Below are 568,259 nucleotides of genomic sequence, written 5' to 3' on the forward strand. Positions count from 1 at the left end.
TGTGCTGAAGAGAGGGCTGGAAATAGTTAAGAGTTATTGGAGGTTAACACATCTTTACAAATAGAAGTGGGAGAAAACTCATCATCTGAGTAAGGTCAAATGGACTAGAGAGAGATCCTTGATAGAAATGGATATACATGAAATTCCAATCAGAGTGACAGTGGTCCCATGGGCCTTTACAATTCTGATTTCTTTGTCTCTACGTGATGCTTAAGATTGTCAGCATTGTTAAGGTAGAGGTTTCTGGACTCAAACAATGAGACTAATAACTCATCTCTGGTTCATGATATTTATTACTGCTGGGTCTTGTTATCTGCAAAGGCTTTCTGTCTCTTTGTCATTTTTGTTTTGTGTGAATACACCAGCAGGAAAGGATGGACTCTGCCCTGAATTTGTATTAAACATTATTTTACACCCCTTTTTTGAAAAATATGAACATGAAAATCTTCTTCATACTCTTCCAGTTGTTTTTCTGCTGATAACCTTTTTAGATCAGCTGGACTGCTGCCATCTCACAGATCCAGGGATATTTCTCATTACAGTTCTCACTGTAAACTCTTGACTTACGATAGAACAGGTATGCACAGTTTTGCTCAGAGGATAAATCAATCCTAGAAAGAAAAACACACCATCTTGGTAAGAAATTTCATGTACAAATTAAAAAAAAAACAACTAACCAAACATAAAGCCCTTTTGGCCAATCATACATTATTGCAAAAGTTACTTAGTCATTTTAAGGTTTATAAAGGGTTATACAAAATATTGAAGAACATAACAGCTCATATAATTCAAGTCCGAAGGATCATTCTCCCACCTGCCTTCAGCTCAAAGATGTAAAAAAGAAAGCTTGTATATGGCGCACCATCGAAACACAAGGTAGTACTAGTTCCTTGCAAGTGATTATGTCACTCCAACCATTGATTTATGTAGTGGTAATTTGGGTCTGGAAACTGAAAGGCAGTGGTCTGCCTGAGCAGAAGCCAGATCATTCTGCCTGATGTCCCCCAGCCATGGTAAGTGTGACAGTTTGCAAGATGAAATGAGCACATGTTTCCATGGAGGTGCTGGAGAATCTTCCCTCATAGAAGGTTCTCCAGACCCTGAAAAGGACTCTGGTACTACTGCATACATTGATCACTTCACACAGAACAGAATGGGAATACAATGTTTTCCCCATGGTTAGAAATACACTGATGAGATTTTACAGAAAAAGTAAACAGGTTCTGTCCACCTAATGTTGACCATTTTTGTGTAATAAAGGTTTCAAAATGTTCATGGCAAAGAGAAGAGAATTTGGGATAATTGTTGCTGAATAGAAGAGGCTGATGCAGGCAGGCTTTTCAGGAGGTCGTCTGTCTTGAAGGAAGTGTGGGTTGCTTCCTGTAGAGTCATGGGATGTTTCATAAAATGAAAGGGTTTAAACAGTGAGAGCAGTCACTGGTTGCACTGGTTTGTTGAGTCCTTCTCCTGCTCACACTTCCAATATTCCGAAACTCTTTCTCTATTTCAGAGACGTCACACTTAAAAGAGTTTTTCAACTCCAAATATATCTGTGGCTGTATTCTGCCTTGAAGCTTTGCCATTAATGGGATTTTGGTTTCTTCTTCCTTCAGTGTGCAGGGAGGATATTGTGCAAGAAGAGGTTAAAAACCACCAACTATTTAAGTTCAGAAAACTTACCAGTCCATTCTTTTTGTAGAAAGTTTTGTACCATCTGTCCAAGACCAGCCATCAACTCCATATGATAATCCAATCCAGTAAGATTGTTTTCGTGATATTTGAGATATGCTAATCTATAAAAATGCAAAACCTTTATCACCAAGGAGCTTGTGGGTATTTGGTTTTTTGCTGCACCTAAACAAAAACTGCTGAGAGGAGGTGATCAAGAAAGAACCAAAGGAGGTAATTTGACAGTGGTTCTCTGAACTCCTCATCAGGCCCTCATAAGAGTTTTCAAGAGACAACATCTCTATTCGGCATACAAACAGGAATATTTTGTGCCTGGAATCTCTACTAAATGTAAGACCGAGGCAACAATTCTTTTTAGAGCCATACCTCTCAGAGTACTCCAAGAGATTTCCTGAATGAAGGACTCACTGCTTATAACTTTCACAGGATCCGTGACATTCATGTCCCCTCTTTGGCTGAATAATGTCCTGTGTTGCTAACTACCTCATCATTACACATTTGTGGTTGAACATTCTGCAGTCTGCATTGCCTCAGACCTTGGCGACAGTACCTCTATTACTATGTAACATCAAGAGGTACCTGGGACTCCTCACTGGCTGGTGAGGAGTTTTGAATAGTTGATACCAATGCAATGAAATGCCAATAAGATTGGAACCATACCAGCTTGCTTTTGCTTTTCAGCGTAAGAAGGGTGGCGTTCTGGGAGAAGCAGAAGTCTTCACTTTCCTGCCATGTGGCCTCCTTTTCTGACAAGTAGAAACAGGTGTCGCCTCCAACCCATTTCCAGTTTACAGGGCACAGTGAACATGCGGGTTCTAGAACAGAAAGAACCCATCAGTCCCTTATAAACAGACAAAGGAAAAGTAGAGGAGTCTGCATCCATAGGCCTGGAAAGTCAAAGTTATGCAGAGCTGAAATGCATAAGGCACTTTATGGGTCACACCTACACGCATTCATTTTTTTTTTAAAAAACTCAGTATTTAATCTGATACAGCATATAACACCCTTGTTTAGTCTGATATAAGGCTTAACACGTAGATTTCATGCTGTGTGAGCAGTAGTTCTACTTACTATTGTTCTTACTGTTTGCGTCACTCATCAAGCACAATCTCTGCTTTAGGCCTTGCAAGTTTTCGTCGTGTCCTGCAGGTGCCTTAGAACCTCTGAGACCTGGAGTTTATAAAGACATTCTTCATGAGACAAAAATGCTGTGGCAATGCTACTGCATGATAACGTGCTTCATCATATATTGCAAATTAACTTTTTGCAACAGTGTGCTCACATGCAACTCTGATGCTAGTGTCACATACTGTGAGGAGATGAGCAGATGAGAAATTGATGGATAAAGAGATTTCCAAATTTTAAATGCAGTTTCCTTACAGTGCCATTGCAGGCCACTTGGTAACCTAATAAAAGACTAAAATAAAGCAAAAAAAATATGCTTTGGAAGGGCTATCTTGAACTAATCACATTGATCTTAAAGGAAGTTTTGGAAAAAAAGGAAGTTTGAAAAAACCTAAAATTCTAAACATACTTCAGGTTGAAAATCCTCTTTATTCTTAAAGGCTAGTAAAATTTCTCTGAAGAAAGTGGGGAGGGTTTTTTTTTTAATATCTCTTCCTCAACAGCATTTAGATGCTGGCTTTTGGTGGCAACGGCTCAGAATGACTATGTCCAGGCTCTGGCATATAAAGTATAAGTACAGTCATGTCACACATGATAGAAGATAATATGAGAGTCTTCAGTTCTCTTGCACATCTCAGGTAAACTGGGATGACTGAGTAAAACAAACAGAAAAAGTGAGATTTCCTCATGAAACTGAGTGCTAGAAGTACGTCCATTTTTAACATACTAGTATGAACTAATTTAAGACAGTAGTCTACAAACATGAAATGTTCGTCTACAAACACGAAAGGTTTATCAAAGGAAGGAGACAAGAGCTGCTATTCCAGTCGAGTGGAGAAACTCAAGCAACTGTAGAAGAGAAGAAGGGAAACAACAAACTGTTTTATGAAAGTCAACATTAGAATTTTATAACTGATTTCAAATTAGCAAATAAATGAGTAATAGATGGATAAGGCCAGAATCCATTCCTTCCACTCTGTCCAGAATATATCATCTTGGCTTCTACATCCTTACTCTGAGCCCAGGTCCAGATTTAAAAAAAAATGCTTCCTGCAAAGCCTTATGTGCACCAAGCCAGAGAGTGTTCATCGCAGGCAATTAGGAGGAGGGGAGAGAACAGTATACGTGGGGAGGATGAGCTACAACCATTCTTGTTGCAGTCAGTCTGCCACCTTTTTTCAGTGCAGTTGTTTCCAAGGCATCAATATGAATATTCAAAGGAACACAGTATGCTTCAGCACTTACCTAGGACTATCATTCCTACGGTGAGGGCCAGGCACAGGGCAAACAAAGTGAAGATAGCTGGCCACCATACAGCAAAGGGAAGAGAGCGCCCTGGGAGAAACCAACAATTTATCTGAGGGCAGACACCCTGTTCAGCAGCACTCCCAACCCTCCACCCCACCATCAGGTGACTGTCTAAAGTTTTCCCCTTCCAGGTTGTATTATATTTTAAGGATCAACCCAAATGCAAACTGATGCAGTGCCTCTGTTAAAGAGGTCTGTTTGAAATGAGTCACTGGACATGGATTAAACAGAACAGGTTGGGGATTCCTTGTTTTTGGCAAATGATGAAACTGTGAAACATCGTAGTGATCCTTTGACTTAGAAGTAGGTGGTGCTCCTGCTCTCCTTTGTCAGGGCTGTATTACTCTGCTCTGTCAGAGCAGAGTAAGGAAGTGTTTGCATACCATCTTACACTTTGCACAAATCCTTCCTGCTCTTGCGGCACACAGTGCTCAGGTGGCGTGCCAGCTCCGGGCTGAAGCCTGCCTGAGGAAACCTCTGGAGTCCAAAATATCCGCTGAGGTTTCTCTGGATTCAAGAGTTCCTGAGAGTTACCATCACCAAACGGTCACGGCATTGCAGTACGGTGGACCTTTCATATGGAGAATATTTAACTCAAGACTGGATGCCCTCTTGAAGTACATGGTTTATCCCAAGCGAAGCTATGGGATTTGAAGAAGGGAAATGACATGACCTGTGCATTCAGGCCCGGTGCTGCCTCATCCCATCTGACCTTAAAGGCTGCATTGTAAGCATTTTCTGAAAAATTGAGGTCCAGAGGGCAAAACAGGAAAGTTTTTTTCCTATTAAAGTCAGACTGTCCTGTCTCTATAGCCATTTCCTGTAATAATAAATAAACAATAATTAAAACTAACCACATTAAAGCTGATTCCTACATTACAGAGCTTGATCCTGAAGTCTTTTCCTACAGAAATTTAGGGCAAGTAATGGCAGCAGTTCCACTCTGCATTTTCACATTTATGCATGGTGGGTTTTTTTAGGCAAAACAATACAAATATTGCATAGAAATAAACATTAAACCTATAAATACATATTTTTCTGATTTAGTGAGCTGGACAAGAGACACTGTTCCTATTGTCGTTATCTACTATAGTGCAGAAAGTTCAACGAGCAAGTGTCAGTCATACCTCGGTTGATGTTCAAGGACATGTAGTGTCTGGATGGATGCTGTGGCAGGTGATTTAAATGAGAGTATCCATCCTCTTCCTCTGTATTTGTATGCATTATGTGAGAACTCATTCGTGGTTCAGAAGACAGACAATGATTTGTGAAGGGGAAGCAAAAAGAAAAGCAGAAAGAGGGAGGGGATGGGAGAATGAGTCACACTTCAAATGCCCTAAGGCAAGATATTCATATTCAAATTTATGTGTGACTCCTCCCTTTCCCCCCTCGGGGGAAGAATTCCTCTCTTCCCACCCATCATATTTCAGCCTGGGTCTGAGACACATAGGGATGACACGAGTCCCAGTGAATGTATGGCCTGGTAGCTCCCTTCTTCTCCATTTAACCTTCCCATGACTTTCATCCTCTTTGAACTTTCCACATTTTAAAACAGAACAAACACCTTTGATTCATCTCAGAGGCAGACTAACTTCATCTCTGTGTCTTTTTCATTGTTCAGTGTTAAGGGTTAAAAATCTAGGTATCCGCATTCAATTGAGAGAAAAGTTCACAGCTGCAAATAGCTGCTGAAGCTATTTAATCACAAGGAGGAGGCAGAAGTGCTGTCCAGAGTCTAATGTCACGTTCTCAGTGGTAGAAGTGGGAAATCAGAGTTGGGGAAAAAAGGCACAGGCAGGATTTAATAAATAAGAGAAGTGAGCCCTTGTGGCAAAGGCTAACCACATACTGGAGTGATGTAGCGAGAGTGTAGCTAGCAGGCTGAAGGAGGCGATGATTCTCTTTTTTTTTCTGAATATGCAGCTGGACAAAGCTAAGGAGAATCCAATTGCAGTCTCTCACTGCATAAAGGGGCTGTGGAGAAGATGGAGCCAGACTCTTAGAGGTATGCAGTGAAAGGACAAGAAGTAATGGTCATAAGTTACAGGTAGGGTGGTCAAACATTGGAAGAGGTGCCCAGAGAGGGTGTCATCTCCATCTTTGGAGATTTTCTGAACTTGGGTAGACGGGGACTGGACCAATCTGATCTAGCTTTGAAATTAGACCTACTGAGCAGGAGCTTGGAACAGATGGACTTCAGAGGTCCCTTCCAAATTGAATCTTTCCATGACTTTGTCATCTATGAGTACGAAGGGAAGACTCACTATGATTTTTAGGGGAGAATGCCCAAGGGAACAATAGTAGAGCACCTAAAATAGCACCTGTTCCCCTTTCTTGTAGTTTGGAGAGACAAATTTAGAAAGTGAGAAACAGGCTGGATAATACTTTCTGTAGTAACTCAAAATCTCTGCACCACCCAACTAAAGTAGGAGCCCCTTTTTCTTTTTGCAAAGCTTGGCTGACACCTTCCTGGCCCTTCTGCACAGTTCTGTGCACTCTTCCCTTTTCCCCCTGAAGTTTCCCTACCAGGAGAACATAGGATGTATTAAAGTCACAACATCAAGAGAGGAGATTCTGAAAGGTTGGCACCTCACCCGATGCCTCAGATGTTTCAGATGAGTAGAGCCTTACTTAATTTAATGCAAAACAAATACAAAAACTGACGAAGTGAAGGCAGGGATAGAGTGAAGGACCATGTTCCATGGACAAAATTATATGAGTTGAGAGATCCTGTTAGGGACAGAAGATACTGTGGGAAGGACCAGGCAGGCTTAGAGAGATGTGAGTCTGTAGGGTGATAATGAGATTGTGTAACTGCAAACCTGTCATTAGAGATGCATGAGCCAGACTGAGACCTGTGTCAAGGAGTGCGGGCACCTCCAGGAAAAGATGCATGGCAGAACCATGGTGTCTTCAGACTTATGTCTTAAGTGCTGTTGTTTGAAAGGAACCTCTGTAAGTCATGTGGTTCAACCTCCTATTCACAGCTAGGGCAGCTTTGAGCTCTAATGAAGTTGCCCAAGGGCTTGTCCAGTCAAGTTCACACAGTCTCCAAGGATGGAGATCTCCCAGCCTCTCTGGATACCTATTCCTGTGTTTGGCCACCCCCACTGTGAAGAATGTTCTCCTTGTGTCTAACAGGGATTTCCCATACTACAGTTTCTGTTAGTTGCCTCTAGTAGTGTTTTAATCAGCCCTGGTAAAGCAGTCCGTAAGCATGAATATGGGGACAAGATAGAGGGCGCCAAAGGAGCACTTGCTGATAAAGACCTGGTCCCATGTCTGTCATTGTAGCTGTGCTCCTGGGCACTTTCTTCTAGCCTTTTAGTCACCTGTTAGTGATTTAAAAGCATATCAGTGAGAGGTGTTATAATGGTTAAATTTTTTAAGAGTCTGATTTGAAACAGAAAGAACAAACTGAGAAGGAAGATCCAGGAACAGATGAGCACCAGATTCTTTAGTAAATTGGCTGACCTTCACGGGGAAAGGGTATTTTACTTTGTTGCTTTCTACAGACAGCATCTGTGAACACAGGCTGGCATCATATTATTTAGTGTCTTGCTGACAGTGCGTTTCAGCCTGTGAGCACTGGCATTTACTGGCAAGTCAGAACCCCCTCCAGGGCGGTGGGCGTGCTCATGGCAAGGATGATGGAGGCCACGGGGAACAAGAGAGGATGCACTTGGTGCAGGGCCTGGAGCAGAGAACGTAGTGGGGGATGTTAAGAGGTACTGCACGGCCGGGGTGTTTGGTTCAACTCTTTAATTTCTGAAACTGCCTTCCAGACATTCACGAACTCTGCTTTTTCCTATCCAGAAGCTCCTCCCATGGCTCCTCCCATTTCACTGTCTTTCACTTGCATTTCACTGCCGTTAACAGGGGAAAAGCCCTTTCCAAGCTGCCGGGGCCAAATGGAGTTTACTATATGAAGATATGGAAAGAGTTTATAAAGATCATGCAGCCATAGAGATTAGAAATGTACCCTGGAAGCTATCACCACTGACCTGACCTTCCTGCAGTAATAGTGAATGCTCTCTAAAAAGTCACACCAGACAGTGCGCAGGAAATTTTCACTTTCAGGAAGTTTTCACAATGCAGCCACCAAACAAAGGTGTATAGCAGATTGCTAGGAAAAAAATAAAGAGTTAATTTATGGGAAGAATAAGCGGTAAAGTGTGGCAGCTTACATGCCTGCTGTGAATTATTTTTTTCAAATTGAATGGGTTGAAACAGATGAAACACTGTACCTTCCTTGCATTGTACCTTGCACTTCCTACTGGTTGTGGTTTTGGCCGAATTGGCCAATGGCTGCCAACAGATGCTCTCCCACCACTTCTCGCACGCAGAGAGAAGGACAAGTGCTAAAGAGATCTAAGAGTTTAGAAGGAACTAAACAACTTTAATGAAATATTAATAATCAAATAAAAAGAAAACAATGAAATAGACACAGTATATACAAAACCGTATTGAGCTCCCAGGATGACAGCACCAGCAGGCACTGGGGAAGTCCCAGGCTGGACTCAGTGGGAACTGGATTCCAGAGTGGGAGTCAGAAACGCACAGATGGGGATCAAAGGCAGATGAACAGACAGGATTTCTGAAGAGAGCTGACCCTTTGATCCGTTAGCTTTTACTGAGCATGGGGCAGACGGGATGGAATACCCTGTTGGTCAGTTTTGGGTCGCCTGTCCTGTCCGCTCCTCTCCACAGGTGTGACCCCTCTACGCTTTTTGGTTTGTGACCCTCAAATGGGACAAGTAATGAAATTAGCTGACGTTGGTTGTTGTAGCAGTAAGTATATGCAAGAGCCTCTCTGCTGTCACGTCCCACTCTCAGGAAACAGAGGGAGTAACTGACTTCAGATTCATGAATCCCCCACAGCGTGGACTAAGGTGAGATAAATCTCAAGGTCCGTGTTACAAACATTTATTAGCTTTCCAAAATGATTAGTATAGGTCTTAACAAGTCCATGATAATTGGTTAGGTATATAACAAATTATGGCAAATGGTGAGGTATGCATTGTGTTACTTAACAACAGGTATAGGACAACTTATGGCAAGCGGTGCTTAAGGTTGTACTTAAGGTCATTACTTAACAACTCTAACCATTACTTAACAACTCTAAGAGAAAAGAGAAAACAAGGGATAGAGAATGGAAAAGATAGAGAAAAAGACAGAGATAAAGAGATCAGCAGTCCTGTTTCCAGCATCTTTTTCAGGGAATCTTCCCAGGCATAATCTTCTTTCTTGGAAAATCTTCCCAGGTACGGTCTACTTTCTTGGGAAAAATCTTCCCAGGCTCGATCTTCTTCTTGGGAAAAATCTTCCCAGGCAAGATCTTCTTTGTTTCTCCCTGGGGGCACTTATTTTCCCCTTTTATGTTTGCTGAATTAGCATGGTCCACCCCCCTTGCCAAGGACAGTCTCATTGCAGGTTTCCCCCTTCTCCCAGGTGACGCATAGCATGATTTGGGTGGAGAGACGAGTGCCATAGTCATACATGTTTAGCATGATCTCTATAATCTTCATTAGCATATGCAGGGGTGTGCACTTTCATATGCATTTCGCAGATAATGAAGCAAAGGTCACTCATCGGACACAATGGCCCCAAGAGCTGAGAACTAGGAAGCTCACCGCACAACTGGCAGAACCATCTTGTCTTCACAAGACATTCCTCCCCCTTCTTTTCCAGGCCTGTGAGCCTTATCAGCTCTTTGAATGTCAGGCCTGCATTATTTATTTCCTTGCAAGTGTTTGAGGCCTTCCATTGAAGGCTCAGGGGGCCTTCTGCCCCTCGCCAGGGAATTTACAGGCCGTCTCTTACATCTGTGTACCATTCCTTGGCATGAACTATAAACATTGTTCTTATCACTCTGAGAACAAACAGTTTTCTGCACAATATGCTGTTAATTTCAGAGAGTTAGAAGAGGCCTAGCTAAGAAGTAAAATTACTGAACAGAAAGTTGGTTCTGTTTACCTCAAACCAGGACACTACCGCAATAGTAAGAATTCTAAATAGTTCAACTGGTACTTGTGTCCAGGTACTGAGTGTAGTGAATTTATTCAGTTCACAAATACCTTTTGGCATGTTGGGAAAAGCATTTCAGTTTTTAACAAGGAACTGCTTCAATCTTTAAGAATATTTTCCAAGGAAATATTAAAGACATATTATTATTTTTTCATTTATTTTAAGGAAAGTGTCCAAATACTATACACATAGATACAAGGTACATATGTGCAAGGAATATGTGCATATGTAATACAAAACAGATGCTGACATACAGAACTTCAAAGAACTCATGCAATGAAACTCCACCCAGAGAAGCGGAGGCATCATTTTCTTTCAAGTATGACAAGTGCTTTAATAACACATGATGCATAGAGTGTACCTTGGGCTCCAGAGATCCCAAACAGTGTGGATGTAATACAAGAGCTCAGGTAAGATTTGTGGCAATGGATTCTGCATCAGTTTACGTACCAATTGAGTGTAGCTCTGAATGGAACACATAATTATTATCCTCCGTGCTATTTGCATAGCAATTAATGTTATGGTAGCACTGAAGTTATTCAGGTAATGTCTTAATCCAGCCATGACATTTGACTCTACTTTTAACAGAGACTGCTCCCAGGCATTCCCTGTAGTCTTCTAAAAAAATGTCCTTTTTTTCCTATAAATATTAATGCATATGTGAAAAGAATTTCATGGATGAATAGAGCCTTGTGTTCTTTCTGTATCCCCATACCTCAAACGGGGGAACAGCTGGAAGAACAGATTTAGGGAAGAAGGCATGCCTAGGCAAACTGATCTAGAAGAGGATTGTGGGTGGAGAGTAGTTAGCGTGTACAGTAAGTAATTCAGTCAGTAAAATCATCAGGGATGCAGTTGGAATGGTTTATGACTGGCAGGTGTTAGTATAAAATGCTGACTAAAGTTCAAGAAATATGGAATCATAGAATCTTCATGGTTGGAAAGGACCTTTGAGATCATCGAGTCCATCGAATATAGAGATCTACAAGAATATGTGGCTGTCAACCTACAGAATTACACAAGAATCATTGCTTGAGTGTAGCTAATTCTTTCAAGTTGCTTATAGGCCTGTAGTTTTTAGCTTTGTGGGGCTTTTTTTTCTTTTTCTCTTTTGTGAGCCTGGGAGGGAAAATGCAGGCAAAGAGGAAGATTTAGTCTCTAATGACCTGCCCATTTGAATCACCATTCTGAGAAAACTGCATGATAAACAAACAAACAAACAAAATATATTTAAAACTTCCAGTTTCTAAAGTTGGTATCTCACAGTGGCAGATCCCACATCCCTTCTTGCAGTGCTTCTTCAGGTGAAATGAACAGCCGCTTTCTCACAGATCCAGAATTGCTTTGTTGAGCAGGATTGGCTGGCGTAAATAATCTGTCCATATACGGAGGCACAGAAGGTGTTGTCATATAACACGACCCTAGGAAATTAAAAGATATGGCTTAATGATGTCCCAATGACATCACGTGATCTGTATTTGAACCATTTATAATCATACTGATTTGCCACTGGAATGTAGAATTATTTTCCCCCTTGGAGCTATTTTATTTGTGCTAGGTGGTCCTTTTGAGTCTGATGCATGTGATTGAGCTGTACTTTGCCATCCGTTGTTCCTTAAACAGGACACAAATTCAGAGCTCCATAACAGATACTATGATATCCACGCTCCTTCATCATTGCACATGTGACAAACATGGGAAAACAGAACCACGAGTTTCATATAATTTACTGGGGCCCATCAGATAGAACCACACTGGTCCTAAGTTATGAAGGCTTACCATTTTGTCACTTCTTTTGAAAAAGCTGTTCCATCCTCCCAGTACCAGCCACTCCTTTCAGGTATATATGATAATCCAACCCAGTAAAGCTGTGAATCCCGTGGCAGAGAAACCTGTAGGTATGGGAAAATCATCACAACAATATTTCAAAAATAAGATCCAAGTTTCTATATCTTCCATCTGTGAAAGTTCTCCAACCAAAGGAAATAGCTCTTACTCAATAGGAGAGTAACATGTTGTCCATGCTTGTTTTCCATGAAGCAGTGCTGACTGCTCTGATTATAGGATCATTCAAATACTGTTGTTTATTGAATTGCCACAAGACAAATGTACCCTGGATCTGTAAAACCACTGCTTTTTTTAAAGAAAAAGAAAAAAAAGGCAGCTTTATCTGTTCTGCCTTTAGGTATCTGCACTGCCTTTAGATATCTGCGGTTCAGATATAAATATGGGAGCACCGTTTAAGCCCCAATTAGAGCCAGCAGAGATCTGGCCAACAGATCCAATGGAGCCTGAGAAGTGATTCATCTCACACAGTGGGGGGGCTAGTAGCCTGTTCCCTAAATACAGGCCTCTAGCACCTTCTGAGATTCTCCAGCCTGTCTGAGGCCTTCGCATATGGCTGACAGACAAGACCCAGAACACATGTGCCTTGCTGAGGCATTATTTGGAGGTCAAAGAGAACACCCCTGGGCAAAGTATAGTCTTAACAGCACATTATCAATTAGTAAGACTACTTAAAATTATTAATTCCCTAAAAGTTCTTCAGTTGTCATAATATAATCCTTTGCTGTCTAGCCTTTGTAACGTCATGAACACCACTCTGTGAGGGTATGACACAAGGTCAGAAAACAACTTTTTATAGTCACTTTGCACTGCAGCGTGCAAATGACAGTACCGTGGTGAATTGGCCGCTCTCTAGATATCACATTGATGTGGGTTTGATGCTGGGAGCCATCAATAATACTTGTGGAAAGCGATAATGGAAACGTGCATTCTGTGTGGTGGGTCTCTCCTCCATGGCACAATATGCAATTTATTGCCTTTGTGAAAACCTAAGCATTAGCTAGTTAAGCTATTTTATACAATGGCCTATTCTATTTCTCATAATATATATAGTTTCACAATTTCTCACAGCACACGATCTAGAAACTGTTGCAAGTCGTGACAATCTTGTGACTTGCAGGAAGGCTACTTGAGCCAGAGAAAATTAAATACATGCACTGTAAAGGACCAAACTCTTTTCTGCCTACAAGATTACTAGAAGTTAAAACATGTGACATAAAGGAATGTATGAGGTTAAGACCGTACCATCTTTACTGTGTCTTTTAGCACAAGAAGAGTGGAGTTTCTTGAGGAACAGAACTCCTGGCTTTCCTTCCATGTTTTCTTCTCCTTTGAAATGTAGAAGCAGCTGTCAGCTCCACTCTTCAGCCAGCTTGCTGGGCAGATAGCACATGTTGTTCCTAGAAATCAGAGAAAGTATTATGCAGACGTGCGAGAAACACAGGGGCTTTGGCTACTGGCTTGACTGAGAAGAGATTAATGGTAGCCATGAATCAGCTGAGCTCTTGAGGGGCGAGAGACAAGTTGTTTTGCCCATTAGCGTACATCTATCCACAACTCAAATACTATCACAGTTAAACCCAGGCACTAACTGATCAGATCTTTTCCCTCTGATTTTATAGTCTCTCACTCAACAAGCTCTGAAAAGAAGGTGCTTTGTGCCTATTTACATAACAACCACATTTACCATTTTTCTCCTTCCCTTCCAAACACAATGCTTCCCTCATTTCCTGCAGCTTCTTTCCTTCCTCAGGATCCTTGGAAACCTGAAAAACTAAAGGGTATGAAAGTGCTTATCAAAGATTGTTTTTAAAAAATTTATCTTTAATTTGTAGCTTTTGGCATTCCTTTAATTTTTGTCTACTTCATTTATACATCCACCATCGTGTGTACATCATCTGCAGTTTCTTCACCAGGGGAGTTGTGCAGCACTGGAAAAGGTCACCTGGGAAGGTGAGGGCTTCTCTGCCCTTGAAAATTTTCAACAGTCATCTGGACAAAGCTACAGATTAGTTTATCTGGGGTCGGTGATGGTCCAGCTTTGAATGGTGGGGAGGAAGGGGTGGGTGTCAGACTAGAAATCTGAACAATCGCCTCTGAGCTAACATTTCTGTGATGCCATGGAGCACCCTGAGTGGTCATACTGGGGACTTGCAACTGCTTCCCTCCTTCCAAAAGAAGCCAGGGACTCTCTGTCTCTGCTTCCAAATGTAATGCGGCATCATCTTTTTTCGTTAATTCAAATGCTTCTATGGAGAATCTGCTGTAATCATTGAGTAAATGCACCAGTCACAATGCTTTGATGCCAGCATTGCCGTCCGTGCAAAAACCTGCAATCTCCAAAAAAAGAGGGAACGGTAACCGTGAAATATTCCGGCAATAGTCACAGGGGGGCACCATTATCAAGATGGTGTGGCTAACGAGATTAGTTTCTATCTGTGAAAACCAAGCATTTAAGAAATGGGTTGGGGTTAGAGTTTAGGTTTAAGATTACAGTTGGGGTTAGGGTTAAGGTAAGGATTTAGAGGTTAGGATTAGGGGTTAGGGTTGGAGTTAGGTTTAAGTTTAGCATTAGGGTTAGTTAGGTTTAGGTTTTACATTTGTGTCACCCTTAGGTTTAAGGTAACTATAAATGCAGATTTTAGTAATTTTGAGTGACCTGTGCTGACACTCAGTTGCAGGGGGACTTTGTGGCAGGGCTGCACTGTTTCCTTACTTGCTGGACTATTTCTATTGCGGGAAACAGGGACAGCAGGGCCAGTTTTCGGGGATGAAAAGAATTAGCTTTACAGCTGGAATTCACTCCCACAGCAGCACGTCCAGACACTACAGTACTTACACAGGGCCAGCAGGGCTACCAGCCCCAGCAGCAGCAGCAGGCACAACATGAGGAAAGCAAAGGCCACTGGCCGCCATACGGAAGATGAGGGAGAGACTCCTGAGATAAACAAAAAACATATTCAGCATCAAAAACAACAGCTTTTCTCACAACACGGTGGAATTATCTTCTCTCTGACAATACCAGTTCACCTTTATACCTTCTGCAGAGCCTCTTTTTTTCTTACTGCAGTATTTGTTATCACTGTCATGAATATCCTGGAGTAATTTTGAGAAAATATCTATTTATCCACTGAGAATATTTATTAACTGAGATTCTAGTGTTTTAAAATAAAATTTCTTCTCAGGAGACAGGCAAACAGATTGGATTTTGCAGTTCCCACAGTCCTGGAAATAATAAAATGATCTCTAAGACTTCTCCGCCTTGCTAAGGAAAAACTACCAACTAGTTTTGGACAATTGCTTCTAGAACCTGTGGTTTGTATTTCTAAATGTTTGCAATGTTTGAACATTAAACAGTGCATCGTTCATCGTTCTTCTGGCTCTTTCTCCGAATTTCCATGGTGGTCCAATGTCTAATCAGGAATGTAGTTCTCCAGAATTTTTCAGCTGACTATCCCCTGACTAAAATCTTTTCTTTATATATATGTGTGTGTGTGTGTGTATGCATTTTTCCCCTTGAGTAGGAGTGCTCTGCAATTTTCTGTAATACTCTTTCATATTTATTTTAGAGCGCTCAGGTTACTTGAAAAGTATTACACACATCAAGTTTTTTTTACTGAAGTACAGTACATCAGAGCAAGCACCTCCAGGGAACTAACCTTCTGTTAGGTGAGAAGAAACACCCTCCAGAGGTGCCTAGAAGTCCGGATAGACTTGACAGCTAAAACTTACATAGATGTAGTTAAGGGAGATGACCCTAACCTTCACCAGTTAAGGTGACTTGAACAGACTGCAGATGATAGAACATTTGGATGGTGACTGATATGCCAGAGGGTAAGGCTTCCTTTTAATAAAGGGACCTAAAAATCCTAGAAATGAGCTGTACGTGCAACAGGTCAACAAAGGCAAATGTGAAGTCCAGCACCTGTAACAGTACAACTCCATGCAGCTGTACAGGTAGGGGACTGACCGACTAGAAAGCAGCTATGCTTCAGGGTCCTGGTGGACAAGTTGAAAGTGGGTACTGAAGTGTGCCCTTGTGGCAGCAAAAGTTGACCAGCACTGGGCTGCATTGGCACGACTGCAGCCAGCAGGTTGAGAGAAGTGATTATTCCCCTCTACTTGACAGTCATGAAGCCACATCTGGGGTACTGTGTCCAGTGTTGAGCTTCCCAGATCACGAGAGATGTCAACTAACTGCAGAGAGTCCAGCGGAGGAACGCTGGTCAGGGTTGGTCAGGGACCTATAGAGAGGCTGAAGGACGTAGGCTTGTTTAGTCTGGAGAAGAGGAGGCTAAGGGAGGACCTAACTTCAGTTGTCCCCTACCTAAAAGGGCTTCATAGATGGAGCCAGACTCTTGTCAGAGAGGCACAGCAAAAGGACGCAATACAACAGTCACAAGTTGCATCAGGGAAACTTCCAATTAGATGTGAGGGAAAAAATATTCTTCCCTTTCAGGACTGGAACAAGTGCCCAGAGAGGCTGTGAGATGTCCATCCCTGGAATTTTCCAAAACTCAAGTGGACAAGGCCCTGAGCAACTTCATCAGACTTTAGACCTAGCCCTTTTGAGGAAAAAAATTGGAAAAGGTGAACTATAGACATCCCTCACAGCCTAATTTGGTCATAAGTCTAACTACTTTACCTGTTCTCTGTGCATATCAAAAGGCTATTTTAAGAGTTTTCTGAGCTTGCCAACCTGTTTCTTTCCAGGAAGCTCTGCCTCTAGATCACACTCACTATATTTTGTCCTTGGTTTTCTGGCTGCTGCTTCTCAGCAGCTTGTCCTCCAACTTCCATGTCAAGTGGTCATTCTCAATGGATAGCCCAAACAGCACCAGCATGATGTTAATTTAGTCTTTGTCTTCTCCACCCAACCTGAAGATAGCAGCGGTGATATTTATTTCACACATAAGCCACCTGGTGAATTCCTGAGCCTCAGCAACAGTACTCAAGTCATCATTTTATGGTCTCAGGCCTTCCATGGGCACAATCCATCACCTTAGTTAACTCAGCTTTGAGTGTAAACACATAAAAACATATACTCCTATCAGAGCTTACATTCGCTATTATGACTGATAATCAGGGCACCTTTCTACTCCCCATAGCTGAGGAAATTGCCTCCATTTCCAAGGCCTTCACTCTCTGATTTAGTGCCTTCCTCCCCTGTAATGCCCTGCTTTAATAAATGAGACCTACCAAAAAAAAAATAAAATCTATAGAAAGGTGTAATTTATCTTCCGTATTAGAGTAAATGGAAAAAAAAATTGGAGTAAAGATAAGTTTTGGAAAAAATATCATGTGATCATAAACTATAGCACGCAAGACTCCATTACGATTATTCTCTCTGTCGTTTCTATCAACATTTATCTAAGAACATACTATAAAGTTTAGAAGGATTATAAAGCAATCAACATGAACGTGTAAATTCAAGTTATGCCCTGATTTAGATAGAAAAGCTAATTTCCATTTGTACTTACTGCCTACTCTGACACAACTGGCCGGAGCCTTAAACGTAGAACATTTGTTGCTGTTCGAATATCCAGAAGTAATAACTGAAGCTGAGGGTCGTAAATTTAAAGCGGTGTAGCCTTCTTCATCCTCCATCTCCAGCTCATCACCCTTCTTTCCTGCAAGAGGAGTACTTTGGGAGTAGGGGCACACTGCAGTGAGACCAACGCTGGGGCGGTGGGAATGGTTCACATTTCAGCATTTCCAGTGAGACCACAGAGGAAGCTGGCTCTGTTCTGATTACTGAGTCATGGTAAAAGTGTAACATCTTGAAGGCAAGTTAAGGAGTTAAAGTGTCACTGTTAAGGATGGGTGTTTTCTTCCTGAATGTGAAGATCGGGAGTCTTGGTTCCTGGCTAGAACCTAAGACTGTTTCATTTAACTATCCACCTGAACGGACCCTGTAAATAGAGCAAACATCAGGGTTTTCTATCTCCTTAAAATGAGATGCTCTGGAAATAGTTGCTATTTTGAGTTAAGGTATGAAAGATATCTGTTCATGTATCGGTGCACAAATACAACACAACAGCTGCACAGAAAGCAATAGACTACATTTACACACGCTGTTATGAAATAAATGTAAAATGAAATTATTTTACAAAAATTCACTGAAATAACTGGTAGAAGGGGAAAAGCTGAGCTGAAAGGATGGTAAGGCCAGGAGCTTGGCAGGCTCCATGTGACCACTCAGCCTGTGTCAGGGAAAGACCAGACCACACCGAAGACCTCTCCGCTGTTGCACTGCACACAGAAGTCACTGTGCAGAAGTGGCTTATCCGTCCCCACTCTCCACCTCTAGCTCTCTGCAGTGCCTGGCTCCCATGTTGAGCTATACTTAAACGTCTTTAGTAACCAACTCTCCTTAACAGAGCACTTGCCCAGACATGATGAGGCACGTTGTGGTGACAGGGTGAGTCAGAAGGAAACTGTGAGAGAGGAATTTCTGTGGTAGCTGTTCCTGCTCTTGTGTGTACGGTTCCCAGTCTCACATTTGCAAATTAATATCAACGGACTGGAAGTACACTGTAATGACTGGGCTATTCTTCCTGCCTTGCTGTGCAGATAAGAGATTTTTTTCAGAGCAGAAATATCTCTGGCTGCATGTATTTCTTGCCTTCTATCTTACCTGTATGCAAAGAAAAGGCCTGATGGAAAAGCTGGGAGCAAAGGGTGCTTACAGTCAGTTTTGTTACACGGAGAGGCACACAAGGAGTAGCAGGCACTGTGCATTCATAGTGTATCCATAATATCCTCATAAAACCCCCCATGCTAAATATGGTGCAAAAATACTTGTCTATCGATTGGGCCTAAAAACTCTATGTTGGCTCCTTAGTGTGAAAAGGATTTTTCTGCAGATAACTGGCAGTCAAGTGTGTCTATGCTACTGAATTTCACTGCAAGTTCTTACAACAGTAACTTCTTCAGTCTTAGCAGCCACTTCTCAAGCATGTAATGAACCACCTTTGGGGAAACTTTTCTCCAATGTGATTTTGCTTCTGCGGAGGAAATGGGAGGTAAAGTAATTTTCTTGTATTATTTTGGTAGTTCTGAATTCAATAAGCAGCCTGTTAATTATGTAATTTTTTTTTTTTTGAGACAGCTTTTGAAACAGATTCTGATGCAAGAACAGAAGTAACAAAAGCTGTAAGATAGGGTTTCATCATCACACTCTCTGTTCTTGTAAAGGTCCAGGGCAGGCAAAATGTCTTGTTTCTTCAGACTAAAATGAAAAGGAAGGTAAACTAAGGCAGGAATTTGGGTCTACATTTGAACACAGCCGGTGTACAAATGTTTGTCAGTGGACTGGACAAAACAGCTGTGTTTATTAACCAGAATGTGACCTTTCAAATTCCATTAGCTAGAGTCTATGACTGTGGGGGGTGTGGGGAGGTGTGGAATTTAGACATGGGAAACACACTGTTGTATGGAACTGTGATTCAAAAATGTCAATACACAAACAGTACATTCCTGTGTCTCTTCCCCTGTAAAGAAAAGCTCCTTTCAATGGAAAAGGGGATACAGTCAGTGCATCCTTAAGCCCTATTTGGTTACACCACCGGCAAGGTGTGTCATTTGCCAGTTTCAGCCTTGCTGGATGAGGTTTTTGGTTGTTCCCCACAGCACTCCAACACCTGCAGTGATTGGTAGGACACTGCCTGTGTCTTTCTTCTCTGGGGTGATTTTTTTGTTTGTTTGTTTGTTTGTTTTGTTTCAGTCATTGTTTTTTGAGGAGAAGAAGCTAGCTGCGGTGAACTGTGAAACCGTACTCTAACCCCACGAGCCTTTACAGTTACAAATACAGTTGCTGCACCAGAGACCGCATTTGGGCTGGCAGTGAAAATGACCCAAAAGATCAAGGCCACAGCAAGATACGATGTAGCCTTGTGGCTGCCTGTCAGTGTGGGGATCTGTCAATCTCAGCTCACGTTTGTCTTCAACAAACTGCGGAAACACCTAGGATTCACACATCTGCTCTTAGGCATGCATCATTAATGAAAAAACATCTGAAAATATCTTTCCTGTTGCCTTACATTCACTCTAAGATCAGACAAGATCAGACTCACACAAGAGCAGATCTCACACAAGATGAGACTTTCTTTCTTTCTTTCTTTTTCTTTCTTTCTTTCTTTCTTTCTTTCTTTCTTTCTTTCTTTCTTTCTTTCTTTCTTTCTTTCTTTCTTTCTTTCTTTCTTTCTTTCTTTCTTTCTTTCTTTCTCTCTTTCTTTCTTTCTCTCTTTCTTTCTCTCTCTCTTTCCTTCCTTCCTTCCTTCCTTCCTTCCTTCCTTCCTTCCTTCCTTCCTTCCTTCCTTCCTTCCTTCCTTCCTTCCTTCCTTCCTTCCTTCCTTCCTTCCTTCCTTCCTTCCTTCTTTCCTTCTTTCTTTCTTTCTTTCTTTCTTTCTTTCTTTCTTTCTTTCTTTCTTTCTTTCTTTCTTTCTTTCTTCCTTCCTTCCTTCCTTCCTTCCTTCCTTCCTTCCTTCCTTCCTTCCTTCCTTCCTTCCTTCCTTTCTTTCTTTCTTTCTTTCTTTCTTTCTTTCTTTCTTTCTTTCTTTCTTTCTTTCTTTCTTTCCTTCCTTCCTTCCTTCCTTCCTTCCTTCCTTCCTTCCTTCTTTCTTTCTTTCCTTCCTTCTTTCCTTCCTTCTTTCCTTCTTTCCTTCTTTCTTTCCTTCTTTCCTTCTTTCCTTCTTTCTTTTCTGGCAAATTACAGCAAAGCCCTTCACTATCAAGAAAGGATGCACCATGAACACAGTTCAGGATACCTTCCAGAAGAGATTTCTTACTTCAGTATAGCTGGTATGAAAGCTGAGAGACTCTTCGGGAAGTGAGCAGGCCTGTGTCTGAACCGCAGGACAGAAGCACTCTGCATTTTCACCCCCCAAAGACAGGGACTGCTAGGAAAGGAACTGAGAGGAGCAGCTAGGAGAGGTTATGCTAGAGATGCAAGCGGTGAGTGTAAACAGCAGAGAGAAAGAGAAGGCCACTAAGGTTTCTAGGGTGTGAAGTTTTAAAATAACACCCAAAACATTTATGTTGGTGATCAGAAACTGCCGTACAGTGCTGAGATCAGTGTGACACTAGAACAGCATCTTGAAGGGAATGACCAGTAGCTCAGATGCTACAACAGTGGTAAATGATCCACAACAAATAATCTGGGATGCAATCCACAAGGAATACACAAGTCTCCAGGGGGGACCAAGCTAGGAATTTGTGGACTCAAACAAAAACAGTGTTATGAGACTGAGTTTTCTTATTTCAACCTGACTGTCACTGTTCTACGGAGATGCGGAGGGAGACATTTTGTTCATTAACACTGCTTGGGGTATTTTCACTATGATTGCGTTTGTTGACCCTTGCTCAGCACATTAAGTTAGTAGTATGGCGTTTCAGGAGATATACATAAAAGGAGGTTCTGTTCATGCTTCTTGCTGAACCCTAGCATAACTCTTGCAAAGATCAAAAAGGTAGAAAATGAGAAAAGTAGAAAAGAAGAGCAGAATTATTACTAGGAGGGGGAAAAAATGAAGGAAAAGAAAAAAGAAAAATGAAAAAAGAAAAAAGAAAAATGAAAAAGAAAAAAGAGAACTAACGGTGCCAGGAAGAAGTATAGACCATGGAAGAGAGCTAGACGTTCATATCTTCTGCTGTGACACATGCACAAGTCCTTATGAGAACTATGAATCCCTGTGCTCCAGAGGAAATACGATTACTAATACAGTTCAGGAACGCTTTGGCCCACCTTCTAAGGATAACTGTGTGTATTGTATACTGCAGCCTACTGGCATATTAAAGCAGTCAGATCAACAAGACATCAGAAGCATCTCCTGAATGGAAGTGTTTAATCCTCATCAGTTGTGTTATATTACAGCTGTACAGTTATGAACTGACAAGTGGTATTAGGACTGTATCAATGGATGCTTGGGAGAGGAGCAGTGTCTTTACATGCTTGCCCTGTCACTGTGCTTCATTTCCTGGCCATCACTTCTGGCCATTTTCTCCATCACTTCTGTTGGTTAAAAACGAGTAATCATTTGTCAGTTTTGGATCTGGAATGACAGGCTTGGCTTGCTCCTGGAACTTGTCACCATTCTCGTTTCCTTAGTACGAAGACAGTTCACATATGTCTAAAAGAGAACGAAAACAGGGAAAAGGAATAGGTCTGATCCAACATATTTAAATTCTCATGTGATAGTTCTGAAAAATAAAATAAAAAAATCCAACCTTGCAGAATGTCTTCTAGCCTCTCATAATCATTTTGATCTGACAAACCAGTCCTCCTGCCAATGGTTGTTATCTCGCTGTAATCGGATGGCGGGCTTTTCACAGATACAGTAATACTGGTTTTCACATGTTGATGCGCCATATATGACACCTTTATAAAAGTATGCACAGGGTCTGAAGGAGTTTGCATCCTTTATCCTAGGAAAGAAAAATATTTATTTTTGCATCTCACTTCATTCAAATGGTGCATCGTTGCCCCTTCCAAAAAAAAAAGCCTTTGCGTTCACAAAGAATACATACCCCCAACAAAGAAATAGTGTTTAGTGACACTGTGCACCAACTCCTAGGAGGCTGACCCTGTCCTGAACATGCCAATAAGCACCCCCAGCAGACTCTAAGGGTGGATTCTAAACCGTTTCTTGTACCTGACAGTAAGAAACACAAACTCCTGGGTACCGACTGGAGGGTGCCAGTGTCTGTTTCAACAGAAATGTAAAGGAGACTGTCCAACAATGAAAAGAAAAATTGGCAAAGCAAGTTTGAAAGCAAGAAGAAACATACATTGTATTTCTGAAATAACATGCTAAACCAAAGTGAAATGATTCGGGAGAGTAAAGAGTGTCTTATATAAAAATAAAAAAGTATAAAATCAAAAGCATGAAATGAAACACCTTTCCATTGGAGTTTTTTCCTTGTGTCTTCACTGAAACAAGATGTTAAATGCAAGAGAAACATATGACATTTATGGTCAATCCGAAACTACATTGTGGAAATAAACTTTCCGGGTTTTTCCCAGTAATAGTGCCTAGATCACCCTCCGAGCAGTTCTGAGTAAGGCCAAGAAAAATCTGAAATGAAAAAGTGAGACCCAGAATCCAGAGAAAGCTGCATAAAAGTTGGCTGTTCAATGCACCCTTTGTGTCACAGAAACTGGGATTTGCTTGTGGGTGAGGACGAACTTTACATAGCGCGGGAAAGCTGCCCACTTACCAAGTCTTTTGTTCTTCTGTAAGAGCTGTGTTGTCTGCCCAATACCAGTCTCCCTGGTCATGTCTAAATGTTAATCCAAGCCAGTATGCATTTCTACGTTTTTTTTTTACCAATTCCTATGCAGAATAAGGACAATTAAAAAAAGACATTCAGGAAGATGTTAAAAATAAATATTGAGGCTCAGAAGTTGAAAGCATTGATGGAAATTGCTTAAAGAACATAAATACCACAAATTTTTAACCTTTCAGGACAAGTTCTGCCCTTAAAGGAAAAAAACTAATATTAAAAGAGAAATGACAGTAAAGCTGATTTTAATCCGAGAGAAGATAAACTTCTAGCTCTGAAGAGCAATGTCACCCTCATCAACCTGATTTAAACCCTCTGGGGTTAAAAACAATCCAACACTGGATTGTTTTCCCCCTTTTAGTCATGAGTCATTCCTCCTCTTTTACTCTGTCCTTAGCATTTGTCAACAGTGAAAAGGAAGGCTCTGCAGGGAGCTGTTGAGTTTGATTTGTTGAACCTTCATACTTGGCTTTGGCATCATTAACTTATTCCCAAAAGCTGGACCATAACAAGTAGAGGAGGTCTTAAACTTAAGCATTTAGCAATATTCTGTCCTTAAAAAATACTCTGAGCAGAACAGGTAAGAACGTAAACTTTAATAATGCTGCTCACTGCTGCTTGAGGGAATCTCTAAAGATTTTAATTCAATTTTTCTGTTGTTCTCTTCCTTCCTTCACTTATCCTTGCCACTCCCAGTGTACTTCTCCATTTTCTCTTTTTCCTCATACCTCTCAATGCTGTGATTAAGGCAGCTAGAACAGACTGCACCTCACAATCTTTGCTGTCTCCAATTTGAGAGGGTGAGAATAAAGACGCTCCCCTTTATTTCTGGGAGAAACCTGATGGCCTGCAGCTCAGTGAGAGGAACTGGCATTTGCGAGTGCTGGAGAGCAGGCAGGCCCAGCCACAACTGCTAGCTCTTGGGACGTCTTTTCTGCCTTCAGTCTTCCAATATGTCTGCTGGCATCCAGAGGCAAAAGCATTATTTCACTCTACACCTGGCATTTTCTCCTCCTCAGTTTGTTTTCATTTGCTAAAAGATTAGGCCAGATTTCAGCAGCTTGCTGCCAAGTGTTTTAATTTTGATTGAAAAGATGAGATCAACTTTTGTGGAAAGAACGTCTACAAAATGGGGAGGATTAGGATTTGCCTACAGGAAGGCCAGGTTAAAAGAGGTTTTCACCCTAATATCTTACCAAATCCTTGTATGGATCTGTAATACTTGTTAAATTGGTGAAATCACTGCCCACAACAAAACAGCCATGGACCCGCTTTCACCAGTCATCCCAGTAAGTAGCTAGCCACGGCAAGCTAAGGCAAGATGGTCTGTCTCCGACCACCTGCTGCTCAAAGGGCTGTGCTTTGTGTGGCAACGACCAGTCCTATGCCTTAGCACTGCCCAGGACACCCTAATCACTGTAGAAAAACTCCTGCTCACAGTGCCATTTAAGAAAATTATGTGTGGGGTGAGTAGTTGGTGCATGAACTTCTTTCATGAGCGAGAAACAGAGTGAGAAACCAGTCCATACCAGCTTTGCTGCCTCTTTTATCAGAAGAAGAGTGGAGTTTTGTGAGGAACAAAACTGCTGACTCTGTTCCAATGACTTCATTTCCTCGGAGTAGTAGTAACACATATTATCACCTTCCCACTTCCAGTTTGCAGGGCAGAGTACACAGTTCTGGCCTGGAAAAGGAAAACCATGGCCTTGTTTCTGTTCCCAGGCTGTCCCTGAAAGAACGCCGCTGTTGGCCTGTGACAACAGGATCTGTAGGGACTGTGGATGTTTGAGATGGCCCTCGTTCAGTCAAAATCCCGTTGTGGTCCCAGAAGGTTCAGGTCATGACAGAGGTCAAAACCGAATCATCCCCCTATCTCTTACATTCCGTTAGCACTGGGAGAAGGTTCAGGTGTTGCAAATGGGACTTATTTAGCCTAATTTTAGGAGTCTTCACAGGTGACATGAGACAACCTATTTGGATTCCTATTTTAGTCAATGAACAGAAGTAGGTGTGCCTCACGCATGCTTTTTCTGTCATTTCAGGTGTCTTTCTTGTATCCTTGCACTAACAATTTCTCTTCATTGACTAAAAGGGAGACTTAGACAGTTAGCTTGTCTGTGGAACAAAAAACGGTCACAGTAGGATCCCTTTGCCTGGTGCCCCTACTCCACAGAGTATAATTTCTGAAGAGAACTATTGCTCTGGCTGGCCCATTGTCAGAGGCCAGTTAAATAACCAAGCTGTGGCAAACTGATTTCAGAAACAGCCCTGCACTTCACACAGTCAGGAGACAGGCAGTGAACTCCCAGGTTGGTTTAGCTATGCTCCACTCACACATCACTTCTGACTTCAGGAGATTCCTGTCTTACCTGGGGTTGGTACTAGCGCGCTGTCCTGTGTGTGGACTGCTCTTCACATAGAGTGCAGTAAGCTGTCCAATTCTCAGGCAGCACTGTAAAATTGTCTTAGATGCAGATGTTGTAGGGATCCCTGAACCAGAGCTGACGGGGATGGCATGTCCAGAAGGCATCCCACAGAACCCTTTTCTATATGGAAACTAAATCCTGAAACCCTGGTACCACTGCCAGGTCCCGCACCAATGCACATGTGGCCAGTCTGGACGCCTCTCTCCAGGCACTGCATAAGGCAGATGTGCTCATTGCCTGCTTTCTAGGTAGTCACATCTGAGAAGACACAAGTTCACCTGAGGAGACAGGCCTGAGTAGACACAGAAGACACATCTCATTTCCTTCCCTGCCATGTTGAAAAATAAGCCCTCGTCAAAACTTGTTGATTTACCATTATTTTTAAGTTTTTTTTCCCCTTCCAAGCACAGCTGATTTCCTATTGCTTGCAGCATATTTGAGAAATTCGCTTGCAGCTCATTCTTTGTCATGTTGAGGTCTCGAAGTTGTGTCCTGTAGACCTTGGGAATCTGTAAAACTGAAATTCACAACAAGACATTTTCGAGTACTGTCCTTCAGAAAGGGTGGGACGTAAATAGGGCATGTCTTAGCAGATCATTAAGGATAAATAAACCATTTTGGATATATGTTACTCCTTCCTGAACAGTTGCATGTTAAGGGCTGCTGAGATGGAGAACATTTGCATAGTAGATTTCTTATTATTTGGCTGTGAGTGAACAACAATATTAAAGTGTTATTTTTTATCATATATTTCCATTGTGTATCTTTCTCTTATGTTGGTTTCCAGGCTGTGCTTTTTCCCTAAAAATGTGAACTTCAGCTCTGGATTGCAGTGGAACTGTTGTGGGTGGAAGGTAAGGGGCACAACCTATTTACTGTGATACAAAGCTTTTCCTTCCCTTCAGATCCAGCATTATCAAAGAGGAATTCACTCCATCGTTAGTCAGTACAGCGGGCATGGGGATACAGTTTTTATGAGACAAGACAATGACAGCCAGAGCAAGCAGTGAATCTCCTATTCCACCCCTTTCCAGCTCCACTCTGTGTTGCTCATTTCTAGCCTCATCATGTCAAGAAGAGGACAAAGATGCTCTGGCAAGGGAAAATGTCTGATTTGCTTGGTTGCCTATTCTCAGCTGAACCAAAAATTGCGCTGGAAGGACATGTCAGTCTGATATTATTCAGTAGCTTGAGCTCCCCAGCAAACAGAAATGCATTAGTACTTACATAAAACTGTGATGGTCACCAGCGTCACCAGCAATGCCAGGCACAGCGCAAACAATATCAGGACTACTGGCCACTGAGGGTGAGATGAAGCGGGAGGCCCTGGGAGGAATTCAGTCATGCAGTTGCTTTTACTTTACGCTTGTATATTCCTGCTGCAGAGTCTTTGCACACAGCAAAAGGTGCCCAAACAAAGTAAGAGAGTGAGAGATCACAAGAGCTTAGTGGAGAATGTGGACAACCTTGAACCTTTCAAAGGCCATAGACTGTGGCAAGAAAGATATTGAGAAAGCAAGATGTTTGAAAATTTCTAGAAAGTTGACTGCTCAAAACTGAAAACAAATGTGCACTGTAGGGTTGTGGTAATTTGTGGTGTGTGGCTTCTATCTGTGTTAATCTGGTTAATTTGAGTGCTACAGTAAACTCCTCTGGTACTTTATGGTAGTTTGAGATTTCTATCTAGGAATTCATAGAGAATTTTTCAGTAATAAAGGTTACAGCCTAGATACAGAAATGAGTGCTCAATGAGAAGAAAAAGGAACAATCTTTTCCCGAGCAAAGGAAATTTTAAGCATGTCGGTCATCCAAAAGAGACCCTGTTCATAGGAGCTGGAAGATTTTATGGGTTAAGATGCACTGAAGGAGGGAGAAAAAGCATTCAGTTTGTCAGGGAAGCACTAAATCTAAGGCAGATGTTAAAGTTGCCACTATATGGACTTTGTGGAGACCTGCAACCAGCTTGACTTAATCCAATAAAGGCAGAAGAATTGCAATGTGGAGAGGAAATTGCTAGTTTAGAAAAGGGAAAGCTGTATGTAAAACTGGGGAGTGAATTGCTGAAGGAGTAGGAACTGAAATTTAGTGTGTTAAGCTGAAGGAAGAGGAATGGAAACTACGCAGTGCGCCTCTCCTACAAATAACCTGTGCTCAGCTTCTGTGGTGAAGTAATCCTAGGCAGAATGTTGTGTATAAGACCTCACTCTGCAGAAACTCAAGTTGAGGAATATTCAGGTGAAAGAAGATCGAGCAATGGATGTTGTCTTGAACTGGTACACAGATCACTGCTGTGATTCAACCTCCCATTCACCATAAACCCCAGGTCCTCTCCAGTCTCCCTACCCAGCCTGCTCCCAGCCTGCTCCACTGCCTGAGATTAGTCCAGGCTCAGTGCACAACGACTTGTGGAGCTTCTTGGGGTTTCTGCTCACCCAGTCCTCAGGTTACTCAAGGTTTCTCTGTTTTGAGGAACCTGATAGCATCAGCCGCCACCCCTAGTTTAGCATCATTATATGTGCATCATAAATGCACTCGGTGTCATTTAAACAATATGGGCTCAGTATCAACCCCTCAGGGACCCCTGCAGGACTCTACCACCAAACAGATGTGAAGCCATCAGTTACTGCCCTTTGAGTCTGGTAGGCCAGCCAGTTTTCAGTCCACCTAACAGTCCACCATCCAGCCCATAACTTCCTCAGTTTTAAAATGGCAATACTGTAAGAGGCACTGACAAAAGCATTGCTAAATATATGTTACATCTACCACTCTCCCTGCACTTGCATTTCACCACAGAATGCAACCCCAGTCGAAGGAAGTACTCTAACTGCTTGGTGTTGTGTAAAAGAGAAATACCCAGGCCCTTCATAAAGAGAAATACCCAGGCCCTTCATAAAGAGAAAGAACACCTCCCTTCTGCAATACTTTCGCAAGTCTGATCTTACAGGCATACGACAGATATGCTCGGAGATAAAGCCTGCACAGCCTTATACATCCTAATAAGGCTTAAGGATGCATTGACTGCTGGGCTGCTGGGACATATGAATATTTTTAAGGTCAAAGTGCTTCTGTACATGCTCTGAAGTTGAATACTAGGTGCCTGCCTTTCTATTACTTCAGTTGTAGAAATTCAACTCCCTAAGGCAGGCTGCTAAATAGACTCATGTGAATTGGAGCAAAAGGGCAAAAATAAATTGTTCCTACCCCTACAAAGTCACAGCCCCAAGCTGAAGACTGAAAGCATTATAATCCACGCTTCCTGGAGCTTTCAGATGAGAAGAGACAAAGATTTTGTAGTTTGAAAGTGTGATTTCATAAACAAATACAAAATATTTTCTGGGCAGCAATATGAATCAAGACTAAGCAGTAGTTTTAGTTTTCGCTGTTTTATTTGAGTATTGCCTCAAGAATTTCTTTAGGTAATGGTTCCCTGTACTGTTCTTTCTAACCTCACACTGCTTCTGCTGCATCTAGCACAGCTTGTGCTGGATCCTCCTTCCTGTACAGTACTCCCGTTGCTCTAGAATGGATATATTTATTCATTGTGGCTGTTCCAATTTCATGTTTGCGAAATAATGCACGGACTGTGCTGTGCACTCTTAGAATCGTGATTTTTCATCACAAAATATGTGTTCTCTACCCTGGGACATAGGAGCAGGACACCTGGAGTCGTATGAGGATACCGGTGTCATTGGACATTAAAGGAAAAGAAGCCTAGAGCTTAACACAAAGACAGTTCAGATTTCTGATTTTTTTTTTTTTTTTTAAAGCCCATGAATTATACTTTGGCAATGCTCAAAACCATAACTCAATATAAAAATGTCCAAAAAACATATGTTAAAAAAGTGTAACATATGTTCAAGAAACATAACAGCATTTGAAACCACTGCTCTTTGATACAGAATTCCCAGAGAATTCCTCCTGAATCACAAGCAACTTGTCCTCTTGTCTGTAAAACTCTGCTCCAGAGACTGACCCCACAAACAGCTAGCAGTTTCTATGTTCTTTGTTCCCGTGAGTTGCAGCACTGAAATCTAGAGTTCTTCTTCACAATTTAACAAATTAATTTAAAATTAGTATTTAAAATATAGAATTTAACATGCATTCAGCACTTTAACAGAAACAGCCATTTCAAATACCAGTGCCTTAATTCAGGCTAGAACTCCAGAAGTGAAATTAAGTGAGCCAGTTAAAGCTAATGCTGTTCTAAGCTTGAATGCAAACGCATGGAGACATTACATGGAGCTGATGTAATCAGTTCTTAAAAAAATTAGTTCAGGTTAACTCTTTTGAGGTTTAGACAATTAGGACTATTTGTGGAGCTTAGTATAATTCTCAGTAATATGCTTTTCCAAGAAATAATTAGATCACTATTTCAGGTATAGTTTTCAAACTCTAAAAAGTTCAGGCAGAAATGACAGTAACAAAAAACTGGATACATTTATAACTTTTTTGATAGTAGCAAAGCTAACAAAGGCCGCTAGGTCATATAATTAAAAGTATTTCCCATCCCACCTCCTTTAGCAAGAATAAATCATAAAAGCTTCATAGATACTACACCTTTTTCCTTAGTATCTTCAGACTCTGTGATATTATCCATTTCATAGCTGTTTTCAAATTTCAGATTAGCATATGTTATTTCTTCTGTCATAGCTGGTAAAAAGAAAAGAGTCAGAACGAAAAGGTAGAAAAAGATCTAGCATTTGCAGCTAGTAAGCTAGGAAGAAAATCTACCTGGTTGCAGGGCTTCCTTATATTGGCAGACACAAATGAAGCAGCAGAGACATCAAGATACGTCTGAGCTTCCTCAGTCACAGTACTGCCAAGAAAATGTCCTCTCTCACTCATTGCTATATTCTCTTTCTTCCTCTTTACCTCGCTTCCATCCTCCCTGACTGGCGTATATTTCTTTCTGCCATTATTGAAGAAAACAGTCACTTTTGCAGAACTCTTCATTAGAACTCTTCTTCTTTTGGGTAGACAACATTTAATTCCTAATTACACCAGGTTCAGGCTTGAAGCACAGAACTGAATAAAATGTTTTACAGCTTTGAAGCTGTCTTTTAGTTTGGGCAGCTGTGTTCAGCAGCAGATTTGTGATCACACTTCAGTTTCTCCTTCCTACTGGAGTCTGCTGAAAGCAAACAAGAAGGTGGACTTGCATGTTAAAGCTGGCAAATTGTGCTCTCATGCAAAAGAAATAAGTGCTTGTGCTCAAGGTTGGCACCTCACATAGGATATGTCAGGGTGCTGGCTCTTGCCTTCCATGCCAGCTTCCCAAAGTGATTGCTTGGCCTGGGAGCTCAAAGTCACCAAACCTCTTGACAAAAGTGACAACTCAGAAGATATATTCTTCCACTAAGTTTTCTGACATTCATGTTTTATTTCCATTTCTGGAATAATTTTCTTTATTCTTCGTTTCTTCTCCACATCTATAACATGAGGAAAAGTGTACGGTAACACTCAGATTTTAAGACTGCACAGTAAAGTGAGTTTTCAAGAAAATACATTTCATGTATCTCCCTTGCAGAGGTGGACACAGCTGTAGAAACTGCCTTTCTCTGAGGTGAACAAACAATCCTACAGAGGAAAAGAAATGACAGGGAGACCTGGTTAGCCAAGGAGGAAGTACGTGTTTCATTGCATGAGAAATTGGCCACCTCCTCTACTGCCGTGTCGCTGCATTTCTCTGGAGAACTGCAATTCTTCGTTATCTAGTGCTTTGCTGGACTATTGCTGTTATCCAAAGAGTTCTGTGGGGCAAATTTTCTAACATGTAACAAATTTTGTAAATGGCACACCTGAGACCATGAGACAGGATCTTCTAGAGCAAGAGCAAAATATTCAGTTGACGCTGAAATATCAGTGATTCTACGTGGAGTGGATAGGCAGACAGACACACTCCTTAATGAAAACAGAAGGAAGAGAATAGATTATCCTCCATTAGGAGGAGTTTTACGCCCCTCTTCATGATGTTTTTTAACACTTCCACAGTTGTGAAACCTTAAATGTGCATGATGAAAGCAGGATCTCTGGAGTTCCTGGTACAATTTTTGCAATTTCTGAAAAATGACGAATGAAACAGAAATACATTAGGCACGCACATTACCACCAGTGATTAGCATAAGGCTTACGTACACTATTCTACACTGTGTTAGGAGTGTAAAGCATTCTAAAAATGATCAGGAGTATAAACTAATCCTCCTGTGTACTTTTGGACCTGTGGAACTGAGACTTAGGCTTTAATTTTTTGCTTTTCTGAGAAAATTAACCAAACATTATTCTTTATATCAATGTTAAAATCAAAATGATTAGTCTAAATTAACAAAAGAAATTTGGATCGTTAAAATACTGGATCAGCTAAGTAGATGGAACATTAAAAAAATACATTTAATGCAAAATATCAAAAAAACAGCAAAGGTTTCCATAAACCAAACCCTACTAAAATCAACTTGACCTGTTTGGGGGGTTTGGGGGAGTTATTGTTTTGTTTTGTTGTTTTTTTGCCACAAGTGTGCTTGTTTAGGGAAGTGTCATTGGTAAAACATGTTTATTTGTAAATACCTAAAATGATCCATCAGCTTTGTGCACCAAAATAATTCTGGAGCTTTTGAAATTCCCACTCTACATCCTCTTTTAGGCATCAAGTTAAAGGATTTCAACTTTCAGAGGATCTTCATTAACTTAAAGGAGGCAAGCCAGCACCTAGCACTTCTAAACACCGTAGTGTTTTCATGTAGGCATTAAGAAAAATAAACATCTGTATAATTATATCCTTTTATTTATTCATTGCATACTATAATTTAATATTTGACTATTGCTCCAGACAATAGGAAATTATAATCATTTAAAAGAAACCATACATAAGGTCTAAAATGAAGAAAGTGAGGTAATGCTCCAACAGAAAACCTAGTCATCCTATTGCAGTATGACTACTTGTCAGCTGAGAAATGCTGTCTCTTCTACATTTCTTAACTGACCCTTATACAGAGTGACGAAACTTCTGTCTGCTTGAAGTGTTAAAAAAATGGCATAAGTGTGAGAATTTCAGCATTTGTTTGATCTAGGCAGCTGACTCCAACAGACTTCTGGATTTACAGGAAGAAGCCCTGCCTGTTTATTTAGTTGATACATAATTTGTTGTGCTGCTTCTCAAAATGTATTTTGAAGAGCTGGAAGGCTACAAACATCGTGTGCTAGTTGTCAGTGCTGAAGGTAAATAGGAGGAAGATTTCTTGACTGAATCTAAAACACAGTGTTTCTAAATTGTTGTAAGTGAATACGGCTACCGTTCATTCACCAATTTGTTATTAAGGAACAGAAAAATCAAAATGTGGTGAAATTCAAGAATGCAAATGACAAGGCCACACATATGGGAGCTGGTAGCCAGAACTTTCTGAATCAGAAAGGGCTTAAAAAGAGAAGGACCCGAGTATAATAATATTTCCCATGAGTGCGAGTAGGAGCTAGGAATGTACTGTGGCTGTGAAGATCTCATACCACTTACATCCGAGGAAGTATTTAGAGCAAAGGTAGTGAAATTCAAGTGCTTGTACATAAAGCATCCTACACCCAGAATACTCTGCAGCATTGTTCTGATCACCAAACTTTAAGAAGGATATGGTCCGTTTGGAATAGATGAAGAGAAGGGCTATCAGTAAAAACAGTCAGATATAGTTTCTGTCATACTTCAGGAGACTAAATGATCTTGGATTGTTTACCTTTGCTAGTTAAAGGCAAGTAAAATTGTTGTACTCAAGTGAGGTCCTTGCGCTCAAGAATGTCTGCCCAAGAGAAAAGAATTATAGCCTAGTTTATGAATATTTTAAAGCTGTAAATTAGAATAAAAATTTCTTACAGAGGGTAGTGAAATTCTGTAAGTAGCTTTCAGATGGGAATATCGTTATGATTCAACCCTCCAAGTAAGCTGATCTTACACTTTGACCTTCCCTTTTGAAAAAATAGGCCTTTCCCAAAATGCGGGTTGATAGTCATACATAACGTTCATTAATTGCAACTGTACTCATAAAAACCCATGCAAAGTCAGGTATCATGGGAAGGATCCGTTTAACTAAACCACAAACCCACTACTATAAAAGTAAAAACAAGCAACCAAAGGAACCAAAATAATCCACAAACCCAAAAATCCTGTAGCAGAATTAGCTGCATCAGTAAATCTCACAGCTGCTCATCTAGGCATGTAATATACCAGAATTGAGGCAACATGTGCCTTCAAAAGAGCTAGGGAAGTGAAAGAATGTATCAACCCTGCTGGAATATACTCAGATCAGCAAGCTAGAGTGAGTAAGATCAACTAGCTCACTGTGCATGAGCACTTCTAAAACTCAACAGAACAGAAACATGCAATAGTGCAAAATAGAAGGCCATGAACTGGGAAGATTAATAGCTAAAAAGACTGTTTGGAACAATAAGTTTATCTGCTGGGAATGACTGTGAAAGCTGGTAACAGGATGTATATGGACCATTTGCATCCTGTAAGTATGATAAACTTTGGGAAACGTGTTCCTAACAGAAACAGAGACAAGCTGGTACTCAGGCTCTGCTTCATCTGGAGTACCCTTATGGGTAAAGCACCCCTGGTCAGAAAAGACAACCCAAAACTAGAGCGCAGAGAAAGGCTGTACTGATGACTGGAATGGTAGGCCTCTCTTGGAGAAGAAAGTCTGAAAATTCTGCCTTATTTCGTTTGGCAGAATGCTGTCTGGAAAAGGAAATGGTTGGCCTCTTATAGAGAAAGAGGGACTAAACATCAGTGGGAAATGAGTCATTTAGATCTGTGTGATCTGACATGTTCTACAAAGGCAATGACCAGAGCTGGAGGAGCAGGAGAGGACACCTTCAGCTCTTCTGTTTCCCACTCCCCATAAGGGCACCACAATGTCATGTGAGCAGTTTATTAGAGAAAACAGAGCCACTGTTATTTGTGGTTTATTCTCTCACATGGACAATGGCAGAAATGGTAGAAAGAGAGAGTTTCAATCCTTTCTGCTAAGGCTGGCCCTGTATTTCTGAACACTTCTGAACAGCAAGAACATACTTCCTGCTGCTCTTCAGTTCAAGCAGAAAGTTCAGCTAACGTCAGACCCTAGTGCAACTTAAAGTAACCCTGTTGCAAATTATCAAACTGCATTACGACTTTCTGAGGTTCAAAAAGCTTGAAGCCACAGCTCTAATAATGCCCAAGTCTGAGAAAACAACACTACCAGTCAAAGGCTGGGTCTTAATCGTTGGAAAATTTGAGAGCTTCCAGCGCTGATGATCAACCTGTTGATTAACTAGTTCAGTTGATATTTTCTCTTGTACATCTCTATTAGATAGCGCTGGCCTATTTATTTATTTATTTTCTCTTTCCCTTTTTTCTTTTCTTCTTTCTTTTGCTTCTTCTTAGTCTGGAATTCTGCTTCCTTTCGTCCTCTCAAGACTTCTTGTTTCTCCAAACTAGGTACCACACCTCCTAGTGTACAAGTATTTATAACGTGTCGTATTTTGTTAGAAACCTCTTTAATGCTATCCAGTTCAAAGAACAAAATAATGACAGAATTGGTATTTGACACAAGTTTCAGAGCAGCAGAATAGGACAAATTTCTGGTTGTCTGAGCACTGAGTCATTAAAGTCAAGAAATTAGTTGAGGATATTATACTTCTCAGAGGAACAATGAGTTTCTGCAGCCCCTAACAGCTCTTCTTTGGGAAATGAGTTTTAAATTCCTTTTTCCCCCATTAAAAAAAAAAAAAAAAAAAAGGGAAAAAGATTTTGGGGAGACAAAGATCGCAGCCAACATTGTTTAGAACACCTTTTATTAATTAACAGTTACTGGTAAAGCCAAGCTGTTATTACAAGCAGCAGATGGCTATTCACAAAACCCCTTCTGTTGCTCCCCTCATGCAGTTCACACACTGGTTCGTAGCTACCCGGTCGGAGCAGCAGCAGTGAAGCCACTCAGCAGCAAAAGGGTGTATTGACGCAATGGTGGCTTCTAGGCAGGTGTTCAGGAAGTCCCCCAAGGGGCCCTGAGTTTCATCAGGTGTATGCACAACCCTGTAGCCTTTGTTGGAAACAGCAGCCACTGCACAGCAGTGGTCTGCGTTATCCTGCGTGTTGTAGGTGCTGGTGGTATAGATTTGGCAGGCTATCGGTATTCTGGGCTGACCAGATCTTGCAGCTCCAGCTTGCAAGCTCCAGTCCTTGGGAAGTTTTTGCATAGTACCTCTCAGCGCATACTCTCCTTCTCCTTGTCTTGCTATTTTGTGGTAGCTTTTTCGCCATCAACAACCAGTACCTATGGGATCCATTCATACAAATATCCACAAAAGGCCACTTAGAGCCATCCATTGAATTTGTGTCTCTTGCTTTATTCTTCACCACTCTTTAAATTAAAAATTATATTATCCAAGAATAGTGTGGGTTACTAAGTAACATTTTTAGTAAGCCTGTAAGAGAATTTTACTTCCCTGAACCAGAGAATTACGCAGCAGAGGATGTGTTAATGACAATGATGTAATAAAAGTATGAGCTGTTTCCTGTGCTTGAGTAATGAAGGCTACAGTTTCTCATTGGTTCCTGTCCACCCAGTCAAAAGGGACATTTATTCCCTTATTTAAAGATAGACTATATCACAACAGAAGTCTCCCATGCCCAAGAGTTGCTTACAAGTGTTTTACAAGGATGGGACTTACAAGAAACTAAGCGAAGAAAGCATTTCACGGGTAGGTAAGAATGCCAGGCAGAGACAAATGAGCTGCCCTCTAAAACTAAAATTTTTAAGCAAATCAGTCATGCCAGAGAAGAAAGTCAGGAAAGACAAAAAAAAAAACCACAAAAAAACATCAATACAAGCTAAAGAAAGTATGATTACAGAGTACTATCTTGCAAAATGCCTGAGAAGGAGACAGGACATGAAACCGGCTTTTGCAGGTCATTTGGAAGAGAAAGAAGTGAAGACAAAAATGAGCCGCTCTTCCAGGGCTGGGGTGGCCTTCTCTGTAAGCCACAAAGACAGGCACCTTTGCAAAGGGAAACAGGCAGTACGTACGGGGGCTGAAGCCCCCATGTGTCTTGTTCCACCTGTCCTTGTGCTCCGGTACTTGACATAGGAGACTGTAAACAGGAACAAGGAAATTTCAGAGCAGCACATTTCTCCATTGCATGTTCTCCAGACTGTTAAAATATACTCTGAACTTAAGAAACTCCTCACAGGCATCACCATTTGCAAGGCAGGGGCACGCCAAAGAAAGAAATCAGCTTCCTCACCTCTCAAGAAGAGGAATAGTAAACAATCAGCCGCAAGAAGGATTGCACATAGGAGAGTCATCTTTGAGTGTGAAGAAAGCAAAAACTCTTGCCCCACACTGGCAAGGCAAGGGCTGTCTCGTGTGCAAGGCTCTTGCCAAATCCGGTGCTATGGTCTAAGGGTACAATAAAAGCCCTTGCGATGCTGTGCTGCGCCTGGGGCACGCCTCACAGGCTTTAGGCAGCAAAGCATGAAGAGGGAGGTCAGGAGACAGCAACTGCCTCTAGCCCAGTGGGAGAAAGCACCCTGTCAGTCGAGAGTTTTGTTTAAACAGTGACACCAGGCACTTCCCCAGTGGGAAAGAGTCTGCGGAGGGATTGCTCAGGGTCCCCCTCTGCATTTTGGTGTTTGAACACTTAAGCCTCAGAGCTGAAGCAATCCTCTTCTGCTCTTGGACTCCTGCAGTCTGTTCTGCCAGCTTTAAGCTCCTCTTTGGGGTCCTCTAAGTTGCAGTCCAGCTGCATCCCATAGCAGGTAGCTGCCCTGGACCTTGGGGGATAGGCAGGAGGGGGGAAGGCAGGATGGGACATGTAGGCAGGAAACATCCTGCTGGACCAAAGATGGGAGTCCTCTTCTCGGGTCAGCCAAGTTTTTCAGCCCTTCTTGGACCCTGGCTAGAGAGTGCTCTGTTAGCCACTTCATTTACAGTTGGTGCATTGGCATCAGATCCTCCCCAGACCATTGTTGACAATGCGTGGGAATACATCGGTGGTGCACTCTGCACAAACTCCACAACATAGGTTCTTGGCATGGCATTTCATCATAGTCTATAATCACTCACCAGTTGCTATAAATCACCTCTCACACAGCCAGTTCTCTCAGGTACTTAATACCTTTCCCCATGGTGGTCCATTTGCTTGGGCAGCATTCAATATCATCCTTAAAGGGACACCTGCGCCTTACAAATGACAAAAGTCACCTCCAGAGACTGAGAGTTTGTGGCTTTCTCCCAAGAACCTTGTCGATACCTCCATCTCTGGCCAGGTTTGCCAACTGCCTGACTTCTTTACTGTCTATGTCTATGGTATCAGCCCTATTGAGACGTGGGCCCATGCAAACCTCATGAAGTCCAACAAGGCCAAGTGCAAGGTCCTGCACCTGGGTGGAGGGCAATCCCAAGCACAAATGCAGGCTGAGTGGAGAATGGATAGAGTGCAGCCCCAAGGAGAAGGACGTAGGGGTGTTGGTTGTTGAGAAGCTCAACATGAGACAGTGTCCTGGTTTGAGCGACACAGGATTGTGCCCTCAGCACAAGAAGGACATGGACCTGTTGGAGCTGATCCAGAGGAGGGCTACGAAGATGATCTGAGGGTTGGAGCACCTCTCCTACGAAGACAGGTCAAAAGAGTTGGGGTTGTTCAGCCTGGAGAAGAGAAGGTTCCGGGGAGACCTTATAGCAGCCTTCCAGTACCTGAAGGGGGCCTACAGGAAAGCTGGGGAGGGGCTGTTTGCGAGGCCATGTAGCGATAGGATGAGGGGTAATGGCTTTAAACTAGAGCAGGGTAGTTTTAGATTAGACATTAGGAAGAAGTTCTTTACAATGAGGGTGGTGAGGCACTGGAACAGGTTGCCTGGAGAGGTGGTGGAGGCCCCATCCCTGGAGACATTCAAGGCCAGGCTTGATGAGGCTCTAAGCAATCTAATCTAGTTGAAGATGTCCCTGCTTACTGCAGGGGGTTGGACTAGATGACCTTTAAAGGCCCCTTCCAACCCAACAGGCTCTATGATTCTATGATTCTAATTTCTTTTTCAGTAATTTTACATTTCAGTAAGGTCTCTTCTAATGCTTGGGAAAACTGAATTTTTAGAAGACTCTAGTGTCTGAATTTGTGAAACTATTTACTTTATAGCCACCTGTGGTATGTGGGCTTCAAGGTCTCAGTGTTTTCAAGCTAGCCAGGTGCAGGGGTGAGGAGGGGCGAGACCTGGGGCACTTGACCTAAACTGGCCAACAAAGTTATTTCATACCATGAATGTCACATTCAATATAAATTAGAAAGTTTGCTGAGGAGTTTCTCCTCTTCTGTGATGGCTGCACTCCTGAGAACTTCTTGCCCCAGCACTGAACCCCTGTGGCCTTCCCTTCCTCCCAAAGGCGTAGCACTCGCAGTGTCTGACATCTGTTGTCTGGTGCTGGGAATGCACAGCTTCCCACTGATAGAATGGGATGAGTATAATCCTCATATAGTTCATATTGATAGCGGGATCAACATTGGTTATTTAGTATTATTGATGTTAATTATATAGTATTATTCTATTAAATTTGTTTATATTTCAATCCTCAGGTTTCCTTGTTTTTTTCTGATTCCCTTTCCCAGGTGGAGAGGGGCCATTGGTTGATAGAATAATTGTCTAAATGACAATAAATTTTTGTGGGTTCTTCAAACCATAACAGCCAGCAATGTATTCTTGCAGCCCAGAAAGCCAACAGCAACCTGGGCTGCATCAAAAGAAGTGTGGCCAGGAGGTCGAGGGAGGTGATTCTGCCTCTCTACTCTGCTCTGGTGAGACCCCACCCTTGGAGTGCTGTGTCCAGCTCTGAAGTCCTCAGCACAAGAAGGACACGGACCTGTTGGAATGTGTCCAGAGGAGGGCCACAAAGATGATCAGAGGGCTGTAGCACCTATACTATGAAGACAGGCTGAGAGAGTGGGGTTATTCAGCCCGGAGAAAGAAGGCCCCAAGAAGACCTTATAGTGGCCTTCCAGTATCTGAAGGGGGCCTACAGGAAAGATGGGGAGGGACCCTTTGTCAGGGATTGTAGTGATAGGACAAGGGGTAATGGTTTTAAACTGAAAGAGGGTAGATTAAGATTAGATATTAGGAAGAAATTCTTTACTGTCAGGGTGGTGAGACACTGGAACAGGTTGCCCAGAGAAGTTGTGGATGCCCCATCCTTGGAGTTGTTCAAGGCCAGGTTGGATGGGGCTTTGAGTAATCTGGTCTAGTGGGAGATGTCCCTGTCCGTGGCAGGGAGGTTGGACCTAGATGATCTTTGAGGTTCCTTCTAACTGTAACCATTCTTTAATTCTATGATTCTATGATACCTGAGTCATCCCCATCCGTTGACGCTGCCTGAGAAGGACCCTCTCCCAGATCTACTTTAGAAGGATACTTTCATTTATCTGCTTTAGAAGGACACCCTCCTGAATCTTCATTGGAAGAATTCTCTCCTGTACAATCTTACTTGAGCTGGTCTTCGATGTAAGGGGCAGGGGAATGAACCGACCTAATTTTTTGGTTCCTGGTCACAGGGGTGACTTGTACCAGTACTGATGGAGTCGCAGTAGCGGCAGTACTTGTCAGAGCAGCTGGAGTAGTGGCAGTACTCGTTGTGGAAGCTGGAGTAACTTGTGCCGGGGTACAGGTGGCGGGGTGACTCGTGCTGGTACAGGTGGTGGAGTGGCTCGTGGGGTTTGAGTAGCAGCAGTGCATGTCTTGCAACACCTATTCCTGCACCGAAATATAATGTAAAATCCCTGAAACACATTCAGGAGAGTCAATAATAGAATCATGATTTTTCAGGAAGTAACAATCATTTACGAAATCCCCAATCCCTAGTGGAATCATCTGGGGATAAAAAGAAGAGGTAAACCGCCCAAGGTAAAATTAAAAGTGTAATTAGTAACAAAATACACTAGGCAACGCCCGAGGTGTGCAGGTAAAGTCGCGCCCAGTTTATTCAGGCATAAATTGAGGTTTAAAACCATAGCCAAATAGCATCTTTCATCCAGCACCCTGTACCAAACCACTGCAAATAAACACAAATCACAAATGAATAATAACACAACACATATGGCACTGCATCAACTAATTTTAAACAAAACTCTATAAAGACACGATATAATATTTTGCTCAAGAGCAACAAGGTGTGAGCTGTCTTTTAATTTCCAACACCTCAAGACTCTCCAAGGAAAAAATCTGATACTCTCTCGACCGAACAAGCTGTAATTTGAACAATTCAGGCAATCTGTGAGAGCCCCAGTCGGGCCCCTTGTTGGGCGCCAATAAATCTGTTATGTTTTAGGCTGGGCTGGCCACTAAATGAATGATAGATGCTCTCTTTTAACCTTTATCTCCTTCACAGAAGAGAAGGGAGAGAGGATAAGGGAGAGACACATACGGATTGAAAAGGAAAATAAAACTACTTTAATATTAATAATAAAACATTATAATATTAATAAAAATAATGAAATATATACTATATATATACAAAACCAGTACTGAGCTCCCAGGATGTCAATCATGTCACTGGCAGGCACTGGGAAAATCCCAGACTGGACTCAGCGACAGATGAGAACTGGATTCAGGAACTGGATTCAGGAACACATAGATCAAAAGCTGAGAGATCAAAGGTAGACAAACAGAGAGAGTCCTCCTCAGATGCTAGCCATTGAAGAATGAGAGAGCTGACACTTTGATCCCTCAGCTGTTATATTTACCATGATGCAGAGCAGATGGAATACCCTGTTTGTCAGTTTTGGGCCACCTGTCCTGTCCACTCCTCCCCACAGGTGCAACCCCTCTACGCTCTTCTGCTTCTGACCTTCCAACGAGGTATATAAAAAAGTTAGCTGACCTTGGTTGTTACAGCAGTAAGTATACGCAAGAGCCTCCTAGCATACCATTCCTTGGCATTCACTATAAACATCAGACCTTATCACTGCCAGAAGCAGACACTGTCTGAAAAATATGCCATTAATTTCAGAACGTGCAGTTAATTAGAAGAGACTTAACTGAAAAGTAAAGATACTGAAAAGAAAATTGGTTCTGTCCTATCTCAAACCAGGACATAAGTCAATGACATCTTATAGCTGTGGCCAGGACATGGGGCATTTGGTACTGTGTGTTGGACTAGAGTCTCCTGGCTAGACAAGGGCACACAGCTGGGTATGGGGAGAAAGCTTTGCAAAGGGATGCTGACAATCATATGACATTGGGAATATTGGATATTAATTTTAAAGGTAGATTTCTACTTTCCAATATGCCAAAGAAAGCTGGGAAAACTGAATCCAATGGATTTTCATAATATTCTTGAAGATCATGACTAACAGGAGCCTCAATTTGTGGATTACATATAAGAAACAATACCACAAAGGAAGCAGGGAACAAAGATAGGAATTTGGATCTGCGACTGCTTGGACAGACTGAGGCATTGAAAATCAGGTTGGTAAGAATGGTAAGAAATCTGGGGAAATTCATAGAATCACAGAATCATAGAATCATTTAGGTTGGAAAAGACCCTTGGGATCATCGAGTCCAACCATCATCTCCACCCTACAAAGTTCTCCCTTACACCATATCCCCTAACACCACATCTAAACGAGTCTTAAACACATCCAGGTGTCTCCACCACCTCCCTGGGCAGCCTATTCCAGTGTCTAACCACTCTTCTGTGAAGAATTTTTTCCTAATGTCCAGCCTAAACCTGCCCAGTTGTAGCTTGAAGCCGTTCCCTCTTGTTCTATCACTAACTACCTGTGAGAAGAGACCAACACCAACCTCTCTACAATGGCCTTTCAAGTAGTTGTAGAGAGTGATGAGGTCTCCCCTCAGCCTCCTCTTCCTCAAACTAAACAGTCCCAGCTCCTCCAGTTGCTCCTCAATTGGAAAGCAACAAGGATTTACTATTAACGCCAGAAGCCAAATATAAAATGGAGTGCATTCCTGCTAGTGGTACAGGCATTGGACGCCTCGGTGCCATCTGAAACCCTACCCATCCCGCTACAAAAAGCCCAGAAAGCCGAATGTGCAGAAATGAAAAGTGGATGTTTGAAAGACATTTATTTTGATGGAAGGCACTTGAAGACACCTCAGGATACAAATCCAGGCAAAGCACATTGCCTGCATTGCCTCTGGGGTGCAGTAGAGGGGACACAGCGCTGCAGACAGGAATATTCTGCAGTCCTTGAGATGTTCTCAAGGCATTTCTCCTCCGCAGCCTTGCCCAGACACACCTGCCCAAGGCAGTCACACCCCAGGTACCTGTGTTTTTGTAAACCACAGCAGGCGTCGGGGCTGGTTTGGGATTCCTTCTGGCTGGGTCACTCTCCACCCTGCCATGCCAACCAGAGAGGTTGTGGAGTCTCCACCCGTGGAGCTAATCAACACGCGATGGGACCCATGTCTGGGCAGCCCGTGTCGCTGGCATGCCCTGCCAGGAGGAAGGAGGTCCTCTCCCCGAGAGCGGCAATGTGGGCTGGGGGTGGAGGGGAGAGGCCAGGGCTGCAGGGAGAGCTGTGGCGGGGCAGGGAGGCAGGGAGGAGGAGGCAGAGGAGAGGAGAGCACTGGGCCTCGTAGCGGCCTCCCCCCAGCCAAGCGCTGGGAAAGCCTCTGCCATGGAAAAGGGGAGCGGAGCCGAGGAGCAGAGCTGCTGCCTGAGCTCAGCCACGCAGGGCGGAGCCAGCGGGCATGATGTCACTAGCAGAGAGGTGAGGTCACAGAGGAAGTGCTTTCCTATTGGTGCCCGCCAGGCGAGAGGAGGCCTCGCTCCCGCTGCCCGGGAGATCCAAGGCCCGAGCAGGTGGGGACGCCCTGCCAGGACAAGGCTTGGCCCGGCGCAGCCACCCGAGCCCGGAGACAGGAACCAGCAGCCGGGGCCTGCGAGGAAAGCCAGGGCAGGCGGGCAAGGCAGGCAGGGCACGGGAAGGCGCGGCGTGGAGAGACCTGCGGGAGCAAGCTGCGAGCAGCATGTTCGGGGCAGAGGAGGTCTGCATGGGGCCTGAGCAGGAGAGGGAGCTCCCAGCGACATGTTCTGGGGGCCCCTCCGGAGGCAGCGAAGCAAAGGCCAGAAAGAGCCGCTCCTCCCGCTCCTCCCGGGCCGGGCTGCTCTTCCCCGTGAGCCGCGTCGACAGGCAGCTGCGCAGAGGCCTCTTTGCTGAGCGCTTTGGAGCCAGGGCCCCCGTCTACCTGGCTGCGGTGCTGCAGTGCGTGACGCACGAGGTCATGGACGTGGCTGGCATGATTTGCAAGAAGAGCAAGCAGAAGCGCATCTCTCCATCGCACTTGCAGACGGCGCTGCAGAAGTGCGCTGGGCTCAAGCAGCTCCCGCGAGGAGCTGCAGTGCCCAGGCGCCGCCGCAGGGCTGCCCCCCAAAGCCCGCGCGTGGCCTCGCCCTCCAAGAAGAACACGACCAAGAGTAAGAAGAGATGCCCCAGGCAAAGGGCTGCACCGGCCCGTGCCACTGCTGCTGTCAACTGAGAAGAACGCAGAAGCTCTTGCCCCACACCGGCAAGGCAAGGGCTGCGACACGTGCAAGGCTCTTGCCAAATCCAGCTCTACGGTCTACAGGCGCAATAAAAGCTTTTGCGATGCCGTGTGGGACATGGGGCCTTTTGTGCTGTGTGTTGGACTAGCGTCTCCCGGCTGGCCAAAGGCAAGCAGCTGGACGCAGGCAGAAAGCTCTGCAAAGGCAGGCTGTAGCACAGCCCTTGCTGAGAAGGAGGGCAGCAGCCTGCCTGGAGGGCAACTGGCCCCGACGGGCAGCACCTGGCTCGGGTTTGCGATGGCCTGAAAGGGGCTGAGATGGGAAGGAGGGATCTGCCCCGCAAAGGATGGGCACAGGCTGTGAGGAATGGTGCGGATGAATGTTCCTGGAAGAACAAAGGGACCTTCATGTCCTTCTTTGCACTGTTCCAAGAGGGAATATGGGAGAGACAGTACGTGCCCCACGGTCCAGCCACGTCTGCCCTTCCTTGGTGGGGAGGGCAGGAATTTCAATCTTGTTCTACTAACACATTCCAGGAGTGGTTTCCAGTGGAGACAAGGGGAGAGGGACATCCATCTTTAAGCCTCAGAGACAAAACGTAGTGTATAGACGCATCTCTAAGAATCCTGGGAAATGATGCCAGTGACACCACGAGCTGCTGGCTGCTGATGCAAATGACACATATAGAAATACTGGTACGATGGGGAATTTATAGAACAAGCAGTTATTCCTGACTAATAATCGGTGCTCCAAATGCCACAAAGTCACCTGCTGCAATGCTCGGGGATTTAAAATTTATTCAGCATATTAGGGCAAGCAAAGGTTAAAACAAAGCACCCTGGACCTGCAAATCTGAAAATAAGCCAAATATAAAGTCTTTCACAGTGTTTTGGTTCTCCCCTTTCCCGGTGTTGAGGTGTGTGGCGCAAGAGAACCTGGCATGAGAAATGGTAGAGCAAACACTACAGGGTAGAGGTCGACCCCTACTGAAGTGTGTTAAACAACTGCACTAGAATTTCTGTATAGAAAAGGAACCATATTCCACGTTTGTTTAATCACAACTTGGTCCCCATTGCACGTGACGTGAGAAGAACAGCGCTCTTTCTCATGGGTGGGGGTGACGGGAGGCAGCAGGCGTCTCACAACTAGAGGGGTGGTTTCCGCTCTGTGGGGCACTGCAGGAGAGCCCTAAGGAGCAGGAATTTGCTGTGAACGGGGGACGTGGGCACAGGCGGCTTTGGTAGAGCAGAGGGACTCAGAGGGGACACGTCCAGACCTGCTGGAAGTAGCATCGGGCATTTCCAGAGCCTTCAAGGCACGCGAAAGGAGAGAAAATGGATGCAAAGGAAGGAAGGAAGTGAGCGCAGAGAGGGGCAGGAGTCAGCAATGGCTCAGAGTTGCAGATTCAATGTTTTGGACAAAAGGGGATCCTGGCACACTGGAGAGAATTATCAGGGGCAACATGGGAAAGCTGGGAAAGACAAGGTGCCGTGTTTGCTGGGGCAAGACAGAGGAAGAAGAGGAAGAGTCAGAGGCAGTGACCGGGAAGAGCCCTCTGTGTTACACCTTTCATGACTAAAGACATGAAATGGGGCAGTTCTGGTCTTTCAAAACGGGTGATCCTTGTGTCTTGATCCTGATTGCAGTTTAGCAACCCCAACCACAGTAACAGAGGCAGAGGTCATCATCTGTCCTTGTCTTGGGGAGGAACGGTCTGTTGTTGCGTTGGCTTTGCTCACAGCCCTGGAGGCTTCGCCATGCATTGTCTGGGGGCCCTGCGCGGCCAGCCCCTATCATTGTCACCAGCAGACATGTAAATACTTTGCAAAAGAAGAACTTCTAACTTTTAACAAGCCCCACCGTGGCCTGTGTCGCAGCACAACAACGGCACTGGGAATCACCCGTCCCACCTGCAGAAGCCCCATCAGACTTGTTATCATTAAATGCTGACTCCTTAATGACGCCTCGTGCGGTTCCTCTCCGGGCGCCATGGGACCCTCCCCTGTGCCGTTGGGGCTGGCAGAGCCTGGGCCCCCTGGCTCCGTTATCCAGAGTACTGAGTAGGGCCATGAGACCCACACGCTCTGTTCAGGCTCTGGCAGCGTATCGCCTTCGTGGGAGTTCGGCACAGCCACCGCTGCTGCTGTAGCACTTGTTGCCCAAAAGCTGTCTGATAAAAGTTGTGATTTCACCCTTTACTTAGGTCAGGTTCAGTTTCCTTCTCAGCCATTTCCTCCTCTCTTCTTCCATCCACTTCTCCATCTATGGCTGCTCCCTGGAAGAGCCATTTTCTCCTGCTCCTCCCTTTCCTGTTGTGCTCCTCAGCTCTGCTTCCCTTGCCGACTCAGGGATGAAGTGATTCCTGTCGCATACACACTCTGAAATCCCACCCCAAACCCCGGGGGTTGTCCCCAAGGCCCAAAACCAACAGAGCTTCTGCTGAGAAAACCACAATCGACTGTGAGGATGTGGAGGTGAGGAAAAAGTGCCTGATTGTACAGCATACCAAACATTAGCTGCAATTGAGATGCTTAGGTGTCCTTGTGGACCTGGCCATTGTTGAACCGTGACAGGTGAAGCTGCTGCAGTCCTGGCCTGATGGCAATCATGTCCTGTGATTTGAAGGAAGGTCTGGAAAGAGGCACCCCCATCTTGTGCGCTTGGCTTGGGTCAGCCACGGGGAGTCCAGGGGAATCTAGCAGCGGCCAAAGGGAGACATATTGTCAAGGACTTAAGCTCAGGAGGCCTTAAGCTTAAGATAATTTCAAAATCAGCCTGTGTTAAACATGGGAAAGAGGTACTTAGATGGGCACTGAGTGACTCAGTGTTTGCTTCTCATCTTGCGAAATCTGGCCAGGGAGGAAGGACTTGAGGGAGGGAACTGGAAGTAAGCCACAGGCATGAGCAGAAAAAGACCCAGCCCCAGAGCAAGATGTTGGATCCCCATCCTGCACATATGTACTGCTCCCTCACACTCTACTATGGCTGTGCGCAGCCAGGCCAACCGTTAGGTATGACGGTGTTTTGCTGGGTGTCGTAACCAGGGCAGGTGCTTTCGACAGGGTAGAATCAGAAACAGATGTACTCCCTGGCTGGACTTGACAACAGCTTTGTCTCTCTCCCACTGAGACAACAGGCACAAGTCGCTATAGCAAGAGTAAATCACAGTTGCTGTTGTCCCCTTCTCTGGCTGTGGTTCAGGTTTATTGACTGTCCCTTACCAACATAGAGCAGAAGGCTGTTTCCCTGTGTCCAGAGAACTGGTGCACTCCAGATGAACAAGGTGTTCCTCTGTCTCACACCAAGTGGCCAAGAGGAGAAGAGTCACAAGCCCAGAATTGCTCTCTGACAGTCTTGGCTTGAATGGAGCATAAATGGACATGGAGCTAACAGCCACCAGCTCAGGGGCCCAGGGGCATGCTGTGCCATAGGTCTGATGAAAATCCAGGAGCTTTGCTCCTAGAGGAGAGGCCATCATCAGCTGGGCTGAAGGAGACTCATTCTTCATTGAACAGCTCGACACCTGTCGGCCGTAAAGACAAGACAGTTCTTCTTCTTCCCTCTATCGGGTGGTACAAAATGAGGAACCAAATAATGTTCTTCAGGACCGCACTGGTGATGTGAAGGCCTGTCAAGACTGACAGTTGTGCAAAGGAGCGCGTGTCAGGAGGTACCCTGCTTCAGAAATAGGGTGCTGGGCCAGGTGACCCCCAGAGGTCCCTTCCAGTCTGACTTCTTCTATGAGACTGTGTGTGCAGAAATTATCTCTGGCTCTGAAGTGAAAGCCAATGTGGGGACAAAAAGGGATAATAAATGCTGTGGAGCTCTCTTACAGACTCAAGTATTCAAACGTTGTAGGTACCATGCTAACCCTTTACTCTTCAGTATATCTCAATGGTCTTTTCAGCTCTCTTACTGGCTCAAAGCAGTAAGCAATGTAGCTGGCAGTGAGTGGTGGCTGCAGCTCAGCTTTTAGTAATGCAATTTGTCCTGTTACATATTATCATAAGATTACCCGGGTTGACACACAGCATTATTCCAAATTGAGGGATACCCTCCTTTTTCAGTGCCAAAGTACGAAAGCAGCCATCTACCTAAGGGGAGAGCCCATTCACAGCAGCACTTGAAGAAGCTTCCTTCACCTCATCCATGTGCTCAATTTTTTCCCCAGGCCTTTCCGAAAGGCCAAGTGCACACCCTTGTTCCTCAGGCTATAAACCATGGGGTTCAGCAAGGGAGTCACCACAGTGTAAGTGACAGAAATCAGAGTGTCCTCCTGTAGGGAATAGGTGGATTTGGGCCTCAAATAAATGATGGAGGCACACCCAAAGTGCACAAAAACCACAGTGAGATGGGAGGCACAGGTGGAAAAGGCTTTATGTTTCCCCTCAGTGGAGGGGATCTTGAGGATGGTGTTGAAGATCAAAAGGTACGAGAGAAGAATCAACAAGAATGAGCCAAACACCACCACAATACAAAAAACAAAAATTACTGTCTCAATTCCATTATTTTCTGTGCAAGCTGCCTGAATGACAGGAGTCATGTCACAGAAGAAGTGTTTAATTTCCTTCCCTCCACAGAAAGGCAATGTGAATATAAAGTAGGTAACTATCAAGGACAAGGTGAAGCCAGTTACCGCTGCAAAGGCCACTAGGTGACTACAGACTCTGTCGCTCATGAGGACTTTGTAATGTAAAGGTTTACATATAGCCACACAGCGGTCATACCCCATTGCTGTTAGAAGCATACAGTTAGTGCCTCCAAAGCCAATGAAGAAAAACATCTGAACAGCACATCCAGTGAAAGAAATGGCCTTTTCCTCTGTTATTAGATTTACCAGCATCTTGGGAATGACAGCCAATGTGTAGCAAGTTTCTGAAAAAGAGAGAATGGAAAGGAAAAAATACATAGGGACGTGAAGATGACGATGAAGCCTGATGATTGTCATTAGCAGGATATTTCCAGTGAGGGTGGCCAGGTATGTCAGGAAAAAAAAGACAAATAATGGAATCTGCAATTCTGGAAACTCTGAAAATCCAATCAAGATGAACTCCATCACTTTGCTTTCATTCATCATAAAGCTTCTGATCTAGAAAGAGATCACAGACAAAAAGAAATCTGACATGAATGGTGAAAGAAGTAACAAAACCGCTTCCCCTTCATAATCCCCAAAGCACAATGTAACAGCACGGAGTAGTCCTCTGGCAGAAATGGGCAGTATTTCCACAATGAAGAAATAATAACAGGAAGCAAGAGAACTTTATTTCCTTTCAAGTTCCCTGCTTCTTTGCAAGCTCTCCCTTCAGGTTAGGAATATTACTGAATGCAGTGCAATAAAGCATTTCTTTGCTGTTCCTTCAGTATGAGGTGAAATGGTAGGAAACCCAGCAAGCCTTTCAACACGGGAGCCATTTCTTTCTATGGTTCACTCTTCAAAAGCTCGTAATGTCAGATAGAACAAGCCACTGATTCGTTCAGTGTCACTCTTAGTGCCATTAGTGCCATATATTAACACATCTAAACACATTTTAATGTTTTAAGTAAAACCTGACTGTAATTAACAGCTTCATCCCAATGCAGAGTGAACTATGGGGAAAGGCAGAATCAGGGAACTGTTGCTTTCAAACCAATAGTTGTATAAGTGAGAGAAACAGGGCTGAATCCTTCATCATTGACACTAGTTGCACTGTTCTAGAAATCACTGGGAACTTTCTAGCTCTCAGGACCCTACTGCTCAGCTTACTTACGTGTGTAATATCAGAAACCAACAGCTGACTTGTAGAAGCCAGCCTTCTGACTCGCTGGAATTTCTTACCTAAAGAAACATACCTGTGATGACACCTCTAAAATCACAGATTGATGCAAACTTTACTCAGCCTTGCCATTAATGTCTTTCCTGAGGTGTCAGTAGTGGTCTTTCCTATCTCACTGACAAGGGCGTGGAAAAAAAAAGGGGGATAGATATCGCAGCTACATTCCTATTAGGAGAAAACTTAGCTGTTAGAAATGCAGGGTATAGAACAAGTCCTGCAATTCCAGCAAGTCACGCCTTTATACATCCTGTGAGACCTCTGGGGCATAGTTTTTGTGGTACATCAAAACGTAGGACTAATTGGTAACAGTATCATCAAGGGGACATAATAAATTACTATGAACTTCACAGTTTTAAGGCGTAAATTAAAGAAAACAAATGAAGGAAAGCTTCACTGCAATTGGAACTAGAAGCTCTTCTCCCTAAAATAGGGGAAGTTTTTAGTTGTCAAAAGTGTCTTTTTTAATATTATAACTGGAAACCTCTTTCCTTTTCAAGTGGAGGCTGGGGAAGATTCTTTCCACACAGTCTAATGCACAAACCCAAATAAACGCATATTTTTCAAGGATATGCTAACAATTCTTTGGAATTACTTGTAAATTGCAACGTACATTTAACACGGTAAATTCTTGTTAGGGCAACTGGATTTGTGAGTCACAAGGCAAACTGCTGGGTCAGCAAATCAAGGAGTCAACCTTGACTATAACAATAAACGCAATATGCCATTATTGACATAAAACGGAAACCCAGGAGTTAACTTTATCGGAATTGTCATTGAAGTGTTCATAAAATATAGAAATGCTATCTCTCAGACCTTATAATTTAGATTTGTTCGGTAGTTCATAATCTTCCCTGTAAGCTCAGACCTGGTTTCATTAGTAACTTCTTGGTTAAATTTTTAGCAAACTGCATTTTTCCTTATTTTTCATATTCTAATTTTCCATATTCCAAAACTGAACAGACTGAAATGGAAAAAAAATCAATAAGCACAGAATGTCCAGCATTGTTCTCTGGGTTAATATAATTCAGTAGCAAGGAGTATAAGGATATGCATTACTTCAGAGCTCCTACAACTGGGTAGTATTCCACAGGCTTTAGTGGCACAAAGTGGGAAGGCGCTGAGAGAGATAACGGAGAAGTTTGTTCTGAACCAAGAAGGTGATATGGCAAATAGGGAATGGCAAAAGACAATAGACAAACTAAATCTCCTGTAGTGCCCCAAGCAGAATAATGAGTAGATCAAGGATTTCTAAGAGGCTGGAAGTGAAAACAAGTCTTTCCTATGAGATTGGTGGCATCAGGCCTTGGGCTCCAGCGCTGCAACCAGGTATGCAAGGGGTTAAAATGACTCCCATGAGAAAGGGTATGAACGGACCAGAGGTAAAGTTCCACATACATAGTGTGCCCATGAGTAACAGGTTTAGGACTTAGTACTTAGTAGTGTTCTTTTCACAATAAGCAAGACTGTGGTCAAAAATCTGATTTGATACGGAATCGCATGATGAGATTCAGTAACCTCCCCTGCCACCAGCCTAACTTTCTTGATATGGGGATAATCATTCGATGTGCATTGGCACATCTGTGAATGACAGTTTGTGTTTATTCCAGAAGACTGACCGAGCACCAGATCACAGTGTCACATTCCTAAAACTCCTGCTATGCTTTTAGGCTTTAGCCTTCTATCAGAAACTATTATGCAGTGTTTCTATACTCAGAAGGACTGTAGTTCAGAAGAAGCTTCTGAACTGGGTCAGGGCAGGATCATGCTCCAGTCCTTATCTCCAGCACCCTATGTCATGGTCTTCCTTTCTCCGAACACAAGGAACTGTCTTAAAACCATGAGATGCATTTTTCAGTAAACTTGGAAACATTTAGCAGTCTTTCAGAAAGATCTGTATCATGTTTGCAAGCTTTCCTGTCCAACCATGAGCTCAAGAAATTTTAATTTAGCTAAGATTGTTAGGAAATCCAGTTGTGCCATAAGCTGAGGCCTTAAGACTTTCAAGAGAAAATAAGCACTCACAACACTGATTATCACCACAACAGTTATGTAGCTGAGGTCTGAGGCACTGTTGAACCTCACCTGTCTCATGGGTTCTTCCAAAAATCCAAGTTAGGGTTAGAAACCAGTAAAGGAGGAAGGAACACATCTTTTTCACCTCACGTCTCTCCCCAGCCCTGTCTCTAGGCACTTGAAAACCCTTTGAAGGCAGCTCAACTTGCGCTCACCATACCAGCTCACATGGCCCCTTGTAGGGCCTTGGTCAATCTTTGAGTGTAACAGGATGCATTCTAGATGTGGCTGTGGTCATCAGAGGGGTGTGAGCCTCTCTGCTGGTCCCTTTTGGGAGGATGAGAGCTACGCTGAGTGTGTTGCACCACTGGCAATGCTGAGGGAGTGTCAGCAGTTAAGTGGGAGACTGGGGTATGAATAAGAGTCAGCAGAAGTCTCAGGTGACATTGCGTGCCTGGGAGTAGAGGAGCTGTAAAGCTCAGCATGTTGTGAATAACTGAGCAACAGGGTCCCTCTTTGTAGGGCAGAATAAGGCCAGGATGCTTCAAAAGTGGAGCTAAATTGTGCTATGGGCATGCTCCAGCAGACTGAAGGAGGACAGAATGGGACTAAATAACCTGGAAGGTGATGTAGTATCCTAGAAAACCTCATGTCTATCACAGGTACTTTTTCATCACTGAATTAGAGGTTGTGTAACAGCAAGAAAGATGGATTTCCACGAGTCTAGCATCAGTCTTCATCTCTGCACAATGAGCTGGTGATGTCTTGTTCTGTCCACCATGTGTGTGTGGAATCTTTTCCTCCTGTTCATGGCAACACTGCAATGACAGTGGGAGCTGGCCAGAACTTTGAAATCAAACCTTCTTCCTTCCCACCCTGCAGAGAGCATCCCAAAAATTACCCTTGGTAGGTTTCACTAGAACACATGTATTCTGCATTGGGGAGGGGTATGAGCTGAGAGAGGGACATAGTGTGGGCCTCTTTGGATCTCAGTAAGAACGACTTAATAAATGACTTTATAAAACTGCTGGTTTAGTAAGATAGAATAAGAAGAGACATATAGGTAGCAAGTAAATCTTATGTTCCTTCACATGCTGAGAACCTTGCATTCATGCAGGATTGGACAGTCCCCAGATGCATTTTCCCTTGCCACACTGTATAGGTCCTGTCTGTGGAGAAGTTCCTTCTTTTTGGTCACTCAAGATATTAAACGGTTTTTCTTAGAAGGAAACAACTCTGTTCATAAAGGATGTTCACATGAGGACTTCCTGCTGCACATGTAGCTAACATCAGGGCCATGAAGGTGGTGCAATCGCTGTCACCAAGCAGGAGCTGCCTGCAGGCTCCTCTGTTATGATCCACCAGCTAAGTTTATCCTGCTGACAAGGGACGTGTAAGGACACAGCCTGAAGGCCACAGTGTGCATACAGCACAGCACAGACCTGCACCTACTCAGGTTGACTGTTATGTGGATCAATAACTCCTCCATGTACAGTGATCTCCGAGTCAGGGTCTCTACAACAGGCTGTTAAACTGCAAGGTAACTTAGTAACTAGAGAAGACCCAAATCTTGAGGGGATGGCTAACCAAAGGGGCTCAAATCAAATCTCCTCTAAGCTCTTCCTATGCTTAGAGGGTTCTTGATCCTCTCAGGCATCTCCCAGGCTGCCCCATTACTCCCAGCTCACTCATTCCTGCATTTCCCTCCCTCCCTGCCTGCCCCACTTTTGCAGCAGCAGTCAGCTGAGCATCCTGAGTTGCTCATGGGGAAGAAGCATCCTCCATGCTTTACATGGCATTGTCCCAGCACAGGGTGCTATAGCCAGGACAAGGCAGTCAGACGTGGCCGCAGCCTGTTTAACAGAGCATACAGTGCTTCTTACAGAGTAGCTCAGGAACAAGCAGGTGAGCTGGGTCTCCTGACTCTCATGAACAGCATTTTAGATTAACAGCCCCCTCCGGTGGCTTATTTTCCCCCTGTTGTAGGTGTTAGGTTGTGTGGTTAACACCTGTCGCAGACAAAAAAAATAACTTAAACTGTGAATGTCAATGGGCAACTCACGACTGGGTGCATGTGTATGGCAAGGTCTGTGTGTGTGAATGTCTGAAACTGAATTCTGAACTGTCAAGCAGAAGCCTGCTTCTTGCTAACTGCAACCCATGTCGGCTGGGTTTGGATTTTAGTAACACCTGGAATAAGCAAAAGTGGCATGTTCTGAATCCTACAATTAATAAAGAGATAGAAGGCAGAACCATTAATTAGGATGCTGATCAAGCATTGTACTATTCACATAGACAATTTAGATTGGGAAAACTGGGGGCATGGGGTTCCAGAAAGAAGAGGTGATGCCAAAAGGAAGGGTTCCCAAAAAAGAAGAAGGGATATTGAAAAGAAGAAGGGGACCCAGGGGATGCTCTTGACCAGCAACCTCCGAAACTAATAGCGGCGAGCAACTGGGCAGCTGCCTGATCTTCCCTGACCTGCCGTAAACTCCTGGCTGGGAAGGGAAGTTGTGGTCTCTGGATTGTAGCACTGTGTATGTGCTGAACCTCATCAGCTCACTTGTATGAGTGTGTGTGTGCATGTGTGTGTGTGTGCATGTATGTGTGTGAGAGACAGTAATAATCCAGTAGGGGCTAATCTTGCTGGTTGTTAAATAAAACCTATAATCCAGATACACTACATGTTGTTTATTCTGATTTACCCATGACACCACCACAATCAGTCCTGCCTTCTTATTAAACTCCGTTTCTGTTTTCCTGAGTGATGATGTCTCTGCTTTGTGTGTAAAGTCTAAGCACCAGCAACTGGAAAGGGACCCTGGGCCATAGTGGAGCATGGACCTGAGGGACGAGCAGCTGTGCAGACCACAGTGTGTGTGCATATTGTGAGGGGGTGTGTGTGTCAGTGTGTACAACTGCTAGTGACCATCAAGCTGGACTAGTCAGCAAGTAGAATAACTAGTCAGCAAGTAGAGTAAGGGGCTTGGGACCCAAGGATTGGGGAGGCCATAGGTCTGGGCCAGATATTGTAAAGACCAGAGGGTCTAAGAGTCAGATACTGGAAGGATTGGGAGGCCCAAGCCAGCTGTGGGAGAGACCAGGGGATCTGGTAAGGTTGTAGGTCTGGAACAGCTACTGAAGAGATTTGTTTGCATATATGTGGTTTGTACCTGGGGCAGCTGGGAGACCATGGAATACTGTGGCCCAGTACTGGATAGGCTGTCTAAGGTCAGCTACTGATGGGACCCATATGGCTTCCATGTGTACATACGTATATATTTTCTACTGAGTGTCTTTCATCCTGATTAGCCTGACAGGGAACAGAATCAAAGCTCCTTGTGCTGTTTGTATTTGTGCAAGGGCTTTGTTTTCAGTAGGTGTGGATCTATGTGACAGGGCATATGTGTGTATGTACGCGTATGTACATGTGCCAGTTGGAAAACACATGCTCACTACTTGGCTGAACATGGGGACATGGAGTGGCAGCAGTGTTGTACTGCATCGATATACTGGATTTGGCAACCCCTAACAGTAGGATTTAACCTCTGCTAGTATGTCAGAAACAAAAACTTCTGTACATTGTTGGAGGCAGGGAAAATCTGAGAGGCAGTGAAGGCATTAGAGGAAAGTGATGGAGGAGAGTGTGTTTAACAGAAAAGAAACCCATATGAGCAGGTCAGTAAGTACAATGCCATGCAAGTACAATGCCATGTTGATTTCAGAATAAAGTGGTGCTTACTTTCTGGAAGGATCCCCAGAGTTCAAGTATGGAAGTCTGGGGATTTATACTTGAGATTATTTTTTGCACTGCCTGTTGGCAATCAAAACAGTGTCCCTTCAGACATATTGCACAGAAAACTTTGGCTTTAAAAGCAAATGAATGTGGGAGCTGAAGAGGGTGGAACAGCTCTTTGTTTTGCTTGTTGTCTGAGAAAGTACATGAAACTTTCTAATAAGGTTTCCCTAATCAAAACCACAGAGCTGAACAAATCACATTTTTCTAGATGCTACAGGTAAGGAAACTCTTGTGTATAATCTTTAGTAACATTCTTTTACAAACAATTATCTGCTGTACATCCAAGTGTAGCTCTCAGTTTATTCCACAATCTGAAGTGAAGTTAGATATAGAATAATGGATCAAGAAACTGCAGGATTCAATTTGGATGCATTTCACTAAGGTAAAGAGGACACAGCAATGGATTAGAAATGCTAATCAATTTAATGGTAAAACTGCAATTATTTTGTGAACTGTGCATTCATTTTAATATGGACTTAATTTAAAATAGCTGTTTTGAATATGTTCTGACTACACCTGCAATCTTCATCAAGATAGAGAGCTGTTATTTTCTCCAACAGAGAAAGCCCACTTACCCCCCCCAAAAAAACAACCCAGAAAAAGAAAGACATTAAGGGCAAGCTAGGCAGTAAAGTTGTGTGAGATTGCTCAAAACTGCTCAAAATTTATGCAGAGATTAGAGCTTGCTATTCAGATCTACGTCACTGAGCATAGTGAGCGTAGTATGCACCTTCCACTGGAGTCAGAGGGGAAAACAGGGAGAAGGGTGCTGCAGGGTAAAGGACACAACATTCTTAGGAAAACCTCGATTTTCTTTCCTTTTCCTTGCTCCTTCCCTTCCAGATTTCCATGGTTGCAGTTTGTGCTGCCTCACCTCCAGCACAGCATGCAGAATGAAACAACTGTCACAGAATTCATCCTCCTGGGTTTCTCCAGCAACCCAGCCCTGCGGCTCTGCCTCTTTGCCCTTTTCTCTGTCCTCTACTCTGCCACTCTGATTGGAAATGCACTTGTCTTTGTGCTTATCTGCCTGGACTACCGCCTCCACAGCCCCATGTACTTTTTCCTCTGCCACCTCTCCATCGTGGACATCTGCTATGCCTCCAACAATGTCCCCCATATGCTGAGGAACCTCCTTGGACAAGGCAAAACCATCTCCTTTGCTGGGTGTGGGACACAGATACATCTTTATTTAATCTTTGCGCTTACAGAGTGCGTGCTGCTGGCCATGATGTCTTATGATCGCTACGTGGCAATCTGCCATCCCCTGCGCTATGCCCTCATCATGAACCGGAGGCTATGCCTAACCCTTGCGGCAGTTTCATGGGCTTTTGGGTTCATATTTGGTACCCTACAAGCCTCTCTGGCTTTACACCTGCCTTTTTGTGGCCCCTGTGAGGTTGACCACTTCTTCTGTGAAATCCTTGCTGTCTTAAAGCTGGCCTGCACTGACACTACAGTCAATAAAGTCCTGATCTTTGTTGTTTGCGTGTGCTTCCTCCTCTTCCCTTTAGCCTTAATCCTAATTTCCTACGTGCACATCCTGGCCACAATTCTGCGCATCCGCTCTGCACCAGGATGGCACAAAACCATTTCCACCTGTGGCTCCCACCTGACTGTGGTGAGTCTGTTTTATGGAAATGCCATCTTCATGTACATGGGGCCTGGGAGCGGTAACTCATCTGGGAGGGAGAAAGTTCTTTCCCTTTTCTACAGTCTTGTCAGCCCCACTTTGAACCCCCTGATTTACAGTCTGAGGAACAAGCAGGTGAAGGAAGCCTTGCTGAAGCTTCAGAGAAGGAAAAGAGTGTTTCATTCCATGTAGTCTGGGCTCTAGGCTTTCATCTATCTCCTGTCTCTCTGTTTTTTCTTCTTGACCTCTTTGGGTATTTTAAGTGGTTAAAACATAACACAAGAGATTATTCAAATGCATTTGTCTCTGTTTCTCTGTACAGTTGAATGAATATCATAACACAAAATAACTAATTATTATTCCTTTTATTAGAGATAACTAATTATTCTTCTTCATATGCAGCCATCCTAGGCAGGTAGTATAGAACTATTGACCCAGCTGGAATAAAAAGTTTGTCTTCTCGGTTCTAACTAGCAGTCAGAATAAACTACCATGTAGCAGTTTTTTTCTGAGTATATCAGTTGTTCTAATAAGATATTGTTTTTCCCTACCATATTTCTATTTCCTGTATACTTAGGATGCTAGAGCTTCAACTCTATTATAAGAAAGAAAAAGAGAGAAATATTGATACTAATGGGCTTCACTTCTTAGCAGGGTGAACGAGCCTGTGAAGGGTTTTGCTTCTGCACACTTTTAAGCCTAAAACCTCTCATACAGCAAGTGACCATGATGACCACTGCAGTGCAGAAACTAGCTTTGTGTGGTTTTGCCAGGCTGCTACTCACAGCAGTTCCTCAGACGGAGTAGCTGAGGTACCTGCACTCTGTATTGTAGTTCGTGCATTGACCCTGATTCATTGTGTAGGCTCTTAGCGCCTTTCCGTTTATTTACAAATGTCTTCCTGCAGCTCTATTTGCTGACAGTTATGCTTTGGAAAATCTTCCCTGGTCTCTGGGTTCACAAATCTGATTGGGAGGCCTAATGGTTAAAAAGGGACATATATTCCACTGGTCTATCAGATTTCATGGAATTAATTGCCAGCAAGATCATTCCTTCCAGGAAATAAAGCCACCAACTGGGATGGGGTTTTCAAACCAATGGACTACATACAACATGTAATTCCTCTGGATCTTTCTACTTGGTGCAAATTTAGAGGAGAAGAAAATATTGTCCCTACCCCTCATTCTAAACAAGCCAAAAAGGTTCCTGCCATATATGGTCATTCAGGAGAATAACTTCAGGTACCTTTTGTTGAAAACTTCCTGTGAAATATGTAACAGTGGAAACAGCTGTCTTCTTTGAAAAGAAGAGAAATGGGAAAGCTGGCACCCCCGTCAGCAAGAGGAACCAGCGATAGATGTGTTCCCTAATGTGAACGCATTAAATGTCAAAAATAAGTAAGCCACTTACCATCTGGTTTGAACACTACCAGAGGAGACTATTGCTGATGTTCTAACTCTGACCATCAATAAACCAGATACATTTGTCCATTCCTATTGAATCATAAAAAAAATGTGGCTTTTTATACTAAACATAAGAAAAGCAGAAACAAAAACCAGACAGGGCACCTGAAAATCTAACTACAACATTCACAGTTAAATTGATAAAGCTAGACACTCATTGTAGCTGTTCCTGGAACACTGGACTGAGGGGCCAAATTACCTTTTCCAAAGCACCCATGCATTAAAAATCTGACAGAATTTTAAAACAGAAAAAGAGGTGGGAATAAAAAGATAGCCCTTACCAAAAGTGTATCACTCCTTATTTCAACATGGAAAGCATCAGCATTAGTATGATACCTACAACATTTGAATACTTGAATCTGTAAGAGAGCTCCACAGCATTTATTATCCCTTTTTATCCCCACATTGTCTTTACTTCAGAGCCAGAGATAATTTCTGCACACACAGTCTCATAGAAGAGGTCAAACTGGAAGGGACCTCTGGGGGTCACCTGGCCCAGCACCCTATTTCTGAAGCAGGGTTATTTGGTTCCTCATTTTGTACCACCCGATAGAGGGAAGAAGAAGAACTGTCTTGTCTTTACGGCCGACAGGTGTCGAGCTGTTCAATGAAGAATGAGTCTCCTTCAGCCCAGCTGATGATGGCCTCTCCTCTAGGAGCAAAGCTCCTGGATTTTCATCAGACCTATGGCACAGCATGCCCCTGGGCCCCTGAGCTGGTGGCTGTTAGCTCCATGTCCATTTATGCTCCATTCAAGCCAAGACTGTCAGAGAGCAATTCTGGGCTTGTGACTCTTCTCCTCTTGGCCACTTGGTGTGAGACAGAGGAACACCTTGTTCATCTGGAGTGCACCAGTTCTCTGGACACAGGGAAACAGCCTTCTGCTCTATGTTGGTAAGGGACAGTCAATAAACCTGAACCACAGCCAGAGAAGGGGACAACAGCAACTGTGATTTACTCTTGCTATAGCGACTTGTGCCTGTTGTCTCAGTGGGAGAGAGACAAAGCTGTTGTCAAGTCCAGCCAGGGAGTACATCTGTTTCTGATTCTACCCTGTCGAAAGCACCTGCCCTGGTTACGACACCCAGCAAAACACCGTCATACCTAACGGTTGGCCTGGCTGCGCACAGCCATAGTAGAGTGTGAGGGAGCAGTACATATGTGCAGGATGGGGATCCAACATCTTGCTCTGGGGCTGGGTCTTTTTCTGCTCATGCCTGTGGCTTACTTCCAGTTCCCTCCCTCAAGTCCTTCCTCCCTGGCCAGATTTCGCAAGATGAGAAGCAAACACTGAGTCACTCAGTGCCCATCTAAGTACCTCTTTCCCATGTTTAACACAGGCTGATTTTGAAATTATCTTAAGCTTAAGGCCTCCTGAGCTTAAGTCCTTGACAATATGTCTCCCTTTGGCCGCTGCTAGATTCCCCTGGACTCCCCGTGGCTGACCCAAGCCAAGCGCACAAGATGGGGGTGCCTCTTTCCAGACCTTCCTTCAAATCACAGGACATGATTGCCATCAGGCCAGGACTGCAGCAGCTTCACCTGTCACGGTTCAACAATGGCCAGGTCCACAAGGACACCTAAGCATCTCAATTGCAGCTAATGTTTGGTATGCTGTACAATCAGGCACTTTTTCCTCACCTCCACATCCTCACAGTCGATTGTGGTTTTCTCAGCAGAAGCTCTGTTGGTTTTGGGCCTTGGGGACAACCCCCGGGGTTTGGGGTGGGATTTCAGAGTGTGTATGCGACAGGAATCACTTCATCCCTGAGTCGGCAAGGGAAGCAGAGCTGAGGAGCACAACAGGAAAGGGAGGAGCAGGAGAAAATGGCTCTTCCAGGGAGCAGCCATAGATGGAGAAGTGGATGGAAGAAGAGAGGAGGAAATGGCTGAGAAGGAAACTGAACCTGACCTAAGTAAAGGGTGAAATCACAACTTTTATCAGACAGCTTTTGGGCAACAAGTGCTACAGCAGCAGCGGTGGCTGTGCCGAACTCCCACGAAGGCGATACGCTGCCAGAGCCTGAACAGAGCGTGTGGGTCTCATGGCCCTACTCAGTACTCTGGATAACGGAGCCAGGGGGCCCAGGCTCTGCCAGCCCCAACGGCACAGGGGAGGGTCCCATGGCGCCCGGAGAGGAACCGCACGAGGCGTCATTAAGGAGTCAGCATTTAATGATAACAAGTCTGATGGGGCTTCTGCAGGTGGGACGGGTGATTCCCAGTGCCGTTGTTGTGCTGCGACACAGGCCACGGTGGGGCTTGTTAAAAGTTAGAAGTTCTTCTTTTGCAAAGTATTTACATGTCTGCTGGTGACAATGATAGGGGCTGGCCGCGCAGGGCCCCCAGACAATGCATGGCGAAGCCTCCAGGGCTGTGAGCAAAGCCAACGCAACAACAGACCGTTCCTCCCCAAGACAAGGACAGATGATGACCTCTGCCTCTGTTACTGTGGTTGGGGTTGCTAAACTGCAATCAGGATCAAGACACAAGGATCACCCGTTTTGAAAGACCAGAACTGCCCCATTTCATGTCTTTAGTCATGAAAGGTGTAACACAGAGGGCTCTTCCCGGTCACTGCCTCTGACTCTTCCTCTTCTTCCTCTGTCTTGCCCCAGCAAACACGGCACCTTGTCTTTCCCAGCTTTCCCATGTTGCCCCTGATAATTCTCTCCAGTGTGCCAGGATCCCCTTTTGTCCAAAACATTGAATCTGCAACTCTGAGCCATTGCTGACTCCTGCCCCTCTCTGCGCTCACTTCCTTCCTTCCTTTGCATCCATTTTCTCTCCTTTCGCGTGCCTTGAAGGCTCTGGAAATGCCCGATGCTACTTCCAGCAGGTCTGGACGTGTCCCCTCTGAGTCCCTCTGCTCTACCAAAGCCGCCTGTGCCCACGTCCCCCGTTCACAGCAAATTCCTGCTCCTTAGGGCTCTCCTGCAGTGCCCCACAGAGCGGAAACCACCCCTCTAGTTGTGAGACGCCTGCTGCCTCCCGTCACCCCCACCCATGAGAAAGAGCGCTGTTCTTCTCACGTCACGTGCAATGGGGACCAAGTTGTGATTAAACAAACGTGGAATATGGTTCCTTTTCTATACAGAAATTCTAGTGCAGTTGTTTAACACACTTCAGTAGGGGTCGACCTCTACCCTGTAGTGTTTGCTCTACCATTTCTCATGCCAGGTTCTCTTGCGCCACACACCTCAACACCGGGAAAGGGGAGAACCAAAACACTGTGAAAGACTTTATATTTGGCTTATTTTCAGATTTGCAGGTCCAGGGTGCTTTGTTTTAACCTTTGCTTGCCCTAATATGCTGAATAAATTTTAAATCCCCGAGCATTGCAGCAGGTGACTTTGTGGCATTTGGAGCACCGATTATTAGTCAGGAATAACTGCTTGTTCTATAAATTCCCCATCGTACCAGTATTTCTATATGTGTCATTTGCATCAGCAGCCAGCAGCTCGTGGTGTCACTGGCATCATTTCCCAGGATTCTTAGAGATGCGTCTATACACTACGTTTTGTCTCTGAGGCTTAAAGATGGATGTCCCTCTCCCCTTGTCTCCACTGGAAACCACTCCTGGAATGTGTTAGTAGAACAAGATTGAAATTCCTGCCCTCCCCACCAAGGAAGGGCAGACGTGGCTGGACCGTGGGGCACGTACTGTCTCTCCCATATTCCCTCTTGGAACAGTGCAAAGAAGGACATGAAGGTCCCTTTGTTCTTCCAGGAACATTCATCCGCACCATTCCTCACAGCCTGTGCCCATCCTTTGCGGGGCAGATCCCTCCTTCCCATCTCAGCCCCTTTCAGGCCATCGCAAACCCGAGCCAGGTGCTGCCCGTCGGGGCCAGTTGCCCTCCAGGCAGGCTGCTGCCCTCCTTCTCAGCAAGGGCTGTGCTACAGCCTGCCTTTGCAGAGCTTTCTGCCTGCGTCCAGCTGCTTGCCTTTGGCCAGCCGGGAGACGCTAGTCCAACACACAGCACAAAAGGCCCCATGTCCCACACGGCATCGCAAAAGCTTTTATTGCGCCTGTAGACCGTAGAGCTGGATTTGGCAAGAGCCTTGCACGTGTCGCAGCCCTTGCCTTGCCGGTGTGGGGCAAGAGCTTCTGCGTTCTTCTCAGTTGACAGCAGCAGTGGCACGGGCCGGTGCAGCCCTTTGCCTGGGGCATCTCTTCTTACTCTTGGTCGTGTTCTTCTTGGAGGGCGAGGCCACGCGCGGGCTTTGGGGGGCAGCCCTGCGGCGGCGCCTGGGCACTGCAGCTCCTCGCGGGAGCTGCTTGAGCCCAGCGCACTTCTGCAGCGCCGTCTGCAAGTGCGATGGAGAGATGCGCTTCTGCTTGCTCTTCTTGCAAATCATGCCAGCCACGTCCATGACCTCGTGCGTCACGCACTGCAGCACCGCAGCCAGGTAGACGGGGGCCCTGGCTCCAAAGCGCTCAGCAAAGAGGCCTCTGCGCAGCTGCCTGTCGACGCGGCTCACGGGGAAGAGCAGCCCGGCCCGGGAGGAGCGGGAGGAGCGGCTCTTTCTGGCCTTTGCTTCGCTGCCTCCGGAGGGGCCCCCAGAACATGTCGCTGGGAGCTCCCTCTCCTGCTCAGGCCCCATGCAGACCTCCTCTGCCCCGAACATGCTGCTCGCAGCTTGCTCCCGCAGGTCTCTCCACGCCGCGCCTTCCCGTGCCCTGCCTGCCTTGCCCGCCTGCCCTGGCTTTCCTCGCAGGCCCCGGCTGCTGGTTCCTGTCTCCGGGCTCGGGTGGCTGCGCCGGGCCAAGCCTTGTCCTGGCAGGGCGTCCCCACCTGCTCGGGCCTTGGATCTCCCGGGCAGCGGGAGCGAGGCCTCCTCTCGCCTGGCGGGCACCAATAGGAAAGCACTTCCTCTGTGACCTCACCTCTCTGCTAGTGACATCATGCCCGCTGGCTCCGCCCTGCGTGGCTGAGCTCAGGCAGCAGCTCTGCTCCTCGGCTCCGCTCCCCTTTTCCATGGCAGAGGCTTTCCCAGCGCTTGGCGGGGGGGAGGCCGCTACGAGGCCCAGTGCTCTCCTCTCCTCTGCCTCCTCCTCCCTGCCTCCCTGCCCCGCCACAGCTCTCCCTGCAGCCCTGGCCTCTCCCCTCCACCCCCAGCCCACATTGCCGCTCTCGGGGAGAGGACCTCCTTCCTCCTGGCAGGGCATGCCAGCGACACGGGCTGCCCAGACATGGGTCCCATCGTGTGTTGATTAGCTCCAGGGGTGGAGACTCCACAACCTCTCTGGGCAATGCCCCCGAGCCTTCTCTTCTCTGGGCTGAACAGCCCCAGCTCTCTCAGCTCTTCCTTGCAACGAAAGCCCATATTTTCCTGGGATGCCTTCTTAGTCTTCCAATGCCTCCTCCCCTTCTTCTTCCCCTTGCCTCTCCTCCCCTGTCGGGCATGGCAGGGTGGAGAGTGACCCAGCCAGAAGGAATCCCAAACCAGCCCCGACGCCTGCTGTGGTTTACAAAAACACAGGTACCTGGGGTGTGACTGCCTTGGGCAGGTGTGTCTGGGCAAGGCTGCGGAGGAGAAATGCCTTGAGAACATCTCAAGGACTGCAGAATATTCCTGTCTGCAGCGCTGTGTCCCCTCTACTGCACCCCAGAGGCAATGCAGGCAATGTGCTTTGCCTGGATTTGTATCCTGAGGTGTCTTCAAGTGCCTTCCATCAAAATAAATGTCTTTCAAACATCCACTTTTCATTTCTGCACATTCGGCTTTCTGGGCTTTTTGTAGCGGGATGGGTAGGGTTTCAGATGGCACCGAGGCATCATTTTTTCCTTTTTCCTGCTGTTTTTTTTTTACTAAAAGTTCATTCCAACATACCAGTTAGGTACCTTGGATGTCCACCCCTTCCTCACGTTGCCCAAAGTGGTTTCACACTTTCAACTCAAATAGTAAAGCCAGGTCTTCCCCGTGGCCCCATCTTCCTCCCACGTCTGTTCAAATGTTCCACTGTTTGCTCTTGCACTCCTTGATTCAGGGACAACTTTGTAAGTGTATGTGGCAGCCTGATGAGATGCAGAGGCTGTGCCTGTCCAAGGGTGGCAGCTGGACTTGCTTTCCTTTTTTCCAGGCTAGCACTTGCAGAAGTGCGGAGGAGATAAATCATGCTGCTTCGTAGAAGAGCAATATCTCACGGAGCCAGAGCTGTGCCTTTTTCTGGTGTTCTGGGAATAGTTGTGGAGTCTTGGAACCACTCTCTGGGATGACGGAAAGATGAATATCCTCCGTGCATGAGGTCATTTTGTAAATAGAGTGCTTTCCAATGCCTGTACCACTAGAAGGAATGCACTCCATTTTATATTTGGCTTCTGGCGTTAATAGTAAATTCTTGTTGCTTTCCCATTTCCCCAGATTTCTTACCATTCTTACCAATCTGATTTTTAATGGCTCAATCTGTCTTAGCCGTCACAGTTCCAAATTCCTATCTATGATCCCTGCTTCCTTTGTGGCATTGTTTCTTACATGTAATCCACAAATTGAGGCTCCTGTTAGTCATTATCTTCAAGAATATAATTAAAATATCTGGGTGTCAGTACTTTACAAATCTACTGGATTCGGTTTTCCCGGCTTTCTTTAGCATATTGGAAAGTAGAAATCTACCTTTAACATTAATATCCAATATTCCCAATGTCATATGATTCAAACAGCTTGGTTAAAATACTATACATTGTAGGAGACTTCATATGCAAATACTTATGAAGCCACAACAGAAATTACAATTGAATCCTTGAGCTGTTCTCCTCATAATGGTCACCAGTATAATAAAGGTATCACTAATTTCTAGGTTTTGGGAAGATAATGGTCTGCAATGTAGCTTTTGCCCCAGCTCTCATGGAACTGAGTCCATTTGTTTGTTAAAAAGTAGCTTCTTCAGGGTAAGTAGAAAGCACAATACGGAGATGGTGCTGCTTCTCCATATATGGAGGCTGGGGCCCAACCACCCAGTCTGGGAGAGTGAAATGCTTCAAATGTGGGGCACAAGAATTAAGATTTGCCATTTTACTAATCACTCTGAAAAAAAAAAAAAAAGCCTTAAAAATCTGCTTGCAGAGACCTCACAGGAGGAGAGCATTAACGGTGTTCTGAAATATGAACAGGACGACGGCACCCACAGCAATGCGTTTGAGGAAGAAACCTTGTCACAGTTCATGCTTGCAAAGCACCGTTACCTTTTTGTGGCAAAATGACAGGAGGAAATGGCTTCAAATTGCTCCAGGGGAGGATTAGATCAGATATTAGGAAAAAATTCTTCACCAAAACGGTTGCCAAGCATTGGCTCCCCAGGGAAGTGGACGAGTCACCATCCCTGGAGGTATTTAAAGGACATGTAGACATGGTGCTTAGTGGACTTCTTACTGTTAGGTTAGCGGTGGGACTCGATGATTTTAAGGGCCTTTTCCGACCCAAGTATATTCTATGATTGTGTGACCAGAAGGTGGCAGCAGATAACACTGACACTCTCCAGGATCTCTCCGTTTCCTTTACGAGATTCCCGGTTGTTTTGCTGTGCCACAAAGGCAAACTAATTAAGAATTGCTAAGTACAGGATGCGTTTTTAAGTTTAAAATCCTGCTCGTTTAATTGCTACGTCACAAAACGTGTATTTTCTAGTAAATATGACTTTTCAAGTACGTTGCTTGCAGGTCTTCTATATGTGAGCTTTCTATAGTCGACATCCAAAGCAATGAAAAGCTATCCACATGTACCCTATGTATTTTTCGGAGGCAAATACTGCATTAAACTGCGGATCATTGTAACAGAAATCTTGAGTTTGGAATGAATGGCATCTGAATGGAAATATGTATGAAGAGGCATTTGAATAAAGAATGGAAAAAGAGATATAGACATGGCATGCCTGAATTGGTGCAGAAAGTTGTTATTCAAATAACTAGAGAACAAGGACTGCAGCAATTTAAAGCCATAAAGATAAGGTGACAAAGAGCTGAAAATTAGCCTTGCAGCCATAAAATACTCAAGTAGGAAAATAAAGAACACTAAGACTCAGCAATTTTTCCTCAGACTTGCAAAGGGCAAGAGAGGATAGTCAGAAAAAAATCCCAGTAAATATCTACTCACGGAAGATGCAAAAGATACAACAAAAATTCAGTGAATAATAATTAATAATGACTGCCCATCAAGAAGACCCTCGAGACACATGATGAGAACTTAGCAGTTGCTGACAGCACTTTTCTGTGGCACTATTATTCCTTCCTACATTACTTGGAAAAACATGCACTGGCACTTGTGTATATGAGAGAAGAAGTGAAATCCTTGGCAGAACGAGCATGAGTGAAATCAGTTTTGCTTAAAATAAAAATCACCTTCCCCTTCCAGAAGGATTCACGTAGATAACATAGCTTTTTTTTTTTCCCCCCACAAGTAGGAAACTAGGAACAAAGCCTAAAAATTTAAAGCACAACTTTTACCCCATAAGTTTCTCCCATTTTCTTTGATTTTTCCATTTTATCCTACACACTACAAGGAATTCCATTTTAAAAAACTACTCGCTGATATGCACATTTATAAATTAAAATTTGCCTGGAAGACAACTAAGGATAACCTAGTGCTTCCATCTTCAGTCTCTTCATTTTACCTGTTCTTTATATCTTTAAGCCTCAGTGCCCAAAATTCCATGCACCAGAAAGGTTCAAAAAGATATGAAGTCAAGGAAAACCAAATGTAAATAACAGGAAAAAATCTCCTAAAAGCAAAGATTTACTCGACTGTGCAATCATCTTCTGTGTGAAAATAGTGCAACACCCATTTTAATGGCATTGCAAAGTATTGAATACCGTAGTAGAATAAATTCCCTGGTCTAGTCCAGCTGTGAGGGAAGAAAGGGAAGGACACCAAATAATATGGTGCATTTTGTTGTTAGTTTCTAAAATTTTTTCTGTCTGAGAGAAAACATGGCCTCAGACTGTATGTTGCCTTCCTCCTACATAGAGCTACGCAGATCATATGTCTAATAGTTCAGTGGACAAAATGTAGATCCTGCCATAGGATCATGGTATCATCCCACCAAAACATCAAGTCACCTGGAACTGGTTGTTACATTTAAGTTTTTCCACCCCTGGAAACAGTTAAAAACTGTTATTATTTGACCTGTACTGTTTTTTATTTTGTTTTATTTAAACTCAAGATTTCAAATAATTCTGGCTTGTATAAAACATGCACTATCATGCACATGTATGTACATATGTGGCTTTTTTTTTTTTTTTCAGATGTAAATGAAAAGAGCAGCATCAAAGCCCAGAATCAGCCTCCCAAATTCAGGGGCAATGTGTCTTGGTCACCTTTCCAAATTACTCAACCCACAGTAATACTGCAAGACAGGCCCATTTGATTTGTCTGTGGCACCCAAGTGCCCCTGATGCTCCTTCCAGTTCAGCTCAGACTGCAAACCCAGCCTACATCATTGGCAGCACTCAGTGTTTGACTGCCAAGAGAGGCCTGGAGCAATCCAGGGCAGGACAAGCTCAGCTCTGCCTCAACACTTCCTGAGAACAGCTGCTTCAGGTGGGGGCAGCACATGCATTTCCCCGGACAAGATTTTCACAATTACATTCAGAAAGCTAGACACCAAGGGCAAGCAGTTTCTGGAATACTGAAATGACTGAGAAGCACACCACCAATTTCAAAGAAATCCATGTCACTTACAAATTTCCTCGCTAAAAGTCTGCCAGAATCTTAAAACCGAGACGGTTGCTAGATAATTGTCATATATGCTTATTTACCTCTTTAAATGAATGGTCAGATTTTCAAATAGGAAGAATACCCAGAGCTTGGGAAAGTTGGAAAACTGTCATTTCCTTTTGTCTTAGGGGCAGGGGAGGAAGGGAGAAGGTCAATAAAGGTAGATAAAAGTCATATTAATGAACTTTTCCATCCACTTAGCATGAAGACAGCAACTCCAGTTAGTCTGATTTCAAAAAGTGCCTGGCACATGCTGCTCCCGCAAGTCGGATTATTGTTCTTGCAGTGACTTGTTCCTGGGATAAAAACGTGCAGTCTCTGTCATCAGGATAATCTTTTCATCGCAAAGGATGAGCAAAAGAAAAAAAGGTTTATTAGCTGATTTTTCTAGTTGTAGCAGACAAATAGTCCCTCATCTCTTCAACTTTGTTATGTCCTTCCTCCTCCAGTCAGATTTTGCCATTGTTTCAGAAACTGATACCAATTTGTGCTATTGGCCAAGAGGACATCTGAAACTTCTTACATTGAAATTTTGTAAGAAACAGTGGTCTTCTAATTAATCTCACGTGGTCCAGAGTAGCTCCAAGGAAACAGAAAGGTTTTTGAGCCTCTATTTCTGCTACATCCTTCACTTCCATGCATGAACACATGATTTTCCTTAAAACTAGCTATTGTCAGAATGGTGTTTGTACGCGCAAAAAGTTAGGATGTGCTGGATAAGTGTTGCTGATGAGCATGGCTCACAGAAATACCAGCCTGCATCTAACGCTGCCTGAACAAGACTAGTTTGACTGCAGAATGCCTTCAGAAGAGCAGCCCGTAATCATCAGGCTTGAGAATCTAGAAGCTAACTGAAATGCAAATTTTTCTTACATCTTAGCTCCCAACTTCAAATCATGTTGTGACTCAGTTCCGTCAGTCACTTAGGGAGGATTTAATATCACTAGGATCAAAATATACTAGCACAAGAAGTATCACATTTGCAAGCCTGGTACAGGCACCCTGTTTTTCCATTTTCTGGATTTTGGCAATTATTCAAACTCAAAGACTGGACGACTGGAAGTCCCTTCCAGCCCATATGATTCTATGATTCTAAGTTTCTATGGCTCTGTCAAAACAGGAGATTGCCATTTATTTTAAATTTAATACAGTGCACATTTTCAGAAGGATTAAAAGCACATGAAATGACAAAACTACTGGACCCACATCTTACGCCCTGCAGATCACGCTAATTTAGAGCCAGTAGCTGAATACTGGAGCTCCTAAACTTGAGAATCACATATTTCCAGCTGCACTTCTCCTGCCATGTAAACACAAGCACAGATCAGACTACAAGCTCTGGAAAGTAAGTGTTATTCAGGCTTCAATCTGGATCCTTCCAAAGGGCAAGCAGCAGAACAGTGGAACAGCCTTCTTTGTTGGATGCTAGTGCTTTACTGCAGTGACAAAGGCAACACATAGAATCATAGAATAGTTTGCGTTGGAAGGAACCTTAAAGGCCATCTAGCCCAACCTCCCCTGCAACGAGCAATCTTCAATCTTCAACTAGCACCTTGCAATCTTCAACTAGATCAGATTTCTCAGAGCCCCGTCCAACCTGAACTTGTATGTTTCCAGGGACAGGACATCTACCACTTCTCTGGTCAACCTGTTCCAGTGTTTCACCACCCTCATTGTAAAAGATTTCTTCCTTCTATTTAGTCTAAATCTACCGTCTCTTAGTTTAAAACCATTACCCCTTGCCCTATCGCAACAGCCCTGCTAAAAATCTTGTCCCTGTCTTTCTTATAAGCCTCCTTTAAGTGCAGAAAGGCGACAATAAGGTCTCCCTGGAGCCTTCTCTTCTCCAGGCTGAACAACAACTCTCTCAGCCTTTCTTCATAGGAGAGGTGCTCCAGCTTTCTAATCATTTTTGTGGCCCTCCTCTGGACCTGCTCCAACAGGTCCATGTCTTTCCTGCGCTGAGGGCTCCAGAGCTGGACACAGTACTCCAGGTGGGGTCTCACCAGAGTGGAGCAGAGGGGAAGAATCACCTCCCTCAACCTGCTGGCCATGCTTCTTTTGATGCAGCCGGGGGTACAGTTAGCCTTCTGGGCTGCGAGTGCATATTGTCAGCTCATGTCCAGCTTTTCATCCACCAACACCCCCAAGTCATTCTTGGCAGGGCTGCTCTCAATCACTTTATCCCCCAGCCTGTATTGATACTGGGGGTTGCTCTGACCCACACGCAGGACCTTGCAGTTGGCCTTTTTGAACCTCATAGGTTGACCTGGGTTTGTCCAGGTCCCTGTGTATGACTCAGATGATTGCTGTTGCACATTTCAAAGCAATCAAGTATGCCCAATGCAGAAAAAACCAAACCTGTCAGTGTCACAGGTGTTGAAATGTATAGAGCAGATCTACAACCAGCAGAAGCAGACTGCACACAGAGCAGATCTCTTTCACTTATTTATAGAATGCTAACAGTTTTATATAACTGTCTATTTTAATTATAATTTAAAACAGGAGAGAGAACTGTAAACCCAGCACCGGATCAATGAGCTGCGTATTTGAAAAGCGTACTTCCTTTCCACCAATATCACAGCACTCAGCATGTGGCCTATACCCCTGCTGCAGTTACTCTCTCGTTCACAGATCCTTACATAAGGATCCTTCCCTGAATAAACACGAAACATCAAAAAATGTTGCTTGCTTTTTCATCCAACTCTTCATGCAAGAGAAAACTTCAAAAATACGGCCAGCAGACCACAAAGTCCTACAGCGTAAGAAAATAGCAAGCAGAGACAAGGTTACATGAAAGGGTGGCAGAAGGAAAATAAAATGTGGTGTTGAGGAGTCCTCATCACGCATTAGAGCTCTGTATGAAAAAACAGAGCAAAGTGCATCCCAGTAAACTTTACCACTCAAGCATCATTATTAGATAAAAAGAGTGATTTTTCACTCTGTAAAGTTTTAATGCTGAGGGTTGGTCTTCTTTTCTGCTCAGGGAAACACCTACAAGGCAACTCCCCAACCTACTAAGAAGCATTGGGCTCAGACTACTTGGAGATTGCCCTGCTGACGTTTGCTTGTGTGTCTCAGAGGACAATGCAACAGTCCGGCAATAATGCAGTGCATTAAGTGCTGCCTGGTACAGCTTATTTTCTGAATACAAATTCAGCAGGAACAATTTCCCATGTTCCTCATACCTTTCAATTCCGTTTTAGAGAGACACTAAGGCAATTACTTCTGATTCTATTTAAAGCCTAGCTTGTCTGAAGCTGCAGGTGAAAAAAGAGCTCAACCGATGCCACATGTTGAAAAGAGATACAGCGACTTGGTGTATAAACATCAGAGCTCAGCTAACCAACAGGCAACTTCTCCTTCTCCAGCAAAAGGAAGAGATCAAACTCTAGAATACAGCTTGGTATCATCAAGTTCCTTGGAAGCCATCTTTGCAGCATCTTTTTGCTGCATGTGAAATGAATTACAGATGCAGCTTTTACCCAAAACACACTCCCTGAGACATCTGTTGCCCCATACCTGCTCCAGCCTGCTGATAGGTGATGTGTCTAGGGTCATCCTGCCAACGTGCCGCTGTTCCCTCTCCACTGTCTCCTCAGTACACTTCCCTGTCCCTCTCCTTATCAGCCGTTGCCTGCAGCATTTGTCAGTATTTGACCTACTCTATTTGACGCAGGAACATCTATCCAGTGACAGTTTTGCATTTAGTTTCCTTTTGGTTACTGATTGCTTGTCAGTGCGCCTCGCACCACACCCATGGCCACCACTCCCGATTCCCGGCAGTCCCAGGATAGCTGGGGACGTCATTTGAAGAGCTGTGCGTGATTGCTCTTTAATTACTGGGTAATCATCCACAGATTATGAAAACTGTAATCATTGTTTATAATGATGCTATTCCTGCACATCTTGTAAGGGTGGTTTGTCACTGTTGTCCAAGAGACGCAGGGGAAGATCCTATGGCTGCAGCATCATCTCCATACCACCTCTGCTTTGGACTGTGGTTGGAGGGCCTCATTCCCCTCTGTACAGGAGAGTCCTGAGTTATGTGTCAGGACTGTTCTTGTGTTCCCTCAGGAACTGCTATTTTTATTTCCTCCTATGCAGCCTGAACAAGAGTAAGAAGGCTGAAACACAACAGGGTAATCCAGGATTATAATGAATATACATCTGGCGTTCACAGTAGCATGAGGAAACCACGTAGCCACTGACTGGTGTCACTGCAGTGACAAAGGTTTATTCTTTCAGTTTCAGGATGTTCTTTTACCGTCTGACTGTTGCCAGAGGGGCTCTGAATTCAGTAGTCTCCTCATCCACAGCAGCACCAGTCCCCAAGCAAAATAGTTGTAGACTGGAAGGTGACACAGCCTAGTTCTAGGGATCTTCAGATTTTCCTTCAGTTGTTGGTGGCCCAGAGCATTTGCTTCCAGCACTGATCAAACTGTATTCACTCCTTCAAAAGACAGATGATTTGTTCCTGTCAGATTCAGGCAAACCGAAAATTAGAGCAATCACTAACCTAACAAAGTGAAGGATTTGGGTGTTGTTTATATAATTAAAAGCACTTCTGCTGAAAATAAAGATACATACAATAAAATGCAGGCTTGGGCCACACCTAGACTTATTCTCTTATTCTATCTATTGCTGCAAATGTCTTTCTGAGGTGTTTCTCCGGTACAAAAAAGCAAATCTCCTACTTAGTGGTAAGCTGCCTCTAAAGACAGCTTTCAGCCTAAGGCCTCCTTATAGAATCATAGAGTGGTTAGAGCTGGAAGGGCCCTTAAAGAGTTCCAACCCCCCACTGTGGGCAGGGATGGAAGGGACACCTCCCACTACAGCAGGTTGCTTAAAGCCCCATCCAACCTGGCCTTGGACACTTCCGGGGCTGAGGTATATGTTCAGTTATGCAGTTACATGTGAGGCTCTCTGGGAACACTGAATTCAAATTACATTTCAAAGCATTTCTTTGCTAATTTAAGGAACCTTTTTTTCTTTTTTTGCATTGTGGCCTTATTTTTAGCAACTCAGCAGCTAGGAGAGCTAATAAATTCCTAAGATTTATAGTAGTGAATATAGAGAGATCGGGACACTAGTGTTTTTGCTGATCTTCTTTTGCTCTTAGGAAAGGACTTGGAATTATAAGTTCACACAGAAGTAGTTTTCAAATAATATAACATGCTTTTAAGCTCTGTTCATGTCTTCAACATCCTTCAAGATCTACACAGAGCACTCCCATGAACACAAATGGCATCAACAGCCTCCCTGTTTTTTAGCTCCTTGGGTGAGCAGGATAGAGGTCCACTAATGTGAAATATACGTGCATTGTATTTGTACAATGTGGATCTCATCATCAGTTGGGCTCTTGCAAACCAAAATATTATCAGGTCAGGTAAAACAGATAGACAATGCTTTCTATGGCCTGAATGTGCTATAGATAAAATTCCAAAATTACCTTTGGGACTTAAAATTCACTTTTAATCCAGTTCTGGCCTTTGATTGCAGATCTCACCAGCTGAAAGTAGCTTCTTTTTCTTGTAAGAGTGAAAACATCCAGTTTCCAGTATCAGATGAGTTTCAGTGTTGGGCTGCTGTTGTTACCTAGTCAAGGGAGCTACTCATATAGTTCTGCTCTGCTGTCATGAATCTGCTGTGGTGCAGCCCAGTGCTTCTCTAACATCGGGTCCCAACTACAAGCTGACTGAGAAGGAACATTCTGGTAATTAAAGCAAGGAAATAGGAATCTGCTTTACACTTTACATTTGACACATTTTGATCAAGATCTAGACTCTTGACTGCACTTTATTTCACCTTTCCAGTCTATAGGTTGAGACAACAAAATTAGGATGACCCATATTGTACTTTGGAACTTCCATGTCTTACCTAAGCCTTTCCCACTGAGGTCATTGTTGGTCACTAGCCCACAAGCAGACTGCAAAGCTCAAATTGCTCAGTATAAACTGCAGGTTTTCAGGTTAGTAACAAGAAAGAGTGACTCCACTGAGAGATGTAAATATATTCCTCCAATTGCTGCAGAGAAAACTAACCTTCCTGAATATCAAATATCATGCTCCCATATTCCCTGCTGTAACCGAAGAACATTCAAAAGGAGACAACAGAGACAGTATCTCTATTGCTAAATGCATCTTCTTTAAGGAGGGATCTCTGATCAAACCGTGTGATGCTAAACATCCGGTGTCCACCAACTTAAGGCTCTAGAACAGATTGGAGTGGCTGAATTGCACAGTGTCAGGCCAAGGTCTCCTCTGTAAATGCAGAAGTAACACAAGGGCTTTGCTGCAGTCCACAAGGTTAAATGTCACTTGTCCTGAGGTGCACAATGGAGGCATGTGGGGGTGACTGTAAGTGCAAAGCCTACTGACAAAGCAAAAAGGGGACCTATCATATTCTGGTCCAACCCATCATGATTATCAGTAGTGCCATGCCATGAATTCCCTGCCATGTACTAGTTGCCTGTCATGAATCATCAAGTAGTTCCCCGCCATGAATTATCTCCAGAACTGTACTTAGGTTTCTTCCTGGAAGGAACAGGTTGGTTCATTCCAAAATAGTTCCCTGTGGTCAATCAACCTCCATGCAGGGTGGACAAACTAATAGCCAGGTCATGGGAGCCAAGTGGTCTAACAGTGCAGTTAATACCCAGAAGGTGAGGTGTTAGCTGAAGGGACAAGGGATGACCATGTGGCAGTGGTGCTGCGTGAAGGTACACAGGGGTGGAAAGGTCGTAAAACCTTCCCAGGGTTTTATAGCACCTAAGGTGTTTCTCCTGGAAGATGCAAATTCTTCAAGGGAATGAGCTGTGTGGTCATCCCACTTGTTGGCAAAAGTGACATGGACAGACAAAGTGATTTGAGCTGCAGAGTCTTTGGTCCCTGGTCCCTGCAAGAATGACTGGCTCTTTAGGCCGAATGGGGTAGGTTGCAAAAGCCTTTTTTTGGCTGCCTGAAGAGTCACTCTTCAAGCCTTCTCCAGCTTCCTGTTACTTACAGATTAGATCACTGAGTGATGCCCCTTGCAAAATTACAGTGGGTACCACAGCAGGTGCATGTGGCTACCGCAGTTGTTTCATATCACCAAGAATAAGTTTTCAGCAGCCTCTAAGTCTTTGTTAGACAAAATAACACACCCGAAAAATGTATTGTACTAAGTGGAAGTCTTGGAATTGCAAGGCATCTGATGGAGCCATTACTCATGCATTGCTCAAAAGACTGGGAAATCCAGGCCTTAAAGTGCAAAGAGGGATGACATCACTTTATATGGTATCTCTTATGTCTTTAAGCTACCGATACTCCTGAATCACTGGAAGCCCAGACAACCATATTAACTAGTTCTCAGCTTATCCATGAGATCATCTAGTCTTTGTAGTGTTTTCAATTAGAAGTTTCATGATCAAGATGACTTGTTACCTGCATGTGGTAGTCCACTTGTCTTTATGATTGTTTGGTAGTGGTTCACTGGACTATGCAACTGGGGAGCCGTTGCTCTTAGGCATCTCTTCCGACTCGATTCTAGCTGATGCAATAGTGAGCAGTGGGAATCTTTCCTGGCTCATGGACTAACTATAACTTCAACCTTAGCGTACCTTGTGAAATGGAACATATCTCTATTGGCAGGGATCATCCCAGAGCAGGAAAAGCAACAATGTTTTTAGGTCTCAAGCCTAGTTTTCCTGTGTTTGTAAAATATACCATTGACTTACAGAGTTTGAATTTTTCCAAGAAGGCAAAATCAAGGGGATCCCATGAAATGGGAGATTGTTGTGTGGGCTAGTGTAGGGGTTGGTGTAATGTTCTCTTTTTTTAAAAAAAAAACCTAGTATGAAACCCAAATGAACTCCTTTAACCATTGGGACTGGGAAGTTATTTAGAATCTGAATCTGGAGGGAACTGATTATGATTCATTTTATTTGTAATAGAATCCAAAATTTGAGATGCTGACATTTCAAACAGGAAGCTCTCAAATCTGTTTACTTGTCTTAATTCAATTACTGTTTGCCTTTTTTAAAGCCCTGTGCATCAGTCTGCCTATCTCCACCTAAAGTAGCAGAACAGTGTGAGTAAGGGAACAAGGAAAATAATGAAGACAGGAAAAGTTTTCTGCTGAAGAGAAAATTATTTTTACCCTTTAAAAGGCTCTCTGACACAAGTTTTCGTCCATTGTGATCAAGTGAAATACATGTTCGTGGTCCCTTAAGACAAAGGTCTGTAATAACCAAATCTTAAATTAAATCAGTATGTCATTGGTTCCAGAATTTAAGCTAATTCAGAATGGCAGCAATATAGTTACTGCATCAGAATCACATTGTCCATAGATTGTTGGGTATTTTATTTTTTGACAAATTAAATTTTGATATCAAATGGGTCATTTAAATACAGTATATGTAATACTTATTAGATCAACTAAAGCCATAGGGAATGGTAGTTATTTTTTTTACTGCTCTTCTTGACCTTATCTTCTGTCCTTCTCATGATGTGTCCCCTTAGTTTCTCTGACAGGCTTCAAATTCCTGTTGTTTTTGAAGAAAGATCGATTACTAGTTTTGATTGCCTTTGTTAGTCTTTTTAGAATATTTTTTTCGTCTGCCTTGCTATGTTTACGTCCTCCTATTTTCATCATTTAGACACAGCAGGGGTTTTTCAAGGATGTCTATATAAGTTATGCTTTCTTGATCAAGAAAAATGGATGATATTTCAAGGGTCTCATGCCATATGAGGTTGTAATACTTAATTTTTCATAGGCAGGGCTAATATATATTCCAGAAAGATGATGTTGACAGCATACTAGTTAGTTTACTATCAGTCTATCTGTAACAAAGATCTTGCAACGACTGAACAGTGTGCTGTTTATTCTTCTCCATATTAGTGTTACAATGCTTATTACCTGATCTTTATTATTAGAGAAAGTGAGCAATATCAGAAAAATATTCCGTTCAACATGAAATGATACAGCATGCTCTACTAACCACACTATGAGCTGCCTGTTGCCAGCAAACATTATGAGAAATACCACCACTTGCAAACCTAAAAGCTTGCAGATGGGGATATGCCTTGGAAGAGTGGAAGGCTGTGGAGGCAAATTCATCCAAAGTATCTAAATTCTGAGACATATACAATACTATTCAGACATATGTTAGCTTCTTAAAACAAAATGTTTTGTCAGAGTGGGTTTCATAAATGTGTTGTGGAGAAGCATTTCTCAGATTACGATAGAATTTCCTGAGAAAATCACAGTCTAACAAATAGCCTGGGACTATTGATGAGGGCATTTGCGTAAGTGAAATGGAAGGTGAGGCTCTGGCTCCATATCTACCTGTTTTAAAGAAAGAAATTGGACAATAAAACAGGTATTGTAGTGTGGGGTGGATTGTTTATAGCTCATCTCAAGTGAAGTCATGACTTAGAAAGTACTCTCAGTCCTTAAGTGTTATGCAAATATAAAGTGGAGACATAGAAGAGAAACAAGTAATTATGTATTACTCATTGTTCTGGAAAATCCAAGGCTTCACTGCTGAAAGCTGTTCATATTTCCACTGAACTTCCTGCTATTTCTCTGACACAAAGGAAAACAGGCATGACTTAGATCTGTATTGACAGAGAATTTGAGTGTCTTAACTACACTTTCAGACTATGCAGTGTTCTGCGTTGCAAACAGATATTCCTTGATGTTCTTATTTTCTAATTTGTGACTGTATCTGGTGTCTAGATTCTGCACATACAGCTATACTGGGCATTTTGGGACAGAGTAGGGACATCTGAGGTGCTCTACACAAGCTCTGCACAAGGGGTATCAGAGATGGGCTAGTCACAACCTCATAAAATTCTCTGTTGTTAGTGCAGTGTACATGCAAAACACTGAACTTAACTGCTCCCAGAAAGTGAGTGGGATCAGTGTTACTCGGAAGACTCTACTTTGCCCTGTCATGTATGTGTATTCAGTGTAAAAAGAAGTAGAGGATGGGTGCATCTGACGTGATAAAATGGATTGGCAAATTCAGCTTTATTTGAAAGAAAACTGACTTGTAAAAAACGTGTTTCCAAAGCAACTGTAACAATCATCCCCTCTGACACATCTACAGAAAGAATGGAGAAAAAAAAAATGGTATGTGTATATAAAGTTTCTTCTTAAGAGAGTGCAAATGCAGTAACTTTCTGAAGTCGTGACTGAATGAGTTGAAGACATGTTGATTCTCTGCTGTCCAAAGACCATGCAACATGACTTTACTTTGAAAACTAAGTTTACATGTGATACTTAAGTATGTATTTACATTGTTTTGGTCTTGAAGTGCATTTGGCACTGTTCCTCATTTCATCAATTTTCTAGCCAAACTGTGATCTCCAATTACATCTTTCCTTACGCCAGTACAAAGCAGTGCCAGTCTAAAGTCAACAGATCGGTTTATATGACATCCAGTATCAAGGTATCTTCTGTTGTCTGTCTTGTAATGCCTGCTTAGTGTGACGTTCATTGTCTCCCCCATGTTAAATCTTGATCTTTGTGCTTTCAGATGATTAGTGTCCCCCTGGTCCTAGCTTCTTAATCAGACAACCCAAAATTTCTTTTTCCCCTCCTACCAGAGACAACTGGAATAATTTCCCCATTGCACTGTGGCCTTCTTAAGAATTATCCCTGGTAGTAGTGATGTGCATAAAGATCTCAGCTTACATTTTTATCACAACATTGCTGCAATACAAAGAGGTCCTCTGGGATCAATAATTTCACTGAAGTAATGAATTCAATAGCTTGTTTCCAGAGAAACATATGCTCTTTAATTGATCTGATCATAATGTCTTCTAAGATTTCAGGTTTTCAAATGCCTTATTTTTTTCTTTTTCATGTCTGTGTATCAACAAGAAAGCCCTCTTACCTTCATGCTAAAGTCATGCTGCACTTAAATAAAGGATGAGCTTGTGGAGCAATTCCAGGGCCCTGGAAGTGATTGATACTTCCTTCTCCCTCCTTAGTTCTTTTTTGCCTCTTACTTAGTACCTGCTTGAAGTAAGAAATGGGGTCTGGGGCATTTCAAAGCTGCAAAGACACACAGGTCTGTGACATATTCTTAGCTGTCTTCTGCCCTCATTACAACTAACACAGCAGCTTTCTTCATAATGTGACTGCCCTGTTTGCACACCACCCACCTGCCACGCAGCATTGTCACTTTAATGTCAGGTCATTCTGGGAAGCTTTGTGCAATATTTCTCACTAGCAACTCACTGGGAATAGACAGTAGCTCCAGCAGCACCTAGGGCATTTTTCTTTGTGTCCTAACTTGGTCATCAGAAAGCTTCTGGGAAAGATGGGTAGGTAACCTGGTTAAGCATGGGTAGCTTAAAGTATTGCCTGTGCTGATGGAAAGAATAATCCCTGTACTGCTGAATCATTAGCAAGAATGTATTATATCATGAGAAGGAAAATTGATAGAATCCGTCTTTCAACAGTCGCACATCCATTTGTACCACGTCACTATAATAGTCCTCATTTCCTTCTCCTACCCCTTACCACTGAGATAACTTCAGGCTCACTCTGTATTGTCTAACACCTTTTCCATTGTCCCTAGCCCTCTTTCACGTCCCTAATTGCTCCTAGAGTATACTGAGCTTCCTCTTCACCTGTTTGGCTGAGGAAGAGGAAGGGAAATTGCCTGTTACTTCCCCTAAGTTGCAGTTACACACATGTTGATTGGTTACCTTATTTTCTTTGTGCGTTGTTTTTTTTTTCTTTCCCTACGTAGAAGTGTGAATGCAGTTCCCCACTACTGTAGATTATTTAGTTTCCTGTGTTCAGGCTATATTACCAAAAGCGTAACTAACACGCCAAGGAAATTGATTCTTCCCATATATTCAGCAGTTGTGAGACGACAGATGAAGTTCTGTCTCCAGATTTGGCTCCCCAGTACAAGAAAGGCACTGACAGACTGGAAGGAGTCCAGTGGAAGGTCACTGAGATGGTCAGTGGCCGGAACAAACATACAGAAAGAAATTGAGAAAATCTCATTTGTTCAGCCTGGAGAAACAGAGGCTAAGAAGGGACATAATTGCAATCTTCCACTACATAAAGGACTATAGAGAAGACAGAGACAGATTCTTCTCATGGGTGCACAGTGAAAGGACAAGAACCAATGGACAGAAGTTATAGTATGGGAAATTCTGATTTAAGGAAAAAAAATTCAAAACATGGCTGCTTAAGCATGGGAGCATATGCCCAGAGATGAGGTGGCCCCTCCATCATTGAAAATACTCAAAACATGACTGGAAAAGCTTTGAAGCTAACCATGCTTAAAAGGAGAGATTGGACCACCTAATGTCAGGAGGTCCATTTGTATCTAAACTATTTTATGATTCTGTATCTTGATTATTCTGAAGCTTCTTCTCACTCAGATTTACTTAAAATTCTCCAGCAATCTTACAAGTTATTTGATAAGGGGAGCAGGGATGGGGAGAAAAAGCAGACTGACAGACAGATGAACCAATGATAGTAACGCTGTATGATTCCTTTCCCTATAGATATACTTGTCCTGACCGCTGCCAAAAATGGTAGACAGGTAGCCAACACCATTTCTTGCCGAATGTTACTGTGTGCAATAGGAAATCCAGAGTACAATTAGGAGTTTCATTCTGTGCCATACTGAATGCAGATGTAGTCTAACGCTGTACTATTACTGCCACAGCCCCTGTGCAGATATACAATAGCACTGTGTTATGATTACTTCTGGTTTGTGAGATGTATCTATGGGACACATTCACAGAACAAGGAAATACTTAAGCAGTGGCAAATACTAAGAAGCTGAAACATTAAGGAACCTTCAGCCAATGACACAATAATCAGAGAGGTAAGCTTCAATAAAACATTTGAATGGGCAGGAACCGGTTTGGCTTGCAATACCTCACAAAGCTATGTGAAATATGAGAGCTTTCCTAAGGTATTGTTTGAGAGTTCAAGGAGTGTGAGAACAGACAGGAGAGAGGAAGATGAACCTATGCAAATTTTATGTAGATATCTTTTGTTAGAATATGATTGAAGCCATGGAGGAGGAGCACCTTCTCAGGCCAGTTTAAAAGCCAGGAGACTAAGCTGTCCACTTGAGATCAGTCTCTCTTTTACCTCTTCACGGACAGAGATGTTGTCAAGGATTCTTCTAAGTATTCTGACCTTGAACTGGATTGCCACAGCGTCTTCTGAACCGTAAGAGATCATACATTCTATGGTTTTATGACAAAATATTTTATTATATTTCCCACCAGTTAATTTCTTCTGGGACATTGCTGCATAATAAACTGAATATTTGAGACCTAGGTTCTGAAATGTGTCTGAAATGGAAGTAGATGACATTGAAGGATGATTTGAAATGGTGCTCTCCATCATAAAACTGCTATGAAATGCCATTTGAATGATAGAAACCTACAAGTGAATTAGATGAATTCTGAAGGGCCTGGGTAAAGTCGGGAGGAGATTCAAGACTAGACTAACAAGTAATACTAATTATCAGGACTGATATACATCAGCAGTACAGAGAGAGCATGGTGTATGAGGAGGTGTTGCAGGCCAGGTAATGGCTGGTACTAGGGACTATGCTGAATGGCAATCCTAGTATTCTTATTTGTATTTGTACTTGTATTTGTATTTGTATGCGTATTCGTATTCATATTCATACTCGTATTCATATTGGAATGGTACTTGCTGTGCTGTCATGACTTACAGAGCACTGACAATGTGCATGGATTTATCCAAACAGAAGATTTCAGCCACCATTTTCAAAAATACACCAACATTAGAGATATAATGGTCTTCTCAGAAGTTCTGAAGGAAAACACTGTGAAAGTCAGAGGGTTTAGCTTTCTCAGATAGAGAGTTAGTTTTAGTAATTTTACTTTTGCTCTTTGACTATTGTGCAGTCTGAACTGGACAAGTGAAAATGATAAAAGAAAAGACAATAGGAGCAAGTGAAAAAGCAAGAGAAAAAAATGGAAAGGATCAGATTACCAAAAAAATATTGTGCCATTCATGTTGTACTGCAGAACGAACTCATCAATTCTGTCATACATTATTTGAAAAGACCAGTTTGGGTAGCAGGGAGTGAGAGGCCAGAAACAGAACCTTAGCCAAATATAGCAAATCTGAAGGAATGTTTTTCAGAGGAAGGATCTGGGAAAGGAAGGCCTGCCTTCATTATAGACAACTAAAAAAATCCAATGGCAGGAAGAAGCAAAGGAAGCAACGCAGGGAGAGGCATGGGAACAGAACAGGGCACACAGGTTAGATTGAGGGTTCCCTGGAATATTCTGCAAAACGGAAAATCAGGATGATTTCTTGTGCATCATGCTGATTGACTTATGATATGTGAGTTCTTATCTGGAGGGAGAGATATCCAGAGAAAAAAGAAATTAAAAATTTGTTGCAAGTTAACTAGTATTTTTGTTATTGATCTCAAAAAGAAGCTAAATATCACTCCTCCTTATGGGAGGTTCTACAGGCTTAAGTATACATATAGGTCATGGGAGGATAAATGCAGCTATGTTTGTCAGCTTTTTAAACAGTCTAGTAATTGAAGCTGTGTAAATTCCTGGAATAGGAAGACGCAGTATCATGCTGCGTAAGAGACTGCACAGAATGATGGCAGTCTTTTGGCTCAGAAAGAACTGTGAGGGACAAAAAATTGTCATCTGTACGTTCTTAGTATTTTAATCAAAATTCATTAAAAGAAATGGAAATCCTGCCACTGGTTTGGGCAAGCTTTGGACTGTGTCTTCCTTCACACATACGGCATTTCTGTGGTATTTTCCTCTCCTGTTTGCTCTGACTTTCCTTCATGACTGAACTGTCTGATCTGGTCTTGCTTTCCTACAGTCAGTATGTGCTGCTGGTCCCAGCGGTAGTGCGGAGTGACTCTCCACAGACTGCTTGTGTGCAGTTCCACAGCCTCAGTGAGCCTCTGTCCCTGAGCATCGTCCTGGAATATGGCAGTATCCGGCAGACTCTCTTTGAGGAATCCGTGACAAAGAATGATTTCTTCAGGTGCTGCAAGTTTAAGGTATTTTCTCTTTTGAGACTACTTAAGAGGATGTAGAAGCTTCTGAGTGCAACTCCCCTTGTCAGTGAGGACAAGAACATGAAGAGTGTGGGCAGGGAATAGGATGAGAAAAGATAAACTGCTGGAAAGTCTGACAATACAGACAGGAAAAGAAAGACATGGGTTGTAGAATCTGGAGAAAGACTTTCCATTTCCATTCAAGGAGTGAATAGAAAAAAGCTTCTGATTGCCATCACAGGTGCATGCGCCCTATGGGACGGTCATAATTGTCAAGCTGGAGAACCCAGCTGGGACGTGCTCATTCCCTTTCTTGTGACTCTGCAAGATCTGGACAGATATGACAAAAACGTCCCAAGATTAGGTATTTCAGAATGCAGCAGGAGAAAACACCTCATAATTGAGCTATATGGCTTGGGCAATCTGCATACAGGCAGGTAGCTACATGAGATGAGAAAATGCATAGGACCGGGCATAGTTTAAAACCTTAGTACCTGGTAACAGATTATGGGACTTCCACAACAGATATTCCCAGAGACTAACTCACTGGCAATGATGGGGCATCTCATGACTTTGCACAAACTATTTATGACTCATTTAACAGTCAGTATCTTACTCAAGAATCCTGGGCATAAAGAGACTTCAACATATCTCATTTACCACTTTTCCTCTGGGATTTTGTTTCTCTCCAGGTTCCTCCTGCTACTTCTGACCCCCTGGCATTCATTTCCTTCTCTGCCAAAGGAACCACAGTCAACTTATCTGAGAGAAGATCAGTGGCGATTGAGAATGTGGATAATATTGTCTTCATCCAGACGGACAAACCCATCTACAAACCAGGGCAAAAAGGTGCTGAGGAGTTTGAGTCAGCTAGTGAACTTGGAAACTGAATGCAAGGGTGACAAGAATGACAAGGACTTCCTCTTGTGGAGGAAAAGGCCATCAACTGCGATGGCCATAAGCAAATCCTTCAGATAGTGTGTAATTGTTATCTGAGTTTGGGCTCATCAAAAGTCAGAGAAAAATAGAACCAATTCACAAAATTGCAACAAATGAGTAGAGTTCATGTGTTTTTACTGAGTTGATTGCATTTACAAGATCTTGAGTTCTGCCAGGTTTACTGAAGTCAATCTCATAAATTGTCCTTAAAAATACAGAAAATAAAAGGTTAAGCTTGGAATTAATAAAATTCATATAAAAATAAAGTAAGCATGTAATCTCCTGTCAGCAGCTGTTTCTACTTAACTGCTAATCTAATTCAGAGTGCTGATTCCATCAAAATATGTAAATGACAGTACTAGCTGTGGTATAGTTAGTTATCTCTTTAGCATAATTATACTTCAGTGCTGCACAGAGTTTACACTTAGAATAAAGACAAATTCTTCCTTCTCTTCTATTTTTTCATTGCATTGGTTTGTATAAACAGTTTTTGAGGAAACTGTCCAAAGAACCGAGTCCCTCAAGAAGAAATGAAGGTGGTACAGAATATTTCTATTTACGTTAGAGGTTACTTTAGTCCCAGGGGGTCACAATTGAAGATATTTCAGCTGACAAGTTTATTTTGGTTTTCTTTTTCACCGGCTAAGATAATTAAATCCTTTCTAGTTCTCCAGGGACTCTTTAGTTCTCCCTAAAAGCCTGAGCAAACTTTTTATCAGTTGTATCTTGAAAGTGACTTACCAGTGCTAAAGTGAACGATCCTTTTTTTGTCCTACATCTTTTACAGTGATGTTTCGTGTGGTCACTTTGAACAGCCAGTTCAGACCTGTTCAGGAGACAGTAAGTATGAGTGATAGTCAAGATTTTTCAAGCACCCTTTTATGGTACCTATTTGCTGAGGCTCTTTCACTTAGAAATTTAATAAAAAGGGTCTGAGACAGGCCTCCTGGTGTTTTTGAAGAACTGCTGTAACTTCTTATCTTCACACTCCATCCCTTCCCTGCCTTTATAGAGGGCAAAGGGTCTGAAAGCACTCCTGATAATCACTCCAAGGAAAACCTCAGTGCTCAGGTTTTGTAGTCACTTCACTTGCCTCAGATATGTATAAAGAGACTGGATGTTTTTTGTAGAAAAGATAAATTCACCAACAGCTATCCCCTTAAAATTATCCTTTTAATTACAGACATAAGTTTCAAGTTGTTTCCTTGATGCAGTCTTCTGTATCCAAAGAAAACTGTTCTCAGCCTTCTCTATGTTCTAGTATTTTTCAAGCTCCACAGTTAATTTCTTGATGTTTTGATCATTTTTTTATTTTTTTTCCTCTTCTTTTCCTTTTCCAGTATCCCCGAATCATCATTGAGGTAAGAGATGCAACACGTCATTAAAGCACAAGTTACTTTGGAAAGGCTATGTATGCTTCATCATTCCCCATAGTCTCGATAACTGAGGGAGACTCAACCTAGACATGCTGTCTAAAGCCAATGGACTTGAGGTTGAGCAGTGGAGGTGCCCATTATCAAACACTAGAGGAGAAGAAACAAGCAGAACTGGAGATGTTAGTCAGAGATGACATGGGGTTGTTGCTGTGTCTTTTCTTAGGATTCAAACAAGAGTGTTCAGTGTAGTCTTACTTTGGTTGGACTACGGTAAATGGGCTGGTGAAATAGCCTCATTCTCATGCAGGCATAAGAACAGTAACTTTCTGAAATGTCATGGTCTGCTAGGGGAGAGGCTAACAATGAATCAGTCTCCTACCGCTTTTCAGATCACTAGATCTCAAAACACCTTCTAAGGGAGGCAAGCATAATATTCCTGTTTTACAGAAGGAGGAGTTGAGTCAGAAAGGTTTATGCAAGAAGACCATAACCTACCGATAAGCAAATTGAGTTCCAATCATATACTATTCCTGGATGATCTGAGCTCATCTGGCAGAGTGCCTAATTTCCAGTTAAACATGAACTTAGGCTTGTTTAATGCACAAACACATCTGGAAAATTAATCCAAAATCAGAGTACTTGTCATCAGCCCAAACGTACATTCACACTGTGCTACACTTAGTCAGTATGCCACGATACAAAATTTAAAAGAAGGCAAGGAGACAAGAAACAGCATGATAAGAGTTTTAGTACATCTTTTTCTCCCACTCTGCAGGATCCAGAGCAAAACAAGATCTTCCAGTGGCTGGATGTGGCGTCTAAGCATGGAATTGTCCAGCTTTCCTTTCCGCTAATCCCGGAGCCTATTCTGGGGTCCTACCACATCACTGTGGAGAAGAAGTCAGGTGAAAAAGAGTACCAGTTCTTCACAGTGGAGGAATATGGTAAGCAAAGGCTGTGAATTGCCTTGCACCAGCAATGAGGCTGGCTCTGCGCAAGTCACATAGGAGCTGCTAGTGCAGAGTTCAAGTGCTTTGAATTCTCCACTTCATGTCTGAGAAAGAAAGACATGGAGAGAGCTGGGTGGAGAAAGTGAAGGCAAGAAGGGAAAAAATAAATGCTGAGAAAGGCAGCGTTTTCATTAATTAAATTAGGAGTCTAATTCTTTTCTGAGCTTGGTACAAAATCACTGTGATTTTGGGATCCACATCCTATCACTCAGGCCTTACACTCTCCATCTGTTCAGATGCAAAATAAATGAGTCAGGTCTGTCCTGTTTTGTGGAGGTCATCACTGTATGAAGAGCACTAGACTAAAATATGCAGAAGAAATCTGAAGATATTATCTTCAGACAGATTAAATAACAGGTATCAGATTGTTACCAGGAGAGGCTGGATAGTCAGTGGAAGCACAGGTTGGAAAACAATGGGTAATGGAGATGCCAAAGCCCTCATAGTGATCTGCTTGCTCTCTGGAATAGACCATTTCAAGGGAATTGCTAAATTTGTTTTGATTTACAAGTTTTCTCATTTTTTAGTGTCAGGTTTTCCTTGGTAGTTCCCAGAGAAGGCTTGGACAACTGCCAGTTGCCTGGGTTCTTTGTAAGGGCAATATAAAGGACCTTTCCTGCTTACCCTCCAGAGGTCTTTCATACCTTGCAGTCTCCTGTGCACAGGTGCATGAGAAAAAGACCTTTTTCCAGCTATGTTGTCATTATTGCTGGTGACCTGGGCCAAAAGATAAGCTGAAGAGAGGGACTGACAGTGAACTGTTTGATTTTACTATTTCACTTAATCATTGCTTTTATCCTTCAATGGGGCTGGTTTGCATAACTTCTGTTCTTCAGGGCTTAACTGCTTTGAGCATCAGCATCACTCCCACTTTTCTCTTGAAGAAAATGTACAGCCAATTAAAGTGATTTATCACAGTTCTTACTGTGGCTATTATAATTATTAGTATGATTATTGTTGAATTTTAAAGAAGTTATTCATCTTACCACTAAGAGTTATTTTTTCTCTGATAATATCCTATAGACAGCTCCTAGGTAGACTTCTTTGAACCATTTCCTCTCCCTTGTTGAAAATGCCTTTGCCAACTGTTTTATTGCTATCTTACACACATATACACCTGCCTGTGGCATGCAACTGCTCATCAGTCATATTCACATTGCATTCCTAGTGCTGCCAAAATTTGAAGTGACAACCAGTGTGCCAAGGAGGATCTCTTTCTTTGATGAAGAAGTCAGGGTGAACGTTTGTGCTTCGTAAGTATCTTAAGTGCTTGTAAGTATTCGTAAGTGCATCGTAAGCTGCGAACAACACATTTGTGCGCAAGAAACACAGGATGGAGGATGGTGTGCCACACTGGGAAGCAGGGACCGTGCTGCTGATTCAGAGTATGGGTTAGACCAATTCCTTTAGCAATGACTTCTGTGACATGAAGTATGATAACTCTTCTCCCGCTACATAGCAGAATTAGAACTGGTAGAGTCTAGACCTACTCTCTAGCTGTTATTTTTATTATTACAGAAAAGGAGAGAAATAGTACAGAAGGAGACTATATCATTAAGATTTCTGGCTGTGACACTGCCAAAGGGCAAGGTGGCATGGGCCAAAGGGGTGAATATGAATAGGGTTCTTTCTGCGATACACCTTGCTTTGCATAAGGCACTAACGAGAAAAAGCAAGCAGCAGAAAATTATATCCTAACCCTGAGGCCATCACCACTTACCAGCTTCAGACCTTGAAGAATGACTACACCATGACAACGGTAAAGCACGCTTTTTTAACAAGATGCCAGAAATGGCCTAAAAATAGTTGAAGGGAATTCTGCTAGGGCTAACTGGTCTGAATTCCCAGCTGCTCTTCTGCCTGTGCTCTGGGCAGTCCTGAGGGATTTAAAGTCTGCATTGCTCTGCAGTCTTTGCAGGTTTCATGTTAAGTCCACATGGTCGGGTTCTTGTGTCTCTTCCTCTCCTAGGTACACTTATGGCCAACCAGTGCAAGGGAATGCCCAAATCAACGTGTGTCAGCAGCGCTTTTACAGTCCACGATGTGAGCAAAAGAGGAAAGAAACCTGCAAAGCTGTCACTGGACTGGTATGATACATAGCAAGGTCTTTCTTCCCTGTCAACTTTACTACCCAACATGTAGCACAGTGTTTGGTGGCCTCATTCATTTCCTGGGTAACACCAGAGAGACAATCACAGGCATGTTTTTTCTCACTATCCCACAGACAACAGTGAAAGACCACGAAGGTATTTGTTACCAATGACCTTATTAGGAGACTTTGGGTTTTCCCTCAGAAAGTGTCAGTAGGAGGGAGAGAAGCTTATGAAACTATAAATTTGTGATCATTCCTAAAGCACTGGAGCTTTGTTCTTACTAAGTGTAATCAGCAGATCTGTACTGGGAGTCTTTGAGGACACTTAATGTTAAGCTAATGATTAGCTTAAATTAATGTTAAGCTTAATGTTAACTTAATGTTAAGCTAATAATTAATTTCTCCATAGATCAGACTCAAAGTGCTCTGATGATAGGGTCAGGGCATCATACAAGATGGGTCTGACAAGGGACATGAGCATAGAGAGGACTAGCAGGAATGAGGAGCAAAGTTTCCAGGTGCAAGTGTAGATAATATTGAAAGAACGAGCTGTGAAGGAAGCCATGGAGTGAGAAGTGTAAGGTAGGAGGGGGGTGAGTAGAAAGTAGGAGCCAAAGATGTGAGCAGAGGCACGAAGCTCTTCAGAGACCCACTAATACGGATTCAGGAGCAATTTTCCAAACCTTGAGAAAAATGAGTTTTCCCCTTTGTGCTCCTTTTTCAGCTGGGGAAGGATGGCTGCCTCAACACTGTCATCTCCATCAAAACATTCCAGCTCTACCGCAGCTATGCCAGGATGTATACCAGCCTCAACGTAGAAAGCATTGTCACTGAAAATGGGACAGGTAATACCAAGTGGAAGTTGGGGTAGCTGATTAAAGCTAATAGGTGGTACTTTCTGAGAGGAATCTCCTGGATCCTGACCTATGCAGCAAACAACTAACAATCACCATTTTCTTCACGTAGCTCTCCCTCCAGAGCATCACTATCCCTATAGTTTTTCAAAAGAAACATGAGGGCAGAGCAGCAGATGTCATCTACCTTGACTTCAGCAAGGCTTTTGACACTGTCTTTCATAACACCCTCCTTAGGAAACTGAGGAATTGTGGACTAGGCAAGGGGACAGTGAGGTGGATTGAGAGCTGTCTGTGTGACAGGACTCAAAGGATTGTGATTAATGGAGCAGGGTCGAGTTGGAGGCCTGTAACCAGTGGTGTCCCCCAGGGGTCAATACTTGAACCAGTATTGTTTAACGCATTCATCAACGACCTGGACGAGGGGACCGAGTGTATCCTCAGCAAGTTCGCTGATGATACCAAACTGGGTGGGGTGGCTGACACCCCAGAGGGCCATGCTGCCATCCAGCATGACCTAGACAGGCTGGAGAGCTGGGCAGAGAAGAACCTAATGAGGTTCAACAAGGACAAGTGTAGGGTCCTGCACCTGGGGAGGAAGAATGTCAGGCACCAGTATAGGTTAGGGGTGGATCTGCTGGAAAGCAGCTCTGAAGAAAAGGATCTGGGGGTCTTGGTAGACAGTAAATCATCCATGAGCAAGCAATGTGCTCTTGTCGCCAAAGAAGGCCAACGGAATTCTGGGCTGCATAGGGAAGAGTGTGGCCAGCAGGTCAAGGGAGGTCGTTCTCCCCCTCTACTCTGCACTGGTGGGGCCAAAACTGGAATACTGTGTCCAGTTCCAGGCTCCCCAGTTCAAGAGAGACAGGGAACTACTGGAGAGAGTCCAGTGTAGGGCAACAAAGATGATTGAGGGATTGGAGCTTCTGCCTTATGAGGAAAGGCTGAGAGAGCTGTGACTCTTTTAGCCTGGAGAAGAGAAGGCTGAGGGGAGACCTTATTAATGTTTACAAGTATCTAAAGGGGGATGGAGCCAGACTCTTTTCAGTGGTTCCCAGTAACAGGACGAGGGGTAACGGGCACAAGCTGGAACATAGGAAGTTCCGATCAAATATGAGAAAAAACTTCTTTACAGTGAGGGTGACAGAGCACTGGAACAGGCTGCCCAGGGAGGTTGTGGAGTCCAGTTCTCTGGAGACTTTCAAGACCTGCCTGAACGCAGTCCTGAGTAATGTGCTCTAGGCAATCCTGCTTTAGCAGGGGGGTTGGACTAGATGATCTCTAGAGGTCCCTTCCAACTCTGAAAATTCCGTGATTCCGTGATTTTTCTGCCCATATCTGATTTCTGTTTCCTCTCCTTTATACTGTGTGTGTCTTGCAGGTATCCAAATGAAAGACTATGACTATGTTGCAGTCAACCAAGAAAATGACAGAGTGATATTCAAGAATATGGATGCCTATTACAAAAGGGGAATTCCTTACTATGGTGAGGTGGGTATCTGAGATGATACATTTAGATCAAAACTTCCTGAGGTCCAGCATGATCATCTCTGCGTCACCCCATTTATGGTTGTCCCCTAACCCTGTGCTGACAACTTCCCATGATAATGCTGCATAACAGCATATTTCTCTCATTACATTAGATGCTCCTAGAGAAAATAAGAAAATTATATCATTCCTGGAGTGTTAGAGTGTTTCTGCAGCTATAGTTAGGGAATGCCTGAAAGATGGGTAAGTGAAAGGTCATATAAGTGGGGAAGATGAGCCTGCAGGAAACTACTTCAGCAACAGCTGGACTTAAATGGAAGGTAGAATTCACCCTGCATTGCATCACACACTCCCAGGGATGTTTACTTAAAGCAGTATAGGTGTTGGAGTACATTCTGGCTTCTTAGCAACCTGCACATGCAGGATAAACCCAGGGACAGAAGGGAGGGTGAGCTTTACAGAATCGTTGTGATATGCAATGGAGACAGAGGGTATGGACAGATGCCTAGAAGCTGAGAGGTGCTACTGAGCTCCACAGGTTACCTGTGGCCATGAAGTCATCCGATTGCTGTAGGTTTGTTAATCAGTGTTCTCCAAAGAGTATGAGCTCTGGAGTCCCTCTGTTTCTATTTCTTTAGGAAGGGAGAGCATGAGACCATCACCTTTCACTCAGTAGTCTTTAACTTATGTAATGGCCCACTGAACTAACGGTCACTGAAGAGGACCAGAGGACTTATCATTAAAAGAATCTTTTATATGACATCATGTATGTAAACAATTCCTTCTGCCTCTGTGACGTATAGTTTTTCCTTGCACTGATAGGAATTGCCTGCCTTTGCCTGTCACAGAACTGCTCCTTCAAAATATTGAGGCATGTTTGCCTCTTAAATACATTTCATTCTTGATTTCTACTCCCTGCAATTGTCCTCACTGCTTAAGTGAGCGTCCTCTGGTGCGCAGAGCATTTCCCGTTCTTTTTGTTTGGTGGTTTTTTTTATTGAATCCCTTGGGTATTCTTTGTGTTCAGATCTCTGTGACAGATGTGGATGGCAAGCCCGTTGCCGATAGGACTCTCCTGCTGGATCTCAATGAAAAATATCTGGCCAACTACACCACTGACAAGAATGGCATTGCTGCTGTTTCCATCGACACGTCCAACTTCTTTGAGCCCAATTTTAAGTTGAGAGTAAGTACATACAGACTTCAGTCTAATTCCTGAAAAAAATGCTTGATTGGAGAGAGGGACTAGAATCAATTCGTGGGTGCTGGCAGGATTGTTTCAGATGAGGAAAGTAGGCAGTCAGTCCACCAAAACCTACAACATGTGTGCAACTGATATGAGAAAACACCAGTGCCTGAGAAGTGGCAGACTGCAGCCCAGGGTTGTTTTGGCGGCAGTGATCTTCAGCACTTCCCTTCTTTTCCCTCCACTCAGCAGCCCTTTCTGCTGCCGTCTTATTTCTCTTTATTCTGTGCACTAGAGGACCTTCCTCACCGGTGGCCCTGTTTTCTGCACCCAGCCTAGATGCACGCCAGCCTCTTTCCCTGCTGATGCCTGCTTCCCTGCATTTCTGCTGTCAGAGACTCATGCCTGTTACCATTCCATAGTCTTTCCATGTTGTCACGCCTTTTTTCTGGTATGATGGGAAGAGCTGACAAAAAGAAGGCTGTTTGAGAACAATGCCATTCTAACTCACAATAAGTCCTATGAGTTTACACAACCTGTCCCAAGCCTACAAGAATCTAATATAACCTCCCTACCACAATATGCCATAGGTGTCTGGAAACGTTAAGGTATCCAGAAGGCCACCTGCTCTGGAGCGGTGAATCACAAATTTTTCACACAGCTCGTGCTCTTGGCTTAAACAATCCCACAAAATCAGCTTCCTAATGGAATTTTTTAGAGGGAAGATGTCTTTGCCTCTCAACTGCCTGACTCTTTTTTATTTTCCACTTTGTTGATTCCCCATGTATGATACTTATGCTTCATAGGTCAGGCAGGCACCAGATGACTGTGCAGACTTCTTCCTCTGGAGAAATGATAATGAACCTCAAGCCTTATTCATTGTCCGGCGTTTCTACTCACGAACCAACAGCTTTGTGAAAATCGAGCCAGTGAAGGAGAAGCTCAGCTGTGGCCAGCAGCAAACAATCAATGTTCACTATGTATTGAACAGTCAGGGCTACAGGAATGCCAGACACACAAATTTCTACTATGTGGTAAGTGCTACCTTGAGTCTCAAAACACCTCTTTTCTTTAACCTTCTCTTGAACCCCACATAAGGCAGAAATCTCCAGACTAGACAGTGGCTACAGATCACAGCTTGACTTGATAGCCTTTGAAGTCTCTCAGAACACTACTCAAAATCAATGAGATGGTGCTTTTGATCCTGTCTCATGAGTTTTTTCTATGCCCAGGTGATGACAAAAGGGAAAATCATTCTCAGCGGCCAGAAGCAAGTCAGCATCTCTGGTGGTAAGTTATAGACCATATTACTACTGATACTTCAGAGCATTGTTCTGAGCACCAGAGCGTTAGTAAGTTTTGTAGGAAGGAATGAAAGCAGAGAACTGTGGCTAAATCAGGTACTAGTTCTTAAACAACATGACTTGTCACCACTCACAGTATCACTTGCTTTTGCTGCAGCATCTAGCCAGTCCCTCATACCATAATCAAATTTATCTTGTTAGTTGAAAGAGGAAAACATTGTTGTGACCAAACACAACACAAGGAATGTAACCTTCTTTTGATCTATTTCTTGCCAAGGAGTATTTACATTTTCAGTTATTCATCTCCTTAGCGCAGGAGATTGCCCTGTCTCCTCTGGTGTAGGAGATTCTAGGTTTGAGACCCAAATGCAATGCTGTGCTCTTCTCATAGCAGTTATGCACAGATTTCCCGGTCCAACTTTACTCAGCTCAGACCCCTCTCTGCAAAGCATCCTGCTCTCAGCATCCTCCAGTTTGTATCTGTTGTCTTACTGATGGCAGCTGTTCCTCAGCCTCTGAGCCATGAATCTTCCAGTATTCAACTTCCCTGGTTTTTAAAGGTTTTAAAGGTAGGTTATGGATAGATATGTGGTACTTCCACCAAAGCTGAGGTTTTGTCTAATCTCTTTTTTTGAGTTCTCCGCCCCTGTTCCATATTCCTTCCACAGCTCCCAGAGGTATATTCTCCATCACCCTGACTGTCACTGAGAAGCTTGGCCCCAGTGCCAGACTGTTGCTGTACACTGTGCATCCTCATGGGGAGATAGTAGCTGACAGCTCTTGGATACGCACCGATGTATGCTTCAAAAACAAGGTGAAAACTTATTCTTTCTTATTAAGGGCTGTATCAGCTGGCTCTTTGCTGAGAGAACAGTTAGGGAATGACTTCATCAAGAGCCCTGCACTCGGGGTGGCCTTTAGGAAAGGAAAAGGTACAGATGTGTCTGGGAGCACGAGTAGCTGTCCCTGGAATTGACACGTATTCTCAGATTCAGACTAAATTCTCAACGGAGTGGGGAGAGGGAGGTGACTAGGGCATTATAGAGGTTGTGAATTTTTACAGAACGGGGATTCAGAAGGGCCCTCTAGTGGTAAGAGCTTTGCCCCACAGAGAATAGAGTGAGCGCTGGTGAAAGGTGAGATTTAGATCTGTGTGCCAAGCTGATTCTCCTAATTTCTGCGTGGTTGTCTTGGATTTGTTCATTTCCAGCTCCAGCTCGAGTTTTCTGAAAAGCAAGGTCTCCCGAGTTCTAAAGTCAGTCTCCATCTTGAAGCTGCTGCCAACTCCTACTGTGCCCTGCGAGCTGTAGATCAGAGTGTTCTTCTTCTTCAGCCTGAGCGAGAGTTATCTGCTGAGAGCGTAAGCCACATACCCAGTCCTGTGTTCTTTTGACCTAGGGACATCCATAATGACATTCCCATTCCAATTCCCACTGGTAATCTCTCTGCTGCTGGCTGTATTTTTATCTTTCCCTTGGAAACAGCTGCCTCAGTGATTAAAGAAAGGTCTATGTCAGTTTTACACTTCGAAGACAGAAACTGATACTGATTTACTGAGTACCGAGTACTGAGACTGATACTGATTTACTTTTGGAAACCATGGCAGTGTAAGACATATCCCAAGAATATGCCTAATGAAAATCCTTGAAAGCATAGTTCCTCCCAGGGAAGTGATTATGTCAAAATTGCATTTTATGACTCAAATAGGCCTTAGGCCCAGAACAAAAGCTGTAGATGTCAACTAGTACCTTGACAGACTCCAGTCTCCTCTTTACATAACTCAAGAGTAGATGTCTGTGCTTTTGCTCAAGTTCACCTCACAAAGTCATTGCAGCTCAGAAGGAGGAGGGCAGAGTCCAGTCTGCCCTCCAGACGGATTGCTTACTGACCTCTAGGTCAATAGAAGTTGCTTATTGCTTATTGCTTTTTGACCTCTAGGTAGGCATCGGTAGCCAAACCCGTTGCAGTCTATAGGACTTCCCAGGGGCTACCATAAGCTTGGAATATATGCGATTTTGCACCTGTCTGGGGCCTTTCTTGTGTTTACACTAGTTCTCACCTTCCAGGTGTACTACCAACTTCATGTGAGCGATTTGTATGGCTATTACTACAATGGGCTCAACCTGGAAGAATACAAGTCAGAGAGGTGTATCCCAGTTAAAACTACCTTTTTTGATGGCTTGTACTATGAACCTGTGAATGTCAGTCGTGATGGCGATGTCTACAGGGTTTTCAGGGTATGTGCTCTTTGTAGTTCTTTCAGTGGGAGGTATTCCAGAAGAATTCATGCATGTTCAACTTTCTCCGGTGGTGGTTCTTACTGCTAAGAGAAGGCAGTTGATGCCTGGAACTGACTAAAGTCTCCAGTCACCCAGTTTCTGCCCTCTTATCCCCATCTCTTACTCAGAAAGACTGAAAATCCCTACTAGATACATTCACTGGGATCCTGCCCATGCTTCAGTAGACATTTCTAAAGCAGGACCATGGCCTTGGCTCATAACCTCAGGCATTCCTAGTAGAGATCTGAATCCGTGATGCAGGCCACTTGGTTCCTGATACATTTGCCTCCACTCACCACTGATCCCATGGCCTAAGACCTAAGATAAGCCCCATCATTACTGCTTTTCACAGACCACCAGGTGTCACAGCTCCATGACATACGCGTTGGAGAGGAAGAGTTGTGACATGCAGGTTTGAAAGGACGGAATGAGAGGAGGGAGGAGAGAGATGAGGTGGGAAAAGTGGGCTAGTGCATGCCCTGAGTGACGTGATTGATTCTTTCACATTCAGGATATGGGCCTGAAGGTTTTCACCAACTCTGTGCTACGGAAGCCAGTTCTGTGCAATGAAGACAGATCACATATGGAAGATTACCCTGACTATTTTGAGCATGATGTCGCCCATAGCGTTGGCTATAGTCCAGGTGAAAGAAGGTTCATACTTTGTGTCCAGTCGCAGTCTACCTGTTCTTCAAAACTCTTGCCTGTATAAAATAACAGCCAGCATGTTGCGAGTTTTTTAGGGAATAGGACTATGTGTCCCAGTTTGCCTCAAGTAATCTCTTTCTAACAGTCCTTGCACTAGAGTCAATTATCTCTCACTTAGGTACAGGGTGGATATAGAAAAGACAGGGAATACTGGGATGCTACCTCTTTCATAAACTGACATGAGTTTTTCAGGGTTTTTCGGGTCAGAACCTTTCAATAAATCACAATTCAATTAAATATTTAAAAGTAAATGCCAATGCAGAAAAATAGCGCCAATTCCCAATGTCAAGAGTTCACACAACAATTAGCATACTTAGCACATAGTCTCCAAAGCCTTTATAGATCAGCAAGAGTTATGATTACCTTTGTCCAAGTCAGATTGCTCAGTGAAAGAGCAAAAGTAGCAGTCACAGGTTGCTACAAGGGAAATTTCAATTCAACACTAGGAAAAAGTTCTTTCCCATGAGACTTGTGCTATACTAGGAGAGATTTTCTAGGAGATTTCGGAATCTCCATCGATGCAGGTTTTCAAAACTGAGCTGGACAAGACCCATAAGGAACATGATCTGACTTTGAAGTTAGTCCTACTCAAGGAGATTGGACTAGAGAACTCCAGAGGTTCCTCCCAACCTAGATTTTTTCAATGATTCTGTGATTCTAAGTCCAGCAAAACAAGAAAGTATTGTTATTTCCATGATACGGTTAGGAAATCTGAGGTACCTCCATGCTAAATGAGTTGTTGGACATCACAAAAGAATGCATGGCAAAACTGGAAAGAGGACCTTGGTTCCTAATATCAAGCCTGTAGTTTGACTATATGAACAAAAGTAGTCTTCCAATGGACTGGATATTTAGCTACAGTTTTAACTACTGAACAGGGTGAAAACAATTGTGTTCCCAGGGAGGTCTGTAAAGCATTGCAGGCTTTGGTGACAACACTGGCTACTGTTGCCCGTTTGCAAATCAAAGAGAGCGAGTGACAGAGGACAGGGAACATGCCTTTCTAACTGGATGATGATACTTTTCAATATGAAATGAAGTGTCTTGTGAAATAGCTAAATTTTCTAGTATTTTCCCATGGGAAATTATTTCTTGCCATACACTATGTCTGTTAGAATTTTCCTTTTTTAGGGGAAAAATAATGGAAAAATGCTCAAACAGAATACTTAGTGTTCATTTATGGTGTTGAGCATGCCTGACAGCAGTTCAGATTCTTCTGGCCTGACCTCTCTAATATTGTACTTTACCCATACACAATCTTCTAGATGAGTCGAGGATTACTGGTGGGGGACCTATTAACACTGTTCGGAAATTCTTCCCTGAGACCTGGATTTGGGATCTCGTTCATACTGAGTGAGTATTTTCACTTCTTACCCCTCATGTGGATTTTTGAGTTGATATGTGTTGCTGCAATGAATTCTGGGAGGAAGCCAAGGAGCATACCTATGCTTTGTAGATGCAAGTCTCCTTTTCCCATCTTTCTCAGTGACCACTGAGCTCCCACATTGTTAAACCTACTTGAACTGTGAAAGACAGCTGGTCTGTGCTCTGCCCCCCATCCTTCTGATGGGGAGAAAGAATAAGGGCTAAGAGTAAAAGAAAAGCATTTGTTTAAGAGAGAGTAGGAACAGAACTTGTTATTTTTCATCAAATTTTTAATTCAGCAGCAGAAAACTCAAGTAATTTTGTTTTTCTTTCCAGGCTATCAAAGCATCTGCAATGAGAATATCTCCATCTTAACTATGCACCTAGGGGTGTTCTAGAACATTAATCCAAATTTATTGGTTCTAAACTGTGTGTTTGGGCATTATGGTATTTAAACAAATGGTATTTCTAAATTTAAAAAGCTGATTATTCTTTCAAGTGTTTTTTAATATGTAGTTCACCAGCACCTTCATCTTTACTTCCAGCTTTATAATATTTATTTTTTTTTAAATTTGGAGAGGTATCTTGCAGAAAATGAGATTAAAACAGAAGTACTAACTCAAGCAGGGAGCATATTCTGTAATTCTGCTTGAAAATGCCAAAGATAACTTCTCATTCTGTTTTTCTTATTTTCCTCAGTTCCAGGGGAGAGGTGAACATCTTTTACACCATTCCTGACACCATCACAGAATGGAAAGCCAGCGCTTTCTGTGTGCAGGATGATGCTGGGTTTGGCATCTCCTCACCTGTTTCACTGACAGCGTTCCAACCATTCTTTGTGGATCCCACCTTGCCATACTCTGTCATTCGAGGGGAAAAATTTAATTTAATAGCCAATGTCTTCAACTACCTCAATGAATGCATCCAGGTATATTAAGTTCCCTTTTACTTCCTATATCGTTTGTCTATTTCCCACAGATCCCAGCATTCTCCTGCACAATGCATCAGAAATGTAGAAATAAGTGTTTAACTTATGCTTTAGCCTGACACAGTTTGTGCCTGTGTCACAACATTAGGAAAATGTGACCGATGGTCACTGTGGCTGGTCCACAGGAGATCCTTATCCCTACATAATTTAGTTCTTCTTTTTGCTTCCTAAGGAAGAACCTCAGCAAATGATATGGGTACTGTGTTGTGCAAAACACAATACATACTGAGCATGTTGTATGTAGCAGTAACTCATAAGTAGACTTGACTAATGAGCGCAGACGCCTTGGTATACTTCTGTCAAAAAAAGACACTAACAGTGGGCCAAAAAGAGACAAGTTTGCCACTTCCTCAGAGAAATGCCCCATCCTTCTGTCCTGGTACCATCCCACAGACTCAGATGACAAATAGCTTCCCCAGGAAGTCTCCCTTGTTCTGCAGCGTAACTTTAGGGGCCTGATTCATTTGTAATCTTGCTCCTTCTTTCTTTATCTCAGATCAGTGCCGTACTGGCAAAATCGAGTGACTACAAGGCAGAAATCCTTTCATCAGGCGGCGACACAGCAAGGGTGTGTGCCAATGAAAGAAAAACCTATATTTGGGCGGTTAGCCCCTGCAAACTGGGTAAGTTTGTCTTTTCATGACCTTGATATGTCCCTGTTTGATCTTTTTACCTCTGTCACTCCCACCCTTTAATGCAGCATCAAAAATCCACAGGCATGCATTTCTGGACAGCTTCATTAATTGCTCCACAAATTTAGTATTTGACCTCTGCTAAAGTTTCCTTAGGTTCACTGAATGAGCAGTGAATTGTTCTGGTGTTTTCTCTCTTACGATTTTTGGTAGTCCATTTCCTGTCCATTTCAGGAAGAACTCTTCACTTGCCACATTATGTGTGAAATACTGGCAGGATTTCTCACGCCTGTGATCAGCTGTCAGTTTTGCACCTAACCAACTGCATTCAATAAGAATAAAATTTGCTAATAATTTTGTACTGACTTCTCAACAGGCAAAGACGGCATTGCTCCTCCCCAATTTTACACCTGTGTTAATTCACACTGCCTTCAAGTCAACATTGTCTTTTTAAAAAAAAGCAGTTACAACAGCTTGAAAGTGAAAGTGCTCCAAAAGTTGAAGTACAAAATACTTTTAATTAGTAAAGATTGTTCTCAAAATGAACCACAGATGGATCTTTTTTTAAAAAAGTTTTTTTCTAAAACCCTATAGTCAGTATGACAGACATCCTTCAAACTCACTGAGAAAGATGCAAAATAATAGTGAGGTGAAAACTGGATATGCAGTGAAATAATACTGCAGAGATGAAAAAAAAAAAAAAAGGCAACTTACTGCCTCTCCCTCTCTCCCTGGTAACTCTGATAATAATGCATTTTGTTCCAAGTAAAAAGCTCCCTTGGATTTCCAGTTTGCAACGATTGCAAGGGTGAAGAGAGCAAGCCTGCAAAGCTGCTCACTTCAGGGTTGCTCCTCAGTGCTGCAACCAAGGCTGCTTTTCAGTGTTGTCCCTCAGTTAACAAATTCCATCTGAAGGAAAGAGGCAGCAGAGCTATAACTATTGCAACACTGCCCTAGGCCAGAGAAAACTCTGCACAAGACTAAGAAGAGGCGGAAACTGGTAGAAAGTACTGTCAGTTTTTTGGCCAGGATCACTCCTATTTCGTTCCTCATGCTAGAGCTACAGGCAGTCGCTCCTTGCCACTAGTGGACAGACGTGGACCCTTCATGACATTTTTTTTTACTGAGCCGCCTTCAGAGAGAATACATTTCTCAGCACTCCATCAACCTAGAAGAGGCAGTGAAAAACAGGGCTAACTGTAGACGTTGAAGATATTTTTTTTTTCTTGGGCTGGTGGATGACTTTCTAGGTGAGGTGAAATTCACGATTACTGCTGAGGCCAAACTGAATACCAGAGGCACTAGAAACAGCACATCCCCAGAAGAGGAGACAATTCACAGGGACACCCTGATTCAAACCCTACTTGTTGAGGTACAGTAGGAAATCTGCTTTGTGGAAGTTGCAATTCCTATAGCTGGGGGTTAGGAGCAGCTACATCACGTGAGGAGGCAAGGCAGCTGACACAGATGGAGCTGTGTACAGTAGGCTGCTCCACATGAAAATGAGAGTGTAAATCACAATGATCAGTGGCATCCACTCTCTTCCTGCCACTGTCTCCTTCCTGGGACCGCAAGCATACATGCCCTGACACCCCACAGATGTCAGTAGAGATGCAGCCAGAAGGGAGGAGATTCCATACCTTACCTGTAAGTGCCTTTAGTCTGTGACTCTGATACTGTGGAAGGGGCGGAGGGCAGATATAAAAGGAAAAGGATTTATGTTGAGCACCATAAAGCAGCAGCCACATAGGATTAGTTGGATAGAGTCCCTCTCAGAGGCTGGAAGTGTCTATTTTATAATTGCTTTCTAAGAAGGAAGGCACTCTGGACAGGGTTTTTGGTGAAGGAGAGAGAAGGAGACATAGACCAAGAGATACTCTAGCAGAGATAGGGTAGGACTGGGTACAAGGGGTGCACTGCACACAAAGCCACATCCACATACTGTTTTACACTATTAAATTGTCACGGTTTCATGGTGATGTTCTACGCTTTTCTTCCTCATTCTGGCCGTTTCCCTGCAATCAAACAGCCTGAAGGTATTGAAAAGGAATTGACTCAGAGCTCCCTCATCTGTACAAAAGGTAAGGCAAGTTCATTCCCTCTTTCCAGGCAGTCAGTGGAACTGCTCCACTCTCTTGTAGGTTTTTCTCCTACAAAACCACAGACCTTTCCAGGGGAGGAAAGAGGGTCTCAGGGTCAAGGTGCTACAATTCAGGATTTTCAGAGATACCTTTGGCTTATTGGGAAAGTCTCTGCAGCATTTTCTTTACCAAGACTGCAGATTGTAACAGTCACTGTAGTAATGCTGACAAAGTGAAGACTTCTGGAAAAAAAGACGATTTTAACAATTTTTGTTGCTACATTTTCTCGTCAGGCATGACAGTTTCTGAACCAGTGTCTCTCAGCCTGCCAAGAAACCTAGTGGAGGGATCAGCCAGAGCTTATTTTTCTGTCGTTGGTAAGTTGAGTACTTAGACTAAAACCAAAAGTAAAGGGCATTTCTCTTTTGCTGCACCAAGTGTCATCATGTATACATGTGCAAAAGTAGTGTAAAGTTGAGAAAATACTTAATCTTGATTTTAGAGGAAACGTTTCCTACTTTGCAAAATGGCAGTTAAAGACAAAAGTTGCTCAGAATTCTCTCATATCAAAAGGGGACAAAATAGTCAAAATATTTAACTTATATTGCATTTCAGATTATACTGCATTAGCATATCCTGTTCTGTACAGTAAAACAGTTAATTCATCTGAAAAGTAAGATAAGGCAGACTTCTCTGAAAAAAAATATTTTGATTTCTTGGAAAGAAGACTTCAGAACTTTGGTGACTGCATAATTTCAGATTTATGCTTTCACGTAATGAAAAACATTTGTTAGGCAATAAATTCCCATAGAATAAGACTTTTAGGTCCTGATCAACTCTGCTAATGTTAAAGTCATTATTAAGACTGACAGTTCTCTCCAGTGAAAAATTTTTGAGGTTCTGAACTCAGATTGCTTTCTAAACACAGTTGTTTTGCATGCCTAGGTCAATGTTAGCTGTGCTGATGCTGTGCAACACAGCCTCTATTAGCCCATCATCATCATACCCCACACATTGTTCTCACATGTACACACAATACAGGAAGCAGGTTGTAAAGGGCAGGGAAGTATAACCCTTCTAAGGGTTCATAGATGTTTCTCAGAACCCATGCCAGCCAGTATCGGTACTCAGGTTTTTTTCTCAAATTCTCGGTTTCTCCCAGGTGTCCAGCATCAAAATAAAAAATGTGGGAATTTCAGCCTTTCTTGTAACTGACTTCTTATATCTTTCATTCTTCAGGAGACATTTTGGGTACAGCCCTGAGGAACATGGAGAACCTCCTCCACATGCCTTATGGCTGCGGTGAACAGAACATGGCCTTGTTCACACCCAACATTTATGCCCTGGATTATCTGAATAAAACTGGGCAGCTGACTGAAGAGATTAGACTCAAGGGTACTGGATATTTATCTGCAGGTGAGAAGCTTTCAGATTCTTCCATTTAATATTGTGATTGTGTGCTCTTTAACTTTAAAGCTCTACATGGTGAACACTGATCTCTGAATACTAGCACCCTGTTTATTGCATAGGAGCAGGCAATGACAGCACCCCGAAGAAGCATGTTGTACTTTCAGGAGCAAAAGCAGATAGAATTCATTGTGCCTGACATTATTTACTAGACATACATTACTTAATATTAAATTCAAAAGTCTTACTGCTTCAGTTGAATAAACAGCAGAACTAGTCCTTTTCTGTGATTAGAAAATATACCGTCATTATGGTATGATGACTGGAGGGTGGCTAATGTGACGCCCATCTACAAGAAGGGTTGGAAGGAGGATCCGGGAAACTACAGGCCTGTCAGCCTGACCTCGGTACCAGGAAAGATCATAGAGAGGATCATCTTGAGTGAGCTCTCACGGCAAGTGCAGGGCAGCCAAGGGATCGGGGCCAGCCAGCATGGGTTTGGGAAAGGGAGGTCCTGCTTAACCAACCTGATCTCTTTCTGTGACCATGTGACCCACCTTCTGGGTGCGGGGAAGGCTGTGGATGTTGTTTGTCTGGACTTTGGTAAAGTCTTTGACACTGTCCCCCACAGCATTCTCCTGGAGAAGCTGACAAATCATGGCATAGACAAGTGTACTCTTCGCTGGGTAAAAAACTGGCTGGATGGCCGTGCCCAGAGAGTTGTGATTAATGGGGTGAAATCCTCTTGGCGGCCGGTCACCCGTGGTGTCCCTCAGGGCTCAGTTTCGGGGCCGGTTTTGTTTAATATCTTTATCAATGATCTGGATGAGGGGATTGAGTGCACCCTCGGTAAGTTTGCAGATGACACCAAACCAGGTGGGAGTGTTGATCTGCTTGAGCGTAGGAAGGCTCTACAGAGGGACCTGGACAGGCTGGATCCATGGGACAAGGCCAACTGTATGAGGTTTAATAAGGCCAAGTGCCGGGTCCTGCATTTTGGTCACAACAACCCCAAGCAACGCTACAGGCTTGGGGAAGAGTGGCTGGAAAGCTCCCCGGCAGAAAAGGACCTGGGGGTGCTGGTGGACGGCCAGCTTAACATGAGCCAGCAGTGTGCCCAGGTGGCCAAGAAGGCCAACAGCTTTTTGGCTTGTATCAGGAATAACATGGCCAGCAGGAGTAGGGAAGGGATCGTGCCTCCATACTCGGCACTGGTGAGGCCTCACCTCGAGTACTGTGTTCAGTTCTGGGCCCCTCTGTACAAGAGGGACATTGAAGTGCTGGAGTGGGTCCAGAGGAGAGCTACCAGGCTGGGGAGGGGTCTGGAGACCAGGTCATATGAGGAAAGGCTGAGGGAGCTGGGCATGTTTAGCTTGGAGAAGAGGAGGCTGAGGGGAGACCTCATTGCCCTCTACAACTACCTGAAAGGAGGTTGCAGAGAGGTGGGGGTTGGCCTCTTCTCCCAGGTGAATATTGACAGGACCAGAGGAAATGGTCTGAAGTTGCGGCAGGGGAGGTTTAGGTTAGACATTAGGAAGAATTACGTTACTGAAAGAGTGGTCAGGCACTGGAACAGCCTGCCCAGGGAGGTGGTTGAGTCACCATCCCTAGAGGTGTTTAAGAAACTTCTAGATTTGGCACTTCAGGGCATGCTCTAGTGGCAGAGATTGTAGGTGGTTTGGTTGGACTCAATGATCTCAAAGGTCCTTCCCAACCATGAAGATTCTATGATTCTACGATTTATTGTGTTTTCAGGGTACCAAAAACAGCTATCATACAAACACCGAGATGGATGCTACAGCTCCTTTGGGACACGAGATAGGGAAGGGAGTGTATGGTAAGTTATGACACTTTCTATTTCCCTAGCACAGGATCTTTAGGCTTTGAAAAATGACCAAATTATTAAGTGATTCTTATTTTTAATAGACTCGATGGACATAGCTCAATTAATTTTGTTCCCCTAGTAAAGGAGAGATTAAGAAACTGGAGACAGTGCAACAAAAGGATGGTAAGATGGTTGGGGGCTGGAGCATGTAGTGTTCAAGGGGAGGCTGAAGGAACTGTTCAGCCTGTAGAAGAGGAGGCTACTGAGGAACCTAGGTAAAGCTTTCTGCTACCTAGATAGGGACTGTAGAAAAGACAAGAGTTAGACTCTTGTCAGGGGTGCACAGAGTAAGGACAAGTTTGTCCTTACTCAAGTTGCAACAGGGAAAACTCCAACTGGCTAGAAGGAAAAAAACTTTCCCCAGGAAAAGGCTGCTGCACTGAGACAAATGCCCAGAGAGGACGTGGATATCTCTATCACTGACAGAGCTCTGAACTTGGCCCTAGTTTAAGCAGGTGGTTGGACTGGAGACTTCCGGAGGTCCCTTCCCACCTAGTTTATTTCGTAATTCTATTAATTAAGATTAGAAATTACTATTATCAGTCATCAAGCTGTGTCTATACTTTACCCTTGCTCTGAAAGAATGGTTCCTGCACAGTAATGCAGAAATTTCATGTCAGTTTTTAATATGAGGATTTTGACTATCTTATTTATTTAAAACTTACAAAACACTCGTTTCTTTTAGCTCAGATATTGGGGAGTAAATTTTATGTCATTTTCTATGCATATTCAGTTGCTGGTAAACCTTCCTGGTCTTGTTCACACCTTACTTGCTTTCTGGTTCACCTGCAGGCTCACTGCCTTTGTGTACAAGTCGTTTGCACAAGCCAGACGCTACATTTACATTGACGACAATGTCCAGACTCAAACTTTGATCTGGCTGGCAAGCAAGCAGAAGTCAGATGGCTGTTTTGAAAATGTTGGGTCACATTTCAACAATGCTTTGAAGGTAACTGAGACAAGACTAGTTCCAAACTTCCAGTCCAGCCATAGGGATTAATTTGGATCATTTCTTCCAGACACAAGCTTATCACCACACTCTTTACCTAGTACTGTTCTCTCGCGTGTTTCACATACGAGCAGGGCATGATTCTTATGGCTGGTATTGATGACGAGGTAGAAACAAGTCGAACTTTCTGAGTCAGAAGTATCAGGCGTTCTTTTCCACCACTGCATTGTGTGTTCAGCCACAGGCTATAATGTGCTTTATTGCACATGTGCAAAAGCCAAGAAAAGGCATCAAATAATTTTGGTTTTATCCTGAGTGAACTTGATCTTTCTTGTTCCTGTGCACACTGCAAGACAGAAATTACTTCTGATCTCTAATCTAACTGTTATCTGAACTATGAATTAATTCATATTTTGTTTCTTTCTAGGACATTTGTACTGACCTGTTCTTTGCTTGTTTTTTCTTCAGGGTGGAGAAGAAAGTGAATACTCACTCACAGCCTACGTTGTGGCAGCGTTGCTGGAGGCTGGACACTCTGCTGAGGTAGGTATTTGGTGCTGTTATGCTCTATTAGTCTGGTCAGCGATTTGTCAAACGGTACACAAGTCATAGTCCTCACATCCATATTCTTTAACAATGTGGTAAATACTGATAGTAGGACAGTAGGGTCAGCTGAGGAAATCTGTTTCCAGAACCCTGAAGTTGGCATAAGTATTTGATGAGTGTTAGAAATCAATTATGTGTTTAGTTCCTATGGATTAATTTTTAAAATCCCTGAGGAATCCAGTTGTGTTAAAAAATCATTGTCTATGTAGGTGCAAAATCCAGACAGAATTTGCCTACTCCATCCAGAGCCCAGTTTGGAATCTTCTCTGAATTTGCCCATTCCAAAGTCCAAGCTACACAAATCTTCAGTCCTTCAAACTCTGTGCATTTAGACCCAAGCTGTGTTTCTGTTTCCCTTTGTCATTGTCAATAATGGAAGGAAACAATGACCTGCTGGTTGGAATACTAGGCACAGGAATGAGAGCTGAGTTTTGTTCTCTGTAATTTACTTCCTGCATATCCTTGAGCCCCTGTTTTTAGCTGACTTTTGTTCTTTCTAAAATGGGGAAGATGAGAATTGTTCCCAATCTGACAAATATGTTCTAGGCATGCTGAGTTTTACAGGTCCCTCAAATACTGTGGTATGGGGCATCATTTAAGTACCCAAGACTGGCAGGATAGAAACATTGTGTAGAATCAAATAGTTCTTCAGCAACATGAATTAGTTCCCAATATCTTCATAAGAAGCTCCAAAATGTTGTGCCACATCTGTAAGTGAAGCTGCATAGACAGGACAGGATTAGTAGTGTGCTGGTGATGTCTGAGATGAAGTAGAGCTCACAGAGACGGTCTGTAAGGCCAAAAGAGATGAATAGTTAACTTGATAGCTTTAGGTAGCAAATGAGCAATAACATCTATCTGGGAGAGTCTCCTTCATCATGAGGTCTCAATACAATTTAAATAGTTCTGCAAAAATGATTTTTTGGAGCTAAAGCAACCAAGGAACAAAGGATTTACCTGCATAAGGTCACCTTGCAAATCAGGAAAAGAACCAGTGCTCTGTTAGTCCAGCCATGTTGCCCCTAAATAAACACAGAAAGAAGGCAGCACCACTGGAAGGGCATTTTTTACAGGATACACTCTGTACGCCCTTAAACGTGCCATGGATCATGTATATTTTTAGCATGAAGGGTCAGTGATGGCAGCTTAAGCAGTGATGGAAATATTTAAAGAGAAGCTGAGACACAAATTCAAGTACCTGACAACCCTACTGTATTTTGCATTACTAGCATCCTGTCGTTCAGAGTGGCATGAACTGTTTGGAGAATGCATTTGATAATGGGGTCCACAATCTGTATAACCAGGCCCTCTTTGCCTATGTTTATGGCTTAGCTGGCAAAGAGGAAAGATGCCAGTTCTTCCTTGAGAAGCTGGACAAGACAGCCACCAGAGATGGTAAGTGTGTTATGGCCATGATACAGGCAGTACAGCTGACGGAATGACCTGTGTTATGATGTAAGCTATTCTGATGTACAGGTTTCATGCCTGCTATGCTACTGAATTTACCTCTAAGAACTTCTCTGTCTCTTTTGGCTTCACAAAAGATTGAGGTGTGGGCTGATTTTCTTAGAATTATGAAATAATGTAGGTGGGGAGTGACCCTTGGAAGTCTCAGTCCAAGGTAGTGGAAAAGTGTACCTAGTTTCCCCATTAGCCTCCTCTTCTACACACTGAACAAACACAGTTTCCTTGATTAAGTCATGGATGCTGCCCTTAGCCTCCTTCTGCTGCACTGACTTCACTTTAATCCCTCTTTGACTTATAAAGCCCCCTTTAATTAATTCCCTTTCCATCTCTTCCTGTTTTCCATCCTGGAACTGAAACCTATCTAGTTCAGGACACTGGTGGCTGAAAAACTTTTGAGTAAAGGCAGAGAGGGAAACGTATGCCTGTCTCCCACATGGTGCTGTAGTGAATAACCAACAAGTAATTTTTCCATGCTTTTTACACCCCACTTTTCTGTTTTCAGGTGGTTCAGTTCATTGGCAGAGAGAAAATAAGCCACGAGCAGAACATTTCCCTTCCTTCTATTCCCGTGCCCCTTCTACTGAGATTGAAATGACGAGCTATGTGCTCCTGGCTTTGCTCAACAAAGCCAAACTCACTCGAGAAGACTCATCTTACATTTTTCGCATTGTGCGCTGGCTTGTCAGACAACAGAACCCATATGGTGGTTTCTCCTCCAGCCAGGTAACAACTGGGTGTGGTAAAAAGAAAGCTTGTGGCAGCAGTCCAGCCTGCAAGCTGGATCTTGGTAGTAGGACATCTCTTCCTGACTGCATATTTGTTTGAATAATATTTGATAAATGGTGCTCACATAAGTTTCCTTGTCAGGTCACATCATGCTCTTCATAGGCAGCTTCATCCATATTTTAGTTTTAGGAGATGAGAATTTACCTGAGTTTCAAGTTAGCAATAGACAGCAATCAGTGTTGACACAGCATTATCCCATTTTTTCTGGGATAATTTGTATCTATTGCCCCAGAACTTCTATCTTGTCTCCTTAGCTCTTTGCAAAGTGCCCCTCCGTTCATGAGCACTGATAAAAAGCATCAGGGAAATAGGAGCTGTGCTAATCTTATGCACCATCTTACAGCTGGGTATCTATCTAATTAGGGATCATGTTGTTCTTTTCAGGACACTGTTGTTGCTCTCAAAGCTTTGGCCCAGTATGGATACCTCACCTTCTCTAAAAAAATTCTTAACACAGTCAAAGTCAACTTCATGGACTCCCCCAGTAAGACTTTCCAGGTGAATGAAAAGAACCGCTTCTTACTGCAGCAGGCTTCCTTACCCACTATTCCAGGCGATTACAATGTGGAAGTGAATGGCACCGGCTGTGTCTATCTGCAGGTAAGCAAGCTGGAAACTCAGCACCACCTGAGTTTCCTAACTCAGGGTCCTCCATACCTCATTCCCCTCCATACCTCATGCCAAAGACACAAAAGCCTGTAAGTCTGTGACCACCTCACACTTCCCATCTCTTTTAGACCACCCTGAGATATAACGTCCATTTGCCAAAGAAAGTTGCAGGATTTTCTCTCTCCATACGGCCGGCCAATGTATCTTGCACGAGCAACTTCCCACCGAAGTTTGACCTTGTTCTCTCCGCCAGGTAACTTCCTCTTATTGACCTACCCGCCTTGCATTCACGGTTTGGTAAAGCATCCAAGGAAGGATTTAAGTGCAGGCAGTTAACTGCTACTGTGCAGCTGCAGGAAGACAAACAAAATCATTGGGAGCCGAAAATGACATTCGCTGGTCTCCTCTCAATTTGCAGACCAGACTAACAGAACTTTTCTCATTTTAGTTACACAGGAAACCGCAAAGTCTCCAACATGGCTATTATTGATGTGAAGATGCTCTCGGGTTTTGTTCCTGTAAGATCTTCCCTGAAAAAGGTAAAGAATGGGAGCAAAGCGAATAGTAAACCCTGAAAGCATAGGAAGTTGATAAGAATAGTCTCTGATTAGCAAATTGGAGCCCCATGGGAGTTCTGCAAAGTCCCTGGGCCTACCCTTCTGTCACACACTCTGTGTCTCAGACCCATACCTGTTCATCTGTTGAAGACAAATCTGTTAGGAGTTGACAAATACAGTAGCCCAACAGAGGTGAGACCGCCGCAGCTTCATATCCCTAGGTACAAATAACAGCAAGGCTAAGTGTGTATTCCCAATAGGCAGACATGCACACTGTGCAGATGTATACATATATGCATATATACATGAGTGGCCACACAGATCAACAGAGACAGAAAAGACAACACTTACACAAACACAGACAGCACAAATGGCTTGTCCTGTTCCCCCTTCAGGGTGATGAGACTGAAAGCTCATTTGTGGACAAGATGAATAAACATATATATATGTACACACAGGCATGTATATACATGCAAATATACAACGTGGATCCCTTTGACAGCTGACTGTCATCGTTTAACCCCAGCTGGCAGCTAGGACCACACAGCCACTTGCTCACCCCATCTTCCTTCCCCCAAGAAGGGTAGGGAGAAGAGAGAGAAAAGGAGGAGAAAGGAAAAAAACTCATGGGTTGAGATAAAGACAGTTTAATAGAACAATATCAGAAAAGGAAAATAACAATAATAATAATGACACAAGTCACTCTCACCACCCAGTGAATTGGCACTGTCCCGAGCAGCCATCGTGGATTCCTTCCCCCCTAGCCAACCCTCATTTATATACTAAGCATGACATCTATGGTATGGAATATTCCATTGGCCAGTCCATTGTTCTGTCTGTGCTCCTTCTCAGCTTCTATGGGAAGCTGAAAAGAGTCCTTGAAAAGCATAAACATTGCTTAGCAACAGCTGAAAGAATATGCATTATTGGCATTCCTTTCACAGCAATCACTAGAAAGAAAATTAACTCTTTCCCAGCTGAAACCAGGACATTGACTTCAGACACTCAGTCTGCCCAGTAGTTGCCCCTGGATCCTTGTTCTACTCTGTCACTGGCACCTGGACATATGTGCCCTTGAGGCCGCAGCCCCACTCCGGTGGCTGGAACTGAGCTCCCCAGCACCCACACATACGCTTGGTGGGTACCTCCAAGAGGCAGCCTTAGACATGCAGTCCCTGCAGCAGTTGGGCTTGGATCCCCTGGTCTCCCAGTCGCCTCGCACAGACACAGACACACACACAAGCAAACACACACACAAACAAACACACACAGATGAGTCTCTGCTACCTGGTCCAGCTCAACAGCCAGTATCTGTCCCTAAGACCTTATGATCTCTCCAGTAACAGGCTCGGACCTCCTGGTCCCTCCGATAGACACCTCAGATCCTCTGGTATCTTCAATATTTGGCCCAGACTTATGCCTGCTTCAGTAGCTAGTTGCCAAGCCGCTTAACTCACTCACCAGCTAGTCCAGGTTTACCAGTGATGACACACTGACATACACACCCACACACAACAAGCCTGAAGTCCGGTGTCTCAAGATGCTAGCACCCCAGACACAGTTCCTGTGATCTGTGGTCTCCTCTTCAGTGGCTGGTATTCCGTACCCACACGTGCACACAAAATACAGAGCCCCTCACAGCATTTAATAAGAAGGTGGGACAGACCAGGTACAGGGCATGGCCGAACAAGTGTGCTGACCACTGACCTGTTTATGTGCAACCAGCCCTTTTTATCTCATTTTTCCACCCTTTTTCCTCCCAATCAGACTTTATCCTTCTCAGACTTTATCCTTCCCTTTGTTACTTCTGGGTCTTCCCCTAAAAGTCCTGTGATAACTCTTTCTTGAGTCCCAACGTCCCATACTCAGCCCTGTGCCCCTGTAGGCAGCATTTCCCTTGAGCCCGTAAGGTGATCCAGGGATACTCTGCTGTTGACTCACCTGGTGGGGCTCACTCCCTGAAAATGGGGCTGGTCACTGCCCTGTGGCAGCCCCGGGGGGAGCTGTGTCAGGGGGCTCCGCTGGCTCTGTTCAGGTGACCGGGGCTTAGCGCATCGTGCAATTGAGGTTCTGAGACAGATGCGTTGGCTTCAAGCCGTGAGCTGTAGTCTTCAAGTAGATAAAAAGAAGAAAGCAATTCATTGTAGAGTCTGCTTATAGCTTGGTGCTTTAATAATCATTCAGCATTCAGGCCTGAATTTCTTTTTTGGCTAGAACTGCATGAAATTTATAACTTTTCTTTGGAAGACTTTTTCATTGAGATGTTACACTGTTTGGCATCCTACTCCTCTTTATATGTACTTGAGAAAAAATAGCTGGTTTTTAACGCTTGAAATTTTTTGGATTTGTGCATTTTTATAGTAGAACAATTTTGCTCTTATGCTTTTCTATATTTTTTTCAAAACTTTTGCTTTTTTAAAATATAGAATGGACTAGCAAGTGAGTCAGCTTGAGTGATTGTGTAATTGTAAATTTGATTGAAATGAGAGCACTCTTAAGTTAATGATAAAAGTCACCTGCACCAAAGCTGACTAGTAAAACTATCATTGTGATTGGTTTGCACTCCTCATGTTATGAAAATACTCGACTTGCATTTCTTATTTTGGCCACGAGATGGCGGGTTGGCACAAGTGGAGCATGGCAGCCACTTTAAAAATGTTTCACTATCGAATAGTTCTTTGTAAGTCTCCTTGGCAAGTCTCCTATGTTAACATTGCTATCATTTGCCTTATTTAAAGCTTCAGTACCAGAATTCTGTTGTGGATCGTGTAGACATCAAGAACAACCACATCCTTTTCTACCTTCAGAAGGTAAGTTTGTGGGTTTTCTGATTAGTTTTATTAAATTGGAAGTTTAAAACAGCCTCCCAGATAAAAGAAAAAGCCCATTAATAGCAGATTAGCAATATATGTCTTAAATATGTAAAGGGACTTCACTCGGTCAAACATCAAATATACATGCTCAATAATTGTAATCTACAGTGAAGAGATACACAGTTGTTATTATTTTTGGTGAAAAATGTTGTAAGATTAAATAGCATTTCACAAACATAACTAAGTTGCATTCCATATTGCAAAAGTTCACAGTCTACGTAATATTCCTCAGCCTCTAAGGGATGCTTCTCATTAGTTGATCTGAGAGTGTATTACAGGGAGTCATTATTACCCTTCCCCCACTTTTAGAGAGATTTCTGTATGAAAAGAATAGTCCTCCCACGTCAATAACATTAATAAAGGGAATGAGAGAGGAGTAAAAGGAAAATCAAAAGACAAGGGATCTTGAAATACCAAGAAGGGAAGGAGAGAGGAAGCATAAAGGAATGGTCATGATAAGTACTTCTCAAACAGTAATTTTTATTAGTTGGTCTCCAAGGTTCTAACAAGGAAGATTGGAGTCAGTATTCTGAATTCATAGAGAATGTGAAAAGTCTACCCAGCAGGGCACCAGTGATGCAGAAAGTTCTCCATAGCCCCTGTCCGTGGGCTATATATTCCTATAAAGAGGTCAGCAAGACAAAAACAAGGACAAAGGGAGAAGAGAGCAGGGGCACAGTTCCAGACATGCAAGAGAAAGCTTGAGAAACTGAGGAATATGAGTAAGGAGAAAAATTTGGGATATTTAGCTGCCAGAGTGTGGAATGAGGAAGAGAACCATAGGGAAGGATGGAGATCTTGAGTTCAAAGTGATTAAAGAGAGAAAAGTGGGGAGAAGATTCATAGGGGTGCTGAAGGTGATTTTAGCTGGGAAAAGGCAAGGAAAGAAACTAACAGCCACTTTCAGTGACAGGATGAATGCTGATGTGCTGAAAGCTGCAGTAACCCAGGAATGGTTGAGGTAATTGGCAATGGAAATATGAAGAGGAAGAAAAATAAGAGCACATAATTTCAGCAACAAAACGTATTTAGCAACAGCTTTTAAATAATTATCTGATTTGACATCACGTTTGCAATCTGGAGAGAACTGCAGAATGGCACTTTGTCACCCAGTCTGACTCAGAAACGCATTTGTTCAACCTTAGCCTAACGAGAAGATATGAAAAGAAAAAGTCTGATGCATTTTCTTGTCTTGTCATTTCCAGGTCTCCCAGAAGGAAATCAACTTCTCCTTCAGTGTGGAGCAAAGCCTGGCTGTCTCAGATATCAAACCAGTGCCAGTACATATGTACGATTACTATGAAACAGGTAGGTGACCTCAGCAGGCCTAAGCAAAACCTGTGAAATCAAAGTGTTGAGAGAGCAAGCTAGCAATTCCGCTGCTTTGGCTTACCAGACAGCAAAAGGTTTGCAGAGCATAGACAGTTTCTGCCCCGCTCCCCGTCTTTTCATTACTTGCTTCATTTCGACATAAAGCAGATTAGAAAGTGATACGTCAGGAGTTGCTCTCTTCCAAACTACATACAGAAATAAGTGGGGTTCCACTTTCTTTCCACAGTTTGAACACAGTGGTTACAATCAATAACTCAAAGTGTTCCTGACTTCCCTGATGTGGGTTGTCTTGTATTTTTGCTTTATATTGCCATAGTAGGCTGCAGTCAAAGGATTCGTCCTCAGTGGGATTTAGATACTTAAGCAGGAATGACAGTCCCACTGAACTCGAGAGGAGTTTAAGCACCTAACTAGAAATGTAAGTGCCTGACCACCTTTCTTGATCTGGCCCCAAGGAACTACAACTGCATCAGACATTACTCACTTGTGGAATCTACGTTATCAAAACTACGGCTCAGGTTCCCCCATATTTTTCTCAAGCTTGGCACAACCTATGGGAACTGCATCCTAGCAGATTAGCAGACTATGTAGAGAATTGACCCTGGAGTGCACGTTCTGCCACCTGATCCACGTCTTGCGTGGTGACAGCAATGATGTGTCCTGACAAACACAGACAGAGGAGTGCCTTGGGCTCTGACTGTGCACCCCTGCAACCGGGTGCTTTGACAACTAGAAGACTACCACAAAATCTATCAAATGTTTTCTGGTTCATTATGTGTTAACCACAGGTGCACATGGACTGGGGTCAGAATGATTTCTCACTCTCATGCAAATGTTGTCTTCGTTTCTTCTTTCCAGATGAATATGCCCTTGCAGAATACAACACACCCTGCTCCCCACCTTCCAACTGAAATCAGATACGTGCCAGAAGAGGTAATGATTCAGAAGATATCAGAAAAGCATTTATAGAGGAAGAAGAAGATAAAAGACTTGGTTGTTTCTGGGAAGGCAATGAAAAACATGTATAAGAATGAAGAATAATCAAATCCCAAATTGCAGTAGATCAGAATGACCCATTCTGGCCCACACTTCTAAAGAACTTGGGGTCAGTGTGGGTCAGAAACTCCTGATAAAGTGCTTTTCCTGACAAGGGAGATACTGTGCAGTTGTTAACCTTGATCATCCATCTTTTTGGAAACTTATGCCATACATTCCAGTGGGAGCTAAACTCCTGAAACATGTGTTCTTGGCCACAGACTCTTGTTAAGAAACCCAAGATTAGGAGAATAATCTGCTGCTGCTTCTGTAGATTTTATTTATTTTCGTGTTTCCATTTTATCCTGAAGGAAGATTCTGAAGAAATGACTTTGATGCTCACCTTTTTCAGTGATTGAACTGAATTGCTTACAGATGTCAGAATTCTAGTCACAGGAAGACAACTTTTAAGCAGTTTTTGCCTCTATTTAGGAAGAAAGTTTTTCTTCAGATTGACATCTCATGTTTTACTGCTCTTTGTAATAAAACCTTCTGACTGGCAATGCTATTTGTCGCAGCCTCCACTCCTTGTTGTATCTAGAACTAGGTGGTGTAAGATATTTCATAAGCTAAAAAATTCATACTTTGGACAGATCAATCAATGACAGTGACATTCTGACATCAGTGATATTTTGTGGCACAGACAGGATCAGGGCCCCAGCCTAGGTCATGGAAGCTTTTCTAGCCAAAGCCTAACAGCAGGAGAAACTAGAGAGCTGTAACACAGAAACTCTTTGAAAAGGGGTTAGGGAGGAATGGTGGATCCAATGGCAGAAAAACGCGCAGATTTGTAGGGAGGGAAAAATAAAGAGAGCCACAAGGAGCTTATGATGGGGTGGCAAAGTACAAGAAATTTCCTGTCGTGCTTTCTGCATTTAGTGATCAGGTTACAGCAGACAGCCACACACTGTGGCTACTATCCCTCACAGTCTGCAGTGACCTGACATAACCTTTGTCCTGATGAGATCACACAGGTGGAAGGACAGAGATACCAGCTACTTATCCATAACAATCTGAGCAGACATCTGCCAACGGAACCGTATCACTGGGCTGCTGTTTCTTCAGTTGGGGTGTTAGACATAGTCCTAGTTACGGTCTTGGAAGAGACTAGCTTACTTATCATGAAAATGGGCTTCTCAAAGCAGATTTTGATTCCTACAAACACTTCACTCAACAGCAATGTGCCCGCTGTGAGGCCGACGACACCACAGCATAGGAGGTGGTAGGAGAGGAGCAGCCCTTTTTGTACACCCTGAGAGCACTGTTTGGTAGGGTGTCAGGCTTGCCCAGAGATGGCTCAAGTGAAACTAATCCTACTGCACTGAGCAGTGCGGGAACATTTGTGCTATGGGGCAGCCATGACAGAGACCCACAGGCTCAATGTAATCCCAGAAAGACGCAAAAGAAAATTGGAAGCTGTAGAAGCACATAAATGTTGGTTTGGAATGGACCTATGGAGGACGTCAACTGAAACCTCCTATTCTAAGCAGAACCACCCAGTAGAAACTTGCAACTCAAAGCAGGAGACAGTTACAAAGGAAAAATCTCTGCTCTCTTCCCAGGACCTCAGCACTGGCCTGAGGGATGCAAGCTCTGTAAAATGAGGTACAACCATAAGCAGCGTATCAAGATGCACGACTCAGGCAACAGAAGTCATCCAGATCTGCAGGTAGACCTGTCCATCAGCTCTGCACTGCACTTACTGCTGTTAGTTCTCCTTGCAGCCAAATGCAGTCATGCACAGGTCCTTCATTGCACGGTAAAAGGCAGTCATCCAGGAGGTTCCCTAAGAAAAGACCCAAGAGGTGCGAGAGAACGAAATGGATGGCATTTTATTTGAAAGCTGTAAAAATACAACCTATCACCCCAAACCCAACTTCCTCTCTTCTTTATGTCTTCCACCAACTTTCACCTACTTTTTTAAAAGAACTGTGAATTGATTTAGCACCAGGTATTTCCACTGAGATAAGATCTCAGAACCTAAAGTCTAAAGGTCGGCAAAGGCTTACTGACATCACCTTTCTTGCTGCATCGAGGCCAATAGTGTGCCTCTTGTCCCTGACCAACAAAGCACAATGCTGGGGACTATCTATGTTGAACTTCCAGTTACATTGAGTGAAACAATATTTTTCTACAGGGATTTTCTCCTGTGATTCACACATTAACATATGCATATGTACACATACCTACACACAAGCAGCCTACTCATCAATCTGTTACTCCCAGTACAGGTATTTCTTGGATTGTGGCTTAGAGTTTTCTGCAAGTTCAGACGTGCAGTAGGGTTCTTGTGCTCCAATATGAGTTGTGTTATTACAGCTGTCTTTGGTTTAGTTAAATACAATGCCTTTCATTACAAACCTTGCCAGCGACTGAAGGGATTGTGGGGTCGCACAAACAGTCACTGATCTTGTCTTGGACAGTCCTTGTGAACCAACCTCTGCTGAGGCACTTTCAAGGATAAAAGCCAAAGACAGGAGGCTGCAACTTCATAGAGAAGAGAAGCTTCTGATGGGACCCCAGTCCTCTGGGACCCGAAATCACATTGCAGTTAAGCCAGCCTAACAGGTAGGTGTTGCTGAACAGCATAGTCTTGGTCCTGCTCTTCTTTTTCTGCCTTTGCTTTCATCCATGCTTTCCTGACCCTTAGAGTGGTGTGTGACTTGACCCCACAAAGAGCAGGTCAGAGACAGACCAATCCAAAACTAACAAAGATTTAGGAAATGTATGTTTATTCCTCCTACCTGCTTGAATGGGCTTACCATGGGGTCAGAGAAGCAGTAGGAAGCTGGCAGGAAAAACTGCACTGTGCCTTTCAACAAGGCATGGATGCAGCTCAGCTACATCAGAGTTGTGCTGCAAATCCTGGGAGATTTTGCAGAAAACTAAGCAGGCAATATGTCAGCACTCCACCTCCAACCCCTACTTACCTTCTTACAGCACAGCCTGTCCTCTGTGTGTGCTGAGTGTCTCCTGCTTAGAGTCACAACTGTGGTCTCCACTTGGACGTCTTGTAACAAGTCTTGGGTCTCTTCCTCACTCCATCCAAAACCCCAGCGACAGGATAAGTCTTCCTTTTCATTGCTGTGATTTGCCTGCTTGTGTTTATGGACCTAAAGACAACATCCTGACCCAACTTGACAAAACCAGAAAGCTCTGCTCACAAAGGTGGTAATGGGAGTGTGCCTTACCTAACCTGTGACAGCCTTGGTTCCCGAATACCAGGTACTATCTAGAATGAGAAATAGTCTGAACTGTGCCATTTTTAGTCATATGAAAGTCCCTCCTTCTCTTCCTCCTGGAAATCCATTTATATTTTCTTGATATGTCCTATGAAGTTGTAGTTTTATGCAATTTGAGTTGTGCTTAGAAGACATGAAGCATGTAAAAATAAGCCAGTTTACCAAACGATTAAACATCTCTCCCCACAGTGCCCCAGTATCTGCTGGGTCTCAAATTTCAGCCATGTCCACAGTCTTCTCTGTGAAGATGGTTTCATATGCTGAGGCCAAAGAATAGCTCTGGGTGTGTCCTGGCTGTCTTTGCTTGGTCATGCATCAACAGATGCAGAGGAATTCAAATCCTTCTGCCCAAATCTGGGTGTGGAAGACATGAACAACATGAAATGTGGAGGTTAACTGGCTTATTTAGGCATGTTCATTGTCTGCTTCACCAGCAGCTACTCTGACTCTCACGTCAAGTCACCCACAGACTTGGGTCTTCTGTCCAAAAAAACAGGGGACTTCAAAAATAATGTCTGTCACTGACAAACACCCTTACCACTGGATAGCTAGCCCAGTGAAGGCACAAGCACATATAACAACCCACAGAAGTCTCTTCTGGGTGCCTTTTCAGTGCATTTGGAGAAGTCCTGAGGTAGAGGAAGAATTTCTGCAGATCAGCTAGCAGAAGGGTGTTCAGCTTGAGAGCAGCATTGGGGTCCAGGCAAAAAAGCAGACTTCAGCAATTCAGCAGCACCAGGACCTAGGAAACCTTGGGAAGCAGCTGGACCATCACTCTAAACAAGCTGAGGAACTGGGCATAAGACCCTAAGGCTCTTTGTGAATTCAGATCCTGGCTGATATGAGCTGAGTGTCTTTAACACCCTCTAGAACCTGACCCCATGCTCTGACATCTCTCTCAGTTTTCTAGATACACCACCTGGCATGTGAAAACACTTAGCAGCTTTTTTTGCAGTAGCACTATGGATGCAGGCAAGCCTGAAGGGGCATTTTGGTGCAAAAAACAACATTTATGAGCACATGTCATGCCATCAATATTTTTGAGTACTCTCCTTAAGATGGACAGAATTATGGGAACAGAGGTTTGCTTTCTTTAAGTTGAATTTAAGCTTTGCTTTATTGAGGGACAAGAGTAGTTTCTTCCCTGACAATTCTGGTGGAAATCCATGCAGAGTTTCTACCTTTTGAAAAAAAAAGAATGACATTTTGAGAAAAGGATGTCATGAGGTGAGCAGCTTTCACCTCTTCCAATTCTGCTCAAAACCGAAAGGTCCTATCCCCAGCATTTCTGTTCCCATCAGAAGCACCCCCTGAGAACAACACTTGACTCAAAAAGTCACACTGAAAGCAATGTTTTCGTATTTGCGTGAGACCTGTGGGTGACTTTTGCTACAGACAGACACGCACTGAGGAACTGGCTATGACCCTGAAGATGTTAAGGTGCCAAGCTGCTTTTCACTGACCCCAAGCTCCCCCTTGCTCTCCCATCCCTGTCAGCAGAAAAGATTGCGTGAGCTTCAAGAGGGGTCAGTCAGGCCAGTTCAATCCACCTTCTTCAGCTGTGTACACTCAGCCTGCTGCTAAACAAAAGCCTTTGTTTAGTGCCATTCCAGTGAATGGCCAACTGCAAGCCTGGTCAGATGGAAACTGATATGAAACGCAGATACTTTCGAAAGTACAGCATTTAAGTTTTGCTACAAATTTCCAAAACACTAGGCTGATAGGGAGTGGCTGGGACAACGCCAGCAGTATCTAGCAAAATCTGTATTTTATAGCCGCCTTTTACCTCTATAACTCTTTTACCTCCAGCACAACTAGTGACCCAAATTTTTTCTCACGGAGCTTGCATCATGTGAAATTGCTGATGCAGGAACTCAGAAGTTTGCTTAACCTCAGTGCAAGTCAGACAAGCTGAACTATGTCCTGCAGTCTCACTGCATTGAGATTTTAATTTTATTTGTTTGCCAGAGGTAAAAATAGAGCTATGAGGCTGTTTTGTCAGGCTCACTGTGATATATCTGTATATATTTCTCTAACTTATGCAGTAAAGTTGAGAAATTTGGCTACTTCCATGTTATGCTGCTTCACGTTCTTCCCCCTTACATGTCACTACCAAATAAATTTTACATAGAATTGATTTATGAGCTCCATAAGAAAGTCTTGATTTTTAGATGATGCAAAAAATCAGATGTTGCACAGCAGAAACCTATCACGGGCAGTAACAAGCATGACACCTTGCTGTTGTTCAGTCAGTTGTACACTACAATTTCTTTCCTTATGTGTTTCATCTCTTCTCCACACGGCTGAGTGACCCAACCCTTAGCATTGCCTTACCAAAGGGAGACTCCTTTTCGTAGACAGAACTGATGAAAATCTTAATTGAAGCAGTGAAGTAAAGAATAGGCAAAAGATGCAGAGCATGCACTCTACCAGAAGAAATCTCCAGAAAAGCCACATAAGCCCGAGAGATCAATTTTTGAATGCGGGAGTGTTCTCACTCTTGATGTTTCAGACAATTTGGTAGAAGCCATGTTAATGTTATACTTTTCCACAAGCAGAGGATGTAGCTTTTGAGTCCTACCTCAGCCAGTTAATAACAAGTCTTGTTTCCATGTTCTTTGCAGTCTGTGTCCTGCAACAACACCTGTGAAGGGCTTTTTTCCACCTAAAGGACTGGGAATGTGCAGTAATCCTCTCTGCTGTTTGAGACTGCAATAAATGCATGAAAACCTAAGCCAAAGGAATTTCTTAAAATTCCAGATGAAAAGATGTAACAATTGATAAGAACTAAAGATATTGAGTTCTTGGGATCATGTGAACCGATCAGACAAAACAGTAAGGGTCACCCCCCAACTCCAAAAATGCCGAATATTTTCTTATTAGGTGCCAAATACAATAAGTTTATGCTCATTTCTTTAGTTTGAACACAAGCACTGGTCTTCTGTGTATGTATATGTCCCTATAAAAACAAGTCCTTGAAATAGTCTGCCTGTTTAAAAACCTAAATGATAGTCTGATCCTTTCAGCAGCAACACCTGGTTTCCAGGTAAGACTTCAAGAAATGCCTCCAACTCAGTGACCAGCAGCATGAAACCTTCAGCACTTTGTGGAAGCTCTTGATCAGTGCTGGAGGCTCTGCTGAGCTCATGGCCAATAGATTTGCCCTGCTCAATAACCTGTCCCAGAGCAAACATATGCACCATTACTTGCTCTGTTTCACTCTTCTTGATTTCTGCAACTGGCCTCCAACAATTAAGTTGCAATTTTTCTTTCCTTTAACCTTTATTCCTTGCTGTAGTCATCTATCATGACTTTTTTCATTGTTCTCTCCTGAATTTTTTCATTGTTGTTGACACTTGGTTTGGTTGAATGTGAACGCTTGGAGGGGATTCAGCGACTTAGCATTGTTTGAGATATGCTCCTACTGTTTTTACCTCAAACAAACAGAGATGACATGGACTAGCATGATCTGAGACGTGATCCTGTAAACATCAGGAATAGTGGAACCATACATGCCCCTAGTTTTCATAGTTATGTAGCCCAGGAAGACTAGGTGAAACTTAGGAAGAAGACATAGAGCACTAAATAAAATGATCTGGGGTAGATTCTTCCTTGTTTCTTGGATGTACATGACTCTTGTATTTGATTATCAGAAAAGGCCAGACCCTACATAAAGTGATGGAATGAATTGACAAAGGTATTCAGAAAAATTTCAACCTTTTCAACCATTTCAGCAACAAGCTGGTCACTCTGTTCTGCTCTTAGGTATGTTTCTGAAAACATGCATCATGATTTGTAGTCAGTCTTGGACACAAGTTATGACTATCAGGCTTACTAAATAATTCTTTTCAAACTAATTCCAGACCTTTTCTGGTGTGATGGGGTTACTTGGACCTTTTCTATCTCTTCCAGGAACATAAAGTCCTGCCAGTGTCAATGGAGGGATCACAAAATAGCTTATAGAACTATTAGCCTGTATGTACTGCAAGAAAACACAATGACTGAAAGCCAGAGCAAAGGGGAGCCAGAAGCTTCAAGAAGCCAGCAAAGTGCCCAAGAAGCCAGCAAAGTGTTACGTTGAGACTGAGGCCTTGCACGCTGGAGGATGGGGGATGTGTTGCAGTGCCTAGCTGCTCCTGCATTTTATTTTTGTCAGGTAAAGCAAGAAGATTCACCATGACTTCACTTTTTTATCCTCACTGTATCTTTAACGAAGCATCGTCAGAGCATTCTGAATGCAGCGCAGTTCTTGGGGTACAGCCATCGATGCAGCCAGAGTGCAAATCACACAGATTCTGCCTGTTCAGCACAGCTTCAGGGAGACGCCTCTCATGGGCTTCAGTGTTGCTGTACCCATCCATTTCTAGCAGCTGGATCCTACCGAAGCCATTGTGAATCTTCCTTTCCACTTCCCTGGGTGTTGGCAGAATTCAGAGTCTGCTGAACAGACTACGCAGGACCAGTAGCACTAGCTCTGCTGTCACAGCCAAACGTGCCCTCAAGTTTTGTTCCCAGCTGACACACTCTGTCTTAAAAAGAAGTCAGCTGAGTCTTGTTTTCTTACTCTGATTGCTATCCTTAGAAAGATGCTCGAGAACCTTAAAACTACCATGACTCAATCTTCCCTTTAACTTTCCTGTGAGAAAAGGTCATCCATCTGCTTTCATTTCTTCCAGCAGTTCCTAAGGGATCCATCTGCTGCAGTCCATGCGAACACGACAGGAGAGTCTCTGGAGGCTTTCCTCAAAGGTGCGAACAGTGAGGACTTCTGCTTCGTGTAATAGCAAAGTGCTTGTGCTCCCCTCAGGCTAGCAACTGGAAGTGACATTAGACATGGATGTGATGCTCCAGTCACTGCCTCATCTCCACCCAGTGCTCTCCAGTAGACGGTTTTGCCTAGTACCGGTTGTTGATGAGGCAGAAGCCTTAAAAAAGACTTAGTTCTTTAAAAGGGAAAACTATGCAACAAGGACTTTCTCTGACTCCCTGTTTGCCTGGGGCCAGCTTGTTTGCCCCAAGACAAGGTAGAAGCATCAGCTGTTCAGAAAGATAATAGAAGATAATAAGAATGATAGCTCTTCACCAAGGACACATCTTCAGCTTGTTTCGTGCACTGCTCAGTAGTTCAAATATATTATAGATATATGCAGATAATATGTATGTGGAATATTTTACCACTGGAGACAAAGCAGAAATAGCCTTTATGTGTGGTGAACTAATCCAAAAAAACTTTTCAGGTGTAAGGTCAGGGGTTGAAGGCACAAACAAGCACTCCCTGGGAGGCATCCTTAAAGTATCACAATTAATATATCAAGGAACACAAGAGTATTGTTATGCTGCCAAGTAGATAATAATAACAGATAAAGGGAGAAAAAGCTGCAGGCTCTGAATAGCATGTGCATGCCTCCCATAATGCGTCTGGAACAAGTTCAATTTCTGGTATGTCATGGTGGAAAGAAAAAGCCTTTGCAGCAACCAAAAAGATGGATTTAGAAGCTAGATGTTGGTCAATGGCAAAAAGCTCAAAGTGATGCTCTGGTACTCACAAAGTGGCTGTAGCAACTGTTGGTGTTAGCAACCAGTTGCAAGAGACTCCTACGTCCATGCTCTTTTTCACATTTGAGCCCTAGCAATACTATGCCTACACGCAAGACAAACTTGAAAGTAAAGAGAAGAAGTCGCACCTGCTCTTAAAGACATAAGTCTCATTTCTTGGAATTGTCTTCTATGAACTCTTGGTTCTGAAAACATCATTTTACAACCTTGAAGTGACTACAGCAAGATCCATGCTCCCTTCTCAGAGTAGCTGGCACAGCCATACAGCATTTCCCCCAAAAAGGTATGTCTGAGAGATGAAGTAGAAAGCCTGGAAAAGTGGTATTTCATTTGGCCCACATCCATACCACAAAGCTGTATTCATGTAACCACATCCAAAGAAGCATGTAAAGACATTGCTCCTCCATATTTCCCTTCTCACAGACAACACAACCTGCTGCTCAGAGGGGTGATTCAGATCCGTTACGTCAACAGTGGCTGCAACTCCACAAAAGGACTTTAAGGGTGCAATTATGCCAGTAAAGCCCTTGTAGGCTCTGTAGTCTGATGGCTGAGATCCCAAGGGGAAGCAAAACTCCTGGATGACCCCTCTTAAACCACTCCAGAGATGATGGGCAATCAGCCAGGGAAGACTACTCCACTGTAAACTAGTGAAGAGAAGAAGAGGAAAATAAGAGGGACTAACAGAGTCTCAAACACCTATAAATCTGCTGTTAAAATGTATTTGTGAGGCATTTCTGCAGAATGAAATTTAAAAGCAGACCTACTATAAAGCAGAGAAAAGACATTGCAATACGAAAGCCTCAGACAGCTACTTCTTTCTACATGCAACTGGCACAAGCTGCGACCTGAACTCAAAGCAAATGCTTCTACCTACAGAGTGCAGAAGTTACAGCTCAGAAGAGAGAAGAGATGTACGTAGCTGTGAAATAGAAACAAAGGGTTAGGATTTTCCTCAGAGGGTGAAAGGCCAGAGAATGGGTTTGGCAGTCTTCAGCATGCTAGAGATGGCTGCTTTAGGCTCAAGTACCTTTCTGGTAGCCAGGAGAGCAAATACCTGGCAACATCATGTGCAGCTTGTGTCAGCTTTTGGTAGACAAGATGATTGCTCAGCACCAGCCACAAGCCGGTTGCTAACATGGGAGGTTTAGGGAGGGTGCAAGCAGCCAGCTCAGCTGTCCCTGGCTTAACTAGCTGTATTTTTGGAATTGCACGCCAAATGTTCCCCTCTTGATACCTCTTGTTAAGTATTTTCTTTTCCCCCTCTAATAAAATCTTCCTTTACATTTGCAAGTATGAAGGACTAACTTACTAGGTACCAGAGATTTTTTGTGAGGCTTATTCAGATATTTTATTAGTCACCTCTTTATGTTTGAACTCAACCCTTGCTGCTGCCTAACAAGACCATGAAGAAAGGAGGGTTGAATAACAATTGGTCCTGTCCATACAAGGACAGTAAAACTGCAAAGCACTCCCAAAAGAAGTGCAGACTAACTCGATAGCCTAACTGTACCACTGCAGTAGTCAGATTCCAGCTTCACTCACCTCTCACTGGCACATCTGCCACCAAAACTGCACAGTAAAGACAGTCTGAATATTTTAGCTCGCACAGAGCTATTCCTGCTCAGACCTCAGCCTCTTCATATAGGAGGATAAAGGTCCCAGTTTTGAAAATCGGTTCTGGATGACCCATCCACACTCACATAGGTCACTGGTGTAACAGAATCCTTGCAACTGGCTGACCTTCACATACCTGCATCTTTTACACCATTGCCTTCTCCAGGAGTGAAACCGTCATAGACTGAAATAAATTGCAGATTCCACTCTCCCCCCACCCCAGCCCCCCCTGCCATTTTGTTGAGAGAAATCACTGCAAGCTGTGACTAGGCATATACCTATTTTCTTCAATGTGCTCACCGCCCTGTTAGCTTGCAGAGCTGCTAGAGAACTTTTCCTGTGCCCACATGTCTTAGAACAATGAAAGAAATCTTGCATGCTTGACTGGAGACCCTATTGACCGAGCAGGACTTTACCTGTAGTTAAGATGTTTCAGCATTGTTCCCCAACCACCTGGGTCAAACCAAGCATTTCAACCTTTACTATGCCTAAACAAATTGTTACAATCTAATCTGCTTAAAGAAGGTTTTACAGGAAGCAGTCATAGTCAAAGTCGCAGATCGCTTGGGTGCTTTTCAATTACTTTTCGTAGCTGTAATGACCAAGTTTCTTTGTGTTGATCCTCCTTTGAATGCAGCAATTAATCCATTTACAAAAAGGTGACAGTTTCTACACCACAGAGATATGGCTACAGGTCTTGCAGACGCATCCAAGTTGGCTTCAGACTGCCAGCTGGGGTGCTGCTACAAAGACAATCATGGAAATCCCCAAATGGGCTTTGCCAGTGGTCCTGCCACTACCTACTGCAGATCTCAGACAGCTAGCTCAAAGTTGCTCTGCTAGGCTGTGCAAACTCTCACAGAACTACCACTCTCCTCTCCACCACCGCGCCAGTCAAGCACAAAGAATAGTTGGGTGATGACAATAAACTGCAAGAGTAAGAAGGAGCACCATAATGAAATGAAATGTGAGCAGCTACAAATACTGCAAAAACACGAAAAAACGTGGAGCTCCACAGACTACTGGAATTTTCCTAGAGCTATTTTATGACTCCCACAGGAAAGAAATAGGACTTTCTGCAATAGCAGCGAGTGAAATTTGAGGTCAGATCCTTCCTTGACATAGAAATTGCTGTGACCGGTTTTCTATGAAAAAAATTCTGCAGTTGAGTAGTGTTACTCTAGTTTATCTTAATAGGACAGCTTTTATTTGTAAAGATAAGCTTTTAGTGATAAAACATACCTAGTGCCTCAAATAAACCAAACCACAACCATAAAGGCATGATTTTTACAGTCTAATTGTGCCTGCAGTAGGGCCGTGTAAGTGGCAGAAAGCTCTCTATACTCAGCTCTTGGGTTGTTTCTCAACAAAGTTAACTAAATCAATCAGCTTATTAGTCTATTGCCAAGTCTCCCCCTCATTGCTCTCCATCAGCAAACACACAGATCCATCCAAGTGAGGTGCTACTACTAAACATGACTCGCTGAGGTCTGAAGTTATGGCTTAGGTGACACTCAAAGTTAGGCTGGCAAACAACTTTTGAATCAAGAATGCAAGATAATTCATCTGTATACAGATATTTCTCCAACATTACTTCACGGTTCCTCATATATGCCCAGAAAGATCAACAAGTTCTTCCAAAATCTCCAGTAAAGGAATCATGCTGGTGTTACAAAGCACAGCAGCCTTGAGACCTATCTCCAAGAAATCTCAGTGACAGAGGACTAAGGAGAGAATCTTGCATACCTTCTGTGTGAGCATGTGTGGGGAGGAGGTTTGGGTTAACTTAGGCACCAGTCATCTGAATGACTTCTTCCACGAGGAAAGAACAGAACCCCTAATACAGTCTCTTGAACTCGTGGTGAAGTAACATCTCTAATTTCCCTATAGAGGAGTCTCCACAAGCTTCTTGCACATATAAAGAGTTAAATGAGATAGGTAGGATGGGGAGAGCAAGGAGATGCAATCAGGAAAAAAAAAAAAAAAAACAACAGAAAAACCACAAATCAAGACAACCCTTTTGTTGTATCAAGGGGAATGTTGTTTGATTTTCCTGTGAAAGACAAATGATTATATGTTACAGCCAAGAAGATGGGATGACCTCTAGTTTCATTTATTGTGATAAGGTGTAGTGGCTTTTTTTCATCCAGGCTATTTGTTTGATTGCAAACGTATTAGTCCAGTAACTTCACTATTCCAGATAATTGCATTTCTTGTTTGCTTATTCCATTACTAGACACACCTTCTCCATTCTGGTTAGCGGAGAGTTTAAACCAGTGCTGTACGTTATTTGGATATAGGATGCTTGGATCATTTTTGTCCTGCATTTAGTTACCGTTCAGAAGGCATATATGCACAAAACACATTGTGACTGATGCCAGTTCGTGGACATACAATTGTGTACTTCCTAACCAAAGCCACAATCCAATCGATATTTGGGCCAAAAAACCTATTCATTATAACACCAAGTTATATGCAGTTACCCTCCTCTATCTATACAACCTTTGAATGTCACCTAACCCACCTGATGTTTTGACTGAACTTTCAAAAGTAGCCACAGAAAACTTCTTGCAGTATAAGTATGTGAACTGTGATGATTATCAAATTGGCTTGTTTGGGGTGAATATATATAGGAACATATGAATGTTATGAATTAATATATATGATGAATATATGAATGTTGCAATAAATTCATAACTTCCTGAGAAAGCCAGGAAAAGCAAGAACATGCAATTCTGATCATCTACTTTTTTTCAATGTCAAGTTCAAGCCTTCACCAGTGAATTTCTCTTCTTGACAGCTCCCAGTGCGGGTAGCCCATCGCAGAGGAAATCAAGCCTGATCTCTAGTGAAGCTCCTGAACTGCAGAAGCCGGTAGAGATCCTCTTTCATGGAGATGACAGGGAGCTGGGCTTTCAGAGCAGAGCATGAGACAGTGATCTAAGCAACCACAGCATGCCACAGAGAGACCTCTGGGGGACCACCTGTTGTTGCTGCCCTGTTCCAGCTTCATAAGGTTTGATACTTCTGTGAAAATGTGAAGACATGAGTGAAGAAAGTTTCATAGCTGCCCTATGCGGCAGATGCTACCATTCCCTGCATCACACACTAGCAAGAAACAAGAAGAGATAGCCACACAACATATCAGGAGATTAGAGAAAAACACGCTCCCATGCTGCCTTTGAAGCTTCAGGTCTCCAAAATTAACCATGCTGATAACATACAGTGGTTGGTTGACCCCAGCCAGCAACCAAGCACCCACCCTACCTTTCACTCACTGCCCTTTCCCAGGGGATGGAGGGATAGAAGGAAGGTGAGAAGACCAGTGGGTTGAGATAAAGACAGTTTAATAAGGAAAGAAAAAGGTGCACGTGAAAAAGAAGCAAAAAGAGGAATTTATTCACTACTTCCCATTGGCAGGCAGATGTCCAGCCACTTACTGAGAAGTAGGGCCTCAGTATGTGTAGTGGTTGCTTCAGAAGACAAACGCCGTAACCACAAATGTTACCCCTCCTCTCCCTTTCCCCCACCTTTTATTGCTGAGCATGATGTCATATGGTATGGAATATCCCTTTGGTCAGTTTGGGTCCCAGCTGTGTCCCCTCCCCATCTCTTGCCCACCCCCAGCCTACTGGCTTTTGGATGGGAGGTGAGGGAGAGGGAAAGCCTTGACACTGTGCAAGCACTGTTCAGCAATAGCCGAAACACTGGTGTGTTATGAACACTGTTCTGTCCACAAATGCAATCACAGCACGATACAGGCTACTAGGAAGAAAGCTGACTTCATAACTTCATCCCAGCCGGACCCAGTACCAATATGAATGGGAAAAAAATGAATTACAGTTATCAAACAACTGCTTTCCAACATTACTTTTCTTGTGGGGAGCAGCACACAGAGTGCTTTATTTTCTCTTGAGAGCACAAGAGAAAAAACAGAAGAAGATAATCCTTCTTTATCCTAAAACAGGGTCTTTGGATGAAAGAAGATGATTTTTCTCCCTAAAAAAAACCCAACAATTAGCTTCCACACAGGTGTCAAAACTAGAAACCTGGGGCACTAACAAATTTACATGGACCCATTGACTGGATAATTTCAAGCTGAAGTGAGTCAAACTTCAACAACACTGTAAAGTGCTTAATAGCTAAGGTAGAAATAATTAAGACCTTTTAGATCTCTTTTTGTTGCTGGCTTCTCTATTATTCCATTTTTCCAATATTCAAAATATCTATGGAGCAAGAGAAAAGAGAGGGCAATACATTATTTTAACCAGAATCAGGTGTCAAAGTATATAGAAAGTTAGTCTACTTCACCCAAACTGTCAATCCACTTGGTAAACTCCAACAACGATGGGGAAAACCCTCAAATGTTAATCTGGTTTGACAGGCTTATTCTGGTTTAGGTCATTTTGTGCTTTTCTGTGCTGTTTCAAACCTCAGTGTAAAAAGCAAAGCCCCTCACCTTGAAAACAAGACCATTAAAGATATTTTGTGCAGACATTCAGAGAACTGCAGTAAAGTGTTACAGTCTGAAGACAGTGGGTTGGCTTAGGTTCCAGTAGGGTTAAGGGAGGTTCTTGCAAGCAGTGGGATAGACTGGGATCTCCACCCCTTGCTGCAATTATAAAGGCACTAACATCTAAGGAAAGAGACAGGGAGGAGTTGAAGGGCCAACTCCTTTCCTCTGTAGCGCTTGGTGAGGAATGTTGCAGAGCTGTTAAACTAGTGGGCAATGAATTGTTTCTTGGGAAGAGAGCTTACCTCTTTCTTCTGTCTCCCAGTGAGAAAAATGTGGCTGAAGTTTCTTTTGGCTATTCTTCTCCTGCATGTAACAGCTGCCAAGGAGCCTGAGCCGTAAGAACTACCATGTTATCGCTAATAGTGTTCAAGATAAGGCTTTAAAGACAGCGCTAATTAGTGCCACTAAATTGACTTTAAATATTAAATACTGCCATAAGTCACCTTTTATATCTGGAGAGCTAAGTTAAACTGGAACGTGGATGACAAGTGAATGGTTCTCATTTAATATGAAGCAGACCTTCTGCCTATTGCAGAACTTCCATAGAAGTTGACGTATGTGTCCAGAAAAGACAATAGTAGTAGTAATAGCAGTGTGCTTTGCTAAAAGCATGTGGGTCCAGGACTCAGATAATGGACAAAAAGGCAAGAGTTAGGGACACTAGCAGAGCTGTGTGGGGAATCCAGGGCTGGGCTAGTCGGGAGCTGCAGGGCAGGAGTGAGAGGCACTGGCAGTGTCCTATAGTTAATCTAAACTAATCAGCGGGTGTTGAATAATAACAATGCTTTGTATTTGTTTCATCCTGTTGAGGTTGTTTCTCCTTTCTCTGTGATGTGATCACTTTGATGTTTGTATCTCACAGGCAGTATGTCCTGATGGTGCCTGCTGTCCTTCAGTCTGACTCTCCAGGTCAGGTTTGCCTGCAGTTCCTTAACCTCAACGAGACAATATCCGTCAGAGTCATCCTAGAATATGGTGCTGTTAACACCACTATTTTTGAGAAAACCATGACAGCAAGCAATGGCCTACAGTGCTTCAACTTCACGGTAAATTAATTTTAATTTATGTCCCAATGGAAAAGAAAAGTAAGGAGGGACATGAAAATTAGAGCAGAGACCACAGGAGAGGAACAAGTAATGGAATAAATAAGATTTGTTGAAGGAAAAAGGAAGCAGAGAAGAGATATATAGCACCAGACAAGGAGGCATTTTTAATAGATATAAGAATTAAGAAAGGTCCAAGAAAGGTGATGGAAGGTGATGAAGGTGGTGGAAATGAGACGGGTGTCTCTCTGTATGAGCACAGGCCACAGGTTCAACGCGTTCTGGAGCAAATGACTTCAAGACTAGCAACCTCCCCTTTTTTTCCTCTTTCCTCACAGATTCCTTCTGTCAATTCTTCACCATTGGCTTTCATTTCCTTCTCTGCCAAGGGCACCACAGTTAGCCTAGAAGAGCGGCGGTCAGTGATGATCTGGAACACGGAAAGCATTGTCTTTGTGCAGACAGACAAACCCATCTACAAACCAGGACAGAGTGGTGAATATCTATTTAGTTTATAACGTGTCCCTTAGGAAGCAATTTCTTCAGATAGAATTTCCCTGCCGGGTATTTTTCAGACCAAGCTACAGTCTAGCCAGTTTCTTCAGAGTTTCTGTTAAAACCATTACAAGTATTTGCAGTGGAGCTCAGAGAGTCATCTTCAGGATGGCAGGAGATTGCCATCCCATAGTTTCTATTATTTTCTTTGTCCCTTCCTCCCAGCTAACAGAAGAGAGGGCCTTTTGCTGATGCTGTTTCATTGCTGGTGACAGGTCAAGATAGCGGAAAGAGGTGATTAGATCACTACTTAATTGCCTGACATAAAGCAATGGTGCCACAGTCTTCTGTCTGCGATGCTGGTCAGCATCAAAGACAGTTTAAAGACCAAGAGTGAAATCCATTATTCTAAAATTAATTATAATTTCTTAAAGACAAAATCATGCTATTTACTTTCTGGGCTCTGATGGTTTGGGACTTAATATTTTCATGTTGTTTTTTGCCCTGCACTTATGCTATTCCCCTGTTCATACTTCTCATCTGGCCATCGAACAGAGCTCCATGTATGCAAAGAACCATTTCTCTAGATCCATTCTTTCATCCGCTTCTAGGCTTTAAGGCTTCCAGCACACAGCTACACCACTGCAGTAAACACTACAAGAATGCTTCTTTCCACTGCAGGAAACACTACGAGAATGCTTCTTTCCAGATGTCAGCCAAATAATACAGCTGTTAGAATGTATGAGCTATACTTTAATTAGGGATGAGTTCTACCTACATAGATAAACAGTGTGAAGGGAAGCTTAACAACCAGAATTTGGTGCCACCAAGGTGCCCACCAAACTCAGCTTGATTATTGTCAAATGGCTTGGTCTTGAAGTGGGGGAAGCAGTAGACTAAATTAAATTATGAAAAGGTAATGCTTTGTAAGGACACTTTTGAAACATGATTTTACGGTTTTCCTTGTGCAGTAATTTATTGCTTTCATATCAGTTTTTCTCTTATAAAAAAAAAGTACAGCAAAAACCTCTACAAGATGAGAACAAACTGAACTAAGAGGAATTACACTGCATTAGGAAAAACTGGCACTTCCAGTGATATTTGTAACTTTCCTATGTTGAAAGCAACAAACCCTGCTTTACAGATCATGAAATGAAGAACAACAAATTTGCCTACATCATGCAGACGGCCACTGAAAGAGTTATGGCTGTCACTTGAGACTGCTTGACCTGCACAGCAGTTCTTATTCATTTGGTCATCCCCTTTCTCTGAGGTTAAGCAAACTTTCATGAAAGAGTGTGAGAACTCGACGCAGGGGAAAAGTCCCCTTGGCAAAGTCTGTGTAAGTTTCTTTAGCCTTCAGATGCATTTTATCACCTGCATCCTATGCGAGTGGGACTGTTAGAAGATCCAGTGAAACGGTGAGTACTAATGGATGCAGAACATCATGCTGAGCCAAATAAACTACAGTTAATGGTAACACCCTATTTCTTGTCTTTCCAGTGATGTTTCGTGTTGTTGCCCTGGATTTCAATTTTAAACCTGTTCAGGAGATGGTGAGTGGCCAGTAACATTCGCCTGTATTTCAGATTGCTGGGAGACAACCTCTTCTCAAATTTTAAATAGACAGTTGCTGTGGGTAAAATGAGATACTGCAGAGACTAAATGCCAAAGAATTAACGTGATTTCCTAAGCCCACGCTATAATTCACCTTTACGTTAGAGCCACAGGAAAGAGTGCAAGCATGTAGCAGGCTGGATTCCTGACACACCACCTCCTGCTATTGCTGGGAAAGAGGCTCAAAAAGCCCTCCACTTTGTTGCTGCAGACATTATTTTAGCTCTGACCAGAAAGCCCACGGTTCAGTCTCCTGCTGTTACTGTTCAGCAATTGCTGCTTGCAAAAATTGCTAAGTCATCCACCTGGTACTTTGCCCATTTTAGAAATGGGGAAATGAAAATGAAAGCTGTTACCACAATTGTTTATCTCATCAGAGGCACCCTTTTCATTGCCAGCACGCTGTCTTCATTCTCATAGTACAGAAGCCAAGAGATGGGAGGGTCTTTACTGACCTCCTCTCATGCGGTTGTAATGCAGAAAACAGCACAGCGGTACAAAAAAAGCTGGTGCTAATAAGCAGAGTGAGGACATAAGATCAAAGAAGTCCAAATCACAGTTTACATGCACCTCTATACTCTACTTACTCAGATGCTCTGGGATTGCCCTAAATCTGGTATGATAAGAAACTGCCCCAACGTTGTCCTTTCAATCTCTTCCCTTTATGTAATCTTCTTATTGAAGTAAAACCACTATTAAACTGATTAAAGTAAGAGATGAGGATCTCTGATTATTGGCATTATACTGATTATTGGCATTATACTGATTATTGGTTATACATTTCTCACAGTCCTGGGGAAAATTAATTCATGTTTGTTCAGCCGCCTAATCTCTTCTCCCACTGTTTTTTCCTCTTTCAGTACCCCTCGATTGCAATTCAGGTAAGGTTTTTTTTTTCTCTTTGTACTGTATTACGCATCTAAAAATAAAATCTAGGGCACATGTGCTTGCTTCAGTTTGCATGTGTCTACACACAGCCAAATCTTGCTCCTGAGCACACTGCCAGAAATTAACAGAAACTTCATAATATCCCAGGATGCTGTTCGAACCTTACTAACATGGAAAGCATACTTATATTCATTTCAGCAGTCAAAAGCTGCACTGCTCTTATGCCTGCCTTTGACTCCCTTCCACCTCCTCCAGTTTGCTCCATTTATTTTGGGATATGTCTTTTCATAACTCAAGTCCTGCTGAAAACTATGAATAAATATAGGCTGTGGATACAATTACTAGCTATGTTAGCACTTCCATGGCATTTTGTAGTGATTTTTAAAATAGCAATCGCAGTCCATGTCTAGATAACATTCTTGCAAGTTTTCGCGTTACACTATGAAGTCAGGTGACTTTATGTTGTTTGCAGTAAAACATACATATTTTGGGTTCTACGTGTGTTTTTTTCTGCAGTCAGTGCTTTAAAGAGTTCAAGGAAATGGTGTGAATGATTTTCCTTTAGTCTAACTAGCATAACATATACTAAGAGGCAAATGACACATCAGTGAATGTAGAAGAAATGCTTCCTTCCTTCTTCCAGCAGCTGAAAAAAAGCTGGGGTTGCTAAAGGCCAGTATTTGTATGGGATCAACTCTGCTGAAGGGGAAGCACAAAGAAAGTTTTCTTTCTCTCCCCTCTTGACATAAAATTAGAGCAATATATACTAAAGAGCAGGGAAGAGCAGTATTGTGCAGCCTCCCCTGGTGATTGAGACTAATACCTGGGCTGGCAGAGGACGAGATCAACAGATGAGAATGTAGCAACATTAATAATCAGAGTACAAAGGCATAATTTATCTCAACGCACATGCATTAAGCAACTTCCACAATGAGCTGAAGCAACTTGCCCTATTTTCTTCTTTATATCTGGTTTTGTGAACTAGTAGCAAAAGATTTCCAAGGCAAACAAACTGTGAGTCCGTATTCTTTTTTTTTCTTCAGGATCCACGAGGCAACAGGATCTTTCAGTGGCAAAATGTGACGTCAGAGATTAACATTATCCAGATTGAATTCCCACTAACTGAAGAGCCTATCCTGGGGAACTACAAAATTATTGTAGCAAAGAAGTCAGGAGATAAAACAAATCACTCGTTCCTTGTGGAGGAATATGGTAAATGCCACCCGTCATTTTTATTCAGAGTCGAAAACGTTATTAGAGGCGAGCCTCTGTCAGTCAATCCTTTTGCCTGCTGAAACCTCAAACAGCTTCCTGGCAAATGCAACTTCAATTATTTGTCATTAAGAACCGTAGTGGGGAAAAAAAAAAAAAAAGAACAGTTAAACGCCAAAGAAGATAAATTAACCATTTTGCACAGATTCAGAGAGAAAATAATTTGCGTAACAAATCAATAAATTGATTGTAAATTTCACTGTGACAGACTAACCTTCTCCCAGCCACATCCACAAACTTTCTTGGCCAGAGCTCTGCAAGGCATCTAGACATCACAAGATTCACCACAGAAGTCCTGACTTCTCTTCAAAGCTTTGTAGATATACTTCAGTGAGCCTTTGCAGGTCAGGCCACTTCTTGACCATTTTGGGATCCCCGTTCTGTGTTCCCGTTCCATCTGTGACTAACACTGATGATACATCCTCATTTTCTCTTTCAACTCAGGAAGGCCTGCAAGTTTACAATGTGCCAGTGTTGATCTTTTTTCTTTTCATTCTTTGTCCTAGTGTTGCCAAAATTTGATGTCACAGTCACTGCACCAGAAAGCCTTACAGTCCTGGATTCAGAGTTTACAGTGAAAGTCTGTGGAGTGTAAGTACCAGGTGCAGAGTGGTTAGGAAATATGCTGAAGAGCAAGAACTTTCCAAGGACTGGGGAAAGAGACTAGAATAAATAGAGACTGAAATAAATAGGGCCTCAGAAGAGGTTGGTCAGGCTTGACTAGGTGGTTAGAGCTTTCATTTACTTGTGTGCTCATCTCATTTTATTGTATGAGTATTCTCTTCAGACTGGTGTTTGGTGGGTTGAATAAATCTTTTGGGAGGTCCCCTGCTAAAGTAGGATGTGTCCACTCCCAACAACCCACTTTAGAGGGAGAACTTCATACACCGTTAAATTCTAGCAGGGGTCTTGGGATTCCAGCTGTCTTTAATATCCCCTCCAAGCTTAGTCCTTCAGAAGGACCTTGCTTACTCTAACACCAAGATCTTGTAATTTAGAATGCAGAGTTGAAATCCTAATCTTCTTGCAGATATGAGTAGTTTTGCTTTGATTTCAGTGAGTCTAGAACTCCAGTCTAAGCTGAAGAGTAGAGATGAGAGTCATAGTTTGGTGGGTAGCCATGTCTGTCAATCACGCTTATAGAGGTGTTCTTACATATAATGTGTGGGTTTGGTTCATGGGTTTAGGGGCGAAATATAACTCATTAATGTTTCAACTTCTGAGTTGTGTTATCTTTTTGGAAAAGCAGGAGAGTTAGGAAAAAGCCTGTGAAACTATTCCATTCTCTGGCTTCCCAGCTCACTGCTTGTCCTGGGTCTATTCCTGCATATGATAGCTTAAGTCAATTTTTCAAGCATCAGCTCACGGACCTATTTCCTCTTCCCCTAGGTACACCTATGGCCAGCCTGTAGAAGGGAAAGTCCAGCTCAGCGTGTGCAGGGATTTTGATTCATATGGGAGGTGCAAGAAAAGCCCAGTTTGTCAATCATTTACCAAAGATGTATGATACATAATCATTATTCATCTTTGTGCTTGCCCTCTCTCCTGTGTTCTTGCTTCTCTCCCTTTGCTCATCACACTTTTCTTTTTCTCTTTGACGCTTTGCTTCATTGCACTAATCTATTTGCTTAGGTCACTAGCTAGGAACTCAGGGCACCTCATGTCTCTTCTTGGTTTCCCACAGGCCTGAAGAAGGATTGACATGTTCCTTCTTCATGACTCAGTTTCCCATCTGAAATGTGTAGATAGTGATATCTCCATCAGTACTGTATAAATCCTGTATTAAAAATTAGCGGGAAAGGACTCACTAAAGAAGGGTCCCGTGTCTTGCCAGCATCCTTTGAAAGGATTTGTTTTCTTCCCTTTCCAGCTGGATACAGACGGCTGCCTCTCCCAGGTTTTCAGCTCCAATATCTTTGAGCTAAATCGCATTGGTTACATGAGGAATCTTGACGTGAAAGCCATTGTCACAGAGAAAGGAACAGGTAATCCCTTCCAGATGGTCAGAAACAGTAACAATGGTGTGGTCAAAAAGGGGAGGAGGAAATATTCAGCCTTTGCCTGCTGAGTACAAGGATGTCTTCCTGAGGAAGAAGATCCATTTTTATAAGCACAGTGACCATCTCCAGGCAAATGCTAACTCTGATGAAGGTATATGCAAGACAAAGTATATTTTCTCTTGACTCTGGACGTGTCTTACAGGCCTGCAACTTACAGCTACTCAGTCTATTTCCATAACACGGGTGGTGAGCAATATACAGTTTGAGAACATGGATCGCCACTACAGAAGAGGAATTCCTTACTTTGGACAGGTAAACAAGGACTTAGAGAGCTTGTATTGAAGATGAATGACAGGCAATCACATGGCAGCAGTGATGGGAACATTTGGGGGACTGTCTGGGGCAAAGGGTGCTCACCCTAAGCTTCTTTCTTTACATACAGTGCCCTGTTGGTAGTTCTGAATACCGAGGAGTGTTAATTTATTCTGAGTTTGATTCTGCCAGAAATGCTTTGAATAAAAACAATCCATTAACTAGCATTTTTCTTCCTTGCATTTTAAGCTTGATATAAATCATTGCCTCTCCCTTCAGAACTGACCATCATGTGCCAGCCAGAGATGAATAAAAACACTGGGGGATGAGGGAAGAGAGAATGAAAGGAATTTAAGAAAAAAATCAAGGAAATAACAACAGGTTCCATCTCAAAAAGCTTTTTCATTACTTATATGTTTCATGAGAAATCCCACATAACTCTGCCAGTGGTTTAAAGGGTAGGGATAAAACTCTTTCCTTCGGTTCAGCTTTTTTCAAGGAGGAAAGAATAAGGGGACATCTTACCAGTAGCATTGAAAGAAGAGAAGAGATTGTATTTCAAGGATTTTTTTTTTCCCCTCTGGAAGATATCTATTTAAATTTCTCACTTGGTCCTCACTCCCGCTCCATTCTTCGGATTGCTGTACACCTTACCACCCCTTACTGGAGGCTGGGATTCAACAGGCTCCCTGTGGTGATGTGCCACAGTAAGTTCCTCAAATGCACGCACTCCCACACACACTAGAGGTTAAATATGCTGAAAGACACACGGTAGGAGGCTGGGATGTCACATCTCAGAGACAAAGCTGCTGACGATGGCTCCAGACCATCTCTTTCGCGCAAAAGAAACCCCTTGAGGGTCATATCAGGGGAACTATTGTCTGGAAGCCCTTGATACTCATATTTTCTCAAAATGCAGCGGATCCCTGCCCCTGTCCTGCTGCCATCACATGCCATTCATGGTCATTCCCTGCACTGTGAAACATCTGTTTCCATCTGGCCATATGTTGTATGCCTTCACTTCTGTCACATTCAGTCCCACTGAATTTAACATCCACCTGAATGCTTTTAGTTGTCTATTATTATTTTTGTTTCAGAGGTCATTTGTCTCCGTGCTGTTTCTGGACAATGAGGATAGTCAATCTCTTAAGCTTGTATTTAATATATATTGGTTTTGTCATCTTTTTCTGAAAAAAAATCAAAAAACCTCAAAATGATAGCTTAGCAACCTAGAAATTACCTAATGGTATCTGTTATTGTTTGTTTGCTTGTTTAACACATAAACAGCAGAGACAGTGGGGACAGAATCAGAAAAGTGTTCGAAACAAAGATCTGGAGAAAAGGCCTTCAGACACTGAAAGTATCAGCAACAGACTCTTAAGACTAAGAAAGGAAAAAATGGAGAAAAGGAAGTATATCTGTAAACTGTAAATGCGTAGTCAGAAGGGACTAACCAGGAAAGGGACGAGACATAAGTTCTTGCTCCACAAAAGGACATTATCAATGATGTAGCAGATGCTGAGGAAGCTACTGCTCCAAACTCATAAGATAGTTGAGATAGCTGCCAGAAAGTGAAAAGGGAAAGTGTATTGCTTTGAAGGGAGAAGAAAAAGCAGTTTTGCTATGTGGAAAATGTGAAACTTTAATATCTACATACGGAAAGATAACAGGCTGAACGTGTCTCACATTCTCTTCTACAGATCAAGCTGGTAGACAAAGACAACTCTCCTATTTCCAGTGAGGTTATTCAGCTCTTTGTCAACAACAAGAACACAGACAACTTTACAACTGATGATAATGGCATTGCAGAGTTTAGCATTGATACATCTGAAATGTTTGATCCTGAGATCAGTCTGAGAGTGAGTACAAAACAAGGCTGAATAGAGACAGAAACTGTCTCAAACCGAACCCAAACATGATGGGATGAGGTTTGAATTCTGTTAGTAAAAATGTGCTTTCTCTGGCTTATTTGATGTTCTAGAACTCTCAAAAATTACTATAAAAAAGTGAGGAAAACGCCTGCGTTGTTGCAATGCAATGTCTTGCTGCAAGGCTGCAAGACCAATGTGCTGCTTTTTCCCTACCAGCACGGCTTTAGATGCAATTCTTAAATATATACATGATGTGAACTAATCATTCTGATGTCAGTATGCGATAATGATTTCCTTAGTGACATATATTTGTTTTCCCTTTCTTCCCCACTCCCTCTCCTGACCAGGCAACTTATAAAACCAGTGACCACTGCCACTCTGAAGGCTGGATAGAGCCTTCCTACCCTGATGCATCTCTCTCCATCCAGCGCTTCTACTCTTGGACTAGCAGTTTTGTGAGAATTGAGCCTTTGTGGAAAGATCTGAGCTGTGGGCAGAAGAGGATGATCACTGTGCACTATGTCTTGAACACAGAAGGGTACGAGAGCATCAACACCATGAACTTCTACTATGTGGTAAGTGTGGGGGTTTTGCATGGTTTGCTGAAAGGGCTTGATCGGGCAGCTATCTGGCAGTTCATCCACAGCAATGACAGCCGTGCGTGCTCTTCCTGGTTTTGGATTACCAGCCAGCACAATGGCAAACAACCCAAGGACAGAAACAGCACTGAGGTGGTTTGGCAAAACTACCCACTCAGGAAAAATGACCCCCATTTCTGGCCTTGTAACTCTATTTCATAGTAAGGAAACACCTTTATAATGTCTCAGGCCGGGGTTCTTGTACCTTCCGTCCAAGACACTCTTTAAGTTATTCTCTGCCTCCCCCTTCCTTTCCATTTCCTTATGCTTCCTGACCAGTGACAAGGGCCCCAGCAGTAGCAGCAGCAGTGGCAGCATCCATCGTGCCCTAAGGCTGATATTTAACCATTTGAAGCCATCTCAATGTACGTGCCTTGATCGTCCTGTCGATGTACGTTGAACTTGATTGCCGTTTTCTCCCTCCAACCTCTGCCAACCCATAAATGTATTTCTTTTCTCTGCACAGGGCATGGCAAAAGGCAAGATTGTCCTTACAGGGGAAATTAAAGTCAATATCCAAGCTGGTAAGTTAAGTTGCCAATCCATGTTTCTGCATTTAAAAAAAAAAAGAAAAAGAGGGATGGTTGAACTGAGGACTAAAGCAAGACTTCCTGGATACACACAGCAGCTATTGGGAGGGCTGTATCCCTCTCTCCATCCACGCATGTGTGCATGATACTAGCACTACCACTAAGATCACTATAAAATCAGATTTAGTTCAGCAACTAGTTCATTTTATCTGAGTCAAGAAGTAGTGTCCTGTAAAGATCTTCCCAAAGGATAATATAGGGAATGCAGAGTGTCTGGCTTAGGGGGGCTATCTGAATCTGGCCACATGTTCAAACCCACAATAAATCTGAGAGCATTTGGATCTAAACCCAGGCATGTCACCTCCTGGCAAATCCAGGATTTTTCACTTTATGGTCTAAGTACATATTTCTCCACTGACTGGTACAGCTCTATGCTGCTGAGAATGGCTACTATTGCAGCAGATCTTTGCGCTTCTCTCCTTATTGATCCCTTTCTCTCTTCTAACAGACCAAAACAGCACTTTCACCATCCCACTTCTGGTCAATGAGAAAATGGCTCCTGCCCTTCGGTTGCTGGTATATACCTTACATCCTGCCAAGGAGCTGGTGGCAGACAGTGTCCAGTTTCCAGTTGAGAAGTGTTTCAAAAACAAGGTGAGAGGCACTGAGGTACAGCAAGTCTTACCTGCTGTCAGATAAATACAAATTCTTGTGCACTCACATTCGCAACAGATTTCCAGTTTTATTTCTTGTTGGCCATCCACTTCTCTCAAGATTAGTCTCTTCATTCTCCTTTTTAATCTTTGGCCTTATACCTCTCCTCTACCACCATTTCCTGTCCTTACTGTCAAAAGACAGATCTTCTTTTAACATTAAAAATGACTTTTCAGGAAACTCACACTACTCCCAGACAGTTCCTGCCTCTCCTGAACTATACTAGTGTCCTATTTACTTTAGGGTGTCTGTTCTTTGGCATAGTGAACACACTTTAGCCTTATCACACTTCCCTACTTAATCTAATTTTTCACAGTTTTTGTTAAAAAATGCAATTTGGGTTTACCAGAACTAAATACATATAGAAAAGAAAGCAAAAATAGCAATCTGGAGTTTGAGTTTCCTTTCTCATGTTTTTTCCACTGGTATATATTCAGTTGTAATTTGGAAATCAGATTTCACCATTAAGATTTTTCTAATATTCAGCTCCTAAAAGCTAAAAAAACCCATGAAACATTAGAAGAAAACAAAGCAAGTGAGGTATTAAACAAAATGTTTCCAGTTACCTGAGGTGGTCCTCCCCTCCTATTTTTTCCCTTGTTTCTAACAGAAATGTGAGATAGATTTTTGCTCTGAATATGTTAAAAACAGAATCTGGTTTAAATATTTGCTAAGGTGGGCCATGGACCTAGTAAAAATATTATTTGTTCACTGTAATGCTTATTACATGTATTCTGTGCCGTAATAAGATTTGATTCGGTAACAGCCTCAACAGAATCACACTTTATTTTAAATCACTTGAGGTATGCTTCATTTAAGCCGTCACTGGAGTCTAAATGTGCTTATTGCCTAAGCCCCTGTAATGGGACTTCTACTCTCCTCCTGAATTCACACACACATCCAGAGCACCCCAAGCAGCAGGGATTAGCCGTACTAACATCTGTTTGATAAATTTCAGGTCCAGTTGCAGTTCTCCGAAAAGCAGATGCGCTCAGCTTCCAATGTTAGTTTAGTCATTGAAGCTGCTGCCAACTCCTTCTGTGCTGTGAGGGCAGTGGATCAGAGCGTGCTGCTCTTGAAGTCCGAGACAGAGCTGTCTGCTGAAACGGTGAGCTGCCCGGACAAATGCCTTCCACTGCTTCCTCTCTTCCGTTACAACGACTCTCCACTTGACTGTGTTAGACTTCTACTGCTTTTTGCACGTGCCAGTTATAAGCATCTATAATAGGCAACACACAGCTTTTGTTTCTTGGCAGTTGGAAGTCCTCTTTCATGTGGGATTTGGTTTAACCAGTGACTGGTCTCTCGCAGCACGACCCTCTGGCGTATCAGTCAGTCCTCCCAGTTTTGTGTCATCAGCAAAGTTGCTGAGGGTACACTCTGCCCCATCATCCAGATCGTTAATGAAGATATTGAAGAGGACGGGACCCAGCATTGGACCCCTGGGATACACCACTAGTTACTGACCTCCAACTAGACTTTGTACCACTGATCACCACTCTCTGGGTCCAGCCTGGTTTTTAACCCAGTAAACAGAGCATTATTTCAAACAGGCCGACATCTCAGCTCTGGCAATTTGCAGCACATGACGGTGTAATCAGCATTGTTCTTTCCACACACAGAGGTTCTGTGTTTCCTTCCCCCTCACAGATATACAGCCTGCATCCCCTGCAAGATTTTCAAGGCTACATCTTCAATGGGCTCAATCTAGAAGATGACCCCCAAGACCCCTGTGTCTCATCTGACAACATCTTTCACAAAGGCTTGTATTACACGCCTGTAATGTCTGGATTAGGCCCAGATGTATATCAGTTCCTCAGGGTAAATGTCCTGTACATTACTTAAATCTATTGAAGTGAGTTTCCATTTATGTAGCTTTAGATATTTCTGCAAAGGACACTGTTAGTAAAACTCATACACGACAAACTCTCCTCATGGACATCTATTCCCAATTGATTCTCATGCTGGCTGTGATTTCCCAGCATGCACAAAGCTCCTACAAGTCTCTGCATAAATGTCTCTGGGCATCCCTGTGGTGTAAAGGCAGTCATGGGAAAGAGGGAGGAATGGAAAAACCCTCAGATGTAGTATGGTTATGGCTAACACCAAAATGTGTTTTTTACAGGACATGGGCATGAAATTTTTTACCAACTCAAAGGTTCGGCAACCAGTTGTGTGTTCTAGTGAGACTGCAAGACCTACACAATATTTCTTGAATGCAGGATTCATGGCTTCTACACACCATGTTAAATCATCAGGTAATATAGGGGACAGGAAAGAGATTTTATTTTTCTCCTTAAATGAAGTGGTATTTATGTGACATGGGCATAGACAGTACCCAGGAATCACATTGGTATTGATATGGAATATTGGTCTGGCACAGAATGAGGTGGCTTAGTACAATGGCCAATGCCCAAAAAAGCCTTTCAGGTCTATGCTTCTGATTCATGTCCAGTTTCATGCTAGGAAGTGTTGCCACTCGGTAGAGCATCACACAAAACGAACCCTGTTGACACTGATTCTCTTCTGAACAGAGCTTGTTTGAAAAGACAGTGCAAAAGTGTGGACAGCAAAGAGATCTAAAAGCCAAGTGACCCGAGTTCTAGCCCTAGGTCTCATGGTCATATCTGGAGTCCAAAGCACTTCAAGTAATATTTTCTTTCTCTGTGATACCAGGTTATATCTAACTGGTGACTATATTAGTGACAAATATTTGTGTGGCGTTGATGGTAATTTCAGTTAGAAAGAAATGGGTAAACACTAATCGTCCTTCACACTGGACCATACATATTAAAATCTATCCTTTCTGAGAGTCTTCATTATATGAACCAGGTTTGACTAAATTCCGATTATCTCTTACCAGCTGAAGTTGCCAGAGAGGAACGTGGGAAGAGACTCATCCTTGAGACTATTCGGGAATTCTTCCCTGAAACTTGGATTTGGGATATAGTCCTAATTAAGTGAGTACTGCTTCTTCCCTCTCTTTGCCTTGCTTTTAAGAGTTTTTAAATATGTCCCCTGATGTCCTGCAAGGTGTCAATTCCTTGTCACCTCTTCTTACCTTTTGGCATGGAAGACCAAGCTTTTTCAATTATCACCTGACTACCCGTCCTCCTCTTTTCCATGATAAAATTACACTGTCCCCAAAGACATCTATTCCCACATTGTGTGCACCAAGGGTCATATTCCCTTTCTAAGATGGACACCTCTATTTAAAATACGGGTCTGCAAAACAAGAATTCTGAGTTTTCTTTCCAAATTCAGGGAAATGATGGTCAGAAGAACTTTCAAATGAGCTTTTCTCAGAAAATTGGGGTGATAAGTTCGGGGTGAACTTGGATGTGGGATTTCTGCAGACAGAATAAGGGTAGTGCCGATTTTCAAAACCTGTTGCCTCTACTGAGAAGCAACGTATATGAAACTTACCCTTTCTAAACTTATCCTTTATCCATTCCCATCAGCTCTACTGGAAAAGCCAGCATCTCATACACCGTCCCTGACACCATCACCGAATGGAAGGCCAGTGCCTTCTGTGTGGAAGAGTTGGTTGGATTTGGTATGTCTGTGCCTGCTACCCTGGCAGTCTTCCAGCCTTTCTTTGTGGACTTGACCTTGCCATACTCTATCATCCGAGGAGAAGATTTCCTGCTTAGAGCCAATGTCTTCAACTACCTTGACCACTGCATTAAGGTGTGTACACAGTCTGAGACCTTACTGCATCTCCAAAGAAGCTGCAGCCTTTGTAGTCTGAAAAAAAAAAAAAGCAGCAAAATTATTGATGTAGATGACTGGATCTGTCCCTGCACTTGCTTGATGTGCTGCTCATTCTATCCAATGACAGATTATCCTGACTGGATTTGTCCTTTTAAGCAGAGGGAGATCTGTATGAACTGTGACTAGGATGGGTGTTTAACCAACCATCTCTAGAGATCCATAGAGGAAGACAACAACTGCTTTTCAGAGCATCATTCACCATCCACAGTCATGCAAGCCATCAATGGCTTTAGTGGATTTTTTTTCTTTACATCTTTACATCTGATGGATGATTTGTCTAACACCATCATCCCAGGCCTTAAATCTGCTTTATGCTGCTAACACAGACATAAACTGAGACCATTGCACCCTCCTCTAATAACAAAGAACCATTTGCCTATGGTACAAAATCTTCATCCCACTGCACTCCTCTTTCTGTTCTCAGATTAACATTTCGCTGTCAGATTCCCTTGATTATCAGGCCAAACTGATCTCCCCAGAAGATGATGGATGTGTATGTGCCAAACAAAGAAAGACCTATGTCTGGAATATTTTCCCCCAAAAAATCGGTAAGTGCCTTTGAATCTACCTGGTTTTCTGTCCTGAGATTGATACTAATCAGTTTATACCCCACCTGAAAAACCTTTTCCAACCTGGAGAACTTGGTCTACCACTGGTCTTTCCAGGTGTCTGGGCTAAAGAGTTCCTCCACAACTGCAGTGGGTCTGTCATTCCCATTTTCAGAGGTCAGTTCTCTTCCCATATGTCTCACATAAAGCGAGACGTGGGAACAGAACTGTCTTACCTAGAGTGAGACATATAATGACCATTCATAATGAATATCTGTAGATATTTATTATCAGATTAAATTCCTTACTTTAGCCATCATTCTGCGTGAAATAGGCCTTTTTTTTTTCTCTTTTTCTGCTACTATTTAAGGTAATGTAGTATTCAGCATTACCGCAGAGACCAAGGATGATGGAGCTTGCGGAGGCAAAGCACCTAGGAACATCAGTATTGACTACAGGGACACCCAGATCAGAACACTGTTGGTTGAGGTACTGCTGACAGCTCTTACTGTTTGCCCTGTACTCCCTTCCATGAGGAAAAAAAACAATGCAGCAAAAGTACCAAAAGAAAGTAAAAGTTTTTCAGGTTCCCTAAAGAACTCCTGGTTTGACTCCACCTTCGTCTGGCTGGGACAGGGTCTGGCTGTTCAATCTAAAACCAAGTCCACTCCCATCTGATGTCCTCTTCCATGAGGATCAGTGGGTGTTGGTAAGTGCACGTCTCCCTCATGCAGAGGAGAAACTGGAAAGGAGGGACTCCATCTGATGTGAACTCCCTTTTAGTAGCAGCCACATCAAGTATGAACCTGCAAACTGTTGCTTCAGTCCAGCTGTCTTATGATGCAGGAGGATAGGGCAACGGGTGGCTCTCCTGTTACTGCATTTTTTTTGCGTGCGTTGTCTCATCCGATGCATGTGTCTCTTCTTCCCATCACCATGCAGCCTGAAGGCATCAGAAGGGAAAAGACCCAAAATTCCCTAATCTGTACAGAAGGTAAGGGTCTTATATGTTGCTGTTCTGAAAGGAACTGAAAGGATGGTTGGAGTTCGCACTCTTCCCTGTGCTGCTCGTCGATGCCGTTCCTTCCCTTTTCCCCCGAGTTGCCTAAATGGCAGCTAGTGTGAGTGCTTACAGCTCAATTCTCTGCTATGAACTTCCAGTGTGACCTGGTGCACATCCCTTAGGCAGTGTTTGTGCTGCAGTCAGGAGTGCTCAGATGCTGAAGGAAGGCTGCTATGAAGCTGTCAAAGGGAGATGACCTTTTTGTGCAAAATCTGTTCTGCGTTTCATGCGCTTATGTTTGACTGCTGTCCTCTATTCCAAGGGTAACTGTAGCTTGCAGCTTTCCACTTTTAGTGGGAATGGGAGAGGGCATGTAATGTTCCCTTCTACACCATCTCGGTACTGACTGCAAACAGCTTCCAAAGCTTCCTGGAGGCTCTGTTTAAAAGAGGCACAAAAGCAGCCCTGACCCTCACCAACCAGCCCTTCCCAGTGTCTCACTGAAGAAATCCCCAGGATTCACAGACACAGCAGCCCGGTAGCACCAGCCTTACCCTGTTCAGCTGATTTCTGTTGAGCAATGACAGTCACTGCACCACTGGGTCTGTTTTTCACAGTTTTGGTTTTGCTGTGCCCTCTTCTCTCTTGATGTTCTTGGAGACAGCTGTGAGCTTCTGTCTATTACTGTCTCTCGTGTGCAGTTTTGCACTGTGCAATTTCGCTGCTACTACCGATGTTCCTACGCAAATGACCACAACGCACTTAATATCTTTCTCCACAGACGATGTGGTTTTTCAAGATGTTGCTCTAGATTTACCTACAAATGTGGTGGAAGGATCAGCCAGAGCTTCCTTTTCTGTTGTTGGTAAATATGTAATTATAAAACGTAAAAAGAAGGAAAAAGTAAAAACATAAAATTAAAGCTTTTTCAGGATTCTAAACGTCAGTTTCCACTCTTTGTGTGGGAAACTTGTGAGAAAAGAGATTGATTCTCATCCTGTTCAGCAAAGCTCTTAGCTGCATCAGAGAAATTAAGTTTAAATATTGGTTACATCCTTCTTCCCTTTTCTGTTTAAACTTATTGCAATTGAATGTTTTGCTCTGAACTAGCACAGTTCTGAGTTATGATCTCAGCCAGACTCATGCCAGTAAGACCTTTTTCCACTCGCCCATCTGCAAATCCGAGATGCTAGTGGGATCTTTTCAGTCTTTCCCTGGAAATAACCTGGGCTTGGTTACATGACTACTAGTCATAAAATCTTTGCTTTATAATGTCCTTGATGGGTCTATTCTATATTCCCTAAAAATAGCAATTTAGAGGTGGTCTATGATACATCTGCATAACCAATGTGCCTTTTCAGCATTAGTTGTTAATTCTGCAATACATGATTCATTGTAGCATCTCTGGGCTGGTCCCCTTCCCTTCTCTGGAAACCGAAGTTTCCTGGAAGTTCTTCTTTTAATTTCTAATAAGAATTATGTGCTTGAAGGGGCACTAAAGTAGGTAGTGTTTGTGGTGTGGACAATTTAGACTGAGTAAGGGGAGTCAGGGAAGGGATTTCTTTGTTGACTGCAAAGCAGAACAGAACAAATTATTCAGCACTGAGAGCTTCATGCTTACTGGAAATCTTTGCGGTACCAAATAGGCTTGCAGTCCCAGCTAGGCTTTTGCTGACCCAGCCTACAGAATGGTAGGTAAAAAACACTGTTTATTTCAGCGGCCATCAGTTGTGCTAATCCTCCCTGGCATCTCCTGTTCCCCAGGCGACATCATGGGCGCTGCCATGCAGAACGTGCACCAGCTGCTCCAGATGCCATTCGGCTGTGGGGAGCAGAACATGGTCCTGTTTGCACCCAACATCTATGTCCTGGACTATCTGAACAAGACAGGGCAGCTGAGCGAGGAGGTCAAATCCAAGGCCATTGGATACTTAGTGAGCGGTGAGAGCTTTGTGCTTCCCTTACGCTGTATGCTGAAATTCCCACTGATGCCCAGTAAGAAGCAGCAGCGTGGCTATCCTGGCAGTGGGCTGCTGCAGCCCAGCTCAGTGACCTGAGGGACTGCCCTGATCAAGACGTTTGCTTTGTCTTCATTCTTTCCTTATCCGATTTTGCTGAGACTCGATCGCCGTGTTCCCTTTGAGGTTCTGTCTTTCAGTCCCTTTCTCCTTTCCCACTCAGGCACAGCATGTATCCTAATCCTGTTAGCAGAGAGCTGATACAGCTCTGCCTATTCTATGACTCAGTGTTGCTGCAGGACAACAGGTTTCATGCTTCCACCTAAATTCCCTCAGAGATGCCCCACTGCTTGGTGTATTGCCTTTCCATGCTTTTCCACTGTGGTTTCAGATAGCAAACAGAGCAGGGTTTTGTTTTTAAACTAGGAAACGCTTTCTCTTCCATGTTTTTGCAGGCTACCAGAAGCAGCTGTCATACAAACATCCAGATGGGTCCTACAGCATCTTTGGCACCAGAGACAAAGAAGGGAACACCTGGTGAGTGACTGAGAGCAGAAATGGCTCAGAAATGGATTTGCATTGAATTCACATGATGCAGGTAAAAGGCATCTTTACTAGCTAAACAAAATGTACAGAGCTGGCTAGGACTGGGACTCTCTAAGTACTAAGAAAAATGGCTTTCCACCCCCTGCCAGATGGGGTGCGAAGAGAGGAGGTGATCCCCAAAGACCCAGCTGCCTTTTTGATTCGAACTCCTGCTGTCTCCCATGAAACACAATGCACTGCAGTGCTCTGTAGCCAGGAGCCGCCCCAGAGTGTGTCCCATCTAGCTACTGTTCCTTTAACTACCCTCTCTTGGAGGAGCACACAAAGACAAAGCAAGCCTCCAAAATGCTGTCTGTAATTTTCCGTGCTTATGCCTACTGTGAATGGAAGGGTTGACTTTTTTCTGTTCCTGTTTCCAATGCTCATCTTACAGCTTCTTCTTTCCCCTGCAGGCTCACTGCCTTTGTGTACAAATCATTTGCACAAGCTAGTCACTTCATCTATATTGATGACAATGTCCAGGCTCAAACCTTGATGTGGCTGGCAAGCAAACAGAAGCCAGATGGCTGCTTCCGAAGTGTTGGGACACTCTTCAACAACGCCTTGAAGGTAGTAGAGAATTTCTTCTTGGTCAAATTTACACTCTTATCTTCAAGAACATGCTATCCCATTACTGTCAGAAACTATACTTTACTCCAAATGCCTGATGTCTGCCAAGGGCTAACTCTCCACACTTTACAATGACTATTTTCATCTCAGTCAGCTTCCCCACACTGTATTTTACATCTTATGAGCAACTGAGATAGGGTTACTGAGATTGAACTGTAAGCTTGAAGGAGTGGTATTTTTTGAGGTGATAGCAGCGGGTCTCTCTTGATTTAAGAGCCATCCCTGCCATGTGTATTCTCTCCTTCCTTGCAGACTGCCTCCAGAGCTGGCCACACTCTCCCAGCGGGGACATGGCAATTCATATTTAAAGGCTTTTAACTCCTGCCATTGACTGAAAATTCCTCTCTCTGTGTCCTTTTCAGGGAGGAGTAAATGACGAGCTGTCGCTTTCTGCCTACATCACCATTGCCATGCTAGAAGCTGGGCACTCTGGCTCGGTAAGGAGACCTTCAGCTGCTGGTATTCAGCTGGAATTGGTCCCCAGTTGTTGACTTGGCTCCAATAATCTGCTACAAATTGTCCAGGTAGTAAAGAGAGAGAGAGGAAGAGAGAAGTCCCAGGGAACATGACCCTACTCTGTATCTACATTAGTTGCTGTGACACCAGTTCCCCATCTTTATACCTCCTCAGCCACCAGTGTTCAAGTAGAAACAGTACAGACCTCAGTGGGATTAGATCTTCTATTTGAGAGACCCAAGACATTAAGTGACACCTTTTAGTTTTCAATAAAGAAACGTGACAAGTAGTAGTCCACACACTATGGCTTAGCTTCAAACATGGCTCAGTCAAGAACATAAGTTATTGCAGGTCTACAAATGGAACGAAAAGCTATCTTGGGAAAACAAAGCTCCATCAGAGTGAAAAGCCAATCTGTCTTTTTCTAAAAGTAGCTAGTACCAAGGAGACTACAGCAGAGATGTCAGACTTCAATATATGACTTTCTCGGCCTCCAATTTGTCTTATCCTTTTCGAGGCGCTTCCTGATTAGATAATGCATTAGCAAGGACACAGAGTCAAACTGTGAACAGATTTTACTGGGTAAAAACCTATTATAAATCCACAGAATTAAATTAAGAACATACCATAGTCACCAAGGACAGGGACTACTAGGTTGGATTTGTTCAAGAAAACACACTCCTGACTAGAAGTGCAGAGTGAATTGTTATCATGGAGGTAAGCAGAAAGAATTAGCTGTGAAAGAAACAGAACAGTCTTCTGTTTATACACCAACATCTTCGAGAACACACTGAAAAGCTACTTGATTTTTATGACTTTTCAGTCTGAAATTCCTCTTTAAAGAATTCTGTATTCTGTCTCCTGAAGTCACTATACAAACTGAAGTCCCATTCTCATTGCTGTAATAGTGACAGGATGAAGAATAGGTTTAAAGAAAATGAATGTTTGGCCAGGTAAAGACTACTGTCCTGAATTAGATCCTTATGTTACTTTTTTTTCCTTTTTTCCTAAGTACCCTGTAGTCCGAAATGCCTTTTTTTGCCTGGAGACTGCATCTGAGAAGAGTATCAGTGATATTTACACGCAGGCACTCATGGCCTATGCTTTCTGCTTAGCCGGCAAGGCAGAAAAATGTGAATCATTCCTTAGAGAGTTACAGAAATCAGCAAAGGAAGCTGGTAAGTTTCAGACATTTTGGGAATTTGGGAGGTAGGAAGAGGGAACGGATCTTACTGATGGTATGTGGTCTAACCTTGACAATATTGAGAGTATAACCACATAAACCAACTTCCACAAGTAATCTATGGAGTTAATTTACAGCACATCTGTTGCTCTGTAGAGAGTAGTTAGGAGAAAGAGGCCAGGACGCAGTACATCTCTGAGGTAGCATAGAGCAGTGACACCTGCAAACCGTTCTGGTTGCTCCTCACCTTCTCTTTGTTTATTCAGATGGTTCACAGCACTGGGAGCAGGAGGAGAGGTCTCCATCAGAAAAATCCCCCTCTTTCCTTGACCATGCCCCATCAGCTGAAGTTGAGATCACCAGTTACGTGCTGTTGGCAATGCTCTACAAACCCAACCGGAGCCAAGAGGATCTCACAAAGGCCTCAGGGATTGTGCAGTGGATCATCAGGCAGCAGAATCCCTATGGAGGCTTCTCTTCCACCCAGGTGCCGAAACTCCCTCCTACTCCCCAGCCAGTCCTAGGAACTGGGGCACTGGTTCAGGGTGCCAGAAATAAGACTACCTAGTCTTATTTCTCTTTTGTGCCTACTGTCTCAAACACACAGATGCCAAGCCTTTCTCATAGAGACACCAAATTAGGTGGTTTTTTTCCTCTTCTTCTTAACTATGGAAAGGTTAAAGCCATACAAGAGTAATTTGGCTATCCACAAATACAGATATTTTGTGTCAGGGATGAGCCTAGAAAATACCAAGTCCCAGCTGTTATATGACCAAGAATGCTCCGTAGTTTCCTAGAAAACACATGCCTCACTGCTATTAAAAACTCTAGAAGTGTTCTCTAGTGATCAGATTTTATGTTCTGAGACTTTCACATGAGTAGAGAGATTTCTTCCACCCTAAAACATGCATGCTAGAATGAAATGGCTCCTTATGTATGGGGACCCTAGAATTATACACAAATTCAGGGTTTCTTTAGCCTCAATGAAGTGACTGTGCTTTGTACTGGAACCGTGTCTTTGACTTCTCCACCAGGCACGTTGTGTAGGTAATTGTCTTTTATTGTCCAGTATCTGAAGGGGACGTACAAGAAAGCTGGAGAGGGACTTTTTACAAGGCCGTGTAGTGATAGAACAAGGGGTAATGGCTTCAAACTGGAAGAGGGTAGATTAAGATTAGATATCAGAAAGAAATTTTTCACTATGAGGGTGGTGAGACACCGGAACAGGTTTCCCAGAGAAGCTGTGCAGGCCCCATCCCTGGAAGTGTTCAAGACCAGGCCGGATGGGGCCTTGAGCAACCTGGTCCAATGGGAGGAACTAGGTGATCTTTAAGGTCCCTTCCAACCCAAACCATTCTACGATTCTATGATTCTATGATTATTTTCTTTCCCTTCAGGACACAGTCATTGCTCTTCAAGCCCTCTCTGCTTATGGTGAGGCTACCTACAATTCTGTTACACAAAATGTAGTCAAGATCGCTTCCAAAAAGCCTTTTGAGAAGGTAATTATTGTCAACAATGCGAACAGGCTCCTATTGCAAGAGACTCCCCTTCCTGAGGTCCCTGGGAAATACAGCCTAACAGTGAACGGCAGTGGATGTGTGCTTATGCAAGTAAGTGTTTGCTCTCCTCTTCATTGTTTCTCACATTCTGCATACAATACAGTCATGTTTTTGATAATTCTCCATCCACCTTCTCTTTATTTTTCCTGATTATTTTATGTCCCTAAACTATTTAAACACACTGTCCCCCATCCCACATTCTGACTCCAGTGGAGTCACAGCACGAGAAAGAAAAAAGAGTCCTTTCTGATCAGCAATTGGTTTCTCTCTGGGAGGTGACTCTGGGTATGAGCACTTTCGTTGTTAAAGAGCAGAAATCTGATGTGTCTGTCACTGATGTAAGCAAGGATCTTCCACATAAAACCAAGAACAACATTGCCAGGAAACTTGACTAAGTTTGACACTTTTGGAACGCAAAGAAAAACCCTTGGCATGCTTGAACAAAAGGGTTTTTTCCTCTTCCAGACGGCACTGAGATACAACATTCACCTTCCAGAGGGGGCCTTTGGATTTTCACTCTCAGTAAAGGCATCACATGCTTCCTGCCCAGTGGATCGACCAGCAAAATTTGATATTGTCCTCATAAGCAGGTAATGTGCCATCAACAAACCAGCAGCACAGGTGACAAGTCACACAGAGAAGAATGCTGTATGTATTCAGTTTTGCTTATAAAGACAAAAAAAAATCAAGCTGATCAATGTGTTTGATGATATCAGCCTTTAAGACCCAATATCCCAAAAGACATTGTGACAGTAACTGATGGCACCTTCATACGAGGGGCCTCTCCAGTGTCCCCCATCTAAGCCCAGCAGCAAGCACATGTGATTCGCTCTAGCCTCCCCATGCTGCATGAGGCCAGGAGCAGAGAGCTGATGTTTGCTTCCCCAGGCATGGTCCAGACTGACAGAGGCTTCTGTCGTTTCAGTTACACAGGGAAGCGCAGCAGCTCCAACATGGTCATTATTGATGTGAAGATGCTCTCTGGCTTTTTTCCTGTTAAGTCTTCTCTGGATAAGGTAACCTATAGGAGCAAGATTAAATGAGTCATCCCAGAGGAGACTGGTCATGATGAAAACAGGCCTGGTTACGAATCATTCGCCCACAAACCCTGCGAGGTGTTTGTATGGCTGCACCATTTTCCTTTAATGAGCGGAGAGAATGCCCTACAGGGAGCTGTGAGCACACAGACTTTCCCACATTAAAAACTACAAAGGGTTCCAGCTAAAGCCTGACCAACTGGAAGCTGCAACTGGGAGCTGGCACTGCCCAGGTAGGGAAAGAATGGGAACTATACAACACCAGAGTCAGGCATCATTCCCCAAATGAACTGCAGTGCCTCTCCTGCAGGTGAGAAGTGCTCATACCCACCACTAAGTCAAGTGGCAAGTTTTGCCCGGTCCTCTCCATCTATTCAGCAACATTTGGACGCTAAATATCAGCTGACAGCCCTTGATACCTGGCTAGGAACACAATGAATCCCACAGCCATGGAGTAGTAGGATCTGAGGTAGGACTTGTTTTTTAATGGCTTATAAATATATTTATCTCCATTTCCTTGTTTTAAAGCTCATTGACAGTCATACAGTGATGCAAGTAGAAAACAAGAAAAACCACGTTCTCCTTTATCTGCAAAATGTAAGTTCTGATCACTGTCTACTTATTTTCACAAAAGATGCGAACAGCATGTAATAGATGCACCTACAGCATGGACACACTCCATAAAGTGCATTTATCATGTCCCCTTCCTCATCAGTTTTCCCCTGTAATCACTAAGCTGCTTACTCCTCAAACTGCGTGTAACATCCCAACCTCCCAAATGGCTTCACACCGACACCTGCCCTACTAGCAACTAGAAATAAGTTAATGAAGAAAAGGACACAGAAATTAATCAAAATTCTTTCTCCTTTCAGTCAATAGCAGATAAACACCAGAAAAGAGGTTCCCTTGTGCGTATGTTGCCTTGGTAGGCTTCTCGTAAACCTCCTTCCTTCCAACAGGACATGAAACACTGCTCTGATGTCCTCTGGAAAGATTTCCATTCCTGCTCTTAGGCTAGTTCATTCCCAAATTTAACATGTAATCTAATCTGTGGATCAGAATTTAATTAGTAAAAGTACATTTGATTTGGGCCCTGAAGAACTAACAGAAGCCAATATCCCAGTGATGTACATTGATTCCCAGTTTCTTGGTGGCACATAATGTTCATGTCTGAAATGGGAGGTGTTGGAATACCAGGCTATGATCCTGACCATTGGAAGACCTGGAGAATTAAGCTCAGTCCTTTGGGACATTTTTTTCCCTCTCGGGCAATAGGATGTGTAATAACTACAGAATCAGGTAGTACAAGCAGGATAGGAAGCCTACAACTCTTCACTTCGATTTCACTTCGGATTTTCCAAACATATTTCAGATAACGAATGTCCCACATCTGTATGTGTGGCATCAGTGGGATGTGGTATATAGTCTATCAGTCACCACCCTGGTCTGCTCCAGACGGTGTTGTACAAATAAAAAGACTTATGTGATCCCTGTCCCTCCATTCCCAGATCTCGCAGAAGAAAAGGAAAGAAATCACTTTCTCAGTTGAGCAGGACTTTGTAGTGACCCATCCCAAGCCAGCTCCTGTGCAGATCTATGATTACTATGAAACAGGTAGGTCTTTGATTTTAACAAGTATGAAGTCTCGGGGCAGGACAGGGACAGCAGAAACGCTGCGTGCATTAATGGATATCCAGAACTAGCCCTCCTGGAACCAATGCTCCTCTGAGCTCTATCAGGATCTGGATCTAGTGCCAGGGGAGAGACTCATTTCTCTTTAGTGAGCTTGGTCTCATGCCCAGAGTGACAAGTGGGCACGACTGGGAGTCCTGGTGGACAACAGGATGACCATGAGCCAGCAATGTGCCCTTGTGGCCAAGAAGGCCAATGGCATCCTGGGGTGCATCAAGAAGAGTGTGGCCAGCAGGTCGAGGGAGGTCATCCTCCCCCTCTACTCTGCCTTGGTGAGGCCACACCTGGAGTACTGTGTCCAGTTCTGGGCTCCCTGGTTCAAGAAGGGCAGGGAACTGCTGGAGAGGGTGCAGCAGAGACCTACCAAGATGATTAGGGGACTGGAACACCTCTCTTATGAAGAAAGGCTGAGGGATTTGGGTCTCTTCAGTCTGGAAAAAAGGCGGCTGAGGGGGGATCTTATCAACACTTATAAATACTTAAAGGGTGGATGTCAGGAGGATGGGGCCAGGATCTTTTCAGTGGTGCCCAGGGACAGGATAAGAGGTAACAGGCACGAACTTGAGCATAGGAAGTTCCACCTAAACATGAGGAGGCACTTCTTTCCTGTGAGGGTGGCAGAGCACTGGCACAGGCTGCCCAGAGAGGTGGTGGAGTCTCTGCCTCTGGAGCCGTTCAAAACCCTCCTGGACACGTTCCTGTGCAACCTGCTCTGGGTGACCCTGCTCTGGCAGGGGGGTTGGACTGGATGATCTCCAGAGGTCCCTTCCAACCCTATGATTCTATGATTCTATGACTGGCAAGTTATAAAAATGCATGCGCCAGAACAAAGGAGATGTTCTGGATCTACAAGGATCTACAGCTTAAGTGTGCATAGGGTATATCTGCCTCCAGCAAAAGGCACAGGAAGTAGTCTCCAGGCTAATGGGAGCATTTCTTTCCTTCTCCAGAAGAGTATGCTGTTGCTCAGTATATGTCACCTTGCAAAGAGGATGTTGCAGAAATGGACTAATGATGAGGAAAGGTAAGTGAAAGCCAGAAAAAAAAGTAAGCAGATAAGAAGGTGAAGTGTAAAGCAGCATGAGCGGAGGGATTGGCAGGGTGAGCAGAGCAATAACCATTCTTGCAGAAAGGGAGTCTTCAGTCTCCGACAGGTTTCTCAGGGATCATCCAGAGACAGTGGCCAGATCCTGTCCCATGACACATGCTCAGTGGACTGCAAGTGGAGACCACGTTGCTGTTCATGGGAAGAGCTCAGCCTCTAGGATGAAAGTGAAAGTGCAGAATAATGGAGAGACTGGGAAATACCTTCCGAGTTTTCTCAAAAGCATCTACACTTAGCAAGGAATAATCTACCTACAACTGTACTTGAAAGCCTCCCCTCTGAAGCCTATGCTTCATGGGCACAGGCAAGGTGCTTCACACGAACTTACAGAAACCCTTTCCTGGACAGTTAATCCATTGTCTGAGGAGAACACTTGAGGTGACGTGAATCATGGAGGTGATGTGTTGACTAGTCAGAGGTACGGTGCTGCCTCGCTGCAAGCAACATCCAGGTCTGCATCCTGCTCAGCACAGCAGTTACGCTGGCTGTTATCTGCTGAGCAGTTCCTGAGGGGTTCGGGCACAGCTCGCTGCCAGACCTTGGTCTAGCTTTTGTCTGTTTTGCACAGAAGGGGCTGACTACCCTGTATCCTGAAACCGTGTTATATACTCTGCAGCTGTTGGTGTGTTCTCATTAAGTTTATTTCCTTTTGGATTTTCCCCTGCAGAACCATCATAAATGCTGAACAAGCGGTCAAGCACCCTATCTTCTTTTGTCATTAAGTGCTGGAAAGGGCCATTTCACCTTACTAATCACAGTGGGAGTTTGTGATGTCGTTTGAGCTAGTGTCTGATTCCTTGTTTCCTTTCACAGCACGTCTCTCTCGATCTGTATCATAATCATGTATACCTTTCCATCAATAAACCTCCCTTTTACATTGGGCAATGACTTTTTTTTCGGTTTCACAGAACAAACATTTCAATGACAGCCTGCCTGTTATGGTTGCTGGTTGGGGGAAGATGGGGAGAAATGTTGTCTGCTGTGCCTGCAGCACTCAGCCTCCTCTCCTAGCTATGCCTGATAATCATTGGAACTACTGTAATATGCAGCATGTTCAGTCCCTCCTACCTCCGGAGTGTAGGACTCATCGCCCACAGCTGCTGAACAGGCCCTCACCATTCCCCAGTCCTGCAAGGGTGCCACCCCTGCCCCTGTGGCATAAAAGTAGGGTTTATGTATGGACATCATGGAGTGACTCTGCATCACGCTTAGTAGAGGAGAGGGTGAAGAAATGGGCAGGTTTCCATGCAGACCTGGTGAGTGCCTGATCCCACATCCTGGATCTTACCCTGCCAGGCCCACCTGTCCTCCAGACTGGGCAGAGTTTGTCTAAAAGAGATGATGAGCCTGGATCATGATGCCTTGTCTCAGCCACTGGCAAGAAGCCTCCCCCTTCTCCTGCACCTCTTGTCATCCCCCACTTTGTTACACTTGCAGTCGTGGTGGTTTCGGCAAACAGAGACGCTTTTGGGCTGCAGCATGGCAGAGTCGGTGGGTGGGTGGGAAGAGCGTGACCCAGGCACTACCGGAGCCCTGGCAGAGGGGACCAAGGGACAGGGAGGCACGGCTGGAGACGAGGGGGCACAGAAGCATCGGGAGGCCTCGGGAAAGAAAAACGGACGCTGCTCCTCTTTCCCAGAAGCAACAACCGCGCCGGCAGCCCTCGCTGAACCCCGACAGGCTCCCACGGACGCGCCCGGGCGGGGCGGCGGCAGCAGCAGCTCGGACGGGGCGGGCGGCTCCGTGTTCGCCCGCCAGGCGGCGCCCTTGCTCCGTGCCGGTCCCGCCGCAGCTCAGCGACGGTGGGATCCAGCCCCACGCCGCTCCCGGGCAGCGCGATCCAGCCCGCACCGGCCTCCGTGCAGTGTAGCGGGTACCGAGCATCCACCAGGCGTGAGCGGGGAGGAAAGGATGGATCTGTCATGGAGCAGAGCGCGGGGCGGGGGACAGGACCCGCCATGCAAAGGCGTGGACAAGAATTTAAGCGACCATGCAAACGGTTCCAGTGCCGAGGACGGGTATGTGTCCTGAAAGGATCCGTTTCACCAGGCAATCTGCTGAAGCTGAGTGTGAACTTGGGTTTTGTTTCAATGAAAATTAATCATCATGTCAACACAAAATACCTCTCTTCCGAAATATTTTTCCTTTCCTTTCCTTTCCTTTCCTTTCCTTTCCTTTCCTTTCCTTTCCTTTCCTTTCCTTTCCTTTCCTTCTCTTTTCCTTCTCTTTTCCTCTTCTCTTCTCTTCTCTTCTCTTCTCTTCTCTTCTCTTCTCTTCTCTCTTCTCTTTTCTCTTCTCTTCTCTTTTCTCTTCTCTCTTCTCTTCTCTTCTCTCTTCTCTTCTCTTCTCTTCTCTTCTCTTCTCTTCTCTTCTCTTCTCTTCTCTTCTCTTCTCTTCTCTTCTCTTCTCTTCTCTTCTCTTTCTCAAAAGGCACTAAATAATTTGAGTCAGTGGGATTTGTGTTTCTGAGTTACCCAGGCCTGGCTCCTCAACAAACCAGATGTCTGAGTCTCCACAGGCAGTAGGGTACCCAAATGCTCACCGGATCCATCAGGGATGTGTTAATTTTAGAAGTGCACAGGGCTGCCCATCCAGGATATGCATGATATTGATGTTATAAAAAGCCATTTCATTAAGTTTCACAGACAAGGAATTTGTGGGGCATGAAATTGCTTTGGGTAGAGCGCAGATTTCCATGCTAAATTCCAAAATTAAAACTTCACTGGCAGCAGGAGGGAAGCAAGAAAGGCTGTGAATTTTGCTTTTCTGACACACACCGAACTGTAGCAACTGACTCAATTTGTGTGAACATGAGACTGGACTAAGGCAAGAGAATCAATAGTTACAGCAACAAGGTTGAGAAGGAGAGCAGGCTGAGTGGATGTGAATACAGGATGTGCATCTTTCTGGGGGATTTAAGGCCAATTAAGCCAAGGCTTCAGCATCCCACATGGAACTCATAAAAATCCCCCTCAGGTCTGGCCAAATGTTATTCTGTTCAGCCAAACATCGTTTTCTGGGAAGAAACAAAGTCCTAAAAAAAAAAAAAGCTGCATTTTTATCATTCTTGTGAAGCTTTCTTTTCCTCTTAGGCCAAACCTGAACGATTAAATTATCAAGAGCATATTTCCCACTGCACACTCTTCTTCTACATACTGAAAATGTAATATTTGTTACCTGATTTTATCCTGTGACTCACACAGTTAATTGCTGGTTGCAGTCAGATCTAATAAACGTCCCGTGCTCATTCTCTTTCTGCATATTTTTACATGTAGATCATGTTCTCCCTGGCTTCTGCTCCTGCAGGGAACAGCAATATTCCTTAAAATGCATTCCAACACCTCCCGGATTTCTGGAACCTGGCTGCCTTGTTTCAGCTATTTGTTTCGTGGCACGCACCTGAAACTGATGCAAGTTTATTAATTGTTGACTAAGCAAAACAGGGACACCCATTAGACTGAATATCATTTCTTCCTCTGTAATCTGATAATCCTAATCATTCAGTCCCAGAGACTGGGGGACTAGGTCTCAGAAGGTCAGAACTACTTTAATTTTGGCAAGACGTACAAGCTAGGCAAACTCCGTTTCCCCAGGTGTGAGAAAATCAGGCTCACTGATTTTCAAGAGGTGCTCACAGCTACCCTACTGCTGCCTCCTCGAAGGCACAGATGCCGGTTCACAGCACTCAGTATTCATAGAATCATAGAATTGTTAGGGTTGGAAGGGACCTTACAGATCATCTAGTTCCAACGCCCCTGCCATGGGCAGGGACACCTCCCACTAGATCAGGTTGCTCAGAGCCCCATCCAGCCTGGTCTTAGAAACTTCCAGGGATGGGTCTTCCACCACCTCTCTGGGCAACCTGTTCCAGTGTCTCACCACCCTCATGGTGAAGGACTTCTTCCTAACGTCCAGTCTGAATCGACCCATCTCTAGTTTTAATCTATTCCCTCTAGTCCTACCATTACCTGACGTCCTAAAAAGTCCCTGACATCCTAAAAAGTCCCTCACCAGCTTTCTTGTAGGCCCCCATAAGATACTGGTAGGCCACTATAAGGTTTCCTCGGAGCCTTCTTTTCTCCAGACTGAACAAACCCAACTCTCTCAGCCTGTCCTCATAGGATTGAGATGTACACATCTCCATTTAAAAAATCTACCAGAGAATGGAGACAGATAAAAGTATCCGCTGAAACTGCTGTGCAGGTCCTTGGACTGAGTCAGAAACACCATGAGAAATGGGAAAATCAAAACTTTACTATGGTTGTCTGCCAGTGCCCTCATGTCTGCTCTTCAGCTTCTGGATCTCCTGTGGTTCTGTGCATGGCTCTGTTAGAAGTACATTAAAAGCTATTCTAAAATGCAGGTTCTTATGAATAAAAATGAGGTAACAAAGAGTGTAATCTCATCAGTATGTCTTTGATTAAAATGCTCTGTCACGCTTACTAATTTAACTTATTGTGTTAAATCCTTCTTTGTAGGGTTTATTTGTGCCATGGGAATTGCTTTGCTGCTCATGGGGACTTCACACTGACGGATCTGCTAAAGACTGATGTCATGGCCCAGTTAAGAAGAAGAGGACTTATAATGACTGCACTTGTTCTGGAAACTGAACATAAGCTTTTTTACTGTGGATGATGAGTCTCATCCACAATGTGAGCAGCAGGATGCAAGATCTAGAGAAAAAACAAATGGACCTCCACGGAAAGATAAGCTCCAGTGTAGCAGCATTCTCTTGCTTAGGCCCCTTCATTGCTTACCCAGCACTCTCATTAGAAAAAGAAGTCCTTGGTCTAGGGAATTTGTCTGCTCCACCTTTTGGTTCAAATCCTCTGTGACCCCTGCAGTGTCACAGGTAAGAGTGCCAAGCCGTCAAACAATGGCACAGCAAGACCACAGCTGTATGACTTCTTTTATTTTCCAGATCTTGTTACATACTTGTTGATGTTCAGGTTTTGTCCTCACCACCCTTCCTCTCTGTGTGTGATGACCAACCAATTAACTGATCAGAGAAGACCAGAAATGTGCCAGAGGAACCTTCAATCAAGAAATGATGATGTGTCAAAAAGCTCTGAGGAAAGAACTCAGTCTTGCTCTCCAGTCATTTATTTGTTGAGTTCATTTGCCACCTACCTGGTGGGCAATTAGGGAGGTAGGGCCATGTCTGCAGTCAAATGACCCCCACCACCTGATTCATCAGACAGGTGACATAGAAGCATGGTCACATCTCTGTCACCATCGGCTGTGAAATGCGCAGCATCAGAGAAGGCCTTCCTGAGGCCTACATCACTCATGTACATTTTAATTTTTTATTCAGAGTTACAATAAAAAGGTTTCTCAAAAATTTTTCAAGTGGAGAAGCAACATTGTGCCAGATACTCCTGTAGCTCAACAGCAAAAGTTTCTTTCTGCTCGACCTCCTAAAGGGCCATCTTTTGAGGGTCAAGAAAGTCCTAAAAGCAAGGCATTACATTGAATGCAGGACCTACAAGGCTCCTTCAAGGAATATTCTCACTCGTCCCCTTTCTGATCCTTTTGTAAGCTCAGTACAGTGATCTCCTGATGCCTTTTGATCCTGCCCTGGAGTCCTCTGCTTGCTCTTCCTGCCACACCAGTGTTCCTGCTGTGAAAACCAGTACCTCCCTTAAGAACGTGATTTCAGCAGGACTCCCGGACCCTGTGTCGTCACACTGTGTATATAACCTGACAGCTGGGAGATTTAAAAAATCTTATTTGAGAGTGAAGGGAGGGTAAATATGAACGAGGCAGGCAGAGGTGGAGGCAATAAAAATCACCATACCGTGTATTGACAGGGCTCTACGTGCGTGCTCCTAAAGTGCTAACCTTGCACATTTTTTTCAGCCTCCCACTCTTTGGCTCAGTACCCATGGTGAGGTGAAGGCTGGGTTATTACCAGAGGCAATTGCATAACCGTGCCACATGTTTTCTACTTCACTTTACTGGAAGTTTCTAGCTCTAGGTCCCACTGGTTCCCCTTGCTGTCCCTCCTGTCAAGTCATGGTGTGGCCACACTTACCCAGTAACTGAGGTCTGCGCCATGGTAAAGCTCATCTGGGAAGTCCTGTGCACTAAGCGTGGGATGCACTGCTGGCTCTCTCCTCACATCCCCTGCCTGCTTAGATGAGGTCTTGTCCTGTCCCCTTCCCACCACTTGTGTCCAGTGGAGGGTATCCTGAAACAGGAGGGATGAGCAGCAGTGTAATTGCAGCCAGGGCAGGCTCCGTAGCAGGACACTGTGTTCAAAAGGGTCTAAATAAATTACACGTTCTCCAGCTGCGTTACAGCATCATGGCTCATATCCCTTTCCCTGCTGACCTGAAGGGCCAAACATGGCCAGCTCTGCCCTGCCTAACAAGGTGCAACAGAAGAAAGCAGAGATGCAGGGGAAAGGGTTAAACATGAGAATATCTGATTTCCTTGTCTCGTACTCCATTAGGACTTCTTGTCTTGCTTTCCTTTAGCATACTCAATCTCAAAAATCTGGACAAACACTTATCAGATGAATCCCATATCCTCTCTCCGCTGGGGAAAGACCCGTGTCCTGAGCACCAAATGACGTCTGGCTTAACTGCGGCACAGCAGGGTGGCCTGGGCTTGGCCGATGTTACCCAGTAACTCAGTAACTAAGCTAAGCATAAAGCCCTTCCCTCCTGCTGCAGCTCAGCCAGCACGCTTTGGGCCCAAGTCCCTGCCCTGTGCAGGGCCATAAGTTCCCCCAGCATGGCCAGAGGAGTGAGCCCTTGCGGAGCCACCGCAGCAAGAGGGTGTCACACTGGGCAAGTACAGCGTGGTCCACTCGGCAGGTGCCGACACCTTCTAGCAAAGCCATCCAGAAGGGGGGCAGTGATTTGGGGGTTCACTTTTTTTGTAGCTAAATGAACATCAAATATAAACGGGGAAAATCTTTGAAATGCCTATACCATGTAAATACGGTCTTTTTCTTTACTGGCGCTCCTGCTCATGGCCTTGTGCCATGAAGTTTTGGATGGTCTCTGGGGATGGCTATCCCATGGCACCTCTGGGCCACTGATCTGTTGTTGCATCACCCTCGGGGAAAGCATTTTTTCCTTCCATCTGCTCAGAGTTTCTCTGTATGCAGCTTGGCCCGTTGTCTCTGCTCCTGCCACTGTGCACCTCTGAGAAGAACCTGGCTCCAGCTTCATTCCACCTGCCTTGAACACCAACTTCGGAGCCAGCAGAAGGACCTTCCTGAGATGCCTGTACCTCGCCTGAGGAGAGGGGGAGCCCAGGCAATAACATCACAGCTGAAGGTAAACACAAAGTCTACGTGCATTTTGAATGTCTTTTTATATGGTAAAGTTTTATCAGAAAAGTGGAGTCATATAACTCAGAAAGAGTATAGTTAATTGTCCCAAGTGCTGTTTTCAGACACTTTTGTACATGGCTTGGCTTTTTCTCTCCCCTTCCTTGGCAATAGTCTGAGGAATACAAATGTTCAAATGAAAATAGCTTTTCATGCTTTACTACATCAGGGATTATCTTAATTTCTCTGTAATATCCAAAAAATATCTGTGAACATGCAAACATCTAGTTTCTTGTTTATATATTTTTAAATTATTACATATTGTTCACAAATTACCTTTAACGGATTTAATAGTGGGATTTCAACAACTGGTCTTACTCTGTGTGTACTGTGTACTGTAAGTACCAGACAGACACATTGCAGATTTCTGATGCCAGAGGGTTAACAACCTTGGTTGAAGCCTTTTTTGCAACATACAGTATAGGTTTCTTTTAAGGCAAGACAAAGTTTATTCATACAGGTAACATTTGTTATAATATAGCTGGGAAAGGCGGATAAACCCTACTTTGTATAGAGCTCATCCCACAAATGGGCTAGCCTTACATCACTCAAACTGTAGTCACGGGACTATTTATAAAGCCCAGCTACACATTTGGTTTGCAATTTAATCTGCAAAATGCACTAAAATAAAAGTAATTCATTGATGCCTTTGCCATGCCTGTATTTACACATTCGTTCATATGATGCCACAGAAAAATGAGTTATATTTGGCATCACAGCTGCCCGCGCCTGGGAAAGGCAGTTAATCTGCCACCAGGCCCTTCTCTCAGGTTAAGATATTCAACAGGCCGCTAAAGTGGATAATCTTTATTTGCTCTGATATTTTCTGTTTAATTTGAAGTTTAGCTTATGAAGCCTTTTTATGGTGTTTCACTTTGTTGCATATTGGCATGTTGCAATTTGTCTAATGTTCATATTTTCTGAGGTTTTCTGATAAAGGACCTTCTCTTCACTGTGGCCTGTGAAATGTTTTGCCTCCCACAGAATAATAAACTCTCTTTTATCTCTCTGGGTATTGTTGTTATTCCTACTATTTTAGACAAGTACTTTTTCTTGCAATGCTTTATTGTAATTTGAAATAAATTGCTTTGAGTTTCTTTGCTTTAGATACATAGGCTGGGGAAACAAATATCATTGTTTGTATTTCCTTTAAAAGAAAAATAGTGGATTCTTTTTTCTTTTTTTCTCCTGAGAGATTTTTTCAGCCTACAGCTGAACAGTTGACACAATTTTATTAATTGGAGCTGTTAATACAAGTCTCAGGTTTTACAGCAACCATTTTCTCACCTGTGCTCACGCAAAGCTGATGTAGGCATTGAATAGAGATTCCTTTGCCAGAGCTATCGGTTTCCACCAGGGCTTCTCATGTGAAAGTGCACGGACCATCTTAGGCACAATATCAGTGTTACCAAGACTTGTTTTCTCAGCTTCTTCTTTTAACACACGCCTCTTCATGAAAGCCAAAGGCTGAATTTCAGCTTGGGTTTGGCTTAGAAGACTGATCGCTCTGCTACCGTCCTTGAGAAGACAGAACAGGAACACAGGAAAGAAGCAGGTGTCCTTCTTGAAATTATTTAGCTTTGGTGACAGCGGTTCCAAAATGGCTTAAGACTGCTGGGGCAGACAAGGATTCCTGCACGTAATAGTACTGTGATAGTGCTAAGGGTATTTACACCCACCCATAGACACGTTTTCTTCCTGCAATTGCAGGGAGCACTGAGACACTCTGTTATCAGACAATCAGTAGTCATCTACAAAGATAAACAACAGTAACTGAAAAGAAGTCAGAGGAAAATACACCACAATTGGGTTAAGGTGGTTAAAACTGATTGATTAAAACTGATTGAGTGACAGTGCACACTGGAAAAATATACTTGTTTTTGACAGTGGTCATACACTTGGAGGTGTAGGACAGTTCACATTTTTCTGTTCATCTTTGCTAGGCAATGCAGTGAAGACTGTATGGCTTACAGGAATCTGCAGAATAAGGTTTGCTATGATTGGAATTTATCAATATCTATGATGGCCTGGGTTAACTTATTAATTGCATCTTTTACATCAGTCAGTCCTACTCAAAATAATATATTTTAAAGTGCGGGTGGAAAGGAACTTGCAAAGGAAATATTGTGGAGAATAAAATCCTCCAGAAAAAAAAAAAAAAATTAGTAATAATGACACTTTCAGGCAAAGTAGAAGTGCTCCAAGGCATCCATTTCTTACTGACCTGGTATCTTGCCCCATTTCAATATGATATTACCTGTAAAGGAAATCCAATGTGTCAGCACATGTAACTTACCAGCATATCACTGTAAATTCTCTGAGAATTATCTAGAATTAAGCTAATTTTCCCAAGATCTTTTTGGAACAAAATAAAATTTTAGGAGAATGTTATAATTTTAATTTAGCAGAGGAAACAGGTAAGAAGTTTCAAAAACCTATGGAACAGCCAAAAGATAGGCTACCCTTAAAAGCGAGAGTAAATTTATGCAATCGTTCCTTTTCAAGCAGGATGAACCTCAGTCCATTACTGTTGTTCAGTATACAGATGCACGCTGCTTGGAGGGTTATAAGAAATTAGATTTAGGCATTTTGGCTATAGCAACCATTTACTGTGACGTGGCCTAATTTGAATGCTTTGTGGTCAACAGTTGGGTACAGTGATCCGCTTAGGCCTTGTACCAGCCTAACAGGGGGCTAGCCACTGAAGATACTAGCTATGTGCAGGTTGCCTCTTCATCTGTCAGGTGTGCAGTGACGTCAGACATGTATGAAGTATTATCATACGAGGAAATCTCTTTCCTGCGGTTAAAATCATGATTGCCAGTTCCTTGATGCCATCGCCACGTATGGCAAAGATGTTGCATGTCTTTTCCAGCAGCGGTATCTTTTATTAGTCCAGCTAGCCTTGTTGGAAGAAGTAGCCAGTCTTTCAGACACCCAGTCTCTCCTTCAGGTCCGAAAAAGCACCAAAAAGCTTTCAAGTTAAGAACAAGTTCAGGCCACTTATTCTGAGCTTGGTGAGAGAGGAACCACCTCAAGCACCAACTGCCTGAGCTCAAGGGCAGTTAGTGCTTGTGGAGCAAAGTGGTCACTCGAGTGTCAGAGAGATGGTAAGTGGTTCCTGAGGGGACTGAGAAGCAGATATTTTATGCCTTGTGGATGGTAAATTGCTTAGTAGAAGGAAGAAGGCTATAATGAGCAGCATCTCAATTGCATCGCTGGTTTTGATGGACCTGTAGATCTATGAATTTTAGTTTTACGTGCTCATGCTAAAGTGTACTTCGCGTGTGGGCATTTGGATTTCTTTTCGGTTTCAGTTTAAAGCAGCCCAAAGGACAACAGGCAACTCACGGTGAGTCGTGTTTTCCAGCAAATGACCAGGATGCTATTGCTTTGAAAACTGCTATTTTGCGTGAGTTGTTTACTGGAGAAGTTGAAGACAGGAATGGGAGGACAGACAATAGGGGGCATTTCTGGAGAAAGATCTGTGTGGGTTTTATTATTTGGTAGTTACACAACCACTTTTTAATCAGTGTTTCCATCTTTAACTGATAATCTGCTAAATATTTTGGTTTGTGTGAGAATGCGTTCATTCTTTCTCCATATTACTTTTATATAACACGTCCCCCCCATCAGACACTGCCTGCCTCCTGACTGTTTTGCTAACCTTTGCAGTTCATAAAAGGTGTTAGATTTTATTCCATGAGAGACTGTCCCTGAGTTTTTAACACCATTCTTAAGTTTCCGTTCATCCCCAGACATTTCTCCTGGTCCTTTGCACAGCCCTTCCCTGCAGTTTCCTGGCTACTACATCAGAGTCAAGACACACTGTATAGCTAACTTTCAGTCTTAACATTCACTCTTTTTCAAAGCTTTACCTTCAGGCAAAGAGCAAATAGGGCTGCCTGTGCTGTTGTGATCTAATAAGCTCCCTTGCACAGATCAGAGAAATTCTGCCATTAATGTGGCTTCACATTCAAGGTGGTTTGTGCTGAAGCATTTTCTCTGTTGGGTTATTCCTACACAACAGAACTCTTCACAAGGATCATCAATCTCCGTAAAGAATGTTACTGAATCCTTTCAGTCCACAAGCACTGGAGGGCATGCTGACAGCCCTACAGCTGCAATTTTGCAATTTTCCGTGGACTGGTGCAAACACCCCACCTAGTCAGACTTCTCAGGGAGTGCTCATAGTTTGGACTGAATATTTCTGTTCAATGACCTGCTGGAATTCAACAAACTTTTTTTCTTACTGGATTCAACTTCTGGATAAACTGCTCCTACCAGAAGTTTGCAGAAGGCCAAGTCAAGTGAGCAGCACTATTTCTGAGTGACTTTTGTCACAAACATGGCTCACGGCAGCACAGATCTACATCTGGCAAAGGAAAGGAGGAGTCACCTTGAACACCTAGAACATCTGCGCTCCAGGTGACACTGAATGACGGAGGGTGATCACCATGCCCAGGGGGCAAGGATATCTCCCAACAGCATTGTGTAATATTCGTGCATATTCACAGAGGAAACATAACTTATTTCCATACCTAGACCAGTACCCCACCTCATTTGGGGTTTATATTCCTGACAGAATAATTTTCCAACCCATTGTACCACTGTTGGCAACTGTGTCAGCGAATTACTGCAGTATTCTGTTACCCTAATAAGGACAACGTTTCTGCCTATGGGTTTCCTTTTGTTCTTAAAATACCTGTAACATTGGCATTTGGCTTCACAAGATCAGAGTACCCCACATCAGAGTGCTGTGATTAGATGCTGCCCACAGGGAATATTGCCCTGTGCTGAACATAGTTCATTTCCGCAACACCGTGGACTTCTGATGGGTTGAAGAAAGCACGGTATGAATCATTCAAAGATTTCTAATATAAGCACTATCCAATAGATACCCTTCCCCCACTTGGAAAGTCTCTGGCCAAATACTGTCCTTCTGTTCCAGCTCCTCCTTACACGCCTCTCCCAGTTTCCGGACGGGTCCTGGCCCCCAGCCCTTATCTCCTCCAGCCCCTGGGCTGTTTACAGAGTGCAGTTATAAAGAGGCTGACCCAGCAGAGAGTGAAGAGGAATTACAAGGTGCAGGAAAACAGCAGCACCGGACCAGGCTGGGTGTCTGCTTGACTCACCACGTCCTGCTCTGCACCATGGGGAAGAATGGGCTGCCCAGCAAACCAAACATCTTCCTCCTTCTCCTCTTCTTCCTTCCTGGAAATACCTCTCCCACCACAGAACCGTAAGCTATTCGTGCGGAAGGGGGAGGGAGGTCTTCGTGCACCTTTTCTCCTTCAATTTTCTTCCTTTCCGTCATTCTTCAAACAACTGTGCCGGCTTCTTCCACTCCTACCTTGCATCTCACAACTAGCCAAGCCCTGAGCTTCCTGCACAGCTCTGCCAGCACTCCCCCCCTCTCCCTGCAGCCCCCTGGTTGTCCAGTCCTGGGACCCCGCCACATCTCTGCCAGTGCCCGCACTCCTGCCCTGCAGCTGCCTGACAGTCCAGCCCTGGATCCTCACAACTAAGTCTATTCTTTCCTAGAAACCTTCAGGTGCCTGGGCTTTCGTGAGCATGATGCCAGAATCTATGTACTTACCTTTCCTGTAGTATCCTTGTTTTGATCATGGAGTTATTTCTCCCCACTCTCCTGTTGATTTCAAGCCACTTTGCTCCCCTTTCTCCTGTCTCTTTCAAGCCGGTTTGTTTCCCTTGGCAGCATCGGATGTACTTGTTCCCAACGAGGATCTGTGACCTAGATTTTCTTCCTCTGGCGTGGAGCCTGGTGCTGGCACCCTCCCCTGGGGCATCCACCCCAGGGCTCTGCAGACCAGCAGCGTGGCTGCGGTGCCCACCCTGCTGAGAGCCCCGAGGAGAGAGGCAGCTCAGGATGGCACAGGCAGGCTGGAGCTGGCATCCCCCACCCCAGGCTCGCCTACCAGAGAGGGTTGCTCCGGAGGCTCTAATCTGGATGGGAGCAGCTTCCCTCTTCAGACCCTGGCTGCTGTCACACGCTGTGCCTCTTGGTGTGCTGGCAGAAGCGCAGTTCTCACCACCGCGGGTGTCCTCATGCCTGCTGCAGAGATTTCGTGCCCGCCAGCACCGCAGTAGCGCTAGTGGCTGTAGCAGAGGGTGCAGCACTACTGCTGGTGCTTACTGCGTGGCCAGAGGTGAAGCGGTGACTGGCTCAGACCGAAGGACCTTTGACTCACACTGTACCGTCAACCTCCCATTCATCTGCCCTGTTTGGGTGCTTGGGGGACAGATCAGCCAGCCAAGTCTGCTTTGGGGTCAGGCTGAACTTTCTCCCTACAGTAATCTGATGTAATTAAGCAATTAAGTAATCTTAATTCATCCCTGCCCGAGATCAGGGGGAAAGGGAATGAATCCGTCCCGCTCAGTTCTCTCCTCCCGTGAGCAACATCCTGCTCTTTATCCCTGACCTGAGCACCGTTTTGGGAGGGGAGAAGGAGGAAGGGCTGGGAGGTGACGGAAAGAGGGGTGTAGTTGGGATCCACAGAATGAAGGTAGGAGCCCAGAAAACAGTTGGGGAGCAGGGAGGCGGTGGAATCTGAGCAGTGCACTGCTAGGTAGCTGTAAGGGTAGTCGTTCTGTTTTAAGTGCTAGAGTGTAGATCAGACGCTGTATATAACACAGAAGGGAAGTCCCCCTTGAGCTGAAGACAAAACGAAGCTTCCAATCAAGGCTTGCTCCCTGTGCCCAGCACAAGTAGGGAGATAGCTTCTTTGAGCAGCAGCTCTTGCTGCTATTTCTGTTTCAGATGTGGCCAGCTGCACAGGAGACACAATTACAGTTCAGACTATATATTAGAAAGACACTTATTCACCAAGTTAGTGCAGCACTGGACCAGGTGACCCAGAGAGATGGTGGGAACTCCATCTGTGAAGTCCTTCGCAACAGTCTTGTTGCAGGAGAGAAGGTGGGCTTGAGACATCCAGAGATCCCTTGCAACCAAAAATGTTATGATTCTGTAAGATACTGATAGCAAGATTATTTTTTTTTCTTGCTCTAGATCTGTTCTGGAAGAAATCAATAGGGGGTATCATTTAATCAGTATCGCACTCCCATTCTGATATGTGGTTGTGCATGCCAGCTATTTTACAACGCAGCGTACGTGCTTGGGAATATGCTGCATATAGTCAGAAATGCTAGGTCATGATGGCACATGAATCAGCAGGAGTGGATTTGGACTGATGGAGCTGATGAAGTTCACTGGCTTCTTTGGTTGGGTGTTTGTTCCAGGAAGTAGCTGAGAGTCAACACACAGACATTAGTCCATCTTAGGCTAGAGTATTACCTTCTGTGTGTAGACAAACTCATCATTTTTGCCTCAGCCACTTTCTCTAGCGTCTCCTATCCCTCCTTGTTGCCTGCTTCTGACAGAGTCACTGCCTCTGTTTTCAAAACACTCCGTTGCATGCAGGGAGGCTGCTGAGGTCTCTTTTGGCAGCCCAGATGCTTTTTGTCCTGGAATGTCTATACATGGACTTTGTGACCCAAGTTATTTAAAACCCTCACAGCAATTTAATTCCTCTAGCTCTTTTCACCAACACATCCCAAAACAGCTAAAGAGAGGTCTATAAACAGCGTATTTCATATCCTTGTTTCAAAGGCAGGGAAGCCAGTGTAGGGGGAAGTTCTGCGCGTCGGCCAAAATTTCAGCAGAACAGTGAACAGGAAGAGGAATGAGGCCAAATTCCCCACAAACTAGGTCACGCTGTCCCTTGGGTAGACTGGATGTTACAGTCGGATTGCCAGTGCCATTGACAGGGGGCAGGGGAAGTGAGATTAGGGGAAGCAGGCACAGGGTGAAGCTGCGGTGAGAAAGCTGCGGAGGAAGGGGAGCACTGGAGCAGGCAGATAGTCACAGGCTGTAAGTCACACTCTGGGTGGCTGGAGCACCCTCCTTTCACTCCTGCTGCAGCAGCATGCACTGACCAGAGTTGCCGGCTGGCTCCTTTGCCACGCTTTATCCCGTTGCCTAGTGGTGAGGGAACTGGAGGTACTGCCTGGGTCCCACTGCCTCCACAGTAGCTTTAGGATTTCCCAAAAGCTCAGAGCCCAGGCAATAACGTAGCTCTGGACGGGCCCAGCTATCTCTCTCCCCAGGGCTGGCACCATCCATCAAGGTGCACATTAGCCTTCCTCACTGGAGAGCCCATGGAAAAGTGGTATGAGCAGTTCTGACCACAGGTTTTCTCCCATGCATGTAGTGACTAATATACCCTGCAGACTGACTTGCCACCAGAACCTCCTGCTGCTACATCTGGATAGCCTGAATGTGCGCAGGGAAAAAGCAATAGCAGGTCCATAAAAATGGTCCAGCATCAGACCAGGGGACTACATTAGCTCTGTCTTCTGCCTGTGTTGGTGGCCAGTCGTAGGTGCTGTAGAACAAGAGTAGAGGAGCAAGGCAAGTACTGTGGAAATTAGTTTCCCATCTGCTGTAGCCTCATGGAGCTTCTATCAATCAGAGGTTCAAGGTCTTAAAGTGGCCAGGATTACACCTCTGCTGCTATGTTTTCTAGCCATTTCTGGGCAGTGAATTTACCTATGACATTTTTGATAATATCAGGAGTAGCTGATCTTCTCGCCCTTATGAGCCTTATACCAAATTTTATGTAGCTGGTGCCATAGGTCACATACCATATGCTTTGGAGAGTTACCGGCAGGTAGGGAGTGACAGCTTCTTTGAAGGGCCTGAACTTGGCTGGACACATAGATAAGGCCCTAATTATCCAACTCAGTGGCACCTGCTGGCTCCTTTTGTTCCTCACCCAGGATAGTCGTCTGCTTTCTGTCACCTAATGCAGCCTGGCTATATGTGTCCTTCTTGGGCTGCTTGAGAGCACACAAGCTGGCCATACCAGAATTGTACATTTGGATTTTACAGCACCTGGTAGCACTAAGTTCCTCAGCTTAATTTCGTACGCTAGTGAAAAAGTTTCTGCTTCCTTCTATTTTTAAGCCAGCTGCTTAATATTTTCACCAGGTGTTGTTTACTACATGCATTGTCACAGGTGATGAACAAGCCATACTTTCTTTTATGCACACCATGACTTTACGGCTTTCTGTCCTGCCTTTTTGCAAGCAGGAGTCTTAACCTATGTAGTGTATCCTCCTATGGAAATCATTCCAGATCATCTCTGCTGTCATTGACTGAATCTTTTCTGCTAAATCCGTTTTTTAAATGCACACCATATGGGAGATGTGGAAGTACCATGCAATTTAACAATGGCAAAATGATGTGTTCTGATTTGTCCTCTGTTCCTTTCTGCACAGTTCCTTATGGTCCATTTGTTGCTTATTGCTGAACAAGGATTTTCCAAGAGTGAACGGTTCTCATGTCTGAGTGGTAATAGCCCACTTAGTGATACAGGATATATACGATAGCATATATACTGTTGGGGTAATTTTTTATTCCTCTATTGATGGTTTTCCCCTTATGAACAGTTTGTTTGCCATTTCTGTTACACAGTCTCACCATATGACAAATGTTTTCCACAAAAATATAAGTCAGTTTTAGGTATCTTCTTTCCCTGGACACTTATCAGAAAATGGTACTTCCCAGATCATTTAGAAATGTACTGAACAACAGGGGTCGCAACACAGACTCCGGAGATTTTCACTGGTTCTTAACATTTGTGTCCTATCTTTTAAACAATTAAACCAGGTCAGAATTAATAATTTCATTTATTAGTAAAAAATTAGTAAAATGATCCCTTTAATTAGATGGCAGCTTAGTTTAAGGGTCTTTTGTGAGGGACCTTTGTCAAAAGCCCTTTGAAGATGCAAGTACACTTGTGTTGCAGTAAACCACTACTCTCTGAAATCCTTTGTGTACTCATCTTAATAAGATCCCAAACTGCAAGCACTCACATTTTTGCTCAGCGTGAGAAGGATTTGAAAACCTGGATAGGCAAAGACAGGAGCCGCCAGACAAGTGGGTGGTTTTTTCAACCCTAAAACTGCTGAATTTTCAACCTTTTTTAGCTAATGCCATTGAGTCTCAATAGGAGATTGTGGGATATACAAAAATCAATTAACAGCCTGGAACCTTTCACACCGTCCTTACTCCCTGCTGTGAAGCTGAACAACACATCCTTTGTAAAGGACTCTCTATTAGCATAGAAATTGTTCCTTCTACAGCAAGCATTTTCCTGCTTTTAGGCTAATTAGTTAGGCAATTTAATATGTATAAACCCAAAATAAAATGAATGCTCATGTGTATGTGCACTGCAATGCCCAGGGACAGTAATGGATTATGCATGCTGATTTGTTAATTTACTTTCACTTAATACTGTTTCCTTAAAACCGTTTCACATTTCTGATCCTCCTGATCCTTGCTTCCCTCTCTTCCTAAGGCAGTATATGGTGCTACTGCCCTTTCTGATACACACTGATTCTTCTGAGAAAGTCTGTGTTCAGCTGACCCACCTGAATGAGTCTGTGACACTGAGCACCACACTCGAGTATCAAGGGGAAAACAGGAGCTTGATTGATGACGTGGTGTCGGAGAAGGACGTGTTCACCTGCATCCCTTTCTCTGTGAGTACCTCATCCGTGTGGGCTCATCCCTTGTGTTTATTGATGTGGGATAGTAGATCTAAACAGTCCAGAAATGAGAAATAAGACACATAAGACAATCAGAGACTTCTAAGCTAAGCCAAACAAAAAAATTAATTTGATGTAGAAAATTGACTGTGGTAGCCTTATGAGGAATGATTTCCCACCATTACCAATTCTGTGTCCCACATGGTATTTCTGTGCATGCAAGGATTAGTGAACTCTTCTGGGATCCTCCATCCTAGAATTTTGACCGACTTTAAAGCAGAACACGCCGCATGTTTGTTTGATCTCAGAGGAAAAATAGGGAAGTAGAATATACTTCCCTAGAGAAGAGAAGTATAGCAGCTGGGGAACGGTTAAAGACAGTGAGGTCCATGAGGTCATTTATCTCCTTCTGGAGCTTATTCATGATTGTTTCCTGCAGAAGGCTCATTGATGAGTAATGTAAGCAACTGGTCCCACCCCCTAAATAATGAATCTGGGTTGATTTCCATTTTGATATATCATAGGATGGAACAAGATCAGATTCCATATTTCTCTAAGGAAAGTGTATTAATAAAGGAAGGGAAAAGACTTTCAGTATTGGAAGAAGAGGAGGCATGAAAAAACCTCAAGGAAATGGAGAAGATCTATCATTGCAACAATTCCTGAAGGAAAAAGAAGATTTTCTTGAGACAGAGGAGACAATCCCTCCAAGTTCATATTAGAAAATCATGTTTTTTCTCTTCCTTCCAGCACTGAGTCTTTGGTGTCCTTTTAGGGAACTTTTGGACCTAGCTAATACTCCATCCTTCAAAGGTTTAGTGCAACAGGGTCAATCAGTAAAGCAGTTATCCTCTTTGTTTTCCTTAGCTTCCAAAATCCAATAGCACATCCATGGCATTTCTCACTGTGATGGTGAAGGGGGCGACACTGGAGTTCAGAAGCCGCAAGTCGGTGCTGGTCCAGAATTCTGAAAGCCTAGTCTTCGTCCAGACAGACAAACCTATCTACAAGCCCGGACAGACAGGTACAGGGAATTGGGTTGGTGTTGACTCTGACAGCAGAAAATCTTACAGTCTTCATTCCCTAGAGGCCCCATACTTTTATTAAGCTTTTCGGACTTCTTCATGGGAGGAGTTAAAGTGCTCAGTAAATCTTATTTCTGTCAGCTGAGATCTAGGGCATGTGGTACCTTCATCATTCCTATTCTCCATCCTCCAAGCACAGGCTCAGATTCATTCTACTCAACTAGAGACATGAATCTGGGATGACTTCAAAGCATAATCTCCCTTGGCTGCACCTGAATCAACAAAGCAGGACTGGCACTCCCAAGGGACAATTCAGTTCAGCCAAGACCTGATTATCCTTCTAAATTTATCTGCCTCTCGCCATCTGCAAGAGAAAGAGCTGAAGTAATTGCTTCCATAACTTAGAGATCTCAATTCACAGCCTGTTGATCCGTGGAATGAGTCTGAGTTATAAATTATGGAAACACTGACATTTCCTGGTAATGGCTACAAATTTAACAGTGGAATTTCCTTCTTTTCCGTTACACCCTTCAGTTCTGTTTCGGATCGTTTCTCTGGACGAAGACTTCTACCCGCTGAATGAGAAGGTAGAGCCATAATTCTTTGTTAAACAGGAGGCTTAATTCCCAATTAACACTATTACTGTTGTCATTCAGAAACACTGAAGACAGACTTTAAAGCATATGATCCTTTCTTGCTCACACCATCCCTGACCCTTTCCGTCGCCTACTCTGAGACACACTCCATCTGTCTCTATTGACTGAGAAACCCATCCCCCTTTTTCAAAGGGATATAGGTGTTTAAAACCAGATTTGCAAAGGAATGTATGTGGCTAAGCACATAGACAGAGATGTCATTACTGAAAAAATGGGTGGGACAAGTTTCCATCGAAAGTGACAGATGTGCAGATGTTTCTGGAAACAGCTGCAACCGCATGCTTAGAGGCAGAGAGAGCAGCATGACAAGGACTCGGTTTTAAGGAACTGGTCATGAGTGTAAGTCCACCTTTTAGATTATTTGGCACTCAGTTTCTCATTGAGATGAGTTCTTTGAAAACTCTTACTTCATCACATTTTCATACCGTGGTAAGACAGACAGTTTGGTCTCTACTATGGAAACAGAGCAAGCACAGAAAAGGGAGAACCCAAAGGACTTCTTAGAAGGTTGTTTTTCTGCCCCTCAGTCTAAATCTGGAAATTACTTCCGTCCATACGTGACCCGTATTTCTAACTCTGATTTTCCTTTGTTCTTTCCCTACAGTTTCCACTTGTCTATGTTCAGGTGAGTGGTTAACTACATGTATATTATTTCAGCAGAATGTGCAGGCACAGAGACAGTAGTCTCCAGGAGTGTTGTTTTCAGACGGAGATGGAAGGGAAAAACATGGGCACATGACCTTTTTCCTTTGTGTAAAGGAAGACTGAGTAGTTGAGCATCAAAATAAATTCCGACAATGGTTCTTTGGTTGGGGAATGTGACGTAGCACCAAAATAGTCAATCAGTGCAAGCCATGCTGTGAACAGGATTACACTTGCCTAGAGGTCATATCAGAATGGCTTATTCCTCTTCCCAAGCAGAACTAAGATTTTCTGTCTGCCAAGTTTGGCTGAAGCCATAGAACTGCATTAAAGTAGCAAAACTAAAGACATAAAATTATGCAAGTAGACATCCCCTATCTTCCCAAGCATGCCCTTTTGTCTGGTTGTTTGTTGTTTTTTTTTTTAAACAGTTGAATTTCAGTGATAGACAGAAGTTAATAGGAAGGATGTTTCTGTCAATGATCCAAATACCCACTTTTTCAGCTGAGAAACCAGAACTTACAATTAGTATCTGGGACATCTTCTAGTAGGAAACTGATGGGAAGGACCTGGTGATGGACCCTGATAGCAGCACAAACAATGCTGATATTAGTGTGCACAGATCTTAAGTTGGTTTGCATTATTATGGATGCTATGTAGTCAGTCCTGGCATTGCTCCTTGCTGCTTGGGGTTGCAGTCTTCATTCTCTAGAGCTGGGAGTGTTGTCACAACAGGGGAGGCAGAAGGTGGGCCAGAAGTGGGCTACACTCCTCTTTTCTACCCTCCTGTCAGAGTGCTGTCACTCTCTCTTCCCCTCAGGTAATTTCCAGAACAGAGCTGCAGGGCTGGTGGGCCACTGACAATCTGTGAATATTTGGAGAAAGAAGAGTAAGAGAGTGTGTGGTGTGGGATAGCAGTTGGAGGAGAACATCTCAGAACTACCTTCTGTTGAGGCTCTCCCAGGGGATTGTAGAACATGTCCCTTCCCCTTCAATGAGATGATATTTGACTGAGGAATTTCAGGAATTTCATTAAAGGAAAAAGAAGAATTAAATCCTACCCACTGCCTCCAGAAATCCCATACGCCTTTGCCTAACAAGCTGAATAATTTCATAACCTTTTTTGTGTCAGTACCATGAAAGGCTTCAATTTGAAATCACTGGGCAGGCCATCTTCCATCTTCAGATCCAGCCTGTGAGGCATGGTATTGGTCCATGTTGTTTAAGCCAGTTTATGTAGGCCTTGTCCCCCATCCCCACCATCACCTCTGCCTTCCTCAGTGCTCATTCTCAGTCCAGCACTGCCCTTTGTTTGGCTTTCACAGGTGTCTACAAGGCAGTCTGGTAGACTGGGAAACTCATCTGGCAGCAAATTCACCATTTTTCTCTAGGGTATTTTTTTTAGCCAGATCTGATCCTTCAGTGTAGTTTACCACATGCTTGCATGAAATTTGGACTGTCCCAAAGGAAAGGGTGACAGAAGTGAAGAAAGGCTGCAGCTTAAAGTCAGCAGTGCTAAGGAAATAAATGTTCATCAGTCCACACCCTTAACATCCCTAATTCATTATAGTCAGCCAAAAGGCAGAAGTTAGTATGAGCCTACTATTTCTCAGTTCTTATTCTGACCTATCGCTTCTGTCATTTAAAAAAAAAAAAAACTTTCTGAGGAAAACCAAACAATCTGACTTTCAGGTCTTACCTACAAATACATCACAGAAATGATGAGTTCACAAGCCCAGCTGCAAACATTTCCTTGAATTCCTCCTCCAAGGAAGCCCAGTGGTGTCTCTCACAATAAGTGGTGAGCTTTTCAGCAGGAATGAAGTACAATGATGAAGAGGATTTGGTCATAGCCATGGCATGTGTTTTACTGACTGTGCCTTCCTCTCGGGGTGCTTCCTGGGAAGAAGGCCTGCTCTTCTGCCTCTGACTGGTTACCGCCAACTGGGGCATGTCATTCACATCCCCTTTTCCCTAAGCCCTGAGATAAAATCTCAGTGAAGTAAATGCATACAGTCACATACCTTGAGTCACATACCTATCTAGAGTAAATAGACTTTTGGTGACAGCCAAGGTACAATGCAAAGCGCAGGAAGAAAATCAAAGACTGTAAACATTAACCATCCTGCTGAGGAGCCTGGGGAGGGTGCATCAAACTATGCAGCACCACTGCAATGATTCAGTGAGTTCTACAAGAAATGTGGGGCTAAGCTGAAGAATTTGGGGCACAGACTGTCGCTAGTCCGTTCATAATGAGCAATACTTAGCCGTAGTAGCGATGAGATTTCAGCTCCAGCATTAGGAGTGAGGAGTGAGGAGAGACAAGATGGGAGAGGTCTCAGCTGGATGTACATATATGGGATATACTTTCCTCTGTTCCTGTCTCCACTCCCCTGCCCTACCACAAGCTTTGGACTCTTGCACATGTACATTTCTCAGTCCCATAGGTAGATTAGATGTGTCATTCCTCAGCAGATTATGCACTGGTACTCAGACAGTCTCTATTCCAGGCATGGAAAAAAAAACTTTTAGCAGGCTGTATGGCAAGTGAAGGAGACTGAAATTTCCCTCCTTTCTTCCCCTGTTCCACTTACTCCTGCTTTTCATCTCTTTGTCTTGTTACCTTGACAGTCTGTCTTTCCTAGCTTCCTGGCCCCATCCTTCATAAGCATGCAGGTAGAGCTGAGGGAGGGACGGCAGAGGACCTCCAGGGTTAAAAAGCTTTCTTGCATGCTAGTTATGCAGAATTGACAGGTAAGCACCCACAGATCCTCACAGATTATTGAATAACTACAGCTAGGCATTTCCCAGATGGGATATATATATCTACTGGGCCCTCCACTGCTCTGTCCCTGGGAGCCTCCTGTTCTGTCTTGTGACGTTGAGCTATTCCTTACCTGCAGGACCCCCAGAGGAACCGTGTGTACCAATGGCAAGGGGTGGAACTAGAGACAGGCTTTACGCAGCTCTCCTTCCCCCTCACTTCAGAACCCATCCAAGGCTCCTACAAAATAGTCGTGCAGAAGAGCTACTCATCCCATGTGGAGCACTCGTTCAGCGTGGAGGAATACGGTAAGGAGAGGAGGTATGGGCTGCAAGTGGGGGCTGACGGCAATGCCTTTTACTGTGACCTCGATTTGGGATTTCCTGGGAATGGCATGGGGAAGGGAGGGACTGAATACATAGGCAACGGGGTTCAGAGGGGCTGACCCAGAAGGTGCTGCATATCAGAGGTGGTTGCTTACTTTACGGCATCTCTCAACGTGCCTGAGCTTGTATTTGCCCATAATGTTTTTGGGAGTACACGGTCTGACAGGCTTCCTGTGTATGGCTTGTGGCACCGATTTCAGCTGACTTCATTTGGGTTGCTTTTCGGTCCAGGAGCTTGTTCCCAGTAGCACTAGATACAGAGCAAAAGATGACAGTATTTTGGTGACCGTTTTGCGCCTCTCATCATTAGTTCCATTTCTCCACTTGTAGTCCTCTCTTTCCTCTTCTTCCTTGTTTCTGCAAAAGCTTAGAATATATGTTTGGTAGAAAATTTAGTTTGAAGAGGAACACTCCACAACTGTTACAAGCAGATGCAAACAGTCTGGTAGTAGAGACCGAGGAAGGAGAAATGTGCTGCCCCAGGGAGCACTCTAACCCCCAGTTCTGTAATAAAACTTCTCAGATGTTTGTAGACAGGTAGACTCTGGCTCAGCTGCGGGTGTTTGAGGAGGCTGCTTGGCCTGCGCTCCCCGCTCCCAGGCTTCCCCCAGCTGTACGTGGAGCCCAAATGACCCAGCGCATTGCTCAGAACCTGCCGTTTCCGGAACAAGCAGGATGCAGACACAAAGAAGATTGTCACTGGAGTCCAGGGGAGCAGGTTTATTTGTTACAAAGTCAGGCATGGTGGTTAGTATGAACATGGTGAATAATTAGATCACAAACCAGGTTATAGGCTTCAGCCTGCCATGGTGACAGATGGGCTGTGCCTCCTCCCACAAGATCGTTCTGAATGCCCCCCAAAATCACAGATGCATGTCCCTTTCTTAGCCTCACACTAAACTAATTTTTCTTTTATTTGTTCTTTAGTCATATTCCCATGGATCTCCCCTGTTGCTAATTCTCCTACAGCCTTTTGAGGCCTGGGGTTGAAAATTTGCCTCCCATCCTAGAGGCAAATGTATGTCTAAACTGTGTAACTTGGGGATGCTTTCCAGTTCCTGGGTCTGGGTGTGCACCCTCCCTGCTCTTATTTCCTCGCACTGTGAAAAAATCCTCAGGTGCACTGCCTGGAAGCAGGCCATTACATGCTTCAGTCCGGCCCTGGACTTGAGTAGTTGGGAGCTTAGGGTTGCAGGGTACAATAGGAGAAGAGGGATGTAACGTAGGAGTAAAATATGTCTTTTACTTGCTGCTCTTTGTATCAGGCCTTGTGGCTGCCTTGTCCACTTGAAAATATAGACCCAAGAATCTGTGGCTAGATTCCCTAGAACTGTCTGGATATGCAATAAAGTTTCACGTGCTACATATTAGTGAGCTTAACATCAGCTTCGTATCTCCAGAGCATTAAGAAACAGGCAGAGAGAATCAATGATTCGAGCTGTTTCAATGTGGTAAATGACACAGGTGGTGAACGTGCTATTCCAAGTCCTAGCTGCAAATTATGTATTGTGAAAGACAGAACACAACACGCAGGGCCAGTGTGTCCTTCTGAATGGGCATATGGGATCGCATAAGCATGTGCTGCAAATGGGGGAAGGTAAGGGCTACAACCCTCCGTAAATTCCCATTTAACCCAAAACGGTGGTGAAGGCTGAGAAAACCTAGGGAGGGGGTGACAGAGCTGTACTGCAGACCACAGAGAGGTGATGGTTAGTATTAAGATGATTCTGGCTCTGTGTTTGGCTTGCTGTGTGGTACACCGCTCTCCTTCACCTCTTCTCATATCAGACTTTTCTCTCTCCCATCTAGTGCTGCCCAAGTACGAGGTCCTGGTGAAGCTGCCCAAGATGATCACTATTAAGGACATGGAGCTTCCAGTGTCCGTCTGCGGTCTGTGAGTCACAGAGCTGGAGTAAATCTCTCTCGCTCATTCTTCACTCCTCCTTTCTGCTGAGGGCTGAAAGAAACTTGGGGAAGGCTTTTCATATTTTTCCCAGACATCTAGTGCAGGCTTGTTCCACCCTATCAAACCTGAGCCTGCTTCTTGGCCTGAAAAGTGAAAGTGAAGGGTCTTCTCTATGTTCCTTAGAAGATGATGCCAAACTAACCTGCAGCTCTCTCCTCCCGGTTTACTGTGTATTTTCTCTTTCTGTCTTTACATTTCTTCAGTTAGAGCTTTTCTGCCAATCTTGAACCATCATCAAATACTGACAGATGTCAGATCAGACATCACTTAAACAGGTGGTGCAAACCCAGTGTTCTCATTTTTAACTCATAAATTTCTCCTCCTGAACCCCTGGTTGCCTTTCAACTTCTTCACTGAACCCTCGGGAGTTTGTAAGACAAGGATACACCCGGCTGACATAATTTTCTACGGACGACCTTTTAGTGCATTCCTGCAGAGACCTCCCACCTAGAAGAGATTCTAATGGATGATGGAAGAATCTCACTATGGAAATGATGGAAACGTAATCACTAGAATCATTAAAATAGCAGATTACTCAGCCTTTAAGAAGAAATATTAGGAAGTCACCCACAGAGGTCTTTAAGGAGCTGTATCTGATTGTGACTCTCTGACTGATTGTCTCATCATCTAATATATTGTTTAACACTTTGTGGTTATAGCTACACCTATGGGAAACCTGTTCCTGGTTTGGTGAATGTCCAAGTGTGCCGGAAATTTTCCCATTCTTCTTCAAATTGCTACGGAAAAGAAGCAAAAGCTGTGTGTGAAGAATTCACAAGGCAGGTGAGTCCCAAGATTAAAATGTAGGGTCTTTCTTATGGGTAATGGGCAATGTTGCCTAAAGGAGGTCAAATCTGTGACTGTTGGGAGACAGTAGGACATCAGAGGTAGCCCTCTGTCTGGAGAAATGCAGATGTTCTCAGAAGAAGGCATTCTTAAGAGGTGGGTCATTAAACTGGAAACAGAACTGATGAAGAAAACCCCACAGCTGAAATCCTGACCCCTATTGAAACTAGTGACAAATCTCCTGTTAGCAGCTGTGAGGTCCCTGCTATTGACCCCCAAACTGAGAAAAGAATCTGTGAAAGAATTTTGTGACTGTGGGAGGGACTGGCAGGGAGCAAAGAGCAAAGATGAGGAGAAAACAAGGGACCAATGCATGCCTTGGAGAACTGAGTGTCAAGTACTGCACAGAACACAGAAAATGTGTGGATGAAACACTACGAAACAGGCTGTAAACAAGTTCTGGTCTTGGAGACAGCCCTAGAACATAAGGCTGGGATTTTGTCACAGAATTTAAGCATGTTGGGTTTGGGGTATCTATTCCCGTCCCACAAGGCACCTGATTTGTTCACAGAATTCCAATTTTCTCTCAATTCCCTGCTTAGGCAGATGCTCGTGGGTGTGTTTCTGGTGTAGTAAGGACCAAGATATTTCAGCTCCAGCGCCGGGGATATGAGATGAGCATTGAGGTACAAGGCAAGATCACAGAAGATGGCACAGGTATGTATCATGTGGAGATGGCAAAGTGATGGCAGGCCATAACAGGAGGACGTGGCAAAGATGAGGAAAGTGGAGTGACATGTCTAGAAATGCTTTCATTCATTAATAACTCCTCTTTACTGTGCTCTCTCTCAGGAATAGAGATGATTGGAACAGGCTCCTGTGGAATCACATCCATCATGAGCAAAATCAGCTTTGACCTGCTGGACTCTCAGTACAGACCAGGGATCCCACTCTTTGGGAGGGTAGGGAATTTCTGAGACCCTGGACAATGAATGGCATAGCAAATTCACAAGTGCACAGCCCCATCAGATGCAATAGTGGTGTGCAGATGGCATGGTCCACCTTTGCACAGGCAGACAAATTACTGTCAGTGAGGGCACTTTAACAACATGTGGCCCTGAACCTCCTGGCAGTCAGCCCAGTGTAGAATCAAAGGCTCCTTGTTCTGACATATGAGAATAACATCAGGGAGCAGCAAGTGCGGGCTATTCCACAAGGGAACGTTATCCAGGTGCAAAGGGTGACCACAACATAGGTAGGTGTAGTGACCTCATCAACAAGGGCACAGCCCCACAGTACCCAACCAGACTGAGCAGAGCAGGGCTGGTGACAGTAACAGGTTCCACCAATAGTCCAGCGATCACCAGACAACATGAGGTGATGAGTCAGGGCTGAGCTCAACCAAGGAAGTCCAGTTAACCAGGTGGGAACAGCCGGAGAAAGAGCTGGGTCTCGGTCTACCTCCAATGTAGCTTTAGTCGAGGACTGGGGCAAGGTACAAGCCTGAACATAGAGTTCCTGAACCAAGACGCAGATGATATGTTGTGGAGGTCCCAGATGAAGCTGTCCAGGGGAATTAAAACCTACTGAGGAACTTAGGGCTCTGACAGATAATTTCCCTGGGCTAATCAGATTGTTTTGCTGAGAATTTTCTCAGTTGCTGCCTCATACAACTCAGGATGCACCCCACACATTTCCACATTCATGTCATTTATTCTTCTCCATGATAAAAGTCCTGCCTGGCAAGGAGGAAAAGGAGGAAGAGGCTTTAAGACTCGGGATTTGTCTTCTGTTTCTAGTCTAAAACCTGAAGTTTGTTTTTGCTCTGTTAGGTGAAGCTGGTAGATGGCACTGATGCTCCAATCGCCAATGAAACCATCATGATTTCTGTGGATGGAGACAAATACAAAGGGAATTACACTACAGATGAACAGGGACAATCCTGGTTTTCCATAGACACTACCACCTTCACGGAAGTTTCCCTGGAAATCCGAGTGAGTGGCAAAGACAGGGCAGAAGGACTAGGGTAAGCTTCTGTCTTTGTGATCAGCAGGGCAAATATCTACCCAAGGGTTATCAGTCTTTCCACGAATCAGAAGATAAAGCAAGTTTCTTGGCAGGTCACCCCTCTTCTCTGTGTCTCCTGTGCATGTTCACTACCTTCTTCTAAGAGTGGGAAATATAGAACATACTCAGAGTTTTTCTGTGGACTTTCATGTGACTTGTTACCTGGTTTTGGTCAGCTGTGAACTTTTTCTTCTTCTTTATCAGGCTGATCATAAACCTGAACTGAACTGTTATGACAGCGACTGGATCACACCTTCATATGAGCATGGCATGCGTAGAATAAGTCGGTTTTACTCCCCAAGTAATAGTTTCCTCAAAATTGAGCCAAAGCCTGAGACATTAAGTTGTGGCTCCCGCACGGAGATCCAGGTGCACTATATCTTCACACCAGAGGCCATAGGAGAGCAGAAGAAAATTGTCATTTATTATTTGGTAAGAATTATTTGTGGTGACTTTGATCTACAGCCACAGAGAGCACTGTGGCACGTATAGCTACTTTCCATGATGAGCAACCACAGCACTGCTGCATGGCCAGTCCGTAGTCAATAATGGTAAAGAGAGTTTGAAACTGAAAGTGTGGCCTGTGGCAGTGGGATTTAAACACATTTCTGTAAAGTTTCTCATGTTGTCTTCTATATGCAGACATGGGTAGGGTGTACACATTTTATTAAGAACAGAAGAAGACAAAATGTTGATGGAGGGAGCATTGTCTTGCGTGCAGCCATCCAAGACTCTTATTTCATAATACTCCACTCCCAGTTTCCCACATTCCAAATTCTGGTTCATATATGGTCACAGTTCAGAAACCAGCATCCTACAACAAGAAGATGAATGATGAGGAGGAAAGCAGTCCCCTACTCAGTTTTGTCCTTTGGTAGTCAACTAACCACTGAAACTGAAGCAACACTTCTAGCTACAGCACCAGAAAAGCCCAATAAGCTTAGAGCTTAGATCATATATCAGGCAATGATAGAAAGTTTGGGATACCACAGTAACCGGAACAGACTATAACATGCTGGCATTGAAAACCATGAATTGGTTCATTTTGGGGGTCAGAGAAGAGAAAGTAATTCAACTGTGACTGAACAATGATGTCACAATTTCGCTTGGGAGAACAAGAAGAATCAGATGAATATTAAAATAGAACTTCTTTTCCCCTAAATTTGTTTTTCTGGCTTTCTCATTTGGTAACACTAGCAGAAGAAATGAGAGTAGCCTTGAAGAGCTAGAAGAAATCAGTGGAACACACTCCTGTTCTGACGGATTGTACAGAACATCGGGGGGACTTTGAGATTACAAGAAAGAGAATAGAAACTTGTGGTAGAGATGTCCATGTGCTTATTTTCAAGACTGCTAACAATAAATTGAAGCACAAGATTCCTGTTTATGCCAGTAGCTTGGGAAAGCTGGTCTTAAGTATATACATATAGCAGGTAACCCAAACAGTGTGGGAACTCTTATTTTTGTAGGTGTGGATCCTGGATCCCACATCTTGAAATTAAAATATGGTGCTATGGAATAGATATCCTACATGAAAAGTACTTGTATAAAAGGCCTTTTTGGTTGTAAAAAAGGAAACTAGGAAACTTTTTATGCAAATGAGGAAATTACAACTAGTATTCAGGCTGTTGCTTACTACCTGACTTCAGGTATCTTATTCAAGCTCTTCTCATTTACAGCCTGTGCTCCTCTATTCCAACTCTGTGTGAGTTATGAAACTAATCCTGATTAAATTTTTCTCCAGGCCGTTTCACAATGCAACTGGGAGTGAACTGAGGAGAACTTTCAACCATCAGTCTGTTCCAAATTGTTAGAAATGTGCATATGACCCCCAAACATATGTGTGCTCGGAGGCAAAGTGCATTTGAACCTGATCTATATATACAATACGTATAAAAGGGAAGCCAGGTCTGACCAATGAGGAAACACTGGTCCTCCTAGGAGTGACTATTTCTGTCTTCAAAGACACAGTAAATTCCAGTCTGTCACTTGCTTAGTATCTTCTTGGTTTTGCTCGTAGTTGGCAGTGCTATTCGTACGCTCTACAGTTAACCCAGTGAACGTTCTTTCTCCTTCCCTTCAGCACTGGTAGCAACAATTACAGGAAGGTTTCTCTGTCACACAGGTGATGGCCAAGGGAGGCATTGTATTAGCAGACACCCATGATCTCACTGTGAATCCTGGAGAAGGTGAGCAGAACTACGCGTTTTTAGCACCTCTGATGATAATTTTGGGAGCAGGGGGGATGTAGAAAAAATATTTCAATTCAGACATTCAATGTTTGAATTGAGATGCATTTTCAAAATTAAATCTTTTTAAATGAAGTGGCTTGGGTTAGTTGTGTTTTCTCTGAGTTCTGCCAGGTGCTATTTTTTGGACCAGAAAATTTTAGAAAATTCAACAAAAAATATGCATAATATTTTGATCCCTTTTTCCTCAAACTAACACTTTCTGCTGACCACTCTACCGTATTTAGATTATGGATGCTTACCAGTGTTGTGAGACTCACATGTACAGTGAGCAGGAAGAACATGCCTCCTTTTCTTTCTGTCTCTCACTTTTCTTCACTTTTTGGGTATTGTTTCTCCCTTATAAGCATGCAAGCACACACATACCTATATTCTTACCAATACATTTAATTTTATTCATATAAATGTCCAAGGATTACACATTTCAGTAACTGAGGCTGGCTATGATACATCTTTAAAAGTCTTTCAACAGTGAGACCATGCAGACATTTTGGAGGTCTATGAGAAGGAGTTACAATGCAGTGGGTATAAACAGTATATGGAAGTAAAAGATCTTGCGTGCTGCATGTTCATAGAAAGTTCTGCATTCTCACTAGCAGAAGTGACTAAACTAACACCCTGGATCACAACTAGATATGTTCTGTCACCTTTCTCTAGATTGTGACATGAAGCTCAGGCCCAGCTAGGAACAGTCTTTCAACACAGAAGGGCATTTTCCACTGTGGTTGGAGCAATAGCTTGGTGTTCCAGCTAAATGCTTGCTTAGCAGTAACTTTGCAAAGTTATTCTCTCAACCCCTCTGCAACCTTGACTGCTGCCACCCATTACGACAGTCCCTTATTTCTATATTTTTTCCCCTCATCTATTTTTTGTAGACTGCAAAAGATCCTGGAGCTTGAGGTAGAAAGGGGTTGGGAACATCAAGAAATTATGCCAGATGTTAACTGGGGAGAATCTAGAAGATATGTTGAGGCCCAGCAAACTCAACTCATTCTGCTATAACATGATCACTGTTTGAATGCAGGTGTCTTCAGCAACAGTCATAGACATAGTCATACACATATCAGTATTCCTGCCCCTGCTAACTAAAAATGTTCAGCATGAGTGACCTTGACTTTTTTATCTGGGGAAGAAAAATGCATATACTGGAACATTTTGTATGTTGCTTAGCCTTTTTCTCTCTCTGTTAGTTTATGGGACATTTCAGTTGACATTCCCTGTTGAGACGGCAATTGCTCCCCTGGCACGGATCCTTGTGTATACCACTTCACCCAATGGGGAAGTCATCGCCAGTTCAGCAGATTTCGAGGTTGAAAATTGCCTCCCCAATAAAGTGAGTATAAGTCAGGATTTATGCAACCCATGTTTGTCTCGTGGCAAGTAATTCAGTTATCCAGAATGGAGGCAGAATTCACATGGTCATGAAATGATCTGACCAGGTGTTGACTGAGGATTAGTGACTGAAATTCCAGAATAAATTACAAAGCCATAACTATAAAAAGTGGAGCAAGACAGGGTAAGAAAGGGAATCACCAGTCATTTTTAATTACATTGGTCAAAGCTGAATATACATTAGAAGAGCTGCAAGGCACTAGCAGAGCTCAGTTCACAAGGCTAGATGCTTTGACATAATAGCATGTAACAGTGTCTGGAAACACAGCTGCTCTAACTTCCTTTTGTGGTTGCAGGTCAGACTGAGTTTTGTACCCAAGGAAGGTCTTCCTGCCTCCAACACAAGCCTGCAACTCCATGCCTCACCAAGGTCCCTGTGTGCCCTCCGTGCTGTGGACAAGAGTGTTCTCCTCATGAAGCCTGAAGATGAGCTCTCTCCCAGCTCTGTAAGTCTTGGTTATTTCTGGTAATGAGCAAGTACAAGAATGAGGTTCAACTACAATTAACACCACTATGGACATGGGGTCATGTTTTTTTATAGCTGCATTCACTACACTTGGTTTTTAGAAGCTGGCTTTTATGAAAGGAGTGTTAAGTACTGTCTGTGTCCCTGTAAGTGCTGACATGCCACACTTTTCCCCGGTTGTCCGCATTTCCCCAGGTGTATGATCTTCTCCCACTGAAGGAAATCCGGGGTTATAGATTCAAGGACTACTACCTGGAAGAAGACAATGTAAACCCTTGTGTGTCACTTGACAACATATTATTAAATGGATTCATCTACATACCCCTTTCTCCTGACGGCGAAGGTGATGCTTATGACATTCTCAAAGTAAGCTGCAGCAGGGAAAGAGTCCTGAGAAGTGACCCCTGGTAGCATAATATTAGAAACCCTTCCTCAGTCATCATGTTCTCTCTCTATCCGGTGTAGACAGTTCTTTAATAAAGTACCAGTTACTTTGATAATTCACAAACACACCTATGCCCATCTATAGTCCTGCACAAGACTTTTTGGCTCCTCTCAATCTAAAGCTTTTCACATATATCATTTTCACCTGGGCAGATGTCCCCAAGGTAGACCCCAGCTTTCCATCTGATCATGACAAGATTTAGCCTTAGGATGAGTATAACATGATAAAGCCTCAACATCTGGGTTGAACTAGTCTATCTGGCACTTGTATACAAGCTTTTGTTATTCTGATCGATACCAGACCTAAGTACATCTATTCTTGACATACTAAAAATGTTTTGCTCTTCTTTCTCTTTGTTTACTAGGAATTGGGCTTAAAAGTCTTCACTAGCAGCAAGATCCACAAGCCTGAAATCTGTCAGCATTACCCAGAACACATGATGGAAAGGAGTTACAGTAGTTCCAGTAAGAATACATGCTTCGTTTTACCTCACGCACAACTACCTAAAATTTACCGCCCTGCTTCTTTCCTTCCCTCTACTTTGAATATTAATTACACCAGGCAGACCAGATTCTCTTGTCAGATAATACTGACCTAATGCAGGATCACTCCCTTCCGGCCACAGTCCTGAAACACAAAACAGATAACAACCTCTGCTTGCCTATGCCCAGCTAGACATATGTGCCTGGCTCGAACCGTGTGTGCTCAGTGACTCCCGTGCCAGACCCTACAGCCGGGATCCTCTAGGCACTAAGACAGTCTGCCTACGTTGGATGGACTGTGCCAGCGCAAAGTAGCGGCTTTTTTTCCATCAGATCTGAGTCCAACTATGGAAACCTAAAAAAGGAGTCTTTACTTCTAGGCAGTCGCATTCTAGCAACAACTAGAGGAACAACTAGGGCAAAAGTGAGCCAAGATAAATTAGAAGGTGGTACAATTCTATGGGTAGATATTTTATCATGGGGGGCTGAGAAATTTGGTTCTGTTCCCAGCTCTCCCACTCACATGACTATATAAGGCTGCGTAGGTCATGTCACTTCTCTGCAGCTTCAGTGACTGTGAAGATAGAATAATAATATCATATTTTTTTTCTCTAAATAGTTCTGAGATTAGAAAGGCTACATAAAACACACTCACCTATATCACTTCCAGTCACTGACTTTTCTGGTGCAGTATCCCAGCTCCTGTTAAAAAATTATAGCTTTTGGCCTAGTGATAGCTTCTGGGTATTCATAACAGATCAGATCTTTGGTTTTGAAATGCAGGATTTGTCTTCAGAGCATGGCCTGAGACAGCTGGCTGCTTTGAGAAGATGTAAAGTGTTCTAAGGATGATGGATAGCCTTTCATAAGGCACTATGCAATCCTGTGAGAAAGCATCTCCCTGTTCTGGAACCATTTATTTGCTAATGGCCAGAGATGTAAAGACCATATTAAACTTAAAACAATCTTAGATGGAGGAAGGGAGGGCTAAGTGTGGTTTCTGTTTCTGGTCATGTATAAGCACAATCAATTCTTCAATCAAATTTAATAAACTATGTGCAACTGTAATATCTGGAGGCAATAAGATCCACATTTGACACTACTGCAATAGAAATGTACCCTCAACAACATCATCGCACATGGCTCTTTTGGCACTTGCTGGGTTTGGTGGCAGTGGGGGAAGAATGTTCAACCCCATCCAATCTCTGTAAGAAGAGCAGTAACATTAGGAAAAACTAAATATTGAGATCACAACAGAGAAATACATTTGTTTCTAGTGGTCAAGGTTTCAAAGCTGTTCTTCCAATTTTAAAATTTTAGCTAAGAATAACCACTACCTGGAAAGAAAGTTAGAATGGAGTTTGACACTTCTTTTCCTTTGTTCCTATCCTCAAACAAAATGCTAGTCAGTGCATTGCATATGCCTGATGATTTTGACTATGATCTAACGGAACATATGGCTGCTGGCAATCCTGCGGAGACCGTCCGGAAGTACTTCCCTGAGACATGGATCTGGGACATAGTTTCAGTGAAGTAAGTGTTCTTGGGAACGTGGAGTGTGGTCACTGGCGCAAAACCTCAGAAGATATTTAAGTCTCTATGGAAGCATCGGTATTTCAGTGAGAGGGGTATTTCTAGTAAACGGAGGGATTTTTCAAGGTCACTAAGTGTGCTTTGGGAGGACATGCAAAAGCCAGTGCCCATATCCCAACTGGTCAGGAGTTTGCTGTCAGCAGGTGTTGTTCAGTAGGCTGAGAAAAATGTAGATGATCACCAAAATATAACTGAAATGTGTTCTCCATCCCTCACCAGCTCTGAGGGAAATGCTGATCTAGATGTGACCATCCCTGACACCATCACCGAGTGGAAAGCTAATGCATTCTGCACTTCGGCAGACACAGGCTTTGGCCTGTCCCCGACAGTGTCCCTCAGAGCCTTCCAGCCCTTCTTTGTAGAGCTCACCATGCCCTACTCTGTGGTGCGTGGTGAGTCCTTCACACTGAAAGCCACCGTTTTCAACTACTTGACCGCCTGCATCAGGGTAAGAGACATTGATAACTTTGCTCAGACTGACAGCTTAGGGACTTGGGGACTTAGGGACTTAGCTACAATGGACCACTTACCACATGGTTTCCCAAGCCAGATGACTGATCTCCAATTTCATATGGGTGTACGTGTGTAGGAATTCTTGGTGTATTTAATAAAGGGGGAATATGTTTTCCTGACAAAGTTTTGAAAGTTATGTTTGATTCAGAACCTAAAGATCTGCTGCTGAGGCCCCCAGCCTTGTCATCGCATATTTATGTCACTGTCCTATAGAAATATGAAACTGCATACCTACATGGAAACTCCAGGTTCACCAGGGTGGATACCTAAAGGATACCTTTAGTCTCATCTCATGTAAACATCTCATAAATTATCACGCCAGATTTGCTGGAATATGCAGTCTTCCTGTGATTTATTGCATCTGCCCCTAAGACGCTGGGCAGAACCATATAGCTTCACTATTCTTATCTGCATTCTTTCACCAGCAAAAAAGACAAGACAATTTGGGAGGTGATTCGAACAAAATCTCAATCACCTTTCCTCAGTTTTTTTATAAATACAGATTTTATTCTAAAAGGAATGGAGCTGAAACAAGGAGGGGCACTGATCCAGCCATTCCAATGCACTCTCATAACTGTCTTTCCTGTTTTGTTTGCTATTTGCAGGTTTCTTATTCCACTCTCCCTTGTTCCCTTACAAGCTTTCCCACTGCTAGCGTTTTACCTCTTCACCTAACTAATCATGAGGGGGGTCTTTAATTCATGGCTAAGTTTTGTAGTCATTGCTTTGCCTTTACTCACGCAACTGGTCCATGCTCTCCATTTTTCCAGAATCAATTTCCTTTACAAAAATACATGTCCTGCTCTCTACACTTACCTCCCCAATCTCTTACAATTGTACACATCTCAATCTTTTCCCACTTCATCCCCCAGTTCTTGCTCTGCAGTATCCATAAGGTTCTCAGTCCCACAGAATAACCAGCTCCACTACCCATTTCCATGTACTGCACTGTCTCCACGTTCTTTGCAATTCCAACCTTCATGACACCTCTCTGTACAACCGGCAGGTCAGCACGTCTCTGGCTGAATCTACTCATTTCCTGGCTACACCACTAGAGAAGCAGGAAGAATCCTACTGTGTCTGCATGAATGACAGGAAAACTGTGGCTTGGGCAGTAACACCAAGATCTCTAGGTAAGAAGCTGGACAAGAAAATACTGGGATCAGATATCTGTGGACGACATCAGATCTTTGGTGTGATGAGCTAGGTGACTCCAAACCTGTCTGGAAGAATCTTGTCTACACCAGAAGTGAGAAGTCCAACCCTGAGGTTGAGACGCTATACTGGGATGCAATTTCCAGGTCCTAAACAAACTATTTAAGTGTTACGGGACATTGTTTTCTTAACATTTGAATAGCAATCACAAATTCCCTTAATGCATGCAAAGCACTCAGACATTCCTGTTGTGGAGCTGAGAATGTCTTAGCTTAATGTGGCTGGGTCTGAAATATTTTAGTCAAAGCTTTCTTTCTTTCTCTGAAGCCTCCCAGAACAAGACCGATTTACAAGAGCTGCCCCTCCACTACTCTTCTTGCTGATGGACTAACACCTGCTCAGGTGGCCATCACAAAGGAGGTGGCTCCAAGGCTGCAACTAGTCCAAGTTTAGTTCTCCTCTTGGAAAAGCTTCTCTGTAACACACCAGAGAGCGCCCACACAAACACAAACCCGCGTTTCCCTGGCACTGCCCAGCGGGGCTGGTTGACCCCTGTTTGCTCCAGGGCAGGTGGAGTTCTCGGTGAGCACTGAGGCCCTGCAGAACCAGCAGCCCTGCGGGAATGCCATCGTGGAGACCCCTGAGAAAGGGCGGAAGGACACGGTCATCAGACAGCTGCTGGTGGAGGTATGCAGGGTGCTGAGTTTGGCAGCACAGAAATGCAATAATAATTTCATGCTCCACAGCCACAGTTGCTGTATGATAAAGGTTTTCTGTTTTCACCATGATAGCAGCAATAATGGCTTGTGTGACTTTGACTCTGCACGCTTTTATAAAAGAAGCATTGATAAATCTCACGCAGGCCAATAGAGCCTGTAACTCATAAAGTTGCCATCTCATAGTAAAAGCAGGGTATTACATTACATAGTCGGACAGAAATAATAAGGCAGGCAATAATGACACGTTTGTCCCAGACACATCATCAGGGAGATAAATGAGAACTCCTTCGGTTTACCTGTGATAAATCACAGGGATAGGCTGCAAATGGAAGGCTCGCCAGAAACCTTAGGCGTCTCCTCCAGCACATGGCCAGTACTCTGGAATATGGAACAGCCACCACAATCTGCAAATATTTCCAAGCAAAACTACCGTCATTGTTTTGAATTGTTTTTATTACACTTTTAAGAACGTTCAAAACTTTTTATTTTTGCCTTCTTTTGTACATTTTTTTTCTTAAGCAGTGTTTTGCAATGATAAAACCACAGCTCTTCCCATGATAAATAGCCAGTCATAAAATTAATCCACAGTATAAGACTCTCTGTGATGCAAACAAAGAGTACTGGCTTGTTGTAGAGTGAAATCTACGTAATATCACATGTCGTAATATTGTCAATCCTACGCATGACAGGAAGGAATAGTCGTATTTAACAAAATTAAGTTAAGAGTAATATATAACATTTCAACTCCTCCTTACATTGCAGACATTCCAATTTTTAGTAACGCGGAGCTAGGATTTATGTAATATGGAACTTCGGAACTTGTTTTGCTAGCCTGAATGTAACGATGGAAAAGCAATCCTATCTCTTAGGCATCTTTTCTTTTTTTTTAAATTTCACTTATTTACAAATTAATTTGATTGTGCATTTTACGGATCAGGGCGCGAATAGCTGTTTAACATTTCAGGAAAATTTTCCTTGTTTCATATATGCCTTCAGGGAAAAGCATTTATTTTGTTCTTTGAAGATACTGGAAGATCAGAACTGTAAAGTCTTTTCTCCCAGATGGCGGGGGAGTGAAAATAACTGATCGAGCACTAAAATGACTTCTGTCAGGGTGTCTGAGAGATTACTGGTCTTATCCTGTTATTGTAATGAGGTAATAAATCTACAGCAAGCCTTGACTGGATGGAATCAGAGATTAGCATCCAAGGCTGAACAATTAATTAGGAGGGGTGGATACAGTGTAACTTGCTTGGGGTGGAGCTGCATTGTCCCAAACACAAGGATGTCAATATCCCCTGTAACAGGCAACGCATCCCCGGGGAGAGAGAAGGAAGCGTGCCAGAGCCCCTGGGGCGTCCTCTTGACCCTCGGGAAAAAAAACCTTGCTGGGAGCTAGTTGGGAAACAGGATGTTTTTTCATCCAGGAATTTCTCAGCTGGAAAGGAAAATCTTTCAAATCGTTAGTTTGTATGTTTTAATTTCCTGTTGAAATGTTCAAAATCAAACAAAACAATGGATTTCTCATTTAGTTGCATTTCATAATAACATACTGAAACAAACAAGAAGCATTTAGCTCTGTCATGGTTTATCCTAAAAGCTTTTTCTTTTTTTTTTTTTCTTTTTTTTTTCCCCCTACTCTTTCTCTGTCTTTTCATACTGAAGAATGAAAGACAATGTATTTTAATTATGTGAGAAAGTGAAGGTAATACCATTGTTCACATGCTGGGAAAAAAGTTTCAGCTGGCAAAAGTTGGGAACCAGCAATGAAGCAATGGGAACTTTCCTACTTGGAGATTAAAAAAATGGATGTGGGGATATCACTGAAATAAACTCTGACAAAATATGTTTTCTGGTAAATATTTGATTCCTGAGTTTTATGGAGAATGTTTTCATAGAAACCAGGACTTCTTTGTTGACTTGAAAAATTAGTGTAGAAGTTTTTGAAACAGAGGGAGGATGTGATCACCGGTTGACTGTGGCATGTATTTAAATTTTGGGTGTTGTAACATGTCACTTGTGGGTGCATTGGAGTGCTCTAGTTGCCAACTGTCACAGTCTTACATACATATCCTCCTGGCACCCCAGGCGCTCAGCCGTCATCACAGCCTGCAGAGTTCTGCTGGACTGGGCCGAGGTGGGCAGCACCTTGGAAGACAGGTGATGTCTTACTCTTGGTAGCATCATCGTGCACATTACCTACGCCATAACCTGTGAAGACGCAGGGCCTCTCTCAGCAATAAGAAAGGAAAGAACATGTATTAAATTTCACATTTTTATTAGCCAGTACATTATAGTCCTAAATTATCCTCAGTTTAGCACATGGAAGAAAAAACTTCGTAAGCAATTTTTAAAGACTTTTCAGTATAATGAAGTTATAAGTATTTCATTTGTTTCGAGTTCCTTTTAGTTGCCCTCCTGTATTTCTTCCTTTTCATTTTCGTTGTTGTCGTTTCTCATTTTTTGCTTTTTTTCTTGCTATTTTCCCCAAGCCGGAAGGGACTGAGGTGGAAACTACCTACAACTCTGTGCTCTGTGCATCTGGTAAGAGCCTTTTGCTTTCTAAGACTTTCTTTGCCAAGGTTGAGACTAAAGACAAACAGAAAAGACAAGGTTTGTCAATGCTCGGAGAAGAAAGGTTAGGGATCAGATAAAACTGAACAAACTAGATGTATGTCCATCTGGGAGTGAAACTAGTTCTTCCTAAAGGAGAAGAGCTGAGACTAATAGTCCCTGCAATTACAGAGGCAGAGCACATCTCATAGGAAATGAGGCTGGCCGGGTCCTTGTAGGGAGAGAATATCTGGGATTTAATGGGATTATCTCTAACATTTGTCATGCAGTGGGTGTAAAATCACAAACCAGAATCTGCAGTAAGCCAGACTGCTCACCAAAGCAGAAAAGGCCAGAAAAATAGCCTGGAAAGTGTATTTGTTAGTTAATGCCAGCTGATAGTTCCGTGTAGAAGTCCATGACAGTCTGTGTGCAAGGGTATTGCAGGCCCAACACAAAATTTGCAGGATGGGAAGCTTCCACAACAAAATTAGAGATGAATGGATTTGTTGAAGGAAGGAAACCCCTGTCCAGGGGATGGTGTCTCACCCTCTTAGCTGCTACCCATGCATGTAGATATATCCGCAATTGTAACAAAATTGATCTGTTTTCTTTATCCCAGAAAAGTCTATGTCAGAGCCAGTCTCCCTGGTTCTCCCAGAGACTGTGGTGGATGGCTCAGCCAGAGCATGTTTCTCAGTGCTAGGTAAGTGAAGCATTCTTCAAGTATCACATGCTATTTTGAAACACTGCCATGTTTTTCAGGCTGTGCTCAGTCTACTGGCAAGCCCTGAACTGTGCTAATTTACACTGGAAATTGTCCCGCTCCCCAGGCGACATCATGGGCGCTGCCATGCAGAACCTGCACCAGCTGCTCCAGATGCCATTCGGCTGTGGGGAGCAGAACATGGTCCTGTTTGCACCCAACATCTATGTCCTGGACTATCTGAACAAGACAGGGCAGCTGAGCGAGGAGGTCAAATCCAAGGCCATCGGATACTTAGTGAGCGGTGAGCTGGGACATGGCTTTTGCTTTTCCGTTCATTCCTTTCCTTGGCAACTGGATAAGGACGCTATAGGCCACTGGCATGCGTGATCTAGGAGAGGTCGTCCTGGTGCATACAGGGAACATGTGGTAGGTCAGGTGTATATAGTACAATAGCTATAAGAGAGAGAACCCTGCACTCAGGTAGAGGTGCAGGGTAAGAGAGGACAGCGTGCAAACAGGAAAATAGAAAAGTCCAGGACTGGCAATAACTCAAGAGTTCTCTCTGTAAGAAAAGGGATATATGTAATCCATAAATCAGGCTGCAACCATTCATCGTGGCAGCCGCTTGTTGTAGATCTCGGACCCTCCTTAGGATTAAGAATACGTCACTCACCTCCAACTAGGCCAGAATGTAAACACACTAGCTAGCACACGTTAGCAGACATAACACTGGTACATACATACACAGTGGGTATCTGCTGACTAACAAGGGACTAGTTTTACTCAGTTATTTCACAGAAAAACTGCACTTCCTCCAGTGAAAACGATCTTGTTTTCTGCATTCCTATCCTGTGTGGGGCTCACCTTTGTATTGAATTCTCCTCTGGGAACTGTTTTCCAATTTTTCTCTCCAGTCTGGGATACATTTACTTCTCCTCATCAAGTCTAGGGCAGAAAGTGGCAATGACTGCAGACACCCAGTTTCCAGGTGTTTTGGGAGGGAGGAAGAGCACAAGGATGGAAGTACTCGGTGCTGTGGGTTTGCCTGAACTTCCGTTGTAACACTGAGCCGTGTAGCTCACACTTGTGCCATTAGAAGGGGGACACTGCGTCCCATGTCTGCTACATTTCCTTTGCACGGCTCCGTGAAAAGTACTGTGACAACTAAAATATTCTCCCACTCTCTATTTCAGGGTATCAAAGGCAACTGAACTACAAACACTGGGATGGTTCTTATAGCACGTTTGGGCCCCTTTATGGGCAAGTTGGGAATACCTGGTAAGGCTTCAGTACCACTGGCTTTTCATTTCTGCTTTTCATGCCTCCCCTTTCCTCAGTGTTTCCTTGTGCTTGGTCATTATGGAGGTTGAAATGGAGGTGGAGATGAAATGATAATCATGGCATCACAGGGTAATCATGTGGAATAACAGAGCAGGGAAGGATGCCTTTTAGTTTTGCAATGCTGCACTGAAAGCTACTTACCTCCCCTTCTTCAGCTCAAGTGAGGGTGACCTGCGGGATGCCCTAGCTAGTTCTTGTTAGCAGAAGATGCTGTTGAATCCCCAGAGTGCCATTGCCCACCTACCTGCAGCCCTCAGGGCTATGAATGGCAGGGTCCATTTACCATTGGTCCCTATCTCACCAAGTCGCTGAGCTGGCTCGCAGTTTCCAACCAGCCCTTGTGATCTAGTCCTGTAGCCTCTACTGCTTTCCTCCAGAACAGTGATGACAGATGATGACTTCTGGTGGGTAACAGGCCTGCTCAGGATATTTCAGTTCCCTCTGCCACTTTCAGGCTCACAGCCTTTGTCCTCAAGTCCTTTGCCCAGGCCCGGCCTCACATCTTCATAGATGAGAAGCACATCCAGGATGCTTTGGTCTGGCTCACTCAAAAGCAGAAGGAGAATGGCTGCTTCCGCAGTTCTGGGATGCTCCTGAACAACGCCATGAAGGTAACACATCTGCCTGGTTGGCTCCACACGGACTTTGTCAGGCTGGAACTTGACCATAAGTCACTCTAGGGCCAACAGCTATTTCAGCACTTGGGGGTTGGGGAGGAGGGGGAGTTAAATGTGCGAGCTATCACAGAACCAGGAAGAAGCCAACTGAAGCTTCTGAAGGACTTACCATGAGAAGGAGGCTAGGAAGAATTTGTCCCTGCAGGATGTAAATATTTAGCACAGGGAGAAGCAAGTGGTGCTGTGTGGGCTCAATATCTACTTTTGCGGTTCCCCGCAGGGTGGAGTGAGCGACGAGATCACGCTGACGGCCTACATCACTATTGCACTGCTGGAGATTCCTCTGCCTGTAACCGTATGTGTCTGCACCCCAACCCAACCTGGCACTAACCTGTCCCCCCCCAAGATTATCAGGTCCCTTTACCTTTTGAAAAAATAAATCCTGTCTGAATATTCTTTCCGTTCAAGCCTAAACTGGAATAATATTTTTCCTCTATTTTTCTCCCTTGTCCAATCCTGTCTCACATATACACATTTCATTTAATCTTTTTCTGAGTTCTTTTGTGGAGAATCAAGCTTTTGCTCCTTTAAAAGAGTACAGCTTGGATTAACAGTTAAATTATATTTATATCTCCAAACTGAGCCAAACAGTTTTTCTACACCCACAAAAATCTCCTTTTGTTTGTTGGAATAGTACTTTCCTGTTGAACCACTTCTATGGGCCCTGTTGGGTTGGCACAACAGCACAGGTCTGTAAAGAAATGTGGCACACTCAGGGATTCATTCTCATTTTCTCTGCCTCTTCTTGATTGTTTTATGGGAAATCCCCATCCTTAATGCTTGGGGAATAAGGTATAGCTATAACGTAATAAAGTATGCCTATAGGGAATACCATAAACAGTAGTCTGTGAAAACGCTGAAGCTTATTTAAAAGCGACGTGGGTTCAGTCGTTCTGATCCCCGAGTCTGTGATCCCCTCACTGTGAGACAAGCCTCTGGTGCAGGTAAAACTGGAGTGTGAATTGTGGCAGAAGGACTGCTGAGCCAGGTTGGTTGCCAGGCTGCTTGTAATCCCTCTGCTCCAAATGTAGTAGGGACTATTTTGTGTTTAAAGTTTTTTCCTGTATAGTGAGAAACAGCAGAAGGAATTATTTTGTCAGTAGGGTGATATGGACTTCATGGGATATTAACTCCACCAGAGGAGTACTCTTTCTTTGGTATGTGTTGTGTTTAGAAGGCAAGTTCTCAGGCAGAACTGTATTGGATAACAAGGATGTTTTTCATCTCCCTATCTGAGCCTAAAAGTGCCACTGAATGTGGAGGGGCTTGTCAGAATCTGATAGGAATATGGATACATTTCAAGTTAAGCTGCATGAACTCCTGTGCATAGCACGGCCCTAAGGTATTTAATGCTGCTGGCAAGCATACAGACTATTTCTGTAAGTAAAGTAAGCCTTATTAGATCCCTCACAAAAAACCTTACCAGTACTGTCCTGAGCATGTCCATCTATGCCACATCCCGTCATTAGACAGAACTCCTCCCCAACACTTACCTTACAAACAGCAGTAAGCATAGGAAACCTTAGGAGAGGCACAGACCCAACCAATTCTATTTTTATTCTTTGCTTTCTCAAAAGCAGCTGAATTGCCTCTACTAAAGTGACCACAAAATATTTCATCTTCCAACACACACCCGCTGAAGGCAAAGTACAAAGCCACTGAAAAATAAGTCTTTTCCTTCTAGACCATTAATTAAGCTGTAAATGTGCTGTTAGGCTTCAGATGATGGCGTGCCCCCCTGCAGTGTTATTGCTTCAATTTTATAACAGTTTTTCCATCACAAATGAGGAATAGTAATGTGTCTTCCTGAAAGGTCATGGGGTGACAATGTCTGTTACTTAATACCATGTAAAGTAGCTACATTTTGCTTTGCTTCAGAGTTTGTGCCCTTAAACCGTACTTGAGATTCTGGCTTGTACAGAGAGAGAAATTACCTCCAAAACAGAAGTTACATCATCAAGTTTCAGCAACATGAAATTTTTACAGAAGGCCCTGGAAAAGCGGAAATAAACAATAAAAAGGAAAGGATAGAACAGAGGGTGAAAGCATAGAATAGTCTCAAGGTGATAGCTAGAGGAGGAAGACAAGTATCCAGTACATCTACAGAGAGGAAGCATATCACAGAATTCCCCTTGCCCTGATGTTACCTGAAATAAAGGCTCTTGAAACCAAAAGTAGTTTAGAGAGGAGATATTGCTTTATTTGATGTCGGGTGCTAGGAGGAAAACCCACAGATCTAGCACGCCTTACCGGGGATATTCACCCATTATTTATACACAGAAGATGCTCATAATTCCACCTACCTAATACATAACTCCACCTAGGCTTACATATTCATTAGGATGACCAAATAGCATTTTTGCACATGCATGTTAAATTTTGCAGCATCAGCAAGACACTTCTGCACAGGCGTGAGTTCCTCAGTGGTCGTTTGGGTGGGGATACCCTTCCTCACATTATCCTTTTAAGGTATTGAGTCATCTCAGGACAGTAAAAGTTTACTGTAAGTTGGCCAACTTCTTGATGATGATAAGGATGTTCCTTGAAGTAGCCACAGCTCTGTCCTAATTGGTATAGGAGCACATACTTGACGCATAAAAGAACCTTGAAGTGATTAACTACTCCTTGTTATCCCATCCTTGGTGATTAGCTACTTCTGGCTGTCTCCTCATTATCACTCTTTGTAACATCAGCTCAGTGACTAACTCTTTTCTCACACAGTAAGAAGGTCACTAATTAACTATTTTCTCACATAGTAAGAAGGTTAGTAGGAAACAACATTTTAGTTAGCATATTGTTATAAACAAAGCAGAGGCCTGTCTTTGGTAACACTGAGACAGAATCAGGCCTCTTCTCAAGGCCCTGTTTCGCAGTCTTCAAATCAAACTGGGAAAAAACATTACAAGAAGTGTTAAAGAAAGGCATGCACAAGATAAAGAACAGCCTCTGGTTGGCCATTCGTTCCAGGCAGCATTTGACCTGGAGGTGAAGGGTTCAATGTACAATGCTACAATCTTTGTCAGACAGGAGAGAGCGGATGTTGAAGGTCCATAGGTACCATCTGATCCCTGTTGTTCTAAGATGGACCTCAGTGTGAGCTCTGGCTGCTTCAGCTCAGTCTCTCTCTCCTCCTAGCACTCAGTGGTGCGTAACGCTCTGTTCTGCCTGGAAACAGCAGCAAATGAGAAAGAAAACCATGTGTACACCAAGGCACTGATGGCGTACGCCTTCGCCCTGGCAGGGAAGGAAGAGCAGCGCAAGGCATTCCTTGGCTCACTTGAAAAGGAAGCTGTGAAAAAGGGTGAGTGCTCCTGGTGGGACGTCTCTTCCTTCCAACCTGCTGGCCTTACATCTTCCCTTGATAAAACGGCTTTTATTGGTGGGGCAATGGCTGCAGGAAATGGCTTCTGTGGGTCAGGAAAGGTGGAGGGAGAGGAAAGACTCGTGGCAAAGGGCTTGCGTTTTTGAGAACTCCCTCTCAGTGCCCGCTCCACTCCTCTGCTCCGAGGGAGTTGGTTGGGAAGCACCACGCACCATCCCCATCCATGCTGAACTAACAGGTAGCTCTGCCAGCGCCTCTCCTCACTCCGTTCCTCTTGCCGCGCCAGGCGCTGCTTAGCAAAGGCTTGGCAATATTTATGGCCGCTCCTTCCTTCCAGTGCACGTGCTCAACATAGAACAAAGCGGACCTTGCACAGCACAAGGCACAATCAATCAGAGAGCAGCTGGATGTGCCGAGGGAGAAAACGAACATTCGGGTCATTTCACAGGCCATAGCACCAGCTCTGAGTCTTCCCGGAAATCACCTAATGACTCGAAAGCGTTCTGGTCAAGTCAGGCCGGACAGTGAGTTTGCCCAAGCGTTGGGTAGCAGGGTTGTGAAGGAGGGATCCCCAGCACCTTTTGCCTTTCCCACCTGCAGGTGACTGCCAAGCCCTGGTCACATTCTTTGGGTCACTTTGCCTCCCAGAGCTTGCCACTGCCCAGCCCCGGCCTCTGCTCAACACGGGCAGGAGTGCCAGCCTGGTGCTCTGCTGGTGCTCAAGCCCATCAATGTCTGTGTGAATCTGGAGTCTAGGCCAAAGTGGTATCCAGGCCGGGGCACTGAGCCTCAGCAGCCTCAGACCAGTCGCAAAGCTGCAGCGAGTGTAAACCCAACCCTTCCCACTTCGTCCTACATGACAGACGCATTGTGGGGGCTGTGTCCTCTCAACCGGACCAGCAGCAGATCAAGAACTGCCTTGCAGTAACTGCTACTGATTGCTTGTGTGCTTCTCTCCACTCTCCCTGCCTCCTGTGAAGATGGGTCTGTTCACTGGCAGCGGCCTGGGAGAGAGCCAGAGGTTGATCTCCCGTACTATCGCCACCGAGCTCCCTCTGCTGAAGTGGAGATGACAGCCTACGTGCTCCTTGCTCACCTCACCACACAGCTGGCACCTTCCCAGCAGGAGCTGTCGTTCGCATCTCTAATTGCAAAGTGGATCAGCGGTCAGCAGAACCCCAACGGAGGCTTCTCCTCCACCCAGGTGAGCGGCTTCCCTCCTGGGACCTCACACATCAATCTCACAAGATGGGAAGCGTCAGAGACCCAGCTGGGAGCACAGTACGGTTTGCCAGGGCAGGGACTGTAGCCCTGCAGTGTATCCCCGCCGTTCCTACCAGGGTTGCCAAGTTCCCAGGAGGCTAGAGGCTAGCGTGTCAGGTAGGGCCTCTGGGAATGACTGATATTTTGGCTAATGACCTGGTTTTCTTGACACATTGGGGCCGAACACTAGGGACACAAGGGACGCGTGTCTGCGCCAGCACAGAGGGCTCCCACCGCAATTTGTTTGTGCCTCTCAAGTTGCTGCTTCACCCTGTGGCAAGCGAGTGAAGCTGCGCAGAGCTCCATCCCAGGGAGCTCAGGGAACATGCAACTGCTGTGCAGAGGACACAGAAAGGGAACAGGAACACGCAAAAGCTGCTCCTTCCCTCTCTGCTTTGTACTTAGAACTGGAGAAAGTGAAGAATGGAGGGGAAGGTGCCTGCCAACAGCAAAGGGCGGGCTGTGGGAGGACAGGCTGTGGACAGGCTGAGGAACAGGCTGTCCCGTGGGTGCCGGCACCCGTCTCTTGCAGGACACAGTGGTGGCTCTCCAAGCTCTATCCCTGTACGGAGCTGTCACCTATGCCAAGAGCGGAGCAGCTTCCAAAGTGACCCTGCGATCTGGAGGGGACTTCCAGCAAGACTTCCAAGTGGATCCCACAAACCGGCTGCTGCTCCAGCGCGTGCCCCTGCCCCAGGTGCCCGGGGACTACAGCACGGAGGTGTCTGGCGAAGGATGTGTCTACCTGCAGGTGAGGGTGGGTGGTGGCATCCTGGGAGGGGAGCCCCTTGCCAGGCAGGAGCCAGGGAGAGGGCAGGAGAGACAGCGGAGAGGAGAGGGGTGCGAGGGAAGGCTCTGGGAGGGGGAACAGGAGAAGAAGAGTAGACATACGTGGAGGAGCAAGAGTGGGAGGAGAGGAGGGAAGGGAAGGATGCAGCAGTGCGGAGGAGCTGTGAGAATGGGAGAAGGGGGGAGGGTGGACGGGGAGTGGATGGTCTCTCTCGAGTGTAGAGCATGCACGCACACACGCTCACACAGAGCTGCTGGCTCTCCCCTAGACAAGCCTGAGGTACAACGTGCAGCCCACGCAGGAGGACGCACCCTTCGTGCTCCACGTGTACACGATCCCAGAGACATGTGCAGACTCCAAGGCTCACAAGGCCTTTGACATAGGCATCAATGTCAGGTGAGCTGGCGTTTGGGTCTCAGCCCTCCTGAGAAGCCAGGGGAGCTGGAAGAGGTCTGGTGGTCCGAGGCGAGCCAGGAAGCACAGTGCATCTCCTGGAAAAGTGGGCAGGAAGCAGCTGGGCTGGGAGGAGAGGCTGTGGAGGAAGGACAAGTCCTGCAGTGATGCAGCTGTGTGGGCAGCCCAGGGCTGGGCTAGTGAGCAGCTGCATAGGGGAACTAGCAGACCCTGGCATAGGTGAAGAAGTTGCTGGACCGCCAGGACATGGTGGGGTGCCAAGCGTTACGGAAAAGGTGGAAGTGCCCCCAGCTTTGACTTGAGGTGCACTGAATCTTTGTTGATTGGTTCCTTAGTTACACCGGGGAGCGCAATGCCTCCAACATGGTGATTGTTGATGTGAAGATGCTGTCGGGATTCATCCCTGTGAAATCCTCCGTGAGGAAGGTAGGATGCTGTGTGACGCACATCTTTCAGTATATCTGCCCCCTACATCAATTTCCTTATTTAAAGTAGCATCTAATTCTTCCCCAGGTATCTTCTCCACTGTTAGGCCTGTCCCTTTTTTCCTCCAGTTATTCCACCCCTCAGCTGAGCAGGGTGGAATGAGGGATGCCAGCAGCAGCACTCCCTTCCCACCCCTCAACCACTCGTGGCACTTTGCAGTAGCTCACGTCTGAACAGTTTGGCCCTGAGACCAAGAGCTGGGAGGAGACCATCAGGTCTAATTTCAGGGACTCAGGAGCCTTTGGAGATGTACTACAGCTCAATGCAAGTCTCTCATTCCATTTTTTGTGTCACGGACACGCAAGAACTTGAGATGGTGGCAAACTGGGGGAAACCTTACTGTGCAGGGCTTCACACAAGAGTGTTTGCCAAATTCCCTGCGAAGTACTCTCCCTGTGCTTAACTTCTCAGCATCTACCTGCTGAGGTTCTAGGGATGGGAGGAAGCTTAGATGAGCTGAAGGAGGGTCAGATCAGCAACCTCTTCCACATCTCCTTTTTCCAGCTCTCAACTGCCTGGTTTCACCAGATCCAACAGACAGAAGTGAGCACAAACCATGTTCTGCTGTACATAGAGCAGGTAAGAACTGACCCAGGGCTGCGGCAGGACACGCAGTGAGCTCTGCAGCACACTGGCAATAGCACACACAGGGACAGAGAGCAACGTTAAGCATCTCCAGGCTTGTGAACATGAAACATAAACCTCGCTGACACTGACCTCCTCTCTGTCTCATAGGAGACACCTCTGTCCCAGCCCTCAGCAGCCTTTCCCACCACCCCACGCACCCATCGGGCCCTGACCACCCCACCAGCCAGGGGCTCCCCCAGGCTGGGGAAAGGCCCCAGGGTTTCCCCTGGTCCCCCAGCCGGGCCTGCAGCCCCCGCACCCCACAGGCCCGGCCACGGGTGGCCGGGGAGGCCCAGGGAGCCCGCGGGCGGTGCCCGGGCCAGCGCCGAGCAGCCCCCGAGCCGCCGCCGCTTCCCTTCCACAGCTCAGCAGCCAGAGCCTGAGCTTCTCCTTCTCGGTGGAGCGGGACGTGCCCGTGCGGGGCCTGAAGCCAGCTCAGGTGAAGGTCTACGACTACTACGAGACAGGTGAGTGCGGGGCCGGGGCGGCCGCGGCAGCCCGGGCGGGCAGCGGGACGCGCGCCGGGCGGGGGGACCGGCGGGGACCCGCGGCTGCCGCTGGCCTGGGCCCTTCCCCGCCCCGCGCCGCCCACCGCGCCCCCAGCGCAGCGGGGCCCGCAGGGCTGCAGGCCGCCGCCCGGGCCCCCGCTCCTGACGCTGCCGGACGGGCCCCGCAGCGCAGCGGGGCGACGACCACGGCGGCGGGAGCCGCCCGCACGGCTGCCCCTCACACCGGCGGCTGCCGCGCAGCCCTGCTCCCCTGCGGGAGAGCGCGGAGCAGCCATCCGTCCCCCGCCCTCCCAGCCTGGCGCCTGCATGGCCGGGCCCGCCTTCCCGCGGAGAGGCGCCGTCCCGCGGGGCAGCGCCGGGGGCCGGGGGGCCGCTGCCCAGGTGCGGCCCCTGCTGCCAGGCAGCCCCGCCGCTCCCGGTGCCTCTGCTGTGCCGGCTGCTGCGCCAGGCCGGCGGCCACAGCCGAGTCGAGCGCGTGTGTCACCCGTCCCCGCTCCCGTGCTGCGAGAAGGTGGTGCCCGGGCAGCCCTTGAGCTCGCTGGGCCGGAGACCTGCTGGGGCTGCCGGGGCGGGGCGGCTCTGCCTGGCTGCTGCAGCCCCAGACGGGGCCGCCACCGGGGCTCCGCCGCCCAAGTGGGGTCTCCGGGGGGAAGCTGGGATGGTGGCGGAGGCCTGATGTGGGGCCTGGGAGAAGCGTCTCTCTGGCACCCGTCCCTCTGCCGGGAGTGCCGAGGGGCTCCGACAGCCCGCTCTCTCCCTTCCCTACTCTTTTCCAGATGAATTTGCCACACAGGAGTACACCGCTCCCTGCACCACAGGTAGGGTACTGCGAGACCTTTCCTTTTCTTCATTGTATTTTTCTCTTTATGCTCCATGGGTAATTTGGGTGAGATTGGCTCAACTCACAGGCACAGATTTTGTATGCAAAACTGAGAGCACACTGTTGTTGACTCATTCAAAATCCATAATCCCTGAATTCTCAGGGTGGTTTCCATAGTCAGACTCTCCTGGCTTCAATTAAGGTTGTGTCCTTGTTGTTCTGTTACTGCCCCGTGTACTTTTTCTTTGATTTCAAGTTTCTTATATCATTCTTGTCTCAGATTTGAGGTATCTTATGGTCCTTCCTGAGAGCTCCAGCTAGTGTAGCTCTGGGATCATGCTGAGGGGACTCGGCTCTTTCAAACCACCAAGCACACTCCTCCCCAAAAGCACTCTCTCTAGAGAAATAGAGCAAATCAAGGCCACCATAAAGCTGCATGTCTTGGTCTGATCTACCACAATTTCATGCCATGCTCCAAAACCTCCTTCCCAAGCCTGGCATACATTTTCACTAAAACTGTAATGCAGGGCTGCTCTTAGCCCTTCTCTTCCTACTCTGAGCATGGAGCAGTCGGGAGTCCATATTACACAGGAATCCCTCCCAACCCTTGATATTGAAGAGGTAAGTTTTTGGCTCTTATAGGAACTCAGCCTTGTCTCTTTTGTGTGTTGACAGAAAACTGCCCTGGTGGTAGACCCCCCACCTGTACACACAGCTGTATCACTCATCTGGGGGGGGGCATAGTTCTCCAGGATGGCACCCTAGCCTGCTTAGCAACTGCATGTGGCAAAGCCCATGATGATGGCACACTGCAGCATGCCTTTAAGTTATGCCGTTCTCCCAAGAGATGGCAAGTTTGCCTTTGGTAGCTACTATCTGGAGAAACAGCTGCTTGCTGCTCACCTGCCCTGCCTACCAAGCAAGAGCGGGGTCTCTCAGGAGGCAGGTATTCCTCATGATGCTAGGCAGCCGGCCCTCAGTCTGTCTTTGGAGTCTAAGCTAGCAGGACAGACAAGCTATGATCTTTGGGGGGGTTTTCTGTAGTGCAAGGCCATGTGTGTTTGGCACAGGTAATGAAGGAGCTTCTGTGGAAGGCCCTGACCAGTGATACTTCTCCTGTCTTGGTCTTCTCTGTGGAGACTTCCAGTATGAAGACTGCAGGTCTGGCTTCCCACCAGTTGCCCAGTTTCAAGTGTTTGGAATATGGAGGCTTCTGGAAAGCACCGAGACCCTGGGAAGTGTTTTTTCACAGGGCCTGACCATCTTGAGAGCAGAGAAAAACTGATTTGGCCTTGAGGAAGGCAAAAGCTTTGTCTCTTGCTGGTGGTAAATGGCGAAATTTATCCCTTTTTCTGTTCTTACCTGGTGTCTTGAAAAAGAGCCCAAGCTCCCACGCTTTTACTCCATGCTGCTTTGTAACCTAGGCTGTGTCCGTAGGTACAGCTGTGTTCTGCTGATTCTACATCAACAGCCTCCCTTCGTGGAAAAAAGGTGCATAAGTCATAAGATAGACACTGAGTGGACAGTAAAACTTTTCCAAAGGGTATACTGGTGTGGTCTGGTTATCCAGTCTAGTGGGAAGGCTTTAGATTTTGGGGTACTCTACCCCATGTCCTTTAAAAGGCAAAGATTTTATCTTCCTTGGAACGGATGATGGGAAGTTGCTAGTTCAGAGGTCCATCCACTGGTCTACGTGTCCACAGGTGGTCTGCACTGACTAAAAGGCAGATCTCAGTTGCAAAGTAGAAAGCGTCCTTCCCTGCCCTGAATAGTACTTGTGTAGAAGATTCCTTCCACTCTCTACAGAGAAATAAATACACTTTAAGAGCATGTCTCGTTGCTGCAGTGAACATCCTTGCTGCCTGTTTGCACTGTGCTCCTGTGTCCATTTCAGTTGTGACAAATTCCATTCTGTTTATCTCTCCCAGGGGGTCAGAAAGAGTCTCAGCCCTCTCTCAAAGAGCCCTCACCTCTTTGAAGGTGACCCGAGTGTTGAGTGCCATGGATGACCCTCAGCCCTGGTCAAACAGCAGCTCACTTTCCTGTACTGTGCTTCATGCACAACCTGGCTTCCCAAGCCCACATCTTGCTCTCTCTGTCGCTCAGACGAGAGAGGGAACTGGCATATCTCTCTAACTCCTGTACCCTCCCATCTTCTTTCATCCTCGCAGAGGAAGCAGACCAGGGCAATGCATGAAGAATACTCCAAGCTGCTGGAACCCACCTGCCTCACTACCACCACAACCATCCATGGAGAGAATGGAGTGACGGATGAATAGTGCCTGCAAGGAATGGGACATGAACTTTAAAAATAAATTAACTGTACTCACCAATGATTTCTGAACAGTTTATTCCCAATTCTGTTTTTTCCTGCTCAGCCTCCAGTTACAGCTTTAACCTCCCTGGCTTCTTAGGTTGAAGAGCATCCCATCCGGCCATGCCTGTGTGCAGGGCAATAAGGCTGACAAGTGAGGGGAAAAAAAAAAAAAGAGGACGGTATAAATTGTGGTCATCCTTTCTAATGTAGCCCTCTCACTGTTATGTACTCTGAAGTTGTCATCTGAGATCCTCCCTAATCAATGGAGAAGGACAGGTACTTCTTGAGAACAATTTCTCTCCCCTGCCTTAGAAACTATAACCGTGATTGAGTTGGTCTCTGCAGGTGCCTATCCATGTCTCCCATGGGTAGGCATCCTGGATGGTCAGCTAATGTTACATGAAATTCAACCTCTGTGATGTGCCCCATAGACACCCCTTCCAGGATTGTTTCTTGTTTGTAGGAGGGTGGGAGGAGATACACAATTTGCCCTCTTCTATGGTTAAAGTGTGCATGGGTGGCCAGGAGGGATGTGTGCGTGCATTATGCCTTCAGCTGCTAACTTAGCCTATTCTCCAGTTGAAGCTTGGGCCTTCTTGTGGAAACTTCTATATCTTGTGCCTGCTGCTTCTGGGAGATTCTCAAGGAGTTGTGAGTAAACACCCTTTTGGCAAGCAGCTTGGCCTAGAAGCTAATGGCACTTGCCAGTAACCTACCTACCTAAGTCTAGTTTAAATGGCACATTTATCTAAATCTTAGAGTTGCTTTGGTGAAACTGTCCATAGTCCTCTTAGATACCTCCAGGAATACTCCCCTTTTCTTGGCTTTGTCCCATTCATTTTTGGGTTTAACTTCTGAATGGCAGAAGGATGTTCTTACGTGACTGTTTATTCTCATTAAATGCTTGTTGTTAGGTATCATGGCTTATTGTCTATCCCAAGTATGCAGAGCTAGTTGTTCCATCCAATTTTTTTTAGTGTACCTATAGTGTTCTTGAGAACAAATAAAGTTCTTCATCTATTTTGCTAGATATTAATATTATGTCACTTTGTCTCCTGTGGTGTTTGGCATTTACTCACACAAGACCTTTCTGACACCTCATATTCAGAGAAGTTTATGGAATGAACTGCTTCAGTGAAAGCTGAGCGAAATTTCTAATCAAGCATGAATACTAATTGCATTCTGTTTTGCTTTAGAATTAGTAAACCCTTCTGATTTCCTACCATGAGGCAATTACTGTTCCAAGTTCTCAAAGCAACATAGCTTTTGGTTGATGAATGAAATTGTTTTGATCTTAGACCATTGTGATTTGCCTTTGAAGCATGCAGTGCTTGCTCTATGGAGATAGAAATTCAATGTTCAGGCATTCCTGTACTTCCTTAAGGTAGCCTTGCTAAAGCTTCCTACACATTATGCTATAGAATAGCTGCAAGGATGTGACTTTGATGATTCACAGCCTAGTCAAGCAGAGGGATGTTAAGCTGCTTTACAGGTGTGGGCTAGGCAGGAAGCCCCAAATTAAAAGTGATGTGGCTGCCCATGGGCAACAGTTAGTTGTCTCATTTAAAACCAGGTGGCAGCAAAGCATTACCTTAACTCTTTCCATGGTAGAAAGCCATTATCCAAATTTTGTGACTGAAACATACTCCATTGATTTCCCAGACTTTTAAATTAAATTGTCATGATTATGACTTTGCTTCATTTGAGGCAGAAAAGATCCAACACCATAAGCACGTAGAGTACTCACCAGAAAATAAATGAGAATGAAGGAGCTGTTGCCATCCATCCACAGCCAGCTGTAGAGGCTGTGTATTTGCAGACCTGTATGCACAAGCTTGCAGACCTGGTACTTTTGAACCTGCTTGCCCCTAACTTCACAGCCTCAGCTGGGGCTGTGTCTCTCCAGTAGTCAGTTTCTCATAACCCCACAGCAGGGGGACAGCTATAAAAGGGGCCAGAGCAAACTGCTTTCCTCACACAGTGAGGAATTCTAGCTCATGAAAGGGAAAAAGGGTCTTGAGACACCCACGTGGACAATGACAACGCAAAGAGCTCCAATGTCACTGAAACAAATGCAAGTTCTTTGCTGCATCATTGACTTACATTTTAGACAACCTGGCTCTGTGTATGTGAAAGAAGCTGCTGGAAGGACTCCTGTTGGTGTCTTTGCTTAAGTTTACATTGGTAGGGTCAAAGGCACCTCTGCACACAGAACCACGTACATAAAATACACAGGGTGCCATATGACCCACCGAACTAAGGCTGCATCCCTGGGAAGGGATCTAGACTAGACAGAATGTGATCATTTGGAAAACTGACATGGAAAAAGTTTAATCCAAGCTACCAGATGGGAATCCAGGGCCTCCCCTCTGAATTCTGCTGAAGCACTGTAATCCTAGTTGTGAGGGAGTAAAAGAACCTGGATTAAAATGACTCAAAAAAACCAAGACAGATTTACAGGCCTCCACTGAGGGGAAAAGGATAAAGTTCTCATGAAAAACGCACGGGGTTTGGCTCATAAAGTGGTTCTTGGTTGAAATTCTGACTAATGACACTGTTAAGTTCCCAAACCCTCTCTGATTTCATTTCAACTGTTTAGAAACAAGCAGACAATGTCTTCACTGCCAGAATGGGAAAGTCCACAGGTCTTCACTTCTATCTGGCCTGCTGTGAAAAATCAGATTGCATAGGTTCACACTGTCCTTTCCACCTCATAGCAGTGATTTCACAGTGGGATCAAAGGCGGTATGCGTTCAGAGGTGTATGTCCAAGGATTATCTTGCAGAAAACACCCACTTTTAGAGGAAGGGAGCCAATCTTCCAGTGCATAATGGATCAGACAGGATTTCCTCTCCTCCTGGAGAACTGGTAAGTATGGAGACAAACCTCCCCCCTGCCAAAAGGTGTCTGCCTCGTGGTATTCCTGAGGAGTTCCCAAACACTGCCTTGCCATGGATAGTTCTGGATTTAAATCTCGGGCCATTACACAGCCTGAGATACGGATGGGAAGAGATATAAGACGCAGTAACAAAAAATAAGGCCAGAGGCATCTGATGAGAATCAAGACAATTTATTTACAGTGTTACTTCCTTTTTGGTGTTGAGGTGTCCTCATCTAACATTTCAATAGGCCCACTCAACAAGAAGATCTTCTAGAGGCAGAGACAGATGAGTTGATCCAGCAAGGCTCAGAGAAGGTGTGTTCTTCAGGCATTTCCCTGTTCCTGGGCTGGACGTGGGAAAAACAACAGAGATAAGTATCCTGGGGAAGCGGTGTCCAGAGCCCTGACCATCTTCTCTGTGTTCTGGTGGCTATGCAAGTTCAAGCCCTGTTAAAATCTGGGAAACTGCTTCACCTAAAAATGCCCACTTGCAGACAGGTAACAGAATGGGAACGGATGGACACATTCAGGATACCCATGCTTCAGAGAGGGGAGGAGAGGCAGAGATATCCCGGAGATACATGGGCTATCCAAATACACATTATCCCTCAGCACCCGGGTTTCCCAAGGGAAGGGAAAAAATAACCCAGGACAGAGCCTGAAAGGTCCCCACAACGTCAACATTTCACCACTATGTTTGGGAAACAATTCCTCAGTACCCTTCTGTGTCTGCACCATGGCAAATGTGGCCCTGAAAACAGCAGAGATGCAAAGGCTGAGTGTGGTGTTCACTCCCAAGGGAGATTTCAATCTTATTCCTACAGTGTCACACACACACACTGGAAAAGACAAGAGTCTATGTGCAAATGAAGGCAGTAACAGTGGGATTGCCATTCTCAGTGAGCCAAAATGAAGGCTGTATCTGATCTTACACAGGACATGGGGCCCAGCATTGCTTTTCCTCTCTGTACTGAGGCACACATGGAGACTGCAATAGGCACAGCGAAGATAAATGCTAAGAGTATACCCAGGCTGAGGAAAGCCGAGGTCTGTAAAGACTCATTCAAGACAAACTGCAGTACCCCATGCTGGAACATCTCAGTTGTTTCTGTGCACCCTACCTGTGGTGCAGGGAGCGGTGTACTCCTGTGTGGCAAATTCATCTGGAAAAGAGTAGGGAAGGGAGAGAGCGGGCTGTCGGAGCCCCTCGGCACTCCCGGCAGAGGGACGGGTGCCAGAGAGACGCTTCTCCCAGGCCCCACATCAGGCCTCCGCCACCATCCCAGCTTCCCCCCGGAGACCCCACTTGGGCGGCGGAGCCCCGGTGGCGGCCCCGTCTGGGGCTGCAGCAGCCAGGCAGAGCCGCCCCGCCCCGGCAGCCCCAGCAGGTCTCCGGCCCAGCGAGCTCAAGGGCTGCCCGGGCACCACCTTCTCGCAGCACGGGAGCGGGGACGGGTGACACACGCGCTCGACTCGGCTGTGGCCGCCGGCCTGGCGCAGCAGCCGGCACAGCAGAGGCACCGGGAGCGGCGGGGCTGCCTGGCAGCAGGGGCCGCACCTGGGCAGCGGCCCCCCGGCCCCCGGCGCTGCCCCGCGGGACGGCGCCTCTCCGCGGGAAGGCGGGCCCGGCCGTGCAGGCGCCAGGCTGGGAGGGCGGGGGACGGATGGCTGCTCCGCGCTCTCCCGCAGGGGAGCAGGGCTGCGCGGCAGCCGCCGGTGTGAGGGGCAGCCGTGCGGGCGGCTCCCGCCGCCGTGGTCGTCGCCCCGCTGCGCTGCGGGGCCCGTCCGGCAGCGTCAGGAGCGGGGGCCCGGGCGGCGGCCTGCAGCCCTGCGGGCCCCGCTGCGCTGGGGGCGCGGTGGGCGGCGCGGGGCGGGGAAGGGCCCAGGCCAGCGGCAGCCGCGGGTCCCCGCCGGTTCCCCCGCCCGGCGCGCGTCCCGCTGCCCGCCCGGGCTGCCGCGGCCGCCCCGGCCCCGCACTCACCTGTCTCGTAGTAGTCGTAGACCTTCACCTGAGCTGGCTTCAGGCCCCGCACGGGCACGTCCCGCTCCACCGAGAAGGAGAAGCTCAGGCTCTGGCTGCTGAGCTGTGGAAGGGAAGCGGCGGCGGCTCGGGGGCTGCTCGGCGCTGGCCCGGGCACCGCCCGCGGGCTCCCTGGGCCTCCCCGGCCACCCGTGGCCGGGCCTGTGGGGTGCGGGGGCTGCAGGCCCGGCTGGGGGACCAGGGGAAACCCTGGGGCCTTTCCCCAGCCTGGGGGAGCCCCTGGCTGGTGGGAAGCTCGGGCAAAATTCAGTATGAGATTCAGCCCTGTTCTTATCAGAGCCATGGTAGTTTTGAGTCCCAGACGTTTTGCCCCATCTGCGCCCCAAACAGATACTCACCTTTTCCAGATACACTAGGACATGGTTGGTACTCAACTCTGTGCGCTCAATAATGGGGTGGACTTCCAGCTGAAGAAAGAAGACCAATGTTAACGGCATTGAGGGTGGTCTCCCTGTGCCCCTTACACAGCCCTATGGATGGGATGTGCTGTGGATGAAACACCGCAGTATCCAGCGAACTAAGTCTGTAGCAGGGAACTGCCTCTTTGGCGTGTCCCTAGATATCATGGTCCCCAGGACTTCCCTTTGACAGCCTGGCTGATGAAGCATGGCCCAGCTCCAGCGGAGACTGAGCACTGGTTCAAGCACTGCGATGGAACGCTTCAATGAAAATACATTCCTTCCGGCTTGCTAGTTCTGCAGTATCTAATGGTTGCCTTTATTTTCCAAACCATGCACCTGCTCAGCATCTCAAACAGTGATCCAAGACCTAAACAGTTATAATGCTATAAGGTGTTGTCAGATCAGCAGAGGGAAAAAGGAAACACCTCCACTATTTAATGTTCCGTGCACAGACAAACATATAGGGAGCTACCAGGACACAATAATAACAAAGGTGCCCGTCACCAGTCTAACAAAAAAATTGCATAGTCTATTTTTTCTAGATTCATCATATTGCCTCCCTTGTGCCGGCCTTGAGCCAGGTATGAAAAGAGAACACTGTACACAGCAAATGTGTAGATGACAATAGCAAGGTCAAGCTGATTCCAACCCTGAAGACCTCTAGTTTGTTACAGACACTTTGAAGGTGTTTTGAAAATAAGAAGCTGGTTGTTGTTTCATAAACAGGCTCCTACCTTCCTCACGGAGGATTTCACAGGGATGAATCCCGACAGCATCTTCACATCAACAATCACCATGTTGGAGGCATTGCGCTCCCCGGTGTAACTAAGGAACCAATCAACAAAGATTCAGTGCACCTCAAGTCAAAGCTGGGGGCACTTCCACCTTTTCCGTAACGCTTGGCACCCCACCATGTCCTGGCGGTCCAGCAACTTCTTCACCTATGCCAGGGTCTGCTAGTTCCCCTATGCAGCTGCTCACTAGCCCAGCCCTGGGCTGCCCACACAGCTGCATCACTGCAGGACTTGTCCTTCCTCCACAGCCTCTCCTCCCAGCCCAGCTGCTTCCTGCCCACTTTTCCAGGAGATGCACTGTGCTTCCTGGCTCGCCTCGGACCACCAGACCTCTTCCAGCTCCCCTGGCTTCTCAGGAGGGCTGAGACCCAAACGCCAGCTCACCTGACATTGATGCCTATGTCAAAGGCCTTGTGAGCCTTGGAGTCTGCACATGTCTCTGGGATCGTGTACACGTGGAGCACGAAGGGTGCGTCCTCCTGCGTGGGCTGCACGTTGTACCTCAGGCTTGTCTAGGGGAGAGCCAGCAGCTCTGTGTGAGCGTGTGTGCGTGCATGCTCTACACTCGAGAGAGACCATCCACTCCCCGTCCACCCTCCCCCCTTCTCCCATTCTCACAGCTCCTCCGCACTGCTGCATCCTTCCCTTCCCTCCTCTCCTCCCACTCTTGCTCCTCCACGTATGTCTACTCTTCTTCTCCTGTTCCCCCTCCCAGAGCCTTCCCTCGCACCCCTCTCCTCTCCGCTGTCTCTCCTGCCCTCTCCCTGGCTCCTGCCTGGCAAGGGGCTCCCCTCCCAGGATGCCACCACCCACCCTCACCTGCAGGTAGACACATCCTTCGCCAGACACCTCCGTGCTGTAGTCCCCGGGCACCTGGGGCAGGGGCACGCGCTGGAGCAGCAGCCGGTTTGTGGGATCCACTTGGAAGTCTTGCTGGAAGTCCCCTCCAGATCGCAGGGTCACTTTGGAAGCTGCTCCGCTCTTGGCATAGGTGACAGCTCCGTACAGGGATAGAGCTTGGAGAGCCACCACTGTGTCCTGCAAGAGACGGGTGCCGGCACCCACGGGACAGCCTGTTCCTCAGCCTGTCCACAGCCTGTCCTCCCACAGCCCGCCCTTTGCTGTTGGCAGGCACCTTCCCCTCCATTCTTCACTTTCTCCAGTTCTAAGTACAAAGCAGAGAGGGAAGGAGCAGCTTTTGCGTGTTCCTGTTCCCTTTCTGTGTCCTCTGCACAGCAGTTGCATGTTCCCTGAGCTCCCTGGGATGGAGCTCTGCGCAGCTTCACTCGCTTGCCACAGGGTGAAGCAGCAACTTGAGAGGCACAAACAAATTGCGGTGGGAGCCCTCTGTGCTGGCGCAGACACGCGTCCCTTGTGTCCCTAGTGTTCGGCCCCAATGTGTCAAGAAAACCAGGTCATTAGCCAAAATATCAGTCATTCCCAGAGGCCCTACCTGACACGCTAGCCTCTAGCCTCCTGGGAACTTGGCAACCCTGGTAGGAACGGCGGGGATACACTGCAGGGCTACAGTCCCTGCCCTGGCAAACCGTACTGTGCTCCCAGCTGGGTCTCTGACGCTTCCCATCTTGTGAGATTGATGTGTGAGGTCCCAGGAGGGAAGCCGCTCACCTGGGTGGAGGAGAAGCCTCCGTTGGGGTTCTGCTGACCGCTGATCCACTTTGCAATTAGAGATGCGAACGACAGCTCCTGCTGGGAAGGTGCCAGCTGTGTGGTGAGGTGAGCAAGGAGCACGTAGGCTGTCATCTCCACTTCAGCAGAGGGAGCTCGGTGGCGATAGTACGGGAGATCAACCTCTGGCTCTCTCCCAGGCCGCTGCCAGTGAACAGACCCATCTTCACAGGAGGCAGGGAGAGTGGAGAGAAGCACACAAGCAATCAGTAGCAGTTACTGCAAGGCAGTTCTTGATCTGCTGCTGGTCCGGTTGAGAGGACACAGCCCCCACAATGCGTCTGTCATGTAGGACGAAGTGGGAAGGGTTGGGTTTACACTCGCTGCAGCTTTGCGACTGGTCTGAGGCTGCTGAGGCTCAGTGCCCCGGCCTGGATACCACTTTGGCCTAGACTCCAGATTCACACAGACATTGATGGGCTTGAGCACCAGCAGAGCACCAGGCTGGCACTCCTGCCCGTGTTGAGCAGAGGCCGGGGCTGGGCAGTGGCAAGCTCTGGGAGGCAAAGTGACCCAAAGAATGTGACCAGGGCTTGGCAGTCACCTGCAGGTGGGAAAGGCAAAAGGTGCTGGGGATCCCTCCTTCACAACCCTGCTACCCAACGCTTGGGCAAACTCACTGTCCGGCCTGACTTGACCAGAACGCTTTCGAGTCATTAGGTGATTTCCGAGAAGACTCAGAGCTGGTGCTATGGCCTGTGAAATGACCCGAATGTTCGTTTTCTCCCTCGGCACATCCAGCTGCTCTCTGATTGATTGTGCCTTGTGCTGTGCAAGGTCCGCTTTGTTCTATGTTGAGCACGTGCACTGGAAGGAAGGAGCGGCCATAAATATTGCCAAGCCTTTGCTAAGCAGCGCCTGGCGCGGCAAGAGGAACGGAGTGAGGAGAGGCGCTGGCAGAGCTACCTGTTAGTTCAGCATGGATGGGGATGGTGCGTGGTGCTTCCCAACCAACTCCCTCGGAGCAGAGGAGTGGAGCGGGCACTGAGAGGGAGTTCTCAAAAACGCAAGCCCTTTGCCACGAGTCTTTCCTCTCCCTCCACCTTTCCTGACCCACAGAAGCCATTTCCTGCAGCCATTGCCCCACCAATAAAAGCCGTTTTATCAAGGGAAGATGTAAGGCCAGCAGGTTGGAAGGAAGAGACGTCCCACCAGGAGCACTCACCCTTTTTCACAGCTTCCTTTTCAAGTGAGCCAAGGAATGCCTTGCGCTGCTCTTCCTTCCCTGCCAGGGCGAAGGCGTACGCCATCAGTGCCTTGGTGTACACATGGTTTTCTTTCTCATTTGCTGCTGTTTCCAGGCAGAACAGAGCGTTACGCACCACTGAGTGCTGGGGAAAGATAACCAGTGATTAAAAGGGATGGGAGAAATGAGGTTTTTGCCTTGCTAATGACACGTCATTCCACTGAACTTTGAGTCTGCCAGAATGAGGTCTAAGACAAGTAGGGTATACTGTGTTCCAGAAATGCTAAAATTGAGAGCACATAATTCTTATATCACAGCACTCAACGACCAAGTCCTTTTTGGAATCTGGAGCAACTTCTGGGCAGTATTGTGTCATCATAGACTAAGACAGCATAACTAATTCAAGTTGGGGTGCAGCCACATACGGTTACAGGCAGAGGAATCTCCAGCAATGCGATAGTGATGTAGGCCGTCAGCGAGACCTCGTTGTCCACTCCACCCTGCAGGGAAACACAAAGGTAGATGCTGACCCCACCTAGCTTCTTCAGTCTTTTCTCCCATTCCAGTGGGAATAGTTTATTCGTCATTGTAGACCCTTAGCTTGACATGGGAATTTCCTATCTGCCTATATGCTCAAGAAGCTCAACTGAACCCATCTTACTTATGGCCAAGTTCTAGACTCACAAAAAACCAACAAGGCAGACGTGTTACCTTCATGGCATTGTTCAGGAGTGTCCCAGAACTGCGGAAGCAGCCGTTCTCCTTCTGTTTGTAGGAAAGCCAGACCAAAGCATCCTGGATGTGCTTCTCATCTATGAAGATGTGAGGCCGGGCCTGGGCAAAGGACTTGAGGACGAAGGCTGTGAGCCTGTGAGGGAGAAAGAGCAGTGAAAGGGCCTGAGCAGGCCTGTTGTCCGTCTCAGGTGACAGGGCCCATGTGCACATCATCTGTCTGGAGAAAAGGAAGAAGGCCTGGGGAACTGTAGGCCAATTAGTCAGACCACACGTATATTATACCTTCACCTCAAAAAATCTGTCCAAAAATTGCTTCCCGCCTTGATTTCATGTCCCTCTCTTGGCTCATAAAGCCCCGTGATCGCTTTGTATTGAGGCTGCAGTTTGTTGACCTGTATCTAAACAAATCTCTTTGGAAAAAGTAGGGAATCGCATGCCAATAAACAACATCTGCCTAACAGTAATACTCAAAATGACAGGGAAGAATAATTAAATCTCTGCTAGCTGACAGTCTGCCGGCAGGACTCTTGCAGTAGAAATCCATGCCTTACGGGTTTCCCAGAACTCCCCAGAGTTTTAAAGTGAAGAAGAACATGTTAAAAGAGGTTTTGCTAGCATTGTTACAAGCAGTGATGGAGAAGCAGCAGACATGTGGTGAGAAGCCAACGTGCTGTCAAGAGCTAAGTACTGTTTCAGAAACTAAAAGCAAACCAACACTGATGGAATTATCCATTCTTACCCTTACCTAAAGTTGAAAATGCATGGTGAATATATGCTGGAGAAACTCAAAACTTTGCAGTAAGTCACACTGGCAACACACGCTCTCTTTGCTTAGTAACCCACAAACACTCTTGAAAAAAAAAAACCCAACAAAACAAAAAGCACTGCTCTTGGATTATCATCCTTTCAACTTATATGGAAACACCTTTCCCAGCAGCCTTCTCAGCAGATGCTAGTCTGGAAGAGTTGCCACTGCAACCCTTCAGCCTTTCTCAGTCAGGATGTGGAATACCTGCTCCCTTCTTCCCCAATTTATCTTCATTTCCTTCTTGTCTGTTATGGTCCTCAGAGTTGCTGGTGGGAGAATGTGCTTCAGCTACATAACTGGCTGATGCAGCCTGTTTCATTAAGTAGGAGGCAGCACAGGGACCACACCAGCTCTGGAAAGCCTGCCGGTCTACAACAGCATTTTCTATTTACTGTCATGCAGCATTCATTATAAATATGTGGGTGGGAAAAAGAAGCATATAAAGGAGGCGTAGGTGACATTGAAATCTCACCAGGTGTTCCCTGCTTGGCCATAACGTGGTCCAAAGGTACTGTAAGAGCCATCTGGGTGCTTGTAGTTCAGCTGCCTCTGATAACCTACAATGGAGAGTTAAAGCAAGATTCAGATGCCAGAGAAAGTCTGCTGAGGGATGGGGGAACAGAAAAACAGCTGTATCAGCAAAGGCAAAGGAGAGAGGAGTAGGTCAGTCCTATCCCAGCCAACAAGTACTGGTACATCCCACCTCCATGCACTGCTTATACTGCATGAGGAGAAGCAACACCTGCCTTTCTTCAGAAGGAAAGCAGGGCACATTAATGACAATGGGCAAGTCACTGTAGCAGGTCACCTGACAACTGCACTGCATTGCAACCCAGTTAGGGAGCAGAGAAAAGTGGGTGCAATTATTAGGTACCCTAATGCTTAAGCAACAGAAAATAATAAAGGAAAAAGCAGTGAAGGACCTTCTAAGGCATACAGCAGAGACCATCTGTGCATGAGAGAAGCTCTCTTTCCACATCTGGACAACATTTGACAGAACCACCCCAGGCAGGATCTGGAAAAAAGCCAAAGCAGAAGCAAAAGCCGTGTCCCAGCTCACCGCTCACTAAGTATCCAATGGCCTTGGATTTGACCTCCTCGCTCAGCTGCCCTGTCTTGTTCAGATAGTCCAGGACATAGATGTTGGGTGCAAACAGGACCATGTTCTGCTCCCCACAGCCGAATGGCATCTGGAGCAGCTGGTGCAGGTTCTGCATGGCAGCGCCCATAATGTCACCTGGGGAACAGGAGATACCAGAGGGATGTTAACAAAACTCAGGGCTGGGCTGTCAGAATCAGAAGGTGCTACTGAATGAGAGAAGCAGGAGATGACAGAGAAGAACAAAAGAAAATCTGGATTGATAAAGATTCTGTAATGAAACACAGAACAGCAGAGGAAAAGGACATGAGGGAAATCAGAGAAAGTTTAGGGCACTGTCAGAGAACCATGAACATAAGGACATGCAGAAAGGGGAAAATAAAGAGCACAACTGGAAGGGAAAATGCTCGAGACAGAAGGGATGAAAGGGAGGAGTGAGCTGTGCTGGAAACCAAGAGAAAAAGCTGTGAGGTAGGAGGCCAACACAGAGGGGCAGAAACAGCACATGGTTCTTTCTCCCAGGCTGCTCACTCACCCAGCACTGAGAAATATGCTCTGCCTGAGTCTTTTACCACATTTGAGGGGAGCATCAGGGAAAACTGCTCTTTCACAGGCACTCCTGAGAGACAAACAAGATACGAACAGCTTCAGTGCAGTCCCAAGAAATGGGGGGGTGGGGAAGGGGAAGGGACCTCAGTGAAACAACAGGAACAGTTCCTATTAGAAATGCCCTGAATTCAACCACTTAGTTTTCCCCTGGATATAAGGTAATCTCTGCATGAAACCACCCCCAGCCACTGTTAGACACTGTAGATCCTGTCTCTACTACACCTTCTTCTTTGACGCCCTAGAAAACAGGAGGCAGTACTTGTAATGCCAGTGTCGGCACACAATAGAACGGGGCTGCAAACAGTCATGCTAAGTGTGTCCTTGCTTATACCCTGACGCTTAGGCAGGATGGTCCGTTCTCTAGAGCTTTCTTCTGTCTTAGGTCTCAGGGTCCCAACTGATGTGGCATGTTTTGATTATCTAAAAATATCAGCCTATCTGGAGTATGATAGAGGCAGCACTATCTTCCTCCTCCAGCCACGTCCCACCCATCAAACCACACAGGAACAAATGGAAAGAGTGGAGAGAGAGGGCTTTACCTTTTACACAGAGCACAGAATTCTGGGCTGTTTCCTTCTCAAGTCCTTCAGGCTTGGGTGGGATGAAGGAAAACAAGAGAGGTGAGAAGTTAGTGAGATGGGAAGGACAAACAGACAGAGGAATCCTTAACAAGGCTGGAGGAATACGTGAAAAAGGAGTGAACTGGAGAAGGAGAGGCAGTCACAAACACTCCTTGAAATACAGAGCTCTGAAGTAATAATTTAAGCAAGTACAAAAAACATGAGCCTAAGTGATTGCTAGAGGAAGGACTGGAAAAAGAAAGAGAGACTGCAGGACTATCACATGGATGACCTGCAACTACTGTATGCAGCAAGAGACACTTAACAGCTTTGTAACAAGAGGACTGCAGCATTACAGGAAGTGCTTTTGTTAGCAAAAAGCTCACAGTTGCTCTAGAGGGCTGTCCTGAAGAGATGTCTGCAGTGCTATTTATCATAATGCTGCAGATGCTTTAGGGAAAAAAAATTGTGTCTGTTGGTAATAGAAAGTGAAGATGTTATGCACTGTAATATCTGGTGACACTACCATCCAACACAGTAGGCAAGCATCAGGTTTTTTTGTGATGCAAAGAAAAGGTAAGAACTGCATAGCACTCAGCTTAAGAGGCCATTTGCTTGGCACTCAACTAGCATAGAGGCAGCATGTCCTGACTGGCAAACCTACTGGGGCTCTCAAAAGGGGGAAAGAAGCAGTAAAGATGGTGTATTGAAATAGGAGGTGACAGGTAGAAGGTAAAGGGAAGGATGGATTGGAATAGGAGTCCTGCTACAGTAGGGGATAGGGGAATTTTAGAGTACTGTGAGACACTGCATTATTGCACTGTTATTAAGCTGTAGTCTTTATGCAGCCCTGCCAAAATATAAAGATGATGTAAGACCATCATATTGCCACACTGCGTAGTGATCACATAGAATCACAGACAAGCCCAGGTTGGAAGGGAGCCTAAATGAGATAATCTAGCATCCTGTCCAATTGCATCACAGCGTACACTCTAGTCTGTGAGAAAGCTCAGTCCTCCCCTTCCCATAGCCTGCATACCTCCACCAGCAGCTGTCTGATGACCGTGTCCTTCCGCCCTTTCTCAGGGGTCTCCACGATGGCATTCCCGCAGGGCTGCTGGTTCTGCAGGGCCTCAGTGCTCACCGAGAACTCCACCTGCCCTGGAGCAAACAGAAGTCAACCAGCCCTGCTGGGCAGTGCCAAATGATGGAAGTCACTGCCACTTCCAGGAGTTTCAACTTGCAGGCCCATGGATAGGGATTTTCTATCAATCACACCTGGGCCCTGCTTCTTTACAACAAGGACATAGCTATCTATATTAGAAGCCATCCATGAGCTGCACTGCCATTGAAATGTGACTCTATTTTGGTGACTGTTTTCCAGAACCTAGGACACCACAGTGGTTGGACTCACCAGCCCCACTGCTGTTCAGCACACCTGCTACCCGACATGCACACCACAGCTGCTACCACGGCTCATAACAACACCAGTGAAAATAAAGTATGAAGTTACCATGGGGCAATCATCTAATCTCCAGGAGGGATGGAGCTGACAGAGCATCCCTGCTGGCCAGCAATATCTCTGGCTTCAGAAGGTGTTGTCCAAGGGCTGTAAGGCTTGATGCCATTGCATGTGGTGCTAGACATGCCGTGGACACTATAAGTTCACCAGCCTTTCCCTCCCAAGTAACTCCAGATGAGACAGACGCTCAGATGCAGTGCTTCCCAGGAAAGTGTGTTGCTCTAACACCCGATACTGAACAGGGAGAACAGCACAGAGAAACCCTCCTTGCAGTTTTCAGCACCTTGAGACCTTTACCTAGGGATTTGGGAGTCACCAGCCAAGCCACAGTTTTCCTCCCATTCTCGCAGAGACAATGAGATTCTTCCTCCTTTTCCACTGGAGTAGCCAGGAAATGAGTAGACGGAGCCAGAGTCACACTGACCTGCCAGTTGTAGAGAGAGGTGCGTTCAGGGAAGGGTGATCGTGAGAGACAGGGAGCTAGGAAGCCACAGCAATAGCTACTTCTTTAGTAGCAAAGGAGCAGAGAGCTGGAGCTGTGGGTTCCGTGCTTGGAGTATATAAGAGGAATAACATAAGAACTTCAGGGATGAAGGGTCTAGGGCTACTTAGAGATAAGAAGGCTAGGTGAAGGCAAGAGGTGTACAAGAAGGTATGCAAGTACACAGAAGGATTTAAACCTTCCTTACCCTGATGCAGGTTGTCAGGTAGTTGAAAACGGTGGCTTTCAGTGTGAAGGACTCACCACGCACCACAGAGTAGGGCATGGTGAGCTCTACAAAGAAGGGCTGGAAGGCTCTGAGGGACACTGTTGGGGACAGGCCAAAGCCTGTGTCTGCCGAAGTGCAGAATGCATTAGCTTTCCACTCGGTGATGGTGTCAGGGATGGTCACATCTAGATCAGCATTTCCCTCAGAGCTGGAGAAGCACAGACAGCAAGGACACGGGAGTGAGTTGTATGCCATTTTGTATATCTACTATCTGTATCCCTTCCAGCCTACTGAACAGTACTGCCCGTGTGAAGGATGGGGCACAGTATGTTTGTTACTGTAGGGCCACCACATATCTTCTTCCAGACCCACGACTACTCCTTGGACAAACCTAACCACGGCTGAAGGTAATCCCATCTCAGAGGATTGCCAAGTGATTTCTGCAAACAATGAAGGACTTTCTGGCATTGAAAAGGCTTGGCAAATGTGGGGATTCATGTTTTCACCTTATAAAACCAGTTTTATTAAAAAGGAAGGAACAAGCGCAAGGTCCTCACCTTATAGATACTAAACTCCAAATCCAAGTTTCTGGGAAATACTTTCGGACTGTCTCCGTCACCTCTTCAGGAGTGCTTAACGAGTCACGAAGTCTAAGTGCCTGAGGAGCTGTATGCGATGAGATGGAAAAGAAATCAACTACTGATAATTCCAAACAAGCAAGATCTACATCAGCATCATGCTTCGGTCTGAGAAAGCAGCAATCTATGTGGCAATCAGAAGCTGTGCTGGCAGCAGATGTTTGCTGTGGTTGTAGTAAGCACTGATACCAACAGCAGTGAAGTTTCAGGGTCAGGGCTTATTAGCAAGAACCAGCCTTCCAGCATTTCCCGCTGGTCTCCAGCAAACCTCAAAGTTTGTGGGGCAGCACTTCACAAGGTTAAAACAAGGATGTTAGGGCAAAGAGCTATTTACAACCTCCTGTGCAAGCAGTTTTTTCCCTTTCGGTACAGCCTTAACATGACATCCTTCTCCATTCTATCAGGCCAGCTAGCAATGGAACATCCCTCTGTTGCAACATTTTTTGTAGGGTCATTGTGACTCAGAAAACCACCTCCCTGCCAAATCTGTGGCCTCCTCAAGAACTAGGCTGAAGATGCCTAAACTAAAAACATGTTGTTGGAATTTGGGAGGGCTAAAAATAGACTTTTTGACCAAAACAAAATTTTCCCATGTAAAAATTTTTCCCAAAAAAGTATTCTGAGTTTGGAAAAAAAATTCGTAAAAAATAAGCCTTTATTGAAACAAAGATGAGGTGGGTGGGACTTGGTTTGCTCGGCTTTTACAAACAGAAAGAGAAATCCAGCCAAACAGATAAAGAAGAAAAGTTCTTAACTAAATTCTAGTTTTGGTCATCTTTACTTTGGCTAAATTAATTTCTATGGTTAGATAAAAATTGTGTAGCAAGTATCCATACTGTCTGTGCAATGCGCAGCTCCAGAGTCTGAGGTCTCAGGGCATGAGTGCTATCAGGTGCTATCAGATGCTATCAGAGATGTATCACATAGGTCCTAGCAAGAGTGACAGGTAGCTTGCTTGGATTTGTCTGTCATGTTATTTCAGTCTTCTTACTGCTGCTTATTTCAGTTTAAACTAATTAAAAAGCATCTATCCTGAATCTTAGCAACTCTTTGAGTTAAGAGTTGAAATTGTCTTAAAACTGGACATAGACAAAAGCACAGGATCTTGTGCCAAGGGAGAACTCTCTGAATCAGTTATCCAGCTAGAATAACTTAGATTTTCTAGGATATTTCCCTTAATATGAGACTCTGGAGGATCACATGGCCAATTCTGTTGCCCAAAGAGTTACGGTATAAGAGTTGAGATAGCCCTTAGAAATAGGGTGGGTCCATTTCAGACTGGACTTCTGCCACTTGAATCTTACCACTTACGTCTTACTTCTAAGCCTCCAAAGTCTAACAGCTTGTCACTGGAAATTTTTTCATCCATTTCATCTGGTTTTGACCATACATAAAACTGGGTGAGTCAATGAGGACAGACTGAAGATAGTACTGGAGACCCCTTAAGTGATATCTAGGAAAAGAAGTCTAGTGCCTAGTGAACAGAGAATTCATCAGCAGAATAATATCCTCTGCTCTGTCAGAATCTTGAAAACTACCTGGTTCTGCTGACTTCCAATGTGGAGTTATCAAAGCTTGTCTGTAGACCTTCACAACCCAGCAAAAGAGTTGCAAAAGAATGCCCCACATTCACACAGAAGCTGACACCTGTGAACCCACTACTTCAGTACTACTTTCAGGCATTCAGTCCACAACCCCAGTTCTCGTTTTGAGTATTCACCCCCAAATAGACTGGGGATTCCCAGACAGGGTCTCTGTTCAGAACAGAGGTGATAACAAGAACCAGTTCCTTTACCGTTTGTCCTCATTGCATGTATAGGCGCTCCAGACATGACTGAAGATGCAAAGCGGCCTCCTGCAGGCATGTAATTCGCAGTGCTGCAATACCAAGGTTTCCTCACCTTAGTATTTGTGAAAATCTTTAAACCCATTTCCTACAGGAGAGAAATCGAACATGTTACTGAGTCCTGTTGAGGTTTACACAGCAGACCTGACATTGGTATTTTACTGCCTCAAAAGGAGAAGCTGTTACTCTCTGTGGATTGAACCTTGAGATCAACCCCCCTGAGTTCTGGGTCTGGGTGCACGAGTGGCTCAGAGAGACCAAAGTATAGATCCCCTCTGTATCTAGGGCACTGGTTCCAGTCCAGTTCCAGCCGAGGGGTCAGGATGAGCCAGGGAGCAGATACAGACCTTTCTCTCTGGAAGGAAATGTCTGTGGCTATGATGCAGCTCAAGGATGTATTGATATATTTGAGGTAACTTTAATGGCACAGGATTGTTAGAACCTTATTTCAAGACGAAAGCTTTTCCTGTAAGAAGAAAACTTTGAGACTGATCCTTTTTCCACCAAGTCAGGAGCAAAGCTGGCAAGAAAGGTGAAGCTTATGACTCTCACTGAACTTGCCTCTGGATAAAAATTAGTGTCCAATCACTCAGATTCACAAACTGTTCCCTTGTTGTGTTGCATCATGCCACAGAAGCCTATACCTTTAGGATGGTGTAAGTGTCCTCTTCGTTCATCTCCACTACTGGAGAATAGGTGATCCCATTCAGAACTATCTTCTTCAAGGGTACACAATTCTCCAGGGGCTCCTCCAAGAGCGTGTCTGGACCATGGTGATAGTCATGCAATTCCTTCACTGGCAGCAAGCTGTACACCTAGGCAGAAAGAGCCAGGGTATTTGGCATTTTCAGTGTCCACTGTCACAAAACACAGCTGAGGGGGTTGGATGCAAGCACCATAACAGTGACATCACCTGCACATACATCCACATTCCAATGCTCCTCCTCCCTGTGGTGGGAATTTTGGAGTTTAAAATAGACATCCAAATTTGCCTCTTTTGTTATGGACAGCATGTTACTCTGGATATTACGGCTAAAATATATAAAAAATGACACTGGCCAGCCCATCTGCAGTCCTTTCTCCCTACTCAGGGATTGTTGTTTGCTGCTTGGCATGAGGGGAATAAACTCTCTGACACTTCCAGATGTTACTCCAAGAAAATTAGTCCATGGCTGCAGAGAATAACTGAAAACTCATCATCAAACTCACAACAGTGTTTGGCTCTGGCTGAGAGAAGCAGTTACCTTGAAAGGGCTTCCTAATTGCCATCCCTACAGTCGCACAAAACCCCTAAGAAACAGCTGCTGCCCAGTTCTCATCTTTTTGCCCACTGAAGGATGATGAGAAACATCACAGAGCAGCTTTCCTGTGTCAGCACTAACAAGAGGGACTATTCACTGTTTCCACCCCAGCACTGGGCTGCGCTTGCTCTGGCCAGGCTCTGAGTTGCTCCATGGACTAAGCACTTACAGAGCTGGGTGACAGGTCAGCTTCTGGCTTCATGAGGAGAATGCTCTTGTCCACAGCACGAACAGCGCAGAGGGAGTGCGGGGAGGCTCTGAACAGCAAGTGAGCATCAGAAGAAGGCAGTCCTTCAGAAGGAGAGAAGCTCAAGTCCACCTATAGCCGCGGGAAAAGCTACGTCACAGAGGGCCTGTCCTTGTGGGACTTTTCCCTCCAGTTGAGTGCATCGCTTCCAACCTTACAAAGCCCACATACACCTGCACACACATCCCCCACACACACTCCCCCCGTGCTACTGCAGAGCTGGGTTTCCTTACTGCAGTGCCAAAGGAATCAGCACTAACTGTTCTCGGCAACTTCAAGCATCACAATTACTTATAAAACTTTTAAGGCAGTTTTGGGTTTTATGGCCCCTGTGAATGTGATGAGGTAATCCCACATAGTGGCTAGATTTGTTCAGGCAGCCAGGCATAGTCTTGAACCAGGTCCAGTCTCTGTACCGCACCCAGATATTGTCTGTGGAGGGAAAACAAGCTTGCAAAGACGTTGGTTAGCAATATTGCAATATCTACTGTCTGGTAATGATTCTGAATGATTCTGAAGAATCGGCGTGTTGATTGAGGCCTGCCAGACTGGTGTGCCTTCCCCAAAACCTAACTCACAGCTTGAAGGACACCCTTCCAATCTCTGCCCTGCAAGTTCTTGCTAGCAGAAGTTGTTTTCATCACCATCTCACGTGATTTTGTGATAAGATGGCTAACCAGCATAAATCTTCCCTCTCCCCAGCAGCACAAACCCTCCCCTAACGTGCAATGACCAAAGCATCCTCAGAGAAAACATGCTCCCTGACAAAGAACTGCCAGCGTCCTTCATATCCCAACCATACCACAGCATGCCTTCTGCTGACAACACCCCACCTCTCCCAGGGGGGTGGACTCATAATCTTGAGACTGCAAAAGCAATATTCTTCAGGAAATGTCAGAACAAGGGCCGTAGCAAGCCTGCTGCTAGAAAAACTGTCTAGCATAGAGATAGCCCAAAGTCTGTCCTGTCTGGACTGACAATAGCTTAGAATACAGGATGCTTTCAAAGAAAGCAGTACCTAAGCATGTAAAGTACTTGGCACTTGGCTTGCACCCAGGTCTCAATGCAGTCCATAGAATGACCTTTAATATATGAACAAAATTCAGGTCACCAAACTCCTACAGTGACACCAGTCTCAAGAACTCATTTAGCTTGGGTTTTAGCAGGACAAGGGACTGCCTTTCGCAGTGTCCTGTCTACTGTCCTGAAGTCCCAATGGGCTTTTTTGAGGTTCTTCTCTTCTTAGGGCTGCTTATACATCCATCTGCTCTTCTGCATAAGGATATGTGGGGCTATAAGAGAATCATGGTCCACATGCTCATAGAAAGAAGGCTTTATTTTTCTGCACTCCTTCAGTCTCAACATTGCTATTGAAGCACCACTGTGCATTGCCTATCAGGTTCAGGCAAGGTTTTTCTCCATTTACATACAACAGAAATTAAAATGACAGGATGAGATGTACAGGAGCTGAAAGATCTGACAAGTATTAGCTTCGCCCACTGGATTGGGACTGTGTGTGTTTTATTTTTGCTCTGTGACCAGAAAAGCAGACACCTCATTGCTGAGTTTGCAGGAAAAGAAAATCCATGGGTTGCAGTATGACATAGATATGTGGCCTACGTTTTTCTTACACGGGACCATCTGTGAGACTGGTGGCTGTGACTAGTCGCTAAGATGGATTTTATCAGTGTAGTCCCTTCTAGCTTCTTTTTTCCAACAGTTAATCTCCTCCAAGCTAGCACAAACCAGTAAGCAGTGAAGCTACCTAGAACAACTGGTAGGTGGCTTGTCCAGTGTAAATAAATCTAAATAAATGAGCTTAGTCAGGCTAAATCTAAATAAATGAGTTTGACCACGCTGCAGTCTGATGGCAGCTCCCTCAAGAAGTGGACACTTACCTTATTGCTGAAACACTTTTCTACATTGAACTTGGTTGAATCAGCGATCACCTCCCCGCTTGGAGTAGTGGTGTAGACAAGCACTTGGGCCACTGGAGCAATCTCAGCTTGTACAGGCAGCTGTAGCAAGAAGACCCCATTGGCTAGCAAACAAAACAAGAGCAAAAAGTTAAGGTACAGGGAACCTGCTCTTGGAGCAGCCAAAATTCTAAGTTTGACTTCATGCCGAATTTCATCCTAGCAAGGATGAAACTCCAGGCCTCCAAGTGGGATGAATTGGTGCTCACAGGGATGCATAAGTCTCACCGTTTGACTGAAAAGGCTTGTTTCAAGTTCTGTTTTCCAGCATGCTGAATTTTGGTTCAGCTTCTGAAAACAGACCATCAGTCAGTGTCTCCTAGGAGCACTGGAGGTAGAGAAATGCAGTGTCAGAAGACAGCTGGCACAGGGGGTTAGAGCAAATCTGTGCAAAGCCTAAATAAAGGCATAGAAGAGAAAGCTCAAGCTCTTTCCATGTTTTAGCGGGCATGGAGTTGTGGATCCCTGCATTTGAATGGCAGCAGCCTGTATGTCTGCCACAGTTGTCTAGCCTCCCAGGACAGCAACAATTTGGCAGGGGAGAGGAACTCACCACTTTCCTGGTTCAAATCCAGAACGTGGGTGCCTGCTTGCTTAATGATTCCCTTGGCCATCACCTGAATGGAAGGAGAAACCCTGCTGTGATTGAGGCTATGCGTGAGCCAAACCTTAAAGAAGGGGAACCCGAGAGGACAACAACGGAGCTGTATGTCTGCTGCTCGCACCCTGCTCAGCTGCTCTCTGCCTCACTGTAGCAGAATCCCAGTGCTCACCTTGGGGGCATCGGGACATCCCTACTCTTCTGCTCCTAACTCAGACCCTCCTTTTTGTGAGAAAAGAACATATGAAGGATGACGGGAAAGTGTTTAAAGCCCTACTGCCACAAACAACAGTTTCTATCTCCAACCCCCCTACAGTTACCAGTGACAACCTCACTGTTGTAAGGCAGGTGTAAGCTTACCAGGTAGTAGAAGGTGATTTTCTTCTGCTCTCCTGTAGCCTCTGGAGTAAGGATATAGTGCACCCGGACCTCCGTGGAGGAGCCGCAGCTTAGTGTCTCAGACTTGGGCTCAATTTTGAGGAAGCTATTACTGGGAGAGTAAAAGCGCTTTAATGGGAGATAGCTTTCTTCATAATATGGAACAACCCAGGAACGGTCATAGCAGTAAGGGCGTACTTTATGAATTGCCTGGAAAAAGAGAAAATACACATATAGATCCTCAAACACAGGTGGCTGAACTGGAGCCAAAATTAATGGCCTAGTATTAGAGGTTTGGTATTTCTTGTATTTAAGCAACAAGGTAGTCTACAAAAAAACCCCATGAGTTTGGAAGATGCAAGACAGTGTGGTGGTATCCTTAGCAAATCACTAGGAATGATTTCACTCCCAGAGAAGCTGGAGTTCATCTCAAATGAGATGAATTGTATCAGTTGTTTATTTACTATCAGTATCACCTCAAGGGCTCTTTACCCTAATACCTTGTCCTCTCTAATATCTTTCCTGTTTGTTTAAAGAGAAAAGAAGCTGATTTTCATTTTTCTTCTCATTATTGGTGCTGGAGAAGGGATAGTGCTGTTCAGTTCAGAGATTAATAGTGCCAAGATCCAGCTAAGGATGCTATGGAAAAGGAGGCAAAGTCTCCACCTGAGAATTCAAAACCAAAATTAAATAGAGAAGTTTAGGAGCTGATAGAGTCCAGGCCTTCTTAAAAATGAGAGCAAGGGGAAGATATTTCACATTTAGAAGAGTGCTACTCCAGCATTTCATGTGCCTCATGCCTTAATATGTGACAAGAGAATTGTAGGGAGTGAAGAAAATATAATTCTAGACAATCTGCCTTATTCCAAGGTGAGGTATTAAAAAATGTGCATGTTACACACATACTGCCTTTTAAACCAACAAAAGGATGCTCTGCAGCATTTATTTTTCCCAGATAAACAAATTCCACACCAGGGAGAGAATTTCTGTGGATGGTTCATATTCTTTTTCTCTTTATGGCAGGAAAAAGGGAAAAAAAAAATAATGAGGACAGCTTAGAAACACAGAATGCTAAATTAAACTCTGAGAGATGCAGATTGCCTTAACTGACCACAAAGGATATTTAGGTGAGATACGTGGGAAATCATTTAATTGAAAAGACAGCAAAGCACTAGCAGCACTCCACCGTGGGAATTAGACCCAGCCTTGAAAGAGATTTGTCTGGTGATCCCTTGGAGCAGAATGGAAGATTATGACCTCTTGATGTTCCTTCTAACACTATATTGCTATTCCCAAGCACAAATCAAGTACTTACAAGCTACATGCAAGTGTGACATAGCAACCTGGTTTGTTGTACAGCTGTTTCCACCACACTGATGCCAAGGTTGGCACAAAGAACCAGCAACAAGCAGCTAAGTGCTTTTGCACATATCATAGAAACTTCAGGGTTACTCCCCTTCCAGCCCTGTGGGTCACTTCATCACCTCCTCTGCCCGCCGGACTCACCCTAATTCCAACAGTATCCAAGGAAAACATGGAAGTATTTAGGGCAAACCATGCCCTGCCCTCTTCATTTGTTGTGTAGTTGTTTTCCTGGCCTCCTTGTAAAGAAATCCTCACAATTTCATTGGCGATTGGAGCACCAGATCCATCCACTAGTTTCACCTGGAGAAGCAAAAACAGTACAGTACAGAAGAGGAATGCCTGTCACCTGAACAGACTGATAGACCACCAAGCTAAGGATGTTGGGCTTACGTCAGACAAGGAAGCCCCCACTGCACTTTACAAGCGCATCATCTGTCTCTTTCAGAGAGGGCTGCAAACTTTCTGAATCTTATTTTTTTGGCCTTTCTTATCTCACACCCCTTAGGCCTCCTTTTAAACAGAAGACTGGAAAAATGGAATTCTACTTGACCGGAGAAGCAGAAGCACAAGGACAGGGGGTTAAGCAGAATGAGGGCTGTGCTCTCAGCTGCTGTTCCCTGATTTAAGAGCCTGCAGAGGAGAGGAGGCCCACAGGGATTAGCAGCACTGAGGTCCAGCATCTTTGCAGAGTGGGGCACGTATCTGTCCAGGAGATGCAGGAGCATGATTGTTTGGCAGTCATGGTATTCCATTCTCATGGTTTCCCTACCTGCCCAAAGAAGGGGATTCCAGGTTTGTAGTAGGAGTCTGAATGCTCAAAGGTGATTTTGCTAATGGTGGTTGTGATCTCAGAGAAGCTTGTTCCAGTCAACTCCACTCCTGCAGGAAGACACATGATGAATTAATTTGCCTCTGTTTGACCAGAATTACTTTTACTCCAGGCCAACCCTCTTTTGCTGGACAAGCAATTTTGTTGATGCTCCTGGCCTCCAGGTAGGAAAACTTTAGGACTGCAGAAAAGCAAGAGTCTGCTTTTCTCCCTCACCCCTACTTGGCGGGCCCCTCTGCTGGTCTCTCCTGGGCTTATTACATGGCTCTTCAATCCAGATGATTCATACCTGTCTCCTCCTCTTTAATCTTAGCCTCCACATGCAGCTTATTCTCATATCCACTTCTCTTGAGCTGGAATAACTTGGTCTTTACCACTTCAGAAATGCAGCCATAGTTGTCTGTCTATTGGAAGAAAACAAACAAGACCATTATAGTCTCATCTATATAGTGTTTATCCAACTGCCCTGAACTGGAAGATAAGCCCATAAACTCACAGTTCATTCCCTCTGTTGTTTTTATTAAAACTGGAGAAGCACATAAATAACTTGGCATGGAGCATTTTGAAGAACTTGCAGCAACATCAAAGCAAAGAGTTTGCAACCTAGAAGATTTTTATGTGTGTGTGTGTGTGTGAAGTTTGAAATTCCAAACACTTGATACAGAAGTATAGGGGATTATTCAAGTGTATGCCACACAGGAAATAATTGTCAGGCATCAGGCACATTAGAATATAGCTGCTGACTTACTTAAAATGCACAAGCCATATGAGTGATAGATAAACTAAAGCCTGTGTATGTGTAGAAAGAAGATGACAGCTGGAAAAGCGTTTTCAAAGCTTGCCACCTCTCTTCAGCACCTTTGTGTACAAGTCAGGTCTCCACAGAAAAGGGAAGAGATGCCTGGAACAGAAGTTAGCACCGCAGTGTTCAAGTTTGCTTTTAGCATGGATAACAACAGCAGTGGCGGAGGCAATCGTGGGGCTCATACTGCAGCAGACCCCAAGGACCATAAGCATGTCTGCTTGCTTTCTTGTCCTGACATATTTCCATAATTGCTATTCCCCCAGGTTCTGTCAATTGCGCTTGTCCATGCTCCAGACACCATTCAGTTCTGCTCTTGTAGATTTGACAGTCTGAAGAGTGAAAAAAGTGACTTCTTTTCTGTCTGTCTTAACTACAGCTGCTAAATCCATATTCCTTTCCCTCTTGATCAAACTGCATCACCCCTCCCCTGATTTCTGCTCCTGTCCTACTTCTAACATGAATTTCTGATCCCACACACTGTCCCTAGTGTAAGACAATCCCAACTCTGCTCTCATCGTTCATGCCTTTTCTATCTCACTTCTCTCTTATACTCTCTACACTCCATCTGACCTTTTTTTTTTGTTTCTTCCACCTCTTTCTTCTCCATCAGTTTCTTGCTTTAACACACACCTTTCTTACCACACAGACCTTCCCCTTATTTTTACCTTCCACATTTCATCTTGCACCCAATCTTTTCTCCTTCTTCAGGCTTCCTTAAAATACACTCTCCACACTCATGCTTGTACATACTCTGTCAGGGCAAGCCTGTTCCATGCAAGGTGTGCTTAGTAAACCACTCTTTCTCCTGTCACCCTACCCGCAAGGGTAACTGTGACTCACCTGTCCAGAGAACTCGTCACACACTGCCTTAGCTTCTTCGCCATAGCAGTTGGTGGCTGCATGTTCAAACTTCCGGCAGACACGGAAGCTCACGAGGCCAGGAACAGGCTTCCCAAAGGTGTATCTACCAGCAGGGACGTTTGAAAGAAAAAGCCATTAGGAATGTAACAGGGATGGAGGGAAATGACTAGCTCATCCCCAGTGGAGCCAGGACTCTTCCCTAGAGCTGCCTCCAGGATACAGCAGGGTCATCACAGGCAACAAAAAGCAGAAATAAAGTTGGTAACATTTTAGAATCAAGCTTGCCAACAGGAGCAGGAGCACTGAATCTTATAGTCCTGATTGCATCCCTAGGAATAACATACAAGTCTGCAGAAATCATTTACCCTAATGCTGATTTAGTTGAGAGTAACCTTCACCTTGAAGAGCATGCTGCAAGTATCTACCCCACCGCCCAATTCTGATGGAACTGTTTTGTTCATGTATGTGCGCTGGGTCTTTTGGCTCATTCTTCAGCCCAAGCCATGTCTCTCCCTGCAGGATGCTTGGGACGTTGCTATGCAGAATTATATGAGGTGGCCCAAAGGAAAAGGGCATCTGCATCACTTACGTTTTCCTCTCAGCAATGACAAGCAGAAGCCACAGTTAAAACATCATTCCTAGGTAAACTAAACTGAAGACCTCTTCCCTAGCACTGTAGCTGGTCTGAAATCCTCTATGACTCAAAAAAATCCCTCCCCAAAAAAACAGAAGAACAATATGTTTCTATATGTTGCATACAAAGTGCCCCAAACAATAATTGTTGCCTTTTATCTAATGGTAGATATAGTCTGTTTGGTCCTGGCACCCCAAAACGATTGAGAAATAGAATGAAGTATCATATCTCAGTCTCCCAACTGGACTTTCAGCAGCAGCTGAAGAAAAACCTGAAACCAAGAAGGACTTGAAAGAATGACACTCACAGACCACAAACTGTCACTTGCAGCTTCTCGTCAAGAATGGTGATCAGCTTGGGCATTTTCACTGTTACTTCGAATTTTGGCAGCACTGCAGCAGAACCAAAGGAAAACAGTCTATGTGGTGGGGAATTACATAAGAATGGGACATGAAGGCTACTCAAAAGCTATTCTTACAAATGACCTGAAACCCTTTTGCATCTAAATGGTCAGATTTTAGAGGCTTCTGTCACCTGCACATCCCACCAAAGTCAGTGAAAACCACAGGCACTCAGGTAACCACTGTGCCAGCTAAGGAGACAGGATTATTACATCAGCTGTTAAAATACAGCGGCTTCTTAGATAACACATGGGTTGTCAGTCCTCCAGCAGTGGGATAGAGTGAAATAGAGAGTTAAGTCAATAGAAGTTTCACACAGACATACAGAGCTGGAACTACAGCCTGGTGTCTGCATTTCCAAAGCATGTAGATCTTACCAATAGGCAAAATAGGAAAACCCAGTGACAGCACAGGGTGACATCACATCCAAACCCAGCTGGGTGGTGACTGTCTTGGGAGAACTAGGAGGGATTCAGGGCATACGTGTACAGGAACAATCTTGCAATTGAAAGAGGTGAAAGACTTCCAGACTCATCTTCCCAGGCTCATCTCTGCTGCACGAGCCAGATCATGTCGGACCATGTAACAAGGGCTGCAGCTGGCTTGCTGGGGTGGGAAGATATGTTGCTTGCGAACATGTGCAGGTGTGTATTGGGATACCATTTTCTAGCCAAGTGGATGGAACTGGCATAGGTGTGAGACTACCAGAGAGAGCTTAAATTTACATTAAGGTGTAATGTGAGCTACAGGCTTAGCTTGTGGGGGAGGACAGGCAAGATCTGAATTTAATCCCAGTCTACACAAAAAGGTCAAGACTTTGGACCTCAGACACGGTAGACTGAGACTCATAGCATGACATAGGTGTGTAGCCAACTGGAGATGAGGCTGTGGCCTTAAATCACCTCTGGAAGGAGGTGAGGCGTGTGGACAGACTGATTCAAGCACACTTGTTCCTCCTGATGGGAGCCTTGCTGAGGTGGGCAGTCAGAAGAGCTGCACTGCATGGTCTGGGGCTTAGAGAGGACTGGAGACAGGTGGCTCAAGACCTTCAGTCTTCACTCCTGAGAAAGGGAGGATGCTTGGGAGGGAGAGGACACAGAGACATTTTTTCCAGCCATGCTGGACATCCTGATCAGATCTACCACCCTGTTCAGTTAAGCTTTCATGCCCCACAGGACTAGCTGTTAGGAACCTGAAACTGCAATGAGAGTTACCATATTCCTCCACAGAGAAAGGATGATGAATTGTCTTCCCAGAGGCCTTCTGAGCCACCACTGTGTAGGTCCCTTGCATAGGTTCAGAGGTGAGGTTGAAGAACAGCTGGATTAACCCGCCCTTTAACTCTGCCTTTGTCCACTGGTACAGACGGTTTTTCTTTGGGTCCTACAGATAATGAGACCACAAGGAGATTGTGAGAACAGGGGGAGTCTGCAATGAGAACTAAAAAGCACTAACAAAAGCAGTGAGGGGAGGCTCAGCCCCAGTGTTGCAGGAGGCTGCAGGGCAGGACTGGGGAGCACTAGCAGAGTTGTGCGGGGAGCCCAGGGCTGCACAATAGAAGGACCTGTAACCTGGGCCCAGAGTACATAGTTGCCACCATATGAGTTAAAGTTCTGTATACTCAAATTAATATTATGGACCTGCTTAATAAATAAAATAGACAAGAATCATCTTGAGGCAAGTGGTAGTTATGCTGCCAGGCTGAAGTGTGGTAGACGTGAACATGAATTGAATGTTTGTACATACCTCGATATAGACCAGCGGAAACTAGAAAGAGAAGAAAGGAAACACCATCTTTAGAATGCACATTTAGACAGAGTGGAAGCAACACAGTCAAATGACCAGGGCTACGACCACATTCAGGGAACACGTGGATCACTCAGTGGGATAAGGAGGAAAGTCCCTGGAATGGAGCAACAGAGGATTTTGAGGTACACCAAGTGGGGTGGGGGTTGGGGGGTGGCAATCCTTTGTTTCAGGCAGAAAAGTCAGCTGAAATTACTCACTCTGTATAATCTGCAATACTAATAAGAGCAGGTGTACACTGTGATAATGGCAAATTTGCTCATGGCTGAGGTGTTTACACCAGCACTGTTCATTTGCAGTTTGTCAAACCTTTCCAAGAATGCAGAAGGCAGCCTTTTGCAGAAATCCTGTTAACAAGATCTGAGGTAACCCAGGAATTGCACAACTATCTCAGTGTACTGAGAGCTCTCCCCAAAAGACACTTCTTTCCTCCCTTTACCCACATAGGCCAATATTAAGTCCAAATAACTAGTAAAAAGGAAGTGTCATACTCACCACCTCGTTCAAGGGACGGAAGTCTGTATCCAGAGAAACAATTCTGAACAGGACTGTTGGAGAAAGGCACACAGTGAGGTTCCACAGTGCAGTCACCAACCAGAAAACATCAGTTTCAAAAACAACAAAAACAAAAAACAGATCTGTTCTCTTCTACAGAAATTCCATTCACTAGAAAACGTAAGTCATGCTAGAAGGTTACCCATGTAACAAATTACATGAATAAGAGCACGTTCAGGGCACATCTATGTCAGTGTGAACATCTTACTGATCATGGGCATCAGAATCTCATTAATCAGGACCAAAGTTAAATTTAAGTTGCCTTCATCTACTTAGCAGGGATACATTTTTACATTTGAATTCACATGGGTCTTCTAATTTTGTTATAACTAGACTGACTTCTAGGGAAGGATGGAAGCAAATTATTTCAGCACTTGGCTGCAAGTTTATGTTGGCTCTCGATGGACAGAGAATTCAGTGTCTCTTTTAGGACATTAGTTCCTGTCCAGGCCAAGTTTAAGAGATCAATGGCCCAGAAGAAATAAATGGGTTATATAGTTCTCTCTGTCTTTATTGAGGAAAATCAGCTGACGCTTTGAAAGCTAGTTCATGACTTAGTCCGAATTTTGTTCCTGTTCTCTATAGGACAAATATCCAGTCTTTCTCTGATTTTAATGCAGATGCTAACTGCATGGAGCACAGCAACAGAGCCTCCAGTGACAGAGGAAGTGTGTGCAGGTGCCCCAAGTATGTGCATGTACCTTAAGGTTCCCCAAATTGTTCCCACATGGAGCATTAAAAACATAAGCCTCAGCCATGAGATTACTGTTCTGGCCCCCACTGATAGTAGTCACCATCTGGCCAGCACAGTCCAACAGTTGCAGTATGAATCTTTGCTTCAAATGCAAATCTCCACCCCTTCCCTGGTACCTGTCTGTCCGGGCTTGTAGATGGGTTTGTCTGTCTGGACGAAGACCAGGCTCTCAGAATTCTTGACCAGCACCGACTTGCGGCTCCTGAACTGCAGTGTTGCCCCCTTCACTGTCACAGTGATAAACGTGACTGGTGACTGGCTATTTGATTTGGGAAGCTGGAGAGTAAGAAGGCAACTATGTTACGGACCACCTTTATAGGCTTCCTGAACTGAACTGGTCTTCATGAAATAAGAGATCTAATATAATCCTGATGGACCCAACACAGAGGTGAGGGAAACTATTATCAGGAACAAGAGACTGATCTTTGCTTAGTCTTGTATTCTGACTCATTTCTGCTGCTGTGCAGTGATTTTAAGAAATTCTTACTGCCCTGACCAAAACCTTTCTGTCCTTTATCCTTTTGACATTCACAGGGGCAGTGAAATAATCCCCTTTCTCTTTCAGATAATGTCCCTAGTCTTTGCAGAACATTTTCTTTTCCAAACCAGACATGCCAGATCTCTATACATCTCTCTCCAAGTGACAAGACCATTCTTCAGCCTGTATCTGACAAACATAGACATAGATGCCAACCTGTTCAGTGTCCTGAAGGCCAGTTCTTCAGCCTTCAGGCCAAAGACATAATTTGTGTTCCGAGACAGGTGACCAACTTCCCTGGTTGCCCATGACTTGTTATAGTCCCTGGGGCTAACAGTTACACTAAGCTGTGAATTCCCTGCTTCACTTTCTTTTTCAGACACAGGGAATCACAGCTCTCTGTTCTCACATTAATTCAGTGTACTATATCCACAAAGCAAAATGTATCTGAAGCCAAAAGCTCTATCCCAACTTGAAGGCACTCAAGTGACAATCTGTGGCTGCTGCAGGATGATGTGGAGAGCGATTTGAAGAAACTGTTCACCAAACAGCCATCATCAGGAGCACCAATACTAAAACCACTTCTTTCTCCTGGCCTCTCCTCCTCCTGTCCTAGAGAGGGGCTGGCTTTCCAGGATTCAGCATTTCCCATTCAGGTAAAATGCTAAGGAGATTTCAGCAGCAGGAGGGTGTTGAGGGTGATACCTTTGGCCAAGAGGGAAGTGAATACCTACACACTGTTCATTACTACTCAGTGCCCTTACAGTTTATCCCTGGCACAAGGGATGAGCCCACACGGATGAGGTACTCACAGAGAAAGGGATGCAGGTGAACACGTTCTTCTCCGACACCACGTCATCAATCAAGCTCCTGTTTTCCCCTTGATACTCGAGTGTGGCGCTCAGTGTCACAGATTCATTCAGGTGGGTCAGCTGAACACAGACTTTCTCAGAAGAATCAGTGTGTATCAGAAAGGGCAGCAGCACCATATACTGCCTTAGGAAGAGAGGAGAAGGCTAGGTTAGAGGGGCAGGAACATGTAACAGGAGCTGTACAGAAAGAGCAAATAAACCATTCTGATGACTACAGCCTTCACTGTACAGGGGGAGAGATGCATTTTCTAGGACTGTAACAAGATTTCCAGCATGTCTGTAGCAGCAGGGGAAAGTAGAGAGGCTGATCTCAAAAGTAAGATACCACAGGAAATACTCAATGCAAACGTCTGGGAGGGATAAGTTTTTCCATGTTCTGGCACAACAGCAGCGCTTCCTCCTGGGACACTGAATAATGCCAGTGGGGAAAAGTCGGTTGTCACCTTTGCTAGACACTTTGTAGCATTCAGGAACCACACAAGTGCTGTTACTTGGTGAATAAATGCCATTGATTACACACTGCAAACCATCTCCAGCGCTACTCTCGTCCTCGCAGAGACCTAAAACTGCCACAGCGTGGTGCCAGATCTTAGGCAAAAGCACCGGAGCAAATTTCAGTTTTTCAGGGAAGCACATCCCTCTGTCTCAGCCCGAGCAGGGGGTCCCTGCTGGGCCCTAGGCAGCCTCCCTCCCTCCCAGCGGAGCAACGTGCCGCTGGTGTCCCGGGGCCCAGCACGGCGTCTGGGGATCAAACCTGACCCACCTAATGCCAACAGTGCTGCCCTTTGGGGGGACGAGGACTGCCCTCTGACGGGTACCCCCAAAGCAGCAAGCAGCTGGGAGAAGAGCTCTCGACACCTCGGCAGTAAGGTAGGGCATTGCCTTTAGCGATAGGGGAGGCTCTGACACCTTTATGTCCATCAGTTGGTCTGCAGGGAGAAAGCTCTGGCCCCTCAGATCCTGACCCTGCCATTTGCTTACCCTGCACTTGGTGAAAGCACTGGAGCACAGCCTTGCTTTGCTGGGGGAGGAAAAGACACTGCCGAAAAGCCAAAGGAAAAAGTCTCTGGGATGTCAGGACCCCTCATGTGCTGCTCCTGCCATACGTGTACACACATGCACACAACACACACTCCCTTCACATACAAACGTGGCAAAAGGGGCTGAAGAAGGGATGCAGCACAAGGTACCCTCACAGACCTGAACAGTCACAGTCTTAAAGTGCCACATAACCCTGGGTGAGAAGGGAATTTTCATTCCATTGGCTGAGCTGAAAAATGTGAATTAAAAAATAAAGCCATTTCTGGTGAGGCCAGATCTGTTATTTGTTCCTTTTTTTCTCATTATCAATCAAAAAACCACTCCATCTCCTGGGCTTTTCAACCTGGGAGTAGGGTAGTCAACCCACAATGAAACCTTTCATTGCCTTTTCAGAAAAGTCTGTGTCTTAAGAAAAACTGAATGTGTAAACAGTTATTAAAAGTTGCCTTTCAAAGAACCAATTTTATGCAGAAAATTTTGTTGAAATGCTGTCAGTTCTCTGAAGCAGCAAGATATATTCTCATAGACCTTTCCCTCTTTTTTTTTTCCTGAAGTTTTACAGGCTGTTTTGGGTCCCCCCGAAGCACTAGAGTTGCTGTCTGTAGAAGACACTTTACCCAGCCCTGATGTCTGTATTCCTGGGTAAAAGAAAGTATGCAGAAGATAAGAGACAAAGCAACAGACACGGGAATACAGCCCAGGTCTCCCGCCTGCCCAGAGACCCCCCTGCGTAGCTTACGGCTCTGTGGTGGGTGAGGTGTCTCCAGGGAGGAAGAACAGGAGAAGGAGGAAGATGTTTGGTTTGATGAGCAGCCTGTCCTTCCCCATGGTGCAGAGCAGGACGTGACAAGTCAAGCAGACACCCAGCCTGGTCCGGTGCTGCTTGTGCTCCCGCTCCGCTCTCCGAGCCAACCCCTTTATACTCTCCCCTGCAAACAGCCCAGGGGCTGGAGGAGATAAGGGCTGGGGGCCAGGGCCCCTCCGGAAACGGGGAGAGGCGGTAAGGAGGAGCTGGAACCAGCAGCTCTAAATCTGGGCAGAAGGCCAGGCGCTGGCGAGGAGAGGGAGGGGAGGGTGCCTAGCAGGCTGGAGCTGTCTCTGTTTTGGGCCAGGGCAGCGGGCAACAGAGGAGAAAAGGTGTCAGCTAAAGAAAATAAGGGCTAACAGCAGAGGAAAAGGGAAAGACCTCCATTTCTGGCGGGATTCCCTGTATGGAGCTGGCCATGGCACCGGTCATGGAGGCTGCTGGAGGACCAGGAGCAGTTTGGTTTCCTTCAACCTGGGAGCAGGAGGTTGACCTAGGGTTTGGTAAACAAGAGTGGGTGTGCCTAACCAACACTTACCAAGGCAGGATCTCAAAACAGGGTATGCAGACTCTGAAAACCTTCCCCCTCCACCCACCCTGCTCTCATGCGCTCTCCATTCCCCGTCCCACCAGGGCTAATGCCAGGAAAAGGGGCCACAGAGTGCCTGGACAAGCAAGTCGTCTAAGATAATCTGACCTTCACCCTGACAGAAACAGGGACAGTGACATGATGGCAAGCTGCCAAAAGTTCAACCTTTTCAATACTTCAAAAAGTATTACATTAACAGCATGTAATACATTAACCAGTTCGCCAGAGCAGCAGCTGCCCTCACACAGCAGAAGAGACGTGGCCTGGGTCTTGCTTTCCCTCTACTGGTTCTTGTTCTAGGTCAAGTTATTGGCACATGTCAACCAAATTATTCCTGTCTGATGGAGTCCTTCCTGGTTTCATTATGTGAAAACCCACATAATGCACTGTGATGGGCGATGTTGTATCATAGAGGGAAATTTCTTTTTGACCATTGTCTTTACTGTAGTTACCTTGGTCTGCAGCAGAAGGATCAATAGCTCTGGTAATTATTACCCTTGCAAGTGGTAGTGGAATATCTGTCTTAATTATAGTCCTAACCCAAACTCTAAAGGATGGAGACCTGTGTTGGAGGATGTAAAGCATAATTTTCAGATTAAAAAGGGTGCAGGATAAAATGATTGTCTGTCTGTCTGTCCCTCTCTTACTATCATCATCAGAAGTTTAGTGAACTCAGGAACTTTGGAATTAAGAAATCCAAGTGCCATGAGATAACAAACCTTCATTACAGACCTCATTCTGCCCTGAAGTGACCTTGCATGGGAAAGGAGTACATGTCCAATTTCCTTGGGGACTGCACAAAAGAAGCATAGCCCAGTCTTATGCCCTGCCTTCTCCACGCAGTGCCTAAAGGTTGCTCTGCCTGCTCAAAAGAAATAAAACCCAAGAATATCTCCCTCACCCGCAGAGAAGAGGATTTGTGGTCAAAGCCTTTTTGAAGATGACACTTTATATTGGTTCGAACAGGTTGGAAGCCAGATTGACTGAACACAAACCTTACAGAAAAGAGGTGCAGAACTGCATGCAGCAGAGGAAGCTAGGGCTACTCTTTTGGCAAATAGCCAAACAGCTCACACCGCTCACAAGCCAGCTCCCGACCATTGGGACCTTGATCAAGAATGTGCTATGTAGCAAAAACTGAAGAGAAATGTTTTCATTCAGTTGAGAGGGGCAATATTTTAAAGGCATGAGTATCCCAATAGGTACCAATGAACATGCACAGATACCAAACTGACTTTTAAAATCTGCCCTTAAGCTGCTTGGCCTCCATCCCATTCCCAATAGCAACTTGGGCCCCAGAAGCCTAATTTCAAGGGTCTCTGCATGGCCCATGTGATTCAGCTTGTAGGTCGTGGCACAGATGAGACAGTCACAACGCATTTTCCCTCTCTGTCCTGCCATTTCCATCTGCTGTGAGTGCAACTGAGAAGGCCAAGAGGCTTTCTAGAGCTTTTTGGCTAGATTTTAAGTGGTTAAATCTAAGCTCCTCAAGAAAACCCCTGCAAGGTATTGGCCTATCCATGAGGAGAGTGTGGTTTAGTATTATCTTTCCTTGATTTCTCTCAGTGAATCTGAAGTTCTGTCATTTGGCATACTCAAATTGATACGTGCCCCAGTTGTGCAAAACCAGCATCAAGTATCCTGTATCTGAACCAAGAATCCTACTGCATTCATTGATAACATCACAGAAGTGCTGGCTGGAAGGGAGCTCTGGAAGTTACCTAGTACATCCTTTCACTTAAAGCAGGACTGCTGCCAATGCCGTCAGCCATGATTTTGTCAAGTCAAATCTTGAAAACTTCCAAGTAGGGAGAACCTACCATTTCTCTGGTGACCTGTTCCAGTGTTGCACTAATCTCTGGTGAACACATCTTTCCCCTTGTCCAATCTGAACTCCTCAAGCTGCAGTTATATGTTATGATACATCTTCTGCCGCTACCAAGAAAGGTCATGTTCCAATATCCTTGTAACTGCCTTTCAAGTATTTGTACACAGCTATTTAATCACTCCAACCACCTCTTGGTCAGACTAAATAAGCCCAGCTCCCCCTGTCACTCCCTGTGGCTTATATGCTCCATACTCTGTCCAGTTTGGTAGTCCTCCATTGGTCCCTCTCCAGTTTCTCCACATTCCTCTGGAACTGCGGGTCAGCAGACCAGACACAGCCCAAGTGCAGCCTCAGAAATGCCATGGAGAATGAGGACTGTAACTTACCTCAATCTGCTAGCCATGCTTCTCCAGCATTCATTCATTGCTGCTTACAGAGTTCATCCAGGAAGAACTTACTTCCAAGAAAATTAGTATATATCAATCAGTTATATCAACATGCTCTAGGCAGAAGATTAAAAGCTCTGCCAAAGATATTTATTCAACTGCTTTTCATGGAAATGACTATACTTGCTTCAAATCCCTTTAGTACTGTGAAAACTTGAGCCCAGAGAGGAGCCATGTGTATCGTTAAAGTCTGCAGCTGAAAATCCCTTCCCTTACAAGAATGGTAAACTTTTGAGGCAACCTCATGTATTTATTTATTTTAAATTTCCTGGGCATCTCTTTGGGATGAGACGGAGAGGCCATGTTTGAAGAGCTAATCAGTAAAACAGTCTAGCATGCACTGCACTGTAAAATCCTGGGGGAGGCAAAGCTGTTGCACTATTCACAAGGTAAACTAGGCAGGCTCAGAGACACGCTCGCCTCACACATGTCATGATAACATGAGAAGCTGTTTCTTCACTGGGGTTCTCTGGTAAAGTAACTGCTAGGTTCCTTTCTGTACATGCTACCACCATTTTGACAAAGCAGGGAAAGTCTCCAGCACTATTCCATAGGGCCTGGCAACTTTCTGGGAGTCAGGGACAGCATCTTCTTTCGATAGTTGAATGGACTCTGACACAGACAAAATGATTCACCCAAAGAAACCCAGACAATCTGAGATGAAAAACTGAGTTTTTAGCTCCTAGCACACGGCTTAAAATACTGTGGTTTTCTCAGTTTCCCCAGGTTTGACTGTTGTAGTCACGGTCATTGAAAAGCAGACCCACCCTTGCTGGGAGAATTCCCTGTTCCCCACCAGCAGACGTCCACTTAGCTGGGTATGCTAGGGTCTGTATTTTTGTCTTCATCTGCCCTGATTCCTTCATGTGTTACATCCTCCATGAATGCCAAGCCTCACACTCCAGGGACATGGAATTGAAGGCATTCTGTAAATGGCAGTGTGAAGAATCTGATGTTGCCTTGCAACTGGATTGCTTAAAACTGTGCTGCTTGTTTCAACCAGGTGATGCAAGGTCAATCTCAATTATTTGAAAAGAAAATTGATGGGGGGAAACAGCAATTTTCTTTTTCGGAGACAAGACCTTGTTTCTGGTTTTTCTGTGATTTCAAAGTTGTTTGTAGTACTTATTTACATGTGGCACAGCAGCATCAATACCAATAACAATCACTTCCGACTTATTTGTAATCCTCCTCATGAACCCCAATCTAGCATCTTCAGTCGAAACCTCCAGGGCTGGGGTCAATTAGTTTCTCCCTAGCCCATGCACCATGCTGCCTCATTCTTGACTTTCGTTATCTCTTAATTTCCCTCTCTCCACACTTGCTTCCTCAACCTCATTTCCTCAGACCTGTCCTTCTTACCCACCCACCTCCTCCTACTCAAAGTGCCTTCCTCGTCCTTACCTTTAGCATATCTCTCACAGAATCACAGAGTGGTTGAGTTTGGAACGGACGTCTCGAGGTCATCTGGTCAAACCCTTCTACTCAAGCAGGGCCACAACTCATTGCCCAGGGCAATCTCCAGATGGCTTTTTAATATCTCCAAGGATGGAGAACCCCGCAACCCCTCTGGGCAACCTGCTCCAGTGCTCAGTCATCCTCACAGTAAAAATGTGTTTCCTGACGTTCAGACAGAACTCCTGTGTTTCACCTTGTGCCCATTGCCTCTTGTCCTGTCACTGGGCATCCCTGGAGACAGCCTGGCTTTGTCCTCTTTGTACCCTCCCTTCAGGTGGATATTATACATACATTAATAAGATCTCCCCTCAGCCTTCTCTTCTTTAGAATAAACCGTCCCAGCTGTTTCAGCCTCTCCTCATATGAGAGATGCTCCAGTCCTTTCATCATCTTTGTGGCTCTTCTTTGGACTCTCTCCAGTATGTCCATGTCTCTTCTGCACTGAGGAGCCCAGAACTGCACACAGTACTCCAGGTGTGACCTCCCCAGTGCTGAGTAGAGGGGAAAGGATCACCCCCTTGATCTGCTGGCAACACTGCGCTGTCTAATGCAGCCCGGGGTACCATTTACCTTCTTTGCAGCGAGGGCACATCGCTGGCTCATGTGCAGCTTGATGTTCACCAGGATGCCCAGATCCTTTTCTGCAAAGCTTCTTTCCAGCTGGGTCACCCCCAGCACATACTGGTGTATGGGGCTGTTCCTGCCCGGCTGCAGGACTTTGACCTTCTCCTTGTTCAACTTCACAAGGTTCCTGTCAGCCCATTTCTCCAGCCTGTCTCTCCCAGAACAAACACACATCTCAGAACATCTACCACTAACTTGCTGCTTGCCAAGGCTTGCAACGTGCTATTTGGGAAATCCCCACAGAAACACTCCTGTGCAATGTGTTACATACACCCAGTGAGGTCAATGTTCAGCGCAGGGCACAGCTGCTGTGTGTGCTTCAGAGACCATTCATACAGGCCCAGCGGCATTACGCCCACAAGTATGCACCGATGCGCAGGACTTGTCAGTCAAACTCTCAGGCTGTAGCGGCAGACATTTCGCATCGGAACTGCTCGCCATCAGACAGTCCTGTCAGCGTTACTGCTCTGACTGCATCGGACTATGAACTGCAATTCCAGGCCAAAGATAAACTAATAATAGTAAATTGGAATATAATATACATATATTAGCATAAATAGGATAAATTGGAAATTAATAAAATGTGGCTTTATGCTGCTCACACTCATAGCCTGTCTTTGCTCTATTTGAACCGAAAGCTCCTCGTATTAAAGATTTTTCCACTGCTTCCTCTCTCTGCAGTATGAAACTGCAGAGGTGGAGAGGGAAACACATTCTTGATTGCTTCAATAATGACACACAATTACCTGTATTCCTTTGACTCCAGAAATCCTGCCTCTTGACTAGTTTGGTTGAAGTTGGCCTATAAAACATGGTGTGCAGCTGGGTCCTTCCAACAGAGCGAAGTAATGACATGGGTACACACTTTTAGTCCAGTGCAGTACTGGAGGTTTATTTTCGCTCCAAGATTTACAGAAGGTACAGTCTATAGTTTCACCCTCTTCTCTCCAACTGGCAGCACTGGGATGCAAAAGGAGAGGCTGCCACCAGGAGAAGTCTGTTTATATGTTTCTGGCAGTGAACAGCAGGCTTCACTTTCCTGGTCCTGCTGGCACCAGACAATGGAGATGCAGGGAATGGAAATGACAGTTGATGCTCAGGAACGGAGGAAAATGGCCAGCTCAACCTCAGGGATCTGAAGACCCAGCGTCGGTTGTGACAAAACTTCTGTGGGAATGGGTCTACCACTGAGGATAACTCACCCTTGTGGGCAACAAGCCTGTCCCTGCAAAGCACCTCTGTGAGGGTGTGGAAAGGGCAAGTCCTTGGTCTTGTGCAGAGCTTTGGTTTGCAGGACAATGATCCACTTGTACCACTGATGACATGGTTATGAGATGAAAATGCGCGTGGGATTTATCTGAGAGATTTCTCACAGATCCACGGAGCAGCATATTCACAGCTGGAGGCCTGAAAGTGATCTCTTATCAGGACAGCACAGTGTTGCACAGGGCTGTTAGAGGTGATCCTGCAAGAGACACAGAACAAAAGTGAGACTGAGAGAAAATGCCGAGATTGTCTCCTGGAGGCGAGCAAGAAAAAACATCTGATTTTGAAGGGTGGAGCCCAGAGGAAGTGAAAGAACCCAGCCCCCAAGGGGCAGCTGTTACAAAACCAAATGTACACCAAAAAACTACCTGCCTGGGAGATTACACATCTAAGTAATTTTGCCATTGCAGAACCCAGATCAGAACCAAACACAGACACGATGCCCTGCAGTGTCAGTGATATCCACCGGCATGAGAACAACAGCGCTGAGAGTTTCACGAAAAGATGATTGCCTCCAAGGGCCTTGTAAGAACAGAAAGCTGGGTAACTAAGCCAAGTGCTTCGAGTGCTGACCTGCGACAGTGAGATCTCGGGCAAGTTTCCTTGCTGCAGAAGTGTTAGAGACTAACACATTGTGTTAACTGCCATAAAAAGGAAAGGGCCAGGAAAGTCACCGGACCAAATCATAATGGTTTTTCTCATGCAGAATGCTGAGTTTTGTCCAAATGAAGACTGAGCCAAAATTAAAGTTCTGACTTGGGTTGGCAGCAGCAAAGCAGCAAAGGTCTAGGTCCTCCCACCTAGTGACACCAGCGCTTGACAGAATGCGTGCGAGGTGGCTAAACCCTGTAAAGCCAAGATGGACCATATGCTTTTCTGACTGAGCAACTGTGTGGGCAGTGCAGGTGAATAATCCTTGGTCTGAGCAGCTGGAGGGAAGTAGAGAGTGAGATACTAACATTAGTTCTGCTTTCCACATGTAGGTGCCTTTACAAGGTGCAGTGCAGCAAAAAGTAGGCTCTTTCAGGTTCAGTGCCGTACAGGTGATGACAAGAAGAAAATCTACCCAGGAAGAAAGCTCCTGAGATCTGATGCACGAACTCTGGGTGTTGCAGAACACCAGGCAATCTGAATTAGCACTGATGTTTTTAAAACAGCATTAAACTCACTTGGTGCCATTGAATATAGAGCCATCTTCCCAAGTCCAGACAGAGCCTGTGCTGTTCCTCAGTCCAATCCAGAAACATTCCGTCTGAATACTCTTGAACAGGTCCTAGAAATGGTGATGAATTACAAAATGACCAATGAAAGCCAGCCTGAAAATGGAGGCAAGGGTAAGTAAAGAGACCAGAGAGCAAGACAGATCCGCTCGCCCGACTGTTCCTTAGTGGCTGACAATGCTGCTTCTCCACACCTTCGAATCGGGAAGATCAGCCCTGCAGAACATGCCTGGAGTAAAGACTATGTGTGTGTACACTCACAAGGAAGTCAGCGTGCTTTCAGGGGTCCTGGGCAGCTTCTTCCAAGGACATTTCTCAGGGCGATATGTGTGAACCAACTGGACCCCAGCCTCCTGGAGTTTCCTACACAGAGCTTTATGTAGAAACGTGTGCTATTAATATTAATATTAATGCTCTGCCACACAGCTAACTAGCAAGCTAATACAAAGTATTAACAATTAAAGGTAAAATCAGGTCAGGGCAGAAAGCGTAGGCACCAACAGACGTGTGTAAAGAGCCCAGGACCAAAGCTCATTACATTTTATATAAACTTTCCCGCTTATGTGTTTTCAGTGTTCATTTCCTTTTGCCTAACCTTTAACACTTGTTTATCGTTAAAAGGCGAAGCCTGCAACAGAAACTCAACCCTGAAGTAAATCCCCCTCCCCAAAAAAAAGACAAAGACAAGAGAGAAATTTGTCTTGTCCACATTTGTAATGAAACCCAACGAAAACAGCCTTTCAGGTGGTTTGGCTGGGCCCCATCCTTGTCTCCTGCTGGCATGAGCAACGCTTCAGAGCAGTGTCTTCACACAGAAGCATTGACAAAGCTGGCTTGGTCAAGTGGTGGGAATAGGAGTAGCTTGAGGAATGCCTGAGAGTTGCTGGTGGTTTGGAGGGGACTGTGCTTCCCTGACAGGTGAAGGGAGGTTGGACAGTCACAGCCTTTGCAGCACAGGGCATGTACAGCTGGGAAAGTCTTGTTTATGCGGGGAAGTCTGAGCAGGGACAATGGGTAACACTCTAGTAGCAGAGACAATAGGCGGAAAGCAGCCAGACCAGGGAGGCTTTCTTCTTGCAAAGAAAGGGGTAATCTGGGGAAGATGAGTATTTTCCAAGGAATCAGGATTTGCCTAAGAAAGTGTGACAGCCTGGTAGATGCTCCCAGCCAAGCAGAGACCTGGCTTTATAAGCCCCCACAGAACATCATACAATGCAACTTCTGTCCAGGCACTGGAAGCTGTCCACGTTCATTGGGCCTCAGCTAATAGGCCCTGGCTTGCACAAAACCAGATCAAGTACTTCTGCTCTAATTAGGCAGACGTGCCTCACCTCCTTAGTGATCACCTCTACCAGTTCCTTTAGTGGTCACACATGCCCCTGCCCCCAGTGAGCACCTGCTAGAAAATGAGCAGTGAAACAGAGGGTTCCTGATTTCACCAGCACAGCTGAGGTTTTTTGGCAGAGAGAGGAAGTAAGCATTGAAAACAGACTGAGAAAGAAATATCTGTGCGTGAACACAAGGGTAAGGGTCACTGAGCGGGAGGAGCTGGGGTGGTTGCTGGGCGGAGAGCTATCGCTTTTGCAAAGGAAGCGTTTCTGAAGAGTAGGGACATATTGGCTTGTAGGCAATGAGTACAGAGAATGCACACGGTGCCACTTTTCCTGTGAGCATTCGTATCAGCTTTGTCGGGGCTAGGAGGGGAGGTGGAGAGGGGCAGTGGAGAAGGCTGTCTCCTAACATCCTTCATAGGTTGATCCTGAGGGACCCTCACCTCATCCTTCTCCCCTTTATTTCTTTGCCTGCTGGGAACTTCTACGGTGTACACTGAAACTGGAAGTGCACTATAATGTCACAGTCATAAATCCTTCCTCTCCTTTAAAGTCAAAGTATTGCCAAAGTGACAGCACTGCTTGGATGTCAGTCACTGAGGAGGTATCTGCAAGGAAATGGAAGATCCTCAAAGAATAAGAAAACCATTACCATTTCTCTGGTATCGCTGATCACCAGGAGATGAGCTCCCTGCTCCGAGCAGGATTGCTGGCTGGAATGCCAGTCCTTCTTCTCCTTGGAGAAGGAGTAGCAGCTCCCTCTGTAGGCCACCCACTGCTCAGGGCAGCGTGGTTGGGAGTCACCTGTAAAGGAATCAAAATACCAGCTTTTCTCTACCATTAACCAACTGAAAGACACTTGTTGTCAATGACCTGCTGAAAAGCAACTCTTCTGGAGAGCTGCAATGGAGAAAGCACAATTCAGAATAAGCATCTAAAAATAACAACACATGAGCACTGAACTTCAGAATCTCTGTGCAATTTCCAAGTCTTCGTACAAAAGTCACATGCACTCTGATGCTGGTGCAACACCCTGCCCCCACTCCCCCACCCCCCCAGTTTCCTCTGAACTACTCAGGTACCTGAGAACCAAAATTGGCTATCTGAAAGCAGATAACATTTTGGGTGTGCAAACAGTAAAGGAAAAAACTACATCATTCTGTGGGTATGGTATCTCACACATCAGGTGAATGGATTTTAAGCAGCAAACAGTAGGCTTTCCCACATGGTCTGTCACCTTCTGTATGCATGCAAGAGTGTTATAGACCTTGCATATTTGTTCTACAGTTTACCACTACAATTATGTCAGACAAGTCTACAAAAACCTTTCAATATGTTTCACTGCTTTTTGCCACAGGATCTGAAAGGCGTTGCTTGGGGTCTGCACAAGGGATGTATTCTTCGAAACATTCTGGATAGGCAGGGAGTACTTAAGGCTGGTAGAAACCTAGAACAGCTTCTGGTTTAACCTTATATGATGTAGTTCAGGATCTGAGCTCCCGTGCTTAGATGAGTCTCTGATCCTTTGCTGTTGGATGCTCACCCTCAGCACCCCTTTGTGTACTTACTAATCTTCCAAATCAAAGCAATCGCTAGGAGCATGCTCAGTATCCCAAAGCCTATAGCCAAGCCTCGCACAACTGCTGGCCACAGACAGGGAGCTGTAAGAGAGAAAAGAAACCATAGTGAACAGGAGCCACATGAAAACTAATGGTGGTTTTAGGCAGTTTGCTTGTGTCATGGGCATTTCCAAAAGGAACTGAACTATTTCAAGCATCCCATTCTGGCTACACTCTGCATATGGCTGCTGTCACTGTCCCTGCCCAGCCTTCCCAGGGCCTCCCCGCACCCCTGCCCACTAGCCCAGGACCCCGTATCAGCTTGGCCCAATGCCATCAGTCCCTGCCTGAGCTTCCCATGAGGTGTATCTGTCTCCAGGTCAACCACAGCTCTGCCCCTGCCTGGCCACAGACGCCAGGAGAGGAAGCACCTGCCCCAAGTCAGCCAGAGCCCCCCAGGCACCATGTGGCACCCTGTGCTGGCAGGAGCCTCCCAGCAAACCTGTTCCTACCTCAGCATTGAAGCTTGGTGTGGAAACAGAGACCTGCACTGCCACTGCCACCATGTTCCATCTCAAATACAAAAAGAAACGCAAGGCCTTTACCCCAGCTCTTTCAGCAACAGTGACAGGTTTAACCTCAGCATCCTGTTCACAGGCTTAGATACACTGTCATGTTACATCTTCCCAGGACACTCCCAAGTCAGTTGTACACTCTCATCTGCTTCTCCTGTGGATGGGAGCCTTGAAGACCTTGGGATGCCCTTCCACACTTTCACCACCACCATCCGCTGTTCTCTTGCTGCCAGGGGCAGAGGGTGACTCTTTGGGGCAGTCTCCACGGTACCGCAGCCCAGCTTCCTTTCAAAGGGTGGTGCAGGACTGCCATGTAGAGATCTGCTCATGTACAGCACAACATGTTAACTTCCAGGCTACACCTTGTTTTCCCATTGTCATCTCCTGGAGCTGGGGGCATTCATTTTCCATAAGATGTTTGAAATCTCAGCACTAAAATCTCCTCTCTCCCTGGTTGAGGAGAGAATGACACTTACTGCCACGGATGAGCTCCGGGGGAGGAAAGGGGGGGTTGGGTTGCTTGTTTTATTAATCTCAGTATGACAGCTGCATAGACAATAGGACTTTCTAAGAAGCACTAAACGTGCAGCTAGCAGTTACTGATGCGGAGGAACCTTGGATTTCCCCGTGCGTCTCCCTTCTCCCTCCTGCTCTTGTGGTTCTCCAGAGACTTCTACCCAAATCCAGCAGCAAAGTCCATGAAGGAGGTCATGAAATCTGAGGTGACTCTCTCTCGGTCATATCGCAAGACTCAAAGAAACATATCAGTACTCCCTAAAAAGGCTAGGAGTCTAAGGAATAAGATGGAGGGAGGGGAAGGCTAGCTTTAACCACAGACACCACCACAGCAAGTACATCAAAAACTTGGTAGAAGAAGGGCTATGAGTAGGTTGTCATAGCAATAGAATACAAAATACACAGGGAAGTAAAGTAAGCTCAAATAAAAAGTCATGTAATGCTCAAGTAAAATTACAGTCAAATTAGGTTAAATAACTAACTGCATTAAGAGGCAACAGTAACAGCAACCCCGCAGACCAGGCAAATACTACTAAATGCATTTGATCGGAATTATATGCCAGACAAGGATGGTGACAGCACTCTGAACTGGCAAAAAGAACCAGAGCAACCATGAGGGAAGCACAGTGACAACAAGAAGCATCAATTAATTGTACTAAATAAAGCAAATGCCGTGTCAGGGCATGATGCTGAGACTGAATGCTTAGACTCCGTCAATAGGCACCTTGTGGAGCAGCGAGCCGGGAAACACAGAAAGGGAAGCAGCTCGTGACTGCCCTGAGCTGTGCTCAGGCCACCCAGCTCACCGTGGCTCCATCCAGCAGCTTCTCTGTCGCAGTGAGCGCAAATGCACTGAGATCCAACGGAGCCAAAACCCAACAACAACAAGAAGAACAAAAAAAGGCACCGTGGCGTGGTATAATAATTTCAGAATAGGAAACTACAGGAAAACGAGGAAGAGAGAAATTAAAAGGGATGGCTAAAAGAACAAAATATTTGTAAGCAAGAGGGGAGACTCTTTTTAGGATCTCTCAGCAGAGGCTGAAAACAAATGCACATCACGTATCAAGAATATTGTGGGAAGGATGAAAAAGCCAGCACTAAAACAGAAAGGGAAGAGACTTAAAAACAAGAATGCATCCTTTAAGCATTGGAAGCTTTACCCAAATACAGAAAGTAGACCAGATCAAAAAATTAAAAATTAATTTATTTTGATCTTAGTGCCATTTGCAGGCTCACTAGTTTTAAAACCAGTTTCTGGTTTATAGCAATATATTTAGACCTGCGGTTTTGGCTAAAAGAAGTTTCTAAGGTAACGAGGGAGAGCATGAGGGAGCTTCGTTGTAAGCATCATTCTTCGGTAGAAAGATCTTTCCTAAGGTAAAGGTTTCGGCGTGTTTCCTGAAGCTTCCAGGATCTAGCTGCCCCACTTGTAGTTAAAAAATACCAACATTTATTTATTTTTTTAATCATTATTAAAGAACAAAACCCCATCTATTTTCAGTTACAAAATACAGAAAAACTTTTCAGTTACAAGCTACTCCTCAGCTTCATGCAAGAAGACGGAGAACTGAAGGACTTGAACTGGGTAGCCGTTCTCTCTACTTGCTCTCTATTCCTCTTGGTAAGGTCACCTTGGGTTTTGCCATCAGATTAAGCCTCAAGAAAACGGAGTCACAAGACCGAGGTTAAGGGTAGGGTGGAGCTTCTTTGCAGATTACAACTGAAAAACAAGTAAATGGGGATACATATCTGTTGAAACGTAGTTCTTTGTTCTGAGATCACACTTCTGAGAAACCGAGGATTTACACTTCTGTTTTCCTTCTTCTCTTGCCTCTCAAAGGAGCTATCTCCTGCAGCTTCCAGATCACTGTTCCTTATTTTAGGGAAAACTACTTCCAGGGCAAGGCAACTGGGATGACAGTCAGTGAAATGGTTAATTCTTAAAGTCAGTACATCTGAGCTGGTGCCTCCTGGCAATAAGTAGAGCAGTTCACCCTCTATTGTTTCAAACCAATTGCAGAAAAAAGGAACTGACTCTACTCAGCATTAAAACAAAATCCCAGGGCACTTCTATAGCCAGAGCAGTGGGAGAGTTCACTTCAGCTCTTAAAATCTAAAAAGTATGCCATTAGATAATTTGGGGAGAAAAAAAGAGAATGAAGGGGGCAAGTCATATTGCAGCGGTCAAGGTGAATTCGAGTTTTACTTGAACTGAAGTGATCAACCCACGGAAGGGGAATAAAAATTTTCAAAAATCAGCATTTTTATCCCTTGCAAGAGGAAGTCTATGCAGTTCCCCCTTTTTAAAACAGGTTCAAGGGTTTGTGCTTGATCTTTAGCCCCTGAAGTACATGTGAAGCTCTTGTAGAACAGCAAAGGAGAACTACCTGAGATGAGTTTGACACAGAGGAGGGAAATCTGAATGGAGCATCTGGAACTATTTCCATGTAGTTGTCTGAGGAACTGTGAAAGAGACTCCACAAGGGAAAGGAGAAGTGGACTGGTGAATATTTAAGATAAATATGCAATGTTACAACTTTCTAGTATAAAAAACACCCACTTAGGTCTCTCAGCGCTCCAGAGAAATGACTGTGATACACTGCATTTGTCCGCAAGCAATGCGACCCAATATTTTTAGATTTGGGAGTCCAGATTCAGTTCAAAAACTGAAAGCTGTTAGCATTTTATAATTCAACTCTTCTAGGACAATCTGAAGAATGTCATTGCGCTGTCCCAGATAGCTCCCCTCAGCTCCTGCCTACGTCAGTATGGGAGCAGCATGACTACCTAGGATTTCAGGAATGAGGATCCTGTCCTTGGCTATGGCACAGACCTGGTTACTTGCTGTTACTACAAGCATCCAAGCATGCTAACACTGTCTTAAGTGATGGGTGGACTGACATTTCAGTAGTGTGGCATATCTAAGGCTCTCTGGAAGACAGAGAGAAGACAACCAGGGCAAGTCTTCATTTTCAAGCCATCCATGAGAGCCAAAACTGGTTGGTTTGACCAGAGGACTGACCTATAGGCCTGTTTTATACCTGTGATACTGCGTCACAGAGAGGACTTGGTAGCAAGGGTGTGCACGTGAAAACAGAGATGAAATACGTGAGAGCATATCTCTCAAAAGTGATGGAGAGTTGAAAATAAAGATCTTCTAAAGAAAGGTACTTAAACTGCGCTCCATAGGGACTGCTCACATGCAGAAGAGAGATGGGAAATAATCAAATAATATGCACAGAAAGCATGTTCAAAGATCAGCTTCCTCATTTTGGGCCTCTGACTTTAGCTTTAAAAGATGAGACAACATAAAGGAATTTGGGGAGGAGGAATATTAAAAAGAAAATTGCAAACACCTCAAGAGGGCAACAGCTCCAACAGGGTTGGTGTGAACGCAAATGGCAGGGAATGAAGGGATGTCCCTGTGTTTTCTGATGCAACAGAAAACATCGTTTCTGATGAAAACGCCTGCAAAAGCAAGACTGCTTTCCAAGCAGATGGAGTGTGGTTACCAGACAGGAATTTGGGGGGTTCTGTGCTGGCTTTGTTTCCATAGTGCAGCAAGTGACCAGGCAGCAGTAACAAACACAGATATATGCAGTTATTCTGATCAGGGCACAGAAATCTTGCATTGCAGAGCGACAGCCCCCTTTGCAGAACAGCTCTGAAAAACGCTAAAAGGTCAACCATTAGTGTTGCAGCCAATGCAGCATCACTCCTCTAAAGCACATGGGCGTTTAGAGGAAAAGCAATCAAATCATGGGAAGGAGACACTTATAAAGAATGATCATGAATGCAAAATCTCCCTCTTCTAAGCTGGCATTTCTCAACTAAGCAGACAGAGAAATTGCACAGTGTGACATTTGCAAGGCCTGAACACGGGGAACGGAGCGGAAATAAGGGGAAGAGAAAATTTACAGAAAGCACTACGAAAATCTTCCTGATAGACAAATGCCCTGCAGAACTGTCTCAAGGCAAAAGCTGAAAATTTACTCACTGGGAGGTATGTAAAACTAGAACAGAGAAAACACAGGAAAAAATGTATCACAAAAGAATCCTGCAGAGCCCCATAGGAGACAGACGGGATGATCTCATATGCCTCCTCTGTCTCTGATCTCTGATTAGCATACAGCTCTAATTTATCTGTACTCGCATCTCGCCTGACCTTCAAAGAACTATTGCTGACAATCTCTTATTGCTGACAAACAGATAACTTTTAATCTTTAAAACTGCAAACCTCTTTGGGAGAAAAGGATGCCTGGTTGAATGCCCAGTAGTAGACACGAAGAAGGGTCTGACAGAGAGAGGGGGGAGAACAGTGTTGGGTCTCTGTCCCATTGGCTTTTATCACAGTAAAATACTCATGGTAATTTTAGAACGAAAGCAACAGCACCGTGAGCTGGTACTCAACATCAGTGGCCAGCTCAGAGTGTTTTCGTTAGATCTTCCTTTTGCTCAAAAGAAAAAAAATTAGGTTGACTTACCTCATCCAGCTTCCTTACCTCTCCTTTCCTGCCCAGATTTGGCCCTTGGTGGAGGATCCTGAGAGAATTTTACAGAAGTATAAATTATTTCCTCACTTGCTTCGGCTGCAGAAGTTTCTGATCTGCTTCCCTCCATGCCAAAGCAGAGTGCCTATGACAAGGTGTTTCGATCAGGCTGTTGAGCGACAGGGTTCAATGCCTGTGAAACAGGAAACTTGAGGCTACATTCAGAAGACAAGAAATGTGACGTTGCAGCCTCTATCCAGCTGCTCAAAATAACAAAATTTACAACAGAATGGAGAGCACTGGAAGTGCAGCAACTTCCATTTCCTGACCTGATGAGGGTTGTCTTAAGAACAGCCGTTAGTGGAAGAAGTGATTAATCACAAAAGTGCTTGGGTACGCTAATTGTTGCCAATGCTATGATTACGCTCATGTGGTAATTGTGCGAATGTATGTTACTCTGAAGAGCTCCCTCACAGGACAGAAGCAGGTGCACAGCAAGAGCACAAGGTGAATAGTGAAAGTACAAGGTGAAAAGCAGGATAAGCAATGGCTACGGCAAACTGGCAGCCCGTCTGCTGTCAAAAGGGAGGTAGAGGTGGACAGCGTGGGTTTGAGAAGGAAGCCTTGTGAGCTTTGGACAGCTCTACTGGGAACTCTCTACACCCAATACCCAGTGTGAATGTGCTTGAGACACAGGCACAAACTGAGAGCTAGCATCCTTCAAGACCCTCTGAATCAACATCTCAACAGCATCAGTACAAGAAAGACATGGGCATGCTGGACAGAGCCTAGCAAGGGGCCACAAAGATTATGACAGAACTGGAGCATCTCTCATATTAGGAAAGGATGAGAGAGCTGGGACTATTTAGCCTGGAGAAGAGACGTCTTGGGAAGGATCTTATTAATGTATATAAATACCTCAAGGGAGGGTACAAGAAGAGCCAGGCTCTTTTGAGTGGTGCCCAGTGACAGGACAAGAGGCAAGGGGCACAAATTGAAATTCAGGAGGCTCCATCTGAACATCAGGAAACACTTTCTTACTGTGAGGGTGATTGAACACTGGCATAGGTTGGCCAGAGAGGTTATGGGGTCTCCATCCTTGAAGAGCCATTCAGTTGCAGGAGAGGGATAATCGCTCCCCATCCTTGGTGACATGCTGTAAATTTGAGAAGTGATTGTCCACGAGGATGCTTAGTTTGGTATAGAGTGTTGTGGCCAAGTTGTTACGATGCACATGTCTGGGAAGGCATGGATTGGATACTTCTGCAAATTCGTCCATCACACACTTGCCTCTAAGGGTGGCATATTGCACCCACGACATTCCTTCCAAACCTGCGTAGGGCCTGTAGACAGCAAGACAAGTCTGTACTTGAGAGGATGGAGAAAGCAGAAGACCGGAGAGCAACCCAAGAGGAGGGAAGTCTCCCCTGAATGCTTAGAATGCATATTAGAGAAGTCTAAAGAGAGCTGACAAGCACAGAGAGGGAGGATTTGCTGTAGTTGTGATGAGAGCTTAGCTGGGAATATAATCTGTGTGGCTGAAAAGAAACCAGCAAGATTCAGACACTGCTTAAGTGCCCAGACCAAAGGGAAAAGGCTGAAGCCAAAGGCACTGCAGGCTGTCTGCAGGGCCAATGTGATCACAAAGATGGTGGTGTCAAGCGGAGAAGTGAAGGCTGATGGGGAAGAATTCGGAGGTAGGTTTGGATGTGTTTTACTATTTTGTCTCAAATACCAGCAATAAGCTGAGTTCTTACTTTGGACAGGAAGTAGAGAGGAAACCATCGCACCGCAGGAGGGTATGCAGGCCACACGCAGTTAATAGCTAAGTGTGAATACAAATAAATCTGACTTCTGCAGCTGAGGTGTCTGTGCTGTACTCCCAGTGGAATTAGCAGTAGGACACAAATCACAGCAGGACTGGATCAATCAGTTTTCCAAGAGCCAATAACGCTCCTTCTCAGTTCCCCACTACTGAAGCAGCATACCGTAAGGAAGTCTCCCAAACCTCTCTCAAACAAGTGGCTTCTCCGGCATGTTTAGTTCACTAAATCCAGCATTTCTTTCCTAACTAAAGGATGTAAAAGCGTCAGAGCTCTGGCAAAGAACATCCAGTCTCTCTCAGTAACACGGCCCTAGAAAAGTGGACTCTATTTCCATCACAGCTGGGCCACGGCATAAGAAGAGAAATGTCCTTTAAATGTGCCAGTCTCAAATCATTTATATGTGTGTAATCATACTCAAGGTGTTCAAGTTGACCAACCTTGTCCATGATCAGCTGGACCTGGAATTCCTCTTGCAGTGGCAAAACTTGCAGGAGCTGAAGGGAACGACTTTCTTCCCGAGCGTAACAAAACAGCATGTCAGGCAGGGGCAAAGGCAGAAGGCTCGAGGCCACAAAGCTGTTTTATGAACATTTGTGCTTGTTAAACCAGAAGTCACCCTGGAGGTGCGGGGGGGACACAGCACAGTCCAAGGACAGCGATGGCCTACTGCTGCTGCCTTCCACAGAGGGAGGGAGGGAGGGATGGAGAGAGGGGGAAGGCAGGCCACGGCTCGACGGCGCCGGGAGGCCCTTCACCGCTCCTCACGCGGCCACCTCTCTGCAGGGGATCCAAGCCCGCGTGAGGGCCGGAGGTGAGCGGCCCGTCTCAAGCTGGAGCCGCGACGGGGCGCTGGGAGGAGGGGAAGGCCGGACGGCCGCTCGTGGGGACCGACCCCCGGCCCCACCGCCTCACGGCGCGGGCACCGCGGCGGGGCGGGGCGAGCGCTTCTTCGCCATTGGGCGAGCGGCTCCCGCCTCGAGCCGCGCTCGGCAGCGGCTCCCGGGTGGGAGGGGCTAGCCGGCGGGCGCACGGGGACGCCTTTCTGCTGGTCCTCTTCGTTCATTGGAAGAGAAGCGAGGGGGAGGCGGGATCTTCACGCCTTTTTTCACCGCCCATTGGAGGGAGAAGAGGAAGGAGGAGGGCTCCGGAGCTGCCCCCCTCATAGACTGGGGAAGGGCTTTAGAAGCCGCCCCTTTCCGACACTGCTCCTCATTCGCTGAGGCGTCGCTAATGGGCGGGGCGATGCCAGCGGCTCGCGGCTTCCCATTGGCGGAGAGCGCTAGTTCCGCCGCGCCCTTCCTGCTTCCGGTTCACGGGGCGGGCGCGACGAGCCGGCCGGGCGCGCGGAGGAGGCCAGCGCCGTCCACGCCTGCGGTCCCCGGGCCGCCCCGCCGCCGCCGGGCGCGCAGCATGGCATGCCGGTGAGCGGCGCATCGCTCTTCCCTCGGGGCGGCCGTGCCTCTGCCCGTGCGCGGCGGGAGGAGGCCGGGCGGCGCGGCAGCAGGTGGGTGCGGCGGCGGGCCGGGCTCCGGCGGCGGGGCGGGGGCCGCGGCGGAGGTGGTGCTCCCGGCGGCGGGCGGGAGGTGGAGGGCGGCGGGGAGGAGCGAGGTGGCACCGAGGCCCCCGCGGCCCGGCCCGGGCGTGTGGCTCCGTCCCGGCGCTGAGCAGCGGCAGCCCGGCCTCCGCGGCCGTCGGCCGGAGCGACAGCCGGACAAGGGGAAGGTAGCGGCGGCGTCCCGTCGGGTTTTACTGCGGCCCGTGTGCGAGGGAGGTGCTTGCCTGCAAGTTTCCCGGAGAAGCCGTGGCTAGTGCGGAGGGCAGGGTTCCGATTTGGTCTTGTGGGAGACGAATCACGAGTTCTTGTGTCACGGGCTTCCTCATTTCAGCACGTCTGACCGCGTCGTGGTGGCGTCTGACCGCCAGGGCGAGCGGAGAGCCGGCGTGGTAGTTGTAAGCTGTCACCATGGTCCCTGCAGGGGCTGAGGGTAGCCGTTAGGTTCGGCAGAACAGCCCGTCGCTCTCACGGGCTCTCTGTCTGTCCGCAGCCAGCTGCTTATGTAGTTGTGGGTCTGTTGGTTGCCTTCTGCCGGCGTCCGGAGCTTTACCGAAATCTGCGATGGGAGAAGCAGAGAGGAATCTATTGCACCACTGTGGCTGGCTGCTGCAATCACTTACTGTTTCATATGTGATTTTTAGCGTGAATCTGAAAGCCCGATCTTCTAGATTTCATTATTATCTTCATTGCTTCATTGCATCTTACATAGGATGTCTCTGTTTTCTTCTTCCCCCATGCAAACAGAACAAAACTGTTCTGTGATGTTGCAGCTTAGTATTAAACAGTTTCAGCTTCTCAGCTAAAGTAGTACTAGAAAGATAACACAATTACAATTATTAAGATTAAGGCACTTGAACAAACAGAGCCTGACTAATCACAGCAGCCCTTCCCAGCGGCCCTTCGAACTTAGGGGCCTGGTAAATAATTTTCTGCGGACTGGCTTCTCAGTGCGATGCAATAGCGAACAATGGCCTATGCCTTAAACTTACTCCAGCAGTCATCCTGCTGGGCTCTGCTCTGACTGAATCAATGCTAATTAATGCACTCAGCAGCAAAACTTTTTGCGATCCTGAGGCAAAGCTCGGAAAAGAATCCCAGATCAGCCCAGTTAATTGTCTTTGATTATGCAAGAGATTCAGATTTAGTGTCTCTTGAGAACTGTGAGATGTTTTTAGATTTTGGCTTCTCCTTTTTGCAGTCAGGACCGAAGAAGTGGCCAATCATTGACTCTGTGACCCTGAAGTTAGTTTGGCTGGGGGCTGAAACAGTTAATCCTCTGTGTTCTCTGTGGTGTGTGTCCAGGATGTCATCACTTTGCCATACCTCCGCTGTGATGGTAGTCTTTATGGCCCTTGCTGTCAGTGTGGGGGCTGAGCAATTGGAAGAGAAGAGCTGCGATGTGATTGGTGATGAGAGCAGTGAGTCGCAAACGGAAAGAGCCCTGCTGAAGAAGCTAGAGCCCTTGAGCCAAATGAGGTACAGTACACCCCACTGCAGGCCTTAAGGCTGCACAGTGCCTACCCTTAGCCCAAGAGGAGGGGAAAACTTGGGGTCAGACTGCAGAATGGGTTTCCCCATTAGTATGGACTGTGACTGGCTTCTAGCCTCAAGTGTCCGCTGCTCTGAGCCCTGTTCTTTCTAACCCTATGGGCTGTCTGTTCTGTCTTCTCATTCCTGCAGGTTTAACGTCACTGTGGAGAAAGGCAAAACAGAAAACTACATCTACCATTTCAGGGTGTGCAGGGAGGTCAACAGCAGCCAGCATGATTTTGGTGGTCTGGTGCAAACAGATAGACAGGGTAGAAGGACTACAGTAATAGGAAGAATCAATGAAACACAGGTTTTCAATGGAAGTAAGATTCCACTCAATACCTTTCTACTCCCTACCTGCCTTTCACCTCCTGTTCTGGATTTGCAGCCTATGTTCTTTATGTCTTGGCAGGTGACTGGATCATGCTGATTTATAAAGGAGGTGATTCATATGGCAGTCACTGCAGTGGTGAGAAGAGAAGAGCTGTGATAATGATTTCTTGCAAGCGGGGAGTTATAGCGGTGAGTGACACACAAGGTGGGAGAGGAGCAGGAGGCTGCCAGAGACGCAAGGTGGGAGAGGAGCAGGGGGCTGCCAAACAAACAGTTGTTTATGAGCAGAAGGGCTTTGAGAAGGCAGCAAGGTGTTCCTCTGTCCTCCAGTGCCTGTTCCTAGCTGCATCAACAGTGATAAAGCTGTCTTCTGGTGAAGTTCAGCATGCCTGGGCATATTTTCACATGACTTAACTTTTCCTAATTTGCAGAGTTCATTCAGCATTATTTCAGAAGAGCGGGAAAAGGAGCAGGAGTGTTTCTACCTCTTTGAGATGGACAGCAGTTTGGCTTGTCCAGCTGAGGATTCCCACCTCAGTGTTGGCTCCATTCTACTGATCACGTGAGTCATTGGAAGAGCTGTTTGTGTCTGGACCGTAATCTCCAGTGCCACTTAGAAACATTGCAAATGCTATACCAGACTAGACAATTGTAGTATACCTATTCACAGCTGCTGTTAGATGTTACTGTGCCTCTTGAGCTTTTTGGACAAGAGCCCTTGCTTAAGGCATGATTCTGCAGAGCTGCTCTCTGTAGACACCGTCCTTCGTAGTTTACAGACAAGTGCACTGAAACATGGAAGATGTGACTTCCTAAAATTCAGACCAGGAGTCTTGACTCATTTTCTGTGTTTGTGCTTAGAGGCACTACTTCATGTAATACTGCTGAAAGATTTATGTTAGCAGATCAATATTTTGGGGACCTTTTCTGGTCTGGTCTCTGTTTATAGCTCTTTTCTTGAGTGGTGCTTAGCTACTTGTTCCAATACCAGTCTGCAAAAGGTAGCTGGCTCAGAAGAGGTTGTCTATAGGATTTTTGTCAGCTCCGATTTTTTAAATTCTGCCCTCTAGGTTTGCTTCATTGATTGCAGTCTACATCATTGGTGGGTTCCTCTACCAGCGCCTTGTAGTGGGAGCGAAAGGCATGGAGCAGTTTCCTCACTTTGCCTTCTGGCAAGATCTGGGCAATTTGGTGGCGGTGAGTGAAAATCCCTGTATATTCCCAGCCTGGCCCATATGTTAGGACAGGAGAAAGTGGCATCTGCCTCATCTTTGTGGACTGTCTCTTGGGTAGAACTACCACCAGGGTCTTGAGGCAGAAGAAGAGGGTATCTGTTTTGGTTGTGGTTTTGTTTGTTTGGGGTTTTTTTTTTTTGGTTTGTTTGTGTGTGGTGGTGTTGGTGGGTAATTTTGGTTTGGGTTTGTAGTTTTTCTTGAGTACTTTATTTTTGAGTCCTTGCTGAGTCTGATTCCCTGTGCTCATTAGTGGTTAACACTTTCCAGGTAGGAATGATAAGTTGGGGACTGTGAAATGTTCATGTCTGACTGCCTGAAACCCTTCCTTGGTCGCCGTAGGCAGTGCCATTTATCCTCCAAACTTGTCTCAGCGTGATGTTGCATACTGTTAATCAGTACCACACTCCACCCCAGAGCTTTCAAGACTGAGTAGGATATTTGTATATCCTTGTCTTGTCCAGGCAAGTTTTAGGGTCCTGTCCCAGATAGCACAGGGTTAGGCATAATCCCTTAGCAAAAGAGAAATCACAGAAGCTGCTTTGCTTTGGATTGCATACAGTCTGATTGCGGTGCAATATCCTGTGCTTGTAGGATGGCTGTGACTTTGTCTGCCGATCTAAGCCTCGAAATGCGCCAGCTGCATATCGTGGTGTGGGTGATGACCAGCTGGGTGAGGAGTCGGAAGAACGGGATGACCACTTGCTACCAATGTGATAGGCTTTCAACACTTGAGTTCTTTTCTCCCCTTCTCCCCAGCGCTTGTTGAGCCAGGTGCCTCCCAGGCAGTTCTCTTTCTCTCACTTCTGATTTTGTTTACACTATTTGCTTTCGCTGTCTCTGGTGTGTCAAGTCCCATGGATGCCTCTGGGTGTGAACAGCACTGGTCCCTGATGGCGTGTCTGATGAATATAATGCAGTTTGAGGTTTTTAAAAATGCAGCAGAGCTCTGGGGGGGTAAAGTGCTGAGAGTTGAGTAGAAGATGGCAAGAAAGCAATACGAGTGTTCAGCACTGAGTAGGAATGGGAGATGAATCACTGAGAGGAAAAAAAGGGCCATGGATGGGTGCAGAAAGGGGAAGGAAAAGGAGGCAGTGGGTTAAAACAGCTGAGATGGTAGGAGAGATCTTGTGTCTCTTGTTTCCCCCACCCCCCCTAGGGTTTACAGGATCTGTAAGACACTGGAATTATTTTTCTTTGAATGCATTTTCAGCTTTTCTAGCTTCTGCACTGCTATGCGCTGTTTCGGCCAGCATACCCTGCACAGAGCGCTCTACGCCAGACTCCACGGGGGTGGAAGAGGCATTAGCACCTCTGCAGTCTTTTCTTTTCCTACTGGCAGTATGTTGAAGAGTACACACCAGTTTCCTTCAACAGATGTAAAGGGATGCATGACATCCTCTCAGACTGGAGAGGGGCAATGTTAAAAAACTATAGGAGTTTAAAATACAGTCTTGTGACTTTCCAGGTCAGTCAAAATATTGTCTCAGTCTTCTCAAATCATTGAGAAGCAAAAGGAAACGACATGCTGCTAAATAAAGGGAACACTTACCAAAACTGACATCAAGGCAAAATGAGAAAGGTAGCTGTCACTTGAGTTCTGTTACAAGCTTCCTGAGGTGACTGCCCATGCAGCTCAGTCACTGTCAGCCTTGTGGTTTCATGGTCTCTGAAAGTTCCTTGTTTGGCAGAGGGTTTTACCGTGAAGGTACCGGAATTTATTTTTATAAAAAAGGAACCACAGAAGCCAAGGACGCTAACACATTAAAAACTGCATAAGGGACTCCCGTGTGTACAAGGTCAGCTTTCATAAATCTCTATCCCCGTAAGTATGGTGCAGAAGAATCTTAAGATACTTGCCCTGAGCAGATGGTACTGCCTTCCACTGGGGCCCTGGTAAAAAGCAGGTACAGCTGAGTTGTAAGACTTCATTGGAACCTTCAGGAACTTGGCACCTTGATTCCTAATTGCTTTTTACGTGAGGGGCTAGACTCTAAGCAATCCCATTCTGCCCTGTTGTAGACTGGCAGAGAACTGTCTTCAGGCTTGAGGGCAGAGACTGTGAATAAGCAAGCCACTACTGCTACCAGCAGAGTACAGACAAGGTTCATGTCTTTTCAATACTGCCAAAGCAGTCTGAACAGTGACATTGAGGGTGGCCTTGCTTTCTTGCTGGGTTTAGAGTGGGCAAACAATTCCTGCTTTCTTTGACTTTTGTTACGATTTCAATCTTTTCTCCTAACATGGGAAAACCAGGAAGTCACTAAGTTTGTTGTTACTGTTTTTCATGGTGGTGTTTAAGGTAATTTTTTTTTGTACAAAACACAACTTTCAAAAAAATAAAATGACCAAAAAACCAGGTGAAGTGTTGTGCTGATGTAAAAGGAGCTTTTTTGGTGCCAGAACATCTTACTTATCTAAGGGTGAAGGTGCCTTAGCGTGGTGCCTTGTGCCCGAACTTCTTTTGCCAGGAATAGATATCTTCTTATTAGTACAGATTTCTTGCTGCCACCTTGTATCATTCCAGTTCCCCTAGGGCTTCAGAGAGAAGGGTATATACCTTTTTCAAAACCGAAACTTTAAAAGCTCAGGTAGTTACAGATGGGAAAAGTTTCCTATGCTGTGTATTTCTCTACAGCAATAAAAATCAAAAGTAACTTTTTGATGAAGGTTGTACTTCTCAAACACTAATGCTTGGAGGGGTGGGGTGAGGTATAAAGCAGCCAGACCTGCAAAGCCTGAACAAGCATTTTGCATTTTTTTTATTAAGAACATCGAACATGAAATGAAGAAGTGAAGCCTTCCCCTTTGACTGAAATAAAATCCAGTCCTCAAAAGTAGCTAGTAAGGTAGGCAGGCTAGCTGCCTGCCTACACTGCCAAAGGTCAAACTAAACAGGAGTTTTATCACACCCCACCTGCTAAGCATAAAATGGCTTAAGGACAGCCTTCCTCTGATGATTGAACCTTCCCCTTCCATACACCCAAATTACATCAGACCAAATAGCGGTACCAGGGTGCAAGTATGGGCAGCTTCCTTTGGGCCTATTTTGATTCAAGAAATCTCTCACAGGAACAGGGATGTCATTAAAGTGAGATTCAACATCTCATCTCATCCATCTTCTAAGCCCTTTCCTTTTTTTTTTTTTCTACCATGGGTCGATAAAGAGCCTATTCCAAAGATCTCTAATGTTTTCCTACCTATGCTATTGGGCCTCCTCCCATGCCACTATAGTTTTCCTGCAGCAGTAGATGCTTTCCATGCAGAACAGTCTTAAGTTTCACTCAAGCATTCATGCGAAACTTCTGAAAACAGAAAAGCTGAGACCCATGGTTTATAAATCATCTTGCTTTCAGGTTATTTGGCTTTAGGGGGCACTTACCTCTTCATGCTTTTTCTTCAGGTTTTGTTTTTTTTTGCGTGATGGTTTATTTTAAGCACAAGTGTTTCGGGAAGAGAAGAACTCTGTCCAGGTTTTCACCTTTGGTGAACTGGTTACAAAACTTCAGAAGACCACATTTGGGCCTTACTAAAAGAAAACCCAAACCTGGAGGGGCTGAAAGGGAGGGACTCAGCCTGTAACATAATTCTATCCCTTAGAAAGGAGAAGTAGCATTGAAAGATCAGTATTCAGTTGGTGTAGGGTATATTTTTGGTTGCCTTTTTTTTTTTTTAACTGAGGAGGAGAAATATTTGTTTTACAACAACAACAAAAAAAAAAGAGCCTGAGGCAGGCAATACAATCCTGCCCGCTTAAACTTTGTCTTGTCAGCTCTCCTGAGGATAATAAAGACAGACACAAAAATAATACAAACTGATAAGAGAACACAAAAAAAAAAACCACCCCAAAATCCCAGCCCATTTTATGAAGAGCCTTGGCGCTTCTGGAGACTGCTTTGGATCTGTAAATTATGCCCTACCACGATGGGGGGACAAACCTAGTGCTGCAAGGTTCCCTAATGTAAGACAATCCTCCTCCCCTTGGGTTTTCCCATCACCTTGTCGTAAGTACTCAGGATAAATCCTCCTCTGACTGGTTCAAAGAAGAGCATCTGGAGTGAACAGCTGCCGCAACACTTTGTCTTCACTCTGCATCTCTACAGGAGACAGTAAAGCTAAGGCAGCTCCTATTGCCACGGGCCTTCAAGTTTGGTATGCATGCTGGAATGGCTATTAAACCCAATTTATGAACAGCCTCGGGTTTTGTTGGGTTTTTTGTTTTAATTTTAAGAGTGGGACAGCAGCAGCCCCTTTTGATCAAATTCTTGTTTGTCCACCTCTGTCACTTGGAATTTACTAGTTCCCCTTCCTAAATGCCCCAAGCAGAGCTGCTCCCAATGTCCATGTGGGGCAGGCTCTTCCTATGCCTCAAGTTCTGGCACAGCAAGATTCAAAACTAAGATCTAGCAGACCTGCTGTAGCAAAAAAGCAGTGAGGGCAGTTCCCTTTCAGAAGGCTGCTAGGACAGAAAGAGGAGCCCTTCCTGTCTTTACGTGGTATACAGGAGCGGCATATTCAAAATCAGGAAGAAAGAAAGATGTTTCAAGGCCCCAGTTGGGAGTTTTCCTCCCCCTTGTAGCACCATTAAAAGACCAAGACATGGGCTTGCGCATGGCAGTTTCAATCAGTTAAATTCCTTCTCATTCTTCTTGAATGCAAGACCACAGGGGACTGTCCCATTCTTCCCCACCACAACAGGATTCTCCAAAGCTGGCAGCTGCCCTAGGGTCAGAGCAAAAGTGAGACCTCTGGCTTCAAAGCTGTTAGGTCTCCTTGAGGACATTGATCTTGGCACAGATCTTGAGAGCCGGTCCCAGCTTGATGTTCATGGCACTCATGAGGTGTTCCTCCTTCAGAAGCAACAGGGCCTGGCCATCGATTTCCTGTGACCGAAACTCCTCAGCAATCTCCTGGCACCCTGTGAAACCAAAAAAATAACACTGAGAAACAGATGTGCCCTGGGCATTTCCCTTGTTCCCACTCTTTGGACCTCTGGCAGGTACAGAAAGCACAGTAGGAATCTAACCAACCTTCCTCCCCACTCTACTCCACTCTCCACCTGAGAAGTACAAGTCATTCATCTGTATGACGAGTTCAGAAACGTGTACAAAAGTACAATAAAAGCACTAGCTACCACTGACACTGCTTTCTGTCCAGAAAGAGAGCAACAGATTTCTCCATGCTACTGGATCACAGGACTGCAGGAGAGGATCTCAACTTCACCTTGCAGTGATGCAATGAACTCGTACACTTCTTCCACACTCCAACGACTGGGATTGCTGGACAGGAAGACTGGGTTGATGCCATGTAGATCTGGGGTAGGTGGGGCCATACTAGAGTTTGCCAGGTCCCTCTCTCCATGACTGGCCCTTACTGACAGGGGTCCTGGAGATGTAGGGGACAAAGCTTCATCATAGCTGGAGTTATCAGAGCCTCGACTTGAGTCTTCCTGGCCCTACAAGCCCATAAGAAAGAAATAAAACAAAAGGTGTTTTGTAAGAAATCCACAATTACTGGGTGCAAAACAAGACATTGGAAACGGCAGAAGTTGTCCCAACAGTCAGGGACAACTGGCTCAGGCTGTTGGTCCAAGGGCAGCTGATACAAGAGCTCCTTAATGCCAAAAGGGATGACTTTACTCTCGCCTCCCTTCCTCTTCCTTCTCCCCATCCTCCCCCAGTCCATTCCTCTTCCTCATATCAGTGCTGATGCTCATTTTATTTTTCTATAATCTGATTCACATCATTTATGTGGAAGAATGCTAATCAAACAGGAAAAGAGGACTATTTCCTACCACAGCCATCAGCTGTCTTACGCACCGAGACCTGAGACACAGGCAGGAGTGAACAGAATAAGTACAAACGTGAATCCACTTTTTGCAGTTGATGAGTGATTAGAACAGTTCCCTGTGCCTTGTGTAACAACTGTGTCAGTGTGCACTTGGCACATCCTGTATGACTGTCCCCACTGTGAGAAACTGGTACATCCAGCAGTGACAACTGTTACACTGAGATCTGCCTTGACAGAGGCAGACAGGACTATGTCCTTACCCTGTGGCGCTTGCCCTGGATCTTTGTTCGAGCGATTTCAGAGCTGCTGCGACGTGGTCCCCGTCGGCGCACACGAGCATAGTTAGCTTCCTGGAATTCCTTCATCTTCTTTCTCTGTAGCCGAAACTGATGGCTGCAGCTGACATTGTACCTCAAATGGGTAGAAGCAGAGCACGAAGTTAGGAAACAGCAATTATCTAAACCTACTGCTTCTCCTTACTCTAGATGGGGATAAAACTCCTTTACCATGAAGTTCTGTTCCTCCTCCTTCTAAGAATTCCCCTTGGAAGGAACCAGTCCAGACTTCTGACACAACCAATATTTGGACACCAGAGTCTTGATCTAACATCTGAAGGGTCAATTAAGTCATTCCCCTAAGGGAAAAAAGACCCATAACAAGCACTCTGCTATCAATAGGAGGCAGCAATGACTAACTTCTCCCCATTTCTTTTCCCCAGTGCTCCCTTGTGTCTTTGTCTAGTACCAATGCGGCAGACAGCTACCAGTATGCAATTCGTTTAGTCAGTCAAGTGTACCTTTTACTGAAGAGAGGTTTTTTGGAGCCCAAGAACTTCCCCCTTCCTATTTTCTTTTCTGAGCAAGTCAGAAATCCTGTTTACGCTCAACACCACATCCACCTCTCCAGACCTAGAAGCATTCACAAAATATATAGAGTCCTAAAGAATCTCTGTGGCCAGTGCATCCCATGGAGGGAGAATCAGATGTATTGAAGTGTTGTACACTACCTAGAGAAGGGGCATGTGCCCAGTTCCAGAGAATGTATAGTCAGAGAAAAGGAAGATTATGTCTTGCTATTACCTTTTAGCACAGGTCATGGAACAAAACCTCTTGGAGCCACGGAACTGGGTTGCTGGGGCATACTTTCCGCAGTATTCACACTTCAGCAAGTTTGCTTTCTTATCAAGCTCTAGTGAGATAGAGAGATACACACCAATTGATGATCTGAACTGAAGCAGATCACACACAATGATTTCCCATTCCGCTACTATTCCTCTGAACAGACAGATTCCATGCACTATTCTCTACCGAATCTACTAAGCAGTTAGCTTGGGGAAGAAGCTGCGGGAAGAGAGGCAGAAGCTCCACTAATTAGGACCACAGGATATTGAACAGAGCAGTTTATTGCTCCTTGTCAGTACCACTTCACTGAACAAGCCAAAAATAGCATATCCCTCATATCCTACAAGGCTATATGGGAGATCTCCATCACGGCACTCTCTGCTGTGTCCACACATCCTTCACAGCCTCCAGAGTCATTGGAGACAGGTACATTTCAGATTCTCCTGCTTACTACTGACACAGGGTGTGTTAGATCACATTAACAACAAAGTATTGTATTCTGGCACTCAAAAAAAGGCGATCCTAAGTCCATAGCATGAGTCTCTAGGGATTTAGCAGGAAGGGATGTAAGTTGTAATGCATAAAGTTAGTAAAACAGCACCAGAGAGCAGAAACTTTCAGTAACACTACTAGCTAGGCCTCCCGGTGCTGAAACTCACCCACAGAAGCACTGTCCCCTCCTGGGGAATTGCTGGACAGGTTTTCACTCTGGCCAGAAGGAGCCTCTCCCTGCAGCGGTTTCTCAGATTCTTTCAGCAGCTGAGAACAACCCACCTGGACAGGATGAGAAAGAGTTGGGCCCATCAGTAAAGGCTTCTCTGTGTCCACCAGTCTCTGCAAGGTATATGCTGCTCACATCTTATTACAGCTCTGAAGAATCCCTCTGCCTACTAGGGAAGGAGAGATGCTGAACAAAGTTACTGCTATTTCCTGACTCACAGGCTTGGCGGTTCATTCAAAGATCACCAAGTACTATCTGCCTTGAATATCCTGCAATTCCATGTAACTGCATTTCCTCCTTATTTGCTTTAACTTCACTCGCTGCTTGTTTAAAATGCAGTGCATCTTTCCTTCACTAAAAATCAGAAAGAACCTTCTGATAATTCCTGCATAAATTATTGCTTTGGGGACTACTGAAAGCAGTTCCCATCACGCTTGCTTTACTCCCTCCAATCCACTCTCTTTAATACGACCACTTAATGCCTTTCTTCATGCATGGTACCTCCTTCCTTTCCCTTTCTCTTCATTGTACGTGTCCCAGGCTGAAAAAAACTAACTTGGAACATGGGGAAAAAAAACTCCTGTTCAAAGATGGAAGCCCACCATCCTCCCAAGAGGGTGTTACACCTCCTTCCCCAGCAGCAGAGAATCCCTACCGGAAAGGGCTCTGCTCCTTCCTGGATGACAAAGCCCTCAATGATGTGTGTGAGGATCTGGGGCTTGACGATGGCTTGTGGCGGTTTGGAGTCTCCCATCTGACGTGACACCATTGCCAGGTTTGGGGTGGGAGCAGCAGTGGGGGTGACTGATGCTCCTTCACTTGAGGTGGTATTTGGGGTTGCAATGGCAGCAGGATCAGATTTATCTGGAAAGTTAACAGCACAAGAGTCAGTTACTTTTGCTCCATCTACTTCAAATGGAATGCAGATTGGCTCATTAGCACACACAAGCAGAGCTCTTCTTTGTACCTCACCTCCAAGGCCACTCTTCTCCTCCATGTTTTTGGGGCTGTCTGTCACAGGAGAGGACCTGGCAGGCAGAAGTGCAGTGACACTGGGTGATTCCTCCTTCTCCTCCTCTGACTCTGCTTTGCGCTTAACTGATAAGGTCTGAGACTTGCCCTGCATGAATAAAGAGGAATACGTAAGCAGAGAGAGGAGCCCCAGAGCAAAGAACAAGACAGAATGCAAAGAACAAGACAGAATGAAGGCAAAAGAAAGACGCATCCTGCTCCATCATACTAATCTCCGGCCTGGTTCCTTCTCCTGGAAATGCTTCTACCTCCTTCACAGTATATAACCACTACTTAGGAACATTTGCCTAGCAGGGAGCAAAGCTACATGGATCAACATGAATTGCGACATTCATACAATACCAAGACAGTGTGTGAACCTCAAGGGATTATTCCAGGAAGAAATAGAATGGCAGTCACCCAGCAGTTTCCAAACAGGCTCTTGGCTAGATCAGATCAGTGTCAATGGAGAGTCAAAACGGGAGGGGTAACATGTTGGATGGGAGCAGAATTGTCTCTAGAAATGAGACAAATCCTGTGACACCTTCCTGAAGAAGCAGCCAGAGTTCAGAAACAGTCTCTCTGGATATCTGAGCTGGAAAAGTGCTGTCATCCCAGGGATTTAGGCAGGCCCTCGGTGGACAATTCAGAGCAGCATGGAAGAGGCCCGTGGAACATGAGCCATCTTTGTTTTCCTCTGCGTAGCCTGTTACTAGAGGATCCTCTGAGGCCTAGAGTCAGTGGCTGGTACCACATGCCAAGGAGTCTCAGACCTAGAGGTATCAACACCTAAGGAGCAGAGGGGAGTTCAGTCTTCATGGCCCAGTCAGCTCTCATCTCTCTCTTGAGAGAGACAAAAAAGAAGCAACAAATGATTTGTATTTGGTTTATGTGGCAGAGTCTTGGTAGCATGGGGGCTGCAGGACTGACTTCCGTGAGAAGACACCAGAAGCTGCCCCATTTCCAACAGAGACAGTTCCAGACAGCTCCAAGACAGACCCACCGCTGGCAAAAGCTAAGCCCATCAACAATGGCGGTACCACCTCTGTGATAACATATTTAAGAAAGGGTAAAAAATACTGCATAAAACAGCTGGGAGAAAGGAGTGAGAAACCACCCTGCAGACACTGAGGTCAGTGAAGGAAGGGGAGGAGGTGCTTCAGGCACTGGAGCAGACATCCCCCTGCAGCCCATGGTGAAGACCATGGTGATGCAGGTTGCCCCCCTCCAGCTCATGGAGGACTCCATGCCAGAGCAGGTGGATGTGCCCTGAAGGAAGCTGCAGCCCGTGGAGAGCCCATGCTGGAGCAGGCTCGTGCCAGAATATGTGGCCCGTGAAGAGGACCCCACATCTGGCAGGACTTGTGACCCCATGGGGGACCCATGCTGGAGCAGTCTGTTCCTGAAGGATTGCACCCTATGGAAAGGACCCATGCTGGAGCAGTTCATGAAGAACTGCAGCCTGTGGGAAGGACCCACGTTGGAAAAGTTTGTGGAGGACTGTCTCCTGTGGGAGGGACCCTACGCTGCAGCAGGGGACAAGCATGAGGAGGAAGGAGTGGCAGAGTAAACGTGTGATGAACTGACCGAAACCCCCATTCCCCACTCCCTTGCACTGCTCAGGGGGAGGAGGAAGAAGAGTCAGGAGTGAAGCTGAGCCCATGAAGAAAGGGGAGAGGTGTTCTTATTTCTCATTGTCCTATTCTGATTAATTGGCAATAAATTAATTCCCCTAAATTGAGTTTGTTTTGTCTGTGACAGTAATTGGTAAGTGATCTCCCTGTCCTTATCTCAACCCACAAGCTTTTTGTTGTATTTTCTCCCCCTGTTCCATTGAGAAGGGGGAGTGATAGAGCATCTTCGTGGTCACCTGGCAGCCAGCCAAGGTCAACGCACCACATCATTGTTAAATATGATATTTAGTATGACAGCTACCTCATTTCAGGCATGGTCTCAGTCTCATCTATTTAGTTCCTGCAAGACTTTGAATGATAATGTGGAAGAAAAATGCTTGTAATCAGTAACCCCAAGGGCTGGATTGGAATTAGTGTTTTCAAGAGGAAAAAGTCTCCACATCCCTTTGCCAATACCTCTTACCCATCCCATCCCACTGACCTGGGCCTGGACTGCGATTGGTGTCCTAGGAATGAACAAAGAGAATCCATATGTTATTCTCCTTCTCAATGGTATCACTTACTGGCAACTGGACAGACTGCATGTAGAATGCTGCTGGCATCTGAGCCACAACTGGAGAGGAGGCTGCGCTCTTCACCATATGGGCTGTGCCTTGAACTTGTGCCAAATTCACCCCTGTGGTGAGAGAAGGAGCTTCCTGTGAGGATGCAGGAGCTGAAGACGGTGACGGGGAAGCAGCATGGGCTTGGGAAACAGGCTGGACAACGGCTGGCATTCCCCGGGATGTCGGCACTGCTGCAGCAATCTGAGCCAAACCCAGTGCTTGGGCTTGGCCTGAGCCCTGCTGCCGAGTACCCACCACCTGCACTGGGATGTGTGGTGGAGGCTGCTGTGTTGCTGACATTTTGGCCGGCCCAAGCTGAGGTGGTTTGATAGGGGTAACCAGAGATTTTGACTGAATTGGAACAGGCGACTTGGTGGCTGACTGGCAAGGACTGTCCTGCTGGAGCTGCACAGGCTGTGGCTGGGACTGCAACATAGGTTGCACCACAAGGGTCTGAGCCTGCTGCTGGTTTTGAGGTGGAGCCTGCTGCTGCGGAGGCTGAGCTTGCTGCTGCGGTTGGGTCAGAGAGGGTGCTTGCTGCTGTTGCTGCTGTTGGGCCAGCTGGAGATGGGTGGCTGTGTGGAGGAGCTGGGACTGGCGGTGCTGGAACTGCTGCTGGTGATGAATGGCGATCTGCTGCTGGATCACCACCTGCTTCTGCAGGTGGATCTGCTGCTGCTGCTGGATCAGCGAGTGTGGCTGGATCTGTGTATATGTGGCTATACAAACATGGAGTGGGAAAAGAGCAGACCACAAAAGTTAGCTACAGTGCAGCTGGAAACAACAACAACAAAAAAAAGGCAGGCAGCCACTGTAGTGGTTTGAGCCACTAAGCTCCAAAATGACTGACAGCTTACTGGCAGAGGACATAGGGGACTAAATCAACTTCTCTTGCTAATAGAGAGGAATAAGCCCTAGAGAGACCAGTCTCCAGGAGCACAAAGGCTGGGAGGCGTGTTGGAAAATCTCTCACGACTCTCTTCAAATGCCACTCTCTTGCAAATGCCCAGTGAGCTCCAAGAGAAGGAACCGGGAGGTCTGCATTTACCTGAGCTGATCAATGTCTGGCTGGGTGCTGGTGTAGCAGTCCTGGTCAGGTTCATGCCCACCGTTTGTTGTCCACTGCTGTCCGTTTCGCCCTTTTTCGTGGCTGCATTCTCTGTCTCCGTCTGGCTTCCCTGGCTGACAGTCACGGCCTGGGCAGCTGCTACCGGCAATGGCTGAACCACCCCTGTGCCCTTCCTTTGGCAACTGCCAGTGGTGCCTGCTGAGGAGGTCTGGCTCAATCCCGTTGAGGTCTGGCTCCCACCACTTGCCACCACACCCCCAGAGACACCATTGCTGCCTGCTGCCCCCTGGCTTAAGTTGAGGGACTGGCCTGCACTGCCGGAGGAGGCCTGAGCCACCACCAAGGTCTGGCCCGTGCTGGTGGCCTGTGGTAAGCCCGAAGCCTGGGAGCTTCCTGGTAGAGCTGCCTTCTGAGCAGAACCTTGGAGGGGGGCATTCGTGGCTGAGGTCTGCTGGCTCCTCACAGCCAAGTTCTGCACCTAGAAACACACATACAAAACAGAGTCTGTTTGCTTTACGTACATCACTTGCTGGAATTTTGGCAGAGAACTCATAAGCACTGCGCTCTACTGGGATACAGGCTAAGTTGATGCTTCAAGCCTCACATGAGGAGGTGGCTAACACTGCAGGGCTAAGCTCAGGTGTGGCCCTCCCCAGGAGACACATTACCCTGAACTCCCTCCTGCCCCATCTCTGATGGAAGTTAAAGATCTCGTGGCACTTTCTGACTGTGAGGACACCGCCATTCTCTGAGGCACGGGACAGCCTTCAGACTTGCCTGCCATGCACTTGTATTGGGAGGATCCAGTTTAGCACGTCTCTAAAAGTGCTGAGAGATGCTTTTTAAAGACCAGTAATTCCTTTTTGGCTTTTTGTGCCACCTGCCTCCTCCCTCTGTGCTGGGCTTTCCACCCAGTAGGCCCACAGATTTACTCATGGCCTGCCGCCCTTCTGATTTCAGCAGTTCCTCTGCATTTTGGTGCTGCCATCCTCTGTGTTTACTCCCCCTCCAAATGCAGTGTTATCTTCAAGTTTGATCATGGCTGACTTTCCTTCAAAGAAGGTGTTCCAGACAAGAAAAATATGAAGTAACTGGAAATCCCAAGAATGACTGGGATGCCATGGCAGCTCCCTGACCTGGAGAATTACTTACAGATTAATGCAAGAGCTAAGACCTCATGGCCTGTTTGGTCTTTGGCATCTTTACAACAACAAACCACGTGCAGGAATACTACCACTGGCAAAGACTTTTCATTGTAGAGTGACTGAAAACTGAACATAGAAGTCAATAATTCTTTTCACACAAGGACAACTGAAAAACCGCACAGACGGGACTGATCCAGCCTGTGGCTCACCTCAGAAATTTTAAGAGGAAATGAATCCCATCTCTGGAGGCAAAAAGCAAACATGAAAAAAAAAAATGGTGGTAAGAGAGAACAGAATCTCCTGCCTGCACAGGGACACAGGTTGCAGGTAAAATAGAGCTAATCTACTACACAGGACAGCTGGAGACAAAGACCAGAGTGCGGGGTGATGGAGAGCAGGGGGAGGGGGTGTCACTGACCTGGTCTGTGTCTGCATGGACCCCAGGAGACTGAGTGGGTGGTACCTCCTGCTGGACAGCGGCCACAGCCCCGTTGGGCATCAGGATGAGTTGGGAGGCAAGAGGCACATTGCGGCCCAAGGTCCGGTTTACCTGCAACAGGTTCCCCAGCTGTGGCTGTTGAGGGAGGGTCAGATGATGTGGAATGAAAGGAACGGAGGGGAAGAGAGAAAGAAAGACAGCGAACCACAAGCAAACAGATTACAAAGCAACGCCGGGCTGCAATGTCACACATTGCAAAACCCCCAACCCTCTCTGCACTGTAACACTGAACGTAACCCTCAGGATCAGGAAACTGGGAACAGTTTCCTTATGGAGATAAGCACTCTTCTATCAAACATGAGCCTGGGCCAATCCCACAGACTGCCCAAGGCTGGCTAAAAAACTGGGGTATCATTTAATTTTCAGATGTATATCTGGGACTGGTTGAGAAACAGTGATAAAATACATACACCCAAGACCAGGGTTACTTGAAAAGAAGGGGATAACAAATCTGTATCTAAAGTCAACTGAGTTGCAGAAAGTATTTTTCAAGTAGGTAACCAAACTGACTATAGCCAAGCCTAATGTTTTCTATTTACAGCACTTCAAACCAATTAAAAGGATGAGATATTTGTTCATGGTGATCTATGTTTTGAGACTTATATTCCTGAGCTCAGCAGTGGTAGAAGAGAGGAAGTAACCATGTATCTGTCCCAGCATTGAACCAGAAGAGTGGCTTTTTTTTCTGTGAGCTATATTAAAGTCTAGGATATATCTTTCACATTTACACTTTAGTGAGAAGTGCCATGGGATCTTTAACATCTATGCAGAGCAGAGAAAAACATGGTTCTTGATGATCTCACCTGAGACACACAATACAAAGCTCATCTACCCTCAAAAGCTGAGCCCAGAATCAAACTTGTGATTTCAGGGACAAGAGCTTCCCCATCTGAATTTAAAATATCATGGATACAATATTCATCATCCCTAAAACTAGAGTTAGTCCAAAGGTGTTGGTAATCCCAAGCAGTGAAACACTGAAGTGGGGTCCATGGTCAGGACACATTTTGCATATGCATCTCTTACCCGGAGATACATCTGGGCCTGTGACTGGTTGAGAGGTGGTGAGGTGGTATTCCCAAGGAGCACAGACTGTGTCAGGGTTGTGGCGCTGGGGGAACTCACGCTCTGTGACCGACTGATCAGCTGAGCAGCTGATGTGGTGGCTAGGTTGATCTTAAAATAGAGAAAAGCCACAAATCATATATGAAGAGATGGAGGCAAAGAAGTACAAATTCGCTTACTGGGGTACAGCCAGAACAGACATTTTACAGTTTTTTCCTGTATCCCACAGGGGGCCAAGAAGAAAAAAATTCCTGTCTTAAGGGGCTACACAATCTAACGTAGCCAAAGCTCAGGGTGCTAACCTCATTTGTATGCTGAGCCCAAGTATCACTGTTAGCATGCAACTGCAATAAGAGATCCAACAGAAATACATCATTTTTTCCAGCCTCTCAAGTAAAGGAAAAAAAAAAAACAAACAAACTACGAAGTTATCTCTACTCTACCAACTCTACCTACTTTCTGAACAAATCCCAGTTCCTCAATACTCACTACAAAACCAGACTTCCTCTCATTCAAACTAATTACTCTGCCCAAGAGAAAAAGAACATTCCCTTTCAAGCTGCTTGTGATTCCTTCTCCCTCTTAGAAGTCCAGATTCTTTTCTAATCCCTGACAACGTGTCCCCAAAGCCTCAGAGATATTAATGCCTGTCTTTTCAGCTAAGAGGCCTCTCCCCATCAGAAACCTTCTCTGGTCTCCTCAACCCCCATCCATAATGATAGCACCCCAAACCCTCAAAGTTGTCTGCATCTTGTGGATTCCCGGCATTCTTAGAAGCTGTGTTTCCCTGGCTGCCTGCCTTCCTAAAAGACAAAAGAGGAGAAAGAACAAGGCAGGGGATGGGAGGGAGGCTTTGATATGTGCATGAGGAAGCAGTTACTTACAGAGGCCTGGGTGGTGGTGGTCTGTTGGGGCGTGCTGGTGTTGGGGGAGCTGGCCTGTCTACTGGCTGCAATTGTAGCCTGCAAGAGAGATTGATAGAGAAATGAGTACCTGGAACAAACTTTTCAGTGCAGTCCAAATATTTGGCTTTGTCAGAACACCTAGTCCTGTCATCATTTTCTCCCATTCCTGACAACAGGAGCACAATCTAACCACTACAAATCCCTGCCACGCCCTACAAATCAGGTAGGGCAGCAACTCAGCAAGGTACCTCCTCTTCTTCAACCAGTTCAGTCCTATATAATACCCACATCAGTGGGCGACAGACCCTTACAGTGCGTGACCTCCAGTCCTTCCACCCAGGGGTACATACCCTACTGTTCTCCCAGCTTGTCATGCTACACACTGCAACGCTCATCCTGATGCTGCAATCCATTCTGTTAACACCCAGAGGTCCCCCACAATATTTGCAATTTGCTGTGTGAGTTAGGCAGTTTAGTAACAATGCAATAATAGCACTCCAAGTAATAAATTTGAGATTACAGCACATATGGTTCGTGGTGGAATGTTGTTAGATTCCCCCCCTCCCCTTTATGATCCCATGAGAATTCCACTGTATGAGCTTAGTTAGTTTTATAACTAAGATTTGTGCAAAACTGGTGAGAGGATTCTATTCCCTCCGTGCTATAAAACTGCAGGTAGGGATTTGGAGAACAACTAAATCCTGGACTAACAGCCAAGGAGCGCAGCTACTGCTGGAGATACTGTTACAGACAGAACTGTATTCACATTACATATAATTCATCTTCAACTGATGATAAAGTCTTGCAAGTGAGGAAAGTTGCTAAAAAAAAAAAGTAAAAAAAAAAAAAAAATCACTCAACAATTATACCTCATAATATATCTTGATTTGTATAAACATATCTCAATTAAAGAAACACCCTCCTGCCTGGACAAGATCTATCCCAGATCTCTCTGGCTAGTAACTGGTAAAGAAAACACAGACTACTAAGTTTCAAGACATAAAATTCGGAGGATACTGCCTGAAATTTCACACACACGAGACCATGTTTATTCTCAGGGAAATAACAATCCATGGTTCACTTTAAGAGTTTTTAAACACTGCTGCATCCACTGCTGATTTAACCATCCATCTTTTATTTAAAGAAGGTGCAGGGGCTAGTCATAGGCCTCTAAAGTGCAAGTTTCCTTACGGGGATGCCAAATTTTATCTTCCCCTGCTCTGTCCCTTGAAAACCAAATGAACCTTTGTATCAAGCTTCCCGTTTATGAGCTGTTTGTATTACCTTTAAACAACGTGTTTAGGGACTCGTTGTCTAATCATGGGTCAGGAGGACCTTGGTGCACAAGTCACCGTATAAAGAGAGAATCTCTGGATCTTCCCCGGAGAACGATCCAGTTCCTCTCCTTCTGCCCCTTGGCAACTCACCTGCTGGACAGCAGCCAGGCTGTGAAGCTGGGCACTGTTAAGTTGCTGCTGGAGCATAAACTGATGAAAGTACTGGGCTGCATTGGGCTGTCTCTGGAGAGCCTGCAGGGCCTAGAGAAAGAGGAAAACCCAATTGTCAAAAATAGTGTGTCCTTGAAATGTGATTAGAGAGAGCCGTGAAGAAATAAATAACAGCCATGAGACCATCCCTAGGCTCCATGAAAAAAGCAAAGTCGCTGGATCGGCACATCAAAATACGTAGTACAGCTGCAAATTTGGTAAAAGACCGAATCACAGGTGTATTCCAGAACAGCAGGAAGCACGCTTGCAAGACTTTAATAAACTCCAGGAATTTGGGGACGTGCATGCTCAAGCGGGCAGACAAGTATTCCTGTATAGTATGTATATGGAGTATATGCATATAGAGAGGAACTGGAATGATAAACTGAATTACTTGCTCTAGAAAAGCAGGCTGAAATGAATCTATTGGATCACACCACGGATTAAATCTAAGAGGCTGGACACTAGAGGAATGACCTATAAAACATGAAGCACAGTATCAGGCTACAGGAAACAAAGATCAGGCCTAGCACAATAATTTCTAAATCTGAACACATGGCAGTCCTTCGGGCACGCTCCCACCTTGACACACAACTCAGAACAACAGGAAAGGACTCACAACCATCTTCCACTGATGTACATCCCATCTCAAAATAAAACCGCATCTCACCTGTACTGCCTGTCGCTCATAGAGAGACATCTGTGATATCTGAGGACGCGTGCTTCCTCCAGAACTGGAGCTCCCGCTGGTGGAGCTGGAGTTCTGCTCACTTTCGGTCTCCATGGTGACAGGATCCCAGGAGCTCAGGCTGAGACGGACTCCAGATCTACATCGAGAGAACTGGAAACTAAGTCAGGCTGGAGAAAGAATCAAACCACATTTCACTGCATTACACAGCTTTTTTACTGAAATACCCCAGTACGAGGCTCCTTGCACAGCTTTGCTACGGCAACGGGACTGGGGATGCCGGGGTTCTGAAATCAACCATAAATTCCATTCACAATTTAAATCTTTTATTACCACAGTCAGAAGACTAACACAGACGTTCTCATATTTTTATTGCCACGCTAGAGTTGGAAGCTACACCATCCCGAATTCTTAAAAAGGCAGCAGAGTAAAGGTGCAGCTGTAGCTCATTCAGGCAATCCTTTGGTTACAGACCTGATCACCTTTCTCTCAAGGCTAGTGAACTGAGGCGAATTGCACTGTGCTTCCAGTCTCCCTCTGCACTTTGGCAGCTTTCGATCCCCTCTTCTTCCAGTCCCACAAGAGGTATAATTATCCTACAGCTCCACTGCCCTACTGCAGATATACCAAATCGGACCCTCCTTCTCCCAGTTTAGCCCCCTAGCCTTCAACTGTTTCTTTCTCTGATCACAAGGACTTCCAGCTACTTCTTGTGCCTGACAGATCATAGCTTGACTATTAGCCTGGAAGCTGGTATCTGTGGTGGCGCGTTGCTTTCAGGAGGAGCAGAATTAGAAATAGAGTGGATGAAGGATTCACTGGCAACACTTGTGTCGGAAAACCTGCTGAAGAGATTATGCAGAGCCAGAGAGATCTTCCAGCAGAAGAAAGATGAGTTGCAGTGAACTGCAGGACAGATAAAGGACTGGAGAAGGCTTTCATCAGCCCTGAGAAAGAGAAGTGAGACTGAAGAGAGTTGTAAGCAGAAGAGTAACACATCAGGATGATGAGGAGTTTCCTGCAGCAAGAAACATGGGCTGTACAGGGAGTAGCGGTAGGAGGGATTAGAGGCAGAAAAGGGAAAGCACAAAAGTGATTATTCAATGGAATTCCACTGAAAAAAAATTCGATCTTTAGAAGGATATCATTCCATGTAAGATTAAAAAAAAAAATAATCTGAAAGTCTCAATATCACTGACAGCTTGTTTATTTCCAAAACAACAGCTGGCTGCCCTGCAACCTACCTGAGACACCTCTAAATGAGACCCCTAGGCTTCCAGGATCCCACAGCACCAACACAGCCTCGGTATCTAAACCTTTCAAATCCAGAGATTTCAAGCTTCACATCCTTCACCAAACACAAATTTTCCAGATGCGCAAACAAACAGACCAGCGCAGCAGAAAAGGAGGTGCAACAAGTCTCGACCAGACAACTTTTAAAGTTCTGGAATAGTGTTACGGGCAGCAGATGATTTTAAAGTAGGGCAACAGCATTAACACTGCAGACAATGGCTGGCTAAATCAGGGAACTGCTGCTCCAAACCTGCTCCTCAAAATCTGGAAAATTCTATAACTGACACAGAATTGATGAGCAAATAGCTGCTGCTCCAGTCCTGTCTTCCCCACGCACCTTCACCTCTGCCCTCAAGTCCTGCCAACGCATCTCCCTGCTAATCCAAGACTGGCTTCCTGCGCTGCTTCAGCAGTGGCCATAAGTAATCCCGCCCTGCACCCATCTCCTCCTTAACCGAGACACACCCCCTTCTAACTGGCCACTATTTTCTTCAGGCACAACTCTATTACAGCTAGAATCGTATGCTCAATATGCCTATCCAGACCACAGAAGCTCTGGAGAAGACAATTACCTGAAAGATCTTCCCAGGCTGCAGCAACACAAAAAGTAAATGAAGCCTGAAAATAAATAAATCGTGAAAGAAGAGAATACAGACTTCTTGAAAGAAAGAAACTGTTGTAGATAAATGAAGTACTTAGAATGCGCTTGACATGTAAGTCAGAGTGAAGTTACACATATTATTACACCACATTGCCTATTAGCTCAGCTACCATTAGGAGACAATTTCTCTCAGCCCCGCCGTGCAGGTTCCTCCCAGCATTTACCTTGCTTCTGGTGCTCACTTAGATCAACTTGTTGACTTAGCAGAAAAGCTACCCTAAATGTCATTTTCTGCCAGATCAGTGAGTTGAATTAGTTCACTTGTGATCCTGCCAAGTGCCAGCAAGAGAGAAAAGAAGGTAACTAACGTTCAGCTTAGCTGTAGCACATACCCTTACCCTCAACAGTTGCACCAGGAGAAACCTGGTTTCTGACTTGGTGCTCTGCTCCACTAATCCGTTTCCTCAGTTAACAGCAGCACTCATTCTTAAGATTTCCAGCATTTTTGTTGGAATCTTCTTAAAACTGGGTCCTAGCACAAATGGAATCCTACTGAAACACCTCTGGGACGAGAGGCATCAAAAAAATTTGGTCTCTGTGCAGGCAAAAGCCCTTTTTGGGGCATGGATAGAGAGGTATACTCTCCCTTTGCAGAAGGGCGGTAAGAATTTTAAGTCACTCACAGCAAACTGAGTTACCCAGCAAAAAACCCTTTCCAAACACAAAAGTGAAAAGTGACAAGGCACAGTATCTCCCCAAGCAAGTTCATCTAAGGATGCAGCTCCATGTTAGTGTAATCTGATCCAAACACAGGCTATTCCCACACAAAATGACATGGATTGCACCCTCTCCCCTCCTCCAAGAGCATCTTCCAGAACCCTACTCTTACACAAATCTAGTGATCGCTGGGATATCAGATCACCTGACTCAGCTAGCTGCTCCATGAGACGGATAGCCTACTAAAAATTATTAAAGGATGGGTTTTCCAAAAGATTGAGTTAACCAACTCACTTGCAAATGTAATCAGTAGATCCTTAGCGAAAAAAACCCCAACGGGGTAACAACGTGGCCCTTACTGGAAATTAACCTTTGAACAACAGTTAAATTGAATTAAGCCTAACAGAACTGCACCCCAAAAAGGCAGACACAGAAAGATACAAAAGCCTATTAACACCATGGTAGGAATGACAGCTCAGCAGAAAGGAAGGGAAGGAGAAGGGAGAAAACTAGCTCCTGGAGCGGTACGAGCATGAGAATATTGGCCAGTCCAGAGTCTAACCCATGCTGCTGACCTCAGCACACACCAAGAACACCACAGGTGGCCCATCTGCAAGTTCCTGACCTTTCTCAACTGCAAGAGTACCGGAGTCAGGCCAAACAGCTACTCTAGTCACTGAACACTAGGTAGAAGGTAGAAAAGTTTTACTTGCTCACTCCATCCATTGCTCCTGGCACGCAACTGCTGCCTGCAGAACATTTTCTAACCTTACAACTGGTTTTGTCACTTCGTCCTCGAGGGGGTAAGTTAGGGAGCAACAATTTGCACAGGTTTGAACACAGGTTTTGGGGAGAAAAATTAGCAACGGGGCCAGCAGCACACTCCCCTCTCTCTTACTGTAATTTTCTACCAGGGGGTCTCCAAGCCACGCAAGCAGAGGCGTGAAGCTGCCGGGACACGTTAATTCTGCTGCGGGATGCTCTGGGAGCAGCAGCCGGCCCGGCTCCCGAGAGCCCAGCACCCTCCCACCACCTGCTACCCGCACCGCGGGACCGCTCCGCCGCCCGCCTCGCCCGGCCGCCGGCGCCGCAGCCGCCCGGGAGCGGGGAGGCCGGGCGGAGGGTGTGGGCAGCGCGACGGCAGCCCCCCGGGCCGCCGGTAACTCCGGCAGCAAAGTTAAGCCGACAGAGAGAGTGCGGGCGCCCGTGTGCGCCCTGCCCGCCCGCCAGACGAATGTACCGTGCAGGCAGCCCCGCCGCGGCGGGAGGCGGGGACCCGCCGCAGGATGCCCGCCGCGGGGAGCTAAAGAAAGGCGCGTGTTTAACACCCGACCACCGGCGGGGGGAGCGGCGGCTGCCCAGGAGGCGGGAGTGGGGCTGCGAAGGGGGCAGTTGTTCCCGGCTGCTGCTCCCGGGGCCGGGCCGGGCAGACAATGGCTGCTCCGCCGCCGCTGTCAACTTCCAGCCCGCCCCGGGGAACTCTCCCCCGCCGCGGCCGCCCGCGCCCCGGGCCCGGCCTCACCTGCTGCCGCGCTCCGCCGCCGCCGCCCGCCACCCCCCGCCCCGCCGGGATCGCCCGCCCGAGGGACCCGCGCTGCCGGCGTTACCGGAGCCCCCGGGCCGCCGCCGCTGCCGCCTGACACGCCCCCCGCGCGCGGGCAGCCAGGCCGGGCCCGGGGCGGGCGGGGCGGGGCGGGGCGGGGCGGTGCCCGGGGGCCCCGTTGTCGGGGGAGGGCGGGGCCGGGGGCGTTACCTCGCGGCGGCTCCCGGCGGGCCCGGCCGAGGCCTGGCAGGGCAGGGCAGGGCAGGGCAGCCCGGGGGGGGGCCCGGCGCAGCCGCGCGGGGCGGGGTGGCAGAGGCGGAGCCCACGCCGCGCCCCGGCCGGTGCCGCTGCTCCTCCCCCCCCCCCCCCGCCCTCCTCCCCGGGTTTTTTTTCTCTTTTTTCTCTTTTTCTTTTTTTTTTTTTTAAATCTGGGCCTTTGGGGGTCCCCGCCGCTCCGTCACTTCCTCCCTCGCGACGCTTCCGGGCACGTGACTCCTCCCTCCCCCGCGCACCGCTTGCCGTTGCCCTGGTGACGGCAGCCGGGGCCTGGCGCGACGCGGGTGCGGGAACGCCGGGGCTGGGGCCCGGGCCTCTCCGCGGCCCGCCCCGCTCACCTGCCTGGCCTCGCCGGGGAGGGGGAGCTCGGTACCTGGGTCGCGGCCTCCTGCCGGGCCTGCAGGTGAAGGGGAGGGGCGGCACCAAGGTGCTGATGAGCATCGGAGGCTGGCTGTGTTGTGGCCCCAGGGCGTACCTTGCTGCTCACAGCGGGTGCTCTTGCCGGGCGATCAGTCCTTCTGGACACTGGCAAACCTTGATAAGCATTGGTAGTTTTATGTAGGTTGTAAGGTGTTTGTCTTAGTACCTGGAACAAGCCTTGGTGAACAAAAAGGACACAGCGGTAATAACGGTGGCTGGGAGGTTTTCTGTCCTGCTTACGTAGAGCGCGTGGAGAGGTGCACAGTGGAAACCTGCATGAACAGTGTGAAGAAACCCAAGTGCCAGAGCTTGCTGGCACCTTTTGGAAGAGAAGTTTCACTGTACAAGCACTTGGGCCTTGCTTGCCTTGATTACTCTTAAAGAACATCAGTTCTGCTAGTTGCCTGGCTTTGGCTAAGAGTGGTCAAATATGGTAAACTTACTCATTTGTAACAATAAGTGTTGTAGTCAGCGTGACTGTTTCTAAGAAAATGAGAAATGCCCCATCGGGTCAGACCAGTGTCTCATCTTGATAGAGCTGGTGAGTTTCCTTTACATATGATCGCTCTTGCACCAAGGAAGGGTGGGAAGAAGCCAAAAAAAAAAGTCAGAAATTTATCACACTCCATCTACCTATAAAAGGTGCCGAAGCTCAAGCACCATTGAGGCTGTGAGCATCATAAATTCTCCTGCAAATGACATGTTTGAGCTTCGTGTTGCAAGAACATTGCATCTGGCTCGGTAATTAAAGCGATGGACTATCGGTTCACAGGAGATCCCATTCCATTGACTTAGAATCACAGAATATTTGCTGCTGCCTGAAAAGCAGCAAAACACACTGTACAGGAGAGTGTTTGGGCTGTTACCAAACACACCTCCTCTAAATGCGGGGGGTTCTTTTTTGATTCAAATGGAAAAGTGTTTGGATGATTCTCTTTTAAAAAAAAGAAAAAAGCTATAGGAGATATTTAAGGCGATTCAAATAAACGGTCAGATAGTGATCAGAGGAACAATGGCAAGGCGGGGAACCCAGCCAACGTAATCCCTGTGAATCTACCTCTCCTAAGCCCCTGAACGACTGGATGAATGACTTGCCCCTTGTCCCTTGCAACAGGGACAAGGACAGCCCTTGTCCCTGTTGCAAAACCCACTGAAGTCGATTCTAGGGAGGAAACTCTCTCTGGCATCTATGCAAACGAAGGGGAACGACTGCAATAAGGAGGCTTTAGGACTTTACTGGGGTATGCCTGGGGAGAGGGATGTCGGAATTGATGAGGAGAATTTGAGGATTTACAAGACTATACTGGTATGTTTGGGGTAAGAATCACAGCAGGGAAATGGAGGGATCAAGGTGGGTCAGAGATAAGTGTGGGAGAATGAAGAGAAGAGAGGGGTAAATGAAGCTGGTCAAATGCAATCAGTATGTTTGGGCAAGTTTTACACCTGATCACCACAGTCTGTACTATATTCCTAATAAATTATCGGAATTATTTCCTGTATGATTGTGTTCTCTGTTGTGTGCATGTGTGTGTGTGATCCAATAACAAACTTAGGCCTTTCTAGCCAGCAAGTAGGATGAGACCATCATACGTAGCACACCCCCCTGCTACTACTGCTGGGATGTGAAACAGAAGTAACAAGCTCCCACTCGTCTCCATTGGCCCAGGAAGGAAGGAAGCCTCCAGATCTTTCAGTCCACCAGGTTCAGCTGCCCTTAATACTCTTCAAAGAGAGCAGGTGCACCTGGCCAATATCTACAGTCCATTCCCCCTTCTTCTACTCCCACATCCGAGCGTGGTAGTAGGGATGTTGGAGGATACATCACAACCTATTCCCTTTGGTATAGGCTGGTTTTCTATTAGTTTTCTATGAGCTTTTTTATCCTGCTGATATTATTGGCTCCCATAACTCCTGTAGCAGTACCTTCTTACAGTGTTAAGTACGTTTGTTTGTTTTAAATTGATTATCAACTATTTTTATCACGTGCCCCCAGCCTGCCATGGAAAGATTTTCTGAAGAACAGTTTTCCATTCACTTTATCCACTGCCTTCGTTATTTTTGCAAATTAAAATCCCTCATCTGCTCACCAAATTCTGTTCATTCTGCTCACCAAATGGTGGGATCCCAGCCTTTTTTTGTGTCTCCTGATGAAGCACTTCTTTCATCCCAGAATTGTTGTCACTGAGGCTCATGCTACAATTTGTTAAGAGTGGTTTGCAGGGTCTGTCTGGAAACCTGTCAAGCGTTATCCCTAAGTACAACCCAGGATTCATTCCATATGTAGCATCGCTTGTTCGCATTTTAGGTGCAGATCTTCCCAGCTCTGGGCTTCTCAGCAAGAAGTAGTCCATTTTCATTCCAATGACTTTTTTTTTCTTTTTTTTTTCCTTCCATTCTAATCCGTTTTAGCAAAGCTGTTTTGCTGGAGAAACGGCATCTTGCAGAGCAAGCCACAGAGCGATGGTGACACTCAGCGGCCCTGCAGGAAAAGCGCACCTTCTGTGTTCACGGTTTTTTCCAATTTATCGGGAAGACAGTGGTAGCAAATGAACCTCACACACAGGTGAATAAACAGCGTTGCTTAGCATAAGGATGAATCTGCATACTGCGCCACACAGATTCGTACAGTACAAGCATATAAATGGACATCTAGCCTATGTATCTGCATTTGCTTTCTTTCCCTTCCCCTTCCCCACGCTCATTTACTCACTTCAGTCTGGAAGTGAGACCATCCTTTCTCTTGTGGTGAAGACTGCAGTTTTCATACATGCTGTCAGGGAACATGGCAGCTTCTAATGTACTCAGCCCCAGCCACCAAGAGCTAATCATTAAATCTATACCATGGAGGTGCAAGGGGAGCCAGAAATCTGATTCAAACCTACCTGCAAGCCTGGGATGTCTTCCTGCTCAGAGAAGAGGTTGACATCATTCCCAGTTTACTGGGACGTATAAGTGGGATAAGTCTACGTTGCAGTTACTGCAATGTACTTCTTACAGTCTGCCCAGGTTGCTGCTTTTGGTGTCCACACCTCCCCACACATAGACATCAGCCCATCCACAGCCCACCACATCACTGGATCTCTTCAGCAACCTCTTGCTAGCCCTGGCCAGTCTGGCTGGTCACCATCTCCAGAAGGAAGAAGGTGGGCAGGAGACGATCATAGCAACCCTAGGGTCTAATTGCCACTCTGTCCTGTCTCTGAGCAAAAGCTCATCTGAGTGTGCTAGTTTCTAAGACCTCCTCTGACCTCTCCAGCCCCGCATTTCAGACAAGTCTTTATATACCACCACCTCTCCCACATCCCTGCCCTACACGTCCTGCAGGACCGATCCTAGCATGAATCTGCGCTTCCTACCAGTACAAGGCTTCTCCAAGATTGCAAGCTGAGAAAGTAGAGAGGCTGCAACAACATGCGCTTCATCTTTGTTTACCATCCCTCAAAAAGACCTAGGTCAATGGGTGCTCCCTGCAGGGAGTGGGAAGTCGTAACCCATAAAGGGAAGATCAGATAGCTTTGTCTGTGTGTGAGGAGCCAGCACCAGGGGTCGATTACCTGCAGTACCCTGAAGGCACCCTTCTCCTCACTGCCACCATTAAGATGTGAACCGCATATGACAGGAAAACCAGGTCAACGAGCAAAAGCTGATACACATCAGTCTGCTTCCAAATGTTACTGGACCTGGCCAGTGTCAAGCCAGTATCAACTATGTTTCTTATCAACGTAAGGGAGAAGGCAGAAATAAGCCCACTGTGTGGCAAACTGTACAAAACAAGAAGTCACAAGGTTTAGACTTTTTCTCAGGAAAGAAGCCTCTTTGAATGTCAAAGGTAAGCCACACTCCAGGGCCTCTACCCTTAAATTGAAACAAACCACGTTAATAAAAGAAGTCCAAGCATGCTTTAAAAATTACTTACTCATCTGTTGCATGTCTTGGATTTAACTGTGGGTTGATACAACCACCTTAATGCAGCTATTTGAGCTTGGTAGAAACCTAACCTGTAGGGCAAGATTAAAAATTAGTAAGCCATCACCTGTGACTCTACAGGTACGCTTACCTTGCACAGAGACAGTACAGATCATGAGACGGATCCATGCAGTCTCATGTTGTTCTCAGTAGTAGTTGTTTTAAAAGTCTATTATTGTCCTGCAGCTAACAAGAGCTTGTCAACAGCTTAGAATTCCAAAGTGGTGTCCTAAAGCGGGGTCATTCACCCCGTGTGCAAGATGCCAATATGCACGCAGAGTAGAGGTATTTATTTAAATCATTTCTGCAGAGATGGGTGCTAGGTGGTAATCCACGAAGCTAGCACACCGGCCCACAAACTCCTTGGTATATGTACACAGTTCAAAACACAGAAATACGCACCCTTAATTATAATTATTGGTTAGTACAGGCTCTCGCTTTCAAGCTTTCAGCGTGCAAGCTTTGTTGATCAGGCCAAGGAATGCTACACAGGGATCCCCCAAGCAACCCTGGTTGCATGATTTCCTTCACTTTACATTCCTTTTTCCCACTTTTTTTCTCTCCTAGGTAATTCCTCTTTAAAAACCTTGTCACCTCCCAAATACATAGCCCCACCTAGTTCACTTTTTCTCCATTGGTCCTGGTCTTGTTGACTTCATAGCCTTACTTCATATATAAATATGACTTTCCTGGTGACATCTCCCTTGGCAATCAGCTTTATCTAAATAGTACCCATTTTTTCTTATCCTACCTTTTACGTGTGCTACCTTGTGTCGTGGGCGGAGTGATTAACTTCACTCGTAACAGAGTAGTATGAAATATTTATTAAATAAAACAATGATTTAACAAAGTTAGTAGTGAATGCAACAGTGTTTTATGAGATTCGATGGCACGGTATGCTTGGTTATTTACTGCATAGAGGCCAGGGTCAGACAAGCTGTCAGGGAGACCCTCCCGTGGAGTCACGAGGTTCAGAAAGGACTCCCTTGCTTTCTAAACTCCTTCTCAGAGAGGAGTCTGGGTGCGGCTGGATCCAATCCTAGTCCCAGACCTGGTCAACAGTTTATGTCTAAAGGATTACACATGCGCAATCAGTCCTTTATATCACTTAGCTAAGATTTCAAAGTGAAGCATGCTATTAGTCACTTACCGAGAACCTGTTGTGGCAAGGAATCTCTCAGCTTCGAGGAGTGGAACCTTAAGTGAGTGTCCCCACTCTAGGGCAGATCCTGGCGTGCAGCCCGCTGCCGTGCAGGAGAGCTCAAAAGGCTCTTGGGCTGTCCACTAGTTATAGAGTAAGGATAATTGACCTATAGTCATATTTGCATGGGAACAAAATATCCCAGTCCCCACTCCAGACAGTGTTTTGGCTGTGTTGCCAGCCGTCCCCCAAAGTCCAAGTGCAACTCATCACAACTCCCACTGACAGTTATGCCTTGAGCAGGAGCCGGGGGGTGGGGAAAGGGGGAGAGCACACCACCACACCCTGCTAATGGCACTGCATATCCTGATGAGCCACCTGCATGCACTCTACTGTCCTGTTGCATGCGTTGCATCCTGAAATTCCTCAGATTGTTATCTTTTTTTTTCAGTAGTGCCACAGGTAAGGATTAGCCGTCTGAGTTAATGTCTTAAGAGGATGGGACTGGGTGTTGCCAGAGTCTAAACAAGCACAGTGACTGAGGCTGTTGAATGACCCATCCACCAGGCCTGGGCGTGGGTAGTTGAAATGGGAAAACTGAACCCAGTTTTATGGGAAGTCATCATCTAAGTCAGAGTCCAAGACAGGGAGATGATGACCTTCAAAGAAAACAGGAAGGGACACACATTGCTATGTGACTGGCCCTGCAATTTTTCCAAAAAGGAAAGGGGGAAAGGAAAGTGATGCCACAAATCACACCTAGAGAGTGAGACATTTCTGATTGTTTACAGAAAAAAGATGAACATTGTGTAGTGTCACAAGATATAAAAGACAATAGTAAAGAAGGTGTAGTTAGTGCTGAAATTATAGTTCAATGAGGGATGCCTGGGTACACAAACAAAGCTCAAAAAAAAAAAAAAGGAGAACAATATAATTCAGAGGGAGAGATTACAATGAAAAGGACACCAACTGCAGAAATGCATAGTATGTGTGAAAAATTTCTTTGCCTAAAAGAGAAATGGAGAAATACAAAGGAATGAATGATGTAAAAGAAGACAAAAGCAGAATAGAAAACAAGAGGAAGAGTAAGCAGGGGTCTTGCAAAGATGGAAAAGAGGCATATACAGCAGGCAGGAGGGTTAGGTCAACTAGGGATAGACAGGTTTGCCAGTCATTAGAGAGAAGAAACACATGAGTGGACAGAATGCTTTCTGTCCAGGGAATTTTGGAAAAGGCAGGGACGTTTTTGGGAACAAAAGTGCTTGGGACAAGCAGCTCTGGCAGCAGTTTAGGCAGGCCACTTGGGCAGTGGGGACTGGGCCCGAGGGTTATAGTGTGGGCAGTGGAGGAGCAGGGCAGTGTGAAGGGGAGACAGAGAACCAGGAATTATGGCCCCTCGACTGCATGTAGGGGTTGACAAGGAACACCACCGGGCAGAGGAGAGACTGTCCCAGGAGCAGGAGGTGGGCTGGAGCCTTCGTGGGAGTGTTAGCAGGTCTCGGAGCAGAAGGAGACACCCTGAGAGAGAGAGGATGTTACTTTGGTCTCATGGCCTCCCCTCATAAGGCATGGTCCTTTTCTGTCTGGAAGAACTGGTAAAGTAGTTCTCCCTTAGCCTCCCCTTGCCTGTTCCTGCTCTTCAGTTGTGACAGAAAGGTGATTCACAGGGCCATGCAGTGAAACAGACCAGGATTTAAAATGATTTTTTTTTTTTGCTTGGAGTTTGGTTGCAGGCAAACTGTTGTGTTAACTCTATTGAGAAGGTAGCCCAGAGATGGTACTCAGGGAGGAGAGGAAGACTTAAGCTACTATGGTGACGAAAAGCAAAGTATGTAACCATGACCTAAGTAATGTTTCTCTCTTTTTCAGGCGTTAAAATATGTGCAGACTTCACCAACTGTCAAGTCACTGCCTTCTTTCCAGGTTCCACATACTTTATTCCACTTGATCCCAAACTACTGTGTATCAAGCTAAGTTTCACACAAAAATTTAGGGCATAGATCAAAGGAAATAGCGTGCATCCAACACAGCAGGGAAGAGGAGAGCCAGAGCAATGAAGTTTTCCTTATGGAAGCAGAAAACTCAGATTATTGGTTGCAGAGCCAGGGCATTCTAGTAGGAATCCTTCTTCAACACATCTGTGGAAAGAAAGAGCAAGAAAAGGCACAGTGCCTGCTGAGTTTTTTAGGAAGATATCTAAGGACTAAGAGATGTTAGCAGATGAGTTGCAACATCTTTTTGTCACTGACATAGGCATTTCCAGTTGCATTCGGATTTGGGATGCTGCTAGGACTGGATCTGTGAGGAGTGTATGTAAAAGGTATAAAAATATATCCTTTTAACCTTCAGTGGTATATTCAAGCCTTGGTCTGCATTGAGATTATAGCCGGACTTGAAACTGTGCCCACAACTAGCACAACAGTATCCTGGTTTGGGGTGGAGCAGAGCCATCTTTCTGTTCAGTGAGAGAGGCTCTTGCTTACACTTGTTGCTGTGGCAACCAGGGTCCGCTGACTTGGAAGGGTTACACCTGTGGACAGGTGAGGTGACCCAAGCTGACCAGTTGGGTGTTCCATCCCATCTGCCATGCTCAGTTATAAAAGCTGAGGGAGCAAAGGGGTCAGGTTGGCTCCTCTCCAAAAACTCTTTTTCTTTGAATCTTCTCCAGTGGGCTCTTCTTCAAAGGACTGTTTCTTCGATGACTGACGTCTGAGGAGGACCCCGTCAGCTCATCTGCCCTTTGATCCTGGTCAGTGTGTTCCTGTTCCCATTTGTCACTGAGTCCAGTCTGGAACTTTCACAGTGCCTGTCGGTGACATCTCCCTAGGAGCTTGATATGGTTTTGTGTCTATTTGCATATATTGTATCTATTTTATTATTTCCTTTTTTATTATTATTTTATTATTAATATTTCATTAAAGTAGTTTAGTTTTTCCTAAACTCACAAATCTCTCTATCTCTCTTCCTCCGCTCCTTGGAGCAAGAGGTGGAGGGGAGCATCTGCCGTCTTGTCATTAGGCAATGCATCCCAAACCATGACAAATAGATCCCAATTCAACCTGCAGTACAAGAAGGCTCTACAGCATGTGGTGGAATTAAATACAGAACAGAGGTGGGCTGCTTTGCTTGCTTACTTCCAGTCCTCTGCTCTGTTTCAGGTGTTTCCTACATTGGAAGCCTGTTAACACTAACCTGAACTGCAAGGGAAAACATATTCTCCTGCTGTGCGGTCATCTGTAGAAACAAAAGAGAAAGGGTGGTGAGCTGCAGAACTGCATGGCAGGGTAATGGCAAGCTTCTTTCTCTTTAACACAACCATCCTGCTGCCTTAATTTTTTTTACTCTTCAGACTGTGAATGAAGGAACAGAAAATGTCTACAGTGGTCGGACCAGCGGTCTGTCTCCCCAGCATGTCTCCTGTACAGCTGTAAAAGACCCTCTTAGGCATTGTGATACCTTCTTACGCAAGCACGTTTTTGTAAATAGAGAGCCTTTCAGTAGTGTGTCCTGGTGGCCTTGGGTTTTTGCTGATAATGACTATTGTCATGTCAGATAACAATTTTTAAATTGTATATACTAAGCACAAAAATTCTTGTACAGAATGGAATAGCAAAGAGAGAGCATATTAGGTGACAATATTTAGCTCTGTAAATGCTGGATTAAGAGGTCGTCTTCTCTGCTTGACATGGTGTGGAAAGGAGAACAGGAATGGAATTCAGTATACAACAGCCTATGGTGCTGCTTTCTAAATCTCCAGTGGTAGCTTTTCCATTTTGTTCTCAAATTCTTTTTTTTTTTTTTTTTAATAATTCTTAATATTCCATCTGCTGGCTTGGCTGATACTGAGCATGAAGTAATCTGAGACTCAAAATGACTCCAAGATCTCTCTTCTGTGTGCTGATAGTTAATTTAGAACTTTAAAGGGTAGGAAATTATTTTCCTATTATCTTCTGAGATATGGTAGGATTATTACACTATACATGAAAAGCATAGAACTAAATTCTACCTTCTGATGGATCGGGCTGGCAGCATGTAACACTGATTTTAAATAAATGCCTACATATTTTCAAGTGAGCTAAGGAGCAGGAAAAGACATGGTAAATTGTCAGAGAAGCTTTCTTTCCACAGAGAGGTAGCTTGAAGACAGAGGAAGTCAAAAAGCACAGTCACTTTGAACACATATACACCACAACATAATCATAGTGCCAGACAGCCTCACATCAAGAACAGAAAAGCAAGTGATTCTGCTACTTGAACATAGAAGTTTTGTACAGAGAAAACCCAACCTTGAAGTTGCAGGAGGAAATGCACTGGAACAAGGGAGATAAGGGGGTAAGGGGCAGAGACAGAACTGTGTCTGAGTTGGGGTTATAATGGTTACGCTTCGCCTATCCCAGCGAAATCTCACCTGGCTTATAGTAGTCGTAGACACACACTGTTGCTGCTTTCAGGTTTTGCACTTCAACATCTTGTTCCACTGAGATGTTAAGCTTCAGAGAAGTTTCACCCAGCTGGAGAGAAGAATAGAAGTGAGCAGAAACGTACTGACCATCTCAAAGTTTCCTACATATCAACTTTATTCTCTCTGCATCAGAGATTTCTTTCTCATCTTTCCAGGTTCTTCCACCCTCTTCCTCTTCTGCCAAAATTTTAGCCTGCTTGACCAGCCTAGAGATTTGTATTTCTGATCTCTGAGAGTCCCAATGCGAAGTACTGCAGTTGCTACTACTTGAATGGGCAGCTCCCTGTGGTCTTCCTCTTACCTCTTCCAAGTAGATCGTGACTTTGTCTGGGTTTATCTCTGTCTTTTTCACCAGAGGTATCTTCTCCAGCTGTATAGGAAGGCAAGAGATGAGCTTGGTTAGCACCAACTCATTGGCCTTCCCTGTTGTCTTACACTAAGTTTGGTATTTGTCAGTGAAACAGTGCTGACTGAAGCACTTAGCCTAGTCAAGGAAGACCTGCATTCCCCAACTATAACGGCACTGAGATTTGTTGGGAGCTCTCAAAGCATTAAAAAAGATTTTTTTCAGCTTTGTAATAAGTGTCCTTGAGCCACATTCCTGTTTTCAGCACTTGTAGCAAAGGGAAAGATGGTTAGTAGGAGAATATGATGGATCTTTTTGGCTATCTCCTGGAGCGCCGAAGCATGTCATTGAACAGCTTTATGGGATTCAACACTGCTTTATAGAATATCTCTACAAATGGCACTGGCAACAGTGAAGGGTCTCAGTGCACCCTGGATGGTTCTAACTAGGTGCTTTTCAGCTCGTCCCTAACTTCTTGACACATATGTGATCCTCATTACTGAACGTGAAAAACTGCACCATCAGTTCTGCAAGTGGAAAGTTGCCTGCTGAAATAGCCCACAATATCTGTACTTGCTTAGTTAACTTGTAGTAAGATAACCTCATAGTAGCCACCATTCTCCAGCAGCTCTTAGAGGTTTGGGTATTTCTGGTTGAGCTACATCTGGAAAATAGATTATCATATTTTCAAGGAAGGCCAGAGGAAAAAGTCTTACCTCTTTCACAGAGCTCTTCACAGGAATGAACCCTGACAGCATCTCCACCTCCACCAGGACCATGTTACTGGTCTCACGGTCCCCTACATAACTGAAAAAAAGGCAGGAGAGAAGTACATTAGATGTGGAAGGCATCTCTAGGAGAATTTCTAGGAGATACCAATGAACACTGCCAAACTCTGGCCTGCTCTACAGTGATGGGAAAGCTCAGCAGCTTGTCTAGCTGATGGGAGAAAGGGAAAAAAAAATACCCCCATCTACTTGTTCAGTATGGAGACAGTTTATGTACCAAATGTGTTATGGCTAATGTTCATGCTGCCCTCTACAACAGGTGGAAGTGATCTTTGATGTTACGGATTGAGAGTGACAATGTTGGCATTGTTCTCTTTCAGGACAGGACAATATGGACCAAGACACTTATCCTAGACAGATGCAGGCAAGTGAAATGTGGATAGGGACTGAAATTTCTGCTGTCTGGTTTCCGCAGAGGTTCACGCTGCAGGAGAATGCACCTCAGGGCTGATTCAGCCCAGGCTGCTGAGTGTCCCCAAGGCAAGAGGTCTGGCTCTTGGGAATGCTGCCTAGTGCTCTGGGGGCTGCTGAGTTGCTCCATGCTGACTGAGGTAATTCCTGCAGTTCTGCCAGTGCCTTCCCGTACTTCCCCAGATCTTAATTTTCAGTTCACGATCTCTTTGGGATCTACAGAGAAGACAGTGTGCCTGTTTGTCTCCACAGACAGAAGGTTTTTATGGGGTTCTGGTCATGCTACTGGGGCTCCCACTTCTTTCCACTGAAGAAAGAGCCTCAAGAGATCTCATACCTCACAGACAGACGGATGTCAAGCTGTTTCCTGACGCCATCACATTCTCTTGGTACTGTCTCCACATCCAGGATAAAGACATCTTCTTTTTTTGCTGGTGGGGTGTTATAGTACATAGTGGTCTGGTGGGACAGAAAACATCTCTGTGAAGTGCCCTGGAGCTTCCCTGTATGACCCAAAGGACTAGCTGTGCCTCCGGCTTTTAATGAATTGGTAACCAGTGGCTCAGACAGTTGGGCCCCAGTGTGCTTTCAGTTCAGACGTTCTGTGTTTAGCACATACATCAGGCACATCTGACAAATGTAACCCTCAGCCTGGAGGCACAGCTATCTGTGATCCAAGGCCTCATTCAGTACAACATTGCCTCAGTCTTTCTGAAAAAAAAAATATTGTTAAGATGTGAGAAAGTACATTAGCTAAAACCCTGCCCACAGGGAGAAAGAAGTGTAACTGTCACCTGTTGACATGATAATAGTAGTTCTAGGTCTCAAGGGGAAAAATACTGACAAAACAAGTACAAAACCCTTAAGACAGAAAGAAAGAGCAGAAAATCAGAAGAGGACAACTCGGCAAGAGGGATGATCACGCTCCTCCGAAGTGCGGCATAGGCCAACCTTCTTCCACCTGCCTGGTGACTGACTGTCTGGCCAGCAGGTACTCATTAGATGTCTCATGCTTATTAACTATGTTCAAGTGTAGCCAAGTAGTATGAGTCCTAGCAACTTCCTACATGCGTTAGCAATAAATAATTGTTGTGTCCTCCTGTCTGTGCACTGCATATAGATTCTCTGTGAACATCGTAAGAGGTGGCTGAACAGAAGTGACCCAGTGAGGGAGGTTTCCACAGTGAGCGACTTGATCCTCCAGTTCTTTGCTGCATGAATGGCTCATAAACAGACCACTATCAAAGATGCCCAAAAAATAAGATGCATGCTGATGGACTAGTTGTGTTGGTGTACTGGGATAAGAACATCTTGGTCCTATGTCACTCCCCATCTATGCATGTGATAACAACCCAAAGAATACTATGTCAGAAGATATATAGTGCTCAGCTCCTGAAGCAGTGACATCAGCCACATATGTTTGATATAAAAGCAGGTATTCTTTTGTATCTCATTACTCCTGACTTCAGATCTACTGATCTCTTAACAATTACATGTCTCTGTAGCTTGGGATAGCAAAGCTGAGACATTTCTGAGAAGATACCATAGATAGCTGCAATAAAGCCATGTCAACAGAGTATGCCTGACCTCCTTTAAATTTGACGTGATTCTGCCTAGGAAGCCAAATCTTACTCAGAATTTGAGGCTGTAGTGCCTGCTTAGAGCCAAACCTCATTTGAAGAGTCAGTGGCAAAACCTGGCAGCTCTGTTCCTTATATGTACTCACCTGTACGTAGACACAGCCACTGCCAGTCGCCTGCACTGTGTATGTCCCTGGGACTCCACGGAGAGATGCCTGATGCAGGACCAACTTGTTGTTCCTGTGCACATGGAACTCCAGCGGTGAAGCTGCCTTGCCTTTCACTGTCACCTTTACATCTCTGATCTCCTGGGGAATCAGGGCTGCATACTGAGCCAAGGCCTGCAGGCTAACAACTGTGTCCTGAAGGGAAAGAGAGAGAGTCACTTTGCTATGGAGCCATGTGGTACAAGGTCTGGCACACTAAGTGAAGCACTGCAGGAAGAACCACACACATTGTGGCCCTGATTCACATTCTTACTCAAGCAGGGTCTATGCCACGAAGTGTACAGGCAGCAGGGTGACTTCTGTTATCTGGAAAGGGTGGCTTCTGAGCCCTGTGGTTAGCAGTCCCAGAACCTGGGTAATCCCAGTTGCACCACACAGAAAAAGTTTCCCCATGTCATTCCCATTCCCAAGCAGAGCTCATGTATGCCTGTCTGCAAAGGAGGGATCTAGAGCGACATGTGTATGAGAGACGTGCACAGCATTCCAGACACAGTATTTCTCTCCTTTCCCCAGCTTATTACCTGTGTAGAAGCAAGTCCGCCAAAGGCATTTCTTTGTCCACTGAGCCAGTGCACAAGCTTGCTCACTGAGGCTTCGTTGAATGCCAAGTCTGGTTTGGAGATGTGAGCCAGGAGGATGTAGGCGACTGTCTCAATCACAGAAGAAGAAGATTCTTCACTACTGTAATGTGATGTCAGGAGCTCTGCCAATGGGGGGAGAAACATGTGGAAGAGAAGAACAGTAGATCCCTGTGAACAACAGCTTTTCCTGCCCTGGTACCCCTCGAGGACTGCCAGTTCCCTGTACACCATCCAAAATGCCTGTGCCTTTCTGGGGCACCTCAGAGTGCAGAAGCCAGTCCCTCCTGCTGTTTTTGCACTCCGAAGGGCTGGCCATCTATGATAGGCTCCATTGCTTCCTTTGAAAACACAGAGAGACATCCAGTCCCCCAATCCTAGTTCCTCTAGAAAATGATTGACTCTGAACAAAAGCTTTTAGTTTAAAGTACAGTCCTAGCCTTATTCATCTCTGTGTATATTCAAAGCTATGTCCCCACTCAACAGCTTTTTTGCTGTTTCTGCATTTCTGCATTTACCTAGTCTAACGGGGCTCCCTGTGCTGAAAAGCTCTAGGACTCATTTCCAGTCACTTGTGTCTTTTGTGCAAGAATTGCTCACTCTTTGAGGGAGAATTGCCGGCAGGCTACTGGAGGAGCAAGACTACCCAACTTATTTTGTTGGCATCCTCACTATGCAGTGCATAGGCTAGGACAATTTAATCTGGAGCTGGGCTCCAACCTATGGTCCAAGCTCACAGGCAATGAATGTGTCTGAGTCTGGCTGAACGTTTTGCTGTAGTGATAGCAGGGGACCAACCAAAATTCAGATAAGAATTTAGCTTAATTGTGCCAGTGTAGACATCTTCTGTGATGGTACAAATGTGAAAACCTGAAATGCTTTTAAATTCAAAGTCAGTTTTCAGAACAAAACTTCACTTTTGAGATAAGAATCACAAAATCACTTGTTTGCATAAAACCAGCATAAAGACTTTAGAATTTAGCTCAGAGACTCGATGGACTGGTGTTACTTCATTGTTTATCACAAAGGAAGTTTTTTGCACGAGGGATTTGTGATTTTTTACCTCCAAGGTGACATAAGCAGAACAAAGCTTTTTCATGAAGTGGCAGAAGGTGTCGCGGAGATGCAGCTAGAGGTGACTTGCAGATTAACCTAGATTCTTTAAAAAGCACCAAACTCCTATTTGACACCCAACTGTAATCCTGTTAGTGAGGCTAACAGAATCCCAGCCACCAAGCCACGGAAGGTGTCTGTAGCCAGCCGAAGATAATCCTCTCGTGCAGAGATTCTCCAGCAGGCGAACTGGCTGAAGCAGGTGGCTGCAGTCATACCCTCAGACTCAGTAGGCAGAACACAGTCACATTTAAACCTGTAGGACAACACCTTTCCCTTACTTACGACTCCATTGCTCTTGAAAAGTCATTTCTAACTGTTTTCAGTGGAAGCAAGAGCCAAAGAAAACTGTCACTTGACCCACAGAGAGTTTGTAGTGCTCCATGCCCTAGGGCCTTAAGGGGATGTTTTCCAAAGTGCTTGGTAAGTTAGAAACATCAGACTGACTGGACATCAGTGCTCCAGCCACCGGTTCCATATGTACTTTCTCGGAGGCAGCTGTGAAAAAGTGTGGCACTAAGTGTGTGCAATTCTACTCCTTCCAGTTTGCCCACTAGCCACCCTGTGAAGCCAGCTGGGCAGCTTGAGTGGCTCTGCAGTGAACTGCACTGGTAGCTAGTCAGGCTGAAAAATCCTCTCTCCCTTTTTTCTTCCGTGTTATTTTTCAGTCCCCAATGCAGTTCCCCATACTGCCAGATAAATAGATGTGGGGGAGAACTTACTTAAGCCAAATCAGGTATAATTGTTACCAACTGTTTAAACATAGTCTTAGGTGCTTTGAAGCCCCCATCTGGCATCCTCATTCAGTGTAGAAGTCCATTTTTTCCAAGTTAAAGAGGCAAAAGGAAGAACCAAGCTCAGCATCACAACAAAAAGGTTGCATCCACCCAAGGGCCCTGAGCAGCAATGGGAAAGCAGTCAAAAGGTTTGAAATCTGCAAGTAAATGCCCTGACCAACAGCTGAATAGCCACAGTGAGGCAAGTTTCCTCTGCAAGATCTCTTGCAGTATGTGTGAATTGCTGAAGAATGATGGGAGCACCACAACTCAAGTGAGTACTCTGGCCACACAAGTTAAGCATGGATCACTTCTGCTGCTTTCAGTTAGAAATTGTTTCCCAGGCCTGAGAAAACTAGAGACTATCACAGCTTCAATAAATTACCATTTTCTGACACGAAAGCCAATCTGAGAATAGTTAAACTTCCCAAATCACTGCAATTAAATCCTACAGATATCAGGCCTTAAACACAGTCGTTATCTCTAGAACCTGAAATCTTCTAAACAGCAGCAACCTACCGGTTTCCTTCTCCAGCATATCCAGGAGCTGCTCTCTCATCTCCGTGTCCTTAGCCAACGTGAAGACATAAGCCATCAAGGCCTTGACATAGCGGCTTGTCTTAGCAAGCGTTATGTTCTTGAGGCACTGTAAGGCATTATGCAGCATGGTGTCCTGAGAAAGGAATCCAAACCCAGTGAATTTCCACTGACTGCTTTTGGTTGTGAAAATCTATCCCCAACCCTCAAGTATCCCAGCTACATCCTTGATGTATTTCACTGCCAGCATCTCTTTCAGGGCTGTGGAACATGAAGTAGAGTGGACAAAGCATCACTCGCTGTGGGTTGAAAATAAAGATGTGACCGGACGGTTCACTGGGACAGGGCATTGTTAATATGCTGGACAATTCAGCTGTAGGAAGTGCCTGGTAACAAGTTGGCTCAAACCTGCATGCTGTGGATCTCAACTTCCGAGGGAGTATGAGGTTGTTTTCAGAACTGTACCAGTAAAACTGGAATATCAGCCCTTCCTGGCTAGAACAGTCTATGCTCAACTTGAAGATCACTGCTTATATTTCAGCTCTGAAGGAGGGGGTGTTGTATACCTGAAAGGTCATCTTTTTTTTCCCTTCTAGTTATGTTGGTCAGTTTAACGAAAACTGTTGCCTCTCCCTGCAAGCCCTGAGCCATTTCCAGAGGCAATTGTTTCCCCTGAGATCAGTTGGGAATGGCCATAAGAGCTCCATACCCAAGTTAAAAATTTCCTGTTGAGCTTATTGTGTGCAAAGGTGGGACATGACAGAACCTTTCACCAGCTCAAGCTGGGTACTCCCTGAAACAACAGGTCTGGGGAAGAATGAAGGATGAAGCACACTCCTAAGCCCTGCAAGAGTTTGTAGGTGACTTGACTTACATTCTTCTCCAGATCGAGCTCCACCAGCGTAGCAGTGACATAGGCTGTTAACGAGATTGTATCATCCACACCACCCTGCAAGTCACACAGACAGACATCAGAAAGGGACAAAACTAATCATTGCTTGCCTGTCCATAGTATAACCACTGAAACTACCTATGGATGGCATACTTGAGAGAGCACAGTAACATGCCTCTGGACATTCTTGGACATGTGGGGACTGAAGGAAAGCACTCAAGGCTCACTTACTGAATGTCATGAAATTCTGGTGTTAAGGGCAGCCTCAGAGCCACATTGTGCATACAGCCTAGACATGCCTTCTCATAGAAGGGCATGGAGGAAACTGTTGAGCTATGTATTTTATTAAATATGTTACAATTTGACACATGAACAAAGTTTTTATGATGCAGGGTTTGCACACAAGAAGCAATGCAAGTTTACGTACAATTCAAGCAACTGTGAGAAGCTACAAGTTAATACGGGTAGACAGGTTCACAGGAGCCTCTTTTCCTATCAGATGACATTTGTTCTTGGGGAAGCTCTGCTTGCATCCTCAGACATGAGACAAGACTACATCTAAAATGAAGGGGGAAATTTGGGCTGAGATGCTGAGAAGCATCATTCACACTGAATAGCAAAAACTTTGAAGTGTAAGCAGGGTGGGGGGCAAAACCTATTCAAAAAGGTTCTGTTCAAACAGAAAGCAGAAGCTGAGAAATTAATGAAAGCCAGACAAGGATGAACAGTCTACACCTACACTCTGTTTTTATTTTGTACTGCATACAAATTTTAAGGAAAAAAGTGTAGCCTTTGTTCCGCTAAAATAGCAGCCTGCTTTCTTTCATAAACTTGCCTTGTATTTAATATGGGCAATTTTGCAATCCATCCAGTCTGGATTATTCTTACCTTTACAAAGACAATGAACCCAAGTATTGCCACTTGCATGCACACCGTTTGGTACCTGAGTACTAGGGCATGTTCACCAAGAGTTTGATTCATTTCCAGCTAGACTGCAGGGATCATTTTGGGAATGCCAGGCTTCAGGAGAAGTCATACTTGTTGGGCAGCGGAGGGACAACTGAGTCTTCAGATAATCCCATATTAGAACACATAGTCAAGCCTATCTGGACAGTATCGTGCATCATAAGGCATGAGAAGAGGGAGAATCTAGCCAGGGTATTCTAGACAAGGACTAAAATATAAAGATATTTTTCCCTGTGCCCTTGAAGTGCCTTGGCACCGTTAGCCATGGTGCCTTTCAGATAGATTAAAAATGAAAAAAGCCTATCAGAGACTAAAACCTCACATAGAGGAAATGCCTGCTGTTCTAGGCCACACTTTTTCATTCTGCTCTGGAAAGCTGCCTTGGCTGTGCTAAGCCGTGGGGACATTGGTTTGTGCTACTGTGCACAGTGGAAGAGCCTGGGGAAGCAGTCCTGTGCCCCACACTGTGTTCCCGTTCCCATTCCCACTCCCACTCCCGTTTCTGGGAGCCCTACCTTCAAGTCATTGTTGAAGAGCTTCCCCACACTCTGGAAGCAGCCACTGGGCAGCTGGTGCTTCTGCAGCCAGAGCAGAGCACTTTTTACATGATCCTTATTGATGTAAATGTGAGAGCTGGCTTGTCCGAAGGACCTGGCTACGAAAGCTGTCAGCCTGTAAGCAGAGCACGAAGGAATCCATGTCACAGACAGGAGCTGAACCACCAAGGACAGTAGGTTTAGGGTGACAGTACCAACTTCGGTCACTCACCATGTGTTGCCCTGGTTGTCAGCTTTCCCAAAGGCGCTGTAGGAGCCATCATCATGTTTGTAGAGCAGCTGACGCTGGTAACCTATGAAGACAGGTGCCAAGACACAATTCTCAGTGCAAGGACCTGTAGCATTTCAAACTGTATCCTTGCTGTGGGAAGAAGGCTTCACCGCAAGAGACTTCACCAGACCCTACAGTCAGCGACATTGAGGCAAACCTAACACCCCACAATTCCCCACGCATCCCACAGCATCAGCATGACAAGAGGCAGTTGCACAGCATCACTGAAGTGCGCCACGCGGCTGCTCTATGTTACTGGAGCTACTATGTGCCAGTACTGTGGGTATCTGCCCTGCTGGTTTTGCAGAACAGGGACATGCTCCGCCACTTCATGTCTCCCTGTGCCCCAGGGAACCCTCACGGGCACCTTACTGTGAATGAAAAGAGATGTAGGAGTGAGGAGGAAGACTTTTCCTAGAGGGGAACATTATGAAATCTTGTTTGTTTTTCAGCACAACAGCTAGCTGGAACATGAGGCACATTGCAGAATCGGACACAGACAAGGGCACAGTATTAAATTCAGATTATATTGGACAGAGCTGATGTGCCCCCACAATATGTGTCCTAAAACACAGGGGAACACTAAGCTACTAAACTTCTATCTATCCCCAAATGCCACTCTTTATTCCAAATAATAGCAGGTGCTGCCCTGTTTCCACAAGGGACTTCGTCTGCCTTGGACTGATAAGGGAACAAACCACAGGTATCATGTAATGATGGAGATCATTAATTACGCACACCCTTCTCAGAAAAGCAGACTTAATACTGCAATAACAGGCAGCGACAGACAACCTTCTTCTTCAGAAACATGTTTTTCCTTCCATGAGACATTTCCCTTATTCTCTGTGATATCTTCCTTTATCACAGCTCTGGCAGTGCTCCCACTCCCGCCTTGCACATCCCCACCAGACCAGTGCCCCACACTCTTGATGTATAGCACCTTCATTTTGCAGCAGAAGGAAGAAGGATGATGTTTACCTGTTCTCAGGAATATCAGTGCTTTATCTTCAATTTCTGGGTCCAGTTGTTTAGTCTTATTCAAGTACTGGAGTATGAAGATGTTTGGTGCAAACTGAACCATGTTCTGTTCACCACAGCCAAAGGGCAGGTCTAGCAGGTGGTCTAAATTTTGAAGTGCTGGGCCCATGATGTCCCCTTAAGTTTGAGGTGCAGGGTCAGGAGAAAGGAAAAGCACAGAAATTCAGCAGTATGAAATGAAGGGACTGCTGCCTTCTCTAAGCTCTACTGGGATCCTGGAAAAGAGCCAGCGCCTCACTGAACGGAGATGATTAAGATTTCTGCTGACCCCTCCTGGATTAGTCCAGCACAGAAAGGGAAGACATCATGATTCTGGGACAAGGGAGGGAATGTGAAGATGAGGGAATCTGAAGAAAGGTGAAGAGAGTTGTCATTCCTGAGTGGGTATCTAGGAGGGAGAAGAATTATAGAGGTTAGGTGGAAATCTGCAGGCGTGGTTTTGGTTCACTTAGGTGGATTGCAGTGAGAGAAGTCAGAGGAGATATCCCGCCATTTGGGGATCACCCAGGATCATTCTTTATGAGAGGAATAAATATTGAAAAAGATTACTTGATCCACATTTCTGAGGCCAACATCACACTCCTACAGTTTATCTCATGAGGAACTGGGTTGATACATCATTAAGGCCAAAGCGCTGTGCAAACTCTTCCCACTGGGGACCCAAGAGCAGGGAAAGCCTTTCTCACCAATCACAGACAAAGTGGCTCGGCCAGATCCCTCCAGCACTTCTGCAGGTAGTGTCAGGGAGAAATCTTCGGAGACAGCGTTATCTGAGGAAGGCAGAACCCAGAAATTTATCCCATGGAAGAAGTATCACACATAAGTGTAACATCCCAAGGAGACCCAGCTGAGACTTAGTGTGACATTGAGTCACAGCAGCCAAGGCTCGCAAAGAAATTCCTCGAGACAGGAAACTTTGCCAGGTAGAAGACAGACATGGACAAAATATAACGCTTCTTCTCCCAGGCGGGAATGGTGCCACCAGCACTTGCTCTCTGACAAATTCCCTCCACCTCTGGGTATTTACAGTAGCCCTGTCCCTTCCATCTTGCTCTCATGATCAACAGTAGTCAGGGATTTTTGTCCCATACCTGCAGCACAGAGAAAGGCGTTTTGGGTCTTTTCTTGTGACACACCTCCTGGCTGCAGATAGAGATAGAGCAGTTTAGATAGGGAAGGCAGGAGAGGAAGTCACCCTGCCTCAGCAGACTTCTCTGCTTCCAAGAAGGGGCTAAACTTCCTCTTAGCATCTTGTTAACTGCCTCAGGGGATGACCCACTGTCCCCAGGTGTTCTCTACTCAGAGGTGTGACTAACCTTCACAAGCAGAGGTTTTATCACTGTGTCTCTCTCTCCTTGCAAAGGTGTCACAGCAATCCTGTTAGCACACAGATCGTGTGAATCTTCTGCCACGCTGCTCACCGTGACATTCACTTTGCCTGCAGGGAGCACGGGGACACATTGCTGAGCACTTGCGGCAGACAGCTGTGCCTATGGGCATCAGGAGCAGACATGCAGAGGCAGGGAAATCTCACTCGTCCACCCACTAGCTGCCACACATCCTCAGCTCCACCTCACCCAGCGTGGTGGCTGTCACATTCCACTCAAAGGTTTTTGCTTCATTGGTGCAGAGGCAGCTGGTGAACTGGCAGCCTGGACAGGCATTCACCTTTAGTTCTGGGGTCTCTGTGAGGGTGGTGCGCACCTGAATGTGGTGGGGTGTACAAGCACACATTGACGTAGCATTAGTACCAGGCACTGCACAAAGGAGCAAACACCATGGGTCATGAAGCACGAGGCTGTGGTTTGTGGCCCATATCTAGGGCTCCCGAGAAGCTCATAGCTTATCTCTGGGCTCAAGCTTTTGGTCCGACAGAGGCCATGTGATTCAGAGAATACTCACCTGGATGCAGTCCTTGAGGTAGTTGAAGACAGTGGCTTTTAGGCTGAAAGTCTCTCCTTGGATCACAGAGTACGGCAGTGACAGTTCTACAAAGAAAGGCTGGAAGACCCTAAGAGTAGCCAGAGGAGAGAACCCAAAGCCAATATCAGCAACACAGAAGGTGTTGGCATTCCATTCTGTGATGGTGTCAGGTACAGCAACTTGGAGAGATGCTTGCCCCTCATCCCTACAGGAGGAAGACAATGAGGAGAACTTGCTCAGAAGCAATCAGAAGCCTCCAGGCGTCTCTCTGGGGAAGGCAGGTAGAAGCTGTTACCAACCCAACGGAGACCAAATCCCAAATCCAGGTCTCTGGGAAAAGTGTCCGTGGTTTTGGATTCTTCGTGTTATCAGAATGAGGTGCAGAATCACCACGGCTAACATGATTTTCTGCAGAAAAGCAAGTGATACCTCAGAAAACAGCATATGTAGCTACGGGTGAAATTAGTTCTTCATTCACAGGCAATCTAACACAAACCGTGAACGCTTTGTGACACAGAACAAGAGTCATGCAAAGACAACAAGGGTTGTCATCTCAGTGAGAATCTGACACGGTGTCTGTATCTTTGGGGAACACAGCCTTAGGGAGACAAAGTTGGATGGAGTTTAGCCTGAGGTTCAGTCCAACAGATCCAGCAAGTTTGGTCTGGATCCAGGGGGAGACAGCATGCTCAAATGAAGTCGCTCTACATTTTCTGTGAAGAGCACAGAACACAGGGACAGCCAATATGCACATGACATTTGCAATCTCATGTCAATATGCAGAGCCAATATGCACATGCACAGGGATTTGAGCTTTTATCTGTGATTTATAAATCAGGTCCATTGAACTGGACACAAGCTTTGTTCCTCTCATACACAAACAAGAGACATAGCAGAGTGAAAGTCAGCTTTCTCAGCTGCAGGCTGGCCAGAACTGGGAGAGGACAGACACTTCAGGCAAGGAGATGGACGCATCCATTCTTTACCAACAACATTTTCTTTTCCAGAATACATCTTTTTCTCAAAGCCTGGTCGCATACAGGAAACTGGTTTCTTGATTCTAGTATTGATTAATATTTTCATGCGCAATTTCTGGGAAAAGAGTGAAGAGAGTAAATCAATGATAAATAAAAGGGAACGGTGAATGTTGAAAACATCTCATGATAGCAGGTATGATAGTGAGGCTGGTGGTAGCTGAAACACTTTAAAATGCTGCTTTTTTATATACACATACATGGATTTACAGGCTCAGACTCTGGGCAATGCACGAGGAATGAAAACCAGCTTCTGGGGAATACTGGGGCCAATTATTACATTTCATAAAAGTAAATTTCAACAAGATCTGCCCTTCATATTCCTGACCCTAATAATGAGCCAGAGTCAAATGTCATATAACCCATGAAAAATTTAAGAGAAAAAAAATAATTAAGCTTTAAGTCTCCGCACAGTTTTAGAATGGAAAGATCTGACTGGCTGTTTGTTTACACACAACCATTCTTACAAAGGTTAGTACCAGTCCTGGCTTCGAAAACTAGCGGGGGAGCTCGGTCACAACTTAGTATAGATTCTGCTTTTGTGTGAATGAGAGTCAGACTCTCAGGGCCTGTGATTCACAAGGTGGAAACACTGGACTGAATGCGCCCTCATGTGCGTGGACTGAGAAGAAGATATCACACCAAACGAACGCATTTGATCCTGTGAGCAATCTTCGCTTTCATTTAATGGTCTGCGAGTCACTGAGAACTCTTCTACTTTCTTAAAGTGCCAAACCCTTCATGGGCCTTCGTGAGAGCTTGTCTATGCCTGTGGACTTAGTCATATGCCGCAGGACAGTCATCTGTTACAGGATCACTAATAACTGAGATATAGTGGGATCTTCTTTAACTAGCATCTGACGTAGTCTAGGAGTAAGCATCTGGAAGACAGCAGAGTGCCATGCCTTTGGGTGGAACCAGGGTCTGCATTTTTAAGCTAGAGTTCTGTCAGCCTGAGAAGCCCATGCAACTCAGAATCCATTTGGGGTTGGTTTTGGCGTGTTGTTACCCTCTTCTCCTATTTTGAGGTGATTTTACTTGCACATATTTCTTTAAACAGCATTCTGTCAGAAGCAGCACTACTTGGGTTTCAGTTAGCAGGCATATTGTTAATCTTTTTCTGGCTTTTGTGCTTGTTAGCAGATTAGCTTGTGTTGTCATTTGTCTTGACAGTTAGCTTTAAAGCCAAATTGTGAAGGACTGCTTTGTAGTAAAAATGCTTTGAGAAGTAAGAAGAGACTCAATGAAACACAAAGAATTTTGCAAATAACATAATAGCCAAACAGCTATTGGTCAAAATATGGTGCGGTGCTCAGGTCTTACTGAGATATTCTTGCCGCTCCTCCTTTGTAGATATGGTAGCCTAAACTAACTTTGTTCATTTTTACACTGTCTTTTCCTACTCAGGTGTTTTGCACTATGCTTACTCATAAGTTTCATCTTTCCCCATGGTCCCTGAACGAGCGTGGCTACACTGAAGAACAGGGTACGGATGACTTGTAGCAATGAAAGCCAGGGCAGCTGAAGTTTGCTGAGGGCAAATTCTTGTAGGCATTCAAGATGACATACTGGCAGCCACTGGCTCAGGAAAAGTTTGGTGCAGTTGTAGATACCTTAAACAGATTAAAGACATCAGCTTCACTTTGGTACCATGGTGCTCCCATCCGAGTCTTTTTGTGGAGACTGGACTTCTGGGGCAGACAAGGGTATGCCTCAAAGTCTTCCAAGTGATAAGGGAACCCTCGCCCTCCAATTGCAAAGCTGTCATCAAAGACCTCCTCATACAGCTGCAATGGAAAAACAGAGGTCTTCATAAGGAACTGGCCAACAAGCATGTGTATGGGTCAAATATTTGGATTGTAGCCCTCTATTATACTTTGTAAAGATTTGCAGTTGAGGAAGTTGGCACTGGCCTGGCTTATACTGAAGGACGTGAAGCCCAAGGAGTGGGGGTAGGCAAGTAGCTCTTAGTCTGCAGACTTTCATCTCTGACAGTTCAATCCTTTTAACTCTAGGGTATAAGATTGGGATAAAAACACATGATTCAGTTTGAGCACAAGGCATTGGCACACCTGACTTACATATTTAATGATTACTACTTTATATGCCTGTTAGTAGATGATGCAAGTGCTCTGCACTAGAACAGCATTCCTGTAAAATGGAACATGAGATCACATTGTGAGTTCCATCTACAGGTGCAGCAAGTCTCCCTGGATTTGGTGACGCTTCTTTGTAACAGTCTGGCCTCCTATAATTTACCTTACAACTTTTCATGAGGCATATACATATGTATTATCTCTGGTATACATCCTGGAGTTATGTTGGGATTTTCAATTCTTGCAGTATTTTTGTTCTAAGTTGTAAGTTCATTCCTCTGAAACACACAGCTGCTTTCGGGTGAGTTTCTTCAACCCTTCTAGATTCTCAGAATGCACCCAGGTGCCAACAAAATCCTAACCACTTTTCACCAGCCACCGTGTGCACTGAGTGCTGTCCCCTAGCTACTGTTTTCCAAAGAACTGCTCAGGTGCTCAGCCATCTGTCATATGGTTACAATTCAGCAATGTTTGGGGCAGAGGGATAGGAGGACCCTACTGGGGCAAAATTCAGTTTCAAAGGTTTAGCCTCACTGCCTGGTGGAAGATAGAGGAGCAGAGAGAAGGTGGATGCGAGGAAAGCTGCTAAGCACTCTCCCTCCAAGTGGAAAGCACCAGCACCTCTCTGAAGCTCCTCTCCCTGCCTGCCCCTGCAGCGCAGTGTGGTGTCCACCACTCCCCAGGCAGAGGTCCACAGTGCAGGGCTGATGCATGAGGAACATGATCACCACATGCTCAGAAGAGGCTGAGGAGGGGGAATGCCAGGGCATCCACCTAACACTGCAGCCATGTCCTGGGACAGACTATGGGCTTCCTCCCACAAATGCATGGAGAGAGAAGGACACACTAGGGTCTTGGTCACGGCAGGCCGCACTCACTGTGTTTGCTGTTAGGGTATTGTTATTTTTCAAGAGGACACTCTTGTCAACAGCTTCGACAGAGCACAGGGACCCTGGAGCTGCCTTGAGGTCCAGACTGACTTTTGACCCAGGGACTTCCTCCTTGCGCGAGAAGTCCAGTGCCACCTGTAAAAGAAGACAGAGTCAGGGGGCTTATTGTTGGAGAGTGGGACTCTGTGACTCTCGGGTGTCTGGGCAGCAGAGGGAAAGACAGAGAATAAGGTAGCAAAGGGGGCTGAGATGCTGAGACAGGCCCTTCTGGAAACCCATTGGGAAGGTTCCTGGGGCTGCAGTGTGTACAGCCCGGCCAGCATTCCCCTACCACCACACATCCACCACCCTCTGATCCAGAGCTATCACAAGGATCTAAGCAGGCAGGCTTCTCTTTTGTGTTAGGGAGAGCACAGGGGACAGTGTGTTCCCAAGTCACGGGGAATGGGGGAAGAAAACAGAGTTCAAGGAGGGACCTGGTTTACTCCTTGGGAAAGGCTTGGCAGCTGGTGTCAGGGAGGGCAGGACTATGAATTCAGGGAAGAAGGAGGTTGCCTGTTTTGTTTCCCAGACAAAAATACTGGGCATCTGGTTTGGCGTGTACCCAGCTTATACCACTTGGCTGGGGATAAAACAGGACCAGGAACCACAGTAGGTCAGAGCACATCAATGATGCCATCACACTCTGTGTTTCTACTCACCTTGTGTCTAAAGCATTTTTCTACTTCAAACTCTTCCACATCAGCCACCACCTCTCCATCCAAGAAGACTGCATACAGTAGAATCTTGATGTCAGGGAGGAAGTCATTACCAATAGTCAGAGTCAATGAGAAGGAGCCCTGCAGATCTGTACAAGATACAAGCAAGGAAGAGGTGGAAAACATTCAATTGAATCAACTCATTGGTGTAGGACACACAATAAGAATCAAAAGAGAGAATTTAATAATTTCTGTCTCTAGATAAGAACATCCCATGCAGACACTGATAAAGGTTAACAATAAACCCAGGATACTGGCCACATCTTTGGCTCAAAGTTGGCAAAAATATTCCTCTTCCCTACTGCACCTTAGGGTGCAGTTGGTTGCCTTAAACAGGCAAGCTACACAAATTTTGTATCTTCTCCAAAAATACAAGCTAGCAGTAAAGTCATAAGCTTGGATATTAGATCAATTAGACAATGCAGAAGAAGGACAGTCACCTAGAAGGACACTAAACTGCATACGAGAGGAGATTGTGTTGGTCTAATGAAGTGTAACACCATAAGAACTCAGTTCAATAGCTCCCACCCGTGGATAAGAATAACACTTGCAAAGATTGTCACCGGATAGCGGTTGCACTTTTCTGGGATGTGTTATGAGGCACTTAACTTCATGCCATTCTACTCACTCTCCTGCTGGAGAATTCGCACCTTCTTCTCTCCACTGAAAAGGATCTTGCCTTTTGCTATCACCTGAAGACCAAAGAGAAGAGCCATTCAACAGCCTGAATTCTGAAGGCGTGGGGAGAGTTGGAAAAGCACAAGAGAAGAGAGACAGATGTCTGCAGATGTTGCCACAGAAGTTCCTCTGGCAGGGCGTGACCTAAAGAGCTCTGCAGCAGAGATGGTGATAGCATAGCTGGGAAGGTACTTGAGAGGTGTTGGTTAGGCAACGAGAAGACATGGCTGCTTGCAAAGCCAGAGTTACATCTGAAGCTAAAGAGCAGTTGCTCTTAAGCCTCAGTGAACTCTGATCTTCACATTACTAGGGTACAGTATGTTTTGACTGTATGAATAAGCCCAGTTCAGTAACCAAGACAGCCATAACCTCTCAGCTAGGCTGTACTCGCACTCTTGATTTGGACTCAGTTTCTTGAAAGTGGACTTCATCAAAACACGATTACATACCTCTAAAGTGCATCAAGGCCCTGTGCAATTTCAAGACTTTTATTGTAAAGACACAGGCCAGAGGAGGTCAGCTGCTCCAGAGCTTGCCTCTTAGTTCACAGACAGGTGGAAGTCTGGGGCATACTTGCTGGGCAGAAACCAGGCTAGGCCTCCACTGTCACCCATATGAACATAATAGAAAGTAGGGTGAACGGCAGGCATTTATCACCCAAGCTTATGTCAAGGCACTCCTAACAAAGCAAAGCAGCTGGGGTCTAGGAGCAGGTCCAGGAACTGGAAAACAGGAGGACGTCTGGGGAGAACAAAACTCACAAACTGATTTATACCGGCCTGGGAGCAGCTTACCCTTTCTCGTGAGTATCTATGTGCTATGTGAGAAGGATAAAGTACCAGTAAGGATCATCTGTCTTCTGTGCTCACCAAGTAGTGGAAATCAATGTGGTCTGCATCAGAGCTGAGTTTATTTTGGTCAAGGATATAATCCACCTGCACTTCGTGCTCTTGGTCACAGGGCATCACATCGTTCCTGGCCTTTATCTCAAGGAAGCTGTTGCTCTCAGAGTAGAAAGCTTTAAGCCTGCTATCCTCGACTCCTGAGTGACTTTCAGAAGAATTCTGCTCATCATGATTTCTGAGGTTGTAGGAACCCTTCAGAACACAAAAACAGGAGTTGGTAATCAGTATCAAGTGATACAAAGGAGCTTGTACCCCTGCTGAAAACACTTAGTTATTACCTGAGCTGATGGCAGACCACACATCTGTATGCTTAAAATATTCTTTTTTTTATACGGTATTTCACAGTCTCTTATGAGACTTTCTCTTATGAAGTTCTAGAAAAAACCTAGATCAAGTAGATTTGCCCACAATCTCATTTTTCCTCCTTTATCTTTCCACATCCCACATCAGACTTTAACCGAGCACAGCACCTCTGTTTTCAGTTTTTCAGTTTGCATTTCTGGTCAGATGCCCTGAAGCACAACAGGCACCAAACCAGTTTTTTTATGGTGGAGTTCTACTTCTCTCCAGAGAATTTAGGGCTCCACGGACAATAGCCATAAGCGTAGGAACAAGAACTTGAGCCTGTCTCCAGGCTCACTGGGGTCAAAAATCTACCTCCCAGATTACAGAACCTCTGATCACCAAATCCAGCCCAACTGAAATTAGGGCACGTCACCCTGGGTAGACTGAGGGTCTCAGGGAAAAACATTTGGAGCAATGGTTCCAGCCTCTGAGAAACTGGTGGCAATAGGAGATTGTACTGCTTGGGCATGAATCCCACATCAGCTGCAGAAATGAGGATAGCGGGAAGATGGGTATACTGCCAGACTGGTAACAATGAGCTCCAGGTGTAGGATAAGAAGTTGTGAGGAAAAGAAGACAAGTACTTCAAGGTCTGGTATTGAAAGGGGGGTCCAGAGCTACCTCACAAGCTGATGCTGGACAAGCTATGTGCTGCTGCAGGGCACGGGCAGCCACTAGAAGTCGAGCTCAACAGAGACAGGTGTCAACTGCCAGTTCTACTGAGCCACTTCCAACATGTCCCAGAGTGGAGGAAGGGAAGATTTCCTCCTTTTCAGATTCAGTGTTCAGATTAACAGACGTTTTTAGTGGAGTCAAAGGAAGGTGAGGGGAGATACAAAAGATTAGGATCATGCTCCATCTCAGGACAGTAGAGCACCTTTGGTAACCATTTGGCTGAACGGTTGCAGCACAGCCTCCAGTTTCGCTGAGGAGATGGCACTGAAGAGTAATTAAAGATCATTCTACAAATGAGATCAGGAGCCAGAGGACTGTGCTCCAAAACCTCAAATTTCTTCCGCTTTCTATCCCTTTCCTCAGCCTACCTTCTCTTTATCCTCCTTTTCCTGTGGCTGATGCTCACCTTCAGAGAAACCAGTGTGCTGTTCCAGCTGGTGGTATCCAGAGAGAAGTGGACTTCCCCGTTCTCATCTGTGAGGAATGCCAGGTGTGTCTCCTCATCATTGATGTCAACTGTTAGGTAGACCATTTCATTTCTCAGCGGAGACTCGTCACTGTGGCAGAACATCTGCAGAGAAGGGCAGGAAGTTAATACCCCATTGTGCCACACTCCGAGTCACTGCCCATGCTTAATATTAATTGTTTCTATCATTGGGCTTCCTCAGCCCTTCTATCTTTCAGACAGGTTGGAAGGATACAAATACAAGTGTGATGAATACACAAAACCAACAATGTGCAGCTGTTCAGGACTAGAAATAAATGGTAGTGCAACCAAATGAGACACCTACATTGGGGAAAAAAGGTGATTTCCTCAGATCCTGAGCTTTTTCTTGGACAATGCTGGAGGATCCCTGACAATCAGAAACAGTCTTGTCTCCAGCAACTTAACTCTTGCTATTCTTTGCCTTCCTTCATGCTGGGGTTAGTACTGGCCCAGGTGAAAGTGTTTCTAGCCACAACGGGACAGCAGTCCTAACATCACGCAGGGTACGTGAGTCAGAAGTGACTGCCAGTGAACTGATATGCAAGGCTGTAGTGGTTTCTGACGAGTTGCCATGAGCATTTGTCTGAAGGGAATGTTATTTCCCTGCTGGCACCACCCTCATCCCATATGCCTTTTATTGCATAGGCTAGTTTCAGGAGCTACTCCCGTAGAAACCAGCAGAGACTGCGGCTGGCTCCAAAATTCCTGTCCAGGGAATATACTAGGATGAGGAGAAGAAATTACTTCTACAGGAGACTTCACTCATGGTTGCTATGTACCAGCAGAGCAGCAGTTACTTCCCTGGAGACTGTTGCTTTCTGCCTACAGAAGATTAGACCTGTGATGCATTCTCATCAGAGAAGGGATCCATGGTGTTACCTTCCCTGTGTATGGTAGTCCACGTTTGTAGAATGAATGGAGGTTGATAAACTCTATAGACTTCATTCTCGTCGCAATAGGAATTCCAACCGTTTCCATAGTCTCTGCTCCTGGTTGGAGAGATGAGAAATCTGTTAAACCCTAGCAGGGCTCTTAGTGAAGTAGAAGACAAGAAGATGCTTCAACACTATCTACAACATCTACAACCTCTAAATTTAGGAGAGAAAATACATTTTTCTAGGATGTGATTCCCTCAACCTTTCTGGGCCCTCTGCTTCACGACGTGATGCATTGTACCCTGTAAGTACTTATCTCTCTTTATTGAAGATAAACTAAATGACTGTTTAGTTATAGACAGCTACACTGTAGATGCCTAGAAGTGGCCTGAAGGCCACCCCCAGTGTGACAGTTCGAACAAAGAACACCTCCAGCTGCCAGAGATAGGTGCACATTAACACCGATACTGAAAACCTACCTCCTTGTAGTCAGTGTTGTGTCAGACTAAAAGGGAGCAGAACGGGATTCCTCACAGCAGGAGTGTGCATAGGCAGCCCTGTCTCAGGCTTAGGAAAAGAAAGGACAAGAGACTGTGCATGGGTGGGAACTACCTGTCAGGATGGCGCACTACAGTTGGCAAGGACTACAAGGGCTTGTCGCAGAATTTAAAATGGCTAGCCAGGGCTTTGCAACTGGCTGAGGAACACCTTGGTGTCCAGGCAATCACTAAAAAGTTATATACATGCTAGTGGAGATGAAGGGTGGAGAGGATTAGGAAATATGGTAATAATAGATGGAAGACGTAGTAGAATAGAGACCATCATCGTGCCAGAAGACTTGGGAACCCTCAAGTTACTTTTTCAAAAGGAATTCAGCTGCCTCAGAAAGGCCAAAACCAAAGAAGTTGCCTGCAAGGAAAAGAACGTTTCATATATTCTCCAGTACCTGTTCCATCTTCCACCATTTGTCCTATCACAACTATGTAGCTGTCAGTTTCATTGAATTCCAGAGTCTCCGTCTTCACTGTAAAATTAGTGCAGCCATTCTTGTTTGTCTGGAGAAAAAGAGATATGAACAGAAATAAAGAGCATGGTGTGGAGGAAGAGGAGCTGTTTCATAGATGCTGGGCAACAACCCTAAAGAAGTATTTCCAAATACTTGTGGAACAGATGGAAGCTCAAAAATCTATAACTGCAGAAACGCATCATGGATACCTTTGCCAGAGAAGAAAATCGACATGCTTGGATCAGACAGTCACCAAAAAAAAAAAATGGCAGAAAAAAGGGCTTCAAGCAAATCACGTAAGGGTTAATTATGTCACAGACAAACTCAGGAGACTGGATTAAGCCCAGATCGTGCAGCTGAAAGAGTATGAATGTCTTTTCCTGAGCTAAAAGTAACCTGCTCCCTGAATTATATGGTCCCCATGAATAAAGCCTGACAGTGTGGCTTTCCAGTCACGACCATCTCTGTGACATGGCCGTGTTGAACAAGGGCATCCAGCCAGTTACAGATTGCAAGAGCTTTGCCAAGGATGAAGACAGAGACTGAGTACAGCCAGTCTGCCAGAGAGGGGTGGTGGACAAAGTGTTTCTAGCTGTGCCTGCTAAGTTCTCCACAGAACCTTGCGGGGCCTTTTACATGCAATGTGAGAAGGAGCTGGCATTCAGTTGGTGTTTTGCACGGCTAAAACTGCACGGCATTCCAGCTGGAGATATTTTGCTACTGGGTACATTGTAAAAGATGCAGAGATCCAGCTGGATTTTTATATTCTCGCTTGTTGCTGGCTGGTCTGACATTTAGAAATATTTTCTTGTGACTTTCAGGCTGAGCTGCGTCTGAAAGCCATGGGGAAAACTGAGCGTGGATCTTAACCACAAATGTGCAGAAAATGTAACCAGCACGGACATAATCTCAGACAGGAGACTTGCAAGGTCAAGATGACCCATTAACTACATGGATACAGCAAGAAACAGGGCATTAAGCCACAGACCATCTGATGCTCTGATAGCCTGCTTATTGGCGGGAGCAGTCACAGGATTGCATAGAGTATGATACAAACCCTTGGGATCAGAGGGATACAGACCCCAGAGGTCATTACTTACACAGAGTTTACACCTTCTCCTGAAACACTGAGTCAGATATGGGCAGGTGGAGCCCAAGTGATAGAGTCACAGCAAGAGGAATCAATGGTCTGATCAGGACTCACAAGCGGGAATACACCACATTAATCTGGTTGGTGCACATCAGAGGTGCATTGAGGCAGGTTAAGAGGACAGGCCGTACATTTCCAGCAGGATATACTTTCCACTTTCCTATTTGTTCACATACCCAGCTGCTTTGCTTCCTCATCTGAGTAGAATTTGCTAAATTGCCTTCCAAGAACTGGTATGCTGTGACAAAAGTAATATCTGTTTTCCCTTGAACGGGCTTCCCAAAGGTATACCTGTGTCAAAGGGGAGAAACATTCACCTGAAGACTGGCCACTTCAGCAGAAATATTGATCCAAACCATCCCCCACCCTCATTGGGGGGAAGTGGAACCCGGGAGAGCTTTGTACCTTGTTTGCTCAGGAACTTCAGCTTGTCTCTTAAGATCAGTTTGCATCCCTCTCCACCCACTATTCCCAGCATTCTTAGTCTCCTTCAGCCTCACGGTAAATGACCAGGTGTGAGAAGGACCCCATTCCAGAGACTGATCTGACTCCTCCAAACACAGGGTAATGCAAGAACATCATACTGGAAGGCCACTTCTCAGCTATGGGCAATCTGGATGTGATTGTGGAGTTGAAAGCCAGAGATCACGACAGTATCATGTACTCACTTGCCGCAGACCGTCAGCTGAAATTCTTCATCCACTGTAGTGATAAATGGAGGGTGCTCAATATTTATTTCAAATTTTTTCAGCACTGCATAGAAGAGAGGAAGATAAAGATGGAGGCAAAAAAGCAGAGTATGGGCACTGACTGTAAATTCTGTTACAGCTGCAGTCCAGGTGGGCGGAGAGACAGTAATGTCCCCAGTTGTTCAACACCATGCTGCAATAGGGTCCAGCCACACCACTCTCTTTTTGCTGCTACAATTGCACATGAGATTGCTTTCTACTCGAGCTCAGTGAAGCATAAACATTTTAAATGGTACAGGGTTTTGTCCTCACCTACATCACTGCAACTGAATGAGACTAAAACATGATGCTGCATCCTACTATAACAGCTGACTGGAGTGGATAGTAAACCTAGCTTAGAAGAGGGTAACAATGGGCAGCAGAATGCGCTCATCACGGGGCTTAGCCGCAGCTAGAACGAGATGTCAGACCACAGCCTCTCCTTTGTACCCTATGCAGCTGCAGAACCTCCAGCCCAGCATGAGATGTGAGCACAGACCCATCTGTCCCTGTCCCCAGTCTGCTGTTCTCCCAGGGGAAAAGGTCTGATGAACATGGCTACATCGCCCGGCTGTCTTTTCCATCTACCCACACAGCTTTTCCCTCACCTCTGTTGTCTGAGTCTCACCATATTCATCAACATTGAAGGTTTTTTCAGCCATATCTTGATCCACTGAGATGGTATACTCTCCAAGGGGCGCTTCAGAGGCCAGGGGGAAGGATAGATCCACAATGCCGTGTCTTGACTTTACGTTCAGCCACTCAGCAATCCGGTTATATTCAGGATCCTATTTGGGAAAGGACATGCAGAGCCACCAAGTCACACTGAGAGCATGAGTACCTGGTGGATGCAGCCATACTCAGGCACAAGAAGCCACTACAAGGGCTTATCCTTGCCCCAGTAGAGAGGATGCCAGATCACCGTGTGAGATTCCTGCTCCTCCCTCCAGCATCTTTTTACTGAACTTTTGAATTGCAAAGGCTGCCAATAACACCAAAGCTACCGGGAAGTGCCGTAACACCATAACACCGCGGGAAAGAGAAGCAGCTGTGCTGCATCTACTGAGCACTTAGCCTTGTGCTTTGTACTCTGTGAAAACAAAGTGTTGGGCAAAGGTTCATTACTGCCTTGCCCCTAGATCAGCTATGTGCATCACAGAGGTGCTAGTCTGAATGAAGAACCCAGGCTGACCCAGTAGACTTCAGCTGAACCTGAACCATAACCATAAACTTGGGAAGTTACATTTGTGGCACAACTGTGCTCAGGAATGAAAGGGCACAGTAGAAGAGGCAGACATCTCTCTTTGGTCAGTTCTTTGTCACTTACCTGCAGCCATATCTGGGAATACTGTAAAAAAAAAAAAAAAAAAGAGAAACACAAGCTCAGTTTTGTACAGAGCAAAACAGCATCCATGTGAAGCAGTATTAATAGCAGTGCCTGATGTGGGACGCTGACCAGAAAGTTTTGCCCCATCCAGACCCCACACTAGGTCTCCTCCTCCCTCTGTGCTATCTTACACTGCAGTCTTTCTCCAAGGGACCACTGGATGAGTGGTTTACTGTCGGCGTGGAAGGCTCGGACAATAACACAGCGACCAATGTGATCAGGTTAATGCCAGTTTATTGCACAGATAGCTCAGTTATTATAGATGTTCTGATTCCGCATCACGCGCCGACAATTTGCTGATTGGTTGCACGAGCTGTGCACGCGGCAAGCAACATATTATAATTGGCTTAAAGCATCTGTCCACGCGGACAATCACCCCTCCTATATCCTGGGTGAAGTTCTACATTTCGCACGCTGAATTCAGCACACTTTCTCATATCTTGTTGGTCTCAGCATTTCTAACATCGCTACAATGTTTTCACATGGCCTTCAAACTAACAAAGCCTACATAGTTGTTAGCAGTTCTTCGGTGCTTGGCCTACATAGTTGTTAGCAGCTCTTCGGTGCTTGGAGTGTTCACAGGATGACCCCTTTGTATTAAAAATCCTCCAACAAATCCCCCTTTTTGTTTTTGAACAATCCAAGCACCTGAAAACATTTTTTCCACAGACACTTCTAAAGATCTTCGTAGACAAGAAAACAAACAAGGTAAAATGATCAGCAATATCATTACAACAATCAAAATTACAAGGCCCTGTTTCAACAAATCTTGTACCCAGCCTGCCAGTCCCCAAGAATTAAACAATTGCTCCAACCACGAATGACCCTGAGTGAGCTTATGCATATTGTGCTGTAACTGGGCTAAGTGGTCATGAATGGAGCGTGAGTGATCAGACAAATTCATACAACACATGCCTTCAAAATCCTCACAACCATGGCCTTGTGCTAACAACAAAAAATCAATAGCAGCACGATTCTGCAGCACAGCATGTCATATACTATCAACATCTGTTAATAAAGCAGAAATCATCTCAGAAGTCAGGTTAAACTGTTTTATACTCCAACAGGCTAGCTTTTCTAGATCTGTTAAAGCCTTAGCTGCAATCACACCTGGAGCTAAAAAGCCTGCAAAAACTTTTGACGGGCGGTCCCAAAACTTGATGTGATCACTGCACTCAGGGGTAAAATCGGTAATCGCTCGTCGTGATCGCCGTGACTGGTTTCTAAGATTAATAAGACTAATCCTGTCAGGAGCAAACAAGGTAAGTCTGCCTAAATAACACGGTCCTCCTACTGTGCGACTAGGAATGCCTCCCCAAGCTCGATCACCACATATCAAAAAATATCCAGGTGGAAGTAGCTTTGGAAAAGATGCATTATTCCAAATCCCTCCATATGATAGTCCTAGGTCAGCACCTTCGTTTTGACAATAATTACTCTTAATAAATGATACAGTAGGAGTAACATTTTGCATACCAGTGAAAGCACCTGTCATCTTAAACCCATAATCTCTTTGTAATACTGAATTTTGTCCTCCCAATTCAATACATCCTAAGCTAAAGTTGCCAATATGCTTGCCAGTATTGTTTCCCACATGATGTCCCACTGCTGGAAGTGACCCCAAAAGATCCAATTCCTGCAAAGGAAAAGGAAATGATCGGTTTAAATGATTAATGAGATGACCTTGAAATAAGGATCCTACTCCTTTTGGACATCAATAGCTGTCTGCAGATCCTCGCAACAGGTTACAAGTGACGTTAACCTGCTCTGATTCTAACAACGAACTATTTGTTAAATTGACTTGGGATACATAGCCTTCAAAGTCCTCCAATCGCAGGAACGGAAAACCAATCAAACATGTTCGGAAAGGATCTGATGGAGTAGCCATGGATAAGCAAAAAGCCGAATTGCCTGTCTGATTTGCCCATGTTACCCATATGTTCTGCCTAGGGGATATGTTTGTAATACCTTCCACTTCTGGTCCCACTAAACCAATAATCATTATCCCAATTATCCAACCCATGTTGCTGCTATGACTTTCCTTTTTGCTTCCAGCCAAATCGCCTTGCACACTTTTTCTTCGTCTTCTCCCACTCTTCCGGTTTTACCTTCCAAATGTGAGGTATTAAAACTTTTCTGCTACATGCCCTGTTAAAATAGCTATACGAACAGCCTGTTGTATTCTTACATACTGAACTTCCAGACAATCCGAACACCAAAACCCTGTCAATCCGGCACGTTGATAAAGTTGCTTCTTCCACTCGTTACACTTACAAAGAACCCACGATTCACATTCTTTACAAACTGGACATATGACAGTTGTCAAGCCTGCGAGAGCCAGAGTGGTGAGGTCACGTGGTCACATCACTGTCTCGCGTTCTACTCTCTTGCGTTTCAGGTTCCCTCCACGGCTTAATCCAACGTGCTGGTACCCATCTTGGACCTTGATCTGTCAAAACACAAACATACCCGCGACCAATCATTTTTATCTCCACTGGACCCTTCCATTGCCCTGATTGCCAATCCTTATACTGTACCCGTACTGGTGTGGTTGCTTGCAAACCAGACCGTAATGACATGTGATGAATCACTATCGGAGGTGAGTCACGTTCTCCAGTTAATTGCAAATAGTTCAATACATATAAAGCTTTTGCAAGGCGTTCTGCAGGAGAAGAGGTAATTTCTCCCCCTTTTTGTTTTTGCAAAAGCGACTTCAATGTAGCGTGTGCACGCTCGACTATGGCCTGTCCTGTGGGAGAATGAGGAATTCCAGTATGTTTACGTATACCCCATAAAGTACAGAATTTAGCAAATCGTTGAGAAACATAAGAAGGTCCATTATCAGTTTTAATTTCCTGGGGTACCCCCAAAACTGCTATAGCTGCACACATATGCTTAATAACATGTTTGGCCGTTTCTCCAGTTTGTGCTGTGGCCCAGATGGCATGCGAATAGGTATCAATGCTTACATGGACATATTTGAGCCGTCCAAATTCAGGAACATGGGTAATATCCATTTGCCATAATTGCAAGGAATGCAACCCACGTGGGTTCACGCCCAGGCCAAGCCCAAAACCAGTTCCTTGGCAATCTGGACGGGATTGCACAATGCCACGTGTCTCAGAAATAGGTAAATTAAACTGTCTCGCTAATACTTTAGCTGATTGATGAAAAAATTCATGAGACACTCGAGCTTGTTCAAATAGGTTCATTTGACGGTTCTCCCAGGTTGCTGCAACCAAACGGTCACCACAATTATTACCAATGGCCAGGCCATAATCAGGTTGATGGCTACGTATGTGCACTATAAAATAAGGATACATTCTCTGATTTAACAAATGTAACAATTGTAACAATAACTGATATAAGACAGAATTTCTAAGAGATCGAAGCATCGAGCGTTCCAGTCTCATAACAGTTCCAACAACATACATAGAATCTGAAACAATATTAATCGGTTCATCCTGCCAATTTTGAAAAGCCCACACCACTGCCCGTAGTTCTAAAGTCTGTAAAGAATCTTGTAAAGCACCATCGAGCAGTTTGGAATGCCATTGTCCATTAAGGTACCAGGTAATGGCTGCTCTTTTTGATTTCTTTCCGGCATCCGTAAATACCGTGAGTCCAGATACTGGAGAATTCGAACGTCGTGGAGTCTCTTCAAAAGTTTGATTTCGGATCAATGGCAAGAGTTTCATCGGTGGGTAGACATTAGTGATTTGTCCAGAAAAATCCTCTAATGCATATTGTAAAACCTCTGAGGAAGAGAGAAGCCAATTCAGATAATTCTGGGTAATTGGAACATACATAACCTCTGGCTCATGTCCAGTTAAATCAACGATACGACGTTTGCTTTTTCTTATCGTTATTATTACATTTTCCTTTTAATTGCTGTTGCATCAAAGGACGTACCGCAGCTCCAACAGCAGCAGCCATAACCGTAGCCTGTTCTTGGGAAAGCACCCGCTCTGCTGTTTCCAGCAGCTGAGCAGTGGTACTGCCTCGAGGTAGGGTACTAAGAGCTTTTTTGGTTTTATCATTTGCATTATCAAAAGCAAGTAAGTCTAAAAACTTCACTTTCATGGTCTCATCAAGGTCAGGGTGAGCAGAAATAGCCGCATGCAATCTATCGACAAACTCAGAATAAGGCTCCGTAGATTTTTGGCGAATATTTGTAAAAGCAGGAGGAGTTTTTTCCCCTCTAATCCCCCAAAAAGCCCTGTGAGCTAACTGTTGACTGAGTTGCAAAACCTCCACAGCAAAATTAGCTTGCCAGTCAGTCCGAACGTAAGGTCCCGTCCCCATTAACATCTGTGTTTGTACCCCATACAAAGGATCACCTTGAGGACGCGGGGTGGCAGCAGCCTGATCACATAGGTTCTGCCACACACTGAAAAACTGCAACTGCTGAGAAGGGGTGAGCAACATTTGAGAAATCTGCTTTGAATCATGTGGTGTGAGTAAATTCGCAGTAAATAAATGCTCTACCATAGCCCTAGTATAGGGAGAGCTTAGTCCATATTGGCTAACAGCTTGTTTTGCCTCCTTTAACAATTTCCAATCAAACTGTTCCCAATCCTTTCCACCCCCCGCATTAGCAAACACCGGAAACGCCATAGGATCAAGAAACACGCCCTCAATTGCCGCATCTCTAATTACTCCCCTCCATCGGTTTGTTAATTCTTTCTCCCCTCCTACCGCTCCCCCACCCCCCGCATTTTCCGACGATGGTGGCCACGACAAGGCATGATGAGGCAGTGGCAAAGGAGCAGGGTAAACTGGAGAAGCTCGTGAACTGGATTGATCATCTAGACGAGCTTCCATCGCTTCCAACTTTTTTAACAACTCCCGGAATTGATGGTCTGTCAGTACACCAGGTGGTACTCTAGTGCTGCTGCCGGGTGATGGTGGAGTAGAGGGTGGCAGAGGAGGGTACGGTATTGACTGATCCCTGGAATCCTCAGGGGAGTCTCCTTCAGTATTTTCAACAACAGTGTCTTTGGGAGGGGGAGGAGGAAACATAGTTTCTTCCTCTTTTCCACTTTCATAAACAGGTGTCTCAAGAGAGTCTGTAGCGGGAGTAGGCTGGCTCGGGGCAGTAACGGCGCGACTCGCTACATTCCCCTGTGTTATTCTGCAGCCCCGGGGTTGAGGGACGACAGCTTCTGGCGATCCCCCGAAAGAAAGACTCGTGGGGGAAACATCCTTAACTCCAGGTGTTAATGCTGCAAAGGCAGAGGCGGCCGCAGCACGTTCTGCCTGCATTGTTTTCAAAGTCTCTGATACTAACCTCCACACAGCGGAGAGTTTCTGCGCCTCCTTGGATCCTTTACTTACGTCATCCCACAACACCGCTCCTATTTTAGCCCACGTATCTTGAGCAAAAGCGGTAGCAACAGTGGGGATAAGTCCTTTATCCCGCGCCCATACTAAGAGCGCCTTCAAGGTAGGCGTATCATACTTTAATCCTCTCGTAGAGAGTATATGTTGGAGGAGCTTAACTACTGCCTCTTCTTCTTTGGAGAGTGTAGACCCCATCTCCTCCCCGGCCGCTCGCTTCGCCAATGCGAGATTCCCTACCTTGATGCGCTAGCGTCTTCCCGAGTGCCGGGGCAGCACTCGCCTATTGACCGGCTTCTTCCACCCCCTCCGTCCGTCGGTTGCTCATCGGGTATTCGCTGATCCCAGCACCGATCTGAGGGTCCCTGTTCGGGCGCCACTTGTCGGCGCGGAAGGCTCGGACAATAACACAGCGACCAATGTGATCAGGTTAATGCCAGTTTATTGCACAGATAGCTCAGTTATTATAGATGTTCTGATTCCGCATCACGCGCCGACAATTTGCTGATTGGTTGCACGAGCTGTGCACGCGGCAAGCAACATATTATAATTGGCTTAAAGCATCTGTCCATGCGGACAATCACCCCTCCTATATCCTGGGTGAAGTTCTACATTTCGCACGCTGAATTCAGCACACTTTCTCATATCTTGTTGGTCTCAGCATTTCTAACATCGCTACAATGTTTTCACATGGCCTTCAAACTAACAAAGCCTACATAGTTGTTAGCAGTTCTTCGGTGCTTGGCCTACATAGTTGTTAGCAGCTCTTCGGTGCTTGGAGTGTTCACAGGATGACCCCTTTGTATTAAAAATCCTCCAACAGTTTACCTTTAAAGATCATTTGTTCTTATGGTTTAACAGGCATGAAGGGAGATGTCTTTTTCATGAGCCTCTCAATGTGTCTCATGCTGAGGCTCCTACTTCTAGAAAAGCACAAGGTGACACTCACCTCGTTTTTAATGACCTTAAGGTCCTCGTTGAGGTTCACAATTTGAAATTTCACTGGAGATGTAAAGAAAAGGATAGTAAAGCATTTTGTCTGCAACATGTTCTTGCACAAATCAGCGTCTCCTTTTCTGTGTCCTAATATTCATGTCTATCTGTTTACCTCAGAGGTACTCGGGTCTTTCCCCAGACAGCCCACCCCAGCATCTCCTACCCCAAATGACTTTGTCTGGGAGGCTTATATGCAGTTGTGGGCTGTAGAAACTCACTGCCTTTACGTGGAAAGATTACAATGATGTGCTAACCATTGGGGTTCGTCTGTCTACATTCTGTTCATTTTGTGAAGACTGTGGAGTAACTCACTGTATTTCTACAGCTTGGAACTGTCACTCTAGGCTTTTCTCAAATATTAACAACAGCCTTCAAAAAACAAGAGATTGCTGGAAACATCTGATAATAGAGATCTGCTTTCTTCCATCTCCAACAAGGTTAGCTTGCTGCACTTGGTGAAGTCTTCCCCCTAGATGTGGCTACTACCTTGACCCTTCCCTCCCCATTTCCGCGTGCCACCTTCTTGCCTTACCTGGTTCTCCAGGTTTGTATAAGCCCTTGTCTGTCTCTACCAGAATTACATTTTTCTGGGGCTTTACCAGAACCTTCTTGCGACCCTCAAAAAGCACATTGTCCCCGCTGTGGATCAGGACATGCAGAGAAACCACCTTCTCTGTCTGTCAGTTTAAAAAAAAAAACAAACTGCCTGAGAGTACAAGTAGCTTAAAGGAGAAACAGAGGCACCTGTCCTACCAAAATCTCCAACTTGCCTCTCCTCCCTTCCCCTCCTTTGATTTAGTTTTCTCTTTTCCCTGGTCATAGTCCTCTCTGTGCTCCCCAGTTTCCTCATTCTCTTTTCTCTGCCTTTCTTCTTGTCATAATTGCCTATTTCTGCATTTATTTCCCCCCTTTACTACCTTTCCCACCTTGCATCTCCAACATTAACACGGCTCAGATACAGGAGAGGCTGAAGCCCTCTAATTTGTAAAAGAGGCAGCCAAGGGAGGTGTCTTACGTGTGATGTGGAATCATCTTTTTCCCCAGGGATGAACTCTGGCACCTAGTTTGATCAATAAAGGAAATGGAAAACAAATTCATCAGAGACTTTGCATCTTATCACAGATGTAAGACATCATCTCACTGTCAAAAAATCCCTGAACTTGAGAGTCCAAATTCCACTGTATCACTCTGTCTCTAACCCGCTTGTCATTATAGGGAGAAGAAGCAGTCACTGCCTGTCTCTTGGTCATGAACTCGAGAGTGAACCAACTGACATGTCGTTCTCCCATTTCACATAAATGTGAGATTTTTATGAAACCAAGAAAAAGCATAGGGAAGTCAGATCTGGAGCTGACCAAGACAGTAACAGGAGAAGAGATCAGGCAAAACCAGGACATCTCAGTATCAAAAAGACCGAGCTGACCAGGAGAAAGGTTCTTCTTGCTAACAGCAGACTACCTTGGCTTTCCAGAGCCAGGACTTGCTCTCTCCTAAGGGCTGACACCAAACACTTAGTTAATTATTGTCTTGTTGATGCAAGAACCAGACGTGACTACAGCCCCTCCTTGAGTTCTGCTGAATCTGCAGGACGATCAGGGTGTAGGCACAGCAACTTTGTATGGTGCTGAGGAAGACAGGGGCAGTTTGTAGAGCCTCGGCACCAGACACGTCTCCATGGCTCTCCAGAAATGTAACTGAGGGTCCTGTATTTGTGCCGCAGCATGAGTGTGTCTAGTTAAGCTAACTAGAGCAGCAAAGTTGCAACGACAGGAACTCAGGCCGCCCTAGAAATATCCAGACTGCCTAGGTAAAATTCAGTTCATTGTGGATTCAGCGCCATCACCACCCATCACAGCTAAATTAAAGCAAGCTCAATGCCTACGCAGGCTGCAGCTACATCTTGCAATATAGATGCAGCTTTAGAGCAGAATGGTGCTCTTGGAGCTGGAGGCGCAGGCTTCTGAGGAAGCACGGATGAAAAGAATGTATTCCCAATGCATTTACTCGCACTGTGTTACACAAGCATTTTTAGGGACTAAACACTGAGTAAACGGAAAATAAATGTTTTCCATCAGCCTTTAAGTAGGAGGAAATGGGCTGGTACAGATCAAAAGAATGGGCTGTTATCCACACTGGAAAGATTCCCTACTTTGCTAGGCTCCAGGACACTGTTGTATTTTGCCTGGTGCTGGTAAGGAAATACCCTTAATCTGCTTGCAACCCATGGCAAAGCAAAAGACAGCGTATCAGAGAAGTGGTGGGCTACTGTCTGAAGTGACGGTGAGAGCAGCCACTGCCAAATCAGGAGCCATAGCTACACTTACCTGGAAGGTGATGCACTGAAAAGTGCCTGGCTTCTCCACGTCCTGTTCCACCAGTGTGTAATTCTGGGTTTTAACCTCCAAGGTGACAGCCAGGTGGACGGCCTCAGCCAGGGAGCTGAAGTGAATGTAGAGCTTCTCCTCTTGGGAATAGTGAATGACAGCAGGGAACACCACCATATAGTGACTAGAAGAGAGCAGGAGATGTGCAAAAACAATTCAGAGGCTGAGGTGGACAGGCCAGAATCCAGTTCTGCTGCTTTCATGAAGAGATAGACCAGGGGTCAGAAATGTCTGGAGGCCTGCAGTGAAGGAACCGTAGTGCAGCTCCCTTACCATACCAGAAAGAAGCAACACTCCCAATGTGGAACTAGAGAGCTCCTGATATCTATCTGTCACCACCTTGCCACCAGCCAGAACACAGCTGCCCAGCGTACAATACTCCAGTTGCAAACACACAGAGTAAGACTGTGTGAGGAACGAAGACAAAGACTCAGTGGGGGAGGCATAAGGCTTCGGTCCTCACAACCAAACTTCTCCCCCACCAGCACAGGGTGAACAGAGGCAAAACGTGTGGCTTCTGTAGCTTTGTGGTGTGTGCAGTGTGCAGTGCCTGCACAAGCAAACACCAGGGGCTTTGCCTGCAGTGGTGCTCGACACCCAGCTCCCCAACGGGACACAGTAGGAGCTGCTTCTGCCCAGCCTCCCTGAGAACAAGGCCCCCGCCATCCAGTTCTGTGATGCTAAACAGTGCAGCGACCCAGCATCACCCTTCAATGACAGTCCCTTTCACCAAGCCCCCCAAAATCAAAAGGAGATAATCTCACGGTTCCAGGCTTGCTGCGACTGGGAATAGGGTCAGGGCTAAGAGGAGCACTGGTGCTCCCATTGCTCGGTCTGGGACAGACAGCTGACAATATCCACACAGGAGGAGAGAACTGCCTGTACTGATGGGCTGGAGCAATCCTAAATACCCCCCTCAGATGCTCTTAAGTCCAAAGAGTGGGGAAGTTGATATATGGAGATAGTATCTCTTCCAGGCTAATGACATTAGCTAATATTTACTTGCTTCCACCAACAGCAGAGTAAAGGCCACACCACACAGTTCTCCACCCACATCTACATTCAGATGGCATTCCAGGCCATGGAGTGCCAGAGCACTGAGGGGGAGATGTGGGGTGGGCGACTTCTAACCCAGGCAGAAAGGGACTTAGGAGAAAAACTCATCTCAGCTGTGAATGGTCTGGATCCTGGCTGTAGCATCTGATGGCAGCCAAAGCTGCACACCTGCTACTGCCCTCAGCTTGTAAAAAGCATCCTCAGTACTCTCTCTGTGCATCTTTAGTGATCCTCCCCTCATCCAGTATTTAATCAGAGCTTGGAGTAAAAACCTTTCAATTCACCTCCATTCCCTGCATCACTGCCTCTGTCCACCCATCCATCCCAGCCATGTCTGATCCTCCTGGGTACAGAACCTTTTCCAGGGCTGCTCCTGCCACCCACTGCCAACTCCCCTCATAGCTCTACTGTAAAGCCTTTCCAAATAAGGCAAGGCATTTTAAGTCCCCACATATTTTAGCAAATCTCTACTTTACATCCCTCCAAGCCAGGTGTCCAATCTTCTGCCAGCTTCCTCCAGCCATAAGGTAGTTCCACACTGACACTACCACCCGCCTCCTCCAGGCTCTTCTCAGGCACTGCAACCCTGTATTTCCTTTTCCTGGGTGGCAGCAGGGAAGTGAACAGGGCTTGGACGTTATTTGCCCTCTAGTTACAACGTCATTTGAAGGTGGATGTCTTTGTCCTACCCTGGCCCCATCTGCGTTTTTGCAGAGCATAACCAAAAGTACACAATATGGAGTGAATTTGCCATCCACCCACTCTTTGCTGCCAGCTGAAGCAATCCCCGGGATTTACTTTGGCACAGTCACTGTGTGTCCTTAGCATCTACCCTCTTAGTGCACAGTCTGATGTAACAGGAACACACTAGCCTTTAACCTAGCTCTGACATTGCAGATAATCTGCAGGTTTAAAGCACTGTATGTCACTGATCTAGGAGCGTATTTGATTCTCCGAAATCAACAACATTTGGACTTCAAGCCTGAACTAGCAGGACGAAAAACAATTTGAGTCCTGTCTGATTTCGGAAACACTCCCCATGGCTCTGCATCTCTGAATGGTCATCAAGCTGGCTGCCTCTAAAGTTAAATGGAAACAGACAGACAACAAAAAGATAATAACATGCTAAAGTTCTTCCCTTCCGCCAGGGAGGAATGGGGGCACTGGCAGAGCTGTGTGTGAAGCCCTGGGATGGTCTGGCCGGAGGGTTGGAGGCCAGGAGTGACATTTCAGTAAGAAGTAAATGATACGTAAAAAAGAAGTTCTACAGAAGAAGAACCTTGAAGCAAAATCCTCTGACATCACAAAGAATGGATTTGTCCCAGCGCATTTCTGATGAAATCCCAGTAAAGATACCTGTATAGAAATCGGGCCCCTGGACCAAATACGCTAACTGAGCACTTGTGCTGCTGTCAGCTGTGCTACAGAAGACAGAGCAAGACGTTCCCCAGAGAAATATCAACCAAGCCTCAAGGTGAGCGCCTTTGCTCTGTAGGCAATGAACGCTGTCTCCACCCCTCCCACCCGCCCACATCCCAGCCCCAGCCACGCGCCGCGTGATTTCCACCTCCTTGGTTTCGAAGCCAAGAGAGAGACAGGCACTCTGTCAGGGCAGGAGCTGCATAGTCCTTCAGCTCTGGATGAGGGGGAGAGGGAAGAAGGAAGACAGCAGAAGCAGGGGCCGAGGGGGGACAGAGGAGAGGCTAAGCTTTCCATGGAGGGATTTGACCTGCAATCAGCTATGTGGAGCGTCGCTTTCCTGTGGGGCAGCATCCTTCTCCTACCTAGCATGGCTGGAACGCCTGCAACGCTGTAAGAACCTCAGCTGCTTCGCATACATGCTCTGGTCTGTGGGGAATCCTGGGGGGGTGGAGGTGTGACAGAAACAGAAGTCCTAAGACCAGGAGTGTTTTTCCAGAGAGGCATAATTTCTCATATTCCCAAGGTTTCATTTGGTTCTCATGTGCCCTCCCCTCACACTCTCCCTACTACTTGGCTCTCCCTTTACTGCCTTTCATGTAGACTGTATTTCTGCAAGGACTCAGGCAGAACAACTCCTGTTGTGCTCTGGAATATATTTCCTTTCGGGCTATGCTTTTCTCCCCAGAGTCATAGATCACCATTTAAATCTTTAGCGGACAAAGCTGGGTGCCTTTACAAACTGGGCTACGCATAAGCCCGAGGTATCTAATAGGGATGCTCTTTGTAAAGCAGTGTGTTCGTTCTGGCTTCGCTGGCCATCTGCTCCCTCCATGCCTTTTCTCAGATCTCTGTCGAGGACAATTACCAGCACTGCTTCTCGTCATATACTTTACCAGGAATGCAGCTCCTCTTCCAGCAGGCACTGCTGTGATATACTGGCTTGTGAACTTGCTTTCGCTTTTTGAAGGCTTTTTGCTTTTGCAGCCATGGCGTAAATGGAAACAGAAACATGGCTGTGCTCAGACAGTAGGTGTTCCAGTGGGAAACATGTCACTGGGTCATAGCTGGATCCCTCCTGCCATGTGTGGTGTGGCACGCACAAGTCTAATTTTAAAAATCCTTTCCAGTGGGAGCATAGCCCCTTCCTCTAGGACATGGTCCACAGCCTGACACAGCTCCCGTTCAAATGATGCTTTACTGCTGCCTGTTTCCCACTGTTCCCTTCAGCATGAAGCTTTGCTTTATGAAAATACTGCTTGCTTCAGTAGGCTTTCTGCTGTCCCACCTGTACACCAATGTTTTTTGTAGGTTCATGAGAAAGTAATCCAGTTTGGGTCTTGGGATCCTTTAATGACAGCCTCAGAGATGCTGTCTTGTACTTTTATAGCTCAGAAGGCAAGGGCAAGGGTTGAATTGTCAAAGAGGTGTAAGAAAATATTCCAGAATAAAGGGTCATTAGAAACAAGGGATGTATGGGAGGTTCAAGCAGTAAGCCTTTAGTGCTTATCCCATCCTTTGTCCCAGTGGCAGAGGGGAGGTGCCATGAGTCAGCTTAAGTAGGAAAATCAAAACGTCATTGGCATCTGCTATCAGACCCCCTAATACTAGCAGCAGACAAGTTGCTCAAGGCAGCTCGACAGCACTCAAGTGTGAAAAAGCACTCAAAGCTCCTGGCCAGCAGGACTTTGACTCCCTCTTGCCAGGGTGCTGATCTCCAGCTAAGGACTGCCAGCAGGTCATGTCCCTGCCTCTTGCTGTTCTGATCTTTCCAGGCCCTGCCCTCCTGCAGCTGCAAAACAGGCTGTTGGCTGAACCTGCCCAGAGACAGTAAGCAGGAGTCAGCGATAAAGAGTTTTCAAACCTGCTTGAATGTTGGCTCTTCTTTGGTCCTAGCTGCTGCAGTGCAGTATAAGATGAAAAAAACCCCAACAATATGAACAGCTTCTTGGTGTTATCCATGGGCACAGCTATGGAGAAGCCACAGAGAAGCCACAGAGGTGTGAGATCTGGCAGAAAAGAGCAAGGAGGACAGAAGCGTCAGCTGAAGAGAATGTGCTGATGAGGCTCTGTGTCTGGGACATGAAGCTGGGGCACTGGGTCCCATACGCATGGCGTTGGTTCCAAGCCCCAGAGTAGCTGATAGGACAGAAAGCAGAAAACCAACCAAGCAAGCTGATGGTGATACATAGTGTGGTTCATTGAAAAAGCTGAAGTGCTGCAAGGTAGCCAAGCTCTGTTGCTGATTCCTTGGGTGACATGGGGAGGTCTATTCACTTTATTTTGACTTTCAGTTTTGGAAGCAATGACTTCATCTTTTTACATGTGCACGCGACATGTCGTGCAGACTCAGTGTTAATGGCTGTAGTACCCATAGATGAGAAGAACGGTGTGATCCTGTCCCACTGGCGTCATGACAGTGGAATGAAGAGACTAGAAGTCTTATTAGGAGGTACCCAAACCCTATGGCCAAAACCTGTCTTTTTAGACAACAGTTTCACCTGAGTTTTCTTTTTTTCTTTTTTAATAGAAATTATGCCGTGGCAATACCAACACAGCTCTACTACCCCTTCTCAGAGACAGTGTGCCTCCAGCTCAGCAGAAAGCAAGCAGTCCCAATCCATGTGACAGTAACCTTGCAGAGCAAAGCTGGGAATGAGACTGTGATCACTCAGTCCATCTCTCAGCTCACCTTCTTTCATTGCACAACCTTCCAGGTGAGGAAGGTATTTTCAAGGGTTGTCAGTAGGGTGGATAGTGCATGAGTTCTGCTCTTGCTGGGCAGGAAGGCAAAAAATTGTGTCTTCCTGTGGGGTCATCTTAGGCACTGAATCTTCTGCTTCAGCTTATATAGGTCTGCCAGTATCACACAGAATCACAGAATCGTAGGGTTGGAAGGGACCTCTGGAGATCATCTAGTCCAGCCCCACTGATATTTTACTCTTCTGGAGCAATATAAAAACAGTATTATAATCATTATTTCAAATGCCTGGGGATCCACGAGTGGGATCCATCCTGAATGATGGTTACAACTGTGCCTGCAGGTCCCTCCTCCTGTTGGAAATTCCGATGAAGTGGCTTTTATTGTTATCACAGTCCTGGAAGCCAACTCAGAGTTTCAGAAGAAACAGCAAGTCTTAATCAAGCACGCAGACAAGAAGACTTTTATCCAGACAGACAAATCTGTGTACAAACCTGGACAGATTGGTATGGGCAGAATGCCATGTCTCGTGAGAGAAAGAGTGGTCCTCAGGCCATGAAATATGGGGTATCCTCTAGCACTTGGAGTGGGGCCTGCTCTGCAAGGGATATGGGTCACAGGCTTCTCTTTGAGGGATTTGGGGATACTTCTCTCCTGCATCAGCATGGTGCATGTTTTCTCCAGTACTAGCCAGACAGCATGCCAGTGTGAACAGGGCTTGTGTGTTTTGGCTGATGTGTGAGAAAAGGTTCAAACAACACCACTGTGTTATATTCGTGATTGCTCCAGTCAAAGCCACAATAGTCTGTCAGTGCCCTAAATCCCTCTCTCTCCCCCAGATTTCCTCAGACGAGGATCACAGTCCTGCAAGCCCCACCACTGCCCTGGCACAGCTCAGATCACCACAGGGTACAGCTCTTTGCCCCGTGTTTCTCCACCCTTTCCACTGGCATGACTTTCACTGCCGGCAAGACTGAGTGCCCCACCACAGGTCCAATGTCCAGAAAAATGCTGTTTCTCACCAGCACAGCCAGCTTTCCCAGAAACCCCACACCGCCTCTCCTACCACTTCTTTTCTAGCAGGCTGCCAGCTCTTAGCAGGGCTTTGAGCGCAGGCCCAGGAGTGGATGGCTCTAGCTGCTGCCCACATCCTCTCAGTGAAGAACATGGGCACGTCTTTCTTAGCCGTCCATTCTTATTATTATTAACAGACTTGATTTCATTTCAGCCAGTCCTGTTTTTCTTTTGCTCTGTAGTCAAGTTGCGAATTGTTACCTTGGATCAGAACTTTATTGCCAGCAACGAAACGGTAAGTCAAGAGGGAAGAAGCCTTAATAAGTCTGAAAATGCTATGAGCTGCCTCCATGACTTCTGGATCAGTGCCTGGCCCAGCTAGGTGATCCATCTGTGGACAGCTGGTCTCCGTGTTGCTTTTGGTGCTGACAAACAGCAGTGGGCACCACCTGCCACGCAGGAGCTGCTTGTGATGTTGGGTCACGGGCAGTCACTGGGAATTGCTTAGGGAAGACTCATGGATGGTTGGGGGCTAAAAAATGTCGGGGAGGGGGATGGTAACTTACCTGAAAACATCCCACCAGTAACGGTTATTTCCTCCCCACAGCACCGCCTGGTGGAACTGAAGGTAAAGCACTTACTTTATTGAAAGTGTTCATCCCTTCTCACCTTGGGGAAGATACAGGTTTGGAGATGGTGGTGGGGAAATATGAATGCAGAAAAGTAGTTACCTCAGAATGAATAGGAACAGTCCTCGACTTCTTGCCCTTCTTCCCTTTAGTACCCACACAAGTCTGTCGGTGCAGTGTCATGATACCGATCACACAGGGGTGGTCCCTGCAGTAGATGACGGGTGCCACTGAAAACCAGTCCAGCAAACTTTCCTAGAAGGATCACAGGACTTTTAGTCCCTCTAGCCTGTGAATTGAAGATTTGTCAAAATCCGCAAGTTTCTTTAAAGAGACTTTTATATTTAACATACAGAAAAGTTTGACCAGTTAGTGTTGTGGCTACACAGCTAGAGAAACTTCCCAAAGCAGCTTTCAGGATATTGTTCTTAAAATCTGTTAGTTTAGTTTCAATATTATAGGTAAAATATGGACTGCAATCACCTGAGTTGAGGAAAGATACCTGAAAGCGATGGGGAGTTTGTAATAACCCATACAGAGAGGTCACAGTTCCAACTAGCAATTGGTAGTAGCTAATGTACATTTGCATGTCTTACCCACCAAGCAATCAATACATAAATGCATGGTTTCTGACACACCTATGCAGTACTTTATGCCAGTTTATACAAACATAGTACTCTGATCCAGCTTCACCCTTTCAAACAGTTCCCACTTGTTCCTTATGTTTATAAAGCACCCATCAACTCATCGTTAAGTCCTTCCTAGCTGTTCAGTGTGACCGTAGCTAGAGTTCTGCATCTTGCCATCCCAAGAAGAGTGGGAGAACACTATCCATCATGGACTGACTGTGACAGTCAACACAGCCTCCAAATGCCCTTGCATCCTAGGTCTTTACATGTGCTTTCTATACTGGGCCTCATGGTCCCCTGCATGAAGTCCTGGACTCTTTTCCCCAGACTTCCCTGGGGATTCAAGACATCAGGCTCCCCCATAATCATAGAATCATAGAATTGTTACGGTTGGAAAGGACCTTAAAGATCATCTAGTTCCAACCCCCCTGCCATGGGCAGGGACACCTCCCACTAGACCAGGTTGCTCAGAGCCCCATCCAGCCTGGCCTTAAAAACTTCCAGGGATGGGGCATCCACCACCTCTCTGGGCAACCTGTTTCAGTGTCTCACCACCCTCATGGTGAAGAACTTCTTCCTAACACCCAAGTAGCTCCTGCCTTAGGCAGCATGTGCTGCCTAAGAGGGTTGACCCTCTCCACAGTGACCTGGGGGCTATGCCAGCTCGGATCACCACAAGGATCTCAAAGAGGGACCACCCCTATCTCTTAGTGAGACAGGGAGGCAGTAAACCATAGTTTTGCAGCAGCAGTCAGTGAAATGGCAGTGCCAACAGAGACCAATAATATGATATATTGACTTTGACAATGAGACAGGCAGAAAGGCCTTATCCTCTTCAAGCTCGGACTCACCTGAGCACTGTAGGTGTGATAGACCTGGGCTCTTAGGACAAGATGATACGTGCTCAAACCATGCTGTGATAGCTTGTACATCCTTCAAAGGAGTCTCTTTTTGCACTGGGAAATAACTGCTCTCTACTACTGCCTATTCAGGACCCCAAAGGGAATCGAATTGCGCAGTGGCTGAATGTTACACCTGTGGGAGGCATTGTGGATCTGTCCTTCACTATGGCTGCAGAAGCACCGGTTGGAGAGTACACCATCAAAATGCCTGACCGCATGCATACCTTCAGGGTAGAGGAGTACGGTAAGAGTCTCAGGGAGCTGACTACAGCAGAGAAAGATGTATTGCCTCCACCCCCCCTCTCTCACACAGATTTGAACGGGCCATGGAGCTGTGAACAGCTGTGCTAGTTGTGCTAGCACCTGAGATGTCCAACTGCCTGCCTTTAGGTGTAACCACTGGCTTTCACTCAGGCCCATTGGCTTTCTCCTTCCCCGTGTCCTGAGGATGGACAGAGGCACTGTTCCACAGCTGGGCTCTGAGGAGGAGACTAAGGCTGTCTATTCCCACCACACTCCCCTGGCTGAGCTGCTGGTGCATTGCTACCAGTCAGGGAATGAAAGGAGAGATTTCTTTTCTGTGAACAACCATTTGGGAAGGATTGGAACAAATGAACTCTGTTCTCACTGAATTATATCTCTCTTGCTGTCACGCAGTGCTGCCCAAGTTCAGTGTCTCCATCCAGATGCCTCAGGTGGTCACCATCTTGGAGGAGAACTTCCATCTCCACGTTTGTGGCATGTGAGCTGACTTACCATGACAGACCGTGCATTCTTACTAGTTTGGAAACTGCATAGCTATCAATAACTGAGCTAAAAATGGTCTCTGCCAACCCTACCTCTGTTCCAATGTCTGTTACCCTGGCATCCTTTGCTAAGGAATCCTCCTGGACTCTCACCTTTCTCCGTATTCTCTCCTTGCTTCTTTCTCTGTCAGTTTGCAAGTGTGGCAGTGGATGTCCTCAGAGGGGCACGTGCCCTACAATACAGTACCTCTGCTGCATTAATTAGTGCCAGTGTGGAAAAAATAATGACTGAACTTATGGCCAGCACAGTGTCCCCTAACACTGCCTGGCAGAACTAGTGTTGACTTGGAGAGAACTCACCCATCACTGCCTTCTCTCTCAATCTGATTAAGTCATTTTAACTTCTTGGCCTCTGCTGAGCTTGTGAACCTTGAAGATGCTGCAGGCTGCTGGGTTGTATAATTGCAAACCACAGGCTAATGCTGATATTATTCACCCTTGAGCCAGTGTTTCTGTATGTGAGTGTAAGTCTTCTCTCCTATGTTTGCCAGGTACACATACGGGAAACCAGTCCAAGGTAGTGTGAAGGCTGTGGTATGCCGTAAACATATCCGCTATAATCGGAAGTCTTCTAAAGCCAAGCACAGTATTTGTAAGGATTACACTGGTAAGGTGAGCACATGGAACCTCCACTCCTCCTGCAAAAGAGAGGAACAGGGGCAAAGAGAGGGAAGAATACTAAAGGAAGGAGTGGGACAGACAACAGCTATTGAAGCGGCATGCTCTTTTCTCAGGGATGAATGACTGATATATCCTTAACTCCCCACTGTATCAATCTTAACCCCTCCCAATGATTTCTCTGACTGCACTTAGATGCACTCAAAGGAAGAAGTACCTGTAGGCAAACTGTTGCAGATTTGCCCACAAAACAGGTATTGCAACAGGGAAAAAAAAAAAAATACAAACACTGTTGACCGATTCAATTCCACTGGATGCTTTTTAGCACCACCTTTTAATCTGGTGTAAATACCTGTGTGCTCTTTCCTGGAAACAGCTGTTTTGGAGATACAGAAATTACCTCTTGCATCTAAGCAAGCAATTCAGCTCAACACAGACTTTACTCATTCATCTCTAGGGTTGAATGGATGTATCTATATTTGTTTACATCTTTTTAAGTAACCCAGCAAGTATCGTAAAGCTAAATCCTGCCCTAGCAGAAGAAATCATGTTGTCAGGGAGAAATGACAACTCATGTTTGCTACTGGCACATGAGCAAGTACGTAAAGATGACACATGTGTGAAACAGCATCTCCGATTAGTGACTGCTGCACAGAAAAAAAGTATGTTTCATGCCAGTATGGGAGTTGCTCCTTTAACTCAAGTGCCTTAGTCATGTACTTTTAGACTTCGGGGCCTTGGGTTTGATCTGCACTGCAGAAGGGATTAGTGCATTCATGATTGGTTAACAGATACAATTTCACATCCCCAGACAAACGAGGATGGCTGCTTTGCCACTGAGGTGAATCTTAAGAGCTACCAGCAGAAGCGTGGTGACAATTATGATTTCAACCTGGAAGCTGTGGCTTTTATGAAAGAAAGTGGAACAGGTAGCAAAAACTGATTCTAGACTTTGTGGAAAATTTTTTACTTTACATTCATGCAACATACTTGTCTTTGGGTTTTCATCTGAAGACTCCTTATGGATCCTTGTGTCTTCCCATCAGACCACTGCATCTTTCTGCACTGGCTGCCATGGGGTCAAGTGTTCAAAGTGTTGTGTCTTCCACGGGAGCACCAAGGCAGCATGGGTGTTCTCGTGTACCATACCACCCAGGTCTGACTCACATAGGACGTGTGAGTTCTCCCAGTTGCAGGATGGGCTTTAACAGTATGGTTGCTCCTCCTCAAGCTACTGTGGCCAGTCTAGCTCTGACAGTCACCTTGGTTTGGCAGAGATGGGTGAGAGCTGCTTTTTCTTGTCTTCTAGTCACAGTAGAAATGCACACAGAAGTGGGCCAGGCGAGGTTCTTTTGCTCTTAAACCATACTTTAGGAAAGGCCATTGGAACAAGGAGATACTCAGACCAACCAGTGATAACCAAGGCCCTGACTGTGTACTTTTAATAGCTCTTCGTCCTATTTATCTCCACAGGGAGGATGAGGCTACTTGTCCAGAGCTACTGTTAAATATTCCATCCTGTAAGGTTTCCTCTCTTACAAAATTTTATAACCCCTTCCTTACAAGAAAATATTTTGCACGCCCTTGCTGAAAACAGTGACACGCATTCACTTAGCAAACTACTGCAATAATTTCAAATGGGCACCACATCACAAGGCAGCAGACTGTAAACTAATGTGGTGAAGGCAAGGAAAGATGTTGCCTTCTAGCAGCTCTGATGTGAGAATGGGAGGAGAATGCAACTAGACAATTATGAGTAGGACCATCTTAAACAAAGTCAGAAAGAGCATTTTAGAACTGCCTGGCAGAGACGTCCCAGTAGACTGCTGTCATTCTAGCAGGTCAGAATGTAGGAGGCACTAGTGCCAAGTGTGTGTGTTAAATGACTCCTGTAGTTAAACAGGGAAACTACAAACCCCTATGAGTGAATGTCCATCCCATTCCATCAGGCCATCCAATCTTGCTGCCTTTGCTCGGAGGCATGATACTCACCTGCATGCACCTCCTGTCTTTCCTAGGGGTGGAGGTCAACACCACTGAAAACTGCAAGGTCACTTTTGATATCACAACTCTCCAATTCTGGGAGACAAGCTACTACTATCAGCAAGGAGCTCCCTACTATGGAAATGTAAGTGAACAGGGCAGAAACGTGGAAAGTCCAGCAGCTGGACCTAAGGGGATGGAGGGCACAGAAGTACTGAGGGATCACCTTGCTTTGAACTGCTCAAAGCTGCTAGCACAGTCCTCTGTCCCAGTCTGTCCTTTGACATCTCTACCAAGAGGTAATCCAAAGGTGTGACTACAGGATAGGTGCATGGCTTTGCCAGATGAGATGGCTGCTGCATAAATGGGGAGGGGTTGGAAGAGTTCACCCTTAGAGTCCCTTTGCAGAGAAGGGAATTGGGACTTCTACTGGGAGGTAGATTTTCAATCCTGAGGCCTCCAATTCTCTGACTGTTCTCTGCTTCATTACAGCTGGAACTCAAAAGTGCCAATGGGACACACCTTAAGAACAAGGAGGTGATTCTTACAGTGTCCTATGGTAGCAGGAAGCAGACCAAGTCCTACTTCACAGATGACAATGGGATGGCCTCTTTCATCTTAGAGACGTCAGCATGGGACAACAGCACTAAAGTTCTCCTACAGGTTAAGCCCAATAATTATGTTGGGTTTGGCTAGCACTAAGCAATGCCTCTCTCAGACCAATCGTCTATGTCATTGTCTTGATATAGCCAGGGAGACTGAGGCATGGAGAAGTGAAATGACAGATCTAGGGCAAGAGGAATAGCCCATAGCAGTGTCAGCATTCCGACCCCTGGTGTCATACACAGTTTCTGAGCAGCCAGGAGATATGATGAGATATGGGGCAGTGGACAGAAGCCCCATGAAGTTGTGACTGAGGTCTATCTACATAACACCTCTCTTTGAGGTGGAAAGGGCTATGTGGGGCCGGGCAGGGACAGAGAGCAAAGGAAGAACTCCCACATGGCATGGAACAGGAAGATAGGAAAGGAGATAGGGAAGAAGCATCTGAAAATACATGTGGAGAAGAAAACATCAGTGACCCATTTACATTATGTTTCCTCATAGCACAAAAATTAGGAGAAACCTGGGATATAAGAGGCAGAAAACTTGGAAGAGAAAGAAGGAAGGCTAGTAAGGAAACAATTGCTGCAATCCAATCTGGAGCAGAGCAGGTAACCAGGATGTAAGGAGCTGAATAGGGATGCCACCAACAGCAAATTGACAGAGAAAAGTTTCGATCTGCTTTCCCATGAATAACGAAGGCTCTTGTCCGGTTGTAGGGGTAGGTTTCTAACACCTGTCCTATGTAAACTCCAGGGTCAAGGGACTTTGAGTCAAGCCCTGTCTCTTTATGAGAGCACATACAGTATCTTAGATGATGGATCTGGACCTTGCTGGAAGTCCACAAGATGTTAGTATCATAGTCTCAGTGCAGACAGGTCAAAGGTCAAAGATGAGCAAGGCTATTGATCTTCAGTTGTCCCCTGCCGCCTCTACCCTATGAATCAGGGGAAGTGCTAAAAGAAATACCGTGTGCAAGTGGAATAACATTGAACAGTGAAATACATTATCAGGGCAGATCCATGCTGATATTTTCCCTGCACATACCAGACAGAAGCAAAGGGTTCAGTGGTTCAGTCCAGGGGTTGATGAGCCACTCTACACAATCTAATGGTCTGCCTTGCTCCAAAGGTAGCAACAACATTGCAGAAGTTCAGGCTCTAGCCCAAGCCCTGGTAGTATACAGCTCCCTGGCTGCTATTTAGCTGCTAGCTATCCCAGAGCGTGCGGATCTCCACAGAAAGGGGCTGACTGAGCTTGGCTTAGGTGGAAATAAACACCTTACCCTGGGAGACTTCAGAGCCCACTGTCCAGTCAGTCTTGGTTTTGGTATAGGGAGATCTGTAAGAAATCTTCAGACACTGAGACACCTTTCCTGTGCCACAGGCGAAGACCCAGCCGGAGGACTTAAGCGGTCGAAATGTGAGGGTGTCTTATGGCACTGCGTCCCTCACACTGAGGGCCTTCTACTCTTCCAGTCGCAGCTCTGTGAGGATCCAGCCAGTGCAGGCAATGCTGCCCTGTGGGGACGTGCAGCAGGTCACTGTGCACTATCGCATCCTAGCCACAGAGCTGGGGGACAGGGCTGCTACAGCAGACTTCTACCACCTGGTGAGTGCAGGACAGCACTGGCAATGGGGTCAGCTTTGTGACAGGTCTGTGTCAGCAGAGAGACCTTGGCTGGTCCAGAGACATGGAGCAGAGGCACTATCAACCCTTTGCTCTGTTCATTACCCCCTCAGGTTTTGGTGAGAGGATCCCTTGTGCATCATGGCCAAACAACAGTACTTCTTGATCCACCATCAGGTAAGAGCATCTAAATACCAGGAACAGATTAAAGACTCAACAGGAAAGCCCTTCCAGCCTAAATGGGGAAGGAGAGAAAGATCTGAGACCAACAGGAAACAACAGAGCTGGCACAAAAAATCTTTAACTTCCCTAATTTTTTTTCTGATCAAATGATGAAATCGTCAGAGTTTATCTCTCAAGCAGGAATTATCAGAGACCTCCAAGAAAACTCACAGAATCTTTTCTGGACTCAGGTAGAAAGTCATTTCCCTTCCAAGTGCATGTTGTTGCCGAGATCATGCCAAGACCTCATGATGTGAGGTCACTGCTACAAAATGGCACCAACCTACATCCTGGTCTAGCTGTGGCCTCTCCAGAAGCAAGGCAGAATAGTTTTTTTTCCAAGTAACTGTACAGAAGTATTACAGAAGATGAGCATGTTGCTGCTGTAATCCTTGGAGATGGACTTCCTTGCTTCTTCCTTCACTTTTTCTATTTCTCCTTCTTCCTTCAGGTCAGTATAGTGGAGCTTTCAATGTCACTCTGGCCATTGACCTCATTTCACCCATGGCTACCCTCTTTGTTTACACTGCCTTCCCTGAGGGGCAAGTGGCAGCTGACATCTTCAGTCTGAAAGTCTCCAAGTGCTTCAGGAACCATGTAAGTAGTGCACAAACCATAAGTGGGCAGGTAGGCTGGAGGGTAGCTAGTTAACTGCAAATTGGCAATAGACGCCCAGCAGAATCCAGTAGCCACAGTCTCCCCTTTCCTTCCTCTATCAATGTCTTCAGTCCCTCTTTCTTCTTCTGTTTCAGGTGAAGCTTGGCTTCTCAGACACAGTGGCTCTCCCGGGATCCGCTGTCCGTCTCCATTTGCAGGCTGCACCAGGCTCCCTATGTAGCATCCGTGCTGTAGACCAGAGTGTCCTTCTCCTGAGGCCAGAGGCTGAGCTATCTAGGGATAGTGTGAGTTACTTTAGTGTTGAGCCTTGCTAATATTGAAGAGATGCGTTTTGAGTATCTCGTTGCAATCACCGTTTAATAAGGAACAGTGGATGTAATAGGTACTTGAGTAGAGACAGGACATGGCTTAATAAGAAAAAATGAAGGCCAACATCAAACACCAGTGAAAATATCCAGTTTCTACAGGGGGATCTAATAGAATAACCCATTGTCATCCCCAGGTACTGCCCAAAGTTACATCCTTGTTAAACTCAGAGCTTTGCCACACTGTCAACCAGCTGGCAAGACACTTCCATCTCCTGAACCAATTCATGACAGAACTCTGAAAAAAAGGGTTATGTTAAAAAAAATACCCAAATACCCAACACCAATGGATAGACTCCATGTCTTTGTTCTAGCCCACATGAACCAGACAGCCCTTCCATTCATAGACTGGACTGCAAGTGATGTCTTGGCAGTTGAAGGGTCCCATTTCTCCTCTAGACATGGGATATGTTGTGTCTAAGGACCCTTGAGTTGCCTCTTGAAACTGTCTCGGTGGATCCAGGATGTGCCTTCAGTCAGACGAGAAGCTATCTAATGACTCTTATGGGGAAGGTGTCCTCGCTGTATGCACTGAGCTCACCGGTACAATCTAGGAGCTAGAAGTGGCCACAGCTATGCAGCTGTACCCCAGAGGTGTTTGTGTTCATCTCTGGTGCTGTGCATCTAAAACTTGTGTAGGCTCTCCATGAAGCTCAAAAATCTTTGGGGCTGGGCTTTTGTGGCAGGCAGGATCTGAGCTCTGTCTCTGCAGTCACAGAAAATCTTTAGATAGAAATGAAAAACTTCCCACCTCTCACACTGACCTGTGCTGTTTTCATTCTCTGTCTACAGGTGTACAATATGTTCAGCTATTCTCAGGAGCACCCCAGCACCCTCACAGACTCCTACAGTGACTACTGTACTATCCACAAGAGCCCAGGAATCATCAGTTCCCCTCAAACTACCCTTCCACCAGGAACAACGTCACCATTCATGTACAACAGATACTCTTATGCAGTATCCCAACCAGATGTTTATGAGCTTCTGAAGGTAAATCTAATTTCCAGAAAAACTGAAATATCAGAGTCCTTTTGTATCCCACCCAGGTCAGCGTTGGGTAGCTTCAGATTGTCTTTCCTGTAAACACCGGGAAATTCAGGTTCTGAATTTGCCAAGCTTCTGAACTAAGAGATCTCTGACACTCCATGCTTGCAGCTTGACAATTCACAATGATCAGGAAGATGCCTAGAACCAGGCTCCTTTTTTATCCGAAGCTCAAGACCCTCAGACTTTCTAGGGTTTGGAAGGAGAGAGGGGTGTCAGCCTGAGTCAGAGAGAATTGGAGGTTGGAAAAGCAAAGCACATGAAAAGAAAAGAGGGACTGAGGAAAGGAGGGAAAGAATAGTAGAAAGAAATAGCAGGTGAAAGATGAGAACAAGCTTGTGTTAGGGTGGGCAGCAAACTGTGGCGCCAAAACAATAACTTTGTGTGTGGGCACGCACATGTGAGTGGTCACCCCCACAATTCTGCCTGGAGGGAGCCTCCTTTGGCATGAGAGGCCAGGACTGGCTTTGTGAGCAGGATGGCTCTGCATTCTCTCCCCATATAAATTCACAGGTCAGGCTGAGATGCAACAACACAGGGTGGCTGATATGCTGGGAGGTGGGAGCAGAGACAGACCCTCAGACACAACACCACCCCCACTGAAATCTGCCTTCTTTTCCTCCCCGTCTTTCCTCCAGAATTCAGGTCTAACATTTTTAACCAGCCTTAAAATCAAGTCTCCAATTGAGTGCCGCACCCAGACCAATTTCTACTACGACTACATGTGTACATCTCGATTTATCCTGTTTCTTTGGAAATCACGGGTAACATATAGGCTGCACAAGGGCAGCTGAACATGCAGTTTGCTGAGGAACTGGGGATGGCTTCCAGAGATGAGTGGGAGGTTGCAGAGGAGATGTGCACCACAGGAAGAGGGGAAGGTTCCTGACATGCGTGTGTCTGTGCACTGGAGGGGTGGAGGGGTGGCTACATAGGAAGAACCTACTTGGAAGCTTCTGCTGGCAAGCAGGAAGATAATACGGTCTAGGAGGGAAATGAGGCAGCTGTATCAGGAAGGAACATCTGTTTGTAAGACTAGGAAATGTCTTGCTGGAAACTAGAGAACGAGCCAAGATTGGCACTGGGCACTATCTAGGCCTTTCTGCAGGAGCTGAGAGCAAAAGTGTGAGAAGGTAGCTCCCTCATGGGGGAGCACACACATGTTGGAATCCACAAAGTCTCCTGGTTGTCCCGTGGAAGACAATGGTGAAGTAGGTTGAGGGCATCTAGGAGAGGACAAAGGGGATCAGAGTGGGAGTGGGAAGGATGGAGAACTGAGCTTTTCCTAGCTGAACTCTACCCTGATCTCACAGTTGCTCTCCCTTTGAATGGATGCATGTGTTTTCAATAGCTTATGATGAGCTGGCAGACTTGGACAACTTGAACCCAGAAACAGATGCTGCTGTTGAACGCGCTGAGTCAGAGCACGTAGAGCTGGGCAGCGAGGCAGGGCCAGTACGAACCTGGTTTCCAGAGACATTCATCTGGACTCTGGTTCCCATCAGGTGAGTAATTATGGGCCATGACCCCACACGAATCCAGACCTCCTACCAGCCACAGCAGAGGGGGAATGGGCAGGAGCAGAGCCAGCGCATTGGTGCCTTCTGTGCCCACAAAGAAAACAGAGGTGTGAAGAATTGAATAAGGAAATTGGAGGTTTGGTTCAGTTCCTGGCTCTGCTTGAGATTTTCCAAATGACCCTGGGGAACCTAAAATCACAGAATCCTCTAGGATGGAAGAGGCCTCCAGAGGTCTGTAAGCTCAACATCTTGCACAAGGCCGGTCCAGTTAGATCAGGCTGTTGTAGTCAAGTTCTGTGTACCTCCAAGGATAGATATTCCACAAACTCTCTGGACACATGTTCCAGTGTTTGACTATCCTCATGTTATTTTTTTTCTTATCTCAAATCAGAATTTCCCATGTTCCAATTTGTGTCTGTTACCTTTCATCCTATCAATATACACCTGAAGAGACTGGTTCCACTGTCTCTACACCTTTCTATTAGGTAGCTGTAGAATGTAGATCTCTCCCTAGCCTTTCTCTCTTAAGTTTGAAAACCCCAGTTCTTTCAGCCTCTCCTTTTACACCAAATGTCCCAGCCCTCTGACCATCTTGGTAGTCCTGCACCGGATGCATTCAGGTATGTCAATACCTTTCTTATACTGGAAGGCAAAAATGGGACACAGTACTCCAGATGTGGTTCTACAAGAGAGGAATAGAGGGGAAAAATAACTTTTCTGAACCCAGTGGCTGCAGTCTTCTTAATACGGTCCAGAAGCAGATGGCCTTCATTACTGTAAGGGCACATGAGATGTCTCACGCTCAACTTGTTATCCACCAGGACCCCCACCTCTTTTTCTGCAAATTTGCTTACTAGCCATTTCCTGTCCCAGATATAGAATTTTGTGTTTACCCATTTTCAAGACCATTTTTCCAGATTTTCAAGGTTCCTCTTAATAGCAGCCTTTGCCTCCAGCATATCAGGAACCCCTCCCCAAGAAGGTATAGTCTGCTAATATATAGCAAGATTAGTCTTCTAATCTTGCTGAGGATGTCCTCTCTTCTATTATACAGGTCTTAATGGTTTAATAAAGCCATTAAGCACTATTGACCTGAGCGTCAATCCCTGAGGAATGCCACAGGTAAACAGACACTGGTTGGACTTTGTGTCACCAATAACGATCCCTTGTCTCCAATGGTCCAGCAAATTTTCTGCTCATTTTTTCATCCACTTGTCCAGTCCACAACAATGTGGCTACAAGGATACAATGGGAGACTACTGTGTCAAAGGCTTTGCTAAAGTCAAGTTATGCAGCACCCACTGTTCTCCCCTTATTCACACATCCTAGCTTTCTTAATTCTCCCATGTGCCGATGTTCTCCATCTATAAAATAAGATCTCTGCCTCTCCACCCCATGCTGGATTATGCCCATTTCAGGGCAGGGACTGTCTTCTGTTTTGTGTATGCAGATCTGTGACATTTATAGTGGTGACTGCAGAGCTGTGGTTGGGTGTTTGGGTGGTAATGTGGTGGAAGGTACTCCCTGACACAGGCTTGGTATATAACATGGACCCTTGAGAGCCCTGTGTGCCCACACAAAACAAGAATTTAAGGTGCAACACTGTCCAGAAGCAAATTTTTATTTGCATTTTCCTCTCAGGACTTCCTTGACCACCTATCCTTCCTGTACCTCTCTCCTGCTTCCTAGGAATCCCCAAACCTTTACAGACATTCCAGTTAATAGGCCTTCTGCATTTGTCTTCCCAAGAGAAATCTTTACAGGGATGGGGACAACCCCTTCCACTCTCTTTTCTCCTCAGTGATTCAGGGGTTGCTGAGCTAGCTGTCACAGTACCCGACAGTATCACAGACTGGAGAGCCATGACCTTCTGCACCTCAGAGAGCCATGGGCTGGGAATCTCAGAGACCACCAGTCTGCGGAGCTTCAAGCCTTTCTTCGTGGAACCCACCTTGCCCTACTCGGTCTTCCGGGGAGAGTCATTTCCCCTGAAAGTCAAAATCTTCAGCTACCTGAAGCAGTGCATGGTGGTGAGTGGCTCCCTCCAGGATGGCTTTTGGGCAGGGGAATGTGTGGTAACAGTTCTTCACTGATAGACACTCAGACAGGGGTCTCCTCAGACATTGGGCAAAAGACTCCAAGGCAGCTCTTCACAAAGCTTCATGCAGAACCATCTCTGTCCAGCTTATCCTTCCCCATAAGCTCAACCCTACAGGACTGCAACTGTTGGTGGCCCACAGATACTGCAACAAGGTCATCATACTCACCCTGGGCTTGACTGTCATTTAGATCAAGGAGCTGAAAGGAAAAATACAACAGCAGCTCTGTAACCCTGACTCCCTTTTGTTTCACCTCTAGCTCCAGCTCAGCCTAATGGACTCCAGGGATTTTGAATTTGTGCATGCGAATGTCAAGTTCACTATTTGTCTGTGTCCTGATTCAGCAAAAACATTTTTCTGGGATGTGAAGGCTACAAAATTAGGTAAGGGAACAAGGGAGGGGCAAAAGTGGGAGGCACTGGAAGAGATGCTTGAGGAAACCAGAGCTGGGCTGGGAGAGTGGCCTCCAATGCGAAGCATGAGTGGGCAGCCTTAGGCTGAGCAAACAAAAACTTAAGCATGGATGTGCCAACTGGCCTCTTGATGTTTTGTTCTTTAGGGAAGGTGAATTTCACTGTCACTGCTGAGGCGATGGATCAAGAAGATGTTTGCACTGAGAGTACAGCTGTTGTGCCAGAGTCTGGAGGGAAGGACACAGTGGTTAAACACCTGCTGGTGAAGGTCAGAGCACGCTTCAGGGTCCTGGTGAGGTCGGAACTGGGTCAGGCTCAACATGGCCCAGTGGGTGGCTCTGGGAAGGTAGAGTTGGTGAGGCAGGTAGGCATGTTTCTCCGGCACGCTGATCAAGGAGTGGTTCTAAGGATAGGCTGGGTGGGGGCGTGAGCCACTCGGTGGGACAGAGATGTCAGAAGTGCTTGCTAGCAGGTCAATGGGGGCAGAAGACACGTAGCAGCTTAGAAACCTAATTCCCAGTGAAACTTCACTGTTGACAGCATATCCCTGCTGCCTGTGTGAGGCCCTTTGCACAGCCCATGAGGATGGAAGAGGTGCTTGCAGGAAGGTGGGGTGCTGTGCAGCTGCTATCACATTTTACTGCTCTCCCTTCCGAGCTGACCAGCCTTTTCCCCACCAGGCAGAAGGGTTTCTGGAGGAAAAGACCCACACCTCACTCCTGTGCCCTAAAGGTAGGTGCGGGTATCCCCAAGACAGGGACTGCCTTACTGCTTGGGCCACACATGTGCAGTGTGGTCCGTGAACTCTAGGACTATCTGGGGGTGAGTGGGGGCGGGAAAGGCAGGGATTTTGGAGCTTTTATGGGAAGGCAAAGCCATTCATTTCTAGCTGGTACTTCAAGCTCCTGACAGCACCAAGCTACTGCCTAACCACATCACAGTCACTTATCAGTGGGCGGCCTGATCTCCGTGTCATCCTCTCTTTTGAATGCTGATTTCACCAGCCGATGAGGTGATCCCAGCCTTGCTTACACCATCTCCTAGGGATGCCGTGGGTCTGCCATCTGCTTCCTGGGTGGTGGTGTTATGATGTTTTTGCCATTTGCAGGAACTCCAGCTTCAGAGACAATCACTTTTGCTATGCCAGAGAACAGGATCCTTGGGTCAGAGAGAGCCCACATCTCTTTCTTAGGTGAGATTTAGGGGGTTCTTGGAAAGTAAGATTTTTCCCTGCAGGAGCCTTTTCTTCTAGTGCCACCATGTCTGCTTTAGCAAACAGAGTAACAAGAGGGAATGTGTCCAGTGAGGGCCCGTATGTCTTCCAGAGAAACACCCCATTTCTCTTATACAAGTGCTACTGGGACAGATGGACATAGAATTTCACCCAGACACGGGAAAAATAGGCAACTACCCTATCACCATTCCTAAAGGGCTCTATAGACATTAAAGTCATCCTAGTGTGAGCAGAGATGAACTGAGACCGGTCTTAAGCGGGTTATCTGGGGAATCAGTGAGAAGAGAAATTTTTTACGTGCAAGAATATGTAGCACTCCCAAAGTTGTGGTTCTGTCCTACAGGTGACATTTTGGGGACAGCACTGGACAACGTAGATGAGCTCCTCCAGATGTCCAGTGGCTGTGGTGAGCAGAACATGGTTCATTTTGCCCCCAATGTCTTTATCACACGGTACCTTGAAGAAACAGGACAACTGACTCCAGAAATCAAACAGAAGGCAATTGGCTATCTGGAAAGCGGTGAGTGGATTTTGGTCCATGTTGGGTTATTAAGCTGGTGATGTCCGCTACAATAAGTTGCGCAGTGAGGATCTCAGCAGAGGCTTGGTGCTGAACAGGATCTGTGCAGCATCACTTGCCTGACATCATGGGAATTACAGCAGTGTAAATCAGGCTGCTGTGTCTCAGCTGAGCAATGGGTGCACGGCACCCCTCTGAAAGCCCTTTGCTGAATTCCTCGGAGGCGATGTTCTCTGTAATGATCAGCAGGATTGGCAGGGCAGCTTGTCACCTTAAGAACATGATAGTAACAGAACATCTTCACTAACCCAACCTCTTCCCACAGGATACCAGCGGCAACTCCTGTACAAGCACACAGACGGCTCCTACAGTGCCTTTGGGGAAGGAAGTGAGCCAGGGAACACGTGGTAAGCAGAGATATCCAGACACACTTGAGGAACAACAGCTTGACCTCATCAGGGTCAAGCTGGCTTGGATTTTGGTCTGGGGAAATTGAAGGAGTCTAGAGGTGTGGAGTTTTGAACAGGAAGAGAACCATGCCAATGAAGTGACTTGAGGTACCCCTGTTTGATTGTTGTGCTTGGGCACCCTAACTGAGTCTGATTCTGAAAACTTGGCTGCAAAGCTTTCTTCTTCCCAGGTTTTCCAGAGTGCTTTGTGCCAAAACAGGATTGGGAAAGGGACTGTGTGATCTCACTAAATACCAACCCTCCTGGCTTTAAATCACATAAGTCTACCCTGGTGCAATTGTCCGGGGTCCAGGGGAAGCACTGAACTGTCAGCGAATTTTTTATCTCTTGCTGCAAATGGGTCTGAGCTCAAGCTTCAAGAGCATCTGTGTCACGTGTGTTGCTTCCAATTCTACATCTGCACAGAGGCTCTGGCCTTTTGATATTTCTCCAGGGATGAGATAGTGGAAGACACAGAGGCTCCTGTCTCCTACTGGGGGTGGGCATCAGTAACTGTTTCAGACCGATTTTTCTTCTCCCTTCCTTGGCTCTAGGCTTACTGCCCTTGTCCTCAAGACCTTCAGCCAAGCCCAGGACTTCATCCACATAGATGAGCAGAATATAAAGGATGCTGCCAGTGCCCTGATTAAAAGTCAGACTCCATCTGGCTGCTTCGAGAGTGTGGGGAAGCTCTTCAACAACGGTTTGATGGTATGACATATCCTGGCTATTCATTAGGTACCTCAGAGCTCCTTTATTTTCTGGCCCAATTTGGATGCCAAGAACAAATGAAACCTGCTTCAGGAGGGTGGCTTTGATGTGCCCAAGGTCACCCTTGGGTGACACTCAGTGTTGTGCTTAGTTACGGTGACACTTCTTCAGGTTATGAATGATGGAGGTTTGCATTTGATGATACCTCCTGAATCAGTGCCCTGCCCTAGCCCCATCTCAAGCTCTGTGTTATACCTTTGGTAAACTCCTTTAGCTTTCTTTCACATTATTGAGCTGCCATTTCTTCCTTCAGTCTGAGTTCCCTCCTGTACAGGGAGCCAGAAATGGAGTGAATGGAGATTGATGGCAGCCGCTCATGTGAAATTCACCTTGCCAGGGAAGTTCCACACACACTCAGAAACACAGCACTTTTGCATGCACAGACACACGCAGAGTACCATCAAAGCAGAGACACCAGCAGTTCGGTAGACAGGGCCTCAGATAATCAAACTGCCTCTTGCAAAAGCTACCTTTTCTTTTGTTCCTCCATGCCCTTGCCACTGTCCTGGCCCTCAACTGGGGTGCCACCTTGCAGTGGGGTTGTGGGAACGTCCCTTTCCCTTGGCAGTGAAATCTGCTACTGAAAATCTTTTGCAGGGGCGGGGAAAGGAGAATGTATTCAGCAGAGGGAGGGAATCAGCTACCCGGAGGAGCTTGGGGCGCCACGGCTGGGAAGTGCTCCAGCGAGCAGGACCTGCAAGAGCAGATACTAGCCCTGGCGTTTCCTTAGCAGAGGAATAGGACCAGCACTGTTGCCTGCGCTGGCTTGGATTTTTCTCAGGGAGCAGAAGGCACTGGAAAACTTCTCCCTCTCCCTTCTTACGGCAGCCCTCCTCTTCTCTGTTTTGTGGTGTCTGCAGGGTGCAGTGGAGGAAGGACTGGGGATGAGCTCTGTGATCATCACCGCTCTCATACACTCAGGGATGCCACGCTCTGTGAGTATCATCAGCAGGGACGGGCAGTGTGTGCAGCACGCAGCAGTGCACTGGTGCTCTGCCTTCGTCCACACAGGGCTACGCTACCAGTTTTCTCTCCTTGTGTTCTGTACCTATTTCCATCCTTCTCTGCACACACCAAGGCTGCACTCCTTCCCCATACACCCTGCCAGCAACTGATGCGCTTTCATTTGTATCCCAGGACCCAGTTGTGTGGAAAGCTCTGAAATGTATAAGGGACTTGGTCAACGCTGATACTGGCACTTACAACCTCTACAGCCTGGCACTAGCTGCAAATGCATTTGCAGTAGCAGGTGATAAGGCCCTCAGGCAGAAAATCCTCAAAAGACTGGATAAGGCGGCCATAATATCAGGTACGAAAGACCGCGGGGCAGGAGAGAGGGTCATGGGCAGAACTGTGTGGAGATCCCAGGGCAGAATGACCAAAGAAATGCAGGGCAGCAGTGGGGGGCACTGGCAGAGGTCTGTGGGGAGACGAAGGCTTGCATGGCCTCTGTTTGCCAAGCTGTCACAGGCTATATCCATACTGTGAGACAGACTTGCTCTATGGATGGTCTCATAGTCCTGGTCTCCCAGTCACCCAAACCAGGGGAGCTTCATGGATGTTGTAAAGTGCCTTCCAGCCTGAAGGCCTAGGTTTTTACTGGAAAAAGCAGGGTGTGGGGGGGAAATAGGAAGATACGCACTCATATCTTGTCCCAATGTACATGTTCACTAAGTACCTAGGCAGAGGAGATGAGTAGGACTCCAAGGTCATTAGATACAGCTACACACTCCATAAGTGTTCCCACTCCACCTCTAGATGACCAAATATTCTGGAGTCAACAGTCCAAACAGGAAGAAGACTCCCTATATTGGTATCGGGCTCCATCTGTTGATGTGGAATTGACATCTATTATCCTCATGGCTCACCTTTCAAAGTCAAGTTTGTCTTCAGATGAAATCAGAAAGGCATCCCAGATTGTGTCTTGGCTCACCAAACAGCAAAACCCTTATGGAGGCTTTGCTTCAACCCAGGTAATCCCCTCGAGCCATCATTAGCAGAGAACCTGCCATCAGCTATGGTTTGTGAGAGCAATGGGTTCTAGCACAGCCCGTGGTATAAAAGAAAACAAAAAAAAAAAAAAAAGAGGGGAAAAAAAACTTAATTCTGGATTTACAGCTCCTGGGACTTGGGAAAGGGTGAGTATTTGTATTCCTCTGAGCTAATCCCATGCTAAAAGTCCAGGGGGAAAGCTCAACACTTATTGTGCTCTAGGTGCAGCATGAGGGAGGGAAAGGCTAAGGACTGGTCATGCAGAGGAAGCAGGGATTCTATTTTGCCCAATGTGTGTCTCTTTCCTCAGGACACAGTGGTTGCTCTGGAAGCCCTAGCCCTGTATGCAACCAAGACCTTCAGCAAGGATGGCCCTGATCTTCAGGCTTCTCTCTCCTCTGAGGGTTTCAACCAAAACATCCGAGTAGACAACACCAATCGCCTCCTACTGCAGACAGTGGAGCTGCCAGCCATTCCCCGAGATTATACTGTGCACGTGCAGGGCCATGGGTGCCTCTTCCTGCAGGTAAGCCCAGCCAGGGAGAAAACATCTGTGTGGAGAAAAGCCTTGAAAGCCAGGGGACCTAGCCTAAGACCACCTAGCTTCTTAGCCAAGACTGAAAACAAACTGCTGCAGTGATTTGCAACAATCTGAGCTTCGAGGCTGGTAAGAGGAGCTGGGATGAAACAGGAAGGGAATAGCAGTTCCCCAAATGAAGTCCATGTCATTTCCACGCAGTCAGAGCTGCAGCTCCCCTCCAAGAAGTCCAGTGAACACAACCAGGCACAGTGCACTAGCAGAACCTCCACTTACACCACATAGTTTTCTCTTACACCAGTGCAAGACAGCAAACAGCAGCCAAACGCTTGGCAAGGATACTTACCAGCAAAAAAAAAGCCCTGCTATTCTCTGCCAACTAGCTTCTTTCTGTCCTGACAGGCCATTCTGCGGTACCACATTCCTCCACCGAAGAGTGAAGTCACCTTTGCTGTGTCTGTGCAGACAGAGTGCACCGCACCCAATGCCACCCAGTTCCCTGTCACCATTCATGCTCGGTAGGAGACACTCAATTGCCCCTTGCCTCCCCTTGTGCTAAGAGGCTTCTGGCACCACATCAGTCTTTTGATGGGCAGGATTGCCCTTCACTCATGATGTCCAAGTGCTAAGATGTTCATTTAACGATGCTCTCCTCAGCTGGGTGAAAGGTACAAGGCCCCAGAGGGACAGTTTAGGCTATCTCGTTATCATGCCAGTCACCACAAGTTCTCCCAAGGTCTATGGGTCTCACTCCCTTCTATGATTAGCTCCCAAACCACTAGTAATGTGAAGGTCCTGTGGGACTGACTGCTGACACTTATTCCTAAGTCTTCCCACCTCTGCTCTTGATTGACCGCCACACCACTCTCCTCTCCTGTACCCCTACCTGACTTGGGACAGAACCGCCAAGAGAGCGGGCAGAGGATGTGATATTCCCTGCCATGCCTAGGGAAGGTAACTCCAGAAGCCTTCTGAGGAATTCATTGGCTCGGCAAAATTAAAAGAGAGATCAGGAGAAGCACAAAGACTTATTACAGTACAGGAACAGGTATGCTTACAGGAGAAACACTGGAAGGAAAGGCAGATTCCTCCACTTGAGTACCAAAGCTGGGCTGGAGTATCTGTAGATCATGCCTGAGAAAGTAACATTAGTGCTGTCTTCTGGGTTCCTGCTGCAGCTACACAGGGAACCGTGTGTCAACCAACATGGTCCTGATCCAAGTGGAGCTGCTATCTGGATACAGCCCTGTGGCAGATTCACTGGAAGAGGTGAGAGTGCGAGTCTGTGTCCAGCTGGGGTGGGAACGGTGATCGATGTCCATCATGCAGGATTGTATGCAGGACTGTGATCATTCCTGTGGGCAGAGAAACATAGTTCTTTTCTTCCCAAGAAATCTTTATACCCAAAGTCTCTTCCAGGCCACACCTTGCCATTTTGCCCATGTGAACATTTTGCCCACGCTTTCACAAGGACAAATATCCCTGAATATTTCTGCTTTCTGTTAGAGCCTTTCTGACATTTTTTTCCCCTATTTTCAGCTAAAGAAAATGCCTTTAGTGAAGAAAGTTGAAAGCGAAGCTGACCTAGTCATTCTCTACCTGAATGAAGTGAGTGGATTTTAGGCTAATGTCATCATTAAAAGGACAATGGACTAGCAGATAGCTTTTAGCTTACTCTTGTATCTTGGTTCCATTAGTATTTTAAGTATCCAGAGCTGTTGTTCCTGCGTACCAGTCACATTTGCTGACCTGGGGAAATGTGTAGTAGTTCAGTTGTAGAGCCTTAACTTGAGTGAAATGAGGCTAACTCTGATGTTAAGCCTACATCTGTTGGCACTGTTCAGAGAGTGTTGAAAGTCCACATACAGTGTCTGATTAGGACTGGGGAGTAGTAGTAGGATCCATCTAGTAAATTCAAGCAAGCCTAAACTCTTAGAAAGCCCTTAAGCAGCCTGAATGCAGTAGGGAGCACCCAAGATTGCTCATGAAGTTTGCCAAAATTAGTCAAAATTAGACCAGATGGCTGTGAAAGCAACAGTGCTCGCTTGACAGCCTCATTAGTCAACAGATTAACAACCACTCCAGCCTTTCTCTAGCTACATGCATACCTGAACAACACCAGAAACGAGACCTGGCATGAATTTTAAAACTTATGGATTTCCAAGGAGCACTTCTACATTTCTGTGATTCTCCATCCCTATTTGTCAATGAGCTGAGCTAAGCTAGCCTCATAATCGTTGTGTAGATGCATAAGACTTGCAGACATGCTGCTTCCATTACACCTACAGCATAGAGCAGGAAGGCCTCACAGAGAAAGATTTCAGGTCAGGCTGCTAGGTAGGACAAGGTAGAAGCAAATCAACAGCAGGTCATGTAACCACTACCACCCAGCAGTTGTTCATCCACACCTTGCATTTTTCTGCTTAATGATGAGGGTTGTGTGAAACTGGAGAATAAGAGCTGTGTATGAGAAAGTAGCCACTCAGGCAAGATGCGCAAAGGAGCTCAAAGCAGAGCTGGATGGGAACGTGGAATTGGTTGGAAACACTAGTGCTATACTTAGATAGCTAATGTGCATTGACTCTCTGGGTTCAAAGTCACTCATGAGCCGAGTTAAATTAGGTGACTGAAAATGGGAAATGGCCACAGAATGTGAAGTAAAAGATATTTCTGAGATGGACTGGAAAGCAGAAAAGACCTGTCACAGTGCTGAGGTTTCCACAGGAGCCTGAGAGAGGGCAGGAAGGGATTGTCTTACAGGACTTTTTGCTTCTGACTGTAATCCTTGCATCTCTTGGTCTTAGCTGACTAGACAGCCTCACGCCTACACTTTGCTGGTGCAGCAGGACATGCAAGTGAAGGATCGTAAGCCAGCTAATATCAAGGTCTATGATTACTACATGCCAGGTGAGCTCAGATGCTGTACTGCAGAAACCACCCAAATGTACCATGGGAAGGAATTTTCTGAAATTGTCATGTCTAAGGCAATACCATCCCTGATGTTTTTATCTAATTGCCCCTTAGAAGTTCTCTAGTGACGGACTTACCGCTTGGTTTTCAAAATGGTAGATTCTTCTTTCTCTGGCCCCAGAACTTGCAAACTTGAAGTTGGCACGTGGATCCACTTAGGGCCTAACTCTTCCAAGAAGAGGGGAGCAAGGAGCTCAGAGCTGTGCTTTTCTACACTCATTTTGTGGGAGGCAGCAAAAGCAGAGAGACCATAGTAAGGGGGTGGCTTTAGAAGAGTGAGGGCCCCCTTAGAAGAATGACACTGAAAACAACTTGTCCTCTGTTCTCTAGGGTCCCTAGTGGGAGGAAAAGTTAGAAATGTGTCAGGGACGGCTAATTGCTTCAGAAAGTGAGAAATCCATAATTGTAATGGAGCTGTCTGGGACTTACGGCTTCAAAAGATCCCAGGCCCCAAGACTTGGGTGAATCTGGAATAGCTGCGCACAGAGCCTTTGACACATACCAGCGATTTCATGTGTCACAGCACAGGGGAGTCATGTCCTGTAAGCCGAGGGAACGCCTCTCCTAGAAAGAGAGGCACTATGCTGGGTTGCTTTACTGAGTTTTTGGCAAGTGTATCTCACCAGAGCTTTTTTTCTTGACTTCCAGAAGAAACTACAGTGATGAGCTACCGTGCCCCTTGTGAGTGAGGTGAGGGCCCAGTACCTCTTTTGTCATCACAGGCATGGTCCCGAAGACTATGGAGAGGGAGGGAGGTGCAGGCAAGGGCCCTTGGCCAAGAAATTTGCCAGGCTTCAGGTTCAGGGTAGGAAGCGATTGGCAATGCTAAGTAAGGGTGAGTTCCTGCATCCCAGTGGTTAAACTGAGGTAAAGGCAGAATTGAAGTGGAAGGTTTGAGGTGACCAGCTCATGACAGAGTTGGAGATATGTTACAGAAAACAAGGGCTGCCTGCCCTGAGTCCTACCACCAGTCCTGGCCTTTTGCATCAAATATACTCTCCTCAAGTCAACACAGTTCTTTTTCTTGGCACTTTCCCTGCAGTTCCACAGCCCTCCAGCCCTGTGCACACAACACGCCACATTCACCTTTACTGCAGGGCCTGACTCCTTTCAGTGCCAAGCCTTTCACAGTCTCAGCCTGGCTTCTGATCCATGCTAAGGAATGGGCACCTGCCCCTCCTCTTTCCAGGCTGGGCAAAGGCAAAGCTTGAACTTGACCAGTGCCTGCTCCTGTTCTAAACCTTGTTTGCATCTGCATGCTTCCTTGCCTGCAGCCCAGATGGAGAAAAACACCTGTGGGAGGCACACAGTCCTGCCCAGGGATACCTGCCACAAGCCCCACGCTCTTAGTTCTGCTGTAGGCTTTGTATGGGTAGAATCAGAGAGAGCCCTATCCTTAATGGCTTAGCAGCCCTGTTAGGTCACAAGGTGCAAAAAAGCCCCCGAGTTGCCCTGGGTGGTTAGTTTTAATACTCCATGAATACAGATTTTTTTGTCCTTTGTTGTCTTCACAGGAACAGGGACAGACCCATCCTCTGCGGTCTCTGTCCATCAATCCTTTGTCACCCTTGCCAACAGCCACCACATGAAGATGAGAAGCAAAGAGAAAATACTTGAAATTCCCTGCTGAGCAGTTAGTTTCTGAAAAGTTCAGACTGTGCCTGGCATCTTATTAAAAGTCAGGAGACTGGAACTCTCGGATTGAGTGATTTTTCAGATCTACTTTTTTTCTCCCAAACCAGGAATATTGCATTTAAGAGCACTTGGGAAAAATAACTTCTTCCCCTCTGTTCTGTGTGGGCATGTATATGTACACACGCAAAACTCTGCCCCTCTAGTAGCAGACTTTCACAGGAGATGGTAGAGCATGGACCAAGGCAGAGATAGTACTTGGGAGAAGTGACCATTACACAAGCAAAAGCAAGGGAGGGATGGGATATGTTCAACAGTTCCTTTGTCCAACAGTTGCAACCTTTACTATGAGGAACTGGCAAGGAGGTACTGTTGAGGGGGGGTGAGGGGCTAGAGTCTCAATGCACTGCATTACTGTCTGTAGACTGCTTCAAAGCAGAGCTGATGGCACAGGAGCTTGCAGGAAGGGCACAGGAGATACAGCTGTCACAGCATGCTCAGTTGCATCTTATACTCCAAAGCTGCCCAAGTCATACTGCAGGAAATATTAGAAGAAACCATGGGAAGCATGAGGAGAGAGCAATAGAGGAGCTATGAGGTTTGTACACTGGCAATGGCAGAAATGGTATCTTCATGGGCTGAGCCTGTAGTTCATCAACAACTGGCACAATGGTGGCAAGGTCAGGGGTTATGCTTACTTTAATTCTTCTTACCAGGTGTGTACCAGATATGTGACAGACACACACCCTGCCCCAACCCAGGCCCTCACAGTGCGGGCATAACCGCTGGACTGTTGGGATTTCTCAGTCCATCCACTCAGGCGCAGGACCATATGGACTCAACTTTAATGTGGGCTGTGTCCCAGATGGAGCACTTCCTTCCATTCAGTGTCCAACCTGAAATATTGGGCAAAGGCAGGAGTTGTGGTGTGGTAGTTCCTCTCCTTTCGTTTATCACAAATTTGGGAGCTTCTCCACCCGTTTCTGAGGAACCATGTGTGCAATTATGAGGACAGAAGGTAAGACAAACAAGGAAGGCATGATCCAGTCCCTCCATGGCTATCAGCAGGCTGTGGAAAGGTGCCTTGTCTTGGATAGTAGTGGGGGTTGCTCTCTAGGCAGGTCCCAAGGCAGTGCTCTCTCTTAGGGATGGTGTCAGGATGCAGCATGGACCATGTCAAGATTCTGTCTTACCCTTCCAAAAGGGACTTCTCTAGACCTGTCTTGGCTTCTGGCTGCTACTGGTAAGCCACCCCACTTCTGGCAGCTGGGTATGCCACCCCACAAGACAAAATATTACATCTTCACAGCTTCAGCTTGCTCCTTTGGCTCCCTGAATCCCCTTTTCATACCCTGCACTGAATAAAGGGGGCCGAGGGGGAGAGTGGAGGGGATGGAGCCGTGTCCAGATCTGAGGCCCCTTGTTAGCACAGGCTGCTATAGCTCTGCATTCTCACTCCACACGATGACCAGCCCTTCCCTCCCCACTCTCATTTTGAGACACGCTGTCCCTGTCTCCACCTTCCACCGGAGCCTTCCAACTGCCTCCCTGGCTGCAAAAAAGCCCCCAGCCTAATTCCACACGCCCAGACACAGGCCATTGCCAGTTCCTCTTTCTAGCTGGATGTACGCTCCCCATCTTCCTTCCTGTCTTTGATTGCTTACATTCCCTCCCTCCCACTCAAGACCCATCATTTCCTGATGCAACGGTTTGTGTCACACAGGGACTTGCTGCCTACCTCAACTACAGACAGCACTGTAGTCAGCCAAGGCTCGCTCCTCTGCAAAAGGAAATGAGGAAGACAATTACACACTTACACACGCACACAGGGAAGAGCGCACAACAGCTTTTCCCAGCCAGAGAACTAGGAACCCAGCTCCCAACCCCAGTGTAGGAGGCAATCAGCAACCTACCTGGCTGGTAGTAATCGTAGACTTTGATGATGGCTGGTTTCAGGTTCTTCATCTGAATTACTTGTTCCAGTTGCAGAATGAAAGTCTGAGATTCATCATTGAGCTTGTGGAGGTGGAAAGAAATTAGCAAGGAATGGGAGAAAGAAGTCATTGCATCTTCATCTTCCCTAGCTTGAATGTTTTCCTGCGCTAAATCTCTCTAATCCATTAAAGATTATGGAATTTAGAAATGGAGTATACATGAGGAATAGCAAATGCTAACCCCATGACAATGAAATTGGGCAGGCTTCCTCTGCCCACAGTACTACCAGCCCTGGGCTTCTCACACAGCTTCTTGTCCTGTGGCCTCTTGCTCTCACTGTACCAAACTAAAGGCTTTGGTTCCCACTTACCTTCTCCAAATAAATGTAGACCACATCAGCTTTCACTTCTGTTTTCTTAACGATGATTTTGCGTTCCAGCTGGGATAGGAAACAGTAACAGATGGAAATTTGTGAGCACTTTCCTTAGGGCTTACTGACCCGAGGGACTCGCTATTGTATTGAAGAGATGGTGTGGAGCTAGACTCTGTGTGGAACCATGTCTTTCTCACATATAATGATTTTAGTGGTTATATCTCTGGTAGTCCCTCCTTGGCATCCCTTGTGAGCATCTCGGGGATGAGCTCAATTAGAGAAATCTCCTATTCTGAGGACAAAAGGCCATCGGATAGTACACAGGACTGATGCATTGGTCAGCAAATCGGTGCAGGCACCAATAGAGATCCTTGTTATCTCATCTCACTAACTGCTAGACTGCTCTTAAAGACCTGCCTGGGGACTCTGCAAATAATTCATCATTCAGTTTTATGGCTTAATTGGAAAAAATAATCTTTTTTGATACAACTAGAGTTTCTCTAAGAAATTTTGTCTCTCTAATAAACTTCTGGCAAACAGATCTTGGTGTTTAGCACACCCAGCAGCACATTTTGTTTCTGGCCCAAGGCAGAAGAGTGTCAGTGTGAGAAGCTGAACCACCTCTGGTCTCCTGTAGCCAACCTTTGTGGAAATGAGAGGTTTCAGTTCAATATCAATAGCTAATTTCATGGCCTGAGATGAACAGTTCCCAACAGGAGCAAGCAGGTGGGACCCATTCACCACAGCCATCTTTTTTCTGATTCCAGAGTCCTTACCAACATCCTGGATCCAGGAGCCAGGATGAATCCAGACAGCAGGGAGACCTCCACGATCACCATGTTGGATGTGACTCTGCTCCCGATGTAGCTGAAGAAGAAGAAGAAACAGTCAGAGGGTCTGCCTCTGTGAAAATACTGCCCTCCCACCCCCTCTTCCCTCCACCACCATACCCTGCGTGCAGGACCCTGCACCAGGCAGCCCATCTGGGACTGGGGACACATCAGCCACTGCTCCCTCTCATAGGAGGTAGACAGCACCTTCCTTCTCCACCCCTTCCACCTACCAAATTCACCCTCTCTCCTGTCTGCCCCAAGTGCCAGGTCCCTTCAGTGCAGCCCTGAGGCTTTCCCAGCTGTTGTCCCCGAGCACAGTGGGTCTTGCTGGAGGAGGAAACAACCCTTGGGGTCACCTGGCAAGGATGCGGATGGTGAGGACACGTGCATTGGCCTGGCTACAGTTGGTCAGCTCTGTGTTGACACGCAGAGTGAAGGTTACAGCAGCCCGTTGGGCAGGCTCGTGGTACCTCAGCACTGTCTGCAGGGTGAGGGCCAGGAGGGGAAAAGACAGGCCAGGCATGATCTCATGCAGGTAGAAGAGGCAGACTCCTCCAACTCTCCTCTCTCCCATGGTCATCCCACCATCTCACCTGAGCAAAGATGCAGCTGCTGCCATGGGCCTGGACCAGGAACTGCCCCGGGACCTCTGTCAGCGCTGCCTGCTGCACAAGCAGACGCTTCTGCCGGGTGACTTCAAAAGCCTTCTCAAAGCCCCTCTGGGACTTCACCCTCACAAGCACCTGGCCTGATGTGCTGAACATCTTTGCTGCATATTTTGCTAAGGCTTGCAAGGCAACAACTGTGTCCTAGAGAGGGAGAGACAGTCACCCCTCTGAAAGCATCAGCTCTAGTGAAGCCAACTTGGAGCAGGAAGACCTCAAAGAGGACTCTCCCTGCCAACGTCGGGTGCAAAAGTATATCAATCCACAGGGAACTACTTCTTACCTGGGTGGAGGCAAAGCCCCCATAGGCGTTCTGCTGCTGGGTCAGCCATGCCACAATGCCAGCTGCAGTTGTCATGTCACCCACATGCACCCGTGGCTTAGAGAGGTACGCCAGGAGCACATAGGCTGTCAACTCTATGTCCACTGACTGAGTATCAGGCCAGACATCTGTGGAATCCAGAGAGCTTGGTTTGGAGCTCCAGTGGATTTGTCCTCCTGCAGAAGGAAAAGGAACATACAGGCTATCTGGAGAGGATGTAACTGGGGGTCCACAGGAAACAAAACCCAGAGTGCTTTCAGGGCTCATTCCCTGTACTCAGTTTATTCTCCAGGTCTTAGCTCACAGATTCCTACCTCCTCCCTCAAGAAGATCTTGAAATCCTCCAGGCTGAGGAAAATCTTTTTGATAAGTCACCCTTACAACTTGTGGAATAACTTACTGTATTTTCAGTCACACCATGCAGTTACTGCACATATACAAGGAATATGTACAAGTACATATGTCATTTTTAATCACACTAGCTGGGCATACATTAGTCCGGATCCCAGCAGGTGGACAAGGAGCATTACCCCAACTAGCAGCCAGCACCTGACTTGATGGCCTGTTCCTCCAGTTTGTACAACAGCTCCTGGGTTGTCTCATAATCCCCAGCCAGGGCAAAGGCATAGGCCAGCACGGCTTCTGTGTAGGTGTTGGTGATGTTGTGAACCGCCTCCTGCAGGCAGCGGAGGGTAGTCTGCATCAGTTTGCCCTGTGTTGGGAGAAGAAACCCATGCCAAACTCTGACAGGGGCAAAGCAGGGGACAGGGGGCTTGTTCCAGAGAGCCAGACTATGTCTTCCTGATGTAGCTCCAGCGAAACCCACTAAATTACACACTCTCTTGAGAAAACAGTGCACCGGGAGCCATAGCCATCAAACACTGTTGCATCACGCCAGTGTTACAGCACGGTCTCTTTTGAAGAATGACTTCACAGTTTGACCAAATATTGGCTCCCTCACAGCAGCTCCCTACCCGTTTCTGGCCCAGAGAATGACAGCATTACCAGCTGCCGTATCCCCGTAGCGGTACCCAGGCGTGGGAGCATACGGGGGAGCAGGAGGGAGCGGGAGCAAGCTCACCTTCAGCGGCTGACCCAGCTCCAGCAGTGCTGCAGCGACGTACGCCCCCAGGGAAATTTCATCATCCACGCCACTCTGTGAAGGGAATGCACCTTTCACTCTCTAAGCGGTGTTTGGAGGGCGCAGGCAGCAAGTCCCCAGAAGGAAAAGCATTCCTTACGCATTCCCCACCCCATACCCTGCTCTCATTAAGGCTGGTTGCACGGGTTGCAGGACTGACTTTCCAGGATCCTTTGGGATCCCACAATCTTTCGCTGTCACAACACTTGTCCAGCTATTCCCCAGCTGTGCTGCCTGCCTTGGCCCTCATTTACCTTTAGGGAGGAGTGAAAGAGACTCCCTTTGGGTGCAAAGCAGCCACTGGGGAGCTGGTTTTGCTTTAGCCAGCGTTGGGCATCTTGGATGTTCTTGTCATCTACATAGATGTATTTTCTGGCTTGGCCAAAACTCTTGACTACAAAAGCTGTCAGCCTAGGAAGAGGATGAGTTGTAAGAGAAAGAAAAATGCAAAAAAGGCACACAGAAAGTCAGAGGCCTCCTGGTGCTTGTACCTGAAGTTAACACTGATATAGTGGGGTGCCCAAAAATGAGTCATTTTCATGCAAAGAGTCAAGCTAAAAGTAGAAACGGTTCACAGCACCCAAGGGGCTCCTCTCCCTCAGCCCCCTCCACAAATGTTCTACTCATGTATTACTGCTTTACCCAGTCACTTCACAGGTGAAAAACCTCTTACCCCTTCTACTTTTACCCGTTGCACTTCATCTCCCGCAAATACCTAGAGACAATCTTGAATTCCCTGTTTCCTTCCTCCCTTCCTTTCTCCATTTCTCCCAGCCCAGGCACCACAGGGCCAAGCTGGGCCAGTGTAGCTCTTTTAAACTCTCACAAGCAATGCCCTGCCTGGGGAGATGATTTTTTATTGCTCTTCCCTGATCTACTTCCAGGCAGCATGTATCCTTCTTAGGATACTACTGGTAGTACCCAGTGTTATCTGTGGGGCAGTAGCAGGACCATAGAGACAAAAAAAGGGACTTCCCACCCCCTGGGACCACATCTTTGTTGTTCCACTTTCCCAGAAACTCTGCTGCCCTACCTCGCTGCTTTTTCAAGTGGTTCAAGGGCCTCAATCTGTCTTGCTGTCAGAGAGCTCATCAGGTCTCCATCCAAAAGAAGAAACACACATTCTATCAATCGGCTTTCCCAGGCACATTAGCTGCTCTGGCACGGACATGACAAATCAGGAGCAAGGGACATTCCCAGTGCTTACCAAGTGTTCCCTTCCCCATCCTGCTGCCCAAAGACACTGTAGGACCCATCTCTATGCCTATAAAGAAGCTGCGTCTGGTACCCTGGGGAGATGGGAACAGCAATTAATACAGCACAGTAACACAGAGGGGACAACACTGACAGACTGAGTGCAAGGGCAAGAGCTACTGGTAGGTTGGACCCAGGGGAAGGCAGAGGAGCAAGGTGGGTCTGCGGTACTTGCCATTGCGCAGGAATCCTGTTGCCCTCTCCTTGATCTCAGGGGTCAGCTGCCTCGTCTTCTCCAGGTACTGCAGCATGTACACAATGGGTGCAAACAGCACCATGTTCTGCTCCCCACAGCCGTGGGGCATCTGCACCAGGTGGTCCAGGTTCTGCAGTGCCACCCCCATGAGATCACCTAGGCAAGGGTGTAAGAAACAAAGCAACTGTAAGTATGATCTGAGGTGCTTCTCAGCCAGGGACTGGATAATGGTGCTTTTTCTCAGCACAGGAGGAAAACACTAGAGAGACGAGGGAAGAGGAGAAAACAACAGAGGGCAGGACAGAGAGTGGTGACTGTTCTGACTCTTCCCAGTCTGGCCATCATGATGCAGGGTGAACACACTATGGACTCCGCAAGGAACTTTCCTGCATCGGCTTTTTCAGTCTGAAGGTCTCCAACCATAACAAGTACTATTTGTAAAAGGCTCTGAGCAGAGCTGCAGTTGCTTGCTGTGTGTCATGCAGGCAGACAAATATAAAAGCGCTTAGGGAAAGGCTGAGATATTTCTGGTTATATATTTCTGATATTACCTGACCATACGTCAAGCATCAAAAATGTCAGTAAGCCAGCAGGGGTGGGTGCTAGTCAGATGGTGTGAGGGTGTCCACGTGTCCCCCAGCCAGCCAGAAAAGCCTTGTATTCGGTTTCCACCTTTGGGGCTCTGTTGCGTAATAGCCATGGCCACTTATGCCTTCATACCAATTCTGGTATACGGGCAAATGAGCCCAATGCGAATAAGTGTATTGAACTGTAGGTATGTCTGGTCCCAGTAGCCTCTCCAAAGTGTGCTTTTGCAACTTAGTAATGCTGAGAAGGATTTCTTCTCTTCAGGAGCTTCTGTTTGTAGCAGCAAACTTAACAGGACACAAGACGGCTATGAGCTTTGCTGATTGCACCTACAGAGAACTAGCCAAGGTCCCAAAGTCACAGTAAAAATAATGACCTAGGGTCTCTGCTCCAAAGCCCTAGTTAGAAAGATAAGGATTATTCTCCTCCGCAGATCACTTTTCCCAGGAAAGCCTAAATGCTAATCCAAAAATCTGAAAGCCTGGTGTTGGCAAACCTTGCAGAGAATAGAAACACAACATCCTCTCTTTTAAGCAGTCTTATGTCAAACAGATCCCCCGACATCGTCACCAAGTTAAGCCTTGCCCACCTGTAACAGCAGTCAGTGACCCTGCAATAGAAATCACCTACCTGAGATGGAAACGGAAGCCCTGGCAGATCCCTTTACTACTTTGTCAGGTAGGCGAAGGGACACAGGTTCTTCAGCCACGTTTCCTGATAACAACAGGATAAAGGTGTGGCATGAAAAATCAAGGCAAATGCAACTAACCAGAGGGACAAGACTGGCACAGATAAATGGGACACTGCCTACATCCCACTCACACAGGCTGCTCCCTGCAGTCTGTCCCAGGCATCATGCCAAGCTCCATTGCCTGGAAACTTTTCAGATTAAGAGAGAGCTGCGGGCCAGGCTGAGGGCTCACCAAGCTTCACAACTCAATTCACTACTCTTCACGAGCCCCACAAGAACCACAGCTGGTCATCACTCGGTAGGGGGACATCCTGGAGAGACTTGCAATGCTGCAGGGAGAGGGTGGGAGGGTAGGAGTAGTTCTCACTGGTGACTACCAAGCCCCAGCAACACCTGGGGGCTGCAGTGTGGGAAGGAGACTACAGGGCAAGATTTTTGCCACCTATATTCAGTGGCGGATTCAGTAGGACAACAACTGTGGAAGTAATATTTCGTGTTCTTTCCTGTCTAATAGGAAGTGACGTTTCCTATATGAAAAATCGTTTGAAAACATTCTTTCATCAGACCTTCCACAGCTTAGTTCTACTCTCGCATCTAGATATTTCAGGCTGCAGGATCCATTCAGGCTGTCCACGTACCTCCTCTTGGGCACAGAAGGGAGCTGTAAGTCTTCTCCACTAACACTCCTTCTGGCTGTCAAGGCAGGACCATGAATATGGGACAGGAGAAACAAGATTACACACAAAATTTCCACACAGCGGGAAAATTTCAGAGCAGCTTCAGGTCTGAATTCAGTGGCTAGCCCCCAGGCTGCCAGGTACTCCATTCTCCTCACCTTTGGCAGGGCTGCACTGAAGCTGCCTGCTTCACTGCTCAAGAGAGCAAGAGCAAGTCTGAGGGACAGGGCTCTCTGGTCAGTGAGCATACACAAAAGCTCATATACAATGGGTGACTGAGCAGGGAATGGTACAGGAAGAAACACAGACACGGTGTATGAATGCAGCTCAAGAAAGAATATTGCAAGAAGGCAATAGGCTTGGCTAGGTCCTGGGGGGGAACAAAGCAAACTGAGCCAACAGCCTTGGTATGCTAATTCAGGCCAAAAAAATGAGGAGAGGAAACCATTTAGCCCAGCTCAGCCTCCCTTCCCCCAGCAGCAGGGATACTCAAAGAGAGAAAAGTGAGCCTGTTCTCATGCTGACCTGGACCAGCAAGTGTTTGACCAGCATGTGCCTCCGCCTCATGGTAGCTGGCAAGGGCTTCCTGCTCCCACAACGTGACGTGGTGTCCAGTACCTCTGTCCTCACTGTGATATTCATGGTCCCTAGCAAATAAATTGAACAGAGCCTGTTTCTTATGCCTGTGGCCAAATGGAGTCCGCTTGTTTTAACTGATAGTGACCTGAGATGCTTCAGGTAGCTAGTTCTTCATAGCCTCAGCAGTTTGGCAAGTAAAGGTGAGCCAGTCAGTATTGATGGCTTGTTCAGACACCCTAATATGAGGGAACTAGGTAATGCTTCACCAACAGTGACTTCATTGCACTATATATGACTGTAACAAGAAAAGGTTTAGCAGCCCCTTGGACCCCAGTGTCTCCTTCCCATCGCATATGAAGCCCATCACCAGCAATATGAGGTTCCCCCACCCACATCCGTGCAGACCCCTCCTCCCCTGGTCCCACAGCTCTCTCTTCAAGAGGTCTCCATGCCACCCATCCAGATCCTGCCCTCTCCGATGGGCCTGTCTAAGAAGAGAGAAAGAAAGCAAACACAACAGATCGCATGCTTGAACCACTAAAAGCAAACTTAAGGATCCAGAGGAGGCAACGCTCTGCCAGCTTCTCTGACCTCCCACTCCCTCTCACTTCAGTTTTAGGGTTCTCCATCACCACTCCCGTTTTTGTTGCTGTACCCAGCTGGACTGCTGTCACATTCCATGTGAAAGTCTTGGACTCCTCCGCACACAGACACTCCTTGTCCTTGCAGGTCCGGCACAGCTCCACCTGGAAGTCTGAGGATTTAGCCAGGGCCATGTGGACCTGAGGGAATGACAGATGCAGGCGAGTGACTGGGCAACTCAGAAGAGGTGGCTTGGCACAACACAGTCTAAAACTGGAGGGCATGGCAGGTCTGCCGCATACAGTGTTACCTATGGCACAAGTACACACCTGTATGCACTGCTGCAGGTAGTTGAAGATAGTAGCCTTCAGCATAAAGGTCTCTCCTCGTTTGACGGAATATGGCAATGTCACATCCACAAAGAAGGGCTGGACCGTTCTGAGGCTCATGGTTGGGGCAAGGCCAAATCCCCTCCCAGCCAAGCAGAACGTCTTGACTTTCCAGTCCGTGGCAGCCGCAGGCACTGCGACTGGGACATTCCTGCTGCCATTGGAGCTGAGAGGAAAAGAGAACTTGTGTGAAGAAATTCAGTCCTCTCTGCTGCAATGGTGAGGACTCATGCCCCTGGGGAGGGAGGCTATGCAGGTCCTCAGGCTCAGATCAGCCTCTGCTCTACCACCACCAACTCCTGCTCCAGTGATCACGGCAATACAGGTCTCAGCAATTTATTCCCTAGAGCCATAATCCCTGCTTAAATGCCATCAGTAATGATGCTGTACCCTTATCCTGAGCAAGAGACTGCCCCAGCATTCCAGCTCTGTACACTCAGTCAACAGTATGATGTCAATCAGCAGGATGATATCCTGGAAAGCAGCATCATCATATCCTCCTGAGTGCTGATTCATCAGTTTTAATCTAAGCACTGTAGCAACAAGGGCTACAAATCTAGCTGGTGCACCCACCAAATTAAGAAGTTAGTAGAGAGCACCCCAGTGTGTGAAGAGAAGATACTTGGTGATTTGTTCTTGAAGTGTATTACTCTTGTCTAAACCTGTGTAGACTTCAGTTCTGTACCTCAAAGTCTACTAGTCCTTCAGTTTGAGGCACTACAAATGCAGGGATAAAGCACAAAATTCACACCTCTCTTTACACCTATGACTGGACTTCTGCACAAATGCAAATTAGCCAAGAGTCAATAACAAAGGGATCATCCTTCTGTCCATTTGTAAAGTCTGGCATCGCTTACCCAACAGAGAACAGATTCCAGATCCAAGTTTCAGGGAAATAATGGCGAAGTCTTCCGTGGGTTGTAAACTGTGGTTGATCCTTAGGGATTCTTTGGCCTTCTGTAGAAGGCCCCCCTGAAAGAAAGTACAATGACTCCCACCAGAGTGGGAGAGGTGAACCCTGCCAATGATAGCCAGCCTAGCACTGGGGCAAGAGGCAAAGCAAACAGTAACCGAGACATGGGAAAAGTCTGGCAGAGGAAAACACAAGGGAATGGGCTGATTTGGTAGTAGTGGGAAAATAGGAAGGGAAAAGAGAGTGGTAACAGGAGAATCAGCTTGCAATGGTTCGTGCACGCTGCACTAGATGATTATCTAGTTCAAGCTGAGACACAGAGGAAGGAAGTTACTGTCCCTGCAGCCGCAGGAGGGGACAGAAGCCAGGCCTCAGCACAGCCTGCGCGGCAGTCACTGGGAAACAGATCCTGGCCCATGCTTGTGTTTGCCTGTGCCAGGAAAGGGAATGCCATCCTTTCATGTCAGGGAACACGCAGGTAGCGACATTCTTCAGAGCCCTTTTTGTAGAGGCTGGGTCATTCCTGCTGAGGCTGGTGGACCAGGCAGCTAGGCTGTGGCAGCAGCTACCATTACTCCTCAGAGAGCCAATACCCACCACTGGCAAACCCCAGAGTTCAGAGGGTTCTTCCATCTGAGTGACCTAACGTCCCAAGTAGGCTGAAAGTGCAGCTCACCCATGGTCAGCTTCCTGTCCGCCCGATGAAAGCACTGAGACGGCTTCTTGATTACAAGGTTGGAGAAGATTTTCAGCCCCATGTTCTGTTAGGGAAAGAAGGAGGGGAGGGGAAGCTGAAAGACATCTGTGAACGGGGAAAAGCAGCCACTGCTCTTCAAAATGACCCTAAAAAGTATTGAGGCCAGAACAGCCCTGTTCCCAGGTGGCCCAGAGTAGCTCTGGCCCAAGCAGACAGAGTGCTGAGGGCGGCATGGCACAGTCTCCCCAGTTCCTTCTTTCTCAGGAGGTCACTAAAAAACTGCCTCTCTCCCGGGGGACACTGGGATGTCTTGCTCCTCTCAATGCATTTCCAGTAGCAAGGACACACAAGAGAGGTGTCAGTGTCCTGCCCCATCCCCTCATGCATGTTGGAGGGGATAGCTGGATGGAATCTGCCCTCAGAAGTCATACAGAGGTATCAGGGAGCAAACCCCACTTTCAGCCCCTGGGGCTGTGACACCAGCCTGTCCACAAACACAAGTGATGTCCCTATGCTGTGAAAGAGCTTCCTAGGATGTGTCTCTATTGCTAAATAAAAGAGGACAGGGTCTGATCCCCAGGTCCACGGCCAAATGACACTGCCTGTCTTGTGTCCACACTGCTTAAGGCTTGTCCTTTCTAGAGATCTGTCTTAAAGACACCAACAGATCTGCCTGGAAAGAGTCTAAAACGGTAACAGAGACCAGTCTAACAACTAAGGCACATCAATGATCTATGGTCTAACGCTTGGAATCACTCCTTGTCTCTCTTTTCTCTAATAGACAAATAGTACATAGCTCATAGTACATAGGACCTCATTCCCAAGCCCAAAAAGCTGGGTTCTGCTGGTCCAGGACATCATCATCTTGCTTTCTGCATCTGTGGAGAGGAATACAGGTCTTCATACTCATAATGGAATTGTACGTCTCTTGAGACAGCACAGCTAGATCAGGACAGACAGTTCTCTGGAGAAGGCAAGGGCTTCTCAGACTGCCTGAGGAGAAAGATATCTCAGATTTTCACAATTTCAACAGCTCTGGGAAAAATCAGAGGTGATTACCCGGAAGAGGTTAAAGATGTCAGGCTGAAAGGAATTCTGTGGCTTCCCTCGTTGCAGAGGTGACATGGACTGGGGCTGAACACAGTGATCTGAATGTTCTTCTACTTGGACAGGGTATCCATGTCGATAGGCAGCAGGGAACAAACTGTAGATCTAGGGAAACTCACACACAGGGAATAATTGGGCAAGGCGCAGATACCTCCAGATGCTTCGCTCCACCCTCCCATAGTACACATACCTGTTCCTGACCATCTCCCTAGGCAGACCCCTCTTTCTCCTCCACGCAAAGACCTCCTCTAGTCCATTAGTCTCTGGCTCCCCCTGCCACAGACCCTGCCCGCCTCTCCCAGCTCATCCATCACTCCCGTTTTTTCGCCTAGTTGCACAGACACTCACCATTTCACTTGTCAGCTCGCTCTCTGGTCTCGCCAGGAACAGGTTTCCATCCACTGCCTGTACTGCACATAGGGAGCCAGGGGCAGCCTGCAGTTGGAACTGCACTGTGGACCCGAGGTGGGCTTCTTTAGCTGGGAATCCTACCTCGACCTTGAGCAACACACCAGGAAAAGAAATACGAAAAAGAGAGAAAAAGAGGTGAGGAGGCCAACAGACAAGTGCCACAGACAGAAAGAGGGAGACCAAATGGAGTCTTCCCTGCTCAGCCACTGCTATGAACAGAAGTCACTGCTGAAACTCTCCTGGTCCCTGGGCACTGCACTGCAGACATCCCCTTCCTCTCTTCTCCCCAGTTCTCTCTTTGAAGGATCTGAGGGTCTCCTTTCCACAGGCCTGCTTGTAAGGCCTCCCCCAAACGCAGGAAGGAGTCTCACCTGGTTTTTGAAGCACAAGGCTACATCAAACCGGATGCTGTCAGCTGTCACACCTCCACTGGGGAAGATGGTGTACACCACTAAGGAAGGTGATGGGGTGAAGTCAGCAGTGAAGGTCAAAGGGATGGAGAAGGAGCCCTTCAACACTGAGGAAGGAAAGGCAAAGTGTTTTCATCACAGCCCCACCAAGATCTCCTTTTGGCCTCCTTATTTTTTCTTTATAGTTTCACAATGTCAAACCAATTCCTGCTGCTGCTTTGTCTGCCCCCTCCCTCCATATTTGGACCCCATGTGCTCCATCTTCCCACAGGTCCTCCCAGTCTCTCTTCCGTTCATTGTTTCCCTCTGTCTTTTCAGCCTCTCCTAGCTGACACAAATGCTTCACCAGCCTCGCTCTGTTCTCTTCACTGACTGCTCAGAACCTGTAGTTTCAGGGAATTTGGGAGAAACTCTGGCAACTCTCACTGTCTGACCTAGGAACCCAGCTGCTTCCTGTTGCCCAGCCACCAGAGACTTACTGTTCAGCTTCCCGACCTGGACAGTCCTTTGGCCCCTGACAACAATTCCAGCCTTCCCAGTGACCTGAAGGAGGAGGGACACGGGATGACCAGACTGCTGTTGCCACCAGCGCACAGTCACACTTGCCCATATGCATCTTGCTCTCCTAAGCAACCTCAGAAATAAACTGATGGTCCAATACAACCCCACACCTTGGACCCAGCAGATTTGCAGACATGACAGCGTGGGAGGCGAAACTTTAACATGTGAGATTCGGGTCTGGGCTGTCCGGTTCAAACAATGGATGAGTAGTGGGTTCACTGGAGATAAGTGAGAGACAGATTAGGTATTTCCCCTCTAGTGGGCAGGTCTCCAGGCTGGACCAAAAGCTATTCCCACTAAGCAGCTGTTTGGTAACCAGAGTGAAAAAGTGATCCCCCGTCCAGTTACTCACATAATATGCAAATCCAATGCGGCTGGTGTCTTCTCCCAGGTCATCCCGACTGAGTGTGAAGGTCACCTGGACATTCTGCTTCAGCCCACAGGGCAGTGTTCCTGCGAGTGGGTGTATGTCCAGGAAGCTCTTGGTTGTGACATGGAAGGGATGCAGGTGATGATAAGCATTTGCATAACTGAAGTCCGTTTTCCGAGGTGCATGCCTGAGATCCTCCAGTGTGAACCTTCCCTGAGAGGAGACCGGAGACATACAGAAATCAATAGTTTTATGCTTCAGTGCTTTGTTAGGATGTCATCAGCTTGGTTTGGGAAAGGCTGTTGCTTGGTGCCTTCCTCATGTCTCTGCACAGGCACAGCTGTGTGGGGAGCCCAGGACTGAGCTGGCAGGAGGGATGCAGGGCAGGAGTGGGGAGCACTGGCAGAGCTCAAGGATTCTTGCTTTCCTCTGTGCAGAGGTGGGATTTACCTCCAAGGAGACTGACGAGCTGTTCCAGGCAGTTGTGTCCAGGTTGAACGACGCTATTCCACTGCCATCTGTGATGTATGTTTTGATGAACCGGCGTCTCATGAACTTTATCACGAGATAAACTTTTCTGTTTTTCATACCATTTCCATAGTGATCCTGAAGCTTAATCTGGTGATAACAGGGTGAGGCAGAAAAGCCAAAATCAGATGTTCCTTCCAGCGTTGTACCCAAAGCCTTCCTCCCTCTGACAAACATAGAGCCTCCTGTGTAGATGGCCTTAGCTTGAGTCTGTCCCCAAGAAGACAGATCTATAAAACTCCCTCATCTCTAAAGCTAAGCTAAGCTGAGAACAACTAAAACCTGTTCACTCCAAAAGGCGTGTGTGGCTAGAGCATGAGGAGCTCATCTCCTAGCCAACTGCTGAGACATCCTTACATCCCAGCATCCCTGCTGAGACATCGCTCATTGCTCTCAGCAGAAGCTGGAGGTGTAATGACATCAGGGAATCTGAAATGCAGAAAATGGAGTTGCATGGTCAAGTAATGTGACACAGTGCAAGGTAAAGTACTCTGCCTGGGGAACAGAAAACAGTTTGGGTCAGCAAAATTTACCAGACACTAAATTCCTCAGCAAACCATGGGGAGGGAAGAAACAAAGGAAAAAATTACCTTCCCCCTGTAGGGTACTCCAGGGATGTAGTAAGCATTTGGTGTCTCAAACACTGCCCTTGCAACTGTCCTGGAGATGAGGATTTGGCTGGAGGTGTTGATCTGCACCCCTGTCGGAATGCAGAGTGCAAGGGAAGCAGGACCAGTATCAGAGGTGACTACCGCACCCTAGTTAAATCTCACTTTGTTATTCACAGCCCCTCTAATCAGAGTGTCTCAAACTTCCTTCCCAACAGCAGCACCCTTCAAGATCTGGAGGCTGTTCCTGTGGCAGCTCCTTCTTTAGTTAAGACGTTTCCAAGTCCCTTTGTGGCCTCACGGACCACGCTCCCGGTCCCACCTCATCCACCTGCTTTTGGCAGAGTAGCTCTCTGTGGGCACAGGGAGTTCCTCAGGCAGGACCTCTCTCTGCATCCTGTGATGGGACCAGCACCGGGCAGAGGAAAGGAGGAGGCACGCCTGCTCTGACCCTCACAACCCCCAGAATGGTCCCTCTCGCCCTTGCACCTTCTCTGCTGCACCTGGTTGTAAGCAGATCCCACGGGTACCTGTGCCCAACTCCAGAAGGGAGGCTTCTGCATAGAGCTTGCTGTCTTCCTCACTGGGAGCCAGGTTGAAGACTGACGTGCTTACAGAGGGAGTGAAGCACCCCCTGCTCATGGTCTGCAATAGGAAGTGGTAGATATTATTTGGAGCTGGGGAGAAGGGAAGGAGTTAGAAGTACAAGGTGTCGGGCATCCTGTCATAACTGTTGATTGCAACAAGTAATAACGCAGACTCATCTATAGATAGGTATGGTTCGCGCTTTAAATTCTGTATTTTCTATTTTATAGTCATGGATATGTGTAATTCATATTGTAGGAATATAAAACAAATCACGCTTCACAGTTTTATCAAAGTTACAATGTTTGCAACTTTCCGGTTTTAGTAAAAAACTGAAGAGTGCACTAACTGGATCACTGAGCAAATCTATGAGTATTTTAAGAGAACTAGCTAGAAGAACTGCAGAATCAAGTGAAAATTCAAAGTAATGAGTCTTTTCCAGGGCTGGAAGATTACAACTGCTGTAACAAGTCATAATGACAAGTCAGTAAGCATGAAAAGTTTTCAACCATATGTATAAGAGACCAGCTATGAAATACTACGTTAGGAATGGAAAGATAAGGGAAATAATATAAAAATATGCAATATATAAATATATAAAAAGATAAAGAATAAAAGCCGGTGTGTGATTTGGCTGTGGAATTAACCACCATATGTTAGTGTCCTTGTGCAGCTCCAGGAGAGGTTCACCTTAACGAGGTATTTTTGCACCTGAGAAAGCTCTATTAATTGTTGTTTTCTGCAGATCCTGGCTAGTTATGCTTCTTTCCAGAGAAGAACAGAACTCTCAGTCTTTCTATGAAATTCCTCTTTTCTATTCCCTATCACTAGTAAGCAAAGTTGCACAGAAGAACTTCTGGGGGTCAAGGCTTCTCAGTGGGTCTGGGCAACAATAATTGCATTAATTGAATAAAACCAATTACTTATTAGTCTACATATATATTACAGAAGTTGGCAAACCTCCCCTACATAGCAGTTCATTCTGTTCACTCAGCCCTTGACGCATTGTCCTGTGTGGTGCTCCTCACTACCCATCTGCCTTCCAGGATTTTACTCACTGGACCGCTGTATTCCCTACAGATGTCCTTGCTGGCATTTTGAGGACGCCTCCTTGCCTTCTGGCACAAAGTCACCCGCATGATCCCTTGCACGGCTTTCCCATAGCTGTACCTGCAGGGAGAGGACCAGAGGAGCTGCCGATCAGAGGCACTGAGCGTTTTGCTGAGCACATTGCTCCACACAGGTGGTGGCATGCCTGATGATGGCCTTAATGCAGCCGGTAAGCTGGCAGGCACAAGTGACAATACAGTACATTGTGTACTTGGGGAGTGCAATAGCACAATCCTGTATCCAGCAGAGACAGAAACAAACGATAAGAAACGTTACCAACGATATCAGTAACAGGAAGACATCTATGACCCATCCTGGGGATGCGGAGTGCTGTACTGTTTTCTACGAGAGCTTCATATGGTCTAGTTTTAAACATCCAAATTAATGAGAAATGGTGTCAGACCAGCAGCAAAGAGACACCAAAAGTCTCCAAACGACTCAGCCCCAAATAAAAATGAGCTCACCCCCTTTATCTGTGTACAAAGTGCTTTCCAGGTCATTCTCCTTCCTCCTTTGTGCTTATACCATCTGGGGTCATGCCTTCCTTCACACCCTCATCTGCTCAGTTTTTGCCAATGACTCCGTAACTAAAGAAACCCACCTGCTGCTTCTAAGAAGGTAGTAAGTTCAGCAGCTTGTAAGTGAGAAGAAGCAGTATAGCCTTCTAAAGAAACACCAGTTCCTGCTCCTTTACCTCAGCAAATCAGTCTCATATCAGATATGCATTTTTCCCCCAAAAGGTCTTTCAAGGCTGAACGTACACAGCCTCCAGAGCAGGGTATCACTTGCCTAGGACAAGTCTCCCTATAGCTGGATGTGTGGCTCATGTACCTCTTCCCCACGGAAGAACCCATCAGTTTGACCCTTGCACTATTTGGGATTCTTTGAATTTGGCCCTTCTTGAGTCACTTCTCCTCAATGGATTCAGGAGATAGACACAAAAAGAGAAAGACACAGTTTTGATGATCTCTTTCCTTTCCCCTGAACATTCTCCCTACCTGCCACACACATGCAGTAGGAAAGTTTTATCCGAAGCATAAATCTGAGCTGGTCCCTCGAAGAAAACGTCAAATGTTTGCAACGCTGGAAAAAAAAACTACAGCATTACTCCATCAAAGGCAACATACTACCTAAACATGGGATCACAAAAGGGAAGAGTGTGTTTGTGCAAGGCAGGAGTCCCATGAGGGAACATGTTCATGGGGTAACAGTAAGGACTAATTAAAAACAGGGAAACCAAAGAGGGAAGCCCCTTTTTTTTCCCCCAACATACAAACAGCCTCACAGAGGTCTTTAGTGTATTCTGACTCTGCCAGCCTAATGGTTAGCAGGCACCTTCTCCAGGAATCTCCATCGCAATCTCACTTATGTTCATTTCTGCTGTTGCCCACTCTATACAATTGTGTTTAATCCCAGCTCTCAGACAGTAAATCTTAGTTTACAATGTTTGGCTATATATTGTTACACAGACAGAAACAACCAACTTTTTCCATCCCATTCTTCGTTCTCCGTGCTCCATCTTACCGCGTTCCTCCACCTTAAAGGTACTGGATGCTTTCCGGTTCGCCACACTGACGGTGTAAGTCCCCAGAGAGAGTTCAGGAGCTAACTGGAAAGAGAGGTCTGCAATGCCCTGTTTTGGTTTCACATCCATCCACTGGACAATGCGGTTTTGGTTTGGGTCCTGCAATCCGAGGGAAGGAAAGGAAAGAAGATGCAGTCGTCAGCAACACCTGCTATGCTCTACCCGGAGCACACTGGATTCAAAGCAGTTTCAGAGATTTCAGAGGCTTTCACAGGTTCCTGCTGGTTTTTCCCCAGACGGTGCTGAAGTGACCCGAGGGCTGGAGCACCAACAGAGGTGAACCCAACCCACCCAGGGTTACTCAACTCTGTACTGCCATCGAAAAGAAGGTATGACAGGTCCTGACATTTAGACTCTCCAGTCTTACATAAAGATGAACTGTAAGAGTTAGCTAAAGCCTGGATGGTGCTCCTGAACTTTGAAATGGATGGAAGCTGAACCATTTGGATTGTCAATGCTTGCTAACAAGAAGTACGCGGACAGAGTATGCGCATGCATGTGTATAAACAGACCCTAAGAAAAGTGACTTGAGTCAGTAAGACAACAGCCTAGGTATTATCCATACAGAAGCACCTTTCCTCATAACACCTGAGGAGTCTGAAACACCCACCTGGACTTCCACCATGGGGTACTGCAAAGCAAACAGATAGCAAAGTCAGAAACTGGCACGATGTAGCAACCTGCATATAAACTTATCTTTACCCACCTAGCCCGTGTGCTGTGACAGCACCTCCAGCCCCAAACATTACCACACAAGGAGCTCGATCCTACCGAAACCAGGAGAATGGCTTTGAAATAGTAAGGAAAATATGTTACATAAAAATCCGTGCCATTCTTTGGATTTGCTTTTTGATACCTGATTTTTAAGATGCACTTTGATAGCTACTCCACAACTGTGAAAGCTAGAATTTACTATAAAAAAGGAGAAAAGTAGAGACTCACAAATACCATTATTCCAAGTTCATAAATATCAAAGGCATCAGATTTGTAACATAAATCCCAAGAATTAGCAAAACTGCGTCAGCTACAGGAAGAATACACCCCACATTTTCCTGTAAAATCCCTAGCCTAGGAGGTAAGGCTTGGAGATACAAATTACTGCTGACTGCGGCTGACAGTAACAGGGAGGGACAAAGAAGAAAATACTTCAGTCTTTCTAGGCCTATTAATTCTCTGTTTCTTCTTATATCACTGCAACTATCAGCCAGGAGGCAGCAGTGTTGAAGGACATGTGATTTAGGAGTGTGGGGCATAAGGAGGCAGGAGCAGAGGCTTGGGAGAGTAACCGGTCTGTAAACAGAAGGCCACCTTTAATTCTCACTATTCATCCTTCTAAGCTTTCATGCAAGTTATCATAGGCAGCTCTGTTTTCACTGAAACAACAACAAAAAAGAGTGCAGGTTAACTATTTTCATAATTTGAATCTAACGCCAATGCTAAAGCAAAACGTGCTGGTGAACAGCACCCGTGTTATCTCAAACCCACCTAATTTACCAACTGTATAGAATAGCTTTAATGCTGCATTGCACTCAAGCCTCATAACCGCTTTGGTTAAACATGACCTCTTTTGAATTTTCATCAGAGCCTTAGTAACAGTTATAATGCTAATTTACTTATATTCACACATAGACATCGAACGTTTACTGTCAAATGTCTTCATGAACCAATTGTAGGCATGGAAGCAAACCTGCTGTTTGCTCTATTATCTAGTATAAGAGATATGACTTCTCTGTTGCGGGGAGAAAGGAATGCATGATTCTAGACCCTCATGAGCAGCCTGAAAGAGAGGAAATGAAGTCAGCAATAAAGACGCCGGAAGGATCTCTCCCTTTATTTCAGTGTAGAGGGATTTGATCCAATTCTGCTCACGTATGCCCTTCAGTATTTATCTGTCATGGCATGAATTCCTGTTGGCTCTCCTTTAAATTGCTTCAGGAAAGAGGAATGTGAAGTAGCTATAGCTGCTGGCTGCAGGTATAATTGCTTACCGTAGAAAGATGCTAGTCTTGCAGTTTCCTGGCTAGCACATACGCAAGTCTCTGGCAACTTCTCACTCCCTTGACATGGGGAGAATGGGCTGCTGCCAGCAGCGAGCCACTATAATTTGGTAATACTGTTTTCTCTCTTTTCTCTTTTTATGATCAGTTCATGCATACCCCTCCCCATATCAATTACTTTTCCTTAAAATGTCGCAGATGCGTCGCAGCTTGCTTTCAGACCCTCCTGTAGTAACTCAGCGAGCAGGGAGCGCTGGCACACTCCCCACAGACCATCAGCCGCGCCAACCCTCCCACCGGCCAGCAGCCGTCCTGGGAGAGCCACGGCATGGCCGTCAGCAAACAGACGCTGCTCTTCCAATTCAGTTTAGTGTAGTGACGGGTTGGCACTGGCCGCCCTGGGTGCTGCAGACACTGGGACTGTCTCAGCCCCCCACAGGCGTGTGGCTGGCAGAGGAGGCAAAACCGGCAGAGGCACCCCAGAGGCTCCTTCGCCTCCACTTAGATGGGCTTTACCTTTCTGTTAACGGGAGCAAAACCTTCGGTCAACGTCACGATCCGAAATTTCACTGAAGGGAGAAAATGGAGAAGGGCACATTATAGAGAGTGAGGGTGTTCGGGAACGGAGCTGCCCTGCACTTGCCTCACCTCGAAACCACGGCTCCCCACGCAGCCCTGCCGGCAGCCCCACACCTGCCCCGCAGCCCCCCTTGCCCAGCCCTGCTCACCGCCCCTTCCCTCCCCACCTGCGGCAGCAGCACAGCAGCCAGCCTCCCATTTTAGGGGCTTTTCCACAGGCTATGCCCGGAGTAACCCTTACGTTTCCTCATCCGCAGCGGGAGCAGACCAGTCCTACCTGGGCCTGCCTGAGAAGACCGTGTTCAGGTCTGCTCCTTCTTTCGGGACAGCTCTGCTCCTAAAGCATGTGAGACTCACCCTTGCAGTCCCCTCCCACCCCTAAAACGCAGTGTGTGGATACATCAGAAGGCAGCAGATATCTTCCCCCTCTGTCCCCATGGAGGTTGCATGGCACAAAGTACTTGGCATACCACTCAAGGGAAGCGGGGATCAAAGCGCAGGCAGATCAAGGCAGGGGAGCTGTTGGGGCGCTCCGTGCAGAGTGCTCACCTGTCTGCCCTGGGTTATAGATGGGTTTCTCCATCTGGATGAAGGTGCCTGTACCAGCCCTGTGGATCAGGACTTGCTTCTGTTCCTTTGCACTGAAGTAGTGGCCATTGGAGATGTGCAGGTGGACAGTGCCCACCTCTTGGCTGCCTGCAGGTTGGGGGACCTAGGACACAAAAGAGGAGCCACCAGGTTAGCAGGCAGCCAGAAAGGACAAGATGGCATCAGAGCAGCAGTGCTCTTGTCCTCATTCCTGCTGCATTATCAGGCCAGCCTTTTCCCTGTCTTACTCTGAAGGCCTGCACAGGATGTCCCCTCAATGGCTGAGGGCTATGTCTATGGAAGCACAGGAGATAAGGCCTTTGCATTTGGACAAGAGGAAAAGGAAGCCTGTTCTGGCACAGAAATTGTGACTGCCCTCTTCACAGATCCACTGTTACAGCCTGCATGGAGCAAGATGGAGAAGACTCAAACCAAGGGAAGAAATGGTCTATGTTGATAAGGAACATGTTTCCTGGCCTGTGGGGGTCATGCAGGCTGAAATCCACCCTTATTCATCAGGGCAAACCAAGAAAATGAGGTTCATGGGTTTGGCAGACGAGAAAGCCTTGTGCTGAGCTTGTGTGCATAACCTCCCACATCTTTCTTATTCCCACAGCACATTTTCCAGCCCGTAAAGAGAAGCTTGGAGAGAAGCAGATGTGATGAGAGACTGAGACGAAAAGTCTGGCTCCTCCTGCACTAAGAGTCACAAACAACACCCTGTGACAGTGCTTCCCTCTCAGGGGAGAAAATGAGTTACACGGCCGCCATTTGGTCGCTTCTAAGCTCTTCCATTGTGTTCAGTCCTTTGGTGCCTGGCCAGGCAGCCTTCCCTCGGTGTGCCACCAGGGTGGACTGTGAGATACCCAGCAGAAACAGTATTCTGCAGACAGACAAAGGCAGGGAGCAGAGGCACTAGGCTCCCACTAAAGACTCTCCCTGACTCTGAATTCGCTCCTTTCCATGCCCTTTCTCCTCCCATTATCCTCATTCTCTCTTTCTCTGGTTGAGAGGAGTCATGAGCCAAAAGAGCATGCTGGGAGCTGCCAGCCAGAGGGCCCTGCCAAAAATGATCCTGACCTGAAATTTGGAGCACTCGAAGGTCCAGTTGTTGCGGACAACCTTGCGGTAGAGGCTGAAGTTGCCAGATGGATGGACAAGAGTTAAGGCCACGCGAATAGGCTTCTCCACCCCACGGAGGTCTAAGCACACCCTCTGGGAAGAAGGGTAAGGCAGTGCAGCTGGAACGATGACCAGGTACCTCCTGCAGGGGGGAAACAAGACATCACATCCTGGGAGTAGTCTCACGCACTCTTGACACTAATACTCTACGGTCTGAAGAAGCAGGAGGGTTTACCACCTCTCTGGGGACAGGAGGTGCTGCTCTGCTGGACTGAGAGGGACAGATTAACAATGAGAGCGTGAACCTCTCTCAAGGTATATAGTTAACATCAGAAAAATATAAGAGAAATGCTTTCAGGTGGCCTCAGGTCACACTGGTGTGTACATGGTTTTGGAGGATGCTACAGTAGCACAGAGAAACATATACGGTAGAGACCATCTCTGCTTCTGCAAAGGGAAGCATTCTCAGGTGTTCCCAGTACACACGGAAAAGGCAACTGCACTATGGGACTAAGAAATGGAGCAAGCTGCAAAGTTCACGCTAGGGTCCGAATCCAAACCTGCCACATGTCTGTGCTCATTCAGACCTGAGGCTGCGCCTGTGCAGTTCTGATCCCAAAACTCTCTGAGGCTCTAGGTCCATTTTGGTCCCACATCATAAGGTCAGTACTCTCTGCAGCTTTACTCCAGCCCCTCAATAGAAAAGGATTCACTTCACCCTTCTTGCTTTGAGACAGCTCCTCAACTACCTTGGCAGCAGACTGGTTTCTACTTAATCATCCCCACCCCTGTAACCCTTTTCATTTGCCCTTCACAGGAATCCTACACCTTTCCCTTCAAGCTGCAGTCCCTCACTCCTCTCGTTCCCACTACCAGTCCTCACCTAGTTCTCGTATGCGGTAAGATCCATGGGAGAGGATCCTACCTTCAGTAGAATCCTGTCTTCATAACAAGGCTTGTGGAATACTGTGCACCACTCCATGCCTATCCCATCCAGATGACTTGCAGAGTCCCACGCACTCTCCCTGCTATCCTGGCCCCTTCCTCAGCATCACAACTATCGCTCATGAGATTTTTAAATGGCACTTACGGTTGTGCCACTATCCGCAGGGTGTAGAGCAGGCAACTCAGGAGGAAGAGAGTCCACATTTTCATAGGAGACCCCCAGAGAGGTGGATTCCTCTGGACGGCTGGTCAGGAGAGAAGGTAGGGTGCAGCTTCTCCCCTTCCAAGGTCCCCAGGCCAACTGCTGTTGTTGCTGTTTCTCCCAGGAAGCAGACAAGAAACCCCGAAGTTTCCTTCCTTCTGCTTCATTCCCGTGTTTATAGCGGTGCAGGCACAGGGTTGTACCATTCAGGATGTTCCCCAGCCAATCGAAGTCTTTTTGGACTCCAGCCTCTCTGCTCTCCTACTCCCCTGCGGATGGACCGACCAGCATCATTCAGACAAATTTGCTTTTTGTTTCGCTAAGCAACAGCCTGTTTCCTGTTCACTGCGCTGACCCTGCTCCCTATGCCAGTTGCGGCCCCAGTCCCATTGTTTCACTTCCAGCGGGATTGTCCCACGTCCCCTTGCCATGTCCACTCAGCCGGAGCTCACCGTGAACTCTTGTGGTCATACTGTCCCCAAGGTTTCTGAGTCTGTAGCTCCAAAGGCGAGCCTCAGTCTTGAACCGAAGACCAGGCTTTATACAACGTAAGTATATATTCACAGCGGTCTGCTCTTCTGCAGAGTGCTGCCTTCCCCAGCAGGAGAGCACAGGGAGCAGGCAGAGGCTGGAGTCCTCACCTCATCTTTGCCCGAGGGGTATTTCCAGTTTGAAGGCGAAATCCCACAGTTGCAGTTCGCTGCAGCTATATCACACAGTCCTGCGTGGTCCGGTTCAGGGTCAGCTTACGCACACACACTCACCCGTGGAAATGAGGGCTGAGCATCAGTCAGGCAGGTCAAAAACCGTGCGGCTTGAGTTCTACAGGGTTTTCTCCAGCTACTAAGAGGCTGTGGCTCTAGCCCTACGTGCGAGAGCTACCTAGTTCGGGAGCTTCTTTCCGCATACTGATTTTATACCTGTTAGTCTGCTGATTATACCAAAATTTTCCCTGAGTATCTTACCGTAACTGAAAAGAAAAACTGGTTGTTGAAACTACTTATTCTTAAGATAAGGAAGTTCTTCTCTTTTAGTGTAAATGGCCATTTCATATCAAAATACACCACTGATTTATCCTCCAGTACCAAACTGAGCTCTTAAATATGTAGGGCTTAGTAATATTCTCCTTTTCTTTAGGAAAGACTGATGCATAACAAGGAAACTAGGGTTTGCAGCTCTTTTTTTTTTTTTTTTTTTTTTTTAACACACACACATCCACCCCCCTCACCCCCAACCCTCCCCATAGTGGGCAGATACAAATTCTCTCTCTCCTTTTTTTTTCCCCCTGGGCTTTGTTCAGTTCAGAGATGTTGGTGCCAACAGCTGAGAAAAAGATGTAAGTGCACCTGGATAAACAAGTGAAGGGGAACCAAGCAAGAACGCGAATCACTCTGACACTAAATTGCACTTCGTTCCTTTCCATGGGTCTCACAAAGTACGGGCAGTGCCTGCTGAACAATCCCAGCTGACGTTTGTTTGTTCACAGTAGATGCACAGCAGTTCCAAGAGACAGACAGATCCCTCATAACAGCACAGGGGCTCACAATGGCAAAGGTATTCAGAGTACTGACTCCAGCAGCCCTTTTGTGAGAGTGGACACTAGACACCTCTGAATTTCTGGACTTAGCACTGATTGGAAACGTACATCCTCAGCCATCAATCTAATCCAACTCCCAGACGCTGACGCAGAGTGAAATAGATGTTGGAGCAGCAAAAACAAAGTCGCGGGCTTGGTGTGCATGATTCATGCAGCTCAGCCCTATCTCCCTCTCCCATTACTGACACAATGACCAGCTGCTGGAGGCCAGGAGGCACTTGGGAAGCAAGCACCTCTTAGGGCTCTGCACCCACTGAAGCGTATGGCAGGGCACGCAGTATCTGGCTGCTGTCTTGTGGCTGAGAAGCTTCCTCAGCCCACAGACCCACTGATCACTTGGCCCAGAGACAGGCAAGAGACACACAAGCAGTTGAGGCTGTATCTGCGTCCCTGGAAGTAGGCGGTCCTCAGTCCTCAAGCAGCAGAGCTGGTCACAAGGTAGATGAAGCATGGATACCACCAAGGCTCCGGGTTGAATCATCTCAACCGCTTAATTTTTTGAAGGATAAGCAGATGAGTGTGATGTTTGGCACTTTCTAAGTGTCTAAGCAGTGGTCTAAGCAGAGAAGGGGAAGCTTAGGCCACAGAAAAGTCAATGTGTTTTGCACAAAAGTGTTTTTTTTCCCCTGCCTTTAAATTCTCCTGGAAGCCAGCCACCTCTCCAAATGCTCTCTAGTAGCCAGACGCCACAGGTACTACAATTTAAGTCCAAGAAAGAACATTTTGAAGGACCCAGAAGGGGTGTTAAGTAAGTCGGCAGAGACACTGCAATGGATACTGAGTCAAAAATGTCATTACATGCACGCATATTCATATGAGTGAGTTTTTTTATTTTTCTGTGTGAGCTCCTCCTGCAACACTGGGCTCAGGCAGGAGCTACCGCCTCCGGGGGTCAGTAAGTAGTAGGTAGAATCCACGTGGGGGTGTGTGACCACTACAGCAGTTGCTTTCCCAATAAACCTCTGTTCCAGGGACTTCTACCGAACCTGTTGTCTGTGCTTTGCTAAGCATTGGAAAACAGATGATAAGAACATGGTGGCATCGGCAGTGATAAGTGAGGTCTTTCCCTCTCCAGGAGAGCTGAAGCTCTAGCCAGTGGTGCTCTCTAAGTACCAACACCAGGTGCAGACTGATTGTCTCCAACTCTGCTTTTTTTGTATCAGCAAGGACAGACACTGCCAGAGGTAAGGACAAGGGGGAGAAGAGACATTTGCAAAGAAAGCTGCAGCATCTGCAAGGCTGTTTTAAAAAAAAGTTTCAGAGAAAGCTGTATTCTGGCAAAAATCCCGTTCTGCAGAGTTGGGCTCTGCATTGCTCCTGGGCTGCTGAGGAAACTGAACGAAGAGAAGGACAAAGCACCTGTTGAAACAAAGATGCAGAAAGAGGGAGAAAGTGACTCCTGGAATGAAGCCAACCTCAGCGCAGCCACTTCTGTCACTGCACTGAGCACTGGTAATGCTAACTGCTGCGCTGAATTTATGCGTTCATTCCGGTCCTATTAAGCTGCACGTGAAGCGTGGAGCAGGCTTTCAGCAGCCTGCCTCGCTGGCGCATCTCCTCGGCGCGTTATGGAGAGAGCTCGCTCTCAACCAAAAGAACGTGCAATGCTTGTGTCTTTGCCTCACAGAGGGAACTTGCCCAGGCTTCAGGGTTACTCTGGAACTTCGAAGCTGAGATTTAAACGCACTTTCCAAATCCCTCCCTTTAAACAACCGCAAATCCCAGCCTTGCTGCAGGGCATGGTGGTTGGGAGAACTTTCAGGACTGTGGCCAAATCCAGGCCTTCAATCCCCACACCCCTCCCAGATCTTCCTACTCCTAAACCTGACATTGTGCTTAGCCATCACGCTCTCACAGCCGGCGCTAGCCAGTTTGTGGAGACCTACCTGTCTATACAGGGACTCAGCACTGCCTCGCTTGAGGATCCCAGATCACGAGCTGGAGATCCTTAAATCATGAGGTTTGATTTTAAAAAGCAGTCATTTTGTTTAATTTCCACATACCCTTTGGCTGTTGAATTGCCCCTGCATCTCCTTGTCATGTGACAAAGACCCTGCTCACTCTCCAGTAGCTCATTAGTGGGGAACGTTCAGCCCCGGTGCACCATCCTTGCCTGACAATTCATGTTTGGATTGTCCTGTGCAAGATCCAGCTTCACAGGAGGTACAGAAACTAAAATTACTCCCCTCCCTCTTCCTATGGTAGGATGATGGAAGCTAATCTGTGAGACACACAGCAGAGTAGCTTTAGTTTGTATCCACGTAAAGTGCAGAATCAGCCAAGGCCCTATTGCTCAGCTACATCTGTGTGCAGTAGGTGATGCTCAGTGGCATCAGTCTCCACGCAGGGCAAGGAGTCCTCCCCCCATACTGATGGCTGCAGGACGCTGCTGGAATGGAATCCGGTGCTGGAAGAAACGAAGAGCAGGTGCACAGTTCAGCTACACTCCTTTCTATAACAGCACTCTCCTCCAAGGTAATCCTCTGTCATGGAGTCCAAACACACACCTGTCCTGGTTTGAGGTAAAACAGAACCAACTTTCTGATTTGTAATTTTACTTTTTAGCTGGGCCTCGTTTAACTGACTAAAGTCTGAAATTAACAGCTTATTATTAACAGTTCAGAAACTGTTCGCTCTCAGAGTGATAAGACCTGATTATACCAAGGCATGGTACGCACAGAGGCTCTTGCTTATACTTATTGTTATAACAACAAAGGTCAGCTAACTTCGCTGTTTGCCCCGTCAGAGGGTCAGAAGCGGAAAAGTGTAGAGGGGTCCCACCTGCAGGGAGGAGCAGACAGGACAGGTGACCCAAAACTGACCAACAGGGTATTCCATCCCATCTGCCCCATGCTTGGTATAAAAGCTGAGGGATCAAAGGGTCCGTTCTCTTTCTTCAATGGCCAATGTCCGAGGAGGACCCTGTCTGTTCCTCTGCCTTTGATCCCCATCCAAGCATTCCTGACTCCAGATCCGGAATCCAGCTCCTGTCCGTTGCTGACTCCAGTCTGGGACTTTCCCTGTGTCTGCTGGTGACACGATCGTCATGCTGGGAGCTGGATATGGTTTTGTATACATTGTATACTTTTTTTTAATTTTATTTTATTATTATTTATTATTTCATTATTGAGTATTATTTTCATTAAAGTAGTTTAGTTCTTTTTCTAAACTCGTAAATCTCCTTATCTCTTCCTCTCCTCCCTTTGGAGGGGCGGGGGAGGGGCCATCTGTCGTTCTGATCGGCCAATCCGGCCAAAACCACGACACCACCACAGTACCCAGATTTGTGACTAATATTTTATTTTCATTCCTTTACAAGCAAGAAAATCCCTGGATTAAAACAATCAGAATTAATCAGATACCCCAAAGAATTCACCAGGAAATGGCTGTCAGGATGACCAGAATTTCTTGGGCTGGGTTTAGTCCTGAAATCCAACTTCAGATCTGCCTCAGCACCAATATCCCAAGCACACTGAGATACGACTTTCCAGGTGACACATGTCCCATCATATCAGAAGCAATAATGCAGCTGCCCTGCTGTCCTACGGCATCGCGCACTAGTGGGATCCCTGTGGGCTGAAACAGTGGACAGTAAAGGAGCAGATCAAGTCCTTGGAGAAATGAAAGCAGGGAGAGGGAGTAACCCAGAGAGAAAATAACATGACCCAAATTACGAACTCTGAGATGCTAACAGCTAGGGATCCCACACTCCCACGAAGGGCTCTAAAGTGTTTCTCTGGTTTGATCTAATGCCCTTGTTTTACAGCCCCTCCCCAGGAAGAGGTGGGACTCTCCATACCCAAACAGGGTAAGCTGAAACTAGCACCGTGAATTCTGCTTGGAAGTTCTTCTGGAACAGTGCAAACCATCTATGAGCACTGTCATTCAGCTGACAGGAAGATTCAGGCACTATACCAGCCCAGATAGCCCTGCAGAGTGTCCCTGTTAATCACTTCATGTCCTGCCTACAGAGCAATACAGCAAAGACTACATTAAACGGTAAACAGAAGAGACTAAAGTCCCCGGAGGCCTAGGGAATTCTAGATGTAGTCCTAGACGAAGGGAGCATGCTGTATCAGAGATACACAGGGCTCCTCTGGGACAAGAAAGAGGTGGGTGGGTTGCAGAGGAAACGTCACCAGGCTGCCAGGTCTGTACTGGGGCTGAGGAAGGGACTCACACCTACCTCAGATGCAGAAGACATTATAATCAGCCAGGGCCTGCTCCTCTGCAACAGGACATGAGAGACCTAAGTTATCCTTGCACAGAACCAAGCGCAAACACCCAGACAGACTTGGCACCCCATGGTTCCACACTCACCTGGATGGTAGTAGTCATAGACCCTGACATGGCCTGGCTTCAGGTTGGTCACCCCAACCTCCCGCTCCAGATGCAGAACACATGTCTCGGACTTATGGCTCAGCTGGGGAAGAAAAGCAAATAACAGCTCACTTACGAGCTCTTCTTTTTATTCCTCATCTAAATTTGATCCTACTGACAGACAATAACAGCTCTGTTGAGTCAAAGACAGGACTTCAAGATGAATCTTTAATATCCTGCTCTGCTAGCCCAGTCCTTGACTCCCCACAGAGCTCTGCCACTGTCCTCCGCTCCTGCAGCGTCTCTAGTACAACACGCACATACCTTGTCCAAGTAGAGGGCAACACCTCCTTGTGTTTTCTCAGTTCTTCTCACAGGGTGCCAATGCTGCAGCTAGGACGGGACAGCAGAGGAAGCAACTTAGTTGGGTCTTTTGAAAACCAAGTGTGAGTCATCCCAACAAGGTTCATCTAAGCGTGAGTGGGCAGATTCTCATTCACTCACTTCCAAACTTATTTTGTGCTCTTAGCCCTTCAAGCTGATCTCCCCGCAGGACTACTCAGCTCCTGCAAAACCCAAGGACAGGAACCTAGGCTACTTAGCTGTCAAGGATATGCTGAGTTAATTGAGCCGGAAGGATCACCATCCTCAAGGCACAAAGAGAGAGTAAGTGTTCATGTTTGTTGTGTGGCAGAGGGGAAGGGATGGTGAGATTGCTCGAGAGACAGGCAACACCTTCCTATGCAACCTCCCCCTCTCCTTGGGCATGGATGGTCCCGCTGACACCACATCATCACCCTAATTCCAAGCTTCTTACAGGCATCCCGGATCCTGGAGCCAGGACGAATCCAGACAGTAGGGATATCTCCACGATCACCATGTTGGAAGTGGATCTCTTCCCAGTGTACCTGGGGGAAAAGGCCAAAAAGACAGTCTCTCCCAGCCCAGCCAGGACCAGGGCTGAAGCAGTCACTGGTCCCTCTCGCAGGAGGCAGATGATGGCTGCGCTGCTCTGAGTATCCCCAACCTGAGGTGACTACGTACACTCCTCTCCCTAGCAAGAACCAAAGCCCTTGGAAACATTTCCCCGTCCCCAAAGACACTTGTACCCTTCCTTCTCCATCTGCCATCTGGACCTTCTGCTGAAACTGCCCGGTGTCTCCATTGCAGCCAAGAAGCACCCCTCATCTCTCCAGCCATGCCTGACTTTCCTTCCCAAGTGGAGCTGTGTCCTTATAGTCACCTGACATTGACATAGACAGTAACGGAGTGTGTATCATCTTCCGTGCAATTGACTGGCTCAGTTTTCACTCGCACAGCAAAGGATGTGGAGACCTGTGGGGAGGGCACGTTGTACCTCAGCACCATCTGCAGGGAGAGAGAAGACGACAGAATAAGACATGGATAATTAGTTCAATATCATCATCACACCTTTTTTTTTCACTGACTAGACTAATCTTCAAGATATGGACTCCAGACAGTGACTGGATAAACCATACACAATGAGCACACTCATCACTCAGATTGGAAACCTTCCATGATCCTTCCAGCTGGGGCTCCTTCTCCTCGCCCTTCCCCTTGAGACTGTGAGAGTTAGGCCCACGGTAGTGGGATCACTGTGCAGACTTCCATCCTCCAATGCCCTGAGAACCGTGGAAGCACCATTGTCCTCACATTTGGACATGTTATGTCTCTTGAGTCTCCTTCGGCACACAGGTTCATTGCATTGGCAACAGGCTGCGATTAAAACCTAGTTAATGCACATTTCTTTGCATAGAGCAGCAACGGAGACTTTTGGCTTTGATAAGATAATGAGCAAAGGGTTGCCACAGCAGGGTCTGTGGGAAGGGGGCTACCTACTTGGGTAAAGACACAACAGCTGCCCTGGGCCTCCACCAAGAACTTCCCCAGGACTTCTGTCAGTGCCGCCTCCTGCACCAACAGCCGGTTCTGGTAGGAGACTTGGAACTTCCTCTCAAAGCCTCTCTGGGACTTCACCCTCACTTCTGCAGCCCCTTGTGTGCTGTGTGTCAGTGCTGCGTACTTAGCCAAGGCCTGCAAAGCGACTACTGTGTCCTGAAAAGGAAGAAACAATTATATTTGCGCATTTCCTTTGCGGCTCCGAGACCCAAAGACACTTGGGTCCTCGCCACTGTGAGGACCTCCGTATACTAGGGCTCCTCTCCTCAAAGCCTTCATGCTGTTATTTTCACACTTGCATATATTGCGCAGAGGTTCTTTTTCTCAAGCCACAACGCCTTCCCTGTCTGTGAGTTACCTGTGTTGAGGCAAACCCTCCATAGGCATTCTGCTGCCTTGTGAGCCAGGCCACGATGCCAGACGCTGTGGTGAGATCAGACCCTGTGCTATTGGACTTGGAGAGCAGGGCCAGGAGGACATAGGCTGTCAGCTCCACATCCACAGACTGTGTCTCCGACAAAGGGCTGGTGCTGGGCCTTGGCTTGGATGGGGTCTGACTCCAGTGGATCTGCCCACCTGGGAAAGGAAAAGAGTAGATGACATTGAGGGATGTCAGGAAAGAAATCCTGAAGGCCTAGGAGTCACAGTGGCTTGTGTATGCAAAGACCATTGAGTAAATACCTCGTGGCTGGGTCATCACGTCACTGGGTGAACTGCAATCCCATGTATTTTGCAATACCCAACACTCCATATTTATGCATTTGAAGACCCATTTGCCGAGGTGATACGCAAAAACTAATATGCCAGTAATCTGCATACATGTTACCTCCCAGATGTCCAACTTCTCCATCGCCCTGTTTGCCAGGTCCACTAATTATCTGATACTAGCTAGCTACCCACTAGCCAGTCCTGGGGGCCAGGGACTAACAAGAAGTGGGGCAGCTCGCCAGCTTGCTTCCCTCTCTGGCACTTTGCAGTCCTGCCTAAAAAAGCCCGCTTCTCTCAGAGCCCAACCTCTACTGCAGGTATTAGAAAAGTATGAGAGGTTTGAAGGAAATCAGCACCCACACTACAGTATGGCCAGCACATACCTTGATTTCATAGACTGGATGTCTAAAAAGTCTCTTTGGTGAAGGACAGGATTTAAGACCTAAAGGGTAAGGACCATAGTCCTTCTAGGTTGCATGTAACCAAAGGCTCGGAAAGGTTGCTCGTCCCTTCTCTGACGTTCACCTGGCACTGAGATTCCCGTACCTGCTCTGATCGCCTTTCGATCAAGCTTATCAAGTAGCTCTTGTGTGCGTTGAGAGTCCTTAGCCAGGGCAAAGGTGTAGGCCAGCAGGGCTTGGGTGTAAGTGCTGGCAGCTGTGGGAACAGAAGGAGCGATGCAGCCCAGAGCCTTGCGCACCACCGTACTCTGCAGAGAAGAGTTGCACAGATGTTGGTCACACACAGGCACACGTGAGGCAGGTAAACGCTGAGGTACACAAGCAGAAGGATGCGTTAGCATACGCCAGCGCGAAAAGTACCCCACACCAAGGTGTCTCCGTGCTTGAGCCTCAGCTCTTCTGTCTGTACCAGTGCAGCACCAGTAAGCAGGGTCTCCTTGGTGCAAGGTGCTTCATAGGCACCCCCCTGAGCTAGTCATGGGTTTCATCAGTGCTCTCTCAGTGAAACGAACACCTTTACTGCTGCAATAACACCCCCGTGTCATACTTTCCAAGTCCAAACATGACAAGAGCAACAACACACAATTGCAAATGCTTACACCCAGCCTACTGACCGAGATCACTGTGTTCAGTTCCCCTCCAAGGTGCCTGACAAGGTCACCAGGATTTCCAGTTTCCCCTGGAACACCAGTACTGTTGTCGGCAGGGAACAGCAAACCCACTGGGTCTCAGCAGCATTGTATTCCAGCATTCAGCTATGCTATTCCAAACACGAGCCAAAGGCTCGCAGTGGTTGCCTGTCCCATATGTGTGCAACTACAGCACTTCATGTTTTCCCCTCTTCCAGTGGCCTCTTGGTTAAGTAAAGCAAGGATCCCACAAGGGCTACATTTAAGATTTATTCTGACACGCAACATTCTCCTCACCTCTTTCCCTTCTATGAAAGAGAAAAAGTAACATCTGTGTCATCTTGTGCTCTCTAGGTGGTGTAGCAGTATTGGTAGATGCAGCCACCAATTCTCAGAAACGCTGATAGTATCTGCTCATGGAGTATCAAGTGTTCCCAGGATCCAGATGATGTTTTTTGGTTGTTCTCTCTTGTTAAAGCCCAGCAGAAGCAGTAAGCTAAGCTTCCATCATTTCAGAAGTCCTACTTTTCTATTTGCCCTTAAATGTAACTGCAAGCAGCACAGTAACCTTTGTATTCTGTACCTGAATAGACATAAGTAGGAATTATATCTCATTTGCGAATTTGTTCAGAGGATCCTTTATTATTCCTTTTGTTTCTTAAATCTCTCACTCTCCCAGACAGTTATAATGGAGGTAGCATCACTAGTGTTTGTACAACTTCCAAAGTTCAAGTGAAAACACTTACTACCTGTGACGTGCTGACTGTTATCATCCATCTTCGTACCTTGTCTAGGAACAGTCAGACGTGTATCGTAACCCATGTGGCTGTCTTCTGGTGAAGACAAGAACTGAGAGTGCCACTCTGCTGGAAGTGTTTTCACACTTAGCGTGCTCACCCCACTGTTGACAACAGCAGTTCTAAGTGCATGCTGTACAGAAGTATTTTGCTTCCCTGGGAGCAGTCACGTGCCAGCTAAGAAACTGCTCCTCTACAACGCGCCATTTGTTTCTGCAGTCAACATAAATGATCTGTTCTGTTTCAAGAGACCCATTTCCAACACAGAGTCGGGGTAGAGGGCTGTTTGTCTCTGCCTAGACTTTTTGTCATACAAACCATGCTTTAATATGAGTTCATTCAGAACACTGTAAAATATCTCCAACCTTTTCTCTGCATTTTAACCCCTAATGACTTTCACGGGCCTTTTAGGTATGCTTGTAAGGGAAAGCAGGATCTGTTCTGAACATCTTGAGTGCGTTAGCCCTTGCAGGACATCCTCAAACTCTTTCTCAGGATTTTGACCTCCCATGATTGCGTATTCTTTGTAAAATAATTTATAACCCACTCAAGGATTATATACTCTTCTGGGTGCTATGACAAGTTTTGTGTTTCCCACTTCATATGCCCACAGACCTACTCAGCAAATTCCTTCACTGCAGCTAGGATAAGTCCTGTGAGACTTATATTTTTACGTATTTGTTGTTACTTGTGAGTGTCTCCCATTGTCATGACCATTTTATTTAAAAACAATGGTTTATGCATGCGTGTCCAATTGAATAACTGTCTGGTTACTTTCACATCAACAAATCTACTGATGCAATGAAGCATTCCTCACTTCACGGACAATCCTTTCTGAGCTAACAGCACTGTTGTCATCTTCTCTGGAGCATGAGGAATTTACGAAGTCTCCTAACTTGTGGTAACCTAGATTTTCTCACCACTGTCAGAGCACTAAGTCATCCTCTGTGGATTTATTCAGGACAGAGTGGCTTCTACTAGCTCATCATGCAAATTGCTTTGAGGTCTTGTTTATCTCCCTTTCAGGATTTTACTCGTGGATTTGGTGCACACTTTGGTCTCTCTGCTTTCCTTCCCAAATGACAAAACTGGTTCTTAAGACCTACAACAAACTCTTGGTTCATTTTCTACCAGGATGAAGGTCCTTGTCCTTTTGTTTCCTTCTGCTGCAGAGCACGGTAGGTGTCAAATATTTGTCATCCAGTTTCGTGAAAAGCCTCCTCCACAAAAGTCAGCCAAAACTCAGACAGTTCATAGAATTACTAAATGATAGAATAACTCAGATTGGAAGGGACCTCAGAAGGTCTCTAATCCAACCTCCTGTTCAAAGCAGGGTTAGCTATGAGATCAGACCAGGTTGCTCAGGGTTTTATCCAGTCAGGTCTTGAAAACTTCCGATGATGGAGAAAACTAAACCTCTCTAGGCAACCTGTTCCAACACTTAATTGTCCTCATGGCGAAAGAAGGTCACCTAAAGGATATCTGTTACCAGAAAGACGGTTAATGTACATCTGTCTCGCTTTTTTCCCTAAAGCCATTGCTTTCAGTTGCAATGAAAAGTACTGCTCTTTCACTTGTTTTTCTTATTTCCAGAGAATTTTGCTTCTCAAAGTCTATTGCAATAGCATTTCTCCATCAAGTTGACTACGTTTTTTTTAACTGCCAGTACTACAGAGTAATTAGTTATGATCTTTAGCACTTATAAGAATGCCCTCTTGTTATTACTTAGATGCGCAATTCCAACTGCCCTGATTCACAACATGTGTCCCCTACAGCACTCCTTTCTCAAACTTCCACGGTCTGGGAAGCTAACGCATATCGAAAATGTCATTATGGCTATTTAATTGACTGTGAGAGCAGCTACACCAACCTCTTCTCCCCAACTACTCACCACTGGCTCTCAGCTCTGTATAGTACAAAAGGTCACTAGGAGTGGGGGGAGGATGGGGTGGGAGGCGAATGAGGAGCGGTAATGAGCAGCCAAAGCCTGGGAAATGGGCATAGTATCTAGCCGTGAACTCCAATGGCTCCCTGTAGTCTAACCTCACCTTCTCCCCTGCCAGCGATGTCCTCCTCAAGGGATACTTGAGACTTTTCCCTGAGAAGTGATAAGTTCTTCCTCTCCCATCCTATTACTTTCTCCACAAGTTTCTCCCAGACGCTCTGTTGCCTGCCTCAGTGACACCACTAAGCTCTTCAAGATTCAGATCTTAAGGGAAGACCATGGCAAAGAATCCCAATATTTACCTCTGGTGTCTCTCCTGCCTCCAAGTATGCAGCAGTGATGTAGGCAGCCAAGAGGACTTCCCCATCCACACCTCCCTACAAAAAGTATAAACATCCAAAAAGCTGGGAAAGTTAATACACAAAGACCTGAAGCTTTGCAGTAAAGGTCCCACCTATCCCTTGCTTCCTCCCACACAAGAAAGCAGAACAACACAGGAAAGTGAACTAAAACAATTACCAGTAGATTTGGCAAGAACTGCTTTGAGTTGTCCTTCAAGGTGCTCTGGCTCCTACCTTCATGGCCGTGTGAAAAAGTTGGCCCACATTTCTGAAGCAACCATTGGGAAGCTGGTGGGACTCCAGCCAGGTGAGAGCGGCTTGGATTGTCCTGTTGTCCAGAAAAATGTATGGCTTGGCTTGGACAAAGCATTTAACCACAAATGCAGTCAGCCTGGTTGGGAGGAGAACAGAAAAGAGACATGAGAGAGGGAAAAGAGCAAAGCAAAAAGAGACAGAGTGAATGAGAGAGAGGGAAGAATGAGCAGAAAGAAAGAATCTAAGTAGAAGTTGAGGAAAAAGAGAAAAAGTGGGAGTTTGAAACTGGTGGGTCTCTCCTCACCTATTGTTCTGCTATTCCTTGTTTGCTAGTCCAAGGATAGCTCATTCCAAGGACAGCTGCATACCCCTGGGGTGCCCTAGCCTGCAAAGTATCTGGAACACTTTGGGTTCAATAGGACAGAAAGGATTCAATGTTGGAAGCAGAAAGCTGCCCACCTCTAGGCTTTTAGACAGCAGGTAGACAGCAGGGAGAGAGCCCAGGGCTTACCAAGTATTACCGTACTCATCCTTAGTACCAAATTCACTGTAGGAACCATCAGGGTGTTGATACTGCAACTGTATCTGGTACCCTGGGAAGCCAGATAGGACATTAGTGCTCAGAATGGTATTTACAGTGAAATCACTGGGCAGGGAATGGAGTGATGTCAACATTGTAAGTGGTTGAGTGCTCTGGAGGGAAGGGGAGTAGGCAACCGTTGATAGGTTGAACACAGGGGAAGGCAGAGGAGCAAGGTGGGTCTGCGGTACTTGCCATTGCGCAGGAATCCTGTTGCCCTCTCCTTGATCTCAGGGGTCAGCTGCCTCGTCTTCTCCAAGTACTGCAGCACATAGACAATTGGGGCAAACAGCACCATGTTCTGCTCCCCACAGCCGTGGGGCATCTGCACCAGGTGGTCCAGGTTCTGTAGTGCCGTCCCCATGAGGTCACCTGGAACAGAGCACAGGCACCCTTACCACCTCCTGGGCAGGAGGTTTGGGGATTCACCTCCTCCTACCTGTGACCAGCTCCCAGCAGTGTGCCAGGCAAGGTAGCTCCAGCACAGCAGCGGGAGGGCACCTCTGTCCCGCAAGCTTATCAGTCCCACTGTGCCCTCCATACAGGCTGTACACATTCCCATCCTGGCAGGCGAAGCCTGTAAACGGAACACCCTCTCCCTTGCTGAGTGTTTTACTTACCTGGAACCAGGAAGTGCAGCCATGCGCATGGGAAGAACAAGGCAGCAGAGCCCCAGAAATTTCGGAAAGGGTATGGGGGATTCTGAGTTAGGGCTTTCCTAGGGCTAAACGCAGAGATATGGGATTTGGAAAGGTATTATCATAACTGAATTCCTTACCGGTGACCGAGACGGAGGCTCTGACCGAACCTTCAACCACATTTGGAGGCAACATCAGAGACACAGACTCCTGTGCTGGATTCCCTGACACCAGCAGGGTAAGATGTGCAAGGAGGACAAAAAGAAAGAGATTCTGATGAAAACAGCCTTCAAAATCCCCAGGAACTGTTCGAGACTGTTCTGTGCTAACATCCCATTTTCCTGTCACAGAGGTTGCAGATCCCTTCAAAAACCCTGTCTCATTCCACCCTCAGCTCCTTCCATCCCCCTCATCACGACTGCGCTATTCTAACAGCCTTTCTTCTAAAGAGGTTGACAGGATCTTGTCCTGGAAGTCACCTGCTTTTCTCTACATAGGTTACTCCATCTCATTTCATTTCAGATTTCAGTTGCGGGCATGTCTTCTCAATGGGCCTCATGCTCTCAAAATTTGCTAATGGCCCCATCATATACCATAAAATTCAAGATCGGAGCAGCAATCTTGAGTCATAACCTCCAGCTTCACCCTGTTCTGTAGTCTAGTTTTATTACCACAGGTGAAAAAGGCCTCAAGCTGTCACATTAGTATCAGGGATGTTGATGCTAAAAGATTGGACCTCCCCACATCCTTACCCAGGGGAGGCTCTAGCTGGCACCACAATCACAATATGCTTCTGTAGCTTGGTCATGTTCACAGAGCAAATATTTCAACAAGTGGAAAGACGCAGGAGGTGGTTAGGCAGGAAGGGGCAGATGAGCAGGATGAAGGAAGAAAACAGTATCTCTACCTTTTTTGGGACACAGGATGGAGCTGTGAGCCTTTTCTACCAACACTCCCTCTGGCTGTGGAAGCACATAAAAGTAGCATTATAATGAGCACACAGGAGACAAACAGGATTACAAGCGGATTAGAAATAGATATGGACAAAATCCTGGTTCAGGCTGGAGAGTCAGCTGGAGTAACATCATTATCACACAAAAATGTAAATTATTGTCAATCATTTTCATTTCAGATAAGAAAACAACATGCATTTTCAGAATATCATAACTTTTTAATGCCTGTGAAACTGATGCTGTAAGATTCATCAGAGAGCTCAGGAGCGAGGACATAAAAGAGTGTACGTATTTAAAGTTTTCCATGGTATGAAGTGGAGGATATCCCTCTACATTCCACATCCATCAGCCCTCACAGCTGGGCCCAGCTCAGGCCCTGATATTCTGGTTACACATCTTGAATAGCAAGGGGTAACTCCCAAAATTAACCTGCACAAGATCTGGGAATGGCACAAAGCCCACTTTTATTCCTGTGTAACAAAAGAGCTTGTCTGACCCGGACTAGGAGGAGTTTGGTGATCGTGTCTTTCTGTCCTTGGTTTGGAACAAATGGTATCTCTTTGTCACAGAGCTCTTGGGTGGCCACAGCCTCTGTGCTGAGGGTGATGTTCATGAGCCCTGAAAATAACACATATTTAGGTCAGTTAAACATCTTCTATTGTATTAATGGGAAATGCTTCCGGAGAAGTCACCTGTTGACAACAAAAAATTGGATCAGAGCTCTATATGATTCTGTATCTCCGAGCATGAATTCAATAGCAATCATGACCTCAATAATGAATGCAAATGAGCACCCTCTGGTTAACAGGGTAAACAACGTCTCACTCCATGTCAGCTCCTATAAAACATCCCCACCTTGGTCCCACCCTTTCCCAATTCCACCACAGCACCTCCCTGTCCTTCTCACCCAGTTGCTCAGCTGTGACACTCCACTGAAAGGTCCTGGCTTCACTGGCACATAAGCAGCTGCTGTAGACACAGCCATCACATGGCTTCAGCTGGAAGTGTGCAAACTCCTCCAGGGTCACTTGGATCTGAAGGGGCAGCAGGGATGGCAGACGGTAACAAGATAAACATCACGGGCCATAGATTTCAGCCATCTCCTACCTACCCATACCCTGCTTTTCCTGCAGAGCCTATCAGGGCTCACCTACCTTCATGCATCGCTGCAGGTAGTTGAAGACTGTGGCCTTCAAGATGAAGGTCTCACCCTGAATCACAGAAGATGGCAGTGTGAGCTCCACAAGAAAGGGCTTGAAAACAAGCAGACTGGAGGCTGGAGCAAGTCCAAAGCCATTACGTCCTGTGCAGAACATCTCTGCTTTCCACTCTGTGATGGTGTTAGGCACAGTGACAGTGACATTCTTGTTTCCACTGGGACTGCGGAGAAGTAGACAGCAACAGATGCATTTAACTGAATCTTGCTGTACGCAGCACCAGGTGACCTGGTCTGCGCCATTCTCTCCAGTGCACCACATCCTCTAACCTCAGTCTAACCCCTAACCTCTGCTGAACATGTAGCCCTTGTAGGGTTACGAGTAGGTCCTTGCAGAAGTAGGGACCCCTGCCTCAGATGCTTATATCAACAGAACATTTTTGACAGCAGGTTACACGCTTGCAAGATGCCATCAATCACACTCGGTGCTTTTCTCAGACAGCGCTTGCCCTTTGCACAGCTAAAAATGCTTTACAGATGTCAGCAGTTTTATTCGTCTTGGTCTGGGGCTGGAGAACCAGGCACCAGAAGAGCAACAAGACTGGCTCAACATCAGTAGGACTTAGCAGGAGACAGATCCAGCCATTCACCTTCCTGTGAGACACTGACAGCTTAAAGTCCAACAAGAAGACAGGGCAGAGACTTGGCTTGTGCCCACATCCCAACTTCTGAGAGCAGCAGACTGTGGCTGCTACAAAACAGCCCTAGCTAAAGCTAATAATATTATTTAACTCCAATAATTGGAGACATTCACTTTTGGCAGGCACATGCAGGAAGGCAACGCAACATAGAGACTTTTGGTTGCACAGATCAGGCTGGTGGACAAATCACACAGGAGATATCTGCTGCTAGGGAGTGAAGAGATGGATGTAGCTGGAAGGATGGTGGAGGTGGGAGAGGGCAGACATGGGGGCCTCTGGCCTGAGCAGACTCCAGTCTCCAGACACCAGACAAGAAATTCTTGAAGTCACAGATGAAAAAATCTCCAAAAGCTCCCTCAGCAGACCCTGTGTATTCACTGAGCCTCTCTCACATGACACAGTTCCCAGTCCTGTGAAGGACTTCTGTGGAAATCAGTCTCCCCTGCACCCCGGGATACATCCTGTGAGCACAGTTTGTGAAATGCCGGCCCACAGGGCTACCACAAGTAGAGTGCAAGCAGTAAACCAAGCTGGTTTGCTGCACCGCACCTGCTTTCCTATCTTCCCATGCCAGCCACCTCCCATAGATGGACAATGCTTCTGTATGATCACCTGGTACTGGAAAATGCATTTGATGCAGACATCAGCTCTGAGGAGAAACGGCCTGACAGGTATGAGCCCCATGACATACGTCCTTAGATATCTTCCTCAGCAGCTTATGACCTAAATCCAGCTGTATCTGCTGCCATTCCCAGTCACGCTAAGCCACCCAGACTAGACCCACACTGCTCGCTTTACTCACCCCACAGAATACAAATCCCATATCCAGGTTTTGGGGAAATGCTTGTGTACTTTCTCTTCATCTGAAGATACAGGTGAAAACATAGTGGGCTGATAGGTAGATGTTGTCAGATGCTCTGCTGGAAATAACAAAGACCCTGTCACCACAGGGTCCTCAGGCCCTGGTTTAAAGCAGAGGGGCTCCAGCCCAGCTCAGGCTGCAGGTCATCAAGTGAGCTCTTGGGAAGCATGGCACTGGAACACAAGGTGCTATCCCAAATTTTAAATTCTCCTGCCTCATTTCAAACAATAGAGGTGCTGTGGGCCTTACTTGCATTTGTAGGCAGTAGGAAGGGCAACTATTCCCTCACCTCAAAGATAAGACTTGGGACCCAGGCAGCTCACTAACATTTCAGAGCCAGAAGCCATGAGCCCCAGGCAGCCTTACAATAGCACAACAGGTTTAGAGCCAAGGAACACTCTCGCTCCTCCATTTGTAATTACAGCAAGTACCGCCTCTTAGCTCAAACCCAGGATTGCTTTCACCTGAAAGACTGAGCATCCCATGTAAGAAGAAAGAGTTGACAAATGCTTACTGTTATATGCTATTTGGGGCTGGGCAAACATCAACATGGGCCTGGAAGTAAACATTGCTGTTTCCTGCAGCATAGTTGTCGATGGAGTGGTTGGACACGCTGTGGGTTTCCTGATATTGGTGTTGGACATAATTTTCAACCCCATTTCCTGTAAGAAAGAAAAAGAATTAATGCACCAGAAGCTTCTCCTCTCCTCTCTGCTCTCTACCCTGTGCCTTCTTGTCCCCTCATGCAGTGGGGACTTGGCTGTCCTCTGGCTTGGCAAAGTATTCTCGTGCTTCATTTTAAGAGGAAATTATTCAGATCTTCAACAATGGGCAAACAAGGTCTTCTGAGCTGATTCATCTGGCCTGAGTCAGCCAAATTTATTCTTTTTCAAACACATTGTCATTTAGGTACTGTACCTTCTCAACCTGCAGAGTCCAATTGCTCATGCTACGGAGATTAAACAAACTATGCGAAATCAAATTAAAGTAACCAATCATCCTTGGCATGCTGGATCACACAACCAAAGCACCGTAACCACACAAAAATTTCTTCTCGGTCAACAATTTCAAGTCACTTACTCAAATAACAAATGAGTTACAAGGGCCTAAACTGGACCTGTTCCCTGTACTGTCTGTAGTGGCCTCCCTAGGATATTGGTAAAGTCAGGGGGCCACACTTCCCTCAATTCATGAATTATCCCAACCCACCAAATCAACCATTTTTACCCTGAATGCTGTAAACACATCAGGCTCATCAGAATTTGGGAACCCGCATGAATGATCATCTTCAGACACTTGGTGAGGATACCTGGAGTTATCAACAGACGGGAACAGCCCATAGATCTGGGAAAGCAAGAAAAAGCAAAAAAAATAAAAAAAAATCAGCAGAAATAAAACTTGGCGTTCCCTTCCTGTCTTACGTCCAAGGCCTGTTTCAATTGCTTCTGGCTACCATGCATGAATGCATGCCAGAAAGCCCAGGCTCACTGTCACTGTTCCCTGGCTCTCCTCTGATGGAGCCAACACGAGCTGCTGAACACGAAGACAGAACAACAGCACCTGATTTACCACCAGCGCACTGAGTGATGTTCAACCTCTTCCTTAATGCATGCCCCTTAACCCTTACTTGTGCCACACTGAGAGCGCTGCTGATCCCTCTGGGCAGTGCTTTGAGTTTCCTGGAAGACTAGCTCTGCACAGATGCAATGGTCTGACTGTCTCCTTCCCTCCCTCTTCCTGTCAGTACAAGGGAATGGAAGAAGTCAGAGCAGGCTCACTCACCAAGGAGCTGCTAAGCTGTTTTCCTGACTTGAGCAAAAGGTCGCTCTGATCCACAGTCCAGACAGCACACGTGGACCCAGGAGATGCCAGCAGGTGGAGACCAACCTCTGAATCAGGAAGGGTCTTGGGCGTTGAGAAGCCCAGCTCCACCTGAATAGGAAGAATGCAAGCAATAGGTGAGTGACATTTCTGCTGCAGGCCACCCTGTCATTTCCTGAACAGGGAAGGGACCTACATGAAGAGAGTTTCCAAGGACTTGCCTTGGATGGAAACCTGTGGAATCTCCCAAAGACCCCCCAGAAGGTATTTAAAAAAACATCACGTTGAGGTTCCAATGGGAAACATGACAAAGGGGAAGCCATCAGTGTGCACAGCTGGAGACATTCCTGAGTCAGAACCCAGCACTGTCTTAAGCCAGCAAACCAGCCAGCCATGATCACACGCCTCCCTGAGCTGTCTTTCAGCTCCTTTTGGAGCCCCAGACCAAAAATAAGCCTAGTTCTTATTTCCAGGCTCTTTGTGGGGTTGGTCTCAGTTTCCTGTTCCTGCTCTAATCTGACTGTCTGTGGCAGATAAAAAGCTGTGGAGCAGGGGTAATGCCAGTCCTCAAAAGTTCATCTCTTGGAGTGCAAGACACAGCCAAAAAAGCAGATTCGCATGAATGTCACAATGATCACAAGAGCTCAGCCTTTTCTGGATGGCCAGTAAAATCCACTATTTCCATCAGCCACTTTAAGGTGTCTTCTCAACACTACATACTAACAAGTCGAAGTGTCTGCTGCGGCAGCAGAGCAGCCTTGCGCTCTCTTGGGAATCGCACTAATGACCTGTGCTGGGCTGTGATCCTACAGGGTTGCAGTTGCTATAAAAGCCTATGGAGATAGATACCCATTTTCTGCCTTTCCCAAACATTGCAGCAGCCCCAACAATGCTCAGCACATACTTGCTCCCCACACCACACCACACTTCACCATTCATATACTGCAGTTCACACGACAGCATCCCACACAGCATCAGCCATACGTGGCTACGCATATTATGTATTCCTCAGTCTTTCATTGCAGCAGATGCATACACTCTCACACATTTAGTCATGGCCTCAGGCACAAATCCCACCTTATTTCTGAAGCACATGGAGACACTGAAGATGGCAGAATCGGCGATGATTTTTCCATTAGGGAAGATAACATAAACAACAAGTCTTGGAGCTGGGGCATAGATTGAACTGAAGTTAAGAGGGATGGAGAAGCCGCCTTTCATCACTAGATGGAGGAGAGAGGGAAGAAGAGAAAGTAGATTTGCTATCAGAAATGGACTCTGATCAGCTTTTGCCATGCTGCATGTGCCTGCTCCGTTCCTTTCCTCGAGTCTTTCAGGACCAAGGAGATTTCTGGAGGCTACTGAAAGCATCAGCACATCCCTGGATCTGGTATTCGAGACCAGCAAAAGACTCTTCCTGGTTCTGTTCATTGCCTCAAGGAGATGAAACAGCTCTTTGGAGTTCAAGCTTAGCTACACAAAGAGTGAGAGTTTCAGACATCTTTGAAACCTCCCATCACCAAACATCTCCCATCCCATTCCCAACAAAGAGGTGACCTTTGTCCCAAAGTACCTATAATTTAGGTTTAAAAAAAAAAAAAAAAAAGATATGGAGAAGTAGACAACAGTGAGTCAACACCCATCAAATTATAAGCTGTGGCATCCTAACTACTCAAAGATTATTTGTAGACACTATCACGAACTGAAGTAGGAGAGTTTTGATAGAGGGTAAGGCTATAGCTTCATGCCGCTTGCAAGGGCAGCAAAAGAAGACTTGTTTCAAAATGAAGAAAGTGGAGGATGAGCCTACGGGCTGGGAAATGCTGAGTATTGTTCTCTCAGTACCAAGCAGGAGGATAAAGGAAACATGAAAACTGGAAAGGCACGCTGCTCTGATGCAACAGAAAAGTGGAAAATTGCAAAGAGGCGTACGCCACATATCCAAATAAGATGGGAAGCCACAGACCACTTGCTTGCTATCCATGAAACAGGGAAGTACACTTACTTCTTGGCAGCCCAACCCAAACAGTCTTCTGACCTGCATGGACTATCCCTCTTTTCCCTGTGACCTAGGGAAGAATACAGAAAGGGAAGGGAATGCCAGTCACATAGTCCTTGAGATCACTATGCAGATCAAAGTAACCCTGAAATTGGAGATTAAATGGGGGTGGGGGAAGGGATATGAGCTTTACTCACTCTCAGGTAGCAGGGAGAGCTCAGGGGATCAAGACACTTGGGGAGGACAGGTAAGGCCAATACCTGCCCTGCACCTGTGCAAAGCCCAAAAGAAAGGTGCTGCCTTTCTTGCTATTACTGTAGCCCCAGAATCAAAACCAGGATCCAGCCCCACGATGGCTGGATGAGCTACCTGTCCTGGGCTGAGCCAAATCTATCAAATACCAGCCTTCTGGTGTTTGATCTGCAGGAGATGCTGAATTTGTACCTTGAGCCATCACCCAGTAGCACTTCCCCAGAAACTCACAAAGTAGGAGAAAATGACACGTTTGGGCCCATGTTCCAGGTCCTCCTGGTAAATTCTGAAGTCCACCTGGACAGCCTGCTTTTTACCACAGGGCATCATTTCCGGCACGCGGACAATAGAGAGAAAACTCCTGCTGGTGCTGTAGAATGGACGTATGGAATGAGAGGCTCGCTGGTAACTCAAATCAACTGTCCCAGGCTCTTCATCCAAATTTTGATGCAGGACACTTGCCTGGTGAGACAAAAAAACCCACTGCAGTTAATTTCTCTAGTTAAGCAAGTCAGCTGCAAATCACCCTAGCTGCAGCTTGGTAAGAAGCTCAGATGGGGTCTGAGCAATACCATAGCACAGGTTTCTGTGTGGAGAGTTCATGGAGAACGCAACTGGAATCCGGAGAGTAAGCTCTCAGAGGGAGCCAACATCCAGAATACGGTGAGGTGTTTGGGGTTTGAATTACTGTCCTTCAAGAAGGAAGAGGGGAGATGTCTGTGGGAACTAAATAGCTCTGAGATGCACGCGTACCCCTGCCAACAAGACAGACCCTTCCTCGCTTACCTCTAGCGAGGCCAAGGTGCTGTTCCAAGCAGTTGTGTTCAGGCTAAATGAAGCTGTCCCAGAGTCCCCAGTGATGTACTTCTGCTTAAATTGCTGCTCACCACAGCTTAGCACGAGGATGACTTCTTTGTGCTTCAGTGCCTTGCCTTGGTAGTCGATGACTTTAATCTGAGAACATTGTGGTGAGCAAGAGAAGCACAGAAGGGTCTAATCAGCGGACAGAATCTCCCGCTTCTCCAAGTCAGGAGCAGCATTTCCAAAGACAGCAAGGTCACCCTTCCAGTCACAAACAATATTATCAAAACTGCTACTGGTGAACTCCTGTTGTCACTTGCACTACCGTGTTTGTTCGCCCCCATGCTCTCTACTCCTTTACAGCAGAAGGCCTCCTGGCTGCTGAAATGCCAAGTGTTTGAGTTTGCACCCCACATATGGATCCCCATAGCTGCTGCTACTCAAGGCTTATTTGGCAAATGGCAGTCTTGGGTGTTATTCTCACTTTTGACAATTCAAGAGTTTTGTCTCTGGGAGTCATTCATGCCCTCCCAAGCCCCTGGCTGGAGGTGAGGCGGAAGAGACACTAGGTAACAGTTGCTGTGAAGGCATTGCTCACGCTCTCCCCTCCAAAGGACTGTAACTGGGAATTACCTTCCCCCTGTACATCTCTCCAGTGTGGTAGTAAGAATTCACGTCATCAAACAAGGCCATCCCGACAATCTTGGAGATGAGTAATTTGTGGGAAGCATTGACCTGTATCCCTGAATGAAAGCAGCAAGACAGAAACATAAGGGAGGGAGCAAGGAAGGTGTTCAGCTGCGCACACATTTTATACCAGAGAGATGATTTTCCCAGGGCTCTGGGTATCTTCCAGCCCTTAGAGAGGTCCCTAACCTTCACCATCTGAGACCGCAGGCACTCCGAGTGAGTGTGTCATGCCACAAGGAATTGGTGTCTCTCTCTGTATCTGTGAGGTTAGATGGCAGGCCCCAGCAGGCTCAGAAAGCTCAGAGCCCTTCCTAGCCTGAAAGTCTCCAGTGTTCTTGGTATGAATAGTGCATATCCACATCCTTCTTCCCAGCCACCAGAGATGTTTCCAGAGTTACCTGTACCATCCTCCACCAGCAAGGCCTCTGCAACTATGCTGTCCTGATAGTACCGAAAGTCTCGACTGAAGGAAGACAGACTCACATTTGTGAAGAAGCAACCCATCTCATCTGTCTGAAAGTACAAAGAGAGGAAACAAGGTCTGAGCAAGGCACTTAGGTTAGAAATTACACAAATGGGGCAGAAACAGCAGTTCAAAATCCCTGCTTTCAGGCAGCCTGCCTTTTGACATAGCAGTCCGGGATTTGGAGCAGGCACATGATGTACACCCAGTCACCAGGCACAGTTACGAAGAGGCAGCACCAATAGACGACTGGCCAAGCAGCCAAAACCCCCGAGCAACGTCACTGTTGTTTTGGCTAAAGCCTCCAGCAGCCTTGCCTTACCCTGGGGCTAAGCACAACTGTCTCTGAATATGGCCCAGCTCCTGATAGGCATCTCACCTGGTTGTTGAACTCCACACAGAGATGAGGTTTTAAAGCATTGGGCAGGAAGGAGGCTATCTTCTGACAAAGGCCCACGTGAACCATCCCCTGGACACCTTTCCCATAGGTGTATCTGTTTGGGGAAGCAGGGAAAGGAAGAGAGAGTCACACACAGGGAGGGAACACAGGGCTTGCTTTGCATCGCCCCAGAGACCACTTATTCATGGATATTCACGGTATAGCACAAGAGCGTCAGCCACACAGCAGGCCCAGGAGTCCTGACCCAGTAAGCAGGGTCAGGCTAGGGCACTGCAGTGATGGGAGGCCAAGGGCTCTGTGATATAATTAGTGCTAAACTAATCTATTCTGGAACACCAGAATGTTGTAGGTGCTGACTCAGCATAGAGCTCTGCACTTTATATCAGCATCACCTGCAATAACCCCAGGATATGCTGACGGCATGCATCATCTTATGAGCAGAAGCATGGGTGATTAAGAAAGTGCTTTTCATTAAGAAATCACCTTTACATGAGACTGTTAACCCCAGTGTCGTCCTTGGACTGTAGCTGGGGCAATTCCTTTTTGCCTCTTTCCTCCAGAGCATAACCTGGAAAAGCTTCCCTTCGTTTGCCACGAGTTTGTTCCGCGGGGAGATGAACACCAAATATCTGCCACGTACTGCCCCACAAATGGCTGCTTGCCAAAGGGTAGGTTGTTCCCCCAGATTTTGTGTGTAGAGACTTGTGGTGTGCTTTCAGAAAAAGGTCATTAGAGTACCAGAAGAAAAGTTAACAGGAATTTTTTGTGTTGCATCAGGGTGCAAACAACTGCCATGGAAGATTCTGGCCTCCCGTAACTGAAGGGTAACAAATTTCCCCCGAGCTCCTCATGGTTACCTAGCCATCTTATGCTCAACAGGCCAGAATTTAACACAAGGCCATCCCTCCAAGAAGAATCCTCACCTGCCACATACCCGGAGCGGGAAGGTTTTATCTAGCGCATAAATCTGATTTGGCGCCTCAAAGATCACTGCAAATTTTGGTGGCACTGGAAGGTAAAAAACAGATAACCATAAGCAACACTGGCCAGGGACAGCCTTTCCAGACAATCAACATGAAGATAGACTATGGTGGAATAAGGAAATGCCAGGAAATGAAGAAGAAAGGTGGTAAGAAGGGGAAAGGGAAGATTTCCATTGTTTCTTTAACAGATTTGTCTGTAGTCCCTGGTTGATTGTTCCTTCCCAAACTAAAACCCAAACACGTCCATGTCCTTGCACTTCTGACAGCTATGGAAACTGAGAGAAGACTAGACTCCCAACACAGTTAATTAGGGGATGAAAGAGAAGTGGGATGGCACTGGACTTCATACTCTCTGGAGAAGCCCATCCTAAATGGCCTTGTTTTGGCTGATGCAGAGATCTGCAGGAACCAGCTGTGTCAAAGATCTGGGGCCATGCACAACATTTCCTCCCACACACTGATGCAAGGTCCCAAATTGGTCTCTCTCCTGAGCCTCAGCTCAGACTCTTTTCTATGACGTGCTATTACTTTTCCCATTTGCTCCCAGGATGGTTATCATGGAATAAACACCCAGCTTCCTGATCAAGAGTGTGTGGTCCTCTCTGCAGCTCAGACATATCCCCCACATGTGCATACCATACTCCTCAACGGAGAAGCTGCCGTATGCGTTTGCATTGGTTACATTGATGACATATGTCCCCAGCAGAGGCTCATCACTTAGCTGGAAAGACAGATCTGCAATGCCGTCTTGGGGGACCACATTCAGCCACTGCTCTATCCGGTTGTTCTTAGGATCCTACACCCACAAGAGAGGAAGAAACAGTTGTTCCAGCACCTCACTGATCCACACTCCACAGAGATCAAGCTTCAGGATTTCAGTGCTGCAAACTACCAGGTTCTATATCTAAGGAATGAAATTTGGTATAGGCTAGTTAAGAAATTTTGAAGACAATGTAATGCTCACAGCACCTGAGTCTCCTTCTACACATCTCTCAATTCTGATCTCAAGGAAAGCACCTTCACAGTTCTAATCTTTTTCATAAAGGTCCACATTGATCTGTCTATACTCTTGCAACTCTAGAACAACTCAAATTTATCCTGAAGTAACTGGGAGCATAACCTCAAGAGCAAAAAACAGAAGCCATAGGGAGTATGTTAGCTTAAGAAATCTTGAAGTTCTACCATTCCACTCACAGGTCTGTAAAATCTATCAGGAACTGCATATGAATAGCCCAGTGAAATGGCTGCTACCAAGATTACTGTAACACTAGATTTCAGCATCACTCACCTGGAGAAACAGGGAAATCTGGGGGGGAAAAAGGCAAAAACATTAGAAGACAGAAACACATGCCAGCAACACACACGAGGTACTTCAGATGCAGAGCCTCCTCTTAAGGATATGCAACTAACGACTTGGAAATTTAGAGCACTGACAACAATATAAAGTAAAACAAACGTCAACAAAAAGGAGAAATACTGGGTGGGTCCATTACAGTAAGGTCTGGAGAAAAGGAAAGCAAAAGCCAATCAGGAGGTCACCCAGCAAATGACTTCCCAGCAGAGTATTCCATCAGGAAAACTCACTACCAAAACAGACCTAGCTGTGGCTCAGCTGTAGTCTTAAGGGGGTTATAGAGGTACAAGATCACATAATTTGGAAGGAACCTCTGGAGGTCAAGAGTCCAACACCCTGCTGAAGCATGTCCTCTTAGAGCAGATTGCTCATAGCCTTCTCCAGATGAGTTTTGAACATCTCCAAGGATGAAAATGCCTTCTCTGGGGCACCTGTTTCAGTATCTGATCATTGTTGCAACAAAAAATTTTTTCCTAATGTCTAATCAGAATTTTCCATGTTCTGACTTGTAGGAGCCAGACTGAGCCACCCTCCCCACCACACGTCCAGAAAAACCCAACTTTCAAACTATTCACTCCCCACGTGACACCATCACATCAGGAATCAGTATGTCCTATGCCTGTGCTTGCATGACCATTTTACCGAGACGAGCAAGAGACATGTAAACCTCTGCCGTTTTCCTGAGTTACCAGCTTTTACTTGAGTTACTATTCTCCTCTGGACACTCCTCAGGCCTGGCCCAGGGACAAATGTGGAAAAGTTGCAGCTTTAGCAGATGAGCAAGGTAGAAAGGAAGTAGGATCCATGCATGGAACAGGGCAGCTTTTTCCACAGCCCTTGAGGGATGGCTTACCGAATCATTGAGTGCAATGAAGTCCTCGTCCAGAGTCACAACACGGAATTTCACTGAAGGCAAGGAAATTGGGGAATATATTTATCAGATCTCAGTTCTTCCCTACAGACCCCTACTCTATGTGTTTCTCCAGCTCCTGTCTCCATTCTATACATATTTGTGACAACATCTGACACGGGCATTCCCACATATAACATACCATGGACAATGACTGAAGGAGGCAACTTCAGTCACCACAAGCTGCACATTACAGCCACCGAAAATATCTCATCAGCAAGAGACATCATCTCAAAGCCTTCTGCTAGGGCTGTCTGCAAATTTCAGTCAATCGCAGCCTTTCTATATGGTGTTACCAGCAGACCGAATACAGGCCATGGTTGGTCCCATTTGCATCTCTCACCTGTCTGCCCTGGTTGATAGGAGGGCTTGTCTGTTTGGATGAAGGTGCCACTGCTGGCCTTGCGGATCAGGACCTTTTTCTCCTCCTCGATACTGGCCCCTTCGCCCGTGATGATCAGTTTGACAGTGGCGATCTCCTCTGTGCCATCAGCTGGAGGTGCAACCTGTACAGACAGAGGGGAGAGCATGCAGACCCCAGGTAATCTTCTTGGGGGCCCTGAGCAGGAATTGAAAGTAAAGTGGAAGAACGAACCAGTTCACCTCCACCTGTCCCAGGACATCCCCTCCAATATTTGGATACAGATCACATCCAGATCTCACTCAGTCCTACATGACAGTAGGAGGCCCTGCATGTCACAGAATCTGTCCTTTTACACACTGGCTAAGGAATTTTGCCTCTGGTGACAAGCAGGTGCCTGACACCTCTGGGTCTTCTGACTTAGTCAGAAAGATGGGCAGATGCCAGAAAGGTGGGAGATGGTAGCACAGACTCAAAGGAGAGAGCCTGAGCTGTAGCAGACCCCCAAATGCTAGGTCTTCAGAACTACCCAGCATGTACAAGCAAGAAAGCCAGATTAGAAAAGACAACCAAACGGTCTTCCCAGCTCCAGGAGCCAAAGACCCCAGCAGCCTCAGCAAAGAATATACTGCATAATAGAAGGATACCATTTAGGTATGTCTGCCTTATCCTACGTCTTTGTTAAATTCTCACCAACAATGAATCAGCTCTAAGATGCTGTTTTAAAATAACAAGCACATCCATTTCCATCCAACTGCTCTCCGGTAGCTCCTAAGAGCTGAGCTGCTGCCTGACTTCGGGTCCTACAGAAACTGTATTATGTCATGCAAACAACCATTTCCCCAAGCTTTAGCTATGCAGCTGCAGAAGTCCTTCAGAGAAGAGCTAAAGCTGCTTCACCTGGTCTGGGATGGAAGAGAAGGAAACAGGTGGGTTATTCTTACGTATCCAGAAGTGTGGTAGATTATAACAAATGTAAGTTCAATTTAAAAATTAGATTCAGAAAGGGAATTCAGTTCTGATCAACAGATACTGCGCTGGGCTACATATCCCTAGGCACCACCCACTCCTCTTCCTAGCAGGCACACTCCAAGGCAAAGTAGACCCTGACCGCGTCATCCCTGGTTAGGGAGTAACACAAGGGATTTACAGTTCCTGAAGGAAAAATCAGTGATAGCATTTGCCTAGTGTGGCTCACCCAGAACTTAGTGCACATGAAAGTCTTCTCCTTCTGGATGGTTTCTTGCACTAAAAGCTCACGTCCTGCAGAGCGCTCTAGGACCAGATTCACTTGGAGTTTTGTTTCATAACAGGTGATATGGAGGCAGGCAACTTGGGTGGATGGGTAGCGGAGATCTGCAGGGATAACCACCAGGTAATGTCTGGGGTAGAGGAAAGAAGACATCAGAGCTGGCATCAGGTTGAGGGCTCAGAAATGCAAAAGTGCTTCCCTGCAGTGGCCCACTACTGGAGAATTCCTCAACAATGTGCCACGGCTGCAGCCAATATTCAAAAGCAACAGTGAACCCAGCAAAGTGATTGCTTCACTGATAACCTGAGAAATAGAATCTGCTTGATTATCTTAAGTACAGCCCTATAATCTATTTCAAACCCTTTACTCCGGTTGTCTTCTGAACTCCCCAAACCCATCCCTTGCAATCTTCAGAAGTGGCCTCATAACCTTGCAGTCTAGACACCAGTGATTTGATCTGGCATGGCAACTGGAGAAGCAAACATCCTTGGGCCTAAGATCCGACTTGGAAGCCCACCAAAAGTGTAGCTTGTATTTTAACTCACAGAAGTTGATCTAATGCATGATAGGCCACGTAAATGACTCGGCTACCCTCTGGGGTGGTCTGATACAGCAGGAAGCAGGAGAGCTGATGGCATGGAATGTGGTCCATCTACCCAGACTGATGCCTTCATGAAAGAGACCTAAAAAGAAGTTCAGCATCACTCACAGTTGGTGAAAAGCAGCTGCAATGTGGAACAGAAGGCTCAGGAGGACAGCTATCCTCATCTTGGGGGCTCTTGCTGCCCAATCTCCAATGGCCCTCTTCCTCTGAAATCACTGAGGCTGTTTTTGGAGGGGTAATTTCTTTCTAGCACCGCCTAAATGAAGAGGTGGTATGCAGGGAGGAGCCAGCCTCTCCCCACCTCTTCCTCTCTACTAAGATTATACACATGCAGCAGTAGGGATGGGCCTATGGTGCCAAGTGCTCCTTAGCCAATAGCAGCTGCTTTGGCTGCCATCCACCAGTTCAGAACATCCCCTCCTGCTGCCATGGAGATATCTGACCAGATGGACTTTTCATGGAGGGGAAAAAAAAAAAAAACAACAAAAAAAAACCCCAAAAAAACCCCACCAACAACAGAGAGAACTTTGCTGATCAGTGACCCAGGCCAGGTCCTGATCACTTGTCACTTGCGTCTCTTTGTTTCAGCTGGAAATGGATTGCTGCTGTGCAGCCAGCAGCAAGAGCTCACCCCAGCACACAGCAGGCAGTGTTGTCATTCGGGACAGAGGCTCAGTATCCCCATCAGATTATGGGGATGTGGACCTCCTTAGGCTGTCTGGCTTGAGAATGGGAGCAAATCCTGGCATGTGCACAAGGAAGCACTGTAGCAACACTACCACCGCCAGCAACCACTAATGAGCTAATGACTTTGCCTTTTCCTTCCCCGTATACAGTGAGGGAAACGGAAATATATGGAAATAATGGCCCACAGAAGTCTCCACCAGCTCACTGCAACACCCTTTAGCAATAGCACCATTTGCAAGAAGGGGGTCTCAGGAACTAATTCCTGTTCCTCGTTGTTCATGTCTGTGTCTGAAAGGTCTACAGTAGATACAGCCTTTTTGCTCTGTTTTTGAACCTGAGGCTCAGGTTAAAACTCACAAATTAAACGTGTGGGACCTCTTCTAGCACTGATGACAACCTGTACAGAAGGGTGGACAATTGTGCTGTTTAATCAGCCTGGCCTCCAGAAAAGCGTGGTTATCACGTAAACTGCCTGTCATGAGCGATACATGGATTGCATTAAACTCAAATTACATCTGAGACTTGTGTGAGACAGCATTAGTTAGCCCAGGCTGAAATGTACCAGAGACTGTCCTAATAATACAAACCGCTATGGTTCTGTGTCCAGAAATATTTCCCAGCACTCTTTAACAGTGCTGACGCAGCCTAAGCTTTCCATATCTGGGTCCCAACACGGTGTTACTCAAGCAGGCAGTTGGGATCTTTCTGTCTGATAAAACCAGGTTCCAGGACGCCTAGAAACTTCCAGCTGACTTGGGATCCCTGTTCCCAAGGCTCTCCGTACTCTTTTTCCATCTAGGGTTGGGAAGACCGATCTCCGTTTTACCTCTATTACCGGGCCACACTTGAACAACCATTCGTCATGGGAGCTTTACACTATGTACGGCAGCTGTTAGCACTAGCATTGCCTTTGCCTTAAGTGAATATTTCACTGCTCAACTGATTGAGATAACTGGCCAGAGGCCAGATATCCCAGCTGTTTCCAGAAATCAGCTTTGAGTTGGTCTAAATCAGTGCTAGGCTCCTAGGCAAGGAAAACTGGACACTTTTAATACTGATGGACACATGCTCCCCCCTTCTTGTCTCTTTGTGAAGGAAGGTCTTGTTACTGAAAATGGTGGGCAAACTTATAAATTTTTACCTAAAACCAGAGATTTTCCTACAGAAAGCACCAGCCAGATCTGTCATAAATCAATAAACTGTAGCCAGAGAGGTCCAGCTGCTGTCAGACTTCTGACAGGAGCTGCAACCACTGGGGCCAGCGCTGGGGAGAGCTCTCTGACCCTGTCCCACCGTGCTCCTCCTACTGTGTTTGCGCAGGTGTGTTCTCTGTTCCTTGCTTGACTTTGGCAAACCTGGCTCTTGGTCACAGGAACATATGTTTGAAGGACCTGCATTGAAAGCAGTGACTGACAAGTGCACAGGTGTCATAGACCTGAACAAAGGCGCTGAAATAGAGAGAACACAGCAGGGATGTGCGCAGTTTCTAGTTTTGCAGTTTCTTTCGCTAAACTGACTCAGAGAAGGCCCTTGTGATAGAACGGCTGAGCCAGGAGACCCATGGGGAGGAAGGGCTCTACCCCTCCCGAAAACACACCATTCAACTGGAGCAAAACGTAATACATACAGACAATGCAAAACCAGATGGATACCTGTTCTCCACAGATAACTTGAATCAAAAATGAAAACGAAGAAGAGGAGGCTTAGTAAAGGTCACACCTGTGATCACGGAAGACATTTTCCATGGTTCAGAGGATGAGGAGCAATGGTACCTTGGAAATCACTCCAGTGTTTTAATATCTTTGAAGAAAACAAAAAGGCAATAGTATCAAGATTCTCTGTGAGAGGAGTATTGGGGAAACACTGATTCCTGCAGAGCACTTTGACTGCAGAGAGAAGTCATCATTTTCTTTAAAGAATCGCATCTGTTAGAAAGCCTGTAGTGCAGAATAATTCATCGAAGGAACTGAATCATTCTTCATTCTCCTCTAGACACTTGTCACGAGCTTGAAACAGGCCTAGGGCCTCCTCCATTGTTGCCTTCTTTCCTTTTCAACCACAAACTTCACGTTCCTAATTTCCAGCTCGCCTCTTACGCACACATACACGTAATCTATACCTCCTGTGTAGCATCTTCGAAGACAACAGGATTTGATATTGTTGTGTTCTGATAGGGAAGTATACTTTTGCATTAAGGATATCTCACAGGGTTGGTAAAAAAACTGAGGCCATGTTTCTGCAACCTGACCAGCATACACAACATTATGGAATTCCTCGACAGAATCTCCCTATAACGCCAAGGTAGAGCACCGCACCCGCTTTCTGTTGCCTTGACAGCGGAATTTGTCCACTGCCTCAAAGCCAAGCAAGGAACTGAGAACACACCTGGACAAACACAGCAGAAGGAGCAGGAACTGACTGGGTCAGAAAGCCTGAAGGCAACATAATGTAAACTCTTCTATGCATCTCTCAATGATTGGATCCTACACCACGATCATTTAAAGAACTGCAAATCTTCTGAAATCTTTGCCCAGAAATCTCATGTAAGCCTTTAGGATGGTAGGTTTGAAATTTGTTAATTGGAATGAGCTTTGGAAAATTATGGAACTATGCCCAAGGGAGTTTGGAAACCTTCACAAGAAGGCTCACAAACCATGAGTGAGCCCCAGATCTGTCTCCAAAGAACAGGTGTGAATCTGAAGCTTTACATACCTTTCATGAAAGGGCACAAATACCTAGCACAGCTTACTTCTAACACACCAAAAATCCACACAACCCACTGAAATAGCATATTGTCTTCTGAACCTTCTTGGCCCAATACCAAAGCTCTGGTTCTTACCTGGTCTCTCCCACTCACCCCACTGAACTGAGAAGGTCTCACCACCACTCCAGGCACAATGAACTCTCTGATTCACAGCATCCTGACTTGTAAATTCAAACCTAGCCATCAAGTATATAAGCACTTATGGAAGTTGAAAAGCTTTTACCAGTCAGTAAACTGGTTCAAGATTTAGAAACTACTAAAGACTTCCAGACCCGAATGCTGTGGCTTAGGGATCACCTCTACTGTTAACAAAGAATCAAAACCCAAACCAGAACTTAGTGGTAGAGTTTGAGATCCTGGATAAAGCAAGTTCCACCAGAATAACTGTGGTGAAGCTTCAACTACATGTAATATATTTGTGGACCTATTTGTCAGATGTTATGTGAGATTCTTAATTTTGGCAAAGCCACTTACTTTCTCAATTAACTTTGCACCCAAGGAGCTCCTCCGTGGTGACAGGACCAAACAAAACTCATTTTGTATGGAAATAGTTCTAGTAAACTGACCTGAGACATTGCAGTAGCTTGGAATAGCTGATCTTTGTGGAATACCTTGAACACTGCTAGATGTGGGCAGGAGGCTACGCTCAAAGTCAGGATATTTCCTAAAAATCTTGTGACTGTGCCTTTTCCATTTAACGTGGGACTGAGCATACAACTGGAGATGAACCATGCAGCAAGTGATAGAGACCTGCCCACAGTTACTGAACAAAGGCATGTGGAAGAAGCTTCATTGTAAAACAGATATTCCCTCTTTTTCCTCTGCTATTGTATTTGGGTAGCCTTCCTTTGCCAAGCTGTAAAGGATAGGACACAGTAAGCACTGGCCAGCTCACAGATGACCAGAGCCATAGCCCCAGGGCACTTGGAGGGAAATGGCTCGCCAGGCAGGGTAGTTCCCTTCCTGGATACTGGCATGCTTAGTCGGAGGGGGACAGTCTCTGTGTAACAAAGCTCTTTTCTCCTCTCTAAGCTTATTATTCCCCCACCCCACAGTTCTGCTGTGGGTATATCTTGTGTTACTGCACATAGAGAAAGTGAAAATGTTTGCTCCCTACAGCAGAGACACCAGCTATTCCATCCCGTGCCCAGACCCAATAAAAGTTTTCCTTCAAATGCTGCATAATTTGAAGGAAGGTGTGGTAGCTATCAAGGGGCCTATCTGCTAAATACCAGGAAGACTTCAGGGACACTAAAGGTCTGTCTCTGTACCCAGTCTGAGGGTGTGTTACACCACACAGTGTTATGGGGCTGAGCTAAGTGGAGTACTCACCCAGCTGTTTAAACAGCTGTAGGGCACCACTACAGCAATTAAGCACATTTGTATTCCATAGGAAGCAATGAGATGATTTACACCATAACATACATTGTTCTGGCTATACGTGCAGAAAGCTAGGCAATGTCTACCTCATGCTGTGGTTCCACCAGCCAGGAATCCAGAGGGTAACACGGCAGTACTGCAGCCAAGCAGGGGATCTCCCAGTTCTTGTGTTTGCAGGCACTCTAACCGGCAGCTGCTTGGAGCCTGTTGGTTCCAGATCACTTGTCTTCTCCTTCTAGAAGAGCCAGAAGTAGAGATGTGGGAGAGATAACAAAGTCCTAAAGAGTTCATCATCAGCCTTCTGCTGAGCTTCCCCTTGCTGTGAAGCCATGGCTCACAGAGTTCCCATCCACAGCATGGGTGCACCAGGGAAGGTTTAGATTGTATATTAGGAAAAAATTCTTCACTGACAAGGTGCTGGAACAGGCTGTCCAGGGAAGTGGCTGAGCCACCATCCCTGGATGTATTTAAAAGACATGGTGCTTAGGGACATGGTTTAGCAGTAGACTTGGCAGTGTTAGGTTTACAGTTGGACTCTATGATCTTAAGGGTCTTTTCCAACCTAAATGATTCTATAGGTCTTTCTTCCAAAGGGTTCCAGAACTTGCTTCTGAAGAGGAGCGAATACACTCACTTCTCATACCCTGCTTGTCACATGGAACAGCAGGATTAGGGTGTTCAGAGAAATACTCATCAAGAGGTAACCCACGTTGCTACTTATTACTCTCTCTCTCTTAGTATGGATACATAAGCAAACACAGGCCTTCGCCAAAGTTTACACCAGCCATGGAGAAAGACTAGTGAGCAAGGGCAGGCCTCCTGGCTGCAACACTGCAGCGTGGGGAAGAGCTGCCCGGCTTCTGCACAGTAGCTTGTCCTGCTGCTTCCCAGCCATCCACTTCACAGCCATTTGGATGATCTTGTCACCTATGAAGATGTACTGCCTGGCTCTCGAGAAGCATTTGGTCACAGAGGCTGTTGGCCTAGGAGAGAGAGTCTGAGACAGAACAGGTTACCAACAGAGCTGACTCTACGTAAGCAGTGACAGAGAGTTTAGGAAGACTTGCTCTTTACTGTACTGAGGAGCAAAAGGCATTTGTTTATTAGAAGTTGCCTTTCCCATGACCCTCTCAAAATCCAGTGGAGGATCCATTGCTGTGTTTGAACAGAAGCTTCCTCTGGTAGCCTGGGTGGGAGAGAAGTAAGAGTGATTTTTTTTTCCCAGAAACAACAATTACTTTCCCTGTGCCACAGTCACGTTGTACTCCTGAAGAGGGAACGACCTGATAATGGAACAAAGTCACTCAGTACTCGGGATAAAGAAAGGGTGCGACCCATCTGATGAACCTGTCTGCGAGAATCCCACAGCTTAATCTTTAGCTGTCAGCTGTCCTGTCTTCTCCAGGTGTGGCAGCGCACAGATAATAACGCAACACCACGTTCTGCACTACAGACACCAGGCATCTGTCTGGGATGCAGAACCAGGCAGTCCAGGTTCTCCAGTGACGTCACCTGGGCATGAAAGATAAAGGACAAAAAGGCAAGGGCGAAGCTCCGATATTCTAGCAAACATCACTACTTACCCCATCTCTCTGCCTACTTTCCGTCACAAGTCCTCCCAATATTTGTCCAACTACCTAAGCTATCCACTTTCCCACCTGCTGCAGGCCTCCACTTGGCTTCAGTTTCAATGCATGTCATTCACCCCCTGCGGCATTTTCTCATACGTGCAAAATGCAGCCACGTCAGTAACATCTTGGTTCGGTGACTCAAAAGAAAGAGCCGGTGTAGGAGGAAATTATTGTTCAGCCCAGTCTTCACTGAATAATCTCTACTTGTTTGATTTCAAAACATGGATTTTAGTCAAAAATGTCACTTTTTACTCAAAATAAAATGTATTGCATCCATTTTGGGCACTTTCAAGTGAAGCAACAGAGTTGAAAAGGAGGACTATTCTGTATATCTCTCATAAAAACAACTGAAAAAATGAGTAGGTGACTATCTTCAATTGGTAGTTAGCCTAATCCTGGAACACCACTCAAGTGTTCATTTAACCCTCACTTGCAAGTTATTCCACATTGACCAAACCTACTTGTTCAGAAAGTAAACAAAATTCATTTTTCACACAATAAACACATAAAACACACAGACACAATACACACGCGTTACTAGCAAGTTTATATAAATTATGTTCCTATTAAGGAAAGACAACTCTTCCTCACGTACTAAGGGTTTCCAAGCACCAGCACCTGCTCACAGTAGATTTTCACTCCCCAGGGACAAAATTCTGTCATGACTGAGGCCCTCCCTGCCTTTTTGGCTCACACCTACCTTCTGGGCAGAAGGGAAAGTAGTGGTGAGGCTTCTTCACCAATACGGCTTACAGCTTGTGGAAAACACGCACTGGAACACATTAAGGACAGTATAGAAACAAAAACTGTTCACATTTGCAAGACTTTGGGACTTTGCTTGAACAAAGACTTTCTATCACAGATTAGGGGCCAGCATTCCTCCTCCACCCACTCTAGAGGAACCAGGGGAAGTCTTGTATTGGGAATGTCTTGGCACTTCCGTGTTGCCATTCCCTAATGGTGGCCAGTGTATTGTGTCTTTCTCTCATGGAGTTGCACACTACCAATACTCAGACTGATTACAGAAATCCTCAGGAAAAAGAGGGATGGATTCTGCAGATTCTGGAGGACCGGTGACTTCTGTGGAAGACAAACTGACAGTTTAAGGGGAACGTATGTTGGTGCTCTGAAGTGATCTTTGTGTTTTCCCTGCATACACAGCTTGAAATCATTACCTAACACAGAAAAATGGAGTTAAAGTCTTCCCATGTTCTGGAACACTTAGTTATTGGAGTGCTAAACCTCAGGACTCCCACAGAATTAAAGAGATCAGTCATCTACCCAGCATGGCAGAAGCAACCTGCACAAGACAGACTCCTGGCCAAAGCAAAGCAGAATCCTGGATTAGCTTCAGCCACGGCCTGATGACCACAGCAACTCAACACAAATGACTTTCTCTTATCTGTCTCCTCTGCTTTCTCATTCAGGTTGACGGCTGTAACATCTCAAAAAAGAGTCTCGGTTTCCTCAGCACATGGGCAGGCAGTGCAGTCACAGCTCATGCGTGACTCCAACTGGTACTCCTTGGTCTTGGCCAGCGTAAGCTGGATCTGTCCCAGATACATAGGAAGACAGAGTTAGCAACCACTGACAGGACAAGTGGAGGCTTAACAGCAAACATCACTACAAGACAAGGGAGAAAGTGGGTGACATTTTAATGCACTATTTCTTTGATAGGGAATGCAGAAGATGCTGGAATAGCAGCAAGACGTACCTCCCATTCAGACCCATTAGGGAGCTAAGTAGCATCTTGATATATGAAAAGGGAAGTAAAATTTGTGCTGGCCGTTGTGGACTTTTATTCCAGTCTATGGAAAACATGGAGGGCTAAAGTATCACTGGATATCTTTTTTTAAACCAGTTTCAAATTTATTGTGTGTCTGGGGAGTGATTTATAAAAAGAAAGAGGAAAACCTGAGCTGAGTACGAGAGACCTTACCCAAATGCACCTTTTCAAACAATTGAACATAGTAGCTTTCCGCACAAATGACTCTCCCCAAATCATGGAATATGGTAAGGGCAGCCATGCAAAGAAAGGTTTGAAGGCCATCGGTCCTACTGTGGAAGAGATCCCAAAGCCATCACTGCCCAAGACACAGAACATGTTGGCTTTCCATTATGTTACGGTATTAGGGATGGTGAACTTGCTTCTCTCCTGAGCCCCTGAAAAGAAGCCAGATCTCAGGATAAAGGAAAGAGGATGCACATTTAAAAAAATAAATAAATTTAAAAGTATCTGAACATAAATACTAATACGAAGATTACCTGTGGCACTTCCATCCGTGCTTTTTCAAGCTTTGCAACACTGAAGAGAAGACAGACCAGCTACATCACTCTCTAAGGAACTTACTCATAGAAAGAGAAGGGACTTTCTCAGGGCTGCACAGGGACTCATAACCGGGGCCACAGAGACAACACCAATGCTCAAGGCCAAGTAGATGTTTCCTCAAGAAACATTAACCTTTCACAGACGGAAGCGCTGGGTCCAAAGTAGCAGCCCCCAAACCACACCTAACAATTTAGGCTGGACTCAGCCAGTGGGCATCAGGTCCAAGATCCAGGTCTTGAGGGGAAAACTGATGAGTATCTGACTCACTTCACCTGTGGATTCTCTGGGGAGAGGGAAAGTCATGGATACTCCTAGAAATGAACACAAGGAATATCCAGAGATGGGATTCACAAAGGCAGCTCGGCACTTAGAACAAGCGCATGGAGGTGTAAAGAAGACGGCATGCCAGACCAGCCCCTTTGTCAGAGGTAGACATTAGGAGGACTGCAGCTATTAAGACAGTGGAAAGAGATTTTATAGATAGGATCAACCATTGCTCCCCAAGAAAATAAGGAGCTCCTCATGATTACATATGCAGTGCACCGGCTTCTTTATCTTGCCATTTGGCAGAATTTTCAGGCCCATGTATTCTTTGCATTAGATATTTAAAAACCAAACCCAATGTAACATATTAGAAGAGGAATTCTATGTTTTATGACTGTAAATCTCTCTTCTTGGTATGTCACTAAGCCATTCCCTCAATTTTCTTTGCCGCGCTCCATCTCTTCTCCCCTTCTTCCTACAGTCTTTCCTGAGGTCTTTAATACAACTCGAGGACACTAGAGCTTAGAAACGACTCCACAACATGGCTGACAGTCCCACTTGCCATCGTCACTGCCAGCAGTAGAGGGTCCATGAACCAGTCTGACTGATTCAGCGGCACCTTGTATTAACAGCATGGCGCAAGCCCTAAGGCACAAGGCCTTAGGTATAAGTCCAAGTCTTATGCTAAAATGAGTGCTGAACTTTTAAAGATCTAGTTGAATCTGTTAGCGTTAGTTGTTTGGTTGTTTTTAACTTGGGGGGAAAAAAAAAAAAAGAATTCCCAGATCTTTTTGCAGCTGCAGGACTGAAAAAAAAAAAACAAAAACACCACCAAACCCAACAACAACAACAAAAAAAAAAACCAACCAAAAAACAGCATGCAAACTTACAGGCTCAAATTCAAACCTTAGGACCACTCTGCTATATTCACTTGCACTACTCCGCTCTGCTCTGGTGAAACCCCACCTGGAGTACTGCATCCAGCTCCAGGGTCCCCAGTACAGGAAAGACCTGTTGGAGTAGGTCCAGAGGAGGGCCACAAAGATGAGGTCAGAGGAAAGGAACACCTCTTCTATAAGGAAAGGCTGAGAGAGTTGGGGTTGTTCAACCTGGAGAAGAGAAGGCTCCAGGGAGACTTTATTGCAGCCTTTCAATATATAAAGGGAGTTAATAAGAAAGACGGAGAGAGATGTTTTACCAGGATGGTGACAGGAAAAAGGGCAGTGGTTTTAAACTAAAAATGGGTAGTAGGTTTAGATTAGATATAAGGAATTTTTACAATACAAATACAAACCTTTATAATGAAGGTGGTGAGACAGTGGAACAGGTTGCCCAGAGAAGTTGTGGATGCCCCAAGCCTGAAAGTATTCGACGTCAGGTTGGACGCAGCTTGATCTAGTGAAAGACGTCCCATGGCAGAGGGGTTGGACTAGATGATCTGTAAAGGTCCCTTCCAACCCCAACCATTCTGCGATTCTATGAGGAGCTTGTAGGAGCCTACCTTTGGAAGGTGAAGAAGTCAGCTGGTTGATTAAACCACAAGGAAAGATACCTTCTACATTCCAGTGGCAGAAGATCAATGACAGGTATTGGAAATGACCTTACCCCTGGTACAGAGCAGTCAGCGTCCTCATTGACTTCACAGGGATAACATTTTGGGAGGAGAACATAGAATACACCTGCATAATCACACAAAAAGGCCAAGAAAACTTAACAAAATGCTCACACGGCAGACAAAACATGACAGACTGCTACCCAACCACCACCCCACAGACTTCTCTCTCCATTCTTAATCTTTTTAAATACCAGCAACCCACCATGTACTGCAACTCTCCAAAATCCAAATAGGTCATCCTTTAATCAAGATCATCCATTTTTAAAAGGTAGAATTTTAGTGTCATTTAATCACAGTTCAGCAGACTTGTCGAATTCTTCGAAGTGGAAGCCAGAGTGTTTGCATCTTTTCCCTGAAAATATTTTTTAAAACTTTAAATAAAGAAAAGGGAGACCAGATTTCATATCTCCCACTGAGGAGAGATTTTTAAGATCAGCAGCGATCTGTGCTGTACAGCGGCTACCCGGCCAGCCTGTCCGTAGATGGGTACCAGTTAGTCAGACAGCAAACAAATAGTTCTCAACCAGCCAAAACATGCCTTGCCTCTTGCCCTAGCCAGAAGTGCAGAATCACAGGAAAATGGGGTCATTAGGGTCAGGGAGTTGGGAATACATAAACAGGGAAGGTTACAATGAAGGAGAAAGGTGTAGACAAATAGGATACAAATCCCTAAGAAGTCAAGATTTCTTAAATTTTGCTGCTTATTTAACATCTTGGCTTAAAAATAAGCCTTTTAAAAAGTCAATTTAAGGTCATAGCACACTTACGCTGAGTTCTGAATATCCTTTTAGAATACAGCCAAGCAATTAAAGTAAAAGAATGAATAAAGCCCTACGTGTTTCCTACAATGTTCTAAATGTAGACTACTGAGCAAGTATAAGCCACTAGCGAATGCCCAGAAAACAGTTTACAAAGGTGTTCAGCCAGTTTTTGACAAGAGCACTCTGTTCACGTCTCCACAGAATATTTCTTTTTTTTTTTCTGTTTATTCACCTGGTTCAATGTAATGACTAGCTTATTCAAACTGAAAGAGGCTTTGGGGACTGCAAAAGCGCGGAAATTGCTTTTGCCCTCCACATCTGCAAATAGGAACTAGTTGTGAGGAGCTAAGCTCTATGGTTTCTGAAACACTGAGGAACACAGTGACCAGAAGAGTGGGGGCGGGGGAAATAAATAATCAATCAATTAATTATTTTTTGAGAGATAAATCTTGCTTTGTTTAAATTGAATCCATGTAAATGTCAAGTATGTTTAGACAAGCTTACTTTCCGTGAATCCAAAACACCCAAGGTAGCTTTATTTGAATGACAAATTTTAAGTGCTGAGGGATTTGTGCGTTAATTGAATTCCAGCTTCCATGAAGCTATACTGGAATGAATTGAGAAACAAAACCTGACACTTATCTTATTCTCTTCCTGAAAAACTGATAAAAGCAAGGACTCTAAAACATTAACCTGACTGGGCTGATTAAACGTGCACAGCCATAGCACACATTTCTGGATAGCAAAAATAGGCTTAAAGGGCAATATACACAATATTTGCTTAGAGTATACTGGTTACCAGCCCATAAGAATCTGACATAGTTTAAATAAGGGTTTCTTATTTGTTCATTTAAATGTATTTAAGCACATCATTTACAGCGCTACAATTTGCATCAGTTGATCTCAGAAACGTTGCCGTTCTGACCCCTGCTCTTTTCCCAGCACGGGGACCTGCTGTCCATTCATCAGCTCAGCTCCTTCGACAACCCCACGCAGTTTTTCTGTCTTTCCTCCCTGCCCCTCTGCCTCGCTGCCCATTGCAGCAAGCCACCCAGGCTGATGCTGCAGAGCTTGTCCTCTGGCCTCAGGCGCATCGCGTCCCGGTCCACAGCACCACACGGCCAGCTGGGAGCTGCCCTCAGCTGAAGGCTCACTGGCAGATCTTGCTGTTGTGAAACCCCGATGTGACCGACAGCAGCAGGCTCCAACAGGGAGCAAGCGGCCTGGGAGCAAACTGGGACAAAAAGAGAAGACATTGGAAAGAGGAACCAGTCAGGGGACACAGGTAGTGGCCTGGCTGCAGTTCTTACACTGCTTCAGCAGAGCTCTCTGTGCAATGCAAGCCGGATAACGTCTTTCTTATTCTTTCCTTCCCCATTCTGCTTCAGAGTAAGCCTCACCTGATTACTGAAGTACAGGGAAAACCTGTTCTACTGCCAGCAACAAGGCCTCCACCAGGGAACATGGCGTAAGCCACCAGTGAGCGTCTGGGAGCAGAGTAGGAGGAGGAGGAGAAAGGGGTGGAGAAAGAGACCTTCAGACCTAGGAAAAAAGAGGAGGAAGTGAGAGTCTAATCAACCACATCTAACACTATTCCCCCCTAGCAATAGAGTCCTTCCCCAGCCCACCAAGACGTGCCTTCCTCAGGTACCCCCTTTAATTTTGAGGTGTCCTTGCATTCAACAGGGTGCAGCCCCCTTTACCTTGGAAGCAACTTTCCGTACTTCCAACATCCTTCTTGAGGTCAACGAGTTTCTGACTATCCATAAGCCTATCATTCCCACCACCTGGAAAAGAAGCATAGCAGAGGTTCAGTTGAAAACTCCCCTCTCTGAAAATCTTCCCCATCTTTTTATGCTCTACTAGTGCCAGGAAAGACACAGTGAGATCAGACAGCAAGAACTGAAGCAGCAGAGAAAAGCACCTGGGGATATTTAAAAAAATAAGTTCAAAGGTCACAGCTAGCTACTATGCCTGGAAGAAAAAGACAACCAAGAGTGGGAAGGGGGAGCGGGATGCTGCAAAACAGAACAGTTGACTATATCTAATGAACATCCCTAGGGCTATCCAGGGCTAAGCACAGACCATGGGAGCTGCAGTCAAGACCAGTTTTGCCATTACCTACAGCACCTTGGCTTCAGCCACCAGAGCTTCACTCCAACACATACAGGTCCTCCACCTGTTATGACCACAGGGTGCACACAAAGATCAGGTTCACAGAGTCAATATCGTAATCCACCCAGACCTCCTGCTCCTGGGCACAGGCCAGCACCCAACACAGACCCCTGGCATTGAGGTAACTCTTGGTGGTGCCGCACTAGGGCTGCAGGCGCAAATAGGTGCTCTGGTAGTATGGACCGATTGTCCCCAGTTCATACACAGGATCCTCATTTGCAAATTTCTCCTGAAAAGGAAATAAAGACAGACGCAGAGCTATTCAGACAGAGCTCCATGATTTCGGGCGAAATGTGCGTACCTTCAGCCCTTTCCTAGTAGCACCAGCGTGGCTCAGCCATAACACAGCACTTCTGATGCTGCAGAGGTTGCCTTTCAGTTTAAGTAGCAGTCTTTGCTGAGGTGTAGATCAGTTACTCCCAAAAGACTACAGGGCAGCACTACAAGACTCCAGTACAACACAGATCTCAGAGCAGTTAGACCACACTACAGTTAGACCACCACACGTGGATAAAAATCCGAAATTAAGAGTGAGATTCATCTTGGCCACCTTTAAGCATATTCACGGAATCACGGAATCTTCAGAGTTGGAAGGGACCTCTAGAGATCATCTAGTCCAATTCCCCTGCTGAAGCAGGATTGCCTAAAGCACATCCCTCAGGGCTGCATCCAGGCGGGTCTTGAAAGTCCCCAGAGAAGGGGACTCCACAACCTCCCCAGGCAGCCTGTTCCAGTGCTCTGTCACCCTCACTGTAAAGAAGTTTTTCCGTGTATTTGAACGGAACTTCCTATGTTCTAGCTTGTGCCCATTGCCCCTTGTCCTGTCGCTGGGAACCATTGAAAAGAGCCTGGCTCCGTCCTCCTTAAACCCACCCTTTAGATACTTGTAAACATTAATCAGGTCCCCCCTCAACCTTCTCTTCTCCAGGCTAAAGAGTCCCAGCTCTTTCAGCCTTTCCTCATAAGGGAGGTGCTCCAGTCCCATAATCACCTTGGTTGCCCTATGCTGGACTCGCTCCAGTAGTTCCCTGTCTCTCTTGAACTGGGGAGCCCAAAACTGGACGCAATATTCCAGTTGTGGCCTCACCAGTGCAGAGTAGAGGGGGAGAATGACCTCCCTCGACCTACTGGCCACAGTCTTCCCTATGCAGCCCAGGATGCCATTGGCCTTCTTGGCGACAAGGGCACACTGCTGGCTCATGGATAATTTGCTGTCTACCAGGACCGCCAGGTCCTTCTCCTCAGAGCTGCTTCCCAGCATGTCCGCCCCTAACCTATACTGGTGTTTGGCATTCTTCCTTCCCAGGTGCAGGACCCTACACTTGCTTTTGTTGAACCTCATTTGGTTCTTCTCTGCCCAGCTCTCCAGCCTGTCCAGGTCACGCTGGATGGCAGCATGGCCCTCTGGAGTGTCGGCCACCCCTCCCAGCTTGGCATCATCAGCAAACTTGCTGAGGATACACTCTGTCCCCTCATCTAGGTCATTAATGAATATATTGAACAAAATTGGTCCAAGTATTGACCCCTGAGGGACACCGCTGGTTACAGGCCTCCAACTGGACTCTGTGCCGCTGATCACAACCTTATTCATCGCAGATAATCCTTTAGGTTGCCTTTACAATTAGTGGGGAGAGACACACACAGACATTTCTAGGGATCAGGGCCAGCCAGCATGGGTTTAGGAAAGGGAAGTCCTGCTTAACCAACCTGATCTCTTTCTGTGACCATGTGACCCACCTTCTGGGTGCGGGGAAGGCTGTGGACATTGTCTATCTGGACTTTGGTAAGGCCTTTGACACCTTCCCCCACAGCATTCTCCTGCAGAAGCTGGTGAATCATGGCATAGACAAGTGTACTCTTCGCTGGGTAAAAAACTGGCTGGATGGCCGTGCCCAGAGAGTTGTGATTAATGGGGTGAAATCCTCTTGGCGGCCGGTCACCAGTGGTGTCCCTCAGGGCTCAGTTTTGGGGCCGGTTTTTGTTTAATATCTTTATCAATGATCTGGATGAGGGGATTGAGTGCACCCTCGGTAAGTTTGCAGACGACACCAAACCAGGTGGGAGTGTTGATCTGCTTGAGCGTAGGAAGGCTCTACAGAGGGACCTGGACAGGCTGGATCCATGGGACAAGGCCAACTGTATGAGGTTTAATAAGGCCAAGTGCCGGGTCCTGCATTTTGGTCACAACAACCCCAAGCAACGCTACAGGCTTGGGGAAGAGTGGCTGGAAAGCTGCCCGGCAGAAAAGGACCTGGGGGTGCTGGTGGAGCCAGCTTAACATGAGCCAGCAGTGTGCCCAGGTGGCCAAGAAGGCCAACAGCATTCTGGCTTGAATCAGGAACAGCGTGGCCAGCAGGAGCAGGGAAGTGATCGTGCCTCTGTACTCGGCACTGGTGAGGCCTCACCTCGAGTACTGTGTTCAGTTCTGGGCCCCTCTGTACAAGAGGGACATTGAAGTGCTGGAGCGGGTCCAGAGGAGAGCTACCAGGCTGGGGAGGGGTCTGGAGACCAGGTCATATGAGGAGAGGCTGAGGGAGCTGGGCATGTTTAGCTTGGAGAAGAGGAGGCTGAGGGGAGACCTCATTGCCCTCTACAACTACCTGAAAGGAGGTTGCAGAGAGGTGGGTGTTGGCCTCTTCTCCCAGGTGAATGACAGGACCAGAGGAAATGGTCTGAAGTTGTGGCAGGGGAGGTTTAGGTTAGACATTAGGAAGAATTACTTTACTGAAAGAGTGGTCAGGCACTGGAACAGCCTGCCCAGGGAGGTGGTTGAGTCACCATCCCTAGAGGTGTTTAAGAAACGTCTAGATGTGGCACTTCAGGGCATGCTCTAGTGGCAGAGATTGTAGGGGTTTTTTTGGTGTTTGGGTTTTTTTTGTGTGTGTGTGTATGGTTGCACTTGATGATCTCAAAGGTCTTTTCCAACCATGAAGATTCTGTGATTCTGTGAGATGACTCAGGTCTGAAGTTAACCCTCCAGATCCAGTCAGACACACAGCATCCAGTGGTGGCTTATCTTTCACCATTAGTTCCACAGGGAACACAAAGTGACTAGCCCAGACAGAAATGCATATATTATATGCTTCCAAAATAAGTTACATCTTTCCTCCATGACATCTAATATTAATTTTATGTTAAATGTAATACAATAATACGTTACAGCATATATAGCAACAGATAAATATCTGCAGCACATTGGTACAAATTCTTTTCATGCTGACACCAACCATCAGCTGCTTTGAACTAGGAAGAAATGGCTCCTGAGGGGATTAATGCCTAAATGTCCCTTTATTTATTTACGTATTCTTTTCAATTTCTTCCACATTTTGTGGTATTAGCTATTTTCAGAGGCAGCATACTGCCATTGTTACAGACCAGCAAGATCTGAGAAGTCCTACACTCTGCATTTAGCTACGTAAGTTACTAGCATACCAATATGAAAATTTAGCCGGCTGGGTTATGGGACACATAAAACAAAGATATCAGCAACTTCATGAGCACCCATAACTGGAAGTCTTCAAATAAGCCATTTCTATGTACACACTGGCAGCCTGAGAAATAGACTCTGGATTTACCCATAGATATGGCTGGAATCCAACAAGACTAGCTTGCTTTTTCAACTACACAGAGCCAATTCTTGTGCGATAGAACTTTAGCAGCCTGTGGATACGATCTGCAGAAAAAACGCCTAAGAAGCCCATGCACAAGTTCAACAAAGAAAATCTTAGGATGTGCCTGAGAGGAGACAGTTACCCTCAGAGCTGAGCAATGCGTTTTCCTAGCCACCTAGAAACGGGGACAAGGCTCCAAACAGGCAAAAAGCATCTCCAGTGAGATGAAGGAGACTTTTCAAGTCTGGTTCATTCTCTCATGTCCTTGTCCCTTCGTAGGACAAGAGGGAACTCTGGGTGACCCTCCAGTAGATTACTACTTCACGATTCAAAAAAATCCTACAGTCCAACAGACAGCTTGCCAGCCTGGATAGGTCAGCCCCTGCCCACTGCAGACACACATAAAAGTTCTGCTTCATCCTTTAGTTTGGACGAGAAATAATGGAAAACAAAGGCATCTCATAGTTACTCACCTTCAGCTCCACTAGAAGAAAAAACAAAGCAAACAGATTTCCCATTAGCTCCTTGAAACCTTTTTTCGTAAAATCACTGGATGGCAAAAGGACTCGGGACCGGTCACTGTAGCCATCGAACCCTCATAGTCATGAGGATTCAGCTCACCTTTCACAAACCTCGAGAGGATTAAAAACATCCAGTTAAGTACCATTTCCCCAAAATTTGCTGCCACTGTTGTTTACATTCCATCAGCCTGCAGAAGATACCAGACATACACATCTGGAAGGTCAGCTCAAAATGCTTTCTTTCATTTTGCTGGCAGGGACTCCACGGATTTTTGTGCAGATCTCAAACTATTTTCTAGGGACTCACTTGATTTCATGGAGTGGTTCTTCGGGTCAAAAGGAAGGAGCTGAGCTGGAGCACAGTAGTGTAAGGTCAGGGGCTGGCAGTCCTTCGAAGTCATCCAGCTGCAGCTTAGAATGGAGTCTGAGGTGGGTTATCTCCAGGGGTAAGTCTAAAGAAAGGATCTGAGGCTTTACCTGTGTTTGATTATGAATTCCTGCTACTGCTCAGGAATGCTGGATTTGTAGATCCCAAAGGCAAGATCAAGAGCAGAGAGCTGCACCCCTACGTAAGCCCAATCTAAGTCTCCTGTTAACATTTCCTCATGCTATCCTCCCCACATTTTCTCCTTTACGTTCCTCACATCATCATTCGATGGAACGAAAATGCTGTTCAGAGTGACAATTTGAGACTGTACTGCAATGGAAAAAAGCAAACAAAATGCTTGCGAGAAGAGAGTTAGCCCGCTCCACCCCTACCCAGCCTGTCCTCCAAAATTGGAGTTGTCCTTTCAGGGCATTGCCAAGGCATCGTGCTTTCATTCTCAGATCTGAGAGCATAACAGTCCTGAGGATACAGACTAAGAAGAAATACACAAAAAGAACATGAGAATATGAGCCTAAGAGAAATGCTGAAGAAGGAAGGGAGGTGCATATAGTCCCTAAGACATGAACTTATTAACGGTCTGAAGGAGATGAGAGACTGGATTTGTTTGCAGGTGAAGAACCCTTTACCTTATCTTTCAAAACGTGGTAACAATTCAACAAATAGTACCAGTTTTGTCTTACAAAATGCACAATAGGCATAGGGCCTTGCAAAAAGACATTACTCAAATATTTATTTCAATAATTATATTTTTCCACCTTCATGGGAAAGAGCGTGGGTGTGTCACTTTCCAGTAACTAAAATTAAGCCCTGCCTTCAGTGTAGCTGGAGTTTTTGTTACTGGAGAAGATATTCTGAATAGGCCAGGCATTACTGCAGCACCAGTCAGTGTGAGAAAACATACAAACAAAAAAAAAAACCAACCCCCCCAAGATGCCCAGTGCCCCCCAGTGATATACCAACTACAAATAGAAAAGCAGAATTTTCTGGATTTGATGAAACAAGGAAGAGGTCTTTCAGGCAAAGATTATTTGAGCAGCTTGGATGCAACTAAGTAGTATAAGATGATGGTCTCTGATAGGTGACAGGCAGCTGCCAGGTGAGCTTCCACCATTTCTAAAACAGGCAAGAGCGCACCACAGCGTTGGGAATCCAGGGCAATAAAGGTGGTGAGTTCAATAAAATGTTCTCGACCAGTCCTTGTTGAACTTCATGTGGAGATACCCAAGATGATGTTTCTTGGAGGCCACCTAAGGCTGGTGCTTATAAACCTAACAAGTCAGCATCAGGGTAACTGTGGAGTAGGTTGGTACAATTGTTTTAGAAACAAGCCTGAAGTAACAGCAGAGGTATGAACTGTAAATCAAATGTGATTTCTTTACTAAAATCCAGGGCCAAGGTAATTCTGCTCATAACCATGCTGATGACAAGGCTTTACACGGGACAGTAAGCAGGCTTCTGGCACTGCTTGTAATTGCAGATTACTGCAGAACTGCTGCGTTTTCAAAAGGCGATATAGCAGCCTGAGAGCATGCACATTTGTGAAGAGTCCCTTTCATATAGGAACTCAGTTAGCACTAAAGCATCTCTACACTCACCTGCAGGGAGCCTGGGACGAGGCTCCACTGGCGGCCAGTTTGGCCAAGGAACGCACGCTGCTCTGCAACATTTCAAGAACCTCCCCATGGAGCAAAGCCCCGATCGTAACGCCCTGGTACAGAAAGCTGGTGGCTGCTTTCACTGCTGAAGTAGCTCCAGCCACCAGGAAAGTGAAGCACTGCAACAGTCTTCTGATTGCCACCGAGCAGCATGCAGTTCTTGCCCTCAGACTCCACCGTGTGGGTAAGTAGTAGGGCTCCTCCACAGTGGCAGAGAACCCACGTGGACCTCCTCCGTAGTTTAGTCATGCTGGCAGCACCACCCCACAGGTCCTGGCAAGATAAGTGAAAATTGGAACAGAGCGGTTTAGTAGCATTAATGCTTTAAAAAGAGAAGCATCTGTGTTTAAAAAAGGAAAAGGAAATTCAGAAGTCAACCAAGTTCTTCACTAAGTGGTGGCCTGGCACCAACGTGACTGCAGCAGTCTGTCAGGGCCTAGAGGACACCTGCAGCTCTGACTGTCCCTACCCAGTCCCCCTAGGGCCTTCCCCACCTGCCCACAGCCCAGGACCCCATCTCAGCCCCCCCAGGTCCATCAGCCCCTGCCCCAGTGATGCCGCAGAAGGGCCGGTCTCTGGCTCTCACAAGCCTGCCCAGGCCCTATTGACCTCATGCCACAGGCTGGCTTCCCACCCAGGCCTTGGACCTGCCTCATTAATTCTCAGTGCCAAAGGGACTCAGCGAGGTTTGTGGACTCCAGCATTAGGATCTAGGAATACGGAGAAAGTGGCCCAGGAAACTGAGGCAACAGGTGCTTGGGGACCTGCCCTACAGAGGTACGCCCAGCACACAGTTAAGAGGAACAAGCACTAAAAGTACCCCATCTCTCAAAGGGTCCTGCTCTTACCTCTGAATTTCAATCAGAAGAGGCCCTTACCTGCTCCCTGGGACATTGGGGTTGTTTCTCTGTCATCCAGTAACAATGCTGCGGAAACAAAGTCTCCGTAGAGGTACCGCACCTGGGTCATCCTTTCTGCCTGCCTTCATCCTTCATCAACCACCGTGCCTCCAAACTGCGAGGGCTGGAAAGAGACAGAGGCAATGCGGAGCCAGGCGAGAGGAAAACAAGCATCCCCAACGGGCATCTGTCCACATGCCCTACGGTCCTTGGCCTTCGGTGACCCCTGAAGGCAAAAATCAGTGGCTAAGCAGAGCGAGAGGAGGAGGCGACCACTATCTCTCTCCTCTATTTCTACCTTACAACGAACAGGAAAGAAAGCGTGAAACTGAGGGGGAAAATTGTGTCTACCCAACTAGTTTCATCGAAAGGTTTCTCAGCGCAACACTGCTACTGGCTTTTCAAAACTCCCGCCACAACCCCTCCAAAAGTCATACTAAATCACAAAAAAGTCCAGCCTCTGCCCCCCTTAATCCCTTTGACTCCACTATCCATGGGAAAAACCTCATAATTGGTCTTTCTGGTTCCCTTATCACATTATAACCACTTCCCCATACCCACCAGGCATCTATCCCACCCCCAGTCCTCCTCATGGACAAGGCATAATCACTCAAACCAAGCTGATTACAGCCTCCTTCCCCGCCTCTTTCATGTTTCCTTTGCTACTTATTTGTAGCCTTTGCTACTTTTTTTTGTCATCAGACCCTTCATCCAACATCCATCCAAAGCTGTAAAGTAGTTCAGGTAGGAAAAATTCCTGAATCTTACCGCGTAGGTGTTCACAGCAGACCAAGCTGTCTAAAACTCACCAGCCCGAACTCTGTAAAACAGCTTCTGTGCTGTCGCTGCTACTCCCCGTGAGCCTGCTGTAGCAGAGAATCACGGCTATCAGATTTGCTAGCTCATTTACGCAAGACTTAACAGAGAGCTCAAAAGTACTGCGTATGCCTCGCCGAGGAAATACACGCTTACAAGACACACGCAGCTCAACGTCCTGGGACCCTTCCCAGATGATACCTTGATTTGAGGGAAATCAGACTGCCATAAGGAAATCAACTCGATCTGAACTTTTACAGCTGCAACTTCTCAAGCGTGTCAGTTTGATCCTGGTGATGTTCACATTTTTGTTAGTAAGTGGTATGTCCTGCGTGGTATATGCGAGACAGATTGAAATCTTTCCAGATGCTAATCACTTCAACCCAGACAGCAAGATAACAGAGGAGGAAAAGAGTAGCGCGGCCTGTAGCTCAGCACCTGCGCCAACAAGGCTTTTAGCCAGAGGAAAGCAGTTACTGGAATGAGGCAGTTCAAAGGGGAGACTGCAAAACAATGTGCAGCAGAGTTGAGACAGAACAATGGAAACAATTCTCCCCTGCTCTGAGTGACTGACCATTTCCTGAAGATTATCTCCAGATTTAAATTTTGGAGGACCTACTGCTTGCTGAGATTAAGAGAGTAAAAGCCAAATGCTGTTTGATTGGTGCATGCGGGTTAATTCCCATTCATCTGCATGTTGGTAGGTGTTACAGGAGCCTGGAAGCTCCAGGATTCCAACTAATGTTGTTTGAGCCCCTTGCTCTCCAAGCTGAATGTACCCTTGCATCTAGTCTATTATTTCCTTTGATTTTTTGCTTTGCTTTTTGTTTGTTTAAGTTTTCTTGCATGCTTCCACAGCAAATGTAACTGTGTACTGCCAGTTTTGCAGCTTTCCAGTCACAAATGTTTGGAAATCGAGATGTTGGAGTTAATAACCAGGGAGGTCCTCTTTCAACACACTTTACCCACAGCTAATGAACTGAGGAACACAATTTTCAGAAATAAATGCTATTTCTGTGTTTTGATCAGCCCATACCAGCATGTTCTGCTTTTCCCTGCCCTTAGGTATATGGAGGGTGATTTCTGGGAGGTATCCCAAGCACCATGGGAAGTGTTCAGGAGAGCTCAGAGCCCCACTGCAAGGCTGACAGACGCTTTGAAGCCCCCACCGGCTGTTGTACGGGCACAATCGCTTGAAGGAAGTAACACATGATCACGTGAATACCGTCATTCTGAAAGAATTATTTCTCTTCCCTGGGTGTTTGAAAACATGCGCCGCCCTGCCATCATCTGCTTGTCCTTTTTCTTGTGGACAAGCCTATACGGAAAAATACTTCAGCTTACTAATTTATGAGATAACGTGCTGTCCAGCCTGCAGATCTTATCCCAGGTGAAGAAGCAAGAGTTGCCTACCTGCAATTCGCAGGCAACACCTGCTGCTGAAGAGCTCTATAGTACAACAGGTCAGCTCTGCCAACCTTACCCCTCTGGGCAATAAAGGGCCATTTTCCTGTACGGGCTGCCAAGACCATGGAAAAAGTGGTTGCCCTGCTGCGTTGTGTCCACATCAGCTACAGATCTCTGTGAGCGCACAGAGCCATCGCAGACATAAAAAGGACTCAGTGCAGCCCCCTGACTTCTGGCCCTGATACACACTCTGGCCCCCTGACTTCTGGCCCCGTGCTATGTCAGGAGTTTCAAAGATGTTTCACCATCACCTCAACGTGTTAAAAAACCTCCCAAACAGCCTCAAAATTCCTGAGATATGCTAAAATATAGGCTTAAAAATAATAAATGCTTAGCTCCTTTTCACAGTATGTAAAGTTCACGTATTTCAGATTTTCCTCTAAAGCCACAAGGGCCGGAAATGCATTTCTTTTCCGGTAAAAACTGAGATTCTCAGGGGAAAACCAGATGACAGCCCATATCGTGGAGTTCATGAAGCTGGAGGACTCGGCAGTGGCAAGGTGACAGGCTCCAGTCAGATGACAGCAAGAGGTGAGCGGCCAGCCGGAGTTAAGTAGGCGCCGTTCATAATGTACACAATACTGCTGCTTTTAGCACAGTTCTAAAGGACAGCAGCAATTCTTGTGAGGGCCCAGCATCCAGCTTAGCACGTTTCGCGCCCTCCTTCCTCCACAGGATGCCCAGAAGTTTCTCCTTCCTCTCCTCTTTGATCTAGAAATTCAAGGTTTCCCCCGTTGAGAGGATGTTTAGCTTTGCTATAGGTAAAAGTTTAGCTAAAACCATAGTTCCATCAATATTAGTAGCAGCATGGGGCACTGCCAAATCACTTGTAATTATGCACGTGATCCAGATAAAGTGTGAGTTGCAATTCTGTTGAACAAACCTAGGTGTTTCCCTGACCCGTGGGACTGCAGATGGTGCCTCATAAAGTATGAACCCTGCTAGAAAAGTTTCCTCTATCAAGAAGAGAAGAAAAAGACCTTGAACCTGCAGGACAAGTTTGCATGTATTCCACTCTGTGCTGAAGGGCCACAAAGTTTATAATCTAATTATTCAGTACGTAGGATTTACTGTCACGTGAAATCAATCTGGTACCCAAGTGGAGCTTGGAAACTCCATTTTTAAACCAGCACCCCACAATGGAAGAATCCCTTCTCCATGCTCAAGACAAGTGGATTTCAGGCTCTCCCTGCTAGCCCTTAGAGGTCTGTGCATTCTGGTGTGGGGATTACTAAAGGTCACTAAAACACAGGCCTGCTGTTTGCGCACATGTATTTTTGCAATATAAAATTCGCATTCTTACTGAGAATGTGCGGGAAGGCAAAACTTATTTTTAAAAGAAAAAAAAAAATAAAGCTTGCAAAAAGCTATACAAGACCTTCTCTTCACTCATCAGCTGCTTCCACCTGATCACAGAATCATAGAATCGGTTTGGTTGGAAGAGACCTTTAAGATCATCAAGTCCAACCGTTAACTTAACACTGCCAAGTTACCACAAAACCATGTCCCTCAGCACTACATCTACATATCTTTTAAATACCTCTGAGGATGGTGACTCTACTGCTTCCCTGGGCAGCCTGTTCCAATGCTTTTAATTCAAGACTTTGCCTGAAACTAACTATTGATAATTTTACAGTTTAATTTTTGTTAGGATTTAGGGACTACAAAGGCATAATCAGATATTGCAGACAATAGATTTGGAAGACAGACAAATTTGAAGGCAAAGCACTTGTCTGCCTCAAAGCAAAATGAGATCAGCTGCAGACAAATAATGGGTTGGGACACTGAATCAATCAGCAAGAACAAAAGATGTTTTGAAGTCAGGGAATCACATCAGATAATAAAAAGGGAGCACTTTACTACAGAATTTCTTTACTGGGCTTTTATAATCCTCTTTCTCCTTGTCTACAGCCTAAGCAAAATACCTAGCACTCAGCACCTCTGCCCAGAGCTGGCTCCACTCAAATTCTCAAGTGTGGATAACCAGGAACCACCCGTCAGTTTGCTCCCTAAGAAACATCTACTTTCTGGAGTGAAGGAATGTGACCAATATAGTTGTGCCCTACAGGCAAACATGCCCTCTTTACACGAGGGCTGAGCAGTTATTGTTGCAGAAGGGATTGCCTAGTGAGATCCAATAATCATGGCTGCTATCTCTGCTTTTGAGCAAACTTGGGGTTCAGTCTGCCTGTGGAATAACTGTAGGGTGTGTTTGCGCACATGCAGACCATGCAAAACATGTTCCTGAGATAAGATACTTCAGGCCACAACTGACTGGCAAATCCAGGTAACTACAAGCAAATCTGTAGTACATCTTATTAAAGCTAGTTCTCTTCATTACAACAAGCTGTTTTCAGTTGCAGTCATCAATCCTGGGTGACATTTTCCAGGGCACGCATCTTCCTCGCTCCAAATTTTTGGAAGCTTCTGCCAAAAGGCGCACCCTTTCCCGAGGACGAAGATTAGGAACTGTATGTTGAATTTTAACATAAAAATTTTCTGATGATTCTTCCTTATAACTCATTCACATAGGAACCGCAGCTTAGAAATGAGCACAGGCTCAATCAGAACGTGTTAACGCTTAACAGCTTGCTGAAGCCTCTCCGCCAGCGCTGACTAACCCACTACGTGTACCATCGCCACACAGCAACTTAACAAATTCCTTTTCAGTGCTCCAGAAGTGAGGACAGACGTAGCATCAACAGCAAGAAAGCAAATGCTTGTGCTGAGCAAGGTGTTGGCCTTGCCTGCTCTGAATGCTCACTCACCTCTCTGCATCACCATGCAGAGAGCACATGAAAGGCAAACGTCAGACTCAACCTCAGAAGTGTCAAAAGCACCGCCCTGAGGCACACAAAGCGAATTAGTGGAGGACAGGCTGAAAGCAGGGATTGCAAAAGGCCAGACTAGGCCACAGAAGTAGGTAAGAACCATAAACTGTGGGACTGGAAATTAAAGAGAAAGCAGGGGAAATCACTGGGAAGTTTAGATACGTCCAGAAGCCTCTTGGCTTCTTCAGGGAAAACCAGTCAAAGGTGGGGAACAAGGTAGGGCATGGGAGCGCGCTCAGCCTAGAAACCAGTGGGAACAGCAAAACCATCACTTGAAGAGGAACTGCCTGAATGTTCGGCTACTGCTTTTTGAGCATCTGCAGATGCACGAGAGTCCCACACGCAGTAGCTCAGAAAGATTTCTGCATCAAGGGTAACATACGTCACCAACACGCTCTTGTGTTACCCTCCCAAGCGGTAAGGAGTAGAATAACCCCTTCCGTCTTCAATTCTTATTTCTCTAGAATCCTAATGCCAAAATAACAGCCTGAGGAGAAGGAGAATGGGTCATGGGATTTTCACCTGCAGAAAACAGGAAGAGAACAACGTGTCTTGGAAGTCAACAACAATCTTTTTTTTTTTGTAGATCCCACTTACGATGATGAGCTAACAAAAATCTTGTCAGTGCATTGAGCTGGGAGTTCATCTGAATACCACCCTCCCTACTGAATACTACCCTCCCTACAACTAGTTGGTAAATGTTTGCAGCAGCTCTTTAAACCGCTTTGGGGGCCACGCTGTGGAAGATTCAGCTTGTTTACAGCATGGGCTTTTCCAACTAGATGTGCAATCCATTTTGTTAGCCTCTGATCCAAATTTTCTGTGCTGTCAGAAGGAGGTGTAAACAAGGAACATGCTAAGGGACCTTATTCTGTTTGAGTCTCTGTGCTTAGAATACGTATTTACACTGATGGGACAGCTTTGCTTCACTTCAAGGTGATTAGAAAGAAGAAAAACAAAACACCTTAAAAGCAAAGGCATTCCTACGTCTTGATCATTGTGAAAGTCTAGCACCATTTTTTTTAGATAAATCTGGGATGATGTTTCATGTCTCTGAATGGAGTACTTTGGAAAGACTGACATATAGCTTGTCTTTGTAAGCTGAAGTAATAGCCACTATAAAGTTGCCTTCATTGATTAATAATAGACTGCAGAAGAAAATAGTGGTTCAAACAATGGTTTTATCAAGCCTTGACTGACCTGAAGTCCTATAGTAATGAAATCTTCCTGGCTAGACAATAAAGGTTTGGTCTGAGAAACTGAATTCATGTTGTACTGAAAAGTGTCAGGCAGATATTGCTGTCAAATGTACCTCTCTCTACTGTAAAATAGGCTCTAACAGTGACAAAGACTTCAGAGTAACTGAAAGTGAAGATTGTCTAACATGCTTTCTTTTCAGCTTTGAAAAATATTTCCACTTAAGAGCATTAAGTTGTGGCCCAGAAAAGCTTTGCAGTAGCATTCTCTAGGTATCCGTAAAGCAATCTCTTCCCATAGATGTCGTTCAGATACGCTGCACACCATGAGATGAGTAATATCCGTCTTGATGGTCCAGCAATTCTAAATTCTGCAACATACCATCGTTTGGGATAGCAGTACTGACTTCTGGTGATTGCGTGGACAGAGAATATAAAAATTAGAGCTACCAGGGTTAAGCAGAAACTAATACCATTACCCGAGCCCTGTCTTGCCTAATCTCCATGAATTCCAAGAGATGGTGTGTACCAGCTAAGGAAAACTCTGTCAATATTGCTGTCAATATTGAGCTACTCTGTTCCTGAGAACAAAGGAAGACAATCTGCATTGTCTTTGGTCACAAGGAGGTCCACCTCAGGGATAAACATCTATGGAATAACTGGGGTAGCTTTGGGATTCACTTTGAAAACCATCTTAAATTAATCTCAGGCCGTACTATTGCTGAATGTAATAGAATTGACTTTTTCAACAGGGGGATGGTCTTAGATAACCTTACACTGATGATCAAAATACACCTGCAGAGATCATTCGTGGGAAACACAGGCTCTCTTGCTCAGATGGTCTGCCAAATGCTTGCCGCCCCTGCAGAGATGCATAGCCAGTGAATTTACTTGATTTACTGATGTTTAAGTTCTCAAGACATGTTAGCTTCCTAACACAAATGGTTTCATTCCCCTTGCTTGCTTAAGGCTGTTAGATAGTCCAGGCTTTGGCACAAAATGTTTCTTTTCCAAATCGAATGAAAGATTCACACAACAGCCATAACAGCTTTCAGTCCACAGACACCTATGTGAAGCCTGAAATTTGTTTTTGATCAAACTCCACGTATCAGGAAATGATGTGACTGGAGGATTAGTAGGCTCTAGTGCTCTTTTGTAGGTAAACATTGTTCTCTTCTTTCCACTACAGAAAGGGTAGGAAAGATTTCCAGACTCTTATCAGCAGACTGGTGCTGTTAATGTTCTGACTTCATTGACATCTAAAACTGTCTGAAGTATGACCAACCAAACTGTCACAAATATTCAAGCTGACAGATATCCCAAAGGACTGCTGTTTTCATTTCTGATGAACTTGGATCAGCTTGCAAGTCCCATCATCTGAAGTCTTTCGGATGGCTGAGAGAGAGGAAGGGTCCTTATGACTCTGAAAACCAAAACCCCAAGGTCTTGAAGGGGCTGTCTCTACAGTCTCTTTTCCCTAGAGAAGTGACAAGAGAACTCACGTAGAGATTGCTCATTCAGGTACCTGGTTCATCCAAGGAGTACGTACCATTTCTGATACTGCCTCCTTGTTCATTCAGAGTATCTCCTGTGGCTGTTTTTGCCATTATCTCAACTAGCAATACATGGCTCAGAGAACACCCTCTGACGGAAAAGGCAAAAGGAATCTCCCACGAGCAATCAACCCAAAGAGCTGATCTCCATGGACATAATTAGCAGGTGTGCAGCAACAAACACAAGATTTATTACACCAAAGAGAGTTTGATTCTCTAACCTATTAAGGAGGACATTCTAAGGGGACTTTAGAAAAATTCAGGCCTTCATCACTCACAGCAAGAAAATTTCTTCATCCTAGCATATGGAGTCAGAACTCCTCTTATTTCCTCCTTCTTTGGCTCCAAGCCTTACATTTCTTTTCTCTATGCAGTTGTAGATTCAACAGAAAGACCTTCACAAGTCTTCACCACCCCACTTGGCTATACCTTGATGGCATAGGCACTGTAAAAGTAAGAAACAGAGGTAAAGGTTCTCAGCACCTTGAAAGGGAGTAACAACCTTTCTTCTTCCTCCACCACCAGGCAATTTGGGAATGAGAGGCCATGGCTACCACACTCGATGCTGAGTTTAGTGTTGCTGGGCCACAGGAGGGACACCAGTCTGTCGATCTTGTGCTCTAGTCCTATTAAGACAGATACCAAGATGATCAACGCAGCATGTTCTGTTCGTAACAAAACTTTAGGTTACAAGCATCAGCTTTTATCCTCTTAACTTCACCCTCTTGAGCATCTCAGACATTAGGTATGACTTTTGCAGTGCCTCTGCTAGATCTAGACCCTGCGATTTCATCTAAGTCATACACACACACATTGAATACATCTTCTAGCATGGAAGCTGTAAGGGCTTAGACCTGGCCTGTACTTGAAACTGCTACAGTATTCCAAAAAGCTTTGAAAGAGCTTTCTACGGAATTTCCTCTTCTGAGTACAGTACAATCACGTGAACAAAAGCAACAGCTTTTAAATTTGCATATGCAAAACAGCTCTAAGAAATACCGCTCCTATAGGCATGAAAATCTAAATAATAAAAACAAGGTAGAGAAAAGTACAGTTTAAAACTCTCTATGAGTAACTTGAAAACAGATTTGTGGCCTATCCAGACTATATAATCTAACAATTTTTTATGGGGGCATCGTGGTTATTAAATATTGCTACTTACAAGAAAGTATGGCTTTAGCTTCTACTCATGTAAACATACATACATGCGCATAAACTCCATTTGAGTTTCAGGAAATCGTTACTATTACTCACTTGCAAATCTATGCACCTCAGTTTCTAAACAACCGAAGGACTGACTTAGTTTCAATCTTTGTTTAAGAACAATCTGTAGCGGTTTTACAAATGGAAACTGATAAAATGGATTTTAAAATAGTGCTACTTGTAATTTCATAGGTTTTTTTTTTAATCTAAACATGCAGAGCAACCAATGTTCAGATGAAATTTATAATTTCCGTGTAACATAGATTAGCAGATCATGCCAGACAGCAGTACGAATTTTCAAAAATATTAGTTTGAGGGTTATGAAATTATTATTACTCATTACCCTAGATGAATAAAAACAGGAGACTCTGAAAATTGTCGTTTCGCTTCTTCAGTCTAACTCCTTCCCCCTCAAAAAAGGTAGTATGCATATCACAGTCAGAAAAATTGGCAAGTCATAACAGTCCAACGTTCTGCTCAAAGCACAGCCAACTTTACATGTAGACTGGGTCACTGATTAGCACTGTTGCTGTTTCTTCCTCCATTTTGTTCTGATTAATATGCTATATTTGGTCACCAAAGATGACAGTTGAAATCTTTCTTGGGGTTACAAGGAAGCAGTAGCTTCTGAAGCTTGGTTTTGAAAAGAAAAAAAGAAAAAAAGGTCGGCAGTATTAACTACATGCCAGCAGAGGGAAACACAACCTCAAGAAAACTAACTCATACTATCGTAGATGTTTTTTACCCATCGCATCCTTGGAAACTGACTGATTTACCCAGGGATAAATTAGACCCATTGAGAAGTGGTACAATATATTGCCTTGTATCTTGTATTTACTATGTATGCCGACAGAAATAAAGAAAAGTGATCTCCGCTTCGAGTTGCATCTGTTAATATAGGACTCAGACATCTTGGGCTTGACTTTTTTCAAGGTTGTTAAGTGCGTACTACTACTCTCCATGAAGTTAATGGGTCCAAAGTGCATTTGGCAAAATATGATCCAAATCCAGCACAGTTAGATGTTGGAATTCACATCTTACTCCTTGGAAGATGTCATTCAAACACCAGCCACTGCAGCAGTAGGTGCCTGCAACAAAATCACTTCTGGAAAAAAGAAACAGAATGAACAGACACGATCAGCAAACTCTAAAAGCACTTCCCACGCACTGGTTCAATGCGTCTCTGTCCTGAACACTGATGACCCCACACCCTTTCTACGAAAAAGAGAAGTGCAGTATTAGGCCAGGTTTTATCAGAAGTTCAACGACTGGAATACTGCTGCCTTAAGGAGGTGCGTTCAGACAGCATGTATCTAGAACATCGGGAGGGCTTCCAAAACCAATGAAGAAGGCAGGAACTGTAGAAAAAGCTTCCAAGAGTGGGACTGCATATGAGCATGAATTTCACCTCTCTGAAAGCCCTTCACCACTCTGGGCTCGCAACATCCGCTTCCAAACCAGCCTGCTTCGCATGCTCGCAATGCTAGCTCCTAAGGGTTACATCTGTTAAAGAACACTTATGAAAACATGCAATTAGAAGATGCTGAACTCTCCAGGCAACCAAAGCAAACACACACTCACTATGACCTGCTTGCCAACTGTATACAAACAAAACAATGCACTTCAGTGTGCTCCGCTCCAAGGGACACCAAATGCAGTGATATTAAACACCCGTCATTTGAGCTACGGGAAAGAGATGGAAATTTAAGTAAAAGTTGATGGCTACGATGAGTAATTTTGCAAGACCTGTCTGCCTTAAGAATACATTCTTTCTTTCCCTCCTCCATGTTCAAAGTCAGCTACAGCCTCATCCTGTAAGTTTTGAGCACCTTCTCTTTTCTCTGCAGTCAGGAGGCACTGACGAAATTAAGCACTTTGAATCATTTCCCACAGAGCACCACAAACACATTCCCTTGACACACACTGTATACTCCATGCGGAAGAGCTCAGTGTCACTGTATGCGGAGACCTGATGTGACTTTGTGAGTTCTGGTCACCAAAAGCAGGCCTGCACAGTGTCCTTAACGTTAAATTCCAGGTGACTGTGTCCTCACTTTTGTTGCTGGCACCTTCAGCTGCATGCAGCTCACCAGGAGCTCCCTATGTGACAAAGAAAACTGTGGCAACTCAGCCCGGGAAGAAGGGTCACCACTACACTTCTTGTCAGTGTGCAGGCTAGGAAATACATTACCTGCTCAAGAACAGACGTCCACAGTTTCTACCTGCCAAGGAGGTATGACTCTTGGCAGTAATTCCATATATGAGGGTGAAAAACAGGATGCACGCGAAGCAGAGTAGCCAGCCAACATCCAAAATTCTGGTCGTTTTCCATCTTTCAATCCAATGGATCTTAAAGCAGAATGAGCAGCTGTCACTGCATCGCAGATGTGTTGTAACTACTAATTATTGACATGCTGTTTCCCCGTGTTCTTCCACCTTGTCATCTGCTTTGACTGTAGGCCTTCCAGACTAGGCTCATCTTTTTGTAGAGTCTAGAATAACACGCCTTCAACGCCACTTTCGTCTCAAGTAGTGACTAAACTTGCAAACATAGCTAACTCGGCCGGTGTAAAAACCAGCAGGAGCTCCGTAACAGTGATGACGTAAAACAGACTTGCACAAAGGGAAATTAACAACAACCCTTTAAAACTGAGGAGAAAAATATAATTCAGTGTTCCCCCCACAACCTTTTAGGCAAGGTGACAGATAAGCAGATTTTTGAAGTAAATGACCAGCCTTGTAAGAAGTGCCAGAGGACCTTAGCTCTGTTGCAAAAGAGGAACCTGCAACAGTTAAGAACTGCTGGCCTTTGAAATTAAAGCAAAAAAGCCACCTACCAAATCACTCTGCAAAACGGTATCTCAGTACAACAACGGGAGGAAGGCAGTTCAGAGAAGAAAGCATCTTTAGGAACCCCTCTTATCCCTCTGCTACTACGTCGTCCCTGTGCCAAGCAGAGTAACAAAGCTATACTGCTTTAACATCTCCCTTCCAAGCAAACTCACGTCATCTGACAGCCAATGAAATCAGAATCAGGGTGTTATAACAGAAAGTTACAAACACACCCCTAACAAAATCTGAAAACTTAAGATATTCAAAACACTCTTTCTTTCCTTCCCTCTGCTGGGCCTCTTCTCCCATTGCAGGGCTTGCTTATTCCAGAGTAAAGTCCCTTAACTGGGCTGCAATTTTTCATTTCCATTCCCTGCTCACAAATTCAGCTGTTTTCAAACTACGTGAGCTATTACTAAGACTGGGCTCAGACGAAGATCACCAATCCGAGCCATGAAAGGATTCAGGCTGCAGAGAACACTTTGAATGATTTTCGTGGAGTTTTTCCCTCAGAGTCTTACCTTGCACAGAAAGCTGTATGGGGTGATGTTATGGGGAAGACTAAGGAGATGTTCTTCCCTATAACGAAGCACTGGCCACAAGGCTGGTAAGAAGGGAGTAGAAAACTGTGGAAATTGCTCTGTTATTTCTCAAAAGGCCCAAACCATTTCATATTCTTACAGAAACAAGCACTGTCACCACTAAGCAGCTGAACACAGATGGATACCAGGGATGCTAGAAAGCAACATCCCATTCTTTTCTCTTGGAAACTCACTGCTATATTCTTTTGTATCTCTTCATTCTGGATCTTAAGGGCCGTAGGGAAGAAGAGTAACTCTATGGACAGCTCTGACAGTTGCTGTATGCTCTCTCTAGGAAGGAAAAGATGGGCAGAACTAGATAGTGGAGAACTTTTTCCTTCGTTAGAGATCTTCAGAAGCACTATCACAAAAAATATAAAAAAACCTTTTAATGAAAAAGCTGAATAAAAATATGGAGCAGTTGTAATTCCATCTCTGACAAAAACTCTTCCTGGTGTGTTTCACATGATTTTGAAGCCCAGTATTACTCATCTTCCTTCCATAAACCGGGATAGTGGATCCACAGCTGATCACGGCAAACATGCTGGAGACCAAGGAACTCGCCTGAAATCTCAGAACCAGGCATTTGCAAAGCAAGAAAGAGCACAGCAGCACTGACACAGTTATCACTGATCTCACCAACTGGCAGGGAGAAGTGCTGTTTATCCCAACCATTGAAGCATGCCAATGTCCAAGATAAAGCGCGCAAGCCAATAATCAGTGTAGGGCTTAGCTTATTAGCTTGTGTTTTGCTTACAAGCCTGTACACCAACAGCTAAATTGGGGGTGGCGGGAGTAGTACAGAGCAGCAACCTCTCTCCCATGGATTCCACCCTCGAGGCTTTTGAGGCAACTTCGTCATTGCATTGCACGCTCTCCCTTCTCAACACCACCACCTCAGCAGAGGAAGGCCTCCAAAGTAGCATGTCTGGAAAAACGCTGAAGTGATGACAGCACGGAATGAGAGAGTCACGGAGAAGACGATGCAATGTCTAGTTCCAAGCTGATACCTAGATTTTGCAGACCACCTAGAGGTAAACGTGCAGCAGCAAAGCAATTTGTTCAGACAGGGAAAGAGCAGGTTGGACAAGCGACCAAGGTGATAAGGCACAAAATAAGGAAAGTGACCAAGAAAAATACAAAAGACAGTGGTCAAAATGCAGCTGTCTGCTTATGTCATGCACAACTGGGAACGCAGGCCAGCCAAGTTACAGAGGTTTTCCAGATCTTATACTGAACAAAATTACAACCTCTGTCCCAGTTTGGCCTCAACACAAATATACTCCACCCCAAGATCTCATTATACTAAGCAAACCACATTTTAAAGTACTCCATTTCTGTAGTCAGCACAAAAGCACAAGTCTAATTAAGAGAAAACGCAGAAAAGGAACTGTTTATATCAAGTTTCCCCAAGCATCACAGCACAAGTCAGTATTATCACTACAGATCTATTATTACCATTTTCACTGTACTGTACAAATATTAATATCAAACTATTTAACTATTGAATATTCATATTCAAAGGAACAAAGGAAAGACGAAGAAAAGTAAAACTTAACAAGTTACTAACGTGCTCTCGACCATAACTCCTGGGAGTTTTTAAGTGAGGTACATGAAGAGATGGACTGCAAGGAGACCAATCCCTCTAAACAAAGATAGCTAAATGAGTACAACAGCCAGGGACCTACTGATCTTCTTGGTATTGCAATTTGCTCACTCTCATTCACCGAGACATTACAGTGAAACCAGACATCCCTATTTTCATTAACTTATTTTAATTTCTATTTAACGTCTAATGCCTTTCGGGCTGTGAAATACCAAAACAAAACACGTAGTAACAAAACTTGTCTTTCTCCCCCTAAAAAAGGAAGAGACGCTTTTAGGGTAAGTCAGTCACACAAACGTCAAAGAATAGTTATCTATAATAGACACTGAGTAAGAAATGCTCTTAAGCTACTACTATGTGTGTGCCTGGGACAAGGACAAGAACAAAGAGGGCCAGTGGTTAAAAGCAGGAACAACAGCAGGTCTTTTCCTATGACAAGCAGGCAGGAGCATCAGGAGCATTTGGAAGAAAAAAAAAAAAAAGGAAAAGACATTCTGGACTACAAAGGCAGGAGAAGCAAAAGCAAATCTGTGAACTTTAGGCAGTAGAACAGGGAGAACATTGCTGAACACTCACAAAGAAAATAAAAGAGAACTGAAGTACAGATACGGGCCTGGAACTAGCTTAGCAAGATAGGATATATGAAACTAAAAAGGAATTTAGAAGGTTCTCAGCTGTTCTACTTTTATAACATTAAATATTAAGGAAAATTATAGAAAAGCACTTATGGAAGCATTACTATATGCATCAGCATACTCTAAACCACAAGAGAGAAAATGGCCACGAGTCTGCAAAGGCCGCCATTTTACTTGCTTACAGAGGTATCCGAGTGCTACCAGAGGTGTGATTTGACACACAAATTTGAAAAACCACCAACCACAAACTGCAGCTATTGGAGGAAGGGCACAGCTGCAGACAAGAGTACCAGTCACACTCCTAGCTTCCACCGACATGTAAATAACTATAACAAGCATACAGAAAACAGGAATGAAAATATCCATACCACCACGTGGAATCTCCTTCAGTAGCAGCCCTCACTCTTCGACACGTTTCAGAAAACAAGTTTCTTTATTTTGTTTGTTATATTAGAGAATGGAGAACTTATTATCCTAGAAGACATGCCTCAGTGCGAGGAATTCCATTCCAGATCAGTATTGCTTACAGCATTAGCGGTGATGTCTCAGCTTGACCTTGCCAAATAGCATTGAATATCTCTCTCCCTCTTTGACTGGAGTACCTCTCTAGAAACATCTGAACATTAAACTCTTTGCTTTTCTCATTGCTACAATACATTGGTGGTTTAGTTACCATGTATATGTCAGTCACGTTAAGTGCTTATAAAAATAAAACACTTGCCTCGCTCTTTCTAAACTCTTGGCCTAAAGAGCACCTTGAAACAAATTCTTTCATTTATCTTCAAATCTAAGGGCACTTTTTGCATAAAGTGGATTATACTGATTTTACCCAAACTGTGGTAGCTTTCAGCCTGGTGTGATGCAATCTAACTTAAAAAATATCCAAGGGGATACTACCCTTTGATTTCCTTATGCTCCCTCTTGCAATTACCAATTAGCTAAAGGTTTTAAATTTGGCTGCATTTTCCACTTAAATTTCACCAATTCTTTGTTTCAAAATTTAATTTGGTCAAGCTTTATAATGCATTATCACATCCCTCTGAAAGATGTAGCCAGGATTTCAAGGACAGAAGGAAAAGATTACAAGGAAACTAAACGTTATACCTTGTCAAGAATAAGAGGTGTTTACTGATAATGTACCAACTCAGTATCTTGCTTCCCTTTTTTGCTTCACTTTAATAATACAAATTTCAAGTAGGCACACTATAGAAATAGCATCAGTATATGTCTAACTCTTTACAGTGTTTCACTAACAACAAACCAAAAGAGATATGTGCAATATTTATAATCTATGGTCTTAAAGATTAGCTCTCTTCAGAAACAATACATAGTAAGAATTTACATGACCATGACTACAACAAGCCCTGCCACTGTGGCCTCAAAATCCAAAGGCACATTATCTAATCATTCAAAGACTCTCTGATAGGTTAACAGGGCTGCAGTTCTGTTTCTCTCTAGCAGCTACCGAAGCTATCAGTATAATATGATCAGTATAGTATAATTTTCCTTTTAAAACTCAAGAGACTTGTATTCTCAGTGACTTAGGTGAACTCGTAACATGACTGGAAACACCAAAGGCCTGATACTGAGATTTCCAAGGCATTCAGGAAAATTATTCACGTTGATATAAAGCATTTTAGAAGTTTTAGGAATGCAATTACAGGAGGAAAAAAAAAAAGACACTTCAAGAAAGGGGAGATGGTGCAGAAGTTACCAAAAAGAACCTCACACTCTCATGAATTACAATTCACAACTCTTTTTATTCAGTTTTCCATGTTAGTAGGACAGCATTCATTACGACTGTTAACCACAAGTGTGGACATCACCCCATTCCACATTGCTGCTGGTCCATCCTTTCTTCCCTTCATTGTGAAGGGGGCATTATCAAGAGATAAGTGTCCCCATAAGACAGAAGAGAAGACCTCCTGCTGGTGTAGAAAAACCTAGAGAAACAAACCATTGAAAAAGTTAGTCTTTTCCCCCAAAATATCAGAAATTCAAGCAGACATCATTAAAAAGATCGCTGTAACTAGCATCTATCTGGTTTCCTTCATAGTTGCATTGCAGATGCACCAAGGACTGAGCCATGGGTACCAAACTCCTCTTTTGACCTTGGAAAAGGCCTTTCCAGGTCAAGGAGGGAGATGCAGTGAAGGCTGTGTTCTAAAGGTAAAATCTAATTCCTGTTACCTTTCCTGTGGGTAGAGGAGCTCAATCTCCGCAACTGCTGATCCAGCATCTTTCACAAGCATTACATTCCTGTGGAAATATTTCACGTGGAGGAAAAATTGTGTAAAAGTTTAGCAAAGTCAAACTTCAGCCTCTTTCTGCCTAGTTCTCTCACTGATAAAGCTTCAGAATTTGCCATCCGGTAAACAAGCCTTTCCATTCTGCACGGACAAGTATTCCTACATCACATTACATTTGCGCTACTCCTCCTATACACTGTTCTAAAGATGGGTGGGGGCGTAACCGTAACATTTGTGTTGTTTCTGTTGGCCTCGTGTTTGTTAGATGGATGGTAAAATATACACACAAGCATACCAAGTTTCCTCCTGAAACTCACAGAATACTGTACAAGTTTCAGGTTTAATACACAATACCACTGAACAGACAGAATCCAGGGAATAAAAAATACTAGCAGACAGAGCTTTGCATAGTCGTAGTGAGGAAGAGAAACTGCATACGCACCCTTGGTCAAACCACACTTCTTGTAAACACCAGATATGCAATATTTAGAGTTGCACAAACAGTCAATGTGACATTCCCATTCCTCATCATGGTATAAGTGACACAGTCATCTTAACTCCTGGCCTCCCACTACATTGATAAAACAGAGTTGAAAGGATACCTGTGTATATACAGCTACTGCTTAGTCTTCTCTCCCTGCTTCATGGCACCTTCCTGTTTAGTCCATGTAACACTGTACAGTTTTCACCTCTCCAGTTCCTTTCTCCCCAAAATGTACCTATTTTACGACACAGATAAACTAAGCATTGAGAAAGCTCAGCAGTATCACTGGTTCCACCATAAACAGGAAATCTGCACAGAAAAAACGCGTGACTGGCCAAAGAGGTAGCAACAAGTGGATTACTGGCTAATTTTTCCGCCTACAGGTTTTTCATCCGTTTCTAACAACAAATGCTGTTTTGTACAAGAGAGATTGTCCCAATAAATTCTGGAAATTAACATATATGCCTGAAAATTTATGAATGTGATAAATTAGTTTTTTCTGATTACAATACTTCATTGAAAAAAAATCCAATGATCTCTAATAAAACTTCATTTCTTTTCCATTCCTGTATTAAAATACCTCCATTATACTGCAATTTGTCTAAGACAAAAATTGAGTCCTGATTTGGAAAACTGTATATAACATATTACATTAAACCACATTACTTGGGAAAATGCAAAGCATTACATAAGGGAAACTTAAAAATTCATTGTTGATCAAAAGCAACTGCACTTTCTAGCGACAGCTATACAGGATACTATTGACAAAGACTTCTGCTAGAACTGCATATATTGCAATAAAAATATACAGCCCAGTAAAATCTATGTTACATTTAAAGTCTCTGTCCTCATCTGGTCAAGGCCAAGATGAGCACAGCTGACCATTCTCAGTTCAAGAGCATTCCCACTGTTCCGACTGACCTCAGCTCTACGCACCAGAAACATTTCAGCAGCCACTGCTTTTTTAATAAGATACGTATACAGAAGGACACCAGAGAGTTCTGAAAGCAAAAAGAAATGGCAACAAAAGATGCAATTCAACGTACGCAACACTTTCAAAGTCCTTTCTCGATGTTTCTTTGTCTCCTTTTATTAAAAGATAGACAAAAAAGCCTTCTCCCCAGAAACATCAATGAGTACTCAACTGACACCAGACTTCAGATATAACTAGTTGTGTAGTTCCTATACATTTTGACTGCTTTCCCTTAACCATTCTGCTTCCTAGAGAAACGGACAACAGCACGACATATTTAACTCCACAAACACATTTCCTTCCTTCCAAACAAAACAAACAAACAAACAAACAAATCTATTACACTAAGACAGAGTTCTACATGCAGTTACATATAGCAAATTACCTCCAAATAAAAAAGTAGATTTAGCAGACAGACAGAAATTCACATAAATCTTTTATAAGCCCTTCCCCCACACGCACTTGGCAGAGCTTAATATGCTGACATATTACTATGCAGACTCTGTATATTCTAGTAACACTTGTACTCTTTCTAAATGGAACAAAAAGGGGATGCAGAAATACCCTGAAAATGCCTTGCCTAAGTACAATGTAAATGTTAACTTTTCAATCAGCCTAATCCATAATCCGCTTTTCAGTCAGCGTGGGGAACCTATCCATTCCTCCTTTCACATACATACCACCCCTTGCCTGCCCCTGGAAGTCTATGAAAAGAATGGAAAATATTCTGCCTTCTTCAAATCTCTACCGTATCAAAGCGGCAGAGAACACGACACTTTGCTATGTCACATCTAGTAGAAAAAAAGTAATAATACCCTTTTGTATTGACAGCCACATGTGAAAACACGGAAGATCTGGGAGACTACTCTAAATCCCTGCTTATTTCACATGCAAAAAAAAAAAAATATATTCCCTGAACAGTTGACTAAGTCACCCAGAATGGTCCCCTTACTCATTAAAAAGGCTTACATACATTTCTTTGCCTCTATCCCTTACTACGCTGAGAAGCAAAAAGTTACAGGCATATCTGGGAAATAAGCCCATGTTCACGGCCAGACAGCCACCCTTCTCCCCAAGTATTACTGTCATCTAAAATCAGTGCAGTAACATTTTTAATCACATGGCCATCCATTCTAGTAGGCAAGTGCTACAGCTAGTTTCCATATCAACAGCTCTGTATCAACTTTCAGCTCTCTCCTTTGATATCCAGTCCCCAAAGGCTAGCATGCCTAGTGTATATTATGTACTGAAAGTCTGGTAAGATTCCTCCTTACAAGAAAAAGGTGAGAATGCTCAGGAGTAGCAAAAGGCAAAAGCTGTTTTACTGCCTCATCTCCATCTCTGCTGACAGACTGTCATATGCTTCAGACTCCTTTGCCTCTACGACCAGATTTTACTTTCCTTCTCTCACGTCTCCAGTCTGTCTCGATTTTAAAAACCTTCTCTGTGAGCTTCATCTCACACACAGACTTTACTCATCACTGTATTTCACAAGATTCTTTTCAAATCTCCACTAAGATATTTTTCACTTTGCACATTTGGTCTCCTTTCACTTCGCAGTAACTCAGTTCTGGGATTTCCAGCCTGTGGTTCCACATAATATTTTTAAAGACTCTATGAAAAGTGAGAAGCTACTGAGATAAGCACATCAGTTGTCCACAGTCCTAAGTGGTACCTCATGTGCACTGGAGACTATTTAGTTGCCTGAATATGGAAACCTCAGATCCAGCTTCGTTTCCATATATAAGCGTTGTTCCCAATTTTAGCGTGACTACCCCAGATAATAACAGGAAAAAGAATTTGGAATTCATCAAGTAATACTTAGCTGTAAGTGAACTAGAAACATTTATCAAAGTACAAAAGCTACTGTTGTATTCTGCATATTGGCAGATATTCTGACCACAATTTTTTTTTCCTCCCAATCCACTTGGACACATTCCTCCACATTTTCAACTGATCCAGATTCAAACTTCCCCTGTGCCAGACCATTCATCAGTGCTTCCATAATCTGCTCTTCTCTCCTCTTTTACTTTCTTTTCAGAAAGAGAAGTCATCCTACTAGAGGTCAGCATTTTAATCTCTAGTAGGAGACTTACTTAAAAGGGAGGTATTGTTATGACAGAACACACTAATGACGTGTGCAAGAATAATTCTTTATGATGTCTAGATCAGTGCTCTCCAAAATGGAGTGCACATTCCCCAGGGGGGTACACAAGGCAATCCATAAGGCTGCATTTTTTGCACCATTAATAAATACAATGAAATCAATGTTTAAAATACTGTTCATTTCACCTTTATCCCACCCTTTTTTATCTGGGTTTGTGTATGTTTTATAATGTACATAGTAGGAGATGTATACAACTTACAAATAAACATACTGGGGTGCATGCTCAAAATGTTTTTTACTGATAGGGATGTGCAATCAAAAATTTTTAGAGACCACTGGTCTAGATAACTTAAGAGGTGGTTGAAACTACTAGCTGTCAGCCATTAAGTCAGAAACATTATAGACTTTGCGTTCCTCACTTTCAAAAAAGAATTTTAACTGTTGGTGCTTTGAACACTTTTTCTATCTTGAGATACATGTCTCCATAAAGATGAACACTGTCCTTCAGTATCATGGTGTTTCTAAGGCATGTATCATTTAATCTATATGGTGCTCTATAAATACCATTACACACTAATTAGTATCTATGTAAGAGTCACAGCAGAGAATAATGTATCTGGGTTTTGGCTCTTCCTGTTTTAGAGCTTCTACTTAATATTTCCAAGTTTGGGAGTGATAGCATTTGGGTGCCTGAGAACATTCTGCACTTTCACTTTCCTCCTGTATCAATATCTTATCTCCCCCTTACATAAAAATCTTTTAACATTATGTAGAAACAAATCTTTCTTCAGTGTTATATAAAGAGATCTGAGCATCTCAATTAATAAGAAGTCCTTAAATTCTTTTCATTATATTGTAATGGGCTAATGACTGATAAGAACCTAAAAAGTAATTTATGTTCTGTACTTACCAGTTTGGATTTAGTGATATGACTAGTTATACTAACCAAAAAAAAAAAAAAAAGCCAGGATTCAGAAACACAGGGGAAAGTTTCAAAGAGGCTTTTTATATATAGGAAACTTCATGCCAGAATTTTGAAAAATTCATCTAGATTAATTTGAATTAAGTGTGCACCATTGCACCCTACTGGACAAAATCAGAATGGGTCAAGGATACGATTCAGACCTGATGCCAAATCTATTTACTTGATACAGGTGAATCCCTGCTGTTGTCCCTAAATCTCAAGTGACCATCACATTCCAGCAAAAATTCTGATTTCTTAAAGTGTCATTACAGCATGAAACTGGTTGCTTATTATACGCATTTGTAAACTATGCCTCTTGCATAAAATAATGCATGTTGGTAATACTAGGATAGAAGTTCTTCACACTCAAAGGTGGACGAGGCTTTAAATTCAACAGACCAACATTTGATATGAAATGTTATTACATATATATATACACACATGTAATTTCGGTTATCACCAAGTAGCATTGTGATAAACTGCTCAAGAACATTTTAAAAAAAGACCTATATGTACAAGTACATAAGAGGATCATCCCAAAAGTAGCATTAAATAGCAAATAGTCAAAAAAAGAAGTAGCAAAAAAAGCAGAGTAGCTCTCAGACCATGAAGCTGACCACTGGCTGACAGTAAGGATGCTTTTAACCTTCATAAAATAAAATTCTGTAGGTACAGACTGCAGAATCTTCCTCATTTATTCCTTGATTTGTAAAACAGGTTAAAAGAAACATGTCACCAATGGCATAACTATGGCTGATCTTCCTGCAGGGCAGAGAGATGGATGGACTAGATAAATTCCTTTGTACCTTATTTTCCAGTACTCTTAAGATGTGGCAACTTGGTGAGGTCTAATTTTTTAAGGCATATATTGTGCCTTATAAAGGCATTGGGGAAACCAGAATGTTGAATCAAAGGTGAGAATTAGGATGTCAGGTAACGAAACACCAAATCGGATAGATCAACATGTCTACTGTACTACAGCTAGTCTTTTGATGGTTAGAATTCTGTAAATTAGACTCACCATTCAAAGGGACAGTTCAGGGACTCTGCCTCTCTCCTCCATCCCCCTTACTTCAGTTAATATTTTGCAATCCATTTCTCCCAGTACTGTAGGTTTCCCAGGTCACAGTCACATGAGTTTCTTCTGCTACTGCTGCCACCTACCAGTTTTATTACTCTGTTGCAGCAGAAGGGCATATAGAAGAAGTTCTTGTTCAGCATGCACATAATCATCCCCTTTGTCTAAGATGTCATGGTTTATTCAAGTTCTATAACACTTCCCCGTACACTAGGCAAAGCACTGGGCACAACCAAGATCAATACAAGGCTTTGAAAGCCATTCCATAAACAGGAAGGAGCATGATCTGTAAAACCACCTTTCAAGCAACATTAAATATTAAGACATTAACTTCTGCAGAACGCAGTAAATTTTTATCAACTTTCCCCACCAAAGACCATTTGCAGACACTGCAAAGAACTAGTACTGTCCTCCTTTCAAGAAAAATCTTCACATAATGTATATAACATCAGGTCAGAGATGCAAAACTGTCAGTCGACATGAATTTGTTCAACAAATTTGAGGAAAAGAAGTTGCTTTTTTTACATATTACAAACCTACGATCTCTCTCCCAAAAAGACACCCAACCACATGCCTGAAAGTGTTACACCCGTGTCCTACAGCAGCTGATGCACAAAAATATACACAAATAAAGGAATAGGCCTGCCCAGTGCTGAGACGCAAGAGGTGGGTGTGTCTGAAAGGAAAAAGCATTGGAAACATAAGTATAACAGGTCTGTAAAATTATCTTGCAAGTAAAATTAAAGACACAATTTATACACTCAATTATACCAGTGAAATTGGATATCACTCCACTGACTTTCACAGCACGATTCCAGGTTTATCTCAGTGTAACTGAGAGCAAAACTTTACTCTAAAATTATTACCTCCCACCTTAATTTGAAGTTGCAATTTATGGTATTGCTGATAAATTTCCTGTGTTCAGGAAAATATAAATTAAGAAGACGAAGAGTAGACTATTTTATGATGATACAGAAGAGTTATTAATGTACACAAAAAAAAACCCTGAAACAAGTGCTAATTCTTTACAGATGTCATGGGAAATAAAACACTGCATCAGGAAGCCTGTCTGAAGGCTTATATTCGTTCTTACACTTTGAATGGTATTCAAATCGTCTGGTATTTACCTCTGTGAGTAAAATACATATTCTCCTTAGACAAAGTTAAAAAAAAAATATTACGTTCCCAGCACTTTTAAGTGGTTTGAGATTAAGGGAGGGAGTTACCAAAGAACGATAAAGTGTACAAGTACTTAGGTACAGCACTAAGGGCAACATAACCTGCGTCACACCATCCTTGACAAAGAGGTATTATCAGCCACACAGTCTTGTTCTGTAGCACACATATTCTCCCATCTGTCCTCTTTACAGGATCCTGCTCTATTGAATTTTAATAATTTAATTTAACATTCTTTGTACTAGTTTTTCATACCAATCAACTCCTAATTGATGCAGTTACATTTTATGTTCACTTAGCAAATGGAAAGTATCAAATCTTTCAAAAACCTAAGCTAAAACAGTACACTTGAAGGCAAACTACCTTGAAGCAATAAAGAGGAGGGTGGAGTTAACACATTACAAAACTATCCCTCATGTACTTACACGAGGGGACTCACTTTTGTCTCACCTGAGTAAAGCAAAGGACAATGACAGTTTTCTTAGAGGTCAACATGTATAAGGAGGGGAAATGAAGAAAAGTAGGATTTTCTCTAAATATCACTGTTAAAGAAAGCATTCAAGAAGTTTCACCAAAATGAACTGATGGGAAGAAAAGGAAGGCAGAAAAGTTAGCAAATTTACGAAGGTTACAGTAAGAGCAGAAAAGAGTCAATTTACCTGACAACAGGTGGGTTTGGATGTCACCAAACTGCTGCGTTTACCATTTTACCCGCTTGCATTACTGGGGGGAAAAGTTTAGGAAGGAACATTCTCAAGGACTTTTCATAAGTTCTCACTCTCGCCATCGGAAAAGGGAGAAGGGAAGGTTTTCACTGCATTGTTTGACTTTTTTGGCTCCTGAAAAGTTTTGCAAAGAACAGTAACAAAGTGTGAACTGTTAGAACACATTTCTGTTAAAAAAGGGAAAATAAGTCACACAAAATAGAGCAACAACAAATCCCACCCAAAATCCGCACGTCTAGTTTGTGTCATTGGTTTAAACAAATAAACAAAACAAAAACTTTTCAACTCAAATTGGAAAGATGAGAGGCTTGGAGACTTCCAACAGCAGGCCAAGATCGACCACCAGAACGCTCCAAAAGTCACCCTCAAAGATTAAAAAAGACTTAAAGAAATAAAACAAAGGAAAAGGCAGCAAACATCTGGTTATAAACCTTGCAATGTTCAGTTTAAAACAATTCCTGGAACAGTGAAAAAATTAAAAATGAAAAGACAGTAGCAACAGAAGTTACCTGTCAGAGCACCTACTATTCCATAGAGAGAACAGGAGTGGGTCGTGTGTCTCACACCAGCCATAAAGCCCATAAACCTTCTCAAAAAGAGTGAGCCATGAGAAAGATACTGTACATGTGATTTGTTTTCAAAGTCCCTTAAGGTCCCTCACGTATTTAACTGATAGATTTTTGCAATAAGGGGGAGAAAAGATTTAGCAAACGTCACTGGTTTCTTTTGTTGGATTTTGAAGTCCATTACAACATCTGTAGAAGTATCTCCTTTGCGTCGGACATACACAGATGTTCCAGAGGTTATTTCCTGAGTATCACACATGAAAGATAGCACACGAAGTAGGAGAAAACTCTCCAAGAGTGACCATCATCTCAGAACAAAAACGTTAAGAGTCCACATGTGCATCAATCATTGACACTGTGTTACCAATGAAGTGTTGTAACATTCCAAGAAAAGATTTTATAAAACACATTAAAGCATTAAATACAAGGCTTAAGATACAATCTGTACATTGGCATAGCAAGACATCAATTATAAATGCAGTAAATTGAACAGAAGAAAATCTCCAGTGTTACAAAGAACAAAATTTCATCAGATGTAGTTTAAGAAACTTATTCTTGCCAACAAGAGTTTCTACCTGGCTCTTTCAAACATTAGAATATACAAAAACAGTTGTAACACCATCAGCTGTTATTAATACTATGTGTAATCCAGCACTACGTTGACCATTTTTTCAGCACATGCTTCCAAAACTACATACAGAGGTAGTGTTAGTGCAACTGTATAAAAGTTTAGCATGTATTTTTCAACATGTGGAACTGAAGGAAATACAGTGTACAAAGCTCATGTCTGTAAAGTTCACCTTCAATGGGAGATGCTGCCTCGTCACCACAGGCTAGATTTGTTGATGTTTTTCTCCTTTAAGTAAAAACAAGACACCCCCCTCACACCCCCAGCCCATTCTACACATTTCAGTATTTCAGGAGCAATGGATAAGCAGGGAGTAAATACACAAGACAAGTGTGCCCATTTGTACCAATGAACCCTCAAGCAAGGTTTTCATATGTAGCATCAATACCCAATGTCCAAACAAACATACATCCTGTCTGCCTCCCTGACCACTATTGCATAGAATTATCTCCAAGCTAGCAATGGAAGCATCAACCACATAGGAGCATCTTATCCCAAGGGAGTCAAACCATAAATCTCTGAATCCACTCTTTGTCTTTCAAAAAATCTCACGTTTACTTCAAAGATTTTACTACTGTGAGGTGTAACCTGGACATTCTGGAACGGTGATGGAAATGTAAAGTTCCTGTGAGCCATAGCCTTTCCCTGCAAAATACTATGGAGACTCAAAAAACACTCCAGAATGTTCAGTTACCAGTTCTTTCCTTTAAAAGAAGTTTCCTGTGATAGAAATACAGAGGTCCTACTGTATCAACTAGCAAATGTTTACTCCCTGCTGTTATTCCACATGTGCTCAATGTGTGCCACAGTTGAGAAGGGAAGGACTGACCCTATCAACCTCTCAAGGAGTGCAGTCACCTAAGAAAAAAGGAAAAGAAAAAAAACCAAACCAAAACAAAACACCACAAACACACACCACCCAAATTCCCCTTACATAAACAAGCAGGGGGAGATGAGTCTCTGGAAGAGACTGGAAAATTAGGTTTCTTTCATGTTCTGTGTTTCTGCAACTCTTCATGGAAGTTAAAGACCTTTATATTCTTCACGTTTAACCTCTGCACTTGAAGGCTCAGGAAGAAAAGACTTGAAAATACCTTTACTGCTGAAGCTCCTTTTGTGGCTGGACCAGGTGGCCCATTCTCCTGCTTAACACCAACAGTCAACCTTTCACTTGATTTTAATAATAATATTTAATTCTACAAAAAAAAAGCCATTTTATTACATTCCTTTTAAAATAAAAAAAAAAAACAAACTGTACAAAGAAGCATGATCAAACCTCCATAAAGCAGGTTAATACTGTTCTGTTTATTGCCTCTTGAAGACTCTCTGCATAATGTCCGTGAGTTGTGTTTAAGGTCCAAGTGAAGATAAAACAGCAGAGCAGCAGAGAGGTGAGGAGGGGCCACAGAGGTGGGCAGTGCAGAGCCTCAGAGGGTACATGGGACATGCTCCATTAAAGTATCCAGAAAACAGCAGCATCGCACACACACAACCCCCCTCCAAACAAACCCTATTTTCAGAAGATTATTTTTCAATTGTAAACGTTTTACTTTTTGTTTTTTTAAAAAAGAGGCTTATCTTTTTATATATATCTCTCTCTATAGTTCCAGGGCTTTATGAACCCAGAGAATGAGAAAGGAATGAAAGGGAGGGAGGAGAAACAAGAGGAAAAGGAGGGAGAAGATAAGGACTGAAAAATGGACTCAGTATCTGTTTTGGTTATCTGTTTTCCAAAAGAGCTCAAGGCTAATGAGAAAATGCACAGCCGGAAGGACTAAGGAAAATCAGACAGCCCGGAAAAAAATTAGAAGCTAAACAGCCAAAACCCAAAAAGAAATAAAGCAAAGCAAATGCACACACACAAACACACACAAGTGTGTGCGCTCATACCACACACACATAAGGGTCCAAGATCAATCTGTTAATTGTTTGTGGACCTAGGTTATTTTTATTTTTAATTCTGGCCGAGCTCTCTTTGTTGTTTTTTTTTTCTTGGTTTTTTTTTTTTTTTTAATAATTTTTCTTTTTTAAATCTGCTGCATGTTTTCCAAAGCTAAGAATTGAGTATTTCTCCCTTCTTTGGATTTCTGCCAACATCAGCTTTTATGTTCACTGGGGAAAAAGTAAGCCTGGTAAGTATTGTATGAACTGCAGCTTTATTCTAAAGTACCTCTAGATGTCTAATCACTTTTAACCAACTTTTTCCTCCTCCACACCTTACCACGTTTCCCCCCTCAAAAAAACAAAAAATAAAAACAAACAAAAAAAAACCCCATGCCAATGTACAGGCTTTAACTCAGTGTTTTCTTAACAAATAGTCTGCAGTGTTTTCACTTTGGCCACTGTTAAAGATGCAGGCATAGAGAAGGGAGTGTTGGACTAGCATGTATTAAAAAAAAAAAGGAACATTAACATTGCAGATCTCTCTCAAAAAGACTAAAACACTAACAAATACAAGTCGATGCACGTTTGCTTTAAACTAGTGTAATTCTTTTTCACATTGGATTAAACATTATTTTGTATACCAAACATTACAGTGCTGTTTATCTCCTCCAATCACGCAAAAAATAGTTAAAACGTGCCATTTCTGCCACAAATAGAATGACCAATTCCCCTACATACCTTCCAAAATCAAGATTTGAAATGAGAAAAGCGCAAGTACTAAAATCCTCCTTCAAAAGTTTCATAAAGAAATACAGACACAAAGCTGTCAATTAATACCAAGATGGCACAAATTACAGATTTGTACAGAAAGCTCACGTTAAGTCAACTGACACTTCTCTCAGCCTCATCATTTGAAAGGCTATATCCTGCAAGGTCAGAAAGTGACGACTTTTTTAAAAGATCCTGAACTTACTCCCATCTACAAGAGTAGTAAGGTGCCCAGAAACTTTGAAATACCTGGTATTTAACACCTTCAACTCAAACTCAGAATTTGAGGCACTCGGCAATTTACAGGATCAAGCCTTACAGAGGAAGAAGAGACTTAACTGGTGCAGTAATTCACCGAAGTTTCTAGTGAGCTGCCAGACAGCTTTCTGAAAATCTTCAAGCATGAATCATGCTCCAGTGCTTTCCTGTGAACACACATGAACTGCAACACACCTGGGGACCTAAGCAGCATCCAAATAAAATTCCCACTTAGGTTGTGAACGGAGCATCTTCATTAGAAAACTGATGCTGAAGAATGAACACAATTTTATGTTCTGCAAAAAAGTAGGGGCAGCAACTACAGCACACATGCCTTTTACTCTTGCTCTCTTGATCGACACCCCCACCCCTTTCCTCACTCCTCTGAGTTTCTCTGATAAACAGCATTGCAAGTTGGTTTAAAAAAAATTTACAAGAGAGAGTTCTGTTGGTCATCTATTTACATGTGGCATCACTCCACAAGAAGTTTGATCTCATTGGCTAATAGCTGGTTCATGTTGAATAGAGCCCCCGGGAGCTTGGTGAGCAACTCTCTCTCCGTGGTCTCAGGGTCGCTGTCGACAGAGCTGGAGCTAGCACTCATATTGTCGACAGTGGCACTAGCTGGAGGGCCCAGCTCTGGCTCGCTAGTCTCGCTTGCCGTGGACACCACAGAGAGCAAGGACATGCGCCGCGTCAAGCGACCGGGGGTAAGGAGAGAAGCGGCATAGTCCGCTATGATACCAGCTACATCTAGATTACAAGCCTTGTCAAAGGCAATGAAACCTACATTTGCATTGGCCTCGCAGACATAGAATGAACCGTCGTCCTTCATCAGCAGGTCAATGCCGCACACGTCCATCCCCAGGATGTTTGACACTTGGACTGCCAACTGCTTGCCTTGTTCACTCAGCGAGCACATCATACCTACACCACCTGGAAAAAAAAGGAAAAAAAGCTTGCTGTCTGTAGTCTGGTCACAGCTGACTGACATCCTTCTCAAATGATTGGTGCTTTTTGGCTGGGAAGCTCCAAAGCGAGCCTGCAAGGATACTGCTGATGACTCAGATAGCAACCTCCTTTCCACGGTGACTACTAATGAACTTGAAGCCACAGCAGGATTTCTAAAGATTCTGACCTGCCAAAGGCAGGTCAAGATTATGACTTGTTTAAAAAACAGTAAGTAGTGACTTTTTAGTCAAGAAAGGTGTCATAGATTTTTATGACCTTGGGATAGAAAAAAGATGACCTAACAAACCATCCTTGTTTCTTTTAAGGTAGAGGCTTTTCATACATATTTTTAAGCCATCACAAGAAATCCTTCAGCAAAATTTAACCAAATGTTCCTGATAAGACTACAGCTCTAACAGATATAATTGAGGGGGAAGAGGTTTAAGACATTATAATCTACTCATGTCCCTCTCAGCTTGCTATCATAGGTTACTGTCTCTAAAGCAAGAATTAGGGAACATTTGCATCTGAATCTCAGCTGGTCCAGTTCACAGTCCATCATCTAAGTATTAACCGACTCAGACTTCATCTATCACATTTAAGTTTTTAAAAAAAAACCATAAAACAAACAATAAAAAACAAAAAAGCATTTAGCAGAAAAATCTTTCAGGCTTTACGTCCTCAGCATCGAGTAGTAACTAAAACCTCTCAAGCATTTTGGGCATTTTGACTAGCCAAAACTGTACTACACATGAACACATTTTATCCCATCCCTGCTCAGTTTCAGTACAGTTTCAGCCAGGCACCCTCAACCCTCCTTCTACCCTCACAAACCCCCTTGTCCTACACCCAAAGTTATGCAGAAACTCAGTTCTGAGTATGCTACAATCAATGTAGTAACTCTCCTCTTCCTCCCAGACATGGTCTTTGGGGGAAATGCCTTCAGGGAGGAGTCTGAAAGACTTAAGGCAGCACAGCAGCTGCACAATGCAATCCAACTGTTTATTGCCTTCAATAGTTTCCTCCCTTAACACTTTCTCTCACCCTCTTGCCAACTGTCTGTCTCCTCCACCTCTCTCAGTCTTGTCTTCTGTCTTCCTTCTTTTTTATTCCTCTTAACAGGATGAAATGAATAATAACACGGCATTAGCATGACACTGCCATATCAGTTACTCCATTTGTGCTCCTAGACCTTTCCCCTCCTTTTCATCCATGCTATCCATCTAATACTTTCGGCAGAGATTATCTCTCCTTCTGTTTGCTCAACATATCTCTCACTTAATCCTCACTCCCACGTCTCCTCTGTAAACCTCCAACAGTAAGCACAATTAATGCAAAATAAAATCTGCAGCTTATTTCAGTTGGGTTTGTGATTTTTCAGCTGGATTAAAAATTCTGATCAAAACTATGAACAATGCTTTTCCTACCAAGTGAACAGTTACTCTGCATCCTCCCATCTGTTGAGCAGCGAAGCATGGTGCCCACTACACGGCCTCCTACTACGATGACACGTACATCCTTGCCATGGGACTCTTTAACATATTTTTGAAATAAGTAAGGGGCATCGTGACGGATCAAATGGCTTAGGTCTGCCAAATGGTGCTTGTCTCGTGCCAGGAACACAGCTTTACCTGTACGAAGAAAAGAAAATCGGAAGATCGGAAGAAGCTACTGATTTGAGTTGCATCAATGATTCACCACATAAAAGTAAAACCTCTGACCAGTATGCTGCCCATTCTCAAAGGCCCCATCTGTAGCTTATAACCATTTACAAATTCTTCTGTGGACATCAGAAGTGCTCCACTGCTTCAGGGCTCGTAAGTGTTCAAGTACTGACATAGTTGAGGAGCCGTATGAGGAGTTAAAAAAAAAAGAAAAAAAGAAAGTAAAGGAAAGAAAGAAAGAAAATAAAACTGCTTTAGATAAAGGAGGTGGTCTTGTCATTTCAACTCCTTTTGGTACACATCCTTAATGAGAGAAAAAAAGAAAGAAATACTTAAAGAGCAGCAGACATTTAATTAATAGCACAGTTTTGTTAATCCAAGATGACTGGACCTGCAGCCTACAGCTTTGACACACAGGAACCAATGAGATGAAGCTGTTAAACACCAGGCAGCTAAGAATACTGAAGTCACTAATGTGCCACTGCAGCACTGCTTCAACTAGAGGGAAGTTGTTGAGAGCTGCTCTTCCAAATATTTTCAAGAGCTCGCAACTCCAGGATGAGGCCTTGCAGTAGAACAACTATGTTCAGAGGAAAATACTAGAATCCACAATATTCAAGATAAATTTAGCAGAAGATTCCATAAAATATTAAACCGAATGGAATGTACTGCAATTTTGAAAAAAACAAAACCAAAACCAAACAAAATAAAACCTCTTTGGAAACCACTGACTTTTCTGCAAGCAAGCATCTCAAGGACATGTTTTGTTTAACCTAAAACATCATCATTTCATTACCCTTCATTTCTAGAGCACACCAAAGATGACTTTGTTCTTTTTCAATTTTAAAATACTGATGAAAGTCACTCCTGAAACAGATTCTACCACTTTGCATCTCATTTCTAGTCTCACAAGAAGGCATCCCTTTCCATCTTCAGCTACATTTCCCAACTCCTATACCTCTTTCCCAAGCACTCTTATGTGTCATATTAGATTTATGTTTTGCAGTAAGGCTGTAGAAACTTTTTGTGGCAGAATCGCCACTCAATCAAGCTACAGTGTTAACAGAGGTACAAAAATCAATTGACAAATTGTCTATCTCAACTACGGGAATACAAATGCAGCAGTAGCAGAACTAAGAGAAATAACACGTGAAGAAGAATTAAATCAAGTGCTCCAAAGCCCAACTGGAGCAGCCTCTGCTTCCTCAGGATTTAAGGTCTCCATAACACAGAACACTGCTAGAGGAACATGGAACCTCCGTGCAAATAACCTCTGAATTTGATTTTAAACCTCGTTTCCTTTAGTAGATCACTATCTAACATTAAACCAAACTGATATATTTTTTCATATTCAACACTTAAAATAAAACACTGCTAAACAGAACAATTTTATCTGAACCTGCTGTATTATCATCGGCACTGCCAAAGATATTTTTCTGAAAAACAGAGATCCAGTCTGACAAACAGTACACGAGATTTTATTTAAATCAGGATCCTAATTATAGAGAAAGTCAAGTAGAAAAAAAGTCAAACTAAGACTGAACAAACTAAGATTTAATTTCTTATGCCTATTTAGAAACAGCTCTAAAATCCATACAGGCTTCTTTCTACTTCCCTAAGGCCAGACCTTCCATTATTCCAGTTCAAAGCTTTCCTCACCGACGCACCATAATTTTGGACCTCTATTCCCCCTGCTATTGCAAGACTTGGCTCTACTAAGACTACTTCCCATTGTTGCAGTCTACTCAGCATTCAGAAGTGAGAGGGTGGTAGAATTTAGATGTACTGCAAAGAGGTCCAACGCCTATTAGAAGACTTTCTTAACTATTATCCCTCAACAAGACAAAAATCTTAAGAGTGCTGCTCAGAATACTCCTTGCCCTCACCCCTGACCTCACACCCACCTCGGTGACCCCGCGTGTTCTTCACCACCATAGGGAACTCCAGCACTTCCGCCTCATCAATCATTTTGGCAAAATTCTCATGACCACCTGGCAAAAAGAAAACCAACAACATTATGTGCCACCAATCTGGTGTTGCAAAATTGGGGATGTAATTGCCACACATTCCTCCCACCCTTACAGCTTAGATAATGCAGAAAAAACTATCAGTTAAGAGGAACTTGGTCAAGGAGCATGATCAGACTTTGAAGGTGTTTGTAATCTGTGGGATACTAACTCCTACTTCCTTTGAAATGGAAGACACGATTTGACAAAGGCCTCTTGATCATAACCCCCAAAGGCTCAATCCAATCTTCCAAATCTTAATGCCCTGATTCTACCGTCTTGTTCCAATTCATCCCCTTTAGTTTACCAACTCCCACCTTTTCAAATGTCTAGCAGGAAAATAGCACAGATGGTATGACCAGTAACGGTTATATCCAAACTACTAACCAGGAAAGCAACATGAAATACAAAGATAAGGCATAATCCAGAGAGCAGCAACAACCCAAATCTTGTCACTCCACCTCCCCCCTTTCCAAGGCTTAAGTCTCCTGCATCTCATTCTCCCTATATCCTGAAGTAGTACTTCAACCTTTGCGTCTCATTGCATCTGTAAGGACTTTAGAGAGTAGCTTTTAATGACCATTCACATGATGATGGTGGATACTTCAAGATTATTTGAGTTCAGCTGAATTCACAGAACGCTGACCACAGTGCAAGAACTATAGGAGAAAGTCAGCAGACAAAGGGAGACTGCTCTAACAGCATGTGCAGTAAAGCGCAGAAGTCAAGCCAAGATACTGGTCACAAAGCCAGCAGCAGCCATCACTACCCTGCCATGGATTTTAATGCGTGTCATGGAATAACATGTCGTTCAGCACATCCTGTTTTTCATGGCAAAGCCAGCTCTCACTGATAACTTGATGCTTGTGTTAAAAAAAAAAAAAAAAAGAAAAAAGAAAAAAGAAAAAAAAAAGGTCATGCTTCTGTCAAATTCCAGAGGCAGGCATTAAAACAAGTGGCAGGGAGTTATGAACAGAGATGTTCTCCAATTACCCCATCATTCGTGGTCTCCCCTTCCCCCAAAAAAATTAAAAACTCATTTCTTTCTCAGAGCTAAAGCAACCACATCTCTAAAGAAAGGATATGTTTCTTCTCAGATGTATTTTCATAGTAATTGATGGAAACATTTGACCCATGTTTTTGTCAAGTTTTGTTTGTGTTTTTGTCAAGATCCCATTACACAAGCCTATCAGTGCAATCACACAAAGGGGAGGAAAGCACTGATATTTCCCAAGAAGGAAAGGAAGGCTGAGAGGTATCTTCAATTCTTTAATATATTGTAATTAAAAGCAGAGATAGCATCAGGGTAGCTCAAACAAATGGTTCCTCTAATCCAGCACACTGTCAAGAACAGTGTCCAGAGGCAAGCACAAGAAACAATAATTAACTGTTCTGGTGGGAAACAAACCCCAAACAACTGTTAAAAAGTTGATCACAAGGGCCTGTACTCTTTCTGTCCTTTCACAATAACTAATACATTTGCAGATATTTTTATTCATATAGAATTTTAATTCTACTTTCAGATTTTACCAAAGTTTAGATCTTTATAGTATCCTGTGATGGTTAGCTCCCCAAGTTCTTGTCTGTTGTTTCAGGCAATTGGAAAAGAGTTCAAAGTGTTTTAGTAGTAACAGCCCAAATTAGTTGCCTGGGAGGCTGAAGTACAGTTAAAGTGCTCTTCCCAAAGCAACACAGCTAATCAACAAAGCCAAAACCAGAATCTGAGTGTTACGATTTTTATTTCCTTTTCTGGTTACTGAATGCTTATCTGTGGAACTAGCTTAATGCTACTTAATTCTATGTATTTCCAAAACTTGACTCATATCTTTTGCACTGCAAAAGCACAAATTATTGTAGGCCACCCTGCTATCCTTCTCATCCGTACCGTATGAAAAGGTGTCTGGAAGAGGCACACCATGACCAGCAAGTTCTTGAAACGTCCAGAACTTGTTGACACAGTTGAGGATGGCTTGGGGACGATTCATCAATCGACAGCCCATCTTCTCTAGGTGGCGAAGGACTGTGATATCGCTGTCACTCTGGACCCAAGGTGTTGGTACACGCACAACCACCACCTGCGGGTAAGCAGTAATGAGCTCCCCATTCACCCGGAGACCTAAAGAAGGAAGAGAAAACCATTCCAATCAACTACAAGGTCTTCAGGAGAAGGTAAACGGCAAAGAAATACTGCACTATATGAGAGGACAACAGAGATACCAGACTTCAACAGTGAGCATTAAAACAGCACAACTCTCCATAAAATGCATCTTGTCAGTTGTACAGTTTCATGCATGTCACTCTTAACCCACTTAAAATTAGGACTAGGCAAAGAACAGACTGTATTAGAGCACGCAATCTTGGTCTACCTCCTAGGATGAAGAACTTTTTTTATAGATTGACACATGATCCTTTCTATGGGTGTTAGCTGCACGTAACATTCACATCAGCAGTATCAACAGCTCAGGAGGTTCTTGCCTCCCACTGCTGGTTCTTGCCTACATGATACAGTTCATACCTTTCTCAGTCCTAGCTGTATTGATCCCTCTGTGTTATCATGTTACACAACATATTGCCAAAGTAACAGAGACTAGATATGACCCTTAAAAAAAAAAAAACAAAACCAAACGCCCACAGCAGTATTTTTAACACAGATAATTTCAATGATCTGATTTATACTAAGTAAGTACTTAGAAATAACTTTATCAGCTAACAGGGCAGCACCCCATGACATTATGGCAAGAACGAGAAGGAAAGCCAGCTTTGCTACCAGGACCAATGTATTACTTAATAATGACCTATAGCTTTACAGACTATGTCTCTGAAAAAGAAACACTAAAAGACAGGCTGCAGAAACAGGAATACAACAGGACCGGATGGGAAGGCATCAAGTTTGATGAAGACAGTCTGACATCTGAGTATGGGAGAAGACAAACAGGACTTGATAGTCACTTTATTTGCCTCATGTTCAAAGTAAAACTTTATGACTTCAGTGTAAAATACGCGGCTCCCACTGCTGTCAGCACCTTAAGAGTTAAAAAAAAGAGAAAGAAGGGGAGCTGAGAAATCACAGTGCATCTGCATTTCTGTGCCTATAAAAGGCCAGCTGTAACCATTCAGATCTAGCCCAAATTAATTACCTGATTAGCTCTACTCTAAAGATATTACTTTTCAAATACAGACTTACAGCTACTCAACCTGAAGATAAATATTGCCAGGCAATATATTTCATTTCAAGGTGCTTTTGAATTAATTGGAGGGGGTCCCCCTCTCCGTACTTCCCGTTTTCTTTTCTTCTCCCAAGGAGGATTATTTTAGAGCTTGCCTTAAATACAGTGAAGCGACCACCTAATTCCCAAAATGGATGTAGAAATATGCTGCCCAGTCATCAGGAGGACACAGAGTCACAGTCTGGAAAGGCCAAAACAGAGCTATATCCAATACAAATCGCTTTTTCCAGTCCCCATTGCTATAATTGTACAGAGATGAGAAAACACAAGCAGACGGGTGCTCTGGCTGCTCACCTCATTAGCACCAAGCACTGCCGCACTGCAGCTGACATGACTTGCGTGTTTAAGCAAGCAGGCTTCAGACAAACACACACACCATTTTATAAAGGCATCTCAAGCAAGATTAAAAGCAAGACACTGCTAAAAACCCAAGCAGAATGTGAACATCAGGAAATGGACTACCATCTCCTACAGCCAGAAAAGGAGTACAAACTCAGCAAGCAAGAGATTTTTAACACATTAGTCAGATTCCACCCTACACATGTATTTTCTCATTTAGGTGCATGCCCAATTACACCCACTTTTTGCCAGTGTAATTACATGCATGTCCTGATCCATATGCAAGCTGTGTAACGGTCATTTTAAAAATGACTGCATTTTCTACAGATCCCCAAATTACCACTAGATCTTTGCTGTGAACCAAAACTACATGGTTTTCTAACTCATATTAATTTCTAATTCTCAGAGTCTATTTTGTCGTTTTGCTTTAAAGACACACCACATGCTGAAGCTTTGCACCATGGAGTTGTTACCTGAAATAAAAGCTCTCAAAACGAAAAGTAGTTTAGAGAGGAGATGCTCATAATTCCACCTACCTAATACATAACTCCACCTAGGCTTACATATTCATTAGGATGACCAAATAGCCTTTTTGCACATGCATGTTAAATTTTGCAGCGTCAGCAAGACACTTCTGCACAGGTGTGAGTTCCTCAGTGGTCGTTTGGGTGGGGATACCCTTTTTCCATTATCCTTTTAAGGTATTGAGTCATCTCAGGACAGTAAAAGTTTACTCTTAAGTTGGCCAGCTTCTTGAGGATGATATGGATGTTCCTTGAAGTAGCCACAGCTCTGTCCTAATTGGTATAGGAGCACATACTTGATGCATAAAAGAACCTTGAAGTGATTAACTACTCCTTGTTATCCCATCCTTGGTGATTAGCTACTTCTGGCTGCCTCCTCATTATCACTCTTTGTAACATCAGCTCAGTGACTAGCTCTTTTCTCACACAGTAAGAAGGTCAGTAGGAAACAAACAATATTTTAGTTACCGTATGTTTATAAACAAAGCAGAGGCCTGCCTTTGGTAACAGAGTCTGAAAAAGAAAAAAGGCAGTTTGAGGGGATGTATAAGCCTCACCTGGAATTCTCCTGAATACCTCCATTAGACTTGACTATCAGACTGATGTAAACTCAGCCCAGACCACCATTTCCCCTGGAGTGACTTAGAAGTACAGTGATATTATCAACAGAACAATCTGAGCTTTTGTTTCAGATTCAATCATTTTCTCTGGTCTGGATACTGTTCTCCCCAGAACAAAAAAAAAAAATTCTCTCCCATCATAGAAGACTGTTTACAAACAAAGAGAAGAGCTACTCAATGAAATGTATAATTTGAATCACTACTACTGACATGCGCCATAAAAATTAGCTGCAGTCTCCCAGCAACACAGTGCTGCAAACAGAAGCAGCTTTATTACAGTAAAAAGGAAAGCTAGATTCTGCCATTTTGGAACAAGCTTGTATTCAGCGTTCCATCTGAGACCCCACAGTTAACAGGTTAATGGTCATTATTGCTGAGTGGGCTGATAAAATAATATTTATTCATTATGGTGTGCTGAAAGCAGTAACACAGAAGATATTAATTCATACAATTAATTTTTTTTTTACAAAGAACCAATCCACAAATGCAAAGAGGGAGAAAGGAAAAAAAAAAAGAGATGTTACAGAGATACTACTTAAAGAATGGTTAATAGCTAATAAAACATTTTTTTAAAATGGAGATGAACTTTCTTTTCCTTTGCAGTAATAGTACCAATAGTCTACTTTGACTTCATCAAGGCTTTCGACACAGTATCCCACAGCATCCTGATAGGGAAGCTTAGGAAATGTGGGTCAGATGAATAAACAGTGGGGTGGATTCAAAACGGGCTGAAAGACAGAGCTCAGATGGTTGTGATTAGGGGCACAGAGTCTAGGTGGAGGTCTGTGACAAGTGGTGTTCCCCAGGGGTCAGTAATGATCTTCATCAATGACCGGGATGAAGGGACAGAGTGCACCCTCAGCAAGTTTGCTGATGACACAAAGCTGGGGTGGGGTGGCTGACACACCAGAAGGCTGTGACGCCATACAGAGAGACCTGGACAGGCTGGAGAGATGGGCAAAGAGGAACCTTATGAAATTCAACAAGGGCAAGTGTAGAGTGCTGCACCTGGGGAGGAATAACCCCATGCACCAGCACAGGTTGGGGGCTGACCTGCTGGAGAGCAGCTCATCTGAAAGAGACCTGGGAGTCCTGGTGGACAACAGGATGACCATGAGCCAGCAATGTGCCCTTGTGGCCAAGAAGGCCAATGGCATGCTGGGGTGCATCAAGAAGAGTGTGGCCAGCAGGTTGAGGGAGGTCATCCTCCCCATCTACTCTGCCTTGGTGAGGCCGCACCTGGAGTACTGTGTCCAGTTCTGGGCTCCCCAGTTCAAGAAGGACAGGGAACTGCTGGAGAGGGTGCAGCAAAGGGCTACAAAGATGATGAGGGGACTGGAACACCTCTCTTGTGAAGAAAGGCTGAGGGATTTGGGTCTTTTTAGTCTGGAGAAGAGAAGACTGAGGGAGAATCTTACCAATGCTTATAAATACTCAAAGGGTGGGTGTCAGGAGGATGGGGCCAGTCTTTTTTTCAGCGGTGCCCAGTGACAGGACAAGAGGTAACAGGCACAAACTTGAACATAGAAGTTCCATCTAAACATGAGGAGGAACTTCTTTGCTTTGAGGGTGCCGGAGCACTGGAACAGGCTGCCCAGGGAGGTGGTGGAGTCTCCAATTCTGGAGACATTCAAAACCCGCCGGGACGTGCTCCTGTACAACCTGCTCTAGGTGACCCTACTCTGGCAGGGGGGTTGGACTAGATGATTTCCAGAGGTCCCCTCCAACCCCTATCATTCTGTGTTCTGATCCCAGGACAGTAGTAGTGTTTTATATTCACAGTTGCCTGTGGACAATGAACTAGCCTCACAAACACCCAGAAGGCAGATGTTCAGATCATAGAGAAATACCTTGACAAATGACAAGCTGGTCCATTTGTTGGCTTTCTCAATAGATGCCCATAACATCACGCACATGGCAAACAGACAGCTATACAGTCCTCTGAAGTACCAATACTGACAGCCAGGATAGGGAGATTTTTACTATGAACTTTACCAAAATATAACAACCATTGTACCAGTGCCTGGGGAACAACTTAGGTTATCATAAAACTTTTGGGGATTCTTTGGCCCCATGGGATAAAGACTTCTGAGTTGGAATATCGTACTATAAAACCAGATGTAAATCCTGCACTTGAACAAGACTTGTTCTTTCAGCTAGTATCAGCTTTCTTTGTTCTTCCTCTGCAAGATGAAACTCTCCAAAATGGAATGCGGTAGGCCTTTAACATTATACAGCAAACATCACAGTATTCACATGAAAGTGCAAAAGGAGTTTTTGCAACTGTAATCACCTGGCAAATGACTTGATCCATTACACCACATCCCTCAAATAAAGCTGAAAAGCCTCAAGTTTCTCTCAAAGACAGCTCAAAGCAGCATATGATAGAACTGACTGAGTAAATGCATGACTCCTCATTGGTTGGCCCAACTGGCCCTGCTGCTTGTCATTCCCAGTAGGTGAGCTTGACATATAAAGTCTCTGCTATCTGCTAAAAAGGCTTATTTTGATCCAAACAGCTTAGAAGCCACCACATGAACCTGTGAAGTCCACAGAAAATAGATGCAGCATTAAACTCTAGTGAAGACAAAAGAGGCAGAAACTTCTACTGCTGTTACCAGTGAGATCAGAAGACATGTATTTATACCCTAAGAAAGTTCTTCAGATGGTAACATCTAGCATGGTAGAATCTATTTGCATTGCAAGATACTCAGGATGACAGCTGCCTCTCAACAACTTGATTTAGCACAATTCTGGGGTCGATACACATACTTTGGAAACAAGCTAAAATTCTGGAACTTTGCAGCCCTCATTCATACCTGCAGGGTTTTTTAGTACCTTCTGTCTTCTTCCCTATAACAAATTTATCTCATGACCACAATTTCTCAATTAAAAAGCCTAAGTCTTAAGAGAGTTATCATTTAGGTGGCACACATTCCAAATGAAATGCCTCAGAATATAGACATGCAATCAAAACTGAGTTATCGTGACTGAACAAGTTGCTGTCCATCAGGCTAGACTCCTAAGCTGACCATATGTTTGCTCCCACCGTACAGCAAAACACAAGGCAAAATGCTTGCCCTTACGCCTCCATGAAGGGATTCTACAATAACGAATCTCACTACACAACTGGGACAAGTTACATGCCCAAATACAGGCGTTGTAACAATATCCCATGAAGCCTGCAAGCCAAACACACTTCTGCAAGTCAATCACATCCACAGCCTGAGTACGTAAATTCTTAAACTGCAGCCACACACCTATTACAATCCCTAAGCAGCGGTGCCTCATCTACCCAGTTATCCTACTTTCTTGTGCTTTAGAAACTCTAAGAATCGCTTCTGCATTGACAGCATTCTGCCACCACTGAACACCTTAATTCAACCCAAGCAGCATTTTAAATTGCCAGACGTTTTTGAAACTCATTCTATTCAGTTTGTATGCTACACAAATCCCTTCCAATCTCTTCAAGAATCAGTTCATCAGCAGATTAATAGCTACTGCAAAGCAGTATCTCATGTCCAGTTTGCATGTTATGAACAACTGTCCTTTCTGCTGAAACAATGCAAATGTTTTCACAGAAGGAACATGGTTTCAGGAGATAGGTCTCAAGCCTCAAAGATTTGCATGGACATAAAAAAATCATTACAGAGCTTTTATAGCTCTCATTATAGCAAACATCAGGCATTTTTAACAAAAAATAAAGTCTCAGTAATATCAAATAAATTGATAAAAGCATTTTCATTCCAAATTATAATTTTGGAAAACAGTTAAAAAACGCAAACTCAGTAATCACGGTCACAAAGTATTTAGGACTCAAATCCAGGTCTTCAAGTACAGCATGTCACTGCAAGAATGACAGCCAACTTCTTCAATAAAATGGTATGACACAAAGCTAAATGCTCAAAATATTTAATACACAAGCAGGAGGAGACCTGAGTAGGCTTCCACGTAAATCAAATTACTGATATCAAGCTTCTATTTTTATACAATTTGAATCATCGGTATTCATTGATATTTTATGATAGATTAAAAGACTAAGGTAGCTGGAAATGTCAGAAGCTATGGACTGGGGAAGAAACCCATGGGATGTTGACATACAACAATGAAGAAAAAACTTTCTCCAGAATAAATACATTTACTTTTATGTGTACATTACAAAAACCTGAATCAGTAAATGGGTTTTCAAGATGAAAAACACCAAGCCTTTCAATCTCTGCCTGAAGACAACTGGTAATTGCCTTGATGCCCATGGAAGTTCATGACATATCATATGACATTTCTGACCAAATGCATCACAACAGCAACAATAATGCACAAAAGGTGTCTTTGCAGAAGTTCCCTATTCAGTGCTGCCATGAATCCAGCAACATAAAACATTATAGTCATAAGTCATCTTCTTTCAAATTGACTTCCAAGACACATTTTACAGAATTTATCTGAGAACTGTGTGATGGTGAGAAGTACCCAAATGTGACAACAAAGTTAAAGTGTTCCCTGTAAAGCATGGATAGCTATGAAAGAAATCCTCACTGCTGCGGCCACGGCTGCCACAAGCAGCCACTTCTCAGAAGAAGAATTTAAATTCAACGACTGCTTCTGTCTTTGGCGAAACCCCTAATAAATGCCAACTGCTCTGAAATACATAAGTAAAATGACGCAGGACAAAAGCGTTGCAGTATTCAGGCAAATCCAGTATGTGGAACACTTTTCTAATAGGCACAGTATACGAGTGGAATAATGCACGGTCATTGTGCATGCAGCATTCCAAAAAAATCAAATTTGAATCAAATTTTCAAAAGCATTAAACATACACCAGCTCCCATCACATTCCCAACAGGAACTATCAGGGCCTAAGAACTTCCAAAAATATTACCCAGATTGTTCCTCAGAGATGTGTATGCTATCCTGAAAGTCTCCAGCTCTCTCAGCTTCCTTATACCAATTTATTCATCTATCCATCCATGGAGCTGCTAACGTTTCCCAAATGAACAGTCACTCAGCAAGCAGGCTATAATCAATCCAACTTAATTCAGCTGGGAGAAACAGGCTAGCCTTGCAGCACACAAACCTTTCCTCATATTTTGAGGACATTGCATTCTGCTATGTATTTTTCCCCATTAATCAGTTGTTCTAACAGAAATCACTGATTTACTTTTTTTCTACAAACCTAGACTTGCTCCTGTTCTCAAAACAGTGCATTACGATTTCTGGTTCATTCATCCTCCCGGTATCTATCAGCAACAAGACACTGCATAATATTTGTGTAAAGTTCTAAAGTGTTCAATAATTACATACAGTTTACTTGCAGAGAATTAAGTGTGTTTCATCCTAATTGCCATATATAAGCAAGCTTAAAACTGAAAAGTGAAATGCCCCAAACTTTAACAGCAGTTACTGCCAATAACAAGATATGCGTTCCCTCACCAAACTCAAGACAGAACTAGATCTCTAAAATTTTAAAAACTCAGCATACTTTGAACAGACATTCTGCCAAGAGAGCAGAAAAAATTATTTAGGAATAATTAACAAAAGTAGAATTAACATTAACAAAATACTACTGTATACCTCAAAAGCCTGCTGCAAAACATTGACTTAACATTGCATATCTGTCTATCTTATAAATAAACATATAAATAACATAAAATGAATGCAACATAAGGAATACAAAGCAAAATGAAAGCAACATAAACGCCCACAAATTGGGTGATACATAGTAAAGTACAGCACTTTAAATGCAATTTTATTTAAACTAGAACTTAACCTTTGAAGAGCAGCTAAGCACTGAATTTTTAGAAATTTGCCAATTTATTAACACCAAACTAAACTTCCCCTTGGGAGTTGCCACAGGCATTTTCTCCTCTGCATCACTTACCATCTGACAGCCCCATTTTATTAGTTTGAACACTAAGTTGTCACAGTTTCTCCAAAATTTCACTGCCATGCAAAAGCCCCTTTGATATTCAGTATTACCAAGCTATTTTTCACTCTAGTGTACACAGAAACAGATTTCTACAATAATTCTATGCTTGGTGTTTATGTTCATATTCTATCCCTTTCAGTCCTATTTACTAGTTTTTCAAACCAAATTAACAATTTAACCCTATGGGTTTAATATGACCTCAGTCTCCTTCTCCACACAAACTTAACCAAAAAGGCTTTCTTGCCAAGATATACTTCCATATAGCTCAGCAGTTCAAATGAAATCACACATAGCAAAGACAAAACTGACCTCTCTACAACAGTACTAACCCATTCTCTTCTGAAACTGAGGACAGAGAAATAAAGAGGAGCAGCTTCAGCTTCAATTCACAAAATCCTAACGCAAGCATTGCGAAAACTTTCACAAGAGGCCACTGCTGCAGCTTTGAACAGAAAGCAAGCAGGTACCCAAGTTAAACCAGCTCTGTATCGTGTCCCTTCCTTGACTCAGAGGACCTCTTCACCTCCCCAGGAAGAGCACAGAATCATTCTTAGAAATGCAGAGGCTATTTAAAACAGTGAAAAACTTGGGAAGGACAATGAAGCTCGAAGTGATTATGGCTGTTCTGGAACCGGGGTTCTTTTTGGGCACAAGAGGGAAACAGACCACATGCTTCTATGCATACCTCACTAAACCAATACTAAGTAGACTGACCATGGCTAGATCTGTGTTTCTAAGCTACATTTCTAGTCACAGTACATTGTTTGCTTATAATTCCAAACCACAAGAACTTCTTCAGAGTTATGGATGTGAAGTGAATGGACCCAAATATAAAGTAAAAGGTATATTACAAACATAAACTAATTCTAGACCACCATCTTGCTCCAAGAATTGATTTTATGGTAGGTATATAAACATGGAAACTATACTGAAATCATGTTAAAGCCTTAGCTACAATTATTATATGTATATAAACACTCACACAATTAAGAAACTTTGCATCTCTAACAAAAGAATACATTTCCAGAGACTACTTAGAAGTATAGAAAGAAATATACACTATTTTAGTGATGTAGCTGTTAAGATGCATTTTATATGGACTGCTGTAAAAACAACGTAAAGAAAAATGATACAAAAGGGGAATAAAAAGATTAATTAAACACAACAAAACAGTGTTGGAAAAGATGTGATTTCAAACACCTTGAAAAGTCAATTTCTGCTTTTCCCACTGAGGTTTTTTGAAGTTCTCATCACACATGTGCTTTTATAATTTGCTCCCAGGCAAAATTAGAAGAATTTTAAATATTTTTCATAGCATAAACTCAAAGAAAAAATATTCAGGATGAGATACATTTAAATTTACTGAAATTAAAAATTAAACGTAGCTGTTGATCAAAGTTTTGAATTACTTGAATTATAACAAAGCAAAGTCTCTCATAGCTCAAGTTAATTACTCAAACTGCAAGGGAGATGATTTTGACTTAAATATTGCAAAAAAGATCCCACAATTCTTATACAAGTATATGGATGTACACGAGCTATGTAGCCACGGCATAAGCAGTCATTAGATTGTCTTTTGTCTGTTAGATTTCCCAAACCTCTCAATTAACATAATGATTCTTCATATTAAGAGAAAGCCCAGTCTCACAAACAGGACTTATGTATCCTGCCCTCACTCTCTATGTGCCTTTAAGATGTATTTCTAGCAACTCTACTACAAATACTTTCTTTCCTGTTTTTACATGTAAAAAACAAAAAACCTTGGGTTTCATGATCAGTTTAAGCTGATCTGATCTAAGCGAGAACCAACACACATGGGGACAATCTTCTTTTACCACACTACCAGCAATGTGCTCCCATTATCCATCCTTTATCCAGGTGTTAGTGACCAAGAGGAAGGCAGTTTTAAGAGGAGGGGAAAGTATGAAGTTTTCAGCTTAACACAGCTTCGCAGTTGTTAGCATCAACATTGGGAAAAAACAAATAAGACATGATGAGAGGGAGAACAACAGTGCTACTGTTTAATAAAAAAGTATTAAATTGGTATAAGAAAAAAAAAAATCAAACTAACTTTGGGGTGAGGTTTCACAAGATACTGAGAGAACAAACTTAACACCAAAACAGATGGAGGCAGTCTTGCTGCCCTGTTCTGACCATACAGTGCCACTCTCCTTTGCTCCATTTCTGGCACTTCTCTCATCCTCTCAGTGAGTTAGGTCAGATAGCTATGTTTGCAGAGCACCATTCAGAGGTTTTTGTGCTCAGTTACTTACCCAAGACATTTGTGAGGCAAGACCTCAGTTAACCAGATCTCATAGTGCAAGAGCAAGGGACAGGTATGCACAGACACGGAGAGGTGAGAATTAAGACAGACTGCCGTTTGGGCAGTGAAAGTCCAATCAGTTCTAAGACACCACCACTCGGACATAAACACCATAAACCACACAAAACATCACTGCCATGGAAAGAAATAGTCCTGCTCTTTTGCTATTGCAGCTGCTGCTTCCAAATCCCACGATGCCTCTCACTTTACCTGCAAAAGTATTTGCACAACTACACGATGACCTGAATCCACAGGAAAGAGAAGGCAGCACAGAAGCAAAAACGTGTAGGTAGGAATAATAGGGAAGGCTTTCCTCTACTTCTTTCAGTGTCAGTATCATATTAACATTTTCTGCATCTTAAAATCTTTCAGTTGACTCTGAAGCAGACCAGGATCTTAGAGATTATCATTTGGGTCAGCAACAGCTTCATCATCCACTGCTACTGCCAAGTTTGTTGCAGCAAGCTGAAAGTAACTTTAGTTTTCTTGAAGGAATCTCAGTCAAAAAACACACAAAACCAAGATAGTCTAACCATAGTAAAAAGTTAAAAAAATAAAACAGAACCAAGAGCATTTAATATCTTTTAACCATTAACGACTTGTCTAAAGAAAGAAAAAAATATTGGCCAGAAGAAACGAGAAGTGCAAATGCAAAATACAAAAAAGTAACAGGGGAAAAGCAACATTTACGAAACTCTGCATGAAAGGAAGCTCTCAAAAGGAATTTAAAAGAGGTTCTAACACAGCATGTTTCATATTTATCAGTTTCTTCTGTTCTTCTCAATGACCAATGGTGTTAAAGGCTGCTAAATAATTCCAAATTTTTATCTCAAAAGTTTGCTAGGAGAAAGGGTTTGGGTCATTCCTTTAATATATTAACACTATACATTTATTAAAACAAGTAGTGCCTTTTTGATGCATGATTACAATTCCCAATGTCAACAGTAACGCAGATTGAGAACAGTAGTGTCCACAATCAGGGAAAGCTTGCACATCAGTAGTAGTAAGAGTGTTTCAGTGCTAACATGCTGATCCAAAGTCTGACTGTGTAGACCACGATAACTGAAAGTGCTGTGTCATAGCTTCAGTAACCTCACCTGTTCAAAAACAGTGCGACAGAATGATGGTGAATTTGGGGGGGTTAATGCAGTTTCTCCAGAAATGTCTAGAACATGCTGTAAAGTGTTGGTCTTCCCTAAAGATAACACAGAAACCTTTTTATGCAGGCAGACCTCATAAAACATGGATAAGACTCCAGAAAAGAGAACTGTTTAAATAAAATATGCAGTTTCGTGTTATATTTAACCTGGTTCAACTGCATGCTGCAGCAAAAAGTCATCTCATCTTCTGTATCCCCATACTCCTAATTCTCACCTCGCATCAGGCCTAGTGATCATACAACCATATCGGAAGTCAGATCAGTTTGTTGCTCTCAGACAAGGCAGAAAAAAGAAAAAAAGAGGGGGGGGGGAAAAGAGAAAAAATTAGAAAGGAAAAACAGTGATTATTTTTGCATTTGATAACTAGCTAACACAGCCCATCAAGTAGTCATTAAATCATTAGAATGCAAGGGAAGCAATAGGAATGCTTCATTTGTTAGGGGACAGCAGGACCATTTCTTTCAGCAATGATCTGCATTTATGTTAGGAAACATTTTATCATATTTTTCACTTAGTACTGTAATTGCAGAGTCGTAAGACCTGAGCTTGCACTGCCATTCAAAAAAAGTGGTCCTATTCTGCTCCTAGTACACTCATTCTCCTCACACTGCTCCTCCTTTTGTGCTAGCAGCAATGCTAATGCGGCTGTAAAGTGAATCAGATGAGGCAATAACTCTGAATTAATACCAAACAGGCAGCACTTTTTTTTTATTATTTTTACCCCAGAGCAATTTCTAAGTTTGGGTTGTCACATAGCCATAAAGAAAAGTTTGAGTCAAGCATGGAACCAGTGTGACAATTGAGCAGACACCTGTCTATATCTACTGAGAATATATATCATGCAGAGCAGGATATCACTGAACAAGACATGTCAGAACCAACAACAGAAAGCAGTGAGAATGGCCAGGAATACAGCCCTATGTCTAAGGATTTTATGTATTTATTTACAGAGGATTCTGTACTACTTTAGATCATGTTTTGGTTTTTTTGCATTATGGTTGTTAGATAAGATAATCAATTTAGAAAGATATTCAGATAATCTGCAGTGAATGTGAATGTCAAATTAATATGATATCCTGACAACTGAACACTGTATGAACCAAAGCTGTATTGATGTCTCTTATGTCTAGTACTGACAAGTAGGAAAAACCCTAAACACACACTGAAAACCCAACCCTTTCAAAATGGTACCAAAACTATTTCAAAGCTAATATTTATGATAAATACTGGTACACAATTGTAATGGGCTCAGAAACTCAATGTTTCAACAATCTATGAATACTCTGAAAACACAGATTAACACTCCCAAAAGCAGAAAACCAGCCAGAGGAACAACCCAGAATGGCAGAGCGTTCTCCTCCCATCTGAGACCAATCTAAAATTTTCCCTGCAATGCCAAAAATCTACTAAATACCTTCAAAATGCATAATTTATGCACCTCATCTCTCTCTGCTACCAAACAATAACTTCTTTCATTTCAGTAATTAGCCCTTTTATTACTTAAGCAAACTGATGAATGGAGAAGCATCCCGTGTGAGTTTTCAATTTGTAATGAAGACATGTATCCTTCCTATCTGTCTCCCCTATCAGAAAAGACATCTAGAAGCACTTCTACATTGTCAAAAACTTTTAATAAGTAATATCTAACTATCTGCCCTTTCCAAGTGTTCCTAAACATCTTTAACTGAGCCTGAATTCTGGGGAATGGAAAGATCCCCTCAGCCTACTGTTTGAGCCATCATTTCAGTCTAAGGACCTTCTAGTCAAAATTGCATTAAATTTATCAATTGGAGACACTACAGAGCAGTTTCATGTCTCTTCATGAGTACAGTATTTTCCTACACCAAAAAAAAAAAAAATAAAAATTTGTTCTAGGCGAAAAGATACAACCCAAAATTTAAGTTTTGACAGACATTAAGGTAAAACCATACACAAAACAAACCTAGAGAAGGAAAAATTCGGTTTTTCTCGTTCACTGGGCTTGTTTCCTCTTCCCAGCTCTAGAGGGTTAAAACTACACTGCAGTAGGTGCACGTGTGCTCCATGCCCATACTGTAATGAAAATACAACACCACAGTATTATTTCTCACCTGTTCTGGAGGCAGAAGCTTCCACCTAGTGCCAAAAAGATGTTAGCTAATTAAGACATTTGCTTAGTATCTTCCCCCATTAAGACACTCCACACAAACTGTAACTATCTTCATAAAAGAAAATGCTCCTCAGAATTACACAGGTATACAGTCCTTCCAACCAGACCAGTCAAATAAAAAAATCATGCAGCAGTAGTACTGTACTCACAGACAGCAGACTAAAGCAAGCAAAAGGGACATCCCCCACTGTCAGCTTGTTTTGACCTTTGGATGCAACACATTTAAGAGATCAGTAGTTTTATCACTAATATCTAGGTTGTAACTGTAGCCCTGAGTCTACCAGTCCCTAGAAACTGATAAATATCTTTATATGCATTTGATCTGCACTACACGCTCTGAAGTTCTCTTTTCTGAAATAAGCATCTGCCCAATTTACAAAGAAACAAAAAGCACCAAGGGGCTACTGATCTCATCATCACAAACAAATCAATGGCAGAGATGGGAAAGAGAAGCTTTTTTACAAGCATCAGGTATGACAAGCCTCCTTAGCTCATTTATCTCACTCCTCCATAGATTCCTCTAAGAATCCACTTTAAATATTTGCAGATTACATTTTTCTTCAAGTTCTTCCACTTTACAGCAACACAATCATAGAAATCTCATTACCAAATGTCACTCTTGATCCATTCTAAGTAAGAGAACTGTAATTTACATTCACCTCTAGACTGCCGCTAACAATTTAAAAAGATTAAGAATTCTTAGAGAAAAAGGTTTAACTGCATGCTATGCACCTTGGAAGGCTCAAGCAAGAAAGGGGAAGAAATGAGCACCTCTATAGAAATCTCTGTGTTGGACAAAACACTGACATAAGGTTGGTTCTAAGACAATTTAAATCACTCTGCTGCCACAGTTTTACTCTCCAGCCCCATGCAATCCTACAGTGGCATATAGTACTCCCTAGCACTCATACTAGCGCTCATCAGACCCAGCAGATAAGCTTCCTACACAAGCAGGAAACTATTCTGTTTTTTCGTGGAATTTGATTTCTCCAGATACTGCAAACTGAACGAGCTCACTGTAGAATCTGATCAACCCAGGTGTCAACTGCAACAGAGGAGGCTGGATCATAGCAACGACAGCAATGATCTGAACAGCTCAAATTGTCAAGATAGTGCCATTTTGAGACAGTAGAATTGTCTATAGTGAGATATTTTTTTTCTTCCTACATTTACACCTCTATGGTCACTATGCTAGCCCACCTTCCAACTTTGTAAAAACAAGCCTGTCTGCAACTCTTGCTCTTCTGCCCTACGCAGATGATACACTCTCCAGTGGCTCCCACTCTGCCAGGTAAGAAAAATTTGCAGCAGAATTGCTATAAAGGCCCAGCTGCCAGCCTTGTTCAAGCATGACAAACAATTACAAGCATTAAGACATGCAGTTTACAGGTATGGCATCCCTTTCGCTTGCAGCCACAGACCTTATTCACCTCAAAGCATCCACAAAGGGCATGCACTTTCAGAATCCTGCCTCACCTTTAGTCCCAAGCATGTAAGGAGGACTGCACAAAGAACCATTTCAGTCTTAGGCCAGAATGATCCTGGGAAGATTGACAGAAAAACAAAAGGAAGCAGGATATGAACATGCACATCTCAAAAACTTCCAGTCATTATTAAGTAACTTAACTTTACCTTTCTACCTATGCTTATACCGTGACTCCAACCTGTAATCTCTCCTCATTGGTAGCTGGATAGTTCACATGCCTGGAGTGCTGTGGTGAATGGATAAAGGCTCTTTCAAAAGAACAGGCTGTGAAAGTGAGGAAGAGAGTTTACGCTCCACACAAAGGAGCAGATCACATATGTGCAGGTTTGCTTTGGAGTAAGAAGAGCTAGTCAAGAGACTAGCAACAGACACAATTTGCAAACACAGTTGTGACCACGTATTTGGATTTTCTTCTCTCTCTGTGAGGGTGGTCAAGCTTTGTGACAGATTGCCCTGAGAGGTTGCGGAGGCTTTGTCCTTAGAGATATTCAAAACACAACTGGATATGCCCCAAGTGATCTCATCTAACTTCCAAGCCGGCTCTAGCTTTCAAGTTGGCCACTTTGACCAGAAGGTTGGTCCAGATGCCTTTTAAAGGTCCCTTCCAATCTCAATTACTCTATGATTCTCCGAAGCATTCTCCTGCAGCATGCCTGGCCTCTTATGTGCCTGTAACAGTAGGATGAACGCTCCACAATCACTATTTCAGAGCTCAAACTAGATTTGTGGGTTCACTGGGAAACGTCCTTTCTTTCTTTTGCACAATCACGATCATCTGACAAGTTTTTAGTCATTAAAAAAGTGAAAATAAAGTTCTTCATGCTGAAAGTGGAAAGTGCCTCTATACATTTGATAGTTGGGAGGTGGGGAACTTCCCTGACCACAATGAAATTTGGGAAAAGATTTAAGAAGAAATTCGGTATATGGTAAAGGCAAACCTTGTCTGGAAAGCAAAGTAATGAAGGGGAAAAAAAATGTTTTAAAGCTCTTATTGTTAAGCTATAAATAAACAACTGAAAACAGGTCTTGCTCACCACCATTCCATCCTGCTGGCAGCAACACTCATCCAACAATATAGGCCTTCACAGAAAGATGCAGAAAGCTGTCCCCTTCAGGTCCTGAGTTGAGTTTGAATCTAGTTTTGTGGAACAAGGAAGAACTACTCCAAAACTTTAAAGAATTTTTAAGGTACAACTACCAAAACTGCCTCACTGGGAATAAGCAGAGATAGACGGCAACCCAGGCAAAGCAGAGCTAAAACTTTAATCTTAGTCTACAGGATATTCACAAATATGTGAGTTAGGGAAACAGGGACACATAGTAACACTAGCAGGAGAACCTGATATGGTCTCTTTTATTGTTAATAAAAACCTTCTTCATTGAGAAGCAAAAGGCATGATATAGGAAATGAAAGCCACCCCTCAATAACATGAAGAGTAAGATTCGGATGGCTCTGCTTCCTAGAACAATGAGCTAAAAGATACATGTGGTTGGTTCAGGAAATCCTAGAACTCCTAAAAAACAATTTCAAGATCATAACAACTGACTGCCTCTGCCATGGCAGGCTCAGTCAGGTTCACTAGTGCTCCCTTCCTTCTTCATATTAAGAAAAAACTCAACTGAAAGCACAACAACCTGCCTGGCCACAGAACTAAGAATGTAGCTCATGCTGTGGCTCTGTTCCTCGTCCAGAAACAGAAGGTCCAATACTTCATGTTGATATCCAAAAGTAATACATTGCTTTTATATATATACACACACATATATGAAGATGTTCTTAACCGTGAAAAACAGCCTGCAAGGCACCTCATAAAATATTAAATATAAACACTGAAAGCAGTACTGTCAAAAGAACCCAAACAAAAAGAATTCCAGGAATGGAATAAGCCATTTTCCAACACAGTTGAGAAGTACAATAACAATGGGGACATGCCAATTTACATGTTCATGAAACAAGTATGAGGGAGAACAAGGTACAAGCGCAACCTCTCCAGGTATTCAGACAGATAGAATAACTCCTCATTCTCAGTGACAGGATACGTATGTATCTTGAATGTAAGTATATCCATGGACTATTATTCAAAAAGAGTATTGAGTTACCCAAGTAACAGGTTATCATTGCATCACTCCTGTTTTTCTCTACATGTAAATGTTTCAAAGCCTGGCTAGTAAACAGTGTTGATGCATCCAGCACAGTCCCTACGTACACATACATTATTTACAAAGAATGTGCGTATACAATATTACATTAAAAAGCTACATTAAGAGAAAACTACTGAATCCACAGAGTCAAGCACATAAAGGTTAGAAAAAGCCACAAGGACATGTCCATAGCATTGATCTCCAACCTCACCCACATAATGTCTTCAATTACATGAACAAATATTATTTTTCTAATGCGCACAGGAGGTACAGCACTCATTTAACAAGCAGCTACTTGGCACCGTATTTTCTTTTGTATTGTTCAGTGTAGGCCATGGATTGGTGTACTGAAATCCTTGCTTGAAACACATCATTATTAATTTCTTCATGAGTTTTCTCTATTGTGCTTATCACGGTAACATCTGAGTGCTCCACAATCTTAATTTGTTTTGTAGATACCACAGGAAACCAGAGAGTATTCTACTGATTTCCTACATGGGGAAGAAAAACCCAAAGATAAGACTTAAAGAAGGAATTCTAGATGCCACATTTGAGAGACCATGATTTCTTACTTGCCAGTGCTGCTCCAATTTATTTTTTGTGTGTGTGCATGCAAGTATTCATCACTTTCACAAAGCTGATCCTAATATCTGAAGTTTGGGCACTCAGAAAATGGAAAAATATGCAATTAAAGGCAATTAATAAATAGTCCAATTTAAATCACCAGATGAACACTTGTATTCCAGCAATGTTCTGCTCCGGTTGTCACAAATTCCTGTAATCGCAAAGAAGGCATCCTACAAACTGTCTTCTCCTTCCCTATGCTACAAGTTACATTCCCAGAGCAGAACACTCTGTAGATTAAAGAGGCTGGTGAAAAAGTAACATGTGACCAAATAATTTAAAACATACTATCAGAAAACAAATGCACAACAAAGGACCCAAAAATGCACATTTGTTTTTGCCAGTTTCTGATTTTCAGGAGATTTGATGTTGCTACTCTTAATAGTAATTTGTCTTTACATTTGGAGATAAACAAAAGCAAACTTCATCATTTAGCATCTAAGTAACACATGCATGACAGTGGTGGAACATAGCATGAGCGTTCGAATGGTTTCATCTACCATATAGACCTCTGACACTTGAGCTGACAGCTAAGTGTCAGCTGCACTGGGTCAGCAGCCTCTACGGGGACTAGCACTTAAGGTTAATCGGCTCCACTGTCAGCAAACACTTGTGTAACAAACTCGCAGAGGAATTTTTATCTGCAGAAGAGGAAGGCTCTGCAATGTTTGATTCCAGTCCAGGCACTCAGTCAGAAACCACTGCATGCATCTTGCTTTGTCACAATTTCTCACTCCCCACTCTCCGCGCCCTGCCATAGGATTCATCCCCCTAAATGCAACACCTTGTGCTTCCACTTCCTCTTTGTCCCACCTTCATTCTAGTCTCCTTATTTTTCCACTTAATTTCCAAACTACAGATTTCTCCTACTATAAGTAGCTTCTTGGCCTGCAATTTTGAATACCACCCTAACCAGTCAGTTTCCTGCCTTGTGCCCAAATTTGTTTTCCATTTGAGGCTCTTTGTTCAGTTTGCATCTCCTCTCAAAGAAGTTTCAGCATACAACCCACGCTCCCACTGGTTTCCAGCTCCATTGTAATGTTAAAATGGGTGATATGAGACCCATCTGTAATGTCAAAAAACACCTCATAGAATGTTTCATCAGATACAGTATGTCGCTTAAGAACAGAAGCAGTACTAAAACCCAAGACCCTGGCCCAAACTAAGCAAAGTATCAGTTTTGTATCAGTGTCACCTGCCTGGCCCACAGATGAAACCTTGGTTTTGGTCTGTTTCACACATAAGAGAGAAATGAAGCAACATGCCCTTCTTACTGGAAAGCAGGGAAGAAGGCATTACAGATTACGACATCTCATCCATTTACCATCTCAAGTGTCTGAAATTATACTCTTAAATAAATCCTCTGACTTTCACAGGAACTAAACATAGGGTCAGTACATCAGCAGTTTCAACAGTTAGGTCACCCATTCAGATATCAAAGCATAAAACAAGCAAATTAAGTTAGAAACATTGGTCTTCGTACATAGAAGCAAGCAGCTAACAACCTAGTCGTAGGCTTAAATCACGTCTTATACTTACTGTGGTGCCTTAGACACATCTCAACTTTCCTATATATGATTTTGCCATGTTTACCAAAGCAGAATCATTGCACTCGTACTACAATAATATTACTGAGGATTTGATCTGTGTTTTCAAAGTGCCCTAAGATTTTCAGATGAGTATTATTTGGGGATTACCGAGTAAAAGAGTTATACATTCTCCAAAACCTATATACTACTGATAGGTCAGGCTCTTCTGTACTGAAACAACATACACATTTACGTTCCATCATGATATACGGTACTGTCACTTCATAAAATACTGTTTGAACAAAGGGTCCCAATATAGCAAAAAAAAAACCTAACAAAAGCATTAAAGGCCATGATTCCCTTGAGTGCCAAATTTAATTTGTTCTAATATAAGTAATGTTTCTACCAAAAATTAAATCAGAGGATTCTCAATTAGATGGTCCAAGCAAATTCAAGAACTAATTGAAAAATTAAGTCAGTAATTTTTATTGGGGGTAGGGGAAAGCAAGAGAATCATTTCATTAATTCTAGACCTTCACAGTACAACTTGGGGCATAAAAAGAAACTTGGAAGCAGCAGCTTGACTTTTCACACTAAGGTCACAAAAGGATTTTTCCACTTTTCACAATAAGCATTTGGTGGTGGTGGAGATACTCTTTTACCTCATCAAAGAGAGTTACTTGGATATGGAATCCAAATATTGACACAATCATTAGGCCATACAGTTCTCCTGTTCATATCACTGTTTTATGTTTACATAAAGCAAGTATCTACCAAGTCAAAGATGAAAATATTACATCTCTAAGGTCAGGGCACGAACCTGGGAAAATATACACTTATATTCCATTACTTCCTCCACCTAAGACAGAAGTTGAAAGAGAAGTCTCTTACACCCAGACAAATGCCCAAAACTCCCAATTCTATATGCTGCCAGCAAATTCTCTCCACGTAATGGATCAATAACCCCTGAGAAGGAGTTTAGAGATGGGCATGGGTGATGTGCTTGTGACGCTCTGGGAAGAATGTGCAAAGTGGCTGGCCACACCTGTGGCAAAGAAAGCTGACCTCACACTATGACAGAGGACCACAAGGTGGCTTTTACGATAAAGGGTCATAACAGCTAGGGATATCGGCTGTCTCTCAGTTGAGTGTATCAACTGGTTGTGTAAATGTTCATCCAGGAAAGCAGCAAGAATGTGAACGTCTTCCTGAGATAACCAGACCAGCATGGGGGAGCGTATATAGGGCTCAGCCCAACCGAGAGTATAAAAACTAACTACCCAAAAGAGCTCTGAAAAGAGCTAACGGCTTGAGCTGGCTTAAACCTCCTTATGCCTTCCCAGTGAATGGGGACGCCCAGAGTTGTGATGGTGAGCACAACGCAGAGACCTGTACTGAGAATCACATTTGTGTTGTGATCCAACAGCTCTGTCTGTGCTACTTACTTATTTGTATCTCTAAACTGCTTTTCAAACAATAAAGTTATATATTCTGAAGAACTAAAGGGAACACTTACACAACTTTTTACTAAAAACTTCCTCTTCTGTCCTTGCAAAACCTTAAATTAAAAGGAAATCCCCACAAGAAGTTCCACAGCATTGTACCAACACAAGGCAACAGGCTAGATACGTAGAGGACACTTTAAAATCAAGTTCTTAGAACTCAAGGGAGATATTTATTATCTTCTGACTGCTATATATTTCCCTACCAGCTCTAATTCTTCTTTAGATAGAAACTGCCAAGAAACAGGATTTGACAGCATGGATTTTGAGCATATTATTACAGTGATGTTACATTGTAAGTATTACTGTAAACAAAATCATCTACCTTATTTACTGTGTCAGTACAGCCCAACACCCTTCTCAGCTAAAAAATCCAGGAGAGAACACTGGCATATTTAATCTTTTTACCTCACCCCTTGCCAAAATTGATCAAATCACTAGTGTGTCTCTTCCAGTATCTGTTCTTCCACTATGCTAGTATGGCACATGTTCAATTCTCCAGTATTTCTACCTGTTATCATGCAACATCATGTGTCTGCAACAGAGAGAACCTGTACACACAGTGCAAGTCTTCAATTGGATTACTTTTTTTACTTTACCTTAGAAAGGAGAACATTCCTTGCTCCCTTCTTTCATGAAAATATATTCCTAGGGTCTGAAAGCCAAATTCTTCACTAGTACAATTTCACTGAAAAAAAAAAAATGAAAAAAAAAACCAACCCCACCACAAACAAACAAAAGCATTCCCCCTCAGTAAAAAAAAAAAAACAAAACCAAAACCAGACAGTCCGCATTTTACTTGCCGATGTGTTGAGATGAGTAACAAGCACAGCAAGACAGTCCCCAATTCAATACTTGCACTACATGGAAGTACAGAGCAAGAAAACTTTTCTGAATTATAGGAAAAGACTTCTATTAGTTAAAGCAGTTAGGCAGTTAATTAGTGTAATTCTAGCAGGGTTTCTCTCACAACATGAGCAGAATACCTCAGAACAATTTTGTTCTCAGGTATTCTGCTCATGTTGTCAGAGCACGTATAACACATTATGCTAACCAGAGCTTGCTTGAACTTTTGACAATTACAAAGGCATTTTAAAATTCCGTATCACACTTTAAATCCTAAAAAGGACTGGACCTTTAAACTGATACAGAAATAATGTTAAGCTCTTCCATTCAAAGAACAATCATTAAAAGGACACCATCACAATGTTAATTATTTTCAATATAAGGGAAAAAAAAAAGACAATTTTCTTTTTTGGTTCTTCTTTTCATTTCAGTCTTTTCATGCAGCAAAGAGAAGATAAAAAAGGAAAGTGTAATTCTTGAAACCAGTATTTTACCACATTTTATAGACATAGTTTATGAGAATAAGAAAATAAAGGGACTTGTCCACAGCCACTGGAAGTCCTAGAAGTCGATATCAGTTAAAACACAAGTCTGCACACTGGAAGACCCATCTCAACATGGGTAACAACTAGACTTGGGAGAAAAGGTGGAGAAAACCGAAGCTACTGTCATTGCTTAAAGAACAGGTAATGGAGTACTTATCACAAATCTAGTAAAACAAGCATGGCTGCCAGTTTCACAAGGTAAGTTTTTCACATCAATACTTGTGGTATTGACACTTGTGGTATCTTCTAACCTCTCAACCCTGACACACACGCTTTGCCCTCCTGATTTAAGTGCTACAGCACACTACCGTTTGTGCAGTTGTGTCACCCCCTGCCTTGGAGGACAAAAAAAACCACTCCACCAAGAAGAGGCTGATTTGGTTTAAAACTACACCAGCATGCAAACCTGGTTCACAATGTAACTGCTCAGAAAATTGTGCCACACAATTTGCGTAGGTGACACAGCACTGGAACAGGGACTGTTGGAAAAATTACACAGAAACCCCCAGCCAGTTATAACAACTGTCTTGTGAAACGTTAGGTTAATTTTAATTTCTTGACTGTGATGTATGTTAACACCTCTTTCATCTTGCTTTTGTCTTTTTTACATTTTTTTTCCTCCAGATGGCCATTCCTGAGAATTCTTACAACAATTAAAAATCTGGCAATGCTTTCTGGCATTTTCAGATATGGTGACATGCATGTATGTTCAAGATGATGTGCCCGACAAGTCTGATTTTCCTGGCTGACTATTCTAGAACACGTGCAAATGAAAAACTTCAGTCCTTAACATAGCCTTCTGAAATCACCGTAATAAAATACTTCCCTGCAGAAACATTCCTACCTTTCCACATTGCAAAGGTAGCTTTGAACTGAGCCCATATCTACCGCTGATGACATACTGATAATTCCTGAAGAAACAGAAGGATTCTGAGAAGATCAAATTCATTGTTAGCCTTCATTATTTAGCAACAGCTTGAGATAACAGGCGACCATTCATGTAAGTACAGAAATTCCTGATAGTAAGGAAGAAAACTGCAAGGACACCCAGGGTCACAGAGTATAAATCCTTTCTTCCCATATGCATCATAAGAAAGTTGTGTTTGGCGTCACAGTTCTGAAAAAAACCCAATTCTTCCTAAAACATGTGGCAGCTATTGAAATACGCCGTTACTAAAATTTGTTTCTATGATAATAAAGCAAATGATTGAATTGCTGTTTTTTTCTACTAGAAATGTATTTGTCTGAGGTATTTAATGTTGAGGTGGTCACATAGTGATCTACCTCTAAACACTGCTACCATTCCAGAATCCCCTCTATATAGTCCATAACTGCCTACTAGTAATGCTTGTGGCTCAATAAGGTTTAACATCAATCAGACTGGCAAGTGATCAGTTTCCACAATGAAAGAACATCATAAACAGTTTCTAGTGGTTCTGAGCCCAGCACTGTCAACCACACACAATTCACTTCATGTCTAACTGCCTTCCAGTCCTTTGTACACAATGCAGTTTCTTCTCCAGCTCTCACTATTGAGTTACAAACCAATTTCCCAACTCTGCAGAGGAAGTAATGGTTGCTCTGGCTGCTGTTAGTAGCAGGAAACAGGCCAATGCTGCAGTGCTCAACAAGGCACCTTGCCAAGGCCAGTTGCCTCTGCTCCATCACTCCCAGAGGCATTTGCAGCACACCGCAGGAAAAGCTCTTACAGTAAGGTGCACTGCTGGACTAACAAATGCCAGGGGACTGCCGAAACAGCCAGCACGAAGAGGAGGGGATTATGTTTCCTCCTGTGTGACAGAAGGCAGTCTTTAGGTGACTTAAGATGATTCAAAAATATTAAGTTTTGATATTCTGATACAGCAATTGTTTTGTAGGTGTAAAAGTCCTCTCTTACCATGGATGTAGCTGATAGAGTAGCTTTTCTTACCGTTACACCAAAAACAGAGTTATTTGTTATTCAACCTTACCCTTTTTCCTCAAGCTTTCTATACTTCACAGAAATCTTTCAAATATCCTGATTCCTCCATGCTTATTTCCAATGCTATCTAACCCAGTGTGAGGGGAAAAAAAAAAAAATAATCAAAGATCACAACTATTCGTTACTATTTCAGACCAAATTACAAATGAAGGACGATCATGTAAAACAAAATCAGATTTTGCAGGATTTAAGGTTTAAATGGGACTAATATTGCAAATTTCAGGCCCACATAGGAAAGCCAAATGCCTAAAGCAGCACACCAGCAACCTTTAACAAGTTAAAGGAATCTATCTTCTAAACACTTTCTCTGCAAAAACAAGAGAGATCAGTTCCCAGATGTCATCCATCTGACTTAAGAAAAGCCAGCTGACCATGCACAAAGTAGTACTATTTAAGAACAGATGACTATCATGTCCTTTTTATTCCTCACCTAGGCTGATCACTTGTTTTTATGTTCCCAAAGGAAAATTCAAGGAAGTCTAGGAAAAGTTCACACTTCGTTTTATGCTTTAGGACACTCCAGTTCCACTCACTCCAGCATCTTTAACAGCTGAAAGCTCATGAAAGCAATTTTCCTCAAAACCATCTTCCTTCACAGGACAGTACCAGAAAATATGAAGATTCCAAAAAGCTACAATCACAGAATGGTTTAGGTTGGAAGGGACCTTAAAGATCATCTAGTTCCAACCCGTCTTCCCTGGGCAGGGACACCTCCCACTAGACCAGGCTACTCAAAGCCCCATCCAGCCTGGCCTTGAACACTTACAGGGACGGGGCATCCACAACTTCCCTGGGCAACCTGTTCCAGTGCCTCACCACCCTCACAGTAAAGAATTTCTTCTTGATATCCAATCTAAATCTACCCTCTTTCAGTTTGAGGCCGTTACCCCTCGTCCTATCACTACACTCCCTGATAAAGAGTCCCTCCCCATCCTTCCTGTAGGCCCCAATAAAGGAACTGGGAAGCTGCTGGCTCAGGGATCTCAAACTTCTGCTATTCTCATAGCAAAGAATTTTAGTGAAGACATTCTTGTATATAATTTTAATGAAGGAAAGATCCAAACTTCCCTAGCACATTCTTCACCAATGAACAAGCAGTTCTTGAACTGTGTTTCCCTACAGATAAGGTGTGTAGTCTGTGAGAAAGGTTACTGATAAGTCCTAGACCCAGGTGAGAAGAAAAAGAGGGCTCTACTCAGAAAGAGAAGACAAACAATGAATTATGGTTTTGTCCACTAAGTCTCACAGCATGCTTATTCCCTACAGGCTTCCTCCACCTCTACCCCCCATTCTACCCCACACACTCTGGCTCACAAGCTTTAATTTGTCCAGTTTCAAATTTCCCAAGCCTGTTATATCATTTCAATGGCAAACTTAGATAAACAGTTTAAAATTACACATTTTAAAGAGACTCACTTTTAAGACTTCAGATGTGTGAAAACGTCATGCAGAGCTTTGTTAAAATTACCTGCTATTTATTTCAAATGAATATAGGAATCGCCAAACTACATTAGGCAACTAGCCATTTAATTTAGTAATCCAGTGCTTTCCCTACAGCAGTAAATACCAGATGCTTCAAAGAAACACACACACAAAATCCTAAAGCTGACACTATCAAGCATCTCACCCAAAAGAATATTTGTTTTAAAGTATGCCTTGAAGCTACAACTAAATCAACATAATACAAGCCATTCCCTAAAAGAGCAATCCCATTCTCCTCTGCTCTTGTGTACTAGAGCTAGCAGTTCTGTGACTGCAAAATGAGTTGATGCAGCAAGCTATTTCAACAGAAAATTGTTAATTATTTGGGCAGAGTTAGTGTTCCATTGGATTAGACAACTCAACTCACACAAATGCCAGATCCTGCAAAAGAGCAGAGAATTTGGTCAACCTTTTTTTGAATTAGATTAGTTTAGCTACAATATGAAAGCAAGCCAAGACGGACATGAAGTCCTTATACAAGGCAAGCTGCAACAGCAAGGCTGGAAAGGGACAAGAGCAACGCGGCTGCTCCATTCTGCAGCAGATCATACTAGACTGGTTTAGCTTCAATAATTTAGCTCTCCTAAGAATCTTAGGCTACAGCCATACCATACTTTGAGCCGTTTAAATCAAAACAGCCGCAGTATCAACCTCCACTTTTTTTCATACATGCATTCCTCTCCACTCCTGTCCAATGTTATGCACATCTGATTCAGTAACCATTTCAGCAGGTTCAGCCCACCAAAGAAGCAGAAAAATATTCATTGTTTTATGCAGCTGGACTTGTCCACTGATTTTAACTCAGCATTTGCCTTGGAGATCTACAGAGTACTAGTGCCAGTGTGCAAAGGAAACAGGAATGCATGCATGGCTCAGGTAAGCAGGTATGCAGTAGCACTTACTTAAGTAAGAGATGAATCATAGTTATTTTCAAAAACTATTTGACGAACTTAAACTATTTACAAAACAGTTCATGCATAAATCAGTTTAAGAGTTTCCTTCTAAACTTAAAGGAAAAACTTTAATTCTACATCTCTTACATCTCATCTCATTTACAATCATTTCTGGACTCATGTTGTGTTGAGGCAACTAACATGGATCTTGAGCTGCACGCAGGTTCATCATGTGGCCAGAAATGCTGGGGCTGGGGATGTGCTTGTGATTCTGGGTCATCCCAAATTTCAGATGCAGAAGGAACCAGCAGGAACTGCTGGGGCTACACTCGTTGGCTTGCCTGGCAACCCAGACACGCTTCCCATCCAACCCCGCAGTACAGCAAGAGTGACCCAAAGAGTTGGTACAGCTGTGTCCACTTACTGAAATAACCCTCCTCTCCCTCTCACTTTGGCCATGTCAGGTACACGGCTAATCTTATCATTCTCTGACATATACAGAAAAGAGACTGAGAATCGCCAAAGTTTTCTACATCTGTCCTTCACTCTGGGCTTCAGTGATATTTAAATCAATGTGCTCTACCGTCAAAGAATACACCGCTTAATTGGCTGAAGGGCCAATTTTCAATTTTGGTATGTATCCCACTGTTCTGCTCAATTTTCCTAAGTTTAGAAGTGTCTTTTCCACTCTGTTTTACCTCTGTAAGGTAAATCATTTCAAGCTTTTTAATGTCCTATGCTGAAATTTTGGTCTCCGAAGTCTTCAGCCATGTTCCTAACAGTCAGCAAGTCCACAAAGAAGTATCACTGATCATATAATCTACAGAAATAACACATTTTTCAAGTTTTAAATAACATCCTGTTATTTCCAACTTGACTTCATAAAGTTAACATTCATTTAACAATTTACTTAAGAAATTGCCTAGGTTTCAAAGGACAAAAAAAGGTCCAATCACAAGTGCGAGTATGTGAAAACCTATTACTTCCTCCAAATCCTTGTATTAGCATCAGAGTCTGAGCCCTGTATTGCTAAGCTTTCAAGACAAATAACGGTAGAACCGGAAGCAAAAGCAGGCTATTACCACCAAAGACACATTCTCTTCATCAAACCCTCTATGTCGTACAAAATTTTACTCAACCTGGACCCCTCACACAACAGTAGATAACTGAAAGGGTAGAGAATGCACTACCTCCTGGATTTTGTTCCAGGACACCTTTTCCTAGGACAACTGAAGACTTTACAAGGAAAATGAAACAGAAAACTTTTGCTTGTGTCCTCCACCAGAAATCTGTATCACAACATATGAGCAAACACTAGGAAAAAGAAAACTGGAGAATTAAAAGAGAAGATTTTTCGGAAGATTTTTCTATTTTTCATCTCTCTCTAACAGTACAAATTCTTTAAGGCAATTCCACCACCACCCACCACCCCCTCCCAAAAAAAAAAATCATAATTAGTCAGTCCAGATTATTTATAAGGAAATTTCTATCTGCAATCTTTCAGCATTTTTATCTCACTCCTTTTCAAAAGGTCATTTATTTACACAGTTTTGAATGAACATTTTCTATGAAAATCATTTCCATTTTTTTGCATTCTCTTTCTAGTCATTTCCTGAAGTTTTCTCATTCTTGTACTACACATTCCTCAGTATTGGTTTTTCAGCTTGCATATTTTATCTTTTCTTCTTGGAATAGATGCAGCATTAGGAGACATTAAATGGAAGAGAGCAGAAAGGCCAACAATTCACGCTTGCCATATTTAATTCCCCCAAAACAGACAGAAGACATGAAAGAAGAAAACATCAACAAGAAATAAAAACAATACTGAAATGCTGAAGGACCAACTACGCATCTTAGTGTCTGCAGCTACAGTCCAGGATGGCTGCCTTTGCAGAACACGGTGTGCAAATGACAGCATACTAAGAGCATTAAGATGTTTAGACTTTCTGATGAGAAGTTGCCTTGATTTGAAGACATCCTACAGACTTTCAAGTCTCTGATAAAAATCATAGACACCTCAGAATAGAAGGCAAAATACATAAAAAGGTTCAGTAATATCAAAATCAAAAATCATTTTTTCCCATGCATTTGTTTCAGGCTTGATTGATTCATGCTACAATCATGTACAAATTCTGACCAAAGTTCTTCCCCAGAGTCAGTTTTAAGATTTCCCTCCTGGACAGATTCCCAAATAAGGAATAAGATATAAGCTCAAAAGGGCAGCCTTTCCTTCAGGGCTGAGAGTACTTCTATATTTTCTTCCCACACACAATTATTCTAATACAACTTTCAGAAATGTAATTCTTCCCTGGATCTCCAGTGGTATTTTTTGACTGATATATGAGGAAGATAAATGGAAGAGGTAAAGGTAAAAAACAACACTGCAGCATCCTTCCTTTAGGAAATCCAAATTAAAAAGTTAAAAAAAAAAAAAAAGTTATAATAGTAAGTGTTACGAAGCTTGAATTGGTGGTATTAATATTCTTCCTATAACGTAAACTTATGATCTATGGAATCATGTTACTTAACATCTCTAAAACACCTTAATGTCTTGCTTTTCCTTTTTTTAATCACCACAGGAAAAAAAAGCTAATCGGTAAACAGAACAGAAATCTCACACGTTAGTTTAAAACACCAAGTTGTAGTAATAGTTCAAATTATTCTGATGCACATACTTTGTTTTTCAGCCCCGTCGTTTTTTGGCATAGACATAATTACACATCCATACAGCAGCATGCTTTAGTTATGTCACATTATTACCTCTAGGTCCATGACAACTTGTACCACCCATTGAAAATTCCTTTTCGTTTACTTCAAATGTGTTTGCTGTCTTCAAATCAGAACACAAACAGAAGAAAAAAGTGCCCCTGAAACTCTTAAATGTAGCCCATAAACTTCAAGTACCGATGCAAAATGAAACTCCATAATTTCTTCCTCATTCAGAGGTCCTATAGTCCTTATCCTGGAATCAACAAACTAAAGCAACCTTCCTCTCTGTTCTACAGGGGGAAGGCAAAAATAGTTCTAACACAAATTAGCAAAGTTAACAATTATATTTGATTATCACAATAAATGCTAAAGAACATGATACCATGTACATCTACAAGACTTAGATGATGTATGGTAGCCTGGCCACATGGAATTCATTATTAAAGAGTACAGATGCTCCGTTTTACAATCTTTTTCCAAGCACCCTTTCAGCACATTCCCAGCCTTAGCTAATTCTCACCAAGATTTCCATCCTCAATGGTCAGCACCACTTCATCCATCACCAAGGCCCGGAAATCTAGCTCCTCTTCACAGCACTTGGCCTTCAGTGCTCTCAGGATCTCCTGCTGAGGGTAATCTTCTCTGATGCGACGGTCTGTTAAGAACCACAGCCTGGGAGCAACTGAACTGCACATCTTGGACTTGTCTTGCAACCTTCAACGTTTCCTTTCAATGGAACTTCTAGATGGTGGAGAAGACGAGATTCTGTTAGAGTACATAGGCTCCTATCTTCATGTTCCCCACAGTACCAAGTCCTACTCCCCCTGCACAAGTCCTTTTCAGTGGAGTGCAACTTCCAACCTTCAAGTGGGAAAATACACCTAATCTGCAATGGATTAGTGTGAAAGTATGCCTAATCTGCAACAGAACTAACAACAACAGAAACAAATCCATTTACATTGCTAAAAATCAGGTCTCGGTCCTCATCCTATTTTCATCCAAAAGTACACGCTTCACATAACTACTGGCACTGGTAGTAGCATTCCCCTTTCTTGACAGTACTAAGGACTGAAACTGTTTTGAATGGCCATCTCTGAAGGTCAGAATTTCAACTGCACAACTGGGTAATTCCTTACAATTGGAAATAACTCAGCCCCTCTCCTAGGTACTGCTAAAACACTGGTGACAGACTTGAGGTATCCCTTTCCACCATATATGGAAGACAACAGTGTGTGCCAAATTCTTTGTGTTAAAAATGCAATCCAGAAGAAAGGAAGAAAGCCATTAAAACAGAATTTTCCACATAGGTATTTCAAGACTGATTTGCTTACAAATATTTCACAACCACTGTGAAATATATTTAGTATTATCCCGAACATGGAAAAACGAACGGAATAAGGAGCATCAACAAAATGTTAAGAATACCGAACATTAACAAATGTAACCTAAAACAAACTCAAGGTTTGAATCTCAGTTCTAGCCCTCTCTTGCTCCAAGAGATTTTTTAAAAAAATCATCTTTAGGCATAAAGAGCACTAATGAATTCAGCACCAAAACCAGAAAAAACAGTTCGAATTGAAGAATTTCAATGGTGTTAGACATGATAGTGTTACCTGAAATAAAAGCTCTTGAAACCAAAAGTAGTTTAGAGAGGAGATATTGCTTTATTCAACGTTGGGTGCTAGGGGGAAAACCCACAAATCTAGCACGCCTTACCGGGGACATTCACTCATTATTTATACGCAGAAGATTCTCATAATTCCACCTATCTAATACATAACTCCACCTAGGCTTACATATTCATTAGGATGACCAAAAAGCCTTTTTGCACATGCGTATTAAATTTTGCAGCGTCGGCAAGACACTTCTGCGCAGGCATGAGTTCAGCTTTGCTTTGAATACAGAGGACCTGGACTATTTTTGACTATATACTAAAATATCTTAAAAGCTTCAAAACAATTACAGGTACGTTAATGGACTACTCATCTACACAAGAAAAAACAAGAAGCAGCATGGTGTAGAGAACAAGAATTCTGGAGAAAAAGAGAGGTGTTTCCTGTGACACATTTTAAACTTTCACATTAAAATAAGGAGGGAGAAATCATTGTTTTCACCAATACAGCTTACATGACTCTCAAACAGAATTGAACTCTGGGACAGAAACAGGAGTTTTGCCTGGTAGTCCTGATGACAGGACCTAATGTCAATAGAAAATGTAAAAGCAGAGAGATCATAGGTATACAGCTGCTTTCATTTAATATGACAAAGAATTCTAATTTCTGCAGCAGGTCTTGGGACTAAAGGATTGTTTTGTTACAACCATAAGAGCAAGCCAGTTTATCTTTTTTTAATTAAAGAAGCTTCTTCTACTAGCACAGCTTTTTCTTAACAAGAATATAAAATTTTAAGTGGCCATTTTTATTCCTGGTACTGAGAACCATAATGACAACAAGCAAAGACTGTGGCTTTTTTTCCATTGCTTTGGTAAATGAGGAGCAACAATAAAGCCAAGGACTAAAGTTCTTCATACTGACAGACTGAAAGTAAGCAGAAGCTAGGAAAAGGCAATCGCAGATGCAGACCTGCCCTTGACAGCAGTAAAGACGCCCAAGGTAAAGCAGGATAAGGAATGTTTGTTCCCTGCAGGAACAGGGGTATGGGAGGTTGTAAAGAATATCTTTTGATATTTCAAATAATCCCTTTTTTCTTCAAAGCAGCTGAAAGTGAAAAGGGCAAGGTGAGGCCTGGGCTTGCAATGGCTGACAACTGTCAGATCCTGCCCCACTTTTGGCTCTTTCAACAATGGATTTCTCTACATGGTAGTTTACCGAAAACTTCCTGGAACAACATCCTCAGCTAAGAATTGGGACAAGCTCTATTTTTCAGAAATGTCACTGCTACGGCACAGTTCAGAAGGCTTCTTGTCAATTTACCTTTATTCCTGCTACTTGCTTGCACGACTGGGGAGACCAAACAGCCCCACCTACCGCCTCTCTTTTGAAAAGCAGCTCTACCTAACAGGCTAGCCTATCTCATTTTAAAAATTGAGCTATAGAACAATGAGCATATAAAAAAAGATACTAGACAGACTTTATCATAATTTTAAAAAAAAATAAAATCAGAAGCTATTACAGATTTTCAGTCTGCTTGGGTTTTTGGGGGTTGTCTGGTTTTTTTCCTTGTACTGGTTCTAACACTGGTGCAAAGATACAAGTATTTTCTTTTTGGCAGCCTTCCCCCCATTTTGCTTGCTACTAACCCTTGTTTTCATTCCCAACAGGGATTTGCTCCCATTTTTCTCAAATCTCTTTTCTACATGGCTCCACCTCCACCCCCTTAAACCTGCAGAGACTGTGCCGTCATGTCTCCCCAATTGCCTTTTCAGCACTTTCTTTCTTAAAAATCAGCAAAGGATTGAAGAAGAAAGAAAAAAAGGGATATCCTTTTCTTTCCTCCATCTTTCTTCTATTTTTGAAAGGAGCTACAACATCATCAAAAAGAGCCATCCAGATATCTCAATTAGCACATTAAACCAGACGGCATATAAAAAACACCTTGGGTATGGGTATTCACCTCCCTCCTACTATTATGTCTCATTTCCTCTAAATCTTAAAAAGTTTTAGAACTTTATATATAAAGGCTCGCATTCATCGTGAAGCAGGCAGGTAACAACTTCAGTTCTGGAGGTCAAGATTAAGAAGCTTACTTTAGTACAAACCAGGGGCAGAGGCAGAGGTTGCTTGCCCTCCAACGCAGCACCACTTTTTTTGCACCTAGAGAAATATCCTTTTCACGCTAACATTCTGCTCCTAAAAATGGAATCTACTTGCCAGTTCAGCCTCTCTTTATAATCCCTATTTTGATTGTGTAAGAAGTCTCACAGAACACAAAACATGCAATTTACCCTATTAACCCAAACATCTTAACAATCCCTCCCACATTCTCAAGAAAATGGTCTGTAGGAGGAAAGCTTGCCTTGCAGTCAGATGCACAACAGCATTAAGCTCTCGAGTTGGATATGATTTCCAGAATTTTTCCCTGAAAGCGAACTCCACCCATTTCAATCTAAAAGACACTGCCTCAGACAACGCGGGGTGTGCATAGAATACTTTCTAATCCATGAGAGCATCTATTGCAAAATAAGTATAGTATATATAAGGGGAAGAGCAGATGTTAAAATGTCTTCAAGATGACCCACTGACATGCAGTTTGCACTCAAACCTACTATGGTCAATGTAACTACAATCTTTCAATAACTAAAAGATTTATGAAGTGATAAAAACATCATAAACTGAACTGCATAAAACAGGCTCGGAGAGGTAAAAGGGCAGCAAAGTAAAAGCTCTATGATAAAAATCAAACTAATTATGTGTCACGCCAGCCAAGCAGTCACTGCTGCATCTGAATCAGAAAGACACTGTGTGGAACAGATTCTTAGCAATTTATAGAGGGAATGGAAGGCTCACCTCAACTTTGAGCTGTGACATCCCTGTATTGCTTAAGCTAGGCTTTATTCCGGCATTCACACAGCAGCTTCCTCCCCATCACATGCAAACGTATTTCCTCCTGCATTCCTTGAATCTGTAATACACCCTTAACAGCTGTTCTAACAAAAGCATTCGCTGTGTTACTTCTCTACTTTACATCAAATGCGAATATGTTTTATTGACATAATAGGGAATTCAGCTGTCTAGAGAGATGTGGAAATCTTCTCTGAAGACCACCCATTTTTCCCTTGAAAGGGTCTTCTCTTCACAGAGAGAGCCTTAGAGACCTGCCTCCAGGAATGGGAAATTGCCCGCCATCATCCATTTGCTCCTTGTCTGTCTTCAACACCCAAAAGCAGGATAAACTAGGCTAGCCTCTTTTTCTTTTTCATCATGATGTATTTTCCCCTAAATTGAAACAAAAAACCAATTATTAGGAGATACTAATTAACTTATGTATTATTGAGAAATTAGTGACATAAAAAAGAATCTAGTACGCAAAAAGATCATTCTGTATCCTTTCTATTCAGAATGTAACTACTCAATACCCTTGTAAATTAAAAGTACTGGGATGTTTCTTCCCTATAGGAATGGCAAATGGAATCCCAGATGTTTTGTAGCATTAGGCATCAATGACATCTAGCTGTCTCAACTGCTCAACTTGCAATCTGATGTTGTAGCACACTCCCATTGCCTATAGTGAGATCTGGGAAACAAGTTCATGTAACAATTAATACCGTTAGCCCCTCCCAGAATCACCTCTTTTTTTAAACCTTGGCTCAGACTTTTGCCCTCAGTTACAGCACTATGCAGTATCCACACAAATCCACACAACTCTGTGGAGTTCAGCAGTTAATAGAGAAGTGAAACCTAATCTCAGTTTCAGCTTACCTCTAGCTCTACCCACAGCTCAGATAATGATAATAAAAATCTCATGGAAGTGAGAAGGAAAGAGCAAAGAGACTGACAGCCACAACTGCCATGGGAAATGGAGAACTAGGAAAAATATAGCTCCTAGCACTCACCTCACTACGAATAACACTGCACCTTCACATTTATCATTAATGCATAACCCTCAATACTTGTTCTCAGAACAGTGTTATTCAAGTTGGAAAAGGTTTTTTTCCTTTTTATCACAGATTTTGCTTTCCTTTTTATCACAGATTAGCTAAGGCTTGAAACTGAGGACACACTTCCAATAAACCAATTGTCTCTATCACTACAGCAGTTTCTAGAATGTCGTGTTGGAGGCCACACCTCAAGACACTGAAGACCTAAGAACAGTTGGCAGATGCTCATAAGTTATCTCCTTTAGGAGACATCTCAAGGCAGATCTGAATTACAAAGTCAATCTTAGGTAGCAGACTGGTTAAACAGTTAACGAAGGGTCATCTGGTATATGACCCAGCATATGATCCATCATACGCTGTCATGGAAGTCTCTGCCTCATGTTAATGAGAAGGGAGCAGTATTTGAAACACCCCGGAAATATGACTTTCTCTGTCATAGGGAGAGCAGGTCTGAAAACAATTCACAGATATTTCAAGTACAAAACACAATTAATTTTTTTCCACACAAAGATACCAGAATGATAATCATCTGAAGAAAACCTGAAGGAAATATATATGGATGATGAATATAATTCATGGTGATATATACAGAGATAAAAACTGACATATTGAACCACTTGTTAAAATTGCTTTGAAAAAATAAATCCAAGATAAATCAACTCATTCCTGACACTGCTGCTTCATAGTGATGCTTAAGGACAACCTCAAGAAAAATTCCTCTCTTTCCTACCAGAGGCTAGTTTTCCTATGACTGTCACATAACTGTTTGAGAATCTTTGAACGCATTTTTAAAATTTGAAGAATCTGAAAAATTATAATATTTAAACGCATTTTATGTAATATATTGAGCAGCTGCAGCGCAGTCTGTCCAGTGCTGCTGCATTATCATCTGCCCTCTACACATGCATCATAGACTGTAAAGTCACTGCAGGCAGGTGAACCCCAAGAACACCTCTTTGAAAGTATAGCACGGTATTCACCTCCTTTTCCCTGCGAGATTTGCAGACTGCAACAGTCAAAGGATATGGGAATATATTAATCGTTCCCATTCACTCCCACTACAACCCCCCACCCCCGCAGACAGGCAACAGCACTCCTTGTGATGGCTTTCATCTGCTTGTCCCCACCTTTGCACTGAGTAACGTTAAAGACTCTAGCAGCAATCCTTCCAGGCACAATCGCCTCTAAAAGGCAGATATCCACACCCCCCATCTTTCCTCCTCTATGTTCCTGCTTGCAAGTAGGTGATCACATTCCTCATTCACACACCCCAGTTCCTGATCTTCAGTGAATTATCTATTCTCTTCCCTCTCTGCAACACCAGCCTGATGCTGGTCAGCATCAGCTATCCTTCTACTCCGGTCTTAGTATTTTTTTCCTACAACAGGCTCTCAGCTTTTTTACCCCCCTCTACTCTGCCTGCATGTGCACGCACACCCGTGCAAATAAAATATACATTTCCTCCCACATCAGCCGCTTTTCTGAAGAGAGGTTCTTCCTCCTCTGCCCAGGTTTCCCTGCAATGTGGTACAATACACCCCTCTCCCCCCCGATCCGTGTGTACACAGCCAGTTTTCCTTCCTCCCTTCCCCCACCCAACTCTCTGTCTCTGTGCACGCTTCTCCCAGCGCCCGGAGTGGGGGAAGGGAAACATCACTGTATGAATGAATGGGCTGAAGAGACTTACCAGAAATTTGGTGAGGAAGGAGTGGAAGATGAAAAAAAAATGCCAAAGATGGGTGCTTCCTTCAGCGTGCCAAGTGCTGCTTCAGTTCTGGCTCCCTTAATGAGGTCACGTGTCTTGCTAGGTACCCCTTTTCCTGGATCCTCCACTAACCAAAACGGGTGGCAAGGAAGTCTCCTGGGTGCCTCTCTGCACTGCACTCCAAAGGAGGGGAAGGTTCTACTGAAGCGCCCAAAGCAAGGAAGGGATGATGATGATGACAACAACGTTCTCCTGGTACTAATACGGGCAATGTCTAGCAGATGCCTCAGGGACCAAGACGGATTTCTGAGGGGGAAAGGGGGAGTAAATGACTGTCAAGATAATTCCCAAATTTTTCCTTCCCTATGGGGGAGGAAGGATGGGAAGGAGGAAAGAGTACTGGTGAAGAGCTGTAGCTTTCTATGTAAATAGACTCAATCCTTGTGTCTCTACTTCCTCAGAGCTAAACCCCTAAATGACTCTGAAGTCACCAAAACCTAAGGAGACAAAAGGAGAAACATCCCTATTAGACATAAACAAACAAATAAAGATATCTAATAAAGATAAACTAAATCTCAACTTAAGGTACTGACCAAGATGGTAAGCAGAGCCAAAAGAAAAAGACAGGACAAACACAATTAGGGGAAATGTGCAACTTCAAATAATTTACTGAAATACACTACCACAGAAACCCATTTTAAGGGGAAAAAAAAAACAACAGAAGGTTAAGCAGTTTGTTCCTTTACTATAGAATGTGCATTCAAAGATAAATCTGTATCTACAGGTGAACGTGTGAAGAAATTAAGTTCTGAAACCTACAAAAACTACTCCTATTTATTTGTGTGAGTCTTTAAATCCCTACCCCAGAATAACATTCAGATGAGGAGACTGGAGAAAAGTATGTTTCAGGTCAAATGCATATATATTCCTATGCATTAGACCCCACTCTGCCACAGAAAATAAAACAGTCGTTTATAAACAGTGACCAAAAAACCTAAAATAACACGTATAGAGGATGCTTGCTTAAATGATGGAGTTAAAGATTAACGGTCGCATGCTTTGAAAATGGAACCTAGGTAGATCCTAGGCAGTTAAATCACCCATGTGCAATTAGCTCTTTAAACACCAGAAAACAAAAGAGGACAAGAAACCTAGTTCTAAAGATTTCGCTGCAAGACTCAACGACAGGCACACACACCCCTGCACCACGTGAAAAACTGCCCCCCCCCCCCCCCACACACACACACACACTCCCCCGCGCACGGCAGCGGTTTTTCACCCTGTTTGCAGCGGCTGCGGGCACCCACCAACGCGCGTGGGCAGGCGGGCAAGCCCGGCCGTGCAAGGCCAGGGGGCGGGGGCAAAGAGCCGACCTCCACGCACAGGCAGGACTGCACCCCGCCGGCGGAAGGCGCCGGGCGAGGCGGAGGCGCGCCGCCCCGCCGCCCGGCAGCCGCGGCGCGGAAACCGCCACTGCCCCACACACACACACACACACTCCCTCGTACACCGAGCAGCCGCCGCTCCCCCTTCCCCGCAGCGGCCGCGGCCGCCGCCACCCACCTGGGCGCCGCGGCTGGCCGGCCGGCGCGGCGGGAAGGCGCCGGCAGCTCGGACCGCTGCTGCCCCGCTCCGCGCCCGGGGATGCACAATCACCATGGGCGCAGCGCGGCGGCGGGGCGGAACGGCTGAGGGGACGGTCCCAACCTCCCGCCCCCCACCCCCCCCACCCACCCACCCCCCGGCTCCCCCTCCCCGGGCACGACGGACCCCACCCCTGGGCTCGTACCCGCTCAGCCCGACATCTCACCCGCCCCGGGCACCGCCGAGCCCCAGCCTGAGGGGATCCGCGGGGGTCCTCGCGCCCCGCCGGAGCCCCCGTCCCCTCCGGCGCCGGGCCCAGGAAGGGAAGCCGCGGGGCAAGAGGGCTCCGGGGAGACTCGCCCCTTCCTCCCCGGCGGCGGCGGCGGCGGTCGCTCGGCGGCGCGGTCCTAAAGGGGAGCGGGCGACGCGGCGCGACACGACGCTCCGCTCGGCCCCCCCCCCCCACCGTGTCCCTCCTCCCCGCGGCTGGGGCGAGGAGGCCGGCTGTTCCCTGCACCGAGACCCCCGCCCCCCGCCGCCGCCGCCCGCGCTCGCTCCCGCCGCCCGACTGAGGCGGCGACGGCGCGAACGGCCGCGCGGGGCCGACGCCCGCTGAGGGGAGGTTGGGGGGGGGGGGGGGGAGGGGGGGGGGAGGGCGGCCCCCCTCTAACGGCTGGGGCCTCCTGCCCGCTCCTGCCCTCCTCCACCTGCCCCCTCCGCAGGTCTGGTCACGCCCGGCCCGGGCCCGGGGCGAGAGGCGACTCCAGCCGCAGCAGCGTGGCCCGCGCCGCCCAGCCAGGCACCGCGCCGGGCCGTGCGCCCCACCCTTTGGCCGCCCTGGCTGCCCGCTTGTGGGTGCGGACACGGTCTCGCTGCCACGGGTGACCGGCCACCGCACAGCAGGCGTGCCGCCAGGGATTACGGCAAAACGCATGACGCCTCTGCTGCTGTTGGGACACGGCATGCGATGCCAGAACTGTTGTCCTTCGTGTGACAGGTAAATGTGCGACGTGTCCCACGCGCCACCTGCCATATGCTGGCACGTGGCCGACATAGGCAGCCGGGGCTGCATCGTCTCTCGCCACTGTCGTTTCTCTGAAATAATAGCTGTTGGCAACAAACGACCATGACATACGCAGTGTATTAACCGTTACTCCATTTCTGTGGCACACCTACACAGTTTCCTCCACGCCGACCCCCTTTTATTGGCTATAACGAGTAACTATATGCCACGTTGACTGCACGTTGCCCCCAGAACACATGCTGGGCATGTTTTGGACAAAAAACACCTAGTGCATCAGTGCTCCTTCCTCTTTCCCGCCTCCTGTACGACCATGAATGGTTGAACCAGCACACCAACAACACACGACTACTTGCTAACTGGCACACCTTGAAAGTCCCCCGCCTGCCACCTTATACGCACTAACTGCCTCATCTCCTTCACCTCGGTGGTATAAACAAAATGCTGCCTGCATGAAACTATCACGTATCTGACAGTCCTGGTGCAACCAACTGCCTAGTCCAACGTGACAGTTAGCAGGTTATTCCCAAGAATTCCCAGATACGCACTGGTATGGATCGGTCTGACACCCAACGTGTGTACAGCCAACCCACACTATGGCCCCACAGGCACCGAGGGGCACATATACGAACCACACACAAACGGATCGTCGCTCATGTATGTGGCATGCTGAGCGCCATTCCACCCACCGCGACTCCATCTCTGGAGACTGTCTCGTCCAGCCCCACTGCTCAAAGCAGGGTCAGATGGAGCAGGTTGCCCAGACCTGTGTCCAGTCGGGTTTTTAGTATCTCCACAATCTCTCTTGGCAACCTGTCACGCTGCTTGACCATGCTCGCAGGGGGAAAAAAAAAAAAATTCTCATGTTTTAATGGAATTTCCTTGTATTTCAGTTTGTGTCCATTGAATAGACAGGACCATTCACCCAGCATGACGGAGCAAAGCCTGCCCCCACCTCCTTCACTCCCCCTGACAGGTATTTATACAGGTTGACAAGACGTCCCTGAGTCTTCTCAACACTGAACAAACCCAGCTCTCTCAGCCTTTCCTCATACCAGAAGATGCCCCAAGGCCCTAATCATCTTCGTGCCCCTTTGCTGGACTCATCCATGAGTCCATGAACTGGAAGCCAGAACTGGACACAGTACTCCAGGTGTGATCTCACAAGGCTTCACCACACACCCCAAATATATTCAACTTACGGCCTCGATTCTGTCTGGGGTGAATTTCCCCTTCACCAACCTCCGTAACCTCCATAGATACAGCACACACAATCTGTGCCCCGGGGGAACAATGTGTGTGTTGCTCAACAACCCGTGTTTCACTCCCGACTTTGCAAAGACAGGACATACCCACTTGGTTATGTCTGACACTCCCGAACACCCATCCTGCCACAAATGTAATCAGTTTGACCTGCTTTCTTTCGCCTCTTAAGCATGTGGTTGTTCCGTCGGAACCACCTTAATTCTCCCATCTGAACGACAGACCCTTTACACACCCCTTGCCTTCCCAGTGTAGTTCATCTACACACGACACATCCAAAACCATTTCAGACAGGCTGTAAAACCTGCGGTTGCAGGATAAAGATGCGCCATCCAAACCTTTCATGCCGTACCCCCAATATTTAACTGACACAATGGGACTGATTGCTACAGTAGTAACCTATATATTACTCAACGGAATGCCCTAAAATCCCCTGCAATGTTTATTCATTCATACTGCAGAACGAGGTACCGTAGTATCCCACACTCCCACTTCGGTATACCTTCTGCAAAATTATAGCTGATAGTTAAAACACTCACAATGCAAACACCATTGGGCATCTCCAAGACTGACTTTACTGAAGGGTATGGATGTTTCTTCATCTTGTTCTGCAAGCATCCAGGTCCTGCTCCCCAAACCCCAGGTGTGATTCAGCCAGCTCTTCTGAAAACTATTTGCCTCATGAGTATGCTATGGAAAAGGCTACCTCACAGGTGATGTCAGCAGCCAAAATCCCCGTTTACCCACCCAGACATCATCTGATGCTCTCCTGTCTGCTTAGGTTGCTCACCAAGACTTATCGCTTCTCATTAGTCCATGGCCACAAGCCAGAGACCACTTCTGGATTCCAGGCTCCCATCCACCTGACTCTGTACAACAGCATAGGGAAAAATACACTATGGTGCGCTTACATGCCAGCTGAAAGTACAACTTGAGAGCAGGAGGCAAATCCCGGCAGGGTAAATAAATAAGTAACACCAAAATGCTGGACAGTATTGTTGTTACTTTGACAGTAACAAAAGAATACCTTATTTCACAGAATTACTACATTCTACACCTTCTGGAACACATTTCCCACATGCTTCAAGTTCACACTTCTGAAAGCCGGAATTTCAGGTTGTGAGGCACACGGGTTTGTTTACACAGGGAATTTACTAACAGAAAACTACTGTGGTAACGCTACTATGCTGAAGATGTGCGCAACCACTGCACATCGTCTAGCATGCACACGCATTTCAGAGGAAGAATTCTTCTGGTTACAGGTAGGCTGTTTTTAAGATAGTATAAAGCAAAGAGGAAAGAAAATGTCTACATTAGGATCTATATAGCTAAAACTACAGTAATACAATAATAGTAGATTTTATTTTTTTTTAATTTCCATAAGCAGCCAAGGTGTAAGGCAGGTGCCTCTACATCCCAAACATAGTTAGCAGTTTGTGGAAAGAAGAGAACTGCACAGCTGGGAAATTCCATAATGTAGCATTTTGGCCACACAAATATGCATTTGGTTTTAAGACATTTGAGAGAAAGTAATTCTGCAAGTACAGGAAAGACACTCAGCGTGGTGACAGTAAGACCTTTGATCTGTATCTCAAACCACTTGGGATAATTCAGCTGGGTTTTATGATTATCAGTAGCAATTTATCCCACTAACTACCATTTGCCTTCCTGGCTCTCTCGCGTGCAAATCGTAGCTTTGTATCCCTTCTGTTACTGTTCGTTGAGGTGCTGCAGTTGCAGTGGGTTGAACCTGGGCACAAACAGCAACTTTGAGTACTGAAGTGTGAGCAACGACGGGAGTCAGCTGAAAGAGCAGGTTAGATAACCTGTATCTCTAGAACAATTTGCCACCATCTACAAGCTTGAATCAGTCTGGAGAAAGTCCTGAAAGTCTTGTGCTATTTCTTAGAAAGGTGGAGCAGGAGAAAGCGTCAATTTATTGCTCAGGAGGCAACCGCTGCTGCAGAAGCTTTTGACTTCTTTTTAAAGAGTTGCCACCGCAGCTGAGTTGGATGTAGATGTTATACTACCCTAGAATTAGGCAAGGCCTTTTTTTCTTTTTTTTTCTTTTTTTTTCTTTTTTTTTCTTTTTTTTTTTTCCTATTCTCTTTTGCCAGCGAAGGTGAGGTCTCTCCTGTCACCTATAGATCTATTCTCAAGACAAAATTCTCACTATTTGATAGTGCAAGGGGAATATTGTCTAGTGACCTCAGTGTCAACAGCCCAGAGTACCAAGTTTCACCCTTAAGGAAAAAAGTGTAACTGTAGTATCAGCGAAGAATGGTCTCCTCTGAGCACTAAACATTCCTGGCACCTTTCTTTTGAGATTTTTCCCATGCACTCTGAAATGTAAGGACTGGTCCAAAGCCCTAATGTATGCAAAATCTGATTTCACGGTTGATTCCATGAAATATCTTTTGTCACCGAGTTCACGAAAAATGCAAACCAGCCGTTTAGTCCTGAAGCCGAAATCTGTAGGACGTTACGCCCTCATTCACATCAGGAAGTTTAATGTGCTGTCTCTGGTTGGGTGTATGAGCTTATGATGGAAAAATGGTGGAAAACCCAGCCTGCAAATGTTGCTAAGCTTAATTATTTATACCAATTTGCTTAAGCCTGCACGCCGCCTCTGTCTGCAGTAGCTACTCATTTGGTCAGCTAAGTCTCATAGCGATGTTTCTGCTTCCTACTTGGATGACTGAATAAAAAATAAAAAATATAAGGCAAGGTAAATGCCCTTGTTCACACATGAACGCTTGGGTTCACATATGAACACAGATGGTCCCATGGAGGGAAACCATTTCTGGATTGCATTTCCATGAAAAAAATGGCCGTATCATTCTTGTTTCACACTACGTAAAACGAGGACTACGCAAAATGGTGCAAAATCATCTTTAATTTCACGCAACCCCAGCTTCTCGTTGGTTCTGACTGCTGTCCGAATTCCTGTTCCGAATAAACTACCGTAAGACAGCAGAAAATGGGGAAATTACTGCCAACACAAAGGGCTCCCGGCTGAGGGGGTCCGCGGGAGGTCCCAGGTTCCACCGACTCAGGCCCCGCGGCATCCCGCCCCGGCACCGCGCGCGCCTCCGCTCCCGTCAGCCGGCTGGTCCCGGGCGGCGGCGGAGCCCTGGCCACCACGCGTGCCCTCGCCACAGCGCGGCCCCCGGGCTGGCACGCGGGGCGGTCACACGCCTCGCCCGCCGCTGCCTTACAGCAAGACCCCGTGAACGGGCCCCCACGCGCGGCTCCTCTGCCCCCGGCGCTCCCACGCGCGTTTCGGCGGACGCCCCCCCGCGCCGGCTGCCGGGGCCGGGCTGGGGGAGGGATGGGCAGGGCGCGCACCGGGCCTCCCCCCGGCAGTGCACCCCGCCGCCAGGCGCGGGTACGGGCGGGGGCAGTCCCGCACGCACGCGGGAGGGTAGGGGGGGACGCGCATGCGCATCCTCGCCTGTGTGTGTGCGCGCGCGCGCAGGCGGGCGCCCGCGCGCGCCGTGGCAGGCGAGCGGGCGGGGCGCTGCGGGCAGCGCGCGCGGCCGCGCGGGGCGGTGGCGGTCGGCCCTGCCTCCCGGCCATGGCGGCTGCAGCCCGCAGCGGCGGCAGGGGGAGGGAGGGTGTCCGCAGTCAGCCCGCCCGCCATCCCGCTCCCCGCCATCCCGCCCGCGGGGGTCGGGGGATGGGGGGGGCGGGTAGGGCGCTGCTCGGTTTGCAGCCCGGGGAGCCCCCCCTGCTTGCGGGGGCGCGGTCGGTGCCTAACGCGGTGGCAGGGGGAGGGCACGGCCGTCCATGGGCTGTGCCAGGTGGTGGGAAGGGAGCCAGCAGGCTGCCGAGGCGGAAAATAATTGGTTTTGGTGTAAAAGCTGGGGCAAAATAAAAGAGGAGAGTCTGTGCAGGTGGTGGAGTAGAAGGAGCGGGAAGCCCCTTGTTCCCAACATTGGAAACGAGGGCTGCAAAGGCTGAGGGCACAATCCTGCCAGAAGGAAGGGGCATTGCGGGGTTTTTCCTGCCAGACAGCAGCCCTTTGGGGACATAAGGGAGGAGAGCACGCATCTCATTGAATAGGTAACTTTGGAGAAGGTCAGAGGCTTCTGCTATCCTTATTCTGGGCACAGTTTGAGAACTGGGAGACACAAAGAAGCTCAGGCAGGCAGAGTTACAAACAGAAACAAAGGGATGGATGAATAGCAGCTGGTAGGCTTCAAAGGCTGGTGTATAACCAGCAGCTCCCAGTTCCCAAAGATGGGAGTGCATTTCTTCTGGCTAAGTTGCAGTTATGCTGCAGGGAAACAGAACAGTACTGAGGAGCTGGACAAAACGAAAAATGTGCTTTTGAGGGAAACAATAATTTGGAAGGAAAACACTGCCTTTGCTCTGTGTCTCCCTTCTGCCCCTCCTTTTCATCCGCCTGGCCTTTTCCCCAGCTGTTTTTCTCACTCTACACGTTTTTCCTTTACCATCTTGAGAAAGTTCCTTTCTCTTGCTTTTGTCTGCCTGCTTTTGTTTCCTGCTCCTTTCCCTCTTTTTGACTCCCGTTTTGCCCTTCTCTGTCTCTTTCCCCATTGTCTTTTGATGAATGCTGTTGCAGTGATGACTTAGGATTTCAGTGCCGGTTGCGAAGGATTTGATGCAACCACAGGGTGGCTATACCTTGCAGGCACTTTGCTGCATTAAGACTGATAAACATCTGCCCTGCGAGCTAAAGAGCTTCAGACGGCAGGTTCAGTGTCCCAGAGTTTCTCCCAGGCGCGTTGGTGTTTTCCTCCTGTGTCCGGCAATTCTGTGACCAGAGCTGATGAGACAGTGTTGCAGGGAATCTGCTTTTAAGGCTTCTTTCATTCGCTTCTTCATGCTCCCTCTTGCCACCAGCGAGTGTGGTTCTACACCCAGCGCCTGCTTGCCTGCCTTAGAGCCGGTGGAGGAGATTAAAGGGCCTGTATCTGAAATTCGCGGGGTCCGGCGCCATGATGGGAGCGGCGCTCAGGGGGCTCCCTGCGGTGCGAGGGGACCCTTCCCCTTCCCTCCTCCTGTTCCAGGTGCTAAGGGAGGAGGGGGATGGAGGTGCCATCGCAGGGAGGGCCGAACTAGGTCAGCGTAGCTGGAAATGGCAGCTGGTGCAGTGCGATGTCGGGGGGGGGGGGTGGGGGGGCGGAGAGCCAGCGATAGCCAGAGGGGAGCGAGTGAGAGGAGCCGTGCTGGTTGGAGGAGGGGGGGAGTCTCTCCGAGAAGTTGCAAGGGCGGGACAGCCTCCTGCCGGCTGATTGCATGGCTGCCAGCACCACCACCACCACCCCCCCCCCCGTTCCCCATCCTCCCTCAGCCCCTGCACTCGGCCCCGGGCGCCCGCCGGACCCCCCCTCTCGCTGCCCGCCGAGCCCCTTCCCCGCCGGCCCTGGTCCCGGGCGTGCGGAGCCCTGGGCTGGCATCGCGTTTATCCGGCGGGGAAGTAAAGCCTGGGGGTGGGCAGGAGGAGGTCCGCAACAGGGGAGAGGGAGGGTGGAAGGTAATGCGGGAAGGTGGATTGAGAGAAGGATCTTAATGATGGGGAAAGGAAGGTGGATGGAAACGGAGACATGGAGAAAAATCTGAACAATGAATAAGCAACAGATGGAGACATATGTATTAAAAAAAAAAAAAAGGAAAAAGGACGGAGAAGCGTGAAAGGCAACAAACAATGACAAGTGATGTTTCGGCACTTGTAGTTGGTGCAGTGGGGAGGTCATCTGCGTTCCCCACAGCGCCCAGGCAAAAGGACGCATCCCCCTTGCCAAAATCCACAAGGCAATAAGGGTGCTGCAGCCAGGCGCTGCCAACATGCTTACCATCAGCAGCAGCTTCAACGGTACAGATGTACCTCGCTACTGCCCAAAGGTCATACTGTTACCACCCTTCACGCTGCAATGACAGCACGTTTCAATACAGTGTGCAGTATGCCTTCTTTGACATTTTGAGCACTTCTACATCTCCGACATTGCCTCCTCTGTTACGGCTCCGAAGAAATTTGGATTGCAAGAGCTGTATTCTTTTGTCGTTGCTGTACAACCTAAGCCTTACTTTCTCTCCCTGTCTGACTCTCTCTCCCTCCTCCCTTTCCCTATTGCTTTTCCATTTTCCCTGCCTGTCTCCCCCGCTGCCCAGAGACAGCCTTGCCCACGCTGCCTTGTGCCTCCCTCAGAGCTGGGCTCCCCAATCTGCTGGAAAGGGTGCAGCCTGCAGAAAGGCAAGCCCTCCCAGCCATGCCCTTCCCTTCCCCATTTTCCACTCTCCCCTCCTCTCTTCTCATCAGCCCCACTACATCCTTCCTGTCCTGACGCTGGCAGCCTGTCTCCTCCCTCCCTCCCTTCCCCATCCCTGCCCCTCCTCTCCCTGCAGTGCTCCCAGCCCTCACTGCAGTGCAATCCATCACTCCCAGCCAAGGTCCTCACGCCAGGGGAGGGGGAAGCCTGGCTCCCTGCGAGGCTGGGGGTGGGCAGGGAGGGCAACCGTCTCCTCCTTTGCGGAGAAGCGAGAAAAGCTCGCAGAACACGGACCCTTCTGGAAGTGAAACCTCCCGTCTGCTTCCAGCTATTTTATTTATTCATTTACTTATTTAGTCTCTTTGTTTTCAAAGAAAAAAAAAAATGTTTCTGCCAACATTCCAGTGAAGGTGACTGAAAGGAAACCAGGGAGACAGAGAGAAAGCCAGAGTCAGAAAAGCTTGTGCAGAGAGAGAAACCAGGAGAAAGAGTACAGGGCGGGGAGAAAGAAAAAAAAAAAGACATATACAGAAGCGGAGAGAGACAGAGGAAGAAATACAGAAATAAAGAGGGGGAGAAAAAAGATTAGACACAGGAAAATGAAAATGTAGGACAAAACGCAAGAATTAAATTGGAGAGAAACCCGAGATGGCAGGCGTGGCGAGAGAACTCGAGGACACAGTAAATAGCCGAAGAAACCTTGCTAAAGAGGCTAGGTTGTTACAGTGAAATAACGTTTAGATATTTTAACAAGCAAACCCAGCATGCTTTGATTTGAATGCAAATATTCTATACAGCTGCATGCAAATGAAAGTCTAGTGTGTTTTGAATCTAAGAACGATTACAAATTAGGAAATAATGGTTGAAGATGTGAAGTCTTTTTTCATAAAAAGATACGTGTCAGGGCAGCTTCATTGATGGACAGAGGTTAGAAATTATTAGAATAATATCAAATTGGGTTTTTCAGCTTCAGTGTTGTTGCCCTTTTACAGGCATCTTGTAAAGGTGTGTTTATGTTGTTGCAGAATGGTCTACATTTGGTGCTGTTTTCATCTAAGAGGTGAGCTAAATCAGTGGATACATATCACATTAGGACAGATTTTCATTAATATCACTTGCCTTGGTTTCAGTCTACCATCAGAATAACGACTATACATGGGGAAAGTCATAAGAAAAGCAAAACAATTTGGTTGAAGTCAGCTGTACCTACAGGAGAGACGGTGACTTATCTCAATCCAGTTGCAGTGATGCCCAAAATCTTTGATTGTTCAAATTCCTCTAGTGTAAGCTGTAGAATAAAGCATAGATGAGTATTTAAAAGATAAGTCAACCTTTACAGTCCCTGTGAAGGTATAGGAAGTGGAGGGATAAAACCGTGAAAGGTGGTACTGCCTAATTTTCCCCACAATATAAACTCTTATCAATTTATCTACTAACACATATATTGTTTGCATTTTCTCTACTCAATGCAATTGCTGTTCTCCTTTCTTACCTCCTTTCAGCAGCAGGTTAAGTGCTGTCAATGCTGACACGGAGAAGGCCTTCAACAGTTTGTGTATTTTGGATGTGGCCACTTTCAAAAAAGGCCTCAACAACACATCTTTTTCTAAATGCTACAGATTTTAAAGCAAATCTCTTTTATAGTTGCCACTTTTACCACCTTCCCTGATTATGTTTAAAAGCTTATAGGGTATACTATTTTTTAACATAACATAACATAACATAACATATATTTCATTTTATTTTTAATTACTATTCCTGCCCCCAGTTTCTCTATGTGCACATGAAACATCCTCTTTACACATGCACCTTCTGATGCCATTTTAAACTGAAAAGGGCATGCCTGATGACTGCGAGCTGTCCTGATTTCATCGCATCTTGTAATATCCAGTACTCTCCGTAACCCTACTACTGGACTCACAAGGTTGTGTGAGCATCTCAGAGCAACGTACACCTCAGCACTGCAACATTTGAACATCAGAGTAGCCCCTTCAGGATGTGATTTTTGAAGCTGATCTGCTCAGGAGGAGGGCTGGTGGCAGGGCACGATTCGTGGATTTGGACGCAGGGTAGACAAAACTACCAAAATCTGTTCTACCTTGGGCAAATACTAAAAGATAATGAAATGGTACAGAAGGTTGGACTTCAGGTGAGACAGATACCATAGCGATGGGAAAGCTCAGCTGTGACTTGATCTTCACTGGACCAGCTCTGGTGAACCTGTCCGCATACGTGTAAGACGCTCCTCTGCTTCCTACCGGTGATTTCTTTAGCCAACTCCACTTATTGCTCCAGTGCATGATCGCTGCACTACGACAGGAGAATTAATCCTGCTGACTTTGCTCCAGGGTTTGGGCTGTCCAGAAGAGATGGGCAAAGGGGAGGAGGAATCAATCATGTCTTTACTGGCATTTAGCTCATGGCCACAGCCACATCCATCTGGAAAGCTTGCGTCAGTTTAATTAAAGGTGGTGTTTGTATGTGGTCCAAAGTCTATATGGACACACATAACTGGGCTTTATACATTTGTTAAGCTTGAGGTGTTACCTGTCTCCCTGAGAGAGTGGTCTTGGAAAAAGTGCCCTGAGGGAAGCTGTATTTGAGCTCAGCTGCTTGGAGAAAGGGGAGAGTGCCAAAGGACATGTGAAACAGCCAGGAAGAATCAGCCCTAAGACAATACAGGGGACCAGAAAGGAAGGATGTTTGTGATAGTAAGAACTACAGAAAGAGCAGAGAAGGAAACTCCAAAGCACAGTGAGGGAAGAAGGAAGGTCCTGACAACTTCTCACTGTAGGCTTCTCAGCCCTGGGAAGCCTGATGCATGTGGCCAACCAAACAGCAAAGAGGTTGCCGACTGCTTCTTCTCGTGCTCAACTCTTCACAAATGTTGAACTGATTTGAAGGAGCTGAGGGTGTATTAATTAGTCTCATGGATTACTTTAAGGTATTTTGTGACCGCAAGACCACCTGCCCTCTACGCACTGACCTGTTGATTTGGAATGAAAGCGTGAAGAATTTCTTATTCTTGTAGATGCAACAACAGAAAGCACAACAGTCAGTCAAAAAGAGGTGGATTGTGTCCAGGCTCCTGTACTTTGCAGTGTTCCCACTTCTACAATGGGTTGGATACAAAGTCAGACGTGAACCTCCCAAAAACTGGGGACATATGGATCAGGCCTTGATCTCATGTCACTTACCAGCGATGACCTCAGTAACACCGGTAGAACAACTGCAGGATAGTGTCAGACCTCAGGTATTAATGGAGCCCATCAGCAGTGTGGGGCCCAAGAAAATTAATTTCAGCCCCAATTCACATGACCAGCAGTACTGTATTATTGACCTGACACATTCAAACATCTTACAGCAGTTCATTAATTTCTCATGACTCAGATGTAACTTAATGCCCAGTTACCGTGAGGATATGTGAAGGCCAGGGAGAGAAAAAGAGGGAGAGAGAAAGAAATCAGCTGGCATTTGAATGCCTCTCCAAGACCTTTACAAATTGTACGCCCCAGGATCACTTACCTGTCTGCTGAGATGCAGTGATCTCTGGAGTGAAATGCACCAGGAGATTTTAATTTCCGGGAAGGCTGATTTTGTGTCTCATCCAAAATACCATCCTGACATCACTATAGCATCCCTGGTAACGTAATGGGATCAGTACCAACTTGGAAGAAAGAGAACTTTTTGCTGAATCACTGTCACTGCTTCTGATCTTAGGTAAACACCTACAGGCACTGGGGTCAGCACAGCTTAAGGGAATATATGTATGGATCGTTCCCTTTATGAGTCACCCACGCTATTTACTGCGGCACAGTTCTCCTTCACACCATACTGTGGGACCGATACCTGACTTTTCAGAGGGAAGAGTGCTTCACCTTGCGTCATCTGCAGTAGATGTCCCTAAGTTACCCTCTGCTGGAGAAGGATGGCCGCATGCTGAGCAGAAGACAGCAACGTGAATGAGAGGGGAAAGCACAGAAGAATGTTAATTATTCATATCTCCCAACAGGGAGGGCTGTCCAACTATCTTTGTCAATGTCACGGGGCAAGGATGGGGGAAAAAATAACAAGATTCTTTTCCGTCCCAAAAAGCAAAAGAGTGGATCCAGTACACTGACAGACAGGCGAGCTAAGAGGAGAGCCTTCATACCAGACCGGGGCGTGTAGACGCAGAGCCACCTCTTGAAGAATGCGCTTGGGCTGCGAGAGGGAAAATGGGGCTTCGCATGCCGGTGTGCTGCGGCTCCCTCCGGTGTCCACAGCGAGCAAGAGCAGCAGGATACCTGCAGTTAACCCACTGCAGTTTGCCTGGTGTATAAAACACTGAACTGCTTCCCAGCCATCGATTCCACCACCAGGAGCATCCCCACCACCACCACCACCACCACCACCATCCGCACCAAGCTCTCCAAACGGAGGGGTGCTGCTAGCATAAGTGCTCTACCCACACTGAGACACAGACTGCCGGTTTGAAAAAAGGATTTAAAGCTCAAAAGCAATCAGAAGAGACCTTGCCCAGGACTACAGGTGAATTCTGCACCCTGTGGGAGATGGTGGTACATCAACACCTTGCCAAAACGTACGGCATCAATGAAACTTTCCAAATAAATGTGTTCAGAACTCAAGAGGTCTTCAAGATATTTTAGTTATCCAGTTAAGCAGCAACAAAGGCTTGAATGACAACACGGAGGCACAGAGAAAAACAAAACCCAAACCAAACCGTGTGGAAAGGTGTAGCCCAAACGTACTGCTGTATGGACTTCCAGAAAAAGCCAAGGAGCTGAGAGGATTCCTCAAACTGGGGTGCGGTTTTAACTTCCATCACTTTCTTTTGGTGGTTTAATCACCTTTTGAGCATCTCTGGTGGACTGAGTTTTAGCCAGTCCCTGAAAGTGTGAGTGGTGATGTCCTGCTCCAGTGAAACAGAGTGATGGTGCTTCGGCCCAGAAGGCTGCCCTGGTGAGCAGGGAAATGCCTACCTTTCCCCATCCCTTCTACCCATCCTCAGGTCCTGCCCACCACTGGTGCTTCCCCTGTGAGTCTTGGGAGGACCAGAAATAAGAAGCAGCAGTTGTTCTATCTTTTGTCTTGAGCACTGCCACAACCGATGCTCAGCCACTATTAAGTAAGTAAGACGCGATGGCTTCAGTTGTGTCACATGTGGGCAGCATTCTTCTGGGTCTCTTGTGGCAGCCGGGACATAGTGAGGATTTCCTTAGTAACTGTGCACAAGGCATTAGAGGGTTTTATTCCCAGTCTGCAATTTGTTGAGAACAAACAAGGGTTACCTAGCTACTAGGATAAGCCTTAGGGGACACGGCTTTCCCCTACAAGGTTTCTGTCTTTCATTGCTGTGTGAGGGAGGGGGTTGGGGTCATTTCCTAGTTTTCTGCTTCCACACTCTTGGCTTCAGGACTGAGAGTGTGTCTTGAAGCTCATACAAGGGGTGCCATCCAGCCTGTGCCTCCTCAGACCCAGAGGGGTAATTCCAGGAGCAGCAAAGGGAAGAGAAGTCTCTGAGAGAGCAACAGGAGATGGGGGGTCCCGGGGCTGTTGGAGGAGAGCAGGGGCTCTAGGGGAGCTCTAGGGCAGAACAGCAATTCCAGTGGAGCTGATTCATAAAACACAGCGTGCTTGGAAGCAAAGCGGTGCAAGGGAGTCTGAAGGATGGCACAGTGAGGGGCAGATCTCATTCTTCCTCTTCCTTTCTCTGTGTATGTCTCTCCAATTTTCCTACTTTTTTCCTTTTTTTTCCCTTCCCCCCCGCCTTTTTTTTTTTGCACGTTTTCTGTATTCCCCACCTTTCTCAGACTGCCCAGAATGGCAACGGCCGTTCCCCATCTCCCCTGCACATGAGCCCAGTCCTGGAGTGGGCCCAATCCCATCCCCATGCCATCCCCGTCCCCAATCCCATCCCATCCCATCCCCATCCCATCCCATCCCATCCCATCCCCATCCCATCCCATCCCTATCCCATCCCATCCCATCCTATCCCATCCCCATTCCCATCCCATCCCATCCCCATTCCCACCCCATCCCATCCCCATTCCCACCCCATCCCCATCCCATCCCCATTCCCTCCCCATCCCCATCCCCATCCCCATCCCATCCCTATCCCCATCCCCATCCCCATCCCCATCCCCATTCCCATTCCCATCCCACCCCATCCCCATCCCCATCCCATCCCAACCCCATTCCCATTCCCTCGGGGAGTGCCGCGCCCCCAGCGCCGGCGCGGGCAGCAGGGTGATGTCATCACTGTTGCTGACAGCCGATTGGCTGCCTGCCAGCCCGCCATCTGCCCGCGCCCGGCGGGGGCTCCGGTGCCTCCCCGGCGCTGTGCGCCCCCTCCCGCCCCCCCGTTCCTCCCGGCCGCCGCTGCCCGTCCCCCCCCCTCCCCGCGCTCGGCCCCGGCAGCCGCCCGGGGCCGGGGGTCCGGAGCGGGACAGCCCGGGGGAGCACCGGGGGGAGGCGGGAGTCCGTCCCGGCACGTCGTTTAGGCAAAACAGGGGTGGGGGCTCTGCGGGGTCCATGTGGGAAAAGAGCGAGAGGAGGGGAGCAAAGAAAGGGCTGGGGCGGGAAAGAGGCGGCGGCCGAGCGGGGAAACAAGGGTAGAATTATCGGCGTGCGAAGGGGCCGCGGGACCGCGTCGGAAGGCAACGCGAAACGGACGCGAATGTGTAACGTAGACACAATAATCCGTCCCTGGTGCTGGGCCATCCTGGGGGAATGGGAGGAGCGGGCTCCCTTCGGAGGATAATAAACTCTGGAATGAGGGTGTGGGCTGCTGCTCCTCGCTCCCCCCCTCATTCCAGATGCATGATGACACCCCGTCCCACCATCTCGCTGGCGTCTCTTTTTTTTTTTTTTTCTTTCTTTCTTTCTTTTTTTCTTTCTTTTTTTTTTTCCCCCAAAATCATATTTTGAAGACAACCAAAAGTAGAACGTGTTCTGGGTGTGGCTGCATGTGATTTATCCAATAGCCAAAGTGGGGGGGGACCGCTGAAGGGGAAAGACAGAGCGTCTGCTGCTGAAGGGAGCGGAGACCGAGGGCTGCAGTAAGTGATGGGGACCCTATCTCTTCTCTCACAGCTTCTCAAGATAATTTAAAAGTAGAAGACAGTAGAGGGAGATAAGAAGGAGAAACTTTCATTTGCGCGCTCGGTGTACGTGTGGAGGGGGGCTTAGCCGCCTGGATAAGAAAGGAGATGGAGACAGGAGCGAGGACGTGGAAAGAGAAAGAAAGCAGATGGAGTTATACGTTCAGTCCAAAATGTTTCAGAAACACCTGGAAAACTGGCCAGATGAGGAGGGAGACAGGTGGGAGGGAGGCTGGGAAAACCAAATGGTCTTGAGAGGGAAATGGAGGCAGCAAGTGAAGAGTTTCCATGCTATAGGGGAGGGTATCCCTGTTCCTGCCTTGGCTTTCCTCTGAATCTTCTCTCCTCCACTCCACAGGGATGAAGACCTCTGGAGCCTGTATACTGTTGTGTCTCTTAGCACTCTTCTTGTCCCCAGCTGGTGAGTCCTTGTGCCAGGGGGAGGATTTATTCTCCACCCCGGCCCCACAGAGTTTCCTACGCAGACTAACATGCAATGACCTAAGGAGAAAGACAGGGACATGTAGATGGACGGTGAAGGGGGAAAGACCGAACAGGAAAGGCAAGGTGAATATAGGATTATAAGGAAAAATTCAGGAACTTGGGACTGGTTCCCATACGTTTCCCCTTTCCAGTAAGTACTGGGAGTCGCAGGAGACAGAGGTCCACAGCCACAGGGTTATTTGGGTAAGCAAAACAGGTCGGGTTGAGAAAGAGGGTTAGCTGTGCTTTGTGCCTACTATAGACTGCTGTACCACTTGGGTTTGCATGATCTGCAGAGCATTTCCCAGCGCTCCACAAAACTTGTTCTGTCATAGCTGTGAAATATTTGCTTACTAGCAATGGTTACTAGCAACCGCTCATTAGCGGTTCCTGCTGGAATGGCCCCATTTTAGGCCACTCGATTACTAGGAGGTTTTGCACTTTTTTGTACAGCTGTTTTGAGAAACCTAACTTCCATAGTTCAGACCACTCTCTGCTTTTGTTCCTCTTGTTGTTGTTCTGTTTTGTTACTCCACTTCTTTTTTTGCTTTGGGTTACTTTGGCAAAAAATTCGGGTGGGATCAAATTTGTTAAAAAAAGCAAAAAAAAACCCAAAAACCCCAAACCAAGAGGGCGGCATCAGACTTTATAGTCAGAAGATTCAGGACAGAAAGCAAAAGATGATTAATTCCAGTGAATGGAAAAAGCTTCGCCCAGGGAAGACCGTACGTAGGAGACAGATGACTGCACCTATCCCATTCACATTAGGTCATCCTCATCAGCTCTCCTCGGTCCTCCCCTCATGCTGAAGCCGGATTCTGCTCCCAGTAGAACTTTTCCTGCAAAGGTGTCATATTTATGACTGTGAACCAGGAAAGTAAGGCATCCAGGAGATGAGCTTGTAGGTGGCCCGCAAAGTTAGATGCAGAAAAAGAAGGCTGTGGCTTTTATGATGTGTGAAGGAGGCCTGAAAGGAAGATTTCTTACTTTTGTGTATTTTATTTTAGCATTTCTGTTGGTTTTGTTTGTTTTAACTTGGAAAAATACAGGAACCACCAGCTGGTCTGTCATTGCCTCTTTTGTTTTTCGGTGAGCTACAGGTTTGGTGAATTAGGGTTGCAGTTTTCTCAGACCTCAAGGATGAATTTATTGCAACTTGGGCAATAAAGTCTAGGCATTTATAAGGCATATGAACTGGGTACCTGAGCAAATATAAATTGACGTGTTTGAAAATCTGATAACAAAGCCACGTCTTTTGTCTCCTCTCCTCATATACAGAAGTTTCACTTCACTTGTGTCCTGTTGTTTTAGAATTGGACCAGGTTTCTAGTTATCTCCTAGGAAGGAAAAAAAAAAAGCTAGTAAGAGCCGACTTTTCAATGTTACAAAAAAAGGGGGGAGCCTCACCCCTTTTCTTGTATGACTCCTGTTTCAAATCCAGCACTGCTGGCATCTGCAGTGGTTTCAGAATTTGTGTCCTTCCATTTGTATCAGAAACAAATGAGAAAGTGTTCGATATAATCTTTTTCTTCTAGTTAAGAGATTAGCCAGAACAGGGAAAGTTTTGGGCTGCACTACGTCGTGCACTTAAGTTATTATACATGTCTGGCTGTCCCTGGGTCAGTCGCCAGCAGCTGAGCCCTTGCTGGCAGCTGGGTGGGGAAGGGAATAGCAGGGTCCAGCGACTCCCGTAATGCTGCAGAGCAGGATTACATTGGGTTCCCAAGGGTCCCTCTGCAGCCTGCAAGTAACTGCTCTTGGAATGGGGAAGAGCTAAGACAAAAGCTGCAGACCTGATGGGTTTTACCCATGCAGCGCACTTCCATTAAGAACAGAAAGCTAAAGGCTGAGTTCATCAGACGTAGCAGGGTGTACTGGTTTTTGGGCTGGTCCTGCACACATCCCTGCAGTGCCCCAGATCACTGGGTTTTTCCTGCCAACTCCTTCCTTCATCCCACCCCAGTTATGCAGACATTTCCCTCCTCTGTGGCTAGCAGGAAATATTTTCCTATTTTTGGCTGCTGTAGGAAGCAGCTCTCTCACCCTTTATATTTGGACAGACGAACAGTCTAGCTCAGTTTCAGTTTCTCGTCTTCCACACAGCATGCACAGCCAAGCCTTCGTCGTTCTCCCTCTCCAGAGCACCCAGGGGCTGCGAGGGGAAAGATCATCTGCTTTGTGCTCCATACCCAGGCAGGATGATGGACCAGATAATTATTTGCCTAAGGAGTTACAAGACCTGCAGTCTGTTTCTTACTGTGCCAATGACTCAATCTGTGGCCCCAAGCAAATAGTTTCCATGACTCAGCTTTGTCTTTTATAAAATGGAGATAGGGATTTTGACCAACCTCCCAAGCAGGGACGCAATGTGCAATTTGTTTTCAAAATGCATCAAATGGGGTGCCAGAAATGCAAAGTCCCGTAGCAGATCTGGAGGTATTTACTGTCTTGTCCCTGTGCCTAGCCTTTGACCCTGGTGAAGCAGCAGGGACAGGATCAGGACCCACTGTATCCACAAGTCTTTGAAGAACAAACCCAGCCCGAGTGGAGGCTGAGGCAGAAGGGAGATATTTTCTCTCTTCAGCAGAGGGCAGTGGTGTCTCTTGGACATCATCTCAAAAAAACATTTCACAAAGCCTGCAAACTATAGAAATCCTTCTCTCTGTCCTTTCTTCACTCCCCTCTCTTCTTTTGCAGACTGGTTTCCATGGATGGTCAATGGGCAAGAACTGGAAAGTGCAACTGGTAAGTATTACAGGCATGTTATGTGCTAAAGACTGCTCATGTGACACAGTTGTCCTTTGTACTTAGAGCCTGATTAATTGTAAATGACCTTCTTCATTTCCTTGCCTCTGACATTATGAGCTTGCCTTGCAGTGAAGATTAAACAAGCCCTCCAAGACAACCTGCTAAGTGTTGTGTGTTCTTTACAAATAATTCCCTGGTGAATACTTAGCTGAAGCGCATGAAGTTATATTCTCAGTCAAGGGTTGTGGGAGATCCAGGAGACCTGATAACTCTTCAGCCATGAGATGCTCAGGGAACTTTTTACCACTGCTCAGGAAAATCCCAAGAAAAAGGGTGCACAGGTGGCATGATGCTGTAGCAGTGAGGCCATTGAGAAAGGATATTGACTGGTCTTCATCCTGGCGATGTTGTTGGGGGTGAATTGCTTTATCCCTCTGGACCTTTTTCCATTTCTGTGACGTGATAAGATAAAATGAACATATGCTTGCATCATGCTTCAGCACCCAGCAGAACCACAAGGGTCTGCCTTTTCTTCAGACTGAAGCCCCTGCTATGATCCTGCCATGTGGATTACCTGGGGTTTCCTGGAAAACTATTCAGAAGCCGTTCCAAAATGTGTCCGCCAAGCTTCCCTTTCCTTCACACTTTATCTCTCCATCGCACCTACCCCAGCTTTACCATCGGTTGCTTTTCGAAGAAACTCATCTGCTGATGAATTTCCGCAGTCAGGCCTCCTAGGTTCTGGAGTTGCTTCCCTCCTTCTCTGCAGTGGGTGCCTCAGCTTTTTGTCCTACTGCTGCAAGAACTATCAGCGTCCTTGTTTCAGATGTCTGTCTTTCCCATCAAGATGCCCATAGTGGCCATATCTGAGAAGTCAGAATATGAATCCAGAGTTCAGTAAGGGTTGGTGCAGTGTGTGCACTAAGAAATCCAGTCCCGGGCCAGACACTGAAAAAGGGGATGGATACAGGTGGGATGGGGGTACTGTGTTTGTTCTGTATTTGCTGGATTGGACTCCTGAGCCTACCATGGTGGCCAAGGTAAGAGCCTACCATGGTGGCCAAGGTAATTCAAGCTTGCTATGGCTAGCTATGCAGGAGACCACAAAGCAAAGACAAGCTCTCTCAAGGACATTATCTCTTTTCCAGGTGAAGTTAGCACCGACTCTCTTATCAGCACCTCTGGTAAGCTCCTATCTTTTGGCATCTTCAGGCTTCTTTTCCCCTTTTCCCCTTTACTCCTACATACATAGCCCTAGAAATTATCCATTATGCTCAGAAACTCCTCTTCCCCACTTTTGACATTTAGCAGTGCCCTTCCAGGGTTTATCTGGGAGTCCTTTCTGTGGTCTGTGCCAGGAGATGAACTTAGGGTGGCTTAATGGCCTGTTCTCCAAGGAAATGCCCATCTCACCTGGTGTACCAGGGCTCTCTGAAGTTGTTTGCGCTGCAGGAAGCCATGAAATCTGAAGCTCATGCAAGCCTGGGCTTGCAGTAAGGAAGAGACTAAATGGCAAGGGAAAGAAATTGGCCAAGTTCACCAGTTAGCGAGGCAGCACTGGGACACAGGCTGTGTGCGTGTCTGCTGACAGCTAGCGGCTGTGCTTGGGTGCTCAGGTGACAGAGGTGGCAAAAGAGCCAAAAGCAAACTCTGAGCAGTGGTGGGATGGGGAGGTGGAAATATTGTTCTTTTAGTACTTCCCTGCTGTGCCCACAGCTCTGTCACTGGGCGGCAGCAAAATGTATGCGAAATACAGAGTAGATGGAGGACACTTGAAGATGATCACTTGTAGCATGCAGTGTGCCTCCTTAGAGAGCCAGGCCTTGCTGTGGAGATAGCCCCAGGGGTAGGACACAGACCTGATGGGAGTGTAGGCATTTACAAGACAGGCTAATCCTGCTGGACTCACAATGGGGAACGGAGGAGGGGCCCAGAGGCTCAAGAAGAAGCCTGCCCGCTTTTTCCGTATGAGTCCTGTTTCGAATATGGCACCTCTGGCCTCAGCAATGATGTCTCTCTCTGCTGGGGCAGTCTCTCAAACACATCCCTCTGAGGTGAGGGGGGACCAGGCAGGGCAGGGAGAAGGAGAACACATCTGGTCGATGATACAGTTCAACAGACAAAGGAAAAGCAGCAGCGCTTGGTGGTTGCCAGGAAGTATGCTGTGTGTGTAGGAGAGCTCATCTGAGGCGTGTCCCATTCTCCAGGACAGCAGTTCCATGGTCTGTGCCCTGTGAGTCTGCTCATCATCTGGCTAGAGTACTGTGGGTCAAGTTGACCAGCTGTCATGGGACAACACTGGAGGATAAAAGTGGAAGCAACAATATTGTATACGCAAGGTGTATGATCTTCCTTGTGGGGATGGGAGGTGAAAGCAACCTGTGTCAGTCTCGTGTTCAGTGCCTGAGGCCTGGCAATCTGTAGGAGGTTAGACAGGACTTGGTGTCCAGACCAAACTGGCAGTGGCTAACCTACATCTCAACCTGGAAAGACGAAATGTGAAGCCTTTACAGCACTTTGGCTTCAAAATGTTTATTGTTGAGGGATCAAGAAGGAACTCTTCACAAAGGATGTGCCGAGGGACCCTCTACAGTGTCCCATCAGCTCTAGGACACCCAAAATATTTGCAGGGAAAACCTGCTGTTACTCTGATGAGTCAGATAACAACACGATCAGCGTTGTCTATGAGCCGTATGTGGCATGGCTACTGGTCAGGAGTGGTGAGCCATCAGCAGAACTGTGGGAGGGAGAAAGAGGCTGAAAACTCAAATTAAGATCTTTCAGAACACCTTCTCTTTTTCCAGCTGCAGCTGTCACACCACCTGTGCTGCTTAGTCCTGGTGAGTTTATTCTCAGTTCACAGCCAAATGTTGCGGGCCCCTCTTCTGTCTCCTTGCCCAGTCCCTTGCACACACAGAATCCTGCCTTCCCTGGCTGCCCCTAGCCACAGCCTCGATGCCCGAGAGACTCCTTCTCTCTGCACCCAAGTGTTTGGTCTGTGCTTCTGGCTGACACTATGGCACGTGATCAGGAAAGTGTAAGTCCTCTATAACAGTTGATGAAAACTTGCGCCTGGCAGTCAGTCCTCCGAGTTTCTTTCCAGTTGGTCACTGGGTAAATAATAAAATGTACTGGTTTGCTGTGGTACAGGTGGGTTGCTTTATCAGAGGGAATAACAAGCCAATGTCCTTTTGACGCCTTGTCATGGACATTCATGAACCGGTGGTCTGAGGATGCTGTTTCTTAGGAAGTTGCTTAGGAGGAGGCAGTCACAGGCTCCTTCGCTTCTTGTCTAGATGGACAGCATTTACAGCAACTAACTATGTTTACCTGACCTTTTAAACGTCAAGATTTCTTGAAAGTCGAGATGCCCTTACAGTGTAATTTTGAACAGTAATGGTAATGCTTTATGGTAAAGCTTGGAAAGATTTTATCATTGTTGACTGCGTAGATTCATATTGGACTTGAACGTTCTCTTACGGTTTCAGGTCAGTAACAGTGATATCTTTTTCCACATTAGAAGTTACAACAGAGGGCTCTTGAAAGAGTTTTCCAGTCATTTGTTTTGAGTAAGCTGGTTTCTAGGAAGGAATCATGGTAAATCACGCTAACTTTGCTACCCTCTGTCTTCCAGTTCAGTCTGACAGTGAAACTACTACAGCTTCATCAGGTACATTTGAGTTTGCTGCCTGCACCCCCTCCCAGATGCACTTTCATCCACCCTGTTACCTCTCCAGGCAGGTGCTGGCCAAGAACTGAGCTTTGTCTCCTGGGAAATTCCCTTCACCCTGTTCCTTGAGTTAGAAGTACTGGAGAATGACCGTAGTGGAGGATGAAGTCTTCCCCTGGGTGGCAAACCCAGAAGGGGAGGAACTGGCAGATCACCAGACCAGACAGGATGGGTCAATATTCTGTCATTTCCAGTGGCCAAGACCTGGCATTTCAGAAGGAAACACACTATATTTAGCTATGGGGTTCATTGTTCAGAAAATGAAGGAACCAGGTTTGTGTCCTGAATTATGAGATTGCTGATCTATTAGAAACACGTGTCTTAAACATGCGACTACAATTTACGTTTTGTTTACCTGTCTCTGTCCCCTTGACAGTATGTGCCTTCTGTGTTGAGGATTCCCAGTGGGCTTGTTTTGCACTTCACTCAACTTTCCCTTACTTTTGTCTTAAGAAGCAAGGGGACTGGAAATGTCTGCCTTATTTTCCTCTTCTCTAAACCATCCCCATCTCTCATCTCTCACAAGAAATCGGAAAATAGAGGCTAGGGTCCTTCCCTAAAAGCCTGGAGGACAGTACTTAGTGAGGAAGTTATATGTGTGCCGGAATAAATGCACCTGCCAATGATGCTGGATTGCACCTCTGTGTGTGTGTCTGTGTGTGTCTGTGTTCCCAGATTGTCGTGAAGAAAAGTTCCCTTGCACACGCCTGTACTCTGTTCACAAACCAGTGAAGCAGTGTATCAGCTACCTCTGTGTTACAAGGTAAGAAACCAGCAGTCCCCAAGAAAAGCCCTAAAAACTCTCCAGAAATGGCATGTCCAGTTCAACAGTTGTTTCCTTTGAAGACTAGAGGTTCCCCTATGATGAATCCCATCCTCACAGCGTCCTCTTAGGGTGATTAATTAAAAGAACGCAGTAACTATTACCTGTGCAGCACTAAGGAGCTGTATTGCGCCCCATATTGTAAGCCATATTTAAACTATTTGGCTATTAATGAAGTCGCAATAAAGATTACTTTCCTATTGACAACAGCCTTGTTCTAGACTAACCAATCCTAAAAATTGAGGATTTGCCTCCTCATCAATGAATATACATGTTTATTGCCTGTGTCCCTTTTTTGTTTCTTTGGATCCCTGTGCCTTTCTCTGCTGTCCTTGACGTGCTCTTGGTGATCCCTCAGTGTCCGTCGCATGTACATAATAAACAAGGAGGTGTGCTCTCGCATTGTCTGCAAGGAGAATGAGGTCATGCAAGGTGAGTGATAGCACAGCCTAGCCTAGAAGAATAGCGGCGGCCATCTAGTAGAGTCTCCAATCTAATTACCCAGCCCTGATCCATATGTAGTACTTTCCCTGGACTTGGCCTGAGGGAGCTGTAATGTGATGCAGCCTTGCATCCAGTATGCGTGCCATGAAAAGCACTGGGAAGTAGATATCATAGTAGCAAGAAGTATGAGAGCTCTGCCTTCCTCGATCTTGATCATGCTCTACTAGCTGCAGACACACCCTTACTCAAAGTAGCATTCCTTTGAGGTTAAAGAGTGACTCTCAGTATTTCAATTTGTGAACAGAAACAGGATCTAGTCTAGATTTCTTATGCGGTCTGTGTTGCAGCAAAATATGAGTGATTTTAATATGTATTGTGCATGAATAAAGCCAGAAGGAAATGAATAAAAGCCTAAGGACTTGTTCACTTGCTTCATGTATATGAGGATTCAGCAGTTCCAACAGTTTCTGTAAATGCAGTGAAGGATGTACCTCTAACTGTTCTGGTGGTGAGGAACTTGAAGGAAGCTTTGATTATCTGTCAACACGTGTGTGTCTGCTGTGTCTTCAGATGAGATCTGTCGTCAGCTGGCTGGCCTTCCTTCTCGACGTCTCCGCCGATCTGGGCAACCCCTGCATCTCCCTTGCAGAGAACTTCTGGACCAGCATCGCAAAAGGCCTGATGCTCTGTGAGCTACCAACAGCAGGAGAGAAAAAGGAAGGGAGAGAAGAGAAATCATCATCCACTACCTACAACCCAAGACAAGTCCTTCTTGCTTGTGATTTCCCCACCGTTTCCTTGTTTCTCTACCTTCCCCCACATCCTCTTCTTCAGGTGCTGCAGTACACAGAGTCCCCACTCTGCTAGATTGTCATGGTGGCTGTTGTCATCTTCAGATTTAGAAGATGAGGATGTGGGATGCTCCCCTCTTTTCTCTCAAACTCTGTTTGGCAGGCCACGAACTGCTCATTTCCCAGAGGTCCTTATAAATGCACTGCATCTTCTCTTGTGTTGCCCCTGCAGAGAAACATGCACGGGGACAGGATGTAGTCCTCTCCAATGGTACAGATGGCCTGAGCTGCATTTCATGGAGGAGTGCAAACCTTTGTGCGCCCTAGGACTCCTGGTCTAGGTTTCTTGCATGGCATCAGTATGAGCTCAGATATGGTTCATCAGCCTGAGCCTCTCTAGTCCTCCTGAGCCACTGAGTTTGCTGTGTGATAGCACAGCCTCCTCCTGTGTCTGCTGGCCTCAGAGAAGCGACAGAACTGGGAGATGAGCTGTCCTCAACCCAAGGCAAACCTCATTGTCCCTGTATGGCAGCAGATCATTTATAACTGCCTCTGGGAAGTTCTTTGTCTCAAGCCCATTGCCTCCCTCACACACAACTGCTACTGAAAGGAAGAATTCTGGATTTAATATGGCATTATATTTTTCTCAAGAAGATGATGTTGGAACAGAGTTCTGCCTCTTCCTCTCCCCTCCTCTCCTGTCTTCCGTTCTGTCCCTCCCTTCCTATTGAAGAAATCTCTTGATGCCCATTCCAGGCAGGTTCCAGGGAGCAGGAAGTATGGCTGCCTTCAGTCCTGAGCCCAAGAGAGACCACGAAGAACATGTGTGTCCTTGCAGAACTGGGAACTTGCAATGAATTAGCTTGTCCCGGTGACTTGTCTTGGTCTGGCTACCTCCAAACTCTCCAGTTGGCTGAGCCTGCTTTCAATATCTCCACTTGACTTCCTACCTCCTGACCTGGGTGCTCCTGCACAAAGCAGAAAGGAGTCACAAATTGGAATGGGATGTGGGAGAAGGATCATTGGGATCCCTGGGTTTTCCTGCAGGTTCTCTGGCTGTGCTGACCTGCACAGAGCCAGGTGCTGGTGGGGAGGTAGAAATATCTGCAAGTATAAGCACAGAGGCAGGCCAGCCTGGGGAAAAGAATTCACTCTGGTAGCACTGTATGTCTGCAGTTTGCTCAAGAACTTTGTTTTCCAGATATAGGGAAAACATTTCCAGGTATATGGGAAGTTATCACTGTGAGACTGGGTAGGGTAAGTGGGGAAGAGCTGTCTGAAGTGCGTTAATCACTCTATGTGACTCTTAGCGGCATGATTTGTGGGGCACCCGAGCTGAGCAGCTTAGCTCACTGCAGCGGATGAGAAAGACCCTGTCTCTAGGATGTCTAAGTGTTGTTCCCGACTAACAGAAAGCCAGTTTGCTAGAGTAGGCGTTCACCCCCCTCACATAATATACTCTGCTGCTGAACTGAATACCGTTCAGCCTTGCAGGAGCACTGGTGTGCTGCACACAGCCAAGGTCACACAATACAGGGGACAGTTTGCTGCACAGAGGCAGACGTCTCCGAAAAAAAAGAGCAAAACAATTAATGTAAGAGTGTCTCCCCAGGACCTGGATTTCTGTTGCATGCAGCAAGAAGCTGGTTACATCCTCTGGGTAGGGGAAGACACCCCTGTGCAGATACAGATTTGTTCTAGGTAAGGTCAAAATTGGGCATAGATGGGCTAACTCTCTCTGTGTTAATCCAGTATACAAAAGAAAGGATTCCAAGCTATGCAGTGACTGGAATTTCATCCTATACGTAGGGGTATGGCACCCCTACACAGAGGATGATGTTCCTCTTGAGTACTTGATGCTCGTGAGACTAGGGATGGAGGAGGAATTTCTCTGTAGTGAGAGCATGCACGTTTCTGTAGAGAGGAGGGCACTGAGAGCTTGATCTCAAAGACATTCAAGCTACTGTCAGCCACTGACTTCTATGGTGGGACGCCTGTGGAATTTGCCTGTGTGGAGGAAGGTAGGATGGAGATGAGATGTTAGAGGGAGCTCTTGGAAATTGGACTAGGCCAAGTCTTCACCCTGTATTTAGAGTTGAATGTAAGCTGATATAGATATAGATATATAACTGTATAACATAGCTACTGTACAGTATATAGAAATTTAACGTTCGTGCAGTTTGGGGAATGGTTAGAAACCTTTCTGTTGCTTGCTTTCAGCAGGGACAGGAAGAGGTGCTCCTCTCCAGGAGAACACTGTTTTAATGCTAGAGTTCATATAATGCACACAAAAATATTAAAAGAAAATTTATTGCCTGTTATTCTTGGCAACTCATGTGTTTGGGTTTATTTGTCTCTAGTTGTATTTCCTCTAGATTGGTCGGCAGACTTCACTCCAGCCCAAATCTGGTTTTTTGGACCTCTTTACTGCCTGATAGCCCACTCCTCCACTGACACCCTCCCTTCCTGAGATGTCATTATATTTTCTAGAGATACAGAAAATCATCTCCAGCATTTTTTTTCCATGGATGGTTGTGCTAGATTTTCCTCACAATTGATAGCTGCTGAGCACAGGGTTAACTCCTCCCAGCCCATGGGATTTGTGCTGAGAACACATCTTTTCACTGTGCATGTGCCGTGACTTGCTGGTGGAGAATGACCATCTCCACGTAAAACGGTAAGGTGGCTGAAGTGAAAGAAGAGCTGTGACACATCGTCTCATAAGCAAAGGAGAAATTGTTCTCTAGAGCCATTTAACTCCGTAAAGGGGAATAACTGAAAGACTACATTAAAAATTACATTTCTAGGTCAAAAGGATTAGGAAAATTTTTCTTTCATTGAATTTCTGACTTTCGCAAAGATTCATCAGGCACTAACTGTACATATTTTGGTCGAAAAGATGGAGCACTCAGAGCACGGGGGACTTCAGGCAGTGTCTTCATGTGCAAGCAGCCAAGCCTGCATTTAGATGGTATTTCTAGAACAAAAGTGGCTGCGGCCCAAATTACCCATTAAGCTGCCTCTAACAGTGTCCCATAGTTCTTCAGGACTGAACCACACAATGCAGGTTATTGCACAACACTATCCCCTAGAATCAATACTCCTTCCTGGCTAATGCTGTGCCGTCCCTATCTCAGACTGTTACAAACAGCCTCAGCCCGAGTGACTGTAGGTGCTGCTCCCATCTACACGGACCTGCACTGACTCGTGGGTTCTTGGCCGTTGCAGTGTCCTGTTGACATGTTCCACCAGCTGTGCGGGCAGAGTACAACATGTGCCATTGACTTTTTAAACTCAGTTTATTCTTCCCTTTCCTTACACTACTGGGGTCCACAGAGAGGTTTCCCCGTCTTCATTAGGACTTACCCCATACACAGATTTATCTCCCCTGCCATTCCAACCTGAATTGTCATGGTGCTGCGTCACCAGTCTCCAGACGTTGCCTGTTCTCACCTTGCTTATGTTGCCTTCTCTTGTAAGCTGGGGAAATGGTTTTAAATATAGCTCCAGCTAAGTCTGGTTTCTCATGAAATTGGACTAGCCACAAAGAAAGCTGCCAGAGTCCAACTTTAGAAGCATGATCTAGAGTTGGTGGCTGATTTTCATAAACTCTTGTGACTTGAAACAGGAGTTAGGTGTCCTGCAGTCACTTCCCACACAGTGGTTATTCTTGCTCATTTTGCTGTCACAGCTCCTGAGTACCGACCAGCGTTGCCAGTTTGAAGGCTGCTATTTCAAGGCCGGTGCTCTTGTGCCTGGTCCCCAGTTTGAAGTGGTACCTCACTTCGCTGGGTGTAGGGAGCTGGAGGAGCTGGAGCTCCCCTCAAGGGAAACTGGCCACACGGAGGGCTTTCTGCTGCACCTGGAAGGCAAGGGTTGCTCCACCTTCCCATCCCTCCTTCTCCTCTTTGTTCTCTGCCTCTGTTTTCCTTATTTCTTCTCTTTCATGTGTTCATCTGGGAGCAAGAAACACAGTGAGGAGGACAGTGACGTGAGGTGGCAGGAAGGGTGCTCAATGAGGTGACACACGGTGTCGCCAAGTGGGGCTGGGGGCAGTGCTTGGCCCATGCCAGTGCTCCTTTTTCTCTTGCCCTCCCGTTCTCATGCACTGTGTCTCCCTCAGCTGCCAAGCTTGGGATTTTCTGCAGGAAAGGACATGTCAGTCAGGGCAAGGAGGGGAGAATGGCACCTCAGGTCAACTTGTGCACTGTGGGATCAGCAACCGCATGCCTTGAGGTGGCAGCCCCTGCTTGCAGAAACAAGGTGGGGAGGAAGGCGACTGCTGTGGGAAATCACAGGGAGGCTGTTGGGAGCAGCTGCCATGTCATCTGTAAGCTCTGTGTCACCTGGATCATGTCCACAAGACCCTGCAGCATGAACAAAACGTGTTGTCGTCAGGCCTCTCAGCTCAGAGGGATCCCTCAAGAGCATCCCGCTGGCTGGGGTGTGGGCTTCTCCTTCGCAGAAGGGAGTGGTGCTTGCAACCCATCCAAAAAGAGCACCTTTATTACATAAAGAATAGCTGGGTCGAAACCAAAAGGGATTTTAGTTTAATTTTTTTTTTTAAATTAAAAAGAAGATTTTAAAGGCGAATGATCCCGTAACTTTCACTCCTGGCACCACATGGTCTGACGTTGTTTGACAGGGTACATTTGTCCAGTTGTGAGCAGCCCCTCAACTGGGGCACAGGAGATCTGAGTTCCATTTCTGGGTCTCCTCTTCACCTCCTGCTCGCGGATCTTCAGCATATTGCTTCGTTTCTCTCTGTTCTCTGCCATCCTTAGCCCTTGTAATGGAGCAAGCTGGAATAAACTCCCACAAAAGAGAGAGCTGGATTTTAGTCCATTTAGAAAAAAAAAAAACTATTAAAAAGTCTGTGTGAAATATCATGAACTAATTTGATTGTCTGTTTTTGCTAATAATGTAAATGTTTTTTTCAAATAAAAACACTTTCAATAATATAAATAGTATCAGTTAAAATACAAGCTGCATGTACTTGTTGCTACTATGTTGACATATACAAAAAGACTGAAGTGGTGAAAGCAAAGCAAAGCTTCATTTCATGAATAAATTATCTTTCAGAATGCTGGTTTGGACATTTTACTAAGATTGCAGTTTCCATACAAATAAAGCTTCTCACCAATGAGACGCTGACAAAAGGATGTAGTAAATAAATATATGTAATTAAGTATGTCTAAGTAATCAGAAATGTGAGAACTCACCTGCTCAAATACGAGAATAAATGTACAGGAAGCTGTGCATTTTTTCAAATAAATGTCCTCCTTGAGATAGTATACCTCCCCAGTTAAGATCATAAATAAAATGACATGGAAAGTTAGCAAGCAGAGCTAAATTCAAAGCTAATTAGATTGCTCAGAGCCTCGTCCAGCTGAGTTTTGAAAAAGTCATCAGGGATGGCGAATCCACGGCCTCTCTGGTCACCTGTGCCAGTGCTGCACCACGCTTAAGATGAAGGATATTTTCCTGATGTCAGATCAGAAATGCCCTTCTTGCAGCTTTCATCTGTTGCCTCTATTCTTTTTGCTGCACACCTCTGAGCAGACTCTGGCTCCATCTCCCCTACAATACTGCTGCAGACAACTGAAGCGAGAATAAATAACGGGAATAAACGTTATCGTTCATAAAAAGCCTTAGTTTTACTGCAAAATAAGGAATTTTAATTATTACAATTAATCTTCCTTTAGGGAAACTGTTAAAAAATGCAAAACATGACGAAAAGCCATGATTCAATGAAAGGATTTGCGCTCTGTGTCCCTAAAGCAGGACACTTTGTGCTCATGCAGCATCTACTTCTTGCGCACTACCTTCTCAGCCTGAGGCCACTTTCGATTTCTCTGCCTTGGGTTTGGTAGCCTTGGGTTTCACTGGTTTGCTCTTAGCTGAATCTTTGCCTTTTTTGGTCTGTCAGCTTTCATATTCTCTAACCTCTTGATTGCTTTCTTGGCCATGGTGCCTGCCAGTTTCTTGGCTTTCCTTGGGATTTCCTTCATAGCCACAGCTATTCTGGGCTTCTTGGCAGCGCCAGTCAAGGGTCAGCTGGTTCTTGGCCTTTGCTGCCTTCTTGACACCTTCCTCTTGGCTTGCTGAGTTCAAAGGAGTTAGAAGCACCAAGTCCTCTTGTGTTGCCCTTTTCCAGGCCCCTGAGTCCCAGCCTGGTGCAGCTGTTGTTCTTCTGTACTGCAGAGACTACGGTTCCCTTTCAGAGGGGTGAGAGAAAGTTCTTCTGTGCTTCTTGGAGACCGTCATCATCCTCATAATCAGTCCCCCGGAGACTGGGTGCTTGCAGGGATTTGGATCCTCCTGCCGTCTTCTCTGGCTTCGTAGCCAATGCCTCAGAGGCTGGAGCAGCAGTGCCATGTGCAGCAGCGACGGTTGCTTCAGACATGATAACCAGCACACCCTACCAACACGATGTCTTGACCGAGGTTTTGGTTTCACACTGATGCACATGTCAGGGTGCCTCCTCTTGTATTGGGTGCCTTGTACCTACAAAGCCTTTCCATGCTGAAAGCATTCCTGTGGGACTTACTGCTCTGACCATTCCCGTGTAGCACCAAAATCAGATGCTATTAGAAAACACACCCACTAAAAAGTGCTCACACCTCACTGTGCATAGGCACAGATCAGCTGGAGCAAGCGAGACTGTCTTCCACAGCCTAGGCTTATCCTCCAGCCTGGTCTTTCTGCGGGGAAAGGGTTCAAAAGAGTTTCTTTTCTGCCTGGTGCAGCGTGGATCTAGTTGTCCCTGAGACTGACTATACTGCCGTCACGAGTAATTTTCTCACCAGCTCTGCTTGAGCCCAGCGCCGTCATTACATCATTTCTCTTGGCTCCATTGTCTGTCAGCTGGTATCTTTGTAGTTTTCCTTTGGTTTAGTTTAGGAAAGGCATCTGAACCCTTCCTAGTCTCTGCAAGCCCCTTTGCTATTTCTGTTCCCTGATAGTCCCCAGGGGCACTGCTTCAGGGTAGATTTTTACCTCTACAAGCTGTGAGCTTTTTTGGTCTTGTCACCAGTTTTCCAACTGGATGGGACCAAGCTAGCCACTGTAAAATAAATGTGCCTCTACCTTGTACCTGCACAGAAATGGTAGAAGAGATGAGCGGACGCAGTGTCCCCTCGTTGAGTACAGACTGGGCAAGGGGAAATGAACTGGTTGCGTACCTGAATGGAAGAGCTGTATATTTTAGTGAGGTATAGTTTGTTTCGGGCCACATATGAATGGGAAGCAGAAGCAATGCTGCAAGCATTGTCTAAAACCAGTGGGCACCAGTGAATTAAAATTTCTGATAATAATAGTTCATAATCAGTATTTTCCCAGGGTCTTTGTTTCCCCTTCATACTCTTCTTTTTTCTCTCTGCTTTCTAGGAGCTTCTACCACCCTTTTCACCCATGCTTTTGGCTGGAACATTAAAAGGTTTTCTTAAACTTTATAAAATTAGCTGGGAAGTTCTCAGCCTCTTGGACACCCACCCCTCCCTGGGCAGCTAGCTCAAGCGTGTCACAACTCTGACCTCACTTCTTACACCGGAAACTTGGGAGCCTGCCATGGGGTCATGGTTAGAGAAATACTGAGGCTAACAGTCAGCACAGCCAGGCATGGCAGTGCACTTGCACGGAAGGAAGACAGCAGAGATATCACAGGAGGAGATCCTCATCATGTAACGAGAATCAGTTTTCCCTCTCCTTCTCCCTTTCTTCATTGGCCTCAGGGTGGGTCTCCCATTCCACCCCCATTGCTGAGAGCACTGCGCCTCCTGAAAGAGTATCAGGGGCAGACCCTAATTCTATGACACCTTGGCATTAGCGAGTAGAGAGGTTACTGGTAGCATCCCACAAGCCTTCTGGGTGCGGCCAGTGATAAGAGCATAGGGACAGCTCTGAACTCTGTGGGGGAGGAAGACGAGAATTAGCAAGGCTATCTTGAATCTTCTGAAAATGCTTGCTTTGCTGGTAAGAAAACTTTGTAAGATGCAAGGCATAAGATGCTCATGAGGACCTCCAGCCAAGGAACACCTGTATAGCTGCAGGAAACTCTCAAAGAACACGCAATATACTGCTCTTAAGTGAGCTCCCAAGCACTTCTCTGCCAGCCTCCCCAGCAAAGCACTTCTCCAAAGATAACAGGGAAATTAAAATCCGGATTTACGATCCAGGCTCCAGGTGCAAGCTCTATTTGCACTGACAAGCATGAGCTGCAGCAACTGCACAAACAGGAGCTAATAACAGACAACTTTGGTCTGTGAAACCATAACCACAGCTAGAAGGTGAGTCTCATTGTGAAAAACTGCGGTGCAAAACTGAGTTTCTCCCCATGACTAGCAGATGATTGCAGAGATATGGAGCCAGTGACTTCCATCAAGGAGGGGGAAGATGTGATTGGGAGCAGGGTCTGGGGTGCCCAGACCAGGGGACTGAGCTGTAGGAGAATGGAGTAACACTGGAATGCAGCCTTGCAGCTCCCTGAGCAAAAAGAGGGTGCTCTCTAGGTCTGCGCAGCACGGAGTCAGAAGTCGAGTCTGATGGGCAGGGCATGCTGGAGGCTGGAGCTGCATGCACTGCGATGGGAAGCAGCAAGGTGCAAGCAGCTCTGGTGGGTACTTCCCCACCTCCAGCTCTCAGCATGGGGAAGGCGCATTCTGCTTTGATCGCAGACTCTGTGTTTTTCTTAGTGTAGATGAGATAAGCTGCCAACCATGTCATGGCCTCAAGCTAGAGAAGACATTTGAGAACATTTAATGAAGGTACTTGGACCCTGGTCACATTTTGTACCTGCATTCATGGCAGGGAAGCCATTCAGTAGGTCTTAAACTCCTCAGCACAAACCAGCCCCCTTCCTCCCTTCCCACTGGTGATCCCAGCAGGTACCAGTCACTGGTAGCAAGGGATGGAACTGCTGCTGTCTTAGAGACGTGGTGGGGGGAATTAATACAGGCGGGGAGAGAAAAAATTATGGGGTCACAGAGGCAGGATTAAGGGTCATTGGTTCCTATAAGGAGCTCCAGGCTGGGCTAGCAGAGAGATGCAGGGCAGGAATGAGAGGCACTCACAGGACTGTGGTTGAAAAATGTGTACTCAATTCAATAGTTTCACCCTAATTTGCCTGATCCCCCAGCACCATATCAAGCTCAACAGTGGAACAAAAATAAACCGTGAGGCAAGCCTCCAGGCAAAGGTTTTTGCAGTGCAAGCCTGGAAAGCCAAATTACTAGTAAAACACACCCTAACGCATAAGCTTAGTGCACACCCAGCAACCAGAGGCCCTCACTTCTGCATCACTGGCATCATCGACAATCCTGCGGCATGCAGCAGTGCACAGCATGAGGGTCCAGGTTTCACAAACCCACCCCCCCACCTGCCCAGTGGCACCCCCACACATCCTGAACTCCTGCCTTCTCTCCTTCCCACTTCTTTCTCATGAGCTTGGATCCCTGCTCTCGTCTAATATAGGTGCAGCCTCAGCGACACTCACCCTACAGTGCTTTAGATTTGCACCACCACCGCCCAGGCGATGTCCACCCGGGCAAACCTCACACACGTCCTCACAGCTTTCATTTATCTCTGTGGTGCTGCATATTCCACACCATGAAAGACGACGTTTTGCCATGACACTGCTGAAACCTCCCCAGGCACGGCATCCACAGCTGTGTATCAAGATGAGCTGGCAGCTCTAGGGACAAGGCCCTTTGCCCCGTGTCCTAGACAGCAAGCTGCCTCCACATCTCGTGCAGATATTTTTTGCACCCAGGACTGGAGGAACGGGAGTGGTCTGACTGGCAGAGGTGCCTGAGCAAGTAAGTGCGTTGCCTGTGTGTTGGGTCTGTCATTCAAAATAAGGTGATGAGTCTTTGTGGCGTGAACACAGAGTAATGTAACGTGCTTATAACAAATAAATGCTTTAATATATGCCTATGCTTAATATATGCTTATATTCAATAAGCATATTACATTATATCTGCTTATAACAAACAAGCACATCAGCTTATTTATTTGCCTGTGTCTAACTGCAAGGAACTCTACTGTTCCCCTGCTCGAGGTCTCTGTGCAAGCCGGTGGCCGTGGTGCATCAGCGCTGGTTGAGCAGAGAAAGTTTTTCTGCTTGAGGTTTTCACTTGAGGCGAGGGGAAGCAGGTGTCTGCGTTTCTTGTGTTCAGCGTAAGGACCAGCCAACTGGTGTTGTCGGCGCGTGTTTCAAAATGCGATTTCTGAGCAAAGGGTGAATGGAAAAAATAAATATGTATTTATATCGGTACACACCAACACATGACTTCCTGTTGACTAAACAAGCAACCTCTCCTCTGCTTTGGAGCTAGCTAATTACTTTTAATTATTCACCGCATTTTTGCTCTCTGATTTTTTAGCAGTTTGCTCTCTGAATCTTTAGTAACAGTAATGGTGATGTTCCTCCTCCCCCCTTACACCTGAGCCCTGCTCTTCAGCCTGCTGTTACTTCTCTGTTGTTCTCACTTCAAGACCGGGAATAGAGCCCTGAGCACAAGAAACCCGAAGGGATACCAGGACATACTTCTGTCATCCTGATAAGCTGGAGCAGTGTCTCTTGCTAGATAACACTCCAAACAACCAGCACAGGGACCCTTTCTAGCCTTCCCCACTAGCCTTTAACTGACCCAGGCTTTGATCGGAAACAGAGATGGAGTCATCTTCAATAAAACTGTTTTTCTCTCACACCCCAAGTCCCTTCTCCAAATAAGTTTGCATTGAGCAGAAAGGAAGGAAAACTGGAGCGGTCAGCATCTATTCTCATGCAAAACGGTCCTGGCATATGTTAAAGATTTGGCAATTTACAGCCAGGGAGGAAGCTGGACTAGCAGCTAGATCAGGGATCAGCAACCTTTCCATGGTTTTCCAAACTATTTTTTTTTTTTTAACCAGAGCAGACATGACATCTGCTAATGAGCAAGATCTTGCCTTGGTGAGAGACTGCAGCTACTGCTTTAGGCAGAACTGCATAGGAGCTGAGGGTCTCTCTCGAAATGTCACCCTAGACGTGCTATGAGGCCCTATAAGCACATCCACATCAACACATTTCTGCTCTGGCGATTAGAGCTAGAGGCAGAGAATCACTGCCACTGACTTTGTGCACTCACACCTCCAGTGTGAGAGAAGTTATGGTCTAAAAGAGGAGCATTAGAGAGCCTACATCAGTATGTAGACTTGAGAACCCTGCCAAGGAGTGACATAAATATAGTTCATCTGTTCATTTGTTTGTTCTTTCTTCTTTCTCTCTGTGGAGAGCAGAGAGGCTCTCAACATTTAAGGAAAAGAGAAAAGAGCTGATGTTTTAAACATGGAAGAGTGAATTCCACTTACAGGCAAAACCAGAAAAAGGATCTAGTTAAATGTTTTATGAAACCTGACATGTTAAACCTTTGAGAAAATCATTATGCACAAATTTAATTTATAGGGAAGACGAGGCTGGCCATGAAGATATTTCTTGACTCCTTTCAGAGCAGAAAATGTTACGTAAAATTTTCTGCAAGCTTTTGTCTATGTAAATTAGGAGCCAGAACACAAGAATAAAGCTGAAGCTACTTAAATTTATCTGATGAAACACAAACAGTTGTGATCTCTAAGAAGCAGATTTCCCGGGGCGTGTTGCTTTTTTTTTTTCCCTTTTCTTTTTTTAATGTCCCGTGTAATGAGCATCCTCCTCGCATTATTAAAAGAAAAAACTAGTACGAAAGGTTGACAAAATGACTCTTGGTCTGACCTAGGAGATTGTCACAAGGTGCTGCTAGGGCAAAGGCTGAAAGGGGACAGCTGTTTCGTTAGCAGGAGTCAAAGTGTCCTCTTTGACTGTGCTAAGCAGGACAGGGATTCGCAAGAAGAGCACGCTCTTCTAGCTTTGGTCAAACACCAGGAGCCAGATCCTCAAAGCAGATAAATGCCACAGTTCTTGAGACCAATGCAGCTGCCAAAAACGTGGCTTTGTTGAGCGTGCGCCCTACCCAGACATTTCCCCAACGTGTTTCTTGTCCTGAAGCGTGCCATGCCAGCCGCTCTCAGAGGCAAGTACTGTCAAAGTGCTGGGCTAGGGAGTAATCTGCTCTGTTCTGGCAACTCATCTCTCCTTTTCGTGTTTTTGCATATACTGGTTTCACACAGCCCTAGCATGCTGAAAACCAGTAAAATTAATAAGGAAAGTAAATGAAGCAGAGAAAAAACGAAGAACTACTGTAGCGTGAGGTAAACAAAAGCCCTGTTTCTCAGACGTAGCGCTGACTGTGTCCCGCTTGAGGCAGAAACGGAGCAGAAAAGTGCCCCGGCTGCCTCCTCAAGCACCCTGCCCGGCCATAGCTGCTGCCTCCTCCCATGGCTGTCCTTCAGCCCTGCAGAGGGGATGGGTGCCCGGGCAGCTGCTGCGGGGCCGTGGTGGAGCCGGGCAGGGGTGGCAGAGAGGGGTGTTGGCGGACCGAAGAGTGTGCATCCTGAGCGTGAGCCCGGCCGTGACGGCCTACAGCCGCACGCCTGCTGAGCGCAGCCATCGGACCGAGGGTCCCGGCAGCCACCCTGCCGCCGGCAGGTTGCAGCGCCGGTGCCACCCGGAACAGTGGGATCAGGCCCCGAGTCATTCCCCACTGGTCCTTTGCATTCAGCTTTGCAATGCAGGTTCACCACCGCTCCTGGCATGTTGACATGGCTACGGCACCCCTGGCCACGTTCAGGCGGTGAAGTGGGGCCCCCTCGCACCCCTGAGCTCTCTCCGGAGCTGGGCTCTCTAACTCTCCTCTTCGGTTTTGGTGTTGTCCTGTGCTGCCAAGCAGCTGCTGGGCCTCTCAGGTGGGACACAGAGGATGTGGAGGACGCCTGCCAGCACCTCGGTGTTCCCTGCACTCCTTCCAGCTGGGCAAAGCTCCCTCCGCAGTGGGGCAGGGCAGGGTCACCATCTTTCTTCACTGCACAGCTGCACGGCCCAAAGCCCGGAGGGATAGTGTGGTTTTGCCCACATTCACGTTAGTGGTACACAAGCTCCCAGGCCCCCCTCTAACCACTAGACAATGCTTCCTGCCTCGTTATGTTATTGACATTAATTCAGAATAATTTTGCAGGCGGGGAGGGCCCAATGGGGACTGCAGCGGGGGGAGGCGACCAATGGGTGCCAAGCATCTTTCAGAACCAGTGCCCCTTCACATCTCAACCCTTTGCTCTTCAGCTCCTGCAGCTCCAGAGACCTTTCTAACTCCTCCCTCAACCACACCCCGGTGAAACCTGGCGGGGGGTAGATAGGGGTGAATGGGGAGGGGACACACGGGGCAGTCCACAGTCCTGTGTATCAAGTCAGAGGGCTGCACAGACGGAGCCTTGAGAGACAACCTCCCTGAAACACCATCACCTGAGGGAAACCCTGGCAGTCATGGACAGGTAAAATGAGTGCCTCCAGTTTCTTGCTTGTATAAGAAATTAGAGTCTTTCTCTTCGAATTAACCTGCTCTACATTTGGTAGTCACCGTCCCTTTCCCCATCTGACTCAGTGATCTAACTCCCCGCTGCGTCCTGCTCTTGCGCCTTGCATCTCGATGTCTCTGTCATCCTTTCTCTTTGACTATCTGCCACCATGTACTCTTTTCCCTTTCTGTCATTTCTCTTTCTCGTCACTATTCTCTGTTCCTTTTCATTCTTTTTCTTTTCTAGAAACAAAAAAAACGTGACAGAAAGATGAACATTCAGACGCTATCTGCTGCTTAAGCATCTTAGTCCCTGCCCACTCTTCTCTCCTTACCCACCTATTCTTTGTCTTGCATCAGATTTGTCTCTTACTCTGTTTCTGCTGCTGGCACCCTTGTGCTCATAAGCAAATACCGTTCCAGCATTGGATTCCTCTACTTGCACTGCAATTACCCTGCGAGCTAATTATCACTAATCACTCTCCACAATTGCATATCATTCACACACACAGGGGCCTTCACTCTGATTTGAGGATTGGCTTCACGAACCTTTATTTGAGGATTAGGTCTCTGTTCAGTCTACTTCTTTGGTGACTGGGTATAATCGCAGCTCCTGTGTCCTTGCTGCTTTCCCTTGAGCTATCCTATAGCTATAGAAATTGCACATGTATCCAGCACTTTGTACCTAACTGCAAATTTGGTGAGTTGCTCCCTGCGACATCTGGTCGTTCATTATTATTCTTGTACCAGTCACGTTCTGAAATCCTCCCTAGCAAAAAAACCCTGGGACAGCGAACCTCAGAGGAAAGGGAAAACAGGAACTGATGTTAATGAACATTTCTAGTTGAACAAATGGCTTCTGTGACTCAAAACTGTCTTCACTTTGTTCTGATACAAGTGATCGTTTTATTTTTCTGGGGTTTGGGGTCATTTCTTGTTCTTCACCTTTATTTGCATCCACATGCTGCTCCTCGGGGGCAAAACCATTAACAAGATAAAAATGGGATGAAGTGAGAAGAGGGAAAGTTAGAAGAAGAATCAGAAACATTTTGAAAGCAAATGTTTTTTGCCCAAAACCTCACAAAAAAGAGAAAAGAGAAAGCCTGTTTTCCCTAAACTTTTTCATGCATTGAAAGCCATTTTTCCATGTGGGCTTCGATGAAACATCGACATAATTGTCATTGTTTTTCACTTGGCTTATATGGTTCTTCAACAAGTGATGGCATTTTTCACAATTCCTCTGCTCTGTTTTCTGCTGTTGTGGCACGTTCCAGGTAAGAGCTTTGCAACCCTCTGGTCTATCATACCTGCTCATTTCCCGCTATCCTCTCTGGACAACCTGAAGCGTCCCCTCTTCAGCATCTCCGTTACGGGGGAGAGTCTTCCCTGCAGTAACACACATCTAAGAGGGACAAGCCTGAGGTGAACCGCTGGTTGACAGTTTTGCGAGAGGACCAACACGTGTGTGTTTTAGGGAATACACCCACGTTCATACATGTTTGTGCAAAGGCAGGGAAACCGAGTGAATCTAAGGCGGTAGGAAGTGGGGTGGCTCTAAGTGGGAGAAATAAATCAAAACTTACGATGAAGAACATACAGTGGCAAGAGAGAAAAGTGCGTAGGGGAAACACACGCCCAATGTGAACTGCCAGAGAAAGGGGTGATGAAATGCAGTGGTGTGAGTTTGTGCTCTATTCCTGACAACCTGCAAGCCCAGCAGAGCGGGACTAGGACAGTGCTTATAGGACACACCTCCAAGAACTGCCTGAGGCTGTGGTTGGGCTCAGTGAAATACCTAGTAGGGGTGCTTTGCCCTCTGAGTGTGTGAAGGACTCTGCAGAGCCTTGCCTTCCCTATGGACTTTCTCCTAGCAGGACACATGCCGCAACTCCCATGTGATCTACTTCTCTAGGAGCATGTGTGTATAAAGTGTGGCATAGCCGAGTACGCGTGTGCTTGCTCTTTCTGTGTGAGCAGGACAGGTGTTTTTGCAGGCTGAGGGCGACATGGCAGGAAAGAGGATGTGTGCAAGTGGCTTGCCTATCTGTGGGACAATCAGGGTAGCAAGGGTGCTTGAAGGGAGAACCTGCCTCTCTGGCAACGTGGTGTGAGGTGGAACAGGGAGTGCCACAGGAGAGCAAAGCACGTGCAGTAGGTGACAAAAGGCAAAAGGGTGTGCGTGACTATATGAAGGAACACCTGTGGTGCAATGGCCATGTGTGAGGGTGCACAATGGAGACAAGCTCCTGGAGGAGCAGAGAGGCTACCACTGTTAGCTAGAGATTAAGTGCTCTGCAGTGCTCAGGCTTTATGGCGACATTGGCAAACAGATCAAGGGTTTCTGTATAAGGACCCTTCCTTGCTTAGACTCTCTAATTTAAATCGGATTTAAATTCCTAAGAAACCCAAATTCCCCTTTCCTACATCTCACTGGAGATCCCCATAGAAAACCCAGCTCAATATCATTTAAACTGACCCCATCTCCCTCCTGAACATCAGCCTGTCAGAGGGAAAAGATGACAAAGGACATGATTATTTTTAACCCATTCGCTTCTGTTTTGCATTGCTGTGGGGGAGGTCAGTATCTCAGCTCAATGAACACAGCTGTTCTCAGCTGCCTATGTACCTCCACTTGGCAGTGACACTGGTAGATACAGCTTACTCCTACCTTACCCTCCCTGTGCTCCCGCTGCCTCTCCCCAGCAGGATCCCTGGGCATGGGAGCAGGCCCTCACCAATCTCGATATTTATCCAATGTGGGAATGGTACTTGTGTCTGGAGAGGTGTCAGCGTGCCTACCCCATATTCTGTCAGCTAGCGTGTGGCACCTTACCCAAGTCCCTAGCCCTCCTCACTTTCAACCATGCTCTTCTTTTGGGCAATGCTGGGAAGAAACTCTGTCCAGTCTTCTCTAAAGAGGCTCTAATTTGATCCATCCCTTGCCCCAGTGGCTTTTCAGGGTTTTGTACGGCAGGAATAATATTTCTTGATAACAGAACTCCAGACCCTCTCAAGACCTCTTCTCAGACACCTTCATCCTTCTCCCTCATTGGTGTCGATATTTTGGATATTGCAGATATTTTCACGCTCTACCCAACCATAGTTGCTCTTTGACTAATCACTACTAATTCACTTACTGTTTCCACTCACAAGGTCACCTGCTTCATCCCCACAGTCACGTCTGCAACCTTTCCCTAATACATTGCATGCAAATTACTGATGCTCTTCTCGTACTGAGGGGCCTGGACACGACGAGGATATTTTTGGTGCTGAGTCCTCCACAAAGACATGGTCAGCTGCTCACTCCAGGGCAGGGCTAATGTAAATATGCTCTTTTCTTCTCTTGCAGCCTCCTGATGAAAAGGAAACTCTTTCTCTATAACTTCAAGAACCTGCGCTGGGCCAAGGGCCGGCGTGAAACCTACCTCTGCTATGTTGTGAAGCGCCGTGACAGTGCCACTTCATGCTCCCTGGACTTTGGATACCTGCGCAATAAGGTACGGGGAACACCTTGGCATCCTGTTCTTATATTCTGCACTTTATATGCTGAGGTGCATGCAGCTCCTGTTCCTCTGGGGCAGCAGGGAAAGGAGGGCTGCAACAGCAGCGCAGGCACTGGCACACATGTCCACAAGCATGGACACTGCACTGTTATGTACTATTTGAGGGATGCAGCCTCCAGGTAAACCTGTACTTTTTGCTGCCTCCAAGTGTGTTACCAGCAAGACTTCCATCCTCCTTGCTGCTTTACCAGTCTACCTACTTTTCTACTTAGCTCCCACCCATTCCTCTTGTTGTATGTCCCTACACATCAGTGTGTCCCCATGCTTTTCCACTTATGTACCAGTGCGCCTTCTCCCTCTGTGCGCTGACCCCAGGACCTACCCCCCACCTTGTTACCCCTCCCCTCACACCCCATCCAGCTCACACATCCCTCCTCACCCCTTACACCCTGCTCTTCTTCCCCCCGCCTCACGCCTTGCCCCTCTCCCTCTTTCACAAAGATGGGCTGTCACGTGGAGGTGCTCTTCCTGCGCTACATCTCAGCCTGGGACCTGGACCCAGGACGCTGCTACCGTATCACCTGGTTCACCTCCTGGAGCCCCTGTTACGACTGCGCCCGACACGTGGCCGACTTCCTGCGCGCCTACCCCAACCTGACCCTCCGCATCTTCACGGCACGCCTCTACTTCTGTGAGGACCGCAAGGCAGAGCCTGAGGGGCTGAGGCGCCTGCACAGGGCGGGGGCCCAAATTGCCATCATGACCTTCAAAGGTGAGATATGCAGGCGAGAAAGAGATGACGGAAAGCTATGGGGAGTGAGGGAGACCCAGGAGGGTGGGAGAAGCTAGGCCAAGGAGCTAGAGAAGATGATGGCAGGATGTGATGATTTAGTGATGCTAGGAGAGGTCAGTGTCCTGTCTGGAGCAGTCTTGAGCACTCTGTAACTCCCCTGTGCCTTGCACAGATTACTTCTACTGCTGGAACACGTTTGTGGAGAACAGGGAAAAGACATTCAAAGCCTGGGAAGGGCTGCATGAAAACTCTGTCCATCTGTCCAGGAAGCTTCGACGGATTCTCCTGGTGAGGCCCAATTCTCCTTCTCCTTCCGGTGCCTCTTCCCCTTAGCTTCTTCCTCTCTTCCTCACTGTAGTTCCTCTCTGCTCTTGCTGCCCATCTCTGCCATTTGCCATTTCATTCATTTCTGTGTCTTCACCTTCCATGTCCCTCATACCTGCCTCCCCCAGCTTCCTTCTTATCTCCTCTCCTCATTCTCTTCCCCTTCTTCCACCTCTCATCCCATCTCCTGCCATTCCTTCCACCTTCCCCATCTTCATAGGTTCCTGCTCACTTGATAACTGACCCAATGTTTTTATTTTGGCCTGCAGCCACTGTACGAAGTAGATGATTTACGAGATGCCTTTAAAACTCTGGGACTTTGAAGTGAAAGTCAGCAGCAATCAGAAGACTTCACAAACACTTGTTCTTTGATTTTCAACTCTCTCTCTTAGAACAGATCTTTCTCTTCTTCCCTCTTTACATCTCTCTTCCTTTCAGCCCTGTGTCTAGAGATAAGACTATCCTTACTTTTTCATTTCCAAGGAGAATTAGGCTGATCTTCCGAAGACACGTTCCCCAGGCTCACATCTCATCCATTGCTAGCTGGGAATAGCCAGGACTGCAGTGACATTGACAGAGAGCCATTTGCCCTCTGCAGTCCCACAGAGCTAATTCCGGTGGTCCACTAAATGGAGTTCTGGGTTTAGCCTTGCCCAGGTGGAAGCAGACAGCCTGCAAAGCTGTTTGTGTGACTATGTTCTCACTGGTGCCACACTGATCTGCACATTTCATGAGGGCTTTGGGGGGCACATCTCTTGGCTCTTGGAGCTGCACTACACTGAGCTGCTCTGTGTCCTCCCCTGTGAAACGGTGTATTTGTACTTCTGGATGTGGGTAGGAAGTTGAAAACCATCACCGTTTAAGTGGTATAACCTATGTCCTAACAGCAAAATAGCTAGTTATTGGAAAGCTCGACTGAAACTATTGAAGTGAGTCCTGGACAGCCCAGGTAGCTTAGCTTGAAAACCTCACTTGAAGCCATCAGGTCTTCTAAGTGGATTGTGTGCAGGCCCAGGGCATGCAGTGCCTCCGGCCCAGAAAGGAGAGAGCTTCAGTAGCTGTGGGTCCAGGTTTTGTGCCCTAGGAGAGGGCCTAAAATGAAATCAGAATACTCGCAGGCCAACTTTTTCAAGTGCAAACTGCAATTCTGGGTGTCCAGCAAGACATTTCCCATCCAGAAATAGGAAGTCCACTCAACGCCTATTAACTATGTTGAGAGCCATGACAGCTCAAGGCCAGTACTGACCACTGTGTGGACCTCCCACCCAGCCAGGAAAGGAGCCACCAAGGCACTTCACCACTGGAGCGTTTTTCCAGCACTTATGTACCGGAAAACACACTTCATTTCCACATTGTACTGTCCCTCAGACTTAATTTCTCATTTATGTAGGTTAAGATTGTGTCTTTATAGATGGTGTATTGGCATCCACATCAGTCACCATCTGTTTCTTGCCATACCGCAGGAGGGAGCACCACAGTTGTCACTGTTGGAGTACTTTTCATCTGCTGAGCATTTCCTCCTAGATCAGTCCTGCAACAATGCTCCTTCCCTAGCCAACTGTCCTCTGCGGGAGGCACCCTTAACAGTCCCACAGTGTTCTATTTTTTCAGGCCATCTACTGCCCGTAATATGGCTAGATATGGCTAGTTGGTGATGGTACTGAGAGCTGACCAGAAAAAAACCTGGCATGAGCAAAGCTATACAGTCTGTAGATAGATATCTTTTGTATGGAGCAATATCAAAGCATCCTCCTGCCTGGCAATCACTGTATTTCCACTAGAGGACTCCATCAGCACCTGGTCTTGTGGACACTGTCTTTACCAAGTTGAAGACATGGGTTCACAGTACACGCGTATTCACCACCACCTTCCCACTACCTAAATTACAGACAGATTGTCCTCTGCAGTCTAACGTCGTGAGGATTTGACAAGGCCAAGAGTGTCCCACATTCTGGGGGTGCTCTGTCATTTCCTTCATGATAGCTGCAAGTTCTCTGCTCTATCCTGTTCCTCTTTCTGGGTAAGGCTGGAGGCTCCTGTGTTTCTCTTCAGAACAACTCCTCTGGCCACCTGCAGGAGGACAGTAGAGAACCCTGCTCCCACTGTGACTTTTCCTGCTTGGAGAGGTCACAACTGGGTCCACCACAAGCTTCCTACAACTTCCAGCTCCTGAGGCACTCTCAGCTCAAGGAATTCCGACCAGGAATAGCAATGAGAGTTCTTTGCAAAGCATTAATTTGCAAGCATGGTGCTGTATATTTGTTTGATACAGTGCATATTATTTATATAAATAAAGGTCTTACAAATAAGCATGTGGTTTTGTCATTATTTTGGAACCACGTGGGTGAGGGACGTAAAAGTTGACGTGTCATCTATTCTTTCTGATTTCTGAAGAGACAACCTGACAATATCCTATTAAACTGCCTTTATTCTTTTCCCTCGTAACGCGGAAGTTGTTGACAGTGTCATCCAGCAGATCAAGGCGGATAAAGTGTTAAGGCAATAGATACTTTGGAAATCTTATCAAAAATCTGGGATGTAAATGCTAAAGTTGTTCAAGATGCTTCCTTCATTGATTGCAAACCTATCGTCCCCATTCATGACTTGTAATTGACCAAAGTGGACACAGAAGAAGTGCTGACTCAACATGCTCCACAAAACAAGAAGAGAAGCAGAGGTGGAAAAAGGATCTCTGTCTTCCAACTTTTGGTATTGGCCTGTACAACACTGTTGTCCTTCTGAGTGAAATTGTTGGAGGGCTACTAGAAAAAGTAGAATTTTCTAACAAAGCATTGAGACACTGGCTTTTCTTCAATGCTGTCAAACACTGAGTTGAAGATGCCTGTTGAAACATGACAATTGGTGACATTATACGATTGGAGAATAAATGCAATGAGTAAATGCAAAGAAACATACACTGGATTCAGAATGCATCCTGGGTTGCTTCATCTGAATCTAAAGCAGATTAAATTCAGAGTGGACGGTTTAGCTAATCCATGTGATTTACCTATAGGAATTTATATCTCTATAGCTCTCCTGCTATTGAGATCCTTTTTAACTGCACTTCTGTTCTCAAATACCAATTCATATTATTTGTTACAAGGTACTCTTTGAATTGACATTATTAATTAATTCAGTCTCAAATGCATTAGGTGTCTCTTGCCAAGAATAACTCCCTGGAGGATGACTGTCATGTAGTAACTTTACTTTTCCAACCTAAGACTTTTTCACTTGCTTTGTAGACCGGGTATATAGGGAACATTTCACTACTGCTTATATATTCTTGAGTACTGCTTATGTTTACAGCCTGTTCCTTGTGGCGATGGGCCTATGGTGCTAGCTGAAAACCCTGGTTGGTCCAACACCCCACGTCTTGCAGCGATGAACAAGGCACAGGCGCATCCGAACAACTGTACAGCCGCCGCCCTGAGCCGTGCTTCCCACAAGTGTGACTGCCTCCCCGTTCTCTTGTGACTCATACCCTAAGAACTACAGCCACAATTAATGACAGGATACAAAAGATCCCCAGCAAATCTGGCACAAACATGAGCTCCCACCAGGCATGCCCCCATGACTGGGTGTGTAATGTTTTGGGTGCTTTCTGCACACTCAAGCTTCATACGCTTTTACAGTAACTACACCCTCAGGAGGCCCCGGGGGGCTGCTGAAAACCGTTCTTCCCATGGGCTGGGGGCAGCCTCTTCATCTTCACTGAAGGTTACCCTGCATGTCTCTGCACGCAGCCACCAGCGTGACCGTTTGGCAATTGGACTCTTGGGACGCATCCGGTCTTATGACAACTGACGTGCGCTTTATCGCCCCCGGGGGCTGGGATACAGAGACCACCTGCTCTGTGAAAGCTCCAACTCTGCAGCAGGGTGAGGTACAGGATGGGTCTTTGATAGCGGAGGAAACAGGATAAACGAGGGATGGGGTGGTTATTGGTACGGTGTGGAAAACCGGGCATGGCTGCCATCTCCTGGTGCACAGGGGTGTTCGGCACCTTTTACAAGGTTGATGGCTGGAGGGATATTGCTCCTTGCTGCAAACAGCTCCTGGAGTCCGGCTCTGGACAACCCCTAGAACATGCCCATTGAAAAGCAGGACACTGACATCATTCCCACAGCTGCACACAGCATTACTCCAGGTCAGTACATAGCGTCCTTGGACATCACATTGCAATAATAAGAAACAGATTACCACTAAACAATGCAAAGACATGCTCCAGGCCCTTACAAATACAAGGGAGATTTTCAAAGCATGTCTCCCCCCCTGCTTGGTCTCTCTCCCTCTCCCGCATGCTGGTACTTGGAAACCAGGACAGAAAGGGGCTTCAGGGTCATGAAGTCCAGTCCTCTGCTACTTGCCCCTTCAGGGGTTTTCAGCCTGTACGTATTTGTGTCCAACATTGTCCTCTAGCTCGAGTAGTTTTTTTTCTTCCCTCCCTGGTGCTGACCCTTTGGTGTTTCTATGAGCATAAATTTCATTATTTAGTCACTTCTGTATTAAATACTTGCGGCGATGGAAATCAGATTTGGTTTGCAGAAGAAACATAGAGGGCTTTGGCACAGATGATATCATTTGTTCTGACAGCACCAGCAGGGATAAGCAGAGCCTCTGAAGGGGAAGGAGAAAGTGGGTTGCTGCCAGAGCAGAGGTCAGAGCAGAAGAGTAGCTGCCGAAGTGTGGCAAGTATTTTGAAGGCTGCCTTTGGCTTTTAAATCTCTCATACACTTTGGTGATAGGCAGGGAACACGCTTCCAAACCCACATAAGATATAGCTAAAACATCACTGTAGCTGCTGTCATTGTCATTATTATTAAGCATGCCAGTTGAAGGACTGAAGTGACTTTCGAGGGTGTGGGACTAATATTGAGAGAGGTAATCTTCCGGTCGACAAGAGGCCTGTCTCTGCACATGGGTGAGCGCACCCAGGTTCCAGGACAAGGAGGATGTTGATGTCTCCGTGCTATAATCTTGTTACTAATCACAGTTAAGAAACTAGCCTACTATACAAGCTGGAACAATGTTTTTACCAGCCCAGAGGGACAGAAGAAGATGATAGGAGACCTTTTCTGCAGTTACCTCTATAGGCTAGCAGCAGTGGTAGACCCACTTCTAGGTCCTTACACACCAGTAGGAGCACAGCAGGGCTACAGCAGATTTCAAGTTCACTCTGGCAGCTAAAACTGTTGTAAAAAACTTCACTGAAGTGGCAAGCTTCCAAATGGACCACAGAAAGTTTGTCCTTCTGCCTTCGGTGGGAAAGGCCTGAGCCTTCCATGAAGAATCATGCACTCTGGCTAATTCATTAAAATGAGTCCAGGCACTTTAGTTAATCCGGGCACTTCTGTGCAGCTGAATGACGTGGTAATGCCCAGAGCTGACAGCAGCAGTAGCAGAACTGACCCATGACAAGGACAGGGATGACAGAGATCTCTGCCTCATTACGCCCTGGTGCTCAGCTGTAGCAAGAGACTATCGCCAGCCAGATGTGACTGGGGGAGGCAGGGGCACCAGCCTGTGACAGTGTTCACTGCAGAGTACCGGCTCCACTAGGAGTATGGCACCATCGCTCGTGCTGCCCTGCTCATAATGTCTGCTTTATCACATGTCCTCTTGCTCCCTTAGTGATACTCCTACACATTACAGGACCACCACCATCGCGAAGTTCTTGCCTGATGGACTAGGATTGCTGCTGAGCAAATGAGCACATCTCTGGTCCACCCCCCTGACCCAGACTCGCTTCTACTGGGGCAGGGCCACAGGACCCTGATCGCACTCCAGCTGGAGTTGTTACAGCCTCCATAAAATGCTGTCTCTTCTTTCAGCTGTCTCCAAGATCCTGCTTCAGTTCCTCTCCCAGAACAGCAGTGTAGCTGCTTGTGCTTCAGAAAGGGCTATTGAATACTCAGAAACCACATTTGGCCTAGGAAGAGCTGAAGAGAGCTGGATCCTGGGAGTGTGTCAGGCGAGAAGCATTGCATCTTCTCACTTTGTTCTTCTCTTCCCTAGTATTTCACTTTCAGGAACCCGTTGTTGCTGTGTTTCTGTTTTGGGACTTCTAGACAGACTAACTAGTCCTTCTGAGAAGGAGGAACAAACGAACAAGAATTTGGATAGAAAACCAGATAATTACATTTGTTTTGGGAATAAGAGTCAGAGAGTCAAAACTGTCACTATAGGGAGCTGAGAAGGGACATAAACCAGCACATCCCTGTGCAGGCAACAACTGCTCCCTGAAGAGCCCGTGGACGCTTGCCAATATTTCTTTGACACAGGATGATGAAACAGGAGTAGGCCCAACAGCTGGCAGGATGTATGTCCAAAACTCATCCGGTTGCATACCCATGTCATATTCTTGCTAGTACTGACCTACTGTTATTAATCCCCAAGGCATTCCTCACAACCTGAAGAGAATCACACCTACTGCACCATCTGTCTGAGAGAAGCTGCACTGGCTAATGCTGCAGAGAACCACATTAAATGAAACTGAGGAACCTGGTGAGACGTCATTTTCTTCTTCCTTCATCCACCATTTTTTCCTCTGCTATTCTGCTGTATATCTCAACCTCTCCGTTGCTTTTCTCCCTTGGCCACCACCCTACCCTCATTCAGGGCTCTTTGGCCTGGGGTTAAACGGATGACTATTAGCTGAAGTTCAAAGCAAGAATAGAGCACCTCTTGGTGTGCCAGGAATAACCCCTCCGTCCTGCAGTAAAGGCACCGTCCTCTACTTTGCCTTCAGGAAAACTATTTCATGGTAGTAGTTGACTGAGATGGGCCTTGGACTGCCAGGAACAAAGTTGGAGGATTCACAGAGTCTGCACTCACCTTCAGATGATACTGCGGGAAAAAGCAATTAATATGGAGCTGGTCACCATATTGCTGTTATAGGATTAAGATCAACTTTGGGCTCATAAATTCCTTACTGGACTACAGGTCCTTTCTCACGTAAAACAATGTGGTTGACACAGCCCTAGCTTCTGGACCATCCAACCCCCTCCACCTAGTGCTACTTACAGAAGGCTCCTGTTCTCATTCTTGGGTCTTCTCAAAGTCTCTCCCATCAACCTACTTTCCCCTCCTTGTTCAAAATCACATCTCATTTAACCTCCAGGCAATGTCATCATCCTACTCGAAAGACCTGGGCCATCCAACCTGTCATCTTCCTCATAGAGTTGGAGATTTAGGTACACTTAGCTCCGACCTTTCCAAGGTCAAAGTCTGACTGCATATTTATTCTAAGGTATAGAAACATAATGACACCTGCCATCATTTTTAGATTATTTCATGTGAATTAGCAATGTGTCAGTAATTTGTACACTGTTATGGGTAAAGCCTTCTCAGTGTGATGCTAAGGTGTGAGCAAGATTCTATAATGCTTAAGGATTTATGGCAAGAGACACGGGTGGGTCTTCAGGTCTTGCAGAATTTCTTAACATTTAGGGTTTCCATTTTGTGCTGGCCATGTATGCTACATATTGTTGTATAGCTTTATGCTGTTGTACTTTCTAGATTCTCAGATGGGACTCAGCTAACTTCTGTAGCATAATGAAGATTCAAAGCCAGACGCAAATGAAAATGTTTGAAGCTATATATGTTGATCAGGCTCAAATACAGTTGCCACATTCCACAGCCGACCAGTAACTTAGAAGTTATGTTGCTGAATGGTTATGGACCCCAGTGTTCTCAACTACATGTTGATCAAGTGATTTCATTTCTCTCCAACAAAACAAAGAGTTAACACTAGAATGGCCAGAAGGAAGGCATGTGACATCCAGCCTGAGGACCTGGACAGGAAGAAGAAAACTTTAGCCACTACATTGCTTGGAGTAATTTTATTTGGTTAATGTAGTAGACACTCCCCAGCAACCTGCACTCAGCTTTAGACACTCCCTCAGACAGCAGGGGCTGGAGCTGCTTCCTCAGCCTGCAGCTTTTCTGCCTGGCTTAATTGTCTGCTAAACATCTGGAGACTCTGGCATGGCCAAAAGATGCTATAAGCACTGATCAACTAGAAGGGATAGGCATGTTTCCCACGAGCCCCTGCTTTATTCTTCAAATAATCATCTGAGCCTGCATGTTGCAGATCCCAGCAGCAGCACATTCCGCAGTGGGATCCACAATGGGCCTCCTGCTTGAAAGGATTGGGAACCATGAAATGTGGAGTTCCCAACATGATTCATTCATATGTTTTGCATTATTTGCAGTGCAAACTGAAAACTCCTGCAAGGCCCAGCACACCTGTATCTTCTTTTGGCCTTCTGCCTATAGAGATAGCTCAGAGCTTTCAATATCTCCTACCTCACTGTTCCGGTCAGTGCTTCCAGCTGGAAGAGCAGAGACATTTTACTGTGTTCCCCCAGAACAGCTGGGACTCCAGAGTGCGGAATTACAAAGGAAGGATATGTGCCCAGGAAAGGAACAAGAAAAGCTAAGTTTTCACAGAGTTGACTTTTTCCCTTTTATTCTGTTGTTTCTACAGTCATAAAAAAAGGGAGAATAAAACCTTTAAATTAAGCAATATAATCCTTAGTAATATAATTGTATTATATTGTAACGAAAACAGTAATATAATAACAATATTACACAAATACTAATGGCATGAAGTGTTTTCTGAAACATACACACATAGCCGTAAAAGTGATCTTCATAAGCAATTCTCAAAACCAGAATGCATAGCTCTGATTACTTCTTTGGAACAGACCAGAGCAGGAAAAACGTTACTCACTGGCATCTCAAGAGGGTACTGACAGAATCTGATTGCAGAATCAGCAGACGTGAGAGGTCTGACTGTGGGGCATGGTCCCTATCCCCATTGGACTCTCAGGAAGCCTTGTAAAGACCCAGAGCACTGTGTCCTGGCTGCCTGGATGCATTATCCAAACTTTCTGGTGGTTTCTCATGTGCTCCTTCTGCTGTGTCCAATATTTAGTAATGCCAATGAAAAGAGTCTTCTCTGGTGACAGTGTGAAGCTGTAGTGGGGAAGACTCCCAGGGACTGTCTTTTCCAGTCTTGTAAATAATGCTAACTCACAAAGTGAGTTTGAAAGCATGCTGCTGATGCTTGTTAGTATTCAAAGCAACGGAGGAAGCCCCTAGTAGAAAGAAAGAAACACGAACATTAAAAATTAGATGCCAAAAACTTAAGTTGTCTCTTCAACATGATCCAGAGTTTGAAAATACAGAATCTAGTCAAAAAGATCATTCTGATCAACCTTCAGCAGGTCAGATAATCTGCCTTGGGACACAGCTTTCCAGACAACAGTGTAGCACCTTGGAATTTACTGTGCCATGTAAACCCCTCCTAAAAAGACAGATCGCTCAGAAACAGAAGCATTTAAAAAGTGGCTGACTGCCTAATTGAATCCAGGAGAAGTGGAGCTAGGTCCTACGGAAAGGCAGGATTCTGGGGGTTAGAAAGGCCCTCTAGAAGTCTCCAGCCCAACAATGGGTTTGTAGCATGGCTAACTCCAAAGTTAATCAGGCAGCTCAGAGGAAAGTTCTCAGTGTCTCCAGCAATGGAGGTCTGACAGCCTCTCTGGGCACCTGTTCCAGTACAGCACCACTGTTGGGGGAGACTTTTTCCTTCTGTCCGGTTGGAATTTCCCTTGTTGCAGCTTGTGCCTGTTGCCTCATTTTCTTCTATGCAGCTCTGAGGAGAGACTGGCTCTGTCTTTGCTGCCTTTATGTAGTGTAAAGCTGCAGTTAGATCCCACTTAGCCTTCTTTTCTTTAGGTCTAATAAAGCCAGTTCCCTCACCCTCTCCTTGTAGGGCAAGTGCTCCAGCACCCTGACCATTGCAGTGGTACTCCACCAAATCTCCAGTTCCTGTGTCTTTCTTGGGTCAGGGAAGCCAAGACTTGACACAACTGGTCTGTATTTCTCTGGAGGATGCGCCTGGAACAAACTCTCCTCATTACACCTCTGCGCTCAGGGGGGCTTGATGTCTTGGTAATGGTCAATCAGACTTATCTGAACATTGACAATTAGTACAATGGGGCTGGGTTTTCACAAGGGCTGAGCACATAGACCTTCCCATTCCTTCTGTGGAGGGTTGGTGGTTAGTCAGAACTACTGATAATGGGCCCTATTCATCTTCATTTTAGGGGTGGCTTGAGTTTGGTTGAGACAGCAAAACAGTTGAGCAAGTGCCTGACTTTCGGCACGAGTGTCCAAGTGCAAGCTTCCCAGCCACCAGCACTCTGCAGTGATCAACGAGGTTGCCAGGGACAGGGAGGGACAGGTCATTTGTTAGCTGGCTTTTTAAAACCGAGACCTGAAGGGCATATTCCCTTGTACTGCTGCCCAGGGAACCGTGCTGAGTCAGCTGTAGTTTGTTGGTGTTCACAAGCACTTAGCAGACAGCTCTCTTCAGCTCCCTGGTAAGCATCACATCATGCGTTTGATTGGGTGTAAACTGCTAAACTACTGAATCTCAGATATTAGGAGACTCAGGAAGGCTGAAAGCCAAGGGAAACATAAGTCCTCAACAGTTACTTTGATCAGCTGACTGGATAATGCGTATCCTGTCACTTGAATGTCATATTCCAACAGTTAGAATTAGAAAGGCCAGGTCCTGAGGTATTAAAAGACCTATGTAAGTTTGTGGTGGACGAAACTGAAATGAATACACTGTTTACATTTTCCTTAGTCAGATATAAAACAAGGCATTTATAGCATCCTACAAACGGGTTAGTTTTTGTCCTTCTAGCCTTTAAGTTCCTGTCTGTATTATGTAGTTCTGTGCATTCCTTCCTCTATCTTCTGCTGTCCATTCTGCTAGCTCCCTTTCTACATAGAGGCTTGCCCCACAAACAGTAACTGAGCCAGGAATTAACTCCAGTCTTGCTCTCTCTCCTGCTCAGTAGACCACATTCTCTTTCTTGTCCAGTAGGATATCAGGCCATATAAATACCTTCTGCAGCTGTACAGGTTGCAAGAAATGGGGAATGCAGATCTCAGTCAAATGATACGCTTATGTGTAAGCTCTGATCCTGAAAGCGAATCCACCAATTTGGGCTTTTGAACTTGCTCAGAACTTAACTAAAATCAGTGACCCCATCCTGAGAAGCAAAACGAGCGTACTTGAAGCGTGTTTACACAGCTGAATGAGTTTTTGGGATCAAATGTCTCCAGTAAGCTGCGAGCTAATGAATTTGTAGCTGATCCATGTAAAGGGTTTAAAAAATTTGCCCTTTCTTTAGTAAAAAACCTGAGAGTATTGCTAAATTGCTTCTCTACTCCTGACCACAAAAGCACAATGTAGCAGCCTAGTCCTCTGGCCTGCTTGGCCCTCCGTTTATGCAGCATCAAGCCCATGCTTATTTTTCCTACTATCGTTCCTGCTCACACCATTGCCAGTATCCTCCCAACCTCCTTTTCCTAGGATTTTGTATTACTTTTCACTCTCAGCATTTTCTTCAAGTGCCTACTAACCAAAAGGATATGATAGAGCTCTATGCAGTTCAGCCAGATGTATGAAGTGAATCTCCAGGGCCAATAACCATCTTCTCCATGTTGGTGTGCAACAAATCTTTCCCAGCAGTAACTGTAATCTGAGAAAAGAGATATCCAGTCACTATTGATGAAAGGCATGCCCACTCCTTTCTTCATGAATACATGAGCAAGGCACTTCTTTCTCATTAAGACAACAGTAAAGGACAGGAGAAAGACATTCATCTGAGGGCATTCATGCACGGGACCAACAATGACTTGCAACTACACAAATAAGTTAATGGAAAGGGGAACCAAAACTATACAAATAGCAATATGTCTAAAAAGAGGAATTGCCAGAGAGAGAGAGAGATCACTACGGTGGCTTGGGCAACCCCTATCATAGGTAGCCAGCCCATCAGGGCATAAAGTCAGAGCAGGTTGGCCAAAGGAGAATAAATCAGTGAGCCGCAGGCTGCTTCTTTAGGAGGTACTGAAAAGGGGAGTGACACATGCAATCAGGGCTGTTCAGGCATACCTTTTGGCAGCCCAGTACTTGATCACAGCAGCTTTAGGTAAGACAATAAACTTGTTGCTTCAGTCATTAACCTCTCTGATTTATCTGAGGGAAAACCTGGAGTGAACACCCTAACACTCAGCATTTTCATATCGACCTTAGTGTTGATAGGATGGCCAGAGCTTCTGTCAGTTCTCTGGTGGTATATTCCCAGAGACAGGTTCCCCAAGGTAAGCAATGTCCTTTAAGTTTTCATTTGACCTAGTAGGTTTTGTAGCTGCACACACCAGTAGTTCAGTATCCAAACACGTATGCAAAATTCTTCTCTTCAAATGTACATTCTTTTCTGTGAGCTACTTGTCTGGACTATTCTTACAGGCAAGCAAGATATACATACAAAATGACACACATGCAAGACACAATTGTCCTCTACGATGCATCATCTGAAAGTCTCCTTTAAATATGTCTCCTCTTCTCCAGCTATCAAGGGAAACCAATTTCTTGCTGCATCTGGCAAGCTGATCTGCATATATAGACTAGGAGGGACAGGTTCTATCTTACTTCAGGATTTTTCACTGTATATAAAGGAGGCATGGATGGCTAGAGAAAGACATAATTCTCCTTGTTCAGATTTGGCAAGAGGAAATGACCACACTGGTTCTGCAGCTGTATGGGATTGGGGAAGAAATAAGGCACAAGAGAGTGGTATTTTTGTGCTCACTAGTCCTCCCCAATGCCAGTCATCACCACTATTACAAAGCACAACTGCTGAGAGCGCACATGTTTGAAGAACCCACAAGAATTTATTGTCATTTAGACAATTATTCTGTCACCCAATGACCCCTCCACGCCCAGGAAGGGGAATCAGGAAAAAACAAGTAAACCCGAGGGTTGAAATATAAACAGATTTCATAGAATAATCCTAAATAATTAACATTATTAATACTAAATAACCAATATTGATCCCAATACCAGTATAAAATATACAAGGATTATGCTCAGCCAATTCTATCAGTAGGAAGCTGTGCACTCCCAGCAGTGGACAGCAAGTGTTGGACATTATGAGTGCTATGGCTTTGGGAGGAAGGGAAGGCCTCAGGGGACCAGCACCAGGACAAGAAGTTCTCAGGATCACAGCCATCATAGAAGAGAGGAAACTCCTCAGCAAACTTTCTAATTTATATGGAATGTGACATTCATGGTATGAAATAATCCTGTTGGCCAGCTTGGGTCAAGTGCCTGGGTCTTGCTCCTCCTCATCCCTGCACCTGGCTAGCTCAAAAACACCGAGACCTTGAAACCCGCATACCATAGCTGGCTATAAAGTAAATAGTTTCACAAATTCAGACACTAGAGTCTTCTAAAAATGCAGTTTTCCCAAGCATTAGAAAGCATTACCTTACTGAAAAGTAAAATTATTGAAAGATCAATTAATCCTCTGTCGCCCAAAACAGGACAGCACATAATCCCGGAACTTTCAGTCCACACTTAGCCAAAGCCAAAGAGTAGCTGGGTTACCTGCACGATTCATGATACGTATGATGACTCCATTCATTGCCAGGTTCTTGAGACCTTTCCGGTTACGCATATCCAGGGGCCTAAACACCTTGGCTGCATATATTTCCAAGGTCACATTGGGATGTGCCTTCAGGAACTCCAGAATTCTGCTGGAGCATCTCCCACAGGGGGTAGTAGATAGGAACCAGGTGATGGAGCAAGCAACTGATGGCATGGCCTTGAAACAATTTTCCAAGAAGTTGACTTCCGCATGTTGCGCAAAATTGTTTGAGCACCAATTCCTCCAGATGGTACCTGTGCTCCACCTGATTTCATACAGCAGGTACACCACATTTGGATGTTGGTCAGGCAAATAATTTCCTATGAAGTCATCCGGATGTATCTTCCACCTGCGACAAAAGTACCAGCAGTACTATGATCCCAAAACCTCAATGATGTTTGGTTCCATTGTGCATTGCCTGCTCTCAACATCAGCCAAGCCTCCCACTCTAAGCCTTTCCCATCACATATGAGCAGCTTGAAGAATGTTGCAATCTAATGACCTAAATCTGGAATTTGATGAAGGGTACAGAATTATTCCCCTAGAGTGGCACTGGTGAAACACTCACAGCACCTCCTCGAGAGGGAAGGTAAGCTACCCCATCACTACTCTGAGATCAGCACCTGTCTAAGCAGTGAGATAACTGGAAAGGAAGATCGAGGAAAGGGATGGTAAGACGAAAACAAGGCACAAGGCTTCTTAGCTTTGCCTGTCTCTGGAAATTGCCATGGGGCCCAGGTAGTACACAGTG

General features: G+C 45.3%; 22 protein-coding genes and 1 long non-coding RNA gene across 52 annotated transcripts in view; 9 read left to right on the top strand and 14 right to left on the bottom strand.

The window, feature by feature from the left end:
- Positions 1 to 465: 465 nt before the first annotated feature.
- Positions 466 to 5,366, bottom strand: LOC128903035 (C-type lectin domain family 1 member A-like). The gene is made up of 6 exons (XM_054186915.1): positions 5,250 to 5,366; positions 4,060 to 4,149; positions 2,761 to 2,859; positions 2,350 to 2,504; positions 1,681 to 1,793; positions 466 to 611 (listed from the first exon to the last, which is right to left on the bottom strand). The coding sequence occupies exons 1-6, from the start codon at positions 5,359 to 5,361 to the stop codon at positions 488 to 490; spliced, it is 693 nt and encodes a 230-aa protein (XP_054042890.1). The 5' UTR covers positions 5,362 to 5,366; the 3' UTR covers positions 466 to 487.
- Positions 5,367 to 9,066: 3,700 nt separating this feature from the next.
- Positions 9,067 to 17,740, bottom strand: LOC128904138 (natural killer cells antigen CD94-like). The gene is made up of 6 exons (XM_054188056.1): positions 17,475 to 17,740; positions 14,834 to 14,932; positions 13,682 to 13,768; positions 13,240 to 13,394; positions 11,929 to 12,041; positions 9,067 to 11,570 (listed from the first exon to the last, which is right to left on the bottom strand). The coding sequence occupies exons 1-6, from the start codon at positions 17,599 to 17,601 to the stop codon at positions 11,450 to 11,452; spliced, it is 702 nt and encodes a 233-aa protein (XP_054044031.1). The 5' UTR covers positions 17,602 to 17,740; the 3' UTR covers positions 9,067 to 11,449.
- A 4,082-nt stretch (positions 17,741 to 21,822) lies between these two features.
- LOC128904179 (C-type lectin domain family 12 member A-like) lies at positions 21,823 to 30,532 on the bottom strand. Of its 2 annotated transcripts, XM_054188141.1 has the most exons (8): positions 30,435 to 30,532; positions 30,261 to 30,353; positions 26,931 to 27,029; positions 26,077 to 26,220; positions 24,807 to 24,961; positions 23,212 to 23,327; positions 22,222 to 22,419; positions 21,823 to 22,124 (listed from the first exon to the last, which is right to left on the bottom strand). In XM_054188141.1, the coding sequence occupies exons 2-7, from the start codon at positions 30,349 to 30,351 to the stop codon at positions 22,251 to 22,253; spliced, it is 774 nt and encodes a 257-aa protein (XP_054044116.1). In that variant the 5' UTR covers positions 30,352 to 30,353; positions 30,435 to 30,532; the 3' UTR covers positions 21,823 to 22,124; positions 22,222 to 22,250. The 2 variants fall into 2 exon arrangements, with proteins under 2 accessions (XP_054044116.1, XP_054044117.1); XM_054188142.1 differs by lacking the exon at positions 30,435 to 30,532 and having other exon boundaries at positions 26,931 to 27,091; positions 30,261 to 30,400.
- A 13,167-nt stretch (positions 30,533 to 43,699) lies between these two features.
- On the top strand, positions 43,700 to 44,212 carry LOC128907467 (histone H2A-beta, sperm-like). Its single transcript, XM_054196423.1, has one exon. It carries the CDS (start codon positions 43,703 to 43,705, stop codon positions 44,210 to 44,212), a length of 510 nt encoding a protein of 169 aa, XP_054052398.1. The 5' UTR covers positions 43,700 to 43,702.
- A 4,145-nt stretch (positions 44,213 to 48,357) lies between these two features.
- Positions 48,358 to 49,302, bottom strand: LOC128907534 (olfactory receptor 10R2-like). The gene has a single exon (XM_054196535.1). It carries the CDS (start codon positions 49,294 to 49,296, stop codon positions 48,358 to 48,360), a length of 939 nt encoding a protein of 312 aa, XP_054052510.1. The 5' UTR covers positions 49,297 to 49,302.
- Positions 49,303 to 51,360: 2,058 nt separating this feature from the next.
- On the top strand, positions 51,361 to 57,669 carry LOC128916589 (olfactory receptor 2A12-like). Its single transcript, XM_054218502.1, has 2 exons — positions 51,361 to 51,369; positions 56,737 to 57,669. The coding sequence occupies exons 1-2, from the start codon at positions 51,361 to 51,363 to the stop codon at positions 57,667 to 57,669; spliced, it is 942 nt and encodes a 313-aa protein (XP_054074477.1).
- Positions 57,670 to 63,062: 5,393 nt separating this feature from the next.
- On the bottom strand, positions 63,063 to 63,575 carry LOC128907591 (histone H2A-beta, sperm-like). Its single transcript, XM_054196670.1, has one exon. The coding sequence runs from the start codon at positions 63,570 to 63,572 to the stop codon at positions 63,063 to 63,065; it is 510 nt and encodes a 169-aa protein (XP_054052645.1). The 5' UTR covers positions 63,573 to 63,575.
- Positions 63,576 to 81,729: 18,154 nt separating this feature from the next.
- LOC128911965 (ovostatin-like) lies at positions 81,730 to 115,996 on the top strand. The gene is made up of 35 exons (XM_054207614.1): positions 81,730 to 81,851; positions 83,514 to 83,697; positions 84,387 to 84,543; positions 85,421 to 85,473; positions 85,974 to 85,994; positions 86,785 to 86,953; positions 88,188 to 88,272; positions 88,989 to 89,106; positions 89,836 to 89,956; positions 91,347 to 91,456; positions 92,481 to 92,639; positions 93,446 to 93,673; positions 93,872 to 93,929; positions 94,612 to 94,757; positions 95,154 to 95,303; positions 96,010 to 96,180; positions 96,734 to 96,866; positions 98,196 to 98,283; positions 98,995 to 99,223; positions 99,780 to 99,906; positions 101,166 to 101,287; positions 101,945 to 101,996; positions 102,290 to 102,373; positions 103,236 to 103,412; positions 105,159 to 105,240; positions 106,081 to 106,237; positions 106,706 to 106,780; positions 108,073 to 108,238; positions 108,813 to 109,033; positions 109,481 to 109,696; positions 109,834 to 109,958; positions 110,154 to 110,244; positions 113,001 to 113,072; positions 114,341 to 114,443; positions 115,326 to 115,996. The coding sequence occupies exons 1-35, from the start codon at positions 81,787 to 81,789 to the stop codon at positions 115,376 to 115,378; spliced, it is 4,368 nt and encodes a 1,455-aa protein (XP_054063589.1). The 5' UTR covers positions 81,730 to 81,786; the 3' UTR covers positions 115,379 to 115,996.
- Positions 115,997 to 130,646: 14,650 nt separating this feature from the next.
- LOC128911975 (ovostatin-like) lies at positions 130,647 to 157,253 on the top strand. Its single transcript, XM_054207615.1, has 35 exons — positions 130,647 to 130,768; positions 131,296 to 131,479; positions 131,815 to 131,971; positions 133,475 to 133,527; positions 134,449 to 134,469; positions 135,520 to 135,688; positions 136,255 to 136,339; positions 137,138 to 137,249; positions 137,619 to 137,733; positions 137,951 to 138,060; positions 139,761 to 139,919; positions 140,279 to 140,506; positions 141,036 to 141,093; positions 141,608 to 141,753; positions 142,772 to 142,921; positions 143,464 to 143,634; positions 143,939 to 144,071; positions 144,677 to 144,773; positions 145,275 to 145,503; positions 146,012 to 146,135; positions 146,506 to 146,624; positions 147,078 to 147,129; positions 147,920 to 148,003; positions 148,903 to 149,079; positions 149,552 to 149,633; positions 150,095 to 150,251; positions 150,674 to 150,748; positions 151,780 to 151,945; positions 152,217 to 152,437; positions 153,348 to 153,563; positions 153,978 to 154,102; positions 154,438 to 154,528; positions 155,078 to 155,146; positions 156,058 to 156,163; positions 157,192 to 157,253. The coding sequence occupies exons 1-35, from the start codon at positions 130,647 to 130,649 to the stop codon at positions 157,251 to 157,253; spliced, it is 4,425 nt and encodes a 1,474-aa protein (XP_054063590.1).
- A 2,823-nt stretch (positions 157,254 to 160,076) lies between these two features.
- On the bottom strand, positions 160,077 to 170,628 carry LOC128911991 (uncharacterized). 2 transcript variants are annotated; one of them, XR_008467333.1, is made up of 5 exons: positions 170,288 to 170,628; positions 165,976 to 166,945; positions 163,381 to 163,536; positions 160,524 to 160,646; positions 160,077 to 160,380 (listed from the first exon to the last, which is right to left on the bottom strand). It is a non-coding gene; the product is annotated as an uncharacterized LOC128911991 (long non-coding RNA). The 2 variants fall into 2 exon arrangements; XR_008467327.1 differs by having other exon boundaries at positions 165,976 to 170,628.
- On the top strand, positions 169,700 to 211,438 carry LOC128911964 (alpha-2-macroglobulin-like). The gene is made up of 36 exons (XM_054207613.1): positions 169,700 to 169,930; positions 175,074 to 175,257; positions 176,131 to 176,287; positions 176,823 to 176,875; positions 177,549 to 177,569; positions 180,490 to 180,658; positions 182,546 to 182,630; positions 183,362 to 183,485; positions 184,091 to 184,205; positions 184,341 to 184,450; positions 185,321 to 185,482; positions 185,760 to 185,987; positions 187,681 to 187,744; positions 188,995 to 189,137; positions 189,493 to 189,642; positions 189,858 to 190,028; positions 190,472 to 190,571; positions 191,996 to 192,122; positions 192,402 to 192,630; positions 193,702 to 193,828; positions 194,416 to 194,537; positions 197,062 to 197,113; positions 197,745 to 197,828; positions 197,956 to 198,132; positions 199,025 to 199,109; positions 199,627 to 199,783; positions 200,070 to 200,144; positions 202,985 to 203,150; positions 204,152 to 204,375; positions 204,967 to 205,185; positions 205,493 to 205,620; positions 205,974 to 206,064; positions 206,629 to 206,703; positions 207,116 to 207,218; positions 208,037 to 208,078; positions 210,252 to 211,438. Exons 1-36 carry the CDS (start codon positions 169,842 to 169,844, stop codon positions 210,275 to 210,277), a joined length of 4,434 nt encoding a protein of 1,477 aa, XP_054063588.1. The 5' UTR covers positions 169,700 to 169,841; the 3' UTR covers positions 210,278 to 211,438.
- Positions 211,439 to 213,450: 2,012 nt separating this feature from the next.
- A2M (alpha-2-macroglobulin) lies at positions 213,451 to 243,817 on the bottom strand. The gene is made up of 36 exons (XM_054184699.1): positions 243,560 to 243,817; positions 241,720 to 241,903; positions 240,546 to 240,705; positions 239,616 to 239,668; positions 239,061 to 239,081; positions 238,529 to 238,697; positions 237,221 to 237,305; positions 236,259 to 236,382; positions 234,903 to 235,017; positions 234,554 to 234,663; positions 233,926 to 234,084; positions 232,402 to 232,629; positions 231,994 to 232,057; positions 231,363 to 231,505; positions 229,387 to 229,536; positions 228,561 to 228,731; positions 227,866 to 228,004; positions 225,990 to 226,098; positions 225,412 to 225,640; positions 225,020 to 225,146; positions 224,240 to 224,361; positions 223,180 to 223,231; positions 222,567 to 222,650; positions 221,993 to 222,169; positions 221,405 to 221,489; positions 220,101 to 220,257; positions 219,815 to 219,889; positions 219,369 to 219,534; positions 218,144 to 218,367; positions 217,334 to 217,552; positions 216,899 to 217,026; positions 216,455 to 216,545; positions 215,658 to 215,726; positions 215,260 to 215,362; positions 214,400 to 214,441; positions 213,451 to 213,625 (listed from the first exon to the last, which is right to left on the bottom strand). The coding sequence occupies exons 1-36, from the start codon at positions 243,646 to 243,648 to the stop codon at positions 213,603 to 213,605; spliced, it is 4,446 nt and encodes a 1,481-aa protein (XP_054040674.1). The 5' UTR covers positions 243,649 to 243,817; the 3' UTR covers positions 213,451 to 213,602.
- Positions 243,818 to 249,330: 5,513 nt separating this feature from the next.
- On the bottom strand, positions 249,331 to 262,001 carry LOC128902263 (killer cell lectin-like receptor subfamily G member 1). 2 transcript variants are annotated; one of them, XM_054184907.1, is made up of 6 exons: positions 261,794 to 262,001; positions 259,543 to 259,723; positions 253,956 to 254,048; positions 253,040 to 253,191; positions 251,006 to 251,109; positions 249,331 to 250,035 (listed from the first exon to the last, which is right to left on the bottom strand). In XM_054184907.1, exons 2-6 carry the CDS (start codon positions 259,658 to 259,660, stop codon positions 249,924 to 249,926), a joined length of 579 nt encoding a protein of 192 aa, XP_054040882.1. In that variant the 5' UTR covers positions 259,661 to 259,723; positions 261,794 to 262,001; the 3' UTR covers positions 249,331 to 249,923. The 2 variants fall into 2 exon arrangements, with proteins under 2 accessions (XP_054040882.1, XP_054040889.1); XM_054184914.1 differs by lacking the exon at positions 261,794 to 262,001 and adding an exon at positions 259,860 to 259,904.
- Positions 262,002 to 262,598: 597 nt separating this feature from the next.
- M6PR (mannose-6-phosphate receptor, cation dependent) lies at positions 262,599 to 268,365 on the top strand. Of its 2 annotated transcripts, none has more exons than XM_054184895.1 (7): positions 262,599 to 262,777; positions 264,214 to 264,387; positions 264,592 to 264,764; positions 264,854 to 264,963; positions 265,206 to 265,336; positions 265,845 to 265,971; positions 266,601 to 268,365. In XM_054184895.1, exons 1-7 carry the CDS (start codon positions 262,599 to 262,601, stop codon positions 266,721 to 266,723), a joined length of 1,017 nt encoding a protein of 338 aa, XP_054040870.1. In that variant the 3' UTR covers positions 266,724 to 268,365. The 2 variants fall into 2 exon arrangements, with proteins under 2 accessions (XP_054040870.1, XP_054040860.1); XM_054184885.1 differs by having other exon boundaries at positions 262,660 to 262,860.
- Positions 268,366 to 269,363: 998 nt separating this feature from the next.
- Positions 269,364 to 288,214, bottom strand: PHC1 (polyhomeotic homolog 1). Of its 5 annotated transcripts, none has more exons than XM_054184826.1 (15): positions 288,111 to 288,214; positions 283,729 to 283,885; positions 282,999 to 283,109; positions 281,551 to 281,628; positions 280,628 to 280,777; positions 279,521 to 279,676; positions 277,937 to 278,435; positions 276,847 to 277,607; positions 274,611 to 274,758; positions 274,294 to 274,502; positions 273,577 to 273,691; positions 272,876 to 272,984; positions 272,057 to 272,207; positions 271,230 to 271,461; positions 269,364 to 270,924 (listed from the first exon to the last, which is right to left on the bottom strand). In XM_054184826.1, the coding sequence occupies exons 2-15, from the start codon at positions 283,840 to 283,842 to the stop codon at positions 270,770 to 270,772; spliced, it is 2,988 nt and encodes a 995-aa protein (XP_054040801.1). In that variant the 5' UTR covers positions 283,843 to 283,885; positions 288,111 to 288,214; the 3' UTR covers positions 269,364 to 270,769. The 5 variants fall into 5 exon arrangements, with proteins under 5 accessions (XP_054040801.1, XP_054040790.1, XP_054040810.1 ...); XM_054184815.1 differs by lacking the exon at positions 288,111 to 288,214 and adding an exon at positions 287,965 to 287,992; XM_054184835.1 differs by lacking the exons at positions 279,521 to 279,676; positions 288,111 to 288,214 and having other exon boundaries at positions 283,729 to 286,467.
- A 5,247-nt stretch (positions 288,215 to 293,461) lies between these two features.
- On the bottom strand, positions 293,462 to 333,554 carry LOC128902208 (alpha-2-macroglobulin-like protein 1). 3 transcript variants are annotated; one of them, XM_054184715.1, is made up of 37 exons: positions 332,667 to 333,554; positions 331,843 to 332,026; positions 330,534 to 330,578; positions 330,051 to 330,195; positions 329,472 to 329,524; positions 323,123 to 323,143; positions 322,424 to 322,583; positions 321,736 to 321,820; positions 321,244 to 321,358; positions 319,858 to 319,966; positions 318,916 to 319,025; positions 317,956 to 318,120; positions 316,494 to 316,721; positions 315,575 to 315,638; positions 314,890 to 315,035; positions 314,177 to 314,323; positions 312,816 to 312,989; positions 311,155 to 311,260; positions 310,468 to 310,576; positions 310,148 to 310,373; positions 309,823 to 309,949; positions 309,562 to 309,683; positions 309,337 to 309,388; positions 308,932 to 309,015; positions 308,186 to 308,362; positions 307,148 to 307,229; positions 306,895 to 307,051; positions 305,396 to 305,470; positions 304,504 to 304,657; positions 302,039 to 302,220; positions 301,437 to 301,652; positions 300,048 to 300,169; positions 299,228 to 299,318; positions 298,467 to 298,535; positions 298,112 to 298,214; positions 296,896 to 296,937; positions 293,462 to 295,841 (listed from the first exon to the last, which is right to left on the bottom strand). In XM_054184715.1, exons 1-37 carry the CDS (start codon positions 332,726 to 332,728, stop codon positions 295,816 to 295,818), a joined length of 4,335 nt encoding a protein of 1,444 aa, XP_054040690.1. In that variant the 5' UTR covers positions 332,729 to 333,554; the 3' UTR covers positions 293,462 to 295,815. The 3 variants fall into 3 exon arrangements, with proteins under 3 accessions (XP_054040690.1, XP_054040708.1, XP_054040699.1); XM_054184733.1 differs by lacking the exons at positions 330,051 to 330,195; positions 332,667 to 333,554 and having other exon boundaries at positions 331,843 to 331,909; XM_054184724.1 differs by lacking the exons at positions 293,462 to 295,841; positions 296,896 to 296,937; positions 298,112 to 298,214; positions 298,467 to 298,535; positions 299,228 to 299,318 and having other exon boundaries at positions 300,159 to 300,421.
- A 933-nt stretch (positions 333,555 to 334,487) lies between these two features.
- On the top strand, positions 334,488 to 362,416 carry LOC128902196 (alpha-2-macroglobulin-like protein 1). The gene is made up of 36 exons (XM_054184687.1): positions 334,488 to 334,770; positions 336,908 to 337,094; positions 337,422 to 337,584; positions 338,335 to 338,387; positions 338,700 to 338,720; positions 340,343 to 340,496; positions 340,910 to 340,994; positions 341,550 to 341,670; positions 342,488 to 342,605; positions 343,695 to 343,804; positions 344,152 to 344,322; positions 345,649 to 345,873; positions 346,005 to 346,068; positions 346,565 to 346,710; positions 346,866 to 347,015; positions 347,889 to 348,086; positions 348,779 to 348,866; positions 349,492 to 349,645; positions 351,462 to 351,690; positions 352,019 to 352,142; positions 352,319 to 352,440; positions 352,853 to 352,904; positions 353,281 to 353,364; positions 353,750 to 353,926; positions 354,252 to 354,333; positions 354,930 to 355,086; positions 356,007 to 356,081; positions 356,284 to 356,455; positions 356,905 to 357,119; positions 357,449 to 357,664; positions 358,079 to 358,194; positions 358,855 to 358,945; positions 359,216 to 359,284; positions 360,481 to 360,583; positions 361,295 to 361,336; positions 362,161 to 362,416. The coding sequence occupies exons 1-35, from the start codon at positions 334,673 to 334,675 to the stop codon at positions 361,333 to 361,335; spliced, it is 4,431 nt and encodes a 1,476-aa protein (XP_054040662.1). The 5' UTR covers positions 334,488 to 334,672; the 3' UTR covers position 361,336; positions 362,161 to 362,416.
- On the bottom strand, positions 358,898 to 386,899 carry LOC128902214 (alpha-2-macroglobulin-like protein 1). 7 transcript variants are annotated; one of them, XR_008463700.1, is made up of 37 exons: positions 386,765 to 386,899; positions 385,633 to 385,816; positions 384,514 to 384,676; positions 383,902 to 383,954; positions 381,999 to 382,019; positions 381,328 to 381,487; positions 380,802 to 380,886; positions 379,752 to 379,863; positions 378,639 to 378,753; positions 378,091 to 378,200; positions 377,423 to 377,590; positions 376,955 to 377,185; positions 376,521 to 376,584; positions 376,003 to 376,148; positions 375,569 to 375,718; positions 375,173 to 375,325; positions 374,093 to 374,177; positions 373,361 to 373,475; positions 372,444 to 372,669; positions 372,188 to 372,314; positions 371,479 to 371,600; positions 370,915 to 370,969; positions 370,216 to 370,299; positions 368,977 to 369,153; positions 368,755 to 368,836; positions 367,802 to 367,958; positions 367,488 to 367,562; positions 366,956 to 367,118; positions 366,368 to 366,582; positions 366,013 to 366,228; positions 365,776 to 365,900; positions 365,363 to 365,453; positions 364,584 to 364,652; positions 364,192 to 364,294; positions 364,017 to 364,058; positions 361,149 to 361,210; positions 360,887 to 360,981 (listed from the first exon to the last, which is right to left on the bottom strand). XR_008463700.1 is itself a non-coding variant. In XM_054184755.1 (36 exons), exons 1-35 carry the CDS (start codon positions 386,827 to 386,829, stop codon positions 364,018 to 364,020), a joined length of 4,308 nt encoding a protein of 1,435 aa, XP_054040730.1. In that variant the 5' UTR covers positions 386,830 to 386,899; the 3' UTR covers positions 358,898 to 359,031; position 364,017. The 7 variants fall into 7 exon arrangements, 5 of the variants coding, with proteins under 5 accessions (XP_054040730.1, XP_054040721.1, XP_054040755.1 ...); XR_008463699.1 differs by having other exon boundaries at positions 360,897 to 360,981; positions 361,076 to 361,210; XM_054184755.1 differs by lacking the exons at positions 360,887 to 360,981; positions 361,149 to 361,210 and adding an exon at positions 358,898 to 359,031.
- Positions 386,900 to 392,605: 5,706 nt separating this feature from the next.
- LOC128902233 (alpha-2-macroglobulin-like protein 1) lies at positions 392,606 to 420,738 on the bottom strand. Its single transcript, XM_054184803.1, has 34 exons — positions 420,592 to 420,738; positions 414,701 to 414,863; positions 414,301 to 414,353; positions 413,382 to 413,399; positions 412,730 to 412,889; positions 412,034 to 412,118; positions 411,090 to 411,204; positions 410,646 to 410,760; positions 410,191 to 410,300; positions 409,543 to 409,710; positions 408,988 to 409,218; positions 408,511 to 408,574; positions 407,583 to 407,728; positions 406,467 to 406,616; positions 405,912 to 406,028; positions 405,199 to 405,346; positions 404,625 to 404,742; positions 403,120 to 403,345; positions 402,873 to 402,999; positions 402,462 to 402,583; positions 401,920 to 401,974; positions 401,153 to 401,236; positions 400,570 to 400,746; positions 400,306 to 400,387; positions 399,774 to 399,930; positions 399,501 to 399,575; positions 395,913 to 396,075; positions 395,017 to 395,234; positions 394,599 to 394,814; positions 393,982 to 394,106; positions 393,556 to 393,646; positions 393,063 to 393,131; positions 392,739 to 392,841; positions 392,606 to 392,646 (listed from the first exon to the last, which is right to left on the bottom strand). Exons 1-34 carry the CDS (start codon positions 420,736 to 420,738, stop codon positions 392,606 to 392,608), a joined length of 4,239 nt encoding a protein of 1,412 aa, XP_054040778.1.
- Positions 420,739 to 453,749: 33,011 nt separating this feature from the next.
- RIMKLB (ribosomal modification protein rimK like family member B) lies at positions 453,750 to 511,766 on the bottom strand. 12 transcript variants are annotated; one of them, XR_008463884.1, is made up of 9 exons: positions 511,511 to 511,766; positions 509,704 to 510,218; positions 502,980 to 503,200; positions 472,341 to 472,571; positions 470,354 to 470,440; positions 468,213 to 468,416; positions 459,773 to 466,770; positions 454,165 to 454,233; positions 453,750 to 453,917 (listed from the first exon to the last, which is right to left on the bottom strand). XR_008463884.1 is itself a non-coding variant. In XM_054186289.1 (7 exons), the coding sequence occupies exons 3-7, from the start codon at positions 503,152 to 503,154 to the stop codon at positions 466,307 to 466,309; spliced, it is 1,161 nt and encodes a 386-aa protein (XP_054042264.1). In that variant the 5' UTR covers positions 503,155 to 503,200; positions 509,704 to 510,218; positions 511,532 to 511,766; the 3' UTR covers positions 453,750 to 466,306. The 12 variants fall into 12 exon arrangements, 6 of the variants coding, with proteins under 6 accessions (XP_054042264.1, XP_054042249.1, XP_054042289.1 ...); XR_008463878.1 differs by having other exon boundaries at positions 454,826 to 466,770; XR_008463886.1 differs by having other exon boundaries at positions 453,750 to 454,233; positions 461,665 to 466,770.
- Positions 511,767 to 526,360: 14,594 nt separating this feature from the next.
- MFAP5 (microfibril associated protein 5) lies at positions 526,361 to 538,268 on the top strand. Of its 2 annotated transcripts, XM_054188405.1 has the most exons (9): positions 526,373 to 526,886; positions 527,287 to 527,349; positions 530,109 to 530,156; positions 531,308 to 531,343; positions 532,964 to 532,999; positions 533,794 to 533,829; positions 534,565 to 534,652; positions 535,071 to 535,144; positions 535,727 to 538,268. In XM_054188405.1, exons 2-9 carry the CDS (start codon positions 527,289 to 527,291, stop codon positions 535,846 to 535,848), a joined length of 501 nt encoding a protein of 166 aa, XP_054044380.1. In that variant the 5' UTR covers positions 526,373 to 526,886; positions 527,287 to 527,288; the 3' UTR covers positions 535,849 to 538,268. The 2 variants fall into 2 exon arrangements, with proteins under 2 accessions (XP_054044381.1, XP_054044380.1); XM_054188406.1 differs by lacking the exons at positions 532,964 to 532,999; positions 533,794 to 533,829 and having other exon boundaries at positions 526,361 to 526,886.
- Positions 538,269 to 549,266: 10,998 nt separating this feature from the next.
- Positions 549,267 to 554,502, top strand: AICDA (activation induced cytidine deaminase). Its single transcript, XM_054181474.1, has 5 exons — positions 549,267 to 549,351; positions 552,724 to 552,871; positions 553,379 to 553,649; positions 553,843 to 553,958; positions 554,264 to 554,502. The coding sequence occupies exons 1-5, from the start codon at positions 549,344 to 549,346 to the stop codon at positions 554,315 to 554,317; spliced, it is 597 nt and encodes a 198-aa protein (XP_054037449.1). The 5' UTR covers positions 549,267 to 549,343; the 3' UTR covers positions 554,318 to 554,502.
- A 7,812-nt stretch (positions 554,503 to 562,314) lies between these two features.
- The window catches only part of LOC128904506 (C->U-editing enzyme APOBEC-1-like), a 7,769-nt gene continuing 1,824 nt past the window's right edge, over positions 562,315 to 568,259 (bottom strand). The window contains exons 3-5 of one of the 2 annotated variants that reach the window (XM_054188950.1): positions 567,469 to 567,857; positions 565,437 to 565,555; positions 562,315 to 563,095 (exon numbers count right to left, since the gene is read on the bottom strand). In XM_054188950.1, coding sequence (XP_054044925.1) covers positions 563,075 to 563,095; positions 565,437 to 565,555; positions 567,469 to 567,857 — 529 coding nt within the window. In that variant the 3' untranslated portion in view covers positions 562,315 to 563,074. Of the gene's footprint in view, positions 563,096 to 565,367; positions 565,556 to 567,468; positions 567,858 to 568,259 lie in introns of those variants that run through there. The other variant, XM_054188949.1, reaches the window with a different exon arrangement.

This window comes from Rissa tridactyla, chromosome 1 (genome assembly GCF_028500815.1).
Source record: "Rissa tridactyla isolate bRisTri1 chromosome 1, bRisTri1.patW.cur.20221130, whole genome shotgun sequence".
Lineage (NCBI taxonomy): Eukaryota > Metazoa > Chordata > Aves > Charadriiformes > Laridae > Rissa > Rissa tridactyla.

Coding starts and splice junctions, on each gene's coding strand:
- LOC128902208 (XM_054184715.1), bottom strand. CDS start 332,728: ATGGGAGCACCAGTGCTCCTCTTAGCCCTGACCCTATTCCCAGTCGCA. Junction 332,027..332,666: donor GTCGCAGCAAGCCTGGAACC/GTGAGATTATCT, acceptor GCTCTCTTCTAG/TCACTATATGGTGGTGTTCC. Junction 309,389..309,561: donor TAAAACCTCTGCTTGTGAAG/GTTAGTCACACC, acceptor CTCTATCTGCAG/CCAGGAGGTGTGTCACAAGA.
- LOC128911975 (XM_054207615.1), top strand. CDS start 130,647: ATGAATTGTTTCTTGGGAAGAGAGCTTACCTCTTTCTTCTGTCTCCCA. Junction 138,061..139,760: donor GAATTCCTTACTTTGGACAG/GTAAACAAGGAC, acceptor TCTCTTCTACAG/ATCAAGCTGGTAGACAAAGA. Junction 153,564..153,977: donor GTGGATGTGTGCTTATGCAA/GTAAGTGTTTGC, acceptor TTCCTCTTCCAG/ACGGCACTGAGATACAACAT.
- LOC128911964 (XM_054207613.1), top strand. CDS start 169,842: ATGGGGAAGAATGGGCTGCCCAGCAAACCAAACATCTTCCTCCTTCTC. Junction 175,258..176,130: donor TCACCTGCATCCCTTTCTCT/GTGAGTACCTCA, acceptor TGTTTTCCTTAG/CTTCCAAAATCCAATAGCAC. Junction 183,486..184,090: donor GTGAAGAATTCACAAGGCAG/GTGAGTCCCAAG, acceptor TTCCCTGCTTAG/GCAGATGCTCGTGGGTGTGT.
- LOC128907467 (XM_054196423.1), top strand. CDS start 43,703: ATGTTCGGGGCAGAGGAGGTCTGCATGGGGCCTGAGCAGGAGAGGGAG.
- RIMKLB (XM_054186289.1), bottom strand. CDS start 503,154: ATGTGCAGTTCAGTTGCTCCCAGGCTGTGGTTCTTAACAGACCGTCGC. Junction 470,441..472,340: donor TCCAGACACCTTTTCATACG/GTACGGATGAGA, acceptor TCTTTTTGCCAG/GTGGTCATGAGAATTTTGCC. Junction 468,417..470,353: donor GAACACGCGGGGTCACCGAG/GTGGGTGTGAGG, acceptor TTCTTCGTACAG/GTAAAGCTGTGTTCCTGGCA.
- MFAP5 (XM_054188405.1), top strand. CDS start 527,289: ATGAAGACCTCTGGAGCCTGTATACTGTTGTGTCTCTTAGCACTCTTC. Junction 527,350..530,108: donor ACTCTTCTTGTCCCCAGCTG/GTGAGTCCTTGT, acceptor CTTCTTTTGCAG/ACTGGTTTCCATGGATGGTC. Junction 533,830..534,564: donor AACTACTACAGCTTCATCAG/GTACATTTGAGT, acceptor CTGTGTTCCCAG/ATTGTCGTGAAGAAAAGTTC.
- M6PR (XM_054184895.1), top strand. CDS start 262,599: ATGCCAGCGGCTCGCGGCTTCCCATTGGCGGAGAGCGCTAGTTCCGCC. Junction 264,388..264,591: donor GAGCCCTTGAGCCAAATGAG/GTACAGTACACC, acceptor TCATTCCTGCAG/GTTTAACGTCACTGTGGAGA. Junction 264,765..264,853: donor AACACAGGTTTTCAATGGAA/GTAAGATTCCAC, acceptor ATGTCTTGGCAG/GTGACTGGATCATGCTGATT.
- LOC128904179 (XM_054188141.1), bottom strand. CDS start 30,351: ATGACAGAAGAAATAACATATGCTAATCTGAAATTTGAAAACAGCTAT. Junction 23,328..24,806: donor TAAAAGAGGCAGCAAAGCTG/GTATGGACTGGT, acceptor TATTCTGCATAG/GAATTGGTAAAAAAAAAACG. Junction 22,420..23,211: donor ACAGAAGAACAAAAGACTTG/GTAAGTGGGCAG, acceptor TTTCTTTCCTAG/GATAAAGGATGCAAACTCCT.
- LOC128907534 (XM_054196535.1), bottom strand. CDS start 49,296: ATGATGAATGAAAGCAAAGTGATGGAGTTCATCTTGATTGGATTTTCA.
- LOC128903035 (XM_054186915.1), bottom strand. CDS start 5,361: ATGAGTTCTCACATAATGCATACAAATACAGAGGAAGAGGATGGATAC. Junction 1,794..2,349: donor TGAAAAGCAAAAGCAAGCTG/GTATGGTTCCAA, acceptor GCATTTTTATAG/ATTAGCATATCTCAAATATC. Junction 612..1,680: donor TCTACAAAAAGAATGGACTG/GTAAGTTTTCTG, acceptor TTTTCTTTCTAG/GATTGATTTATCCTCTGAGC.
- LOC128907591 (XM_054196670.1), bottom strand. CDS start 63,572: ATGTTCGGGGCAGAGGAGGTCTGCATGGGGCCTGAGCAGGAGAGGGAG.
- LOC128902196 (XM_054184687.1), top strand. CDS start 334,673: ATGGAGGGATTTGACCTGCAATCAGCTATGTGGAGCGTCGCTTTCCTG. Junction 348,867..349,491: donor TTTCTACTACGACTACATGT/GTACATCTCGAT, acceptor TGTTTTCAATAG/CTTATGATGAGCTGGCAGAC. Junction 357,120..357,448: donor GAGGCTTTGCTTCAACCCAG/GTAATCCCCTCG, acceptor CTCTTTCCTCAG/GACACAGTGGTTGCTCTGGA.
- A2M (XM_054184699.1), bottom strand. CDS start 243,648: ATGGGGAAGGACAGGCTGCTCATCAAACCAAACATCTTCCTCCTTCTC. Junction 236,383..237,220: donor CAAGTGACAGTTTGTGGTCT/GTGAGTGTCATT, acceptor CCCTGCTGGTAG/ATACACCTTTGGGAAGCCTG. Junction 216,546..216,898: donor GACATAGGCATCAATGTCAG/GTGAGCTGGCGT, acceptor TTGGTTCCTTAG/TTACACCGGGGAGCGCAATG.
- LOC128902214 (XM_054184755.1), bottom strand. CDS start 386,829: ATGAAAATGTGGACTCTCTTCCTCCTGAGTTGCCTGCTCTACACCCTG. Junction 383,955..384,513: donor CTATAACCCAGGGCAGACAG/GTGAGCACTCTG, acceptor TTCTCCCTTCAG/TGAAATTTCGGATCGTGACG. Junction 367,119..367,487: donor AGCTGGGTCAGCCGCTGAAG/GTGAGCTTGCTC, acceptor CTCCCAACACAG/GGCAAACTGATGCAGACTAC.
- LOC128902233 (XM_054184803.1), bottom strand. CDS start 420,738: ATGCTCAGTCCCACGTTAAATGGAAAAGGCACAGTCACAAGATTTTTA. Junction 401,237..401,919: donor CATCCTGTGTCCCAAAAAAG/GTAGAGATACTG, acceptor TGCTGGTGTCAG/GGAATCCAGCACAGGAGTCT. Junction 400,747..401,152: donor AGCCTCCGTCTCGGTCACCG/GTAAGGAATTCA, acceptor GCTCTGTTCCAG/GTGACCTCATGGGGACGGCA.
- LOC128904138 (XM_054188056.1), bottom strand. CDS start 17,601: ATGGAGGATGAAGAAGGCTACACCGCTTTAAATTTACGACCCTCAGCT. Junction 14,933..17,474: donor CAGTTGTGTCAGAGTAGGCA/GTAAGTACAAAT, acceptor TGTTTATCTCAG/GAGTCTCTCCCTCATCTTCC. Junction 13,769..14,833: donor GGTAGCCCTGCTGGCCCTGT/GTAAGTACTGTA, acceptor CATACCCTTTAG/TTTTTCAGGTTTCCAAGGAT.
- LOC128911965 (XM_054207614.1), top strand. CDS start 81,787: ATGTTGTCAAGGATTCTTCTAAGTATTCTGACCTTGAACTGGATTGCC. Junction 86,954..88,187: donor CTTCACAGTGGAGGAATATG/GTAAGCAAAGGC, acceptor TTGCATTCCTAG/TGCTGCCAAAATTTGAAGTG. Junction 109,034..109,480: donor GTGGTTTCTCCTCCAGCCAG/GTAACAACTGGG, acceptor TGTTCTTTTCAG/GACACTGTTGTTGCTCTCAA.
- AICDA (XM_054181474.1), top strand. Junction 552,872..553,378: donor TTGGATACCTGCGCAATAAG/GTACGGGGAACA, acceptor TCTTTCACAAAG/ATGGGCTGTCACGTGGAGGT. Junction 553,959..554,263: donor AGCTTCGACGGATTCTCCTG/GTGAGGCCCAAT, acceptor TTTGGCCTGCAG/CCACTGTACGAAGTAGATGA.
- LOC128902263 (XM_054184907.1), bottom strand. CDS start 259,660: ATGGAGGGAAGCAGATCAGAAACTTCTGCAGCCGAAGCAAGTGAGGAA. Junction 254,049..259,542: donor ATCTGGGCAGGAAAGGAGAG/GTAAGGAAGCTG, acceptor TCTCTCTTACAG/CTCCCTGTCTGTGGCCAGCA. Junction 251,110..253,039: donor TCAGCGATACCAGAGAAATG/GTAATGGTTTTC, acceptor CACCATTTCTAG/GACCTGTTCAAGAGTATTCA.
- PHC1 (XM_054184826.1), bottom strand. CDS start 283,842: ATGGAGACCGAAAGTGAGCAGAACTCCAGCTCCACCAGCGGGAGCTCC. Junction 277,608..277,936: donor CCAGACATTGATCAGCTCAG/GTAAATGCAGAC, acceptor ATGTTTGTATAG/CCACATATACACAGATCCAG. Junction 273,692..274,293: donor AAGGAGCAGAGCCCTTTCCG/GTAGGGATTCTC, acceptor CATCCTGTCCAG/GTGGGTTGTTCTCAGCTGCT.